This window comes from Phyllopteryx taeniolatus, chromosome 17 (genome assembly GCF_024500385.1).
Source record: "Phyllopteryx taeniolatus isolate TA_2022b chromosome 17, UOR_Ptae_1.2, whole genome shotgun sequence".
In the NCBI taxonomy this organism is placed as follows: Eukaryota; Metazoa; Chordata; class Actinopteri; order Syngnathiformes; family Syngnathidae; genus Phyllopteryx; species Phyllopteryx taeniolatus.
The window spans coordinates 6,912,128-7,488,843 of NC_084518.1; the positions used below are offsets into that span (position 1 = coordinate 6,912,128).

General features: G+C 43.2%; 4 protein-coding genes and 2 long non-coding RNA genes across 19 annotated transcripts; 3 read left to right on the top strand and 3 right to left on the bottom strand.

The window, feature by feature from the left end:
* Positions 1 to 5,127: 5,127 nt before the first annotated feature.
* On the bottom strand, positions 5,128 to 66,197 carry robo4 (roundabout, axon guidance receptor, homolog 4 (Drosophila)). Of its 6 annotated transcripts, none has more exons than XM_061752214.1 (20): positions 65,835 to 66,194; positions 48,528 to 48,854; positions 39,929 to 40,086; positions 30,660 to 30,780; positions 30,392 to 30,530; positions 26,855 to 26,982; positions 24,414 to 24,526; positions 24,099 to 24,330; positions 23,887 to 24,008; positions 22,600 to 22,771; positions 22,277 to 22,474; positions 22,130 to 22,172; positions 21,937 to 22,049; positions 19,391 to 19,711; positions 18,954 to 19,058; positions 18,715 to 18,844; positions 15,130 to 15,363; positions 14,637 to 14,974; positions 6,223 to 6,417; positions 5,874 to 6,009 (listed from the first exon to the last, which is right to left on the bottom strand). In XM_061752214.1, exons 1-19 carry the CDS (start codon positions 66,028 to 66,030, stop codon positions 6,236 to 6,238), a joined length of 3,372 nt encoding a protein of 1,123 aa, XP_061608198.1. In that variant the 5' UTR covers positions 66,031 to 66,194; the 3' UTR covers positions 5,874 to 6,009; positions 6,223 to 6,235. The 6 variants fall into 6 exon arrangements, with proteins under 6 accessions (XP_061608201.1, XP_061608198.1, XP_061608197.1 ...); XM_061752213.1 differs by having other exon boundaries at positions 23,887 to 24,011; XM_061752215.1 differs by having other exon boundaries at positions 14,637 to 14,971; positions 23,887 to 24,011; positions 65,835 to 66,192.
* A 22,319-nt stretch (positions 66,198 to 88,516) lies between these two features.
* tmem218 (transmembrane protein 218) lies at positions 88,517 to 109,083 on the bottom strand. 2 transcript variants are annotated; one of them, XM_061752373.1, is made up of 4 exons: positions 108,654 to 109,083; positions 107,394 to 107,496; positions 91,302 to 91,377; positions 88,517 to 89,238 (listed from the first exon to the last, which is right to left on the bottom strand). In XM_061752373.1, the coding sequence occupies exons 1-4, from the start codon at positions 108,761 to 108,763 to the stop codon at positions 89,123 to 89,125; spliced, it is 405 nt and encodes a 134-aa protein (XP_061608357.1). In that variant the 5' UTR covers positions 108,764 to 109,083; the 3' UTR covers positions 88,517 to 89,122. The 2 variants fall into 2 exon arrangements, with proteins under 2 accessions (XP_061608357.1, XP_061608358.1); XM_061752374.1 differs by lacking the exon at positions 91,302 to 91,377.
* Positions 109,084 to 110,219: 1,136 nt separating this feature from the next.
* On the top strand, positions 110,220 to 327,100 carry pknox2 (pbx/knotted 1 homeobox 2). 4 transcript variants are annotated; one of them, XM_061751966.1, is made up of 13 exons: positions 110,264 to 110,287; positions 156,663 to 156,758; positions 185,639 to 185,717; positions 264,247 to 264,353; positions 266,965 to 267,101; positions 310,671 to 310,842; positions 316,643 to 316,828; positions 316,958 to 317,096; positions 318,845 to 318,942; positions 320,546 to 320,665; positions 320,777 to 320,853; positions 321,123 to 321,301; positions 323,933 to 327,100. In XM_061751966.1, exons 4-13 carry the CDS (start codon positions 264,267 to 264,269, stop codon positions 324,214 to 324,216), a joined length of 1,479 nt encoding a protein of 492 aa, XP_061607950.1. In that variant the 5' UTR covers positions 110,264 to 110,287; positions 156,663 to 156,758; positions 185,639 to 185,717; positions 264,247 to 264,266; the 3' UTR covers positions 324,217 to 327,100. The 4 variants fall into 4 exon arrangements, with proteins under 4 accessions (XP_061607949.1, XP_061607951.1, XP_061607952.1 ...); XM_061751965.1 differs by lacking the exon at positions 156,663 to 156,758 and having other exon boundaries at positions 110,220 to 110,287; XM_061751967.1 differs by lacking the exon at positions 156,663 to 156,758 and having other exon boundaries at positions 110,220 to 110,287; positions 264,289 to 264,353.
* Positions 327,101 to 327,751: 651 nt separating this feature from the next.
* Positions 327,752 to 353,257, top strand: panx3 (pannexin 3). 5 transcript variants are annotated; one of them, XM_061751971.1, is made up of 6 exons: positions 333,180 to 333,290; positions 333,488 to 333,680; positions 350,433 to 350,575; positions 350,823 to 351,037; positions 351,710 to 352,461; positions 352,762 to 353,257. In XM_061751971.1, exons 2-6 carry the CDS (start codon positions 333,497 to 333,499, stop codon positions 352,818 to 352,820), a joined length of 1,353 nt encoding a protein of 450 aa, XP_061607955.1. In that variant the 5' UTR covers positions 333,180 to 333,290; positions 333,488 to 333,496; the 3' UTR covers positions 352,821 to 353,257. The 5 variants fall into 5 exon arrangements, with proteins under 5 accessions (XP_061607954.1, XP_061607955.1, XP_061607953.1 ...); XM_061751970.1 differs by lacking the exon at positions 333,180 to 333,290 and adding an exon at positions 327,752 to 328,059 and having other exon boundaries at positions 351,710 to 353,257; XM_061751969.1 differs by having other exon boundaries at positions 351,710 to 353,257.
* Positions 353,258 to 368,112: 14,855 nt separating this feature from the next.
* Positions 368,113 to 371,383, top strand: LOC133467180 (uncharacterized). Its single transcript, XR_009785161.1, has 3 exons — positions 368,113 to 369,145; positions 369,261 to 369,405; positions 369,527 to 371,383. It is a non-coding gene; the product is annotated as an uncharacterized LOC133467180 (long non-coding RNA).
* A 61,481-nt stretch (positions 371,384 to 432,864) lies between these two features.
* LOC133467752 (uncharacterized) lies at positions 432,865 to 433,906 on the bottom strand. Its single transcript, XR_009785310.1, has 3 exons — positions 433,576 to 433,906; positions 433,202 to 433,256; positions 432,865 to 433,118 (listed from the first exon to the last, which is right to left on the bottom strand). It is a non-coding gene; the product is annotated as an uncharacterized LOC133467752 (long non-coding RNA).
* Positions 433,907 to 576,716: the final 142,810 nt, after the last annotated feature.

The following is a 576,716-nucleotide window of genomic DNA, read 5'->3' on the forward strand; positions in this document are numbered from 1 at the left end:
GAAAAAGTAACTTTGTTACTTTACTGATTACTTAAGTTTAAAAGTAACTTTTGTTTGTTTGTTTACTAGCCTTGTTCAGCTGTGCCATGCAGAATGGTGGAGGTGTATGCCTTTTGTGCTGGAACAGTTTTGCTGTTCAACGGGGGAGTTTGAAATACTTCTTCAGCTTTTTTAAAAAAAAAAAAAACAATATTCTGATGTTTATTGAAAATGCAGCTGGACAGAAAAGGGTTTTAAGGGACCGATAGAGGGACAGAACGGTCAAGGGGAATAGGCGTGCGAACCACAGCAGAACAATAGTGAAACTGTCTAGATATTTGACCACAAGTAACATTACAAAAGTAAAATCGTGTTCTTATTTGGGGACACCCTGTGAGGACATGCAACAACTAACAAATAGAACAAGAGGGCAGAAAAGGGCAGGGCAGGACGTGGGAAATGAGCAAGGCACTGCTACTGATGAGTGGTGCGGTGGGATGCTTTTATAGTGTCAACACCTCTAAGAATCGGTGAGTTGATATGTTAATATAACCTGTGTTATTATTAGTGGTCCCAGCAAAAGTAATTAAAGCCTAGCGTTTCTATGGAACTTATTAGTGATTGAACATGCATGTTAGTCATGTGGTGTACGGAGTTCCTGAGTCGTAGATAAGCTCACAACGGGGCGCCAAGACAGGGGGACGCCGCCCACTCCCCAGGACCCAGGGCGGTCACCCGGCCCAACCGAAGCGCCCCGACCGTATCCCAAAGGGAGGTGCAAGGGTACCTAAAATTCTAAAAGGCTCTAAATTGCCCATAGGCATGACTGTCAGTGCGAATGGTTGTTTGCTTCTATGTGCCCTGTGATTGGCTGGCAACCAGTTCAGGGTGTACCCCGCCTCCTGCCCGATGACAGCTGGGATAGGCTCCAGCACGCCCGCGACCCTAGTGAGGAGAAGCGGCTCAGAAAATGGATGGATGGATAAACTTTCACATGCCTTAATATAACTTCAAGATACACACTTAACTGGTGACCAGTCTAGGGTGTACCCCGCCTCTCGCCCAGAGTCAGCTGGAATAGCAAAGCAAAGCAAATTTATTCATATAGCGCATTTCATACACAAGGTAACTGAATGTGCTGTACATGATTAAAAGCATTTAAAAACAAAGAAAAAAATACAAGTAGAATTGAAACAGCGTACAGTGCAAGAAATATCATTTAAAAGTGGAAATGCTCTAAAAAGCATGAGAAAAAAGAAGAGTTTTTATCCTGGACTTAAAAACGTTCACACTTGGAGCTGATGTCACTCCTGTTGGCAACTTATTCCATTTGTGTGCAGCATAACAGCTAAATGCTGCTTCATCATGTTTGCTTTGGACTCTGTGCTCTACTCTTTGACCCGTGTTTTTGTCGATCACTGAGCCCTACTGGGTTTATATCCCGTTAGCATTTCTTTCATGTATTCAGGACCTAAACCATTTAGTGATTTATAGACCAGAAGCAGAACTTTAAAATCTATTCTAAAGCTGACTGGAAGCCAGTGGAAAGACTTTAGAATTGGAGTAATATGCTCTGATGTCTTTGTTCTGGTCAGTCAGAAGAGGCTCCAGCACGCCCTCGACCCTAGTGAAGATAAGTGATACGGAAAATGGATCAAGAGTTGAATGAATTAACCTTGCGGTTTCAACCCTGCGACAGTCTACTTTCTCTCAGAAGTGGACTGGTTTTGTTGTAACAGAGAGCTTACTTAAATAATTATTTTAAATCTGAAGCATTGACGTCCATGTAGGCCTATTTTTGGTAGGCTTCTATTTTGAAGGTGGCTTTCGCCGCTCGTTGGCAGCTTACTACCGTAATGCCTAGTATGAACAAAATTAGGGGAGGCTGGCTTGACTTTTTCTTTTCGAGTGGAGGCTGACTTGACCGCAGTCAGATCACACCCAGACGCTCACGCAGACTCGCCGACATTACGCCCAGGGTCCGAAATTAACACTCGACAGGCACCAAATGCGACAAAATTATTTCTTTAGTGAGTACGTCTCAGAGCGCTACTACTCTCTAGCTTCTTTAGTTTTCAGTACAAATGCTTTAAAAACTGGCTATTTTAAAAAGTTTAAAAACAGCATTTAAAAAAATCATAATAATAATCAAGATCGGATGATATGAAAAAATTAATCTTTTTTTTCTTTTTTTTTGCCAGATCACCCAGCCCTTACAACAAATACCTTAAAGAGGTTTAACAGTACAAGCTAAACCCATTCAGAAAATCTCATAATACAACAATCCGCACAGAAGTTTTACTAAGCGTAAGCCATACTCTTTAAAACCAAATTAAATGAAACATCGACAGTCTGATGTTTCAACCTCCAAGCTGCTTGAAAGTCCTTTAAAAGTGTTCAATGATGAAAAATTAAACAGAAGCACATGTGACAGGGGGTGTGATCCTACAGATCCTGTTAATGCTGTGACACGAGGACTGTGGCCAGACTTTATGGATGTTTAAAAAACGATTTATTTTTACTATTGCTGTTGTTTAATGTTGCTGTGACTTCTCTCATTTTAAATCCAACAAAACATTGTATTATAGAAGTATTGTATGGGTAAAATTAGGGCTGCACACATATACACATATTGCACATGCCATTATCGCAATGACATTTATTTAATATATAACCCTTGGTAAAATGATTTAATATTTTGGCCAGTAAAAAATATGCTTGGCCGGTGGATTTTTTTTATCTTGGCCGGTGAGTCAAAGAGTTAATTTCGGCCCCACACACCACCCCACCAGGCCATACCCGTTAAAGGTGCCATATTTTACCAAACCAACTTTTTCTAGTATTTGGGATGTAAGATTGGCTCTATGGTGCCTCAGTAAATGTGAAATATAAATTAAAATTGTGCACGCATTCTGAGTTCCAAACGTTATTCTGCATTCAAATTTCTCGAGCTTCTCTACGTAACAAGCGAAAATCTCTGCCTAGCTCCCCGCTCCCGAGCCTGCGCTGTCAACATAACAAATACGTGCTCTCACGGGTGGGTCTTCCACACGAAGACTGCAAATCAGAGGAAAGTGGGCATTCTTAGCCAAATATGGAGAAAGCAGATACAAAACTGCGTCAAACAGAAGTAGCTGTCAGAGGGGCTTTTTTGGACACTCGTATGACAAAACCAACGTGGTTTTTTAAATGAAATTGACCCTTTTATACGCAGTCCATGTTAGAGAGTATCTCTGTGGAGGTCAAAATAGCCAAAATATGGGACCTTAAACTAATTCACTGCTGTGGAAGTTTAGATTCATCTATTGGAATTCAACTGTTTACTGCCACCGACACATATATTCATCAAGAATGTTTTTCAGCTGTTAAGTGTGGAAGAGTGTCTCGCCCAACTTGTCTGCGCAATTCAAGCTTTACATAACTGTAATGATGAACAGGTGCCAGTAGATGCCAGTGTTGTATCGCTTTGGATTTGAGATCAGCACAGCTTTTAAATTGGTGATAAAGATTAGGGGGTAAATCTCAGCTCGTCGCATCGATTATGAAGAAGATAAATGCCAACACAGATATCGAACATGTTTTGGCACCTCGCATTCCAAAAAAGTATGTATATGTATGGTATAAAGAGAATATGTGTCATGGTAGGTAGTAGAAAGTGTGTGTCGCAACCGTGTGAAAAGATGACGCAGTTCATGAGGTGGATGAGGAACGCCTTGTAAAAAAGCCAATGACGTTCAACTCGAGTCATCGGTGAGACAGCATCTCTCACAGCATATTTCCCACTTGTAGGTCTGTAAATAAGTTCTTTTGCTATCAAATACCGTTTCTGAGTCTTGCTTTTGTTGTGTTATAGTTTGAGATGTCATAAAAGCAAAAAATAAAAATAAAAAATTGCATTAAAGTCATTGTTCCGATTGATGTTTCTTTTCACTGTTTTCTCTGCTTTTTGGTCAGACTCAGAAATGTGTGTTTTTGGTGAGACCAACCCATGTTCTACTCTTGATAACTAAGCGAGAAGCAAACTTTTTTTTATGTAGTTAAAGAAGAGTCTACTCTTTCTTTTGGTAATCTCTGTTCTTATATAGTCAGGGAACAATATTGTGTGGGTCTTAAAGATCAATTAAAATGCTCCCAAAAAAATATGGCAATATTGGGTACTCTGCTTTAAAAACTGTTGGCAGTGAATGAGCTAAAGGCACATATGTAGCTATTTTTTGTTGGTATACATTTACAATGTGTTTACAAGGGTTATTTTAACAAGTATACATATTTTTAAAGTGTATGGCAGGGCTAAAACTATATAAAATGATTTATAGTCTCTATAGCGCAGATTTTGCAGCAATAGCTGGTGGGTCTAGAACGAATGCCCTGTGATGAACACTATCAATAGCTGATGATCGATACTGCATTTTGATTGATAATAATGTGCAATATTTCTATATCGCAATATCAATATTTTGTCCCAGCCCTACTACTATGTGTAGCTGTGGTTTACTTGTAGGAAAATGCTTGTGCTAACATTCTCCTTCCCACAATTGAGCAGTTCGTCATCATGAGGTTGTGAGGAACTCTTACAGTAAATCACAATTACTGGGTTTCACGCAACTGCAAAGCACAGCGTGTTTTCCCCTGTAATCTGTCTTGTATCTGGGTCACATGGGTCAAATGGGACTGGGGCCGTTGAGTAAAGAGGGGCTTTACTGTCTGCTCCATTTATAAGCTGCGTCGTAGATACCAGTCAGGATCCACCTTTTATGTGTGGGGTATTTCAAAACTAGCGTTGTCCTTGACAGTGATTCTTCAGCGGTCTCATTGGGTAGGCAATTAAGAGACAAGTTGAAGCAATGAAATCAGGAAATATATATATATATATATATATATTCATTTCAGAAGTCACAAAGATCAGTCTTAACAACAATTTGCATTGTGCTACATCTTCAATTAATGTGTGTGAGAATATGTGTGTGTGCTTGTGTGTATGAGACAAAAGGGATTATCCTTCATCTGTCTCCTTCACTTAAGGCCATATGTTTCTACTCGAAGCCTCCAGCTCCACTGCGCCGCACACGCTGAGTGACAGCTCACGTGTTATTATCATGTAAACACACACATTGGGACACGCATGCACGGCAATCACATCACAGCTACTGTATTTACAGTATTTGAAATTTTATTTTGGCGCTCAGTTACAGCACATTCTCAGATGTTAAATCTTTACAAAAGTAAATGGCAAATTAAGATTTTGTTTCACACAAGTACAAAATAAATCTGTTAAATTCAAAGGAAATGTCTGGGAAAAAAATCTATTCTATCTATTTTCAAGCATGTATGAGCTTAGATTAGTTACATTTAATGCAAATATATTGATACATATTTTTTTCAACACTACAGTTATAGTTTGCAAAAAGGCATGTTTTATATATTTATATATAAAAAGTATAAAGTTAAAAACAAAAAGAAATTGCTCTTTGATGTATGTTTACACTTTTTTAAATAAGCACTTGTAGATTTACAGTGATGCCATAAGAAGTGATAGGATAGTTGGGAGTGATGACACTTCTAAGTGCCCGTGACAGACAGGAGGCCTACAAAAAAGCAAAAAAAAAAACATTTTCAATTTGGGGCATTGATTTGGAGGGGCCCAAAGTCAGATTTTTTTATTCATGTGGCCCAAATCCCTGGCGGCAGCCCTTCATATTGATACGGATTTACAAAAAAATCTGGATGTGTGCCAATAAAAAAAATAAGGAGGCAACAGACTACTTGATGGGCTGTCAGCTCTTATAAAATCCTGCAACAAACTTGAAATAAAATCAACATACATCTGCTGTGAGAAAAACTCAGTCTGTATTTCTTGTGCTTAATGACTCTCTATCTTTTTTCAAAATACACCAAGTAAGAACATCCCAAGGGAGGTTTCTCATTATCATCCTCTCTAATGAGTGAAAGTTACACAAGGAGAAATTACATATTGCAAAGGAAGTCATTTGCAGGATGTCACATACAGTTGTTGGACCTCCGGAAGGTGATCTGAGGAAAGAATTACAAAAATCAGATCAAACAGACATCCAGAAGTAAACACTGCATGTTCAAAATATAAAAAAGTTTGTAGTCACACAATGAGCCTGGATATTTACAGTACATATTCTTGGAAACCCTAAAATATTTAAGGCTTTGAATGTTCCAGGGCTCAGAAGACAAAATTGTGTCTATACACTTTGATGCCCCTTAGTTCTGACAAACCTGAGGGAATTCCTTAAGTGTTGAAGGGTTTTGCATTTCTGCCAGGATAGTATGCTCTGTACTGAGCCTCCATCTCCTCCATCCAGCTCATGCTCCAGTCCCACGCAGGAACAGGGTCCATCTCGATGAGTGTGTTGCCCTCGGCACAAAATGATGGGTACAGGGCGCTTAGGGGGGAGGCTGGTGGAGAGAAGTCTAAATGCAGAAGGAGAGTACAATATGTTGATGTGCATTTACAGTAGTTGTGAGAGTAAGGGATTACATACAGTACAGAACACTACACACACGGGTGCACAAGACAATTTTGATCTGGTTCTCAAAGCAGCACCAGAGGATGTTGCTTGGTGCTGTTTTGTTTTTTTTTCTTCCTGAGCCACCGACCTCACTGGATGAACTTAAAGGCTTACAGATGAGCTGATTTGGCATAGTCTTCTACGGCAACGGTCCCCAATATTTGTTGTGCCACAGACCGGTTTAACGTAAAGAAATCAGGGCTGGGTGATATGGGGAAAAAAATCAGATCGCAATAGGTTTTTTCCATATAATTCAATTTTGATATGCATCACAATATATCTTAAATCCTCCCTGTTACTTTTAAAGGAGATTTGAATGTATCAGAAGGTTTTTTATTTAAATATTCATTTTCTGTCTAAAGTTCAACATGACATGAAACATGATAGAACTGTGTCAGATGAATAAAACGTACACAGTATTTGAAATTCAAATCCTGGCAAAAGCTTTCATGTTCTCCAATTCCGATTTATGCCCAGGGAGTTGTAACAAGGGTCCATCACTTTGATGGATGTGATTGTTTGAGCACTTAGATCTCTTATTTTCGTCTATGCTTACTAGTGAGCATGTCTTTTAAGAGATAATAAGATGCTGCATTTGTGATACAGTATCTTTGTGTCTCCCATGTTTTCATCTTGCGCTGGAGAAAACGGACTCTATAGTCTCTTGTTGCTTCTGGACGGGCGTTGTCTTCGGGGAGGGGGTGTTAGCGACAGGTCTGTGATTGTAAATTCTTGCATTGGGCATCCTATAGCGCAGGGGTCGGGAACCTTTGAAACCCGTGCCACAGGTGGAACTCCATAGCAAAGAAACACTGGGAAGCGTGGGTGTTAAGCTGCCGCCGATTTTCCCATTCATTGTGTAATGAGGAATGCTTAAGAACCTGGGGGGATGCGTGCATGTGGTGAGGGCGCGGCACCATGTCCCGCGCTGCGTAGTGAGTGCAGGGCGGCTGACAAGACGTGAACGTATGTCCGATTCGGCGTCGCGGTGACCTGAGAAAGCACCTTGGCATAGGGGCTGGCGGAGTGATTCCTGAGTGATATTTTGGCAGACTTTTGCTGTACCTGTACAGAATTTCTAGGGGAAGCCGAGGCATAGAGGGGGTCCGGTTTGGTGGCCTCAGTATTGCATCTTTGCTTTTTGCAGATGATGTGGTTCCCTTGGCTTCATCAAGCCGTGATCTCCAACTCTCACTGGAGCAGTTCGAAGCCGACTGTGAAGCGGCTGCGATGAGAATCAGCACTTCCAAATCTGAGACCATGGTCCTCAATCGGAAAGAGGTGGAGTGCCATCTCCAGGTTTGGGATTAGATCCTGCCCCAAGTGGAGGAGTTCAAGTATCTTGGAGTGTTGTTCACGAGTGAGGGAAGAATGGAACGGGAGATCGACAGGTGGATCGGCGCAGCGTCTGCAGTGATGCGGACTTTGTATCAGTCCGTTGTGATGAAGAAGGAGCTAAGCCGAAAGGCGAAGCAAGCTGTGAGTCGTGAAGTGGCCAAAATGAGTTTCCTCCGCAGGGTGTCCAGGCTCTCCCTTAGCGATAGGGTGAGAAGCTCAGTCATCCGGAAGGGGCTTTAGGCTTCTTTATACTCACGCTGATGGCGACCGTGCTGACGTCACTGCGGCTGTTTGCCTTTATACTCGAGCGCAACCCAAGCGCACTGTTTTGAAAATGTACTGCAGTTCACCTCCAAGTCGGGGGTGTTGCTATGGCTGGTATTGGCTAGGACACCACAGGGTGGAGTTTCCTCTATATTTTTTGGGGCCATTTCCGGTAGCCGTTTTCCCTTTCCTTTCCGTAACCGTGGAACAGTGTCAAGAGTTCAAAAGTAACTAAGATTGAAAAAAGTAATTTTTAGTTACTTTCAGCAGCTGTCAAGTGGCAGGAATATCACTTATCCACAGTACAAAAAAAGCCTTAGGTTAACCGTGCCCATTATTTGGTAATGTATGCCACACAAGTTAAAGCATGATGTCATCAACATGAATCAATAACTTAAATATTAGTGTAGTTAAAGCCACATTGAATCAGCAACTGAGTGCAGACTTGACATGCCAACACAATACAGTAAGTTCCTAAACGTAAAAACAAGAACACCATTCTCAGTACACTGCCGATAGTGGTCTATGAAAGCAACGTAGTGTGTGTGCGTGCGTGCCTTTGTGCGTGCGTGTACGTAAACGTGAAAGTGAGTGACACGCACACACACATACACGTTGAAAGCGAGAAAACTTTTTTTCTTACTACGTGACGTCAGCCGTGCAGTGTGTTCAACCAGCTCACAAACGAAGTTGAGAGTTCTCACTTATCATTGTAAATATTATTCAAGCTAAGTATTGGAAGTCCTTCAGTGAGTCAGTCCTTAACCTCCAGGACCGATTGATGAACACGCACTCGGTATGAATAATGAACCCACAATGCATTGCGTGTTTATCACGCCTGTTAAACTGTATTCTTAATGTGTATATAAAAAAGTAACAACAATCAAATACACTTTTTACTAGGGAAAATAACAAAAATAGTGTGGCGACAGTGAAATCGTGCATTTCTTTGCACTTACTGCACCATCACTGTGCAAGTGTGCATTGTGTAATAATAAACACTTCCCAATTGCTTTCTTCCATTTGTAGAAAAGTAGAGTGGTCTCATTAAAATGCTGCCACACAGCTGACTGCTCTTTGCTTGAATCCATCCATCCATCCATCCATTATCTGAGCCGCTTCTCCTCACTAGGGTCGCGGGCATGCTGGAGCCTATCCCAGCTGTCATCGGGCAGGAGGCGGGGTACACCCTGAACTGGTTGCCAGCCAATCGCAGGGCACATAGAAACAAACAACCATTCGCACTCACAGTCATGCCTACGGGCAATTTAGAGTCTCCAATTCATGCATGTTTTTGGGATGTGGGAGGAAACCGGAGTGCCCGGAGAAAACCCACGCAGGCACGGGGAGAACATGCAAACTCCACACAGGCGGGGACGGGGATTGAACCCCGCACCTCAGAACTGTGAGGCTGACGCTCTAACAAGTCGGCCACCGTGCCACCCTTTGCTTGAATCACTAACTATAAATTAGTATTTAGTGAGAGACATTGATGATGCAAAAGTAACTACAGATGGTTTAAAGAAGTAACTGTAGTCTGACTACTTTGCTGGGGATAGTAACACGTCACTTCACTTGTTACTCAGAATGGCAGTTTTGGAGTAACACGGTGAATACTTTTTGTTATGAGTAGTTGAAAAAAATGCCGGCACGGTGACCGACTGGTTAGAGCGTCTGCCTCACTGTTCTGAGGGCCGGGGTTTAATCCCTGGCCCCCGCCAGTGTGGAGTTTGCATGTTCTCCCCGTGCCTGCGCGGGTTTTATCCGGGAACTCTGGTATCCTCCCACATCCCAAAAACATGCATGGTAGGTTCATTGACACTCTAAATTGCCCGTCGGTGAGAATGTGAGTGCGAATGGTTGTTTGTTTGTATGTGTCCTGCGATTGGCTGCCAACCAGTTCAGGGTGTACCCCGCCTCCTGCCCGATGATAGCTGGGATAGGCTCCAGCACTCCCGAGACCCTTGTGAGGATAAGCGGCTCAGAAAATGGATGGATGGATTGATAGTTGAAAAAAACATTTTACTATTACTTCCATATCTGTTGTGACTAAGCAAGACTGTATAACTTATGACTTGACTCAACTTGCTTGAAATTGACTTCTTGGTTTGTATACACACCCTCACATGCTGAACAAAAGCACTAACCTGCGATGACGACCACAACATTAATAATAGGAAAGCTGAATCTGCCAATATGCCTGTTTAGAAGCGTGATTAGATTTGGGGTTATTTCTAAAATGAGGACCCCATCTAGTGGATGCATGCAAAAGTACTTATCGGACAAAACATTAGGAACACTTGTACGACTTTATTTCCATACGTTTTTAACAACGTGGAGTTTGCATGCTCTCTCTGATTCGCACATTCCACCAACAGGCACGTTAACTGACGACTCTAAATTGCTTGTTTGCAAATTGCATTTATCCAAATATGAGTGTGAATAGTTTTTTTGTTCATATGTGCCCTGCAATTGACTGGTAGCCATTCCAGGGTGCATTCTGCTTCTTGCTTAAAGTCAGCTAAAATAGGCTCCAACTGAGACAAACTTTGTTTGTCGTACCACATTACTTTTTTTCTTGAGGTGAACGAAAGGGGGTGCTGCTCATTTGCATAAGCAAACAATTAAGGAACTACGTCTTTGAGAGCGGATGCCATAACTGTCAGAAATAGTACGGTTGGAAACAGGGGCGGGGAAACTCTCGAACGGGCAGTCCATTTCTGGCCCAGCGTTTTTATTTCTTCTTTTTTTTACTTTTTTCTAAAAAATAAATACATTATTGTATAATTGCTATTACACACATCCATCTTCAATGCAGCCCTATGGGGGGCACAAGTCAGTGCAAACTGTAGGCCGGTCCCAAGCCCGGATAAATGCAGAGGGTTGCGTCAGGAAGGGCATCCGGCTTAAAACCTTGCCAAACAAATATGAGCGTTCATCCAAAGAATTCCATACCGGATCGGTCGTGGCCCGGGTTAACAACGTCCGCCACCGGCGCCGTCAACCTGCAGGGCGCTGTTGGAAATTCAGCTACTGTGGGTCGAAGTCGAAGTCAAAGAAGAAGAAGAAGAAGAGGTGGAAAGCGGGTTCTTCGGCAGAAAGAGAAGAGGAAAACACAGAGCCTAGAACTGAATGTGGGGACTTTGAATGTTGGTACTATGACAGGAAAATCTCGGGAGTTGGTTGACATGATGATTAGGAGAAAGGTTGATATATTGTGTGTCCAGGAGACCAGGTGGAAAGGCACTAAGGCTAGAAGTTTAGGGGCAGGGTTTAAATTATTTTACCATGGTGTAGATGGGAAGAGAAATGGAGTCGGGGTTATTTTAAAAGAAGAGTTGGCTAAGAATGTCTTGGAGGTGAAAAGAGTATCAGATCGAGTGATGAGGCTGAAATTTGAAATTGAGGGTGTTATGTGTAATGTGATTAGTGGCTATGCCCCACAGGTAGGATGTGACCTAGAGGTGAAAGAGAAATTCTGGAAGGAGCTAGATGATGTAGTTCTGAGCATCCCAGACAGAGAGAGAGTCGTAATTGGTGCAGATTGTAATGGACATGTTGGTGAAGGTAATAAGGGTGATGAAGAAGTGATGGGTAAGTACGGTATCCAGGAAAGGAACTTGGAGGGACAGATGGTGGTAGACTTTGCAACAAGGATGCAAATGGCTGTAGTGAACACTTTTTTCCAGAAGAGGCACGAACATAGGGTGACCTACAAGAGCGGAGGTAGAAGCACACAGGTGGATTACATCTTGTGCAGACGATGTAATCTGAAGGAGGTTACCAACTGTAAGGTAGTGGTAGGGGAGAGTGTGGCTAGACAGCATAGGATGGTGGTTTGTAAGATGACTCTGGTGGTGGGGAGGAAAATTAGGAAGACAAAGGCAGAGAAGAGAACCATGTGGTGGAAGCTGAGACAGGACGAGTGTTGTGCAGCTTTTCGGGAAGAGGTGAGACAGGCTCTCGGTGGACGGGAAGAGCTTCCAGAAGACTGGACCACTGCAGCCAAGGTGATCAGAGAAGCAGGCAGGAGAGTACTAGGTGTATCTTCTGGCAGGAAAGGAGAGAAGGAGACTTGGTGGTGGAACCTCACAGTACAGGAAATCATACAAGGAAAACGGTTAGCTAAGAAGAAGTGGGACACTGAGATGACCGAGGAGAGGCGAAAGGAATACATTGAGATGCGACACAGGGCAAAGGTAGAGGTGGCAAAGGCAAAACAAGAGGCATATGATGACATGTATGGCAGGTTGGACACTAAAGAAGGAGAAAAGGATCTATACAGGCTGGCCAGACAGAGGGATAGAGATGGGAAGGATGTGCAGCAGGTTAGGGTGATTAAGGATAGAGATGGAAATATGTTGACTGGTGCCAGCAGTGTGCTAGGTAGATGGAAAGAATACTTCGAGGAGTTGATGAATGAGGAAAATGATAGAGAAGGGAGAGTAGAAGAGGCAAGTGTGGTGGACCAGGAAGTGGCAATGATTAGTAAGGGGGAAGTTAGAAAGGCATTAAAGAGAATGAAAAATGGAAAGGCAGTTGGTCCTGATGACATACCTGTGGAGGTATGGAAGCATCTAGGAGAGGTGGCTGTGGAGTTTTTGACCAGCTTGTTCAATAGAATTCTAGTGCGTGAGAAGATGCCTGAGGAATGGAGGAAAAGTGTACTGGTGCCCATTTTTAAGAACAAAGGTGATGTGCAGAGCTGTGGCAACTATAGAGGAATAAAGTTGATGAGCCACACAATGAAGTTATGGGAAAGAGTAGTGGAGGCTAGACTCAGGACAGAAGTGAGTATTTGCGAGCAACAGTATGGTTTCATGCCTAGAAAGAGTACCACAGATGCATTATTTGCCTTGAGGATGTTGATGGAAAAGTACAGAGAAGGTCAGAAGGAGCTACATTGTGTCTTTGTAGATCTAGAGAAAGCCTATGACAGAGTACCCAGAGAGGAACTGTGGTACTGCATGCGGAAGTCTGGAGTGGCAGAGAAGTATGTTAGAATAATACAGGACATGTACGAGGGCAGCAGAACAGCGGTGAGGTGTGCTGTCGGTGTGACAGAAGAATTTAAGGTGGACGTGGGACTGCATCAGGGATCAGCCCTGAGCCCCTTCCTTTTTGCAGTGGTGATGGATAGGCTGACAGATGAGGTTAGACTGGAATCCCCGTGGACCATGATGTTTGCAGATGACATTGTGATCTGCAGTGAAAGCAGGGAGCAGCTGGAGGAACAGTTAGAAAGATGGAGGCATGCACTGGAAAGAAGAGGAATGAAGATTAGCCGAAGTAAAACAGAATATATGTGCATGAATGAGAGGGGTGGTGGGGGAAGAATGAGGCTACAGGGAGAAGAGATGGCAAGGGTAGAGGACTTTAAATACTTGGGGTCAACCTTCCAGAGCAATGGTGAGTGTGGTCAGGAAGTGAAGAAACGGGTCCAAGCAGGTTGGAACGGGTGGAGGAAGGTGTCAGGTGTGTTATGTGACAGAAGAGTCTCTGCTAGGATGAAGGGCAAAGTTTATAAAACAGTGGTGAGGCCAGCCATGATGTACGGATTAGAGACAGTGGCACTGAAGAGACAACAGGAAGCAGAGCTGGAGGTGGCGGAAATGAAGATGTTGAGGTTCGCTCTCGGAGTGACCAGGTTGGATAAAATTAGAAATGAGCTCATCAGAGGGACAGCCAAGGTTCGATGTTTTGGAGACAAAGTTAGAGAGAGCAGACTTCAATGGTTTGGACACGTCCAGAGGAGAGAGAGTGAGTATATTGGTAGAAGGATGATGAGGATGGAGCTGCCAGGCAAGAGAGCTAGAGGAAGACCAAAGAGAAGGTTGATGGATGTCGTGAGGGAAGACATGATGGCAGTTGGTGTTCGAGAGGAGGATGCAGGAGATAGGATCTCATGGAAAAGGATGACGCGCTGTGGCGACCCCTAACGGGACAAGCCGAAAGGAAAAGAAGACACACATCCATCTTCAAAAGAAAATACAAAATTACAGACGACAAGACGTCTACAAGACTGATGATGATTGTTGATATGTGCTCTGCGATTGGGTGGCGACCATTTCTGGGTGTACCCTGCCTCTCGCCCAAAGTTAGTTGTGATAGGCTCCAGCACGCCCGCGACCCTAGTGAGCGAGGATAAGCCGTATGGAAAATGGATGGATGGATTTCTAATAGTAATATTAATTTGACACAAGATGGCATCTTGGAAATGTAAACAATTGTTGTCTGCCTCCAGCCAGTAGGGGCTGAGGAGTGATGACGTGGTGGTATTCAAGTGTAGTCCCAATTCCTTAGGGGTATTACCTTACATTTTCAGCTTGGTCCTCCAAACAGAGGGCTCAGGAGAAGGGTTAAGACAAAGGGGAAAGGCAAAGGAGTAGAATTCGGATTGGCCCTAGTAGGGGTGCCCCCCGCCCCATTAGTCTGTTTTATTGAGGTTCCGCTGTATAGATAATGCCGTTTTGTTTTGCAAAAACAACATAAATTCAAGAAGACACCTCGTCTGCTTACCTGACAAAGAAGCTCCAGAAACAGACTCTGCGGTCAGAAAGTGGGCAAAGTTGCTGCTGGCATTAGTGTAGCAGCTGTCTACTGAGCTGATGAGGCTTGTACGGGCACTTGCAAAGTGTTCATCTGTGATTGAGCTCCAAGTGTTCCACAGGGAACTGTCCCACTCACTGTAACAGGAGGAAGGTGAACTCTGAAGCCGAGAATGGTGCATTTCAATAGGTAGGGCCTCAGAGGAAGTGTCAGGGGCCATCTCAGCAGATGGGATGTGCTCACTGTTATAACCCATGCTGGTGGTAAGAGGGTGGAGGCAAGACGAATGTTGCTCAGGAAGGGCCCTGCTGAGAGAGAATGACGTCTTGGTCAGCTAATGACATTGTTTTATTTCAAATAAAAGTCTATACTGTGGGTCAGCCATATTGACCAAACATTGGGGAGGGGGGGGGGGGGGGGGGGGGGGGGGAATCATTTTTTAATTATTGTATGAACAGTATACCTGGATTTTCTAATTTTGGAGTTTAGTTCCAAATACCGAGAGGCTTCTTTTGCAGTCAGTGTGTCATCCTGTTCTTCATCCAGAGATCTGCTGGACAATACAGTAGATAGGGGGCTGGAGGAGGGGTAGTTAGTGTTGTTGTTGCTGGACCCTGGCTGTAGATTGTCGTCTGAGGTATCACACACTGACTGGAGAGAGCCCAGATCCATTGTTAGCTTTGTGGAGCGACTGGATCTAAGAAGATTGCAAAACAAGGTACCCTTTTTCATAGTGCTTGACAGACAGAGGCCAAACATTACTGTGTGTTCCTCTTTATCCTCTAATTAGCTACTCAGAATAATAAATCAATGTTCTCAGTGTTTGTACAAAGGTTTTGCAATTTAGAGGCAGTAGGCACCAGTAAATGTGTATATAAAAAAGTTAGAAAACAAAGACGAAACCGAAGTTATGCCAGATTCATGTAGAGTTCGTGCGAATACTTGTGTACCTGTGGAAACACCTTTACTCGCAGAGAATAACCTCCATTAGCTTTTGTGGCATTCACCAACAATGTTTTCCATCCATTTTCTAATATGTCAGCGGCACGGTGGGCGACTGGTTAGAGCGTCAGCCTCACAGTTCTGAGGACCCGGGTTCAATCCCCGGCCCTGCCTGTGTGGAGTTTGCATGTTCTCCCCGTGTCTGCGTGGGTTTTCTCTGGGCACTCCGGTTTCCTCCCACATCCCAAAAACATGCATAAATTGGAGACTCTAAATTGCCCGTAGGTGTGAATGTGAGTGCGAATGGTTGTTTGTTTGTATGTGACCTGCGATTGGCTGGCAACCAGTTCAGGGTGTACCCCGCCTCCTGCCCGATGACAGCTGGGATAGGCTCCAGCACGCCCGCGACCCTAGTGAGGAGAAGCGGCTCAGAAAATGGATGGATGGATGGTCTGAAAACTTGCATTGAGTTACTGCAAGTAATGTATCTTTTTTTCATCATGTATGCCAGTGTATACGTATAGCCACAGGCAGAACAGTTAAATGCTATCATTCTAAATGGCAGGAGGTACCATTAACCCAGGGTTCACCAGCCTTTTTGAAACTGAGACATTCAGTACAGGGACTGATTATTGCAGTTTGATATATACTTGTGAAAAAACAAATTTGCTCAAATTATTTTGGGGAAAATCATTTTGAATAGAGAAGGAAGCTAACCAAAGACTAATTTGCTGATAACTCGTCATACGTCATGGACCTGGTACATGTTGTCCAAACTGTGTCAACTTCTTAGTCCTCATCTTAGCACATCTAAAGAGATTGGAAATGTACTATATCGCTGATTATAACTGATTAGGATAATTCCGAAAAAAAAAACTAATGAAAATAAACAAAAGTCGGTCTACTGTTCTTTCCGTTTCCAACCTAACTTATCCTCCCGATCTCAACCTCCAACAAGGCGAACAAACAAACACCAATCACATGATAGAAAACTATCCATCCATCCATCCATCCATCCATTTTCTTCCACTTATCCGAGGTTGGGTCACGGGGGCAGTAGATTTAGCACGGAAGCCCAGACTTCCTCTCCCCAGCCACTTCCTCTAGCTCTTCCGAGGGGATCCCGAGGCATTTCCAGGCCAGCCGAGAGACGTAGTCTCTCCAGCCTGTCCTGGGTTGTCCCTGGGGTCTCCTCCCGGAGGGAAGTGGTCACCAGGGAGGCATCCAGGAGGTATCCTAATCAAATGCCTGAGCCACCTCATCTGGCACCTCTCAATGTGGAGGAGCAGCGGCTCTACTCTGAGCCCCTCCCGGATGACCGAGCTTATCACCCTATCACTAAGGGTTAGCCCGGACACCCTGCGAAGGAAACTCATTTTGGCCGCTTGCATCCGGGATATTGTTCATAGGTGAGGGTAGGAACGTAGATCGACCGGTAAATTGAGAGCTTTGGCTTTCGGCTTAGCTCCTTCTTCACCACAACGGACCGATACAAAGTCTGCATCACTGCAGGCGCTGCACCGATCCGCCTGTTGTTCTCCCGTTCCATTCTTCCCTCACTTGCGAACAAGACCTCAAGATACTTGAACTCCTCCACTTGGGGAAGGATCACATCCCCAACCTGGAGAGGGCACGCCACCCTTTTCCGACAGAGGTTCCCAGCAGACCCTCACAATACGTTTGGGCCTGCCAGGTCGGACCTACATCATCCCCCACCATCAGAGCCTGCTCACCACCAGGTGGTGATTAGTTGACAACGTCTGCACTGGACACTGGAGCACCACAGCCAGAGCCAGTGACCGGAAAGGAGCCACTGCTGCAAGTGGACGTCAGCCACAACAGATGAACTGATTTCTCATTAGTGCAAATACAGCAAGGCATCATGCGCTGCAAGGGGGTGGGTTAGATCACGTTATCGTAATCTCTCAGACGTGCGCAGCCGGTGTATTTAACAAAAATGGCTGTCTACGCAGGTGGCATAAACACAGCCGATTTTATTCGCTGCCAATCAAAGCGACTGATTTCATTCATTCCCTTTAAGTGGGACGTAATGGAGACATGCATGGGGAGAGCGATCTACGCGTGACTGGAGCATTGTCACTAGGCCGGTGTGGCAAAAGACAACGTGAACAAATGTCTGCTAAATTGGCAAACACGTAGCGAGCCTTCCGCTGGCAGGAATATGCGCACCATTTGCGTTCCGGCGCATGTTGCACAGTCTACGAATATAGAGCCCTTTGTCTCCACAATTAAGTACATAGCTCTCAGTCTCTGCTCATGTTTTCAGCAATTACCATCAACCATGTATAATTTACCGACATGGTGGACGACGGTTCGATTATCCTTCCTGTGTGGAGTATGGATGTTCTCTTGGTGCCTGCGTGGGTTTTCTCCGGGTACTCCAGTTTCCTCCCACATTCCAAAATCATTGGATGGTCGGTTAATTGTAGACTCTAAATTGTCCAAAGGTATGAATGGGAATGATTGTTTTTCTATGTGCCCTGCGATTGGCTGGCGACCAGTTCAGGGTGTACCCCGCTCACGCCTAAAGTCAGCTGGGATAGGCTCCAACACCCCGCACACATGAAGCAGTGTAGAACATGGATGGGTGAATCATGTATTTAGAAACGAATCTAGTAATTCAGGCGGCACGGTGGACAACTGGTTAGAGCGTCTGCCTCACTGTTCTGAGGACCCGGGTTCAATCCCTGGCCTTACCTGTGTGGAGTTTGCATGTTCTCCCCGTGCCTGCGTGGGTTTTCTCCGGGCACTCCGGTTTCCTCCCGCATGCAAACATGCATGGTAGGTTAATTGAAGACTCTAAATTGCCCGTAGGCTTGAACGTGAGTACGAATGGTTGTTTGTTTATATGTGCCCTGCGATTGGCTGGCAACCAGTTCAGGGTGTACCCCGCCTCCTGCGCAAAGATAGCTGGGATAGGCTCCAGCACTCCTGCGACCCTTGTGAGGATAAGCGGCTCAGAAAATGGATGGATGGATGGATCTAGGAATTCACTTACAGGGACTTAAGTGTCAGTCACGACTAATTTAAAAAATGTTAAATTGAATTCCCTATCATTCTGATATGAACTGTGTGTATATCTTACCCTTCGTCTGAGGTCACACTGTGCGAGTCTGTAGCTTCCTCCAAGTTAAACAGCGGTGGCAGCACATCTATTAGCTGTAGTGATGCAGAATTATGCAGCAGCCGAGGACAGTCAGCAAATTGATTATATTCTGTATGTCCACAGTGCAGAGACAAGAAAAGTTGAAATAGCAGCTTCAATTTCAGAAGACAATTATAATTGGAGGTTTGAGTGATAAGTGACTGAATTTTGAACTATACCAAGCTGACTTGATGGGATGTGACTGAATCTCTGTTTGGTGAAATGAGACGGAGCAGCCTGGTTCCTTATTTGTACTATGGGCACACTGTTCACTGCATGCACCTCTGCAGGTAAAAAACAAACAAACAAAAAACTCGCATTTTTTTTGTTGACTTACACAGATATTTTTTAATAAATCTATAAGTTTTGGGTCAACTTCTATCACTTTAGACTGAAGGCTTTTTATCTGATAATGTGAGATATTCTCTACCAACCACATACTGTATTTAATGACTCATGCAAAAATATTCATATGATTTTAATTAAACACTTTAGAAACTGTTGTTTTGAAAGTAGTCATTCAAAGTAGCATTCACAAACATTCAACAAAAATGAATAATGAATATTGTATAAACAAAGTAGTAATACTATAATAAACTGATTCATCACTACTCACCTTGTTTGATGTGGCTCTTCTCCCAGGACTCCCTCAAAACACCCATTTTAGGCTGAGGCCGTATGGACTGTTTCCATGGTAACATCTCACTACTAGTGAGGGGTGAGGTCTTAGGCTGAGGGAATATCTGAATGGTCTCAAATCCTTGCTGTTGTGGCAGACCATGAGGCATTTTGGGGTAACGCCTGGGACTCTTGAAGGTCTTGAGCCCATTTCCCATGAGGTCAACATAAAAAGTGCCGTAGACGGCACAGCTGTCAGTCACAATGGGAACAGCTGAGTCCTCGCAGCTTGGGTCCTTCTTGGTTGGTACTTGAAAGTCTGATGAAACATGGATTCAGATATAATGAAAGTGTTAGGCAATTCACTGCCAAAGGTAGCAGAAGTGAAATAGTCCACATCAAATGACAACAAAGGGAAAAGAGCACTGAATCATGATGAAAAATTTGAAGATCATAAAGTTTATGGCAGATTTAAAGACCCTGTACCAGAGATTTGTTTCTAAATACATTATATATGTTTGAAGATGCGGCATGGTGGTCGACCGGTTAGCACATCCGCTTCACACTTCTGAGGTCCCGGGATCAAATCTGACTTTCCTGTGTGGAGTTTGCATGTTGTCCCTGTGGAATTTGCATGTTCTCCTTGTGCTTGTGTGGGTTTACACCAGTTTCCTCCCACATTCCCAAAACATGCATGAAAGGTTAACTGAAGACTCTAAATTGTCCATAGGTGTGAATGTGAGTGCAAATTGTTGTTTGTTTATACAGTATGTGGCCTGCGATTGGCTGGCGACCAGTTCAGGATGTACCCCGCTCACGCCTAAAGTCAGCTGGGATAGGCTCCAATACCCCGCACACATGAAGGACGCTAAGCAGTGTAGAACATGGATGGGTGAATCATGTATTTAGAAACAAATCTAGTAATTCAGGCGGCACGGTGAGTTTTTGCTCTTTATGAATCATTGATTAAGACAACAGTGAAATCTGAGCATTTCCTGATCAGCTATCTGTGGATTACGGGACATTGAATCACATTTGAAACTGAATCATTTTCATTGGAATTTTTTTAAATTGAATGATGGTAGTATGTTATTGTACAGTATTTAGTCATGTATTTATTTATTTATTTATTTATTTGACAGGGACAATGCAGTCAGACATAATTACAACCTTGCAGCAGATGAGATGCATATAGAGTTTACAGCTAGTGGTAATTCTCAACTCCAGTCCCTGGTTAGGATAATAACATCCAATTCAATAATTCATTAAATCAAGTCAATTTGTATAGCACTTTTCATACATAAAAAAACACAACCCAAAGTCGTGAACAGAGATAAAAAGAGACAAACTCGCAAGAGGCATTAATCCAATATTGCATTATTCTGATATGTGAAAACTCACACTCACTCTCCCTCCCACACAATATACACACTATTATAGTTATGTTACTAAAATTTTAAAACCAACTGTATATCAAAATAGACAATTGCATAGAGGATAGAAACACGAATAAAATGATACCTAGATTGTAAGAATCTGATAAGGATTAAGGATTTTATGTCGCAAATTTACGCAAAAATTTACTCCAAAAATCAATGTAAATCAATGGAAAATCTGGGACAGAAACCTTGATTCTTTGGTAGAAAAATGCTTGGATGTTTCTTATTAGTTGAGATGAAAATGTGATGTTTGAACAGGCCGTTTTCAGATTTTTCAATGATGGCGTTCACTCGAGCCATCTCCTTTTGTGGGCCAAACCGAGAGCAAGCGCATCATCAGAATTACCGTAATTTCTCATGTATAATGCGCATCCCACACCCCCAAAAAAAAATTGTCAAAAGTCAATAGTGCACATTATCATAGATATAGGGGCAAATGAAAAGAAAAAAAAACTTTCACATTTTATAAATATATGCCGCCATCTAGTGGTTATGAAAAAGGTGTAGCCTTCCCTTTCATTCCTATATGACAGGGGTACGTATGACTGCATATATGTACAGTTGTGCTCATAAGTTTACATACCCTGGCAGAATTTGTGAAATATAGTTTTTCTTTAAATATGACTGGTGACTGAACAACAACCATCATTAATTTCTTTATGGTTATGTTTTGTTTAATGATAATGCTTTTCTGAAACGCTTGACTGTTTAATTTGAATCCCATTAAAATAAAATTGAATGTGTATCGTCTGGTCCTTCATGTTTTCTTTAAAGAATTGTACCCATCTTACAAATTCTGCCTGGGTAATCAAACATATCAGCACAACTGTGTGTTTTCCAATTTACTAAATAAAAGTAGGGCTATGAATTTCAAAATAAGAGCAAGTGAATTAAAAAAAAGGATTAAGTGTTCAAACCAAGTGCTTAACTTCAGAATCATTGTTTTTAAAAAAAAAACTAACAAAATACAGATAATACTTCATGTTTTGATCGTATGGGTAGAAGCAAAATCATGCATTGTAAAAATACATTATAAATAGGTAGAAGGGTTTTTATTTGTTTAAAAGAATAATATTGAAGGACTTTGTATGTAGTCAGTACTCACTTGAGTTCCTCATCCCTGAAGGTTTGTGACCTTGAACCCACAAGTCTTGGTAATGTTTGTTAAAAGCAGGTCTGCAACTCCCAGAGACCCACGGAGAGTCTGGAGCTGTCATCCTGACGAGAAGGAATCACAAGTTTCAAGTTTCAAGCATTTCAGCATCCAGAAATATGACTCACACCTCACTGCTTCTTACCTGTGGTTAATGAAGATATCTTCACTGGCTCGTCTACGCAAACCTATGGAGAAAAATGACAACAATACAAAAAATGAGCCTCTTTGTCTAATTGGCGACATTTTAAGTTTTTAAGTCGTTAGTTTGAATTGTTTGTCAATTCCACACCTTTAGCCCCATCACGTCCTGGTATGAGGTGACCTATTTTGCTGTGACGTCTTAAGAGGCAGACAGCTGCAACCATCAAAATGCACCACATGAGGGCACCAATACTGCCAATCAATACGGGGTCCTGGAGCAACGTAAGCAAAGTAGACTGCTCCGGTCTATGTCTTTCGGACTCAGAAGTAAATCTTATCTGTGGGTCTTTGAAACAAAAAAAATGTATGACCTCACAAATAAAGTCTATGTTCCATGTGACAGTGAGACAGAATCGATTACAAACAGTGTTTGCATTGTCCTGAACATTGTTCAAATGTCCTTTAGCTTACTTATGACAAATCCATGAGGGTCACTTGGAACCCCTACTCCAGCACCGTTCACTGCTGCCAGGGTAATCCAGTAGCGTTTCCCTGGTTGAAGGGCAAAGATATCAAGCCAGTGCTGCTTGCTATCAACAGTCCAGTTTTGGTACTGCTGCTCATATGACTCCACACACCAAACCTGATTGAAGAGACAATTGCATTAGGTATGGGAAAGAGCATCATCTGGACCAGTCCACGTAAATCCAAACTTTGAATTATACTTATCAGTATCTGCCCACCCTACACTGTGTCTCCTTTCCCACTCTTGGAACTAAAAACTAATGAAACTTTAACTTTTTGTTAAACATAATGTTAAAGCAAAGTGGTGTGTGGAAAGTTGTGCTTGGATAGCACTGGCTCTCTCAGCAAAGCTGACTCTTTCTGTGCAGATGCATTAATGTATTGATTCTCCAAGTGTGGTCCTGGTACCCTGGTGTCCTCTCTCTTTTGGTATGTGGAATAATAACTCATTAAATGTTTGAAATAATTTGACAGTGGCTTAACTGTTTTTAAAAATGTTTTTTAAATCCAATACATTTGTTAAATACAGTTCAGCTGTATTTAACTTTTAAGTATGATACTTTAGCATTTAATGTTTTACACCTGTTTGTTTTCAAACATTTATTTAGGTATCATTTTTATTTGACTGTTATGTGCAATATATTTTAATTGAATCATTATCCAAGTACAGTTTTTATTTCCCTCTATTTTAGCATCATGTTAAACCAACTTTTTTTTTGTGGTACTTATTGTAAAATGCTTGAGCAATGCTACAGTAATGTATTGCACATTGGCCATGTCAAATTTGCAAAAGAAAAAAAAGAAAAAGTATTACCATTTCGACACTTGTAGACTTGACAATGTAACACAGTGTGCACTTGGAATAAATGGTAAACTGAACTAAACACAAAACAAGCTAAACAAAAACATACAGGCATTTACTGTTCTTGGCCAGATGCCGAACTTTCGCTGAAACAGAACTAAGTCTGGTTAGCTGAAACAGAACTAAGTCTGGGAATAGCATCCATTAAACAATATGAACTGTATTCTGGGAAACAATTGTGGTCTACTTTATATGTACTGAAGTGATCCCTGAGTTTGCGCTGCTCAAAAGTGAAACAATGATGAAATGGTTCTGATGACTCATCACATTTACTTCTACACTTTGCCATCTAATTAAGAAATTCTCTGAAGGTGGTACAAATGAAGTATGGATAAGAAGAGAATAGATCAAAGCAATGAATTGAGCATTACCTGGTAACCTTGTATGATACCATTGTGAGTTTCAGATGGAGGAGGCTCCCAGTTGAGGTGGATGGAGTTATTGTGATCATGGTTAACTGTTATGGACACAGCCAGTGGGGCAGCACTGGGTACTGCTTTAAAAAAAGTTATTCATTAGTAACCATTGAATTGAATTCTAAATGATGAAAATACAACCATATAATGACCAAAATGTTCCTCACCTGTCTCTGGGACTCTGAGGAGCCGTGTGTTACTCTCCCGGCCATACAAACTGCTGCCGTAGGGACGAACCTTAAATTCATACTTGTAGCCTCTCTTTAATGGACCAACCTGTGTCTGAAAGCTTGGCACTGTCACCTTTTTTGCGGCCCAGTCTGAGCTGGCAGGTAACAGGGAACGATAAAGAACCTCAAAGCCATCGAGGTAATGAGGTTGAATGGGTAAGGACTGGAGCTGAAAACACACCACTAAGTCAAAACACCTGACAAAGCAACATATTCTCTACATTGCTGGGAATTAGCATTTACATACTGTACCTTCCACTGTACTTCAGATATGTTGGATCCTGGGGCCATGATCGTGACATTTTCTAGAGCCAGTCGCAGGGCTGACAGTTCTATGTGGAGATCTTTCTGTTTAGTGCTGGATGCTACAGGAAATATAAACAACTTACTGCATTGTCAAATTTAAAATGTACAATACAGTGGTGCCTTGAGATACGAGTGACCCGACTTTAAAAGTTTTTCAAGATACGAAACGTCGTTCAGCCAATTATTTTGATGTGCGAGCAAATATTTAAGACACACCCTCTAAAACCGCATTTGCTGTTCGGATTGACAGTTACAAATTACTTAAGAATCAGAATCGAATTATTACTATTCCGAAATAATAATAATTGAAGTCTTCCAAGTATTTGGCCCACGACTCCCGAGTTGTCAGCAGCGCACCGTCCCCACTATACACAGTGCTAAAGTGCACTGACACACTTTAACCTGATGCACTTTTAATATTTTCAGTGCTCATGCGCACCACTTATGTGCATCCCTGGTTTTAAGTCCAGAGTAATATTGTTATTTAGTAGTAGCAATTAAGTTCTCATTGCAAAAATTCAACTTGCCTCGTCTTGCTTTGGAAAAGTCTTTCTTTATAGTTTAAAATGGCTTAGTTCATGGTGTCAAACTCAAGGCCCGGGGGCCAGATGCGGCCCGCCACATCATTTTATGTGGCCTGCGAAAGCAAATCATGCTCGTCAACTTCTGTGATTTTTGCTCAAATCTGTACCCAAATTCCAAATTGTCATAATAATAAACAATAATGTTTAGATATTGCATTTTTCTGTTATCAAACCCTTCTTCTACAGTAACTAAAACAATACTTGAACAAACTATTATCCTTGTCTTCTGATTTCAAAACTAGTTATCCCTCAATTTTTTGTGTAATGGTAATATGTTTTAGTGATGATTAAACATTTATATGGTTTGTCTGTTCTAACGGCCCTCTGAGGGAAATCATAACTACAATGCGGCTCGAGACAAAAAAAGTTTGACACCCCTGGCTTGGTTTAACCAGGATGTCTCACCGGGTTGTGTGCCTGCCGGTCCTGTAAATCCTCATTGCCTTGGACCAGCTCCTTCCTTTCTAGCTAACCAGCTTGCCACCGAGCCATGAGCTAGCCACGGCAACCTAGGCGGCTGTGTTGGATAAACTCCCATTTTTCTACCGCGGTCGCTGAGCACCTCAGCAATGTCTCCTTTTTGGCTTTGGTTGTGATGCAGCCATGGATATCCATGCTTCTCCTTGGAGCTAAGCTAATAGACCCCCTCTTCTTCAGTGATTTCATTTTTTATTTTTGTTTAAACAAACTTTATGTGGCGGTCTCCGTGGAGCTACAATGCATACAAGTGCAAAAATTATGCAATGTCGAAATAGCATCAACCATAAACAATGGCTGAAAATCATAACATTTATTTTTTAAGTAAATGTGTTGTGGCAGCATTGCAGCTCTTGTCAGAATAAAGTAAGTGGTATGTTAATCCTTGATTTGCCTTGATTCGAATCTGAAAAATCTGATTTGATCACCACAGATTTGTGCATAGCCTTAGTTTCTACGCCAGTCTGTGGAAATATGTATCTTTATGTGAAACTGGTCTGTGGTGCAAAAAATGTTGGGGACTGTTGATCTAGGCTACACATGATAATTTTTGCTAAAATGATTATGTTGGAGTTGAGAAACTTGAAACCAAATTTCATGCGGCACACTCAAATGGCCAAGTATTTAAAACCAAATTAGTTACATATTTATTTGAGTTCCAAACGTTTTTCTGCCGGGAGGCCTGAAATCAGGTCATTTGACTATCTTGAGCTGATCTCTCACTAGCGAAGATGCCGCCTTCCATTTCCGCTCCCGAGCCAGCACCGTCAACATAAAAAACACGTGTGCTCTCACAAGTGGGCCTTCTACACGGAGGCAACCAATCAAAGGAAAGGGGGCAGTCTTAATTAAATATGGACAAAGTGGATACAAAACTAGGTCAAACAGAAGTCGCTGTCAGATGGACCTTTTCTGGACACTCGTATGACAAAACCAAGGTGTTTCTTGAAATGTAATTGACACTTTTAGACCAACTTAGAGAGTCACTCTACGGAGGTCTCAAAAGACGAAATATGGGACCTTTAACAGCTTACCATGAAGATAGGATTGGAAAATATTGGTATTTAGGCATTCTGGACCAACAAATTGGATGAGAGCTCAGTGGAGGAAATCATACAGTTCTATACAAAAGTAATCCTGTACTCAGTTTGGAGTTTTTTTTATCTTTAAAAGTGGTTATTTCAACTCATCGAAATTTCTATATAGGTTTACCCAGAAAAGGTAAATTTCAACCTCCTAATTACAATAAAACAATGCAGAAATAAGAATAAATGTTTTGCTAAATGAAGAGAAGAAAAAAAAAAAATCATATTGTCGTAACTTTACCTTCAACGAGTAGCTGTGCAGTGGCAGTGACCATACCAACATCATTGACTGCAGTGCAGGTGTACTGGCCAGCATCTTGGGCTGTTACATAATGGATCTGGAGCGTCTGATCTGGGTTCATCAGATATCTGTACACAAATTTTACTTTTACTTCTCTGTTTTATTGATGAATTCTTATACTGTACATGTGAACTAAAATTTAAGTGTACACATTTACAGTACAGATAATTTATTCAAGGGTAAATAACAAAACAGTTACAGTTCATTATTCTTCAGTTAAAATGAAAGTCTGAATAGAATTTATGAAAATTAATAAATGAATCCTTATTTCCATCACATAATTTATAAAGTATAGTAAACACTCATTTATCACGGGGGGCTTGTCCCAGAAATCCCCTGTAATAAATGAAATCTGCACAATAATGACCAATTATTACCTGAATACATTTCTAAGTTTCAAAATGCTATATGAAATTCAATGCGAATATGTGATACTTTAGAGCGGTGCAGGTAATTTATTTGTCCACTTGAGATCACCATCCACACACTCTACACAAGCTATTAAAGGCACGTGTTCTGCTTGGGTGATGAGAACAACAGCCCATGCAGACATGGTGTGACTGGGAACAGGCGATTTCCTGCCTTAATCATTGGCACCGTTCCTCACACTGATGGTCTTGGCAATGTAGTCAGCGAATAGTATAACATGAACCCAGAATTCATTGGAGTGATGTTTTTAACTACAGTACTGTTTTGGAAAATCAAACTAAACTTTGCTCTTCACTTGCATTTGTTCCTGTCGCTATTGTTATGAGTGTGCATTAGCTATTCGACAGACTAAGGTTGGTATATGAATATAAGAAAAGGTTATGCAAAAAGGCCACAAAATAGCAAAGCAAAACACCCGCAGAGCTAGGATGAGACGTCATGTATGATGGTTGAACTGGTTGCCAGCCAATCGCAGGGCACCTAAAAACAAACAACCATCCGCACTCACATTCACACCTAGGGGCAATTTAGAGACTTCAATTTACCTACCATGCATGTTTTAGGGATGTGGGAGGAAACCGGAGTGCCCGGAGAAAACCCACGCACGCGCGGGGAAAACATGCAAACTCCACACTAGCGGGGCCGGGGATTGAACCCCGGTCCTCAGAACTGTGAGGCAGATGCTCTAACCAGTCGGTCACCGTGCCGCTCACCAATAACCTGTACAAATAAACAAAAAATTCCATCTTTTGGAGAGAGGAAGTAAAAATATATAAGTGAGAGAACATGGTTGCACCAGTGTGCACACTTTTCTTTTACAGTAACTGGGATGTGGCTGTGTTCAATCAGAATCAGAATCAGAATCAACCACACAATTTAAAAATTTAGTAGACACCAGACACCTGTGTAGCAGATACGCCTTATGGAACATGTTATCAACGGGAACCACTAAGAGTTGATAACCCTGCATTCCTGCCCTCTGACCTTCAACGACCCGGTCTGTTTCCACAAGATACAGGAAATCTGGTTCATGTCACCCGGACCATAAACTAATGAACACTCCTCCTCCAGCCATTTTTAACGGTTTCTCCAACAAAGACCTTTTTCTTTGGACTGATCTAATGACCAAGAATTTGGGAAACCCTCTTTTCAAAGGAACTCAAATGGAGTGCAATAAACCATTTTTATTGTCCCATTCTACGCTCTGGGATCATTGGTGGAACATGGGCGACATCCACTGGTGTTTAAGAGTTACTGCAAGCTGGGGACTATTGCCCACAGTTTCCACCGAATTTAAATGTCTTAAAAAATTTACGTACTTTGCACGAATGCTCCCAGTGTATATCACAAGACCAAAGTCATGAATGACTGGTTTCCCACAGGTCTGCTGCAAAATCTGTTTATTACCTGAATAAATTGAATGTGTTTACCTAAGACATAATGGACTTTAAGTGTTATTAGCCACCAAATAAGGTTGAAACACTCATTGCATAGATTAAACATGATGTGTGTGACAATGCAAAAGGTGGGAATTAATTTCTTATTCCACTGGTTTTAAACCACAAATAATTCTAGGGTGAAATTCAATACTAGAGGTGTGGTCTCTCTTTCCCGCTCTTGCCTTTGAGGGCAACCCCTTTTTCCTTGGTACTAAAGACTAAAGCCTTTTGTTCTCTCGCTCTTGTTCTCCTGCTCCGCCGAAGACGCTGGCTCCCAGCCAGTAAGCCCCACCTCTCACCACGAGGTGGGGAAGGCGCACCGAAACGGGCTAGGCCTGGCCGAACCTTTCTTGCAATTCTGACCACCGCTGACCGTAGAAACATTCTGCCAAATCCCCAACCACACTTTTGTGTGAGGGTGGGTCACCACCAAGAGGAACCAGGCAGGATGAACTTGCATACGTAAGTTTTCCCTGCGCACGCGGGGAACAATGGCACCCGGGCGCTCGGCCACTCTCCCTTGTTTTCCCTTTTTTTCCCCTCTTTTTTTCTTTAAACCAACCTGTTGAAGTCCTCGTCTGAGCATCGGAGGGATTGACCCGCCTGCCTAAATTTTGTTCTACGCAACGTGAGTACAACTGGCTGATTACCAAGTACAAATTGGTGCATAACTGGGTTTATACGAACGGTCACAGAAATTCCCAGCTCTAAGCATTGCTCACTGCACATCCTCATTCCACCCTTACGTCACAAATTCAGCCTTCTTTACGAATGTTTATTTGTATAATTTTTATAGTAAAGCCTTGCTTACCCTGTGGTTCCCCTGTAGATTTAATTACATTTTCTATAAAATTCCACTTCCTGTTTCATCCTTCGTGTGTTTGAGTGAAATTAGTAAAACCGCTGTAATTGAGAACTATTTATTTTCATCCAGGTAGCAGCCTTCTAGATAACAGGGCTTGATCAAGGTTTTTCGTCGCTTTTCCTAAGATTTACGAATATAAAAAAAGACGTGGTGTCCTATACGAGAGAAAGATAGTTTGATTGTAACTGTCGACGTACATCAAATTACACCGGATGTAAACGCAGGCGTTTACTTTCCGACGTATTCCTTTTCCAAATTAATTATGCTTTTATCCAAAAAACGATATACGCTACACCTGTCACCACCTCTAGTTAACCCCATACAAATTTCAGATGTTCTCGTAGCCTGTTCTTTTCATTTATTTTCTTGCTTTCTAGCAGTGTTTCTAGTAGTGAATATTGGCCAAAAATTTCAACCTTGGTTTCATTGGAACATCACACATTTTACCACATGTTTGGGGGATTTTGTTATTGTCCAATGAAACCAAGGTTGAACTATCACTTTCCCGGTATTTCCTAGAACTGGCATTTCAATTTAGAGGCTGCAATGTAATTAAAAATTAAAACAAAGTATAAAAAAAAGATTGATCACTACTTTTATCCCCTGAGTTGATCAAGAACATTTTAGTGAAGTGCCCATTCCTACTCTTTAAGTGCTTTCCAATTCTAGTGTTTTAGAGCTTGTGGTTTTGGTTTGAATAAAACAAGCACTATATTGTACTGTGCAATTTGACTTCCAGAATACCTGCCATTGGGCAGTGGCCCCTGCTCTCTGCTCCAGACCACCGCGGGTGGAGGGTCACCTTTTGCCTGACAGTTGAACTGGGCAGACTCCCCCAGTCTCACTGAGACATTTTCTGGCTTCAGCACTAATACCGGTTTTGCTACAGTAAAAGAGAGGAAATATGTTCTCAACATGGAATTACACTTACATTGTATTTAGAATGATGGTATCGCATTCAAATTTTTCTCGAGTTAAATGATCATTTGTTGCTATGATAATGTTGTCTAACCGAGCACAGTAAGTCGAGCTGCCCTGCTCTCTCGGACCCCCATAGTGTTGCTGGCCACACACACATAGGCACCAGAGTGGTTCTTCTCTGCAGGAGCGATGATAAGCTTTCCATTCAGTTCCTGTATAGCACACACAAAAACATACCCACACACCAACATTTCAGTGGATTAAGAAATCACACAAAAGTTGGATCATTTAACAAATGCACAAAATATAATATCCAATTATCAGTGTAGCTTGTATCACTATTTCTGTCTTTTTTGACAATACAGGAATCTAAATTACTGTATACCTGAGGATTAAAGCATGGATGTCCATAAAAGAATACTACAGTGAGAAAGTTAAATTCTTATTACACAATAATTCTTCTAAACTGTATTAAGCATAGTTTTATCATACAAACTACTTGAAACAAAAGCATTGACAAAATGTTTTACTCAACGACCAAAGACCAAAGACCATAACATACATGTACATACATGTGCATACACTGTATAACATTTACAAATATTCAAAAAGGGGCAGAGAGACGCACTGGTCCTGGCACATCTTTTGCTGCTGCTAAGTACCTCTCTGTCATCTAATTGTGTGGCTATTTAGTTATGGTTTAATTCAATATTTGTATATTTTAGAATGTTGAAGACAACCAGGTATGGTTTTGTGGCAGCAAAGACTGGTCTTCTGTTGGGGCTTTTGTCGTTGCACACTCTTGTAAATGCATTTACTTCTGATGTCTTCGGTGTATGGAGCAAGAGATAAATAATGATATAACTAGATTGGATATGAAAATTTTTTTGTGTAATTTCTGTGGCAAAGTATATGTACAAATTCTAATTGATTTGATAATGTGGCACCGACAATATTTCCATTCTGTCTGTTAAAAGGAACAAATACAGTTTTCATTTTTTATTTATTTATAATGCACCCATTCTTGTTAAGTTACAGTTCTCCTGTCTGCTGTTCACTTTTTCTTTTTTTTGTCTCCAACGTCACCTTTGGAAGTGCTGGTGGCAGGAGCTTCCATGCAGCAACTGTAGGCAAATTGTTGCCAGCTGGCATTTGAACTCAAGTTTCAACAGAAAGAAGGTGACTAATCATTGCAGGATTGCTTGTTTTCTTGATTTCTTGCCAGTGTACTTTCGTTCTGTCTGGTAAATCAAGAGCATCGCCTTTCGGCTTAGCTCCTTCTTTACCACAACGGACCGATACAAAGTCCGCATCACTGCAGACGCTGCACCGATCCGCCTGTCGATCTCCCGTTCCATTCTTCCCTCACTCATGAACAAGACCCCAAGATACTTGAACTCCTCCACGTGGGGTAGGATCTCATCCCCGATGCAGAAAGGGCACGGCACCCTTTTCCAACTGAGGACCATGGTCTCAGATTTGGAGGTGCTGATTCTCATCCCAGCTGCTTCACACTTGGCTGCGAACCGCTCCAGTGAGAATTGGAGATCACGGCTTGATGAAGCGAACAGAACCACATCATCTGCAACAAGCAGAGATGCAATTATGAGGCCACCAAACCGGACCCCCTCTACGCCTCGGCTGCGCCTTGAAATTCTGTCCATAAAAGTTATGAAGAGAATCGGTGACAAAGGGCAGCCTTGGCGGAGTCCAACCCTCACCGGAGACGAGTCCGACTTACTGCCGGCAATGTGGACCAAGCTCTGACACCGGTCGTACAAGGCCCGAACAGCCCGTATCAGGGGGTTCGGTACCCCTTACTCCCGAAGCACCCCCCACAGGACTCCCCGAGGGACACGGTCGAATGCCTTCTCCAAGTCCAGAAAACACATGTAGACTGGCTGTGCGAACTCCCATGCACCCTCGAGAACACTGCCGAGGGTGTAGAGCTGGTCCACTGTTCCACGGCTAGGATGAAAACCACACTGCTCCTCCTGAATCTGCGATTCGACTTCGCGATGGACCCTCCTCTCCAGCACCCCTGAATAGACCTTATGAGGGAGGCTGAGGAGTGTGATCCCCCTGTAATTGGAACACACCCTCCGGTCCCCCTTCTTAAAAAGGGGGACCACCACCCCAGTCTGCAAATCCAGAGGCACTGTCCCCGTGTCAACCAGGACAGCCCCACAACATCCAGAGCCTTAAGGAACTGCGGGCGAATCTCATCCACCCTCCGGGCCTTGCCACCGAGGAGCTTTTTAACCACCTCGGTGACCTCAACCCCAGAGATAGGAGAGCCCACCTTAGAGAACCCAGACTCTGCTTCCTCAGGGGAAGGCGTGTCGGTGGAGTTGAGGAGGTCTTTGAAGTATTCTCCCCATCGACTCACAACGTCCCGAGTCGAGGTCAGCAGCGCCCCATCTCCACTATACTTTCCCCTCCTGAGACGCCGGATGGTGGACCAGAGTTTCCTCGAAGCCGTCCGGAAGTCTTTTTCCATGGCTTCACCGAACTCCTCCCATGCCCGAGTTTTTGCCTCAGCGACCACCACAGCTGCATTCCGCTTGGCCAACCGGTACCCATCAGCTGCCTCAGGAATACTACAGGCCAAAAAGGCCCGATAGTACTCCTTCTTCAACTTGAAGGCATCCCTCACCGTTGGTGTCCACCAACGGGTTCGGGGATTTCCGCCACGACAGGCACCGACTACCTTACGGCTCCGGTCGGCCGCGTCGGCAAAAGAGGCGCGGAACACGGTCCACTCGGACTCAGTGTCCCCTGCCTCCCCCGAGATATGGGTGAAGTTCTGCCGGAGGTGGGAGTTGAAACTCCGTCTGACACGGGATTCTGCCAGACGTTCCCAGCAGACCCTCACAATACGTTTGGGTCTGCCAGGTTGGACCGGCATCTTCCCCCACCATCGGAGCCAATTCACTACCAGGTGGTGATGAGTTGACAGCTCCGCCCCTCTTTTCACCAGAGTGTCCAAGAAATGCGGCCGCAAGTCCGATGACACGACCACAAAGTCGATCATTGAACTGCGACCTAGGGTGTCCTGGTGCCAAGTGCACGTGTGGACACCCTTATGCTTGAACATCGTGTTCGTTATGGACAATCCATGATGATCGGGGAAGGGCGTTTCTCCCAATCACGCCCTACCAGGTCATTGCCCACGTGAGCATTGAAGTCCCCCAGCAGAATGACGGAGTCCCCAGCGGGAGCGCTCTCCAGCACCCCTTCCAAAAGAGTGAGTACGCTGAACTGCTGTTTGGTGCATAGGCACAAACAACAGTCAGGACCTGTCCCCCCACCCGAAGGCGGAGTACACTAGGTCCTCAGAACTGTGAGGCTGACGCTCTAACCAGTCGGCTACCGTGCCGCTGAATGAATCCCATGCGAAATGCAATAAAAACACAGTAAAAATACAAAATAAGAATGAAAAACAATAAAATAAACTGAGATTAAAAACTACATAAAATGAAGCCCGTAGGCATGACTGTGAGTGCGAATGGTTGTTTGTTTCTATGTGCCCTGCGATTGGCTGGCAACCAGTTCAGGGTGTACCCCGCCTCCTGCCCGATGACAGCTGGGATAGGCTCCAGCACGCCCGCGACCCTAGTGAGGAGAAGCGGCTCAGAAAATGGATGGATGGATGGATGGATTTGGTCACATTCCATCACATTTACATTACACATTACATTACATTACATTTCTGTATGACATTCTTTCCCAGGCAAACAAGAATCAAGTTTCAAGGTTCACCCTTTTAATAAAAGGTGGTCAGCTTTTCAGAAAGTTTTCCATTTGCCAACTCTCAATATTTCAATATCCAGCATACAAATACTTTCTTTAACTACTGTGGTGTTACAGTACAGTTAATGTGGAGACGTACACATAAATTTCCGGGTTCCCCCTAAACCATTCAAATAATGTACATTAGAAAGTAAACATATTATTCAGTTTTAAGACAATACTATATTTATAATGTATCTGTGGATAAAAAAGAGAAGCCTGTGGTCAAAATGTACACGGGCGCTATACAGTGGGTATGGAATGTTTTCATCCATCCATCCATCCATCCATCCATCCATCCATTTTCTTTACCGCTTATCCCCACTAGGGTCGCAGGCTGCTGGAGCCTATCTCAGCTATCTTCAGGCAGGAGGCAGGGTACACCCTGAACCGGTCGCCAGCCAATCGCAGGGCACAAAGAAACAAACAATTATTTACACTCACATTCACACCTACGGGCAATTTAGGGTCTTCAATTAACCTACCATGCATGTTTTTGGGATGTGGGAGGAAACCGGAGTGCCAGGCACGGGGAGAACATGCAAACTCCACACAGGCGGGGCCGGGATTTGAACCCCAGTCCCCAGAACTGTGAGGCCGGTGGAAAGTTTTCAGCCTGCCTTAAACATTTCACTCTTTGTTATATTGCAGCCATTTGTTAAAATCATTTAAGTTATTTTTTTTCCTCAGTACACACAGCACCCCATATTGACAGAGAAAAAACATAATTGTTGAAATTTTTGCTGATTTATTAAAAAAGAAAAATTGAAATATCACACAGCCATAAGTATTCAGACCCTTTGCTGTGACACTCATATATTTAACTCGGGTGCTGTCCATTTCTTCTGATCATTCTTAAAATGGTTCTACATCTTCATTGGAGTCCAGCTGTGTTTGATTATACTGAATGGACTTGATTAGGAAAGCCACACCCCTGTCTATATAAGACCTTACAGCTCACAGTGCATGTTAGAGCAAATGAGAATCATGAGGTCAAAGGAACTGCCTGAAGAGCTCCAAGACAGAATTGTGGCAAGGCACAGCTCTGGCCAAGGTTACAAAAAACTTTCTGCTGCACTTAAGGTTCCTAAGAGCCCAGTGGCCCCCATTATCCTGAAATGGAAGACGTTTGGGACAATCAGAACCCTTCCTAGAGCTGGCCGTCCAGCCAAACTGAGCAATTGGGGGAGAAGAGCCTTGGTGAGCGAGGTAAAGAAGAACCCAAAGATCAGTGTGGTTGAGCTCCAGAGATGGGAGAAAGTTATAGAAAGTCAACCATCACTGCAGCCCTCCACCAGTCGGGGCTTTATGGCATAGTGGCCCGACGGAAGCCTCTCCTCAGTGCAAGACACATGAAAGCCCGCATGGAGTTTCCTAAAAAAAGGACTCCAAGATGGTGAGAAATAAGATTCTCTGGTCTGATGAGACCAAGATAGAAATGTTTGGCCTTAATTCTAAGTGGCATGTGTGGACAAAACCAGGCACTGCTCATCACCTGTCCAATACAGTCCCAACAATGAAGCATGGTGGTGGCAGCATCATGCTGCGGGGGTGTTTTTCAGCTGCAGGGACAGGGAGACTGGTTGCAATCGAAGAAAAGATGAATGCGGCCAAGTACAGGGATATCCTGGACGAAAACCTTTTCCAGAGTGCTCCGAACCTCAGACTGGGCCGAAGGTTCACCTTCAAAAAAGACAATGACCCTAAGCACACAGCTAAAACACCGAAGGAGTGGCTTCAGAACAACTCTGTGACTGTTTTGAATGGCCCAGCCAGAGCCCTGACTTAAACCCAATTGACCATCTCTGGAAAGACCTGAAAATGGCTGCCCACCAACATTCACCATCCAACCTGACAGAACTGGAGAGGATCTGCAAGGAGGAATGGCAGATGATCACCAAATTCAGGTGTGGAAAACGTCATTCCCAAAAAGAATCATGGCTGTATTAGCTCCAAAGGGTGCTTCTACTAAATACTGAGCAAAGGGTCTGAGGGTCTGAATACTTATGGCTATGTGATATTTCAGTTTTTCTTTTTTAATAAATCTGCAAACATTTCAACAATTGTGTTTTTTTTCTGTCAAAATGGGGTGCTGTGTGTACATTAATGAGGAAAAAATGAACTTAAATTATTTTAGCAAATGGCTGCAATATAGTTGTGACTGAAGCCAACCCTTACTACATTTTTTTCTACTAAGTATAACTTTCAATAAAACAATACGATATGCTCGATTAAATTTCTCACAGAGCACCATCCAATTTTAATAAAAACTGGGAAAACCTTAGCGGCACGGTGGCCGACTGGTTAGAGCGTCAGCCTCACAGTTCTGAGGTGTGGGGTTCAATCCCCGTCCCTGCCTGTGTGGAGTTTGCATGTTCTCCCCGTGCCTGCGTGGGTTTTCTCCGGGCACTCCGGTTTCCTCCCACATCCCAAAAACATGCATTAATTGGAGACTCTAAATTGCCCGTAGGCATGACTGTGAGTGCGAATGGTTGTTTGTTTCTATGTGCCCTGCGATTGGCTGGCAACCAGTTCAGGGTGTGCCCCGCCTCCTGCCCGATGACAGCTGGGATAGGGTCCAGCACGCCCGCGACCCTAGTGAGGAGAAGCGGCTCAGAAAATGGATGGATGGATGGATGGGAAAACCTTTCGTAGCTACTTCTCAGCTCCTCACACACTTTGTGAAGTAATATTAAATTATTTTAGCAAATGGCTGCAATATAAAAAATAAAGTAAAAAATTTAAGAAGAAGAAGAATCATCATTTATTGTCATGAACATGCATGCATGCACACAAAATTTGTTCTTTGCATTTGTGAACACATACACATGTTAGTGGTACACACTGGAGCAGGGGACAGCTGAAGCGCCCGGGAACATTTCGGGGTATCAGTGTCTTGCTCAAGGACACCACAGCCGTGAGTCCGGGGGATGTTGCCGGATGGTGCAGTCGGGGTCTTGAATCTAAGTCCCCCACCACTGTACGTATGTACGTTTGTGCCTCTCATCGGCTGTTCAAATAAGCGAGTAGCTTTTAAAATACTGTATTGCTTCCACGTCCCGATTTTGTACCAACCCGCTTCTTCCAACTATGAATCTATCTCTAAAATATTTTTTTAACAAAAAAAAAAAAGTTGAAAGGGTTGTGACTGAAGCCAACCCTTACTACATTTTTTTCTACTAAGTATAACTTTCAATAAAACAATACGATATGCTAGATTAAATTTCTCACAGAGCACCATCCAATTTTAATAAAAACTGGGAAAACCTTTCGTAGCTACTTCTCTGCTCCTCACACACTTTGTGAAGTAATATCAGCGCGGAAACAAGCTGATTTAGACGAAGGGGAAGGACATGCCAGTTAGCCAGGTTATCTCCCTCGGTAACAAGTCTATCATATTTATTTGACCAATTGTGGACACGCTAACTCTCGTAAGGTGGTTGCAAATGTTAATTTCAAGACAGTACTATATTAATATAATAACCAGGGATACACAATAAGTATCAGAACGATAAGTAGACCCAATATTGGATAAAATTACGTCACACTGAGGGGTCCGATACAAAAAAAATACTGGACTAATAACAAGAGTCGTATTATTTAGCGGCGCACTAGTCGTCACTCGCCAGCAGCCACTAGCCATGCAGCTGCTGTTGCATTGGAGCCTAACAGTCATGGATATTATGAATTATGAATTAAATTATCTTATGATTGCCAGCACTTGCTGAAATGATGACCATCCAGTAAATTGGAGTTCGTAACTACGACGCTGGCGGCAAGACGCAGTGGCCTACACCTTAGCACCTCAAGCAGACAGAGGAGCAAGAGGGGCGGTTTGGCCGTATGCGGAAGCAATGTTGTCGCGAGGGGCTAATAGCTAAGGTAACAACAGCTAAACCCTGAAAACACTACTCAACCTATCTTCCTTTCCAACGTTTGCTCGCTGGACAATAAATTACTGTAGATAATCTATAAATGGAATTAACATCAAATCACACAACGGCCCTGCTTCGCGCTGGTCCGGTCCCAGCGTGAGTTTGCGCCCACTAATGACTCGCGTCACAACACTGGCTTCAGTCAGCACCAACATTCCCTAATCTTCGCTCAGCCACAAATTTACATTTCTTTAAATAAACAACATGAATGATCATCCGTTCTGATGTTGTTTAAAAATAATAAACATGAATATTTTTACCTGTGTATTATTTGAATATGTTAGTATTGATTGTAGGTACATGTCTTGTCATATACATGTCATTGCATATCTCAATGTCATTGTACCGTAATTTCTCATGTGTAATGCACAATTCTTTCACCCAAAAAATCAAAAGTCAATCGTGCGCATAAGAAAATAGCAAAAGTTAGACAATTCTTTCACAATGAAATTAGATATATTACTCGATATATATTTTTAAAAAGACACAATTAGCCTGAACATTATGTGACCTGATAATTTTGCGTTCCGTTAAGGTTTATACTAAAGACACATTTGTTCTGTCCTTAATAATGTGTTTAATATCAAGCCTGTGGGCACCCTAGTGTTTAGTTTTGACAATGTGGCTTTATGGAGATAAATTTCCCCTCCCACATGGACATTGTCATGTGAGCTGTCTTGCAAAAAAGTAGTAAAAACTAGACATGACATGTTTTTGGACGCCATTCTCAATCCTTCTGCATGGTGTAGTATGTGCTTCCATGTCCTGCTCGTACTATGTGTTCAATGTGTTGCATTTCCCCCCTCCATCCATCCATTTTCTGAGCCGCTTCTCCTCACTAGGGTCGCGGGCGTGCTGGAGCCTATCCCAGCTGTCATCGGGCAGGAGGCGGGGTACACCCTGAACTGGTTGCCAGCCAATCGCAGGGCACATACAAACAAACAACCATTCGCACGCACAGTCACACCTACGGGCAATTAAGAGTCTCCAATTAATGCATGTTTTTGGGATGTGGGAGGAAACCGGAGTGCCCGGAGAAAACCCACGCAGGCACGGGGAGAACATGCAAACTCCACACAGGCGGGGCCGGGGATTGAACCCTGCTCCTCAGAACTGTGAGGCTGACGCTCTAACCAGTCGGCCACCGTGCCGCCACATTTCCCCCTGTACTGCATAAATTTAAATGAAAACACATCGTATGCTTTGGAATATAGCGGGGACTAAGAACAGATGTGTTCCAATTGCAAATCTGTGAGTAGCCAGGGGTGCAAAGTCTGAACTGGAATGGAAATAAGTGACACTTTATATTTGTGTTTATTTTCGGTTTGTGAATCAGCGAGCTCCTTTTTGGTTGACAGACTGTGCCGAAATGATCCAGACCTCTACCAAAATGTAACAGGTTCCTGCTTGGAGTGTAGAAATAATTATTTTGCCTAATTATCTTTATTGTATCAGTCCTATTTCCTCTTTTAACATGTCAAAATCAAATGACAGCTGTGAAAAAAAAAGAATAATGGTGGTGTCAGATTTTTGGACATTACTGAACGACACAATGTACTGGAGTAAGACTGATCTCTTGAGTAACCAACATATAAAAATTGGATATGACGCTAAGAGGAGGCAAATATCTTACAGTGTAGTGGAAGTCAGTGTAGTTGATTGGCAGGCCATCTTTTCTCCACATAATGTTAGGTTCTGGGTATCCCAATGGGGGGGCACAGTTTAAAACAGCTACCTCCCCCTCTGCCACCTCGACGTCACTGGGCTCCACAGTGAACGCCTCCTGCAATGCTGCAAAATACAGAAAAAGGCTGAGAGTTCATAAAAAAATAGGACTTATGGAACATCAAAGAAAGGCAAAAACTAAATGTAATACATTGTAACGTGCAGATTATATTTACAGGCATTAGGTTTCTCCAAAACCTGTATGTACCTTTCAACATTAATGGTGCCTTCACAGATGTGTAAGTTACTCATGCCATTGGCACTAACACAGCCCCATACCATCACAGAAGCTGGCTTTTGAACTTTGCGTCCATAACAGTCTGGGTGGTTCTTTTCCTCTGGCCCGGAGGACACGACGTCCACAATTTCCAAAAACAATTTGAAATGTGGACTCGTCGAACCACAGAACACTTTTCCACTTTGGAAATTAAAAAAATATTATTTTCTCTGACTCGTGGATTAAAGGTGAAATAAGCAGTTAGGGGAGGCAGCCTTTTTGCTGGAGGATGCATTTGAGATTAGCCTTTGAAGTTGGTAATAGTGAAACAGACAATGATTTTAGTCAATTATTTTCCAGAATGAGTGTACTTAAAGAGGAGGAAGCTATTCATGTGGCACAGCTTGAAGCAGGCATCAGGTGGAGATGGGCCTGGCTCAAGTTGGAGGCCAAAACTAAAAAGCAAAGAAATTAGCCAAATTCAATTTTAAATCTTAAATTTGTACATAAACGTGTACTTGAGCGGTGTAAATAAATGTTTCTAAAATGTGGTGGACGAATGGTTAGAGTGTCTGCCTCACAGTTCTGAGGACCGGGGTTCAATCCCCGGCCCCGCCTGTGTGGAGTTTGCATTTTCTCCATGTGCCTGCATGGGTTTTCTCCGGGCACTCCAGTTTCCTACCACATCCCAAAAACATGCGCGGTAGGTTAATTGAAGACTCTAAATTGCCCGTAGGTGTGAATGTGAGTGTGAATGGTTGTTTGTTTGTATGTGCCCTGTGATTGGCTGGCAACCAGTTCAGGGTGTACCCCGCCTCATGCCCGATGACAGCTGGGATAGGCTCCAGCACTCCCGCGACCCTTGTGAGGATAAGCGGCTCGGAAAATGGATGGGTATACTCTTCAGAGTCTTCCAGATTGCTTAATTGATGTTAAAATAAAAACAATCTCTACGGGGGCCCAGGGGATCCCCCCAGAACCCCGTGCAATATTTTTTTTGTCACCTTTTTCATGCCTTTGGTGTTTACATGTCTGGGTTTACTTCAGTGCTAAAATAAATGTATCATAATTATTATGAAATAGCTACATCATGCTGCCAAATTGTAAAAAGAAATGGACTGACTTTTATAATTTACATAGTCACTCCCACCACACTTCAGTTGAATAGCCAGGTTCACGACCCTTGTCCTGAAGCTTCTTCTCCTGTCCTTGTCTTGTCCTAGCTTGTCGTGTCCTTCCCTCACAGGGTGTAGCACTACTGCCCCAAACAACACTCACATCTAATGTTTCATTGTTCTAGATATGTAATTATTTACTTTTCTCATCTTGTTTACAATTAGTGCTTTGTTTTTTGTCTTCGTCTCTCACTCCCCATGAGAAACTTTGTTCTGTTCGACTCTGATTCTCAATAAATATCAATTATAGTACTAAGAAACCACAGCGGCATCTTAAAAACTCCCCTGTGACACAGTAAAACTGTTCAGCATGAATGGTATACAGATCCTCCATTCCGCTTGACCTAACAGCCAAACATTACATTAATGAGGGGAAAAAAATAACTTATATGATTTTAGCAAATGGCTGTAACATAACAAAGAGTGAAAAATTTAAGGGGGTCTGAATACTTTCCGTACCCACTGTATATAGCCATATATATAAAACAGTACAACTCCTCACAACACTATTTGTTTGCTGTATTTATCTATTCATCATTAAGATTAGTATCATTATCATGATTATATTTTGTTTTCTATATGTAGACGACTAGAGCATCTTCAATACAAGTCCGGTAAATTTAATGTGTTATGTATTACAGATACTTTGCCACAGGTGACTCCTTCAGATCCATTCCAAACAGTTTCAGTGTTGTGGTCTCCATCATACCCAAGATTGCTCCTGATGTGGCAACAGCGATTTAGGACTGCCTCATGGATGACTTCATGGCTGTGCCATCAGAAGAGTGGAGGTCCATTGCAGAGAGGTTTGAGGAGAGGTGGATTTTCCTCTCAGCTGTGGTTCAGGTTCCCAGTTCTTTAATTACAAGGGAACATACTCATTGGTTCTCTTAGTAGTTGTGGATGCTGAGAAATGTTTCAGAGTGGTAGATGTTGGGAGCTATAGAAGACCCAGTGATGGTGGTATTCGAGCCAACTCAGCATTGATCAAGCGATGCGCTGTGGCACCTTCCAGCTGCCTGCTGACCTGCCACTACCTCGAGCTGACCAACGAGGACCCCAGCTGTACGTCTTCGTGGCAGATGAGGTCTTTCAACTCCAGACGGGATGATGTCATTCCCAGGACAAAACCGACCATCACGCAGCGACCACAACAGGGCACAGAAGGTGGGCCCGTCCAAGGCAGAAGGCCCTGACACCCTACCATAAGCCCCAAGTCAGCCGGGGGCCCACACAGCCCGAGAGAGCGAGAGGGGCTCCATTTTCCATGAATTTACAAACGATCGTGTCGACCATTGGCACGGACACGTCAGTGGGTCCGCCATATTGAATGTGTCTGTTCTGCCTGTAAACATCTAGCTGTTCAGCCGCCTCAGTCAGAACGGCGCTATGAATAACCGAATGGCACACTTCAACAACGCTCTGAGTTTCTGAACGTTTCAGAGTGTAGTGAGCGCACTTCTAGTGAATTTCCGAACGTACCGTGAGTAATCGTCACTAATATCAGTATGGAGCAGTACAGGAGATTCGTCCCGCTCCATAAAGGCAACTGTGTGTGTTTGGAATAAGGTGCTTTGGAAAAACAAAACAACAACGGGCCAGCGGGGTGTTTAGCGTGACAATAACCCTCTAGCCGGTCAAGTGTGTAGCGATAGCAACAACAACAAAAAACACCAGCATGCAACGTTTATGAGAATGAATCAACAAGGTCTTTATATTCATGATGAAGATCACCAATCACATCCCACTCTTATTTTAGTGATAGTTGTGTGTCAACTTCATGATGAGACAAAGAAAAAGTGAACAATGCTAAGTTGGGCAATGTCTGAAAGTCACATTGCTGCAAACGATGCTTCACTTTGTTGTAGAGGAATTGTTCAAAATCTTGGACAATTATTGTTATCATCACACATAATGCTGCAAACATGCTTGCTTCTGCACAGCTGGTGAATGTATTTTGTCCCACACTGTTTTGACTTCAAAGTCCAACTCACAGCTAAAACGTAAAAGCACTTGTACGATGAACGGAATATTATTATATTGATGACGTCTGCATGGCATATTTTCAATGTCAGATACATTTGGGCTTGTTCTCATGTATTTTTTTCCTGATACATGGTATATCGAGATTATTTTTTTCCTTCTGTGATTACATTTTGTTTTCTTGTTATACAAGGATCCATCAAGCTCACCTTTGAAAAAAGTGTTAGTTGAGACCACCGCCTCCCGCTGTTTCAACAATTGTAACCGGAGAGTCTCTCTGACCGCTCAGCAGTGTGCATTAATATCGATTTGTCCTACATGTGAACTGACATGTCCAAGTAGTCTTGCTACACTCTTGTCCTGTCTCTCATTAAAAAAGTTTTTCAAACTAAACCCTTTCACCATTGGATTGAGATATAAAGAATACATTTGTTTAACTATGCAAACAAATAACCCTTTGCTCTAAAATACATGCTTATGATGAGTACAAAAAAATGGGGGGGTGGAATAATCAGATAATTTTTCAAACATTTTTCTTTAAAATTTCATCAAATTATTTAATATTCCAAACAGAAGCCTTTAAAATAATCACTGAAAAAAAGGGAGAAAGGATTGTGTGTTGGAGTCCTTTCTATTCTAAATTAATCTTTATTGAGTCGGAAAAAAAAAAAGAAAAAAAGGAAAATGTCACCAAAGCTGCTTCTGACATTCTGTTTCGAGATGACGATTTGTCAGAAGACGGAGTTCAGGGCATGGACAACAGCAATTTTTTAAATAAAAAAAACATACCAATGTTTGCTGTGGTTTAATGTTTTATAATAACAAGCCAGCAAACTCAGTAACTGACCAGACATATTTTTTAAATAGATGTTTGTCCTTTAATTACTTGATCTTTACCTCAACTCGTGGCTTTGTCACTTTGCGCTATTTGAATAACTGTTGTTGATCAATATGACCACACTACTTACTTCTTTGTCTCCATTGTTTTCTCAGATCCACTGCAGAGCTGGAATTGTTACCATATATCTCACAAATTCAGTGTACCATGGTGAGCAAAAGGTACAGTACAACCCATGCTCCTTCTGCAACTGTCAATTTCTCTCTATTCTTGTCCCTTACGAATAAATCAATAAAATTAAAATGAAATTACAGGTTGTCTGTCACCAGGGGCCTGCCGCAGATTACAGCAGCAAAGGCCTGTTGATCTACTCAGGAGTTGCAAACTCAACTCAGCAGAGGATGAAAAGAGTTTTACTTCAATCTTATGGTTGACTCAAAAAATAAAAAATAAATATTTATCATGTATTTACAAACATCCATGCTTCATGACATTACTGAGTAAATACATTTTTTTTAAATTTCTCAATAACGTAACGTATAATTGTAGTAATTTTGATTTCTTGTACGTTTGTCAAAATCTGTAAAAAAAATAAATAAAAAGTAGTATTTATCTAAATGTAAGATTCTTTCTGAAGAACACTGCCCGATCAAGATTAGAGTGACACGAGCAAATGCTGGAATAGCGGACAAACCTCACAGACTGACGTAATTGAACCATGTGTATATCTTGTAAATAAAATGTGTTTTAATACTTTTATGAGTTTTATATTTATTCTTTTAAATCTACAATCCATGAACAAGCATTATATAGGGCACTGATGTTTGTGAACTGGAAAGAGATATGAAACGTAACACTGTGATTTCTGTGTGGCAATTGTGAAGAAGGAACCATTAATTTTCAGTTCTTTATTTATAACAGTTGAACAATTTCAAAATGGTAGAGGTAAATGTGCAGGCAGTCCTGGAAGTAAATTTAAAAAATAAGGTGCAAATGGATCTCCAAATCTTTATAAAGTAATATGACATGCACACTTCTACTGGAGCAATGCTTTGAAAATATGAAATGTGCTTCTCTGGGTCATAAAGTTCATCAGCTGTCGGGATGTCATTCCACGTTCGTCTGGCTCGGCGTAAAACTCCCTTGTCCAAGATGGTGTCCATGAGGTTTGTCATGTGTCTGCAGTTATGGCAGACACCGCTCCGTTGATCAGTGGCTGAAGAGTCAGAGGAGCTTCCCCAGCTGTCTCATGGCGAACGTCAAAACATGGGACTGGGGTCATTTCACACAAATTTCTTTATCATAATATGTGATTACTCTACACTCAGCCTGTCTGCGCATTATGGTGATTAGATTTTGTGTTTTTGAAATTCGCTTCCCATTTTTACAAATATTGAATCTACTCTGGGCGGCACGGTGGCCGACTGGTTAGAGCGTCAGCCTCACAGTTCTGAGGACCCGGGTTTAATCCCCGGCCCCGCCTGTGTGGAGTTTGCATGTTCTCCCCGTGCCTGCGTGGGTTTTCTCCGGGCACTCCGGTTTCCTCCCACATCCAAAAAACATGCATTAATTGGAGACTCTAAATTGCCCGTAGGCATGACTGTGAGTGCGAATGGTTGTTTGTTCCTATGTGCCCTGCGATTGGCTGGCAACCAGTTCAGGGTGTACCCCGCCTCCTGCCCGATGACAGCTGGGATAGGCTCCAGCACGCCCGCGACCCTAGTGAGGAGAAGCGGCTCAGAAAATGGATGGATGGATGGATGAATCTACTCTTTCTAATGTACACAGATAAAAGCCATTTAAACAATTATTTTTAAAAATCCTTCATACCCATCTCAACAAAATTAATGAATATGATATGATATGAATTAGCTTTCACCTGTGATTTACAGTTTCTAAAAATATGTTTGTGTGTAAATGCATGAGTATTAATCATGTGACTATTATACAGTACATAGCGTACTTCCCAGAGATGTACTCGGCCAAGGGTTGTAGTTGGCCTGGGTCACCAATAGCCGTGCTCTGTCCCTTGGGAACTCTGAAAAACAAAGAATATAAATTCACAAGGTATTGCCTCTGTACTACAATGTGGAGTATTGTTATTTCTAGCCTTTATCAAAGCTACTTGTTGCTGAATGTGGCTAATAATTAACAAAATATAACATTCATGCTAAGAACTTTCTAACTATAATGGCACGAGATACAGTAGTTTGCCACTTATATGCAATATGACATCTGTTTATTTTTACTTACCAGTGAACTAGACGTGATGAAAATGGCAAAGTTGCTTCTACAAGATGACCACGGTAAAGCCAGCTGGTAACTTGCGCGTAGATTCGGCCAGAGGGGAGGGGGGTGGTTGGTTAGCGAAATGAGGCTACATTCAAATCTTGCTCGCAGTTTCAACACTACACACTGGACCTTTCATTGAAAAAAATCGATCGAAAAAAAAGGTAATGTAACAACATTTAGGAAAACAGGACATGGGCTGGTGGGTCCTATTGCTGCAAAAGTGGAGGCTATTTTGGATTATCACATAGCCGATCAAGAAAATCTTTGCACAAGTTTCTTGGGATGTGCAGGTATAAAAGTGGTTTCTGTCATAATTTCCACAATGTGGTGTCTCCACTCACAAGTCACTGGAGTTCAAGTTTTGTGTGCTCGTCAGATTGTTGGGCTGCTTTTGAAGCCACAAAATTGATACTCTCGCTGCACCCTTATGTGACCCTTTAAATTAAAAGTGGATGCAAGTACATCTGGCGCAGGGGTCACCAATCTTTTTTAAACAGGGAGCTATGTCTTGGATTGTGATTAATACGAAGTGGTACCAGTTTGATACAGGCTTCTGAAATAATTTCCTCAAGTTACCTTTAATTAAATGTTATCATTAATGAGCCTAAAACTTGGTGCCTAAAACCAAGCCCAGTAAAACCTGGCTCCAGTCAAATCCATCAACAATGACAATCCTTTCAGAGAAATAAACATCTCCCTGAGCAGGCTTAAATTAAATGTGAAGTGATCCTTAACAGGACCTTTCCTTCAAGGTACATATATAAGAGTAAAAGAAAAGTCCACAAACACCCTGCTCTGCAAGCTTAGTTAGTTAGTTAGTGCTTTCAATGTCATGAGGCACATTAGGCCGCAATTGCGGTTTCAGTAATCTGTAGTTTTTTTTATGGGAGCAGGTGATTGGCCCACTGCCCAACCCCAGCACTGGTATTCCTAAGCGGTCTCCCATCCAAGTACTAACCAGGACCGACCCTGTTTAGCTTCCGAGATCAGACGAGAGCGGGAAGCATGTGGGGATCGGGTCGGCCTCTGCAAGCTTGCTGGCCCGAAATTTAGCGCATCCACCAGCATCGGCCGTGGTAGACTCTTCAGCAGAATATTATGCCCCTTTTAGGTCTAGGTCATCCCAAACACCACATGGACATCCAGTTCGACACAACCATGAGAATCATAACCAGGACAATTCTCTCAACCCACTCCTTTGGATCCTCGTCTTATCGATTTGCTCCTCCACACATCCGGTGAACAGGATCTACCCAAAAGATGCTCCAAGATATTGAAGCTTCCACCATATACTACTCCATTACGATATTCTCAACCCAGCCATTACTTGACTCCCATCTATTTCGAAGCCCATGCTTGGCCAGCATTCAAGGATGGGGCAGTAGCCCAAGCCCACTGTGCGCTTGTGCAGAGGAGCAGACAACGGAACACATCATTGAGGCATGACCTTTCCAAAGACTGAGAGGAGGATTAGCCACCCTCCATTCAGCAGACCAGGAGGTAACAGCTTGGCTTAAGGACTTCACATTCACTAAAACAAAAAAAATATAATATATGATATTCATCTAGGGTGGCATGGTGAACGTTCTGAGGACCTGGGTTCAAATCTGCTCTCCCCTGTGTGGAGTTTGCATGTTCTCCCCGTGCCCCGTTTTCTCTCGGTATTCCAGTTTCCTCCCGCAAACCAAAAACATGCATGGTAGGTTAATTGAAGACTCCAAATTGTCCATACGTGTGAATGTGAGTGCGAATTGTTGTTTGTCTATACTGTACGTGTCCTGCGATTGGCTGGGGACCAGTTCAGGGTGTACCCCGCCTCTCGCCCGAAGTCAGCTGAGATAGTTACCAGCACACCCGCGACCCTGGTGACGATAAGCTGTTCAGAAAATGGATGGATGGATAATAATAGGTAGCAGTTGTTTGTATGAATAGCAGATTTTTTAAAGTTTTAAAGGCAATTTCAACTGATCAATTATTCAGTAGAACTCAGTTAATGTCTTACCTGCAATGTGCAAGGATGCATTATGGCTGATGGCTGTTCCTGCACTGTTCCTGGCCACGCATGTGTAGATACCTTCATGCGACTGGCCACGTCCACTCCCACTCACACTCAGGAAGAAGAGCCTATCATCTGACAAAACCATGGGCTGCAGTTGGCCATTTCCCTTTGTAACCTCCAGCGGCTGGCCGTTGTGCAGCCACTCAATGGTAGGCTTTGGGTTGCCATCCCCCCGACAGGAGAATGTGGCAGGTTTACCCAATTTCACCACCACATCAGAGGGTTGGTGTACAATGCGGGGTGGCACATCTCTAGCACAAACTCTGGCACCTGTAAAAACATTTCAAATTGTTTTTGAGGAAGTACGAAAATGTCTGTCCTTTGTTAACAATATATTTATTATTATGTCCTTTGTCAATTGTTGAGAACATATGGAGCCAAAACACTGCCATTAAATTTTGGCATTGAAAATAATGTGGGCATGTATTGAGACCAAACAAAAAGTATTACTAATGAAACACAGTTCCATTGAAAAATAAGGTACAGTATAGTCACAAGCCACCGGGCAGAGCAAAATTACATACATGCAGCGAAGTCTCTCCGTAACCTCCACTAACAACCCAGGCTAACCTTAGCTCCTCTCCAACATACAATCTTACAACAGTCAAGATGTACCAATTCAACATAACTCCAGACAATTACTACTTTCCCATAATCCAGGTCTTTGGTGAATTTTAGGACCACAAAAAACACACACATACTGGAGGTGAGTTCTGCAGCGAATAGCTTCCAGAGGTTCCACAGGGGGGAAAAATGTGAATATGTGAATTTGTGAGTAGCGAACCGCGAATAAGCAGGGGTTCGCTGTATTTGCACTGTAATTAATACTGTACATTTGCACTACAGAGTGAAGGGTCTAATGCATGCACTGTACGTTTTTAGTTATTTTAGTCTTTTTTTTAAATGTTTTTAAGATGTATTTTGCTTTTCTGTACTTTGTTTTTAAATGTCTTTTGCTCTTTCTTTAATGCTTTACTTTGTGTATGAAGTCCATCCATTTATCCATTTTCCTCCGCTTATCCGAGGTCAGGTCGCAGGGGCTGCACCCTCAGCAGGGAAGCCCAGACTTCCCTCTCCCCAGCCACTTCCTCCAGCTCTTCCGAGGGGATCCCGAGGGGTACACAGGCCAGCCGAGAGACATAGTCTCTCCAGCGTGTCCTGGGACGTGCCCGGAACACCTCACCAGGGAGGCGTCCAGGAGGAATCCTAATCAGAGGCCCGAGCCTGACTCATCTGACTCCTGTCAATGCGGAGGAGCAACGGGTCTACTCTGAGCTCCTCCCGGATGACCAAGCTTCTCACCCTATCTCTAAGGGAGAGCCCGGACACCCTGCGGAGGAAACTGATTTCGGCCGCTTGTATCCGGAATTTTGTTCTTTCGGTCACGACCCACAGCTTGTGACCATAGGTGAGGGTAGGAACATAGATCAACCGGTAAATTGAGAGATTGGCCTTTTGGCTTAGCTCCTTCTTCACCACAATGGACCGATACAAAGTCCTGTAGACACTAGACTGATCAGCCAGTCTATCTCCCATTCCATTCTTCCCTCACTCGTGAACAAGACCCCAAGATATCTAAACTCCTCCACTTGGGGAAGGATCTCATCCCCGACCCGGAGAGGGCACTCCACCCTTTTACGACTGAGGACCAGGGTCTCAGATTTGGAGGTGCTAATTCTCATCCCACCCACTTCAAACTCTGCTGCGAACCGCTCCAGTGAGAGTTGGAGATCACGGCTAGATGAAGCCAACAGAACCACATCATCTGCAAAAAGCAGAGATGCAATACTGAGGTCACCAAACCGGACCCCTTCTACGCCTCGGCTGCGCCTAGAAATTCTGTCCATAAAAGTTATGAACAGAATCGGTGACAAAGGGCAGCCTTGGCGGAGTCCAACCCTTACTGGAAACGAGTCCGACTTACTGCCGGCAATGCAGAACAAACTCTGACACTGGTCGTACAGGGACCGAACAGCCCGTATCAGGGGGATCGGCACCCCATACTCCCGAAGCACCCCCCACAGGACACGGTCGAACGCCTTCTCCAAGTCCACAAAACACATGTAGACTGGTTCGGCGAACTCCCATGCACCCTCGAGGACCCTGCCGAGGGTGTAGAGCCGGTCCACTGTTCCACGTCCAGGACGAAAACCACACTGCTCCTCCTGAATCTGAGATTCGACTTCCCGACAGACACTCCTCCCCAGCACATGTACATTGAGGAACATTGTCCTTAAACTGTTCGACTATTTTCTCGCGCACTTGTTCACTAAGAGGTGAACCTCGTCCCATCTTTTCTTGTGAATGACTGAGCAATTCAGGCACGCTCCTTTTATACCCAATCATGGCACCCACCGATTCCCAATTAGCCTGTTCACCTGTGGGATGTTCAAAACAGGTGTTTGATGAGCATTCCTCAACTTTCTCAGTCTTTTTTGCCACCTGTCCCAGCTTTTTTGGAACGTGTTGCAGCCATAAAATTCTAAGTTAATGATTATTTCCTAAAAACAATCAAGTTTATCAGTGTGAACATTATATATCTTGTCTTTGTAGTGTATTCAATTCAATATAGGTTGAACATGATTTGCAAATCATTGTATTCTGTTTTTATTGATGTTTAACACAGCGTCCCAACTTCATTGGAATTGGGGTTATATAAACACACACACACATGTACACGCGGCACGGTGGCCGACTTGTTAGAGCGTCAGCCTCACAGTTCTGAGGACCCGGGTTCAATCCCCAGCCCCGCCTGTGTGGAGTTTGCATGTTCTCCCTGTGCCTGTGTGGGTTTTCTCCGGGCACTCCGGTTTCCTCCCACATCCCAAAAACATGCATGAATTGGAGACTCTAAATTGCCCGTAGGCATGACTGTGAGTGCGAATGGCTGGCAACCAGTTCAGGGTGTACCCTGCCTCCTGCCCGATGACGGCTGGGATAGGCTCCAGCACGCCCGCGACCCTAGTGAGGAGAAGCGGCTCAGAAAATGGATGGATGGATGGACACATGTACACACTTTTTTTTTTTTTTTTTTTTTACATTTGGTGCAGTCCGCATTTGCATTGTATTTTTTGCAAGCAAACTATAATTTGTAAACAAAGCCACACGTGTGTTGATCGTTGCTCCCACTGGACAGAAATGACGAGGGCAGGACAAAGTACCGACCCGGAAATGTATGTTGCATTTCTGTTGTGCAAATTTGCAGTCTTATTCAATTTGGAGGGTCAAGAGTGTATTATGAGGTCCTATACAAGGGTAGGAACCTTCTATAAGGAACTGTGTAGCAGGGTTTGGGGGACCAATAATCAAGGATGGAGTACCGTAAAATGCATCGTCTGTCGTTTCTCTGTTAAACTCCGACTGTAATGACATGTCCGATTTATATGATCGCTTTCAATTTAAGTAACATAATAAGATTTAAGTAACATAATAAGATAAAACATTGAAAATAAAATAAAATAATATAACTAAACAAAATAACAAATAAAAGCGAGAGTGTGTGTATTTTAAAGGAGTCTCACTGACTTTATTTGAACATACCCCGCTGGTTACATTTTCCTCACAAGCTTTGCTTTTTCATCTACAGGCAGATTACACAATACATTAATACATACATTGATTAAAGTTAAATATTGATGTAAAACACAATATTTGATGCTGTATATACTACTGATCGCGAGGGGTGGCATGGCATGTAACGGGAGCCAGCTCGGCTGCATGGTTGTAAGAAATTTCACTCTCTAATCCTTAAAAGAGAATGCTGGCCACGGTGTTAGCGGCCCAGGGCTTTTACCTCAATGGTCACTGCGCTCCACATCCATTATATTACAGTGTATCATGGGATCGAGCCACGGTGTGGTCGACGTCTTAGAAATGTCACTGTAATTATGTAACCCAGAAAACAACGCATAGGCAAAACCAGACAGGTTACGCTCGCTTAAAACCCGGAAATGTATTTTTAGCATGAATGAAAGCTTGTGCGCATTTAGATTGGCTGGAAGCTGCAGACTGATCGGCCATTCATGAAAATAGTTGCCAAACCACACACACTGCACGACAGCTCATGGATATGGCCGTGTCGCTTGTGGTGCAGCAGCCTTTTTCTTTTTTATATACTTATTTGCTATGGATGAGTGTTTACAATACTGTGTAGATTTAAATATTTAATTTAATTTGGTGCTAAAGACGTATTAATACATTTTCACAAATCCATCTTTGTGCCAAAGACGTATTATTACGTTTTCTGTGTTTTGTTTTGTTTTTTAATTGGAATAGAGAGTTTGGCGCAGCTCCACAATATGAATCAAAGGCTTAGAAAGGATATTAGTCTGTCAAAATCGACAGTAGATGGCAGCAGTGGCTTTGACAAGGGTTTTGTCAGCACGATCAGAGGAAGGTTGAGAGAGAGGTGCGGTGATCGACAAGTTAGAGCGAAAATACATGGATAAATAGAGACAGCTTAATCTAAAACAGAGTGTTGCTAATGCCAAAAAGGATGACAATGTCATCCTTTTCCCCGAAAAAGAAAGGGATACCGCTACGACAACCAACAGCGTGTAACGCTGGTTGTGTCGATCATTCGAAGACCCGAATGAGATCGCAACCATATCACGGTCCACTTCCCCAGAAACGTGGCCTGGCAACAGACATTTGGACCCTGAAGCACCCCCCACAGGACTCCCCGAGGGACACGGTCGAACGCCTTCTCCAATTCCACAAAACAGACGTAGACTGATTGGGCGAACTCCCATACACCCTCGAGGACCCTGCCAAGGGTGTAGAACCGGTCCACTGTTCCACGGCCAGAACGAAGACCACACTGCTCTTCCTGAATCTGAGATTCGACTTCCCGACAGACCCTCCTCTCCAGCACCTCTGAATGGACCGTACCAGGGAGGCTGAGGAGTGTGATCCCCCTGTAGTTGGAACACACCCTCCGATCCCCCTTTTTAAAAAGGGGGACCACCACCCCAGTCTGCCAATCCAGAGGCACTGTCCCCGATGTCCACGCGATATTGCAGAGGCGTGTCAACCAGGATCCCAGACTCTGCTTCCTCATGGGAAGGCGTGTCGGTGGAATTGAGGAAGTTTTCGATGTATTCTTCCCACCGACTTACAACGTCCCAAGTCGAGGTCAGAAGTGCCCCATCTCGGTTCGGACATCGTTCTCCATGGTCTCACCGAAATCCTCCCACGTCCGTGTTTGTGCCTCAGCAACTACCAAAGCTGCATTCCACTTGGCCAGCCGGTACCAATCAGCTGCATCAGGAGTCCCACAGGCCAAAAAGGCCTGATAGGACTCCTTCAGCTTGACGGCATCCCTCACCGCTGATGGCCACCAATGGGTTTGGGGATTGCCGCCATGACAGGCAACGACTACCTTACGGCCACAGCTCCGGTCGGCCGCTTCAGCAATGGAGGCACGGAACATGGTCCATTCGGACTCAATGTCCCCCGCCTCCCCCTTAAGATGTGGGTGAAGTTCTGCCGGAGGTGGGAGTTGAAACTCCTCCTCACAGGGGATTGTGCCAGATGTTCCCAGCAGACCCTCACAATACGTATTGGCCTGCCAGGTCAGACTGGCATCTTCCCCCACCATCGGAGCCAACTCACCACCAGGTGGTGATAAGTTGACAGCTCTGCCCCTCTCTTCACCGGCGTGTCCAAGTCCAATGACATGACCACAAAGTCAATCATCGAACTACGACCTAAGGTGTCCTGATGCCAAGTGCATGTGTGGACACCCTTATGCTTGAACATGGTGTTCATTATGGACAATCCGTGGTGAGCACAGAAGTCGCAGAACAGAACAGCACTCAGGTTCTGATTGGGGGGCCCGTTCCTCCCAATCACGCCCCTCCAGGTCTCACTGTCATTGCCCACGTGAGCATTGAAGTCCCCCAGCAGAACAGTGGAGTTCCCAGCGGGAGCGCTCTCCAGCACCGCCGCCGAGGACTCCAAAAAGGGTGGGTACTCTGAACTGCTGTTTGGTGCATAGGCACAAACAAGTCAGGACCCGTCTCCCCACCTGAAGCCGGAGGGAGGCTCCCCTCTACTAGAGCGCCTCCAATTACCGGAGACAAATTCCTTGTGTGTTTTTTGGACATACTTGGCAAATAAAGATGATTCTGATTCTGATTGATGTCGGTTTTTGATGCAGTGCCGCCTGAGGGATCGAAGGTCACGGGCATTCAATGTTGGTTTTCGGCCTCGCGGCTATAGTGCATTGATTTCTCAAGATTCTCTGAACCTTTTGATGATATTATGAACCGTCAATGTTGAAATCCCTAAATTCCTTGCAATTGTACGTTGAGGAACATTGTCCTTAAACTGTTCGACTATTTTCTCACGTACTTGTTCACAAAGAGGTGAACCTCGCCCCATCTTTGCTTGCGAATTACTGAGCAATTCAGGGAAGCTCCTTTTATACCCAATTATGGCACCCACCTGTTCCCAATTAGCCTGTTCACCTGTGGGATGTTACAAACAAGTGTTTGATGAGCATTCCTCAACTTTCTCAGTCTTTTTTGCCACCTGTCCCAGCTTTTTTGGAACGTGTTGCAGCCATAAAATTCTAAGTTAATGATTATTTCCAAAAACAATCAAGGTTATCAGTGTGAACATTAAATATCTTGTGTCATGGTCTGTGTTTTGGTTTGGGTTGTGTTTAGTTTTGTTCCATGTTTTCCTGTGTTCCATGTTTGTCGTGTGCTCATTAGGTTGTTGTGTCCACCTGTTCTCGTCTACTTTGTGCCGACCAATCAGCTCTCTCCAGCCACTCGTGTCTTGTCCAGGTGTTCTTCGTTGTCTCGTCAATTTGTATTTAGTTCCCTGGTTTCTTTCAGTTCTTGTCGGTTCATTGTCGTTGTCACATGTCTTTGCCATGTCATAGTCGCCAGTTGTCTTTATCATTGTGGTATGTCATTGTCAGGTGTCATTTTCCCTTTCTATTCCACGTCTTACTCACAGGTCATAGTTTGTTTCCAGTTTTAGATATTCGAGTGTTTCTTTGTTACTTTGATTTGATTGGTATCTGTTGTGGGAATTTGTTCAGTTTTCCCTTTTTGAAGATTAAATATTATTATTTTGAGACTCCCGCACTCCTGCCTTTCCTCCCTGCTTCCCTGCAATTGGGTCCACCATGTTCTTGACTTGCGTTACTCGCCTTCGCCCTAACCACGTACGTGACATCTTGTCTTTGTAGTGTATTCAATTAAAGATAGGTTGAACATGATTTGCAAATCATTGTATTCTGTTTTTATTTATGTTGAACACGTCTCAACTTCATTGGAATTGGGGTTGTATAGACATACACCTGCGATTGGCTGGCAACCAGTTCAGGGTGTACCCTACCTCCTGCCCGATGACAGCTGGGATAGGCTCCAGCACGCCGGCGACCCTAGTGAGGAGAAGCGGCTCAGAAAATGGATGGATGGATAGCCATACACACACACACTTTTTTTTTTTTTTTTACATTTGGTGCAGTCCGCATTTGCATTGTATTTTTTGCAAGCGAACTATCATTTGTAAACAAAGCCACACGTGTGTTGATCGTTGCTCCCACTGGACAGAAATGACGAGGGCAGGACAAAGTACTGACCCGGAAATGTGTGTTGCATTTCTGTTGTGCAAATTTGCGGTCTTATTCAATTTGGAGCGTCAAGAGTTTATTATGAGGTCCTACAAGGGTCGGAACCTTCTATAAGGAACTGTGTAGCAGGGTTTGGGGGACCAATAATCAAGGATGGAGTACCTTAAAATGCACTGTCTGTCGTTTCTGTGTTAAAAGAAACTTCGACTGTAATAACATGTCCGATTTATATGATCGCTTTCAATTTAAGTAACATAATAAGATAAAACATTGAAAATAAAATAAAATAATATAACTAAACAAAATAACAAATAAAAGCGAGAGTGTGTGTATTTTAAAGGAGTCTCGCTGACTTTATTTGAACATACCCATCTGGTTACATTTTCGTCACAATCTTCACTTTTTCATCCACAGGCAGATTACACAATACATTATGATTAAAGTTAAGTATTGATGTAAAACACAATATTTGATGCTGTATATACTACTGATCGCGAGGGGTGGCATGGCATGTAACGGGAGCCAGCTCGGCTGCATGGTTGTAAGAAATTTCACTCTCTAATCCTTAAAAGAGAATGCTGGCCACGGTGTTAGCGGCCCAGGGCTTTTACCTCAATGGTCACTGCGCTCCACATCCATTATATTACAGTGTAGCATGGGATCGAGCCCCGGTGCGGTCGACGTCTTAGAAATGTCACTGTAATTATGTAACCCAGAAAACAACGCGTAGGCAAAACCAGACGGGTTACGCTCGCTTAAAACCCGGAAATGTATTTTTAGCATGAGTGGGATATGGCTGTGTCGCTCGGTGTGCAGCAGCCTTTTTTTTGTTTTTACTTATTTGCCATGCATGACTGTTTAGAATAGTGTGTAGATTTAAATATTTCAATAATTTGGTGCCAAAGACGTATTAATACATTTTCACAAATCCATCTTTGTGCCAAAGACGTATTAATACGTTTTCTGTGTTTTGTTTTGTTTTTTAATTGGAATAGAGAGTTTGGCGCAGCTCCATAATATGTATCAAAGGCTTGGAAAGGATATTAGTCTGACAAAATCGACAGTAGATGGCAGCAGTGGCTTTGACCAGAGCTTTGTCAGCACGATCAGAGGATGGTTGAGAGAGAGGTGCGGTGATCGACAAGTTAGAGTGAAAATACATGGATAAATAGAGACATCTTAATCTAAAACAGAGTTTTGCTAATGCCAAAAAGGATGACAATGTCATCCTTTTCCCCAAAAAAGAAAGGGATAACGCTACGACAACCAACGGCATGTAACGCTGGTCGCGTCGATCGTTCGAAGACCCATGTGAGATTGCAACCATATCACGGTCCACTTCCCCAGAAAAATGGACTGCCAACAGACATTTGGACTCGGATTACAATGAGCCTGCTCCGGATGAATCCTTATTTGGGAGCAGCAGCGCGTCCTCCCCTGAGCCATCAGAAAGTCACGGAAGAAGTAAGAACTTGCTAACTTCAAAGCTAACGTCCATAGCCTGAACGATTACTCCCTTTTACCATTTTTATCATGCAACATTCATGAAAAAGCACAACAGTTTGTCCTATGATACTACATGTTTACAAATCATGCATCCTGGAGAAAAAGAGTGGATCATCGATAGCTAGATGAATTGAATAGATTTTTTTTTAGTTTTAGTTTTAGTTTTATTTATAGACAGCAGTGGACAAAAATATAATTTTCAGACAATGTGATGTGTGTAATGTAGATTTTTTTTTTAGCCTTTCCTCATCATCGCACTGTAGCAACAACGTACGTATGTTGTGGTAATTGTACATATTTCTTTTAATTGCAGTTGGTGCAACCAGCAGCATACGCACCCCAACACCTGTAGTAAAGTATTTTTCTCCACTTCACACTGCAGCTATAATATCCATCCATCCATTTTCCGTACCGCTTTATCCTCACCAGGGTCGTAGGCGTGCTGGAGCCTATCCCAGCCATCTCCAGGCGAGAGGCAGGTTACACCCTGAAATGGTCGGCAGCCAATCGCAGGGCACATATAAACAAGCAACCATTCGCGCACACATTCACACCTTAGGGGAATTTAGAGTCTTCAATCAACCTACCATGCATGTTTTTGGGATGTGGGAGGAAACTGGAGTGCCCGGAGAAAACCCACGCAGGCACAGGGAGAACATGCAAACTCCACACAGGGGGGGGCCGGGATTTGAACCCCGGTCCTCAGAACTGTGAGGTAGATGTGCTAACCAGTCGGTCACTGTGCCGCCGCAGCAATAATATGTTTCATTTGCGTGCACACACACAGCTGTAGATATTTCAAAGTTCATGCATCATCAATTTGAAAATGCATGTGTTATACTTCAAAATAAACTGCACACACCCACACATGCGGGCGCACACACACACACACACACACACACACACACACACACACACACGCATACACGCACACACACACACACACAGCCGTAAATATTCCAAAGTTCATGCATCATCAATTTGAAAATGCATGTGTATACTTGTAAATAAACTGTTATTTTGCAATCAGGCGGCACGGTGGCCGACTGGTTAGAGCGTCAGCCTCACAGTTCTGAGGACCCGGGTTCAATCCCCGGCCCCGCCTGTGTGGAGTTTGCATGTTCTCCCCGTGTCTGCGTGGGTTTTCTCCGGGCACTCCGGTTTCCTCCCACATCCCAAAAACATGCATTAATTGGAGACTCTAAATTGCCCGTAGGCATGAATGTGAGTGCGAATGGTTGTTTGTTTCTATGTGCCCTGCGATTGGCTGGCAACCAGTTCAGAGTGTACCCCGCCTCCTGCCCGATGACAGCTGGGATAGGCTCCAGCACGCCCGCGACCCTAATGAGGAGAAGCGGCTCAGAAAATGGATGGATGGATGCTATATAGTAGGAAAGCATTGTTTAGATAGTTGAGCTATCATAAAAGCAAAAAAAATAGCATCAAAATAAAAGTTATGCTTGAAATGCATTGTTTCACAAAAAGCTCTTTTTCTCTGTTTTTTTCTTTTCTTTTTGGAAACAGGTATTTTCAAGAAACTTACCCATATTTAACTGCTTTTTACTAAAGAAGGGTAAAAGGTAGAAATGTACAGTACTTTTTTCCTAATGAAAGAAGAGGGTTAACTCTTTCTTTTGGTAGGTTCGATGTTTCTATAGCTTTTCTCTAGGCCTTCAAAAAATGAGTAAAAATTTACAAAAATGGCTGGCACCCGGCTTTCCCAATTTCTGAAAAACGGCTGTCATTAAATAAGTAAACTAACATATGAGAGGGCAGCAATAGACAGCGGCAAACGGCAACTTTCAACCGTCTTCAATCCCAGAATGCATTGTGCTCGCAAAAACATGGCGGCCACCGTGTATCAAATTAAGCTGTAGACGAAAATGTTTTTTTATAACTTAAAAGAATAATTTTTAAATATGTAACACTGAATTTCAAAAGTAGAGGTCAGTGGTATTTAGACACATTTGTCATTATAGTCGGGGTTTCCTTTAAGCCTCTAGTTAATATAACAGGCAGCATCACTAACATCACAAAGAGCAGCTCATTCAACGCAAGTTTCGTGACTTTCTATAACTCATTCTGGAACGGCGTCTGCAAGTGTGTGCCGCAGACCGAAGGAGCACATATCGCTCTGAACCACAACGTGCAAGGATAGCGTTGCTAAGCAGAGAATGGCAGATCAGGAATGACGTACAACATGAACTATCGTTATAAGCTATGGGATACTGACTTGTTGAGTCGGATCAAGACAAGTTCGTATTCACACTACAAACGAACTACACCGAGTCCGTTTGGAAGTAGACCGAGACCACCTAAAATATTAGGTTTGGAGCAGTTGTTTGGTGTGCAACAGAATTCGGTTGTGTGTTTTCACACCTGCACTAAAGGTATGGAGCAAGGGGGAAACAAACTCTGGTTAAAGCGAACCAAATGTGCCAGGTGTCAATACACCAGAGAGGAATCGTGATGGAGACGTAAATGATTCTCATTAGATTTATAAAGATGAATAAAAATGTATTAGTCAAATATTGTTGGCAGGAAAACAAGTGGAGCTTTGAAGTGCAATGCCAGGTGGGACAGCAAATACAAGGAGCCAAGACAATGCTTGAGTAAGTGATTAAAAGTCAGCGAGCAAGTTATGTGAACCAAAACTAAAATATTTTGAGAACACAGCAAACTCAATGGCATGATGTGTTTCCAGCAGGAGAAGCAGGAGGAACAGCAACCTGAAACTTGCCAGCCAGCAAACCACCAAGCAGGTTATATCAAACCTTCCACAGAACTCTGAGGGTGAAGTAAAGCACATGCCCAATCGTAACTTCCTCGCTAATCATTACGAATGTATGTTTTCAGTAAAGTTGAGAAAATGTTCCTTCTTGTCACTACCACAGTGTTCCTACATTATCTACTACTACTACAATCAATTAATCCCTGCCAATAGTGAGAAGGATCCAGGAATAAAAAAATTAAAATAAGCCGCATCACATTTGGCTGATGGTGTAAGAAGTTCAGTGTTGATACTGTTCCAATATATGCACTGAATCTCACCTTCACCCGTAAACATATTTTAGTTGGGAAAGCTCATGTGATACGACATCGCATTTTTGATAGGTCATCACATCTGCGAGATTGCGATGCCTTTTACCTGCAATTCAAATTTCGAATCAAAGCTAGTTTCCGAAGGTCAGCCACTCATGAAAACTAGTTGCAGAACGACGCACACTGCTCAGTGGCGTTAGGTCATGTGACTTGGTGTGCGGCATGCCGAAAGTTAGTCATGGGAGATATTTACAGGAATGACTTTGTGGACCTCACGCCCTATGATGCAAATCTCTTCGAACCAAAGCCAAATGAGAGCTTTAGTCATTATTTCTGGGTTCATTGAACAGTTACAGTATTATAACACCCGCAGCAAACAAGTTTCTGTCCTGCTACAAAAACTATAAAAAATTTCCAGGGTGTAGAACATGAATGCCATTGTTTGAACTTCCTCCAGAGTTGGATGACCACATTCAAGGAAACAGAGAGACTGATCAGCTTCCTGATAGGAGAGGAAGCTCAAGGCACTCAGGAACAACAAAAGAACCAGGGAACTCCCGCATCAAAAGCATACTCACAATGAAAGAAAGTACAAACTTGAGGTGTATATTTACTACGGACTTTGTTGAGCCTTTTGCAAACTTCACATTGACAAAAAAGTTATTACTACACAACCAACTAAAGGGCTGCTCTCCTTCAGTGGGTCCATCATTCATGAGAAACGGAAATCCCTCAAACAGCAGACAATACCCTACTTAACCACATTGTTACATTAGTTCCACCTAGAAAGTTAAAAATACTTCATCAGCGTGTCATTATACATATATATTATTCAAAACACCTAAGAAAATTCCTAAAATTTCTGTTGAGAAGATTTTAGCCATTTTAACTTAAGGGTGGACTTCCAAATTCCCCAGGTCCAGTCAATCTCCACCCAGTGTACATACACACAAACACATGCACACTGATGAAACATTGTCAGTTATGACATTGTTCAGTCAATTTAAAACACATTTCATGAAAGGTAAATATTGGTTGTTAGCGTGAACATACTGTTCATATGTTAAGTCCCCATATTAAAAGGTCCTTAGGCTTTAACCCCATGAATACAAGTGTTGCAAAAAATATATTGTACAGGTATATACAGTACATACAAAGTAAGTAACTTACCTGGCAAAAGAAGTGCAATTATCACATTGAGCAGACAGAAATCACCTCTGAACATTACTGCGGTCAGGTCAAGTCAAACGAGTCTCCACAAAGATTGTCAAAATTACACTCTGCATTATGGAAACACACCTCCAATGTGCTGTGAGGGCCAATTTCAAAATAAAAGCCCCCAAAAATGAATAAAACCCCTGACTCAAATGAAGTTGGGACTTTGTGTATAATATGTAAATAAGAACAGACATTGATTTGCAAACCCTTTTCAAACTATATTAAGATAGATATTTAAGTTTAAAACTGATAAACTATTGTTTTTATTTTATTTTTCAAATATTCACTCATTTTGAACTTGATGCCCTGCAACATGTTCAAAAAAGCTGGGACAGGTGCAAGTACTGTATACCACTGTTTTCCATCACCAAACTCCACACAGGCGGGGCCGGGGATTGAACCTGGGTCCTCAGAACTGTGAGGCTGACGCTCTAACCAATCGTCCACCGTGGAGCTTGTTGAAGCTTTGTAGGTGGAATTCTTTCCCGATCTTGCTTGATGTACAAATTTTGCTCAACACTGTGGTCTCCGCTGTCGTATTTTGTGCTTCATACTGCACCACACATTTTCAATAGGAGACAGGTCTGGCCTGCTAGACTTACGCAGCCTGTCAACGTTGTTGACAATGACAGCGTCCTTATGCGCCCCCTGCCACCGGTGTTTTAGGTAGCAAAGCTGGTCAACGTAAAGCAAAGACGAGCTTGACACGCTGCTTATTTTTACCCTCAATAATAATGGCAAAACGAACAGGCAGTGACATATCCTCAAACCAAAGTACAAAAGAAAGACTGTTCTTTTAAGATGGAATGGCTGTCGGAGTATGTGCAAATACAACCCCAATTCCAATGAAGTTGGAACGTTGTGTTAAACATAAATAAAAACAGAATACAATGATTTGCAAATCATGTTCAACCTACATTTAATGGAATACACCACTCAGACAAGATATTTAATGTTCAAACTGATAAACTTTATAGTTTTTAGCAAATATTTTATGGCTGCAACACGTTCCATAAAAGCTGGGACAGGGTCATGTTTACCAAAGTGTTACATCACCTTTTCTTTTAACAACAATCAATAAACATTTGGGAACTGAGGACACTAATTGGTGAAGCTTTGTCGGTGGAATTATTTCCCTTTCTTACTTGATATACAGCTTCAGCTGTTCAACAGTCCGGGGTCTCCGTTGTCGTATTTTACGCTTCATAATGCGCCACACATTTTCAATGCGGCGGCACGGTAGCCGACTGGTTAGAGCGTCAGCCTCACAGTTCTGAGGACCGGGGTTCAATCCCCGGCGCCGCCCGTGTGGAGTTTGCATGTTCTCCCCGTGCCTGCGTGGGTTTTCTCCGGCCACTTCGGTTTCCTCCCACATCCCAAAAACATGCATTAATTGGAGACTCTAAATTGCCAGTAGGTATGAATGTGAGTGCGAATGGTTGTTTGTTTGTATGTGCCCTGCGATTGGCTGGCAACCAGTTCAGGGTGTGCCCCGCCTCCTGCCCGATGATAGCTGGGATAGGCTCCAGCACGCCCGCGACCATAGTGAGGAGAAGCGACTCAGATAATGGATGGATGGATGGATTTTCAATGTGAGACAGGTATGGACTGAAGGCAGGCCAGTCTACTCTTTTACTATGAGGCCACACAGTTGTAACACGTGCAGAATGTGGCTTGGCATTGTCTTGTTGAAATAAACAGGGATGTCACTGAAAAAGATGTTGCTTGGATGGCAGCATATGTTTCTCCAAAACCTGTATGTATCGTTCAGCATTAATGGTGCCTTCACGCAAGTTACCCAGGCTCATTTCATCACAGATGCTGTCTTTGGAACTTTGCGCTAATAGCAATCCATCCATGCTGGAGCCTATCCCAGCTATCTTTGGACGAGAGGCGGGGTACACCCTGAACTGGTCGCCAACCAATCGCAGGGCACATACTGTATAAACAAACAACCATTCACACTCACATTCATACCTACGGACAATTTAGAATCTTCAACTAACATGCATGTTTTGGGGATGTGGCAGGAAACTGTGGTAAACAGAAAAAAACCACACAGGCACGGGGAGAACATTCAAACTCCACACAGGCGAGGCCGGATTTGAACCGGGGTCCTCAGAACTGTGAGGCAGATGTGCTAACCAGTCGTCCACCGTGCCACCCACAGTAGAAGTAATAAAACCCACAGTAGAAGTAATAAAAAAGTAAATGAAATTGGCTAGCAACAAGGTTGTACCGCGCCTCCTGCCCGCAGTTAGCTGGGATAGACTCCAGCACGCCCGCGACCCGAGTGAGGATAAGTGGCAGAAGATGGCTGGCTGGCTAGTTCCCATTTGTGAGGGAGTGGACAGTACCTCCATTGCAAATTAACTTTGTTTCACAGAAAATAATGATAATCCAGAAATAGGTGTACTACCAGAAGCTCATTCTAAAGGTAGTTATAAAGAAACAGTTGTTTCGTGAACTGTTTCTTGTGAGCCCCAAAAAGACCTTGGAGCAAGTGATTGATGTTTACATTGAGCCAACAACTTGGGCTTGATCAGCCAGCCATCTTTCAGACTGCAACCGAAGGTTTGGAGAGGATGAAGGATGAGACCTTCATTCTCTCCAAACCTTTTGTTGCAACTCAATTACAATCCATGGGACTAAGGCAGGTCTCAAGGAAGGAACCTCACTCACTCACTCAGATTAAAGGTCAGAATAAGCATAAGAATGGGGATGGGGATGGAGAAGCAAAAGAGCAAATTCGTCAGCCCCAGTAAGGGATGTGATAAAGAGACTTTAGAGTGAGATGTTAGTAACTACTCTGAAGTGCATTTTAAAAACAAAGCAAGAGCACACAGAGAAATTAGTCCATTCCCAGTGCTATGCAAAAGTCTTAGGTCACCACTAGTTTTGTTTTTCACAATAGTCAACATGACTTGTCAAACATTAACTAATGGGACACTGAAGGTTTACAAAAATGAATGTAGAACCAATGTCCACAAAACTTTGTAGAGGAATAGTGCATTCAGAAAGAACCAATTACATCTGAACAACCAATTATATATCAAGTTAGTTCACTTTGGTGATGATCTGGATGAGGGTGAATTCTTTTTTTTCTTTTTGTTTTCCATGTGAGTCAGTAGGGTACCAATAGAAATGTCCAAACCCCAGAATCATATTAATACTGTTCTTATCTGTTCTTCATCATCGATTCACCAGGAAGTAGCCTGCTAACTAATAAACCAATGGACCAACAAACTCAAATAAAAAGCTCTTTGAATTATTTTCACTTGTATTAATAGTTCAGACTTTGTGAAGGACTTTGCTCTACTTAGTGAGTGGCCTTCTACATAGTTATATTTGATTTTTATGGCATTGCTAAAACAACAAATCCAATGGTGGCCTATGACTTTTGCACAGTATTGCTTATAAAGCTACTGAAATCTGACAGTTTCACATCAGTTTTCCTGAATTATACATTGAAATCCATAATTTAATGTTCATGTTCTCATTCTAATTTATTTCAAATATGAAAATAAATCTGCGATTGGCTGGCAACCAGTTCAGGGTGTAGCCCGCCTCTCACCCGAAGATAGCAGGGATAGGCTCCAGCACGCCCGCGACCCTCGTGAGGATAAAGCAGTATGGAAAATGGATGGATATGAAAATAAATGTTCATATTTGCAATTCACATTACAATGAACCCTGTTTTCTGCCATTAAATGAAAAACAATTAGCTTAGTCAACTAATCTTTAGGAGTTGCTCCAAATCCTCTCAAATTCTGTGAGAGTCCTATAAACAATGAAGGAACCTGTTTATTGCTTTATTATTCGATTTCTGACTGACTATAACAACGGCCTATAACAACGGCATCAGCAAAATGTGAAGATTTTTAAGAGCTCACCTTTTCTGTGGTGTGGTCTGCTCCTGAGAGGTGTGTGCTTGTGTCCAAGAGGATTGCGAAAATGCACCTTTACTCGAGTCTTTGACTTCTTAACCTCCAGTTCTGTTGGACAGAGATCTTGGCATTTGCACCGCTGAGTGAACTCAGCCCAGGAGTACAGCCATGACGCATAGAGTAGCCATGCACTGACCTTCATGGTGAGTCCAAAAGTCCTGCCTTCACTTCCTGGGTGCAAGTCCCAAAATCTGGATTGGTTCTACTATGACACCCATGCAGAGTGAATTACAAACACTATAATATTCCAACCCACATACGTTTAACATGATAATCCCAAAACATGTACGTGAAACCTTTATCCCGCCCTCTTTAATTTAGCTTCTCTTTGGTCCCATTCATCCTCCTCATTGGGTCCTTTTTCCTAGGGAGATGGAAAAGAGGAGGGATAAGAAATATTCCCCCCCACCCTACAACCCCCCCCCGACCACCAACCTACAGACACACACACAAAACCCAAGACTTCAACCTCATGCTGAGCAAATGCAGAGGAAAAGGGGACTGTCTTGTCACACATATCTGCCATTCAATCTGCATGGGATAAATCTGAGGCTGGGGGAGGAGGAGTGAAACTCGGTTAAAAAAGAGGGGTAAGACAGAGACGATTGTATTTCATTGAAAAAACATTTTCTAATGGATCAAATAGGTCTGTGTTAACTCATCATAATACCCAGTACATGCTACAAATATTTTAAACATCCTTGATTCTTACACAGAATGATACAAATTATGTTTTGTCTTTTGTCAGACAAGTACTACAGTATATGGAGGAAAACAGCTTTCACCACAATATTTTTACATAGCAATTATAACACCCGGCACAGTGGTCGACTGATTAGCATGTCTGCTTCACAGTTCTGAAGACCGGGTTTCAAATTCCGGCCCCGCCTGTGTGCAGTCTGCATGTTCTCCCTGTGACTGAGTGGGTTTTCTCCGCATACTCCGGTTTCCTCCCACATCCGACAGAAGATGAATGAATAATAAAACCCATCCCACACAAGAAGCCGACCTCCAACCAGTCAACTTGCCAAGCTAATTTGTAGCTGCCAGTCCACACAGTATGACACTTGTACAGTATGTTAGAGACAAACAAAAGTGACTAATTCAACCATATAAGAATGGTGGGGTTTAATTTCGAACACCTTTGGCTCATTTGCTTGGGGTCCATGAGGGTACAAAGATTATACTGTATGTATGCCAGCTCTTGGCTTAATTTTCTTTAAAAAAAAAAAAAAAGAAAGAAGCAAATGGCAGTTATGAAAAGGGTACGGGTGATTCAGGGCTTCCACAATTTTAAATTGTTGATCGGATCAATTATTTTTTATTTTTCAGACATCCAGCCAACAATTGATGATAATTTATCATCCATCCATTTTTTGTACCACGTATCCTCACTAGGGTCACGGGCGTGCTGGAGCCTATCCCAGCTATCTTCGGGCGAAAGGCAGGGTACAGCCTGAACTGGTCGCCTGCCAATTGCAGGGCACATTTAAACAAACACCCAATTGCACTCACATTCACACCTACGGGCAATTTAGAGTCTACAATCAACCTACCATGCATGTTTTTGGGTGTGGAAGGAAACCGGAGTACCCGGAGAAAACCCACGCAGGCATGGGGAGAACTAGCAAACTCCAGTCTGGTGTGACTAATTCCTTCTTGGGGGATGTGCATCAGACGTAATGGATAATTGCTGTAGTGCATATTACTGTAGGTCTTTGTCATGTTTAAAACTTATTGAACATACTAGATAATTTTTTAGATAATGAGAGACAACATCACCTCCTTCAGCTATCACCTTATCGTGGTGGAGGGGTTTGTGTGTCCCAATGATCCTAGGAGCTAAGTTGGCTGGGGCTTTATGCCCCTGGCAGGGTCACCCATGGCAAACAGGTCCTAGGTGAGGGACCAGACAAAGCACAGCTCCAAAAACCCCTATGATGACAAACAATTTAGGAAAATGTTTTCCCTTGCCCGGACGCGGGTCACCGGGGCCGCCCTCTGGAGGCAGGCCTGGAGGTGGGGCTCGAAGGCGAGCACCTGGTGGCCGGGCCTGCACCCATGAGGGCCGGCAGGGCACAGCCCGAAAGGGTAACATGGGTCCCTCTTCCCATGGGATCACCACCTGTGGGAGGGACCATAGGGGTCGGGTGCAGTGTATATATCTGTATTCTGCGCAGGGACATATGGTGCTTTTCCTAACAGTGGCGATAAGTGGCTTTGTATGCTTGGTTAAAACATAAGCAACAACAACAGCATTTTAGCGAAGTTGAAGTGGCCAAATTGCACGGCAAGCGGAAAAAGAGTTCCGTGACGTCAAACATTATGCTACCACGGCGGACTTGTGGTTGAGTAGCACGATGGACTCTTATAATGCATTCACAAGTCTCACAATTCATCAATGATGAGTGGAAGTTGTGTAGCAAATACCTGCAAAAATCATATTCCCCTGATGACCACACTGGTGAATTAATTGCCCAGGGACTAAAGGCAGCACTCGAGCCATGGGAAGAGTAATATACATAACCAAGGATAACTGTACCAATGTTGTGAAGGCAGTGAGATTAAATGAATGGTAAAACTTCAGTTATTTGGTCACAGGCTTCAACTTGCCATCGGTAAGTTTTTTCCTTTTTTTAGGGTAACATCACCACCAAACACATTTTTGTGTACAGCTTGATACAGTGAACACTGGTAAAGGTATGTTTAGCTGCATCTGGGTTGCAAAATTACTATGGTGAGCAATATTACACTGTAGATGTGATAATGTAAGCCAGCATAGTATTAGCTGAAAATAGCAAATCAATTAATTTCATGGCATTAATATTGTATAAATACTTTCTGGCATTATGGATGTGATTGTGCGGATATTGTTTTGTTTGGTATTTGATTATGTTGGTATTGAGGCCCATGGAGCAAAAGATTTTCAATGTTTCCATTCATACACTATGCAGACACCGTGATATTGACTAATCAGAGCCAAGCTGTTTTTCCATATATAATTGGGGAAGTTAAGCCATCCAATCAGAGCAAAGCTCATTTAATATGTTGCATGATAATGAAAAATCTGACAGTCTCAAGTGCCGGGCGGAAAAGACCAACGAAAATAGCTTGAATAAGAACATTCTGGGCATTTCCAACAAAAATGATCATCCAAACCTGATAAAAGGACATTGAAGATTAAATAATAAAAAACTGATGGAAGGGGACGTTTAAGGGGACGTTTAAACTTTATAGTGCACGCTCATGTTTCACACGCTTTGGAAGTTAACTAGAAAGGTTTTCTGTACACTGTATAAAAGGATTTCTAAGAAAGTAAAAAAATATATTCATGAAAAATTATTCTAATCAGCCTAAAAAGAAAAATAATATTGATATTCTAATTTTGCATTAGAAAATTGATCTTAAATTAAAGAAAAACATCAACCTTTTTCTGAATAACAAATTATAGATCATTTTTAGAAATAATTGCTAGTAACAAGGGCGGCACGGTGGCCGACTGGTTAGAGCGTCAGCCTCACAGTTCTGAGGTGCGTGGTTCAATCCCCGTCCCCGCCTGTGTGGAGTTTGCATGTTCTCCCCGTGCCTGCGTGGGTTTTCTCCGGGCACTCCGGTTTCCTCCCACATCCCAAAAACATGCATTAATTGGAGACTCTAAATTGCCCATAGGCATGACTGTGAGTGCGAATGGTTGTTTGTTTCTATGTGCCCTGCGATTGGCTGGCAACCAGTTCAGGGTGTACCCCGCCTCCTGCCCGATGACAGCTGGGATAGGCTCCAGCATGGCCGCGACCCTAGTGAGGAGAAGCGGCTCAGATAATGGATGGATGGATGGATGCTAGTAACAAGTAACAATCATGGCTTTCACAAGGGTTTGCATAAAATCCAGAACAGAAGAACAAGACTTTCCACCCCCCCCTCAATTTAAGAAATTAGGGAATTACACCATTAAATTTGAATTCAGCTTTCTTTCTTTTTTTTTGCACCACACAACTAAATGTGAATGGCTCTGTTGAATCAGAACTACATGATTTACAAATACATACCATGAAACTACAGTTTAACCTATTTCGGAAAAAGGTTGTGGTACACGATGTCATTTTCAACTTGTTCTTCTGGATGAATGTTTTTGCTTTTAGCAGGCATGTGCAGATAGGTACTCAAACCCAAAAAGGGCACCCATCAACACATTTAATCATAATACAATTAGGAATAAATAAAACTGCAGTGTATGTATTATATAATTATTTCTGTTAACACAATCAACACCGTCAGTAATACAACTATGAACAAAGGAGGTGAAGGGAAGCTACAGTAAATATAAAAAGTGTACACATCCCTGTAGAAATAGCAGGTCTGTGTAATGTACAAAAATAAAAGATAAATCACTTTAAAACTTTTATTTTCCACTATTAGTTGCCCAAGCGTGTACCTGTTCCTGTAACTTAACTGAAAAAAAACCACAATACTTTCAGAGAGGGCAAGTAAAAAAATAAAAAATAAAAAATGGGCATGTGCACTGGTTGCACAAGTGCACATGCCCTCTTTTAAATTGGGATGTGGCTGTGTTCGGAATTAAGCAATTACATTGAAATTCATGTTAAACTGCAGTCACCACACAATTGCCACTATTTAAAGTGCCTCTGATTAACACCAAATTGTCGATGTTCTTGAAAGCATTTCCTGACATTTTTTTGTGTGTTACAACACAAGCCATGGTCCACAGAGATCTTTCGCAGCATCACAAGGGTCTTATCGTTCAAAGATATTAGTCAGAAGAGGCGAATCCCCCCAAAAAATAACAAATAAAAAAAATAAAATAAAAATGTATCAGTCATATCGAAACACTGGTGGAATTAATGACACAAAGGGTACATTTTATTATTTTGAAATATTGATGAATGAAGAAAAAATGGGCAGATTTTTCATCTAGGGCAAAAGGGCAGGTGCTTGAGCACTTCTTGGGTCTCTGTGTGCACAAACCTGTTTTTGGCATTACAGGCTCCTGGATTATATTTGGACACATCAAATAGAAGCTTTTTGAAGCTGAGACCTACTTCTTGGGTACTGATTAATGCGAAAGGCTACCAGTTGGATACACACTTCTGCAATAACAGATTTGCTCAAATTATCTTTAATAATATTATTATATGTTATTATTAATAATCAATGATACTCATTTACATGAAGACACTGATCATGTTAATGATGTCTCACAATAATTAGAACACAATCAATATAGAACACTTTATTTCTATAAATCACTATCAGTCACTCGCCTGCTTTCACTTCCGGGTTAGTTCGATTTACATTTTAAGGGTACAATCAAACTATCTTTGTCTCGTAAAGGGCACCACGTCTCTTTTTGATAGGTGTAAAATTTAGGAAAAGTGACAAAAAAAAAACGCTTATCAGTCTCATAATCTGAAGGTTGCTACATTTATGAAATACGAGTCCTCGATTACAGAGGTTTCTTGATGTAACTCAAAACACAGACAAAACACAACAAGGAGTGGAATTTTATATAATATTTAATTAAATCTACGAGGGATCTATAGGGATACACACAGTGAGGTCTAAGTGAAAAAAAGAAAACACTACTAATAAGTAGGCTTTACACGATCAGGATTTTTGGGGCCGATCACCGATCAGCGAGTTTAAAAAACGATAACCGATCACCGATCCGATCACAAGATGGAGAAATGTGTCTATTTAAATGACTTGTTCATTAACTGTATATACTTGGGTACTTAATTGCTCAAAAAATTATATTTACAATCAATAATGTATCTTTGGTCATCTATTTTTGCCAGTGCGGCATAGTGACAGACAAATGAATGGTCTTTTATTAGATGGCAGGAAGTACATACAGTAATTAATGTATCCACTTTTTGTGACGTTTTTGTTTGGTGGTGTATCGTGAGATTTTTCTAATATGTACTTTAAAGCATAGTGAAGTTACCATTAAATGAGCGAGCACATAAAGTTAATGCAAAAGTTCACCTTACCGTTAAGCCTTTACGTAATTAAAAAACTTTTTGTTTTTAGTGTGATTATTTTATCTGTGCGTAAGAATGTTTCAAGGGCCCTGATAGAAGTCTATACCGCTTGTTTTAAGTATTATGTTTGAATAAACTGTCTTATTCGAAACTGATTTTGCAAACTTTTTTAAGGTTTAGATTTTTTAAGATTTAAGGTTGAATTACTTGGAACCAGCTCAAAGGGGAAACTAAAAGTTTTGTTTCAAAAAATACAGTATGTACCAATGTAAGAGTTTTTCTTACTAATTAAAATTCACAAGTAAGATTTAAATTTTAAAAAATAAGTAAAAACTTTAACAATGAAAATACACCCATCCATCCATCCATTTTCTGTACCACTTCACATCAGTACCACATCACTAGAGTCGCGGGCGTGCTGGAGCATATCCCAGCTATCTTCGGGCGAGAGGTGGGGTACACCCTGAACTAGTCGCCAGCCAATAGCAGGGCACATATTCACACCTACGGGCAATTTAGAGTCTTCACCACGCGTGTTTTTGGGATGTGGGAGGAAACCGGGGTACCCAGAGAAAACCCAAGCAGGCACAGGGAGTACATGCAAACTCCACACATGCGGGACCGGGATTTGAACCCCTCCTCAGAACTGTGAGGCAGATTTGCTAACCAGTCAGGCTTCGTGCCGCACTAAAATACACAACTTATTTTAATCAAACATTTCAAATGTATTGTAATAAGCAAACTAAATTCATTATTGAGATGTAAATTCTTAAATTAGGTCAAATTTATTAATCACGAAACCACACCACGTATTCTGAGCAAACATTTCTTACAATTCTTGCTTGTAAAAAGCGAATTTTTCTAATTTTAAGGCTTGTTTCTGTCTTCAAGGCGCTAGATTTGTAAGCTCGTTTAAAGAATTGTAGCCAAGCAAATTTTGCTTATCCCATTGGCATATTTTGTTTGCTCAGCATAAGAAACTTTTACAAAATTTGAGGAAATTTTGCTAATTTCAACAAAATACAAGAAATTATTATACAATTTACACGGATAATTAAACTAAAAGCTAGAAAGAATGGCCTTCCTTGGTTAAACACATTTATTCTGAAACTGATGAAAGAACGCGATCATTCCTTGAAGTTGTCGGTCAAATCAGGATACAATAGACACCACTTTATTTCACTGAGAAATAGGGTAGTGAAAGAAATAAGAAAATCTAAAGCTGACTTTTTCATTACTGCTTTGAATAGTGTGAAGGGAAATTCAAAAATAACCTGGAATTATATTAAAAAACTATTAGGTGATACACAAAATAACAAAACAAAACTAATGCAAATTAAATTAAATGGAAACATCCAGACGGAACCTCAAGTGATGGCTGATGCTTTTAACAACTACTTCATTGAATCTGTGTCAGAAATCTCTTCTACGTTTGCAGTAAAACAAAGGAAGGAATACCCTGCATTGTCTGCAACGCAGTTCTTTACTATTACAAATATTACTGAGACCAAAGTTATCGATTTAATTCATTCACTCAAACCATCTAAGGCAAAGGATGTTTTTGGAATGGACACGAACATGCTCAAAGATCTAGGTTCAACTCTTGCTACTCCTATTGCCTCAATCATTAATCTTTCAATTTCATCTGGTCACTTTCCAAAGGCCTGGAAATCTGCTATTGTTACCCCTGTCTTTAAATCCGGTGACTCAACTTCTCTGAATAACTACCGACCTATAAGCATTCTTCCGGCCATTTCCAAAGTTGCAGAAAAATGGGTGTCAGAGCAGATTGTCCATTATTTAAACAGCAGCTCCCCCTCTCTCCATGCCATGCAGTTTGGTTTCAGATCCAAGCATTCCACTGAAATGGCTACATGCCTCTTCATTGAGAAAATAAATTCTTCTCTCGACAAGGGTGGAGTTGTAGGGGCGGTGTTGGACCTCAGGAAAGCTTTCGATACAGTAAATCACTCTGTTCTTCTTACCAAGCTCTCAAAATTTACCTTCTCTCGGAAAGCTGTGAGCTGGATTGAATCATATCTGCATGACCGAACACAATATGTATCAGTTAACAACTGCAGATCAGAGTCTCTTAAGCTAACCTCTGGAGTCCCTCAGGGATCAATATTAGGCCCCTTTTTATTTAGTCTTTATATCAACGATTTGCCCACTGTTTGTTCTGAAGCAGAGTGCATAATGTATGCAGACGACAAAGTTTTCTTTGTTCATGGTCGCTCCAAAGATACTGTTGCTGCTAAACTCACTAATACAATGTCCTGTGTCACAACTTGGTTGCAGGAGTGCTGTCTACAGCTAAACGTTTCTAAAACTGTAGGCATGTATTTCACTAAAACAAATAGAGTATCACCTGACCCCGACATACTTGTTAATGGAGAAAACAATGCAAATTGTCAGCCAATACAAATATCTTGGGTTAATAATAGATTCACAGCTTTCCTTTAAAGCCTATATTGACAAATTGTGTAAAAATATCAAATTAAACCTCGCAAATTTTCGTGCAATTCGAAATGAAATGTCAACTGAAGCCGCAAAAATGTACTTACATTCAATGATTCTTAGTCACTTTCACTATTGCATAACCAGTTGGTCCCAGGCTGGTCAGAATGCAAAAAAACCATTGGAGGTTTTGTACAAACAAGTAATTAAAGTGATGGATAAAAAACCAAGGCACTATCATCACTGTGCAATTTTTAAAAAATACAGTCTTTTAAACTGGGACAGTCTTCACATATTTGCAGATTTAAATTTGATTTATAAAGTACTGCATGATTTGGCTACAGCTCCTCTGGCCGAGTTCATCAGCCAAAGAAACAGCTCTGAGCGTGTCACTCGAGGCTCTGTCAGAGGTGACTGTCTCATTCCTCTGCGCAGGAGCACTTTCAGTAAGTCAGCCAGGTCAGTGAGGAGCGCTGGTGAGTGGAACTCAGTACCTGAGGAGGTTAAACTGCTTACAACATACAAGGCCTTCACAAAAAAACTGAAAATGTGGCTAGTTAACACCTATAGCTGCCAACATTAAAAGACAAGTATGTTATGATGTTTTTTTTTTTTGTTATGATCAAATGATTTGTGGTTTTATTCTCTCTTTATAGTATAGTAAGTCTTTGATTATGTATCCTGTATTATATTGTCTTGTAGATGTATTTTACTGCTTTTTTCCATCATGGCCAGGGGACTACAGATGAAAACTAGCCTTCTGGCTAATTCTGGCTTTTTTAACCATGTGTATTTCATGTGTTTTATGAAATTGCATTGTCCCCTTTCAAATAAACTGATTAAAAAAATAAAAAATAAAATTTCTAGACAGGCATTTTTTGCTGTGTATTTTTTCTGTAACTGCAGTTTTCCAGCATAAATCTTTTTGAAATAACATTCTAGACTAAGTTGTGTTTAAAGTTAAGAAAAAAACTTTAAACCTGCTAGTATGCTTATTCTATTGGCGCTTTTCGATTACAAGTTTCAGAGAGGCATGGCTCTGCCCTAGCCTCACTTGGCGTGGCCTGGCCTCCTTCGCTTTTCCATTACAAAAGGAACCTGTCATGAACGGAACAGAGGACAGGACCCACAATGCACGACTCCAATACAAATGGTACACAGGCAGGCAATCTGAAAAGGCAACAGTATCCAAAAAATGTGAGGAAAAGAGGTAAGGTCAGTAATCAGAACAGAGTCTAGTCTTACTATGAGTCGGTGACGTGGAAACAAGGAATGCTGGAACGTGACAACAAGGTACAACGAACTGGCGACCAGAAAGAATGAGGTAGGAGGTTAAATGCATGGGGTAATTACGGTAAACGAGGCACAGGTGGGGAAGATGCTCTCAGGAGCAGGTGTGTACGAGACAGGGGGAAGACAATAACCCTAACACACATCCAGGACAGTAACCCCCCCCCACACACACACCCTCCCCTTAACGGCTGGCCCCAGACGGCCCCAGAGCCCCAGGATGCGCAACGTGAAAGTCCCGAATGAGGGAGTTATCCACAATAAACCCAGACAGCACCCATGAACGTTCCTCAGGCCCGTAGCCCTCTCAGTCCACCAGATATTGAAACCCCCTCCCCCTCCGACGAGACGAAAACAGCCGCCTCACCGTGAAGACAGGGCCCCCATCCATGAAACGGGTGGGAGGAGGGGGCCTGGAAGGCGGGACCAGAGGGGACTCTCGGGTGGGCTTGAGCAGGCTGACGTAAAATGCAGGGTGGACACGCATCGACCTTGGGAGCCTAAGCTTCATGGTGACAGGGTTGATGACCTTTGTGATGGGGAAGGGCCCAACGAACCTGGGAGCGAGCTTCCTGGACTCCACCCGGAGTGGAATGTGCTTGGTGGAAGCCAAACTCGCTGACCCACTTTGTAGTTCGGGGCCGGTGTCCTCCTACGGTCAGCTCCGGATCGGCCTTGGCGTGGCAGCATCTGGCGGGTTCGCTCCCAGGTCCTCCTGAAGCGTCTCACCAAGGTCAATGCAGCTGGAACTGTGGATTCTGGGGCTATGGCAGGAAACAGAGATGGTTGGTAATCCCGTCACAAAGTCTACGGAGAAGTCTGACCAAGGACGTTGTGGTATTGGCAGGGGTCGCAACTTCCCAGAAGGACGTTGATGAGAGGGCTTGTTAGCAGTGCATACCTGGCAAGCATTGACGTAATTGATAACATCCCTCCTAACATTAGGCCACCAAAAGCGCTGTTCGACCACAGATTGCGTTTTGGCAATGCCTGGGTGACATAGTCCGGTTAGTGTGAGCCCAGTGGACGACTCTTCCCCTTAAGGTCGGAACCACATAAAGCCTGTTTTCAGGGCAATCTTCAGGGCTAAGAGTGTTATTCGGAGCCTGTTTTACCACAGTTTTAACGTCCCAAACAAAAGCAGAAATAAAACATGACTTGGGCAAAATAGCTTTAGGGTCGGACAAATAATTCTCTTCGCAGAAAATACGTGACAAAGCATCCGGCTTACCATTTTCAGAACCAGGTCGGTAGGATAACATGAAATTAAATCTTGTGAAGAACAGAGCCCATCTAGCCTGCCTCGCATTTAATCATTTAGCAGACTTAAGATATTCAAGGTTCTTGTGATCTGTCCATACTAAAAACGGTGTCTGTGCCCCCTCTAGCCAGTGCCTCCACTCCACCAAAGCCACCTTGACCACCAGCAGTTCACGGTCACCTATGTCATAATTTCTCTCTGGTGGAATCAGATTTTTAGAGAGATAAGCATAAGGATGTAACTTACCATCCTTGAGACATTTTTGGGAGAGCACTGCTCCTATTCCGGCATCAGACGCATCGTCTACCACAAACTGCTGTTTGGGATGTGGCAAAGTGAGGATGGGAGCGGAGGTAAATTTTAGTTTGTGTAAAGCTGACTGACAAACCGGGTTCCACACAAAGGGTCTGTGTGGCGAGGTAAGATCAAGCAAAGACGAGGCTATCGAACTGAAATTTCTAATGAATTTTCTGGAGAAACTTGCGAACCCTAAGAACCTTTGTACATCCTTGGGACGTGGGAGTGGGCCAATTAATCACGGCATCGACTTTGCAAGGGTCCATTTTGACTTCATCTTGAGCCAGCACAAAACCCAGAAAAGAAACGGACGCCTTGTGGAACTCACATTTCTCAGCCTTGACAAAAAGTTCATTTTGCAGTAACCGCTGCAACACAGAGCGGACATGAATAATGTGAGTCTCCTCATCCGGGCAGAATATCAAAATATCGTCCAAATAGACAAAAACATACACATTCAACATGTCACTCAAGACATCATTGACAAGGTTTTGGAAAACAGCTGCAGCGTTAGTGAGTCCAAAAGGCATTACCAAATACTCATAATGTCCCGTTGGTGTGTTGAATGCTGTTTTCCATTCATCCCCCTCCCTCATCCTGACGAGATGATACGCATTTCTTAAGTCCAGTTTGGTGTAATCCTTGGCTCCCTCCAGGAACTCAAAGGCGGTGGAGATGAGAGGAAGAGGGTACGTGTTTTTCACAGTTATCTCGTTGAGATCCCGGTAATCGATACAGGGTCGCAGGGTCTTGTCCTTTTTGTCCACAAAGAAAAATCCTGCTCCCGCAGGGGATGAAGATGGGCGAATGGTCCCGGCTGCCAGTAATTCTTCCACATACTCCTTCATAGCCTTGTGTTCCGGCCCTGAAAGAGAGAACAACCTCACCCCATGGAGGTGTGGTTCCAGGCAGCAAGTCAACTGCACAGTCATAAGATCTGTGCGGTGGAAGGGATTTGGCTCTGGACTTGGAAAAAACATCTTTAATGTCATGGTAACAGGTGGGCACTTGATATAAGTCATGATCCCCAGATGGGGTCTTTGGAATTTCATTAGAAACATATCCCTGAACATTACATGGAGGCTTGAAACAGTTCTGGGCGCAATTGCTTTCCCATGACATAGCATGCCCAGAGGACCAGTCAATATGGGGGTTATGTCATTTCAACCAAAATAAGGTCATAATTCATAGCGTCAAAAACATGAAAACTAATGCGTTTTGAGTGAGAATCAGGAAATGTCAATGTGAGTGTTTGGGTGCGGTGAGTGATCTTGCCCATAAAACTGCCGTCTGCAGCATAGGTGTTGCGGTGGCGTTATACTTGAAAGGTTCTAAGGTGCATAGGTCTAACGAGGAAGGAGTTGAGTAAATTTGCGTCAGAACCAGAGTCAATCAATACAGATGTTTAACTCTCTTGATCTGGAGAGCATAGTATCACTTTAGGAAGAACCCGGGTAGGGTCTTCCTTAATGAAATTTAGACTCACTGCTCTCGTCCCCGTGTTACCGGCACCGGCAACCTTGACCTGACAGTTGCTCATGGAATGACCCAACTGACCACAGTAGAAGCACCGCCCTTCCCTCAGCCAGCGTTGACGTTCCTCAGGGGAGAGACAGAACCTTCCCAGTTGCATGGGTTCATCCGTGGTGACGCCAGCCAATGGATTGAGACCGGCAACACGGGATCTGCCTTGGTTTGGCTGGTCACCGAGGCTCGTCCTCCAGGTGCGCGGTGCATCCCTCCTCCGATCTCCATCCAGCTCGTGATCCAAAAGCCTTTTGTCGATCTTTATACCGAGAGCGATGAGAGTGTCGGCAGGTCTAGTGGGACCAAACGATCCTTGATGGCGGGCAATAGTCCTTGAAGAAAATGCATTAAGTAGTGCCCTGTTGTTCCACTGACTCTCAGCTGCTTCAATGCGAAACTCAATCGTGCAATCTGACACATTGCGCTTGCCTTGTTGTAAGGTGACAAGGGAGCGAGCTGCGATCACGATCTGGTGTGGAATACTGAAAAACCTGCTCCATAGTCTTTACAAAACAAGCCCAAGAATGACACGCGGTGGAATTGCGGCTCCATTCAGCAGTAGCCCACGCCTCCGCACAACCAGTCAGGTGGGAAATGACAAAAGCGATCTTTGCCCGCTTGGTGGGGAAGGCAGCTACCTGCAGCTCAAAGTGGAGTTCGCACTGAGTGATGAACGGCTTAATATTCCCAGACTCTCCAGAGAACCTCTCCGGTCGAGAAAGCTGTGGGCAGACAGCAGCGGATGTGGCAGGTGGTGGCATGGTGACTGCTTCACATGGAAACGATGGTACAGTGGCGGCATCGGATGCTGTGCCAGCTGGTTTCTTCTTCTGAACCATATTCATTAGAACTGTGAGGCCACCTGTCTCACCATAGTGTCCTGATGCTCTGACAGTCCCTTTAGATGAAGGTGGAGGGCAGCAAGCTGCTCATCCTGCTTCGATATGCGTTGACCCTGCTCTTGAAGGGCTTTGCGCACCGGGTCTGAGTCTGCTGGGTCCATGTTATGGCCAGTTCGTTCTGTCATGAACGGAACAGAGGACAGGACCTAAAATGCATGACTCCAATACAAATGAACAGTTTCAAAAAAGAGAGGTTTAATAAACGAGCAGAGGTCGGTACACAGGCAGGCATTCCGAAAAGGCAACAGTATTCAAAAAACGTGAGGCAAAGAGGCAAGGTCAATAATCAGAACAGGGTCTAGTCTTACTTTGAGTCGGTGACGTGGAAACAAGGAATGCTGGAACGTGACAACAAGGTACAACGAAATGGCGACCAGAAAGAATGAGACAGGAGGTTAAATGCATGGGGTAATTACGGTAAACGAGGCACAGGTGGGGAAGATGCTCTCAGGAGCAGGTGTGTACGAGACAGGGGGAAGACAACAACCCTAACACACACCCATGACAGAAACAATCAGAAGTGGGAGTGATTGGGGCGGGATCAAGAACAAGGTTGACGTGCTCGTTTCTCATTGCGCCTTCCATTTCTTGCGTTATTTCATCTTCTGCCAATGGACAAAAATGCATGCACTTCCTCAGTCTACCATGTAACAAAAGCTGCTTTAAGCCTGCAGCACGCTGTGCGACGTGGTCGAACCTGACTGGACTGGTCCATCGCATAGAGTTGCCGATACACACCCACACACTGAGCGATTGCACAAGTGGCCATCCTTAAGAGCGGGCCTCTATCGACATTTGATGATGTGTATTCAGTATATTGTACTTTATCACATTTCTTCAATCATAACAAGATAGATTAATAGTTAAGGAAGAAGCAGGTTGCTAAAGAGAGGGTATTGACGAGAATAAAAGTGAGTGTGGATATTTGAAAGGAGGCTCGCTGGCTCCACACATTTGACCGTACCCAGCATGTACTTACATTTGCGTACATTCTGGTCACAAGCTTCAGTTTTTCATCCACAGGCACATTATACATTATGAATATAGTTAAATATTGATGTAAAACACAATATTAGATGCTTTATATACTATTTATAAGGCTTGAGGTGGCGCGGCGTGGCTTGGTCAAACTGGAAATATGTTTTTCCCGCAACGGAAAGCTTATCTGCGTTTTGATTGGCTGTATGCTGCGACGTTAAGACAGCAATTTTTCCTTAGTGTGAAAGTAAACAATGGCATTTTATGTTCTTTGTTGTCGAGGTTGTTGTTTTATTATTATTCTATTTATTTCTTTTTATTCTCACACATTTTAGATCGGTTTGCATGGTGATAAGACACATGCATGCTGTGGAGATCAGCCTTTAGACACCATGACTGTGAAAGTGACAAGTCACCACAGTTAAAGAAAGGCTTACATCAGCAAATCAGATGACAGTGACGCACGGCCCTGCATTTTAGAAGCAGGTGGAAGGAGATTTTGAGGAATGTTGCCATTGTCAGCACCCAGCTTTGAAAAAGTGTAATGAAAAAGTGACCACACAGGGCGGCAACAGGCTATTTAGGGGTAGTACTGGTACAATGGAAAAGGGGCATATTTGCATGTGGTACCCATTCAGAAAGTTATATTGAACTCTACACACTAAAGCACATACTGTACAGTACAGTATGTACATACGTACATGCATACATACATACGCATGCATGCACACACACACACACACACACACACACACACACACACGTACATACTGTACATACAGTTTAGGCCATTTCGCCAAGCCCCAAAATTAAGTAAATGGTCTGATTCCATTTATTACCATTATTTCAATATGATTATGATTGATTATGATTCAGGTTGATGGATAAAAGTTTACACATTTACATTAAAATTCAGGACAAGTGAATTGGACGGATTATTAATTTGCATTTTTAATCCCCAATGTTCACATCCTTTTATTCTGGTTATGAAAATTTAACATAGTCTCACATGTTGATGTTTTGGTGGGCTTCAGAGGATTTTCAGATTTCAAATCTGGACCTGGCTCTCTTTCGGTTGAGGGAATGGGAAAAAACAGTTTTCCCAAATCCAAGATGAACATAAATGTCTTGATTTGCTTAAAGCACAAACACAATTTGTCTGCTTTCATGGAGGACTAAGGAAATCTAAGTATTCACATTTCAAAGGCTGATTTTGACTTTCTAAAATTGTATTTGAAAAATGGTTCAAAACCTTTCATTTCCTTTCCATTTTCTGTCCAATAAGCTTGCTGGCAAGAATTCAGTTTGACTTCAGTGTTACCATAGAACATTTAATTATGTGGCTACTTATGCTTCAGTGTTTAATTGTTACTTAATTGTTTACTTTTACTTTGTTAGTTTTTTGGCCACTATGGAGAGGAACAGCTGAACGCGAGAGGATTATGATTAGCTCATAAAAGCCTTTATAAAATGATGGCTTCACCCTTGCATATGCCATGACAGCATCTCCCTTTGCTTTTTTTTGTGTTAACAATAATTTCTATTGTAAGTACAAGACGGTAACAGAACAAGACCAACTCCATAGTTGATAATTAGATTAGACAAAGATTTTGCAAAACAGAATGCAATTTCTGTTCTTTTTTAATCATTATAGCCACTGGCTTTCCCTAAACTTTTGACAGTGTTTGATAATTTCATCAACACTGTTAAAATGAAACACAACCCCACTGGTAGGGAATTCTTCATCTGCCATGTTCAAGCAGCAGAGCAACCTAACTACTAATCTGGTCATTCAACTACTCCGTAGGAGAACATTGGGGTTACTCCTTGGAGAAAGAAATAAAAAGCCTAAGGCAATAACTCAAGGACTAAGAGAGAGAGAGAGAGAGGGGGGGGGGGGGGGGGGGGGACCAACCAAACAAACAACAACAAAAAACAATAGAGAACAGAATGCACCAAAAAACAGTATCTTCTTGTCATGGCTTTTAACTTGGTGGAAATGCCCAAATGGTAAACTTTGGTGTCACTGGGTTTGCCAAATAGCCTATAGGTCCTAAGCAATTTAACATTTGTATATCATAATTGTTAATTTTACCCCACAGAGCACATACAAAGTTGTATTTACCACACTTTCAGAGAGACTGGTAAACATTGCCATCTGGGTGATTTAACATGAATTGAGAATCATTCTTCTGGGATAAATACACCAACTTTGGTGTCCCCAAACCATTAATGATTTTTTTGTGGTGTGAGACCTGGGTGGGGAGATGGTGGCATACATATCACAATCTGAGGGGAAAATGGCAGAGAATGAGAACAGCAAGCTAGACGTTCTGCTTGAGTGCATCTCAATGCAGAATCTACTGGAGAAGAGTGCACCACATCCCCTTTGCAGTTTCCAAACTTCACACTCCATGCTTTCGCTCACACCTCTTTACCCTTGCATTGCTGTCTCTTTCTCTAGTCTTCCCGCCCCCGTCTCTTTATATGCCCAGCTGGCTGCACCACACAAAGACTTTGTTCCCTGTTTTCAAATGATCCCTCAAACCCCCACTTGCTTTGTTCTGCTCATTTTCCCACTCCCCAGACAAGAGTTTAGCCACAAAAATTAAAATGAGGAACGCAAAGAGGAAAAATGGTGGTAGGGGGGCGGATGGCAGAGATTACAGAGGTGAGTTAGTGTGAGGAATGTGGATGAGAACAAAAATGTCCGCCAAGGAAAACTTTTGGGTATTGTAAACCATGCCTTTATGTATAAATATTTTATTGATTTACAATCCTGAAATTCAAATGTGACCTTGAATGGGTCATTTATTTAGCAAACTATACTATCTTATGAATTGTAGGACAATATTCCAAGCTGAATACTTGAATACTATTTTTTAGCACAAATACAGTCCGAGTATACTGTAGATGGTTTCTCAGTACCTCTTTCTGCAAGGGATAAGATAATGTTCTCTTGTAATCTTGCGGTCAATTTAAATTAAAAGTCTAGACAGGTCAAAAAGATTTAGACCCCCCCCCCCATCTCTAATGCCCCAATTTCCCAGCTTGTGTGAAATGTTGGATCTGGATTGTTGTGCAGCGAAAGAAACGCAGTGTATAGATGTGGACCGGACCTAATAGGATTGGTGTTGATTCATTAGATTTTCTTTTATTATCCTGGTTGGAATTCCACTCCACATCTCGTCAGGCTTCACACTTTTAAAAACAGCAGGAGGAAGAGGGCAAGTGTTAACTGAACTTCAAGACTGCGAAAACTCTTGATTGGAAGCATCCGCTCATTCATACACACTGATCAAAACTGACAACACAAATTATATGAGTCATGAGTTCAGCAAAAATGATTGTGTATCCACTGGTTCTGAGAAAAATGACAAATCGGCGCACTGGTTAAGCAGCATCTTGTCTTCTAACCGCAACTGAGAGTGGAGTTGCACTTTCATTATACTGGTCACGGCACACTTTATGTTTCAGACTGGCATTGTTTTTGAACAAAGTGTCGTGTTTTGTTCGCCACGCCGTTTCCTAAAAAAAAAATGAGTCGGGCTCATCAGGATTTGTCATACACACGTTTATAGTCCTCTTTGCCATTGTTAATTGTTTACGAGTTATGCGAAACCTTCAAGAAACCCGCAAGACCCTACTCTTTTCACAAATTAGCCAATCGCAGCTGTCATTCGCTGGCTCACCCTCACACACACATTGGCCCACCTTATTCTTCTCCGGTGTTTGTCTACTTTCTTTTTCTTTTGGAGTTAATGTGGTTGATACACCAGTTTATTTGTGCATTATCGCCAACAACTGACTGAAGTACACTACATGTTTTTCAGCAACAAAAAAGATGTAATATTACTTTTTTTTTTTAAATCTGCAAATTTACTTGCACATGCATGAATAGATGAACAATTTACTCGCACTGCCAAATATTTTAGGGGCAAAATGTGACCATTTAGGCTCAGTCTGGGGCCCTGTAGAAGCATATGTATAGATCAATGCCCTATATTCTCAAGAGCTGTTCATAGAATAGACAACAAATTTGGCTAAGTGTCATTGTGCTTTGCTAATCCTGGTGTCCCACATTAAAAATAATGTAGAAAATATGCAAATAAAACACTACTTTTGCCATGATGATATAGTTAAGAGGTTAGAGTAAGGGCACATTATTTTCAGTTTCATTGAGAAAATCAATAACATTCTATTCATTAGGGAAATGATGACGAGACGCCTATATAATAATAATAATAATCCATCCGTTTTCCACACCCCCTATCCTCACCAGGGTTCCGGACGTGCTGGAGCCTATCCCAGCTGACTCTGGGCGAGAGGCAGGGTACAGCCTTAACTGGTCGCCAGCCCATTGAAGGGCACATAAACAACACTTCAGAATCAGAATCATCTTTTTTTGCCAACTATTGTCAAAAATACACAAGGAATTGGTCTCCGGTAGATGGAGCTCCTCTAGTAAAAACAAAACGACTTTTGAGACATAAAAACACACTATGGAGAGTCACTGAGGAATGAAAGGTTACCGATAATGTGGTTATGCTGACACTATAACAGTTGTGCAAACGATGCAGTCCTCTAGCAAGTTAGAGCAGTTTGAAATGGTTAATAGAGCAATAATTTGGTACAGTAAAAAAATGTGTAAATGGTGCATTCGTCAAGAAATTTAAGAAGATTACGGTAACTAGTAGTGTAATAATCTGGAACAGTGACTATTGTGCAAATGGTGCAGAGTTCTCAAGCACATGAGTGGTCAGTATTAGTCAACAACAGATATGCAAATAGTGCAGTGACGAGACCACTACAGTGAGTGCACGAATAATGTAGAAGTGTCCCGACAGAGATGTGATAAAAATCTCAAGACAAAATTAGCAGCACGTTACAATAGAATTGTAAGTTAACTGTTTAGGAAGTTAATGGCAAGAGGGAAGAAGCTATTGGAATGTCTGCTGGTTTTAGTTTGCATTAATCGATAGCGCCTACCTGAGGGAAGGAGCTGAAAGAGGTGGTGCCCAGGATGTGGAGGGTCCAAGAGGTTTTTGCGTGCTCATCTTAGTTCTTTCAGCATGCAATATCTCAAGGGTTGGTGGGGGGTACCAACAAATTTTTCAGAAGTTGTAATTGTCCGTTGCAGCCGGAGTTTGTCCTTTTTTGTGGCAGCACCAAACCCGACTGTGATGGATGAAGACAGGACTGATTCGATGCCTCAACAGCTCCTGTGGCAGGCCGTGGTTCTTCAGAAGCCGCAAGAAGTACATCTTCTGCTGGGCCTTTTTTTAGGATTGAGTTGATGTTGGTCTCCCACTTCAGGTCCTGAGAGATTGTAATTCCGAGGAACTTGAAGGTCTCAACGTTGACACAGGCAGTTGGACAGCGTGAGCCATTATCCACAAATGGCCGAAAACATAGAACAGTGGTGAACCTTCCCAGGAGTGGCCGGCCAAACAAAATTACCCCAAGAGCGCAGCAATGAATCATCCAAAAGGTCACAAAAGACCACATAACAACATCCAAAGAACTGCAGACCTCACTTAAGGACAGTGGTCATGACTCCACCATAAGAAAGAGACTGGGAAAAAATGGCCTGCATAGCAGAGTTCCAAGACAACAACCACTGCTGAGCAAAAAGAACATTAAGGCTAATCTCAATTTTCCCAGAAGACATCGTAATGACTTTTGGGTAAATACTCTGTGGTCTGAGGAGACAAAAGTTTAACTTTTTGGTCAGTGTGTGTGTCTCATTACATCTGGTGTAAAAGTAACACCGCATTTCAGAAAAAGAACATCATAGCAATAGTAAAATATGCTTGTGGTAGTGGGGTTTCTGGTTTTGTTGCTTCAGGACCTGGAGGACTTGCTGTGATAAATGGAACCTTGAATTCTGCTGTCTACCAAAAAATCCTGAAGGAGCATGTCCGGCCATCTGTTAGTGACCTCAAGCTAGCGAGCAATGAACAAACGAACTTGGGTTCTGCAGGAGGACAATGATCGAAAACACACCAGCAAGTCCACCACTGAACGGCGGAAGAAAAACAAAAGGAAGACTTTTGAGTGGGCTTGACCTGAATGCTATTGACATGCTGGGGCATGACCTTAAAAGGTGGTTCATCCCCCTTCAGTGTGGCTGAATTACAACAATTCTGCAAAGATGAGTGGGCCAAAATTCCTCCACAGCACTGTAAGAGACTCATTGCAAGTTATCACAAAGGTTGATTGCAGTTGTTGCTGCTAAGGGTGGCACAACCAGTTAATCGGATAAAGGGGAAATAACATTTTCACACAGTGCCATGTAGGTTTGGATTTTTTGTTCTCCCTTAATAATAAAAACCTTCATTTAAAAACTGCATTTTGTGTTTATTTGTGTTGTCTTTGACTAACACTTAAATTAGTTTGATGATGGGAAACATTTTAGTGTAACAAACAAAAAAATAAGAACTCAGGAAGTAGTCAAACACTTTTTCACACTAGTGTATGTGGCTGCGATTTCAGCCCGACATGCTGGGGTAGACAATGACACAGTGGGGAGCCACGGCCTGGTGTCGTCTTTTCTCAAGGGGGCTCGCCGAGGACTCCGCGAGACCTGGCATGGGACCTGCCTTTGGTGCTGGAAAGGTTGTGCCAGCCTCGTAGGTGTGCCCCTGGCAGGTGTGGAGCTGCAGTGGGTGTCTTGCAAGGGTGCGTTCCTGCTCGCCATTGCCTCGGCGAAATGTGTCAGTGAATTGCAAGCGTTGTTGGTCAGCTTTACGTGCCAGAGGTGGCACCCAGATGGTGACGGTGTCACTCTATGGCCGAACCTCGTGTTTGTTCCAAAGGTGTTGTCAGGTTCACATTTTAATCAGCCTACACGGCTTGCATAATGTGCCCCCATTTGGATTGGGCAGGGACAAGCCAAAGCTCTTGTGTCCTATGAGACCTCTGAGATGTTAAATTGACGCTACAGCGGACCTTTGAACCACTGCGAAGCATTTTGTGACTGTTTTGATATGCATACTCGAAATTAGCATGCGTGAAGGGAATATTCAGTGCTTTAATGACTGCCTTCTAAATTTTTACACACGAAAACGAAGAATACAAAGAAAAAAAGCACAGTAACAATTGTTTAACATCTGTGCTTTATCTGGGACCAGGCGTCTTGACTGCCTGATTTTCATCATTAAATTACAGTAAATTTGATTTAACTTTACTTTTGAGAGTTATTTATTGCCTTGAAACGCAGCTCAGGGGCGCAGATACCGTTTGTGTGCCTCATCACTCTTCACATCTCATATCAACATCTCTGAATGTGTGTGTTCTGCTTCTTTGTGAGTTGTTCAACAAACACAATATGCAAAGTGTACAGTATATTGAATTTTCATCTTAGGAACATCGTGGGAAGCATGTATGCCTCACAGGTGGAAGATCTGGGTTTGAATCTCCTTATTTAATGACAGCTCCATATGGAGTTTGCATGTTCTTTGTGCTCGCTTGGATTTTCTCCAGGTACTCCAGCTTCCTCCCACATCCTATCAACATTCTGAGGTTTACTGACAACTCAAAATTCCCAACAGGTGACAATGAGTGAAAGTTTTTTTGTCCATTTGTGCTGCGATTGACTTACAACCAGTCTTGTACTCTGCCTCTTGCCTGAAGTCAGTTGGGTTAGGCTCTTCTTAACAGTGACCCAAATGAGAAGTGGTATAGAAAATGGATGGATGCATGGGTTCATAATTGGAATTTATATATCTTAAAAAAATAAATAAATCAGTAACCACTTTGGGTATTTTTTTTTAAAGCGTATCAACATATTTAGCCTGTGTAAACTTGAACATGTACTCACTTGAGTGCCACATTCATACAAGGTTCCTTATGCTGTTAGGTTTTAACAAGACAACAAGGTGTGAGTAATTGTGTGGTTTTAGCAAGACAACAAAGTGTGAGTAATTGTGTAATTCTTTATCATTGTTGAAATTGAAGTAAAAGAAAATAAAAAAAGATAAATACAGCTTAGTCAAAGAATCACCAGTACCATCGCATTAAAAACAAATAAAACAAATAAACAAATAACAAGCATTGGAGGTTAAAAATGATAAGAAAACATACAAGAAAACATTTCAAGCAAACAAAACATTTCAAAAGGAAGACAGTGTCTGAATGCACCTTCACCTATTGTGAGTAATGCTGTAGATGCATCCAATAGGAACCTACTGAAATTATACCAAATAAAACACAAACACTTCTGGATTCCTAACTTGTGCCTGTTATAAACAAATTGATTCATCTATTGTACCATCCCATCCCATCTAATAAAAATTGTTAACTTTTGAGAAAAAAACACCCCAAAAACACTACTTAGTTATGTAACTCATACCTGCTATAGATAAACAAAAAGAAGTTGGCCATGGGAAAGTTTCTCCTGTTATTTTGGTTCCACAGTCTGTAACAAAGATGAAGTGGGCCTCTTGCCGGCTTCTCTTCTTTTAGGTTGTTGACATCAGCAATGTGATCCGGTGCCAACTCTTCTAGCGTGTTCTCAAAGCTTTAGCATAGACAGGCTCCAAGAAATGAAAGGGGAGCAGCATGAACAAGGCGCAGAGAAAGATCACACTCATTAAAGCCAGCAACACATAGCGAGCGATGAACAAAGTGTCCACTATCTGTGGAGGGAAAAGATGATAGAATTTACTTGGTGTTGTGAATTCTAAAGAGTTTTGAACTATAATGTATGTAGATGAGAGATAAGTCAACTACATAATAAAAATTAAAAGAGTACTTCTAATTTCAGAATTTGTTATTTTAAGCCGCTAGATGTCAGGAGAGAGCTTGCACTAAACAGAAGCAGAAGCATCATGGCAAGATGATGGCAATTTGAATTTCACAAAAAGAATGTGAGTGTGAATGGTTGTTTGTTTGTATGTGCCATGCAATTGGCTGGCAACCAGTTCAGGGTGTACCCCGCCTCCCACCCGATGATATCTGGGATAGGCTCCAGCACGCCCGCGACCCTAGTGAGGAGAAGCGGCTCAGAAAATGGATGGATGGAAAATGTAAATTTCACAAAAACAAAGTGCTAGTATGCAAAGAAACAGTCGTTTAAAACTCTGTTAGTAGCAATAATTGTCAAACTGTGAAATACCTGATTGGGATTCATTTCTGTTTAAAATATCATCTAAAGTGTAAAATGTAAAAAAAAAAAAAAAAAAAAAAAAAAAAATTTGGCTCATAGTATTGATTATAAAACAATTCTTAAGAAGTAGACAATTAAGCTTGTACTGACTGCATCATTAACTTTGGTCTGACTTTAGGTACACCTGCACAGATTAAGCGGTTTCCTTTTATGTTGTGATCAAACTACTGGCATATATGTGCTTATATATGTATGTGTGTATTTGTGTGTGCTGTAATTTTATATATCCTGAGCGGAATCCTCAAATCTCCCAAACCATTACTTTTCAGGAAACACCCCCCAAAAACTACATGTTCCTTGAGCCATTATCATTGTGTCATCAAAGAGAGCAAGCCATTTTCAACACTTTAGATTGGTCAGTAATTTGTAAAAATAACAGACCCGAGTGGGGACTGCCCAATAGTATATCCATCCATCCATCCATTTTCTTTACCGCTAATCTTCACGAGGGTCGCGGTCTGCTGGAGCCTATCCCAGCCATCTTCGGGCGGGAGGCAGGGTACACCCTGAACGGGTCGCCAGCCAATCGCAGGGCACACAGAAACAAACAACCATTCGCACTCACAATCATACCTACGGGCAATTTAGAGTCTTCAATCAACCTACCACGCTTGTATTTGGGATGTGGGAGGAAACAGGAGTGCCCGGAGAAAACCCACCCAGGCATGGGTAGAACATGTACAAGACAAGATATTTAATGTTCTAACTGATAAACATTGTTTTTAGCAAATAATCATTAACTTTTAAATTAATAAATAAATAAACTTAATTTTATGGCTGCAAAACGTTCTAAAAAAGATGGGACACGGTCCACTGTACCACTGTGTTACTCACATTTTCTTTTAATAACATTCAATAAACGTTTGGCAACTGAGGACACTAGTTGTTGAAGCTTTGTTGGTGGAGTTCTTTCCCATTCTTGCTTGATGTACAGCGTCAGCTGTTCAACAGTCCAGGGTCTCCGTTGTCGTATTTTACCCTTCATAATGCGCCACAGATTTTCAATGGGAGACAGGTCCTGACTCCAGGCAGGCCAGTCCAGTACCCGCACTCTTTTACTACGAAGCCACGCTGTTGTAGCACGTGCAGAATGTGGTTTGGCATTGTCTTGCTGAAATAAGCACGGGTGTCCATGAAAAAGATGTTGCTTGGATGGCAGCATATGTTTCTCCAAAACCTGTATGTACCTTTCAGCATTAATGGTGCCTTCACAGATGTGTAAGTTACCCATGCCATTGGCACTAACACAGCCCCACACCATCACAGATTCTGGCTTTTAAACTTTGCGTTCATAACAGTCCGGATGGTTCTTTTCCTCTTTGGCCAGGAGGACACGACGTCCACAATTTCCCAAAACAATTTGAAATGTGGACTCGTCAGACCACAGAACACTTTTTATCAGTCCATCTTAGATGAGCTCGGGCCCAGAGAAGCCGGTGGCGTTTCTGTGTGTTGTTGATAAATGGCTTTTGCTTTGCATATTAGATTTTCAAGTTGCACTTACAGATGTAGCACCGAACTGTATTTACTGACCTTGGTTTTCTGGTGTTCCTGAGCCCATGTGGTGAAATCCTTTACCCATTGATGTCGGTTTTTGATGCAGTGCCACCTGAGGGATCGAAGGTCACGGCATTCAATGTTGGTTTTCGGCCTTGCCGCTTACATGCAGTGATTTCTCCAGATTCTCTGAACCTTTTGATGATAATATGGACCGTAGATGATGAAATCCCTAAATTCCTTGCAATTGTACGTTGAGGAACATTGTCCTTAAACTGTTCGACTATTTTCTCACGCACTTGTTCACAAAGAGGCGAACCTCGCCCCATCTTTGCTTGTGAATGACTGAGTAATTCAGGGAAGCTCCTTTTATACCCAATCATGGGACCCACCTGTTCCCAATTAGCCTGTTCACCTGGGGGATGTTCCAAACAGGTGTTTGATGAGCATTCCTCAACTTTCTCAGTCTTTTTTGCCACCTGTCCCAGCTTTTTGGGAACATGTTGCAGCCATAAAATTCTAAGTTAATGATTATTAGCTAAAAACAATAAAGTTTATCAGTTTGAACATTAAATATATTGTCTTTGTAGTGTACTCAATTAAATATAGGTTAAACATAATTTGCAAATCATCGTATTCTGTTTTTATTTGTTTAACAACGTCCCAACCTCATTGGAATTGGGGTTATACAACCCTTGAATGTTCAAATACGTCACAGACTTAGTTTCTTTGTTTTTGTTCACAAATATCGCTTGCCGAAAGCTAACACGCGATAAATAAAAAACATGCGATAAATAAAAAACTCCATCCATCCATCCATCACTTTTTCTGAGCCACTTATCCTCACAAGGGTCGCAGGAGTGCTGGAGCCTATCCCAGCTATCTTCGGGCAGAAGGCAGGGTACACCTTGAACCCAGCCAATCGCAGGGCACACATAAACAAACAACCATTCGCGCACACATTCACACCCACGGGCAATTTAGAGTCATCAATTAACCTACCATGCATGTTTTTGGGATATGGGAGGAAACCGGAGTGCCCGGAGAAAATCCACGCAGGCACAGGGAGAACATGCAACATCCACACAGGCAGGGCCGGGACTTGAACCCCCGTCCTCAGAACTGTGTGGCAGACGCTCTAACCAGTTGTGCACCGTGCCGCCAGCAGCAAACTCACGGCACTTATATCTCTCAAAATAATGAATATTGGTACACATACAAACAGGCAATATAACAATATTCTCTGGCATATATTCTTTAAACGCTGATAAACGAGTTATAACAACAATATTCAATCCTAACTTCTACTTTCTTAGTTATTAACTATCTCATTGCGTGCCCCATACTGCCCCTCAGAGGTCAAGACATGCAGAGCAGTTACATTATGTACCACATCCATCCATCCATCCATTTTCTGTACCGCTTTATCCTTACAAGGGCCGCGGTCGTGCTGGAGCCTATCCCAGCTATCTTTTGGCGAGAGGCGGGGTACACCCTCAACCGGTCGCTAGCCAATCCATTGATTAATAATGGCTAAGTTTTTCTCATACCTACTGTTATTGATTATTGTTCTCTAAGTAATATAACTTGATCAAGCCCTTTTTCTAACATTCCATAAGACAAAATATGTAAATATGTATGCATGTATGATTATTGGTGAAATTGGATCAGAACAAAATCGGTATCGACCAAAATTCAAGAGTGCAATATATCAGATGGGAAGTGAAGATCGGGATCCCTATATAAAAGTGGGTTCCCGAGACAGCAAGAATAATTTTTTTCTCCCCAGACGGCAAGAATAATTTTCCAAAGCAAGTCATTTTTAAGGGACATTGGCATTTTATACCGGCAGCCTTCGGGAACACTCTATAACAATCGGCGCATATCCAGAAGTGGGTCTTCTTCGGTTTTGTGAGATCATGTGTAACTACGTGAATTTTAAGATCGGTGGTGGAACAGAACCTTTATGTGTGTGGTGTTCTGTGTTGAGAGCACACCACACACAATACGACCAAAACTGTTAAATGCCTGATTATTTTTATCTTTATGTGTGGGGTCTCTGTCACAGATTAAAAAAAATCTTTTAACATTTGGAAAATCCTTGTGTGTTTACCAGGCCTTAGTTAGACCAATCTGCCGACTTTCCAGCTAGCCTGCTGGCTACTTAACCTGCTGGCTGATATTGTCATCTTTCACACTGTGTTGGATAAACGTTCTCCCATTCAATCTGCTACGGTCGTCCAGCTCCTTTTCGGCTTCTGCTGTGGCGCTTCCATGTTAGCCGTACAGTCCATCAGAACTTGGCTAATGCAAGCCTCCTTAATTAGAGAGCTATTTTTTATTTTTCCGAACAAACTTTATGCGGAGCTCGGTGGAGCTACAATGCGTAGATGTGCAGAAACAATGTGCAGTAAGTTAAAATGGCTTCTGCCGTAAACAAAGGCAAAATGTAAAATAGTTTTTATTTTTTTTAAGTAAATGTGGCTGGCAGCATTACAGCTCTTGTCAGTTTGTGATTTATTATTTATTATTTGATTTGTTGTGATTCAAATCCAAAATTATGGATGGCAGCTGCACAGCGAGCGACTGGTTAGAGCGTCTGCCTCACAGTTCTGAGGACTGGGGTTCAATCCCCGGCCCCGCCTGTGTGGAGTTTGCATGTTCTCCCCGTGCTTTTGTGGGTTTTCTCCGGGCACTCCGGTTTCCTCCCACATCTAAAAAAAAAAACATGCGTGGTAGGTTAATTGACAAATCTACATTGCCCGTAGGTGTGAATGTGAGTGCGAATGGTTGTTTGTTTCTATGTGTCCTGCGATTGGCTGGCGACCAGTTCAGTGTGTACCTTTCCTCCTGCCCGATGATAGCTGGGATAGGCTCCAGCACGCCCGCGACCCTAGTGAGGAGAAGCGGCTCCGAAAATGGATGGATGGATGGATATCTATGACAAAGCAAACGTTGTTGGATCACGTCTAATTGTTACATTAAATAAACAATACATTACAAGTGTTGCCTTAGTTGGAGAGGTCAGGAGTTTATTAAACAGTCCTGAATAGATGTAATCAGCATGACTTTGGGAGCTCACTTTTCTATTTCTATGATGATTGAATCATAAACATTCAAACTGAAAGTATATCCATAAGCCATGAATGCGGGGAGCCCTACAGTTGACTTGAGATCATTTTCAGGTTACCGGTAGGTGCTGGAATGAGAGAATGTGCGAGTGTGCGTGTATAAATAAAGCAGGAATAGATGTATGCAGGCTCTTATGGATGCATTTAACACTTCTCACTTTTTAATTCAGCAAGACCCAGCAAGCAGGCAGCCAAAGTGTGGGCCATGTCTTATGAATATGCTGTTAAGCACACGTGGGTGTGGTGGACAGGCAGCAAGGCGGGTGGAAGTAGGGGGAAGTTGGTCTGGTAAACCACCCCTGCTAACCGCTACTCCTGTTTCCTTCCATGTCCCAAAAACATGCATGCTAAGTTGATTGAAGACTCTAAATTGCCCGTAAGTGTGAATGTGAGTGTGACTGGTCGTTTGTTGAAATGTACCCTGTGATTGGCTGGCGACCAGTTCAGGGTGTACCCCGCCTCTCGCCCGAAGATAGCTGGGATAGGATCCGGCACGCCCGCCACCCTCGTGAGGATAAGCGGTACAGAAAATGGATGGATGGATAGATAACAGAAAACTGGGATTAAAAAAAAAGAAGTTGCCCAAAAATGATTTAATTAAGCAACTGTAAGTCGGGCTACGGAAAAAAGAAGAAGAAACAATCGGCAAAGTCGGCCACACAAATTGCTCGACGCAAACATTTCTTCCTCAAGGCAATAACAAATATTAATAAAAGCATATTTGCACCGCCCAGAATCATCTGGCAACTGTCCATGTTTACCACACGGACATTTGTTGCAGACGGATGCACTGTTGGGCCTGTGAAAAACATTGCCAAAAACGACAGAGGAGCATCTCTAAGTGATTTTTAAGACACTATTCGATGTGTAATGTACATATAACAGTGATGAGTGAGCTGAATGGTAGTTAGTGTTTTTTTGTTTTTGTTTTTACCTAAAATGTAATCGCTAGCACGCTAATGTTAATCACAAATTCTAACTGTTTAGCAACAGCTGACTTTATTGTCTCAAATTCTGTAAAGAGTTTATACTATCCATTCAGTACCAACCAGTGTTACTTTACTGATTACTTGATCTTAAAAGTAACTTAGTTACTTTACTGTTTACTTGATTTCAAAAGTAACTAAGTTAGAGAAAGGTAACTTTTTAGTTACTTTCAGCAGCTGAAAGTGGCAGGAATATCACTTATCCACAGTACAAAAAAAAGCATAAGCTTAACTGTACCCATTACGTGGTAATGTACACCACACAATTTACATCAACATGAAGCAATAACTTCATTAGTCGAGTTGAAGCCACATTAAATCAGCAACTGAGTGCAGACTTGATGTGACAACATACTACAGGAAGTACCTTAATGTGAACAAGCACACCATTCTCAGTACATCTATCAGTTAAGACTCTTAACTGATAGATGGATGCTGATTGTGGTCCATGAAGGTATGTGTGTGTGTGTGTGTGCATAAACGTGAAAGTGAGTGGGGGTTTGATATTTGTGGCATACAAACACACACACACACACACACACCATTGCTCCCACCATCGTAATTTTGATGCAAAGAGCGAGAAAAGGTGACAAGATTAGGCAACTGTTTAACTAGCAAAGCTATGGGTGATTGACAGGGTGGAGAAACACTTACTTATGTGACGTCAGCAGTGCAGCGCGTCAAACCAGCTCACAGTCCTAACTACAAAGAAGTTGAAAGCGTTCACTTTTCATTGTGAATATTATTTAAAATAAGTATTGTATGTCCTTCAGTGAGATAGTCCTTAACCTCCATGACCTATTTATGACTGCGCACTTCGGTATGACTCAAAATACACTTTTTACAAAGGAAAATAAAAAAATAGTGTGGCGATAGTGAAATTGTACATTTCTTTGCACTTTTATGGTACTGCAACGTCACTGTGCATTGGAGAATCAACAATCACCTCCCAATCCCTTTCTTGCTCTTATTTAGAAATCAGCAGTCTGTGTGTACGGTTAAATGCTGTTGAATAGCTGGACTGCTCGTTTTCGAGTCACTGGCCACACATTAGTACTTGCTGAGAAACATTGATGACTCAAAAGTAACTATTGGTGGTTAGAAAAAGTAACTTTAGTCTGATTACTCTACTGGGTAAAGTAATGCGTTACCTTGCTCGTTATTCAAAATGGTGGAATTTTGGCGTAACGCTTTACCGGCATCACTGGTACCAACATATACTGTTTAATGACAGAAGTCCAGCCCTCATAAATGAGAATAAAATGCATGTTAGTAGTTAGCGAAGGGGTGGCAATTACGAGTACTCAACAAAATATCTATAGGATAATCAATTCTAAAAAGATTTGATAGTGACAGCACAAATTTCAAGGCTATTTCAGTGACATATGGTATGGCATCCCAATTAGCATTCATCATAATTTTAATAATATGAATTATTATTAATTACTGAATGAATGAATTATTCATTCATTCATCTTCCGTTCCGCTTGTCCTCACTAGGTCGTGGGTGTGCTGGACCCTATCCCAGCCATCTTCGGGCGTGAATGAATTATTATTAATAATTATTATTAATTCAATCTATAACAGCTGTGATGACTTCATAATGGATTTTTAGCATTATGTGTTATTATTTTAAAAGATACACAGTGTAAGCTTTTCAAAACACAGTCATCGATCAATGGGTTGATTTTAGCAGGAAGACCTTTTGCAGAGTCCAGGATGTGCTGCCCCTCTCTTGCTTGTGTGCTATCAGGGTTTACACAAAGGCTACCTACCAAATGTAAGAATGCCAGGACGAGGCTCTATTTGGTGGCAGCTTGCTTGGCAGATCTGGCTGGCTTACTGGCACGACCCAGAGGCTACATGGGGGAGTGTTTGTTCTGTGTTGCTGTTGGACTAAGATAAAGCGTAGCAGGCCTCTGTGGCAAGCTTGTATGCAGAATACATTCATGCAAATGTGTAAATATAAAGGCAAATACCTTTTCAAGGCAGTATGCTTAATGGCTTCTTTTAGAGCTGACATTAAGTTTTGGGAGAGCTTTTGTATCTATCCATTATTTAAATACTCCATACTGTGCCTCTCATCTCTCTGTGTGAATGTGTAAGTGTAAATAGTCGTCTGGATCAATATGTCAGGTGATCACTCTAGGCTTTATTATGATGCTTCTCCTACAAAGGAAAAAAAAACTTCTGAAAAGTTTCTAAAATAATCTCATGTACAAAATAATGCACTTGCCAATCACTAAATGGGAAGAACACCTTTCTATGTCTGCTGACCGTAATTACTAGATGCTGATATGTAAAAATAGGTTTAGGATGACAAAAAACACAAATTTACAGCTTATACAATATTGAAAGAGCTCTGTAGAACACACTTTACTCAACACACTACGCAGAAAATGGGCCTCTCTTCGTCAAACATACAGTATGCACACAATGCACTAAAAATACCATAGACTTCTATTTTCATGCAATATGGGAATGCACAGCAACGCAATGCTTTTGGACTCTGATTAGGCAGAAACTCTCGTATATTTTGAATTGCAGAATTGCACTTTCCCCAAGATTGTGCATAATCAACCTCCCAAATAAATATTCACAATCAATACTCATTGCGTTAGCTTTCGCTAAGAAAAATATTTTTCTAAACTTGGCATTTTTTTTCTAAACTGGAAAAATTAACTATCAATATTAATCACTGGTTAAATCTCATCATAGAATATATTGCATTAGAAAAAAAATATCTGCAGAACATAAAAAACAACTACATAATTATACAGATAGCTTCAACAAGCTGAACTTAGATCTTTGATTTCTCTGCCTGAGTAGAATGCCATCTGACAATAAAAATATTATATTGTAAATGTACAACCCTAATTCCAATGAAGTTGGGCCGTTGTGTTAAACATAAATAAAAACAGAATACAATGATTTGCAAATCATGTTTAACTTATAATTAATTGAATACACAACAAAGACAAGCTATTTAATGTTCAAACTGATAAACTTTATTGTTTTTAGCAAATAATCATTAACTTAGAATTTTATGGCTGCAACATGTTCCAAAAAAGCTTGGACAGGTGGCAAAAAACACTGAGTAAGTTGAGGGATGCTCATCAAACACCTGTTTGGAACATCCCACAGGTGAACAGGCTAATTGGGAACAGGTGGGTGCCATGATTGGATATAAAAGGAGCTTCCCTGAATTGCTCAGTCATTCACAAGCAAAGATGGGGCGAGGTTCACCTCTTTGTGAACAAGTGCATGAGAAAATATTCAAACAGTTTAGGGACAATGTTCCTCAATGTACAATTGCAAGGAATTTAGGGATTTCATCATCCACGATCCATAATCTCATCAAAAGGTTCAGATAATCTGGAGAAATCACTGCATGTAAGCGGCAAGGCCGAAAACCAACATTGAATGCCCGTGACCTTCAATCCTTCAGGGGGCACTGCATCAAAAACCGACATCAATGTGTAAAGGATATCACCACATGGGCTCAGGAACACTTCAAAAAACAACGTCAGTAAATACAGTTGGGCACTACATCCGTAAGTGCAACTTAAAATTCTACTATGCAAAGCAAAAGCCATTGTTAAATATATTTTAGAAGTTATCATTTATTTGCTTAGCTTGCATTAGTATTATGGACGATTTTAGATGTCTCGCCTTCAAAAAGATGACTCAGCATCATCCGATGGAAGGGCGCCTGGACCAAGGACGTGATCGGATGTGGTCGGGGACGTGACAGGTGTTGGTCCAATGTTTTGTGTTGTGTCTTATTGTTTAGAACATTATGTCTGGGAAAAACCCTCCTATTTTCAAATAAATGCAGGAGCGACGGGAGAGATTGGTTAGAGCGTGTTGAGAGACTGTGATCTGAACAATCTCCCATACGCCCTCCTCATGAGAAAAAGAAACCAGTGTCTTCATTCCTTTTGTGTCTATTTTTTATAATGTTGGGTAAGATAAATCCAACATTAAATTGGTCCTTCGAGCCGGATGTCAACACACCCGAGGATTCCAGTTGTGGAGCCGACTTCCAGTTAAGAGACCGTGGCCACGGCAAGTAAGACCCTTTACGGGACTGGTCTTCGTTCTCCTCAACTGGGATCTGAAGGTTGACGACAATCCATAGGATTGAAGACGACTGGTGAGTTAAATTTTAAATTTTTTTTTAGGAAAAAGGACGGCGGAGTCCACAAATTCCGCGAGGACGGCAGAGTCCTGTACGTACTTAAATTCCGTGTTTAATAAACCCTGTGAATACTAGTTAATGGCGGGTGAAATAAAGAAACTAGGAAAGTTTCGTGCCGTCGTAGTTAAATTCCGTATAGGACGGCGGAGTCCTCTAATGAGCTGTTGACAGACGTAGTTAAATTCCGTATAGGACGGCGGAGTCCTCTGACGAGCCAGTGTGAATGAAAACTGTTTGAATGAGAGTGTAAATGGGAAACCACTAGGTTTTTCATTCCATACCAAAACAGTGGGAAAGTAAACGGTGGACTTTTGTGGATGCAAAGGCAAGAATTCTCCACTCGAAAGAGTTGAAGTGAGAATTACCACAGAAAGTAAATTTGAATCACCGTCCTACTGAAAAGAAACAGTGTTCTAGACTACCCTAGGTAGTATTACACTGAACCAAATTCTTTCAAATGGGGAAAGGAAGTAGTAAAATAAAAAACAGGAATACACTGCAGTGTAAAGGTTGGCGGTTCATTAAATTAAATTTAAAAGAAAAAAAAAAAACAGGATCCTGATAAAATTTAATATTTAGAGACAGGGATAACCGAACACGGCTTTAATGGTTGGTTAAATACACAAAAAAATAGCCGCGTTGCAGGAATCAAATTATATAAAAAATAAAAGACAAACCACCGTTAAACGTGGGAAAGGCCCTATTGTCTGCAGCCTTGCAGCTTATCACAAAAATAGAAGATAAAAAAAAGAATGTGATGAGCTGCAGTAATACAGAGAGCAGCATGCGTACCAAACCCACGCACATTGTTAAATTCATTAAGACCAGACGCTACTGTGTTTACAGTAGTGGACATAAGTAATGCATTCTTTTCAGTACCAATAGAAAATAACAGTCAATTTTGGTTTGCATTCACATTTGAGAAAAAAAAATATATATATACATTTACTAGATTACCGCAAGGTTACTGTGAAAGTCCAACTAATTATTCACAAGTTATGACAACACGCATGTCTTCTGGCATCTACAGATGGAGAGACATGCAAGGATTCATTGGCCTTGCTGCATCATCTAACAGAAGAGGGACATAAAGTTAACAAAAAGAAATTGCAATGATGTAAAAGGCAAGTCAAATATCTAGGAGGAAGGACTATATTAGAAGACAGGAAATCTATAGTCTTAAAAAATCTTAAACCACAGATGAAGAAACATATAATAATCATTTTTAGGTCTGACAAATTATTGTAGAGCATGGATTCCAAACTATGCAGAAATTGTTGCACCATTGTCAAAATTAATGTATGAAGACAACCTTAAAATGACATCATCTGTTTAATGGAGTACAGAGGCAGAAACGGCCTTCTGTGACATTAAACAACATTTGATGTCCAGTGCTGCGCTAGGCCTTCCAAATTTAATGATAAAACATTCATTCAAATGGTAGATTGTAAAAGCTATTGCATGACCTCCGTACTTACACAACAATACGGTGATAAGCTAAGACCAATAGCTTATTTTTCAACTAAATTGGACAACGTAACCTGTGCATTACCACATTGTGTCAGAGCAGTTGTGGCAGCCTTGACGGCAGTAGAGAGCAGTTCACCCTTAAGGTCCCACATACAGTGTCTGCTCTCCTATTGAAAACCAATATGGCGTTTTTATCACCTGCAAGACATTTATCTTGCATTGCCATCTTGCTGTCACAACCACATTTGACTGTTGAGCGATGCACAACCTTAAATCCAGCCACACTAATACCCTTACTTGATGAAGGCACGCAGCATGATTGACAGGAATTGGCTGAACAAGCTGCTGAATTAGTAGCATTAACCGAGGCATGCAAACTAATGATAAAAAAAAAAAAAAAAAAAACTATTCAAATGGGCTGCTATATTGAGCCATGCTGTGTCACATGTCTCAACCGGAGGGATGGTGGCACAGATAGATTGACACTTTACAGCCCTAAAAAATAGCAGAAAGAAACACGTAGGTTCATCTAACACACTGTAAAAGAGTCATTTCAGCTGAGTACTCAAATTGGGAAGGTGAGCAAAAGTCTGATAACGAAGCGGGAGCAGATGTGTAGATTCTGAAAACGCTTGCTGGTCAGTGAAGAAAAAAGACACCAACCCTTTTAGTGAGAACTCAGCAGAAAGGCGACCGTGGAACAGTGTCTGCTAGAACAAATTGACCTAGATGACCAGATGATACGTTTAATTATGCTGCAAAATCGATCATGAAGGCGGCGGCGTAGATGGTATGTAGAACCAAGGGGCACGCTGAGTACATTATCACACCGCAGTGGCAGCTTTAAAAACTCCACTGTGGCACCATAAAACTGTTCCGGCATAAAAGGGATACAGATCCTCCTTCCTGCTTGACCTAACAGCCGAACAGGACAAAATAAAATAAATAAATAAAGAAAAACCTGGAAGGGCGTGATTGGGAGGAACGGCCCCCCCGATCAGAACCCGAGCGGTGTTGTTATTGGACTTCTGTGCTCGTCACGGATTGTCCATAACGAACACCATGTTCAAGCATAAGGGTGTCCACACGTGCACTTGGCACCACCAGCACACCCTAGGTCGCAGTTCGATGATCGACTTTGTGGTTGTGTCATCGGACTTATGGCCGCATGTCTTGGACACTTGGGTGAAGAGAGGGGCGGAGCTGTCAACTGATCACCACCTGGTGGTGAGTTGGCTCCGATGGTGGGGGAAGATGCCGGTCTGACGTGGCAGGCCCAAACGTATTGTGAGGGTCTGCTGGGAACGTCTGGCAGAATCCCTTGTCAGAAGGAGTTTCAACACCCACCTCCGACAGAACTGTGCTCATGTTCCGGCGGAGGCGGGGGACATCGAGTCAGAGTGGACCATGTTCCGCGCCTCCATCGCTGAGGCGGCTGACCGGAGCTGTGGCCGTAAGGTGGTCGGTGCCTGTCGTGGCGGCAATCCCCGAACCCGTTGGTGGACACCAACGGTGAGGGATGCCGTCAAGCTGAAGAAGCAGTCCTATCGGACCTTTTTGGCCTGTGGGACTCCTGAGGGAGCTGATGGGTACCGGCTGGCCAAGCGGAATGCAGCTCTGGTGGAAGCAAAAACTCGGGTATGGGAGGAGTTCGGTGAGGCCATGGAGAAAGACTTCCGGACGGCTTTGAGGAAAATCTGGTCCACCATCCGGCGTCTCAGGAGAGGAAAGCAGTGCACCACCAACACTGTGTATAGTGGGGATGGGGCGCTGCTGACCTCGACTCGGGACGTTGTGAGTCGGTGGGGAGAATACTTCGAAGACCTCCTCAATTCCACCGACACGCCTTCCCATGAGGAAGCAGAGTGTGGGTTCTCTGAGGCGGGCTCTCCTATCTCTGGGTTTGAGGTCACCGAGGTAGTTAAAAAGCTCCTCGGTGGCAGAGCGAGGAGCTTTTCCTTCAATGTCATAATTCGCCGATCCGATCAATGGCGTCATTGGTCGGCTCCGCAAAAGACATTTGCTCCGCGTCGCCATGGTGTACAGTATATTTGAATTCAAAGTTTATTTTTAGTCTTCTCGCGTGTCTTTTGACGTAGTACTGCAAATATCTGACCACCAATAAAGTTATTTTAAAAAAAAACATGGTGGTGTGGGACAGACAACACGTCTGAGACAGACAACGTAATGCGTGGATCAGAGTACAAGACACATTTTGTCTTTCAAGATTGCACTATGTCAGGGTACTGCAATAAAATCTGGTACCACCACAAAATCTGATACCACCACATCCCGTCTTTTACGATCACTGGGCTTTATCTTGTGAATTTATAAACGAGACTGGATACACACGTTACTATGGCGAGGACATCGCAATGAGTGTATTATTATGTAACAAAATTGGGAAAAATGTGTGCTGGTGGTCACCGGTGCTCAGGAGATTACGTTCATTTCAGGCTTGCTTGATATATGTTCACGTACTTTTAATAGAATACCACTCGCAAGCAGGCAACAAAATGTTATATACCATAGCAAACCAGTGCTAGCACTAACGGTTGTGCATAAATATCCCAGCGTGATGTCGAATCATGCTCTAAAGTTTTGGTGTGTGTGAAGTAATTTAATTACAATAAAGTAATTCAACTACAGTATGTTAGCTCCCATTATTTCCGTCATTTAATGTTGGTTTGACCTGACTCATTAGAATACATGACCTGACTAGAGCAATGATTTCCAGCCTTTATGGAGCGAAGGCACATATTTTACCATTGGAAAATCTCTCGGCACACCAACAAACAAAAATTTCACAAAAAGTAGATACACAGTAATTACTGTATGTACTTCCTGCCATGTAATAGAAGAGCATTTACTTGTTCAGTCTGCCACAATGCCTCACTGGCATAAATAAAGGAACAAAGATACATTATTTCTTGGAAATGAATAATTTTTTGAGCAGTTGAGTAAAATTTGATAATTTTACACACCACCCCTGAAGATTGCTCATGTCAGATTAATGTGCCACGGCACACTGGTTGGGAATCACTAGACTAGAGAATGAATACTTTAAGATACCCAGTACAGTACACAAGTATATACAGTAAATTAACAAGTGCTTTAAATTGACACATTGCTCCATCTTGTGATCGGTTATCATTTTTTTAAACTCGCTGATCGGTGATCGGCCCCAAAAATCCTGATCATGTAAAGGCTACTAAACAAACACTTCTTTTACATTGTTATTGTTCTGAACACTAAATCTAGCAAGTACTACCGTAGTTTCTTGTGTATAATTCGCACCCATGTATGATACGCACCCCCTAAATTGACCTCAAAATTCTGGAAAACCCTTCTACTTATGTAAAATGCATTTTTACAATGCATGATTTTGCTTCTACCCATATGATCAAAAGATGAAGTATTATCTGTATTTTGTTAGTTTTTTCAAAGAATGATTCTGAATTTAAGCACCTTATTTGAACACACAACACTTTATTTTTTATTTACATGCTCTTATTTTGAAATTCACAGCTCTACTTTTATTTCGTAAATGAGAAAACACACACTTGTGCTCATATGTTTGATTACCCAGGCAGGATTTGTAAGATGTGCACAATTCTTTTAAGAAAACCTGAAGGACCAGGAAACACATTTAATTTTATTATAATGGTATTCAAATTAAACGGACAAGCATTTCAGAAAAGCATTATCATTAAACAAAACATAACCATAAAGAAATTAATGACGGTTGTTGTTCAGTCATCAGTCGTATTAAAAAAACAAAAACAAAACAATATTTCACAAATTCTCCCTGGGTATGTAAACTTATGAGTACAATTGTACATATATGCAGTCATATGTACCCCTGTCATATTGGAATGAAAGTGTAGTCTACACCTTTTTTATAACCTCTAGGTGGCATACTAGAATGAAAGTGTACAGCTTTTTCATAACCTTTAGATGGCGGCATACATTGATAAAATGTGAAAGTATTTTTCATTTTCTCCTATACCTTTGTATAATGCGCACTATTGCCTTTTGACAATTTGTTGGGGTTAAAAAATGCGCATTATACACGAGAAATTATGGTAAATGTGTGTCACTGTTTTGCACAATTTAAGATGCACTGTTATGTTACTGGACGTATGTAAATTGTTTGTTGTTAAATGCAATATGGGCTTCTGTTGTATTGTACTTTTCTACCTTTTAGGTAATCAAAGCTCTTTTACACAATTACCTCATTTACCCAGTCACAAGTAGGGCCTCTTTGGGAAGTCAAATCTCCTAACCTCTCTGCCACCTTTCCTTGACCTTTGTTGGAATACGTCATAGGGTCAAGGAGATATGAAAAGGTGTTTCCTTTCGAAAATAGGAAACGGCAGCACTGTTTCAAATGAATTTGTCTCTACTTTTCCTAACTGATATCATCATGTGATGGTGAGTATTGCGGACTTTACCTACAAAATATTTACTTGATAATAAAATGACAGACATATCTTTAAAAATAATTCATAGAGTCTACCCATGTTTCATGTTTGTACAACGATTAAAAAAATATAAAGGAGCTCAAACAATATATTAGGACCATGAGAGACGGCGAAAGCCATTAAAACCGTTGCTTTAGGTCCTCTTTAGAAGGCATTTTTGTAATACAATAATCTGTTATTTTGTCACTGAATCACCCATTGGCGATTGCATTTGTGTGTTCTGTGTTTTCTGAATAAATACTAATGAAAAAAAAGTATCTAACTTGCTTTTTCTATCCTTTATTGCTCTCACTTGAAGTTTTATCCCTTGCATGTTTCTGTATTTAATATTGATAATATTTCGTATTTTTAATATTTTGTGTTTACAGCTGTTTTTTGTATCTAGGCCTGTCACGATAATTTTTTAAGACGATATCTTTTCCCAAAAACTATCACGATAAACAATAATTTGTTGTTTTTTAATGCCTCTGAAATCATCATCAATCAAAATAAGGCCTGCCCTTATTATTTATATTTTGCTTTTGAATCAAAATTGTTGTGATTACTATTGTTGCTATTTTTCTAATTTTCTTTCTTGTCTCTCTATTAAATTGTTTTTCTTTCCTCTGTGATATGGATTCCCCTGGGTCTAAAATAAAGGGCTGCAAGACTAGCCTGGTTTACATGGAGCCTTCTAATCTGATTATAATCGGTTTAAAAGCCCAAACCGAATCAAAATGCTCCATATAAACACCTTAATCGGAATAATCAGGCCGAACCCGAATGGAATTTCATTCGGTTTCACAGGGGTGGAACATTCCTTTTGCCAAACTGATCAGAAGTAAATTTTCGCCATGTAACCCATCATTCGGAATACAGCCGGGAAAAGCTCTGTCTGCGCATGTTTCTTCTCTACGTAAATACGCGGTGACGTCATTGTTTACGCAAGGCGTAAACATGGCGGCTCCTGACGAAGCTCGTATGCAACTGCGATTTTATTTTTAACTACTTGTAAGTTGTTTTTAATCAAACTTTTTTTTTAAATAAACATTTAAAAAATCCCTACTGAGCTGATTAGATGGAGCTCCATCTTGATACAGGATGTCACGTTCACGACTAAGTGCGCATGTCACACGGCTGTTCTGATTAAATGTCGTGCACATGTATACAGCCGTTCGTAATAGACCACGTCACATGTAAACAGTTAACCAGAGATCTTCAATCGGAATGACAAAAAAAGTCTTCATGTAAATCCGGCTACTGTGTGGTTGGTCCGCTGAAGACAAGCCCTTCAGCTGTCAATCAAATATATGTTGACGTTCGTTGTAGTCAACTACTGGCTGAATAATGTGTGGGTCTGAGATCATGCTTAATAAACAGTTCCCGTGTTTCTGTTAATTGGGGACTAACACACAACAACTCGGAGAGGTGGTGATGTTTTAAATGACATTGCCACAGTGGAGAGAGCTGTTTAGCTCCTTAGTTGGGGGGCTAGAGAGCACAACAAACAGTTAACTTTCCCTGAAGTGTCACTGTTATGTGACTCTACGGGCTACACATGGAGCAAGGCTGTGGAGTATTGGACTAAGCCAACACCGGCAAGTGTGTACCGGTGCGCTCGCGTTCCATGAGCCCACTAGCGGCTAATGACACAGCCGTCCAACTCTGTCGGCTCACTGTGTGATCCGCACGCCGGCTCACCACAACAATGACAATTGATTGAGACCTGAAAAACTATCGTCTCCATTTTATTTATCGAACGATAAATCGATATAGTAATTATCATGACAGGCCTATTTGTATGGATAGTAATGTTTAACATTTGCTGTGCACAATAAATGTGATTTAGACGGAATGTGTAAATGGAAGAGCTTCACCTCTATCTCTTTGAAAGCAGATGGGGTTGTGGTGCTTTGAGGGAAAAACACCAGTGCCAGGGTAATGGTAAGAGCCAAGAGGAAAACCGGGACAACTCCTAGCCTGGAAAAATCACACACAAATTTCATACAAGAAGACAACAAATTAAAATAAAATAAAATAATAAAATAAAAAAGTAATGTGAATTTGCATATGACCAGGGTGATTATCACAGGATATTTATATCCAACTCATTTGCAATACTGTTTTTTTAAACCATGAAAATAGCAAACTTTACATTTACGTCCTTAATCCTACTTTCATAGTGGCCTAAGGAAAAACTACATTACACTTATTATTACATACTGCAAATATATGTCACAAACGGTTTCTCTTCTAACAGTAAAACTAATGTAATGTATGCTTTATACAGTATTTTTATAAACTTCCCTTCAAGTAGCTTCTTTGCCTTGAACATTGTTTAGCAGTGATTCCAGGGGATGTTTTACTGTATAGCTCATTAATAAATCAGGCATGGTTTACCTAGTAAAATCTAACTTAAGCAGGGCTAGTCTTATAACTAAAATTTTTGATGGCAAACGATGTGTATGTTTGATGGCAGAATTATGATTTATCAATTAAGGTTATTGAATCGTTGATGGATGGATTAAATTAAAGCCAAAAGGCTTCCCCATCAGAAGAGACTACAATAAAAGGTTTTACACACGTCAATCGTATCCTTGTTAGTGTGGACTTTTAGTTAAATGAAGACTGGGCTTGTATGTAGTATGTCAACAGTTTTTATTCTATGTCCTCCTTGAATGGTCAAAGTCATTTTAGAAAATGCAATAAAGTAAAAGGGCACAGTTCAAGATGTTCAGTGATTGACACAAAGTTGTTTTATACGCAATACAATAAATTAACTGTGAATTCGCTAGTATTACTTTAAATGTTTTTTTCCCCTGATTCTTTAGCCAGAATCCCTCCCCCTTGTATTCGGGTTGGTGTGCGCAGTGTGTTGATGCAGCTCTCACATCAGTGATCCAGTCGCTCTTTGCAGCGTCAACCCAAGCATGAGAGCCGCTATTAAAATAGCAGCAATTAACAATACGCCTTGACCAACCCATTGCATTTTTTGTTCAATTCGAAGACTGCTTATCCAACGAACTAGCACACTCACACTTTTATCTCAACTTTATAACGTTAGGATGAGCAAGTTTATAAATACGGAACTATTGTGGTTGGTGTGATGATTGTGACGTCTTGGTTATATTACTCACTTTGATGATCCAGATGCTCTCAGAAGCATCATCCAGAGCACAAACGTCACAATCCAAACAGCAGTGATGACGAAAACGCCTGTGCCGACTCCCAGCACTGTAGTAGCCATTTTAAGGTGGTTTATTAGTCAAATCCGTCTTGAATATGAGGTTTTGCGGCGCTATTTAGCTTTAGCCTTCCATTGCTGTGTGGGTCAACTACGTTAGCTGTACCAGCTAACCTTTCCGTACAAGCTGGCGGCTGCACAGTAGCGTTACGAAGATATCCAATGTGCTGTTTTGACCTCGCCAAAGTGCCCTTGTCATGTCCATTCGTCTAGGAATTAAGTCTAAACGAAAATACATTACTGTATAGCTCAATTTTTTATTATAAATTATTTTCGTTTTAACTCCATCCAAAGCGCCCAGCCGCTAGTAACAGCAAACTCAAAGCTGATTGGATAACTGAAATCTTGACTAGCCAATCGAATGAGTGGTTACTCAAACAGTTGGTTCCTCGTGGGAAAGTATAAAAGATAAAAGTTATGAAATTAATGACATATTCTGCGTTTTGGGCAGGGCTGTTGTTCATATTCAGTAAAGAAGAGGTTATGTTTTTTTTTCATTTTGTTAGTCCAGTGGGTATTGTCTTGTATTCTAGCATCCTAAACGCCTGTAAACCACACAACCGAGCTATGTGTACCAAATGTAAAGAATAAAATCGGCAACAAATTGACTTGGAATGAGAACACAAAGACATCACTGCAAACAATTAAGAATGTTCTAAGTTTGTTGAAGTGACAAATCCAACTATGTTCCAAGTATAGTAAATACTGTATTCAAGTAAGACACATAGTAGTAGTTTTAGATAGCCGACAGGGGGCGGGCCTGATCCACCTTGAAATTGTGGTTCAGGGAAGCTTCCCAAGTTTACTTTTAAATTCATTTGAATAATTGTATAAGTGCAACTCGTTTTTATTTTAGTTTTTTTTTTAAAGTGTAGGGAGGGGTGCATTTTGTTGTTTAGATCCTCTTCTTCTTACTCAACACTGTCAGACTCAGCATGAACTTTGATTTGTAATAAGATGATGCGTGTTTTATTCATACAACACCCGTCGAGAATTACATGACAAGCTGCACTTGACTGGGAAGTTACAAGTTGTATTTTTATTTATTTATTTTGTTTTTGTCACAAGTGCTGTGGGTGGCTTTGTTGTGGCAACTACTAAGTTTGAGTACAGTGCACTGGGGGGGGGGGGGGGGGGGGGGTACGTAACTTTTGGTTTCACCTGATTCAAATGTGGTAAGCTGACGTAATTTTCTCCTCCTCGAAAATAAATAATAGAATAATATAAATTAATTTTACACAGTTTAATCATGTGCAACCGATTTATATGTTCGAATGAAGTACATTCAAAGAACGTTTATCATATATATAATATAAAATGGATGGATGGATGGATATATACGCCCAACGCGTAAATTCGTTTTTTCCGACGGACACGTGAATGCATCAGCGGCACTTTGAGAAAATGGGGGAGCGGAGACAGAGCATGTGGTGGGAGGGGCTTGTCATATGTGACGTCACTTGCTGTGTGGAGGAGTATAGGCTGTGCTGTCAAGCCAGTGTCAGTCTGATGAAGATTGGCATGCAGGTAAGCTGTCATTCATTTTCAATGTCAGTGCTCGTGAGCAGGGCTTTACATTTGAGCAGCCCTTTCCCCCCCTTCTTTACAAAAGGCAGGACATTGTTCATGGAGTCAGACAGGCAGCCAGGCCAGAGTGAGAGAGAGAGGGAGTGAGCGAGGGAGGAAAAGAGGGAGGGGGAAGTAGAGGAGGGGAGAAAAAAAGAGGGAAAGGAGGGAACACGTATTCATGTGCAGTGGGAGCAGTGTTTTTTTTTTTTTTTTTTTTGTCTCGTCTTGGTTGGGATAAAATGTGTTGGCCATTTCGCTGGCGGTTTATTTCGTCGGGCTTTATTTTCGACGCTTTTTGGTTGTTCGGACAAAATAACGCTGATTAGATCGGTTAGAGCGATACATTGGTCCTCGGATCTGGTTTGTTTTTAATGCATTTTGACGCGAAACAACTAAACAGTACAAGAACAGATCGTAAGCGAGCAGTTGCGGTGTATTTGAACCTTTTGTTTTGTAATTATATTTTTTATAATTCAGTTTTCAAATGAAACTCTGAAGTAATGTTGCAGTAATTCCACGGACGCTTTTGTTCCTGAAAAACTTGCGGTAGCTGATATGAAAAAAATAAACCTGGACAGTAGACATGGCTAACATTACTCAACTCAGATTTTAGGGAATACTATACTGTAGTTGTAGTGTCACATTTTAAACATTTTTTACCCAACAAATAAATGTCTACACTGAAAACTAGAGAAATAACAATATATATATAATTCTTGGCTATTACTTAACTGTTGTACCTTTGGAAATTTGTGCCAGGTAAATGCCTTTTGTTTCCTATTTGTAATAGTGGAACATAGTGTTAATTGTAATATATATTGGTGAATGTTTACATTCACAACTGCCAGACTAAAAGAAACTCCCAAGAAAATTGACCTTTTTTTTTGGAACGCTTACCACTTTATATTCCTGAAGATGGATTTTATTTCACCATGCTCAGGCTCCTCAACATTACTATCTCATCAGCAATGTTTGACTGACATGAAATGAAAAAGCCTAAGCCTGGTAGACTACTTTCAAGACATGAACACTCGATGATTATCGTGAATGCTCTTGTAAGTGAATGTTTACAAGTCCGAGATTGACTGTTACCTCCTCGTCTTTTGAACTAAAACCTGGTTGAATCATTGTTTTTCTGTATACTTATGAGTTTTTAAGCATGCCCATCCATATTACATTATGTTACATTATGCTCTAATGGATGACTAGCACTGTCACCACCATAAGACAGCCATAAACACATCACAAAAAAAAAAGAAGTTAACTGAAAGGGAATTAGAAAATGTAGGTCTTAAATGTACACATATACTGTAACTTACTGTGATATTTTTGTTGTTGCCATTATTCAGTGGTAGAATGGGCAATGTGCAATACAACAATGGCTCTCCACAGCAAATACTTGAATCACAGCCCTTTTCTACAATAGCGTCATTAAATATGCCCTAGCCATTTATAGACTAATCATGTGCTTCCCTGAGAAATCACAATAGCGATTTAGACCACTTAAACTCCTACAGTCAGATAAATCTGACATGTGCAGGATTCTGAGGATTAAGTAATACTGTTGCTGTCATCCTTTTCCTACTACCTTTTTAACAACTGAAATTATTGGTTTACTTTTGTAATTGTGCAGATTCAGCTTAGAAGCAAGTCTGATAGTGTACTACATCCAGTCATAGAAACACACGTGTTGAAAAGAATCACCACCAGTCACCCATGGTGATGATTGTTCTAAGTGTCATCAGTTAGGGGACAATCCCAAATGAATATATTTCTCAATCCTTCTGAGATTGTATTTGATTATTTGTGTCATTGGGCATGCAGCCCACAAGTATTCTGTCACTATTTACATATTTATGTGCATACTATTATAAAATGAGGAGCAATACTTTGTATTCCTGCAGCTTTTTTGGGAGCAGGGGAAAATTGATAATAATGTGTTTTGGTCACACAAACTAGAGGTGAACATAACACACAGTATGTTCCAAAGCAAACATGTTGTTTGTATTTTAAAATTAAAAAAATGACTGAAAAACAAACACCAAGAACCAATAACATTTAAAAAAGAAAAACAAACAATTTTGCTAACGTATCAAATTTGTCATGTTTGAGTACAGTAATACATCAGGTTTTCTTTATTAGCAGTCAGATTGTGTGTGATGTGAGTTTCCTCTCCGTAAATCCGAATAGAAAAAAGAATGTTTAGAATTATTCATAAGCTTTTCATCTGCTCGGTATCCTCGGCAGAGTGCGCCGAGTCTTCTTCCAGGCCCGTGAGCGATGTGATGGGTTCAGTTCTATTATATTCAATAGTGCAGCAAACCAAGTCAGTTGTGTGGTGTTGCTTTGCATGTTTTTGGTCCTATCAGGGTCCTCTCAGTTCATGCCCCCTAAGCCTGCCTGATCCCGATTGCTCTCAAGAAGAAACAGAGGCCTGTTTTTTTACTGTCAGAGGGCTCAGCTTCAGGACAGACTGCACGTTTACCAATGCTCATTCCACAGCAAGTGTTGCATTGGCATGATACATGGCAAGCCACCAGGGAGCAAGGTCGGCGAGAGATTGGTTGGCTTAATTTATGCTCGTGGCGGGTCAACAAACAAATTAATGATCTGCCATATACTGCGAGCATATCATGGTGTCAGAAAATACAATAAATTATGTTTTGTATGTTAAGTCACTTTCGTGTCACTCCCCTCCAAAAGAATTGAAACACTGAGGCCAATTTCTGAGTTTTTGTTGTAAATTAAAAGCATTTGCATAAAAAAATAAAAAAGTTGAATATCTAGAAATATTTTGTAATAAAAGCTGAAATGTTGGTCACTTGTGTCATATTTATCTTTTGATACCAAACCCAAATGTTTTAGTCTACAGCAAATAAAGTAATTGGTCTCACTGCCCAATACCTTTGAAGAGGAGTGTAAATGAAGTAGTTCTTTTTTCTTTCTTTCTTTCTAATTGCTTATTCAAAATGTCAAATAACAATAACAAATAACAATTTATACATCTGGAAAACCTGCCTGATTGCTTCAGCCATGTACAATCAATTGGTCTTGGTCTCAAACAAACCTATGGAAATGCTCTTACCTATACAAGTTATGTTAGGTGTCCTTGAATGGGGTCTATAAAAGTGAAAACATCAGCATGGAACAAGTCATTTAAAGGTTTTAGACAATGATTTCAGCAACAGCAGGAGTCATTCCACAATCTAAGACAGTCAAAAGCGTTGCATGGAATGCAATAGAATAGTAATCCAATAATTGTTTTTGTAAACACACACACGCACACAGACAGCATAGCTGAAAATGTGCGCAATATATGTCCTCGGCATCCAGCGTGTTGGAATAACCTCTTTTGATGTCATTATTTTTGCAGTAAAAACAGTTAAAAGTTATTTCTAGACATCAGTAGTTATTATTCAAGGATCAAGCACAGAATCAAATTAGCAACAACTAATTATATATTCTGCATTTAAAGCTGCTGAACCTCATTGTGCCTATAGTTCCTATCTCTATTGGAATGTAGATAATCATAATAAAGGAGTACTTCACACTGAGAAATATGACGCTTGGCAGTAAATCCTTAATACGTTATATTTGGGAATCCAGTAACAACCGAAATGGGTGATTTTCAAAATATCGGATTTCAATTCAACAGCAGATCATCCCTTAGAAAATCTTGGCAAGCAAAGCCTTGCGCTGCATTAGTGCGCCCCTCTGATATTAATGAATATATATTAAAGATGAAATGTTTTGAAAACTTAATAGCAACCTTTCCACATTAGAAATAGGAAACAACAACAAATTAATTTTCATGCAAGCCATACCCCACAAATGAAGAAGAAGAAGAATCACCTTTTATTGTCATGAACATGCATGCACACAAAATTTGTTCTCTGCATTTTACCCATCACTGTGAACATATACACATGTTAGTGGAACACACTGGAGCAGGGGGCAGCTGAAGCGCCCGGGGAGCATTTCGGGGTATCAGTGTCTTGCTCGAGGACACCACAGCCGTGAGTCCGGGGGATGTGGGCGGATGGTCCAGTCGGGGTCTTGAACCTAGGTCGCCACAGTGGCAGGCGATGATCTTAACCATGATCATGACCAAAATGTAGGCACTTTAACACAAGTAGTCTTTTTTTTTTTTTTTGGTAAGAATCACTTGAAATGAATAAAGCAGCATAAATTAAAACCACATGGAACAAAACTGCTATTTGTTTATAACTTGAATAACAATGCCACTTTACAAGCATGACTCAAACACACTGTACTCATTCAATTGGTGAAAAGAAGTGCAAAGTTAATGGTCTAATGTATTTAAATTAGCAAAATGACGAGATGATGAGTCTGGTTGGAATGGCCACTTCAACCTCAGTACAACGCACCAAGAATTTAGAAAACCGGATGATGGTTCTGGAGAAATCATTTTTTGGGGAATGTTTTTGTGTGATATCGCCAATTGAAAATCTGGTAAAAAAATAAAATAAAAATTAGAGTAAAACAATATAACTTGACAACTTCTCAACATACAGGTATTTCCTTGACCCTTTGATTTCGTTTGCTACTCGGAGAACCCATTCTCCTATTAGCTGAAACGTTTTAGTTGAAAATATCCACCAATATGCTTGGACGGGCTGAAATTCGGAGGGGTTCTCCAAGCTGATGCTTCCAAATTACCGTGACACTTGAAACGGCATTACTTGCAATAAAAACTCAACTTAAATTGCACAAATGGAACAGTGAGAAGAGTAGTGTGGGCAGTAGAATAGGTCATGTACTTTACTTTCGTGTTGTAACACTAAAGACCAGCCTTGGTCTCGAGACCACATTTTGAAGTTCTTGGTCTTGTCTCTGACTCGACTCCCAAAAGTCTTGGTCCTATCGCGAACTAGCCGGACTTGGGATACTCCATCAAAACCGGTCAAGACCAGCACTGATCAGCATTTTTTCCAACTTCATTAATGTGTTAATAAGTAGCACTGGTAAAACAACAAAAACCTTCAATTCAGGTGTTACTCACACCCACCACCCCTGTAATAACTGCAACCTTCCTCAACCACAAATACTTCATATGTAAAACAACATGAAAAAGAAAACACTCTGGGGTGTGCAAATTCTGCGGTCTTTAACTCACTGAAACGGCACGGGCAACAAACTTTAGCTGGCAAAAGAAAACAAACACAGGTAAGCTAACGTTAACTATTAGTAACACCAGCGAATATAATTTTGTATTTTTGGGATAAATATTTCTGGAAAGATGTTTTAATTCCACCTTAAATTGGCATTATTATGAGACCCCACCATGCACAGTTAAGTCACAAAATGCTGAAGTTTCTTATGTTTCTTAAATACAACAAAGCTCTTTATATCTTGATTTTTAAATACATGCAAATAAATTGTTTTTTTTAAACAAGAATTTATTTGAAAAAGATTCTGATTTGACATGTTTGCATGTTGTGCTTTGAAAGAGATGCAGAACCGTGTTTTTGGCTGCCAAATGTATTTAAAAGAAAATTAAAGAGAATGTTCTTTAACTGTTCAAACTTGTCATGGTTTTTAAAACAGATTTTTATGGTCTTGGTGTTGTCACAGTCTCGCCCTGTCTCGCTCGGTCTTGGACTCGTCTCGGTCCTCGGTCTTGGTCTTGACTCCAAAAAGTCTTAGTCTTGTCTCGGTTGGTCTTAGTGAGTTCTGTTCTTGGACAAGTCTTGGTCTCGGATTGTGTGGTCTTGAGCTCAACACTAAGTTTAGTCATCAAATATTTTTGTGAATGAATTTCTTACTGAGGATTTTAAAGGTTAGAGATTTTAGATTTCTATAAATTAAAAAAAAACATTTTTTTTTTTTTTAATTCCACAAAGATCTGGCACAGTACAATTACAGTAGTTAGTCACAAAAATAACTTTTAACCATGGTGGGCACATGTCAATAACACCTTGCTTCACTTTGTTAGCTGCCTGTGCTATTGCTAATGTTGTTGCGCTATTGCGCACATGTTGCATCATAAAATAAGAAAGCAGAGGCAGCTAAGCTACAGAGCGGTTTAGACAACTACTACTCTCGGAGAGGCTATATGGTATTAACATTTTCTTCAAGGTTTATTGTTACACAGCAAGCCCGTTTAATCCCTAACAGACAAACAAGAAATTTATTAGATCACCAGACATTTAAAAGGAGAAGAGACCATCCTGCATCAGGAAGTGCTTTAATGTGGACTCTTTCAATTTCAGTGACCTCTCGCCATTTTACCATTTTGAAAAGTAATGGTGAAATTCAAACTGATGTCACCCTTTTCGATCCAAATTTGAACCAGCTCACTAGGCTTCTCTGAGAAGTCAGAAATTCATTTAAGTATAACATTCAAACTAAAACCATTTTGTAATGACCATGAATGTGTACAAGTACAATGAAAATTATAATTTGATATGTTATGCATGCAGCCCTATGGGGGGCACAAGCCAGTGCAAACTGTAGGCCGGTCCCAAGCCCGGATAAATGCAGAGGGTTGCGTCAGGAAGGGCATCTGGCTTAAAACTTTGCCAAACAAATATGAGCGTTCATCTAAAGAATTCCATACCGGATCGGTCGTGGCCCGGGTTAACAACGTTCGCCTCCGGCACCGTTAACCTGCAGGACGGCGGTGGAAATTAAGCTACAGTGGGTCGAAGACAAAGGAGAGGTGTGAAGCGGGTTCTTTGGCAGAAAGGGAAGAGGAAAGCACAGAGCCTAGAATTGAATGTGTGGACTTTGAAAGGACTATGACAGGAAAATCTCTGGAGTTGGTTGACATGATGATTAGGAGAAAGGTTGATATATTGTGTGTGCAGGAGACCCGGTGGAAAGGTAGAAAGGCTAGAAGTTTAGGGGCAGGGTTTAAATTATTTTAGCATGGTGTAGACGGGAAGAGAAATTGAGTAGGGGTTATTTTAAAGGAAGAGTTAGCTAAGAATGTCTTGGAAGTGAAAAGAGTATCAGATCGAGTGATGAGGCTGAAGCTTGAAATTGAGGGTGTTATGTATAATGTGATTAGCGGCTATGCCCAACAGGTAGGATGTGAGGTGTAAGAGAAATTCTGGAAGGAGCTAGACGAAGTAGTTCTGAGTCGTGATTGGTGCAGATTGTCATGGACATCTTGGTGAAGGAAACAGGGGTGATGAAGAAGTGATGGAAGTACGGCATACAGGAAAGGAACTTGGAGGGACAGATGGTGGTAGACTTTGCAAAAAGGATGGAAATGGCGGTAGTGAACACTTTTTTTCCAGAAGAGACAGGAAGATAGGATGACCTACAAGAGCGGAGCTATAAGCATGCAGGTGGATTACATCTTGTGCAGACGATGTAATCTGACGGAGGTTACCGACTGTGAGGTAGTGGTAGGGGAGAGTGTGGCTAGCCAGCATAGGATGGTGGTGTGTAAGATGACTCTGGTGGTGGGGAGGAAGATTAAGAAGACAAAGGCAGAGCAGAGAACCATGTGGAAGCTGAGAAAGGAAGAGTGCTGTACGGCTTTTCGGGAAGAGGTGAGACAGGCTCTTGGTAGACAGGAGGAGCTTCCAGAAGACTGGATCACTACAGCCAAATTGATAAGAGAAACAGATAGCAGAGTACTTGGTGTATCTTCTGGCAGGAAAGGAGAGAAGGAGACTTGGTTGTGGAACCTCAAAGTACAGGAAATCATACAAGGAAAGAGGTTAGCTAAGAAGACATGAGACACTGAGAGGACCAAGGAGAGGAGAAAGGAATACATTAAGATGCGACATAAGGCAAAGGTAGAGGTGACAAAGGCCAAAAAAGAGGCATATGATGACATGTATGCCAGGTAGGACACAAAAGAAGGAGAAAAAGATCTATAAAGATTGGCCAGTCAGAGGGATAGAGATGGGAAGGATGTGCAACAGGTTAGGGTGATTAAGGATAGAGATGGGAATGTGTTGACTGGTGCCAGTAGTGTGCTAGATAGATGGAAAGAATACTTTGAGGAGTTGATGAATGAGGAAAATGAGAGAGAAGGAAGAGTAGAAGAGGCAAGTGTGGTGGACCAGAAAGTGGCAATGATTAGGATGGGGAAGTTAAAAAGGCATGAAAGATGAGGAAAAATGGAAAGGCAGTTGGTCCTGATGACATTCCTGTGGAGGTATGGAAGCATCTAGGAGAGGTGGGTGTGGAGTTTCTGACCAGCTTGTTCAACATAATTCTAGTGGGTGAGAAGATACTTGAGAAATGGAGGAAAAGTGTGCTGGTGCCCATTTTTAAGAACAAGGGTGATGTATAGAGGAATAAAGTTGATGAGCCACACAATAATGTTATGGGAAAGAGTAGTGGAGGCAAGACTCAGGACAGATGTGAGTATTTGCGAGCAACAGTATAGTTTCATGCCTCGAAAGAGTACCACAGATGCATTATTTGCCTTGAGGATGTTGAAGGAAAAGTACAGAGAAGGTCAGAAGGAGCTACATTGTGTCTTTGTGGATCTAGAAAAAGCATATGACAGAGTACCCAGAGAGGAACTGTGGTACGGCATGCGGAAGTCTGGAGTGGCAGAGAAGTATGTTGAAATAATACAGGAAATGGACAAGGCAGCAGAACAGTGGTGAGCTGTGCTTTAGGTGTGACAGACGAATTTAAGGTAACGGTGGAACTGCATCAGGGATCAGCCCTGAGCCCCTTCCTGTTTGCAGTGGTGATAGATAGGCTGACAGATGAGGTTAGACTGGAATCCCTGTGATTAAAAAAAACTCCAATTGAGCAGCAAAAGGAACTCAGATGTCCACAGAAACATGGAGGATAATGCCCCAAAACACAACCAACACAGGACTTAAACCCTACAGAACATTTATTTTACCAGCTAAAGAGTAGACTGAAGGGTGTAGTCCCTTCCAATAACAAAAACGGAAATAGGCAGCGGTGAAAGCATTGAAAAGTGTCACAAAAGTAGAATGCATGATTGATAATGTCAGAGAGCGACATGGGCTTAATGCAGTAGTTAGAAGCATATGATTTCCAGTGGAATATGAAGTCCTATTCACTCTAATTCGCAATTACTATTTTAAGTCTCGTGACATACTTTGCTCATTTAAAATGTTTGTTCAATCACAAATATGTCGAATCTTTTAAGTTGTGCATCAGATGAAGATGTAAATTCCTGGTGATAAAAGCTGAACTGTTGCTCTCGACTCCATCTCTTGATCCATCCATCCATCCATTTTCTACCGCTTATCCTGGTCGGGTCGCGGGGACAGTAGCTTTAGCAGGGACGCCCAGACTTCCCTCTCCCCAGCCACTTCATCCAGCTCTTCCGGGGGGATCCCGAGGCGTTCCCAGGCCAGCCGAAGGACGTAGTCTCTCCAGCGTATCCTGTGTCGTCCATGGTGTCTCCTCCTGGTGGGACGTGCCTCACCAGGTCAAGCGTCCGTGAGGCATCCGAATCAGATGCCCCAGCCACCACATCTGGGTCCTCTCAATGCGGAGGAGCAGTGGCTATACTCTGAGATCCTCCCGGATGACCGAGCTTCTCACCCTATTTCTAAGGGAGAGCCCGGTCACCCTGCGGAGGAAACCCATTTCAGCCGCTTGTGTCTGGGATCTTGTTCTTTCGGTCACGACCCACAGCTCATGACCATAGGTGAGGGTAGGAACGAAGATCGACCGGTAAATTGAGAGCTTCGCCTTTCGGCGACAACACAACGGACCAATACAAAGTCCGCATCACTGCAGACGCTGCACCGATCCGCCTATCGATCTCCCGTTCCATTCTTCCCTCACTCTTGAACAAGACCCCAAGATACTTGAACTCCTCCACTTGGGGCAGGATCTCATCCCCGACCTGGAGAGGGCATGCCACCCTTTTCCGACTGAGGACCATGGTCTCAGATTTGGAGGTGCTGATTCTCATCCCAGCCGCTTCACACTCGGCTGTGAACTGCTCCAGTGAGAGTTGGAGCTCACGGCTTGATGAATCCAACAGAACCACATCATCAGCAAAAAGCAGAGATGCAATACTGAGGCCACCAAACCGGACCCCCTCTACGCCTCGGCTGCTCCTAGAAATTCTGGCAATAAAACTTATGAACAGAATCGGCGACAAAGGGCAGCCTTGGCGGAGTCCAACCCTCACCGGGAACGAGTCCTACTTACTGCCGGATATGCGGACCAAACTCTGACTCCGGTCGTACAGGGACCGAACAGCCTGTATCAGGGGGTTCGGTACCCCATACTCCCGAAGCACCCTCCAAAAGGACTCCCCGAGGGACACGGTCGAACGCCTTCTCCAAGTCCACAAAACACATGTAGACTGGTTGGGCGAACTCCCATGCACCCTCGAGGACCCTGCCGAGGGTGTAGAGCTGGTCCACTGTTCCACGGCCAGTACGAAAACCACACTGCTCCTCCTGAATCTGAGATTCGACTTTCCGACGGACCCTCCTCTCCAGCACCCCTGAATATACCTTAGCAGGGAGGCTGAGCAGTGTGATCCCCCTGTAGTTGGAACACACCCTCTGGTCCCCCTTCTTAAAAAGGGGAACCACCACCCTAGTCTGCCAATCCAGAGGCACTGTCCCCGATGTCCACGCGATGTTGCAGAGGCGTGTCAACCAGGACAGCCCCACAACATCCAGATCCTTTAGGAACTCCGGGCGAATCTCATCCACCCCCGGGGCCCTGCCACCGAGGAGCTTTTTAACTACCTCGGTGACCTCAAACCCAGAGATAGGAGAGCCCGCCTCAGAGAACCCACACTCTGCTTCCTCATGGAAAGGCATGTCGGTGGAATTGAGGAGGTCTTCGAAGTATTCTCCCCACCGACTCATAACGTCCCGAGTTGAGGTCAGCAGCGCCCCATCCCCACTATACACAGTGTTGGTGGTGCACTGCTTTCGTCTCCTGAGAAGTCAGATGGTGGACCAGAATTTCCTCGAAGCCGTCCGGAAGTCTTTCTCCTTGGCCTCACCGAACTCCTCCCATACCCGAGTTTTTGCTTCAGTGACCACCAGAGCTGCATTCCGCTTGGCCAGCCGGTACCCATCAGCTGCCTCAGGAGTCCCACAGGCCAAAAAGGACCGATAAGACTCCTTCTTCAGCTTGACGGCATCCCTCACCGTTGGTGTCCACCAACGGGTTCGGGGATTGCCGCCACGACAGGCACCAACCACCTTACGGCCACAGCTCCGGTGGGCCGCCTCAGCAATGGAGGCGTGGAACATGGTCCACTCGGACTCGATGTCCCCCGCCTACCCCGGAACATGAGCAAAGTTCTTTCGGAGGTGGGAGTTGAAACTCCTTCTGACAAGGGGATTCTGCCAGACGTTCCCAGCAGACCCTCACAATACGTTTGGGCCTGCCACGTCGGACCGGCATCTTCCCCCACCATCGGAGCCAACTCACCACCAGGTGGTGATCAGTTGACAGCTCCGCCCCTCTCTTCACCCGAGTGTCCAAGACATGCGGCCGTAAGTCCGATGACACGACCACAAAGTCGATCATCGAACTGCGACCTAGGGTGTCCTGGTGCCAAGTGCACGTGTGGACACCCTTATGCTTGAACATGGTGTTCGTTATAGACAATCCATGACGAGCACAGAAGTCCAATAACAGAACACCGCTCGGGTTCTGATCGGGGGGCCCGTTCCTCCCAATCACGCCCTTCCAGGTCTCACTGTCGTTGCCCACGTGAGCATTGAAGTCCCCCAACAGAACAATGGAGTCCCCAGCGGGAGTGCTCTCCAGCACCCCCTCCAAGGACTTCAAAAAGGGTGGGTACTCTGAACTGCTGTTTGGTGCAAAGGCACAAACAACAGTCAGGACCCGTCCCCCCACCCGAAGGCGGAGGGATGCTACCCTCGTCCACCGGGGTGAACCCCAACGTACAGGCGCCGAGCCGGGGGGCAATAAGTATACCCACACCTGCTCGGCGCCTCTCACCGTGGGGAACTCCAGAGTGGAAGAGAGTCCAACCCCTCTCGAGAGGAGTGGTACCAGAGCCCAAGCTGTGTGTGGAGGCGAGTCTGACTATATCTAGTCGGAACTTCTCGACCTCACACACCAGCTCGGGCTCCTTTCCTGCCAGAGAGGTGACATTCCACGTCCTTGAAGCCGGGGATCGGATCGCCAAGGTCCCCGCCTTCGGCCACCGCCCAGCTCACACTGCACCCGACCCCCATGGCCCCTCCCACAGGTGGTGAGCCCATGGGAAGGGGGACCCACGTTACCCTTTCGGGCTGTACCATGGGTGCAGGCCCGGCCACCAGGCGCTCGCCTTCGACCCCCACCACCAGACCTGGCTCCAGTGGGGGGCCCCGGTGACCCGCGTCCGGGCAAGGGAAAACGAAGTCCATTGTTTGTCGTCATCATTAGGGGTCTTTGAGCCATGCTTTGTCTGGTCGCTCACCTAGGACCAGTTTGTCATGGGTGACCCTGCCAGGGGCATAAAGCCCCAGACAACTTAGTTCCTAGGATCACTGGGACGCACAAACCCCTCCACAACGACAAGGTGACGGCTCATCTCTTGATGTTAAACCCAAATGTTTTTAGTCCACAGCAAAAATATGGAATTGGCCTCACTGTTCCAATACTTTCGTTTGGAATTGTATGCGCGTATCGACTATGTGTTCATAGGTTATTCAATATAACTATTTTTCCATTAGCTCTTCTTACTAAATCCAAATAAAAATGTGTGCAACTGAATTTCTTTGTTCCCTTTGCATTGTAATTTTTCTCATACTTAAACATCAGTTTTTGACTACTGCAGGCAGTGTTATCCGTTTCTGACTGCTGCAGCACTGTTTCCAGCAGGGTCTCTATTGTTCCGCCGCTGTTACTTTTATTGCAAAGTTAACACAGTCAACAGAAGTTTTAACTAATTAAATGAATGTGTTTTTATAAGCACTTAACTATGTTGTTGTTTTGTCTCCTGGGGACATCAGCAACCGCTGTGTAGTTATTTGTAGATGAGTTGCAGCATGAAAGAAGGTAACTGCTCTGAGCACGTACGTGGTCATAGGGGGAAAACATGCTATTGTTATGAAGAAATGGTGATAGTGGTAGATTGCTTTTTGGAAAAACAAACAAAAAAAACGTTTAAATTAGGTTTACGTCATTTTGACAAAAAAATGCAGTATTAAAGTTGTCACTAAGGGTATGCTTATTTTAATATTTCCCAAATATTCCCTCACACTATTATTAAAACTACACAGAACCAGATTAGACACAAATAGTTTAGGAGATGGTTGCACGGTGGGCGACTGGTTGGCAGGTCTGCCTCACAGTTCTGAGGACCCGTATTCAAATCCGGCCTCGCCTGTGGAGTTTGCATGTTCTCCCCGTGCCTGCGTGGGTTTTCTCCAGGTGCTCTGGTTTCCTCCCACATCCCCAAAACATGCATGGTAGGTTAATTGAAGACTCTAAATTGCCCATAGGTGTGAATGTGTGTGCGAATGGTTGTTTGTTTATATCTGCACTGGCGACCAGTTTAGGGTGTTCCCCGCCTCTTGCCCGGAGATAGCTGGGATAGGCTCCAGCGCGCCCACGACCCTAGTGAGGATAAGCGGTACGGAAGATGAATGAATGAATGAATGACAAATTAATGTGGTACAAACACAAGGGCACCTCTGGAGTAGCCACTTCGAATTTGTTTTGTCCACAAAGGGACTCTAACTGTGACCCTCCAGTTCCAAATCTTATGGAGCTGCTAGCACCCATGTTGCTTTATTTTCCTTAATTAACTGTAATTTAGCGGCATGAATTGGAGACTCTAAATTGCCCGTAGGCATGACTGTGAGTGCGAATGGTTGTTTGTTCCTATGTGCCCTGCGATTGGCTGGCAACCAGTTCAGGGTGTACCCCGCCTCCTGCCCGATGACAGCTGGGATAGGCTCCAGCACGCCCGCGACCCTAGTGAGGAGAAGCGGCTCAGAAAATGGATGGATGTTACTCCCAGTTCCTTTGTTGTAATTGTATGGTGTTGTACCCAACCGTACACAGCACAATATACTGCCATGTTGGCGAGGCCTACATTCCCATTCGTAACTTGCTAATTTCTCATCTGATTTTCATGAGGTTTACAATTTTGTCAATGCCAAAGCATGTGCTATCAATACATAACAAAAATATTTTGACCTGTGAAATGTTACTCCCGGCGGCACGGTGGTCGACTGGTTAGAGCGTCAGCCTCACAGTTCTGAGGACCAGGGTTCGATCCCTGGCCCCGCCTGTGTGGAGTTTGCATGTTCTCCCCGTGCCTGCGTGGGTTTTCTCCGGTTTCCTCCCACATCCCCAAAACATGCATTAATTGGAGACTCTAAATTGCCCGTAGATGTGAATGTGAGTGTGAATGGTTGTTTGTTTGTATGTACCCTGCGATTGGCTGGCAACCAGTTCAGGGTGTACCCCGCCTCCTGCCCGATGATAGCTGGGATAGGCTCCAGCACGCCCGCGACCCTAGTGTGGAGAAGCGGCTCAGAAAATGGATGGATGTTACTCCCAGTTCCTTTGTTGTAATTGTATGGTGTTGTACCCAACCGTACACAGCACAATATACTGGCATCTTTGGTCTTTAAGTTTTCTGGCCATCCATACACGTGGAATGCGCTGATGACTTTTACCCTCCTAGCTTTGTCGCCAAAGGCACGGCGTTCAAAAGGGGTGTGTGGTATCTACCCATTCATATCTATTATTTTCTATTGTTACCTCACGCCACAATCACTGAGTCAGTGGCTTGGCTGAACTCTGTTTTACCACACACGTAAGGAGCGTAGATCGTGAGCATTGATAATAAAAAGATTTAACATTTACAAATCTCTGCCTCAACCGTTTCCAAGCAGATCGGGAGGGTGGTGGTAGTGGGGTGGACTGGTTTAATATTAAATGATCACTTACTGAATAACTTACAATACATTTAAATATATTGTGACCTCCAACTCTCATTGGAGCAGTTCGCAGCCGAGTGTGAAGCGGCTGGGATGAGAATCAGCACCTCCAAATCTGAGACCATGGTCCTCAGTCGGGAAAGGGTGGCATGCCATCTCCAGGTCGGGGATGAGATCCTGCCCCAAGTGGAGGAATTCAAGTATCTTGGGGTCTTGTTCACGAGTGAGGGAAGAATGGAACGGGAGATCGACAGGCGGATCGGTGCAGCGTCTGTAGTGATGCGGACTTTGTATCGGTCCGTTGTGGTAAAGAAAGAGCTAAGCCGAAAGGCGAAGCTCTCAATTTACCGGTCGATCTTCGTTCCTACCCTCACCTATGGTCATGAGCTGTGGGTCGTGACCGAAAGAACAAGATCCCGGATACAAGCGGCCGAAATGAGTTTCCTCCGCAGGGTGTCCGGGCTCTCCCTTAGAGATAGGGTGAGAAGCTCGGTCATCCGGGAGGATCTCAGAGTAGAGCCGCTACTCCTCCGCATTGAGAGGAGCCAGATGAGGTGGCTGGGGCATCTGATTCGGATGCCTCCCGGACGCCTCCCTGGTGAGGTGTTCCGGGCATGTCCCACCGGCAGGAGACCCCGGGGACGACCCAGGACGCGCTGGAGAGACTACATCCTTCGGCTGGCCTGGGAACGCCTCGGGATCCCCCCGGAAGAGCTGGATGAAGTGGCTGGGGAGAGGGTAGTCTGGGCGTCCCTGCTGAAGCTACTGCCCCCGCGACCCGACCCGGATAAGCGGTAGAGAATGGATGGATGGATGGACATTTAAATATTTCAATAAAAAATACAATCACTTAAATAAATGCCTACATACCGTAATTTCACGTGTATAATGTGTCCTGAAGTATAATGCACACCCCCAAAGTTGACCTAAAAAAAAAACTTCTACCTATGTAAAATGCGCACCATTGATTTGCTCAAAACATTATGAATGATCTGTATTTTTATTCTGGTAGGTTTGTACTTTTATTCTAGTATGTTTTTTCAAAGAATTGTCTGTATCGCAATCATTAATAATAATACCCGCTAATAATAATCTTTGTGCATGTGCTGATGAACCGGTAATATATATATATATATTTTTTTTTTTTCATCTGGTGTCGGGACAGGCCGCAGGGCACGCTTGATGTAAAAAAAGCGGCTGCGTAACTACCCCTTTTCGTCGACATTTTCTATCTTAGTTGAAGTTAAAACAAACTCACGGGTAGCCTTTTCTGCTGTTTAGTGCAGTAGCAACAAATATGCTACGCTAACAATCGTAACATGGCAAACTGCCGCGAGAAGGTCAGGAATCTCAGATTGGCGGCGCACATTACCGTAATACATATAAATGTGTAATATTAGACATTGCATATCATATTGGAATGTAATTGTACACCTTTTTCACCACCCTTAGGTACCTGTATACGACTATATGATTTTCTTTTTTTTTTTTTAAATGTATGCCTATATATAATGCGCTCTATTGACCGTTTGAAAATATTTTGGGAAAATTTTGCGCATTATTCATGAGAAATTACAGTACATACATTCAGTGGTGTGAAAAAGTGTTTGCACCCTTCCTGATTTCTTAATTTTTTTGCATGTTCGTCAAACTTAAATGTCTTCCATCATCACACAAATTTAAATATTAGTCAAAGACCACACAAGTAAACAGAAAATAATTTTTTTAAATGAAGGTCTTTATTATTAACGGAGAAAAAATATCAAAACCTATATGGCCCTGTGTGGAAAAAGTGAAAACCCTCCAATGTGGCTGAATTACAACGATTCTGCAAAGATGACTGGGCCAGATATCCTTCATAGCGCTGTAAGAGACTTATTGCAAGTTATCGCAAATGCTTGATTGCAGTTGTTGCTGCTACGGGTGGCCCAGCCAGTTATTAGGTTTAGGGGGCAATCACTTTTTCACACAGGGCCATGTAGGTTAGAATTTTTTCTCCTTTAATAATAAAAACCTTAATTTAATAACTGCATCTTGTGTTGTCTGTAATAATATTATACTAAACTACTAAACTGTAGAAAAATCAGAAATCAGAAAGGGGGCACACTGTACATGCACGGCGCAGAGGACAAGCGTATGTATGCCCTGCCACCGTAAGGTCGCCGGTTCGTATCCCCGCCCGAGCACGTCATCATTGTGTCTCTGGCAAGACACTTTGCCCATGAATGAATGTGGCTGAATGTCTGGTGGGAGCTGTGGGCAAAGAATGGTAGGCAGCTGTGGCTACACAAGTAGCTTACCACCACCAGGTGTGACTGAGGAGTGAGTGAATAAATACATTGTATCTTTGAGTGCCTAGAAAAGCGCTATGTAAGTGTAATGCCATCCATCCATTTTCTGAGCCGCTTCTCCTCACTAGGGTCGCGGGCGTGCTGGAGCCTATCCCAGCTATCATCGGGCAGGAGGCGGGGTACACCCTGAACTGGTTGCCAGCCAATCGCAGGGCACATACAAACAAACAACCATTCACACTCACAGTCACACCTACGGGCAATTTAGAGTCTCCAATTAATGCATGTTTTTGGGATGTGGGAGGAAACCGTAGTGCCCGGAGAAAAGCCACGCAGGCACGGGGAGAACATACAAACTCCACACAGGCGGGGCCGGGGATTGAACCTGGGTCCTCAGAACTGTGAGGCTGACGCTCTAACCAGTCGCCCACCGTGCCGCGTAAGTGTAATGCATTGTTATTATTATTATTATTACATACGGTACATACAAATGAATTCATATAAAATGTAAAATAAAACACAGGGCTCCACACTAATTTTATCATTGATAGCAATGGACCATGTATGAATGTAATTACATACTGTAGTTAGTATACTGTAAACATAAAGATTGACAGTGACTTGTTATATTTGCAAAATATATTACTGTGCATATGAAGTTTGTCTGCAACAAACAGTGGCTGACAAAAGAGGTAATTTATTTTATATTATTTTAAAAGACAATGGAAACGTTCATGTTCACTTAAAAGCAATGCATCACAAAAGGCATGCAATTGTTAACATGTAATCTATGTATTCTGTTTTTTTTTTTTTTTACTTTTTATAAATGCTGTATTTACAGCAGCATAACTTTAACTTAATATCAACATACATAGGCGTTTGGATTAAGAGAAAAAAAACAATGCGTGTGATTTGAATATAAAATGTTTATTTGTTAACAAATGCAGAACTTGATTTTTGGTAACAATGTAGTTGTTCTCAAAGCATGAATTACTGTACATACAATTACAACTAAATACTTTTGTTTGAACTTTTTCAAAATTATTTTAATGAAGAACTTAATTTGTGGGTTTACAGTATGAGTCCTGTGGCAGTATGAAGTGAAGCTGGACGCTGACACGGTCTTATATTAATTGTGGACATGAGCCGTAACAGTTGCATATATGTCCTTATTTGTTTCACAAAGATGATTTCCATAACTTTAAAACTGTATAATTGCGGACAAAGAAGTCAATGGAGTTAAGTTACGCGTGTGGGTGGGGGGACTCGCCGTGCTCAGCACTGCAGCTTTGGTTCGCTTCCGTAATAGACTTTTCGCGGTGTAACCTTCAACTCAGAATATCCTGACGACTGTACGTAGGCTTTTCCTAACATGGAATGGCATTTCCAAGCGAAAATACACACAAATATGAACGAAAACAGCACCGCGTGTTCTGTGATGAGACACCATTATGCCGGATGGAACAGCATCACTGGCGTGGGGAAGGATCTATAAAGTCTGAAATGTCGATATCTCTGATACCAGAAGATAGATTCTCAAAATTATGTCCTGATACTTTTGATACAGTACTTCAGTCATTTGAGCGACTGTATTTTCAGTATTGTATCAGAAAGGAAATCGTTTTTATGGATCATTAGCAGGCACACAAAAAGGGCACATCACAGCACAATTTCTGGGCAGCAAAAGCCAGAATCTATTTGGGGCGGCCAAAATTTAATTGTAGCGGCCCGCCACGAATAAATGTATACATGGGAAACCCTGGTAGTAATCGTAGTAATTGTAAATGGTAATTTAATGCATATTTCCTCTCACTTGTCATTTTTTTGTTGCATAGAAATCAGTTTAAATACCAAGAAAGAAAATACACAAATAATGGGGTCAATTTGTTACTTGACTTTATCAGCTCTCTGCTTTAGAGATGTCCATTCCAATAGACGCACAACACTTCAGATTTTAGTCACGGCTCATCGAAAGCACCTTTTCCACTGCACTGTGGTTACTTGCCTCATTACAGCTGTACTCACTATTAACATTTTTCCATTGTTAAAATGTTGGAGTCTAAGGACCATATTCTCCCATTCCCATTCTTTTTTTTTTTTTTTTTTTTTTTTTTTTTAATGCCCTGGCTTGCACAATGCAGCCCTATGGGGGGCACAAGCCAGTGCAAACTGTAGGCCGGTCCCAAGCCCGGATAAATGCAGAGGGTTGCGTCAGGAAGGGCATCCAGCTTAAAACTTTGCCAAACAAATATGAGCGTTCATCCAAAGAATTCCATACCGGATCGGTCGTGGCCTGGGTTAACAATGTCCGCCACCTGCGCCGTCAACCTGCAGGGCGCCGGTGGAAATTCAGCTACTGTGGGTCGAAGTCGAAGAAGAAGAAGAGGTTGAAAGCGGGTTATTTGGCAGAAAGAGAAGAGGAAAGCACAGAGCATAGAACTGAATGTGGGGACTTTGAATGTTGTGTCTGACAGGAAAATCTCTGGAGTTGGTTGACATGATGATTAGGAGAAAGGTTGATATATTGTGTGTCCAGGAGACCAGGTGGAAAGGCAGTAAGGCTAGAAGTTTAGGGGCAGGGTTTAAATTATTTTACCATGGTGTAGATGGGAAGAGAAATGGTAGTAGTTCTGAGCATCCCAGACAGAGAGAGTCATGATTGGCAAATGGCTGTAGTGAACACTTTTTTTCCAGAAGAGGCAGGAACAAAGGATGACCTACAAGAGCGGAGGTAGAAGCACGCAGGTGGATTAAATCTTGTGCAGATGATGTAATCTAAAGGAGGTTACCGATTGTAAGGTAGTGGGTGGTAGAGGAGAGTGTGGCTAGACAGCATAGGATGGTGGTGTGTAAGATGACTCTGGTGGTGGGGAGGAAGATTAGGAAGACAAAGGCAGAACAGAGAACCATGTGGTGGAAGCTGAGACAGGACAACTGTTGAGCAGCTTTTCGGGAAAAGTTGAGACAGGCTCTCGGTGGACAGGAGGTATCTTCCAGAAGACTGGACTACTGCAGCCAAGGTGAGTCAGAGAGGCAGACAGGAGAGTACTTGGTGTATCTTCTGGCAGGAAAGGAGAGAAGGAGACTTGGTGGTAGAAACTCATGGTACAGGAAATCATACAAGGAAAAAGGTTAGCTAAGAAGAAGTGGGACACTGAGAGGACCGAGGAGAGGCGAAAAGAATACATTGAGATGTGACATAGGGCAAAGGTAGAGGTGGCAAAGGCCAAACAAGAGGCATATGATGACATGTATGCCAGGTTGGACACTAAAGAAGGAGGAAATGATCTATACAGGTTGGCCAGACAGAGGGATAGAGATGGGAAGGATGTACAGCAGGTTAGGGTTATTAAGGATAGAGATGGAAATATGTTAACTGGTGCCAGTAGTGTGCTAGATAGATGGAAAGAATACTTCGAGGAGTTGATGAATGAGGAAAATGAGAGAGAAGGGAGAGTAGAAGAGGCAAGTGTGGTGGACCAGGAAGTGGCAATGATTAGTAAGGGGGAAGTTAGAAAGGCATTAAAGAGGATGAAAAATGGAAAGGCAGTTGGTGCTGATGACATTCCTGTGGAGGTATGGAAGCATCTAGGAGAGGTGGCTGTGGAGTTTTTGACCAGCTTGTTCAATAGAATTCTAGCGTGTGAGAAGATGCCTGAAGAATGGAGGAAAAGTGCGCTGGTGCCCATTTTTAAGACCAAGGGTGATGTGCAGAGCTGTGGGAACTATAGAGGAATAAAGTTGATGAGCCACACAACAAAGTTATGGGAAAGAGTAGTGGAGGCTAGACTCAGGACAGAAGTGAGTATTTGCGAGCAACAGTATGGTTTGATGCCTAGAAAGAGTACCACAGATGCATTATTTGCCTTAGGGTGGTGGGGGAAGAGTGAGGCTACAGGGAGAAGATATAGCAAGGGTGGAGGACTTTAAATACTTGGGGTCAACCGTCCAGAGCAATGGTAAGTGTGGTCAGGAAGTGAAAAACCGGGTCCAAGCAGGTTGGAACGGGTGGAGGAAGGTGTCAGATGTGTTATGTGATGGAAGAGTCTCTGCTAGGATGAAGGGCAAAGTTTATAAAACAGTGGTGAGGCCAGCCATGATGTACGGATTAGAGACAGTGGCACTGAAGAGACAACAGGAAACAGAGCTGGAGGTGGCGGAAATGTAGATGTTGAGGTTCGCCCTCGGAGTGACCAGGTTGGATAAAATTAGAAATGAGCTCATCAGAGGGACAGCCAAGGTTTGATGTTTTGGACACAAAGTTAGAGAGAGCAGACTTCGATGGTTTGGACACGTCCAGAGGAGAAATAGTGAGTATATTGGTAAAAGGATGATGAGGATGGAACTGCCAGGCAAGAGAGCTAAAGGAAGACCAAAGAGAAGGTTGATGGATGTCATGAGGGAAGACATGAAGGCAGTTGGTGTTCGAGAGGAGGTTGCAGGAGATAGGCTACATGGAAAAGGATGACGTGTTGTTGCGACCCCTCAAGGGACAAGCCAAAAGGAAAAGAAGGCGCCAAGGCGCGTTCTCCTGTCCATACATCTGACACACCTTTTGTGCGGAACCTGGGAATTTGTGCGCAACCACCAAAGAGGCGTGACTCACTGATGTCTGAGGCTGGCTATAAATCATGGAATATGTATAATTTTACTTAGACTTGTGAATGTCATTCAAGTCCATTTGAAAAATATAGTACACTATACATTTGAATATAGCTTACATAGCATACGTGTTGTTGCAAATAGGATGTGTGCTCCGCTCTGTATAACATACTACACTTTGAAGGAGAGCGTGTTTTTTTTATTGTGTATGAAATAAATACAATAAGAATAATTCAATCACAATTCTGTGCTTATGACTCAATGCATGTTTTGAGTTCCATTAATAAAAAAGGGGGTCTATAAATCAGCGGTGCCCAACCTTCATTGCGCCACAGACCGGGTGAGTCACTTAAACTACCGGTAACTCACCATTGCACCAATGCACTATTCTGATTACTGTAGTTGTCGTAATAGTGATGTGAGGCTTTGTAAAGCGCTTTGGGCACTGTGGTAGTGTAGATAAAGCACTATATAAGTGCAGTTCATTTACCTTGCACGTAAAAAAGTCAAGTCCAAGATGCAGCATCTTTGAAGTAGAAAAGTTCACTGGTGATTTAAAAAAAAAAAAAAAAAGTCAGCTGCGTTTAATATTTTTCGCCAGTTGATATGATGTAATATGTCTATGTTTGTCCATTGCAGTTAGTGGTAAGGACACATTACGGCCGTTGGCTTTTATCAGCCAGGTGTGTCCCGCATCGTCAGCCATTGCCGGGCCAGATGTTTCACCTACACGGAGTCCTGGACTTACTACACCCTTTAGAGTGCGGAAGAGGACAAATGCCTATGTCCGCGGGAGAATATATACTGTAATTTCTCGTGTATAATGCGCACCCATGTATAATGCGCACCCCCAAAGTTGACCTCAAAATTCTGGAAAAACCCTTCTACCTATGTATAATGCATTTTTTCAATGCAGGATTTTGCTTCTACCCATATGATCAAAACATGAAGTATTCTTTCAAAGAATTATTCTGAAGTTAAGCACTTTATTTGTATTATTAATATTTATTATTTACTTGCTCTTATTTTGAAATTTATAGCCCTACTTTTATTTATTAAATGAGAAAACACACACTTGTGCTCATATGTTTGATTACCCAGGGATAATTTTTAAGATGGATACAATTCTTGAAAGAAAACATGAAGGCGAAACACATTTAATTTTATTTTAATGGGATTAACATTAAACTGTCAAGCATTTCAGAAAAGAATTATCATTAAAAAAAAACAAAAAAAAGAAATTAATGATGGTTCTTGTTCAGTCATATTTAAAAAAAACAATATTTCACAAATTCTGCCAGGGTATGTAAACTTATAACCACAACTGTACATACAGTGTATGCAGTCATACTGTCATATTGGAATGAAAGTGTAGGCTACACCTTTTTTGTACCCTCTAGGTGGCGGCATATTTGAATGAAAGTGTACACCTTTCTCATACCCTCTAGGTGTCGGTGACATTGGAATGAAAGTGTACAGCTTTTTCATAACATCTAGATGGCGGCATACATTTATATAATGTGAAAGCTTTTTCATTTCCCCTTATACCTATGTATAATCCGCACCACTAACTTTTGAATTTTTTTTGGGGGGTGGGGTGGGGGATGCACATTATACACGAGAAATTACGGTAAAAAGAATCCTGATGAAATACGTTTGGTGCATTTTCATTTGTTTCTGAAGATATACAGGTTATGCAAAAGATGAAGCGGTGCCAATAATGGTGAGCACAACTGTAGCTTGTTAGTGTCTTCCTCCTACTTATGCACTTAAGGCTGTTTCAAACTAGTGACATCAGAGCAGTTTCACACAATGACTGAGGCTCCAAGTAGAATCAAGTACAGCTCTCGCTTAGTAAGTACAGAGGAAAACGTGCTATGGAAAATAGGCCGCAGCCACATAGAGCTGCATGACTTCACTAACCCTTCACTCCCCCTCCTATTCAGAGGGTGGCACTGTAAAAAAAAAAAAAAGTTATTCAGCAAATTAAAAAAATAAATAAATAATATTAGAAAATAATAGTAATAATAATATGAAAAATAGAAAAATAATTAAAATACTCTGTATGGTGCAGATTGTAATGGACATGTTGGTGAAGGTAATAAGGGTGATGAAGAAGTGATGGGTAAGTACGGTATCCAGGAAAGGAACTTGGAGGGACAGATGGTGGTAGACTTTGCAACAAGGATGCAAATGGCTGTAGTGAAGACTTTTTTCCAGAAGAGGCACGAACATAGGGTGACCTACAAGAGCGGAGGTAGAAGCACACAGGTGGATTACATCTTGTGCAGACGATGTAATCTGAAGGAGGTTACCAACTGTAAGGTAGTGGTAGGGGAGAGTGTGGCTAGACAGCATAGGATGGTGGTGTGTAAGATGACTCTGGTGGTAGGGAGGAACATTAGGAAGACAAAGGCAGAGAAGAGAACCATGTGGTGGAAGCTGAGACAGGACGAGTGTTGTGCAGCTTTTCGGGAAGAGGTGATACAGGCTCTCGGTGGACGGGAAGAGCTTCCAGAAGACTGGACCACTGCAGCCAAGGTGATCAGAGAAGCAGGCAGGAGAGTACTTGGTGTATCTTCTGGCAGGAAAGGAGAGAAGGAGACTTGGTGGTGGAACCTCACAGTACAGGAAATCATACAAGGAAAACGGTTAGCTAAGAAGAAGTGGGACACTGAGAGGACCGAGGAGAGGCGAAAGGAATACATTGAGATGCGACACAGGGCAAAGGTAGAGGTGGCAAAGGCAAAACAAGAGGCATATGATGACATGTATGGCAGGTTGGACACTAAAGAAGGAGAAAAGGATCTATACAGGCTGGCCAGACAGAGGGATAGAGATGGGAAGGATGTGCAGCAGGTTAGGGTGATTAAGGATAGAGATGGAAATATGTTGACTGGTGCCAGCAGTGTGCTAGGTAGATGGAAATAATACTTTGAGGAGTTGATGAATGAGGAAAATGATAGAGAAGGGAGAGTAGAAGAGGCAAGTGTGGTGGACCAGGAAGTGGCAATGATTAGTAAGGGGGAAGTTAGAAAGGCATTAAAGAGAATGAAAAATGGAAAGGCAGTTGGTCCTGATGACATTCCTGTGGAGGTATGGAAGCATCTAGGAGAGGTGGCTGTGGAGTTTTTGACCAGCTTGTTCAATAGAATTCTAGTGTGTGAGAAGATGCCTGAGGAATGGAGGAAAAGTGTACTGGTGCCCATTTTTAAGAACAAAGGTGATGTGCAGAGCTGTGGCAACTATAGAGGAATAAAGTTGATGAGCCACACAATGAAGTTATGGGAAAGAGTAGTGGAGGCTAGACTCAGGACAGAAGTGAGTATTTGCGAGCAACAGTATGGTTTCATGCCTAGAAAGAGTACCACAGATGCATTATTTGCCTTGAGGATGTTGATGGAAAAGTACAGAGAAGGTCAGAAGGAGCTACATTGTGTCTTTGTAGATCTAGAGAAAGCCTATGACAGAGTACCCAGAGAGGAACTGTGGTACTGCATGCGGAAGTCTGGAGTGGCAGAGAAGTATGTTAGAATAATACAGGACATGTACGAGGGCAGCAGAACAATACACTATATTTGACATCTACTGAAAATCCGAAACAAAAAAATACCCTGAATATTTCAGATGTATCTTTAGTACTTGAACGTGCCTCGGTAAATTGCTTGCTTTGTGTTATGGTCTGATGGTGAGAAGGACTCAGAGATGAATGGCAGATGATGGTACAGAATATAGGAGGTATTGCTGTGACTGGTGGGAACGCTTTCTAGTCAAGGATCTTATCTAGGTGCTGAGTTCAGTCAGGTAGCGAACATAATTTGAAGCAGATGTGTAGTGTATGAGGACAGGAGGCAGTCCGGGGACAAAAAGTGCAGACAGAGCAAGATAGGTATTAAGAATTCAAAATAGGAATATTCTCCATGCCTGAATGCATCAAACAATCAACATGCCCGGGTTAAAACAGGCAGCTACTAAGACAGGAAACAGCTAATCAGTTGACCAAGTTGCAGTTGCTGACTGACTCCCAACAAGCCTGTGTCAAACCTGCAATTACACACGTACACACACAGTGGGGTGGCGGAGCTAATGATGCAGAGACAGCAGACTGGACACTCAGAATGTATTCCAAATGATCAGAGGATGAGCATATAATGTTTTTGTAAATTTTCTTAAATAGTAAATACATTAAACTGAATAATTATTATTATTTTTTGTCACCAACAATTAAATTGGCATCTAGAATATTAGATTTATTTATATCTAGATTTTATTGAACAAAACAACCACAATGACAGCAGTATTTTTTTCTTTTTTTTAATAGTGTTCCAAATTAAGCATTTATTTTAAAGAATCTAATCTGTCATATTTTTTTGTATTACAGAGAGACCAATAATTTAAAAAAGCCATTTCGACCCAAAAAAATGCTTTACCGATCAATTTACATGTTCAACTTTCATACATTGAAGTTATTAGTCAATGTATAGGGTCTACCTCTTTCTGATTTGAGGTTGCAAGAATTGCCTTCCAAAATTATTCTTTGAAAGGTTGAGGCCAGGGGATGATGTTGGCCACACCATGAGTTTTCCTCACTTTATACCCATACCAGCTAAAGCTGGAACTGTATTTTGTTGCAGCATAGGATGCTACATTGTCGTGCAAGTGAATTATAAGTTAGAGGTTGCATGACTTGCGATTTTTTTAAATTGCCACTAATTTGATGAAAGTCAAGTTGATGACGACTCGTCGCTGATGATATTTTTCAGTACAAAAAAAAAAAAAAAAATTACAGGAGGAGGGATTCCTTTACTCCGATCCATTGTCACTAACAATGGACAGCTCAAACAACAAATTCATGCATTACATACACATTAAACACAAGAGCATGGACGTAGGCTGGGTAAAGCCCACTGTGGCGTGATAATTTCCAGCCAGAGAAAAATTGCTCTTGCTCAGTGTGCTGCTTGCTGGGACAGCCAGGTAATGTTTGCACCACTTGGCCAAACGGGGAAACCCTTGCTTTAGGCCCACCACAGCAGCATGTTCTGTATTGTGGAATTTTGAGGTGTTTGCAAATAATCACAGATCTCGTTATGTCTGGTGGAATAATTCCCGCTCTCCTTTCACTTAGTGCGAGTCGAAAAATTGTTAAAAATCTTTCTGAAGCCTGGCTTTTTTCCCACTCCATGGTTCTCCTTCACTTGTGGAAAGCTGTGCCTGAATGCACAGAGTGTAAATAGAAGAGTGTGTAAATTAGGCTTTACATGATAAGGATTTCTGGGGCCGATCACATTTCACCGATCAGCGAGTTGAAAAAAACGATAACCGATCACCGATCCGATCACAAGATGGAGGAATGTGTTTATTTAAATGACCTGTTCGTTTACTGTATACACGTGTACTTAATTGCTCCAAAAATTATATTCACAATAAATAATGTATCTTTGGTCATCTATTTATGCCAGTGAGGCATAGTGAAAGACAGAACAAATGAATGGTCTTCTATTAGATGGCAGGAAGTACATACAGTAATTAATGTATCCACTTTTTGTGACATTTTTGTTTGTTGGTGTTCCGTGAGATTTTTCAATTGTAAAATATGTTCCTTGGCTCCATAAAGGTTGGAAATCACTGCTCCAGTCAGATCGTGTATTCTAATCAGGTCAAACCAACATTACATGACGGAAATAATGGGTGCTAACGTACTGTAATTAAATTACTTTATTTTAATTAAATTACTTCACCCACAGACAGAACGGCGGCATGTTTACGTCCAACTGTTCGTGGTACCACTAGCTTGCTAGGCTACATAACGTTTTTGTTGCCTGCTTGCGAGCCGCATCGTATTCAAAGTACGGGAACATACCTCAAGCAAGCCTTAAACGAACGTCCTCTCCTGTCCTGAGCACCGGTGACCACCAGCACACGTTTTCCCCCATTTTGTCCTTATAATACAAAGTCGGTGCGCTCCATTCTTGTTGTCGTCGCCACGGTAACGAGTGTATCCGGTTGACTAGATAGAGCCCAATGATCGTAAACGGGATGCGGTGGTATCGAATTACAAGATTTTATTGCAGTAGTATGACATAGTGCAATCGTGAAAGAGCAAATTTGTCTTGGAGTCTGATCCGGACATTACGTGTTGTCTGTCTCAGAAGTGTTGTCTGTTCCACACCGCCGACGTGTTTATTGGCCATCAGATATTTCCAATACAACATCAACAGACGTGCGACAAGGCTAAAAATAATCTAGCTTTTGGATTCAAATATACTGTACACGATGGCGATGCGGAGTAAATGTCTTTTGCGGAGTCGATCAATGACGTCATTGATCGGATCGCTGAATTATGACATTAAAGCTGATCATCATAAAATGCTAAATATCGGCCGATACCGATCAGCCCGATAAAGCGGTGTAAAGTCTAATTACAGTCTCGTCTAGTTTAAATCAATTACGGTGAGAGACTCATTTCACTGAGCCCCCACATCTGTTGCTGTAAACTGCTGTTTCCTCCTCAAGCAATGCAAAACGTAAATAGCAACTACTCCACGTCAAACTCTAAACATCATTGTGGAGTAGCAAAGTTGACAAGTGAACTAGTCTATACAACCCTGAGTGGAAGGCGTGGTTTTCGTTTTCATACCACAATTTTTCACAGGTCATTTTGACTCCTCCAGGCACCCTAAAAGGGCCTGCCATCTCATCCCCATTATTCCAGTCCAAAACATCACTCTGCCACCTCCTTGCTGATGTCACAGCCTTGTTCGGTGGCCATTCACCAAACAAACAGAGCTCCATCCATCTGGACCATCCGAAATAGTCTTGCATGCATTTCTGAGCCACTGTAAATGTTTTTCCTTGTTAGCATTGCTTCAGGGTGGCTGAAATATAGATTTATGCATACCTGCAAGCCTTTGGAGGATCCTGCATTAAGAGGGCTTTGGAACTCCAGAAACACCAGCAGCTTCAAATACATGATTGTGGCTCACCCATAGCTTTTTAACAGCTGCTCTCTTAATACGGTGCCTTGGCCTGACAGAAATGTTCCTTAGTGTACGCCTTTGTAGTTGTTTTCACTCACATATTACAAACATACAAATTATTTAACTCTGATAATCTTGCTGAAATTATTTTTTACACATGAAGTAATCAAGTGTGCGCTTACCTTTTTTATGTGGGTTTATGTATTTGTAGTGTGCATGTATTCTGTTCACCAGCAATGAGGGATGTCGTCAAGTTGAAGAACTAGTCCTACCTGGCTTTTTTGGCCTGTGGGACTCTGGAGGCAGCTGATGGGTACTGGCTAGCCAAGCGGAATGCAGCATTGCTGGTCGCTGAGGCAAAAACCCAGGCATGGGAGGAGTTCGTGAGGCCATGGATAATGATTTCCAGACGGCTTTGAAGAAATTCTAGTCCACAATCTGGCGTATCAGGAGGGGGAGCAGTGAACCATCAACACTGTGTATAGCCCTGCTGACCTCGACTTGTACATCATAAATAGGTGGGGACAATACTTTGAAGACCTCCTCAATTCCACCGACAAGCCTTCCCATGAGGAAGCAAAGTCTGGGGTTTCTTAGGTAGGTTCTTCTATCTCTGGGGTTGAGGTCACCAAGGTGGTTAAAAACCTCCTTGGTGGCAGGGCCCCGAGGGTCGATGAGATCCGGCTAAGAGGCCCCAGACTCTGCTTCCTCGTGGAAAGCCCTGTCAGTGAAATTGAGGAGGTCTTCAAACTATTCTCCCCACCTATTCATGAGGTCCCGAGTCGAGGTCAGCAGTGGTCCTAATGGCTATGGATGTTGTGGAGCTGCCCTGGCTTTAACGCCTCTGCAACATTGTGTGGACATTGAGGACAGTGCTTCTGGATTGGCAGAATAAGGGGGACCGGAGCGTGTGTTCCAACTATAGGGGGGGGGTCACACTCCTCAGTCTCCCTGCTGAGGTCTATTCAGGGGTTCTGGAGAGGAGGCTCCATTGTTAAGTCGAATCTCAGATTCAGCAGGAGCAGTGTGGTTTTCGTCCTGGCCGTGGAATACCGAACCAGCTCTACACCATCAGCAAGGTCTTGAGGGCGCATGGAGTTCGCCCAACCAGTCTACATGCGCTTTGTGCACTTGGAGAAGGTGTTCGACCTTGTCCCTTTGGGAGTCTTGTGGGGGATGCTGTCGTGGGTGTGCCGGCAGTACGAGGTACTGGACCCACTAATATGGGCTGTTCGGTCCCTGTACAACCGGGTCAGTTTGGTCCACATTGCCGGCAATAAGTTAGATTTGTTTCCAATTTTTAGGTGTAGCCAAAGCGTTAAGGGGTCCTGTATGGTGACCTCAGTATTACGTTTCTGCTTTGATGATGATAATTTGCAGATGGGACATTGTGTGATGGTATGTTGACTTCATCAAGCCGCGATCTTCCACTCTCAATGGAGCAGTTCTCAGCCGAATGTGAAGCGGTTGTAATGACATTCTCCAAATTTGAGACTGTGGTATGCAGTCCGAAAAGGGTGGCGTGCCTTCTCGAGGGATGAGGTTCTGCCTCAAGTGAAGGAATTCAGGTATATTGGGGTCTTGTTCATGAGTGAGGGAGAAATGGAGCGACAGGTGGATCGGCGTGGCGTCTGTAGTCACATGGACTTGGACTATTGGTCTGTCGTGGTGAAGAAGGAGCTGTGCCGAAAGACAAAGCTCTTGATTTACCTACCGGTCGATGTACTTTACTTCCCCCACCGATGAGCAATGGGTCGTGACTCCTCCACCGGTGGAGGCCCAGGTGAAAACCCAGGACATGCTAGAGAGACGATGTCTCCTGGTTTGCCTGGCTTCAGGCTCCCACCAGAAGAACTGGACAAAATGGGTGGAGAGAGGGAAGTCTCTCTTGTGTTCCGTGAGCCTTAGACCAAAGACAATAATGTTTTTTTAATTAAATTAAATTAAATTGAAATATCCAGTGTGCAGTGTTGGGCAGTCGCGACGTTACAGAATCAGAATCCTCTTTATTGCCAAGGATGTCAAAAACACACAAGGAATTTTTCTCCGGTAGTGGGAGCCACTCTAGTATGACAATAGACAGCCATTTTGACATAAAACATAAAAACACACTACGGAGAGTCACTTAGCCTCTAGCAGTTTAATGGCAAGAGGGAAGAAGCTGTTGGAATGTCTGCTGGTTATAATTTTCATTGTTCGATAGCGACTACCTGAGAGAAGTAGCTGGAAAAGGTGGTGACCAAGATGTGGAGTGTCCAAGAGGATTTTGCATGCTTTTGTCTTAGTTCCGGCAGCATGCAAGTCCAGTAGGGGGGTACTGACGATTTTTCCATCAGTCCTAATTGTCTGTTGCAGTCGGAGTTTGTCCTTTTTTGTGTCAGCACCAAACCGGACTTTGATGGATGAACACAGGACTGATTCGGTGACTGCTGTGTAGAACTTCCTCAACAGCTCCTGTGGCAGGCCGTGCTTCCTCAGAAGCCTCAGGAAGTAAATCCTCTGCTGGGCCTTTTTGACGATGGAGTTGATGTTGTTCTCCCACTTCAGGTCCTGAGAGACTGTTATTCCCAGGAACTTGAAGGTCTCAACGGTTGACACGGGCAGTTGGACAGCCTGAGGGGCAGCTGTGGTGAAGGATGTTTCCTGAAGTCCACGATCATCTCTACAGTCTTGAGCGTGTTGAACTCCAGGTTATGTCGGCCGCACCAAAGCTCCAGCCGCTGCACTTCCTGTCGATACGCAGACTCGTCCCCGTCTTTGATGAGGCCAATGACTGTAGTGTTGTCTGCAAACTTCAGGGGTTTGACAGCCGGGTGTGTTGAGGTGCAGTCCGTGTAGAGAGAAGATCAGCAAAGAAAGGACACATCCTTGGGGCGCCTTGTTGGTGCGTGTGGATGAGGTGGTGTCTCCCAGCTTCACCTGCTGTGTCCTGCCCGTCAGGAAGCTGTATATCCATTGGCAGAAGGCAGGCGAGATGCTGAGCTGGAGAAGCTTGGAGGAGAGGATGAGGATGATGGTGTTGAATGCAGAGCTGAGGTCCACAAACAGGATCCTCACGTTGGTCCCTGCGCCGTTGAGGTGTTCTCGGATGAAGTGCAGGGTTTCATCGTTAAATTTATGTCATCTTTAGTCATGTCTTTACTGCTGCTCTTGGTGACAATCAGGCACCCTTACTCAGAATAGTAAATGTCATGTAGCATATTAATACCACTTAAAGCCAGTCATGTGAATATCAGTTGATCCGTGCGATGCGTACGCCCTGTAAAATGGGCAATGACATCATCAATTCAAATTGAATTGATAAGGGAATCACTAGAAAATTCAACTCACGATTCCAAGGTATCGCTAACTTTGGAACCGGTTCCAACTGATTCTCGGTTCTCGATACCCATCCCTAATTGTAGTTTAAGAATAGCTCAGATAAAATATTTTGTTAATATAGTCCGCTGTAGCTACAAGGAAAGCAAAGTTATCAATGTCCTTTCGCCATCGTTCGTATCATACTGTGTTGTGCGTTTTTGTTTGCATATTAAGGACAAAAGCCCTATTTTTGTTTTAATTCCTCATTAACAAAAGACCATTAAAGCATCAAATTTTTCCTCATGTTTTTGAGATTGTTGGGTGAAAGCTGCAGCTGGCTACTAGTGTGGACTGAATGTGTGGCAACCTCCATCCATCCATCCATTTTCTGAGCCGCTTCTCCTCACTAGGGTCGCGGGCGTGCTGGAGCCTATCCCAGCTGTCATCGGGCAGGAGGCGGGGTACACCCTGAACTGGTTGCCAGCCAATCGCAGGGCACATAGAAACAAACAACCATTCGCACTCACAGTCATGCCTACGGGCAATTTAGAGTCTCTAATTAATGCATGTTTTTGGGATGTGGGAGGAAACCGGAGTCCCCGGGAAAACCCACGCAGGCACAGGGAGAACATGCAAACTCCACACAGGCGGGGCCGGGGATTGAACCCGGGTCCTCAGAAATGTGAGGCTGACGCTCTAACCAATCGCCCACCATGCCGTGTGGCAACCTATGGGAAATAAAATGGAGTGAAAATGTGTAGAAAATGAACTTTCCCAACACTGATGTTATTTACATATAGGGTCCTTATGTTTGACATACTGTGTGACACATGACCAGTATACTACCATTTGATCTGTAAGTGGCTACGTTTTGAGTCATGTAGGTGAAAAACATGGCAAATGTGGTCAGAGAGGAATAATGGGTAAAATGGGTTATGTACCCAAACAGAAAAAGGCTTTGGGGGATACTCGAGTACTAAAACACTCGATAGCTGCAGTCCTACATTCAATTTCCCTGTTTTATTCTCGTATTTGTGTTGTTTCATAAAACCCTTGCCTTTACCTGTGAAAATTAACCTTCAAAAAACATTGCTGCTCAATATTACAAAGTTGTGCCTCAAATGAAAAAAATCATGAGCAAAATTGCTCCTCAAAGAAAAAAAAATATTTTGAGCCTTGTAACTAGGTGAAGAAACGAGTCCAAGCAGGTTGGCATGGATGGAGTAAAGTGTCAGGTGTGTTGTGACAGAAGGGTCTCTGCTTGGCTGAAGGGCAAAGTTTATGACAGTGGTGAGGTCAGCCATGATGTACGGATTTGAGACAGTGCCACTGAAGAGTCAACAGGAAGCGCAGCTGGATGTGGCGGAAATTAAGATGTTTAGGTTATCTCTAGAAGTGACCAAGTTGGATAGGATTAGAAATGAGCTTATCAGAGGGACAGCAAAGGTTGGATGTTTTGGAGACAAAGTTAGAGAGAGCAGATGGTGAATATATTGGTAGAAGGAGGATGAGGATGGAGCTGCCAGGCAAGAGAGCTAGAGGAAGACCTAAGAGAAGGTTGATCGATGTAGTGAGGTGGGTGGAGAGGGCCGGGCCCACTCTTCCTCAGTGTGCCGACTAAGCAACTCTGTACACCAGTTGACTAACATGCATGCGGTGTTCATTCACTAATAAGTTCGATAGACACGCTATAGGCTTTAATTGCTTGTGCTGGGACCACTAATAACTGCCTTGCCCATTTCCCACATCCTGTCCTGTCCTTCCCTTTCCTGTCCTCTCTCATCTTGTTCTCTTGGTTAGTTATTGCATGTCCTCACCAGGTTGCATCAGAATAATTACATTTTTTTTTAAAATAAGATGGAGTATTTCAAACACCCCAGTTGCATAGCAAAAACTGTTCTAGCAAAAAAGGCTTACAGATCCACCATTCTGCAAGGCCATGCCAACTAAACAAAAAAAAAATGGCGTGAGGTAACACATAACAATTAGTTTTAGAGAGGAGGATGCAGAAGATAGTCTTGCATGGAAAAACATGACGTGCTGTGGCGACCACTAATGGGACAAGCCGAAAGGCAAAGAGGAAGATATGCGTTGCTTTTTATTTTGAAGTGCATGTGTGTGGATGGTACAAACATTTTGCTATCGTGGCTGGAGGGATCACTTTCATTTCTTGCATGGTGGAGAGAAGAGGACCAGGGGGATTTAGCCTGATAATATGCATATCAATGGTTTCAATGTACGTATTGTCTGTATTGTAATTCAGCATTGTATCAATAAATGTCACTTTCTTTTTTTTTTTGTCCTGTACGACTGTTAGGTCAAGCAGAATGGAAAATCTGTATCCCTTTTGTGCCGGAACAGTTTTACTGTTTCACAATGGAGTTTTTAAGCTTCCGCTATGGTTTCTTAGTATTATAATTGAGGTTTATTGAGAATCAGACTTGATCACTCGAACAGAACAAAGTTTCACGAAAGGAGAGAGAAACAAAGACAAAAGACAAAGCACTAATTGTAAACAGGATGAGAGAAGTAAATCATTACATTATCTACAACAATGAAACATTAAATATGAGTGTTGCATGGGGCTGTTGTGCTACCACTGTAAGGGAAGGACAGGACAATATAGAACAGGACAAGGACAGGAGAAGAAACATGCAGGACAAGGGTCGTGAACCCGGCTGTACAACTGAAGTGCGGTGGTATTAATTATGTAAATTAAAGCGATTTCCATTTTCATGAGTTACTTGTCGCAGTAAGTGCGTGACCACACACCCAGTGAAAGAGTCCTAAGGGTGTGTGCCTGTGGATACATGCAAGTAAATTGACACCGTTTTACATGCACAAAGACTGACAGAAGTGTCCTGTAATTGCTGTGGCCGCACCGCGGAGGCTGAGGACCCCACCCAATCAATCGAGGGGCGGGATCAGGCCCATGGGTCCACCCAAGAGCAGGCCGGTGGACGGGATACCGATTATATGTCACGTTCAATAATATTTTACTTACCATCTATATATCCATCTAACCATCCATCCCAAGATTTGGAAGTCCTGACTAGGAACGACCAATATTAGCTAGCCATTGATGCTCAAAATATCAGCACACTTTGAAATGAAGAAAAAATGACATACTTTAGCACAGTGATTCCCAACCAGTGTGCCGTGGCACATTAGTGTGCCGTGAGAGCTCTTCTGGTGTGCTGCGGGAAATTATCAAATTTCACTTAATTGGTCAGAATAGTATTTATTTACAAAAAATAATGTCTCTTTGTTCACCTATCTACCCGTTTAATATTTTATTTCCTGGCAGCACAGATCTGAGGACCCGGGTTCAAATCTGGCCTCGCCTTTGTGGAGTTTGCATGTTCTCCCCGTGCTGGCGTGGGTTTTCTCAAGGTACTCCGGTTTCCTCCCACATCCCAAAAACATGCATGGTAGATTAATTGAAGACTAAATTGCCCGCAGGTGTTAATGTAAGTGTGAATGGTTGTTTGTTTATATTTGCCGTTTGATTGGCTGGCGACCTGTTCAGGGTTTACCCTGCCTCCTGCACGCAGTTAGCTGGGAAAGGCTCCAGCATACCTGCGACCCGCGTGAGGATAAGCGGTGTAGAAAATGGATGGATGGATGGATGGATTTGATTTCCTAATTATGACAACATATTAACAAGTAACAGCTTATTTAAACAGTACAATTTAATGCGTTATATAAATACATTGGCGGCACGGTGGACGACTGGTTAGAGCGTCAGCCTCACAGTTCTGAGGACCCGGGTTCAGTCCCCGGCCCCGCCTGTGTGGAGTTTGCATGTTCTCGCCGTGCCTGCGTGGGTTTTCTCCGGGCACTCCGGTTTCCTCCCACATCCCAAAAACATGCATTAATTGGAGACTCTAAATTGCCCGGAGGTGTGAATGTGAGTACGGATGGTTGTTTGTTTGTATGTGCCCTGCGATTGGCTGGCAACCAGTTCAGGGTGTACCCCGCCTCCTGCCCGATGACAGCTGGGATAGGCTCCAGCACGCCCGTGACCCTAGTGAGGAGAAGCGGTTCAGAAAATGGATGGATGGATATAAATACATTAAATTGCCTCCTACCCAAAGATAGCAAGGATAGGCTCCAGCACGCTCGCGACCCTAATGAAGATAAGCGGTACAGAAAATGGATGGATGGATGGATGATATAAAATACATTTGAGGTTAGCATATTGGCATGGCCCTCGACAACTGTTGCAGCTTCTCATATGGCTCCACTGAAAAATTAACCCCTGGGTTGAAGGCTATATGGAAGACTCACACATGCACATGCACAATTAATTACCCAAATTTTGTCAGTGGCATTCTGCGCATTTGGGCGCAACATTAATGCTAACTGCAGTAGCTTGCCCTACATCTGTGGAAAGGTTGCAAAAAAAAAAAAAAAAACAAGTGAGAGCACAATCATCTTTTTTTTTTTTTCCATGATACTTTTAGCCAAAAAGAAAAATCTGCTTTAATACAAAAGATTATACTGATAGTGGGTAGTTATGAGCTAACGTTTTGGCCAAATAGCTAACAGGTGAAATATCTTAACACTTACTTAGGGTAACAATAGCATGACAAAACATTAGGAATCAGCAGCATTTTGTTAATAGCACTTGAATGAAAGTGCTTCTAGTCTGTGAACCATAGATATGAAGACAAGATATGCTAGCGCGCTGGAGCAGCCCGGCTAACCGACGTACTGTACCTACATAGCAGCCATGTTGGAGGACGTTGACGTTCCCATCAAAGGCAATGCATGGACATTGAAATTGAGTCATAACTTGCTTATTTCTTAACCGATTTTTAGGAAGTTTACTTTTTTATTATTATTAATACATACAATTCGAAGAAAAAAATATTTTTACATGTGAAAGTTTATGCTCAATAGGGGTGTGTCGTATCTACCTACTGTGGTGTGAACAGTCAAAAGTATTTATTTATTTTTTTTTAATCCAAGTCCATTTTTAGCCATTTTATTTGTTTCGGTGAGCGCATATATCATAAGTTCACCAAAATTTGGGCATGTTTTGCTTTAAACTTTCTAATTTCTGACCGCAACTTCTAGTTTCCTCTGCAGCCCGTTACAATCATCCATTACAATCTGCACCAATCGCAACTCTCTCGCTCTCTCTCTCTTCGTCTAGCTCCTTCCAGAATTTCTCTTTCACCTCTCGCTCACATCCTACCTGTCGGGCATAGCCGATAATCACATTATACAACCCCAATTCCATTGAAGTTGGGACGTTGTGTTAAACATAAAAAATAACAGAATACAATGATTTGCAAATCATGTTCGACCTATATTTAATTGAATACACTACAAAGACAAGATATGTAATGTTCAAACTGATAAACTTTATTGTTTTTAGCAAAGAATCACTAACTTAGAATTTTATGGCTGCAACACGTTCCAAAAAAGCTTTTCTTTTTCTTTTCACAACATTCAATAAACTTTTTGGAACTGAGGACACTAATTGTTGAAGCTTTGTAGGTGGAATTCTTTCCCATTCTTGCTTGATGTACAGCTTCAGCTGTTCAACAGTACGGGGTCTCCAAAACCTGTATATACCTTTCAGCATTAATGGTGCCTTCACAGATGTGTAAGTTACCCATGCCATTGGCACTAACACAGCCCCATACCATCACAGATGCTGGCTTTTGAACTTTGCATCCATAACAGTCCGGATGGTTCTTTTCTTCTTTGGCCCGGATAACACGACATCCAAAATTTCCAAAAACAATTTGACATGTGGACTCGTCGGACCACAGAACACTTTTCCACTTTTCAGCAGTCCATCTAAGATGAGCTCGGGCCCAGAGAAGCCGGTGGCGTTTCTGGGTGTTGTTGATAAATGGCTTTTGCTTTGCATAGTCGAGTTTCAAGTTGCACTTACGGATGTAGCGCCGAACTTTATTTACTGACATTGGTTTTCTGAAGTGTTCCTGAGCCCATGTGGTGATATCCTTTACACATTGATGTCGGTTTTTGATGCAGTATTGCCTGAGGGATCGAAGGTCACGGGCATTCAATGTTGGTTTTCGGCCTTGCTGCTTACATGCAGTGATTTCTCCAGATTCTCTGAACCTTTCGATGATATTATGGACCGTAGATGATGAAATCCCTAAATACCTTGCAATTGTACGTTGAGGAACATTGTCCTTAAACTGTTCGACTATTTTCTCACGCACTTGTTCACAAAGAGGTGAACCTCGCCCCATCTTTGCTTGTGAATGACTGAGCAATTCAGGGAAGCTCCTTTTATACCCAATCATGACATCCACCTGTTCCCAATTAGCCTGTTCACCTGTGGGATGTTCCAAACAGGTGTTTGATGAGCATTCCTGTACTTTCTCAATCTTTTTTTCCACCGGTTTTGGAAAATGTTGCAGCCAAAAAAAATGCCAAGTTAATGATTATTTGCTAAAAACAACTGTTTATCATTTTGAACATTAAATATCTTGTCTTTGTAGTGTATTCAATTAAATATAGGATGAACATGATTTGCAAATCATTGTATTCTGTTTTTATTTATGTTTAACACAACGTCCCAACTTCATTGGAATTGGGGTTGTACATAACACCATCAATTTCAAGTTTCAGCCTCATCAGTCGATCTGATACCCTTTTCACCTCCAATTCATTCTTAGCTTACTCTTCTTTTCAAATAACCCCTACTCCATTTCTCTTCCCATCTACACCATGGTAGAAGCCTTACTGCCTTTCCACCTGGTCTCCTGGAGACACAATATATCAACCTTTCTCCTAATCATCATGTCAATCAACTCCTGAGATTTTCCTGTCATAGTCCCACATTCAAAATCCCCACACTCAATTCTTGGCTCTGTGCTTTCCTCTTCTCTTTCTGCCTAAGAACCTTCGTCTTTGACCTACAGTAGCTGAATTTCCACCGGCGCCCTGCAGGTTAACGGTGCTGGGGGCGGACGTTATTACCCCGGGCCATGACCGATCCGGTATGGAATTCTTTTGACTAACGCTCATATTTGTTTGGCAAAGTTTTAAGCCGGATGCCCTTCCTGACGCAACCCTCTGCATTTATTTGGGCTTGGAACCGGCCTACAGTTTGCACTGGCTTGCGCCCCACCGTAGGGCTCCATTCAACATTATTATCCATCCATTTTCTGATCCGCTTCTCCTCACAAGGGTCGCGGGAGTGCTGGAGCCTGTCCCAGCTGTCATCGGGCAGGAGGTGGGGTACACCTTGAACTGGTTTCCAGCCAATCGTAACATTATTATTAATAATAATAATTTTATTGATATAGCACCTTCAAAAACATGTACACAAAGTGCTTTGAGAGACAGCATAGAACACAGTACCCCTCAAACATCATTATCGTATATCATATCAAACACAAAAAAATATTTATTTTTTTTAAAAGTGAAACCCCAGGCAATGCAAGAACCCAACCTGCCCAACTGAGACCAAGAAGGTTGATGTAGGATGCTCAAAATTTATGGTTTGGTGCTGCTGTCGTGACGTAGGATGTCTTCGTTGCCATTATTTTGTGCTTTCCAGTCAATTTAGACATGTGCATGTTGCTAAAAGAATCTAGTTTTTATGCCGATTACTTCACTGACTTTGCTTCTATAGCTTCTGACAACATATTTCTGTTATTCATAAAAAATAAATTGCTATCATTTGTCATTTTTACATACAACATAAGCTTTTGCTATTTTCAGGAGGGAACATCTCCATGGAATTCATAACATACATTTAGAAGACTTTAATTATCATAAACTAATAAACATTTGAACTAAAGAGCAGAGAAATGGCGGTTAAGCACCCACGCATACCTCCCACTCACTGTGTAACTTCATCAAAGTTCATCTCCAAAGGGTGATGACAGCTCTGTGCTAAAATGAGGTATAAACAGCTGCCAAGGCAGCACATGGGTAAATACAGCAGCTAGTAGGTGGAACAATGTCATGTGTGCAATGTGACAAGAACATGAACTTCCACTCCCATAAACCGCTTCAACTCTGGTGAAGGTATCAATACTTCTGTGGGAAGCATGTACCCGTCTCCCCCTACACTACTATGGTGTTAGTGTGGTGCAAATGGAAGTCGGAAATCTGATAGTGTTGGCTGCCATTTGGATTGTTTATGTAGCTTTAAAGGGAAATATTTAGCAGGGAGAGGGTCAAGCCATGGCCGAAGGTAAATCAATGCTCAAGTGATCCATGCTGACACTTCAACATCACATTTTCTCTTTAGCCATCCATCCATCCATTTTCCGGATCGTTTATCCTCACTAAGGTAGTGGGCGTGCTGGAGCCTATCCCAGCTATCTTCGGCCGAGAGGCGGGGTACACCCTGAACTGGTGGCCCGCCAATCGCAGGGCACATATAAACAAACAGCCATTCGCACTCACATACACACCTACGGACAATTTAGAGTCTTCGATCAACCTGCCATGCATGTTTTTGGGATGTGGGAGGAAACTGGAGTGCCCGGAGACAACCCATGGAGGCACGGGGAGAACATGCAAACTCCACACAGGCGGGGCCGGGATTTGCACCCCAGTCCTCAGAACTGTGAGGCAGATGTGCTAAAGCAGTCGCCCACTGTGCCGCTTTTTCTGTTTAAGTGATTTAATTTGAGGTTAATTTTAAATTTGAGATTAGAAGAAAATGAAAGTTGAAAGACCACATGGACTTACATTTTCACATACAGTATTTCTGTAATTATGATTTAATACATAGGAATCTCGTTTGATGTGCGTCCCGTGTCTGAGACGCACAAAAATGAGCAGGCACACATAAAACATGATCAATCTGCGGCCACAGACGCACAGCATTGCTTAACTATGTATGTGTATATTGCTGTAGTGCTTCAGAGAATCATTCTCGACTGAAAGTACGAGTCCTGTCTTGGTGATAGCCAGTAGCCAATCAGATTTAGAGTAGGGCAGGTTATCGTTCCATAAATACAACTATATCTGGACCAGATAAATTGTCATTCTAACACCCGGCACATGCCTCACAAAAGCCGCGAGCTGGCGGAACAGATGTTGGCTCTGTAGAGTCACAAAAGTGGGGCACTTTAGGCAAAATTAACTATTACGTTCGCTAGCCCGTGAGATAACTAGCTAGCGAGCTAACGAGCTCAACAATTCACTCTGGCTCGCTCGATCGTGGCAACATAGTTTAAAACAAAGGGCACTAACTGGCGGACCGCCGTCCGCGTCCGGACCCAGAAGCAGTCCCATACGGACACACACCATAGCCAAAAAAGAGAGGTTATGATTCAAGACATACGGGGCGCTTCCATTTTAAGCGGCACAACATATTGCAGGCTTTACGGTAGTGATGAATCATACTGACCAATCACATGTGAGTTCAGCCACCCTTCAGCCAGTCAAATGTGCATCTTGGGCGGTGGGTGGTAATCACTGACTGCGCACAGCCCACACGGAGACGAGGAGAAACGTAGCAGGGGAGAGAGAAAGAGACTGCGTGGAAGTTGAGTTAAAGATGGAGAAAGATCCGAAAATGACAAAGCAAGAAAACATTTGGAACGGCTTAAAATGGAACGGCCAGAGTCATTTGTTTGCATTTGTCAGTGGGAAGTTCCCACTGTGAGCACTTGTTAAAAGTGCATATGTAAAACGTCATTATGTCATGAACGGAACAGAGGATAGGACGCAAAAATGCACGACTCCAAAACAAAGGGACAGTTTCCAAAAAGAGAGGTTTAATAGACGGGCATAGGTCGGTACACAGGCAGGCAATCCAAGAAAGGCAACAGTATCCAAAAACATGAGGCAAAGAGGCAAGGTCGTTAATCGGAACAGGGTCAAATCTTACTGTGAGTCTGTGACGTGGAAACAAGGAATGCTGGAACGCGACGACAAGGTACAACGAACTGGCAACGAGAGGGAATGAGACACGAGGTTAAATACAATAGGTAATTAGGGTGAACGAGGCACAGGTGGTGAAGATGCTCACAGGAGCAGGTGTGTGTCAAACAGGGGGAAGACAAAACCCAGAACACACACACATGACACATTATGAAACAAAAAGGTTTCGAACAAATAACCTCTAAAACGGTTTAGTTATTAGATTTGTTAAATTTAAATATGTACTGTTTGAGACTTCACTGTTGTGTCAAGATGCCAAATACAAAAGGGGAAATTCTAACTTTTTTTTATTTTTCTGAAGTTAAGCACTTTATTTGAACACAATTAACTTTCTCTTTATTTACTTGCTTTTTTGTGAAATGCAGCCCTACTTTTATGTAGTAAATGAGAGAACATTACTCAGTTGTGCTCATATTTCATTACCAGGGCAGAATTTGTAAAATTTGTAAGATTCGTGAAAGTTTTGGGGAAAATATATCATTCAAAAAAATATGCTATTGTGGCAGGTCAAAACACGTACAGTATATTGAGAGAGAGCAAGCGCAATGGATAACACAAAAATATTGTACAAACAGTGTAAAAAATAGAGTAACAACTGCAATAAAAATCTGCAATACAGCGGCATCACAAATCAAGAACCGTGATAGAGCGGAGGATTACTGTGTCTGATTCCGTGATGATAAGTTGCAGGTACTCTTTGTTCCAGGGCTAGGACTCTAGGACTCACATAGTCTCAAGTGTAAAATGATCTATGAATACTTCATTCAGTTATTCTATGCGTAGTTCCTTAGCAGCTCTGTATTTGGCACCTCTCAACTCACAGAAAGAAGAATCTAATGATTTATAATCTATAGTGGGGAAATTTAAAATAAGTACTGTTGTATGTTAAACATGAACAGACATGGATTTAAGAATTCACTTTATTAGCAATTTGTCCGGGCAGCAGATTGGTCAAGATACTTACATGCCTACCTCACAGTTTTTAGGTTCAGCCTTCAAATTTCAACTCCAAACTTGTTTTGTGGATTTTGCATGGTCGCCCCGTGCTTGCGATGGGTTTTCTCCAGGAACTCTGACTTCCTCCTACATTTCAAAAACATGTGTTAGGTTAATTGAAGACTCTTAATCCGATCGGTGTGAATGCTTGTTTGCCTCTATGTGCTCTGTGACCAGTCCAGGTTGTATCCTGCTTCTTGGCTAAAATTAGCTGGGATGGCGCCCAGCTCATTCGTGACCCATATGATGATAATGGATGGATAATGGTTGAATTAATAGAAGTTTTTCCTTTGCAGAGTTCTGTGTACGTTTAGTGGTGTTGTGTTTTTTGGGGCTGGGACTTTAATGCTTTATTTTCCACTAATAACAGAAAAAAATAACACTTAATTGCACTTCTTTTCTTCACTCATCGCTGAACCTTTCTCATTGCCCTCATTCAGAGCACACAAAAAACATGCTCTCCTCCAAAGTGAGTTGGAGCAGTGGGCACGTCAGCATTGTGCACGTCTCAATGGCGATGACACATCCGCTACCAAAGTGAATTTCAAATTTAAAGTGTTGTGGATTTCGATGGCATCCAGACGTCTCATAAAAATTCCATTCTCCGCGATTTATAGCCAGCCACAGACCTCAATGAGTCACGCCTCATACGGAGTTGTGCATACATGAGCTGCTTATGCACGGTGGGTGGGCCAGAAGTCATTACGGGAGAATCCGCGTACCCAGAAAGTTTGCAAGCCAGTCACATTAAAATAAGACTACACAAATGGGGGAATATAGCCCTGTGTGAATTAAGTTTGTTTGAAGCCCGATTCGGAGTTGGACAATTTAGAGTTCTCTGTTATGATTCGGGGCTCATTTCAAGTCTGGTTGGGCGTAGAACAATTTAAAGTTTTCAATTTTGATTCGAGGCTGATTTCAAGTCCGGTTGCGCATAGTTAAATGTGCAGCATACAAGGGAATCAGAGGAACTATTGGCAGCTCCTGACTGGTCGTGTGATCGGCTGAATTTCAAAACAACAATGGCAGAACACAGGGCTGGTGGGTGTGTTTTTTTTTTTGTAAGAGAAGCACAATTTTTATCATTTCAAGTTGGCCAACTCATCTTTCAATTGAGGCTGATTTTAAGTCTGGTTGGGCATCATTTTCTCTGCAGTGTCCGGGGTGATACATGGAATGATTGGCAGCTCTTGGCTGTAAGTACAACCGTGGTATTAATTTCTCGCATGTCAGAAGGGTGGTTTTCCCGACAGTGATCTCCTACAATGGAAGCAGTGTTATGACTAGATTTTCCAATCTCTGACTCGATTTACCCTCATTCATAAAGTAGCTGACTCATGTTATTAATAAGGAATTGTGTGTTTATATGCATGTGACCAGGGTCTGAAATACTCAACATTTTTTGTATAGCAATTACTGCTACAAAATTATTTTGTATAGCAATTGCTGAGATTTGTGTAGCTATTTTTCAACATGCTGTTATAGGCAGTAATTTGAACAAAAGTTCTACATCACTGTTTAGTTTTATGTTTTTCTACCCTAAATTTACTGTATATATAGAGGCTTTTAATGGGCTAAACCGAGGCTCAAATTAAGCGGTCTCACATCGCATTTAACACCTCGAAAAACACATTTAAAACCAAAATTGCAAATCACAGTTTTACCGCGGAGACAGTCATGGTGACGGACGCACGCATGGGCGTATGTGACACAACGCGCTGACGCCACCGATGCGTGAGAAGTAGGATGCAGAAGTGAAGGTTTTCGGTTGAAGGACGCTAAATCGAGAAGAAGAAAAAAAGACAAAACGGCAAAAGTTTCATAGTTTCATAGTGAAATGCAAGGCGAGCACCTGTTCATTGTGAGATGGACCTTTCTCTCCGCCAAAGACGCCGCATTGTGGGACCCGAGCGATGAAGGTAATATTGACATTGCGCAAATCAGTGAGATTGAGGTTAGTCTACCTTACTAACATAACGTTAGTGCTGCGGAACATCTCTGTTCATTACGTATACCGTTGAAAGTAGGGCTTGTTCATTACGAAGGAGACAAGTAGTCAGTAGTGGTAAGACGTATTCTCCAAAGCAAGTCGTTTTTTGAGGACATCGGCATTTTACAAGGCGCAAACTCCATAACTCCCTGACTCTGGTAACCTTAGCGAATGTTCGGGAATCATCGGCGCGACGCCAGAAGTGTTTCTTCGGTTTTGTGTGATCACGTGTGATCATGCGAGATTTCGAGATTGGCGCTGGAAAATAATCTTTATGTGTGTGGTGTTCTGTATCAGTATTATCGGAGCACAGCACACACAATACAGCCAAAACTGTTAACTGCCAGATTTTGTTTATCTTCAAGATTAAAAAAAAACTTTTAAGATTTCAGAAGTCCTTATGTGTGTACCAGGCCTACGATACAGCTGCTGAAATAAGCATTTAACACATCACCATTTTTCTCATTAAATATATTTCCAAAGATTGTATTGACCTGATAATTTCACCAGATGTTGGGAACAACCCAAGTAATCCATACATCCAAAGAAAGTAGAACAAATAAATTTTGAAATTATGTTGTGTGTAATAATGATAAATGACATGACACATGGAAAAAGTATTGAACACGTCAACTGGTATTTATTTAATACTTTGTACAAAAGCCTTTGTTTGCAATCACAGCTTCAAGAAGCCTCCTGTATGGAGGAACTAGTCACATGGATTGTTGTGGTTTGATTTTGGCCCATTCGTCCAGACGAGCAGTCTTCAAATCTTAAAGGTTTCGTGGGCTTCTTTTATGGCCCTGGAGTTTCTCTTCTTTCCATAGATTTTGGATTGGATTCAAGTCAGGTGATTGGCTGGGCCATTCTAGCAGTTTTATTTTTATTTTTTATTTTTTTAAACCCATTGAGAGTTTCCTTGGCAGTATGCTTTGGATCATTATCCTGATGAAATGTCTACCTTCGTTTCATTTTCATCATCCTCGTCGATGGCATCAGATTTTTGTCATGAATGTCTCGGTACATTTGCCCATTCATCCTTCCTTCAATAATGTGAAGTTTACCAGTACCATTTTCTGAAAAGCAACCCCACACCATCATGTTCCCACCTCCGAACCTGACTGTTGGTATGGTGTTTTTAGGGTAATGTGCAGTGCCATTTCTCCTCCAAACGTGGAGTGGATTATGGCATCCGAACAGTTAAATTTTGTTCTCATCCGACCAGCCTATATTCTCCCAGTATTTAACTGGCTTGTCCAAATTTTGTTCAGCGAAATTTAAATGAGCTTTTACATGTTTTTTTTTTTCCAGCAATGGGATCTTGCGTGGTGAGCGTGCATACAGGCCACGGGGGTGGTTTTCCTTGTGACAACAGTACCTGCTAATTCCAGGTCTTTTTGATGCTCTCCACAGGTAGTCCTTGGCTCTTGGACAACTCTTCTGATCATACTTTGCACTCCTCTGTCAGAAATCTTGCAAGGAGCACCTGATCGAGGCAGATTTATGGTGGTATGATTGGCCTTCCACTTATTTTGGTCCCAATCGTGCACACTGGAACGTTCAGAAGATTAGATATGCGCCTGTAACCAATGCCATTGTTATGTTTTGCAACAATTAGTTTGCGATGATCTTGAGACAGCTCTCTGGTGTTACCCATCATGAGATGTGTCCTGACTCACACCTTTGCAATGAGACCTTTTTGTAGGCCATCAATTAGGACTGAACCAGCTGATATTCATTTGCACTGACAAGGGGCTGGATTGCTGTTTGATTATTGATAGATTTTAGGTGTTGTCTTAGCTTTCCATGCCTTTTTGCACCTCCCTTTTTTCATGTGTCCAATACTTTTTTTACACACAACTTAATTTCTGAGCTGATTTTCTCTACTTTCTTTGTATGTATGGATTACCTGGGTTGTTCCCAACATCAGGTGAAATTTTTCGGGTTAAATAGCAGGTTTGGAAGTATATTTTGTGAGAAAAATTGTGAGGTGTTAAATACTTATTTCAACCACTGTAAGAACATCGATTTGTTTTTAGTCGGAAACAGTTTGAAAATGCGCTAACGACACCTACAGCACTTGTGGAACAGTAATGACTAACTTGTGAGCAGTGTGAGCAGTGGGTCCGTATCATGTGAGCACTTCACTTGTTGGCTTTTGTTTTTTTGTCACAGGTGAATTACTTGAACAGTGCAAGTTGGAATTTAAAACTAATACTTGAGTGCTATTCCAAAACGCTATGAATCCATTTAGATTATTCTAAAGAAAAAAACATTTATTTCTCCAGACATGCACATTTTACAGCCATAAATTTGACCTTGGTAAAATAATTTATTGCCTTAGGTTTCGCAGTTTATTTTTTTCCCTTCTGGGATTAGCTTTTTTCTTCTTAAAGGTCCCATATTTGGGCTATTTAGACCTACATAGAGTGACTCTCTAACATGGACTTAGTATAAAAGTCCATGTCCAGAAAAGGCCCCTCTGACAGCTACTTCTGTTTGACCCAGTTTTGTATCCACTTATATATATATACACAGTATATATTCAGGGCCCACAATTTAAACAATTTCAAGTATTGTTTTTTTTACATAATTTGGTCTTCCAGCTCATAAAACCCACAAAATTAGTAATTCTAAAAAAAATAGTATGCTGTGAAGAAATCACCATTTAATTCTCAGTTTACGTAGAAAAAAAGAAAGAAATTAGGCTCACATTAAATCAATCAAAATATGGTACTTTCAAAACGATATGTTAATCTTAAATACTTAGTTGGGAATCCCTTTGCTTGAATCACCATCTCGATACGCCGGGGCATTGAGGCAATCAGCCTGTGGGATTGCCTGGGAGTTATGGATGCCCAGATTTCCTTGATGCTTGCTGTCAGTTCTTCTTTGTTTGTGGGTCTGGTGCCCCTCATTTTCCTCTTGATAATACCCCATAGATTCTCAATGGGGTTTAGAGGCGGAGAGTTGGCTGGCCAGTCAAGCACTGTGATGCATCAAACCAGGTTTTTTGGTGCTTCTGGCGGTATGGGCCAGGTCCTGCTGGAAGATGAAATCTCCATCTCCATACAGACCCTCAGCAGAAGGAATCATGAAGTCCTCTAAAACATTCTGGTAGACTGTTGCGGTGACCTTAGATTAAGGAAAGCAGAGTTTACCAACACCTGCACTGGACATTGCACCCCAAATGATGACTGACTGTGGATATTTCACACTGGAGCTCAAGCAGCTTGGGTTCTGTTCTTCTCTCGTCTTCCTCCAAACCCTTGGACCTTGATTCCCGAATGAAAGGCACACTTTACTTTCATTGGAAAAGAGGACCTTGAACCACTGGCCAACAGTCCAGTCCTTCTTCTCCTTGACCCAGTTGAGACTCTTCCTACGTTGGCTCAAGCTAAGAAGTGGCTTGATCCAATAAACGCGACAGTTGTAGCCCATCTCCTGGATGCATCTGAATGATGTGGTTTTTGAAGCTGTGACTGCCGCCTCATTCCACTCTTTCTGGATCTGTGTTAGATTCTTCAATCTTCTGTTTGATAATCTCGTGAAGCCCAGGGTCATTTCTTTTGCTGGTGCATCTTCTCCTGCCACATTTTGTCCTTCCACTAGACTTTCCATTTATATGCTTGGACACAGCACTCTGTGAACAGCCAGCCTCCTTAGCTATGCTTAACTTTTGTGGCTTACCCATCCTATGGAGGGTGGTCTTCTGGCCAGTTGTCAAGTCTGCAGTCTTCCCCATATAGAACCCAACTGAGACAACTGAACCAAACTGAAGAAATTTAATGACACCTGGGTACACCTGTGCAGTTGCTTTGAGTTTAATTGATGATTAGTGTGTGACACTCAATTTAAAACATTTATGGGCTGCAGAATTTGGGCTGATTTCTTCACAGTATTCTAATTTTATGAATTCCTGATTAAGTGGGGTTTATGAGCTGGAAACTCAAATTATGTAAAAATAAACAAATTGTTTTTGTTTTTAACAAGTTGTTTAAATTGTGGGCCCTGAATCTATAATGTATAAAAGTTTAACTTTTTGAATGCAATTATAGAAATAAATAAACTTTTCCATGATCTTCAAATTTTTTGGAAAGGGTCTGTATATACAAACATATATATCATATAATGTAAAATTAAGTAGAGTGATGCCTTGAAATACGAGGTTACTGCTTAATGCTTAATGCTTTTATCTAAAAAAACATCGCAAAACATATTTCCCATTAAAATGAATGGAAAAGACACCACACTTTTTGAAACATTTTTAAACAGACAACTGACAGTATATTGTAAAATATAGTCATAAAAAACATAGTAAAAAAGAATGTAACGAGATTAACTGGTTTTAATCTAATCAAGCCAAATGTCTCACACATGCAAACACAAACTGGTTTCATTTGCGTGCCTGTACCTTTAAATGTCCCATCTCTCTCTCTCTCTCTCTCTCTCTCTCTCTCTCTCTCTCTCTCTCTCTCTCTCTCTCTCTCGCTCTCTCTCTCTCCCTGTTTCCCTCCCTCCCCACACTCTCTCGACCCCCGCCATATTTGGTTCTATTGTGCAGAAAGGCTGTGGGTCTTGTCAGTGGTCCAAAAACGTTTGTTTTACGCATTTTAACACCAAAAAAAACATTCACCCAACAGCACGGCATTGTGTACAAACACACAGTAACAACGTTTGCACCCCACAAGACATTAATTTCTTCTGTAATTACGTTTTGCATGCTGATCGATCTGCTCCGAATGATTGCTCCACATCAAATGCTCAGGTCTTCTCTGTGACTTGTCCGGCCATCTCTTTTTCACAGCTTTAAATTGTTTTAAAGACCCAGTTGGTGTTATGGTATTTTATTTTTGTATTATGTTAATTGTTAGCCCATGTGGCTGTGGTGTTTTCCATCGTATGCTTGAAGGAGACTGTGGTTGTTTCAAATACACGTGTGATTCTCTCTTTTTTATACGTAGTTAGTTTTCAAGTAAGCTCCAACTGGTAGTGGCAATGTCCAGCTTGAGGCTTCTTTTTTGAGGAACATTTCCAAATTATATCAGCCAAAGTGCTGCTTGTTGTCAAGTGAGTGGAGCCCCTTACCACCATACAGCACTTGTTTCTAAAGTTTGGGCTTCCAAGTCAAAGCAAAAACTCGGCCAATCAACAGCTCGTATCTTGAAAAACTTGTAATTCGGGCCATTCGTATCTCAAGGCACCAATGTATTTCCTCTTGGTAAAAAATGTCCCTTTTCTCAAAAGGTATGTAAAAAAGATCCCTAATGAATGAACATTTTCATTGTTCAACAATTTTACAAATGGAACCAAGCTGGATGGCTCAGCAGTTCAGAGTACCCACCCTTTTTGGAGTCTTTGGAGGGGGTGCTGGAAAGCGCTTCCGCTGGGAACTCCATCGTTCTGCTGGTGGACTTCAATGCTCATGTGGGAAATGACAGTGAGACCTGGAAGGGCGTGATTGGGAGAACGGCCCCCCCGATCAGAACCCGAGTGGTGTTCTGTTATTGGACTTCTGTGCTCATCACGGATTGTCCATAACGAACACCACGTTCAAGCATAAGGGTGTCCATACATGCACTTGGCACCAGGAGACCCGAGGTCGCAGTTGGATGATTGACTTTGTGGTTGTGTCATCGGACTTACAGCTGCAAGTCTTAGACACTCGGGTGAAGAGAGGGGCGGAGCTGTGAACTGATCACCACCTGGTGGTGAGTTGGCGCTGATGGTGGTGGAAGATGCCGGTCCGACCTGGCAGGCCCAAACGTATTGTGACGGTCTGCTGGGAACGTCTGGCAGAATCCCCTGTCAGAAGGAGTTTCAACTCCCAACTCCGGCAGAACTTCACCCACGTCTCGGGGAAGGCGAGGGACATTGGGTCCGAGTGGACCATGTTCCGCGCCTCCATTGCCGAGGTAGCCAACCGGAGCTGTGGCCGCACCGAGCCTGTCACGGCAGCAACCACCGAACCCGTGGGTGGACACCAGCGGTGAGAAATGCCGTCAAGCTGAAGAAGGAGTTCTATCGGGCCTTTTTGGCCTGTGGGACTCCTGAGGCAGCTGATGGGTACCGGCTGGCCAAGCGGAATGCAACTTTGGTGGTTGCTGAGGCAAAAACTCGGACATGGGAGGAGTTCAGTAAGGCCATGGAGAATGACCTCCGGACGGCCTCGAGGAAATTCGGGTCCACCATCCGTCATCTAAGGAAGGGGAAGCAGTGCACCATCAACACTATATAGTGAGGATGGGGCACTGCTGACCTCGACTTGGGATGTTGTGAGTCGGTGACCTCCTCAATTCCACTGACACGCCTTCCCATGAAAAAGCAGAGTCTGGGGTCTCTTAGGCGGGCTCTCCTATCTCTGGGGTTGAGGTCAACAACGTGGTTAAAAAGCTCCTCTGTGGCAAGGCCTCGGGGGTAGATGAGATTTGCCCGGAGTTGCTAAAGGCTCTGGATGTTCTGGGGCTGTCCTGGTTGACACGCCTTTGCAACATCACGTGGACATCGGGGACAGTGCCTCTGGATTGGCAGACTGGGGTGGTGGTCCAAGGGTGACCGGAGGTTTTGTTCCTACTACAGGGGGATCATCCTCCTCAGCCTCCCTGGTAAGGTCTATTCAGGGGTGCTGGAGAGGAGGGTCCGTCGGGTAGTCAAATTTTAGTTTCAGGAGGAGCAGTGCGGTTTTCGTCCTGGCCGTGGAACAGTGGACCAGCTTTACATCCTTGGCAGGGTCCTCGAGGGTGCGTGGGAGTTCGCCCAACCAGTGTTTTGTGGACTTGGAGAAGGCATTCGACCGTGTCCCTCACGGAGTCCTGTGGGGGGTGCTTCTGGAGTATGGGGTACCGAATCCCCTGATACGGGCTGTTCGGTCCCTGTACGACCAGTGACCAGTTTGGTCCGCATTGCTGGCAGTAAGTCAGACTCCTTTCCGGTGCGGGCTGGACTCTGCCAAGGCTGCCCTTTGTTACCGATTCTGGTCATAACTTTTATGGACAGAATTTCTAGGCGCAGTAGAGGGGGTCCGGTTTGGTGGCCTCAGTATTGCATCTTTGCTTTTTGCAGATGATGTGGTTTTGTTGGTTTCATCAAGCCGTGATCTCCAACTCTCACTGGAGCGTTTCACAGCAGAGTGTGAAGCGGCTGTGATGAGAATCAGCACCTCCAAATCTGAGACCATGGTCCTTTGTCGGACAAGGGTGGAGTGCCCTCTCCGGGTCGGGGATGAGATCCTGCCCCAAGCGGAGGAGTTCAAGTGTATTGGGGTCTTGTTCACAAGTGAGGAAAGAATGGAGTGTCTGCAGTGTCAGCGCTTGCGGTGATGCTGACTTTGTATCGGTCCGTTGTGGTGAAGAAGGAGCTAAGCCGAAAGGCAAAGTTCTCAATTTACCTGTCGATCTATGTTCCTACCCTCACCTATGGGCACGAGCTGTGGGTCGTGACCGAAAGAACAAGATCCTGGATACAAGCGGCCGAATTGAGGTTCTTCTGCAGGGTGTACGGGCTCTCCCTTAGAGATAGGGTGAGAAGCTCAGTCATTCGGGAGGGTTTCAGAGTAGAGCCGCTGGTCCTCCACATTGAGAGGAGCCAGATGAGGTGGCTCGGTCATCTGATCGGGATGCCTCCTGGACGCCTCCCTGGTGAGGTGTTCTGGGCACGTCCCACTGGGAGGCGACCCCGGGGAAGACTCAGGACACGCTGGAGAGACTAAGTCTCTCGGCTGGCCTGGGAACGCCTCGGGATCCCCTTGGAAGAGCTAGAGGAAGTGGCTGGGGAGAGGGAAGTCTGGGCTACTGCCCCCGCAACCCGACCTCAGATAAGTGGAAGAAATGGATGGCTGGATGTACTGTGTGGATTACTGTATTATTTCACATTTCATGTAGTCACTCCTATTATGCTCCATTGTTTTTATATTGTTTTGTGTGTATGATATCATTTTGTATGTGTATTAAAGGAAATGTCAGGACTTGTTGTCAATGCCTTCTTTTCGGTGTAGACATTAGTTATTACAAATTAGTGTGGTGTTAATGTCTGGAGCAAGAAACAGTTTCTACTCAGACATCTATCCTGACTGCTATGTTTTTCCACACATCACAAGACAGCCTCAGCAGGATGCCTTCTGTTAAGTTCGTCTTTGCAGCAAGAAGCTGAATTCCTTCTCTTTTTCCTTTCCCTTGTTTCCCATTTGGCTTCTTTCACATTCTACATTCTACTTTCAGTGAGATTCTTTTGCTGTTGTAGTTAAGTGAGTTGCAGCACAGCAGCATACAGTAATGAGGATATATTGGTTGTGATTTAGAGTAATCTCAAAGACAACAACAATAGAATTGGACAAAAGAACAGTATTATCAATACCACCATTGTGCTTTTTTGCTAAGAGGCAGGGTACACCTTGGACAGATCACCAGTCAATCACAATGTTGACATTATTTTTAAAATTAAAAACCCTACTTGCATTCAAACCTATATGTAGTTCTAAAAAAAATTAACAGTCAAGCTTCCTCAGACTCACACTGCAAAAAAAAGCCTGTCTAGAAATAAGCAAAACTTCCCCAAATGTGGGCAAATTTTCTTATTTTGAGCAAATAAAATCTGCCAATGGTGTAAGCAAAATTTGTTTGGCTCGACTTCTTAAAATTAGCTTATACATCTTGCGCCTTGAAGACAGTAAGCAGTCTTAAAATTAGAAAACAAAATGCTAATTACAAGGAAGAATTTTAAATGCTTGTTTCAAGTAAGTGGTATAGTTTCATGATTCGAGTATGTTTTACTTAATTTTAGAATTTTTATCTTACTTATGAATTTAGTTTGCTTATTAAAAGCAAGAAATGTTTATGATGCATATTTTCAGAATTAAAGAATTGTTTTAAATTAATTTAACAATTTAATTTGTAAAAAATGCTTACGGTAGGACATTTTCTTGAAAACAAAACATGAGACAGTTATTCAAAATCTTTACTCAAAACAAGCAATTTAGACTTCAATCAGGGCCCTTGAAGTGTTCTTAGACACACAAAATAATCATGCCAAAAATGTCAACTTTGAGATTTTTAATTACATAAAGTTTTATGTAATGTGATTCGGTAAGTACAAAGCACAATTGTCAATGTGTTTTAAAGTGTCGAATCAATGTGAATAAATTCAGTAAAAGTAATGCAATCGTATGCATAAACTGTAAAGCATTTTTATTTATTTTTTTAAACTTAACGAAAAGGTGAACTTTTGCCTTAACTTTATGCGCTCACTCACTTAAAGGTAACTTGACTACACTTTAAAGTACATATTAGTGATGCATTTAAAATATGTGATATATAATATATATATATATATATATATATATATATATATATATATATATTTCAGACAATAATAAAATAAAGCAATACACATAATATTTCTGACAACTTTATTGGCAGTACTTCTCTTATTGAACATACACAGTGTACCATATTTTCATGACCATAGGGCGCACGGTATTAAAAGGCACAGTCTCAGTTACGGGCCCTATTTCTGTGTTTAACACATACATAAGGCGCACCGCATTATTGGGCGCAGGCATGGTAAAACATACGCTAGCTTAAAACATACGTCAGCATGCATGCACACTAAAACAATGTTTTTAAAAAGGCAGCGGGAGCAAAACTGAGTTCGATTGTACTTTATTGAAGTATTTAACAATGTACTCACGTTATTTTTTGATCAATCCTCATCCAGAAATCCTTCAAAGTCCTCAACTTCTGTATCCGAAATGAACAGCTGTCAGTCAGTCTCGTTGCCGTGAGGCTCCTCAGAAATGATGCCGGCTTTTACGAAAGCTCGAACAACACTGTAAGCAGACACGTTAGTCCAAGCATCCACAATCCGTTCACATATGGTGGTGTAACTCGCCCGGCGTTGTCTCCCAGTCTTAGTAAAGCTGTGTTCGCCATCTGTCATCCATCGTTCCCATGCCAGCTTTTCCTTGTAATCCGCCGGAAATTGCTGCGCCGCGGTAGTCCTTGCCTGGATGGATAAATGGCGCCGTTTCATAAAACGAAAGCACCAAGACGGACCTCCTTGAAAATGTTCGATTTTCATTTCTTCTGCAAGCGTTATTGCCCTCAGTCGAATGGTGACTGTAGAGACGCTTCTCCCGGCTGTTCTTTGCTCATTAATCCATTCCTCGAGTTGGTCTTCCAACTCGGGCCACCTCGCCTTGTTTCCGCTGAAACTCAGCTTCGTTTCTTGAGTTGGCGAAGCTCGTTTTCCTACTTCCTCCACTTGCGATCCATGGATTCGTTGATCTCGAATTCTCTCGCGGCTGCCCGATTCCCATGTTCCTCCGCGTAACAGACAGTTTGCAGTTTAAACTGTGCTTCGTACGCGTGTCTCTTCGTAGGTGCCATTTTCGGTGGGTTCCTTAGCCAAACCGATGTTGTTTTGCACAATGCACACCCCGGCGTTTTATACCTACTGGGGGTGTGGCTTTAGCGTCCTCCTTCACGCACCCTTCCCCCTTTACATCTGCATGCTGTCCTCAGCCACGTCCGCTTTTCCTCTGTATAAGCAGCGTGTCGGCAGGAAATGCTCCCTGTCAGTCAAGCGGTCAAAAGAAAGTCCCCCCAAAAAAAAAAAAGTCAAGCGGAGCCTCATCACACAACAACATTTATAGATGTTGGAACTCGGTGCACACATCGGTCGCGCCGCATTATAAGGCGCCCCGTCCATTTTGGAGAAAATTTAAGACTTTTAAGTGCGCCTTATGGTCGTGAAAATACGGTAGTTGTGTTTGACCTCCTAATGGAATGGAATAGAGTATTTAAGATGAATGTGACCTAAGATACCTAGTTAGAAAAAATATTCCACACTCATTTAACTAAGCTTGTTGACTCTGGGCGAGAGGCGGGGTACACCCTCAACTGGTCGCCAGCCAATTGCAGGGCACAGATAAACAAACAACCATTCACACTCACATTCACACCTACGGACTATTTCGAGTTTTCAATTACCCTTTGCCTTTTAACCTATTAACCTTAACTAAAAATAATTAAGCTTAACCAGTCCAAAGAGTATATTCATCGTCCGCTGTGCATTAAAAAGTCTCTCTTAAGTTTTGAATCAGATTTAAACCGCTGTACTTTGCATACAAGAGGCAAAAGAAAAAAAAAAACCACTAGCATTAACGTTAGCATGCTACGTTGCTAATCCCGATTAGTATTTTTATTTACTACACAAAACATTCTTCTGAGCACATAAAATAAAAACAGAAGTACTCACTTTCAATCAGGTAACAAATAGTCCAAAACGAACCAGTAGACTGCATCCATTTGTTATATTTTTACGAGAATTGCTTCTTCAGCGTTAGCTTGCTTCCCTGCTTTGAGCAACTGTGCAAAATAGACAATCATTGGACTGGTCTTTCGAGAACGTTCCAGGTTAAATTACGCTCATCACGACCTAAGTGGACATTAATGGTGCGTCGTCTAATGAAATTGAAGACACCAAAATATTGACATACAAGTTAGGTGAGGAGAAACGAAAAATAAATTGCACCCTCATTGTACATTTTACAAACTTGCATTTATCATAAAACAACAAAACAAAGTGGTTGAAATCCTTGACATTAAAAAGTTCAGCTTTATCAAAATTAACAAGTAATGTCAATACATTAGACATACAATTTATTATTTTGAAATAAACTTAGTTTTATCGTTTGCAGTTACAATTTACTCAAAAATAATGCTTTGTGTTTATTTGGGCCAAGAATGTTGTAGAAATGATAATATGAAAATGTAAACATGGCAGAGATTTATAGAAATAAAGTGTTGCATATTGATTTTTATCTGTCTTCTAATTATTGTGAGACGTCATTAACATGATCAGTGTCTTGATATAAATCCAGCCATCCATTTTCTGAACCATTTATCCTCACTAGGGTCACGGGTGTGCTGGCGCCAATCCCATCTTATTTTGGGCGGGAGGCGGGGTACACCCTGAACTGGACGTCAGGTAATCATACATGTTTTTGGAGGAATGTGGGAGGAAACCGGAGTCCCCGGAGAAAACCCACGCAGGCATGGGGAGAACATGCTAACGCCACACAGGCGAGGTTAGATTTGAACCTGGGTCCTCAGAACTGTGAGGCAGATGTGCTAAGCAGTAGACCACCGTTCCACCCTTCATATAAATGAATATAATTCATTATTAATAATAAAATATGTACCCCCCCCTCCCGCCCGAAGATAGCTGGGATAGGCTACAGCACGTCCGCGACCCTAGTGAGGATAAGCGGTAATGAAAATGGATGGATGGAAATATGATATGATATTATTAAAGGTAATTTGAGCAGATTTATTTCACAAGTGTGTATCAAACTGGTAGCCCTTCGCATTAATCAGTACCCAGGAAAGTAGCTCTCAGCTTCAAAAAAGTTGGGCACCCCTGCTCTTTAACATTAAATTGACAGCAACATAACATTTCCACTGTCAAACAGCAATAGCATAATCTATTTTGTGCCCAAAAAAAAAAAAAAAAAAAAAAAACAATCCAGGCGCGCATGTAATGCCTAAAAAAACCAAGTGGTGCTCAAGCACCCTGGATGAAATAAAGTGCCCTTTTGACTTGTTGTTTTATGCAACCCATTTTGTCTTCATTCATCAATATTACACAAATAAATAAAATACCCTGTGTCATTAATGCAACATGTGTTTTGACATGACAATTGATACAATTGGGGTTTTTACTTTTGACTAATACCTTTGAACAATAAGACCCTTGTGATGCTGCGAAAGATCTTTGCAGACCATGTCTTATGTTGTAAGACACAAAAAAATGTCAGGAAAAGCTTTGTAGAAGATCTGAAATTTATCAGGGGTTAATCAGAGGCACTTTAAATTGTGGCAGTTGTGTGGCTACTTCAGTTTAACATGAATTGAATGAAATTTCTTAATTCTGAGCCACATCCCCATTTATAAGAGTGCATGTGAACTTTTGCAGCCACGTTATCGCAGTTGTTTATTTTTTACTTGAAATATTGTTTCTTTTTTTTTTCTATTGAGTAACAAGAACAGGTACACACTGGGTTTAATAATAGTGGAAAAACAGTTTTAAAGTGATTTATCTTTAATTTTTGTACATCACATAAACCTGCCATTTGAACAGGGATGTGTAGACTTTTTATATTCACTGTAGCTTCCCTTCACCTCCTTTGTCAATAGTTTTATTACCGACTGTGTTGATTGTGTTAAATAAATAATTATATAATAATTGCACTACTCCCCTCCTCCCCCAATTGTATGAATAATTTTGTCGATGGGTGCCTTTGGGCTTGCGCACCTGCCCCAGAAAATGTCTGTGCACATGCCTGCTAAAAATAACATTCATCCAGAACAGTTTGAAAATTACAGTTTGAAAATTACATTTCTTTCTACCCATGGAAAATACTGTCTTTGACAACCTTTTTCTGTTATGTGGTTCTCATTCAACAAAGACATTCACATTTAGTTAGTCTTGCACTTCTGTTCTGGATTTGATGCTAATTAGCCGGAGTGCAACCCATTATTCTTTCTTGTTACTAGCAATTATATCTTAAAATTAGCTATAATTTCCTATTAAGAAAAAGTTTGATATTTTTTCCTTAATTTTAGATACAGTTTCTAATGCAAAGTTTGCTGATTAAGATAATTTTTTTAGGCTTAAAATAAGAATAATATTAAGAATAAAGTATAGTATTTTCTTACTTTCTTAGAAATCCTTTTTTGTAGTGCACCTCAAAATTAATTCAGTATTAGTAGTTCCTTTTTACTAATCTCATTTATAATGCATTTGCAAAGTTAGGCTGAAACAAATCCATTACTATTCATGGGGTAAAGAAACAATATACAGCCGTTGGTCCCACTGGGAAACATACGTTAGGAGGGGGTAATATCAAGTTTTTGAATTCATGGAAACCAAGATTATTAATGAGATATACTGTATATTATAAATATGGACAGCTGAGTGCAGTTGATTACATAACCTGTTTATGTATGTTTTATGCCATTTTGGTTTATTTTTAAAAGTTTGGGCTTAGCCAGAGTTGTGAATGTGTTTCCCATCAAACACACATTTTCTTTAAATCCTGGCAATCCATGTGATTGTGAACTCTAGCTGCACGTGGCGATTTTTAGCAGTGAATTGTTGTTTGGCTATTCCTCCATTGTTCATTAGGGAATCATTATTTGAGACAGTTGAATTATTGTTAAATCAGGAAATAGTTCATTAATTCCATTATATTATAGAGACCTCAAGCTGAAGCTGAAGATTTACACGAGAACTATGTGAGTTTGTGGCATGTTTTGTCTGGTACAGCTGTCCTTATCAGTTGCAGGCTCGTTAAATGTTGGACTTATCCCCATGATGATGCTGCACCAGCTCTGGTTACCCCTGTGGGACTACCCGCTAAAGCCATTGTTTTGAGTCACGATAATTCCCTGGACTTCGCCTTAACTGGTTGATGCATGGCAGACAGCATTAAAGATACACAAGCTGTAATTTCAAGTAATAAATGCATACTATGTTTTAGCCACTGTAGCGTTTTCCTCCTTAACATCCATGTGGTGCTAATTATCAATGTGTGCGTACAATACTTCTCATACCAAATATCCTGTTTGTTACAAGAACAGAAACATATGATTGTTGCACATCCTGCTGATCAGAGTTCTGTGGGACATGCAGCTGCAAGGCATGCCATCTATTGTATGAGCCTCTTTAGAAAGACAATCTTAAATTCCAGTAAAGATTCTGAGGTGTGAGGTCGTTCAGTTAGTTGTCAATGCGCGTGGGTTATTCCTGTGAATTTTTGAGCATGATTTATAATAAATAATTAACGATTTGCCTCCCTCTGAATCTCAAAGCAGTACAAAACCTGAGGTTTTATTGAGGTGGAATTTTGGCATAATGTCACTTTCACTATTAGCACTGAGCCTGTGCATGCCAATTGATCCTGCTGTTGTCATAGCAACATGAACCACTAAACCTCTGTGCAGCTGTTGTTATGGAAGTCCTTGAACAGCTGGGGGCTATATAGCTGTAGAGACATTGTGGGAAAACTGTCTTTTGGGCCACTTTTTCCACCTTGACCCCAAAACTTCTACTTTGGAAGATTTTGGAATCTTAAAGAAATCCATCTGGAGGTTGCCTTTCTCTTGGAGAGCCTTCCAATGAGAACATAGTACTTGTAAGCTAAGGAAGAAGAACGTTGTGAATGTCTCTTTGTGTCACAATGAAGTCAAGTATGTATATTGAACTACTCACGTGAAGGGATGGAATGCACTATGTATACAGAAAACTGTGAAAAAATAATTTTCAAACATGTCAGTATCCGGTTAATTAAAATTGATAAATCACATACAACTTAAGAACAATGTCATATGGGTCATTTTCATATCATTTGATCAATAATGGTAAAGACACTCGTAAGAAAAAAAATTCTGATTTAGCAATTTTGTAATGCCGCCTTGGTTTTATATGGGTAAATGTCTCCCATGCTGAAACAGCCATGCTTAAAGTCCTATTTACAAAAATTATAAATTGATGATTTATAATTTAGGCATTCATACTGTAATCGGGAGCGCGGGCGTGCTGCAGCCCATCCCAGCTATCTTCGGGCGAGAGGCGGGGTACACCCTGAACTGGTCGCCAGCCAATCGCAGAGCACATAACACCCATTCATACTCACATTCACACCTACGGGCAATTTAGAGTCTTCAATTAGCAATTGTTTTTGGGGTGTGTGAGGAAACCGGAAGTACCTGGAGAAAACCCACGCAGGCACGGGGAGAACATCCAGACTCCACACAGGAGAGGCCAGATTTGAACTCAGGTCCTCAGAACTGTGAGACAGATGTGCTAACCAGTCGGCGAAAGATAAGTAGTACGGAAAATGAATGAATGAATAAATAGTGTACCGTAATTTCTCGTGTATAATGCGCACCCATGTACAATACACACCCCCAAAGTTGACCTCAAAATTCTGGAAAACCCTTCTATCTATGTATAATGCATTTTTACAATGCATGATTTTGCATCTACCCATATGATTAAAACATGAAGTATGATCTGTATTTTGTTAGGTTTTTTTCAAAGAATTATTCCGTAGTTAAGCACTTTATTTGAACACGTAATCCTTTTTTTAATTTACTTGCGCTTATTTTGAAAATTCGCAGCCCTACTTTTATTTATCCATCCATCCATCCATTTTCTGAGCCGCTTCTCCTCACTAGGGTCGCGGGCGTGCTGGAGCCTATCCCAGCTGTCATCGGGCAGGAGGCGGGGTACACCCTGAACTGGTTGCCAGCCAATCGAAGGGCACATAGAAACAAACAACCATTCGCACTCACAGTCATGCCTACGGGCAATTTAGAGTCTCCAATTAATGCATGTTTTTGGGATGTGGGAGGAAACCGGAGTGCCCGGAGAAAACCCACCGTTTTCATGGGGAGAACATGCAAACTCCACACAGGCGGGTCCTCAGAAATGTGAGGCTGACGCTCTAACCAGTCGGCCACCGTGCCGCCTACTTTTATTTAGTAAATTAGAAAACACACAGTTGCGCTCATATGTTTGATTACCCCGGCAGAATTTGTAAGATGGGTACAATTCTTGAAAGAAAACATAAAGGACCAAGCGAAACACATTTAATTTTATTTTAATGGGATTAAAATTAAACGATCAAGCATTTCAGAAAAGCATTATCATTCAACAAAACATAACCATAAATAAATTAATGATGGTTGTTGTTCAGTCAACAGTCATATTTAAAAAAAAAATAAAAGAAAAACATCAACAATATTTCTGAAATTCTGCCAGGGTATATAGATTTATGAGCACAACTGTACATATATGCAGCCATACATAACCCTGTCATATTGGAATGAAAGTGTAGGCTACACCTTTTCTTATAACCATGAGGTGGCGGTGGCATTTTGGAATGAAAGTGTACAGCTTTTTCATAACCACTAGATGGAGGCATACATTTATAAAATGTGAACGTTTTTTTCCATTTGCCTCTATATCTATGTATAATGCACACTATTGACTTTTGACAATTTTTGGGGGGGGAAATGCGCATTATACACGAGTAATTACGGTAATCATTTCTTCTTGACAGAGTAAATGGTTGTGACCCATTGAGATACACTTCTTTGATAACGGTAAAGACAAAAGTGCATCACGGTCAAGACATAAACAGCCCACCAACGTGCAATCACTGACTTGAGTTAATGTGGTGACACAAGTGTGCACTCCCTCTTATAACTCGGGATGTGGCTGTTTTCAGAATTAGTCATATTCAAACATGTTAAATGGAAGTCAGCACATAATTGTCACCACTTAAAATGCCTCTGATTGATCCCAAATAAATGTCAGCTGTTATAACAGGCTTTTCCTGACACTTTGTTTTTTGCTTTCTAACGGATTTAAATTTTTTATTTATTTTTTGCTAACACTGACTGGTATTTGGAACAGTTCAAAATTTCCCCCAGCTTTATTGAGGCCCCACTTGCTGCCCCAAAGTGCAGCCCCAAAGTGCGATGCTGCCACAACCATGCTTCACTCTAGGGATGATGTTCTTTTGGTGATGAGCAGTATTGTGTTTGCATTAAACATCCATCCATCCATTTTCTGTACCGCTTATCCTCACTCGGGTCGCGGGCATGTTGGAGCCTATCCCAGCTATATTCGAGCGAGAGGCAGGGTACACCCTGAAATGGTCGCCAGCCCATCGCAGGACACATAGAAACAAACAATCATTCACACTCACATTCAAACCTATGGGCAATTTAGAGTCTTCAATCAACATAGCACGCATGTTTTTGGGATGTGGGAGGAAACCTGAGCACCCGGAGAAAACCAACGTAGGCACAGAGAGAACATGCAAACTCCACACAGGAGGGGCTGGGATTTGAACCCCGGTCCTCAGAACTGTGAGGCAGATGTTCTAACCACCTGTGAGGCAGATGTTCTAACCGTACCGCCTGCATAAAACATACCTTGCGGAATTGGAAATAGTATATAAATGTTTATGTTAGATTTCAAGTGTGTTTATGTGAAATTTAGCCTGGCTTGGATGTTTTTAGTTGCAAGATTACGCTACTATCTTGACATTCTACACCATAGCCCAGCCATATGAAGATACGGTATTTGACAGAAATTCCTCCAGCTCCTTGAATGTTGCCATCGCCCTCTTTGTAGCCTCCCTGACCAGTTTTGGAGGGATGTTCAGTTCTTCGTAATGTCCCTGTTGTGCCATATGTTTTTCACGTTCCATGGTATATTTAATGCCATAGAAATTATTTTGTACCCTTCACCTGCCATTTCAAAATTGAGATCCCTCTGATGATTACTTCAAACTTCACAGAAAACAAGAATAATAATAATGAATCACGGACATGTACTGTACAGGATGTTTCTGCCGTGGCCGAACACGATGAACGTATAATTTTCGACTCCGAACTCGAGGAAAATTTTCATCTTTGTCAGAACCACAGAAAATCTCAACCAGATTGAAAAAAATCTGAAAAGAACAAGTATATATACCTTGTGCTAAACAATGATGAGAAAACGTGATTTTGGTGGAACCATGCTAAATTCATGTGCCCAATTACACCACAGCAAAATGGAAAGACAATGGTATTTCTGGATTTAGTTACATACCTAAACCATGGGCCAACGTTTTCATTTGCTTATGGTATATCTGTCAACTTTTAGCAAATGTAAATCACTGCTTGACAAATCTCATTTTGCTGGGGCTACATCCTTTCTTGGGATAAAATAAGTTTTATAAACTACACAATTAAGTTACTCTCCATTATTGAATTTAGAATGGACTTCTGCACATACATTACGTGGAGGCAGTTTCAGGAATGTTTCCTCTGTGGCTTCTGTAACGGACATGGTGATTAGACCTCCAGCCCCCTGAGTGGAGCCCCTAGCTGCAGCCACTCTTGCTCTGATTTACTTTGACGTCAACAGGAAGGTCAGCCGGGTCCCAAAGGTGTCATACAGAGGAGATGAATGGTGTGTGGCAGCCTTGGTATAGAGACATTCTTCTGGAATCCCAGACAGGACCAGAGTGATATCTGAAGGAGGACGGGCCCTTTGAGCTTAAAGGGGCTTGTGGAGGAATTATGAGGAGGCTAAATTTTTTTCCTTGTTGCTGAAAGAAACCCAAGAAGCATTCTTTTCAAAAGCTCCCAAGCACCGACAGAGCATTTTGGCTGTGAAACTCAAGCTACTTATTTTTTTGTTTTTGTTTTATGGGTCTTGATATTGACTTTACTGAATTAATATGCCCTATTTTATTTTAGGTTTAATCTTTTTATGTCCATGAAAGAACCTAATACAAGTTCAGGACCCATGTCTTTTCAAGTATCCATGAGTTTGCTTTCTTATTATTAGGACTGGAGTGATTCATGAAAGGATGGACTATATATTTCACAAAGCAGAAGCTGTTGCTGTCATAAAATTGTATGTGTGTGTGGTTGTGTGTGTATATATATCCATTCTCTACACCACTTATCCTCACTAGGGTCGTGTGTTGGAGCCTATCCCAGCTATCTTCGGGTGAGAGGCGGGGTACACCCTGAACTGGTTGCCAGCCAATCGCAGCGCACATATAAACAAACAACCATTCTCACTCATATTCACACCTATGGGCAATTGAACATGGTCCTCAGAACTGTGAGGCGGATGTGCTAACAAGTTGTGCACCGTGTGTGTGTGTGTGTGTGTGTGTATATATATATATATATATATATATATATATATATGTGGCTTCACTGTAGGTAAAACTACGGGACAAAGTCTGGGCAATCTGCCAACACGCATTGGGCCAGCGTGGCAGATTAGGGCCTATTTCTTCTTCATGGCAGTACAACAATAAACACGGCCCTCATTCCCCGGAGGTCAAAGAGCCTCTGCTTACGGCAGCGGGCAGACAAGCTTGGCGGCAGAGGGTGCTAAGAATCACCGGGTTAATTATGGCTGCTTATGGACAACGGACTTGGCTATGCTAGACCAGAATATGGTTACTCAGACAAACATTTTAAGTCAAACCAAAGGACAATCTTTCCAAGTAGCAAGAAAGAAGCAAAAAAGACATAACGCATGAAATCTTATTTTTGGGACGCTCAATGTGCGAACGCTAAAGGACGATTCTTGATTAGAAGAGCTACAACATGAGCTAGAAGCCATCAAATGGGATATAATTGGACTTGGTGAAATACGTCGGAAAGATGAAGCTATGTTGACTCTCGATAATGGCCATCTATTTTATTACAGAGGATCAGAAAGCGGACTTAATGGTGGAGTTGGTTTCATTATTAATAAAAGTATTGCCAATTACATTACCAGCGTCAAAAGTGTTTCCGATACAATCGCCAAATGTACCATCTCTATTAGAAAGCGTTACTTGCTTCAATTTATACAAATATATGCGCCGACCATCAGCCACACCGACGATGAGGTGGAAACATTGTACGAGGATTTATCCCGTCTTTATAGTCATCCATCCATCCATTTTCTGAGTCGCTTCTCCTCACTAGGGGCGCGGGCGTGCTGGAGCCTATCCCAGCTATCATCGGGCAAGAGGCGGGGTACACCCTGAACTGGTTGTCAGCCAATCGCAGGGCACATACAAACAAACAACCATTCGCACTCACAGTCACACCTACGGGCAATTTAGAGTCTCCAATTAATGCATGTTTTGGGGATGTGGGAGGAAACCGGAGTGCCCGGAGAAAACCCACGCAGGCACGGGGAGAACATGCAAACTCCACACAGGCAGGGCCGGGGATTGAACCCCGGTCCTCAGAACTGTGAGGCTGACGCTCTAACCAGTCGCCCACCGTGCCGCCTCTTCATAGTCAATTGAAGCACAAATATGGAATAGTCATGGGTGACTTTAACGCCAGGATTGGCCTTAACTCTGGCGAGAAATCAATTGGATCCTACGGAATGGGATCAAGAGACAAAAGTGGATAACGCTTAATAGAATTTGCTGAACAAGAAGGCTTATACTTTATCAATTCGTTCTTTAACAAGAAATGGAACAGAAAGTGGACATGGATAAGCCCTAAAGGTAACACTAGCATCATAGACTACTTCCTGTCCAACGATTTACGGATTGCACCACCCTAAACAAATTTGACATTGGAAGTGACCACAGATTGGTTCGGGTCAAAGTGCAAATCAACTGCCAACATGAAAGAAACAAACTTCTAAAGAGAAATCTTACCAAATTAAACTTAATTCAAGAAAGAAGCGACGAGTTTCAAATACGTTTGGCTAATCACTTTAAAGCTCTAACGCTGAAAGACACAGATCTGTCAACACACAACGACGAAATTGTAAACGGGATTGTTCAAACTGCACACAAAGTATCGCCATCAACGAGAAAGATGACAACATCCAGAATATCAAAAGCTACTCTCGAGTTAATGAAAAAGCGACGAGAAATGAAGAAAAGGGGCAGTATTATCAACAAAATCTAATATGTTGAATTGTGCAAGACGATTCGGAAAAAGATACGAGTAGAAATGAGACCTTACAACGTTCGGCTTGTTCAGAAAACGCTTGAAGCGGGACATGGAACAAAGAACGTAAAACGTGCATTAATACGCCACAAGAAAATAATTTTGGGTTTGTAAATGGAAGATGGAACGATATGTCACAGCAGCCAAGAAATCGTACAAGTAAAATAATTATGTACAAACCTATACAGTGAAGCACCTGGATTTGGGGATCCTCTGGCATTCCTCCTTGCGGATCCTCTCCAGTTTTGTCAGGTTGGACAGCTGGACTCCAATGAAGGTGTAGAACCATCTCAAGGATGATCAGAAGAAATGGACAGCACCCGAGTTAAATATTTGAGTGTCACAGCAAAGGGTCTGAATACTTTTGGCTGTGTGATATTTCAGTTTTTCTTGAATAAATCTGTAAACATTTCAAAAATTCTGTTTTTTTTTCTGTCAATATGGGATGCTGTGTTTACATTAATCCGGAAAAAAATTAACGTAAATGATTTTAGCAAATGGCGGCAATATAACAAAGAGTGAAAATTTTAAGAGGGTCTGAATAGTTTCCATACCCACTGGGCCTCAAGTAGTACCTACTTACCTACCACACACAGTGGTCCCCACTGAGCAGTGTTAAAGTGAATAAACACCAACCCATCAGAGGCTGTGTGTTAGCGGATTGCTGGAGGTAGGACGCCTATTATGAGACCTGACCGTACTCCCACTTCTGGGGGAGCTTTAAGCAAAAGATCAGGTGTCCAGCCCTGAATGTTTGATTGAACTTAAATCTTTTACATGTGCGCCATACCTCCACTTTTGTGCTGTGTGGCTTCATGAGGATCTGTCAGTCAGTTCCTCAAGGGCATTTGAACAGATTTCATTTATCCATAGATACATATAATTAGATGTAAAGAATTTTGTTTGTAAATACATAGTATGATATGGAAATAAAGTAATGTAATTAGTTCATTTTAGTATTTGGCGTTACCAGTCAGTAGAAAATTATTCGATATTTTGAATGTCAATAATTTTGTTCCAGGTTTAAAATAATTGGGACCATTCTTACTACAAACTCCATTCCAATGAAGTTGGGACGTTCTGTAAAACATAATTACCGTAATTTCTCGTGTATAATGGCCATTTTTCTCCCCCAAAATATTGTCATAAGTCAATAGTGTTCATTACACATAGGTATAGGGGCAAATGGAAAAAACTTGCACATTTTATAAATGGGCGGCACGGTGACCGACTGGTTAGAGCGTCAGGCTCACAGTTCTGAGGACCGGGGTTCAAATCCTGGCCCGGCCTGTGTGGAGTTTGCATGTTCTCCCCGTGCCTGCATGGGTTTTCTCCGGGCACTCCGGTTTCCTCCCACATCCCAAAAACATGCATGAATTGGAGACTAAATTGTCCGTAGGTGTGAATGTGAGTGCGAATGGTTGTTTGTTTGTATGTGCCCTGCGATTGGCTGGCAACCAGTTCAGGGTGTACCCCGCCTCGTGCCCGAAGATAGGTGGGATAGGCTCCAGCACGCCCGCGAGCGACCCTAGTGAGGAGAAGCGGCACAGAAAATGGATGGATGGATGGATTGTATAAATGCTGCCGCCATCTAGTGATTATGAAAAAGCTGTACAGTTTCATTCCAAAATGCTACCGCCACCTAGAGTTTATGAGAAAGGTGTACACTTTCATTGTACAACCCCAATTCCAATGAAGTTGGGACGTTGTGTTAAACATAAATAAAAACAGAATATAATGATTTGCAAATCATGTTCAACCTATATTTAATTGAATACACTACAAAGACAAGATATTTAATGTTCAAACTGATAAACTTTTTTGTTTTTAGCAAATAATCATTAACTTAGAATTTTATGGCTGCAACACGTTACAAAAAAGCTGGGACAGGGTCATGTTTACCACTGTGTTACATCACCTTTTCTTTTAACAACATTCAATAAACGTTTGGGACCTAAGACACTAATTCTTGAAGCTTTGTAGGTGGAATTCTTTCCCATTCTTGCTTCAGCTGTTCAACAGTCCTGGGTCTCCGTTGTCGTATTTTACATTTCATAATGCGCCACACATTTTCAATGAGAGACAGGTCTGGACTGCAGGCAGGCCAGTCTAGTACCTGCATTCTTTTACTACGAAGCCACGCTGTTGTAACACGTGCAGAATGTGGTTTGGCATTGTCTTGCTGAAATAAGCAGGGGCGTTCATGAAAAAGACGTTGCTTGTATGGCAGCATATGTTTCTCCAAAACCTGTATGTACCTTTCAGCATTAATGGTGCCTTCGCAGATATGTAAGTTACCCATGCCATTAACACTAACACAGCCCCATATCATCACAGATGCTGGCTTTTTAACTTTGCGTCCATAACAGTCAGGATCGTTCTTTTCCTCTTTGGCCCGGAGGACACAACGTCCACAATTTCCAAAAACAATTTGAAATGTGGACTCGTCGGACCACAGAACACTTTTCCACTTTGCATCAGTCCATCTTAGATGAGTTTGGGCCCAGAGAAGCCGGCGGCGTTTCTGGGTGTTGTTGATGAATGGCTTTCGCTTTGCATAGTGGAGTTTCAAGTTGCACTTACGGATGTAGCACCGAACTGTATTTACTGACATTGGTTTTCTGAAGTGTTCCTGAGCCCATGTGGTGATATCCTTGTAGCGTTTATGGGGGAGATCACAAATTGCGCTTAATTTAGAAGGAAACGATGAGTTGGAATCGGCGCCTGCGTCACTTCCGGGCTATCGTCATTTTAAATTACAGCGTTATAAATCAAGATATTTGATAGATATGAGGGGCACCACGTCATATTTTTACAAGTATAACTATATAAAAAGGGAGGAGAAGCAGGAGGCCAACGAGTTCTCAGGCAGGACGTTTGGAGCGGGCGCATTGCGTCCGACTCCTTTCCCTCAGACTGAATTCGGGCCCCTAAGCAGGGTGGCTCGGAGCGCTTGCAGGAAGCGCTGCAGCCGGGGATCGTCCGATGTGTCCTTGCCACCTCGGGTGAGGTGGGCGTCCTGCCTGCCCCGGTCATCGTCGAGTTGGTCGGGGGTGACCAAAGGAAGACTTCTCCACCAAGACTTCTCAACTCTTCAACTTCTCAGTTCCGGCCCCTTTTATGGCCGGAGCGGGTCAAAAAGGTGGGTTTTACCTTCGCGAACACAGAGGGGCTTGACTGCCTTTTGGCGTTCTTTTTCCATTCTAGGATTATTTTGTGGTTTAAAACCAGTGGAATAAAAATAGTAATTATTGGATTTAAGATAATGAGACCATTTCCTCACCCTGCATTGGTCCACGCTCATCCTCTTTCATACCTGTAATGAATGTTTCATATGTTGTGTGGTGTGGAGAACATTACTATTTTCATGTGACATTTGTGGTGTGGGGTGAAACATTTCATCTGGTTCAGTTAACATCAGATTTGACGTGAGACATTCAAGTTTGCAGCAATGCAATCACTAGTGGCGTTCATGTAATATTAACTCCCAGTCGAGTCACAGACTGTCTTATGAACCCATGTCAGTAGTGTCGTTCCATCGCCCGTGGGTGTCGCTGTTGCCTGTTCAAACTCCCAAGTAGCAGCACTCAGCAGGGTGGAGGCCTCTTTGTGGGTGCAATCCTTCGACTGGCGGGGACTTAATTAACTTATCGTCCGGGGGCGAACTCGGCATCCTTGGGTCTCCGCTTTGAAGTACCAGGCAGACGTGATTCTCTTAGCGTCGGCATGGCAAAGCAAATGTCTGTGTCTTGTTGAAGATAGTTTATTGTGTTAATCCGTTTAGAGTATGCGTGTGACTCTGGAGTTAACTTCTACCTCGACGGGGAGCGGCGGTAGTGCGAGGCTGGGGTGCCGGGTGGCATCTTTTGCGTGCCATTTCCGCTACATCCTTTACACATTGATGTCGGTTTTTGATGCAGTACTGCCTGAGGGATCGAAGGTCACGGGCATTCAATGTTGGTTTCCGGCCTTGCCGCTTACATGCAGTGATTTCTCCAGATTCTCTGAACCTTTTGATGATATTATGGACTGTAGATGATGAAATCCCTAAATTCCTTGCAATTGTACGTTGAGGAACATTGTCCTTAAACTCTTCGACTATTTTCTCACGCACTTGTTCACAAAGAGGAGAACCTCCCCCCATTTTTGCTTGTGAATGACTGAGCAATTCACGGAAGCTCCTTTTATACCCAATCATGACATCTACCTGTTCCCAATTAGCCTGTTCACCTGTGGGATGTTGTTCCAAACAGGTGAGCATTCATCAACCTTCTCAGTCTTTTTTGCCACCTGTGCTTTTTTGGAATGTGTTGCAGCCATAAAATTCTATGTTAATGATTATTTGCTAAAAACAATAAAGTTTATCAGTTTGAACATTAAATATCTTGTCTCTGTAGTGTATTCAATTAAATATAGGTTGAACATGATTTGCAAATCATTGTATTCTGTTTTTATGTTTTATGTTTAACAAAAAAAAAAAATAATGCACCGGCATTACCAGATAACTAGCAATCCTTTACTGCTCAGTTGTCAATGTCTTTATGTCTCCAAAGTGTTCTCTGTCAATTGACTGTCTGTTGTCGTACTAGAGCGGCTCCAACCACCGGAGACAAATTCCTTGTGTGTTTTTGGACATAGTTGGAAAATAAAGATGATTCTGATTCTGATCCCAACTTCATTGGAATTGGGGGTAATATGCCACTGCCACCTAGTGGTTATAAAAAAGGTGTAGCCTACACTTTCATTCCAATATAACAAGGTTAGGTATGACTGCATATCAGAATCAGAATCATCTTTATTGATGGTTGCCGAGTACAACTCTCCCTTTTATACTAATTACAGGCAGTGGTTTGAATCCCAAAGTTTTGGTTGGACCTTTAGACACATTTGCAGTTTTTATCGCTAAAAAATGCTTCCCAGCGCCTGCTGTCCACTTTTTTTTTAATTTCAGAATCATAATCATCTTTATTTGCCAAGTATGAGACGGATGGCTGATGGAGATACAGTGAGTACGGAAAGTATTCAGACCCTCTTAAATTTTTCACTCTTTGTTATATTGCAGCCATCTGCTAAAATCCTCCATCTATCCATTTTCTGTACTGCTTTATCCTCACAAGGGTTGCGGGGTTGCTGGAGCCTATCCCAGCTGACTCCGGGTGAGAGGTCGGATACACCCTGAACTGGTCGGCAGCCAATCGCAGGGCACATATAAACAAACAACCATTTGTGCACACATTCACACCTAAGTGCAACTTAGAGTCTTCAATCAACCTACCATGCATGTTTTTGCAAATGGCTGAAATATAACAAAGAGTGAAATATTTAAGGGGGTCTGAATAGTTTCAGTACCCACTGTATGTACAGTTGTGCTCATAAGTTTACATACCCTGGCAGAATTTGTGAAATAGTGTTTTTTTTTTTTTTAATGTGACTGACCGTTTAATTTGAGTCCCATTAAAATAAAATTAAATGTGTTTCTCCTTGTCCTTTTTGTTTTCTTTAAATAATTGTACCCATCTTACAAATTCTGTCTGGGTAATCAAATATATGAGCACAACTCTGTGTTTTCTCATTTACTAAATAAAAGTAGGGCTGTGAGTTTCACAATAAGAGCAAGTAAATAAAAACAGTATTATATGTTCAAATAAATTGCTTAACATCAGAATAATTCTTTGTCAAAATACAAAATACAGATAATTCATGTTTTAATCATATGGGTAGAAGCAAAATCATGCATTGTAAAAATGCATGATACTTAGATAGAAGGGTTTTCCAGAATTTTGAGGTCAACTTTGGGGGTGCATATTAGACATGGGTGCGCATTATACACGAGAAGTTACAGTAAAAACAGAATGCAATGATTTGCAAATCCTTTTCAAACTATATTCAGTTGAATACACTATGAAGACAAGATCTTTGATCAACTTTATTGTTTTTAGCAAATAATCATTAACTTAGAATTTTATGGCTGCAACACATTCCAAAAAAGCTGGGACAGGTGGCAAAAAAGACTGGGAAAGTTGAGGAATGTTCAAAAGCCACCTTTTTGGAATATTCCACAGGTGAGTAGGTTCAATGGAAACAGGTGAGTGTCATGATTGGGTATAAAAGGAGGATCCCTGAAAGGGTCAGCTGTTCACAAGCAAGGATGGGTCAAAGTTCACCACTTTGTGAACAACTGCGTGAGCAAATAGTCCAACAGTTATGTCAACATTTCTTTCTGTACAATTGCAAGTAATTTATGGATTTCATCATCTGTGGTCCATAATATCATCAGAAGATTCAGAGACCCTTGAGAAATATCCACACGTAAGCAGCAAGGCAGAAAACCAACACTGAATGCCCGTGAGGTGACCTTTGATCTCTTCACTGTATCATTGTGTAAGTCATATTGCCACGTGGGCTGAGGAAGACTTCAGAAAACCATGGGCAGTTTACACAGTTGATTGCTAGAGCTACAAATGAAAGTTAAAACTCTACCAAGCAAAGTGAAAGCCATATATCATATAACACCCAGAAACGGCGCCGGCTTCTCTGGGCTCAAGCTCATCTGAAAATGGAATGACGCAAAGTGAAAAACTGTGCTGTGGTCTGACGTAGTCCATATTGCTTCTGGAAGTCATGGACGTCCTCGTAGTGTCCTCTGGACACGAGGACCATCCAGATTGTTATCAGGGCAAAGTTCAAAAGCCAGCATCTGTGATCTTATTGGGGTGTAATAGTGCGCATGGCATGGGTAACTTGCACATCTGTTAAGGCACCATTAATGCTGAAAGGTACAGTACATACAGATTTTGGAGCAACATATGCTGCCATCCAAGCAACATCTTTTTGAGGGATATCCCTGCTTATTTTAGCAAGACAATGCCAAGCCACAGTCTGCACGTGTTACAACAGTGTGGCTTCGTAGTAAAAGAGTGTGAGTACTAGACTGGCCTGCTAATAGTCCAGACCTGTCTCCCATTAAAAATGTATAGTGCATTATGAACCGCAAAATACAAGAACCAAGATCCCAAATTGTTAAGCAACTAAAGTTGTACATCAAGAAAGAATTCCACCTACAAAGATTCAGCAATTAGTGTTCTCAGTTCCGAAACGCTTCTTGAGTGTTGTTAAAAGTAAAGGTGATGTAACACAGTGGTAAACATGCCCCTGTCCCAGCTTTTTTAGAATGCATTTGGAAAGCATCAAATTCAAAATTAGTGAATTTTTGCCCCCCCCGCGAATAAAAAAAATTATATTATTATTATTAATATCGGCGGCACGGTGGCCGACTGGTTAGAGCGTCAGCCTCACAGTTCTGAGGTGCGGGGTTCAATCCCCGTCCCCGCCTGTGTGGAGTTTCAGAAAGGAAATTGGTGGTATGGATCAATGCCAGACACACAAAAGCACCACATCGCGGCACAATTTCCACACAGCAAAAGCCAAAATCTCTTTGCGGTGGCAAAAGTTTAATTGTGGTGGCCGCCACAAATAAATGTACTGTATATGTGGGAAACCCTACCACTGGTGATTTGTAAGATATATTAAAATTTTAGTTGGACTGCTATGTCTTTTTATGTCATTGGCAAATGCACTTACCTCTGACACTTTCAAGTCCAAAAATGCACTGCAAGAGCTGCTGCAATGTCACATCCTGTTGCTGTCCCACTCCTCTGTTGGCAGTACAGTCAATCATTAGCGCCCATGTAGCTCATTTGAGGCGGCACGGTGGGCGAATGGTTAGAGCGTCAGCCTCACAGTTCTGAGGACCCGGGTTCAATCCCCGGCCCCGCCTGTGTGGAGTTTGCATGTTCTCCCCGTGCCTGCGTGGGTTTTCTACGAGCACTCCGGTTTCCTCCCACATCCCAAAAACATGCATTAATTGGTCACTCTAAATTGCCCATAGGTGTGAATGTGAGTGCGGATGGTTGTTTGTTTCTATGTGCCCTGCGATTGGCTGGCAACCAGTTCAGGGTGTACCCCGCCTCCTGCCCGATGACAGCTGGGATAGGCTCCAGCACGCCCGCGACCCTAGTGAGGAGAAGCGGCTCAGAAAATGGATGGATGGATGGATAGCTCATTTGAATCAGGATTTGGTGTTTTTGTCTTTGTTGTTGTTTTTAAACCTGTCATTTTCTGTTGCTTGGTAATACAGAATGGAGGATCTGTATACCTTTTTATGCTGGAACCGTTTTTCTGTGCAACAGGAGTCCCATATAATCCTTCTGTCGTCATTAATATTGCGACAGGTATTTATTGGAAATCCAAGTTGGACAGAATGACGTTTGAAAGGGGGGGGAGACAGAGAGAAAATAGAGAATAGAGTAAAAAGTATAAAATAGTATGTGACTACTACAATGTTACATGGGAGTCAGATTCTATTTGGGACTAAATTGTGCCGCTATTCCGCTAAAGATAAGATTGCCAGATCCTGAAATCCATATATGCTTGAGTATGGTAGCCTTTGATATAAGCACTCCATTAAATAAACCTTGTCATGAGATCAGTTATTAATTAACTGTTGCATTAACATAGCTAGCATCCTCAGTCGTGAGTAACAATTTACCTCCGTTTAAGTAACATTTAATTAGCATATTTTATAGGTTTGAATAACTAAATAACATGATAATAAAGTCTGTTATTATGCATTCTGATTTCTACCCACAAGAATAGACCAACCTAATCATTTAGTTGATTTCAAAAGTAATACTGTAATGTCGTTCTAACTAAATAAATGAAACTTTAATAGTTTCATCTTGCTGTTCATTAGAATAGAAGAAACAAGATACATAATTATACATGATAATTGTATACAATCCTTATTTTATTTATCTGTTTTACACTGTAATCTGTTGACAGGCTCTTTTTGAAGAGTTGGACCCTGGGCCACAGTGCAAACACAAGTGAAAGCTGCTGTGCGGCTGAGGGCCAGCTAACTGTAAGTAAATATATTCACTACTATAATGTCCTCCACAATACCCCTACAATTTTGTAATTTTTTTCCCCCTGCTTCTTTTGTTGATAAGATCATGGAAGGAGTCAGTGATCAGACCAAACAAATAAGTAAAATTTTGTATTACGCGAATAAAAAAATAAATCATACACCAGAGATTTACAGTGCACTGGAGCGGGCCGCGTGGCTCAGGTGGTAGGGTGGTCTTCTCCCAACCGGAAGGTTGCGAATTTGACCCTCAGCCCTTGTGACCATGTCGAAGTGTCCTTGAGCAAGATACTGAACCACTAGTTGCTCCTGATGCTGTGTCATCAGTAGATGAATGAGAAGACGGTGTTAAAGCGCTTTGAGTAGAAAAGCGTTGTGCAAGTGATTTACCACAATTTACCACGTACCATTCAACCAGAATCTCACCAGAATGATCTTCCCTCTTCCTTTTTCCATCTGCAATTTCCATCTGTTAATCTAGGGAACATAACTTCTTGTCATGAGGTGCATGGGTACTTTGCTCCACACATTTGCAACCTTTGATAGTCACTCAAGTGTGTAAAATACTGCTCAAGTGGTGTTTAAAGCAGTAGTAAAAATATCATTTCTGAGACCCAACGAACATGATCATTTAAAAAGCACAGAGATTAAAAAAAAACATAAATAAAAGGACATTGTAGTGATTTGAAGTGAACCCAAACATACTACAAACATTGATTTGCTATGACAACATTTTCTCAGTGGAGGTCAAACCTGCCAACATCTATTATTCAACCCTGACATCACCTGGTTTATGCTGATTATTGAGATTTAATTTGTTGAATGCTGGAAATTCCCTTGAGTTATTTTAATACAATTAAATTCATAAAATACACCTGTATAATATGAAGGAAAAGGAAACTGCATACACAATAAAAAATAGCTTATGAGGCAGCTGCACACATGGCAATGTTTAGCTAAAGGCTCGAGGAGGTCTGGTTACACGTTGCTGTTTCTGTGTTCCTCCATAAAGGACAGACTAATCACACAAGTCCGCGGACCCTCAGCTTTTAAGTGCTTCCCATACTCAACCTTCCTCTAAACATACCACCATCCTAAGATTCTCCGTTAAGGATGGATTTACACTTAATTGTATTTGCCTAAATTAGGTTTACGTTATTCATCATGTAATCGAGATCACCCGCCACCCTTAAAAACTCAACACTTAACCATATTATGTATTATTCAGTGCTTGTTACATTGTGTTTTGTACAAATTGATGTCTTCATGAACAAGAACATGAGGGTTGCACAAATACCAGCCTATCAGTCTGTGGATTTTAAATTTTGCACAGATATGCTGTTGTATTTATGGTCCTTGGATAGATTTCAAATATAATTTCTTGAGTAAGACCACGTAGTAGCTCCAAAGCAGGGGGTTTGGGGTTAAATGCTAGAGGGGATTTGAAAAATGTAGAATCTCTTATGTGAGTTTGGTAATATTTCTATTTTAACTTTGATCTTGGTAAATGTTTTGTTGAGATCATTGTTTAAACTTAATATATTGGAAATCCCAGACTGGATTTTTTTTCTTCTGAATAATCATCCGCTATATATGATGTACTGCTGTATCTTAACCCTAAATGCACTAACTCAATGTACAGATAACCCCTCACCTAAAAAAAAATCTCAACTTGACTAAAACATTTTTGCTGAAGTGTGACCGCACTGTGGCTCACTGGCCAAAACTATAGGTGAAATATCAGTGATGGGAGTTCACAGACAAAATACATAACCTGTTGCAGATACAGTACTTACAGGATAGTTCATGCAGTAATCCTTGCATCAGATGTACAGCAGTGCATAAAAAAAAAAACTAAATCTGAAGGGTGGGACCATCTTAGCTTGAGGAATGAGACCTTGGCTGCTGTTGACAGCAGCCACTTGATGTTCTATTGTGGACAACCCACTTGGGACTCCCTCATAGACTATTGTGGGAGCTAACCTCCCATTTCCAGTTTGAGCCCTGAATTCTCAGTTCTTGCCTGGGCGCTCGATTTGTCAGCCAAAAACTCCATTATACCCTTTGTAGTCTAGCTCCCCCATCTTCGGCTCATCATTGTATTCAGCTGCAGAGGCCACTGTGCTGTTTTCCATTGGTTGGTGAGTGGGCAGCATGCCCATTTAAGCGGGGGACCTTCTTTGATGGAAGGCCTTTACAGATCATGTTTCTGCCACCTGTCAGTCAGCTTATGAAGTAGGGAAAGGGGGCCAAGCTTGGTTGACAGAGCTGGGGTTGAAGAGGTGGGGTGAACATGAGGGATGTCCTTGGAATCTGGTAGCAAGCCTGCATTAGACTCCCAGACTTTTTTCATCACCATTTTTAGCTTTTGACTTTTTTTTTCTTTTTCTGTCATTCTCTTAAGATACTAAAGGCATGTTTAAACTAGAATGACTTAGTGACACAGATATTTGTTGTTTTTTCTTTTAATTTTTAAAAAGGTTTGGGTACACATGACATTGATGTCAAAACACTCACACGGAAATGTAGAACCAATTGAAAAACATGAACATAGATGCAGTATACACAGCTTAAATTTGCTGTCACTATGATGGACTCCAATCAATTAGGAAAATGAGGGAAATGATGAACAACACTTGACATGATTGTTCCTGTTCTACTAGGTAGCTTTAAATTCATACATTTCTTCATAATCACACTGTTACAAAAACAGTGTCTAGATGGAAATTGTTTTAACATTGCCTTCATTCTACAAACAAAGCTGTATAAAAATCAAAACATACTAAAATAGGTGGGCCCAGAGTAATTACAATGGCACTGCTCTTATTCAGTAAAGCTAGGCAGAGCCATGGTATTAGTCGATCAAGTGTGTGTGTGTGTGTGTGTGTGTCTGACTAGGGTATGATGTGCGGTATTTACTAATTTACTTGAAGTCGGGTATTCAAATCCAGATTGCTGACTTTTCTTCTAATTTTAATCATGCTCTCATTGCTTATTTATAGAATGAAAACAATGTCAGCATCAACGCTGTACAGACATACAGTAGCTTTTGCAACAGTGATATTATGAGCTAATGCATTCCATTTAGGTTACCCTGATAGAATAACAACCGTCAAGTATAACTCTCCAACTCCTTTCACTTATTTTACCAATTGACAAAAATCTGCCATGGTGGCTGAGAACCTTAAGCGCTCTGGCAGTGGCATAGTAACCTCTTGAGTGCTCATGAGAAGGATTGACTTGTAGTAGTTAAGGAAATTAAAAGATCAAAAGGGGCCTGAGCCCTTTTAAAAAAATAAATAAAACTCAATATTTGATCTATGAAATCAAAAGTATTATAAATGATGCAATCTTTGTTTTATGGTTTAAAATTCATAAACAAAAAATAAAATTGCAAAGCATGTTTTAATTTTTTTTTCTCAATTGAGTATGAAATAATTTAAGTACACATAGCTTTATAGGTCAGCATATTGCTGGAAAATGCCCAACATACAGGCATAGCTTGTCTTAACAAATAGAATTATATCTAAAAATACAACCCCACATAAATAAAAACAGAATACAATGATTTGCAAATCGTGGTCAACCTATATTTAATTGAATACACTACAAAGACAAGATATTTAATGTTCAAACTGACAAAGTTTATTGTTTTTAGCAAATAATCATTAACTTAGAATTTTATGGTTGCAACACATTCCAAAAAAGCTGGGAAAGGTGGCAAAATTGACTGAGAAACTTGAGGAATGCTCATCAAACACCTGTTTGGAACATCCCACAGGTGAAGAGGCAAATTGGGAACAGGTAGGTGCCATGATTGGGTATAAAAGTAGCTTCCCTGAATTCCTCAGTCATTCACAAGCAAAGATGGGGCGAGGTTCACCTCTTTCTGAACAAGTGCGTGAGAAAATAGTCGAACAGTTTAAGGACAATGTTCCTCAACGTACAATTGCAAGGAATTTAGGGATTTCATCATCTACAGTCCATAATATCATCAAAAGGTTCAGAAAATCTGGAGAAATCACTGCATGTAAGCGGCAAGGCCGAAAACCAACATTGAATGCCCGTGACCTTCGATCCCTCAGGCGGCACTGCATCAAAAACCGACATCAATGTGTAAAGGACATCACCACATGGGCTCAGGAACATTTCAGAAAATCAATGTCAGTAAATTCAGTTTGGCGCTACATCCGTAAGTGCAACTTGAAACTCTACTATGCAAAGCAAAAGCCATTTATCAACAACACCCAGAAACGCCGCGGGTTTCTCTGGGTCCGAGGTCATCCAAGATGGAGTGATGCAAAGTGGAAAAGTGTTCTGTTGTCAGACGAGTCCACATTTCAAATTGTTTTTGGAAATTGTGGACGTCGTGTCCTCCGGGCCAAAGAGGAAAAGAACCATCTGCACTGTTATGGACAAAAAGGTCAAAAGCCAGCATCTGTGATGGTATGGTGCTGTGTTAGTGCCAATGGCATGGGTAACTTACACGTCTGTGAAGGCACCATTAATGCTGAAAGGTACATACAGGTTTTGGAGAAACATATGTTGCCATCCAAGGAACGTCTTTTTCATGGACGCCCCGGCTTATTTCAGCAAGACAATGCCAAACCACATTCTGCATGTTACAACAGCGTGGCTTCGTAGTAAAAGAGTGCGGGTACTAGACTGGCCTGCCTTCAGTCCAGTCTTGTCTCCCATTGAAAATGTGTGGTGCATTATGAAGCGTAAAATATGACAACGGAGACCCCGGACTGTTGAACAGCTGAAGCTGTACATCAAGCAAGAATGGGAAAGAATTCCACCTACAAAGCTTCAATAATTAGTGTCCTCAGTTCCCAAACGTTTATTGAATGTTTTTAAAAGAAAAGGTGATGTAACACAGTGGTAAACAATAAAGTAAAAGTAAAAACAATAAAGTTCATCAGTTTGAACATTAAATATCTTGTCTTTGTAGTGTCAATTAAATATAGGTTGAAAATGATTTACAAATCATTGTATTCTGTTTTTATTTATATTTAACACAACGTCCCAACTTCATTGGAATTGGGGTAGGAGTAGTTAACCTGCAATTCAAAACTCATGCTAATTTTTATCCTCTTTTGCCTCACTAAATATCACACAATGTTAGCAAAGAATGAGTTGAGATTGCAAAAACTCTGAACATGAATTGCAAGAATTCTCCATTGCTGTTCAATGCTATGTAAAATAGGCAATATTCTGTTGATCACAAACACATCCTCTCCGACCTCGCAAAAGTTTAGGGTTATGGTTATGCTCTTTATTATTATGTTCACAGTGTGATCCCACATTTTCCTCCATCACATTTACTACCTCTATGCAAAAATCCATCCATATCAATTTTACCCTCACCCGCACTCTTTACCCCTACCAACCCTAATTGTAATTATGTTGATTTAACTTAGACACATGCGGCTCCCTCCTTGCCATTTGAATGGAAGCTTATTAGTCTGAATATCTTTTTATATTTATTTTTTCCCCATTTCTCAGCGTTCCTGACGCCATTTCCAATTACTCTTGTCGTACGGCTGTAATTGCCTCGATGCTAATGGCCACAAGACAATCGTGCTAAATGAGGTGAGGCCAAGAGGCTAGGAGCCCGACTTCATTAGGAGCTAATGGGATTTTATATGGGGGACTGAAGACACAGCTCATCAAAAACAGAGAGATGGAAGGAAAACAAAACAGATGGAGGGGGAGAGCTAAATCACAAATAGTCTCACTTAGCTCAGCAAAGAAAAAGCACAGGTTACTCGTCCCCTTCCTCTATTTTTAGAGAAATATATTTCTACAGAGAAATTTTTTTTTTCATGCTCTTAGAATCTGCCACACAATTTTTTCACACTTCTTTGGAATAGATAGAAACTGTGATGGTACAAAAATTGGATGGATGAATGCGAAGGCCTGTGCCCACAATGATGCTTGTTTTGTCAACCAATGCACACTGCCAAAAGCATGACAAAACCCATACTGAATTCATTTTTGACTGAGCAATAAATTGCCTATATGAATCTTTTCTTTTGAATAATCTGGTTTTGACCAAATGTGACAAATGTAGAGTGAAAAAAGTGTGCTGAAGACAAACTGGGAGACAAGGTCTTTGGGTAGAACTGGAACTATACAGTACATATAATTGGGTTCAATATGCACAAGAAAAACAGATTCACCCATTCATCCATTTTCTGAGCCGCTTCTCCTCACTAGGGTCGCGGGCCTGCTGGAGCCTATCCCAGCTATCATCAGGCAGGAGGCGGGGTAAACCCTGAACTGGTTGCCAGCCAATCGCAGGGCACACACAAACAAACAACCATTCGCACTCACATTCACACCTACGGGCAATTTAGAGTCTCCAATTAATGCATGTTTTTGGGATGTGAGAAGAAATTGGAGTGCCCGGCGAAAACCCACGCAGGCACGGGGAGAACATGCAAACTCCACACAGGGGGGGCTGGAGATTGAACCCCGGTGCTCAGAACTGTGAGGCTGACGCTCTAACCAGTCGCCCACCGTGCCCAGATCAGAATCAGAATCAGAATCATCTTTATTTGCCAAGTATGTCCCAAAAACAAGGAATTTGTCTCCGGTAGTTGGAGCCGCTCTAGTATGACAACAGACAGTCAATTGACAGAGAACACTTTTGAGACATAAAGACATTGACAAAAAACAGTCACTAAGCAATAAAGGGTTGCTAGTTATCTGGTAATGCCGGTACATTTTTTTTTTTTTTTTTTTGACAATTGTGCAAAAGATGCAGAGTCCTCTAGCACTTACAGCAGTTCGAATGACTAATATTGCAATAGTCTGGTGCAATGACCATTGTGCAAAGGGCGCCAAGACTTCAAGGAGTGTATGCAGTTTAAAGTGACGAGTAGCGCGATAATCTGGGACAATGTTGGTTGTGCAAATGTTGCAGATACTCCTCAATCAGTGTGCAAATGGAGCAGATGCTACTCTGGCATGAGTGGCCAGTATTGGTCAACAACAGATATGCAAATAGTGCAGCGTGGCGAGACTACTACAGTGAGTGCACGAGTAATATATTTGGCCCCACAGAAATGTGACGAACTCAAGTCAAAAAATTGCCATCATGTTGTAATGGAAATGTAGGTTAGGTGTATGTGACGGGAACGCCAATCTGTATCCTCTCTTGCGGAGTTTCACCTGGATGCCGGCTCGCTTCCCTCTGTGGTGTCGCCTCCACCTCCATGCGCCGAAAACCGCGGATTCACCCACAATCTTACAAAATAAAACAACATTGGAATAATTTATACTTTTTTTATTTTTTTTTACTTTTGCATTATTCCAAAATGTTCAAGCCAAAATTCCCCATTCAGGCCACTAATAAACTATTCACTGTAGTAATGATTCTCCACTGATTAATCTGTCCTTGAAATCTACTGAGCAATTCATTTTGGTGAAATCATTATGTTCCCGTTGGATTATCATGTCATTGTGCTGTTTCAAGATCAGTTATCCTTTACTTTAATTTCTGCACTATATCCATGCTGACATGGGCAGTCTCCAGTTGGTATCAGCTCAAAGCTCTCCTGGGCTCTTGCAGATGAGAAGTGTGCCAAATTCAAACTCATGCGAATATATGCTAGAGTCAGAACGGAATGGATACTTTTTGGCAGAGTTGGGAATAAGTCACATATGTGCAAGTCACAAGCAACAAGTCATAACCTTCAAGTTTCAAGCAAGTCCCAAGTCACTGCGGGAAAAGACATCAAGCAAGTCGAGTCAAGTCATTACTTGATTTAAGCAAGACGTAAGTGAAGTCATACAATCTTGCTCCAGTCGCAACATATATTGGAGTGGTAATAATTTTGTTTTTCACAAATGATAACACTAAAAAACTATTCACACCTTATAAAAGTTAAATGACCAACAATTGAGGTTATGATTGATTTTATTGCACTGAATTGTTTTAAAGTGGTATTTCAAACTCAATTTAGCTCAACTTTATTTCTGAACAAACTATGCTCCATACTTTGTGGTGACAGCCTTGCAACTCGTATGGTTCTGAAGAGAACACCATTAAACAAAAGCCATATTTAATTAAGTATTTTTACATTTTTCACCTTTAATGTGACACATAACCTGTATAACTCATTTGAACAAAATGGAAATCTTTTTGAGAGAAGTAAAAATAAACAACGGAGATAATGTGGTTGCTTACGTGTATACGCACATGCGCATAACTAGGGATGTGTCTGTGTTCAGAATTAATCTCATTTAGAAGCACTGACTCTGGACAATTGACAGTTGTCATTAGATTAAAGGTTATGTTTCATATGCTGTGTTCTCAATTTTAAAAACATAGTGCAGGCAGCTGGATCATAGACCTGCTACAACAGATGACATTTTAATGGTGACACTGCAATAAATCTTCCCATGGGCTCACCACCTGTGGGAGGGGCCATAGGGGTCGGGTGCAGTGCGAGCTGGGCGGTGGCCGAAGGCGGGGACCTTGGTGATCCAATCCCCGGCTACAGAAGCTGGCTCTAGGGACGTGGAATGTCACCTCTCTGGCAGGGAAGGAGCCCGAGCTGATGTGTGAGGTCGAGAAGTTCCGACTAGATATAGTCTGACTCGCCTCCATGCACAGCTTGGGCTCTGGTACCAGTCCTGTCGAGAGGGGTTGGACTCTCTTCCACTCCGGAGTTGCCCACGGTGAGAGGCGCCGAGCAGGTGTGGGCATTCTTATTGCTCCCCGGCTTGGCGTCTGTACGTTGGGGTTCACCCCGCTGGACGAGAGGGTAGCCTCCCTCCGCCTTCGGGTGGGGGGACGGGTCTGTGCACATTCTCTCATCCACTGAAATATGTCATTTATACACACTGAAAAGGCAGATATGCACTCTGGGTGGAGCAAACCTAAAATGTGGGCATTCAAATTTCACCCCACACTCTTGCTGTGTGCATTCTCCCATGGATAACAGAGGCTGTAGTAAGTCCATTGCCCTGTGAAGGTGAAACATCATATTGCATGTTTTCATTTGGTTAACGGCCCGGCAACGACTGACTCGTGCTGACGGTGCGGGACACACCTGGCCCATAACGTTCACCTCCGCTCACTGCCTGGTAAACAGCCATATGTCCGGACCACATTACGCTAACGTCGACATGTTATATCATATAAATTGGTGTAAAATATTGACGACAGCAGAATATTTTCACCTTTGGAAGGAAGTATTCCACTTCAAACATGATGCTGATGGCTTGGAGTTTTTTTTAAATGCAGGGCTTCCACTATTAAAACAACAACAATCATCGTAATGGCGCAATTGTGTCTTAGGTATTGAAACATTTGTTTTCAATTTGCTACTATTTCGGTCATCAAATGACTTACCCTGTACCCTTGGCACAAGGAAGGTTGGGCCCGCTGATCCATAGAACGGCATGCACACCCCCTTTATTTATTGATGGAACTCCAAACATGCGTTCATCTTAAGTACAGTATTCTGATTAAATTACTTTTACTGGTTAGAGCGTCAGCCTCACAGTTCTGAGATGCGGGGTTCAATCCCCGTCCCCGCCTGTGTGGAGTTTGCATGTTCTCCCCGTGCCTGCGTGGGTTTTCTCCGGGCACTCCGGTTTCCTCCCACATCCCAAAAACATGCATTAATTGGAGACTCTAAATTGCCCGTAGGCATGACTGTGAGTGCGAATGGTTGTTTGTTTCGATGTGCCCTGCGATTGGCTGGCAACCAGTTCAGGGTGTACCCCGCCTCCTGCCCGATGACAGCTGGGATAGGCTCCAGCACGCCCGCGACCCTAGTGAGGAGAAGCGGCTCAGAAAATGGATGGATGGATTGGATTTATTTTATACAGAAGAGAACGCACCTGCTCTTCTTAAAACTGTATTGTGTTAGACGGAGTGGTGCGCATGCCAGCGGCATGCATGTTCCACTGGCGATGACACATCTGCTATTTTCATATTTATAGTGTGCTAGATTTTCAAATTGATTCACAAGTATCAGGAAAACTCCATGCTCCATGATTTACTGCCAGTGAGTCACGCCTGTTTAGTAGTTGCACACCAAATTCCCAGTTTATGTATGGCGGGTGTCAGAAGTCTGTGATGGGAGAATGCGCTGAGATGAAAGGTGCGCAAATCTCGCTCGAAAAAAAAAAATGTCCCCATGCCCACAGGACGGCATTTTGAAAAATGCTGCATGAAATCGTTTTCTATTGGCATCATGGTCTGTGTTGTTTGGAGCCATTTGTTTCCCCTTCTGATGGAGGAAAACAAAAAACAGGAACAGACCATATTTTCGTTTTTTTGTTTTGACTTGAACCAAAAAAAAAGTTTTTTGTGTTTTGATGTATGTAAACAAAAAGGGGAAACGAGTTGTCTCCCATTTCTTGTTTGAAAATGTTAAATTGAAAAACGGAAAACGAGCCTTTATCTGATGTTCTAGTATATTTATTTTGGTTGTTTTTTTTTAAACACGAGTCGGAAAATAAAATCCAACCATAATTCTTTTTCTCAAGCTTCGAAGATTTCTCTCTGAAAGCCTGTAGCGATATCAGCAAAAGTTATGGCGTTGTTTTTTTATCTCCACTATCAAGTTGGCAATGCCGTCTAAAGCCATGTTTTGAAGTCCCGGAGAATGGAAGTTTCGAAATAGGCACATGGAATGCGCTGATGACCTCCCAAGCTTAGCATCACTGTTGGCATGGAGCTCACGTCTTCCGGGTCAAGGAAAAGCCGCGTAAAGCAGGTTTGATGAAATGAATTATGGCTGTATTTTACAACCCCAATCCCAATGAAGTTGGGACATTGTGTTAAACATAAATACAAACAGAATACAATGATTTGCAAGTCATGTTCAACTTATATTTAATTGAATACACTAAAAAGACAGGATATTTCATGTTCAAACTGATAAACTGGCAGGGCCGGGATTTGAACCCCGGTTCTCAGAACTATGAGGCAGATGTGCTAACCAGTCGTCCATCGTGCCACCTACAGAAGAGATGAAAGTTTAATTAAGTAAAAAACAATCTTGCGGCTCGGACGACTGGTGAGAGCGTCTGCCTCACAGTTCTGAGGATCCCGTCCCCGCCTGTGTGGAGTTTGCATGTTATCCCCATGCCTGCGTGGGTTTTCTCCGGGCACTCCGGTTTCCTCCCACATCCCAAAAACATGCATGGTAGGTTAATTGAAGACTGTAAATTGCCCTTAGGTGTGAATGTGAGTGCGAATGGTTGTTTATGTGTGCCCTGCGATTGGTTGGCAACCAGTTCAGGGTGTACCCCGCCTCCTGCCCAAAGATAGCTGGGATAGGCTCCAGCACGCCCGCGACCCTTGTGAGGATAAGCGGCACAGAAAATGGATGGATGGATGGAAAACAATCTTTGAATTTTCACATTTTCAAAGACCACATAGAAGAACAAAGGGAGCTGAACCAGACTTAAGGAATTAAGTTAAATTAACAATGTTGGTTTCAAGACATAAAGCACGAGTTATCAACTCTTGGTGGTGACCAGGTGGACCAACAAAAGATCTGACAAAGACTTGACCAACCCAATGACATAAATACACTCCCAACTAATGAAGTCGCGGTTAGAGAATCCTGGCAGGCAGGAAAGTAAAAATAATAACGTAAAGTAAGCTTGTAAAATGAAGATGTTCTTGGGGATGCGATCAAAAATGTGGTTGTGTACAGTATGTTACTGCAGGGCTGTTATCCAAATGAACAATTTGATTATTGCAAATCACCTGCTCAATGAAATAATTATAATGACAAATGTTATTCACGTTAGTTCGTATATACTGTAAAAGACCTTTACTTTCAGTTATTGTATTTTAATTGCGGTAGTTCCAATAATAAGAATAGCCCCCATTAAAGGCCAGATCCCTGCCAAAGTTCAACTATAAAAAAAGTAATGGAGCGTAAGGACAATGGAGTGTTTGTTAGTGGCTGTTCATCTCTTTGTTAGTTTGCAGATGCTTCCTAGTTTATAAAGAATTATGTTATTAATGAATGCAATATTGAAATTGGTATGGACAAAAACATCCATGCTGCAGTGACTCAAGCTGTGAAAAGTCAGGGATTGAATGGGGTCTAACCTTGACGAAAGTTCTTTCGTAACTGGCGCTTAAAACTAAACTAAATAACTTCGCCTCACACAACTTAATAAATGATATTACTACCGGTATATTAACTATTTTTTAATTGTCAAAAGCAGAAATAATTAGAACATGTTATTGAAAATGAAAAATCAGCACAATTTAGTCACTTTTTTTAGGATGTTGCAAGTGTGTCTAATAATTTAGGCCCTCTAAATTATTTTCAGCATACATCTTCGAAGGATTGGACCTGGAAGAAACTGTCCTACAGCTGACATTTCTCTCGTATTTGGCGGTGGCATTGTGTGGAGGCACTGTGATTGTGCGTGCGTTCATGCATGCATTTGAACAAGCATGTGCCTATTTGTGTGTGTGTGTGTGTGCGTGCGCTTGTGTGTTGTAGGGGGAGGCAACACAAAACCTCCTGGGTTAGAGCGCTTGTATGGAAGTCTCCCTGGCAATTGGAGCTGAGCCTGTCATTGAATTTTTCAGTTTGAGTGTGAATGGGGTGAAACAGCCTAGTCTGTCAGAAGCAGAAATGGAGTGCCGGGGGTTAAGAATAGGCTATTATGCGATGAAAGCCGAGTCAAAGTCAATTAATCGATGACATCAGTGATATTTTTTTTAGTACAGTACAGCAATCACCTTTTGCAAGGCTGAATGTTCCACATGTTCGGAAGTGGGTGGGAGGATGGGTAGTGAGTGCTGCTTACAGGGTTAAAAGATCCTGTTTTTAGGATCGAAGCAATGGAATTTTTTTTGTAAAAAAGCAGTAGTTCTAAGACACCTTGCTATTACTATGGGAAGTCAAAACTAAAAAAATATTGATTTGATTTTACAAGTTAGATTTCACTCTTCTGAAAATACATTCTATACCATTTTAAAACTGTTTTTGGGATTTTATTCAGTTAATCTAGAATCTGATTTTTATAGCCAGACCTTGATGTTGGATGAGGGGATTCTTTTGGGGCCACTCAAGATCTTTCACACCAACAATTCATCCTTGATTTGTGCCTAGGGCACAGTCATTAGTGAACCAAAAATGGCACTCCTAAACCTTTCCCACAAAGTTGGAAGCACAGAATGAGGAATGCTGATGAATTAAATGTGACACTGTATTATGGAAAAAGTGTCATGAGCTGTGCCCTGCAGTTCCGTTGTTAGAGCTAGGGTTGCGCTTTGCGCCCCTCTCGTCCTGTCTCCCTCCCTCTCTCTCTCGCTTCCCAGTAATCAGCACCAACTCGCCCACGCACCTGTTGTCAATCAGCCTTCATCATCGCCTGCATTTAAACCTGCCAGATCTAGGACTCCACTGCCAGAGTATTAAGGTTCACCCGTGGTACACCGGCTCACTATACTCGCACGTAAGCTACGCCTTTTCTCGCAATTGTTCTGACTTCCATGTTCTTCCTCGTCCTCAGTGCTCCTTCCCTGCTCCCCGCCTCGCTGATCTCTCCAACCATTCCGTCAAGCCCTTCCACCTCCTTACGCCACCGCCTTACACGTTCCCTGTCTCGACGGCCCGCCATTATACCCCAGAGGTCCACTCTGAATAAAATCTCAACAAACCATTCCCCACAAACTTCTTCAGCCTCCGCCTACTTCTGGGTCCAGTCTGAATTGATACAATTGTATCGTAACAGAATACTCTGGCCATTATGGACCCAGCAACCCCAGAGGTGCTCAAAGAAGCACTCAACCTCCAAGGGAAGACAGGACAAAATTGAGATCGTGGACTCATTAAACACTGTCACTCAACAAGTATCCCTCCTTTCTTCCCAAATGCAGCCCGACCACCCCCCCCCCCCCCCGTGAGTACTCCTTCCGAGCCCGCAGCCACCTCCCGTACAAAGACCCTCATGTTCCTCCACCTGAGCCCTACTCCGGGGACTTAGGTTCATGCAGCCAATTCCTCTTAAATTGCTCTCTTGTTTTCAATCTGCAACCGTTAAACTACCCCTCTGAACAATCCAAGGTAGCATATGTCACTAACCTCCTATGCGGAAAAGCTGCTAAATGGGCAACCCTGTTATGGCACAATTCCTCCCCGGTACTCGTGTCATTTAACTCCTTTTCGCCAAAATTAAAAAAGTCTTTGACCACCCCGTTCAGGGCAGGCAAGCCAGTCGACGCCTCCTTACGCTCACTCAGGGCTCTAGTTCCATGGCATCATATTCGGTGGAATTTAGTATTCTTGCAGGTGAATGCGGATGGGATGATGCCACGCTAAGGGGTATTTTTTTTAAGTCGGCTTTTGGAGCAGCTCAAGGACGAGCTCGCAGCCCGGGACGAGCCCTCCTAACTCGAAGATCTAATTTCATTATCCATCCCCCTAGACAACCATTTGAGGGAAAGAGCACGAGAGATGGGGGTAAGAGCACGTAGAATTGTATCCACCATGGTCAATGCGCCGTTAGCACCTCCACCGAATTCTGAACCCCCGACGGCTTCCTCATTACCCTCCACTGCACCAGATGAGCCCATGCAACTCGGCGGCAACACAAAATTAGACCCCCAAGAACGTCAGCGCCGTTTTTACCAGCGATTGTGTATTTACTGTGGAAAATCAGGCCACTTCATTTCCACATGCCACTTGAGACCAAAAGACCGGGCTCACCACGACCCGAGAGCGCCGTGGTGAGCCAAATCAACACCTCCCTCCCGTATGACCGTTCCCGCGTGTATTATTGGTCCCGTTCACAACACACCTGTAATTCCCCTTATTGACTCTGGTGCAGATGATAGTTTAATTCATAAGGATTTGGCACTTCAGGTCCAACTCCCTCTCAAACCCCTCCAGTCGCCGAAAAAAGTCACAGCCCTGGATGGGTGACTCATCTCCCCTGTCACCCACCAAACAGTTCCATTTACTTTACTTAGGAAATCACCGTGAGGACAACCAACTTTTTGTTATTCCTTCCCCTGAGACGCCGTTAGTCCTCAGAATTCCCTGGCTCATGAAGCACAGCCCATAGACTGGACCCACCAATCGATCTCCGGGTGGAGTCTTCACTGCCATTCGCATTGCCTACTTTCTGCCATGCCGCCCTCCAGCAAACCTCAGCCAGCCACCACATCGGTCGACCTCTCCCGGGTGCCGGAAGAAAATCATGATCATAATCCCTCCCTGTTTTCAGTAAGGACCTTGCCATTTCACTACCCCCCACCGCCCTTATGACTGCACGCTTGATCTTCTGCCGGGAGCCCCTCTCCACTCCAGGTGTCTCTTCAACCTTTCCCGCCCTGAGAAAAAGGCTACGGAGGACTATATACGTGACTCCCTGGCTTCTGGACTCATTCAGCCTTCTTCGTCTCCCGTGGGGGCCGGCTTCTTCTTCGTTGAGAAGAAAGATACCACTCTCCGCCCCTGCATCGATTACCGTGGACTCAACGACATCACCGTTAAAAACAAATCTCCACTACCCTATATTGACCCGTTAATTGAACCCTTCTGTGACGCCGAGATATTCACCAAGTTGGACATACGCAATGCATACCATCTCATCCGCATCAGAGAGGGGCATGAATGGAAAACTGCTTTCAATACCCCCCTCAGACACTTCGAGTACCTGGTCATGCTGTTTGGATTAACCAACGCCCCCGCCGTTTTCCAAACCTTCATTAATGACGTCCTCCATGATATTTTGAACCGGTTTGTTTTCATCTATTTAGATGACATTCTAATTTTCTCCCGCTCTCCCTAAGAACACCGGCATCATGTCCGCAAAGTCCTCCAGCATCTCCTTGAGAACTGCCTCTATGTCAAACCTGAAAAATGTGAATTCCACCTCTCCTCCGTACACTACCTGGGCTATATCATTGCCAAAGGACAATTACAACCAGACCCAGCAAAGATCCAAGCAGTCGTCAACTGGCCCACTCCCTCCACCCACAAAGAACTACGTTTCCTGCGATTCACCAATTTCTACCACCGGTTAATCCTCAATTACAGTCAAGTAGCTATTCCACTCACTAGCCTTACTTCCACCAGCTCTCCATTACAGGGGACCCCGGCTGAATCCCAAGCCTTCGACCAACTAAATGACTTATTCACCAGTGCCCCCATACTGAGGCACCCCGACCCCTCCCTCCAGTTCATTGTGGAGGTCGACGCCTCGGACTCTGGGGCGGGGGCCGTTCTCTCGCAGTTCCCACTATCCCACTTCCCAGAAACTACAACACTGTGCGTTTTTTTCCCCCGTCGTTTGTTCACTGCCGAACGAATTATGACGTTGGTAACCGTGAGCTGCTGGCTATCATCTGGGCATTGGAGGAGTGGAGGCATTGCCTGGAGGGGACTGATTCTCCCTTTATCATTTGGACCGATCACAAAATCCTTTACTACCTCCATTCCGCTAAACGTCTTAACCCCGAAAAGCTCGCTGGGCCTTCTTCCTGAGCCGATTTAACTTCAGCCTTTCATTCCGCCCTGGTTCCCGCTACAGCAAGCCTGCTGCCCTTTCTTCAGCCCTGCAGAACATGAAGCCATCCTCCCTTCCTCCCTCTTCGTTGTGGCAGCCACATGGGAGATCGAACAGAAAGTTAAAGATGCTCAAGAGATCCAACCAGATCCCAAGACTGGACCTCCCGACTCGAGATGTTCTGATGTTCTTCAGTGGGGCCGCAATTAAAAAACTCATCTGTCATCTAATTCGTACAATAACACTTCTGGTGGCCCAGCCTGGACACCTGGGAGTTCGTCCAAGCCTGTTCCGTCTGTGCCCGAGGGAAGACTTCACATCTGCCCCCAGCTGGACTGCTGTGCCCTTTACCTATCCCGAGCCGCCCTTGGTCCCACATCGCCTTGGAGTTCATTACTGGCCTACCTACTTCTGAAGGTAACTCTATCATTCTTACTATTATGGATTGGTTCTGTGTAATGTGTCCATTACATACCCCTCCCCAAGCTACCCTCTGCCTTTGAAACTGCTAACCTCGTTGTCAATCACCTCTTCAAACTCCACGGAATCCCCATTGACATCGTCTCGGACCGAGGTCCTCAGTTCTCCTCCCAAATATGGAAGGACCTCTGTAAAGCGGTGGGCGCAGAAGCCAGCCTGTCTTCCGGTTACCATCCACAGTCCAACGGCCAGACGGAGCCGGCAAATCAGACTCTGGAATTGGCTCTTCGCTGCGTTGCCGCACGCAATCCCACCTCCTGGAGCGCATTCCTCCCATGGATTGAATATGCCTACAACTCTCTTACCAGCTCCGCCACAGGAATCTCTCCTTTTATGGTCTGTGTCAGTTGGTTTGGCTTTCCTCCCGTGACCTCCCGCTCCAGACTGAATCCCGTAAACTCACTCCGCGCTTTATTGGTCCCTTTCCGATCACTAAAATCATCAATCCCACGTCATTTTCAACAAAAACTTCCACAATCTCTCAAGATCCATCCGACGTTCCATGTGTCACTGCTCAAGCCTGTGTCCACTTGCGCTCTGTTGTCAATCAGCCTTCATCATCACCTGCATTTAAAGCTGCCAGATGCAGGACTCCACTGCCAGAGTATTAAGGTTTACCCGTGGTACACCGGCTCTATACTCGCACGTAAGCTACGCCTTTTCTCGCAATTGTTGTGACCTCCATTTTCTTCCTCGTCCTCAGTGCTCATTCCGTGCTCCGCACCTCGCTGATCTCTCCAACCACGGCGTCATGCCCTTCCACCCGCTCACGCCACCGCCTCCCGCACGTTCCCTGTCTCGACAGCCCGCCATTACACCCCAGAGGTCCCCTCCTAATACAATCTCAATCAAACATTCTCCACAAACTTCTTCAGCCTCCGCCTTCTTCTGGGTCCAGTCCAAACTGATCCAATTATATAGTTTTTTTTAAATAGTTCGTATATAAAGTCTTCTTTTTAAGAACCGGACCGGAGGGTGTGTTCCAACTACAGGGGGATCACACTCCTCAGCCTCCCTGGTAAGGTCTATTCAGGGGTGCTGGAGAGGAGGGTCCGTTGGGAAGTCGAATCTCAGATTCAGGAGGAGCAGTGTGGTTTTCGTGGACCAGCTCTACACCCTCGGCAGTGTCCTCGAGGGTGCATGGGAGTTCGCCCAACCAGTCTACATGTGTTTTGTGGACTTGGAGAAGGCGTTCGACCGTGTCCCTCGGGGAGTCCTGTGGAGGGTGCTTCGGGAGTATGGGGTACCGAACCCCCTGATACGGGCTGTTCGGTCCCTGTACGACCGGAGTCAGAGTTTGGTCCGCATATCCGCCAGTAAGTCGGACTCGTTCCCGGTGAGGGTTGGACTCCGCCAAGGCTGCCCTTTGTCGCCGATTCTGTTCATAACTTTTATGGACAGAATTTCTAGGCGCAGCCGAGGCGTAGAGGGGGTCCGGTTTGGTGGCCTCAGTATTGCATCTCTGCTTTTTGCTGATGATGTGGTTCTGTTGGCTTCATCAAGCCGTGACCTCCAACTCTCAATGGAGCAGTTCGCAGCCGAGTGTGAAGCGGCTGGGATGAGAATCAGCACCTCCAAATCTGAGACCATGGTCCTCAGTCGGAAAAGGGTGGCATGCCCTCTCCAGGTCGGGGATGAGATCCTGCCCCAAGTGGAGGAGTTCAAGTATCTTGGGGTCTTGTTCACGAGTGAGGGAAGAATGGAACGGGAGATCGACAGGCGGATCGGTGCAGCGTCTGCAGTGATGCAGACTTTGTATCGGTCCGTTGTGGTAAAGAAGGAGCTAAGCTCTCAATTTACCGGTCGATCTTCGTTCCTACCCTCACCTATGGTCATGAGCTGTGGGTCGTGACCGAAAGAGCAAGTTCCCGGATACAAGCGGCCGAAATGAGTTTCCTCCGCAGGGTGTCTGGGCTCTCCCTTAGAGATAGGGTGAGAAGCTCGGTCATCCGGGAGTAGAGCCGCTGCTCCTCCACATCGAGAGGAGCCAGATGAGGCGGCTGGGGCATCTGATTCGGATGCCTCCCGGACGCCTCCCTGGTGAGGTGTTCCGGGGACGACCCAGGACACGCTGGAGAGACTACGTCCTTCGGCTGGCCTGGGAACGCCTCGGGATCCCCCCGGAAGAGCTGGATGAAGTGGCTGGGGAAAGGGACGTCTGGGCATCCCTGCTAAAGCTATTGCCCCCGTGACCCGACCAGGATAAGCGGTAGAAAATGGATGGATGTATGGATGGTCTATAAATAGTTAAGTCTCCTAAGTGCCCATCAAGGGTGAAATTACTTAACAAATACAGTAAATCATTTTGAGCTGCCTATTTCCAAAAATGCGTCAGTGAGCCGTTCACATATTTGCAGTATAGTAAAATCACAATTTGGCAAATTTACAAACTACTACCCTCATGCTGTAAAGAGGAAGCGAGAGTGGCTCAATTGTATAAGCGCCAAATTTCAGCGAGGCAAAAATAGGGAATGTAAATTGTGTTGTAGTTCTTTTGATAAAGAAATACCTACTGTTGTAGGTATTTTGATAAAAGCATGTCCTACAAATGTCATTAATACACCATGGAGCTGGTTTAGATATTGGAAAAAAGAAATATTTCTCTTTTAAGGCTGGATATACACCACAGGCCGAAGTGCCCAATTCAGATTTTTTATATAAGTAGTTGCTGGGCGGATCGAGGCGACGTCTCGTTGAAAGATGGGACAAGTTGGCAGGAAAACAGACAACAATGCAGTTATCAAAGTACAACCTTTGTGCATATCACCCCCCTTATGACTATAACAGTTGTTCATGGCAACTTCTTACTTAAGGTCAGCCTATATGTGTATATATGTGTCGGGGTCAGGATTGACGTGTGGATGGATGTGTGTAGTTGTGTCTATTGGGATGGCAGTGAGACCAGTCATTCAGGCCAGTTTCAGAGTTTTCAGTAAAAGTCACAAAAAATAAATAAATAAAAAAACAAGAGGAGAAACTCAACACGGCTCTAGAGGAGAAAGAAAGACAAAAAAAGGTAGCTAGCTTCAACTTGGTACATAGGGGGCACAGCGGTCAGGTGTAGAACCCGACACATCAATCAAGGAAAGGGAAGGTGTCAAGTCGAGGTTCTAATCTTGGGGAGAGCTTAATCCTAGTCTCGATTCAAAAGGGGGTAGAGAGGTCCGGGGGGCAATTTAGGTCAAGGAGGACCTCCTCCCCTGTCTGTATGGGGTTAGGTCCGGATTCAGTCATTCTTTTCCTACGGAAAATTTTGGGTCGCGCATTTGAACACATACCAGACAGTGGAACCCCTGAGGGAGAAAGCCAAGTGGGCTTGAACAGGGCTAATGGGGCTTTCTAGAGCTTTAGAAAGGATGCTTTCGACTAAGCTCAGGGGTACCACGTATGGAGGAATTCTACCCATTGCTAAATTGTCTATGGATGAAGAAAGTTCACGTAGCATGTCATTCATCAATGTAGTAACAATCTGTGTGTGAGCATAATCCGTTAGGAGCGGCGACAACAGAGAGGTTATGATCCCCCTATTTCGGTTAAGGGTTGCACTACAAGCGTCGAGAACTAAAATGGATACTCTTAGCATGTTGCTTAGCGACCAGGAATTGGTGACTTCATTAGCCATATGTTGTCGTGTGCTGGGGATTTCGGATTCGAAGCTCCGAGGTTGTGTCTCGACGGTACAAAGGCTACACGCGGCACCGGTGGGGGCGCTGCGGGTACCTGTTATTTCGGTCATTATGTTTTTGGTTGGCGGCACAGTGGACGACTGGTTATAGCGTCTGCCTCACAGTTCTGAGGACCGGGGTTCAATCCCCGGCCCCGCCTGTGTGGAGTTTGGATGTTTTCCCGTGCCTGCGTGGGTTTTCTCCGGGCACTCCGTTTTCATCCCAAAAACATGCGTGGTAGGTTAATTGACAACTCTAAATTGTCCGTAGGTGTGAATGTGAGTGCGAATGGTTGATTGTTTGTATGTGCCCTGCGATTGGCTGGCAACCAGTTCAGGGTGTACTCCGCCTCCTGCCCGATGATAGCTGGGATAGGCTCCAGCATGCCTGCGACCCTAGTGAGGAGAAGTGGCTCAGAAAATGGATGGATGTTTTTGGTTTGCGGTGGAGCAGTGCGTTCGGTTTCACCGGTGTCTCGGTCGGGCATCTGCGTTGGCTGACTTGGTTTAGTCCTTGGCGTGGCAAGGATGCTGTCACGGAGGTTGGACCTGCTTGACCGGTCCGGTCTCAGTGTGTTGACCATCCTCCGTTTTGTGCATGGTGCATTATGGGCGGAGTCTTGTGTGACCCCCCTTTTGCACAATGAGGCCACGAATGGCTGTGAAGTGCACTTCACGGAGGTGCAATAACATAATAATAAATAATAATTCCACGATAATGCAAATGAGCAGGTGCAAATTTAAGGAGAAACCGAAGTCAAGCTTGCGCAGCGCGCAGGAAAGAATAAGAGAAGGAGCGCCGGTCACGACTTGCCACAGGAAGATAAAATGAAAAGCAGGCAACTTTTCCATCACGAACAATGTGGAAAAGAAGAGGAAGGCTGGGAACCAGCACAGAAGGAGGCTTTCATCACCAGTGGTTGCTGCAAGTGAAACAGAAGGGCCGGGTGCCAGGCGTAGCCTGAGGGAGAAGGGGGTGGGTAGGGTGGGTAAAATGGCATAGAGGTGCACTTTGCAAGTTCCAGAGAAGAAGTGCATGGGAAGTCCGAGGTCTCTAAGGAGAGACAAAACCCACATGTCCTGTGGCGTTGAAGCCATGCGTGTGTGAAAGTCACGAAAGAAGCCAGATGACTTTGCAGCCATCGCCGCAGCGGGCCAGCTATCTAGAGAAGTCACTACGAAGCTCAGCGTGGCGCAACTTTACTATTTATTAGGGGGTCGGGTGGGCTCAGAAGGCTGAGAGCAAGTCCCGTGTCATAAGAGCGACCCCTGGTGGACCTGTTTGGTATCGCAGGTGCAGGTCCCCCATTTTGTAAGATCGTCAGCCGGTTGCGATTGTATTGGATGGGTCAGAGCGCGGCCCAGGTGCAAGTCTGTTAGGCTGCAGTCTAGTGAGTCTTTAGCGAATGAAGCGGCGTGTTTGATTAGCACTTCCCTCGAACGCTGTTGTTCATCATCGGAACTCATGTCAGCATCCGTTAGGACCTGCTGCATGCGGGTTTCAAAGTCGGGATAAGGGAGTTGGCGACTATCACACGGTGTTACCGGTGCAGGCGAGTTGGTTCGCGATAAGTTTGAGGGAGGGGGTGAGGTCGCGGGAGACACTCTTTCGGGTGCAGCTGGGTTTGTACTGAGCGTATGGATCACCAGGTGTTGCTCTGTAGCCAGGTCCACTCTGATGATGTCGTCACCCTCAGTTAATCCCACTGGAACGAGAGCAATGTGTCGCGAAGGAACAGTGCGTTGTACTCCACCAGAGCTAGGCAATGGGAAGAGGTCTAGTGCAAGGTGACTAATCACGGGGACTGTGAGAGTGAAGTCGTGTAGTAGATCTGGGGATGTGAATGTTGTTCCGTGTGTGGTTGTGAATCAGCAGCACGGTTGTTCAGGAAGCATCTAGGAGGGGTGTGGCGTGGAGTGATAAACCCAGGTCGTTAAACTCCGGCGAAGGCTGAAAGAACGCATGTGGACCAGTTACTGCTTGGTTAGCGCGCGCAACCAGTCGAATAGGGATGTTAACAGTTGACGCTTTTACTATAACTTCGTCTTCGCTCAAAACTTTGCATGCGTCGTGGGTGGTTTGCCCGCTTGCTAGCGGCTTGAGCAGCGGCTAGTCAGCGACAGCTTCCAGTCACACAGCCGGAAGTTGCGTATTGGAATGAACGTCCACGAGGGGGCACTCGAGGACAACCCAGAGCTTATGCTACGGTTCACGCCACGAAGGAGGAAACCAAGATGGCAACGTCACGATGACGTCACGTCTCCCCAAAAGAAGACGAATTGCGAAGCCTTAAGTCTATAAATGACCAAATGGCGTTCACTCAGAGGCTTGTGGTTTTAACACAAAGCGAAAATGGCGCCCGTCATGGGTGCCACATGTTTTTTTGTTTTTTTTCAAACACGGAGAGCTAAACTTTTAGCTCGGAGCTTACTTGCCCTACAACAGGGATTCTCGGTATAACGACGCCTCCTAGTGGCGGACAGTGACTTCCCAAATCGACTATTGACACAGCAAAGCTCAAAATGAAATTTTTTTAAATAAAAATTTCATTAATTTAGGAGAAAGGAATGAGCTGGAAGCAACGCCTGCGTCACTTCTGGTTTATCGTAATTTTAAATTACAGCGTTATAACTCAAGCTATTTTATATATAAGAGGGGCACCACGTCACTTTTTATGTCGATCCAATTTAGGAAAAACGACGAGAAACCTTTTTATCAGTCTCGTAATCTGAAGGGTGCTACACTTTAGGAAACTTTAGGTTCTTCTCCTCGAACCCAAACACACACAACAATGCAGGTAGTGAATTTTATGGAAAATTTAATGATCTAACATGGGGAATCTACAGGGACAGAACACAGAAAAACACAAAACAAACAAAGTACGGACGAACATTGGCAAAGGAAACTGACTTGTGATGTTAGATTGATAGAGTGAGCGTGTAGTGAATGCATATAGCTGGGGATTCCTGTTCTCGTTAATTTAAACCCAACTATGCACTAATCTGTACTTTTAGTAGACCGCATTGTTGGACTTACATGTCTTGAACACGTTTGAGGCAGGCGGGTCAAGCTTCCGAGTGTTCGGACGGCCCGGTCCGCACCGGGCACAGGTGGATTTGGCAGAAAGGAAGAAGAAAAAGGAAAAAAGGAGCCAAGGAGTTCCCAGGCAGGACGGCAGGAGCCCGGGTGTCTCGGCTCGCCAGACGTTCGCAGCGGGCGCGTTGTGTCCGCTTCCATTTCCTCGGGGTGAGCTCAGGCCCCCAAACAGCGCTTGCAGGATGCTCTACAGCCAGGGACGGTCCAATGTGTCCTCGTCATCTCGTGGTGAGGTGGGCGTCCTGCCTGGTCCAGTTGTCGACAAGTTGGTCGGGTGAGACAAAAGCTGCTCAGAGAGCATAGCTCCGACCTTTTTATGGACGAAGCGAGCCAGAAGGGGGTGGTTTACACCCTCCCGCCTTCCTTTACCACCTGTGGGACCAAAAGGGGAGCTGGACCGCCTGTGAGTGTTAATTTAACATTTTGGTATTATTTTGTGGTTTAAAACCAGTGGAATAAAATATTAATGATTGAATTTAAGGTAACGAGACCATTTTCCCGCCTTGCATTGTCCCACGCTCATCCTCTTTAATGCATGTAACGAATGTTTCAAATGTTATGTGATTGTTGAGGAACACTACTATTTTCAACGTGGCATTTTTGTGGTGTGGAGTGATACATTTCATCTGGTTCAGTTTACAACAGATTTGACATCAGACATTCAAGTTTGCAGCAATACAGTCACTAGTGCCGTTCATGTAAAGTTCTTAAAATATTAACGCCCCTGTACGTCCGGTACAGACTGTGTTTCATGAGCCCGTGTCTGTAGTGGCGTCCCGTCGCCTGTGGATGTTGCTTTTGCTCTGTCTAAACTCCCAACTTGACCGGCCAAGTGGCGCGGTACCCCGCAGGGTGGAGACGCCTTAGTTGGTGAAATACTCCAGGCTGGCTGGCGGTGGCAGGTAATTAATTTAGCGTCCTTGCAAACTTGGTATCTTTGGTCTCTGCTTTCAAGCTCCGGGTGGTGGTAATTCACTGAGTGTCGGCATGCCAAAGCAAATGTCTGTGTGTTTCTTCTGTTGATTATGATTGTTGATTCATTTAGTATCTGTATGTGAAGTTACATCTTGCCACTCCGTCTATCTCGGTGGGAAGAGCGAGTCTTGCCGGCGACAGGGGTGCTGGGTGTCATCTTTTCATGGCGTGTCCGCTAGACCATCCATCCATTTTCTGCACCGCTTATCCGCACAAAGGTCGCAGGCGTGCTGGAGCCTATCCCAGCTATCTTCAGGCAGGAGGCGGGTACACCCTGAACTGGTCGCCAGCCAATTGGTAGGTTAATTAAGACTGTAAATTGCCCGTAGATGTGAATGTGAGTGCGAATGGTTGTCTGTTTCTTTGTGCCCTACGATTGTCTGGCGACCAGTTCAGGATGTACCCCGCCTCTCGCCCGAAGATAGCTGGGATAGGCTGCAGCACGCCCGCAACCCCAGTGAGGATAAGCAGTACAGACGATGGATGGAAGGAAAAGTAGTAGTAGAAACAATGCATTCTCACTGTTAAACTTTAGAGTTTAGCACCCATCAACCTTTTGTCCAATCCCATTTGATTAAACAGTCTGAGTTTGTGTTCAGTTAGAAATACAGTATAGTATACTCCCTCACAGTAAGCTTGCAAGACAAAAGCACAGCTGTGTTACATGAGCTGCTACTGTGTGTTGGCTGAGGAGGTGAGAGGAATGTGTGTCAGTGTAAATGTGTGTGTGTGTGTGAGTGAGAGACTGTGTGTAGAGGTCTTTAAAGCTGGCCCATACTTTGGCGCATATGAAAGTTAAGTCCATTTTCATTGTTTAAAAATGATATTTGGAAATTACAAAACCTTATGATGATGAAAAATGAGAAACCCATTTTAAACACTCACTAACACAACCAGGAAGGCTATATTCATTAAATCACATTGTGTACAATGTAATAGAACAATTATAACACTATTCACAATAATACATCAGTTATGTTCAGGTTTTTATTTAACCTAATACAACAATTAAGTGAAATTCAAAGTAATTCACAAGAATGCATGTTATGCAATTTTTGTCTCGTTAAGTTTTTCGAGGTGTGGGAGGCACGACAAAAAGTAGAGTACCCAAGTGCAGGGAAGCAGGGAGGCAAGGCAGGAGTACAGGAATCTCAAAAAATGATTAATTTACTAAAACAAAAACAGGCAACCCAGGATCATAGAGGCAAAAAGCTAAATTAACAAAGTCCAAAATCGAAATAAAAAGTAACAAACAAACACCAGTGAACAAAGAACTAACCGCTACAAAAACATGACGGGACTAAGAAGACATGACGTGACGAAAGATGACGATACGACAATGCACCAACAAGGAAGGAAAGTATTCAGTGAACTAAATACAAACAGACACGACAACGAGGAACACCTGGACAAGACACGATTGGCTGGACGGAGCTGATAGGTTGACACAAGGTCGAGGGCTGACGAGAACAGGTGGAGGCAATAACCAAACAAGCACGCAAGACATGAACAAGACCATGACAATTTGTTTTTGAAATTAAAATAGTTTCCAGGTGTCAGAATAACATGTCTGTGGTATGCCATCCATCCATCCATTTTCTTCCGCTAATCCGAGGTCGGGTCGCAGGGGCAGTAGCTTTGGCAGGGAAGCCCAGACTTCCCTCTCCCCAGCCACTTCATCCATCTCTTCCGGGGGGATCATGAGGCGTTCCCAGACCAGCCAGCTCTCTAGCATCTTCAGGGTTGTCCCTGGGGTCTCCTCCCGGTGGGATATGCCCGGAACACCGCACCAGGGAGGTGTCCAGGAGGCATCCTAACCAGATGCCCCAGCCACCTCATCTGGCTCCTCTCAATGCGAAGGAGCAGCGGTTCGACTCTGAGCCCCTCCCGGATGATGAGCTTCTCACCCTATCTCTAACGAAGAGCCCGGACACCCTGCGGAGGAAACTCATTTTGGTCGCTTGTATCCGAGATTGATCCACAGCTCGTGACCATAGGTGAGGGTAAGAACGTAGATAGACCAGTAAATTGAGAGCTTCGCCTTTCACCTTAGGTCCTTCTTCACCACAACGGACCGATACAAAGTCCGCATCACTACAGGCGCTGCACCGATCCGACTTACTGCCGGCAATGCAGACCAAACTCTGACACTGGTCATACAGAGACCGAAGAGCCCGTATTAGGGGGTTCAATACTCCATACTCCCGAAGTACCCCCCACAGGACTCCCCGAGGGACACGATCGAACGCCTTCTCCAAGTCCACGAAACACATGTAGACTGGTTGGGTGAACTCCCATTCACCCTCGGGACCCTGCCGAGGGTGTAGAGCTGGTCCACTGTTCCACGGCCAGGACAAAAACCACACTGCTCCTCCTGAATCTGAGATTCGACTTCCCGGCGAACCCACCTCTCCAGGACCCCTGAATAGACCTTACCAGGGAGGTTGTGGAGCGTGATCCCCTGTAGTTGGAACACACCCTCCGGTCCCACTTCTTAAAAAGGGGTGCCCCAGTCTGCCAATCCAAAGGCACTGTCCCCCATGTCCACGCAATGTTGCAGAGGTGTGTCAACCAGGACAGCCCAACATAATGAGCCTTTGGGAACTCCACGTGAATCTCATCCACCCCCGGGGCCTTGCCAACAAGGAACTGGAGATAGGAGAGCCCATGACGTCGTTGTTGAATGCCAGTCAGAAGCATAAAACTCTGATTGAATTTGTTGCTTTGGAAGGCGACCACCACTAAACATTTTCAAAAGGTTGCACAATATGCATGGGGAAGCTGCAATTGGCTACAGTCAAAAAGTGGATGCCCAGGATCAAAGGCAAAGAACGAGAGCCTGCTTTGAGTGACCTCTGTGACAAGAACGGCAGACCATCTTCAGCAGTTAATCCTGGGAATCGTGCTTGGGTCGAGGCACTGATCTGAGAAGACCATAAAGTAACCATTTTTGACATCACCATCATGTGTCATCATTGATAACATAACCATAACCCCGTGCAAATTTTGTCAACCTTTTGAAAATGTTTAGTTATGGTTCCCCTTTCAAAGCAAGAAATACAATCACAGCACTCTGCTTCTGATGGCGTTCAACAATGATGTCATTTCCAAAATGTCTGACAGGAAGAGAACAGTATTATTTTTTTTAAACCTTCAAACAAGTATAAACTATAAACCATGAAAAACTCTGAAAAAATGCAATTTTAGTAGGTTAAATTAAATTGGGTTCATTAATTTTCGACTGCCGCTCATATTATCCTCTTTAAGATTCACACACTTGTGTGGAGTTTGCATGTTCTCCTCATGCTTCCATGTTTTATTCCCTGTACTCTTACTCTAAACTGCCCAAAGTGTGAACGTAAGTGTCCAAGGTGTATCCCACCCCTTGCCAAGTCAGACTGTGTAGGTGGCTTCATTTCACCCGTGACCCTAATATGGACAAGCGGGAGAGAAAATGGATGGATGGATGGATGAACAACCCACAAAATGATTTGTAAAAAATCGTTTATTGAATGGTTGTTTGTCAAGTCAAGTTTATTTGTATTTGTATGCCGTCTCTAAGGGCTTTACAGGCCCACAGTTGGCAATGATTGATGGCATCCCTTAATCTAAACCCCCCAATTGGGCAAGGAAAAACTCAAAACGCCATTTGGGGAAAAAATAAATATTGAGAAGGGACAGCAGATTGGGGGTTCCCCCTCCAGGATGACCAGGCTGCAATGGATGTCAAGTGGGCAACATTTATCACATAGTCTAGTGCTGTACAATGTTCATTACAATGGCAAGATGCTGTACAATGTTCATTAAGATGGCATACAAGTCCATTTAAAGAGAAAAGGCATCTCAGGGTAGACTCCTTCGGTGGCTCTGCCTCAGGACCTGGCCCGGTCTGTCGGAGCAGAATCCTCCATGGCAACAACTCCGGGGAAAGTGGTCCACCTCAGTTCTTGTTCCAGTTTGTCGGCACAGAAGCCAAACAGCAATAGCCTCAGATTTGATCAGCGTCACCTAGCCCTCTCTCTGAGCAGGAGAAGAGGGGGAAGGAGATAGGACAAGCGACTGTGAAACAGGTCTACATGTACTTTACCTAAATGCCAAAGAGTAGTTTTAAGTCTGGGTTTAAATATTTCTACTGAGGTAGCAGCTCTAATATCTGCAGGTAGGGCATTCCAGAATACTGGAGCCTGAATTGAAAATGCTCAAGAGACTGTGGACTTCTTTCTTGCTCTTGGAGTCACCAAAAGGCCAGCGTTTTGCAAGCCTACGTATCAATATTTTATGAGTCAGTAACAGGACCTTAAAATCACATCTCAAGTAGCATCCCAATGCGAGTTGGTCAGAATGGGGCAATATGAATTAACCTTCTCGTTCTCATCGAACATCTTGCTGCAGTGTTTTGTACTAACTGCAGGCTTTTTAATATTACACACAGGAAGACCAGAAAGCAGGAGGTTACAATTGTCGAGGCAAGACGTAACAAATGCGTAGAACATGATCTCTGGTCACTAGCGGATAGGATGGGCCGTATTTTAGCAATTGTGCGAAGAAGGGGAAAAAAATGCAGTTTTGGTAATATTCTTAATGTGCTTTTGAAAGGATAGAGTTGAGTCAAATATAACGCCGATATTTTTTACTGACTCACTTTGGGTAATGGTGCTTTTGACAAAACTAGTAAACAAGTGGCTATGTTTAGCACGGCCAATAATCAACAGCTCAGTTTTCTCAGGGTTCAGGAGCAAAACTTTACAGGACAACCACTGTTTAATCTCAACGAGACATAATTTCAGATTAGAGCGTGGGCGAGATAGTTTTAATGGCATGTATAGCCGAGTATCGTCAGCATAACAGTGGAAGCTAATCTTGTATTTGCGTATATCGCCAAGTGGCAGCATATAAATACTGAACAAAAGATGGCCGTGTACCGATCCCTGCGGCACTCCACAAGTGACATTATAATCATCAGAGGTCACATTACCATGAATTACACGGTGCGTCCTATCTGAGAGATAAGGTCAAAACCAAGAAAGTACTAGGCGTGTAATACCGATACGCGTTTCGAGGCGATCTAGTAGTATAGTTTTCTGTTTTGAATACTGTGGGGAGTGAAGTAGGCTGTGTGACATGGGCGTAATGGCAACACATTGAACACTCTTAATGTCCTAACAGGAAATTACATGTTCAGGCCTTTTGGTGCGGTTGAAATAAAATACAGGGAATCAATTCTAAATGTGATCTATACTTTAAGACACAAAGTAGGACAATTTTGGGTTCACGGTGCCAAGTAAGCACAAGACATAAGCAGCTGGGTTTTGTTTCCATAGAAACTCCTGTGAAAAGGTCAATGTCAAAGGTTTTCTCAGAGAAAGGCAGAGGAATTGTGAAAGAGCTGGGAGTCAGACAGGACAAAAACAAATGCAGTTTGATTATTCCTTTGTATTATCCATGCCCCCTTAAATCCCCAACAGGTAGTCCAGAAATGATAAAAATGAAGAATTTAAATGGCACAATTACAGTACACCTCTGAGACGAGAGCCCCACTCTGTTTTTTATTTATTTTTTATTTATTAAAAAAAAAAAAACTCTCTTTTGAAGTCAGCAATTGAAAAAGGAGAGTGGTTGGCAGCCAGTGCAATGTATAAGGTTTGTGTTTCAGTGCAGATACGTCAACTGCTTGCCCCCTCAATCACTGGCAGCTCTTTCCTCCGCTTCCTCTCAAGTCATTTTAATTAAGTCAGCCTCTGTGGCATGGTAGGCAAAGATAATTGGAGAGGGTTTTTGGATGCCATTTACTCAAAATGACACCTATTTCTATTTTCTCACTTTCTCCACTCCCTGGCAAGGAGTAATAGATCTCCCCCTCTGTCTTGTGCTTATGTCCTATATTCAAACACAAAATATGCATTTGTGTCTGAAGGGATGGTTCCATAAATTTCAGATTTTAGCTGTCATTACAATTTATTTGAAAAAGCAAATCAGATAATGTAAGCAGTATATGAGTGTTTTTCTTTGATTTGGTAGTGGTAATGTTACAATGATTGGGACTTTGTTTAATGAGGGTTACTGTTGTAATGTTACAACACATGTTGAGGTGTGTGAGTGTGTAAGGAGGGAGGGTGGGGGACTCCCTCCCTCTATCAATCAGGTAGGACTGGCCCTTGCTTAAAAGGGGCTACAGTGGGCCACCCATCCAGTCAGCCGCTCAGGGGAGATCCAATGTCCTTTCCTGCTGAAATGAACTCCAGATGTCCTGCCATCTGAAAGGGGAAGGCGGGGTTGTGGTTTGACTGAACTAGGCATTTACGTCTTTTCATACAAGGAAGCAAACCTAATAATGACGCTCAAATTTTCTGTGTTTTGGCAGATGAGTAAAGTTATACTCCCACTTAAAATGACATATATCTACAGAATTCTATATCCATCTACAGTATCAGTCCGTCCATCTGTGTGTGTGTGTGTGTGTGTGTGAGCATGTTTGTTTGTATACAGTATATCTTTTGTACAAAACCGAAACACTTTTTGAACAAACAGCAGTCACATAATATGCGGAATGTTGTGTTCATTTGTGGCACAAATCATTTGCCTTGTTCTGTTAATGCAAATGATATCTGTTTTACGAGCAATAACATTTTTAGAGTTACATTTTAGTATTCATAAACATTTATTAAACTCTACAATAGTGAACTTTTTAGTGAGATGCTTGGCAATGCATGTTGCTCACAAGTGCACTGTAAGCGGGAGTAACACTAATGGAGATTTAACCAACCTTTTACACAGGGCTTCTTTTAAATAAAAACAGATCTGTAGTTGAATCTTCATCAAACACAGGTATTGCCGTTAATTGCATTGCATTGCATTTCTCAAATGGAGGATGTCCAGAAGTAGAAGTGTACATTTACTGTGACCAGAGGTGGGTAGTGTCGCCAAAAATTGCACTCAAGTACCGAACGTGTACTGTTACTTTTAAAAAACTTTGTATGACTAAAGTAAAAGTAAAAAGTAGCCTTCCAAAGAATTACTTGAGTAAGAGTGAAAAACTACTTAGTAAAAAAAAATACTCAAGTACTGAGTAACTGGTGAGTGACCTCTGAGTAACTTCTGATCAGCACATGAAATAGAAAAACAATCTAAAATGGGAATTTAGGCCAGTCCCAAGCCCGGATAAATGCAGAGGGTTGCGTCAGGAAGGGCATCCGGCTTAAAACCTTGCCAAACAAATATGAGCGTTCATCCAAAGAATTCCATACCGGATCGGTCGTGGCCCGGGTTAACAACGTCCGCCACCGGCGCCGTCAACCTGCAGGGCGCTGTTGGAAATTCAGCTACTGTGGGTCGAAGTCAAAGAAGAAGAAGAAGAGGTGGAAAGCGGGTTCTTCGGCAGAAAGATAAGAGGAAAACACAGAGCCTAGAACTGAATGTGGGGACTTTGAATGTTGGGACTATGACAGGAAAATCTCGGGAGTTGGTTGACATGATGATTAGGAGAAAGGTTGATATATTGTGTGTCCAGGAGACCAGGTGGAAAGGCAGTAAGGCTAGAAGTTTAGGGGCAGGGTTTAAATTATTTTACCATGGTGTAGATGGGAAGAGAAATGGAGTCGGGGTTATTTTAAAAGAAGAGTTGGCTAAGAATGTCTTGGAGGTGAAAAGAGTATCAGATCGAGTGATGAAATTTGAAATTGAGGGTGTTATGTGTAATGTGATTAGTGGCTATGCCCCACAGGTAGGATGTGACCTAGAGGTGAAAGAGAAATTCTGGAAGGAGCTAGATGATGTAGTTCTGAGCATCCCAGACAGAGAGAGAGTCGTAATTGGTGCAGATTGTAATGGACATGTTGGTGAAGGTAATAGGGGTGATGAAGAAGTGATGGGTAAGTACGGCATCCAGGAAAGGAACTTGGAGGGACAGATGGTGGTAGACTTTGCAACAAGGATGCAAATGGCTGTAGTGAAGACTTTTTTCCAGAAGAGGCACGAACATAGGGTGACCTACAAGAGTGGAGGTAGAAGCACACAGGTGGATTACATCTTGTGCAGACGATGTAATCTGAAGGAGGTTACCAACTGTAAGGTAGTGGTAGGGGAGAGTGTGGCTAGACAGCATAGGATGGTGGTGTGTAAGATGACTCTGGTGGTGGGGAGGAAAATTAGGAAGACAAAGGCAGAGAAGAGAACCATGTGGTGGAAGCTGAGACAGGACGAGTGTTGTGCAGCTTTTCGGGAAGAGGTGATACAGGCTCTCGGTGGACGGGAAGAGCTTCCAGAAGACTGGACCACTGCAGCCAAGGTGATCAGAGAAGCAGGCAGGAGAGTACTTGGTGTATCTTCTGGCAGGAAAGGAGAGAAGGAGACTTGGTGGTGGAACCTCACAGTACAGGAAATCATACAAGGAAAACGGTTAGCTAAGAAGAAGTGGGACACTGAGAGGACCGAGGAGAGGCGAAAGGAATACATTGAGATGCGACACAGGGCAAAGGTAGAGGTGGCAAAGGCAAAACAAGAGGCATATGATGACATGTATGGCAGGTTGGACACTAAAGAAGGAGAAAAGGATCTATACAGGCTGGCCAGACAGAGGGATAGAGATGGGAAGGATGTGCAGCAGGTTAGGGTGATTAAGGATAGAGATGGAAATATGTTGACTGGTGCCAGCAGTGTGCTAGGTAGATGGAAAGAATACTTCGAGGAGTTGATGAATGAGGAAAATGATAGAGAAGGGAGAGTAGAAGAGGCAAGTGTGGTGGACCAGGAAGTGGCAATGATTAGTAAGGGGGAAGTTAGAAAGGCAATAAAGAGAATGAAAAATGGAAAGGCAGTTGGTCCTGATGACATTCCTGTGGAGGTATGGAAGCATCTAGGAGAGGTGGCTGTGGAGTTTTTGACCAGCTTGTTCAATAGAATTCTAGTGCGTGAGAAGATGCCTGAGGAATGGAGGAAAAGTGTACTGGTGCCCATTTTTAAGAACAAAGGTGATGTGCAGAGCTGTGGCAACTATAGAGGAATAAAGTTGATGAGCCACACAATGAAGTTATGGGAAAGAGCAGTGGAGGCTAGACTCAGGACAGAAGTGAGTATTTGCGAGCAACAGTATGGTTTCATGCCTAGAAAGAGTACCACAGATGCATTATTTGCCTTGAGGATGTTGATGGAAAAGTACAGAGAAGGTCAGAAGGAGCTACATTGTGTCTTTGTAGATCTAGAGAAAGCCTATGACAGAGTACCCAGAGAGGAACTGTGGTACTGCATGCGGAAGTCTGGAGTGGCAGAGAAGTATGTTAGAATAATACAGGACATGTACGAGGGCAGCAGAACAGCGGTGAGGTGTGCTGTCGGTGTGACAGAAGAATTTAAGGTGGACGTGGGACTGCATCAGGGATCAGCCCTGAGCCCCTTCCTTTTTGCAGTGGTGATGGATATGCTGACAGATGAGGTTAGACTGGAATCCCCGTGGACCATGATGTTTGCAGATGACATTGTGATCTGCAGTGAAAGCAGGGAGCAGCTGGAGGAACAGTTAGAAAGATGGAGGCATGCACTGGAAAGAAGAGGAATGAAGATTAGCCGAAGTAAAACAGAATATATGTGCATGAATGAGAGGGGTGGTGGGGGAAGAATGAGGCTACAGGGAGAAGAGATGGCAAGGGTGGAGGACTTCAAATACTTGGGGTCAACCGTCCAGAGCAATGGTGAGTGTGGTCAGGAAGTGAAGAAACGGGTCCAAGCAGGTTGGAACGGGTGGAGGAAGGTGTCAGGTGTGTTATGTGACAGAAGAGTCTCTGCTAGGATGAAGGGCAAAGTTTATAAAACAGTGGTGAGGCCAGCCATGATGTATGGATTAGAGACAGTGGCACTGAAGTGAAAACAGGAAGCAGAGCTGGAGGTGGCGGAAATGAAGATGTTGAGGTTCGCTCTCGGAGTGACCAGGTTGGATAAAATTAGAAATGAGCTCATCAGAGAGCAGACTTCAATGGTTTGGACACGTCCAGAGGAGAGAGAGTGAGTATATTGGTAGAAGTATGATGAGGATGGAGCTGCCAGGCAAGAGAGCTAGAGGAAGACCAAAGAGAAGGTTGATGGATGTCGTGAGGGAAGACATGATGGCAATTGGTGTTCGAGAGGAGGATGCAGGAGATAGGCTCTCATGGAAAAGGATGACGCGCTGTGGCGACCCCTAACGGGACAAGCCGAAAGGAAAAGAAGAAGAAGAAGCTATTCCTCAACAATATCACCTGAAAGGGGAACTTAAAAACCCTAGATATAAAAATTTCCTGTTATATTTTAAATGCATATATTCTTTATCCGATGCTGTTTACGTAAATAGACTTAAGTATTCTAAAAAGTGATGTTTAAAACACCGCCTCTACTTACCTAAGGTGGTCACCATTTTTACTTAATTACCTGTGCAAAGTCGCGAAAATGTGATGTGTATCCGTCGTTCTTTCTGTTCCGTCTTATTTACTGACAAAACCAGACAGAGTTGGTAACTATTCAGCAACACCCACAACGATTGTTCAGACAATGCATTACAGTAACACTCCGGCAAAGCCCTGCGAGGGTCAAGTTCAAAATAAAAACCTCAAATACATTGCACATAAGTGCCTTGTTAGGCTTTTATTTTGAAGTTGTTCATGTACATGCCTCAAGAGAAATGCTGCAAACGTGCAAATACTGAGAACTATTCTGTACCGGTTTTCTCCGGGCACTCCGGTTTCCTCCCACATCCCAAAAACATGCATTAATTGGAGACTCTAAATTGCCCGTAGGTGTGACTGTGAGTGCGAATAGTTGTTTGTTTGTATGTGCCCTGCGATTGGCTGGCAACCAGTTCAGGGTGTACCCTGCCTCCTGCCCGATGATAGCTGGGATAGGCTCCAGCACGCCCGCGGCCCTAGTGAGGAGAAGCGGCTCAGAAAATGGATGGATGGATGGATATTCTGTACCGGTACTCAATTGTGAAGATATATCATTAAACTGTTTTTCACCATTTAAATTTTCCTGATTTTTTTAAGGGGGGCGTGGCTAAAAGCGCATCCAGAAATGCACTTGGGCGTCCGGCATGAGTCGCCCCTCCCCCTCTATATAAGAATGTGTGCACAATTGTAATTGTGAAGTCAGCTAGCTATCTAGCTAGCTATGCCTACACCCTGAAAATGTATCTTCCTAGCGAAATCTGCTGGCGTGGCCGCTTTACAGTAGAGCGCCTGATTGCCATCTTTGAGTAAGTGCCATGAAGAGAAGGGCAGAAGCGGGGAAGAAAGGAGAAAAAAACTAACCTGACTTGACATCCAGCATGTGGACCAGGGTTTTGCGCTGGTGTGGACGCGTTAGAGTGCCTTGTTATCAGCCTTGAGCATGCAAAAAGGTGGACAGAATTTTAAAACAGCTGAACTTGATAGCCAGCGTGTGCATCTGGGCCTCGGGCAGAGTGGCTGCTTAAGAGTTCCTTTTTGTTGCGACGTGGAAATGCCCCACAACGACTCAGTGAGATAGTATATTCCAGCCACCGGAGGCTTTAAGCAAATGTATTCATGGCTCAAACATGTAGTTACTGTATGTCTATGCATAAGAAAGATGGGAGCTGAAATAACATACATTTTTCCACGTTGTAGTAGAGATTTTTGATTAACAGTTGACAGTTGAGCAGGGCGTGTTTTCAGCACATTCAGCAGACACGCCCACAGAGTTCTAGTGAATGGTTTCATTTTTCATGATTTTGAAGCCTCATTTTATGCACTTACCGATTCTTTTAATGATTCAAATTTAGCATGGTTGTTAACAGCTCTTCTCTGTCGTGTGTCAAATGTAGAAAATATTTATTTTCACTTTACAGAGACTTTAACAGTGTAACATTGAAGGAATTTGCCTCTTTAAAACTAATGGCTCACGTTTTTCATTCTGTTATTCACTCTTTTATGCTAACATGACTTCAATGAAAACCGTTGTTAAAACCACAAAGCTAATGGTGACCTAAGACTTTTGGATAATTCTGTAATAATATTAATAATAATTACTAATAACAATACATAAATTAAATGCCCTTTTCTCATTAAAATATAGTGGTGACTTGAGATAGGAGATACATTTGTTCCTTTGACCACGCTCATAACTCAAAATAATCTCGTCTCAAATCATCTTTCCCCATTGAAATGAATGGAAATACCATTAATCCATTCCACTCTCCACAAAAAAAAATGTTTAATAATGCCGGCACGGTGGACGACTGGTTAGCACATCTGCCTCACAGTTCTAGGGACCGGGCTTCAAGTTTTTTTATTCGGGGTATTTGTCAAGTGTGAGGTTAGAAAAGATCACAATAAGTATCGTGTAATAAAAACTCAACCAAAAATACCATTAAAAAAAAAATGTATTAACTTATGAGCAGATGATCAATCATCCACAAATGAAATAACAGGTACTGTATACCAGTCCACAGAATTTGAAGTGGAATAAGTGCATTGCATATTACTGCTTCTAAGGTTAGATTAGATGCATCACAACGTAAACCATTCATGAGACACAATGCTGTGTATGGCCTTTTAAAAAATGTGTGTTTATATGTTTAAGTTACAAAAATAATCATGTTCCTATTCCTTCGCTTATTGCGAAATTGCAAACTTCTCAAGTGGACTTTGCGATTTGTGACTGTTAGATAGAAAGGAAGATTGCGTTTACCTCTTGTATCTCCAGTGTAAGTGCATCCAGTCTGTTTTTTTTGTTGAGTCCATGATTATTGTGACAAAGCCTTTCAAGTTTTCGTGCATTTGCTGAAGTAGTGCTATGAAAATGTCCTGTTGTAGTAGTTCAATCACCTGTTGTGTCAGCGAGACAAACTCCTTGTCTGCTTTCCCATCTGCCTTTTTTGGCGGTAAACAGCGGCATTATGAAACAAATGTTTCTGTTTCTCTGAGTTTTACCCAAAAGACGAATAAATGACGTGCCGGTTCCGTGAAGGCACTAGACTGTCAGTAGCCGTCTTAGCCATTTCTGAAACACGTAGCAACAAAAACAGCTTGAACGTAAAAGTTAGCTTCGCAGCAAAACTTCCACTTGGTCTGGCAAGCCGTCAATACGACGGCGCTACCCGATGACGTTACTTATTGGCGACACACAGTAAGTGAACTACAATTCCCAAAGGACTGTTCGACCTTCCTTCCGTATCTGTTTTGTATCTATGTATTTATCCGAAATAAATACATTTAAAATCAACCCCGGAAGCTCATGTATGAAATTAATTCAGAAAGACGAAAGGAAGGACATTTTTGACATAAGTACAGTTAGTTAGTTTTAGTTAGTTTTGCAAACGTAAATGTCGTTTTAGTTAGTTTACGCTTTTTTTTTAAACATTCTCGTTTTTATTTTATTTCGTTTACGAAAATGTTTTTTCAATTTTCGTTTGTTATTTTTTTCATTTTCGTTTAATATAATAACCTCAGGTCACACTTTATGTCGCTGGTTTTAAATGACAAAGCTCTACCTGTCACAGTAACCTCAGCCTGAGTTTGCAAATGAGAAACTGTGGCAGTGTTCTTAAATGCATGTCACTGTTGCAATTCACACAGTGAAAATGGGGAAGGATGAACAGTTTGACAAAAATATGCAATTTGTCATTGAAGTATTACAGCCATTTTAGCGTATCTGTCCCAAGCGCAATAAAAGTTCTTAACATTTGAAATGAGTTTTAAACAGTTACAACTGTCTGTGTATCGACCACATTTGCACAGGTTCCAAAAGAAACATGCATCTGTTGGTCTTTGAAGGGTCATTAGGTAATCTTAAAACAGTGAAAGAATAAAAGAGCATAAGAATGATCGTACATACTAAACATAAGGACCCGAGGTCAGAATGCCTTGACACAATGCGAGATCTGCACACACACACGCACCTGCAATGTAAATAAAAATGCACTTTCCTTTTTCTCTGAAACATTAATTAAGGATTAATCAATTTGAAACGATCTGTTGTTCAATTATATTGAGGATATTCTTGGCCTGTGTCAAAATTGATCCACATCATGCACTATATTGCCGAAAGTATTTGCTCACCTGCCTTGACTCAGATATGAATTTATGTGACATCCCATTCTTAATCCATAGGGTTTAATATGACAATGTCAACCCTCTGAAATTATAACGTCTTAAACTCTTCTGGCAAGGCTTTCCACAAGGTTTAGGAGTGTGTTTATTGGAATTTATGAACACTTTTCCAGAAGCGCATTTGTGAGGTTACACACTGATATTGGACGTGAAGGTCTAACTCTCAGGCTCCGCGCGAATTCATCCAAAAGTCTTCTATAGGGTTGAGGTCAGGATTGTGCAGGCCAGTCAAGTTCATCTACATCAAACTCACTCATATGTGTCTTTATGAACATTAAGTAGTGCACGGATGCAGAGCCATATTGGAGCAGGAAGGGGCCACCTCCAAACTGTTCCCAAAAAGTTGGATATGTCCAAAATATTAGCCCCTGATCTCCAGGAACATTAAAAACATTAAAAAGATGGCGCCTACCAGTGTGGTCGCCTTGGTAACGCGCTCTCTAGTATTGTCTTTGTTTTTGTGTTTTTCGACCGTCTTTGGAGACCTTACACGACTCACTTACACAAGGGGAGACCTGCTAACCATCAAGGAGTCTACTCCGGACTTTCTGTCACCAACTTTCGAATATCCGCTCAGTTTTTTCCCCGAGTTACTCACCGGAGCGGCGTCCGCGGTTTTCGGCGCATGGAGACGGAAGCGGTGCCACAGAGGGAAGCGAGCCGGCATTCAGGTGAAACTCCGCAAGAGAGGACACAGATTGGCGTTCCCGTCGATCCACCTCGCGAATGTACGCTCCCTACCCAACAAAATGGACGAGCTTCATCTTCTGTTAAAGACCAGGAAAGACTTCGGACGTTCCGCGGCCATGTGCTTCACGGAGACCTGGCTTTGCGACGCTGTACCCGATGGCGGCGTCATGGCGGCTTCAACATTCATCGAGCGGACCGCGACATGGAATCATCGGGGAAAACAAAGAGCGGCGGGATATGCCTCTATATCAACGAAAAATGGTGTACGGACGTCACGGTGCTCAGCACACACTGCAGCCCGCATTTGGAGTCGCTATTCTTAAACTGTAAACCATTCTACTCGCCACGTGAGTTCGCATCATTCATACTGGCTGGAGTCGATATAACGCCTCAAGCTAACACGAACGCCGCATTGCTAACGCTCGCCGATCAAGTCAACGAAATTGAAAAAAAACACCCGGACTCACCCCTCATTATTCTTGGGGACTTTAACAAAGCTAAACTCAACCACGAACTCCCTAAATACAAGCAGCACATCGACTGTCCTACCAGGGAAAGTAATACTTTAGACCAGTGCTACACTACGGTAAAAAACGCATACCGTGCTATACCTCGTGCAGCCCTGGGCTCGTCTGATCACTGCTTAATTCACTTAATACCGACGTACAGGCAAGAACTTAAATGTGCGAAGGCTACAGTGAAAACTGTCAAAAAGTGAACCAATGAAGCCAAGATGGAACTTCAAAGCTGTTTAGACTGCACAGACTGGAGTGTCTTTGAAAATTCAGCTGGCAGCCTGGATGAATATACGGACACTGTCACATCCTATATCAGTTTCTGTGAAGAGGTCTGTGTACCAACAAAATCATTTCGCACATTCAACAACAATAAGCCGTGGTTCACTGCTAAACTTAAGCAGCTTCGCCAAGCTAAGGAGGACGCATATCAGAGCGGGGACAGGGCCCTGTATAATCGAGCTAGAAACCAGCTGACTAAAGAAATTAACATTGCAAAGAGGATCTATACAGCAAAGTTGGAAAATAAGTTTAGCGCAAACGACTCTAAATCAGTGTGGCATGCATTCCAATCGCTGACTAATTACAAGCGACGATCCCCCCAAGCTGAGAACAATAGCACACTAGCCAACGAGTTGAATACCTTCTACTGCAGATTTGAAAAGGACAGTTTCACACCACACACCCACTCGGCCGCACCCGCGACCACAATCACACCTCTGACCTCTGCGTTAACCATCCATGAACAGGATGTGAGACGCATCTTCAAACAACAAAAGATTAACAAAGCGGCAAGCCCGGACCACATGTCCCCATCCTGCCTCAAAGTCTGCGCGGACCAGCTCGCTCCAGTCTTCACTCAGATCTTCAACAGATCTCTGGAAATGTGCGAAGTTCCATCCTGTTTCAAACGCTCCACCATCATTCCAGTCCCCAAGAAACCTGCAATCTCGGGTCTGAATGACTACAGGCCTGTCGCTTTGACATCTGTGGTCATGAAGTCCTTTGAACGTCTCGTGCTGGACCACCTCAAGAGTGTTACAGGTCCCCTGCTGGACCCCCTGCAGTTTGCCTACCAAGCGAACAGATCTGCGGATGATGCAGTCAACATGGGACTGCACTTCATCCTAGAACACCTCGACAGTGCAGGGACCTACGCGAGGATCCTGTTCGTGGACTTCAGCTCAGCGTTCAACACCATCATCCCTGAACTCCTTTCATCCAAGCTTCTCCAGCTCAGCGTCTCACCTGCCATCTGCCAGTGGATTTACAGCTTTCTGACGGGCAGGACACAGCAGGTCAGGCTGGGGGAGGCCACCTCATCCACACGCAGCATCAGCACTGGGGCGCCCCAAGGTTGTGTCCTCTCTCCGCTGCTCTTCTCTCTCTACACGAACGACTGCACCTCAGCGAACCCGACTGTCAAACTCCTGAAGTTTGCAGATGACACCACTGTCATCGGCCTCATCAAGGACAGTGACGAGTCTGCATATCGACAGGAAGCGGAGCGGCTGGAGCTGTGGTGCGGCCGACACAACCTGGAGCTGAACACGCTCAAGACTGTAGAGATGATCGTGGACTTCAGGAGGCATCCTTCGCCACAGCTGCCCCTCACGTTGTCCAGCTGCCTTGTGTCAACCGTCGAGACCTTCAAGTTCCTGGGAATTATAATCTCCCAGGACCTGAAGTGGGCGACCAACATCAACTCCATCCTCAAAAAGGCCCAGCAGAGGATGTACTTCCTGCAGCTTCTGAGAAAGCACGGCCTGCCACCGGAGCTGCTGAGACAGTTCTACACAGCGGTCATCGAATCAGTCCTGTGTTCTTCCATCACAGTCTGGTTTGGTGCTGCTACAAAAAAGGACAAACTCCAACTGCAACGGACAATCAAAACTGCTGAAAGGATTGTCGGTACCCCCCTACCAACCCTTGAGGACTTACACGCTGCCAGAACTAAGACAAGGGCGTGCAAAATCCTCTCGGACCCTCCCCACCCCGGTCACCAGCTCTTCCAGCTCCTTCCCTCAGGTAGGCGCTACCGATCAATGCAAACTAGAACTAGTAGACATTCCAACAGCTTCTTCCCTCTTGCAATCAACTTCTTAAACAGCTAACCTATAATTCCATTACAACAAGCTGGCAATTTTTTGACTTGAGTTCGTTGTCACATTTCTGTGGGGCCAATTATATATTACTCGTGCACTCTCTGTAGTTGTCTCGCCATGCTGCACTATTTGCATATACTGGCCACTCATGCCAGAGTAGCATCTGCTCCATTTGCACACTGATTGAGGAGTATCCGTAACATTTGCACAACCATTGTCCCAGATTATCGCACTACTCGTCACTTTAAACCGCATACACTCCTTGAAGTCTCAGCGCCCTTTGCACAATGGTCATTGCACCGGACTATTGCGATATTAGTCATTCGAACTGCTCTAAGTGCTAGAGGACTCTGCATCTTTTTGCACAATTGTTTTTTTGTCAATGTCTTTATGTCTCCAAAGTGTTCTGTAAATTGACTGTCTGTTGTACTAGAGCGGCTCCAACTACCGGAGACAAATTCCTTGTGTGTTTTGGACATACTTGGCTACCGATCAATGCAAACTAGAACTAGTAGACATTCCAACAGCTTCTTCCCTCTTGCAATCAACTTCTTAAACAGCTAACCTATAATTCCATTACAACAAGCTGGCAATTTTTTGACTTGAGTTCGTTGTCACATTTCTGTGGGGCCAATTATATATTACTCGTGCACTCGCTGTAGTTGTCTCGCCATGCTGCACTATTTGCATATACTGGCCACTCATGCCAGAGTAGCATCTGCTCCATTTGCACACTGATTGAGGAGTATCCGTAACATTTGCACAACCATTGTCCCAGATTATCGCACTACTCGTCACTTTAAACCGCATACACTCCTTGAAGTCTCAGCGCCCTTTGCACAATGGTCATTGCACCGGACTATTGCGATATTAGTCATTCGAACTGCTCTAAGTGCTAGAGGACTCTGCATCTTTTTGCACAATTGTTTTTTTGTCAATGTCTTTATGTCTCCAAAGTGTTCTGTAAATTGACTGTCTGTTGTACTAGAGCGGCTCCAACTACCGGAGACAAATTCCTTGTGTGTTTTGGACATACTTGGCAAATAAAGATGATTCTGATTCTGATTCTGATTTGAATGGTTCAGCATACCAAAAGATTTTGGACAGTCAAACAGGTTAGTCTTATTTAATTAGCATACCATAGCTTCGTAGGTAATAAAGTTTGACAGTGACTCATCAGCAAAATATTTTACTGCGAATATGAAGTTTGTCTGCAACAAGCAGTGGCTGGCTTAAAGGCATGCAAATATTTCGACTGTATGTATTCTGTTTTTTTACTTTTCATAAATGCTGTACTTAAATTAACGTAACAGAAGCATAAGTCTAACTTAATAGCACACATGGGGGGTTTGGATTAAGGGGAAAAATGTGATTTGAATATAAAAAAAAAATTGTTAGCAAACAAGCCGAACTACACTTTTGTATCAATGTAGTTGTTTTAAAAACATGCAGTAGTGTACATAAAATTACAAGTAAATACTTTTGTTGGAACCTTTTCAAAATTATTTGAATGAAGAACCTAACTTGTGGGTTTACAATAAGATTCCCATGGCAGTATGAAGTGGGACACTGAGAGTCTTATATTAATAGTGGACATGAGCCTTAACAGTTGCTCTGTCACGATTTGTAATCGTAGAGGTATTGGACTGGACCCAAAAGCAGACATAGGCGGAGGATGTAGTTGAGTGGTTCATTTGGGGATAGCTCTGGGTCTGTATTTCCAAGCCGTGATGGTGGTCCATAGGAGCAAGGAGTGTGCAGGAAGCGCGAGCGTGAACAGGTGGAAGAGCTTGACGGCGTGGTTGGAGCGGGCAGCGGAGCGGGAGACACGGGATGACACTGGAGGCAGAGGGAGAGCACAGGAGGATAAGTACATACGCGGATCACAAAGTATTTTTTTTCAAACACAATAGTAGGACTTCGAGAGTCGGTCTGTGTACCATGGATGAGTGTGAATACTCTGGCGCTGGATCCCAGGATCTGGCAGGCTTATATGCAGGCTGTGATGAGTGCTGATTGAAATCATGTGCCGGGCGAGGAGGAGATAATTGCTGGGGAGAGAGGGAAAAGTGAGGCACAAAGCGCCACCCGTGCTCCAAAGAGGACTGCAGGGCACAGATCATGACATGCATATCCTTACTTATGTCACAAATATCAATTACACAAGTTTAAAACTGTGCAATTGTGGACAAAGGAGTCAACTGAGATAGGTTACTTTGGTTTATCTCCATAATAGTCTTTTTGCGGTGTAATCTTAAACTCAGACTATCCTGACAACTGTACATAAGCTTTTACCAACATGGAGGGCTGTTTCCAAGCAAAAATGAACACAAATACAAACAAAAACAGCAGAGAGTGTGCTGTGAGGAGACATCATTATACGCTGGGTGGGGAATGATTTGTGTGGGGAAAGATCGATTCTGTCTTGAATGTCGATGGCTCTGATACCAGTATATCCATCCATTTTCTGTACCGCTTATCCTCACTAGGGTCGTGGGTATGCTGGAGCTTATCCCAGCTTTCTTCGGGTGAGAGGTGTACACCCTGAACTGGTCGCCAGCCAATCGCAGGGCACATATAAACATGCGACCATTCGCACTCACATTCACACCTATGGGCAATTTAGAGTATTCAGTCAACCGACCACGCAAGTTTTTGGGATGTGGGAGGAAACCGGAGTGCCCGGAGAAAACCCACGCAGGCACGGGGAGAACATGCAAACTCCACACAGGTGGGCCGGGATTTGAACCCCGGTCCTCAGAGGCAGATGCGCCAACCAGTAGTGCCGCCATACCAGAATATCCATCCATCCATTTTCTACCGCATATCCGAGGTCGGGTCACAGGGGGAGTAGCTTTAGCAGGGACGCCCAGACTTCCCTCTCCCCAACCACTTCATCCAGCTCTTCCGGGGGGATCCCGAGGCGTTCCCAGGCCAGCCGAAAGCCGTAGTCTCTCCAGCGTGTCCTGGGTCGTCCCAGGGTCTCCTCCCGTTGGGACGTGCCCGGAACACCTCACCGGGGAGGCATTCGGGAAGCATCCGAATCAGATGCCCCAGCCACCTCATCTGGCTCCTCTCGATGTGGAGGAGCAGCGGCTCTACTCTGAGATCCTCCCGGATGACCGAGCTTCTTCTCTAAGGGAGGGCCCGGACACCCTGCGGAGGAAAACTCATGTCGGCCACTTGTATCCGGGATCTTGTTCTTTCGGTCACGAATCACAGCTCGTGACCATAGGTGAGGGTAGGAACGTAGATTGACCTGTAAATCGAGAGCTTCGCCTTTCGGCTTAGCTCCTTCTTTACCACAACGGATCGATACAAAGTCTGCATCAATGCAGACGCTGCACCGATCTGCCTGTCAATCTCCCGTTCAATTCTTCCCTCACTCGTGAACAAGACCCCAAGATACTTGAACTCCTCCACTTGGGGCAGGATCTCATCCCCGACCTGGAGAGGGCACGCCACCCTTTTCTGACTGAGGACCATGGTGTCAGATTTGGAGGTGCTAATTCTCATCCCAGCCGCTTCACACTCAAAAAGCTTCACAAAAAGTAGAGGTGCAATACTGAGGCCACCAAACCGGACCCCCTCTATGCCTCGGCTGCACCTTGAAATTCTGTCCAGAATCGGTGACAAAGGGCAGCCTTGGCTGAGTCCAACCCTCACCGGGAACGAGTCCGATTTACTGTCGGATATGCGGACCAAACTCTGACTCCGGTCGTACAGGGACCGAACAGCCCGTATCAGGCGGTTCGGTACTCCATACTCCCGAAGCACCCCCCCACAGGACTCCCCGAGGGACACGGTCGAACACCTTCTCCAAGTCCACAAAACACATGTAGACTGGTTGGGCGAACTCCCATGCACCCTCGAGGACCCTGCCGAGGGTGTACAGCTGGTCCACTGTTCCACAGCCAGGACGAAAACCACAGTGCTCCTCCTGGATCTGAGATTCGACTTCCCGACGGACCCTCCTATCCAGCACCCCTGAATAGACCTTACCAGGGAGGCTGAGGAGTGTGATCCTCTGGAGTTGTAACACACCCTCTGGTCCCCTTTCTTAAAAAGGGGGACCACCACCCCAGTCTGCCAATGCAGAGGCACTGTCCCCGATGTCCACGCGATGTTGCAGAGGCGTGTCAACCAGGACAGCCCCACAACATCCAGAGCCTTTAGGAACTCCGGGCGAATCTCATCCACCCCCGGGGCCTTGCCACCGAGGAGCTTTTTAACCACCTCGGTGACCTCAACCCCAGAGATAGGAGAACCCGCCTCAGAGAACCCAGACTCTGTTTCCTCATGGGAAGGCGTGTCGGTGGAATTGAGGAGGTCTTCGAAGTATTCTCCCCACCGACTCACAACGTCCCGAGTCGAGGTCAGCATCCCCACTATACACAGTGTTGGTGGTGCACTGCGTCCCCCAGAATGAACCAGAATTTCCTCGAAACCGTACAGAAGTCTTTCTCCATGGCCTCACCGAACTCCTCCCAAACCCGGGTTTTTGCTTCAACGACCACCAAAGCTGCATTCCGCTTGGCCAGCCGGTACCCATCAGCTGCCTCAGGAGTCCCACAGGCCAAAAAGGCAAAAAATAGGCCTCCTTCTTCAACTTCATCACCTCACCGTTGGTGTCCACCAACTGGTTCGGGGATTTCCGCCACGACAGGCACCAACCACCTCACGGCCAAAGCTCCGGTCAGCCGCCTCAGCAATGGAGGCGCGGAACATGGTCCACTCGGACTCGATGTCCCCTGCCTCCCCCGGAACGGAGCAAAGCCTCACAGTTCTGAGGACCTGGGTTCAATCCCCGGTCCCGCCTGTGTGGAGTTTACATGTTCTCCCCGTGCCTGCGTGGGTTTTCTCCGGGCACTCCGGTTTCCTCCCACATCCCAAAAACATGCATTAATTGGACACTCTAAAATTGCCCATAGGTGTGACTGTGAGTGCGACTGGTTGTTTGTTTGTATGTGCCCTGCGATTGGCTGGCAACCAGTTGAGGGTGTACCCCGCCTCCTGCCCGATGACAGCTGGGATAGGCTCCAGCACGCCCGCGACCGTAGTGAGGAGAAGCGGCTCAGAAAATGGATGGATGGATGGTTTTACACTGAACAAAAATATAAACTTTAGTTTTTGCTCCCATTTTTCGTGAGCTGGACTCCAAGACCTAAAACGTTTTCTCCATACACAAAAGGCTATTTAACTCAAATATTGTTCACAAATCTGTCTAAATCTGTGTTAGTGAGCATTTCTCCTTTGTCGAGATAATCCATCCCACTTCACAGGTGTGGCATATCAAGATTTTGATTCGACGGCATGATTATTGCATTGTGAGGGTCTGGGGGGTCAGAAAACCAGTCGGTGTGACCACCATTTGCCTCACACAGTGCAACACATCTCCTTCGCATAGAGTTGATCAGGTTGTTGATTGTGGCCAGTGGAATGTTGGTCCACTCCTCTTCAATGGTTGTGCGAAGTTGCTGGATATTGGCAGGAACTGGAACAGGCTGTCGTATACGCCGATCCAGAGCATCCCAAACATGCTCAATGGGTGACATGTCCGGGGAGTAGGCTGGCCATGCAAGAACTGGGATATTTTCAGCTTCTAGGAATTGTGTACAGATCCTTGAAACATGGGCCCGTGCATTATCATGCTGCAACCTGCGGTGATGGTCGTGGATGAATGGCACAACAATGGGCCTATCTCTGTGCATTCAAAATGCAGTCAATAAAATCCACCTGTGTTCGTTGCCCATAACATATGCCTGCCCATACCATAACCCCACGGCCACCGTGGGCCACACACGCTGTCTGCCATCTGCCCTGAACAGTGAAAACCCGGATTCATCCGTGAAGAGAACACCTCTCCAACGTGCCAGACGCCATTGAATGTGAGCATTCGCCCACTCAAGTCGGTCGAGAACCCGATGAGGATGACGAGCATGAGCTTCCATGAGACACTTTCTGACAGTTTGTGCAGAAATTCTTTGGTTATGCAAACCGATTGTTGCAGCAGCTGTCCGGGTGGGTGGTCTCGAACGATCTTGGAGCTGAACATGCAGGATGTGGAGGTCCTGGGCTGGTGTGTTTACACGTGGTCTGCGGTTGTGAGGCCGGTTGGATGTACTGCCAAATTGACTGAAACGCCTTTGGAGACGGCTTATGGTAGAGAAATTAACATTCAATTCGTGGGCAACAGCTCTGGTGGACATTCCTGCAGTCAGCATGCCAATCGCACGCTCCCTCAGAACTTGGGACATCTGTGGCATCGTGCTGTGTGATAAAACTGCACATTTCAGGGTGGCCTTTTATTGTGGCCAGCCTATGGCACACCTGTGCTATAATCATGCTGTCTAATCAGCATCTTCATATGTCACACCTGTGAGGTGGGATGGATTATCTCGACAAAGGAGAAATACTCATTAACACAGATTTAGACATATTTGTTCACAATATTTGAGCGAAATGGTCTTTTGTGTATGGAGAAAAAGTTTTTGATCTTGGAGTCCAGCTAACGAAAAATGGGAGCAAAATCAAAAGTGTTGCATTTATATTTTTGTTCAGTATATATGGGTAAATGTCTCCCATGGTGAAACAGCCACGCTAAGTCCTATTTTCTAAAAGTTATTGACGGGATAAAATTTTGGGCATTCATAGTAAAGGCATTCCTTATTGAGAGAGCAAATGGTGGTGGCTCACTGAAAACACTTCTTACATAATGGTAAAGACATAATAGGCTTCATAAAAATCGCGTCAGTTGCACAATTTACGTGTTGCTCGTCAAACTGCGGACATAAGAGCATAAGTGATCCTAACAACTCATTAAACCAATTACACTTTATACACTCGTAATAACGGTAAAGACATGCAATAGTTCTGATACTTCACAAATTAAAATTTTTTTCACAACTTCAAATATTCATACATATTCATTCAAATCTCAGAAATAACCCCATTTATTTTGCTGTGTGCTCTTGTGTGAATACAAAATGACTGCATCATGCTGGCACTTCAGCGCAGAGATCCCTCTGGTGTATTGCAACTACATAATAAGGTTTTCTCCAGTGACATTAAGGGTAAAAACAGCCTGAATTTCCCAGATCGTGCCGGACATATTTTGTTGGGAATGACAAAAAATCTGCTAATGTGACATAATCCATGACCAACGATTAGTCCCTACTATAGCCCTTCAACACCAAAATGAAAGGTTTAGGTTTGATTTTTTGGGTTATCTTGGGAGTGTGACACCGACAGCGCACCTTGACGTCGACCAACAGGATTGCGTATTGTGATGGGCGCATCGCCTCCCGTGCTTGCCGTTGCCAACATACTTGCGCGCTGTTGTCAAAATGTATTCACACGCACAAACCAATGTTGACCGAATTCATTGATTCAACGGAACGCCGACACGTTTACATACGTTTACATGCTAGCACTAGCTTGCTAGGCTACATAACGTTTTATTGCCTGCTTGCGAGCCGTATCCTATTAAAAGTATGTGAACCTACCTCAACCAATCCTTGAATTAACGTTCTCTTCCGAGCACCAGTGACGAACACCACACGTTTTCCTCATTTTGTCCCTCCACACTCACTCACACGCACGCACACACACAGAAACAATACATTGGGGCGGCGCATTGTTGTTGTCGTCGCCTTGGTAATGAGTGTAGACACGTTTTCTGCTTCCACCTCTCCGACAGTGTTTGATTTGACAAGATAAAGCCCAGTGACCGTAAAAGACGAGATACGGTGCTATGGGAATAAATGTGTCGTGTTGCCACTGTCTGCCTGAGAAACGGCAAGATTTGATGACAGTCGTCTGACATGGTCCAATCGGGAAAGACCAAATTTGTCTTGCTGTCTGATCCAGGCATAACACACCCCAATACTATCAAAGATGCTGGCTAGTGAACGTTGCTCTAGTACGACAACAGACAGTCAATTGACAGAGAACACTTTTGAGACATAAAGACATTGGCAAAAAACAGTCACTGAGCAATAAAGGGTTGCTAGTTATCTGGTAATGCCGGTAAAAAAAATATGTTTTGACAATTGTGCAAAAAGATGCAAAGTCCTCTAGCACTTAGAGCAGTTCGAAAGACTAATATTGCAATAGTCCGGTGCAATGACCATTGTGCAAGGGCCGCCGAGACTTCAAGCGAGTAGTGCGATAATCTGGGACAATGTTGATTGTGCAAATGTTGCAGATAGTCCTCAATCAGTGTGAAAATGGAGCAGATGCTACTCTGGCATGAGTGGCCAGTATTGGTCCAAAACAGATATGCAAATAGTGCAGCGTGGCGACACTACTACAGTGAGTGCACGAGTAATATATAATTGGCCCCGCAGAAATGTGACAACAAACTCAAGTCAAAAAATTGCCAGCATGTTGTAATGGAATTGTAGGTTAGGTGTTTAAGAAGTTGATTGCAAGAGGGAAGAAGCTGTTGGAATGTCTGCTAGTTCTAGTTTGCATTCATCGGTAGCGCTTACCTGAGGGATGTTCACCAGCTGGAAGAGCTGGTGAACGGGATGTGGAGGGTCCGAGAGGATTTTGCACGCTCTTGTCTTAGTTCTGGCAGCGTGCAAGTCCTCAAGGGTGAGTAGGGGGGGACCGACAATCCTTTCAGCAGTTTTGATTGTCCGTTGCAGTCGGAGTTTGTCCTTTTTTGTAGCAGCATCAAGCCAGACTGTGATGGAAGAACACAGGACTGATTCGATGACCGCTGTGTAGAACTGCCTCAGCAGCTCATGTAGCAGGCCGTGCTTTCTCAGAAACCGCAGGAAGTACATCCTCTGCTGGGCCTTTTTGAGGACGGAGTTGATGTTGGTCGCCCACTTCAGGTCCTGAGAGACTGTAATTCCCAAGACCTTGAAGGTCTCGACGGTTGACACAAGGCAGCTGGACAGTGTGAGGGGCAGCTGTGGCGAAGGATGCCTCCTGAAGTCCACGATCATCTCTACAGTCTTGAGCTTGTTCAGCTCCAGGTTGTGTCGGCCGCACCACAGCTCCAGCCGCTCCACTTCCTGTCGATATGCAGACTCGTCACCGTCCTTGATGAGGCCGATGACAGTGGTGTCATCTGCAAACTTCAGGAGTTTGACAGCCGGGTGCGCTGAGGTGCAGTCGTTCGTGTAGAGAGAGAAGAGCAGCGGAGAGAGGACACAACCTTGGGACGCCCCAGTGCTGATGCTGCGTGTGGATGAGGTGGCCTCCCCCAGCCTCACCTGCTGTGTCCTGCCCGTCAGGAAGCTGTAAATCCACTGGCAGATGGCAGGTAAGACGCTGAGCTGGAGAAGCTTGGATGAAAGGAGTTCAGGGATGATGGTGTTGAACGCTGAGCTGAAGTCCACGAACAGGATCCTCGCGTAGGTCCCTGCACTGTAGAGGTGTTCTAGGATATAGTGCAGTCCCATGTTGACTGCATCATCCGCAGATCTGATTGCTCGGTAGGCAAACTGCAGGGGGTCCAGCAGGGGACCTGTGACGCTCTTGAGGTGGTCCAGCACGAAACGTTCAAAGGACTTCATGACCACAGATGTCAAGGTGACAGGCCTGTAGTCATTTAGACCCGAGATTGTAGGTTTCTTGGGGACTGGAATGATGGTGGAGCGTTTGAAACAGGATGGTACTTCGCACAGTTCCAGAGATCTATTGAAGATCTGAGTGAAGACTGGAGCGAGCTGGTCCGTGCAGATTTTGAGGCAGGATGGGGACACATGGTCTCGGCCTCGCGCTTTGTTAATCTTTTGTTGTTTGAAGATGCATCTCACATCCTGTTCGTGGATGGTTAACGCAGAAGTCGGTGGAGTAATTGTGGTCGGTGGTGCAGCTGGGTGGGTGTGGGGTGTGAAAGTGTCCTTTTCAAATCTGCAGTAGAAGGTGTTCAAGTCGTTGCCTAGTGTGCTATGATATTCTATTCTCAAGTGTTCCTTAGCCCATGTGGCAATATGCTTTACACAATGATGCCAATTTTTAATGCAGTGCCGCCTGAGGGATCGAATGTCACGGGCATTCAGTGTTGTTTTTCTGCCTTCCTACTTACAGTACGTGGAAAGATTTCTCCAGATTCTCCGAATCTTTTGATGTTATTATGGACCATAGATTATGAAATCCCAAAATTCCTTGCAATTGTACATTGAGAAACATTCTTAAACACGTTGGACTATTTGCTCACAGTTGTTCACAAAGTGATGAACCTTGTACCTTCTTTGCTTGTGAACACCTGAGCCTTTGAGGGATGCTTCTTTTATACCCACTCGTGACACTCACCTGTTTCCAATTAACCTGTTCACCTGTAAATCTGTTGTTTTGTTGTTTTCCCTGACCTAACTTTTTTGGAACGTTTTGCAGACACCAAATTGAAAATTTGAGAATATTTGCCAAAAAAATAATGATGTCAATCAATTTGAACATTAAATATCATTGTTGTGTGTTCAGTTGAATAAAGGCAAGGCACATTTATTGATACAACACATTTCATACACAATGTGATTTACATGATTAAAAGCATTTTAAAACAAAGAGCACAGACATTTAAGAAAAACAAACTACAAAAAAGCAAATGACAGCTTAAAAGCATTTTAAAACAGACTATAATTACTAAAGAAAGAAAGAAGCCCTACTGAGTTTATATTCAATTAGCATTTCTTTCAAGTATTCAGGACCTAAACCATTTAGTGATTCATAGACAAGTGGCAGAACTTTGAAATTAAAAATTTATATAATTAAGTAAAAGAAGAGGAGCAAGGTGAACTATGTACTGATTGTACTTTGAAATCAGCTCACATCGAAGCACTCACTCTTTCTCTCCCGTTTTTCCTACAATGTCCAGAGCGATGCATTCAAACCCCCTCGTAATTAAGTTCAACAGAACATTTTTTGCTCTCACAACCCCGCAGCAACACAGAACCCCGCAGCAACACAGAACAATACACACACATAGTTGCAGAGAAGGCCACAAAGTCCTTTATCCGTTAAGAAAAGGTGCTAATTTACATTCCTTAAACCTCTGCAAATTGTGTATATATTTTAACATTGTTTTTTAAAAAGTTTAGTTCGTGTGATTTCCGCATGTGCAGTCGCACGTGTGGCTCAACAAGGCAGAGTCTGTGACACAGTAAGTAGAAAGTCAGAGGATAGCGTGTGCATGGTGCTGTGAGTTCATTCAGCAGTGTGTGTCATTGATACCTAAGTAATCCATCCATTTTCTGAGCCGCTTCTCCTCACTAGGGTCGCGGGCGTGCTGGAGCCTATCCCAGCTATCATCGGGCAGGAGGCGGGGTACAACCTGAACTGGTTGCCAGCCAATCGCAGGGCACATACAAACAAACAACCATTCACACTCACATTCACACCTACAGGCAATTTAGTCTCCAATTAATGCATGTTTTTGGGATGTGGGAGGAAACCGGAGTGCCCAGAGAAAACCCACGCAGGCACAGGGAGAACTTGCAAACTCCACACAGGCGGGGCCAGGGATTGAACCCCGGTCCTCAGAACTGTGAAGCTGACACTCTAACCAGTCGGCCACCGTGCCGTCTACCTAAGTAATGTTAATAAAATTCAAGCACATAAAAACCCTTTTTTTAATTTGCCGTAGTCTGTTTTGTCACTGCCGTTGTTTTATGTGACTTTCTGTCGTGAAACTGCCGATTGAACTCTGTTTAGCTAATGTCAGTCCGCGCAATATTGCACTGAATGTGCAAACCCGAGTGCCAAAATAAGGGCGTCAACTGGAAGTGCCGTCCGTTTTGGATGAGTAAATGTCGCTGGCTTAAAAACGTTTGATAGGGTTGTATTATAAAGTATGTTTTTTTTTGTTCTATTTTGTGTTCACTTGCTTATTAGTCAATTTTGTGTCTTTCCTTTGTAGGATACCACGCAGTATATCATAACTTACACACCCACAGACCCAAAACTGTACATAATATAGAGATGAAGTGGAAGTCTTTGTCTTCAAAGGAAAACCGAAGTAAAGGAGAAAATCTAAACTTTATTGTGGTCCCATCTCTGAGTTGGCCTCAAGTGGTATTTGGCCAACATTCACAGACGTGAAGACAGACCACTAACCCTGAACCAGTGACAAAGCCAATTATCTTCATGAAATAACATTTTGTCACAATATTAAAGAGATATAAGTACATGTAAATACATTAATTATTTAATGGTAAACTAAAAAGTTAAAACAAAAAGTGGAGAAAACTGAAAAAAATGAATTCATCTAAGGCTGGAGCTTGATGTTATAAAAAATACAAATTTGTTTATTATGTTTCTCTCTGACTACTTACACTTATTCACAATAACATCTTATTTTTGTCGATATTTCTCAAAAGCCAAAGTATAATTAAAATGCATGTGCCAATGCACTAAAAGAACCTCATTGCTAGAGACAAATGTAAGGAATGAAACTTCTTGATGAACTGTTAAACTACTGGATGCTAAAATAAAATGAGACAAAAGGTAAATGTTGCTTGGTTATTGTGTTAAATCCCGATTAAATATTCCGTCGATGAACCAATCTCTTTCTACTGGTCGGGGCGCTTCGGTTGGCTTGGGACCTCCCTGGGTCCTGGTAGGGTCGGTGGCGTTCCCCTGGTTGGGTCCCCTGCCGGACGGGCTCGCTGGCTTGGCCCCCACTTATGGGCGGAGGGGGCCGGGCCCACCCTTCCTCAATGTGCTGGCTCAGCAGCTGTGGACACCAGTTGACTAACATGCATGTGATATGGTGTTCATTCACTAATAAATTCCATACACACGCTATAGGCTTTAATTGCTTGTGCTGGGACTACGAGAAACAACAAGGTTATACTAACATATCAACTCACAGGTTCTTAATGGTGTTTAGACACTAAAAAAGAATCCCACCGCACCCCTCATCAGTAGCATTGCCTTGCTCATTTCCCACATCCTGTCCTGTCCTGCCCTTTCCTGTCGTCTCGCATCTTGTTCTCTTGGTTAGTTATTGCATATCCTCACCGGGTGTCCCTGCCCCCATCCACAAATAAGAACATTTGGTGAGAAGAACTGTAGTCATCTGGAGACACTGCTAGATAAAACTGTGTGTCATCTGCATAGCTATGATAGTCAACATTAAGGTTCTGAAGAATTTATCCCAAAGATAGCATATACAGGTTAAACAGAAGGGGTCCAAGAGCTAACTGACCCTTCGAGGACCCCATATGTCAGGGTATTCATCCAAAATTCTAAAAGGTCCATATTGAGAAAATGTATTGAAGCAAAAGTCCGGAAGATCATCTAGTGTCTATTTATTGTGATACATATTTAAGGAGCCTGCCTAGTTGTAATCTGCTTGTAATCCAAAAACCTTCTGACGTTTATTATCAAGTATCACAGTACCAAGTAACACAGAACTAAACACATATGTATGACTGTTGATATGCCCAGTTGTGCTCACAAGTTTACATACATGGCAGAATGTGTGACATACATCCATATATATATATATATATATATATATATATATATATATATATATATATATATACATACATACATTTTCTGAGCCGCTTATCCTCACTACGGTCGCGGGAGTGCTGAAGCCTATCCCAGCTATCATTGGGCAGGAGGCGGGGTACACCCTGAACTGGTTGCCAGCCAATCGCAGGACACACATAAACAAACAACCATTCACACTGACATCCTCTCCTATGGGCAATTTAGAGTCTTCAATCAACGTACCACGCATGTTTCTTGGGATGTGGGAGGAAACCGGACTGTGCGGAGAAAACCCACGCAGGCACGGGGAGAACATGCAAACTCCACACAGGCGGGACCGTCCACAGTGCCGCCACACACACATACATATACATATATATATATATGAATGTATATATATATATATATATCATCATCAGCCAATTTCTATCCTCTGCAGGATGAAAGCCTCTTTTTTACATTTCCAACTACTTGCAATTTGTTGCCAGTGTATTTCGGTGTGTTTAATAATTTCATCTCTCCATCTACTTTTAGGTCTTCGCCGTGGCCGCTTTGTGTCCAGTGGTATCCAATTGATAGTTTCTGTGGTCCACCTTTTGTCAGCTCTTCGGGCAACGTGGCCAACCCATTTCCATTTAAGGCTTTTTATTTTTTTTGAATGACGTCGGTAACTCGTGTGTGCTGTCTTATCCAACTGCATCTCTTCGTGTCGCGAATGCTTATTTCCAACATTTGCCGTTCCATGTTCCTTTGGGTTACACGGAGCCTTTGTATACAGTAACTGGCATTCGTAGTCCAAGTTTCACTACTGTAAGTGAGTACTGGTACAATACATTGATCAAAAACTTTTCAAGCAAATGGGAAGATTGTTCTTGAATATAACACTAAGCCTTCCATAAACCTGCCAGGCAAGCTTTATGCGACGTTTAACTTCAGTGTTTGTATTTCCATCCAAGTTGGCCAAAATTAATGTAGTTGTTGACGGCGTCTAGGACATTGTCATCCATTTTGACATCTTTTTGTGGACAGTAACGATTGAACATGACCTTCATTTTGTTTTTGTTCATTTTGAGACCTGCGCGACGGTTTTCTAAGTCTAATTCCTGAATACAATGCATCGTAGGAGAATAAAATGATGTCGTCTGCAAAATGAAGATGGCTCAACTAAGCAACATTAATTTTTAGTCCTTCTTTTTCCCCAATTGAGCTTTTTAAATACTTCTTCAAGGCAAGCTGTAAATAGCTTTGGAGACAGTGTGTCGCCTTGCCTGACGTCAATATCGGGATATAGAATTTTGTACATCGCACAGCCCTATACTGAAATATTTTTTGTATTACGTTTGTACAATTTCAACAAACGTACATATAAATTGGACATCCCACAAAAAGAGAAACAACACACCCAATATATTTTCAATTCAGGACACATTCCCCTAAATATTGGGAGGAGTGGAAGGAGGTATGCATGTTCTTGACTTTCTTCTTCGGGATATAAAAATACCAATATAAAATTTTGTACATATCGGACAGGACTATATTTTTCGTATTACGTTTGTACAATTTCTACAAACTAAGAATGACTAGCTGAACGTAACCTAGCTACAAGCACACACTAGGGTTTGAACAACCTTGAATTTTTTTGTAGTTGGCGCAAATATGGTTAGCACATCTGCCTCACAGTTCTGGGGATTGGGGTTCAAATCCCGGCCCGGCCTGTGTGGAGTTTGCATGTTCTCCCCGTGCCTGCGTGGGTTTTCTCCGCACAGTCCGGTTTCCTCCCACATCCCAAGAAACATGCGTGGTACGTTGATTGAAGAATCTAAATTGGCCATAGGTGTGAATGTGAGTGCGAGTGGTTGTTTCTTTCTATGTGCCCTGCGATTGGCTGGCGACCGGTTCTGGGTGTACCCCGCCTCCCGCTCGAAGATAGCTGGGATAGGCTCCAGCAGCCCGCGACACTAGTGAGGATAAGCAGTAATGTAAATGGATGGATGCATGGGTGTTACACTTGTCAATCTACTGGTCACAGCTTCATTGTTGCGCACAGTCTGCCTTACTCCTTCCACTCCACACAGGCACACACAAGCTCGGTGACTCTTTCCACTTGCTCCGGCCCAACCCAAGAAATGCTCATCCAATCTAATTTAGGCTGCATTCAGGGGCTTAGAGGAGTCAAGACTTTGTAAACTCTTACCCTAATGCACATAACACAACTTCAGACAGTTGCTGCAGTACTATGCTTTAAAAAATATCTTATATCACAGTAGAGGGGAATGCTTTGCATTGCAATAATGTATAGCTCATACACAGAATTTATGCAGAATAGCAAGCACATCAACATTACAACAAGCAGCAAATCATCTGCCCCATTTTACCTAACATACACTTACTGACGTGAAGATTCCACCTCTCCAAGATTTAGCACATTCATCAGCCAGCATTAGCGGGTGCCTCATCGGATGGAAAGAGCAGCAAAGAGCTTGTGCTATTGTAATACAACCCCAATTCCAATGAAGTTGGTACCTTGTGTTAAACATAAATTAAAAACTAGAATTAAAAAAAATAAATAAAAATTTTAATTTTATGGCTGCAACACCTTACAAAAAAGCTGGTTTACCAGTTTGTTACATCACCTTTTCTTTTAACAACATTCAATAAATGTTTGGGAACTGAGGACCCTAATTGTTGAAGCTTTGTAGGTGGAATTCTTTCCCATTCTTGCTTGATGTACAGCTTCAGCAGCAGTTCAACAGTTCGGGGTCTCCGTTGTCGTATTTTACGCTTTATAATGCGCCACACATTTTCAATGGGAGACAGGTCTGGACTTCAGGCAGGCCAGTCTAGTACACACACTCTTTTACTACGAAGCCACGCTGTTGTAACACGTGGAGAATGTGGTTTGTCATTGTCTTGGTGAAATAAGCAGGGGCGTCCATGAAAAAGACGTTGCTTGCATGGCACCATATGTTTCTCCAAAACCTGTATGTACCTTTCAGCATTAATGGTGCCTTCACAGATCAGAATCAGAATCAGAATCAGAATCATCTTTATTTGCCAAGTATGTCCAAAACACACAAGTAATTTGTCTCCGGTAGTTGGAGCCGCTCTAGTACAACAGACAGTCAATTTACAGAACACTTTGGAGACATAAAGACATTGACAAAAAACAACAACAAACAACAATTGTGCAAAAAGATGCAGAGTCCTCAGTTCGAATGGCTAATATCGCAATAGTCCGGTGCAATGACCATTGTGCAAAGGGCACTGAGACTTCAAGGAGTGTATGCGGTTTAAAGTGACGAGTACTGCGATAATCTGGGACAATGGTTGTGCAAATGTTACAGATACTCCTCAATCAGTGTGCAAATGGAGCAGATGCTACTCTGGCATGAGTGGCCACTATATGCAAATAGTGCAGCACGGCGAGACAACTACAGTGAGTGCACGAGTAATACATAATACAGAAATGTGACAACGAACTCAAGTCAAAAAATTGCCAGCTTGTTGTAATGGAATTGTAAGTTAGCTGTTCAAGAAGTTGATTGCAAGAGGGAAGAAGCTGTTGGAATGTCTACTAGTTCTAGTTTGCATTGATCGGTAGCGCCTACCTGAGGGAAGGAGCTGGAAGAGCTGGTGACCAGGGTGGGGAGGGTCCGAGAGGATTTTGCACGCCCTTGTCCTACTTCTGGCAGCGTGCAAGTCCTCAAGGGTGGGTAGGGGGGGTACCGACAATCCTTTCAGCAGTTTTGATTGTCCGTTGCAGTCGGAGTTTGTCCTTTTTTGTAGCAGCACCAAACCAGACTGTGATGGAAGAACACAGGACTGATTCGATGACCGCTGTGTCGAACTGTCTCAGCAGCTCCGGTGGCAGGCCGTGCTTTCTCAGAAGCCGCAGGAAGTACATCCTCTGCTGGGCCTTTTTGAGGACGGAGTTGATGTTGGTCGCCCACTTCAGGTCCTGGGAGATTGTAATTCTTGAAGGTCTCGACGGTTGACACAAGGCAGCTGGACAGCGTGAGGGGCAGCTGTGGCGAAGGATGCCTCCTGAAGTCCACGATCATCTCTACAGTCTTGAGCGTGTTCAGCTCCAGGTTGTGTCGGCCGCACCACAGCTCCAGCCGCTCCGCTTCCTGTCGATAGGCAGACTCGTCACCGTCCTTGATGAGGCCGATGACAGTGGTGTCATCTGCAAACTTCAGGAGTTTGACAGTCGGGTTCGCTGAGGTGCAGTCGTTCGTGTAGAGAGAGAAGAGCAGCGGAGAGAGGACACAACCTTGGGGCGCCCCAGTGCTGATGCTGCGTGTGGATGAGGTGGCCTCCCCCAGCCTGACCTGCTGTGTCCTGCCCGTCAGAAAGCTGTAAATCCACTGGCAGATGGCAGGTGAGACGCTGAGCTGGAGAAGCTTGGATGAAAGGAGTTCAGGGATGATGGTGTTGAACGCTGAGCTGAAGTCCACGAACAGGATCCTCGCGTAGGTCCCTGCACTGTCGAGGTGTTTTAGGATAAAGTGCAGTCCCATGTTGACTGCATCATCCGCAGATCTGTTCGCTCGGTAGGCAAACTGCAGGGGGTCCAGCAGGGGACCTGTGACACTCTTGAGGTGGTCCAGCACGAGACGTTCAAAGGACTTCATGACCACAGATGTCAAAGCGACAGGCCTGTAGTCATTCAGACCCGAGATTGCAGGTTTCTTGGGGACTGGGATGATGGTGGAGCGTTTGAAGCAGGATGGAACTTCGCACATTTCCAGTGATCTGTTGAAGATCTGAGTGAAGACTGGCGCGAGCTGGTCCGCGCAGACTTTGAGGCAGGATTGAGACACGTGGTCCGGGCCTGCCGCTTTGTTAATCTTTTGTTGTTTGAAGATGCGTCTCACATCCTGTTCATGGATGGTTAACGCAGAGGTCAGAGGTGTGATTGTGGTCGCGGGTGCGGCCGGGTTGGTGTGTGGTGTGAGATGTGTAAGTTACCGATGCCATTGGCACGAACACAGCCCCATACCATCACAGATGCTGGCTTTTGAACTTTGCGTCCATAACAGTCCGGATGGTTCTTTTCCTCTTTGGCCCGGAGGACACGACGTCCATAATTTCCAAAAACAATTTGAAATGTGGACTCGTCTGACCACAGAACACTTTTCCACTTTGCATCTGTCCATCTTAGATAAGCTCGGGCCCAGAGAAGCCAGCAGCTTTTCTAGGTGTTGTTGATAAATGGCTTTTGCTTTGCATAGTAGTTTTAAGTTGCACTTACGGATGTAGCGGCAAACTGTCTTTATTGACGTTGGTTTTCTGAAGTGTGCCCGAGCCCATGTGGTGATATCCTTTACACATTGATGTCGGTTTTTGATGCAGTGCCGCCTGAGGGATCGAAGGTCACCGGCATTCAATGTTCGTTTTCGGCCTTGGTGCTTACATGCAGTGCTTTCTCCAGATTCTCTGAACCTTTTGATGATATTATGGACCGTAGATGATGAAATCCCAAAATTTCTTGCAATTGTACGTTGAGGAACATTGTCCTTAAACTGTTCGACTATTTTCTGACGCATTTGTTCACAAAGAGGAGAACCTCACCCCATCTTTCCTTGTGAATGACCGAGCAATTCAGGGAAGCTCCTTTTATACCCAATCATGGCACTCACCTGTTCCCAATTAGTCTGTTCACCTGTGGGGTGTTCCAAACAGGTGTTTGATGAGCATTCCTCAGCTTTCTCAGTCTTTTTGCCACCTGTCCCAGCTTTTTTGGAATGTGTTGCAGCCATAAAATTCAAATTTAATGATTATTTGCTCAAAACAAAGTTTATCAGTTTGAACATTAAATATCTTGTCTTTGTAGTGTATTCAATTAAATATAGGTCGAACATGATTTGCAAATCATTGTATTCTGTTTTTATTTATGTTTAACACAACGTCCCAACTTCATTGGAATTTGGGTTGTGTTTGATTGTGACTGTGTCCACCAGTCTCATTAAATAAAAAAATATTACCGCAAAGTTGAGGCACTGCTGCTCATTTGCTGAGAGGAGCCTTCCTCCTCCTCACCGGCTGCCTTCCAATCGTCCATGTTGTTAATGCAAATTGTAGAACCACGTGATTGGAGATTAATCGACGTCACCCACTAACCGTCGATGCAGGATAGTAACACGTCAAACAATCGACCAATTGGATCAACCCCTTGCGCACACTGCAGTCAAGTGTGACGGCATCCCTTTAGGATACACAATTAATTAAGGTGAAAAGCGAAGTATAATCCAGATGCTTGCATTTTTGTATTGGAGTGTTCATAGTATATTTATGTAGCACATTTGCAGAAAATGTATTAGCTATGTTACCATATTGTTAAGCTACCATGCAAGCTGCCAATTAAAGCTTGATGAGCTGCATTTAGACTCCTTCTGAGAAACAAGGAAAAAAGGTATCTTGCAACTACATTTGTTTTATGATTTCCTGCCTCCTTGGAGCTAAAATAACAACTTACAATTTAGAATGTAATAAAAATATTGTTAATTTAGATTTTACGGGACGTCCACAGTAGTGGACAACAGAATGATTTTACCATAACAACGAAATTACAATAAGCTGTTATGAAAACAAGAATGCCAATCCATTTCGTAAATGAAACTGAACATTTGGCCTGTGTTGTTTGTGTTTTTTGTTTTTGTTTTTTTTGTCGTCTTTCATGACTCTCATTACTGTAGTGGGAAAAGTACTACATTTGACTTGAGCTTTAACATGTGTTTGGGTCCTCTTAACAGTCAGGAGGCCAAGATAGTGCAGGTTTGAATGTGTTAGCTCCTCCTCCTCTTGACTGTTCCATGGGGCTGGCCCCATATTTTCTTAACGATCTTTTAAGCCTGTCGGGTAGGCTTCCTGTAAAAGGGATCATTTGCTCATCGATGCAGACTTTTCCTTGTTTCAGGAGGTTAAGGCAGCCTTGCCTTACTCTGTCCAGAAAAGGCCTGACTCTCCAAAGAATACATTTCTTTTTTGTTTCTTCTGTTACATCCAGGTCCTTGACAATTTTCAGTGAGTTTCTCAACTTGAAGAACCTGTTTCTTATCATTTTCCAGCTTGTTATTGGCACTTTGATTTCGCTGGCCCAAAACCATTTGATAAAAAAAACTAAAGCTAAAGCAGGCCATGTGGATTGACATGTCACAGAACATCCTCATTTCTTCCCCTGATCTGTAGGCATCTCTGATTTGTGAATGATGCTAAATCTTCAAAGACATTCTTGTCCATGTACTGTGAAAAGTACTGAATAGGACTCCTGTTTTTACGAATGGTTGGTTACTCTTGACAGTCAGGAGGCTTGACGAGCACAAGTTGGAATCTATGATGCAAAACAACTCCACAAATTATCAATGAGTGAACACAATATCTTACCTATCTTTAATAGCTATTGAACTATCATACGTGCTGGTGTTGGCCAACAAAGGACCACGGTTTTCCTGTTCATGAGTGTCTGTCAACTCATCTGACGAGCCTCCAGCCTCCTCTTCTTCTTTCTTCCCCAACAGTAGAAAGCTCATTGTTAGCATTTTCCACATCTGACAATTTCAGATCTGAATCTCATTCAACTATTCTGTGCAAAATTCTCACAGCTCAGTTCTGCCTTCAACAATAGTGTCAAAATTAAAGAGCTTAACACTATTTATGTATTACAATAGTTACATAATGCATAAAACATTATTATTATTATAACCCAACAAAGACACGTGTTTTCCCACATCCCAAAAATATGCTAGGTAGGTTAATTAAACACTCGAAATTGGCCATAGGTGTGAATGTGAGTGTGAATGGTTGTATGTTTCTATGTGCCCTGCGATTGACTGGCGACCAGTTCAAGGTGTACCCAGCCTCTCGCTAAAAGATAGCTGGGATAGGCTCCAGCACGCCCGCGACCCTCGTGAGGATAAAATGAATGAATTAATGAAATTTAAATAAAACATCACAACATCCATCCATCCATCCATCCATTCTCTTCCGCTTATCTGAGGTTGGGTCGCGGGAGCAGTAAGCCCAGACTTCCCTCTCCCCAGCCACTTCAACCAGCTCTTCCGGGGGGATGCCAAGCGTTCCCAGGCCAGCCGGGAGACATAGTCTCTCCAGCGTGTCCTGGAGCGTCCCCGGGGTCTCCTCCCAGTGGGACGTGCCCGGAACACCAGGGAGGAGACCAGGGAGGCATCCTAATCAGATGCCTGAGCCACCTCATCTGACTCCTCTCAATGTGGAGGAGTAGCTGCTCTATTCTGAGCCCCTCCTGGATGACCAAGCTTCTCACCCTATCTCTCAGGGAGAGCCGGGACATCCTGCGAAGGAAACTCATTTCGGCTGCTTGTATCCGGGATCTTGTTCTTTCGGTCACGACCCACAGTGCGTGGCCATAGGTGAGGATAGGAACGTAGATCGACCGGTAAATTGAGAGCTTCGTCTTTCAGCTTAGCTCCTTCTTCACCACAACGGACCGATACAAAGTCCGCATCACTGCAGACGCTGCACCGATCTGCCTGTCGATCTCCCGTTCCATTCTTCCCTCACTCGTGAACTTCTCCACTTGGGGCAGGAGCTGAGGACCGCGGTCTCAGATTTGGAGGTGCTGATTTTCATCCCAACCGCTTCACACTCAGCTGCGAACTCCAATGCACCCTCGAGGACCACCGTTCCATGGCTAGGACGAAAACCACACTGCTCCTCCTGAATCCGAGATTCAACTTCCCGATGGACCCTCCACTCCAGCACCCCTGAATAGACCTTGCCAGGGAGGCTGAGGAGTGTGATCCCCCTGTAGTTGGAACACACCCTCCGGTCCCCCTTCTTAAAAAGGGGGAACCACCACCCCAGTCTGCAAATCCAGAGGCACTGTCCCCGATGTCCACGCGATGTTGCAGAGCCGTGTCAACCAGTACAGCCCCACAACATCCAGAGCCTTTAGGAACTCCGGGCGGATCTCAACCGAGGAGCTTTTTAACCACTTCGGTGACCTCAGCCCCAGAAATAGGTGACCCTGCCTCAGAGATCCCAGAGTCTGCTTCCTCATGGGAAGGCGTGTCAGTGGAATTGAGGAGGTCTTCGTAGTATACTCCGCACCGACTCACAACGTCCCGAGTCGAGGTCAGCACCGCCCCATCCCCACTATACACAGTGTTGATGGTGCACTGCTTCCCCCTCCTGAGACGCCAAATGGTAGACCTGAATTTCCTACAAGCCGTCAGGAAGTCTTTCACCATGGCCTAACCGAACTCCTCCCACGCTTGAGTTTTTGCCTCAGCGACCACCAAAGCTGCATTCCGCTTGGCCAGCCGATACCCATCAGTTGCATCAGGAGTCCCGCAGGCCAAAGAGGCCCGATAGCATCCCTCACCGTTGGTGTCCACCAACGGGTTCGTGGGTTGCCGCCACGACAGACCAGAATACTTTGAGAGGTTTCCAGCTAAGTCTGTTGTCCAATATTACACACATGTAATTGTTTTATAATGCTTTTTGAGCAACATCACATTTTTTTTCTAGGAACGTATCTGTTCGAAGGTTTGTAATTGGAAGCCATCTATATTTGGTCGCCGTTTCCCCCTCTATATTGCGCCATCCAAAGCCTACCAGGTATTGTTTTTATTGAATTTTATGCAATACAGTAGGGAAATGCTGTCTGTTCAACATTACGAGCAGTACATCAATGCACATACTACCCCATGTTTCGGGACTGGGGAGGGGGACATCTGATATTTCAGTTGTTGTTCAGTAAATCATTCCAGTTTGAAAAACCAACATTGATTTCTCAGTTTTGACTCTTGTAAATTTTACTCCAGTGTTTTTTGTTTTTGTAATAGCTTGTGTAGCTAAGTATGTAACCACTTAGTCACGATCTTGCTGTGTGATGTTATTCTGCTGGGTTTTGTAATTATTGAAAAAACAAAACAAAAAAAAGCTCATATACAGTCTCAATTGATTCGTCTGTTATTTTGGGGGGGATTGTTGATTCAACCAATTTATATCAAAACCAGCGATAAAGGCTACTTTTTGTTTTGTTGAACAACACTTACCGAGTTTGCTTTCATGGGCAAAACAATAAAAAAAAGTGCAAAACAGGTTAACACCACGCAAGACGAACACTCGATGCTAAAAAAGGATGAAAAAGTACAGCCCCTCCCTGAGCAATCACCATATTGGGGTGGAGGGGTTTGTGTGTCCAGATGATCCTAGGCGCTAAATTGTCTGGAGCTTTCCGCCCCTGGTAGGGTCACCCATGGCAAACAGGTCCTAGGTGAGGCACCAGACAAAGTACAGCTCATACACCCTTTATGATGATAAATATAAATGAACCTAGGTTTCCCTGGCCTGGAGGGGGGTCACCGGGGCACCCCTTTGGAGCCAGGGCTGGAGTTGGGGCTCAAAGGCGAGCGCCTGGTGGCCGGGCCTGCACCCAATGGGCCCTGTCGGGTACAGCTCGAAGAGGTAACGTGGGTCCCCATTCCCATATGGACTCACCACCTGTGGGAGGGGCCAAAGGGGTCGGGTGCATAGTGAGCTGCGTGGCGGCCGAATGTGGGGACCTTGGCGGTCCAATCCCCAACTACAGAAACTGGCTCCAGGGATGTGGAATGTCACCTCTCTGGCAGGGAAAGAGCCCGAGCTGGTGTGCGAGGTTGAGAAGTTCCGACTAGATATAGTCGGGCTCACCTCCACACACAGCTACCAGTCCTCTTGAAAGGGGTTGGACTCCTTTCCACTCTGGAGTTGCACAAGTTGAGAGGCGCTGAGCAGGTGTGGGCATACTTATGGCCCCCCCAACTCGATGCCTTCACGTTGGGGTTTACCCCGGTGGACAAGAGGGTAGCCTCCCTTCACCTTCGGGTGGGGAGAAGGGTCCTGACTGTTTTTTGTGCCTATGCACCAGACAGCAGTTCTGACTACTTACCCTTTTTGGAGTCCTTGGTGGGGATGCTGGAGAGCGCTCCTGGTGGGGACTACTTCATTCTGCCGGAGGACTTCAACACTCACGTGGACACTGACAGTGAGACCTGGAGGGGTGTGTATAAGAACCCCCCCCCGACCAGAACCTGAGTAGTAACGGTGTCCACATGTGCAATTTGCACCAGGACCCCCTAGGCTCCAGTCCGATGAACGACTTTGTGGTCGGGTCATCTGACTTGCAGGCGCATGACTCGGACACTCAGGTGAAGAGAGGGGTGGAGCTGTCAACCAAACACCACCTGGTGGTGAGTTGGCTCCGTTGGTGAGGGAAGATGCCGGTCGAACCTGGCAGACCCAAACATATTGTGAGGAAATGTTGGGAACGTCTGTCAGAGTCCCCTGTCAGAAGGACCTTCACCTCCCACTTCTGACAGAACTTCGCCCATGTCCCGGGGCAGGCGGGGGACATTGAGTCCGAGTGGACCATATTCCGTGCCTCCATTGTTGAGGCGGCCAACCGGACCTGTGGCCGTAAGATTTTCCATGCCTGTCGTGGCGGCAATTCTCAAACCCGTTGGTGGACACCAGCGGTCAGTGATGCCGTCAAGCTGAAGGAGTCCCGCTGGACCTTTGTGGCCTGTGGGACTTTGGAGGCAGCTGATGGGTACCAGCTGGCCAAGCGGAATACAGTTTTGGTGGTCGCTGAGGCAAAAACTTGGCCGTGGAAGGAGTTTGGTGAGACTATGGAAAACAACTTTGTGACGGCTTCGAGGACATTTTGGTCCACCATCCGGCGTCTCAGGAGGGGGAAGCAGTGCACCATCAACACTGTGTATAGTGAGGACGGTGCGCTGCTGACCTCAACTCGGGACGTTGCATGTCGGTGGGCCGAATACTTTGACGACCTCCTCAATTCCACCGACACTCCTTCCCATGGTGAAGCAGAGTCTGGGACTCTGAGGTGGGTTCTTCTAGCTTTGGGGTCACCAAGGTGGTTAAAAAGCTCCTCGGTGGAAGGGCCCCAGTAGTGGATGAGATCCTGCCTGAGTTCCTAAAGTCTCTGTATGTTGTGGGACTGTCCTGATAGACATGCCTGTGCAACATCACGTGGACATCGGGGACAGTGCCTCGAGATTGGCAAACTAGGGTGGAAGCGCGGGTTCACTATACTTTGTGTTTACTGTTGATTAGCACAGTGCTCACAGAATGCTGAATAGATAAATTAATCGTATCATATGTATTGTCATGCTTTCTGTGAGATAAAACTACTTCAAAACTCTGTGTACTTATTGTAGTGCAATATTTGCTTATGTGAGTCGAACTCCTCAGTGTCTTGCTGTGAAGTGATCCAGTCAAAGCATCCGTCTCCATATCTATTTTTCCACTGCCTACATTCTGAGAGGTCAGTAAACAAATGAATCATCTTTTCAGTGGGAATGAGTCAGTTTTGAGTCAGATAGCATTATAAATATGGATCTAAAATCTAAAATAGCTTGTTAAAAGTTGATGAGGGAAGAAAAATGAAAATCAACTAGTTAGAGTAATGGGCTCAAAATAAATAAATAAATAATATTTTAAAAATCCATGTTTTGAATGAGAAATATTCAACTTCAGTACAAGTAATTGGTGCTTTGTTGCCAGTGTTGGGAAGTTTACTTAGGAAATGTAGTTGCAAGTATCCCTGTTGAAAATGTTATTGTTGTGTAACTATTTCAAGTAGTTTCTCAAATTGTACATTTGATTACATTTTCATTGCTTTTCTTAATTTTGAATGAATGAAATTATGTGGCCTGCTGTGTACACTTAATATTTCTTGCTAAAATCTGTTCTAAAACTAGAAATTATCTTCACTTTTAATAATGCTGAGATTGCAAGCATTTTTTTTCTATAACACTACTTTTTAAAATAAATTCAACAATAGTTCAACAAATTGTTTTCCTTGGCTTCATATTTCAAAACTAGTTATCCATCATTTTTTTTGTGTATACTCAATGTAATTTTACCTTAACTATATATGGTTTCACAGTCATAACGGCCCTCTAAGGGAAAACCATAAGTACTGTATAGCCCATAACAAAAATGTGTTTGACATCCCTGATCTTCTGCATTTGGTTTTGCTTGTTCACCTGCTACTCATTAGTTAGCAGGCTTCTTTGCACGTTCCACAGTTTAGTTGCTTTTTATGGTGAGTGGACTGTTCAGATTGGCAGTGAACATGAGTTCTTATGTCTGCACCTTTATCCAGATCCTCACCAAAATTGAATAGCGTATTGGCCCACATGCTAACCCTGTACAAAGTTTTATAGAAATATGTTTTGCGTTGTCCCACTAACTATTTGTTAAACCTTGTCAAATTTAATGGGCATCCAATGCTGGTTTGCTTATTTTCGATCCCTCTCCATTTACTAAATCACTCACGGATGCTATGGCTTGATAACTAGATGGTGACTTACCTAAATTTCGTTGACGAATCACTCCCTTCTTCCAGGTTTTTCATATACTCTCATCCAGACAGGGAGTAGCCACCACCTCCTTCCCAGGTCTGCATGGATACATGGGGCTGGCTAAATCACTTGTCTTCAGTCAGTTATCTTAAAGAAATGATGCAGTGCCAGTTCATGTCCATTTATACAACAGATTGTGAACCACAATAAATTAACTGATACAGATTTGACAACTTTTTCTTCACCTCATGCTTGTTTGTAGCAGAGAATGTACTTTTTGAGTGGGGAACCATATGCCAAACAGAAGCTTTTTTCACTTTGATAATCATCAGCTGACTGGCTGTTGGAGTTACGTTTTGGCATAAGATAACGGTGACACAACTTGCAGATATTGGTTCAAACATTTTGATTGTATTATCTGAAAATACATTCCTGCTGGACTGTTACACCTTAATTTCACCACTTGGCGGTTAGCGTTGAGCGATGACAAAAATATTTTTGTTCCTGGTATACGATATATATATTTTATATTAAACTTGTATTAATTCAGGGATGTTTTAAAAACAGAATAGAAAATTCTGTTTTACTTGATTAGTCTTCTACTATCTGAATATTCTTTTCATCTTTGTTCCTTTTAGAAGGCTCCTCAAGAAGGAAAAAATACCTCATTATAAGGGCTTTTAGCTATGTTAATGAATTTATTTGCATGTATCCTTTCTGTCATTTGGGAATTACAAGAATTTTGCACTGTATTGTAGTTTCACCCATTTTACTTGAGACTTTAATTGACTTTTTCAAAGGCAAAATCCCACTATAACTGGAATCTGTAATATCCACATTTGCATAAAAGACAACAATAATCACCATGTGATTGGACCACTGATGCCATTGTCAGTAGTTAGAAAGAAAGCTATGAATCTTGCAAACTGTCATACCCGAGGGAAATCCTGATGTCTTCATTACTGCTGTAGGGCATATTTAAATATATCAAGGACATTCATTATGAAGTTCGTCCTGAAGAAATAAAGTGGAAAAGGTTATAGATTTGGAATTTAAGTATGAAATGTCATTGGAAATTGAAAAGGACAAGACTGATAAATACTTTAAGTTAGACCATCAAAATAAATAAATAACACCAAAACTGAAACTCATGGAATTGAACTGATATTTTGGTTGACTGATGATGCTTTCTCATTATAAATCACCTTTTACACATTCTCCAATTTTATATATGGATCAATTATGGTAAAGACATGGCCCAATAAATTTGCTTTTGAAAAATCTATTAATTTTACTGATGATTTTTTTGAATTATTGGTAGCGGTAGTTGTTATCCATCTAAAGGTCATAATTCTTTGTAAGAAAACAAAAATGTAAAGTATAATTTCTAAAACTTCTAATTGCATTATTGATCAAATGATATGAAAATGACCCATGTTTTAAGCATTTGCATGAGACTAGTATGCATGTCGATGTATCCACATTACAAGTAACACTATGATCTTTTGCGAGTTTGTGAGTTCTCGTTCTGTCTGTGACTTGCATCATATCTAAAGCTGCACGTGTTGCTCCGTAGTCACGACAAAAAAAAAAATATTTGTTTTTCATTGGTTTGGTATTCATGTATCCGTTAATGCTCTTAAATGACAACCAAGTCTCTCTCCGTTTCGGATTAGCAATGTATGACACAATCCTTACTGGAACTACTTGGTGTTCAAAGAGTGGTCTGGTCAACATGGGCAGATGAATAAATTATTCCAGCACAAATTTTAAGCGTGGATCATTGAGGAGCAAATTGTTGTACGGCTGGGCCGGGGGGGGGGAAAGCTGCTAGAACAGGTTAATGTGGTGGTCTGGGAGTGTCAAAAGCATTCTAACTGTGGTGTGTGTCGAGCTTGGTTAACCACGGAAAGGGGGATTTTGGAGGCCAAAATTCTCAAGTGAGACTATTTGCCTCTGGCTGTGTATGTACTTGAAAGTGTGCATGTACTGTAAATCTTTGCAATATTTGGTTTGGAATTTTTGGATTAGCATACATGCCTGTGTTTACATGTGTGCCTATTCCCGAGAGTATATGTAAGTGTTTGTGCTCTGATCTGTTTTTTTTTTTTATATATAAGCACGCTCACCCTGTCAAACCCGATTCTAATTGCCATTCTGCCATTCCTTCCGCTGTTTTACTCAATGCTATCAAGGCCTCGCCTCCTGATGTTTGCATTGTAAATTAGGCATGTGAGGTTTCGATTCAATTCTCATTAAAAAAACACAAGATATATTTTTTCATTTTCATGTCTTGCTGCAGATCAAGATGCATAGTGTGTGGCATACGCACTTCTAAATCTAACTAATCACATTTGCAGGTCATCAAACTGAGTTCAAAATAGGCCAAATTGAATAAAATGATGGGAGGAGGCAAACAAAAAATGCATCTTCCTTCTATTTCCACTACATGTCATGTTACATCGGGGTGGGAGTTGAATTTCCCCTTGAGGGTCATGAAAAATATCAAAAATATCTGTCCATGATGGTTATCTTATCGTATTTATGTAGTTATTCATGTACTATTATTATTATCATTTTTTTAAAACTATGTTTAAAGTTGCAGTAACTAGGCCCAAAAATGTCATGTAAATTCGACACACCACAGACAAGAGTAATGTTAACAAGCCTGCCAAATTTGAATGAATAAAAAAAAAAAAAATCGCTAACTACCATAATTTCTCCTGTATAATGCGCATTTTTTACCCCCTAAAATGGTCAAAAGTCAATAGTGTGCATTATACATAGATATAGGAGAAAATTAAAAAGACTTACACATTTTATAAATGTATGCCGCCATCTAGAGGTTATGAAAAAGCTGTACACTTTGATTCCACTATTCCACCGCCCCCTCGAGGTTATGAAAAAGCTGTACACTTTCATTCCACTATTCCACCGCCCCCTCGAGGTTATGAAAAAGCTGTACACTTTCATTCCACTATTCCACCGCCCCCTCAAGGTTATGAAAAAGTTGTACAGTTTCATTCTAGCATGCCACCTAGAGGTTATAAAAAAGGTATAGACTACACTTTCCTTCCAATATGACAGGGGTACATATGACTGCATATATGTACAATTGTGCTCATAAGTTTACATACCCAGGCAGAATTTGTGAAATATTTTTTTGTTTTTGTTTTTTTAAATACGACTGATGACTGATCAACAACCATCCTTAATTTCTTTATGGTTATGTTTTGTTTAGTGATAATGGTTTTCTGAAATGGGTGACAGTTTAATTTGAATCCCATTAAAATAAAATTAAATGTCTTTCGCCTGGTCCTTCATGTTTTCTTAAAAGAATTATACACATATTACAAATTCTGCCTGGGTAATCAAACATATGAGCACAACTGTGTGTTTTCTCATTTACTAAATAAAAGTAGGGCTGTGAATAATAATAAGCACACAAGTCAATTTACCCTCGTTGGTCAGAATCAGAGTCAGAATCATCTTTGTTTGATATGTCAAAAACATTTAATTCGTCTCCGGTCGTTGGAGCCACTCTTGTACAACAACAGACAGCCATTTTGACAAAAAAATACTCAACCCCAACCCCGTGATGTGTCGGGGCTGTGTGCCCCGCCCACAAAATCAGAATCAGAATCAGAATCATCTTTATTTGGCAAGTATGTCCAAAAACACACAAGGAATTTGTCTCCGGTAGTTGGAGCCGCTCTAGTACGACAACAGAAACACTTTGGAGACAGAACACTTTGGAGACAGAAAGACATTGACAAAAAAAAAAAAAAAAAAAAACAGTCAGGAAATCAGGAAAATTCAAACGGTGAAAAAGATGCTTAAGTTATAGCTCAACAATTCAGCACTATATTGTTATAAGTATTTGCATATGTGTTTAAAAACAACAAAAATTTCTGCTTCATGCCCCTTTCAAATGTCGCAATGTGTCACTCATTTGACATTTAATGAGTTGTTTTTTGTCTGGACTGAAGAATGTCCATGAATTTGATATCGATAAAATTCGTATAATCATATCCCTGTGATCTCTTAGTCTTTGCACTATTTTAGAGTTGGATATTTTAAACAAACAAACAAAAAACAAACAAACAAAGACGAGTTCAAATAAGTAGGGGTTTAACAATTTTGTATCGGAACTGAAAATCGCGGTTTTCAAATAAACAGTCCTGTGTTGTCTTTGAAATGGCAGTTGTGTGCCTCCACTCCACATACAGCCATATGCGCTTAAATCCATCCATCCATCCATCCATTTTCTGAGCCGCTTCTCCTCACTAGGGTCGCTGGCGTGCTGGAGCCTATCCCAGCTATCATCGGGCAGGAGGCGGGGTACACCCTGAACTGGTTGCCAGCCAATCACAGGGCACACATAAACAAACAACCATTCACACTCCCATCCACTCCTACAGGCAATTTTGAGTCTTCAATCAACCTACCACGCATGTTTCTTGGGATGTGGGAGGAAACCGGAGTGCCCGGAGAAAACCCACGCAGGCACGGGGCGAACATGCAAATTCCACACAGGCGGGGCCGGGGATTGAACCCCGGTCCTCAGAACTGTGAGGCTGACGCTCTAACCAGTCGTTCACCGTGCCGCTATGCGCTTACAGTGCCACCAAATTTAATATATATATATATGATTATTCATGTAATAAAAACAGAAGCCTAGATTTAAGATTTCTCCATCAGGCCTCCTCCAACTGTGTGTCATCATTGTCATGGGACTACTTTTTCCGGTGAGCCCAGTGACCAAGCCTATATGTGGCTCCATGGCTAGGCTAATACTGCTAGTTCAACAGACTATGTGAGGAGAGCAGACTAGAAATACATATAACTAAAATAGAATTAGATGCTTCTCAATTCATCACAATCAATAGATGGGCGTCCCGTGCCACACAAAGCTACATGACCCTAATCGCACACTATATCACAGAGAATTGGCGAATAGTGAATCCTGTCTTCCAAACGGTGTGTACGCGAGCCGAAAAACTGGAAGACACCCTCATTCCTCATTCGTTCGTCACCACGGACAATGCTAAAAAACACACTGTGAATGCTATGGAAGTGGCTTAATTTTAACCGCATTTGAGATGCTTCACGCATACTGTTAACATGGCTGCGCAGAGAGCGCTGGGCGTGTAGCAGGTGTTGCACTTCTTGGGCAGACAGTGAGACAGTCAGAGAAAATTTACGTATTTTTTAAATTTTAAGTTCCCCTATTTTGGCTATTTAGACCTGCATAGAGTGACTCTCTAACATGGACTTAATGTAAAAGTGTCCATTTCATTACAAATAACACCTTGGTTTTGCTGTACGAGTATTCAGAAAAAGCCCCTCTCACAGCTACTTCTACTTCGAGTTTTGTATCCTCTTTGTCCATCTTTGCTACGTCCGCCCCCTTTCCTGCCTCAGTGTTAGAAGACCCACTTGTGAGAGCACACATTTGTTATGTTGACAGCGCTGGCTCAGATCGGAGAGGTAGGTTGAGATTTTTGCTAGTGACATAGATAAGCTTGAGAAATTTCAATTACCTGATTTCAGGCCTCTCAGCAAAAAAACGTCTGGAACTCAGGAATGCGTGGACAATTTTAATTCATACTGCACATGTTTACTGAGGCACCATAGACAATATTACACCCCAAATACTAGAAAAAGCCTTGTATTGTTGGCCCACTAATCGGGAAGACTTTATAGACTATGAGATACAGAGCAGAAAAATGGCAGAGAGGAAGACAAGTGCCATGTGGCTATATTTTCAAGCCGAAAATGACAAAACGGCAAGCTGTAAAATTTGTAAAAAGGCTGTGGTTGTGGTAGCACCACAAATTTTATAAGCACATGAAAAACGAGCAAAGGATAACACCTACAGAAGAAACCACCAAAAGAAAACACATCTACAGAAAAATATTTTTTATGATGAAGTATTTTAGGCGGCACGGTGGGCGACTGGTTGGAGCGTCAGCCTCACAGTTCTGAGGACCCGGGTTCAATCCCCGGCCCCGCCTGTGTGGAGTTTGCATGTTCTCCCCGTGCCTGCGTGGGTTTTCTCCGGGCACTCCGGTTTCCTCCCACATCCCAAGAAACATGCGTGGTAGGTTGATTGAAGACTCTAAATTGCCTGTAGGCATGACTGTGAGTGCAAATGGTTGTTTGTTTCTATGTGCCCTGCGATTGGCTGGCAACCAGTTCAGGGTTGTACCCCGCCTCCTGCCCGATGACAGCTGGGATAGGCTCCAGCATGCCCGCGACCCTAGTGAGGAGAAGCGGCTCAGAAAATGGATGGATGAAGTATTTTATATTTACCAATAAACAGTCCTAATTCTGTACTGGGTTTTCACTATTTAATAATAAAAAAAGAAAACATTACAAAAACATTGAAAGGTCATGACAATTATTTGGGATTTAGTAATTCGATGATGCATCTACCTTAATTATTGAAAAATATCTGCAATATAGCCCTGTATTTACATGGTATCGGATCGATACCAAAATATGCGGTATTGTACACCACTAATGACAGTTTCGTCCATTTATTGAGGGAAAGCTTTGACAACATTGGCCCTGTTGTTTGTTGTTACGGAAGACCTGTTTTTGCTCCTGTAGATTCCATGAGTCAAAAAAGTTTTTTTATTAAGCGTTTAGAGCCCTCATTTTCTACAGTATGAATTGGCATCATCGTGGCCAAACAATACGCCCATATATATATATTTTTTTTTTTCCCTTTTACAGCGTTGACTTTGTTATCGTTCACTAGTCATGACCGTCTCGGGATTTGTAGAGTCAGTACAGTATAGAAGTATAGTATAAATGTCTGATATATAGCATACAGTAATGTGTAGACAATTCAATTTGACAGAAAATATTGTATGTGGCACTTAATAAATTGGGCAGGCACAGTCTGGATTGCAGCAAATGCTCCTCATGTGACTGCTTTCTGATTTGCATGAGGCATTTTAATTAAGCATTGAGAAGAATGAAGCTCTGTATATAATACTCATCTTGTCTGATATGTAACAGTTGTTTGAAGTACACGCCAGAGGCTATCATGTGTAACCAAATATTCTGGTAGAAGCCACGGCAGTGACTAATTTTGCATTTGTTAGGCAGAGCCTCAGTCTAAACCTTGGAATTGTCTGAAAGTTGAATATTGAACAGAGGATTTCCCCACTGCACAAAACCATAAAGGACTGTTTGCATGTGTGTGCATGTTTGCCTCCAATCCAAATTCACAGACCTCTTTGATGTTACTTAGAATAATTTTATGCCTACTTCTCATTTTTTATTTCATGCTTGCTAGATCATTTTTATTGCTGCTACAGGCATTTTTCAAATGATATGCAATATATAATATGAATTCTGTAATAATTTATTAAGTCATTTCACTACTTAAATGGAAAGTTACATTTGTGAAGTATTTTTACAGTGCTGTTTTATATGTGCATTCAGAATACTCTTGAAATGAGTATGTGTTTGTGTGTGTATTTTTATGGACTGACTTTGTTCCATGCTCCAAATTGCTATTTAGTGATTTTGTTCCTTCGAGGGATGGTGAAACTTGAGAGCCCCTCTAAAATACTATGCCCTAATTGGAATTGCTTTATCTTTAGTCTCATCAATTAATGCACAATTTTCCATTTAATCACCAACACGCTGACTGTATTTTGCAATTAAAATGAGGACAGATAACAGAGAAGATGCCTTTCAGCTGATAACAGTTGGAATGAGAGCAAAAACCAGGAGACACAATCAGTACACAAAATTAGTCGCACAGAGATGCACGCCACTAAACAAAAGTAAAAAAAAAAATACATAAAAAACATAACAAAGTACACATAATGCCACAGAAAGAAAGTACTTATTATTATAGAATGGTCTTTTTTGTTTTGTTATTTTTGGGGTGTGGAAACAACTGATGCAACAATCAATTCCTGATTCTGCTGGGAGGGTCTTAAATGTTTTCCTTTTTATTGAAGGAGTGAATAAGTTACTGCATGGGCACTATAGCAGAGGCAGAAAGGGAATCGTGTACATGCAATAAAGCTCAAAGGTTTTCACACCTTGATCAAATTTTGACTGGAAGTGAGTTTTTTAACATTAGTATTGTGCATGTCTCTATTTCTGAGAAAGGATAATACCTTTGGATTTGGAATGTTTTGTAAAAATGTAAACATAATTACAATACTATTTTTTTTAAATTAATAACCCTTTACACAACATCTTTTAGATTTAATGTTTTTAATTTCTTCAGGTATTACACCTGTTAAAGACCTTTATTTAAATTTAATTGATACATCTATTTTTAGGTAGATGTTTATTTGGCAACTTAAATCCATGTCATATATATGTATATATATATATAGATGAAGCCTTATCAAGGCCTGCAGTCACATATTGTTAAGCGTCCATGGGTGCCTTGTAAGCCACTATAAAAAACATTATTATCATTATTATTATTATTATATCAAAACACCTTCCCCCTCAGGCTCAAATAGACTATTTACTGGATATTTTCATGCAGCATAAGCGCATAGGTTATGCATAGCTTCGGGTTGGTTCACCTGCTGTGCTTGTCTTTAGTAAGTTGGGGTGATTGCAGGGGGCCTATTTGTGTTCATAGTGAGTGCAATGTACCCCTGAACCAATTAGCTCCTACAGTGTGGGTGAATGAGACAGTGGCATTCCACTGGGTAAACCAGTTAGCGGTGTGGGGTCCTAGCCGACAGCAATTAGCCCACTGACAACAGCCCTAATTAGCCTCTTTGATTGGCTTGATAATGGTTCAACAATGACCCAGCTTCCCTCAGATGGAGACAACCAAAGTTGCCACACTTTGACACATTGCCTTCAAATATTTGAGGCCATATATAATTACAAGTTACTGTAATCCCTCTCTATACCACAGTGCACTCATTGAAGATTCACTCAGTGGCGGTTTCTGATATGGGCGATATGGGCACTTGCACAGGGTGGCATTCTGGGGAGAGCGGCACTCAAAACACCCGCCCACCCCACCACCCGACGATTATCCAGAGGTGCGCAATTGACGGTTGTCACACATGGCACATACACTTCAAACAGCTGTTTTGAAAATAAACCAATAGCAAAATCTCAGCCAGTAACCCCCAACCCCCCATTAGCCTTCCCACGCCCCCAGTTGACAATTGCACCTGGGGGTGCAATTAAAGGCTGTTGCACAGGACCCCCCGGATAAACAAGGGTTTACTCTATACGTGTGTTTAGGACATGTAGGACAGGTTTGTTTCTAATATAATTATGAACCTGCTTGTATGTACAATATATTTATGTAAATAACATTGCGTTTGTGTTTGCACTATTTCATTAGTGCTTTAAACCCTGATCGTGTTGCACTGAGTGTCTGACAACTCTGTGTAGTGCTTACAGATGGGAACTGACAGGCGCCTGGGTAAATTTTCAAAAAATGTGTGCGTGTGATGCTTGAACGATACCATACTATTATTATTATACTATACATAGTAGCACCTGGTGGCTGCTGTTGTAATACAATTTTCAATCACTTGATTCCGCGCTTCGATGTTCCATCTTTCTCAGTCTCAATGTGACGCTATCCCATGATGCAACATGTGTCCCCAGCACCTGCAGTGATAATGATGGCCACCCAGCGTGTTCCTCCACCATCGTACCAGGAGAGCCAACAGGTTAGTCAGAATTGACAAAACTTAAAACATTTGTTAACTAACCAACACTAAAAAGTCACACGGTCACACAAATATGTGATCACATATGGTGGCTGCCGAATATTCCTAATAATCTCACCCCTACTGGCTCTAACTCTGTACACAACATTGAACAAATCTAGCAACCATTCTTATACGAAACCCTTTTCTTCTTATCATTCTCAGTATGACTTGCATCATTAATATCTTTAAACATGCATTCTACAGAAAAGGAAATGTATTGTAGCTAAGAAAATATTGCATCTGACCGTATGTGTAATATAATGTAATGTTTTTACTCTATTAAATAATTTCTACACCGCATGTACAGTTATTAGGCAAGTTGTTTTTGACGATTCATTTTAGTTTTTAACAGCTAGAGTGCTCTTGCTCAATCCGAAATGTTAATTAAGATCAGCCAGAATATTTCAGAACATAAGTAAAGTTTGTCGTTCGTAATTATCTCAGTATGCACAATTATTGCAAAACTTGATGAAAGATGAACCACTGCTTGAAGAAAGTGTCCTCTAAAAACTGACAGTAGTTGTGGAAGTTGGTTTTAAGTCCTCATTCAGCACATACCAGAACCCCACTTTCATTTTGTTGGTGTCTGAATGGAAGTGGTGCTTTGTGCCCATTACTGGTCCAGGGACAGAGTCATTCTCATTTCATCAATCCATAAAACCTTTGAAAAATCAATCTTCACGTATTTCTTGGCACAGTCTTGATGTTTTAATGTACAGTCTTGTTCAATGGTGGTCAGATTTGAGCCTTACCTTGGCCGTGTCTCTGAACACTGAACATCTTGTTCCTTTGGGTATTCCAGGTAGGTTACAGTTGTGGAATATGCTAGCAATAAAGGGAGGTTCCTAGAAGCTCCACGTGTGATTCTTAGTAAATTTTGGCAGTAAATTTTCATCTTTTTTTCTGCAACACTCAAGCGCTCAAGTTTGTACAGCTTTGAGTTGAGAAATACGCATATAAATAATGATATGGTCAAAATAGTCACTTCCCTACTAATTGTGCACAGTGTGTATCTCTATTTACTATTAGTTAAGGCTTGAAATAATAGTTGTTCTGTGCAGTGTGCTGTCTGCTGCAGCAAGTGACTGTGATTTTGATAGTGTTTGGGTTCAACTTCCACTAAATTACAAGTCTACGTTACGTACATATGTATGTCCATCCCCTCTGTTGTTGTTGCTTGTTAAAGAGTCATTCTCCGAGTGATCCTTTTAATGTGGATTAAAAACAGTGATGTCAGACCAGATGTCTTCGGTGCATGCAGGTTACATTGGGGCCACAGTACATTCACACGGGACTCCGATCGCGGTCGCATTTGAACAAAAAAGAAAACACAAATGCATATGAAGATAACATTTTAAAAAAAGCATATAATAGTATAGCAAGGACCTGGCTCTCTTTAACATGAATTGAATTTCACTTTTATTATATAGCTTTTCAAAATGTCAAAAAGAAAAAATGAGACAGCAGAACTAGTCGGTGACTGTATTGTAAATACTGTACATACTGTATACTAATCAGTAGGATAAATTGAAATTGCAATAACAAATATGTTTTATATATAAATAATAATAAATACAGTATAGCACACAGGGTGTCCCAAAAATACATCCAAAATAGATATACTAAAGCAAAATGAGGGTGTGTGACAAAAAAACTAATTGATCTTACTAAAATGTAATAATTAAAATATGTGTATGCCCGTAAATACAAAATTAGATAATCTGATGAAGTCAAATTCTCCATAAAGGATCGACCATCATGCCCCAGTGTGTGATGTTGTGTGCGACCAACAGGTCACTGTTAATTAATAAACTTTGACTGTATCTGGATCTACCCATTGTCCCACGTAGCAGAGAATCCCACAGAGAGGAAGTAAAGCAGGTTCATCCTCACCCTCCTCCTCATCATCATCCACCACCTCTGTCTGCTTTCACCCAGAGGATTAATGCAAGAGGAGAGAAGCAGTATGCATGCTCGGAAAATGCAAATGAGAGCTAGTTAAGTGTGAAGAAGCTAATTTATTTCCCATTTGGTGCTGGGATTAAGACTTGAAGCTTTCACCCACCCCAACCTGTCATGAAAATGGAGGATGGGGGTGGTGTGCTGGTTGGTGCGATTCATAAAGACAATGAAACGTTGAGAGGGAAGCTTTTTTTTTTCCTGATCTCAATCCAAATTTGCACCTACAAATTCCGTTTAAATGACCAGCGAAGTGCTTCAGTTACTGAATACCAATTGACAATTGTTTAACAGGAATCTTTATATACTGTATTGTTTGATAAATTGAGTCTCTTGTTTCATTTTATTTAACAACCTGATTACAAAGGAGCTGCCCTGTCTAGCAAAGTAATTCCGTCAATTCTCATTTGTAGTCTGTCAGTATGACATCCATGTCACACCTGATTGCATTTCGGAAGTGATTATTAAAAGACCTTACTCAAAGGTGCATGATGATTAGAATTATACCAGTTGACATTGTTTATAATCACCAAAGCCTGTTCGCTATGTACCAGTCTTTGAGCACTGTTAGGTTTTCATCATCATTTTGTCCTCATGTTTTGGTTCACAGATGACGGGCACAACGCAGCAGAACAACAAGACCCCACAAGTCCATATTCCAGCAGCCTCTGCAGGAAGAAATAACTCTGTCAGTGTGACCCTTGATCCACAGACCCAACTTGAGTCTGACAAAAGGGCTGTTTACAGGTTGGTACAACTCATCGAGTGTATACTGTAGTTTGCTATCTGTCCAAACCTCTCCCGAAGATTACACTGGGGAACAATTTTGAAAAATTTTTTCAGTTGAGTTATATTTTTATGCTGATTAAAACTAAAATTGCCATGCTGATTCCAAAATTGGAGTCAGTTTTTTTTCTAGTATGTCAAGTTTTTTCTCCACAGCTGACCCTCCATATAAGCAAAATTCCACTGATTAGCTGTAGTAAGACTTGTCAGCTGATTACGATTGGACTCATCTACAGCTACGTGGCAACTTGTTTGTGCAGTCACAATTGAGACAGTGCGGTGAGAGGTGTGTGCAGCTCCCAATAGGTCAGTACTATCAATATCTGCAAACAGAAAGCAAGCATAGTAGGAATTAAGAGGATTTGTGCCATATTCTTTGTAAAACATAATAGTGTTAAATAAACATTGCAGTCATGCCTGTTTCTTTCATATTTCATTTTATGTCAATATTTCAAAAGTTTTACAAAGCAAGCACATATCTCTTAAGTACAGTATTTTTCATATTTTTTTAAGAAAACGGGGATCAATAATTCAAAAACTTGGCGTGATAGAGAAAAACTGAGATCGGTTTTGAATTACGCACCCAAACATTTTTTTAAATCAGCTGTCAGACCTAACTCAACAAAAATTGTGTTCCCCAGTGTTATTCGAAATCTGTTTTAATAACTGTACAGCACTAGATTACAACTTTAATATACAGAGACAGTTGTTCCGAATATAATAATAAGGCATCGTAGTATAGTAGTATAGTATAGTAAACAAAAACTAGATTAGAAAAGTAATCATAGCAAAACATGAATGCATTTGGCCCCCATTTCAGTCACAGACCACAAACATTACTTGTACTAAGAAAATCTTTTTAGGATGTGTTTTTATGAAGGGTTACTAGGGGCCACAGTGGAAAAAAAGTTGTAAAGTTATGACAAGTTGTCATATTACAAGAACAAAGTTGTAATGTTAAAATCTTTAAGGTGAAATACGCATTTTCTTTGTCGCTGACATTATTTGTTCAAAATACAAAAAGGATAAAGAATTATAGCACAAGGGGGGGCGGGCGGGTGGTGAGGGTGACGCCATTGAAACTCATGAATGAGACAAAGCAATACAATGAACAAACAAATAAAAGGAAACCCAGCAATGGCGTCTGGCCATCACATCATCACAAATGAAAAACATTAATTAATAAAATACAAAATTTCAAAATATATGTATATGTTTTTTTTTTTGAGCAGGAGAAATATATATAGACCCTTTCCAAAAAATTACAATATCATGGAAAAGTTAATTTATTTCCATAATTTTATTAAAAAGTGAAACTTTTATAGATTATAAATTCAGGGCCCACAATTTCAAGTATTTATTTGTTTATTTTTACGTAATTTGGGAATAAGGCTCATAAAATCTATGAGATCAGAAATTCAAAAAATTTAAATACTGTGAAGAAATCACCATTTACTTCTCAGTTTTTGTCGAAAAAAAGAAATCAATTAGGGTCACATTAAATCAATCTAAATATGGTACTTTCAAAACGATATGTTAATCTTCAATACTTGGTTGGGAATCCCTTTGCTTTAATCAGTGCCTCGATGCGCCGTGGCATTGAGGCAATCAGCCAGTGGCATTGCATGGGAGTTATGGAAGCCCAGATTTCCTGCTTGCTGTCAGTTCTCCTTTGTTTTTGAGTCGGGTGCCCCTCAATTTCCTCTTGATAATACCTCATAAATTCTCAATGGGGTTTAGGTCCGGCAATTCAAAACCCAATTTTGGTGCTTCAGGCGGTATGGGCAGGGGCCAGGTCCTGCTGGAAGATGAAATCTGCATCTACAGATCCTCAGTAGAAGGAATCATGAAGTCCTCAAAAACATTATTGTAGACTGTTGCGGTAACCTTGGATTTAAGAAAGCAGAGTTCACCAACACCTACACTGGACACTGCGCAGCAAATCATGACTGACTGTGGATATTTCACACTGGACCTCAAGTAGCTTGCGTTCTGTTCTTCACCCGTGCTCCAAACCCTTGGACCTTGATTCCCGAATGAAGGCACACTTTACTTTCATCGGAAAAGAGGACCTCCGACCACTGGCCAACAGTCCAGTCCGTCTTCTCCTTGGCCCAGTTGAGACGCTTCCTACGTTGGCTCAGGCTCAGAAGTGGCTTGCCCCAAGGAACCCGACAGCACATCTCCCGGATGCGTCTGAATGTGGTGGTTTTTGAAGCTGTGACTCCCGCCTCATTCCACTTTTTCTGGATCTCTGCTATATTCTTGAATCTTCTCTGTTTGATAATCCGGTGAAGCCCACGGTCATCTCTTTTGCTGGTGATTCTTCTCCTGCCACATTTTGTCCTTCCAATAGACTTTCCATTGATATGCTTGGACACAGCATTCTGAATAGCCAGCCTCCTTAGCTATTAACCTTTATGGCTTACTCATCCTATGGAGGGTACCAATGATGGTCTTCTGGCCAGTTGTCAAGTCTGCAGTCTTCCCCATATTGAACCCAACTGAAACAATTGAACCAAACTGAAGCAATGAAGCAATAATGACACCTGGGTAAACCTGTGCAAGTGCTTTGAGTTTAGTATTTGATTAGTGTCTAACACTCAGGTTAAAACATTTATGGCCTACAAAATTTGGGCTGATTTCTTTACAGTATTCTATTTTTTTAAATTCTTGATTTTGTGTATTTTATGAGCTGGAAGCCCAAATTATGTAAAAATAAACAAATCCATCCATTTTCTGTACAGCTTATCCTCACTAGGGTTGCGGGCGGGTTGGAGCCTATAATTACTTGAAATTGTTTAAATTTTGAGCCCTGTATCTATGATCTATGAAAGTTTAACTTTTTGAATGGAATTATGGAAATAAATAAACTAGTCCATGATATGAATTTTTTTTGGAAAGGGTCTGTTGTTAATGATGAGAAAAGTCTTCATTAATTTGTGTTGTCTTATTTCGTGACGTATTTCCGGTTTGTGGTGCAAAAATCTTTATCCAAAGACTCTTGGTTAAACATTGTACATGCTCAGAAGAAGAGGAAGAATCACCTTTTATTGTCAAGAACATGGGTGCATGCAGGCACACGAAATTCATTCTCTGCATTTTACCCATCACAGTGAACACATACACATGTTAGTAGAACACACTGGAGCAGGGGGCAGCTGAAGCGCCCAGGGAGCATTTCGGGGTATCAGTGTCTTGCTCAAGGACACCACAGCCATGAGTCCGGGGGATGTTGGCGGATGGTCCAGTCGGGGTCTTGAACCTAGGTCCCCCTCGGGGGCAGGCAATGATCTTAACCATTGGGCCACGGCTGCCAGTAGCTCCCCTTCAGCACAAGAGATAGAAGCATTTGGGATGCAGGATTCCTGTGCACAGTTGAACAGGCTCTATGCATGCGACACTTCCGCGTTCAATGTTTAGTTGTATGAGCACTTCCAATCGGTGCTGTCTGCTGGAATTACCGTAAGTGATGTTGTCCAGCACAGCAGCACAACTCCCCAGAGTAAGCTTAAAAATGGATTTACGTCTTATTGTATCGCTGCAATTTAATCAAAGTTTGTTAACATTGGTTGCTAGGTTAGTCTAATACTGGTAGGCTAACTTACTGTGGTTTAATGTCTGTAAAGCCATATAGAGATATACAGCTACCTATGGTTTTGTGGTTTATTATTGTCTGCAGAGCAATATCGAGACATGCATACAGCTGCCAAAGGCATAGTGTGGTTTACTGTCTGTAGGTTGATGCGTAGAACATATTTCTATAATAATAATAATATACTGCTTATCCTGATTTGGGTTAGGGGTTTGCTGGAGCCCATCTCAGCTGACTTCCCAACTGGCTTCGGGTGAGCGGGGTTACACTCACGCAGGGCACGTTTAGACAAACATAGACAACCATACACAGAAACATTCTCACTCAAGGACAATTTAGCCTTCATTTATCCTAACATAGATGTTTTGTGAAATGTGGGAAGAAACTGGAAAACCCAGTGAAATCCCAGGCAAACATGCAAACTCCATATATATATATATATATATATATATATATATATATATATATATATATATATATATATATATATATATATATATATATATATATATATATATATATATATATATATATATATATATATATATAATGCGGCACGGTGGACGACTGGTTAGAGCGTCAACCCGGGCCCCGCCTGTGTGGAGTTTGCATGTTCTCCCCGTCCCTGCGTGGGTTTTCTCCGGGCACTCCGGTTTCCTCCCACATCCCAAAAACATGCATTATTTGGAGACTCTAAATTGCCCGTAGGTATGAATGTGAGTGCGGATGGTTGTTTGTATATATGTGCCCTGCGATTGGCTGGCAACCAGTTCAGGGTGTACCCCGCCTCCTGCTCGATGACAGCTGGGATAGGCTCCAGCACGCCCGCGACCCTAGTGAGGAGAAGCGGCTCAGAAAATGGATGGATGGATATATATATTGTACTGTATTTCCTTTCCACTGTACTGTATTTCTCAGCATCACAAGGATATTTCAGTTTAGGTAAGGACAATAGCAATTCTTCTACATCTGCAACCTGAGAAATAAAAGACCGTCTTTTTTAATAGGCTGCACAGGCTCCAAAAGGATCTTTATAGTAAATGCCACAACTCATTAGGCTAATTCCCCTGTTACACATTTACTCCGCATCAAACAAAGGAAGAAGAGATGCAAAGAGGAATCCACGTTCCCTCATAAAAAAATTGAATTGTAGTAATTAGTGAAAAGAAACATTAAATCCCACGGGAATTTGTGGGTAAAAGAGAAATGGTGGAGATGTTGATTTTTGACCTTTTTCACTTTTCAAAATCTTTTCAAATGCCTCAATATGAGCATTAGGGAGCACTGTGTGTGTGTGTGTGAGGGGGGGGGGGGGGGGGGGGGGGGGGTTGCGGAAAGCCTGTGTAAAGTCAAATTGCTTTCATAATAAAGTAACAAGGTGATCTTATTATTAGATTTTTTCACATCTAATAATTTAAGGCAATTGAAGAGAATTACAGATTAATTGTTGGTGATTATATTAATATGTATTAGGATTATGCATAAAGCATTTGTTGGTTAGACTATCGACTGTGCAGTGAGAGGTCTCAATGCTAACCAATCTGACATTAACATTAAAATAATGTTGTTGCTTTTATATATATATATATATATATATATATTTTTTTTTTTTTTGTTTTGTTTTTTTTTGTTTACCAGTACATATCATTGATCCCGATTCCCTCAGTTCACCATGATCTTGAAAGAATAATTAGAAATGTAGAAAATGTTAGCATGTTAGCCCTTTTTTCAAGAAAAGGGCTACAAGTATTCATGTGTACTTGCATGGATTATGATGAAAATATCTAAAAGGTACATTTCATCTGTCAACGAACAGTCTGTTGTAAGTCAGCAGTCCACAATGGACTGGTTGCATGTGAAAAAATATTTTGACAGACTGGCATGGATACGACAGAAATCTATCTACTTGGTACTTCTGGCAGCCCTGAGTGTGTAGTATTGAGTTAAAATAAGCCAACAATCAACACCGAAAACATCAATGCATCTCTTTAATGTACTTTTAGCCATTTTTCAAAAAAAGTTGAATTTAAGATAGAAGACTTGGTCAACAGTCACTATTTTTCAGATCCTCTTGACTGGACAATACCAAAAAGTTCGACCTTGGTTTCATCGGACCGTAACACATTTTCCCTTATGTGTTCAGTAGATTTATACTGTGTTTTTAAAAATTTTTGCAACCGAAGTTAAACATTTTGGCCATAATTCCAAAAGGTATGGTTAGCGCAAATATAACACCGCCCATCACCAAAAAGAGCACCATACCTACAGTGAGGCATAGTTTTGGCCAGTGCTGGGAAAGTTCATTTTCTACGCAAACTACTTAAAATTTCAGTTCACCGTTCCAAAAATGAACTAGTTCAGTTCATAGTTCAGAATTCAAAATTTGGAACTAAGTTCACTGTTCCAAACATGAACTGCCGTAATTTCTTGTGTATAATGCATTTTTCCCCCGAAAAAATCTTCAAAAGTTTCAAAAGTCAAAGTGTGCATTATACCTACAGTAGGTAAAAGTGAGAAAATTCCTTCTCGCTGAAATGTAGTATATGAGTAGGTATGTGTTTTAGGAAAGCCATCAATTTTAAATCTTAGTTAACAGTTAACATCATATTTAGGTTCACATTTCAAGTGTTATACAGTAAATGATCTACTCCTTTATTGTAAGTATTGAGGCTATGATGCACCCTAGTGTATAGTTTTCACACACCTGCCGCCATGCTTTTACGATGACGTCATTGTTGATAGCTATCGTGCGTGGTAGCTTGCTGTCAGAGGATTTCCCAGCATGCCTAGCGCCGTTGTATAGTTGTTAAAATGCTGTTTTAAGTCCCCTAATACCATACATAGTTTGTTAGATAGTAATAATATCAATGTACATATAATACAGCTTATGCGTATTTTGCAGCTTTGGTTGTGTCTTAACTATTTTTTATTATCTTGCACCAGGAGTGAACGTGTTATCAGAGCACATGACCTCTCTAGCTTTCAGTATGTTGTGCAAGCTGGCTGACCACCAATGGTCACGTGGGAAGTGGAAAAATACCTCCATAAAGCTGCAGTGTTAACTTGGACACTAGGGTGAGCCACAGTAATACATACACTACTAAAGAACTTGTCACGATTTATAAGCTTATGGTATTGGACTGGACCCAAAAGCAGATGGAGACGGAGGAAGTAGTGCAGAATGATTTATTTGTGGTAGCTCAGGGTTTATATATCCAACGCATGATGGTGATCCGTAGGAACAAGGAATTTACAGAAAGCGGGAGGCAGGTGGAAGAGCTTGATGGCGTGGATGGAGCAGGCAGCGAAGCGGCAGACACGGGAGGGATACTGGAGGTGGAGGCTGGGCCACCAGAAGTGTTGTTGGATAAATTGGATGGTACAGGTGATTCCGGGAGTTATGGGGCCACTGAAGTACTTCAAAGGGTGCAGAATTGGAAAAAAAAGCCGGTCTGGAGGTCCGGTCTTGGGACCCGGTTGGGTTATCTGATCCTTTTTGACCACTTGTTCTATGTCCCACGTAGCAGTCCCAACAAAGCAGGAGGAGGGAAGGATGGGGTCCGGTTCCACCGGGATGGAGGGGGGTGAACAAAGGCGAGAGAGGGCGTCAGGCTTGCTGTTTCAGGAACCAGGGCGGAAGGAGAGGCTGAAATTGAATCGACTGAGGACTAAACCCCAACAAGCTTGCCGGGGGTTCAAACGCTTCGCGGAACGGAGCTCGGCAAGATTTTTATGGTCCGTCCAGATGATAAACGGAGATATGATATGGTCCCTTCCAGCCATTGCCTCCATTCCTCCAAAGCCCAGAAGATGGCCACCAGCTCACGATTTCCGATGTCATAATTTTGTTCAGATGAAGAAAGGCGACGGGAAAAGAAGGCACAGGGATGTAATTTTTGGGATTCAGGGTCCCGCTGGGAGAGGACGGCCCAGCTCCAGTGTCAGAGGCATCAACCTCCGCAACGAACTCGAGGTGGGGGGGGGGGGGTCGGGGTGTCTCAGAATGGGGGCACTGTTGAATAGCTCCTTTGGGCGTTCGAATGCTCGGGATGCAGTAGGGGTCCACTAAAATGGAGAGCTGGTGGAGGTGAGACTGGTGAGAGGAACGGCCTCTTACTTTACTGATTACTGCTGTAATCACGGATGAATCTATAGTAGAAGTTTGAAAAGCCCAGGAAACATTGTAGTTCTTTGCGGGTGGCGGGAATGGGCCAGTTGACGACTGCTTGGATTTAAGCTTGCTTGGTCCAGTTGTAATTGTCCTTTGGCAAGGATGTATCCCAGGAGGAGGAGATTCACATTTTTCAGGTTTCACAAAGAGGCGGTTCTCTAGTAGGCGCTGAAGGACATAGCGGACATGTTGGCCATGTTCTTCGGGAGAGCAGGAGAAGTTGAGGATATTGTCTAGATAGACAAAGACGAACCGGTTAAGCATATCACGGAGGACATCGTTGATGAAGGTTTGAAATACTGCGGAGGCGTTGGTTTTCCCAAAGGGCATGACAAGATATTCAAAGTGTCCTGGGGTATTGAAGGCAGTTTTCTATTCGTCCCCCTCTTTAATGCAGATGAGATGGTATGCGTTGCGCAGGTCCAACTTGGTGTATATCTGGGTGTCGCAGATGGGTTCGAATGAAGGGTCAATGAGGGGCAGCAGGGCTTTGTTCTTAACTGTAATATTGTTGAGACCATGGAAGTCAATGCAGGGGCGGCGTGTGGTATCTTTCTTTTCAATGAAAAATAACCCGGCCACCAGGGGGGAGAAGAGGGCCGGAGATGAGTCCGGAGGCAAGGGACTCCATCCATCCATCCATTTTCTACCGCTTATCCGAGTCGGGTCGCGGGGGCAGTAGCTTTAGCAGGGACACCCAGACTTCCCTCTCCCCAGCCACTTCATCCAGCTCTTCCGGGGGGATCCCGAGGCGTTCCCAGGCCAGCCGAAGGACGTAGTCAGTCCAGCGTGTCCTGGGTCGTCCCCAGGGTCTCCTGATGGAGACGACCCGGAACACCATGGTGGGACGTGCCCGGAACACCTCACCAGGGAGGCGTCCGGGAGGCATCCGAATCAGATGCCCCAGCCACCTCATCTGGCTCCTCTCGATGTGGAGGAGCAGCGGCTCTACTCTGAGATCCTCCCGGATGACCGAGCTTCTCACTCTATCTCTAAGGGAGAGCCCAGACACCCTGCAGAGGAAACTCATTTCGGCCGCTTGTGTCCGGGATCTTGTTCTTTCGGTCACGACCCACAGCTCGTGACCATAGGTGAGGGTAGGAACGTAGATCGACCGGTAAATTGAGAGCTTTGCCTTTCGACTTAGCTCCTTCTATACCACAACGGACCGACACAAAGTCCGCATCACTGCAGACGCTGCACCGATCCGCCTGTCGATCTCCCGTTCCATTCTTCCCTCACTCGTGAACAAGACCCCAAGATACTTGAACTCCTCCACTTGGGGCAGTATCTCATCCCCGGCAAGGGAGTCGTTGATATAATTTTCCATAGCTTACTTTTCTAGACGGGAAAGGTTAAAGAGGCAGCTGGAGGGGAGAGGGGCTCCAGGCAGGAGGTCAATGGCGCAGTCATAGGGGCGGTGGGGGGAAGAGAGATGGCAAGATCCTTACTGAACACCGAGGAGAGGTCGTGATATTCTTCTGGGACCCGGGAGAGATCGATTGGAGTTACTAGTGGCTGAGGTTTTCCTGGAAATTGGGACGACCGAGAGAAGACAGTGGGAGTGGCAGAAGTGACTCCAACCAGTGATAGATAGGTGGGTCCAATCGATGGCCGGGTTGTGTTACTTGAGCCAGGGGATACCAAGGACTAATGGACTCTCCGGGGACGGAATGACAAACAGCTGGAGGGTTTCACAGTGATTTCCTGAGATGAGCAGGGTGGACGGTGCCGTTTGGTGGATAACAGGGGAGATGAGTCGCCCGTCCAGGGCCGTAACATTTTTAGGGAACGGGAGGGGTTTGAGGGAAAGCTGTAGCTGACACACCAAGCCCTCATGGATAAAATTGTTGTCCGCTCCAGAGTCGATGAGGGCGGTGACCGGGGTATAGCAGTCGGGACCAACGATACACGAGGATACGGTCATATGGGAGGTAGAGCTGGGAGAGGTATTGGTTTGGCTCACCACAGCGCTCACGGTTCATGGGGAGCCCTATCTTTTGGTTTTATTGAGCAGGTGGCAATGAAGTGGCCTGGCTGTCCACAATAAATACATAATCATTGACTGACGCGGCACTGACGTTCCAGAAGGTCTAATCGAGTCTTGGGAAGATGCATGGACTCCTCTGGTCCAGTGGGGGGTCATAAGGAGGCGGCAGGATGTGCAGTGTGCGGCGGGGTGACTGGAGGTGCTGTGCCCGCGGAAGGTTCTATACTGCGTGTTCTAACCCCTTTGTCTTTTACGCAAACCATTGTCCAATTTTATCGCTAAAGAGTTTAATTCCTCCAGTGAGGTGGGCTCGTCCCTAGCTGCGAGCTTCTCTTTGAGCTGCTCAAACAATCATTTAAAGAAAATACCCTGTAACGCGGCTTTGTCCCACCCACACTCACCCGCTAGAATCCTAAAATCTATGGAGTAGGAAGCCACAGAGCTAGAGCCCTGAGTGAGGGCTAGAAGGCGGCGAGTGGCTTCCCTCCCCTTAACGGGGTGATCGAATGATGCCAACATCGGTGAAGAATTATGTCACAGCGCGGTAGCCCACTTAGCTCTTCCGCACAGGAGGTTGATTATGAAAGCTATTTTGGATTTGTCAGTGGGATAACTCAGCGGATGCAGATTGAATAATAGTGAACAGTTCAATAGGAATTGACCACAGGAGCCTAGGTCCCCAGAATAAGGTTCGGGAGGAGAAATGTGAGGTCCTTTGTACGGGAGGAGGGGTTGATCGGAAGCTGTGGGCTCGGGAGCAATACTCACGAGGGTGTTAAGGAGGTGGGGTTGCCGGAGTGCATCTGGGATGATAGGAGGGATACTTGCTGTGTGAGGGTGCTTAATGAGTTCATGATTTCGTGGAGAGCTTTCTCCTGTTTGCCTATGTGGGCGCCCTGGTCGGCGTGCGCTTCCCTCAATCCTTCCATGTTTGCCAGAGTATTCTGTCATTAATTGTAATCGTATGGTATTGAACTGGACCGAAAAGCATACGGAGATGGAGGAAGTTGTAGAGAATGGTTTATCTGGGGTAGCTCAGGGTTTGTATATCCAAGGCGTGATGGTGGTCCGTAGGCACAAAATAACCTGCAGGAAGCGGCAGCGAGAGCAGGTGGAAGAGCTTGACAGCGTGGTTGGAGCGCGCAGCAAAGCGGGAGACACGGGGGGGGACACCGGAGAGGGAGGAGAACACAAGAGGGTCAGTACAAATGCGTGAAACCAAGTAATCAAATCAAGCACTTAGAGAAGGGATCTTGAGATTTGGCCTGTGTACCACGGACCAGTGTGAATACTCTATCTATCAGTGATGAGTGCTGATTAAGAATAGATTAAGAATAGGTTGTGATGATTGCTGGAGAGAGAGGGAAAAGCGAGGCACAAAGCGTCGCCCAAGCTCCAAAAAGTAACTGCAAGGCACAGATCATGACAGAATTAGTAAACCTTACTATTAATAATAATAATACTGATCAGATTTAATAAGAAAAACAAATTAGTAGGGGATCACCACTAACATTAAATGCATATAAATATATCAATGGATAGTAAGTCATGGGTGCGCATTATACATAGGAGGAAGGGTTTTCCTGATTTTGTTTTTTGGACAATTTTGGGGGTGTACACTTTATACTTGAGAGTGTATTATGCATTTACAGTAGTTCATAGTACTTTTTTTTTTTTTTCAATATGTCGCTGACGGGCTATGACCCTCAAAATACTAGCATTTGATTTCCTTGTTGTGGCCACCGTTCAGTCCGCACTAGTAGCCAGCTGCTGCTTTCACCATACAATCTCAAAAACATGAAGAAAAAAACTTGCTTGAATGATCTCTTTTAAAATGAGAAATTAAAACAAAAACCGTACTTTTGTCCTTAATGTGCAAACAAAAACTAGCAACACAGTATAGCAGGAATGATGATGAAAGGACATTGATAACTTTGCATTCCTAGCAGCTCTGGCTGACTATCTTAACAAAATATTTTATCTTATCTTGTCTTATATTACAAAAAAAAATAAATTCAATGTTATGACAGTGTGACCGTACAGTGTTTTAACTAAAGCATTCTCATACAAATAAGAATTCTTCTAACAAAGAACACATTTTCACCCATTTATGGAGTGTCCCTGAACGCAACTCACGGATGAAACATGAATGGCGGCCACAATGAATCGGTTGCCAAATACGGTGATTATACGGGGAGTGCTGAAGCCTATTCCAGGTAACTTCGGGCGAAGGCGGACTCCACCCTGAACTAGTTGCCAGTCAGGGCACATATAGACACGGACAACCATTCGCACTCAGATTCACACCTTCACTGAGTGGGAACTGAACCCACGCTGTTCGCACAAAAGTCAAGATCTCTGGAACTGTGTGAAGTACCATCCTGTTTAAAATGCTCCACCATCATCCCATACCCCAAGAAACCTGCAATCTCGGGTCTGAATGACTAGAGGCCTGTCACCTTGACATCTGTGGTCATGAAGTCCTTTGAACGCCTGGTGCTGGACCATCTCAAGCGCGTCACAGGTCCCCTGGTGGACCCCCTGCAGTTTGCCTACCGAGCAAACAGGTCTGTGGATGACGCAGTCAACACGGGACTGCACTTCATCCAAGAACACCTCGACGGCGCGGGGACCTACGCGAGGACACTGTTCGTGGACTTCAGCACTATCATCCCTGAACTACTCTCCTCCAAACTTCTCCAGCTCAGCGCCTCGCCTGCTATCTGCCAATGGATTTACAGCTTCCTGATGGGCAGGACACAGCAGGCGACTGAAGTTTGCAGACGACACCACAGTCATCGGCCTCATCAAAGACATTGACGAGACTGCATAGCGAGAGGAATTGGAGTGGCTGGAACTGTGGTGAAGCCAACACAACCTGGAGCTGAACACCCTCAAGAGTGTAGAGATGATCGTGGACTTCAGGAAGCATCCGTCGCCACAGTTGCCCTCAACACTGTCCAACTACCCTGTGTCAACCGTCGTGTTCCTGGTAATTACAGTCTCTCAGGACCTGAAGTGGAAGACCAACATCAACAACATCCTCAAAAAGGCCCAGCAGAGGATGTACTTCCTGCAGCTTCTGAGGAAGCGCGCCCAGCCACAGGAGCTTTTGAGGCAGTTCTACACAGCGGTCATTGAATCAGTCCTGTGTTCATCCATCACAGTCTGGTTTGGTGCTGCCACAAAAAGGACAAACACTGACTGCAACGGACAATCAGGACTGCTGAAAACATTGTCGGAATGCCCCTACCTACCCTTGAGGACTTACACACTGCCAGAATTAAGACAATAGCATGCAAAATCCTCCTGGACCCCCCACATCCCGGTCACCACCTCATCCAGCTCCTTCCGTCAAGTAGGCGCTATCGAACAATGCAAACTAAAACTAGCAGAAATTCCAACAGCTTCTTCCCTCTTGCCATTAACTTCTTAAACAGTTAACTTACAATTCCATTGTAACATGCTGCCAAATTTGACACGAGATTGTTGTCACATCTCTGTCGGGCATATTATACATTATTTGTGCACTCACTGTAGTAGTCTCACCACTCTGCACTATTTGCATATTTGTTCTTGACCAATACTGGCCACTCTTGTGCTTGAGAAGTATCTGCACCATTTGCACAATTGACATTGTTCCAGATTGTCGCACTGCTTGTCACTTTAAACTGCTTGAATTTCTTGAAGTTTCTGCACCATTTGCGCAATGGTTACTATACCAAACTAATGGTCCATTAGTCATTTCAAACTGCTCTAAATTGCTAGAAGACAATTGTGCATCATTTGCACAATTGTCAAAAAAAAAAAAATAATAATAATAATGTATCAGCATTACCACAATACTGGTAACCTTTTATTGCTCAGTGACTCTCCGTACTGTGTTTTTATGTCTCAAAAGTATCTTCTGTCAAATGGTCTGTTGACGTACGAGAGCAGCTCTCACTCTCGGAGACAAATTCCTTGTGTGTTTTTGACATACTTGGCAAATAAAGATGATTCAGAATTTTTTTTTTAAACCTGTCCTGTTCAGCTGTATGGCCTTGCGGAATGGTGGCTCTATATGCCTTTGTGCTGGAAAGGTTTTGCTGTGCAACATGGGAGTTTGAAATACTCCCTCTGCTTATTTTTACATGCTTTAAATTATTCTGATGTTTATTGAAAATGCAGCCAGACAGAAAAGGGTTTTTGGAGACAGACAGAGGGACAGAGTCTGAGACAGTCTAGATATTTGACCACAAGTAATGTTACAACAGTCAAATCGGGTTCTTATTTGTGGATGGGGGTGGGAGACACACCCGGTGAGGACAAGCAATAACTAACCAAGAGAATTGGGGATTCTTTTTTTAGTGTCTCAACACCTGTAAGAACCTGTTTGTTGATATGTTAGTCTAACCTGTGTTGTTATAAGCTATTCCAGCACAAATAATTAAAGTCTATAGTGTTTCTATCGAACCTATTAGTGAATGAACACCATATCACATGCATGTTAGTCAACTGATGTACGGAGTGGCTGAGCCAGTACATTGAGGGAGGGTTGGGGGGGCGAGTCAGCGAGCCCGTCCAGCAGGGACTTTGAAAACTTGCATAACATTTAGGCATCTTAAATGTGTCACTTAAAACATGAACTGTACAGTTAATACAGTTTCAACCAGCAGTCGAATTGCTTTTACATATTTTGGTGGTCCAGTCCACCGTAGTTCATACAACATGCATTTTACAAGTGTAGCACCTGGAAACACTACAGTATACGTCTCAATCTTCTTCCACTTTGCATGTGAAAAGCCATTTTAAATTAACCAATGTACAAATGCACTAAAGGCTGGATAAACAGATCGCAGCTGTTGCAGACACTCCAATCAAGCTGCTAATGAAAAACATCAGGGCTTTTAACATTAATGTATTCTCTATACTGATGGCAGAGAGAGAGAGAGGGAGAGAGAGAGAAATAAACTACAAGGTATCCCATACATGATAAATTTTTCTTTAATCTGAATGTGCTTGAGTAAGGTAGTGAGACAATTGAAAAACAAAAAGCGGAAAACACAAGAACGCTGAGAAGGCAATGATTAGACCAGAGTCTCCAACCAAGAAAAAGTGCTCCAAAGATGGCTGCTCACATCAAAGCAAGCCTTGTATCTCAGAGGAGTTGCTAAGGATTTTACAGTAGTTTGCCTCAGGCCTGAGTGCAGGGGCTCGCACCTACTTAGACTGTGCCAGCGAATACCCCCCTGGTGGGACCTAGGGAGAAGAACCAACAGAGGACCCAATACAGTCTGCAATGTCATCATTACAGAAACAAGAAAAATACAGCAACAAACACAAAGCAGCTCACTTCCCCTTTGGCAAAATAAATAAATAAATAAATCACTGCATTGATTATAGTAGCAGATTACCCAGTTTGATTAAAAATGTCTGAATTTTGAAAAATTTCTTTCATAAATGTATAATAGAGGCTGATTATGGTGGTGCGTCAGTATTCTGGTGAAAAGTAAGTTCTTTTTTCCTTTTTTATGTGTTTTAGGTTTTACGAAGTCGTCAAATCCTGATCTACCTGATATTCTAAAATTCTGAAGTCTGAAAACATTAACTGCCTTGAAACAAAATTATTGACATCCAGTGTTTAAACAAGGTACAGTCTAAACAACTTTTTGAGGGTGTTGGGGAGGGACATTTTTAGCATATATTTTTATTCCCCCCAAAAAACTCAAGCGGTGAGTTTGTTGGAAATGGTATTCTGATAATCATGGAGGGCCTAATAAAATGAGATTAAGATTAGAACGAAAATAACTTTTGAAACTACAGTTGCCAAAAGTATTGACTGTGTTGCATAATTTGGTGATGTGTTTTTGGCATGATCTAAAAATATTGAGTATATTCATTACTGTCATTAAATTGTGTTTTAAGATACTACATCCCAAGAAAGACACAAACTGAACTAATCGAACATTGAAATTAGTCCTTTGGATGACTGTATACTCCGTTCTGGAAGAGTGATGCCAATTTTTGAAAACGACTGTGGTCCTGTAGGAGAAACACAATACATTTACAGTACATTGACAAATAGTAAGACTGTTTTCACACACAACAAACTTAAGATAAATATCTCCACTGTACTTGGTATAATTTCATTGTTATAGTTGGTAATTTGTGCCCTCTGGTTGACAGGCAACCACTCCAAGGTATAGTCTGCCTGCCCAAAGTCACCTGTCGTAACCAACAGCCCTGACAAGGATAAAGCGGTTTAGAAAATGGATGCATTGAATTTGTAATTCATGGGGGCTCTGAATAATTGAACAATACTATAGTGTGTGTATGTATGTGTGTGTGTTTTTAGGTGTGTGTGGGCGTGTGTTTGTGTGTGTATGTGGGTATGTGTATATATACATATATATACTGTATATATATATATATGTATATGTGTATATATATATACACTCCAGCTGCTCGCAACCCTAGTGAGGATAAGCAGAAAAGAAGATGGATTATATATACAACCCGAATTCCAATGAAGTTGGACGTTTAATTGAATACACTACAGAGACAAGATATTTAATGTTCAAACTGATAAACGTTATTGTTTTTAGCAAATAATCATGAACTTAGAATTTTATGGCTGCAACACGTTCCAAAAAAGCTGGGACAGGTGGCAAAAAAAGACTGAGAAAGTTGAGGAATGCTCATCAACCACCTGTTTGGAACATCCCACAGGTGAACAGGCTAATTGGGAACAGGTGGGTGGCGTGATTAGGAATATAAGGAGCTTCCCAGAATTGCTCAGTCATTCACAAGCAAAGGTGGGGCGAGGTTCGCCTCTTTGTGAACAAGTGCGTGAGAAAATAGTCAAACAGTTTAAGGACAATGTTCCTCAACGTACAATTGCAAGGAATTTAGGGATTTCATCATCTATGGTCCATAATATCATCAAAAGGTTCAGAGAATATGGAGAAATCACTGCATGTAAGTGCATGGGCTCAGGAGCACTTCAGAAAACCCATCCATCCATCCATTTACTTTAACGCTTATCCTCACTAGGGTTGCAGGCTGCTGGAGCCTATCCCATCTATCATCGGGCAGGAGGCGGGGTACACCCTGAACTGGTTGCCAGCCAATCGCAGGGCACATAGAAACAAACAACCATTTGCACTCACATTCACACTTACGGGCAATTTAGAGTCTTCAATCAACCTACCACGCATGTTTTTGGGATGTGGGAGGCACGGTGGATGACAGGTTAGAGCGTCATCAGCCTCACAGTTCTGAGGACCGGGGTTCAATCCCCGGTCCCGCCTGTGTGGAGTTTGCATGTTCTCCCCGTGCCTGCGTGGGTTTTCTCCGGGCACTCCGGTTTCCTCCCACATCCCAAAAACATGCATTAATTGGAGAATCTAAATTGCCCGTAGGTGTGAATGTGAGTGCGAATGGTTGTTTGTTTGTATGTGCCCTGCGATTGGCTGGGAACCAGTTCAGGGTGTACCCCGCTTCCTGCCCAATGATAGCGGGGATAGGCTCCAGCACGCCCGCGACCCTAGTGAGGAGAAGCGGCTCAGAAAATGGATGGATGGATATATATACATACACACACATATACATATATATACAGTATATATACCTACGGGTAATTTAGAGTTGTCAATCAACCTACCACGCATGTTATTGGGATTTGGGAGGAAACTGGAGAGCCCGGAGAAAACCCACCCAGGCACGGGGAGAACATGCAAATTCCACACAGGCAGGGCCGGGCTTTGAACAGTCCTCAGAACTGTGAGGCAGATGTGCTTACCAGTCGTCCGCCGTGCCGACTTTACAAAACCAATGTCAGTAAATACACATTGAAACTCTACTATGCAAAGCAAAAGCCATTTCTCAACAACACCCAGAGACGCCGACAGCTTCTCTGGACCCGAGCTCATCTAAGATGGACTGATGCAAAGTGGAAAAGTGTTCTGTGGTCCGACGAGTCCACATTTCAAATTGTTTTTGGAAATTCTGGACGTCGTGTCCTGCGGGCCAAAGAGGAAAAGAACCATCCGGACTGTTATGGACGCAAAGTTCAAAAGCCAGCATCTGTGATGGTATAGGGCTGTGTTAGTGCCAATGGCATGAGTAACTTACACATCTGTGAAGGCACCATGAATGCTGAAAGGTACATACAGGTTTTGGAGAAACATATGCTGCCATCCAAGCAACGTCTCTATCATGGATGTCCCTGGTTATTTCAGCAAGACAATGCCAAACCACATTCTGCACGTGTTACAAGAGGGTGACTTCGTAGTAAAAGAGTGCAGGTACTCGACTGGCCTGCCAGCAGTCCAGACCTGTCTCCCATTGAAAATGTGTGGCACATTATAAAGTGTAAAATACGACAACGGAGACCCCAGACTGTTGAACAGCTGAAACTGTACATCAAGCAAAAATGGGAAAGAATTCCACCTACAAAGCTTCGACAATTGGTGTCCTCAGTTCCCAAACGTTTATTGAATGTTGTTAAAAGAAAAGGTGATATAACACAGTGGTAAACATGACCCTGCCATGCTTTTTTGGAACGTGTTGCAGCCATAAAATTTGAAGTTAATGATTATTAAAACAATGAAGTTTATCAGTTTGAACATAAAATATCTTGTCTTTGACTATAGTGTATTCAATTAAATATAGGTTGAAAATGATTTGCAAATCTTTGTATTCTGTTTTTATTTATGTTTAACACAACGTCCCAACTTCATTGGAATTGGGGTTGTATATGAAATATACACACCGTACATACTGTTTTATAGCCACACTGATGAGCATGCTTGATCATGACCTTAGCACTGGGAACTTTGGAAATGAGTAATTCACAGTGTGCCAATAATTTTCCAGACATCTTCATGCACATTATTAGCCCACTACATGTGCTGTATCAATCAGAGACATTTGCCATGTTTGACATGATTAGAGAAGCCAGGAGTTGACCGCCAGTGGCCACATGGATGACTGTGTAGTGTTGGATTTGTTAAATAATATTTAGTGCTTTTACTGTACTTATTTTGGAAACTTTACTATATTATATATTCGATTCCTCTGAGAGGTCTATGAGGGACTCTTTCTTTAAATTGGATAGTATGCGACTGGTATCCCATCCATTTCAGCTGTTTGGCGAGAGGAAAGAGTGAGGGAAGCTGTAACTGCTACATTAGCTGCTCAGGTGAGTTTGCCAACTGGGTTGTCAGGACCTGTTATTGTTTTAACGTTTTACATTACATTAGTGGTTGTTTCATAAATTTTGTGCGAGTTAACGATTAAACAATTGCTAAGTTAGGTGCATCTGCGACACAGCTTTTGTTACTCCCTAATTAATGTTGGATAGAAAGTGTTTCGTGAGTGTCTCCCCCCCCCCAAACATATTAATGCTTAGTGTAAACTGTATTTTCCTCATATGACAGTCAATAATTTCAAAATGTCACTTAGAATATGGTTAATATAGTTTCTGTGTTTTGTAGAATACTTTTCAAATAAATGTGAGCGTGTGGTGTATATTATTGTTCACTTCCTTGTGTCACCTCACTCATGCTGGTCATCCTTTTAATTTTGCACTGAGCCATAATTTAAGGGTTTTATCATCCTTACGTTCGTTCCTGGTTGTCTGCAGGATTTGTATCAATGGCATACACGTAATCTTTTCAAATGTCACTTGTGCAGTCAGATGGTGTACATGTTTCTTGTTTTTGTCTGCATCTGAGCTGCACCACAGTCATTTTATCTATATGTGTTGATGTATGGCATACCACAGGCTACGCCTCTTCTTTTCAGCAGGTCAGCGTGTGCTGATGTCCAGCTGCTGTTGTTTTTTCAGATACACATTCTTATTCATTTCCTCCCTCTTTGGCTTCTCGCAAGCAAAAAGTCGACAGGTCTTTTTTTTTTTTTTTGTTAAACTTGCACAATTTAGCAATCTGTGTCTTTTTTCCTGGCACAAGACTTTCCTCCAGCGAAAATAAAAGAGAAGATTGTTTTGCAATTCACAGCTGCCATGTAATGCCCTCTGAAAGGGTTGTGATTGTATGCCTATATCTTTGTTATTTTTAATATGTACACAAAGACGACATGTTGGGCTCTATTTATAATGTATCGTCATCATTTGTGGACTGGATGATTTAATACCGGTCCAATTGTCTACACGCTAAAACTATCATTTATACTGTTCGTTGGTGTCCGACTGATATGGATTTTCCAATACTGATGCCGATTCCGATATTTGGCAGAAAAAAAATCAGATAAGCGATTAATCAGTCGATTAATTAAAAATATATATACAATGAGTACAACCTCAATTCCAATGAAGTTGGGACGTTGTGTTAAACATAAATACAAACAGAATACAATGATTTGCAAATCATGTTCAACCTATATTTAATTGAATACACTACAAAGACAAGATATTTAATGTTCAAACTGATAAACTTGATTGTTTTTAGTAAATAATCATTAACTTAGAATTTTATGACTGCAACACGTTCCAAAAAAGCTGGCACAGGTAGCAAAAAGGTCAACTGAGAAAGTTGAGGAATGCTCATCAAACACCTTTTTGGAACATCCCACAAGTGAACAGGCTAATTGGGAACAGGTGGGCGCCGTGATTGGGTATAAAAGGTGCTTCCCTGAATTGCTCAGTCATTCACAAGCAAAGATGGGGCGAGGTTCACCTCTTTGTGAACAAGTGCGTGAGAAAATAGTCGAACAGTTTCAGGACAATGTTCCTCAACATACAATTGCAAGGAATTAGGGATTTCATCATCTATGGTCCATAATATCATCAAAAGGTTAAGAGAATCTGAAGAAATCACCGCATGTAAGCGGCAAGGCCGAAAACCAACATTGAATGCCGTGACCTTCGATCCCTCAGGTGGCACTGCATCAAAAACCGACATCAATGTGTAAAGGATATCACCACATGGGCTCAGGAACACTTCAGAAAACCCATCCATACATCCATTTTCTGAGCCGCTTCTCCTACCTAGGGTCGCGGGCGTGCTGGAGCGCCAAACTGTATTTACTGACATTGGTTTTCTGAAGTGCGGCACGGTGGCCGACTGGTTAGAGCGTCAGCCTCACAGTTCTGAGGACCCGGGTTAAGTCCCCGGCCCCGCCTGTGTGGAGTTTGCATGTTCTCCCCGTGCCTCCGTGGGTTTTCTCCGGGCACTCCGGTTTCCTCCCACATTCCAAAAACATGCATGAATTGGAGACTCTAAATTGCCCGTAGGTATGAATGTGAGTGCGGATAGTTGTTTGTATGTATGTGCCCTGCGATTGGCTGGCAACCAGTTCAGGGTGTACCCCCCCCCCCCACCCCCCCCCTCCTTCCCGATGATAGCTGGGATATCTACTTCCTGCCATCGAATAGAAGATAATTTATTTGTTCTGTCTGTCACTATGCCTCACTGGCATAAATAGATGAACAGATACGTAAATAAATAATTTTTTGAGCAATGACGTAAAATTTTATTATTTCCGACGTGAGCACTCTTCAGGTGTGCCCACGTCGCACTAATGTGCCCTGGCACACAGGTTGGGAATCACTGGTGTAAACAGTGCAGCTTCTGGAACTTGTCCAGGCCATGTTCAAGTCCATCTCAGTAAACTTCAAACTGATAATATGGACTGATATCAGTTTGGGCAAGAAATGCAAACTTTTTGTGCATGAAAGCAGTGTGTGTACAGCTATCGAGGGACCGAATGTCCATGGCCTCCCACAGATAACCTTACAGAAACATATAATGTTAGAATTGAGTCGGAAGGATTTAAGGGAGCTGGTGGCAGCGTGATTGAGCCACAATACAGTACATAAAGATTTATGGCACCTTCTTCAAGCTTACCCTCACCGTAGGTATACAATATGCTGCTTGAGCTGCCACATTTACTTGCTTTCATGTTTAAGTTATCATATACCCCACTGACCTCTGATTCTCTGTTTTGGACTTTTTCTTGGTGACCCAGCACAGTGCACTGCCACAGTGTGGGAGATCATGCTGACTCCACTCGCAGGCTGTCCTGTAAATCGTTGTTTTATGGCCCTTGTAATGATCCCCTAGCCAGCAATCGCCACTCTGTCGCACTGCAGATAGAACCTGCTGCTTCTAGCTGCCGACATGATGGGGGTTGAAAGGCTCAGGATGGTTGGAAAAGGTATTGTCGGAGACTGGCAAACACACATTGCATGATGATGGCCAGACAATGATGGGCACAGTGCAGTTCTATTCTTGTTAATAAAATTGCATGCTTTTTCATACCCCTTCTAAATTAATTCTGACTTCCTGTGTAAAGGTCATTGAAATTGTTGAGGTTTTGTTTTTGACACTCTCCAAGGTGGTGAGGTTATATAAAGTTATACTGTTTAGTTGTCTGCTCATGCACACACAGACTCAGGTGCAGGGCTAGAATGTGGTGACTTGGGCTCAACCCATTGATGTTTTTTGAAAAATCCTGAAATCTGAATTTTAATTTTGAAGGGGAAAAACATATTTTTGTGAGTATGTGCAGTATGAGAGTCCAACAGAGTAGCAGCAGCTTGGTAATGTAGCCTTCCTGTGCCTGCCCTAATGAAGAAGCCTTTCCTTGTTCCACAGCAGTCAGAATTATCAGCTGACAAAAACATTACCAGCTGTGAATCTCATTTGACAAGTGATTGACGTGAGATTTTCCATGTTTTAGGTATTAGCCAGGTCGGCAAATGAGCACCTGTTCTCAATTGCCTTACCCGGACAGATAAATAAATAAATGGATAAATATATGAGATAAATGCATACAAAAGATTAACAGTGATCAATATACTGAAATGAAGGATAGCAAGGAAAAGGGTGTTCCCCAGTGCCTTTCCTCTGCTTTAAGGTTTTGATAATTTGAGGTGTCGTAGCATTTAAGACTCTGTTTACACCACTGTATGTTCCCACTGGCCATACCAGCCCCATTTCAGGCCACAGTGGACAAAACGAGATGTTCATGTGACAACACAGAGGGATGGGATGGGCAAACGTGGCAGTTCGTGATTGCTGAGGATGCCCTGTGAGATTTCTAAAGTAGCAAAGTATTTGCCATGGCAATCACGGTGCAATCACTAGTTAGCTATAGTAAAACGGGGTCCATGGAACTACCATAAACCTGATAGTAGGTAATAGGTATATCAAAACTTGGAGGTTTCCTGGAATCTCACACTTGCAGCCTACAACTCTTTAAAGGACCTGTGTGTTCTTCATGGTCTATATGTTACCAACGTTCTATAGTTCTATATAATGTGTTTTTTGTTCAAGAAAATGGAACCGGCAGTCCTTTCCAATGATATCATTTTTGGAGCAATTGTTAAATAACGAATTGCATTTGGAGCACCCCTTTTTTTATTTCCAAAATTGACACGACCCACCCCCATGTCTTGGTGTGGCGCAGAGGCCAGAAACGGAGACCAAATTCACTGCATAGCCGGTGTGGAAGAAGGAATGTACTATACAATAAAATGGCAGTAATTAGTCATATTTTATCTTACAATACATTGCCGCTGTCGGCTGGAATACCCCCACCTTGAAAATGACAATTTTTTGGGAAAAAACAAACAAACAAAAAAACGACTCGAGACACTGCATAGCTAATGTGGAAAAATGAATGTATTATACTATAACGTGGCAGTATTTACTCATATATTATATATCGTAAATGTCCAGTGGTATCCGCTCACCTCCAAACTGACAACATTTCAGGAAATAAAACAAGAGGCCAGCTTGCTTGAGTTTCCAAACACCGGCTTTGTTCAAGTTGGTATACCTTATATTGATGTATATTCATATGAACAACAGCTAGCGTGCCAAAATTATGTTCAATCGACAATCGCTAATTTAATACGCTGAAAAATCGCTAATTTATTAGGGTATCATTATTAAAATTATATAAACACGGCAGGCAAGAGCCATATCCTTGCAAGCCTCATCCAAATGATCATCTACGGAGAGGAAAACGTTTTGGTCCATAAAATCTTAAATAATGGGCTGATTGTGGTTCTATTTTCAAAGGTGTACGTGGGCCTAAATAGGAATTTACTTTACTACATTTACTACACGGCACGGTGGCTGACTGGTTAGAGCGTCAACCTCACAGTTCTGAGAAGCGGGGTTCAATCCCCGGTCCCGCCTGTGTGGAGTTTGCATGTTCTCCCCGTGCCTGCATGGGTTTTCTGCGGGCACTCCGGTTTCCTCCCACATCCCAAAAACATGCATTAATTGGAGACTCTAAATTGCCCGTAGGCATGACTGTGAGTGCGAATGGTTGTTTGTTTCTATGTGCCCTGCGATTGGCTGGCAACCAGTTCAGGGTGTACCCCGCCTCCTGCCCGATGACAGCTGGGATAGGCTCCAGCACGCCCGCGACCCTACTGAGGAGAAGCGGCTCAGAAAATGGATGGATGGATGGACATTTACTACATTTTTTAGTGAAGATCGGCTGGCGTTTTTGGACATAAAGTGACGTAACGCTTTTGGCCGGGAGAACGATGCCTTCATCATACAGCCATCCAAAAGTTCACATCTGTCATACATTGACACCTACAGAAACACTTTGTGATCTGTAGCAACTCTATTGGGACTTCTTGGAGGCATTTGTAGTGTAATGAATACAAAATTGAGCAGACAAAAGCCATGTCAATGCGGAAATTAATCTGCAAAGCACTTCCTCATATGGGATGCTTGACTTGTGTGTGTGTACGTGGGCATACATGCAGTAGTTATGTACTCGTAAGTGAAGATTGGGTGCAGTTTTGTGACATAAAGTGACGTAATCCATGTCATATGTGGCATGATGTGGCTAATGTACTGTGCCAATGATCTCACCATTAACTTGGTCCTTTAAAGCCAAGCCATGTATTTAATTTCCCTACAATGTGTGCCTTGGCATAACTGTTCATAGTTGAATCTGTGTGTGTGTGTGTGTGCGCGCGTGCGTGCATGCGTGTGTGTGTGTGTGTGTGAGAGAGAGAGAGAGAGAGAGAGAGAGTGTGCGTGAGTGAGAGACAGAGACACAGAGAAAGAGAAAGAGAGAATTTTCTTTCAATGCGAGCGCGCTCTGCAGTCCGTACGTGAAGAGATGGGTTAGTGAATTAGTTGACAGAAAACTAATTTTATCAAACATTTGCAGTATGTACCACCCAGTGCTGATGCTGAGTCTGGAGCCAGGCCTGGCATGGTAGCTTTATTCGACTCTACCTGGGCCACAAATGTGCTGCAAAGGGACACCATCAGAACGTGGCGTGCTGAGAGGGAAAATACTGGCATCCGTGGTAGACCGCGGGCTGAACTGTAGTGCTCATTTGAGCCTCAAGGTCTCAGCAGCTCCATCCACCCACGGCCATCACGGATACCATGATGGACTTTAAGAAAACTTAGCAAGATTTGAATATGACAAAAAAAAAGAAAAGAAAAGGCAAAATCCCATGCCGCACCGCGTTTCCGGCAAACAGGTGTGTGGTCGCCAGGAACATACAGGAGTGTAACCGTACCCTAAAATAGCACAATTTTTTTATAGCGCACTCACCATAAAGAAAAAAGAGATTCCCTATTGGTCTAAACCCCATATCACCTATAATATGAAAACTGTCCTTGCCCAGACTTCTTTATAGTTATAGCCTATATCAGTCTTTCAACACCTAGCTAACTCAGGGAATTAACATAGATTAACATAGATATTACAAATCCCAACACCAAAGGCACACAACATTCCTTCCATGGTTAAATATTTTCAATTCTGGAGATCACATCAAAATTACTTTTTAACAATTCTTCCTACATTTCAAACACATTCATATTAGGTTAATTGAATTGTGATTGAAGGTCAGCCTTTTCTGTACAGTATGTGTGAATGTGAGTGTAAATAGTTTGTTTTTATGCACCCTGTGATTGCCAGTGCAGAGTGTACTTGGTTGGATAGGCTCGAGCTCATAAGTGAAGCTAAATAGGAGGAACAAGAAAATGTATGAACTGTTCTTCATAGATGGATTTTCAATTCAAACCTTGTGTGTCTAACTGCTATCAGCGTATATGTATGTTATGAATGTGAGGGGTCCAGATTAACCATCCATATGTTCAAGATCAATTAACTTGTAGAAGCCCTTCTACAACCCCAATTTCAATGAAGTTGGGACGTTGTATTAAACATAAATAAAAACAGAATACAATGATTTGCAAATCATGTTCAACCTATATTTAATTGAATACACTACAAAGACAAGATATTTAATGTTTAAACTGATGAACTTGATTGTTTTTAGTAAATAATCATTAACTTAGAACTGCAACACGTTCCAAAAAAGCTGGGACAGGTGGCAAAAAAGACTGAAAAAGTTGAGGAATGCTCATCAAACACCTGTTTGGAAAATCCCACAGGTGAAGAGGCTAATTGGGAACAGGTGGGTGCCGTGATTGGGTATAAAAGGCGCTTCCCTGAATTGCTCGGTCATTCACAAGGAAAGATGGGGTGAGGTTCTCCTCTTTGTGAACAAATGCGTCAGAAAATAGTCGAACAGTTTAAGGACAATGTTCCTCAACGTACAATTGCAAGGAATTTAGGGATTTCATCATCTACGGTCCATAATATCATCAAAAGGTTCAGAGAATCTGGAGAAATCACTGCATGTAAGCGGCAAGGCCCAAAACCAACATTGAATGCCGTGACCTTCGATCCCTCAGGTGGCACTGCATCAAAAACCGACATCAATGGGTAAAGGATTTCACCACATGGGCTCAGGAACACTTCAGAAAACCAATGTCAGTAAATACAGTTCGGCGCTACATCCGTAAGTGCAACTTGAAACTCTACTAAAAGCCATTTATCAACAACACCCAGAAACGCGGCCGGCTTCTCTGAGCCCGAGCTCATCTAAGATGGACTGATGCAAAGTAGAAAAGTGATCTGTGGTCCGACGAGTCCACATTTCAAATTGTTTTTGGAAATTGTGGACGTCGTGTCCTCCGAGCCAAAGAGGAAAAGAACCATCCGTACTGTTAAGGACGCAAAGTTCAAAAGCCAGCATCTGTGCTGGTATGGGGCTGTGTTAGTGCCAATGGCATGGGTAACTTACACATCAGGCACCATTAATGCTGAAAGGTACATACAGGTTTTGGAGAAACATATGCTGCCATCCAAGCAATGTCTTTTTCATGGACGCCCCTGCTTATTTCAGCAAGACAATGCCAAACCACATTCTGTACGTGTTACAACAGCGTGGCTTCGTAGTAAAAGAGTGTGGGTACGAGACTGGCCTGCCTGCAGTCCAGACCTATCTCCCATTGAAAATGTGTGGGGCATTATGAAGCGTAAAATACGACAACGGAGACCCCGTACTGTTGAACAACTGAAGCTGTACATCAAGCAAGAATGGGAAAGAATTCCAAATACAAAGCTTCAACAATTAGTATCCTCAGTTCCCTACTATTTATTGAATGTTGTTAAAAGAAAAGGTGATGTAACACAGTGGTAAACATGACCCTGTCCCAGCTTTTTGGGAATGTGTTGCAGCCATAAAATTCTAAGTTAATGATTATTTGCTAAAAACAAAAAAGTTTATCAGTTTGAACATTAAATATCTTGTCTTTGTCGTGTATTCAATTAAATATAGGTTGAACATCATTTGCAAATCATTGTATTCTGTTTTTATTTATGTTTAACACAACGTCCCAACTTCATTGGAATTGGGGTTATATGTTACTTTTTCTGCAATTGAATAAGATCAGACTGACTTCCATTATTGGCCATCCTACTGTACCTGTCACCGGCCATTTGTATCTCAAATTATCCATTGCTGAGTAGCATGTATCCACAAACGTAGCACATCAATTTCCTACACCTAGACCAATGATACAGTGGTGCTCATTAAGTCATAGCCTGGCAGAATTTGTAACATTCTTTAAAGAAAACATGATTGATCGAGCAAGACAAATGTATTGTACTTTAATGGGCTTCAAATTAAACTCTATGGCATTTCAGAATAAAACAAGCAATAAACAAAAGATTGCAATAAAGAAATTAATGAGATGGTTGCCCTTTAGTCATCAGTCACATTTTCCAAATAATTACAAAAATTTAGCAAATTCTGCAAGAATATGTAATTAGCACAACTGTATACAGTGGAACCTCTGTAATTACAAACTTAATTCATGTGACTCCGTTTGTAATCCGAATCATTCTTAAACCGAGGCAGTGTTTCCAATTGACTTGAATTGAAATGCAGTTAATCCGTTCCACCCCCAAAAATAGAGGTAATTTTTCAAAGAACATTTGGACGTAACCCAAATTGTTCGTAAAGCGGATTGTTCATAACCCGAGGTTCCACTGTACTGCTGTATGATGTTTATATTTTCCAGAAGCTTTATTGTCCATTCTGAAGAAGCTAGTCATGTAGGACCGGCGGGAGCCCTGTGATCCACACATGGGTGTACTGATGTATATACCCCAACCTGTTTCCTCCAGTAGCTTGATGCACTGTAAGTGATTGAATGAATGCATGGGTTTTCATGTATTACATGTAGCAATAAATTAATGGTTTTTAATCAAACCCTTAAACTAATTACAGTATCGTCAAAGTATCCAAGTGATTAAAATTATAATGTTCAGCCTTAGGGCTCATGAACTTGCTATAACACACCTGCCACAAAAAGGTCTAGATTTGGTTGATATGTTAAACAGTGTGTATATTGATTAATGAATTACAATTATTAAATCGAAAAGGCAAACGCTGTTTGCTTGAACCAAAAATAGGACATTGGTAGTTCAACAACAAAGCAATTTGTTACAGACGCAGTTACGTTTGTAACATGACCATTTGGTGAACTTGTGTTGCGGTATTATTTGCTCTGTTTTTCCCTGCAAAATCCTCAAAAGTGAACAGAATTTGTTGTGTTGAGTTTGTCCTTAGTTTCCGTTTCTTGAGTTAGTCCTTAGTTTCTGTGGAATACCAAGCTCATTTCTATCAACCCCTCCACAAGAAAACATTAAACAGACAAGGCAGAGGATCTTTGCTCTGCATGTAACCGTCCTGCTTACTATGCTGGCCACGTCTGGCTAAAGGAGTGACATTAAATTGGGATCAGGCAGATTCGAGTATAATTTAGAGGACTATTAGAGGATGCAAATGAGAGTCACAGGTTAGTCTGAGCAGGGGCCTAGCCATGCAAGTGGGGCCCTCTGCAAGACACCACTGTGTTCTAAATTAATATGCATATATGGTTTCAGTCAGATAAACATTGAATTTTTTGTGTCTGGGGACATTTTTACATATGTTGTTTCTCCTGTCTGATTTGAGCACTGATATCAATCTCAGAATGGTTTGATAATTAGTTTACCAGGTGAGCCGAATTCAAGTGAAATTATTTGAAGAAGTTCGACATTGTTAAGCAAGTCAACGTCCATCCATCCATCCATTTTCCAAGCCGCTTATCCTCACAAGGGTCGCCGGCGTGCTGGAGCCTATCCCAGCTATCTTCGGGCAGGAGGTGGGGTACACCCTGACCTGGTTGCCACCCAATCGCAGGGCACACAGAAACAACCAACCATTCGCACTCACATTCACACCTACGGGCAATTTAGAGTCTTCAATTAACCTACCAAGCATGTTTTTGGGATGTGGGAGGAAACCGGAGTGCCCGGAGAAAACCCACCCAGGCACGGGGAGAACATGCAAACTCCACACAGGCGGGGCCGGGGATTGAACCCCGCACCCCAGAACTGTGAGGCAGACGCTCTAACCAGTCGGTCACCGTGCGCAAGTCAACGTTTTTATGCATAATGATGAAAAAATTAGGACTTCTCTGCTGATGAAAGCATGGGATATACCAGTGCCTCGAAAAGAATGAAAACACTTTCAAGAAAATCATCCAACTGTTAATAAATGTGTGTGATTCAGAAAGCAAACTGATTTGCAGGCAAGTGCATCATATTAAGGGAGCAGCTCTTACAAAGGCACTGATGGCCAGCAATCAGGAATTTTAAGTTCCTGGTCTTTCTATACTCCCAAAAACATCTCAATGCAGGATCTGCCACAGGCACGGTGCTAAAAAAAATAATAGTTCCATGACTTCAGTTACTTTATAAGGTTTTCTTTTCTTTTCCAATAAAGGTGGCTGTTATACACAGCACTAGCATGTTCCATATAAAAGTAGTTTTAACTGAATTTGACTAAAGAATATTCAACTACCATTTACAATTAAAGTAGCAATAAGCAAAAACAGTGTTCAATAAACATCAGGTGTCGGTGTGACGTTTTAATCGGTGATACCAGTTTATATAGTGTGTCTGATGGCCAATGGGAAGAAGCTGTTCATGCGGCGGGAGGTTCCGGTCCGGATGGACCGTAGCCTCCTGCCTGTGGGGAGAGGGTTGAACAGGCTGTGTCCAGGGTGTGTAGAGTCTGCTGTAATCCAACCCCTGGTTTCTGGAGACGTACAAATCCTGGATGGATGGGAGCCTCCAGCCTTCTCAGCAGCACACACAGTACGCTGTAGTCTATGCCTGTTCCTAGTACTGGCACTACCGTACCACACGGGGATGGAGGATAAACTCGATGATGGCTGTGTAAAACTGCACCAACATCTTGGTTGGAAGCTTGAGTTTCCTCAGCTGCCTGAGGAAGAGCATCCTCTGCTGGACTTTTTTGATGATGGAGCCGATGGTCGGCCGAAATTTGGGAGCTGAGTGGGGGTTCAGCCTTCTGAACATTTCATGCACATTCTGGTCATGGATTGACAGAGTGGGTGGAGCGGAGGGTGTGTGTGTGTTGCAATTGGAGACCTTAAAGGTCAGAGGACAACGATGTTAAATTTTTTCTTGATAACTCTAGAATTATAACCCACCTCTGCCATTTCGAAGTGATTATATAGCAGCTATACAGCAGTGAAATCGATAAGTAGGAATCAGAATGTGCCTTCTGGTTTTTTGCATCCAGCGCCTACCAGTCTTCGGCTCTATCCAGCTCTGTGACGTAACACGAGCCAAACAGCCTCTTCATTTGGTGTTGTGTGTTATTGTTCCATGCTGTTGTTCCCGTCCTTGTATATTTTATTGTGTGGCATTTGGTTGTACAAATGGTTCAGGCAGTGGCAAGAGTTTTTTGGCTTTCCAACTGAAAAGGGAATACGTGAGCAGTGGATAGGGAAAGTCAATCGACAGGGGAAGAAGCGTGGTCGGCTCTGGGTGCCAAGCAAGCATTCCAAACTGTGCTGATCAGTTTGAACTGGCGTCTTTTGAGAAAGACTTAGCAAAACGCATGTCACTGACACATTTATGAATGTAGTGTAGAATACGTATAGTCGTGCTAAAAATATTGCCACCCCTGGGTTGCCAATATTTCTAGCCATGACTGTATAAAAAGACATGCTTTTGACATACCGTCACATCAACCCTTTGGCCACTCTCTTTTTCTGTTGTACAGCTGCTACTTGGCACTCGTTGTCGTCAGTGTCAGGTTCCGACCTGATCGGCTCAAACGTACGGTTTGACAACGGCAAGTTCAGTTGGGTGCTCCTGTATGTCGAAATACTCCTTCTCCTCCTCCTCATATTCCAACATGTTGCTCACCATTGCGTATAGAGTGTAGCGCGCTGTGTTTGTCAATTGCAACGTCACTTCTGGTAGTCCTTGCGGTGGATAGAGTAACCACATACCGGTGTCTTGAGCTTCGAGTATGTTCGCGGAGTGATCAATACGTGTAATTAAAAACCTAATTTTTAGCTAAACTATTGTTGACAACTTGCTGGAAGTGACGTTCATGTATTACATCACATATAAACAATGCAAGTATGAATTTTAACTGATCCCATAACATCTTTATCCTCTGACCTTTAAGATAATGTCAGGGGGTCGCTGGGGTGTTTGGAGAGGTGTCAAGGGCTAATGAGCGATTGAACCGAGAGTAGTGATTGATAAGGCTCTGGGCCTCCTTTTAGCTGCTCCTATCTTCACTTCTGAACGCTACCTCAGTTTCTTGACAAATCTGTCTGAGCTTAGCTGTGAACCAGGGCTTGTTGTATCACACCCTGGTGCAGGTTGGTGCAATGCTCTCCTCACAAAAGTTAATATACGAGGTGTCCGTGTACTCATCCAGATTGTCTGTCACAGCACTGAACACCACCCAGTCTGACGCGTGAAGCTAATCCATGGCCTCGCTGGGCCATCTCTTTGAATTTTTTACTGCAGGTTTGCACAGCTTCAGCTGGTGGACCATCACGTGATCTGAAAGTCTGGTGCTGGAGCGATAGGCTCCATTAAATGTAGTGGAGCAGTGATTCAGCATGTTTGCCTTTTTTTTATTTTTTTGCTACCACTGGTTTTATTATTTTAAGAAAATTCAAATGTGAAATAAGATTTTGTACAATGGTTACATAGTATACAGCAGGGATGCTCACACTTTTTCAGCATACGAGCTACTTATAAAATGACCAAGTTAGCATGATCAACCTATTATAAAAATGCAAAACATATATTTATTTAGAAATAAATATGTACAATATATGTTGGTGTTCCTTGCATAACTGAACCAACCCATGTTGCACAATATAACTCTGTTCAGTTTTGTCATTACCTTACTCTGATGACTTGCACTGAATGGAATAGTCCGGACAGTAGCTGCTGATAGACAGCCTCAAGCACACTTTCAAATGATCATCAGTCATGGTGGAACGGTATTTGGACTTAATAATGGGAAAAGGCTGACTCACATAAATAAGTTGAGCCGAATAATGCAGTCAAGAAGGCAGCTCATTTCCTCATGTTGGGGTACTTTTCCTCTGTGATTAAGTTCTAGAACTGCCCACGTGCCCTGGACTTAAGTTCAATGTCAGCTTGTAGTGTCAAAAGCTCATCCTCCACTCCAGAAGACTTCAAGTGAAACAATGTTGCAATTTTAGATTCGAGTGAATCAACCTCAGCATCTTCCCGGAAAGGGTAACACATGAATCTAGCGACTGGCTCCAATAAAACGAAGTCTTGAAAGCGTTTGTCAAACTCTGACAGACAGTTCTCAATCTGGTCTGTGGAGCGTGCACTGTCAAGTTGCAGACACACCTTCCCTTGCATCTCCAGCTTTGACGCCAGGTTCTGGAAGCTTGCCAAATCATGGCGCTGCAGCTTTGAGAGGAGATGTTGCATTTTTCGTTTGAAAGCATTAACTGAGCTGATCATATTAATCATATTAATGTCTTTTCCTTGCAGCTCTACATTAAGGTCATTCAACATGTTGTCAGATCGGCTAAAAATGCCAAGTCCAGCAGCCATTTTGTCATTTAGTTGGTTGTATTCTGCATGTTTAGCTTCATGGAAAAACTCAATTTTCGGACAGAGCTCTCGAAATCTTTGTCGGAATTTCCCTCGGCTAAGTTGTGTAGCAACAACTCAGAGTGGTCGCAGTCAACATTCTCCAGATGTGCACGGAATAGCCATCTTTGCAGAGATCTGGCTCGAATAGAACAGGCGATCTTTGTTGCCACATCCATTATCTCTTTCATGTTTAGCGCATTTTTGCGCGTAACGCTTGTTGGTGTATTATGCAGTGGTAATTGAGGAATTCCGGGAAAGCATCGTCTTCCCTGCATTTTGCAATGAATCCATTTGAGCGGCCAAGCATCGTGGGTGCTCCGTCTGTGGTGATGGACACCAATTTGCACACTGGGAGGTGGGTTTTCTCGATAAAGTTTTTAAAAGACTGAAATATGTCCTGTCCTCGCGTGTGTTCTTTCATCGGCAGAAGTGTTAACAGTTCCTCTTTTGCAGTCATATTTGTAAACACCGTCCGAATAAAAATGCGCAACTGGGCTGTGTCACTTGCATCTGTAGACTCGTCCAACTGCAGTGAGAAACACTCGCAGTCCGCAATATTCTTCCAAAGTTGCTGTGTCGGCTATGGCTTCACTGCGCCACGCAACTGTACTTCTTGATAGCTGGAGAGCTTTGATTGAAGATGGTATTTCTGGTGGCGGCACGGTGGACGACTGTTTAGAGCATCTGTTCTGAGGACCAGGGTTCAATCCCCGGCCCCGCCTGTGTGGAGTTTGCATGTTTTCCCCGTGCCTGCGTGGCTTTTCTCCGGGCACTCCAGTTTCCTCCCACATCCCAAAAACATGAATGCTAGGTTAATTGACGACTCTAAATTGCCTGTAGGTGTGAATGTGAGTGTGAATGGTTGTTTGTTTGTATGTGCCCTGCGATTGGCTGGCAACCAGTTCAGGGTGTACCCCGCCTCCTGCCCGATGATAGTTGGGATAGGCTCCAGCACGCCCGCGACCCTAGTGAAGATAAGCGGCTCAGAAAATGGATGGATGGGGGGTATTTCTGGTTTGTTTTTAAAGTCTCAGAATAACAAATAAGCTGCTTCAAGGAATGCCACTTTTACCATCTCTCCGTCTTGAAAGGACTTTTTGTTCTTAACGATGGAGTGACTCACCCGGAACGATGCTTCGGTGGCTGCCTTCGCTTTTGAAGTTATCTTTGAGAAAAATGACTGCTGTCCGGACAGCTGGGATTTTAATCCGTTCACCTTTCTCTTTCTCAGCTCATTTTGTGGAGGGAAGTCAGTGTTATAGTTTTTATGCACAGTTCTAAAATGCCGCTCCTCATTTCCCTTTTTCGGAACAGCAATCATAGACTGGCAGATGAGGCAAACGCACTTCGAATATGACATTGCGAAAAAAATTTCCTTCTCCCATTCCATATGGAAATGGTAGGTGTTTGGCTTCTTACTTGGTCCAGCGCTCATAATTATAACCGTTCTTTGCTTGAGAAAAAATAAATTGGTAATCTAGGTAAATCGGTAGCTTGCTATAGTTTTGTAGCACTTTGCGACAGTTGTACGCGCATGCGCGGTGACCCATATGTCAGAAAAGGTGAGATCTCAGACTGGCTTTCCTGTATGTCAATCAAGTGACAAATTTCGTAGAGAGGATGAATGATAAGATGACGTTCTGTTTTTTTCTAATGTCATGCGAGCTACCAACACTTCCTTCGCGATCGACCGGTAGATCGCGATCGACGTATTGGGGACCCATGATATACAGTAAACCAACAAATAAACTACTCGCATTAAGCAAAGCAAAGCTAATTTATTTATATAGCGCATTTCATACACAAGGTAACTCAATGTGCTTTACATGATGAAAACCATTTAAAAACCCAGAGAAAAAAAACAGCTTATAAACATTTAAAACATCCATCCATCACACTTCAGAAAACCCATCCATCCATCCATTTTCTGAACCGCTTCTCCTCACTAGTGTCGCGGGCTGCTAGAGCCTATCCAAGCAATCTTTGGGCGGGAGGCGGGGTACACCCTGAACTGGTCGCCAGCCAATAGTAGGGCACACATAAACAAACAACCATTCGCACACATTCACACCTACGGGCAATTTAGAGTCTTCAATCAACCTACCATCCATGTGTTTGGGATGTGGGAGGAAACCGGAGTGCCCGGAGAAAACCCACCCAGGCACGGGGAGAACATGCAAACTCCACACAGGCAGTGGTGGGATTTGAACCCCGGTCCCCAGAACTGTGAGGCAGATGGGCTAACCAGTCGTCTACTGTGCTGGTTAGCCAAAAAATAAGAGTACAATTAAAACAGTGTACAGTGCAAGAAATATTTACAAGTGGAAATGCTCTTAAAAGCATGAGAAAAAGGAAGAGTTTTTAACCTGGACTTAAAAACATTCAGACTTGGGGTTGAGGTCAGTTCTGTTGGCAACTTATTCCATTTGTGTGCAGCATAATAGCTAAATGGTGCTTCATCATATTTGCTTTGGACTCTGTGCTCCACTATTTGACCTGAGTCTGTTGATCACAGAGCCGTACTAGGTTTATATTCCATTTGCATTTCTTTCATGTATTCAGGACCTCAACCAGTTAGTGATTTATAGACCAGTAGCAGAACTTTAAAATCTATTCTAAAGCTGACTGGGAGCCAGTGAAAAGACTTTAGAATTCGACTATTATGCTCTGACTTCTTTGTTCTGGTCAGAACCTGAGCTGCAGCATTCTGAATGAGCTGCAGCTGTTAAAAATGCTCTTTTGGTGGAGTCCAGTCAGAAGACCATTACAATAGTAATGGTAAAAAAAGTAAAAAAAAAGTTAAATAAAAATCTACTTGAGATAAAAGCATGGATGAGCTTCTCCTGGTCTGCTTGGCACATGCAAGCCTTCACTCTGGATATGTTCTTCAAAGGGTAGAAGGCAGTTTTAGTAATTTATTTGATATGACTGTTGAAAGTCAGGTCGGAATCTATCAGTACACCAAGGTTTCGGACTTTGTCTTTGGTTTTTAAAGAGAGTGACTCCAAGTATTTACTAACAGTAATCCTCTTTCCTTTATTGCCAAAAACAATTATCTCAGTTTTGTTTTGGTTTAATTGAAGAAAATGTTGGCTCATCCAGTTATTTACTCTATCTGTTTTAGACAGTGATACAACACCCCAATTGGACTAGACACTGCTAGATATAACTGTGTGTCATCTGCATAGCTATGATAGTCATAATTAAAGTTCTGAAGAATTTGACCCAAGGGTAGCATATACAGGCTGAACAGGAGGGGTCCAAGAACTGACCCTTGAGGGACCCCATAGGTCATTGCCATTTGATGATATTGAACACTTCCAATCGTTATAAAATAACTCATTTCCTCCAGGTAGGACCAGAACCATTTAAGGACTGTTCCATTTAGTCCTACCCACGTTTCCAACCTGTTCAGCAGTATATTATGATCTACCGTATCAAAAGCTGCACTGAGATCTAACAAGACCAGAATTGACACCTTTGCCGAGTCAGTATTCAACCTTATATCATTTATCACTTTGATAAGAGCAGATTCTGTACTGTGATGAGTTCAGAAACCTGATTGAAATTTGTCAAAAAGTCCATTTAAGTTCAAGAAATTGCTGAGTTCATTAAAACAACTTTCTAAACAATCTTGGCTATGAAAGCAAGATTTGAGATGAGTCTATAGCTTGCTAACGTGGAAACGTCCAGCGTTCTATTTTGTAGAAGAGGCTTAATGGCAGCTATTTTAAGAGCTTTAGGAAACTCGCCTGACTGAAATGAGCAATTGATTATTTTCTCCAAATCGGCGAGCACAGACTTCGCAATAGCTTTGAAAATGTCTGATGGTATTGAGTCAAGACAGCTCGTTGATGATTTCAGCTGCTGAACTGTTTTCTATACAGTACTCTCATTTATGTACCTTTTCTTAATAAACATAGAGGTTGGCTGTAATTAAAAAATACACAAAAATGGTCAGAAATAGCCAAATCCTTTAAGTCAACTAATAGAATTTCAACATCCTTAGAGATGACCAGGTCTAAGATGTGACGTTGAGTGTGGGTTGGACTCTTAATATGTTGAGAAACGTCAAATGTGTCCAGTATAGATTCTTTAGATTTTTTTCCCCATGTTATTGTCAACATGAATGTTAAAGTCTCCCGTTATGACAAAATACAAATAACTGACAGCAGTTCTGAAAATTAATTTACTATTGTATCTTGCAGGTCTATAAATTATTAAAACAATAACCTTTAACAAAAAAACTGAGATATTCAAAAGAGCCCCCTCCTTGAGCCGTCAGCTTATCGTGGTGGAGGGGTTTGTGTATCCCAATGATCCTAGGCGCTAAGTTGTCTGGGGCCCCTGGCAGGGTCACCCGTAACAAACAGGTCCTAGGTGAGGGACCAGACAAAGCACGGCTCCAAAGACCCCTATGACGACAAAAATTGTTGGATTGCGTTTTCCCTTGCCCGGATGCGGGTCACTGGGGCACCCCTCTGGAGCCAGGCCTGGAGGTGGGGCTCGAAGGCGTGCGTCTGGTGGCCAGGCCCGCACCCATGGGGCCCGGCCGGGCACAGCCCGAAAGGGTAACGTGGGTTCCCCTTCCCATGGGCCCACCACCTGTGGGAGGGGGCTATAGGGGTCAGGTGCTTTGTGAGCTGAGCGGTGACCGAAGGCAGTGACCTTGGCGATCCGATCCCCGGCTACAGAAGATGGCTCTAGGGACGTGGACCGTCACCTTTCTGGGAGGGAAGGAGCCCGAGCTGGTGTGCACACACAACTTGGGCTCTGGTACCAGTCCACAAGAGTGGTTGGACTCTCTTCCACTCTGGAGTTGCCCACAGTGAGAGGCGCTGAGCAGGTGTGGGTATACTTATTGCCCCGTACATTGAGGTTCACCCCGGTGGACGAGAGGGTAGCCTCCCTCCGCCTTCGGGTGGAGCCCATCCTAGCTATCTTCGGGCGAGAGGCAGCCAATCACAGGGCACATATAAACAAACAATCATTTGCACTCACATTCACATGTACGACCAATTTAGAGTCTTCAATTAACCTACCATGCATGTTTTTGGGATGTGGGAGGAAACCGGAGTACCTGGAGAAAACGCACGCAGGCACGAATAGAACATGAAAACTCCACACAGGCGAGACCGGATTTGAACCTGGGTCCTCAGAACTGTGAGGCAGATGTGCTAACCAGTTGTCCACCGTGCCGCCTAGTATACAGTAAACCAACAAAAAAACTACTCACATTAACACAAGCATGAACGAGTACCCTACTAATTCCTTTAACGTCAAGAACCATAAATCTAGTCCATTTATACTATGTCCTAATTTTTTGTGTTTTTCTCTCTTGTGGGGCATTTCATAAACTGTTTGTAATTCGGTAGTCCATTGCTTAGATTCCATCCATCCATTTTCTGAGCCGCTTCTCCTCACTAGGGTCGCGGACGTGCTGGAGCCTATCCCAGCTGTCATCGGGCAGGAGGCGGGGTACACCCTGAACTGGTTGCCAGCCAATCGCAGGGCACATAGAAACAAACAACCATTCGCACTCACAGTCATGCCTACGGGCAATTTAGAGTCTCCAATTAATGCATGTTTTTGGGATGTGGGAGGAAACCGGAGTGCCCGGAGAAAACCCATGCAGGCACGGGGAGAACATGCAAACTCCACACAGGTGGGGACGGGGATTGAACCCCACACCTCAGAACCGTGAGGCTGACGCTCTAACCAGTCGGTCACCGTGCCGCCCTTGCTTAGATTCGCTCTGTTAAAGTTGTCGAGTACAATAAACAAAGGTTTGGGAAGGTCAAGTTCCACATTCAAAATATGCTCCGCTGGCGCGTGCTGAGCCTCATGCATGTCCACGTGATGTAAACACCGGCCACTAGTCGCTAGGGGAGTAGAGTAGCTTGCAGTTTATGAAAATATATTCCAGAGCAGGAGAGCGGTGTTGAGAAATCACAGTCACATCTGTGGACCAGTCGTTGTTGGTGTAAAAACAGAAAATGCCACCTTTGCTCTTGTTTAGTTGTTTAGTGTTACAATCCGCACGGAGCAGTTGGAATCCTGGGTCTGCTCACGAAGTCAAGTCTCCATGACGCACAAAAGACAAAAGGAGGAAAGGTCCTTGTTTCTCCTCATCAATCGTGTCAGCTCGTCCATCTTATTGCTAAGTGAGCATGTGTTGGAGAGAAAAATTCCAGGAAGGGGTGTTTGTGTACCACGTTTGCGAAGTTGTACGAGTATGCCATCTCGCTTTCTTCTTCTACCACTCTTCTGGACAAAAAATGCACCAGATCCAAAGCAGGTGCTAAGCAATTGGCAGTAGGTCCGTAGGAGCTGTATTCCTCGTTACGGAGGTCTTCTCGAGTTTAAGAGCATGCAGACACACGATTAAACAGGATGCACCATGGGACCAGGGCACTCGTATATGGCGCCATCTTGGATGTAATTATGTTCTTGGTGGCAATGGCAATCACATTTCAGGCCACAGTGGACAAAATGAACAATACAATGTACACAATATGGGGTGGTTGGATGGGCAAACTTGACAGGCTGTGATTGCAGGGGATGCCTGGCTAGATTTGTAAACTGTCAAAAAAAATTACCATGGCAGTTGGGCTGCAAATGAGATACTGAGTCAGCTATAGTTACAGTACATGGGGTGAACATAACAGACAACAATATGTAATAGGGAGTAACAAAACTTGGATGAGGAAGCATATGTGTGAAAGGTCTGAATACCTGTTGGCAATGGTATAAGTAATAGCTGATCACCTGGTGATGGCTAGCTGCTTAATGTAAGGTACAGTAACTGCCGAACAAAAGATAGTCGTTTGAAATGAATGTACATGTATTTTTAAAAAAATAGTATGCATCACTGAGTCACAAATGTTACAAAATGGCTAATAGGAAATTAGTCATTGGTATATTTACCTGCTGCTAAGCGGCAACACCAGCATACTCACTCTTGCGGTGCATTTTTTGAGTTTTCTAATCATTTAGAAGCATGATGTTGCCACCATCATCCCCGGACCTCAAACCTATTATGAACCGGTGCGGCATTGTTAAAAGGAAGATGAGGGTGGAAGGTTGTATATCCAAAATAGTCTGGTCAAAATAGCATCTGTTTTTCAAAATAAATTGTGAATTGCTAATCACATTAGCATAAAAGCAAAATATACTGAAATTGTTGCCAAAATTTTTAATTGTAGTAAATATTTAGAAAAATGAAAAAAAACCCCAGTATATATTTCCTAAGTTTGAACACAGTATGTAACGCATCTGCATCATTATTAATTGTGTTTCTTGTTCATGTAAGATAATTTAGGAAAGGAGAGTTAATTGAGGAGACTACTAATATGTTGCAAACACTGAAATCGGGTCAGCAAATAACAATCAAATGCACTGCTCTCATTTAAAATGAAAAGGTTACCAACTAGTCTTTTTTCTGCATGGTCATCAGTTACACTCTTTGTTTGTGAATGAAGACCATAAATATTCAAATACAATATGTATTTATATATAAAAGCCACACCTGATTTCTACTCTTAAACATATCTATATTTATTTCAATTTCTGATCCCATTGTGACAGTATCATCAGAATCAAAATCAGAATCAGAATCATCTTTATTTGCCAAGTATGTCCAAAAAACACACAAGGAATTTGTCTCCGGTAGTTGGAGCCGCTCTAGTACGACAACTGACAGTCAATTGACAGAGAACACTTTTGAGACAAAGACAGTGACAAAAAAAAACATTCACTGAGCAGTAAAGGGTTGCTAGTTATCTGGTAATCTGGTAATGCCGGTACATTTATTCATTTATTTTTTTATTTTTACAATTGTGCAAAAAGATGCAGAGTCCTCTAGCACTTAGAGCAGTGCTAATGTTGCAATAGTCCGGTGCAATGACCATTGTGCAAAGGGCGCCGAGACTTCAAGGAGTGTATGCGGTTTAAAGTGACGAGTAGTGCGATAATCTGGGACAATGTTGGTTGTGCAAATATTGCGGAAACTCCTCAATCACTGTGCAAATGGAGCAGATGCTACTCTGGCATGAGTGGCCAGTATTGGTCAACAACTGATATGCAAATAGTGCAGCGTGGCGAGACAACAACAGTGAGTGCACGAGTAATGTACAACGAACTCAAGTCAAAAAATTGCCAGCATGTTGTAATGGAATTGTATGTTAGGTGTTTAAGAAGTTGATTGCAAGAGGGAAGAAGCTGTTGGAACGTCTGCTAGTTCTAGTTTGCATTGATCGGTAGCGCCTACCTGAGGGAAGGAGCTGGAAGAGCTGGTGACCGGGATGCGGAGGGTCCGAGAGGATTTTGCACGCTCTTGTCTTAGTTCTGGCAGCGTGCAAGTCCTCAAGGGTGGGTAGGGGTGGTACCGACAATCCTTTCAGCAGTTTTGATTGTCCTTTGCAGTCGGAGTTTGTTCTTTTTTGTAGCAGCACCAAACCAGACTGTGATGGAAGAACACAGGACTGATTCGATGACCGCTGTGTAGAACTGCCTCAGCAGCTACTTTGGCAGGCCGTGCTTTCTCAGAAGCCGCAGGAAGTACATCCTCTGCTGGGCCTTTTTGAGGATGGAGTTGATGTTGGTCGCCCACTTCAGGTCCTGAGAGACTGTAATTCCCAGGAACTTGAAGGTCTCGACTGTTGACACAAGGCAGCTGGACAACGTGAGGGGCAGCTGTGGCGAAGAATGCCTCCTGAAGTCCACGATCATCTCTGCTGTCTTGAGAGTGTTCAGCTCCAGGTTGTGTCGGCCGCACCACAGCACCAGCCGCTCCACTTCCTGTCGATATGCAGACTCGTCACCGTCCTTGATGAGGCCAATGACAGTGGTGTCATCTGCAAATTTCAGGAGTTTGACAGTCGGGTGCGCTGAGGTGCAGTCATTCGTGTAGAGAGAGAAGAGCAGCGGAGAGAGGACACAACCTTGGGGCGCCCCATTGCTGATGCTGCGTGTGGATGAGGTGGCCTCCCCCTGCCTGACCTGCTGTGCCCTGCCCGTCAGAAAGCTGTAAATCCACTGGCAGATGGCAGGTGAGACGCTGAGCTGGAGAAGCTTGGATGAAAGGAGTTCAGGGATGATGTTGAACGCTGAGCTGAAGTCCACGAACAGGATCCTCCCGTAGGTCCCTGCACTGTCGAGGTGTTCTAGGATGAAGTGCAGTCCCATGTTGACTGCATCATCCGCAGACCTGTTCGCTCGGTAGGCAAACTGCAGTGGGTCCAGCAGGGGACCTGTGCCGCTTTGAGGTGGTCCAGCACGAGACGTTCAAAGGACTTCATGACCACAGATGTCAAGCCGACAGGCCTGTAGTCATTTAGACCAGAGATTGCAGGTTTCTTGGGGATTGGAATGATGGTGGAGCGTTTGAAACAGGATGGTACTTCGCACAGTTCCAGAGATCTATTGAAGATCTGAGTGAAGACTGGCGCGAGCTGGTCCTTGCAGACTTTGAGGCAGGATGGGGACACATGGTCCGGGCCTGCCGCTTTTTTAATCTTTTGTTATTTGAAGATGCGTCTCACATCCTGTTCATGGATGGTTAACGCAGAACTCAGAGGTGTGATTGTGGTCGGGGGTGTGGCCGGATGGGTGTGGGGTGTGAAAGTGTCCTTTTCAAATCTGCAGTAGAAGGTATACAAGTCGTTGGTGAGTCCGGGTGTTTTTTTTCAATGTCGTTGACTTGTTCGGGGAGCGTTAGCAGTGCGTCGTTCGTGTTAGCTTGAGGCGGGATGTACACGCCAGCCAGGATGAATGATGCAAACTCACGCGGCGAGTAGAATGGCTTACAGTTCAAAAACAGCGACTCCAAATGCGGGCTGCACTGTTTGTTGAGCTCCGTGACGTCCATACACCATTTTTCGTTGAAGCATATCGCGCCGCCCTTTGTTTTCCCCGATGATTCCATGTTGCGGTCTGCTCGATGAATATGGAAGCCAGGAAGCATGACGGCGCCATCGGTTACAGCGTCGCAAAGCCAAGTCTCTGTAAAGCACATGGCGGCGGAACATCCCAAGTCTTTCCTGGTCTTTAACAGAAGATGAAGCTCGTCCATTTTGGTGGGTAGGGAGCGTACATTCGCAAGGTGGATCGACAGGAACGCCAATCTGTGTCCTCTCTTGCGGAGTTTCACCTGGATGCTGGCTCGAATCCCTCTGTGGCGCCGCTTCCGCCTCCATTCGCCGAAAACTGCGGACGCCGCCCCGGTAAGTAAAAAACTGAGCGGATTTGCGAAAGTTGGTGATAGAAAGTCCGGAGTAGCCTCCTTGATGGTTAGCAAGTCTCCCCTTGTGTAAGTGATTCGTGTAATGTCTCCAAAGACGAATGAAAAACACAAAAACAATACTAGAGAGCGCGTTACCGAGGCGACCACACTGGTAGGCGCCATCTTGGTTGAGTTTAACTATTGGGTGTTGCCTCTCTCACTTTCTTTCTCCCCAGACATCCGTTGTTTCCCCTGCTGGCATTGTTGTTTGAGAAATGTGAGCAGGCTACACAGGGATCTGAGTGCATCACATCCGCCAGCTTTGATGTCGACATTGAAAACTTTGTTCACCAGCAGGAGCGGGATCATAAGCCTTTCTTCAGTGAAGATCCAGAGTTGGACAACTTGGTGAGTTAACTTGTGTCACAAATACAGTAAGTGATCACAATTAATAATAGAGCATTGACATTAGATTGTCTGGTTCATAAGAGTTGTGGTTCAGCTGGGCTGCACACAGTATGAGTATTAATATATGCAGATATATAGCTGGGATAGGCTTCAGCACTCCCGCGACCCTTGTGAGGATAAGCGGCTCGGTAAATGGGTGGATGGATGGATATTGTTTTTGCCTGAGAAGACCCCTGTTTAATATAGTGGCTAGGACCTTTGTGTGTGCAATTTGCATGTTCTCCTTTTGCTTGCATCCACCCACATTCACAACCTATGTAGTCAATCTATTTTTAGAATTGGAACTGTACAATACATGACGTCACCATATAACATGAGCCATCAGTGTCCCTCTGTAGTCCTGGCTTTTTAATTTTACAGTGATACCTGATTTCTATATATTCTAAAATATTTTGTTATATCTTTTCAAGGAACAGCACTGAAAAAAATGACACTTTACTACAATATTAGGTATTCGGTGTACAGCTTGATTATTGAAAATAAGAGCACCCTTAAGTGAAAATGTCCAAGTTGTGCCCAAATTGTCAGTATGTTGTAAGGCTGCACGATATTGGGGGGGAAATGACATTGCGATGAATATGCATTGGAAGAACAGTTAGAAAGGTGGAAGCATGCACTGGAAATGAGAGGAAGGAAGATTAGCCGAAGGCAGACAGAATATATGCGCATGAATGAGAGAGGTCGAGGGTGAAGAGTGAGGCTACAGGGAGAAGAGATAGCGAGGGCGGGGGACTTTAAATAGTTGGAGTCCACAGTCCAAAGCAATGGTGAGTGTGGTAAGGAAGTCAAGAAAAGGGTCCAAGCAGGTTGGAATGTATGGAGCAACATGTCAGGTGTGCTATGTGAGACAAGAGTCTCTGCTAGGATGAAGGGCAAAGTTTATAAAACGGTGATGAGGCCAGCCATGATGCACGGATTAGACAGTGACACTGAAGAGACAACAGGAAACAGAACTGGAGGTGGCGGAAATGAAGATGTTGAGGTTCTCTCTCGCAGTAACCAGGTTGGACAGGAATAGAAATGAGAAATTCAGAGGGACAGCGAAGGTTAGATGTTTTGGAAACAAAGTTAGAGAGAGCAGACTTTGATGGTTTGGACACGTCCAGAGGAGAGATAATGAGTATATCGGTAGATAGGCTTACATGGAAAATGATGACACGCTGTGGCAACCCTCTAACGAGAGAAACCGAAAGGAAAAAAAGACAAATTTATTTTTTGATATGAAAAAAATAAAGGAAAACACATTTCTATTTCCCTCTCTAATGTATTGTTTTGATAGTTTATAATAGCTTCAGTAGAAAAGAAAATATGCTCAGTTGAGCACATACTGTATGTATACTGAGGTCTACCTGTATTTAAATATATTGTAGTATTGAGCAGGTTAATAGACCTTTTGTTTTTCATCAATCTGTTATTTTACATATACAGTACATACATTTTAACATAATATGCATTTTCCCTTGGCCGGACGCGGGTCACCGGGACCCCCCTCTGGAACCAGGCCTGGAGGTGGGGCTCGAAGGCGGCCTGCACCCATGGGGCCCAGCCAGGCACAGCCTGAAAGGGTAACGTGGGTCCCCCTTCCTTTTTTTTGTTTTTGGATTTTTTTTCTTTTTTTTTGTCCTTTTCGGCTGTTAGGTCAAGCAGAATGGAAAATCTGTATCCTTTTTATGCCGGAACAGTTTTACTGTGTCACAGTGGAGTTTTTTTAGCTTCCCTCCCCTTCCCATGGGCCCACCACATTTGGGAGGGGCCATAGGGGTCGGGCCTGTCCGAACTCGTCCCACACAGAATTTTTGCCTCAGCAACCACCAAAGCTGCGCTCTGCTTTGCCTGCTGGTACCCGTCCACTGCCTCCAGACTCCCACAGGCCAAAAAGGCCTGATAGGACTTCTTCCGCTTGATCCCTCACTGTCGGTGTCCACCAACGGGTTCGGGGATTGCCTCAACAACAGGCACCGATCACCTTATGACCACACCTTTGGTCGGCCACCTCAACAATGGAGGCACGGAACATGGTCCACTCAGACTCATTGTCCCCCACATCCTCCAGGATGTGGTTGAACTTTTGCCATGTGTGCAAGTTGAAATTCCTGTTGACAGGGGGACTCTGCCACATGTTCCCAACAGACCCTCACAATACTTTTGTACTGACATCTTCCCCCACCATCGAAGCAACACACTACAAGGTGGTGATCAGTTGAAACCGCCACCCCTCTTCCCCCGAGTGCCCAAGACATGCAAGTCAGATGACATGACCACAAAGTCGATCATCCAACTGTGGCCTAGGGTCTCCTGGGGCCAAGGGAACATGTTGACACTCTTATGTCTGAACATGGTGTTCATTATGGACAATCCGTGATGAGCACAGCAATCCAATAGCAGAACACAACTTGGGTTCTGATTGGGGGGGCGTGGCCTGGCCACTGGGGTTGAACCCCAATGTACAGGCACCGAGCCGGGGAGCACTAAGAATGCCCTTACCTGCTTGGCACCTCTCACTGGGGGCGATTCCCAAGTGGAAGAGAATCCAACACCTCTCAGGAGGACTGGTTCTCGAGCCCAAGCGAGATCAAACTGTTTGTTTGTTTATTTGTTTGTTTCTTTGTCGAGGCGACTAGCTCTTTCTCCTTCCCAGCCAGAGAGGTAACATTCCATGAAACTTGAGCCATCTTCTGTGGCTGGGGATCAGATTGCCAAGGTCACGACCTTTGCACCTGACCCCCTTGGCCCCTCCCACAGTTGGTGAACCCCCGGGAAGGGGGACCCACGTTACCCTTTTGGGCTGTGCCCGGCCAGGTCCCATGTGTATAGGCCTAACCACCAGGCTCACCATCAAGCCCCACCTCTGGGCCTGTCTCCAGAGGAGGGCCCCGATGACCCCCATCCAGGCGAGGAAAAATGGCCATTAATTTTATTTGTCATGGGGGTCATTTGAGCCATTATTTGCCTCACTTGTTTGCCGTGGGTGACCCTGCCAGGGGCATAAATCCCCAGACATTTTAGCTCCTAGGATTATTGGGACACACAACTCCTCATCCTCTCTTCGTGATAACATCCATCTATCTATCCATCCATCCATTTTCTGTACCGCTTATCCTCACTAGGGTCGCGGGCGTGCTGGAGCCTATCCCATCTATCTTCGGGCGAGAGGCGGGGTACACCCGGAACTGGTAGCCAGCCAATCTCAGGGCATATAGAAACAAACAACCATTCGCACTCACATTCACACCACACACAATTTAGATGAATTAACCTGCCATGCATGTTTTTAGGATGTGAGAGGAACCCGGAGTATCCAGAGAAAACCCATGCAGGCACGGGGAGAACATGCAAACTCAGGTGGGGCTGGGATTTGAACCCCGGTCCACAGAACTGTGAGGCAGATGTGCTAACCAGTCGCCCACCGTGCCTTTGTGATAACAATACATATTTGCTGCCATGGAGGCAATGATTAGTGAGTTGCTGTGTTGACTCCAGACATGAAGCAAACATTCATCTTGGCGGCTCAGCATCATATTAGCATTAGCTGTAGCTCGTAAGTAGCTGGGGTGGCGCAAAATAACATGCAACAAGTATTCCCCTTAGTAGATGAACAGTGGTTGGGCGACTGAACGCTGGCTGCAGTTTTCACGTGCATCATAACAACATCTAGGGAGAAGTGACAGAAGTATTTCGGTCGGAAAACGATAATGCACTTTTGAACCATTTCGGCCGCAACATTTCAGTGGTCAAGATTTCAATGAATCACGAATTAAAACCTTTTCTTTCAGTTAATTATTTGGAATACTTCTCAGTCCATACTGAAGCCTACCGAGGATCGGGACACAGGCTATGCAGTGTAGAAAATGGATGGATTCACATTAAACATAGACCTAAACTGTATAATTACCGTGCTCAACATAAATGTATACATCCATCCATTTTCTGTACCACTTTATCCTCAAGGGTCGCAAGCGTGCTGGAGCCTATCCCAGCTATCTTCGGGCGAGAGGCGGGGTACACCCTGAACTGGACGCCAGCCAATCGCAGGGCATAAATGAGTACACCCCTATGAAAATTAAGCTTTTATCAATTTATCAGTGGACACAATTTTCAGAATTGGATGATGATTATACTTTTGTGGTTGAATTGATTTGAATTAGGTCTTTGAATTGGGTTTTTATCTTCCTTGAAACGAAGAAGGATATTTTGCCTTAATGATAGGACAGCAGGCCGATGAGGGCTGAACAGTCAATTAACCCTGCATCTGTGTGTTTTATGAGGCACAAGGCTGCAGTGATCCCTCCCAGGGGCCACTCATTTTTCCTCCCAGTGGTAATGTCATATCGGGCCTGACTGGTTGCAATGGAAGCAAAAGTTACTGGTCCCATTATTAAGCTCACTGCGTTTAATTAGCTGATTTTTCTCCCCCTTGGGCAAGCACTTTTCTGTCCATTAAGTTGACCTTAAGTTGCAATTTTGAAGGTGTTCATTGTAGTGTATGACAAAGTGAAGAATATTAATGTCATTGATGCTTCGACAACTGCTGATGAGAAGAAATGAAAAAAAATATTTGCTTGAGAACGGAAAATATGTTTGAAATAAAAAAGTGGTTAATGCGTCTGCATGCGACTCATCTTATATCCCCAAAAGATACTTCTTTGGTTTACGAAAAAATAAAAGAAGCTCATCGTTGTGAATGTGTGTGTGAATGTTTTATTGTTTTTGTCTATTTGTGCCCTGCGATTGACAGGGAACCCATTCAGGGACACGACTCTAATGAGGACAAGCGATTTAATAAATGGATTGATGGATGGCTCAGTCACTGATGGTGTAGTGGTGCATTCGCCTGACTTTGGTGCAGGCAGCGTGGGTTCAGTTCCTACTCAGTGACGGTGTGAATGTGAGTGCGAGTGGTTGTCTATGTCTATACTGTATGTACCCTGTGGCTGACTGGCGACCAGTTCACGGTGTAATTTGCCTTTCGCCCGAAATCAGATAGGATAGGTTTCCAGCACCCCGCGACCCTGAACAGGATAGTCAGTATTGAGAATGGATGGATAGATGGATGACTCAGTGCAATTTTTCAACATTTTGTTGTGAAAATATTTTAAACCTGAAATAGTTTGTATTACTTTCTTAGTGTTGATTGGACAAAGACACAATGACTAGTGAATGGACATTAACAATATACACAATATAATTTAGATACTTTTAGGTCCATTACCAAAATGACATGGTATTTTAAATAAACACTGGCTCTTGTCTTGCTTTATCGAAATTCCATTTCTATGTTGTGCTTTTTTGAATACTAAACAGATTACTACTACTGTTGATATTCATTTAAGTTATAATACTATTTTGTAGCCTGCTCTCATTGAGCTGCAAATTTTTTTTCTTGATTGTTGCCATAAAGATATAAAATTTTAACCCATAAAAACTAGCTATTTAAAACTAAAATTGATTATCATTCGTCAATGCTTCCCCTACATTTGTTAAGTGTTATGACTTCTCTGTGTTAAATAAATTGAAAGTAGTATCTTAATCTTCATATCTTGACAGGCTAAGATTGAAGACAAAAAATGTGAATGCTCAACAGTGACAAAAAGTCTCGGTAATATAATTCTGTGTTTTGAAATATTGATTGATAACATACACTAATATATAAAACCCCGAGGTATGCAATCCAGGAGTGTGACAAGTGGATGTTTACAAAAGTTGTAGTTTGATTGTGATCATTTGCCTTTGTTATCTTTAGATGGTTAAAGCTATTCAAGTGTTGCGGATCCACTTATTGGAGCTTGAGAAGGTCAATGAACTATGTAAGGATTTCTGCAACCGATACATCACCTGCCTCAAAACCAAAATGCACAGTGACAACCTTCTCCGTAACGACCTGGGGGGACCCTATTCTCCTACGCACACTAATCTCAGCATGCAGCAGGTCAGTTTTTAGAGTTTGCATATATTTTCCCCCTCGATTCACCATATCTCATATCACTATGATTATGACCACTGCTAGATTTTGTTATTTTTCTTTCCTCGTGGTGTTGTGTTTCTGTATGATCCGCAGGAATTAAATCAGACGTCCTCTTCTCCGTCCATGACCTCCGTGTCCAACCCCGTCAACCCGCCAGGGATCATGGCACCCAGTGGGGGTTTGCAACAGGGCAATGTTTCTCTCACGACCATAAACTCTCAAGTGGTATCGGGTAAGAATTTTCACATCCACAAATTAATTAGATTAGTGTTGCACGGCAGATAATATATACAATATATACGGTAATACTTCATCGTCAGTGAGATAAAACTTCCTAAGGGATTTTTTTTGCTGCCATATCACTATCATCATATTAAATTGGCTTTTGTCCATTTTAAGGCTTTATCATGTATGTATCTCATCCGGCTATAACTTCCCAATGTTACTTTTACACAGTATCATTACATTTGATCGTCCAAGTTTATTTTTCAGATTTTGGATGATAAACATAGATCAGCAAATGTTAATTTGATATGCATTGTAAATAAATACTAGTTGCAATACATAATTAGCTTATACTGTAGGTTCAACCACATGTTCACACATTGGTAGGTTTCTGTGCATGAGGCTTAGTAAGAGTGGTAATTATCCTTCACAGGGTTCATGGCTGAGAGACCCTTATAATGTCAAGCGTGTACAGTGAAATGTTAATCCTGCCCTCTGGAAATCTCTTTTAACCTCAAATAAATCAATGTGTCAGTTTTTGATCGCTAGACATTGAAGAGCTCAAAGAGACTCTGGTAAGTGTCTTGATCAAGGCTAATTAGTCCAGTGGCAAAAGCACTCTTTTTTTCACAACCTAAATTCAGGTTAAATTAAATAAAGCAGTTACCACTATTCCTCTTGGTTCTCATGCTTGTATTTACTTTTGTATGAGTAATTTTCATATAATTTGATCAATAACAGTAAAGACACTTGTTAAAAAACTATAATGGTATTTAACTTTTTTTCAGCCACCTTGGTTTCCCACGCTAAACAGCCACGCTTTAAGTCCTATTTTCAAAAGGTTGTTGATGATTCATAGTAAATGCAGTCCTTATTGAGAGAGCAAACGGTGGTAGCCTGTTGAAGTACACTTCTTTTTGTGATGGTAAATACAAAACTGCATAACGGTAAAGACATAAACAGCTTCATAAAAATTGTGTGTGGTGCACAATTACAACTTCAAACTCTATGGATACAAGTGCATAAATGATCCCAACTGCTCATTAAACCCATTACATGCTTGTCTTTATACAATCGTAATAACGGTAAAGCCATGGAATACTTGCGACACTTTCACAAATTCATACATATTTATATTTCAGAACTATCCATCCATCCATCCATTTTCTGATCCGCTTGTCCTCACTCGGGTCGCGGGGGTGCTGGAGCCTATCCCACTTATCATCGGGCAGGAGGCAGGGTACACCCTGAACTGGTTGCCAGCCAATCGCAGGGCACATACAAACAAACAACCATTCGCACTCACATTCACACTTACGGGCAATTTAGAGTCTCCAATTCATACATGTTTTTGGGATGTGGGAGGAAACCGGAGTGCCCGGAGAAAACCCACGCAGTCACGGGGAGAACATGCAAACTCCACACAGGCGGGGCCGGGGATTGAACCCCGGTCCTCAGAACTGTGAGGCTGATGCTCTAACCAGTCGGCTACCGTGCCGCCATATTTCTTTTTCATAGATACAATTCTGACTTTTTGGTGGATAAAAACTGCCAATAATTCAAATACTCCTATCAGTAAAAGTAATTGATTTTCCAAAGAAAATTCAGTGGGCCATGTCTTTACCGTTATTGAGCAAATGATATGAAAATGACCCATATACTGCTATGTGCTAAGACTCTACCAGCGGTGCGGGACACAGCTGTGTCAGTCTGCTGAAACTACTGGATTCTCATGACAGTAATTTATCATCTCAGGTGGGACCCTGTATCAGCCGGTTGCCATGGTGACATCGCAAGGACAAGTGTTAACGCAGGCACTGCCACCGGGAACCATTCAGATCCAGAACTCACAGGTAAAAGCAGCACAACTGTTGGTTCTTTGGTCAACACATTTATCCCCCGATACACACTTCCTCAATCCCCTGCTGACATACAAAAGAAAAATACAATTTTCATGAATGACTATGCAATGCTATGCTATGGTGATTAGCAGTAACATAACTATGGTGCAACTAATTGTAGTATTGCTACTACAAAAATGATTAAAAATAAATGTTAGTATTCTGCTATTAAAATAATTATAGCAGGTATATGTGTTGACTACACCTTTGGAACACCTTCTACAACGGAAAGAGAAATATGAAAGTAACAGGTTAGTAACATATGTATATCAAGAGAGATAATAGAATAGTGCACATAACGATAGCTATACAAATAGCAATTACTAAGATATTGTTACCAATTGAGGGATGCTATCAACAGCACTTTCTCTAACTATTTACTCCTACTACTAAAATAATTAATGTGGTATCAGTATTATCTGTGGCATTGGATGTGGCAGCACCTGAGAGAGAGAGAGAGAGATTGCTATGTACTATGGACACCTTATGAGAATGAACAGGTAGTTATTAAATAAATAAGAGAAAGAGTCTTTCTGTGTTTAATTTGCATGTACTCAGGTGTGAATATGAGTGTGTCTGTCGGCGATATACTGGAGACTGGTCCAGGGCGTACACCACCTTCTGTCCAAAACCAGCCAAGATAGGCTCCAACTCACCTATGACCCTGAATAGAATAGGTCGTAGAAAATGGATGGCTGGAATGAAATGATATCTTTGTTGGTTTTTTTTGTTAAGATGTTGACCCACAGAATCCACAACAAACCAGCATAACCCCACATGGATGCCCAATAGTTTTCTGTAAAGAAAAGATGCAAATTCACTGACATGTAAACAGTGGCATCCAAAGGTATCGAGATGCAAGTGGCTAACAACACTTTGGAAACCAGTCGTCGACGCTGACGGGGGGTGTTAGGTGTTAGGAGATTCTTCGCTCGTAAGTCATTCGTCGACTGGGTGGGTGTGGGGGGTGAGGGGGGTGTATAACTGATTCGGATGCCCGCCCCGTCGCTCCCTACCCCCCCCCCACGCACGCAACTTTGTGTACAAGCTAAGAAGACTTTAATACCCCTTGAGCAATCAACTTTCACACTGCCCATAAATCGGAATAAGTATTTCTCAATGAACACAGATATGGTATTAATACTTTTAAAAAAAATACCTAAGGAGAATATCCTTTAGTTGTAGTAGTCCTGCTTCTACATTGAACAATGGATCCTGAACCCCTTACCTTTTGAGCCTTATGAAAGCTCCTAAACGCCTACTGACAATTTCCTCACAGTGAAGGATGGTGATTTTTATATTTTAGTCATAATAATAAATGACACTTCTGTAGCGTTTTACAGGAGACCCTAAGACACTTTACAGGTTGAGGGAAGAAAGAAGCATCATTACTCAAATTCAGTTACCATGGTGACACTTGAAGAGCTGATTCTACCGTTGTCACAGAAGAAACGATAACTGCTTGTCTCCTTTTGTTTCCGTGGTAACATCAACTAAGCCCCAGCATCCACTCGCTTAATACCTTTTGTTAATTTTCCCTGCCTGTTCTCTACAGTTAAATGTTGATCTGTCAGCCCTATTGGACAGCGAAGACAAGAAGTCAAGGAATAAAAGGGGGGTCCTTCCCAAACAAGCCACCAACATCATGCGCTCATGGCTCTTTCAGCATCTCATGGTAAGGCAGAAACATCAGCTAAATTGCATATGCAGCATTGTGTTTGAGGGTGGCAAAACAAAGTGACATGCAGAGACTGATGCCAAACGCTGTGTTCTGTTCTACTGTTAGCACCCGTACCCAACAGAAGATGAGAAAAGGCAGATTGCGGCACAAACAAGCTTGACGCTTTTGCAAGTGAATAACTGGTAAGACTTTGTTATAGTCCAGTTCAGTTGTGGACACATGCCTTACCCTATGCTGCCACCCCCTGGTTATTTTAACTACTGCATACAGTGCACTAATAATATAATATATTTCAGACAACATTGGGCTAGTTGTTAGCGCATATGCCTTGGTCAAGTGTCCTCGCTATTTGTGCCCTCTGATTGCCAATTGACCAATCCAAGGGTAGAGTCTACCCCCAACAATTATGCATGTCCGCTGCATGAACTTAATTTCCTCGTCTGTCTTTCAGGTTCATTAATGCTCGCCGGCGTATCCTCCAGCCTATGTTGGATGCCAGTAACCCTGACCCAGCTCCTAAAGCAAAGAAGATGAAGTCCCAGCATCGTCCCACGCAGCGTTTCTGGCCCGACTCCATCGTGGCTGGTGTTTTGCAGACGCACAGATCTCAAATGGGAAACAATTCAGACGGTATTACCTAGTACAGTCTATCAAGTAAACATACAGTAACATACAGTTGAAACCAGATGTTTACATACATTATATAAAAAGTCACATACACTTTTTTCTCACTGTCTGCTATGAAATCAGATACATTTTCCCTGTTTTTGGTCAATTTGGTTAACCAAAATATTGTGTATTTGCTAAATGCCAGAATAATGAGAGGATTGTTTTTAGACAATTGTTCATGACTCAGAAGATTACATCCAGTTCATTAGTGTTTGCTACCGCTGCCTTTAAACTGTATGACTTGGGCCAATTGTTTTGGATATCCTTCCACAAGCTTCTCACAATAGTTGGCAGGAATTTTGACCCATTCATCCTGACAGAACAGGTGTAATTTAGCCAACTTTGGAGGCCACCTTGCTTTGCACATGCCTTTTCAGGTCTGCCCATAAATTTTTAATAGGATTCAGATCAGGGCTTTGTCATCCCTCCTCCAAAACATTGACTTTGTTATCCTTAAGCCACTTTGTTTGCCAGTTTGGCAGTTAAGCCAGTTTGGCAGTATGCTTCGGGTCATAGTCCATTTGGAAGACTCATTCGCGCTCAAGCTTTAACTTCCTTGCTGATTGCTTGACATTTTGTTTCAGTATTTCCACACAATGTTCTTTGCTCATGATGCCTTCAATTTTGTGAAGTTGGACCAGTTCCTCCTATAACCAAACAATCCCACTGCCACCCCAGTATATCGCTATTGGGATAGTGTTCTCAGGAGTGCAAGCTTCCCTCTTTTTCCTCCAAATGTAACGATGCCCATTATGGCCAAACACTTAAATTTTAGTCTTTTCCGACCACCGGACATGTCTAAAAAACTATGGATAATGACGCACTCTTACCAGCTTCAGCCAGAATCTTCACTACGTCTTTTGCTTTTGTTCTCGGGTTGATAGGCACATTTCAGACCAAAGCACATTCATCTCTGGGATACAGAATCCGTCTCCTTTCTGAGTGGTATGATGGCTGGACATTCCCATGGTGTTTATACTTGATTATTATTGATTGAACGGATGGATGTGGCACTTTCAGGTATCTGAAAATTGCACTCAAAGATGAACCAGACTTGTGCAAGTCCACAATTATTTTCCTTATATCTTGGCTGATTTCTTTTGACTTTCCTTTGATGTTACACAAAGAAGCAGTGTGTTTCCGTTGTACCTTAAAATACATCCACATGTGTGTCTCTAATTAACTCAAATGTTGTCAACAAACCAATCAGAAGCTTCCAAAGGCATGGCATCATCATCTGAGTTTTCCCAAATTGTTTAAAGACAATGTAAACATGTAAACTTTTGACTTTGAAGAAAGTCAATGAAAATTGTCTAAAAAAAAAATAATCCTCTCATTATTCTGGTAATTAGCAAATAGAAATAATTCTGGTAATCCTAATTGGCCTAAAACAGGAAATGTTAAATCTGATTTCAAGTCAGACAGTGAGAAAAAAAAGTGTATGTGTCTTATTTTATAGTGTATGTAAACATCTGGTTTCAACTGTACACACACTTCCTATTTTCCCATGCAAGTTATCTGTGATTAGAAGACATGCAGTTAAACCCCCAAATTAGTCGTACCTTTGCTAGATTTCAGTTAGGTAAAATTCATTTAATTTAGCAAGTAATTATTAATTTCTGAATCGCATGGCTGATAACTAAGAGATTTTTTTTAAATTATTATTTTACACTTTGAAAGACAGAGAATTCAAATTAATAATACATTTAGAAAATTGGATATACTTGCATTGAGAAAGAATAATTTTAGACATGGAACTTTTTGTCAAAATGGTAAAATAAAAATTAGGATTTGGCATAATTATCAATAATTTGTTCTGTTGGTTGAATGGAGTTCATTTTTAATTAATTGCAGCATTTGAGGCAAAATGGAAAGCTGTACCAGTCTGCAGACAGCAGAGGCTCAATCAATTTAAAATCAATTCAGTCTCAACTAGTTGGCAGTTCCGTGATCACAGCTGTTCCATTTGTTACATTATTGTTTTTTAAAACAATTGCCCTAGTGAGGATAAGCGGTATGAAAAATGAATGAATGAATGAAATCTATGTGTAAAACACTTTCTCCCGCCATGTAAAATAACAGGAAAAATATGATACTTCGAGAAAATAACAATGAAATGATTTATCATTCGATTTATTCCTTTACACTCCTCTAATAAAAATGGGCTTTAATTCAAAGTCTGGCCATGGTATGACTTTACTGTACTGCAGACAGAAAAATAAATTGAAATTTAACCCTGTATATTCCAATTTTAACCACTAGATGCCACTATTGACCGTAGGAACAAGAAGCTAATCGTCTTGGGGAAAGGATAAGATAACCTTTATTAGACCCACAATAGGGAAATTTGCAATTTACAGTGAAAATGTTATACCAAAGAGAGTCAGTTGAAAATATAATAATACATGTCGTGAATGTGAGTGTGTTTGTTTATATGTGACCTGCGACTGACTGGCAAACCAGTCCAGGGTGTCGTCTGCATTTCGCCCAAATTCAGCTGGGATAGGCTGCACCTCCCTGCGACCCTGAACAGGATACGTAATAAAGGCAATGGACGGATGGATGATAATTCTGCTTTTTGCTGACTCTCAGACCCGCTCAGCCTGGACAGCCTCCAGTCGCTGTCATCGGACTCTGCCACTCTGGCCATGCAGCAAGCCATGCTGGGAGCCGACGACTCCATGGATGGCACAGAGGAAGAGGATGAAGATGAGGAGGAGGAGGAGGAGGAAGAGGAGGAGGAGGAAGAGGAAGGAATGGAGGACGAGGAAGAGGAGGAGGATGGACAGAACGAAAACAATAGGGGGGGGGCGATGCCCAGCGGAGGAGCAGAAAGAAGAAATCTGAGCATGGAGCACAGAGAGGAACTGGAGTAGTCAAAGACGAGGGACATACTGAACAATACGTTGACCTCACTTGGCCCATTAACATGGCTAATTTCTGATTCCAACATACAGGATGGCATTGTTGCCATATTTAATATGCATTTGAGGGCATGAAAATCAATCAGGGCTCCTTCTATTGAGAACTACAGAATAAAAAATGACACAATCACCCTGATATGAGGGGTAGTCAAAAAGTAATGAGTCAATTTAATTTAACCTACTAATAATTGATATTCAACAGCATGGTGAACGACTGGTTAGCACGTCTGCCTCACAGTTCTGAGGACCGGGGTTCAAATCTCGGCCCCGCTTTTGTGGAGTTTGCATGTTCTCCCCGTGCCTGCGTGGGTTTTCTCCAGGTACTCCGGTTTCCTCCCACATCCCCAAAACATGCATGGTAGGTTGATTGAAGACTCTAAATTGCCCGTAGGTGTGAATGTGAGTGTGAATGGGTGTTTGTTTATATGTGCCCTGCGATTGGCTGGCGACCAGTTCAGGGTGTACCCCGCCTCGTGCCGAAGATAGGTGGGATAGGCTCCAGCACACCCGTGACCCTAGTGAGGATAAGTGGTGAAGAAAATGGATGGATGGATAATTGATATTTTTTCTGAAATTTGCAGTTTGTCATTTAAATACTTGTTTGAAATTTTATTCTTTTTTTTTTTAATTTTGTTTAAGCTTGTCCTCTTCCTGTGAGCTTTTTTAAAATGAGGTCATTGTTTGATGTCCGTCAGAAGCAGAGAGCTGTAATTGAATTCCTTGCTTTGGAAGCGGGCGGCACAGTGGCCGACTGGTTAGAGCGTCAGCCTCACAGTTCTGAGGACCCGGGTTCAATCCCCGGCCCTGCCTGTGTGGAGTTTGCATGTTCTCCCCGTGCCTGCGTGGGTTTTCTCCGGGCACTCCGGTTTCCTCCCACATCCCAAAAACATGCATGAATTGGAGAGTCTAAATTGCCCGTAGGTGTGAATATGTGTGCGAATGGTTGTTTGTTTGTTTGTATGTGCCCTGCAATTGGCTGGCAACCAGTTCAGGGTGTACCCCACCTCCTGCCCGATGATAGCTGGGATAGGCTCCAGCACGCCCGCGACCCTGGTGAGGAGAAGCGGCTCAGAAAGTGGATGGATGGATGCTTTGGAAGCGGAACCACCACTAAACGTTTTCAAAAGGTTGCAAAATGTGTATGGGAAAGCTTCATTAGGCTACAGCACAGTCAAAAAGTGGGTGTCCAGGATCAAAGACATAGAACAAGAGCCTTCGTTGAGTGACCTGCAAAGGAGCGGCAGACCATCTTCAGCAGTTGATCCTGGGAAGAGAGCTAGGGTCGAGGCAATGATTAGAGAAGATTGCAGAGTCACCATTGATGACATCACCATCTTGTGTCATCGTTGATGACAAAAGTCAAATACTGTACAGATTTTGCAACCTTTTGAACATGTTTAGTGGTGATTCCCCTTCCAAAGCAAGAAATTCATTAACAATTCCCTGGTTCAGACAGGTATCCAACAATGACTTCATTTCCAAAATGGCTGACAGAAAGAAAACAGACTTAAACAAAACATTTTTTTTTAAATAAACCTTCAAATAAGTATTTAAACTACAAACTGTGAAAACTTCATGAAAGAAAAAAATCATTAGTTGGTGAAATTAAATTGGGCTCAAACCGTTTTGACTGCCCCTCGTAATTATACAAAATGATATTAGGACAAAGATAAAAGTGTGTTTGGTTTTACTAAACTGCAGTGGGCTTTATAAAATACAGTTACTGAATAAAATGCTCAACATATTCAAATGTGAAAGAACTTTATGCTTCAGAAAGCCTGATATTTTAGACTATTTTAGATTTCCTCTGAGTTTAGAGAGCACAGAAACAAATACAGCCCCAAGTTTTCTCAATTAAGTAGTCCAACTATTTTGCTTGACAAAAACGGTATCAATAGTAATTACTAGACTTTTCAAGAGAAAGGGTGAGTAAAATGTGAGGGGATGTGGGAGGTGATGTCTAAATATGGGGACAATATTTGTTCATACCTGTTTTATAACTCATAGGTTCTCAGGTCGAAAAAACTGAGCATTTTTCTTCCACATAAGCACAATATTTGAGTTGCTGAAAGCCTTTTAAGCATGCTCTTTGAACTTGCTTTACTTTCTGTTCTTTATAAGCAAATCTAATGTAGTAGACAAGTGTCTTGATGGTTGAAGATTTGCATTATATATTTTTTTTGCTTTCGGTTGTTTTTTTTTTGGTTGGGCTCAGAGCGTAGCTCAAGCAACAACATGACAATGATGGCTGTCTGCACACTGCAGTAGGTCCATAAAGATCATCTTGGCTATTTTATGTGATAATGTATGATGCTGTTATGAAGGGGAGCATGGCAAATGTTGCCAACTCCCCACAAACCTTTCACACTCATCTCAACATAATTTGGAATAACACAAACAACAAGGAATTTGGCATATCTCACTGGCTAAGCCATCATCATTTACTGACTTTTTAAAGAAAGAAAACCATTCTGATGAAGATGAAGGACTGAGAAAGCTGTGGCAGAAAAGTCAGCCATGAAGTCAATTTTGTGTGAAGGATTTTGAAGAAACTGGGAAACAATTTTCATTCTGTTTTGTACTAAACCACAAATGTGATTCACTAATTTCTATTGTGAAGATGTCTAAAAAACAACCCATGTTATATTTAATGTTCTGAGTGGTGACTGTGAAGTATGTTGCTCATTCACATTATTTTCACTATTTCTCTTTTTTTTAACTCGATCTTCCAGCGCAAGTGATAGATAATGGGGAATATTTATATTTCATTTGTACACTTGTCATAATCTACTGTGTTTCGATAGACCAATTTTAATAATTAAAATCTGTAAAGGTACTGATGTGGAAGATGAATTTCAACATCTGCATGCAGTTTTAAAGACAGGCTTTTTCCTAAGTATGGAACTTTCATGACCCCTTCAGAACCTCAACATGCTTTGTCACATATCACCACATTATTGTCTGACAATTTAGATGTTGGTTTTCGTGTGGTCTCCAACCAATTGATTATTGCACAAACCTGGGATTTTATTTTCTAAGAAGACAACTACTGGAATCTGGTAAAGCATATGCAATTTCAAACTGATTGAATGTATTATTTTCCCATTATGAACATCAACATCTGCAGCAAAATAAGGTGAGGTAGCTGACGTCAAAAGTCTGCTGCATGGGGAATAAATTTCAACTCATGTCTCCAAACCTCGAGGAATTATTCCCCTATAAGAAATACTAATTTGGAATGGTAGCCATCACAAAATGACAAAACAGTACTTAATCATGCAAAAACAAATTAGGATTTTAAGACAACTTTACACACTGTGCATTGATCACCAGGATTACACATTGTTGTATGTGTCTGTCATGTGTCCCAGTCATGCCATGCCATTTCAAAGTGATTATATCGCAGATATACAGAAGTTAAATTGATAAATATGATTCAGAATGCGCCTTCTGCTTCAGTCTTCGGCTCTATCCGCCGCTGTGACCTCACTTGTTTTTTGGCTTTCCAAGTGAAAAAGGAATACGTGACCAGTGGATAGGGAAAGTCACTCGACAGGGGAAGAAGCGTGGTCGGCTATGGATGCCTAGCAAGCATTCCACACTGTGTTGATCACTTCGAACCGCCGTGTTTTGACAAAGACTTAGCAGAAAGCATAGGATACAGAGGCAGAGGCTGAAACCAGCTGCGGTGCCAACTATTTTTCCTACGGCCATCGGGACCTCAGCCTCCAGCAACAGAACTAAATCTCGCAGCCGCCACGGTCCACGGTCCCGCGGCGAAGTGGCGCAGACGAGGTGAGGATTTCCCTGTATATACCTACGATTCTATTATCGTTACTATGTACTGAGCAGTAGGGAAAAAAAGACCCACGCTGTAGTTTTCAGAACTGTCGTCTGTAATTTTGCCGTTATGACAAGCCAACAGACACAGCAAAGACTTTATTGCGGCGTGTTATAACACTACTCGAGCGAGAGGCACACAATATATAGGAATACTGCAAACTGTGTAAAAGCTCAACCAGTTCAGGGTGTACCCCGCCTCCTGCCCGATGACAGCTGGGATAGGCTCCAGCATGCCCGCGACCCTAGTGAGGAGAACCGGCTCAGAAAATGGATGGATGGATGGATGTGTAAAAGCTTGTGCCGTGTCACTGAAACATACAGTGGGTACGGAAAGTATTCAACCCCCTTAATTTTTTCACTTTTTGTTATATTGCAGCCATTTGATGAAATCATTTAAGTTCATTTCTTGGCATCACGGTGGCCGACTGAATAGAGCGTCAGCCTCACAGTTCTTAGGACCGGGGTTTGCATGTTCTCCCCGTGCCTGCGTGGGTTTTCTCCGGGCACTCCGGTTTCCTCCCACATCCCCAAAACATGCATGAATTGCAGCCTCTAAATTGCCCGTAGGTATCAATGTGAGTGCGAATGGTTGTTTGTTTGTATGTGCCCTGCGATTGGCTGGCAACCAGTTCAGGGTGTACCCTGCCTCCTGCCCGATGATAGCTGGGATAGGCTCCAGCACGCCCGCGACCCTTGTGAGGAGAAGCGGCTCAGAAAATGGATGGATGGAAGTAAATTGTTTTCCTCATTAATGTACACACAGCACGCCATATTCCATCCATCCACATTGACAGAAAAAAATTTTAATTGTTAAAATTTTTGCAGATTTATGAAAAAATAAAAACTGAAATATCACAAAGCCATAAGTATTCAGACCCTTTGCTGTGACACTCATATATTTAACTCTGTTGCTTTCCATTTATTCTGATCCTCCTTGAGATGGTTCTACACCTTCATTGGAGCCCAGCTGTGTTTGATTACCCTGATTGGACTTGATAAGGAAAGCCACACACCTGTCTATATATGACAATACAGCTCACAGTGCATGTCAGAGCAAATGAGAATAATGAGGTCAAATTAACTGCCTGAAGAGCTCATAGACAGAATTGTGGCAAGGCACAGATCTGGCCAAGGTTACAAAAAAAAAAGATTCTGCTGCACTTAAGGTTCCTAAGAGCACAGTGGCCTCCATAATCCTTAAATGGAAGACGTTTGGGACGATCAGAACCCTTCCTAGAGCTGGCCGTCCGGCCAAACTGAGTAATCAGATGAGAAGAGCCTTGGTGAGAGAGGTAAGGAAGAACCCAAAGATCACTGTGGCTGAGCTCCAGAGATGCAGACGGGAGTTGGGAGAAAGTTCTAGAAAGTCAACCATCACTGTAGTCCTCCACCAGTTGGGGCTTTATGGCAGAGTGGCCCGACGGAAGCCTCTCCTCAGTGCAAGACACATGAAAGCCTGCATGGAGTTCACTAAAAAAAAAACACCTGAAGGACTCCAAGATGGTGAGAAATAAGATTCTCTGGTCTGATGAGACCAAGATAGAACTTTTTGACTTTTTGTGTGAATAAAACCAGGCACTGCTCATCACCTGTCCAATACAGTCCCAACAGTGAAGCATGGTGGTGGCAGCATCATACTTTGGGGGTGTTTTTCAGCTGCAGGGACAGGACGACTGGTTGCAATAGAAGGAAAAATTAATGCGGCCAAGGATAGGGATATCCTGGATGAAAACTTTCTCCAGAGTGCGCAGGACCTCAGAATGGGCCGAAGATTCACTTTCCAACAAGACAATTACCCTAAGCACACAGCTAAAATAACAAAGGAGTGGCTTCAGAACAACTCCTTGACTGTTCTTGAATGGCCCAGCCGGAGCCCTGACTTAAACCCAATTGAGCATCTCTGGACCTAAAAATGGCTGTCCACCAACATTCACCATCCAGCCTGACAGAACTGCAGAGGATCTGCAAGGAGGAATGGCAGAGGATCCTCAAATTCAAGTGTGAAAAACTTAATTCCCAAAAAGACTCATGGCTGTATTAGCCAAAAGGGTGCTTCTACCAACTACTGAGCAAAGGGTCTGAATACCTATGGCTGTGTGATATTTCAGTTTTTTTCAGCAAAAATTTCAACAATTCTGTTTTTTCTGTCAATATGGGGTGCTGTGTGTACATTAATGAGGGGGGATTTTTTTTTTTAATGATTTTAGAAAATGGCTGCAATATAACAAAGAGTGAAAAATTTAAGGGGGTCTAAATACTTTCTGTACCCACTGTATATGAATATATAATACGTATAGTCATGCTAAAAAATACTGGCACTCCTGGGTTGCCATTATTTCTAGCCATGACTGTATAAAAAGACATGCTTTTGAAATACCGTCACATGGAGCCAGTGGCCACTCTCTTTTTCTCTTGTGCAGCTGCTACTTGGCTGCTCATTGTCGTCACTGTCAGGTTCAGACCTCCTGATCAGTTCAAACGAACAGTTTAATGATGCCAAGTTCAGTTGAACGTCGAAATCCCCCTCCTCCTCATATTCCAACATGTTGCTCGCCATTGCGTATAGTGTGTAGCGTGCTGTGTTTGGCAATTGCAACGTCACTTCCAGTAGCCCTTGTGGTGGATAGAGTAACCACACCTCGGTGTCTTGAGCATCGGGTATGTTCGGGGAGTGCTCCATACGTGTCGTAAAAAACTCATTTTTAGCTAAACTATAGTTGACAACTTGCTGGAATTTGCGTGCATGTATTACAAAACATATAAACAATGCAAATATTAATTTTAACTGACCCCATAACATTTTTGTGATCTGACCTTGAAGACTCTTCACCTTTTATCCAAAAAGGCTTCTTCAGTTCAATTTTTTTTTAGATGTGGAGTCTCCCTATTTATGTCTCGGTTGGTGTGTCCCCTGGGTGTGGTCAACAATAGTTTGTTTTTGTTGTTGCCCAGCGTGGTTAATGAAATGACCAGCCTGCATTTGAACATGTTTATTCAAAGAGCCCTTAATCACAAAATAATCTCAAAGGGCTTCACAAACCCACAGTTTGCAGTTTTCGACAAGATCCCCTGCTCTAAACTCTGCATCAGGGCAAGGAAAAACTCCCAGAAAACCTATTTGGGACCATGGAAGCTACCATGAGAAAGGACCACAGATGGAGGGAACCCCCTCCTAGAATGATCAGGGTGCCATGGATGCCGGGTGGGCAACATTAATCGCAGAAAATCGAATCAAACTTTATTTAGAAAGCACTTTCCATACAATGACATGCAACTCAAAGTGTTTCACATAGATAAAATCAATACCTTCCTGCCACTCATCAATACAGACACACATACACACACATGCACACACACACACACACACACACACAGAGGTAAAAATAATAATAATAATAATGTAATGACCTATGACTGGGCACAGAGAATTCAGGTGAGGGCCCAAGACAGACAGCACACTGCGGCCACAGTTCACCGACATGGAGCCCCAGTGCAGTGGCGTAAGAGAAGCCACATATTGGAACTGAGGACCCCATGAGACAGGACCTCCATCACAGCTCCCAGTGCAGAACGCTCCCTCTGAGGAAACATTGAAAGACAATAAAATAATCATAAACATATACTAAAACATATGTATGGATATAAAACCCAATGTTCAATAAAAACTAAAATGAACAGACTAAAACTGTAAAAATAGCATAAAGATAAAATAAAATAAATAATAATAAAACAATTAAATATTGTAAAAACAGTCAGAGGACAAATGAATGTGTACCCTTTGGAATTTCTTACATTTCTGCATAAATTCGTCATAAAATTTAGTCTGATCTTAATCTAAATCACAAGAATAAACAGAGTCTACTTAAACTAATACCACACAAACAAGTGTATGTTTTCCTACTTTTGTTGAAAATAACATACGATAAACAATCACAGGACAACCCTTGGATTTAATAACTGGTTGATCCTCAACTCTTTGGCAGCAATAACCTCAACCAAATGTTTCTTGTAGTTGTGGATCAGACATGCACAATGATCAGGATTAATTTTGGACCATTCCTCTATCCAAAACTGTTGCGGTTCAGCATGATTTCTGAGATGTCTGATGTGAATAGCTCTCTGGAGGTCATGGCACAGCATCTCAATCGGATTCAGGTCAGGACTTTGACTGGGCCACTCCAGAACGTGCATTTTATTCTTCTGAACCCATTCTGTTGTTAATTTGCTTCTGTTTTGGTTCATTGTCCTGCTCCAACACACATGCTCTTTTGAGCTTTAACTGTTGGACAGATGGCCTCGAGTTCTTCTGCTATCTTGATCAACCTGTGAATTCATGTTTCCATTGATGATAGCGAGCTGTCAAGGCCCCGAGGAAGCAAAGCATGCCCTTATGATGATGCTCCCTCCACCATGATTCACAGTTGGGATAAGGTTTTGATGTTGGTGTGCTGTGGCATTTTTCCTCCACACATGGCATTGTGTGTTCCTGTCGAACATTTCAGCTTTGGTTTCATCTGTCCACAGAATAATTTGCCAGTAGTAAGAGATACCATCTAAAACAGGAAATTGCTTAGCTTTGACCAGCAACTATAGCAGTTAATTTATGGCAATGTAAAGATTGTCAATAGGGTCACTTTCTTGTCAGGACAATTTTTGTTTCACTTGTCAGCTTTCAGAGCATACACCACTTTGTTCTTCTGTGTATATCATATCCATTCAATCAAATTGATATTTTGCACAGTGTTAGATTTTATATGAAATAGGCACTGTAAATGTCAGAAACAAGTTTTAGAAATAGATTTCAGCCTGCAAAATGTCAAAATAGTCTCACAAATGACAGAGCCTAAATAAACCACTGGCATTGACTCACTTGTTTGAAGTTAGACAGAGAGAGCCACCATGCTTCACAGTGTATGCAGGACAGAGAAGCGTGCACACTCACACACATATAATTGCATACACTCACTGGAGGACTGCTGGAGTCAGAGCCATCTGGGTGGCTGTATGCTCCCAGATGTTCTCTATAATTAAGCTTTGGACCTGGCAGATTCTGGTTCAGCCCAAATCCAACCTCTCATTTACTGTAACACGCCCCAATACATAACAAGCCAGGACTGTCCAAAGCTCTTGTTTTGCAACTACTTTTTGTATGAGCACGACTGGAGTAAGCTGGACGACATACGGTAGGTGGTTGTTTTGCCTAAAAGTGCCATGTGCTGTGCTGTATTTTTTTTTCTTAGATATGACTTGAACTGCATGAGTTTAATCCCAAATAAGATTTAGTAGATTTTGAGGAATGTATCTGGTTTGTTTCAAAAACTGATGAATGAACATAGACAGACAACACACTAATATACTACATGTTTTGTATCACATGAAGGTGTTCAAAATGTCCATTGCCAAGGAAGCGGCAAAGGCCATGCTATCTGATGCCCTGTTGCAGGACAGTTCTTCGTTAAACCGGATCAACCATCTGGAGTTGGAGCTTCCTTTGGACAGAGTCATCAAATACGTATCTGTTGGTCTCCCGCTGTTGCTGGTCTGCATGGCCTTTGCCCGTGAAGTGTCCCTCGGTAAGAAAGTCTCTATCTTTTTTCAGAACCTCGGAAGGACATTTTTTGTATTTCATTTGCTTATGTCCCTAATTATTTTCATTCCTGAGTGTTTAGTACACTGGGTTACAAAATAAAATAAAAAAGTGAGTTGTTTGATTTAGGACAATTTTGTATTGCTGAATCTGAAAATGCCATCCATTTCTCTTGTTCAAGTCAGGTTTCAATGCAAAATTGATAACAGTTTATTAAACAAATGTTACAAACTTTGCTCATTGTAAATTGAAAAGTAGTCATAATAGTTCAAAATTCAGGGAATGACCCTCGGTTTATTTGAACCTCTAAAGCATAGGCGTCAAACTCAAGGCCCGGGGGCCAGATGCGGCCTGCCACATCATTGTATGTGGCCCGCGAAAGCGAATCATGCTTGTCAACTTCCATGATTTTTGCTCAAATCTGTACCCAAATTCCAAATTGTCAAAATAATAAACAATAATGTTTAGATATTGCATTTTTCTGTTACCAAACCCTTCTTCTACAGTAACTTAAACAATACTTGAACAATCTATTATCCTTGTCTTCTGATTTCTAAACTAGTTATCCCTCAATTTGTTGTGTAATGGTAATAATATGATTTGGTGATTAAACATTTATATGGTTTTACTGTTCTAATGGCCCTCTGATTGAGCAAAACCAATCTGATATTTGGATTCAGCACATCTAACTTGTCCTAATTACGCTAAAGAAATCTCAGACAATACATTTGTTGTTGACCAGTGTTATTTATTTCATATTGTGTGTTTAAATATTTATCGTTGTGTCGTTGATGACTGTAGGATATTCAACATTAAACAAATTATTATATAAATGCAGCCCTATGGGGGGCACAAGCCAGTGCAAACTGTAGGCCGGTCCAAAGCCCGGATAAATGCAGAGGGTTGCGTCAGGAAGGGCGTTCGGCTTGAAACTTTGCCAAACAAATATGAGCGTTCATCCAAAGAATTCCATACCGGATCGGTCGTAGCCCGAGTTAACAATGTCCACCACCGGCGCCGTCAACCTGCAGGGCGCCGTTGGAAATTCAGCTACTGTGGGTCGAAGTTGAAGAAGAGGAGGAAAGCGGGTTCTTCGGCAGAAAGAGAAGAGGAAAGCACAGAGGCTAGAACTGAATGTGGGATCTTCGAATGTTGGGACTATGACAGGAAAATCTCGGTAGTTGGGTGACATGATGATTAGGAGAAAGGTTGATATATTGTGTGTCCAGGAGACCAGGTGGAAAGGCAGTAAGGCTAGAAGTTTAGGGGCAGGGTTTAAATTGTGCAGGAGGTTTGGGTTTTTAAGAATAGAGATGGAATTTTGTGGGCTGGTGCCAGCAGTGTGATAGCTAGATGCAAAGAATACTTCGAGGAGTTGATGAATGAGGAAAATGAGATTACCTGAAGTAAGACAGAATATATGTGCATGAATGAGAGCGGTAGTGGGGGAAGAGTGAGGCTACAGGGAGAAGGGATAGCAAGGGTGGAGGACTTTAAATACTTGGGGTCAACCGTCCAGAGCAATGGTGAGTGTGGTCAGGAAGTGAAGAAACAGGTCCAAGCAGGTTGGAACGGGTGGAGAAAGGTGTCAGGTATTTTATGGTTTTATGGAGGTTGCAGGAGATAGGCTTAAATGGAAAAGGATGACGCGCTGTGGCGACGCCTAAAGGGACAAGCCAAAGGAAAAGAATAAACAAATTATTATTTATCTATAATAATTATTTAGACTGGATGTAGTGGTAAATAGAAAAGTCACACATGCTAAATTATCCTATAAGGGACACTGGCCAAGTTAACATGTATGGCTTGATTTTCAGTACATTGTTCCCTCTCTCCATCGCCTATCACCTATTCAGTGCATTTCAGTCTTTTTTTCATATTCATATTGCTTATAATTCACCATATTGCGGGATTTTGAGTGTGTGCTGTATTTTTTTATTTTGTGTGTGTGGTAAAATAAACATGACCTAGCCTAAAACATTAAAGCTGTAAAAAAAAAAAAAATACATAAAAAAACTAAATCATTAAAACACCTATCACAAGGAAAGAAATTGTACATATTGTGCAGTACTGATGTGCATTACTATATGTTTAAGAGTTTCAAATATGTTTAAGAGTATAGAAGGGGCATGGTAGAGGTTAATAAGAGTCTGGGGAGGGTCATACAGCTTTAAAATATGTATAACTAATATATTTTTTTAAATGTGGTCGCTATTTCATGGATTTCACCAATTGTGGGGATGGTCCAGAAACTATAACCTGTGGTAAACAACATGTAATTAATTAGTTTAGCTCACCGAAAAGCTGAAAAATACACTTCTATATTGATGTATTTCACTTTTATGACAGAATCTTCCATGGAATGGGCGCGTGCATTGGCCGTTAATCACGGAAGTTATGTTGCAAGTGTGTCAACTTGCCAATTTGCTAATTGACAACACTCGTTGGAACAATGAAAAGGCTACTTTATTCCTGGTGATTACTGAGAATCGTGAATGCAAGTTCCAAGAGAAAAGAGACAAAAATGAAGACGAAGGTAGGCACAGGATGGTCACATTCACAATTACCCTGCACGGACAGTATTTATTTAATTTAGCAATTCTAGCTTCGAGTCGGAGTCAAGTTAGCCGCCGCAATTGTTCATACTTTGCATTACGGTAGCATGATGCCAATGCACAGCGATGGCCAACTTCAAAATAAAAGCCTAACAAAGCATTGCAGTCCATGTATTTGTCAAGCTTTTATTTTGAAGTTGGGTCTCACAGCGCATTGGAGGTGTGTTACCGTCATGCATAGTATGAACAATCGCTGTGGCGGCTGGCTTGACTTTTTTTATGCCGGAAAACACGACATGCGACACTGCATCTTCCTCATTCGGAGGAGAATCTCTCTCTATTGGCCTCTTTGGTCATGTTGGTTACTTATGAGGTGGCACAGTGACCGACTGGTTAGCGCATCCGCTTCACAGTTCAGAGATCATGGTTCGAATCTGTGCTCTGACCCTACTGTGTAGAATTTGCATGTTCTCCCTGTGCCTGTGTGGGTTTCTCTGCTTACTCTTGTTGCCTCCCACATTCCAGAAACATGCATGATAGGCAGTGTTGGGGAGTAGCTAATTACATGTAACGAGATTACATAATTTAGTTAGAACATTTATGCAATTGTAATCCTTTACATTACATGAAGAAAATGTGTAATTAAATTACAGTTAGTCATGGAAATGTTCATGTTGAAATTGTAATCATGGAAATTTCCTAAACTACATTTACATTACAAATATACTTGAAGAAAAGCCACAAAAGTGAGGATTTTTTTTTTCATATCACGTCCTCCTTTTTAAGATGACAGTTGTTATTGTCTCTCTCTGTTCATGTGCCATTCTCAAACATGACACATTTTTCCAAATATGACCTTGAAGCGGCACTTTGTGGTGAAATCGATGAATTTGTCTAAGATTTTGAAAAAGATAGCGTCCTAGTCATAACACATAAAAGAACATTGAATTTTGAACTGTTTCATCTTCATAATTTTGGTCTTTTTTACGGAACATTCAACTTATCTGTTTTTTTCTGGAAGCGATATTGTCTAAATTGTGCACATTCGTCATTAGGTCAACATGGTATGATGTTTTCCACATGCTATATATATACACACACACAAACACACATGCACATATAGAGCGGCTGAAATAAGTATTAAACACGCCACCATTTTTCTCACTAAATATACTTCCAAAGGTGCAATTTACCTGAAAATTTCCCTAGATGTTGGGAACCACTCAAGTAATCCGTACATACAAAGAAAGTAGAGCAAATAAGCTCAGAAATTGTGTGTAAAAATTTGAAATAACACAGGGAAAAAGTATTGAACACATGAAGAAAGGGGGGTGCAAAAAGGCATGGAAAGCCAAGGCAACACCTAAAATGTATCAATAATGAAACAGAAATCCACCCCCTTATCAGTGCAAATGAATATTATCGGGTTCAGTCCTAATTTATGGCCAACAAAAAGGTCTCATTGCCAAGGTGTGAGTCAAGACACATCTCATGATGGGTAAGAGCAGAGAGCTGTCTCAAGACCATTGCAAAGTAATTGTTGCAAAACATAACGGTGGCATTGGTTACAGGCACCTATCTAAGCTTCTGAATGTTCCAGTGAGCATGGTTGGGGCCATAATACTGTAGCAAATATGCCCATGGCATGGTTGTCAACGGCAAACCCCAACAACTGATACTTTCTGCATACTTCTCTTCTGACCCTTAACGAGCAAGTCTATTTGCCCAGGATACAGGAAACCTGGTTTTCTCATCAACTGGACCATGAACTAATTAACAGTCCTCCCACAGCTATTCTGAATGGTTTCTCCAACAAAGACCTTTTTCTGCAAACTGATTTAATGACCCAGAATTTGGGAAACCCTCTTTTCAAATGTCTTTCAGGTCACCCTGCCCAATCTTTTTATCAACCGAATAAGTTGATTGTGTTTGCTTCAAATAACATGGAAATGTTACAGAATGGACATTAAGTGTTCTTAGCCACCAAAAAAAGTTGAAACGCTCATTGCATAGATTAACCATGGTGTGTGTGACAATGCAATTCCTTGGTACAAAAGAGTGAAGCCTTTTGTTCTCTGCCGCTTGTTCTGCTCTGCTGAAGACATTGGCTCCCAGCCAGGAAGTCCCACCCGTCACCACGAGGCGTGGAAGACGCGCTGAAACGGGCTAGGCCCGGGCGAACCTTCCCTGCCGCGCCGACGATCACGGACGGCAGAGTTATTCTGCCAGCTCCCCAAAACTAAACTTGTGTGTGCGGGTGAGTCACCACTGACAGGAATCCTGGCAGGCTCAAGTTTTCTCTGAGCATGTGACGAACAACGTCACCCAAGCGCTTCGGCCACTGGCTCTTTTGCGTCACCTTTTTTCTTTTTCCTCCTTTTTCTTCAAATCAACCTGTCGGCGCCCTTACCCAGCCATCGGGAGGATCAACCCACCTACCTAAATCCTTTCCTGTGAAATGTGAGTACAACCTGCTGATTACCAAGTACAAATGGGTGCATAATTAGGTTTATACTAGTGATCACAGAAATTCCCAGCTCTCGCATCTCTCACCGCACATCCTCATGTCCCACCCTTATGTCCTGAGTTCAGCCTTCTGTACGAATGTTTACCCTTTGTAGTAAAATCCCTCTGCACGGTTTACCCTTTAGTTTTCCCTTGTAGATTTAATTACCGTATTTTCACGACCATAAAGTCCAAAATGGACGGGGCGCCTTATGTGTGCACCGAGTTCCAACATCTATAAATGTTGTTGTGTGATGAGCGCTCTGCTTGACTTTTTTTTCTTTCCATTTGCATTTCCGGGGTGTGCATTGTGTGGAAAACAACATCGGTTTGGCTAAGGACTCCCAAAAATGTCACCTACGAAGAGACACGCTTACGAAGCACAATTTAAACTGCAAGCTATCATTTACACGGAGGAACATGGGAATCGAGCAGCCGCGAAAGAATTCAAGATCATGGTTCGCAAGTGTAGGAAACAGGAAAACGAGCTTCACCAAGTAGAAGCTGAGTTTCCGCAGAAAAAAAAGAAAAACAAAACACGGAACCAAGCCGAGTTGGTCCCAGTTGGAAGACCAACTCGAGCGATGGATTAATGAGCAAAGAACAGCCAGGAGAAGCGTCTCTACAGTCACCATTCGACTGAGTGCAATAACCATCATAAACAAACTTTTCCATGATATTCTAATCATTTGGAAAGGGTCTGTATACAGTCGGTACGGAAAGTATTCAGAGCCCTTTAAATTTTTCACTCTTTGTTATATTGCAGCCATTTGTTAAAATCATTTAAATTCATTTTTTCCTCATTAATGTAGACACAGAACCCCATATTGACAAAAAAAAAAAACGGAATTGTTGAAATGTTTGCAAATTTATTAAAAAAGAAAAACTGAAATATCACACAACCATAAGTATTCAGACTGTTTGCTGTGACACTCATATTTAACTCGGGTGCTGTCCATTTCTTCTGATCATCCTTGAGATGGTTCTACACCTTCTTTGGAGTCCAGCTGTGTTTGATTATACTGATTGGACTTGATTAGCAAAGCCACAAATCTGTCTATATAAGACCTTACAGCTCACAGTGCATGTTAGAGCAAATGAGAATCATGAGGTCAAAGGAACTGCCTGAAGAGCTCAGAGACAGAATTGTGACAAGGCACAGATCTGGCCAAGGTTACAAAAACATTTCTGCTGCACTTAAGGTTCCTAAGAGCACAGTGGCCTCCATAATCCTGAAATGGAAGACGTTTGCGACGACCAGAAGAACCCTTCCTATTGCTGGCCGTCGGGCCAAACTGAGTAATCGGGGGAGAAGGGCCTTGGTGAGAGAGGTAAAGAAGAACCCAAAGATCACTGTGGCTGAGCTCCAGAGATGCAGTTGGGAGAAAGTTCTAGAAAGTCAACCATCACTGCAGCCCTCCACCAGTCGGGGCTTTCTGGCAGAGTGGCCTGACGGAAGCCTCTCCTCAGTGCAAGACACATGAAAGCCCGTATGGAGTTTCCATCCATCCATCCATCCATTTTCTGAGCCGCTTCTCCTCACTAGGGTCGCGGGCATGCTGGAGCCTATCCCAGCTGTCATCGGGCAGGAGGCGGGGTACACCCTGAACTGGTTGCCAGCCAATCGCAGGGCACATAGAAACTAACAACCATTCGCACTCACAGTCATGCCTACGGGCAATTTAGAGTCTCCAATTAATGCATGTTTTTGGGATGTGGGAGGAAACCGGAGTGCCCGGAGAAAACCCACGCAGGCACGGGGAGAACATGCAAACTCCACACAGGCGGGGACGGGGATTGAACCCCGCACCTCAGAACTGTGAGGCTGACGCTCTAACCAGTCGGCTACCGTGCCGCCCGTATGGAGTTTGCTAAAAAAAAAAAAAAAAAACCTGAAGGACTCCAAGATGGTGATAAATAACATTCTCTGGTCTGATGAGATCAAGATAGAAATTCCATCCATCCATCCATTTTCTGAGCCGCTTCTCCTCACTAGGGTCGCGGGCGTGCTGGAGCCTATCCCAGCTGTCATCGGGCAGGAGGCGGGGTACACCCTGAACTGGTTGCCAGCCAATCGCAGGGCACATAGGAACAAACAACCATTCGCACTCACAGTCATGCCTACGGGCAATTTAGAGTCTCCAATTCATGCATGTTTTTGGGATGTGGGAGGAAACCGGAGTACCCGGAGAAAACCCACGCAGGCACGGGGAGAACATGCAAACTCCACACAGGCGGGGCCGGGGATTGAACCCGGGTCCTCAGAACTGTGAGGCTGACGCTCTAACCAGTCGCCCACCGTGCCGCCCAAGATAGAAATTGTTGGCCTTAATTCTAAGTGGCATGTGTGGCAAAAACCAGGAACTGCTCATCACCTGTCCAATACAGTCCCAACAGTGAAGCATGGTGGTGGCAGCATTTTGCCGTGGTGGTGTTTTACAGTTGCAGGGACAGGGACACTGGTCGCAATCCAAGAAAAGATGAATGCGGCCAAGTACAGGGATATCTGGACGAAAACCTCCTCCAGAGTGCTTAGGACCTCAGACTGGGCCGAAGGTTCACCTTCCAACAAGACAATTACCCTAAGCACACAGCTAAAATAACAAAGGAGTGGCTTCAGAACAACTCTGTGACTGTTCTTGAATAGCCCAGCCAGAGCCCTGACATAAGCCCAATTGAGCAACTCTGGAGAGACCTGAAAATGGTTGTCCACCAACGTTCACCATCCAACCTGACAGAACTGGCGAGGATCTGCAAGGAGGAATGGCAGAGGATCCCCAAATCCAGGTGTGAAAAACTTGCATCATTCCCAAAAAGACTCATGGCTGTTTTAGCTAAAAAGGGTGCTTCTACTGAGCAAATGGTCTGAATACTTTTGGCTGTGTGATATTTCAGTTTTTCTTTTGTAATAAATCTGCAAACATTTCAACAATTCCGTTTTTTTCTATCAATATGGGGTGCTGTGAGTACATTAATGAAGGAAATAAATTAACTTAAAATGATTTTAGCAAATGGCTGCAATATAACAAAGAGTGAAAGATTTAAGGGGGTCTGACTACTTTCCGTACCCACTTACATATATATATATCCATTCATTCATTTTCTAAGCCGCTTCTCCTCACTAGGGTTGCGGGCGTGCTAGAACCTATCCTAGCTATCATCTGGGAGGAGACGGGGTACACCCTGAACTGGTTGCCAGCCAATCTCAGGGCACATACAAACAAACAACCATTCGCACTCACGGGCAATTTAGAGTCCCGAATTAATGCATGTTTTTGGGATGTGGGAGGAAACCGGAGTGCCCGGAGAAAACCCACACAGGCACGGGGAGAACATGCAAACTTCACACAGGCTGTGTGATGAAGAAGCCTAAGCTTGGCATCCAGGAAAGGAACCTGGAGGGACAGATGGTGGTAGATGGCTGTAGTGAACACTTTCTTTCAGAAGAGGCAAGAACATAGGGTGACCTACAAGAGCGGAGGTAGAAGCACGCAGGTGGATTACATCTTGTTATTAGACAATGTTATCTGAAGAAGGCTACTGACTGTAAGGTAATGGTAGGGGAGAGGGCGGCTAGACAGCATAGGATGATGGTGTGTAAAATGACTGGTGGTGGGGAGCAACATTGAGAAGACAAAGGCAGAGCAGAGAACCATGTGGTGGAAGCTGAGAGAGTAAGAGTGTTGTGTGGCTTTTCGGGAAGAGGTGAGACAGGCTCTCGGATGACAGGAGACTGGACCACTACAGCCAAGGTGATCAGAGAGACAGGCAGGAGAATACTTGGTGTATCTTTTGGTAGGAAATGGGAGAAGGAGACTTGGTGGTGGAACCTCAAAGTAAAGGAAATCATACAAGGAAAGAGATTAGCTAAGATGAAGTGGGACACTGAGAGGAATGAGGAAAGGAGGAAGGAATACATGGAGATGCAATATGGGTTTTGACCAGGTTGTTTAACAGAATTCTAGTGGATGAGAAGATACTGTAGAAATGGAGGAAAGTTGTGCCGGTGATCATTTTTAAGAACAAGGGTATACGTGCAGAGCTGTGGGATCTATAGAGGAATAAAGTTGATGAGCCACACAATGAAGTTATGGGAAAGAGTAGTGGAAGCTCGACTGAGGACAGACGTGAGTATTTGCGAGCAACAGTATGATTTAATTATTTCCAAAATAATGATCTGTGGTTTTAATAATTTGTTTTCAAACATCCGAGTGTCCTGTTGATGTATTCTTTCAAAATTAAGAAAAGTAATCAAAATGTAATCAAATGTAATTAGTTAAATTACTTTGAGAAAGTAATTAAAATAGTTACACTGCCATTACATTTTTAACAGGGTAAATTGTCATTGTAACCAACTACATTTACAAAGTAATCTCCCCAACACTGATGGAAGGTTGATTGAAAACTAAATTGTCCGACGGTGTGAATGTGAGTGTGAATATTTGTCTGTATGTGCCCTGCGATTGTCTGGCAACCAGTTAAGTTCCTCACCTCTAGCCCGAAGGCAGCTTGGATAGGCTGACGCCTAAAAAAAAAGTGGATACATTAATTACTGTATTTACTTCCTGCCATCTAATAGAAGACCATTCAGTTGTTCTGTCTGTCACTATGCCTCACTGTCATAGATGAACATACATTATTTATTGTAAATATAATTTTTTTGAGCAATTAAGTACACAAGAGGCAGCACGGTGGGCGACTGGGTAGAGCGTCTGCCTCACAGTTCTGGGGAGTTTGCATGTTCTCCCCGTGCCTGCGTGGGTTTTCTCCGGGCACTCCGGTTTCCTCCCACATCCCAAAAACATGCATGGTAGGTTAATTGAAGACTCTAAATTGCCCTTAGGTGTGAATGTGAGTGGGAATGGTAGTTTTTTTATGTGTGCCCTGCGATTGGTTGGCAACCAGTTCAGGGTGTACCCCGCCTCCTGCCCGAAGATAGCTGGGATAGGCTCCAGCACGCCCGTGACCCTTGTGAAGATAAGCGGCTCATAAAATGGAAGGATGGAACTTTATTGGCCGTCAAATATTTACAGTACTACTTCAAAAGACACACGACAAGGATAAAAATAAACTCGCTTTTGTATTCAAATATACTGTACACGATGGCGACGCGGAGTAAATGTCTTTTGCAGAGCCAATCAATGACGCCATTGATCGGATCGGCGAATTATGACATTAAAGCTGATCAGCATAAAATGCTAAATATCGGCCGATACCGATCAGGCTGATCAGATCGGTGTAAACTATAAAAAACTGTGCAGCCTACTGAATTTTACCAGACTGGCATACCTACCCTTGTTCATCGATGGACAGTCGGTGTTGAGAAAAAGGGAGATTGTATTGAAAAGTAGCAATAAAAAGGCCCCACGTTTTGGGTTTATTTCTATGCATATACTGTATTGCCTTTCCATTGCATTAAATAAAGCTAGAGGAAAACTGGGATCATTACATTTTGACTCCCCCTCATACAATAGGATGGGACTGACTTTCTGTACTGTGTTTGATTATTGTCTACTTCTGTATTGGATGTTTGAGCGTCACTTCACTGGAGGAATGATGTATGAGCCGGTCGCAAAGTGGAACGTTTCCTCCTAGTTAGCAGCCAGTTGTGCCAAAGTATCCAGTGCAAAAATGGATGATGCGAGAACTTGAGTTCTCAAGGACAAATACAAGTACATAATGAATTTCATTTCAAGAGGTTAATTGCCAATGGAAAATGTACATATATCCATGCATTCATCCATGCACTGCATATATTTGTATGTTTCACAGTTATCATGATTTTATCAAGCGCATGTTCAGGTATATTAGAAAATGTTGCTCAAATTACAAACATATTGCACACAGAATGTGGACCTTATGATTGCCTCTATTGAGCTCGACTAGCTGACGTCCTAAGATTTAATTAGAGAGTGTGTTCCTACTGAGCAGATATAGAGGCTGCATTTCAAAAATAGAAACCCTATGTTTCTGTTTGTGAGGCTCAGCCAGTGTAGGTGGGGAACAGCCTTGGTGCGTTCCCTCCCTAGTTTCTCTGTAAGGGTGGAGTAGACTTGGGAAATGAAAGATGTGTGTGTGTTGTTTAGATTATGTGGTTGTGTGAAAATCAAGTAAGTCCAAGGTGGAGAAGCGTTATTTTGGGAAGTAGTCACACACACGGTTTTTACAATAATGCACTGAATAAAGCATACAGTAAACAACATTTTAAAAAATTATTCCATGTTTACTTAACAAAAAATGTGTCATGCTTAAATAAAACACTAATTGTATTTTGGATATAATTTCATAATTAGTTTCATTGAATTATTAGAAAAATTGAGTGTCTGGTTCATAATTATATGTACACGGTATGTAATTAAAATATGAACATAATCTGTATTTAACCTAATATGACTGTGGAAAAAATACTAAGTGTGGGTTTGATGTGCTGAAAAGGATACAGTAAATATTAAGTCTACTTAGCTTTGTTGTAATGCCTGGTAATTGTGGTGCCAAAATAAATTACGGGTTTATGGCCCAAAAGTTCAACAGTTTCATTGGATCAGAAAACATTTTACCAACATGTATTTGAGAGATTTCAAGTGTGTTTTTGCACAATGTACTGTAGTTGGGCTTGGATGTTCTTCTTTGTCCAATAGCCTGGACATAAGAAGACAGGAGATTGTTGTCACATGTACGAAACAGCCTGTACTTGACAGAAATTCCTGCAGAAGAAGTGCTGCTGTTGGCCAACCTGACTTCTTCTTGTCTTTTCATCAATGTTGGGGGGATGTACAGTACGGTATTATTATTATTATTAGTATTGGTATGCCATATTTTCTCCACTTGAAGATGACAGTCTTCACTGTGTTCCATTCTATATTTAATGCATTGGAAATTATTTGTATCCTTATATATATATATATATATATATATATAATATTTACCACGCTGGTGTGCTTGTTGTTGTAGGGACTAGTGGCAAGTTGGGCGGGTCGCTTTCAAGAGCCATGAGAAATAAGTGTGATTTCTATTTCCACAAACGGGTAAGATGAGATGCCATAGGCATAGATGGTGAACGGCTTGACAAAAAACTGTTACTGTGGCAAAAATAGCATGTTCCAGACTGCAGTACGGCTCCAGAGCTATCGGTTTAAAATAAACAAACGCCGCCCATGAAATGCTGCTCTCTCTCTGTGTAGAACTCTGTTCGAGAGCAGAGAGAACTCCTGCCATCATTGCCATCACGTCAATTCAATGCCTGGAAACGTCGTCACATTCAACATGGCCACCATATGTCAATGCATTGCCTTTGATGGAATGTTGACACATTAAACATGACCACGACATACTGGAGGCACGGGCTACTCTGTTAGCTGGAGCTAAGTCATATTGTATATCTGTGACCCGGAAATTCATCTGTCCTATTCTCTGCCTTCATACATGGCGCCACAGCGCCAGTAAACAACAGTGGCCAATTCTGGAACGAACAGACTTTGGCAACAGCAGTTTATGTGAAAACATGGACACATTGTTCGGTCCTGACAGTCTATTTTATCCCATATCCGTTATAGCGGGGTCCGTTTTATCGATGTTCCACTGTACAGTGAATCAACTGCAATGTTAAGAAGTGACCAGCCGAGGGACCTGTTTGGACATGCTAATAAGATTAGCCCCAATGTTATGGTAAATGATAACGCTCGAAACAACACAAGAAGCAGCCCATAGTGTTGTATACTTATCTCATTGTATTATAAGTATGAAAGAGAAAACAGGAAACAATGTGCAACTGCTGCATTTCGTATTTCGCTCTTCAGAAAGAAACTAGGATGGCATGCCACAGCTGCGTGAGTGTGCAAGGTGGGTTCAAGGACACTGTGTAAATGGGACAGAATTGGTTCTTTTGTAATACAGTACATAATTGTAAAAATTTTTCCATCCATCCATTTTACGTGCCGCCTATCCTCACTAGGGTCGTGGGCGTGCTGGAGCCTATCCCAGACATTTGCACATACATTCATGCCGACAGGCAATTTAATGTCTTCAGTTAACCTACCATGGATGTTTTGGGGACGTGGGAGGAAACCGGAGTACCCAGAGGAAGCCCCCGCAGGCACAGGGAAAACATGCAAACTCTACACAGGCGAGGCCAGATTTGGGTCCTCAGAATTGTGAGTTAGATGTGTTAACCAGTCGGCCACCATGCCCCAAGTAAAAATTTAATACTTGGAAAGTTATTTTTGTTTTATATCAGAAGGCTTTAGTTAAAACACTACGATCCCATAACGATAATATGGAATTAATTTTGTTTTGTAATACAAGAGTAGATAAGATAAAATATTTTGTTAATATAGTGAGCCAGAGCTGCTAGGAATGCAAAATTATCAATGTACTTTCACCATTGTTGCTGTCATACTGTGTTGCGTGTTTTGCTTGCACATTAATGACAAAAGTCCTGTTTTTGTTATAATTCTTCATTAAAAAAAAATAAAAAATACCATTCAAGCAACACATTTCTCCTCATGTTTTTGAGATCGTAGGGTGAAGGTTGCAGCTGGCTACTTGGGTGGATGGAATGGGGGGCAACAATGGGAAAATGAAATGCCAGTATTTTGGGGGTAATAGCCCATCAGGAACATCCAGCCATCCATTTTCTGTACCACTTAGTCTCACTAGCGTCGTGGGCGTGCTGGAGCCTATCCCAGCTATCTTCGGGCGGGAGGTAGGGTACACCCTGAACTGGTCGCCAGCCAATTGCAGGGCACATATAAACAAACAACCATTCCCGTTCACATTCACACCTACAGGCAATTTAGAGTCTTCAATCAACCCACCACGCATGTTTTTGTTTGTGGGAGGAAACCGGAGTACCCGGCGAAAACCCATGCAGGCCCAGGGAGAACATGCAAACTCCACACAGGCGGGGCCGGGATTTGAACCCCGGTCCTCAGAGCGATGAGGCAGATATGCTAACCAGTCCCTCACCGTGCCGCCCATCAGCAACATGTTGAAAAAAATGAATTATGAACTTTGAACGGTGAACTGAATTTTGAACAAGTTTTCGTAGAAAACAAACTTTCCCAACACTGATCCTGTATTATTACACGTCACAATATATATCGCAGGTTTAAAAAAATCGCAATGTCATTTTTTTCCAATATCGTACAGCCCTAATTGTTATGTTGTGTTTTTTTTTTAAAATATTATTTGGCAACGTGATAGTGGTGTTTTAAGAGGTGTTAAGTCCTCACTGAAGGCTCAAGTCCGAAATGTACTGCCCACCACTGAATATACAGTGGGTACGGAAAGTATTACCGCCCTTAAATTTTTCACTTTTTGTTATATTGCAGCCTTTGCTAAAATCATTAAAGTTAAATTTGTCCTCATTAAATTTGACACAGCACCCCATATTGACAGAAAAAAAACAGAATTGTTGAAATTTCTGCAGATTTATCAAAAAACAAAAACTGAAATATCACATAGCCATCAGTATTCAGACCCTTTGCTGTGACATTCATATATTTCACTCGGGTGCTGTCCATTTCTTCTGATCATCCTTGAGATAGTTCTACACCTTCATTGGAGTCCAGCTGTGTTTGATTATACTGATTGGACTTGATTGGGAAAGCCACACACCTGTCTATATAAGACCTTACAGCTCATAGTGCATGTCAGAGCAAATGAGAATCATGAGGTCAAAGGAACTGCCTGAAGAGCTCAGAGACAGAATTGTGGCAAGGCACAGATCTGGCCAAGTTTACAAAAAAATTTCTGCTGCACTTAAGGTTCCTAAGAGCACAGTGGCCTCCATAATCCTTAAACGGAAGACTTTTGGGGCGACCAGAACCCTTTGGCCGTCCGGCCAAACTGAGCAATCGGGGTAGAAGAGCCTTGGTGAGAGAGGTAGAGAAGAACCAAAAGATCACTGTGGCTGAGCTCCAGAGATGCAGTCGGGAGATGGGAGAAAGTTCTAGAAAGTCAACCATTAATGCAGCCCTCCACCAGTTGGGGCTTTATGGCAGAGTGGCCCGACGGAATCCTCTCCTCAGTGCAAAACACATGAAAAGCATGGAGTTTGCTAAAAACAACCACCTGAAGGACTCCAAGATGGTGAGAAATAAGATTCTCTGGTCTGATTAGACCAAGATACAACTTTTTGGCTTTAATTCTAAGCGGTATGTGTGGAGAAAACCAGGCACTGCTCATCACCTTTATGAATATGGTGGTAGCAGCATCATGCTGTGGCGGTGTTTTTCAGCTGCAGGGACAGGACGACTGGTTGCAATCGAATGAATGATGAATGCGGCCAAGTACAGGGATATCCTGGACGAAAACCTTCTACAGAGTGCTCAGGACCTCAGACTGGGCTGAAGGTTCACCTTCCAACAAGACAATGACCCTAAGCACACAGCTGAAATAACAAAGGAGTGGCTTCAGAACAACTCCGTGACTGTTCTTGAATGGCCGAGCCAGAGCCCTGACTTAAACATCTGAGCATCTCTGGAGAGACCTGAAAATGGCTGTCCACCAATGTTCACCCCTCCACCTGACAGAAATGGAGAGGATCTGCAAAGAGGAATGGCAGAGGATCCCCAAATCCAGGTGTGAAAAACTTGTTGCATCATTCCCAAAAAGACTGGCTGTATTAGCTCAAAAGGGTGCTTCTACTAAATAGTGAATACTTATGGCTGTGTGATAGTTCAGTTTTTCTTTTTTTAATAAATCTGCAATAAATTCAACAATTCCGATTTTTCTGTCAATATGGGGTGCTTTGTGTACATTAATGAGGAAAAAAATGAACTTAAATGATTTTAGCAAATGGCTGCAATATATCAAATAGTGAAAAATTTAAGGGGTCTGAATACTTTCCGTACCCACTTATATATATATATATATATATATATATATATATATATATATGTACTGCCAGTATACTGGCTATATTGACAACCCCAAAGGAGGCTAACTTTTGAATTGTTGACAATGGCTCCCCATCGCTCAGATAATCCACTTCAAAATCCTCCTCCTGACCTACAAAGCCCTCCATGACCTGTCTACAATTTACCAAACTGAGCTCTTCCATTGGCACACCAACGAACCCTCCTCTCCGCTGATAGTAACCTGGTGCCCTCTCAAATCAGAACTCAGTCCCAAACACAGTCAGAGACTAATTGTTTTCATCTCATCTCATCATCCGTTCCCCTTATCCTCACAAGGGTCGCGGGTGTGCTGGAGCCTATCCTAGCTATCTATCCCTTGTTGGGATCCGGTGCAGTCGTTATGTTCTCGCCCAATCCCTACACCATTTCTTGCTAAGTACTTGTACTCTGGTCGGGTGCACATGTGAACCAAGAATAGTTTAAACTGCAACCTTTAGACTGGACAACAATGTTTTGCTGGTTGGTTCAAGTCATTAGAATTAATTAGACTCACCCAAATATTTACAATGAAATTATTATTTTACATCAAGGGTAATTTGCTGCTAAAATAGGACCCTGTGGTCGGTGAATGACAATATTACAAAGGATAACACATTACAGTTAATTTGTGGTTGTGCATGGGGTATGAGGGTTGTGTATAAAATACCTCAAGTTAAGGTTTGCTTGAAGGCATTTTATTGAAGTAAGGTTAAAATGTGTCTCAAATGGCTCATATTTTATTACCAGATCATGGTACTGATAATGTTGCTTTTTTCGCAGGCCCACAGATTAGCTGTTTTCCTCCCAGCAATTTCACAATGAAGCAGGCCAGCTATGTGGATACGTACTGCTGGGATTCCCTCATGCATCACGAGTTTGATAGCAATGGGAACTTTGAGGAGCGCTCCCTTTGGGTACACAAAGTGAGTGAAATTCATTTGATTTGAGCATGCCGTTTGTAGAGGGTTTTAGTTTGTAGACCAAAGTGAGTATTATACTTCACATGTCCCTTTAAATAGGAAGCTGATTGTTTTGTTGGTAGAACAACCGGTTCCTTTTTGTGACATTTATGGCACAATCAGAAATTAACCAAAAAGTACTGTGACACACTGTAAAGAGATTGGATTGTAAATTTTCTTCTTCCATGTTTTCTCTGTCACTCCTCTTTAGATGTTCCCATATTCTCTTCTGGCTATGGCAGTGTTAATGTATCTGCCGGCTCTCATCTGGCGCCAGCTTGTTGTGCCTTCGCTCGGCTCAGACCTGCTATTCATAATTGATGAACTAGACAAGTCGTATAACCGCTCAGTTCGATTGGCTCAGACCATCCTGGATTTGCGCCAAAATACCAAGAACCCATTAACATTTCAGGCAGAACTGCACAGGTAAGAAATTACTACCTGGGGCCTTTGTTAAATATGTTAACTTGCAAATACAGAGACAGAAAATAAGGACTTTGTCTTCTCGGAAGACCTTCTCTAAGATTATACAGTGTTTCTGTGGTATTTTTGTCCATTCATCCATATGAGACGGACACCCAATTGCTGCTTTAGTTCATTCTAAAGATTTCTGTTTTTATGTCCTATTGTCTTTTATACTTAACCAATTACACTGAATAAATACAATTCGGGGGGTGGGGGAGGGAGAGAGATAAGAGTTGGAGTTGATGTATTAGTTACTTGATTATGAGGTATGTCTGGTTTTGCACATTCAATTGATTTATGTTTATCCTTTTGGTAATTCATTTTGTAAGAACTGGGGGCAAAAGAAAATAAATACTGACTCAATGAAGTAACAAAATAGATACAAAGTAAATGGAAACATGGCAGAAGCAACAGTGCCATCTGTTCCTGCCAAATTAAATGCATCTGTGTAATGATAAGGTAAGATTCCAGAAAATATGGGGGAACGGTCTTGATGGAGGCCTACAGTGGCTAATGTGGTAAGCAGTGCCTATAAGTTAAATATAGAATGTGCTTGGTTCCCACTAGGAATTATCTGCAGCTGTATGAACATACAGATGGTGCTCATATTCTTCTCTTTTTGTTTATGTGCAGAGCCAAGAGGAAGCGATACTTTGAGTACCCCCTCCTGGAGAGATACATGCAGTGCAAGCAAAACTCCTATTTCCTCGTGAGCATGCTTTTCCTGCGGGGCTTCCTCCTGCTGACCTTCATGACGGCTGCCTGTCTTTATCTTGCCTACTTCCACCTGTCCGCCTTCCTGCAGGATGAATTCAGCTGTTTTGTGCGTAGCGGCATGCTACGCGATCAAAACTGGATTCCTGAGCTGGTTCAATGTAAAATGATAGGCCAGTTGGTCTTTCAGGTGATAAGTGTAGCCAATGGTGCCATCTATGTTCTGTTAGCACCAATTGTCCTCTTCAGTATCATTAGGCTCTTTGTTTGGGACACCACCTTCATCTCCGTATATGAGGTCCTTCCAGCCCTGGATCTTCTCAACCAACGCAGGCTAGGGTGTCCCCTGAATGATCTCAATGTGCTCTTGCTCTTCCTACGGGCCAATGTTGCACACCTAAAGTCATATGGGAAGGTTAGGGCTTTGTGCTCTCTGGCACCGCCGATGGTTGGTCAGACTACAGTAGGACAAGGACTGAATGCAATGCTGAGCCAAGAGGAGATTGAAGAAAGGGAGGAGGCCGCAATGGAGTTGGCAGAGGAGGTGCAGGAAGCCAAAGAGGAAGGGAAGTTCAACCTTGTGGATATCATGACTATTCTGGGAGCGGCGCAGGGACGAATTGTAAACTGCAACGAACAGAGGCCAATGGTGGAGGAGAATATGAGTTTTGGTACCGTAACACTGATCTACACACTCAAACGCATTCTACTAGTGGCTATTTTCACCTACATCATTTGGGATGTACAGAAAATCATTAAGTGAACTTTATAACCAATCAATGTTCTAAAAACATGTACATTATATACAAGTGAATTAATTGTTCTGCACAATTGTTAGTCTGTATTTTTCTGCTTTATTGTATTCCACAATTCCATACTGAATCACCTCTATTTGTCAAACCACTGGTGAATGTAGAAGAGATGGAATTGTAGTAATTCCTACTCCTAACTACCTTTCTGTCTCTTCGCAGAGCCAAACCACCAGGGGTACCATGAGTTGAAGGAGACTGCACCATTTAGTCATTACTAGGCCTCCTATGGACTGTATCAATGTGAAAACTTGTGAAGGAAGGTTTTGGACACTCTAAATTAGTACTATATCCACAAAGCGTGTGACACAAATTAAAGTTTTGTCTCAAGAGTCATGTGGTTTAAGTTATAATTACCAATAAATTAAGTTATAATTACCAATTACTAAGTTGTATTGAGAAAAATGACATTGTTTTTCTTTTATCCCTGTCTCTCAGCTACTCAAAACTACCACACAGAGAAAAACTCGGTCATATCTAATTGATTGTATTGTGCAGAAAAACAACTACGGGTGCAAGTTTAAGTCAAATAGAGGAACATAAACTTATTCAGAATTGTACTTGCTTTCACGCATTAACTTTTATGAAATATGTCCAATTATTATGTGAATTTAAACTGTGTATTTATATTATTCTAAATAAACACTATTTGAGTCCATACTGTCTTATTGTGTTTGAAGGGGTTCAACAGATAGCAAGACATATTCTACAATGTAAGCTTTTATTAACAGCTGAAGGCAACAACGACTCGGTGTGAAATCCTGGAGCTGGCCTTCAAAATAAAAGAATGCCACTATAATAACACGGTTGCACTACGACTCCCTTTGTTGTAAGAAGGAAAAAAAAATTAAAGTGGCACTGTAACAAGTCATTTCTTGTACTTGTTAAACTTGAAATTAACCAGTATGCATTTCCCCCAAAAATTTATTACAAAACTGGTGTGGTGACAGAACTGATGTCGGCGATTTCGGGCACTGGAATGTTGTTTCTCACCTTGGTCTCTTCCTTGAAGAGGAGCGACTGTGCATGTCAAATTTTAAATTAGAGTTAATGGGTGAAGATTTCTGTGTTCCAGACCAGAAATGCATAATCAAATAACAAGCCCCAATTTCAATTAAGTAGGGACGTTGTGTAAAACCTAAATAATAACAGAATACAATGATTTGAAAATCCTTTGCAAACTATATTCAATTGAATATAGACAAATGAGATGAATACAGACACCTGAGATGAACAAAACAACTTTCCTCATCTTTACCTATATACTATTTACCTTGATCATCGAGAAAGATATACATATATTTTGAATTTTTTTATTATAAATATTTGTATTTATTTTTTGTCTTCAAGGAAAGTAATGTGGTGGCCACCATCAGTGGAGGGTGTGGAGGCCCAAGCGCCCTCTATAGACCAGCCACCATGGCAATGAACAATAGCTTTAGATATTATTTTGTAATGAGTAACGAGGATGGCTAGGGGAAAATTACAGAAATTATTGAGGAAATGTAGTGGAGCAAAAGTGAAGGTTGCCAGGAATAGAATCGTATTGATATGTTAAAATTAAATATAACTACAGTAACAAAGTATTTGTACTGACTGATGATGCCCCGTGTAAGGTGGGGAAAGCAGAGGACTTTTTTTGCGCTTCTTTGTAAACATAAAAATAGACCCATCCTAAATTTTCATTGCATTGTACATTGATTTATACGACAGAAAGCAAACACAAGTGGACAGAAATGACAAAAATTCAACCCGCAGACCAGTTGATTGTCAAAACTGAATGCGCTTCGTGTCACAGAGCACACACTGGAGCGTGTGAGTATTGCTGTATTGACCATATTTGGCTCTACGGATGCATGTGAGCAGTCATTCTCAAATATGAAGAACATCAAGACCAACCTACGATAACGTTTAATGGATGGAAGCCTCAACGTCTGCATGAAACTTAACCTGATACGCCATGTATCAACCAGAGTACAAAGCCAACAGCAAAACCATGCAGCACCAGAAGTCGCATTAATGGTAAGAAATATTTTATTTATTCTTGGTTAGCTTCAGTATAACGTTATTAAAAACAATAAATTCATATTTATATTCTAAAATTGTTGGTATTGCTTAAGAATGCATGCTTTGTTTTATTCAGTGTTAAAATATTATATGGCTTTCAAAATAATGTTTGTATTTCACAATACATTTTGAAATATGTGGCTTTCATTGTTCTCTTAACCAGAAAAGTTTCCAAACCCCTGCTGTAAAGTGTCTTTGTGTTGTGTCTATATAAATGTAATTGATGATGATAATGGTGATTGTTATTATTTGAACTCTTTTGTTTCTTGTATTTTGTTGTGAGTAGTAGTAGTAGTAGCAGTAGAAGTAGTAGTAGTTTGAATTCTTTATGGATGTTTAACTTTAACCAAGCAGGAAAAAAAACAGATTTGATGTGTTGCTTTCTGGTTTTGAGTAAGTAATAAATATAGCACAATTATGTGACAGCAATATTGATATTTTTTTTTACAATTGGGCAAATGATGCAGAGTCCTCTAGCAATTTAGAGCAGTTTGAAATGACTAATAGAGTGATAATTTGGGACAGTCACCATTGTGCACATGGTGCAGATACATTAAGAAATTTAAGCAGTTTAAAGTGACTACTGCGATAATCTGGTGCAGTGTCAATTGTGCACATACTTCTTAAGCAAGAGTGGCCAGTATTGGTCAACAACAGATATGCAAATAGTGAAGAATGATGTGACTACTACAGTGAGTGCATGAATAATGTATAATTGGCCTGACAGAGATGTGACAACAATTTCAAGACAAGATTGGCAGCATGTTACAATGGAATTGTAAATTACTTGTTTAAGAAGTTAATGGCAAGATGGAATAAGCTGTTGGAAGGTCTGCTAGTTTTAGTTTGCATTGTTCGATGGTGCCTACCTGAGGGAAGGAGCTGGAAGTGATGGTGACCAGGATGTGGAGGGTTCAAGAATATTTTGCATGCTCTTGTCTTAGTTCTGGCAATGTGCAAGTCCTCAAGGGTGGGTAGGGAGGTACTGACAATTTTTTCAACAGTTTTGATTATCCGTTGCAGTCGGAGTTTCTCCTTTTTTGTGGCAGCACCAAACCAGACTGTGATAAAAGAACACATGACTGATTCGATGACTGCTGTGTAGAACTGCCTCAACAGCTCCTGTGGTAGGTTGTGCTTCCTCAGAAGTACATCCTCTGCTGGGCGTACTTTAGGATGGAGTTGATGTTGGTCTCTCACTTCAGGTCCTGAGAGACTGTAATTCCCAGGAACACGACGGTTGACACAGGGCAGTTGGACAGTGTTGAGGGCAACTGTGGCGAAGGATGCTTCCTGAAGTCCACGATCATCTCTACAATTTTGAGGGTGTTCAGCTCCAGGTTGTGTTGGCTGCACCACAGCTCCAGCCGCTCCACTTCCTGTCGCTATGCAGACTCATCACTGTCTTTGATGAGGCCGATGACTGTGGTGTCGTCTACAAACTTCAGGAGTTTGACAGCTGGGTGCGTTGAAGTGCAGCCGTTCGTACCTGAGTTTTTGCTTCAGCGACCACCAAAGCTGCATTCCGCTTGGCCAGCCGGAACCCATCAGCTGCCTCAGGAGTCCCACAGGCCAAAAAGGCCTGATAGGACCCCTTCTTCAGCTTGACGGCACCACTCACCGTTGGTGTCCACCAACGGGTTCGGGGATTGCCGCCATGACAGGCACTGACCACCATATGGCCACAGCTTCGGTCGGCTGCCTCAGCAATGGAGGCGCGGAACATGGTCCACTCGGACTCGATGTCCCCTGCCTCCCCCGGAACATGAGCAAAGTTCTGTCGGAGGTGGGAGTTGAAAATCCTTCTGACAGGGGATTCTGCAAGACGTTCCCAGCAGACCCTCACAATGCGTTTGGGCCTGCAGACTGGAATCTTCCTGCACCATCGGACCTAGCCCACCACCAGGTGGTGATCAGTTGACAGCTCCGCCCCTCTCTTCACCCATGTGTCCAAGACATGCGGCCACAAGTCTGATAACACGACCACAAAGTCGATCATCGAACTGCGACCTAGGGTGTCCTGGTGCCAAGTGCACGTGTGAACACCCTTCTGCTTGAAGATGGTGTTCGTTATGGACAATCCGTGATGAGCACAGAAGTACAATAACAGAAAACTGCTCGGGTTCTGATCGGGGGGGCCGTTCCTCCCAATCATGCCCTCCAGGTCTCACTGTCATTGCCCATGTGAGCATTGAAGTCCCCCAGCAGAACGATGGAGTCCCCAGTGGGAGCGCTTTCCAGCACCCCCTCCAAGGACACCAAAAAGGGTGGGTACTCTGAACTGCTGTTTTCTGCATAGGCACAAACAACAGTCAGGACCCGTCCCCCCACCCGAAGGTGAAGGGAGGCTACCCTCTCGTCCACCGGGGTGAACCCCAACGTACAGGCGCCGAGCCGGAGGGCAATAAGTATACACACACCTGCTCGGCGCCTCTCACCGTGGGCAACTCCAGAGTGGAAGAGAGTCCAACCCCTCTCGAGAGGACTGGTACCAGAGCCCAAGCTGTGCGTGGAGGCGAGTCCGACTATATCTAGTCGGAAATTCTTGACATCACACACCAGCTCGGGCTCCTTCCCTGCCAGAGAGGTGACATTCCACATCCCTAGAGCCAGTTTCTGTAGCCGGGGATCGGTTCGGTAAGGTCCCTGCCTTCGGCCACCGCCCAGCTCGCACTGCACCCGACCCCTATGGCCCTTCCCACTGGTGGTGAGCCCATGGGAAGGGAGACCCAGGTTACCCTTTCGGGCTGTGCCCGGCCTTAGAGACCCACCTCCAGGCCTGGTTCCGGGCAAGGGAAAACTGAGTCCATAGTTTGTCGTCATCATAAGGGGTCTTTGGGCTGTGCTTTGTCTGGTCCCTCACCTAGGACCTGTTTGTCATGGGTGACCCTGCCAGGGGCATAAAGTCCCAGACAACTTAGCTCCAAGGATCATTGGGACACACAAACCCCTCCACCACGATAAGGTGATGGCTTCCAGGAGGGGTCACTCAGTACTTCTTCTTCTTCTTCTTCTTTTCCTTTCGGCTTGTCCCGTTAGGGGTCGCCACAGCGCGTCATCCTTTTCCATAAGAGCCTATCTCCTGCATCCTCCTCTCGAACACCAACTGCCATCATGTCTTCCCTCACGATATCCATCAACCTTCTCTTTGGTCTTCCTCTAGCTCTCTTGCCTGGCAGCTCCATCCTCATCATCCTTCTACCAATATACTCAAGATTTCTCCTCTGGATATGTCCAAACCATTGAAGTCTGCTCTCTCTAACTTTGTCTCCAAAACATCGAACCTTGGCTGTCCCTCTGATGAGCTCATTTCTAATTTTATCCAACCTGGTCACTCCAAGAGCGAACCTCAACATCTTCATTTCCGCCACCTCCAGCTCTGCTTCCTGTTGTCTCTTCAGTGCCACTGTCTCTAATCCATACATCATGGCTGGCCTCACCACTGTTTTATAAACTTTGCCCTTCATCCTAGCAGAGACTCTGCTGTCACATAACACACCTGACACCTTCCTCCACTCGTTCCAACCTGCTTGGACCCGTTTCTTCACTTCCTGACCACACTCACCATTGCTCTGGACGGTTGACCCCAAGTATTTAAAGTCCTCTACCCTTGCTATCTCTTCTCCCTGTAGCCTCATTCTTCCCCCACCACCCCTCTCATTCATGCACATATATTGTGTTTTACTTCGGCTAATCTTCATTCCTCTTCTTTCCAGTGCATGCCTCCATCTTTCTAACTGTTCCTCCAGCTGCTCCCTGCTTTCACTGCAGATCACAATGTCATCTGCAAACATCATGGTCCACGGGGATTCCAGTCTAACCTCATCTGTCAGCATATCCATCACCACTGCAAAAAGGAAGGGGGCTCAGGGCTGATCCCTGATGCAGTCCCACGTCCACCTTAAATTCTTCTGTCACACCTACAGCACACCTCACCGCTGTTCTGCTGCCCTCGTACATGTCCTGTATTATTCTAACATACTTCTCTGCCACTCCAGACTTCCGCATGCAGTACCACAGTTCCTCTCTGGGTACTCTGTCATAGGCTTTCTCTAGATCTACAAAGACACAATGTAGCTCCTTCTGACCTTCTCTGTACTTTTCCATCAACATCCTCAAGGCAAATAATGCATCTGTGGTACTCTTTCTAGGCATGAAACCATACTGTTGCTCGCAAATACTCACTTCTGTCCTGAGTCTAGCCTCCACTACTCTTTCCCATAACTTCATTGTGTGGCTCATCAACTTTATTCCTCTATAGTTGCCACAGCTCTGCACATCATCTTTGTTCTTAAAAATGGGCACCAGTACACTTTTCCTCCATTCCTCAGGCATCTTCTCACGCACTAGAATTCTATTGAACAAGATGGTCAAAAACTCCACAGCCACCTCTCCTAGATGCTTCCATACCTCCACAGGAATGTCATCAGGACCAACTGCCTTTTCATTTTTCATTCTCTTTAATGCCTTTCTAACTTCCCCCTTACTAATCATTGCCACTTCCTGGTCAACCACACTTACCTCTTCTACTCTCCCTTCTCTCTCATTTTCCTCATTCATCAACTCCTCGAAGTATTCTTTCCATCTAGCTAGCACACTGCTGGCACCAGTCAACATATTTCCATCTCTATCCTTAATCACCCTAACCTGCTGCACATCCTTCCCATCTCTATCCCTCTGTCTGGCCAGCCTGTACAGATCCTTTTCTCCTTCTTTAGTGTCCAACCTGCCATACATGTCATCATATGCCTCTTGTTTAGACTTTGCCACCTCTACCTTTGCCCTGTGTCGCATCTCAATGTATTCCTTTCGCCTCTCCTCGGTCCTCTCAGTGTCCCACTTCTTCTTAGCTAACCTTTTTCCTTGTTTGATTTCCTGTAATGTGAGGTTCCACCACCAAGTCTCATTCTCTCCTTTCCTGCCAGAAGATACACCAAGTACTCTCCTGCCTGCTTCTCTGATCACCTTGGCTGCAGTGGTCCAGTCTTCTGGAAGCTCCTCCCGTCCACCAAGAGCCTGTATCACCTCTTCCCGAAAAGCTGCACAACACTCGTCCTGTCTCAGCTTCCACCACATGGTTCTCTTCTCTGCCTTTGTCTTCCTAATTTTCCTCCCCACCACCAGAGTCATCTTACACACCACCATCCTATGCTGTCTAGCCACACTCTCCCCTACCACTACCTTACAGTTGGTAACCTCCTTCAGATTACATCGTCTGCACAAGATGTAATCCACCTGTGTGCTTCTACCGCCGCTCTTGTAGGTCACCCTATGTTCGTGCCTCTTCTGGAAAAAACTGTTCACTACAGCCATTTGCATCCTTGTTGCAAAGTCTACCACCATCTGTCCCTCCAAGTTCCTTTCCGGGATGCCGTACTTACCCATCACTTCTTCATCACCCCTATTACCTTCACCAACATGTCCATTACAATCTGCACCAATTACGACTCTCTCTCTGTCTGGGATGCTCAGAACTACATCATCTAGCTCCTTCCAGAATTTCTCTTTCACCTCTAGGTCACATCCTACCTGTGGGGCATAGCCACTAATCACATTACACATAACACCCTCAATTTCAAATTTCAGCCTCATCACTCGATCTGATACTCTTTTCACCTCCAAGACATTCTTAGCCAACACTTCTTTTAAAATAACCCCGACTCCATTTCTCTTCCCATCTACACCATGGTAAAATAATTTAAACCCTGCCCCTAAACTTCTAGCCTTACTGCCTTTCCACCTGGTCTCCTGGACACACAATATATCAACCTTTCTCCTAATCATCATGTCAACCAACTCCCGAGATTTTCCTGTCATAGTCCCAACATTCAAAGTCCCCACATTCAGTTCTAGGCTCTGTGTTTTCCTCTTCTCTTTCTGCCGAAGAACCCACTTTCCACCTCTTCTTCTTTGACTTCGACCCACAGTAGCTGAATTTCCAACGGCGCCCTGCAGGTTGACGGCGCCGGTGGCGGACGTTGTTAACCCGGGCCACGACCGATCCGGTATGGAATTCTTTGGATGAACGCTCATATTTGTTTGGCAAGGTTTTAAGCCGGATGCCCTTCCTGACGCAACCCTCTGCATTTATCCGGGCTTGGGACCGGCCCACAGTTTGCACTGACTTGTGCCCCCCATAGGGCTGCATTAGGGGTCACTCAGTACTTGATTAGTGTTATCACTGAGTACTTACACTTACTCAAGTAATTCTTGGGAGGACTACTTTTTACTGTTATTCGAGTCATATTACTTTCAAGTAACAGTACTCTTACTTCAGTACAATATTTGGCTACTCTATCCACCTCTGCAAATAACCTATGTTATGATGCTTTATGATTGTAATATTGAAAAGCGACTAAACCAGAATTTTACTCACTATGGTATTGCACCATACTGTTGTAAATAAATGTTTCCCTCTTCATTCATGGCTTCTTTTTTATTTCTGAGAACAGTCTTGATTTAGCTCATTTATTATTTATGGTATAAAAAAAACTGTGACTAGCGGCACGGTGAAGACTGGTTAGCACTTCTGCCTCACAGTTCTGAGGACCGGGGTTCAAATCCCGCCTGTGTGGAGTTTGCATGTTCTCCCCGTGCCTGCGTGGGTTTTCTCCGGGCACTCCGGTTTCCTCCCACATCCCAAAAACATGCATGGTAGGTTGATTGAAGACTTTAAATTGTGTGAATGTGTGCGCGAATGGTTGTTTGTTTATATGTGCCCTGCGATTCGCTGGTGACCAGTTCAGGGTGTACCCCGCCTCTCGCCCGAAGATGGCTGGGATAGGCTCCAGCAGCCTGCGACCCTAGTGTGGATAAGCGGTAAAGAAAATGGATGGATGGAAAACTGTGAATAATCGTGCCAGGCTACTTTGCTGTCAGAGCAGTATTAAAGTAAAATAGTTGACACTTTCATTCTTTTTTCTTTTTTGCTTTTCAGAGCTTATTTCCTAATCAGTGAAAATCTCTATTCATGATGTAGCAAGTTAGTTGTGAAGTTATTTGACAAATTGTATTAGTTTGCCATGTGTCTGATTATTGTAACATCCATCAATTGACTCCCTGTTAGTTAACATCTCTGATGAAAGATTTGTATTCCCTAATCCCATCTATTATCTCCATCTGTTTCTCATTTTGAATACCCTGGCATGAAATGCAGCCATTGCTCAGACATTCTACACTTTCCTTCAACAGACTGAACAGTCAAATTGTTTTAGTACGATGATAAGATCAGTGAGATGTGTGATTATATGATAATAACGACTCATTTAATTGTCACAGAATTTAAATTAAAAGTACACTTTGGTTATACTTAATTGTGCATTATCTTTTTCCAGTAATACAAACCCCAACTCCAATGAAGTTGGGGCGTCGTGTAAAAGGTAAATAAAAATAATACAATGATTTGCAAATCCTTTTCAACCTATATTCATTTGGTTTCACTACAAAGACAAGATATATTTTTCTATTCAAACTGATGAACATTATTGTTTGTTTTTGATGTACAACTTAAGTTGCTCTGGTCTGTTGTTGTTATTTTACGCTTCATAATGTACCACACTTTTTAATTTACATTGTCTTTGTAGTGTATTCAATTGAATATATTTTGAAAAGAATTTATAAATCATTGTATTCTGTTTATTTATTTATTTATTTATTTATTTATTTTTACATTATACACAACATTCCAACTTCATTGGAATAGAGCTTTGTAAAAATAAAAAAAAGAAGAACATTAAGAATAGATGAGTCTTATCACCTTATTTTTATTCGTCATATAAAGATGTGCAAATGAATCATGCGAGTATCTGGAGCAACCCTTTATAGTAGGAGCCGAATGACACTTCATCATTATCATCACTTTCCATGATCCTTTTATTTTGAGACAAGATATACGACAATTTCTGGAATAAAATATGATGATCAGTAGTCTTCAGGGGACGGTCCGTGCAACCAAGGGTGTAGTTGGAGCAGAGACAGAGTTATACAATTGTTAAATACTGCAGCTAAAGTCTGGTTTAATGAAGGCAAGTTTATGCCAATTGAAAATATTAAGTGTGTTGTATGAAACCAAAGGTTACTTACTTGGAGAACTGGATGGTCAGTGCTGCTGTTGCTATTTTAAGACAATTATTTTTTGTTAGATTGTGAAAAACTGAATCTGAAGACTGGTTTAATGAAGGCATGTTTTTGCCAATTTCAAATATTATGTGTGTTGTATGGAGGTTTAGGGAGTAACAGAATAATGTACATGCAACGGGATTACGTAATCAAATTAACAAAAAAGGTAACTATTCAGTTACAGAAAAAAACATGTAATCAGACTGCAGTTTCATTTATTAATAATCGGAATTATTTAGCAGGATGAAAAATTTTTAAATGGGGAGAGGCCGGTTGTTGATTTTGAGCCCCAACCTTTTACAGAGTTAGCAGCGCATCATTAAATCATAAAGTGGGAGGTGTGTGTGTGTGTGTTTCCGAATACTTTTCAGTACTTCCATTAATTCTCATCCACAACACAGAAAACTTTCATCTACAAAGAGGTGCTGGGACCCAATCGTCAATTGGCCTCCTTGTTTCGCACTGATTGGTGAGTTGAGTAGGGGACCAAGGCTACCAATCAGGGAGAAGCACTGGAGCAGTTGGGTCGTCTCAGCAAGGAACCAGCGCACACAGATCCACACTTTGTGTATTATCGTCTTTCTACATTGTCCTCTTGAGCCCATCGATAAGACAAGATGGTTGTATTTGATCCAGCTGCTGGAAGCACTTTCTTCTTCTTTTCCTTTCGGCTTGTCCCGTTAGGGGTCGCCACAGCGCGTCATCCTTTTCCATGAGAGCCTATCTCCTGCATCCTCCTCTCGAACACCAACTGCCATCATGTCTTCCCTCACGACATCCATCAACCTTCTCTTTGGTCTTCCTCTAGCTCTCTTGCCTGGCAGCTCCATCCTCATCATCCTTCTACCAATATACTCACTCTCTCTCCTCTGGACGTGTCCAAACCATTGAAGTCTGCTCTCTCTAACTTTGTCTCCAAAACATCGAACCTTGGCTGTCCCTCTGATGAGCTCATTTCTAATTTTATCCAACCTGGTCACTCCGAGAGCGAACCTCAACATCTTCATTTCCGCCACCTCCAGCTCTGCTTCCTGTTGTCTCTTCAGTGCCACTGTCTCTAATCCGTACATCATGGCTGGCCTCACCACTGTTTTATAAACTTTGCCCTTCATCCTAGCAGAGACTCTTCTGTCACATAACACACCTGACACCTTCCTCCACCCGTTCCAACCTGCTTGGACCCGTTTCTTCACTTCCTGACCACACTCACCATTGCTCTGGACGGTTGACCCCAAGTATTTAAAGTCCTCTACCCTTGCCATCTCTTCTCCCTGTAGCCTCATTCTTCCCCCACCACCCCTCTCATTCATGCACATATATTCTGTTTTACTTCGGCTAATCTTCATTCCTCTTCTTTCCAGTGCATGCCTCCATCTTTCTAACTGTTCCTCCAGCTGCTCCCTGCTTTCACTGCAGATCACAATGTCATCTGCAAACATCATGGTCCACGGGGATTCCAGTCTAACCTCATCTGTCAGCCTATCCATCACCACTGCAAAAAGGAAGGGGCTCAGGGCTGATCCCTGATGCAGTCCCACGTCCACCTTAAATTCTTCTGTCACACCGACAGCACACCTCACCGCTGTTCTGCTGCCCTCGTACATGTCCTGTATTATTCTAACATACTTCTCTGCCACTCCAGACTTCCGCATGCAGTACCACAGTTCCTCTCTGGGTACTCTGTCATAGGCTTTCTCTAGATCTACAAAGACACAATGTAGCTCCTTCTGACCTTCTCTGTACTTTTCCATCAACATCCTCAAGGCAAATAATGCATCTGTGGTACTCTTTCTAGGCATGAAACCATACTGTTGCTCGCAAATACTCACTTCTGTCCTGAGTCTAGCCTCCACTACTCTTTCCCATAACTTCATTGTGTGGCTCATCAACTTTATTCCTCTATAGTTGCCACAGCTCTGCACATCACCTTTGTTCTTAAAAATGGGCACCAGTACACTTTTCCTCCATTCCTCAGGCATCTTCTCACGCACTAGAATTCTATTGAACAAGCTGGTCAAAAACTCCACAGCCACCTCTCCTAGATGCTTCCATACCTCCACAGGAATGTCCACAGGACCAACTGCCTTTCCATTTTTCATTCTCTTTAATGCCTTTCTAACTTCCCCCTTACTAATCATTGCCACTTCCTGGTCCACCACACTTGCCTCTTCTACTCTCCCTTCTCTATCATTTTCCTCATTCATCAACTCCTCGAAGTATTCTTTCCATCTACCTAGCACACTGCTGGCCCCAGTCAACATATTTCCATCTCTATCCTTAATCACCCTAACCTGCTGCACATCCTTCCCATCTCTATCCCTCTGTCTGGCCAGCCTGTATAGATCCTTTTCTCCTTCTTTAGTGTCCAACCTGCCATACATGTCATCATATGCCTCTTGTTTTGCCTTTGCCACCTCTACCTTTGCCCTGTGTCGCATCTCAATGTATTCCTTTCGCCTCTCCTCGGTCCTCTCAGTCTCCCACTTCTTCTTAGCTAACCGTTTTCCTTGTATGATTTCCTGTACTGTGAGGTTCCACCACCAAGTCTCCTTCTCTCCTTTCCTGCCAGAAGATACACCAAGTACTCTCCTGCCTGCTTCTCTGATCACCTTGGCTGCAGTGGTCCAGTCTTCTGGAAGCTCTTCCCGTCCACCGAGAGCCTGTATCACCTCTTCCCGAAAAGCTGCACAACACTCGTCCTGTCTCAGCTTCCACCACATGGTTCTCTTCTCTGCCTTTGTCTTCCTAATTTTCCTCCCCACCACCAGAGTCATCTTACACACCACCATCCTATGCTGTCTAGCCACACTCTCCCCTATCACTACCTTACAGTTGGTAACCTCCTTCAGATTACATCGTCTGCACAAGATGTAATCCACCTGTGTGCTTCTACCTCCGCTCTTGTAGGTCACCCTATGTTCGTGCCTCTTCTGGAAAAAAGTGTTCACTACAGCCATTTGCATCCTTGTTGCAAAGTCTACCACCATCTGTCCCTCCAAGTTCCTTTCCTGGATACCGTACTTACCCATCACTTCTTCATCACCCTTATTACCTTCACCAACATGTCCATTACAATCTGCACCAATTACGACACTCTCTCTGTCTGGGATGCTCAGAACTACATCATCTAGCTCCTTCCAGAATTTCTCTTTCACCTCTAGGTCACATCCTACCTGTGGGGCATAGCCACTAATCACATTACACATAACACCCTCAATTTCAAATTTCAGCCTCATCACTCGATCTGATACTCTTTTCACCTCCAAGACATTCTTAGCCAACTCTTCTTTTAAAATAACCCCGACTCCATTTCTCTTCCCATCTACACCATGGTAAAATAATTTAAACCCTGCCCCTAAACTTCTAGCCTTACTGCCTTTCCACCTGGTCTCCTGGACACACAATATATCAACCTTTCTCCTAATCATCATGTCAACCAACTCCCGAGATTTTCCTGTCATAGTCCCAACATTCAAAGTCCCCACATTCAGTTCTAGGCTCTGTGTTTTCCTCTTCTCTTTCTGCCGAAGAACCCGCTTTCCACCTCTTCTTCTTCTTCTTCTTTGACTTCGACTTCGACCCACAGTAGCTGAATTTCCAACAGCGCCCTGCAGGTTGACGGCGCCGGTGGCGGACGTTGTTAACCCGAGCCACGACCGATCCGGTATGGAATTCTTTGGATGAACGCTCATATTTGTTTGGCAAGGTTTTAAGCCGGATGCCCTTCCTGACGCAACCCTCTGCATTTATCCGGGCTTGGGACCGGCCTACAGTTTGCACTGACTTGTGCCCCCCATAGGGCTGCATTAGGGGTCACTTGCATTTGCTGGAAGCACTTTCGGTAAGTGAAATTCAGTGTGAAATTAATGATCATTGAATTTGATAAAAACGAGTACAATAAATGGATTCAGGTTTCCCTTTCCTGGACGCGGGTCACCGGGCCCCCCCTCTGAAGCCAGGCCTGGAGGTGGTGCTCGAAGGCGAGCGCCTGGTGGCCGGGCCTGCACCCAGGGGGCCCGGCCGGGCACAGCCCGAAAGGGTAAAGTGGGTCCCCCTTCACATGGGCTCACCACCTCTGGGAGGGGCCATAGGGTGCAGTGCGAGCTGGGCGGTGGCCGAAGGCGGGGACCTTGGCGAGCCGATCCCCGGCTACAGAAGCTAGCTCTAGGGACGTGGAATGTCACCTCTCTGGCAGGGAAGGAGCCCAAGCTGGTGTGTGAGGTCGAGAAGTTCCGACTAGATATAGTCGGACTCGCCTCCACGCACAGCTTGGGCTCTGGTACCAGTCCTCTCGAGAGGGGTTGGACTCTCTTCCACTCTGGAGTTGCCCACGGTGAGAGGCGCCGAGCAGGTGTGTGTATACTTATTGCCCTCCGGCTCGGCGCCTGTACGTTGGGGTTCACCCCGGTGGACGAGAGGGTAGCCTCCCTTCACCTTCGGGTGGGGGACGGGTCCTGACTGTTGTTTGTGCCTATGCGGCAAACAGCAGTTCAGAGTACACACCTGTCCTTGGAGGGGGTGCTGGAGAGCGCTCCCATTGGGGACTCCATCGTTCTGCTGGGGGACTTCAATGCTCATGTGGGCAATGACAGTGAGACCTGGAATGGCGTGATTGGGAGGAATGGCCCCCCCCCCCGATCAGAACCCGAGCGGTGTTCTGTTATTGGACTTCTGTGCTCATCACGGATTGTCCATAACGAACACCATGTTCAAGCATAAGGGTGTCCACACGTGCATTTGGCACCAGGACACCCTAGGTCACAGTTCGATGATCGACTTTGTGGTCGTGTCATCGGACTTGCATGTCTTGGACACTCGGGTAAAGAGAGGGGCGGAGCTGTCAACTGATCACCACCTGGTGGTGAGTTGGCTCCGATGGTGGGGGAAGATGCCGGTCCGACGTGGCAGGCCCAAACGTATTGTGAGGGTCTGCTGGGAACGTCTGGTGGAATCCCCTGTCAGAAGGAGTTTCAACTCCCACCTCCGACAGAACTTTGCTCATGTTCCGGGGGAGGCGGGGGACATCGAGTCCGAGTGGACCATGTTCCGCGCCTCCATTGCTGAGGCGGCCGACCGGAGAGTTTGGTCCGCATATCCGGCAGTAAGTCAGACTCGTTTCCGGTGAGGGTTGGACTCCACCAAGGCTGCCCTTTGTCACCGATTCTGTTCATAACTTTTATGGACAGAATTTCTAGGCGCAGCCGAGGCGTAGAGGGGGTCCGGTTTGGTGGCCTCAGTATTGCATCTCTGCTTTTTGCAGATGATGTGGTTCTGTTGGCTTCATCAAGCCGTGACCTCCAACTCTCACTGGAGCAGTTCGCAGCCGAGTGTGAAGCGGCTGGGATGAGAATCAGCCTCCAAATCTGAGACCATGGTCCTCAGTCGGAAAAGGGTGGCGTGCCCTCTCCAGGTCGGGGATGAGATCCTGCCCCAAGTGGAGGACTTCAAGTTTTTTGGGGTCTTGTTCACGAGTGAGGGAAGAATGGAACGGGAGATGGACAGGCGGATTGGTGCAGCATCTGCAGTGTTGTGGACTTTGTATCGATCAGTTGTGGTAAAGAAGGAGCTAAGCCGAAGCTACCAATGCTAATGATAGCCATGCCGCTACACAGTAAAGGCTAACACAAGTGGAGTTGAGGTATTGCAATCATACTTGTTTAAAACTTTGCCAAGTAATTCGGTACTGGAGATTATTTTATTACTTGTGTTTTTTGATAAACATTTTGCTAACAATTTGCTGTTTTACATACAAAATGACTAAAAGCTACTTACAGTATATGTCAAGAGTGGCGCGGTAATATTTATACAGTATATTCAGGCATATCATTCGCGTAATTGCATAACTGCTCAAGTCATTTTTAACTTACTGTCACAATATGTGCTTGATAAAATTATGTTTTTTTTCTCTTTGTCTGAGCTGGATGAAGTGGCTGGGGAGCGGGAAGTCTGGTCTTCCCTGCTAAAGCTACTGCCCCCACGACCCGACCTCGGATAAGCAGAAGAAAATAGAAGGCTGGATGAAACAAACAAGATTTACTTGGTTGTTTAATTTCACACAAAATTAGTGAGCAGGCATGACAGGCACCCAACTATTTGCATACAAGCCATGAAAAAGATAATTTTCCATATGCCCCCTTTAAAGTTTTGTCCTGTATGTACCTCATCTGTATGTCTTCATATCAGAACGTCTTGAAGCTGCTCGTGAACGCAGCAGTCGCGATGGACGCTGCAATTGTTTTCCATCGTGACATCAAAATGGAAAACGTCCTCATTGACACCAGCTCTGAGGTCCCTCGTGTCTGGATCATCGATCTTGGAAACGGATTGTTTGGGACCACTTTGGTGCAGAAGCATTTCTTTGGTAAAATGTTCACCTCCTGCTCTGCATTCACATCTGCTGTTGTGTTCTCAGGATAAGTCTCATCCTTTGTTTCTCTGTGTGTGTCTTGTGGGAACCATTGAATTTGCTTCACCAGAAGTTGCTGCATGTTGGGGAGTACGAGCCCTACCGCACTACTCTTTCGTAGCTCGGGAACCTGATCTTCGAAATTTTGCATTGTGCTCAATTTGAACTTTAGGAGTTCTTCCTAAAGAAGCAAATTGACTCAAGACTCTCTAATAGTAAGTTTAAGTATCCAGTCAGTACTCCCCATGATACTGGCAGCAGTGTTCTCCTCCATGTTGTAGTAAGTAGACCACTGAAGTTGCCAAGTTAATCTTTTCCTTCCATCTATCCTCGGAGCCTGCCAGGATCTCCTGAGAGCAAGCCTGACAAGAGACCCTGACGCCCGTACCACTCTCTCCCAGCTCCAACAACACCCTTGGTTCCACTGAGGTTGCACAGACCGTCCCCTGAAGACTACTGATCAGCATATTTTATTCCTGAAATTGTCGTATGAACTGCATATATTGCTGTACAAAGAGATCAAACAGTGACTAGATGCTTCAATTTAAATCACACTGTGTTTATACTGTATATTTCGTCACGTCTCTTTTTATATTTGTAAATTTTAGGAAAAGTGACAAAAAAACTCTATCAATCTTTGTACTCTAGAAGGCTTGCTATATGGATGAAATAATACTTCTCGATTACAGTGGTTTGCTGTTGTACTCAAACAAACAAAGTACATGACCGAAAGTGGAATTTTACAGAAAATGTTATTAAATCTACAGGGGAATCTTAGGAAACAATGCAGAGGGACTTTACTCCAAAAAGGTACAGATAAACATTTGTAAAGAAGCCTGAACTCGTGACGTAAGTGTGGGAGGAGTGGATGTGCAGTGAGTGATGCTAGAGCTGGGAATTAGGTGACCACTCGTTTAATCCCAATAATGCACCAATTTGTATTTGGTAATCATCAAGATGTACTCATGTTGTGCAGAACAAAAATAGGCATGCGTTTCAATCCTTCCGATGTCTGGGCAAGGATGTCGACAGGTTGCTTTGAAGAAAAAGGAGGAAAAAGAAAAGAAGAGTAGAATGGCTGAAGCGCCTGGGTGACGTTGTTCGTCACATGCTCAGAGAATTTGCGCACGCAAAAGTGTAGTTGGGGAATCGGCAGAATGTCTCTGCGCTCAGTAATTAGTGAAGTGGCAAGGAAGATTTGGCCGGGCCTAGCCCATTTTGCCCCCCCCCCCCTCCACACCCCCTGTGGTGAGGAGTGGGCTTTGGCTGGGAGCCAGCGTCTTCAGTGGAGCAGAAGAACAAGAGTCAGAGAACAAAAGGATTCGGTCTTTTGTACCAAGAAAAAGGGGAGTTGCCCCAAAAGACCAGAGCGGGAAGGAGAGACCACACCTCTGATATTGAATGTCACTCTAAAGTTATCTGGTCTATATTCCGTGGACCTAAAATAAGAAAATGAATTCCCAGCTTTTGCATTGTCTCACACATCATGCAATGAGTGTTTCAACCTTATTTGGTGGCTAAGAACACTTCATATCCATGATGTAACATTCTGTCTGAGGTAAAACACAATCGTCTTATTTGGTTGACAAACAGATTGGACAGCAGACCTGTGAAAAAACAGTCATTAGTTGCATTTGTATCATGATATACACTTGGAGCATCGTGCAGGGTTCGTAAAATATCAAAACAGATATTTAACCCGGTGAAACTGTGGATAGTAATTTAGACTCTGAAATGCCAGCGGGCGTTGCCCGTGCTCCACCGATGATCCCAGATGGTTCATTATACTTCATTTGAGTTCCTGCGAACGTCGATGATTAATAATTCCATTGTGGCCTGTCTAACTAATAACTCCGTTGTTGCCCTTGTCCCGAATTGTCACATTTGAAAAGAGGGTTTCCCAAATTCTTGGTCATTAGATCAGTCCACAGAAAAAGGTCTTTGTTGGTGAAGACAGTAAGAATTGTCAGGAGAGAGGACTGTTTATTAGTTTATGGCCCAGTTGATATAACCCAGGTTTCATGTCTTGTGAAACAGATCGTCTGGTTGAGGGTAATGAATCAGAATCAGAATCATCTTTATTTGCCAAGTATGTCCAAAAAAAAACACAAGGAATTTGTCTCCGGTAGTTGGAGCCGCTCTAGTACGACAACAGACAGTCAATTGACAGGCAGGAATGCAAAGGTCAGCAGCTCTTTGGGGGGGGGGGGGGGGGGGGGGGGGGCTTCCACAAATGTGCTTCATAGGGCGTATCCGCTACACAAACATGAATTAGAAGTATTTTCCCAGTAACAGTATTGTTATTTATTGTAAGTTAAAAATAGTATACTACAGGGGGAACAGTATAGCACATACTGGATAAAGTAACTTTATTTTTGGCATTTAGCTCATTCTTTGTTTCGTTTTGACTCCATTTTTAATCCCAAAATGAATGTTCAAATTGATCAGAATGATGAATAAAAATTTCCAGATGTAGCATGAACCCATAGAATTGTATTTGAGTCTTTCTTTACTAATTGGATAAAAAATACCAATATCCATTTTCTATACCGCCTGTGAGTTGTAGCCCATTCCAGCTGACTTTAGGCGAAAGGTAGACGAATGTGCACCTTGGACTGGTTTCTATTCATCCATCCATTTTCTGAGCCGGTTATCCTCACAAGGGTTGCGGGAGTGCTGGAGCCTATCCCAGCTATCATCGGGCAGGAGGCGGGGTACACCCTGAACTGGTTGCCAAGCTATCGCAGGGCACACATAAACAAACAACCATTCACACTCACATTCACACCTACAGGCAATTTAGAGTCTTCAATTAACCTACCATGCATGTTTTTGGGATGTGGGAGGAAATCGGAGAGTCAATTAAAAATATATTCAGATGAAAACGTAATAAAAAACTCTGTTTATCAAAATCTTATACAGTATTTGTGTCTTTTTTGGTGTTTCAAATTCGAAACCACCCATTTTCCGGAACACTTATCCACCCTAGGGTTGCTGGTATGATGAAACCTACCCCAGCTGAATGTGGATGAGAGGCAGGGTACACCCTGAACTTGTTGCCAGCCACTCGCAGGGCACAAACAACCATTCACACACACATTCACACTTACGGGCAATTGAGAGTCTTCAATTAACCTACCATACATGTTTTTGGGATGTGGGAGGAAACCGGAGTCCCTGGTGAAAACCCACGTAGGCAGGGGGATAACATGCAAACTCCACACAGGGGAGGCCGGATTTGAATCCAGGTCCTCAGAACTGTGAGGCAGATGTGTTAACGAGTGGGCCACTGTAGCGACAAATTAGAAACCATCCATCCATTTTCTAAATCTCTTATCCTCACCTCCTACCAATGCTAATGATAGCCCGGACGCTACACAGTAAAAGCTAAAACTTGCTCAGTTGAGGTATTGTAATTGTTCTTGTTTAAAACTTTGCCAAGTAATTCAGTACTGGGGATTATTTTATTAATTGTGTTTTCTGATAACCACCCCAATGTCTAACACCCCAATTCCAATGAAGTTGGGACGTTGTGTTAAACATAAATAAAAACAGAATACAATGATTTGCAAATCATGTTCAACCTATATTTAATTGAATACACTACAAAGACAAGATATTTTATGTTCAAACTGATAAACTTTATTGTTTTTAGCAAATAATCATTAACTTAGAATTTTATGGCTGCAACACATTCCCAAAAAGCTGGGACAGGTGGAAAAAAAGACTGAGAAAGTTGAGGAATGCTCATCAAACACCTTTTTGGAACATCCCACAGGTGAACAGCTGGGTGCCATGATTGGGTATAAAAGGAGCTTCCCTGAATTGCGCAGTCAAGTCCGAAAACCAACATTAAATCCCCGTGACCTTTGATCTCTCAGGCGGCACTGCATCAAAAACCGACATCAATGTGTAAAGGATATCACCGCCTGGGCTCAGGAACACTTCAGCAAACCAATGTCAGTAAATACAGTTCGGCGCTACATCCGTAAGTGCAACTTAGAACTCTACTATGCAAACCAAAAGCCATCTATCAACAACACCCAGAAATGCCGCTGGCTTCTCTGGGCCCAAGCTCATCTAAGATGGACTGATGCAAAGTGGAAAAGTGTTCTGTGGTCCAACGAGTCCACATTTCAAATTGTTTTGGGAAATTGTGGACGTTGTGTCCTCCGGGCCAAAGAGGAAAAGAACCATCCGAACTGTTATGGACGCAAAGTTCAAAAGCCAGCATCTGTGATGGTATGGGGCTGTGTTAGTGCCAATGGCATGTATAACTTACACATCTGTGAAGGTACCATTAATGCTGAAAGGTACATACAGGTTTTGGAGAAACATATGCTCTCATCCACGTCTTTTTCACGGACGACCATGCTTATTTGTGCAAGACAATGCCAAACCACATTCTGCATGTGTTACAACAGTGTGGCTTCGTAGTAAAAGAGTACAGGTACTAGACTGGCCTGCCTGCAGTCCAGACCTGTCTCCCATTGAAAATGTGTGGCGCATTTTGAAGCGTAAAATACGACAACGGAGACCCCGGACTCCTGAACAGCTGAAGCTGAACATCAAGCAAGAATGGGAAAGAATTCCACCTACAAAGCTTCAACAATTAGTGTCCTCAGTTACCAAACGTTTATTGAATGTTAAAAGAAAAGGTGATGTAACACAGTGGTAAACATGACCATGTCCCAGTGTTTTTGCAGCCATAAAATTCTAAGTTAATGATTATTTGCTAAAAGCAATAAAGTTTATCAGTTTGAAAATGAAATATCTTGTCTTTGTAGTGTATTCAATTAAATATAGGTTGAAAATGATTTGCAAATCGTTGTATTCTGTTTTTATTTGTTTAACACAACATCCCAACTTCATTGGGATTGGGGTTATACATACAAAATGACTCTGAAAGCAACTTATATGTCAAGTGTGGCAGGATAATATGTATACAGTATATTCAGGCATATCGTTAGCCTAATAGGATAACTGCTCAAGTCATTTTTAACTTAAAAAAAAGGAAACTTAAATTTACTTTTTTCTCTGTGTCTGTGTAGATAGTGTTTTGGCAAATCTTTTTTCTGGAAGAATAAGTAAGGAAGAAATCTTTTTGTGTTTTTATTACAAGAGAGAAAGAAATATTTGCAAAAAGAGGAAAACGCACAAATAGTCACGCAAAGCAAGCAAAGAATCACCTTTATTATACAGAAGTGAGAGAGAAGAAAAAAGAAGACATAATCCTCTCTCATTCCAACAACATTCTCGCACAATTAGCCTCATCCAGCTGCACTCAAACCTATCTTTATGGGAATGGGTGCATGCAGAGGATGAGAAAGGGAGAGAAAAACAGGGAGTAGTCAAAACAGTCCTGAGCACATTTGGAAGGACACACAGAAGTACTGTGCTAAGAGCTATCGAACAATAAAACACGCAAAGGATATATAAAACAGATATGTGTATTTGAAACATACATTTTCCAAATCAACTGACAGTCATCCAGGTCATATCGCAATCCACAAATGTTGACTCGAGGCAATGGAGTCTTGTTTGTTGAATTTTTGGTGCTTTCCACTTGTTTTTTGAACATTTTCGAAAATGACAGGCAATTATGCTTGTATGTATATAATACATGTGGTCATTTTGTAGTGTATTCGACTGCTTTCAAATATGATGAGAGGCTTTGCCTGATTATTAATAAGAAATTTTAGACTCATATCAATACCTTTTAATCATTTTTCACCAAATTAACTGCTATTTACCTCAACTTTCCGTGTGTATTAGTGCTTGTCATGCTCGCACACGAGGTGTTGAAACATGAAAACTGAAAAGTCACCATTTACAGAATTATAGGTACGGGTAATTTTTTAAAATATATTTATTTCCAGAGCATGCTACTGAAACAATGACCTCATGTTTATGAGGTGAGCAGAGGTAAAAGAAAGGCATGAAAGTTGTTATGTTGATAGTGTGTTATTCACTTTCATGGCAAAATATTTGGTTTTGTGTGAATGTTTGAAAGAGACATTGTACATTAACATTGTAAAGGTGCTTTGAGTATTTTGAAAATAGTGCTTCATCATAAGTGAAGCCCATTAGTGTGTAACAATGATTGTTCTTACAGTTTTTCTTAGTCGCTTTGGTACATTTCTCAACTCAGAATTGAAATTATCAAAACTACTTGTTCAATCTTCACATCATAGTGTCAATTTAACACATTAAAAAAGCAGTTTGTCATTTATTTGAACAAGTTGCAAATGCTTTGGCACATCCATGCAAATGATTATGTACAATTCTTTGCTGTTTCTGACAATGTCAGTCGCTTCTGTCATGTTGAACAGAATGCATTACAATGGAGCTCTATTGAATAGTCTCGCCCTTCACAAGATTTAGGCATTTGTTCTCTGCATAAGTCGTTACATTCAAAATGGTTGAACAAGTTGTCATAATATGTCAAGCATATTTCTAAACATTTCCAATTTGACTCTTCTTCCCCCCCAGGTGAATCTTGGCTTTCTCATACGAAATGAAACATGTAAAGCATTAGATCACCCAATGATCAACAATGCTTTTGTGAAATAGCTCATTACAAGAGAAGATATTATTTGTGATTTAAATGAGAATTTTTGGCCAAAAAGCCAGGAACATCAGGTGCAGGAAGACTGCACTGTAATTCCTACAAGACTCCGTGTAGAGTTTTCCCTCAGGAGACTGGACTATGATCACATTTCTACTTTTTCATTTTTACTTTTTACTTTCTTCAGTGACATGATCTGTCAGCAAATTACAGTCCAACTACAAACAGTAAAAGCGTGAATGTGAATCTTGTCCAGTCTCTTGCAATCATCTTCCACAGCCACTTAAGGTGTAACGTACAATTTTGAAAAATTGTCATCAAAACTTTAGCAGCAGTTTACATCAGAACATCCCTCCAGAGTACACTGTTATATTGACAACATGACTAAGCAATTTGACTGACAATGACACAAGGATTTGTGATTCTGACATTTACTTTTGAGATGAATTGAGGCTTCTGAGCAAGAAACTGGCTTTTGCAGGTAATCCATGGTGTTTTGCTAGTTGTACAAATATTTTGCAGAAAATAATGCTGTTTTGCAAATGTCGAGGAGGATTAGAGAAAACCTAACTTTCCTTTCTTTGGCAAAACACTTGTCACCATCATTCATCATTGTGTTGTGCTACACTGGTTGTGTTTTAACCTGATTGCTTGAGGCCCTGTCACAGTATTCTTCAGTACTCATCAACGTTATTAACTTTGCTTTCATGGCAAAACATGTCATTGTGAGAACTGCTGAATGAGAGATTGTACACTAACATTGTAAACGTGCTTTGGCTATGTTGAAGGTCATGGCCCTACATAAGTGAAGCCCACAAGTGTGTAGCAGAGAAGAAAAAACTCCTATAAGGGAAATTAAATGTGAAATGTTCATCTCAGCTAAAGTGGCTTTGTGTTTGTTTCCACAGAAGAGTTGGAGCAAAAGTATAAGATGTCACTGATCCAGAAAGGAGGCAATCTATTGTGGAATCTGAAAAACGGATAGATTGATGGTTAGTGTTTTCTGTCTATTCTCATTTTGTAAAGTAACATGACACATGCACGAGCCTACATGGGTCATTGTTCCAGTGCCACTAACCAAATTTTTATGATTTGTGTCATGCAGGTGGCGATCAAACACATCCCAATGACACACGTGCGAAAGTGTCAGTTCTTAAACAGGGAAGCATATCAGGTCCCAATCAAGATTGTGCTTATGCAACAAGTTGGAGGAAGATGCTGAATCATTTCTCTGCTAGACTGGTATAGTCTGGACCAAGAGATTCTACTGGTGATGGAGAGGCCAGCACCCTGCATGGACCTGTATGACTACATATATGAAAAGGGGCACATGGAGGAAGCAGAGGCAATGGTACTGATGGTTGGTGGAGCCGGATTGTGCACACATGGTGTTCACATGAGAGACATATTATGTACATTTTTTCACATTTTGTTTTCATGACATACTAGTCACATGCTTTTGACAAAATATTACAAGGATCAAGAAGTATATAACACTTTTCAAGATACGAGGGACAGTCAAAAATAAATGTAATTTAACCTACCAGTAATTGTCTTCAAATAAACATTTTCAAAAGGTTGCAAAATATGTATGACTTCCAGTAAATGGATCAGTGGTGTAATCGGGTGATAGCCCTGGTGAGTTGCTATCCCTCCACGGCTTGGGTTGAAATAAGTTAACTGGCTTCCGACGCACCTAGGCATGCCATACTCTGCCACAACTGGCTTCTGTCCCTGGTGCAGGCGCACGTCAAGCCGTCAAACTCCATCTCTGAGGTCCCATTGGGCATGTATTCTCAATTTTTGAAGAAAGTTGTCCTGGCAGTTGACACACACGTAGGCGCCCAGTACTTTCACCAGGTTCGGCCTTCTGTCTATTACTTGATTGAGCATGTCCGGTAGACACATGGGCTTCTTAAAACCCAGTCCCATCCATACAGTCTTCTCTGCCAAACAGACGACACATTGGGTATCGGCTGTTTGCCAGCAAACGCTCTGTTTGGGGATAGATATCCCCTCTTTCTGTTGTTCAACAGAACCAACACTCTTCCGGCCTTTATCCGAGTGATTGTTTTCTGGTGATAATTGCTCCTTTGATAATTGCCAATCTCACAAATCATGGTACAGTGCCTGCACCGTCTGCCATCTCTCCTCCATCCATCCATCCATTTTCTGAGCCGCTTCTCCTCACTAGGGTCGCGGGCGTGCTGGAGCCTATCCCAGCTGTCATCGGGCAGGAGGCGGGGTACACCCTGAACTGGTTGCCAGCCAATCGCAGGGCATATAGAAACAAACAACCATTCCCACTCACAGTCACACCTACGGGCAATTTTAGAGTCTCCAATTAATGCATGTTTTGGGGATGTGGGAGGAAACCGGAGTGCCCGGAGAAAACCCACGCAGGCACGGGGAGAACATGCAAACTCCACACAGGCGGGGCCAGGGATAGAACCCGGGTCCTCAGAACTGTGAGGCTGATGCTCTAACCAGTCGGCCACCGTGCCGCCTGCCATCTCTCCTTTTCTCTGGATATTTCTTGGCTTGAGTTGGAGCAATTGGAATTGGTTTCAACTGCTGTATCCCTTGGACTCCTCGCTTCTTCAGGCACACTGTATTAGAATCCAAAATCTCTGCCACTGTCGGAAAAAATTGTACTTTCACTGCTGATTTGTTGGGTTGATCTTGAGCCTTGATCCAGACCCGCTGTCCAACTCTGAATGGGTTTGCCGCTGGTGTGCTGTTGTGTCTTGCTTGGTTTCATCCCGCCTCCAGCGACACAGAATGGTGTTGATTCAGCTCCTCGGAAGAGGAGGGTCTCCCTGTCCTGCTTCTCCCATTCAAGTCAGCATCCATTTCAAGCGATTTTGTACTCTATTCTTTATCGTTAGCATTTTTAATTAAGCAATTTTTGATAAGACCAGTGGTTTTCTGGTTTGCTTGAGGGGTGTAAGCAAAGCAAAGCAAATTTATTTATATAGTACATTTCATACACAAGGTAACTCAATGTGCTTTACATGATTAAAAGCATTTAAAAACAAAGAAAAAAAACAGCTTAGAAACATTTAAAACAGAGAGAAATAAAAGTACAATTAAAACCATGTACAGTTCAAGAAATATCATTTAAAAGTGGAAATGCTCTAAAAAGCATGAGAAAAAAATAGATTTTAACCTGGACTTAAAAACATTCACACTTGGGGCTGACATCACTTCTGCTCCATGATTTGACCTGAGTCTGTAGATCTCAGAGCCCTACTGGGTTTATATCCCATTAGCATTCAGGACCTAAACCATTTAGTGATTTATGGACCAGTAGCAGAACTTTAAAATCTATCCTAAAGCTGACTGGGAGCCAGTGTAGAGACTTTAGAATTGGACTAATGTGCTCTGACCTCTTTGTTCTGGTGGAGAGAGTAACTCTAGATATTGACAAACAGCAATCCTTTTTTCTTTATTGCCAACAACAAATATCTCAGTTTTGCTGAGGTTTAATTGAAGAAAAATTTGTCTCATCCAGTTATTTATCTGTTTTAGACAGTGACACAGCCCCTCAATTGAACTGTAGTCATCTGGACACAATGCTAGATATAGCTTTGTGTCATCTGCATAGCTATGACAGTCAAAATTAAAGTTCTGAAGAATTTGACCCAAGGGTATCATATACAGGCTGAACAGGAGGGATCCAAGAACTGACCCTTGGAGGAACACCATAGGTCATTCCCATTCGATGAGACTGAACACTTCCAATGGTTACAAAATAACTCCTTCCGTCCAGGTTGGACCTGAACCATTTAAGGACTGTTCCATTTAGTCCTAACCACATTTCCGACATGTTAAGCAGTATATTATGATCTACCGTATCAAAAGCCGCACTGACATCCAACAAGACCAGAATTTACACCTTTCCCGAGTCAGTATTCAACCTTATATCATTTAGCACTTTGATAAGAGCAGATTCTGTACTGTTATGAGTTAGAAAACCTGATTGAAATTTGTCAACAACTCCATTTAAGTTCAAGAAATTGCTCAGTTGATTAAAAATAACTTTCTCAACAATCATGGCTATTAAAGGAAGATTTGAGATAGGTCTATAGCTTGCCAACATGGTAGCGTCCAGTGTTCTATTTTTTAGAAGAGGCTTAATGGCAGCTACTTTAAGAGCTTTAGGAAACTTGCCTGACTGAAGTGAGCAATTGATTATTTGCTGCAAATCAGCGAGCACAGATTTCGCAATAGCTTTTAAAAAGTCAGATGTTATTGAGTCAAGACAGCTCGTTGATGGTTTCAGCTGCTGAACCGTTTTCTCTACAGTTTTTTGGTCAACTGTATCAAATTCTGACATGGTAGCTTCAGGTGTAGATAATTTTATCATTTGGCTGATTAGTGCTGATATTTAACCTGATGGGTTGTATTTTTTTCACTCAAATAATAAGTAAATACATTGCATTTCTCTGCTGTTAGGAGTTCTGGAGGTATCTGATTCAGGGATGGGGGGAGCTTGTCAACAACAGCAAACAGACTGCGAGTATTGTTGAGATTCTTACTGATGATTTCAGAAAAGTGTTTCTGTTTAGCCCTGACTAATTCTTTGTTAAAATTACAGTCTGTAGATGTCATAGTAAATTTGGAGTTTTCTCCACTTGTTTTCTTTCTGCTCTCCTACACTTATAGAGGTCTTGACCATCATTGTGCTCCTCCACGGTGTTCTAGGTTGCCTAAAGATTGTCTTAGTTTTAATACGAGCGACAACATTCATGACATTTGAATTTCCAGGGGAAATTCAGTTCATCAACTGTCACAGTTTGTGGCACAGCTATGGTCTCCATAAATTCACAAAGAATTCGCAAAAATGGTCAGAAATAGCCATATCATTAATATCAATTGATACAGTTTCAACATCCTTAGACCAGGTTTAAGATGTGACATTGAGTGTGGGTTGGACTCTTAATATGTTGCGAGAGGTCAAATATATATATATAGCAGTATAGCAGAGAGTGCTTTAGACCCCCCCCTCACCATGTTATTGTCAACATGAATGTTAAAGTCTCCCTTTACGACAAAATAGTTGTAGTCAGTACAAATAATTGACAGCAGTTCTAAAAAAATCCTCCATAAAATTTCTTGGAGGTCTATAAATTATTAAAATAACTTTTAGGTCAACTTTAACTTAAAAACAGAGACATTCAAAAGTGCTGAAATCACCCAGTATAATTTCTTTACACTGAAATAATGAATTAAAAATAGTTGCAATACCACCACCTTTTTTTTCCTATTCGACAATTGTTCATCCATCCATCCATTTTCTGAGCCGCTTCTCCTCACTAGGGTCGCGGGCGTGCTGGAGCCTATCCCAGCTATCATCGGGCAGGAGGCAGAGTACACCCTGAACTGGTTGCCAGCCAATCACAGGGCAGACAATTGTTCATAAAATGTAAATTTACTGGTGTTGCCTCATTTACAATGGTAGTACAGTTACTTTCTGTTAACCATGTTTCATTTAGGCGCAAAAATCTAGATCATAGGTTGTAAAGATGTCATTAATCAACATTGATTTATTCCCCAGTGACTTGATATTGAAAAGAGCTAGTCTCGCGGAAATAACTGGAGACAATGGTTTGATAGATTCACATTTTATCCTCAGTAAGTTTGTAGATACAAATTTTTTGTGCCATATTTCTTTGACCAACTTTCTGTCCCTTGTAATTACAGGGATGAAAAATGCCTGTATAGGGTCTGACTTATTCTGGAAAAGACCCCGCACATATCAGTCATATTTGGAGATAAGATTCTTCATGGTTGGAGGCCCTTCGCATCTTAGTGGATGGTGGATTCAGGCGAGGGGGGATGGGAGGTGAATGAACTCTGCTTATTCCCCACTTTTGACACCACCACTTGTCTGTTTTTGAATTCTTTTGGTACTCAAAGCCACATACAGCCATCTTTTCGTGTGCGTATTACACTGTTACAGTTTTATTACAGCTTTGAGTCCAAAATGTCCTGACATAGAATCCACAAACACAATAAGATATTTCTCACCTTTTGTGCCGGTCACACCCATGGGTCCGGCTACGTCCATACAAACTGATTCCCACGGCACAGTGCTCTTGATTGTAAGTCCATCCATCTTGTGTCCATGACGTCCTCCATTGTATTTGTTGCAAAATTCATAGTCCCATAGAGTGGTACGAATAGCGCTCTCGGAAACCCAAACCTCCAATTTTTCCACCTCCCTCAGTGTAGGAAGTGGGCCAACATGGTCTAGCGCTTCATATACGGCCTGTACCACCTTCCCCATGTACTCATCTGGGATTGCCTTTCCATTTGGGGTCTTGTCCCATTTTTATGAACTTACAACTATAATTCTTCTCTGTTGGACATATTGGTCTACTTCATCATTCCCTTGCCAGTCGGCCTCCTCCTTGACGTAGGCCTTCTGGTGGATGACATCAATGTTCAAATTTAGCCTCAACTTGGCTATTTTTCTCTACAAATCACAGTGAGTGAGCCATTTCCTTTCCTTTTGCTCCCTCATAGTCATTTTTTCCCCAGAAAAATGAAGCCCCAGCGAGCAGGCTAGTTTCCACCCTTCATGGATCCATCAGTATAGAGAACCCATTCAAATGGTCGAGTCACAGCTCGCACTGGCTCCTCTCACTTCTTGGTCGTCGCTGGTCCAATTTCAAGATTGGGGTCTAGAAGGATATCCATCCATGTTGGTTGCTTTGGTGCTCTTTATGGTGTAACATGGTCTCGGACATAGTTACACAACCCCAGTATTCTTTGAAGGTCACGTTCAGAGGTGGAAGGCAGAATTTGTTACATTTCCTGTCTATATCTCTCTGACAATCCCAAATCTGATACCACCTGGAAGCCCAGGTAGTCTACTTGGAGTCTTGCCAGCTGATACTTCTTGAGGTTGAGCTTGAGCCTGGCGTCCGAGACCCTTCTGATCACGGCTTGTAGCTTGTTAAGATGTATCAGGTGCTCGGGTCAGAGGTGATGCACTTCAGCCATGCTTTTTTTTGCAGGTTCCTGACAGGGGTAGTAATTTATTAAAGATCACGTTTCCCGCAGATACAGTGGGTATGGAAAATATTCAGACCGCCTTAAAATTTTATCTCTTTGTTATATTGCAGCCATTTGCTAAAATCATTTAAGTTCATTGTTTTCCTCATTAATGTACACACAGCACCCCATATTGACAGAAAAAACGGAATTGTTGTAATATTTTCACATTTATTGAAAAAGAAAAACTGAAATATCACACTGATATAAGTATTCAGACCCTTGGCTGTGACACTCATATATTTAACTCGGGTGCTGTCCATTTCTTCTGATCATCCTTGAGATGATTCTACACCTTCATTGTCGTCCAGCTTTGTTTGATTGTACTGATTGGACTTGATTAGGAAAGCCACATACCTGTCTATGTAAGACCTTCCAGCTCACAGTGCATGTCAGAGCAAATGAGAATCATGTGATCAAAGGAACTGCCTGAAGAGCTCAGAGACAGAATTGTGGCAAGGTACAGATTGGTCCAAGGTTACAAAAATATTTCTGCTGCACTTAAGATTCCTAAGAGCACAGTGGCCTCCATAATACTTAAATGGAAGACGTTTGGGATGGCCAGAACCCTTCCTAGAGCTGGCCGTCTGGCCAAACTGAGCGATGGGGGAGAAGAGCCTTTGTGAGAGAGGTAAAGAAGAACCCAAAGATCACTGTGGCTGAGCTCCAGAGATGCAGTCGGGAGATGGGCAAAAGTTCTAGAAAATCAACCATCACTGCAGCCCTCCACCAGTCGGGTCTTTATGGCAGAGTGGCCAGACGGAAGCCTCTCCTCAGTGCAAGACACATGAAAGCCTGCATGGAGCTTGCTAAAAAACACCTGAAGGACTCCAAGATGGTGATAAATAATATTCTATGGTCTGATGAGACCAAGATAGAACTTTTTGGTCTAAATTCTAAGCGGTATGTGTGGAGAAAACCAGGCACTGCTTATCACCTGTCCAATGCAGTTAGGGTTAGGTCTGCTTTGGTCCAGTTTTAGACCGTTTGTTTTACTGTTCACAGCAAGGCATCGTAAATCACAGCAACGAATCCCTCTCAAAAATTATTAGTCATGTCAGTGTATTGATACCAGAGTATGATTAGAGGGGTTAGCCAGAAATTCGCCATGTCCCCGCATTTAATCTCCAATGGTATCACTGTCTTTTCTTCCAGCTTGTCATACCAGACTTCTGGTATGGTATGGTCCTTTTGACCGGCTTTGGGGATGTAGGTTCTCCTCCTGTCACGGGTCTCAATACATTCCAGTCGTAGATTTTTCGCAATCTTCTTGGAGGCTTGCAAGACCTTCACTCACACTGGTTTTTTAGCTCCTTTCCGCGTTGCTCCTCTTAACTCCTTTGGTTCTTGATCCAATGGACCTGTTGGAACGGCTACAGAATTCAAGCTGGCCACTTGGTCTTCAGCTTCATCATTGTCTGAATCTTGCTGTTCATCTTCGTCCTCAGTCAGAGTTTCCACGGCGTCGTCACTCCCCGGAACTGCCGCTGACGGCCCTGCTTCATTCTGTGGTCCACTCACTGGTGTCATGTGTATTAATGGTTGCTTCCCCATATCCTTCCCGTTTAGTGTAGATATAGCTGGGCTAAACACACTGGCTCCTAAGTTGCAGCTCTTTGAAAAGCTGTCTCCTCGTCCATCTATGTCGGCAAATGTCACTGTCAACGGAGCGTTAGTTTGTGTGGGGGTTGGCGGTGGTGCTGGAGTCTCCCTCTGCTTTTGCACAGCCGGTTTCCTTGGTCTTGGTTGGGGAGACGGTGGCCTTTCTAACTCATTGTTCATGCTATTCTTGTGATATTACTATCACTAGCGCCATGCCTGCTAAGGAATTACAAGGTGTAGCTACCTGTACTTTCATCACCCACACGGGTGCTCTGTCCACTTCTTCCCAGGACAGACTGTGTGAATGCAATCCTTTAACATCAACTATCACTCTCTGTGCTCCTTTTTTAAAGGCCATGTCCAATCCAACTCCAAGACTTCTTGCCTTCAAATTTCTATATTCGTGCTGGTGTTGTTGTTGTTTTTTTCAAATCTATCTCTCACTGGTTTTACCCATCTATTTGTACTCCCTGTCTAGAGTATAAGTTGAATGGGCAAGTGTGCCGTCCTTGGGCTCTGGGCGCAGACACCTCCATCGGGGTGTCGTCTGCCATTTTGCTCAAGTCGTCGTCGCTCTCAGCATGTCGCTTAGTTTTATGGTTGAGCTGTCGTCTTCCAAAATCTCCTGTAGCTCCTAGGGTAGGGATATACTGCAGCTCCTGGTTACTCGACGTCACCTCTTACGATGCCTCTGTTCTCTCAGGACGATCAATGTAGGATATCTTGGTGCTGTCCTCGGTCGATGTCCTCAACGGCTTTTGGTGTCATCAGCCTCTTGCGTAGGACGTTCTCAGCAAAGTGATCTTGACAAAATCGATGTCCTCAATTCTGTAAGATTACATGGAGGATGATTTTATACACAAGGAATAAAATGTTTGTAATTAAGATATTTGTAATCCACCTGGCAGCTGTCCTCAAAGAGTGGATGCTCTGTGGAATGATGGTCCTCAGTTCAGGTCGGAGTAGATGAAATTTCGTAGGGGTGGTAGTCGTTTGTCTGGATTCTGTCTTCTCCCATAATGCTGTTCCAAGACAATTGGGTCCTCCTTGCTACACACTGTATCTTAGCATTCTGAGCAATTGCCCAAAATAGAAAACAAATCTTATACTAAACCAGCAGAGCAGGTCACTGGTCAGTATGCACTTGTAACTGACCTACGATTATTTGGCGGTCTTTATGCGACAGTCAGGACCTGTTATCAATGTATGTTATCGCCGAAATAAGCTTTCAAGAATAGGACTAAAAAGTACTAAAACCATACGAAGTATGTATTTATAGGACTGCCGATGCCACGGGCATTACAGAGCCAGATGGGGCCTGTATTTGTCCTTATATGGTAAAGTTAGTGAAGGATGGAGACAAAGCTTGCACTTTTGCAAGCAAAGAGCAGAGGACTTTTTACCAGCTTCTTCGGGTGTCTATTATCAGCACACAGCAGACTTCCTGTGTTGTCATGAAGATGACTTACAGTTAAAATCACTGCTGCACACAAAAATCTTTTATCAAGAGAAAACAGCCACCATCATAACTGTCATATTAGCCCAACCCTTTCCTCGTCTCAACTCCGCAGGACAGCCAAAACCTGATCAACCGTCAAAACAATATGTCTGTGTAACATACTGTATACTCATCATATCATCAAACAACATTGAAAACACACAACATGAAACAATGTTTAATCAACATTTCATTGCAAAATCCCACTTGTACAATGAAAAGGTCCTATCACTTCATCATCTAACTCATTCATGGCAGTGTGGGTGACCAATGATAGTGGATATTCACTCTTAGTTATTGTAAATAAAATATATATGTAATTGCTGCCCAAAGCTGTTACCGGTTATACTGTATGTTTGCTAATATGCATTGTGCAAGCAAATGAGTACAAGACAGTATTGGCAGGTCTGTGCGGAAAACATGTCTGCATGACCTATTGACTACTCCTCTGGCTCGATCTGGTGGACATTTGTGGTACATCTGGCCAATCCTAATAATATATATATATTTTTTTACCTGTATCCGATTAACAATTTAGACATATAAAGTATTACACCATCAGTCAAATGCACCATCCATCATATGGTTTTACATGGTTGTGTAATTTCACACAAGATGCGTGAGGAGGCATGACAGACACCCAACTATTTGCATACAAGCCATGAACTAGATAATTTTCCATAATATGTCTCCTTTAAAGTTTTGTTCTTGACCTCATCTATTTGTCTTCATCTCAGAACATCTTGAAGCAGCTGCAGCAAGCAGTTACGATGAACGCTGCAAACACTTTCCATTGTGACATCAAAATGGAAAATGTCCTCCGTGACACCAGCTCTGAGGTCCTTCGTGTCTAGATCATCGATCTTGGAAACGGCCTCTTTTGGACCACTTTGGTGCACAAGAATTTCCTTGGTCCAGTGTTCAGTTCTTGCTCTTTATTCAAGTCTGCTATTGTTCTCTGGTTGAGTCTCATGATTTGTTTCTGTGTGTGTCTTGTCGGAACCATTGAATTCAGGAGTTTCTCCCAAAGAAGCAAATTGTCTCAAGGCTCTCTAATAGTAAGTTAAGGATCCAGTCAGTACTGGCCATGATACTGTCGGCAGTGTTTCCTTCTATGATGTAGTTAATAGACCACTGAAGTTGCCATCTTAAACTTAATAGATCTCCTGAGAGCATGCCTGACAAGAGACCCTGATGCCCGTACCACTTTGTCCCAGCTCCAACAACACCCTTGGTTCCACTGAGGTTGCTGGTCCCCTGAAGACTACTGATCAGCATATTTTATTCCTGAAATTGTTGTATCAACTGTATTCAATTTAAAGGACACTTTATACTGTATATTTCCGTCTTATTTTGTGCCTGTGTTACATTAAAGGTACAGGCAATATTAGTATAAAAAAATAAACACTTTTGGCAATATAGAAATTGTAAATTCAAATAAACAATAGCAACAACTGAGCACTATTAAATATAAATTGTAAATTATGTATGCTGCACATGGAAAAAGTATTTCCTGTAAATATAAACAGTATTGCACAAAGTTAAAATCATATACTACAGGGGGAAACAGTATAGCACGAATAAAACAACTTTATTTTTGTCATTTAGCTCATTCTTATCTACGTTTCGTTTGTATTCCATTTTTAATCCCTAAATGAATGTTAAAATTTAAATTGTGACATCAGAATGATGAATAAACAATTTCCCAATGTTGCATGAGCTCATAAGATTGTATTTGAGTCTTTTTTTCACTAATTGGATTAATATATAATATTCACTTTCTATACCGCCTGTGAGTTGTAGCCCATTCCAGCTGACGTTGGGCGAAAGGCGGACCACTACACACCCTGGACTGGTTGCCAGTCAATTATAAATATATTTATATGAAAACTAATAAAAACTGTGTTAACATCTTATGCAGTATTTGTGTCTTTATCGGTTTTTCAAATTAGAAACCATCCATTTTCCTTAACGCCAGTCCATCGCAGGGCCCGTGCCCTTTTCCGTAAAAGCAAACAACCTGTCACGGAGGGTAGTAGGATGTTAATTGGATTGGACCCAAGAGCAGACTGAGGCGGAGGGAGTAGTTATAGAATGGTTTATTGTAGGTTGGCTCAGGGTAATATCCAAGGTGAGGTGGAAGACCGTCGGGACGAGGAGCGAGCAGGAAGCGTGAACGTAAGCAAGTGGGGTAGCTTGGCGGTGTAGCTGGAGCGGTCAGCGAGATGGGGAAGGCACAGAAGGAACACTGGAGACGAGGAAGAACACAATCGGGTGAGTACAGATGCGGTTCGTAGGATAATACTATTGTATCACAAAACCTGGGAGTACGAGAGTCGGCCGGTGAGTCACAAACAAGCGTCAATACTCAGGCGAAGGCTGTAGAACTTGACAGACTTTAAATGCAGGCAGTAATCAGCGTTGCACAGGTGATGCTGATTGCTAGGGAGACAGAGGCGGAGAGGGAGAGACAAGGCACACGACGCCACCCAAACTCCAAAAGATGAACTGCAGGGCATGGATCATGACACAACTATTCGCACTCACATTTACACCTACAGGCAAATTAAGAGTCTTTAATAAGCGTACTATGCATATTTTTGGGATGTGGGAGCAAACCCGAGTACCCCGAGAAAACCCACGCAGACACGAGGAGAACATGCAAACTACACACAGGGGAGGCCGGATTTGAACCCAAGAACTCCTCAGAACTTTGAGGCACACATGCTAATTGGTCGGTCACCATGCCACCAAATTAGAAACTATTATATTTTATCCATCTTCACATCAGCAATCTGTACCATGTGCTCTCTCCAGACATTCCCTCCTACTTGTTCCAAATTAACCCTATTTATTTTAGATATCTGTGGATATTTGTGCCACTGCACGATATCTTCACCTCCTCTTTGATGTCGCTATCCAATCTTCTTCTTTTCCTTTCGGCTTGTCCCGTTAGGGGTCGCCACAGCGCGTCATCCTTTTCCATGAGAGCCTATCTCCTGCATCCTCCTCTCGAACACCAACTGCCATCATGTCTTCCCTCACGACATCCATCAAGCTTCTCTTTGGTCTTCCTCTAGCTCTCTTGCCTGGCAGCTCCATCCTCATCATCCTTCTACCAATATACTCACTCTCTCTCCTCTGGACGTGTCCAAACCATTGAAGTCTGCTCTCTCTAACTTTGTCTCCAAAACATCGAACCTTGGCTGTCCCTCTGATGAGCTCATTTCTAATTTTATCCAACCTGGTCACTCCGAGAGCGAACCTCAACATCTTCATTTCCGCCATCTCCAGCTCTGCTTCCTGTTCTCTCTTCAGTGCCACTGTCTCTAATCCATACATCATGGCTGGCCTCACCACTGTTTTATAAACTTTGCCCTTTATCCTAGCAGAGACTCTTCTGTCACATAACACACCTGACACCTTCCTCCACCCGTTCCAACCTGCTTGGACCCGTTTCTTCACTTCCTGACCACACTCACCATTGCTCTGGACGGTTGACCCCAAGTATTTAAAGTCCTCTACCCTTGCCATCTCTTCTCCCTGTAGCCTCATTCTTCCCCCACCACCCCTCTCATTCATGCACATATATTCTGTTTTACTTCGGCTAATCTTCATTCCTCTTCTTTCCAGTGCATGCCTCCATCTTTCTAACTGTTCCTCCAGCTGCTCCCTGCTTTCACTGCAGATCACAATGTCATCTGCAAACATCATGGTCCACGGGGATTCCAGTCTAACCTAATCTGTCAGCCTATCCATCACCACTGCAAAAAGGAAGGGGCTCAGGGCTGATCCCTGATGCAGTCCCACGTCCACCTTAAATTCTCTGCACCTCACCTCACCGCTGTTCTGCTGCCCTCGTACATGTCCTGTATTATTCTAACATACTTCTCTGCCACTCCAGACTTCCGCATGCAGTACCACAGTTCCTCTCTGGGTACTCTGTCATAGGCTTTCTCTAGATCTACAAAGACACAATGTAGCTCCTTCTGACCTTCTCTGTACTTTTCCATCAACATCCTCAAGGCAAATAATGCATCTGTGGTACTCTTTCTAGGCATGAAACCATACTGTTGCTCGCAAATACTCACTTCTGTCCTGAGTCTAGCCTCCACTACTCTTTCCCATAACTTCATTGTGTGGCTCATCAACTTTATTCCTCTATAGTTGCCACAGCTCTGCACATCACCTTTGTTCTTAAAAATGGGCACCAGTACACTTTTCCTCCATTCCTCAGGCATCTTCTCACGCACTAGAATTCTATTGAACAAGCTGGTCAAAAACTCCACAGCCACCTCTCCTAGATGCTTCCATACCTCCACAGGAATGTCATCAGGACCAACTGCCTTTCCATTTTTCATTCTCTTTAATGCCTTTCTAACTTCCCCCTTACTAATCATTGCCACTTCCTGGTCCACCACACTTGCCTCTTCTACTCTCCCTTCTCTATCATTTTCCTCATTCATCAACTCCTCGAAGTATTCTTTCCATCTACCTAGCACACTGCTGGCCCCAGTCAACATATTTCCATCTCTATCCTTAATCACCCTAACCTGCTGCACATCCTTCCCATCTCTATCCCTCTGTCTGGCCAGCCTGTATAGATCCTTTTCTCCTTCTTTAGTGTCCAACCTGGCATACATGTCATCATATGCCTCTTGTTTTGCCTTTGCCACCTCTACCTTTGCCCTGTGTCGCATCTCAATGTATTCCTTTCGCCTCTCCTCGGTCCTCTCAGTCTCCCACTTCTTCTTAGCTAACCGTTTTCCTTGTATGATTTCCTGTACTGTGAGGTTCCACCACCAAGTCTCCTTCTCTCCTTTCCTGCCAGAAGATACACCAAGTACTCTCCTGCCTGCTTCTCTGATCACCTTGGCTGCAGTGGTCCAGTCTTCTGGAAGCTCTTCCCGTCCACCGAGAGCCTGTATCACCTCTTCCCGAAAAGCTGCACAACACTCGTCCTGTCTCAGCTTCCACCACATGGTTCTCTTCTCTGCCTTTGTCTTCCTAATTTTCCTCCCCACCACCAGAGTCATCTTACACACCACCATCCTATGCTGTCTAGCCACACTCTCCCCTATCACTACCTTACAGTTGGTAACCTCCTTCAGATTACATCGTCTGCACAAGATGTAATCCACCTGTGTGCTTCTACCTCCGCTCTTGTAGGTCACCCTATGTTCGTGCCTCTTCTGGAAAAAAGTGTTCACTACAGCCATTTGCATCCTTGTTGCAAAGTCTACCACCATCTGTCCCTCCAAGTTCCTTTCCTGGATACCGTACTTACCCATCACTTCTTCATCACCCTTATTACCTTCACCAACATGTCCATTACAATCTGCACCAATTACGACACTCTCTCTGTCTGGGATGCTCAGAACTACATCATCTAGCTCCTTCCAGAATTTCTCTTTCACCTCTAGGTCACATCCTACCTGTGGGGCATAGCCACTAATCACATTACACATAACACCCTCAATTTCAAATTTCAGCCTCATCACTCGATCTGATACTCTTTTCACCTCCAAGACATTCTTAGCCAACTCTTCTTTTAAAATAACCCCGACTCCATTTCTCTTCCCATCTACACCATGGTAAAATAATTTAAACCCTGCCCCTAAACTTCTAGCCTTACTGCCTTTCCACCTGGTCTCCTGGACACACAATATATCAACCTTTCTCCTAATCATCATGTCAACCAACTCCCGAGATTTTCCTGTCATAGTCCCAACATTCAAAGTCCCCACATTCAGTTCTAGGCTCTGTGTTTTCCTCTTCTCTTTCTGCCGAAGAACCCGCTTTCCACCTCTTCTTCTTCTTCTTCTTTGACTTCGACTTCGACCCACAGTAGCTGAATTTCCAACAGCGCCCTGCAGGTTGACGGCGCCGGTGGCGGACGTTGTTAACCCGGGCCACGACCGATCCGGTATGGAATTCTTTGGATGAACGCTCATATTTGTTTGGCAAGGTTTTAAGCCGGATGCCCTTCCTGACGCAACCCTCTGCATTTGTCCGGGCTTGGGACCGGCCTACAGTTTGCACTGACTTGTGCCCCCCATAGGGCTGCATTGATGTCGCTATCCAATATTATGACTTAATCAATGGAGCATTTTCCTATTCTGTTTTGCAATGGACAAGCATTGTGGTGATCAAACTTCGACCAGAATATTTATTCACGGTGTTTGCCGAAACACGGGGGGTGGGGGGGTGCGGGGTGGTTGCAACCCCTGGCCATCCCCTGGCTCCGCCCCTGAATGATTGGTGTGGGGCAGCGAGTGACTTGTTCAGTGGTTTGGGGTTTTAAAGAGGACAATCAAAAGGTGCATGAAACGTACTGATTTTTCCTAAAATGTCTGTGATTACGTTCACTGCCATTGACAGCTACTGTACGTCAAGTGAATGAGTTAACTCACGGATGTGGTCATGGAGGAACAAGCAATTTGATTGGAGCTGGATCAGCGCTAGTCCCGCGCACTGAGTTGACGGGCGAGAATGACAAAATTATTTCATATTGCACATAGGTACAGGAGTGCCAAATTTAAATAAATATTGAAACAAATGAATAAATACCAAAAATAAATGTTTATGGCCCTTAGTATATTTTTTGGCAGGTCAAACTATATTACCATTGTGGTTGCACAGAACATACCACATTTGTGTTTTAGCAGGATTCAATTTGATTCTACACGTTTGACCAGTTTTCGATTTCAGTTACGTATTGGTGAAGCTTTTTGGCAGCTAATTTTGGGAATTTAGAGCTGGACCACAAACAGAGATCATCTGCAAATTGTGAAACTCTAGTTGTAGTAATTGCGGTCTAGTAGATGTCAGATGTGCATAGGAGAGAAAGGTATGGGCTCAAAACTTTACCCTGAGGAACTCCTGCTTATGGAGTAAAGGATGTTTAGATGGTAGAGGCAATTTTAGCTTTTATTTGGCGGTTATTGAGAAAACCTGAAATGATGGATTGGGTGGGTTTTGGGAATTTGAGATTGGAGTCGTGTCTAATTGAGTCCATTATGCCATACTTTGTCAAATGCTTTTTCAATGTCGAATATTGCCAGGGTTATTTCTTTTTTACTGAATTTTCTGTGAATGTCTTCTGATAATCTGAGGATTCTGTCTGTGGTGGCTTTTAACTTTCCTGCAACCAGCTTGGTATATCCCTAAGAGGCATGTTGCTTCTCTATGGTTGCTGAGGTTGCTATGGTTGCGGTGAGTATTATTTCAAAAAATTTTCCTATGTGGCTGAGAAGGCTTAACTAGGCGGTAATATGTGACACTGTATGGGTCTTTTCTTGGTTTATAGATCATTCTAACAATTGAGACCTTCCATTGTGAGGGGAAATGACCAGGGAGGCAGGTGTATAAGAGCGGTCCAAGGTGCTGGAGGTAAGCGAGGTGTCAACATTGTCTTCTCCTGGTGCTTTTGTCTTTCACTTTCTTCAGGTGCAGTTTCTTTCTTGCAGTTGTTTCTAGATGAAAAGAGAATGTGCTGAGAACTGGCAGGTGGTCACTGCAGCAATGGTTTGTGGAATAAAATTTGTGAAGTTTTGTAGCCAGAACAGTAGAGTATATGTCCTTTGCTGGCTGTTTGTGGAGATATAGGTGGGTTTGTTTGTATTGATGAATGACAGGTTTGTTTCATTTAGAATTTGCTTTAGTGCTTTACCACTTTTGTTTGTGTTTTTGGAGTGAAAGTCTGTTTTGCATTACGGTCCCCATTATGGAGGAATGCCTGGAATTGGAAGTAGCTTTGAGCAGGGCAGCTGAAGGTTTTATTCCAGGAGGACAGTGTAGTGTATTTTTAATAATCACCTGAAGAGAGACATTTTCACAGTATAGTACAAGTAGAATGCATGCAAAAGAGTGACTGCTTCAACTATTTTTCTTTCAACTATCTACTTAAAAAAGGATCAATTGCATTCCTGAGACCAAATGCCAATCCAAGAGATCTACCCTGCAGTTTACAGGGCAATACATCCTCTGGGTAATCTATGAGATGAGCCATAAACGGGGACTGCTTGTGTAACATCAAAGATTACAATCGCCATTTGGTGAGTCAAATCGAGACTCATTAATTCCTTTGGGGTTCAGTTGATTCAATGATAAGAGGGTCAACTGGTGGACAAAAAGTCACACCAAATATAAGTAAGAGGAAGTAGATGTACAATTCAAACCTTAGTGAACCAATCAGGCTTAGGGGCGGTACTTAGGAGTACACCCACGGATGCGAGACTTCATAAACTGATGACTGAGAGTTTCGGGGCTGGGCTCACAGCGAATCTGACCATGAAAACAGCTGTTAAGACACAAAGGCTTGTTCAATAAACCTGATTAAGACCAGCTGCCTGTGTCTCTGAGTATTCTTTGCTTCCACTCGATATGAACGCTTTCTCAGACCCGGAAATTCACCTGAACAGTAAATGCTGGTTACAGTGATGGGGTCATGTGATTGGATTTTCATTTTGATGGAAGCATATTCAGTCACGTTCAGTTTTTTTCTACTATTATTGCATGTACTTTTATGTTCATATTTAGTTCCTCTGGTGAGACCAACATCAATTTCACTGTGCTCAATGTTTTTTCCTTATCAGGATCGCTACTCCTCCTTCATGTTGTCTGCCATTTTTTGTTTATGATATTGTAGCCAAGGATCTGAATTTGTGATGTATTAGATAGCAGTGTTTCATTTATAGATGCCACGGAGATGTTCTTCACGTTGCGCAATTAAATTAGTTCTTCTTTGCTTCCCCGTATTTCTCTAATATTTATATGAAAAAGGTGGTGGTAATCTATGTAAAGATAGTTTTTTTTTTGTTCATGTTGAGAATGATGGTAGGTTTTATATATTGAGGAGTGTGTGCGTGCGTGCACATGTGCGTGTGTGTTCAGATTGTAAACAGGTGGCCCCTGCTGATTGGCTGGATTTACCTGACTGCCACCATGAGATTGGACAGAGGAAGGACAGGATGTTTTTTTGAACCGACAAGTGGTTGCAGCTCGTCTCTCTCCGATCTTCCCCTTCCCACTTGGCCAAGCATTGCTGTTGTACCTGTTAATACTGTAATACTGAGTAGACGTGAGAAACTATTTTGAACAAATGTATTGTACCAATCAGAAAGAGGACCAGTGTGAAAGGTACCTGCTTGCAGACTGGTAGGAGGGAGAAGTCATTTTTATTAACCCCTTTTTTTTCTCCTGTTTTTGGTTAAGAGCTTGTCTTTTGTTTACAAATTTGGTTCGTGGTCAGATAGGGTTGTTGTGGATTTGTTTTGTGTGTTGTGTTGGCATAATTCTCCCGTCGAAGCTAAATAAACATTGCAAAGTTTGTTTTTGTGGGACATTGGCCTTACTTGGGAGTGCGAAGACTGGGAGAATCGTATAAAGTTATGTTTTGGCGTTTTGCTGGACCTGGAACGTAACATCAACCCTTGGGTGAAGATAGAACACTATAGAAAGAAGAGACAAGGGAGAGAATGCTCTGAGCCTCGTTTGTGACTGCTCGTATTCTCCCCATCGCTGGCATTGCAATTGTTTTATCTACTTTATCTACATTCCACTTCCACTCGTACAGTGCGGACGCTTTTCTGCTCACTCTGCTAGCTTTGCCTCTGTTTACGTTTTTCTTGCTGATAAGCTTGTTTTTCTTCTTCCAAAGAAAGTAGAAGAAGCGACTCATGGATATTTTTAAACTTATGGGACTGTACTTTTTTTGTAGATAGTCAGTTGTTGCCATATTCCAATAGTTTTTGATACCCGCTTACGATTACGTGAGCGTGGCCTGCTAATTAGCACACACCTGCTATTCGCAACGAGACCAGCAACAAGATTCCTCCCTTTTCCACTGAAGACTATTAAAAACTCCTACAGAAGATGGCGGTCTTGGAAACGAGAATCCACCGTCTTGAAGTGTATGTGGATGGAAATGGACAGGTGGGGAATGAAACCACTCTACCGATGTCTCAAAATGGTGAGCAGAAGCGTGCGAACAGACAGCCACTTATCTCAAAAAAGAGGGCGGATGTGGACTGTGGAAAAAGTAATGGATCATCCAGCGGTTCTCCCTGAAATTTACTGGGAGCAAAGCCGAAAGATACGGGACAACATCTAAAAAGGGAGGAGACAACACCAGCAGATTACCGAGGAAACCGGTTGGCCTGCGTTGCGTGCTTCTTCAACCCCAAGAGAGCGGCCGTGGACATGGTGTCTAATATCTCTAAAAAATCCTGGAGATTACTAATGAGCACCCAACTGTGAAATCTGTCATTATACACATGGGGGCCCTGGATGGTGGATGGCCCAATCAGAGGTACTGAAGCGAGATTTCATTGATCTTGAGAATTGCAATGTTTGGATGTTGATGTTTTCATAAGTGGACCTCTCCCAATGGTACGATTTGGAGATGAACGTTTCAGTAGGTTCAGTCAATTAAATAAGTGGCTCAAAGGAGTGTGTACTGCACACTCTGCCACTCCAGACTTCCGCATGCAGTAACACAGTTCCTCTCTGGGTACTCTGTCATAGGCTTTCTCTAGATCTACAAAGACACAATGTAGCTTCTTCTGACCTTCTCTATACTTTTCCATCAACATCCTCAAGGCAAATAATGCATCTGTGGTACTCTTTCTAGGCATGAAACCATACTGTTGCTCGCAAATACTTACTTCTGTCCTGAGTCTAGCCTCCACTACTCTTTTCCCATAACTTCATTGTGTGGCTCATCAACTTTATTCCTCTACACACTGTATCTATCTAAATTTTTCATCCTTTTGAATGCCTTTCTAACTTCCCCCTTACTAATCATTGCCACTTCCTGGTCCACCACACTTGCCTCTTCTACTCTCCCTTCTCTCTCATTTTCCTCATTCATTGACTTCTCGAAGTATTCTTTCCAGCTATCTAGCACACTACTTGCACCAGTCAACATATTTCCATCTCTATCCTTAATCACCCTAACCTGCTGCACATCCTTCCCCTCTCTGTCACTCTGTCTGGCCAGCCTGTACAGATCCTTTTCTCCTTCTTTAGTGTCCAACCTGCCATACATGTCATCATATGACTCTTGTTTGGCCTTTGCCACCTCTACCTTTGCCCTGTGTCACATCTCAGTGTATTCCTTTCGCCTCTCCTCGGTCCTCTCAGTGTCCCACTTCTTCTTAGCTAACCTTTTTCTTTGTATGATTTCCTGTACTGTATGGTTCCACCACCAAGTTTCATTCTCTCCTTTCCTGCCAGAAGATACACCAAGTACTCTTTTGCCTGCCTCTCTGATCACCTTGGCTGCAGTGGTCGAGTCTTCTGGAAGCTCCTCCCGTCCACCAAGAGCCTGTCTCACCTCTTCCCGAAAAGCTGCACAACACTCGTCCTGTCTCAGCTTCCACCACATGGGTCTCTGCTCTTCCTTTGTCTTCCTAATCTTCCACCCACCACCAGAGTCATCTCACACAGCACCATCCTATGCTGTCTAGCCACACTCTCCCCTACCACTACCTTACAGTCAATAAGCTCTTGTAGGTCACCCTATGTTCCTGCCTCTTCTGGAAAAAAGTGTTCACTACAGCTATTTGCATTCTTTTTGCAAACTCTAACACCATCTGTCCCTCCAAGTTCCTTTCCTGGATGCCATACTTAACCATCACTTTTTCATCACCCCTATTTCCTTCACCAACATGTCCATTACAATCTGCACCAATCACGACTCTCTCTCTGTCTGAATTTCTCTTTCACCTCTAGGTCACATTCTACCTGTGGGGCATACCCACTAATCACATTACACATAACACCCTCAATTTCAAGTTTCAGCCTCATCACTCGATCTGATACTCTTTTCACCTCCAAGACATTTTGACCCAACTCTTCTTTTAAAATAACCCCAACTCCATTTCTCTTCCCATCTACACCATTGTAAAATAATTTAAACCCTGCCCCTAAACTTCTAGCCTTACTGCCTTTCCACCTGGTCTCCTGGACACACAATTTATCAACCTTTCTCCTAATCATCATGTCAACCAACTCCCGAGGTTTTCCTGTCATAGTCCCAACATTCAAAGTCCCCACATTCAGTTCTAGGCTGTGTGCTTTCCTATTCTCTTTCTGCCGAAGAACCCGCTTTCTACCTTCTTCTTCTTCGACTTCGACTCACAGTAGCTGAATTTCCAACGGCGCTCTGCAGGTTGATGGTGGCGGACGTTGTTAACCCGGGCCATGCCCGATCCGGTATGGAATTCTTTGGATGAACGCTCATATTTGTTTGGCAAAGTTTTAAGCCGGATGCCCTTCCTGATGCAACCCTCTGCATTTATCCGGGCTTGGGACCGGCCTACAGTTTGCACTGGCTTGGCATAGGGCTGCATTCTCTTCAGGCAGTCTTCAATCTCATTAAAACATTTTCACAAATATCAGACTACACTATTAACTGGACAAAATCAACATTACTCCCAATAACAGCAAACTCATGGACTCCTGCAGATCAAATCCCGGATTACCCTATTCCTATCGGAAACATTTGAGTATTTAGGTATCAATATTTCGTCAAAACTCACAGGGCTAACCAATCTAAATTACATACCACTTCTGGAAAAAATCTCAGCTGACTTAAGATGCTGGAATAACTTGCCTATATCATTACTGGGAAGAAAAACCTTACCTCAAATAAATTATTAATTTTCAATTATTCCATTTAAGACCAAATTTAAATGGTTTCAAACCTTAGATTCTGCTGTAATAAATTTTTATTAAAAAAAATGAGAAAAATAGAATCAGTCTATCCACTTCTCAGAAAAGTAAACAGGAGGGAGGCCTAAATGCTCCCAACTTTAAACACTATTATTTATCTAACCAATTACAATACCTCATCAAATGGTTGCACCACAGTGATGAGTGTGAATCTTGGCTAGAATTGGAACAAACAGACTGCAACAACATCAAACTACCAAAACACCCATTTATTTCTATAAGTCTTAAACGCCATAAATGTTTCAAGAATCCAATAATCGCATCCACCCTAACGGCTTGGTGGCAAAGTTTAGAATCGACAGGATCTCAATTAGCTCCCAGTATGCTCTCCCCAATCTGGCATAATTCAGATTTCGAAATTAATTAATATACCCCTTCATTTTAGTACATGGGAACAACATGGAATTAACCACCTACAACAACTATTTAACAATAATGTTTTTAGGACACGTGATGAACTGTTGCAAGAATTCCAAATAACAGCCGGAAACTTTCTTCAATACAATGAATTAAAAGCAGCAATAAAAAAAGAATACCAACATTCCAGAGCACCCTGGAACTGCCGGAGTTTGTCAAGCAAATAATGAAGCTTCTCCCGCAAAGTAAAAGAAATCTCTCAAAAGTTTATAAATTAATTTCATGTACTAAATCAATGTACTTACCAATCACCAAATGGGAAGAAGACCTCTCCATGTCTGCTGACCGTAGCTACTAGACACAGATTTGTAACAATATGTTTAGAATGACAAAAAACACAAATCTACAGCTTATACAATATAAAGTGCTCCATAGAACACACTTTACTCAGTACACTATGCATAAAATGGGCTTCTCTCCATCTAATATATGCGTGCAATGCCCCAAAAATTCCCCAGACACATTTTCATGCTATATGGGAATGTACACCAATTCAATGCTTTTGGTCTTCGGTTATACAAAAATTATCATATATTTTAAACTGCAGGATTCCACTTTCCCCAAGATTGGGCATACTTGGCGACTTAAGCATAATTAACCTCTCTAATAAATATTCACAATCATTACTTGCTACCGCTAAGAAAACAAATCTATTAAACTGGAAAAACAGACAAGCTATTAACATCAATCAGTGGCTAAATATCATGCAGCCCTATGGGGGGCACAAGTCAGTGCAAACTGTAGGCTGGTCCCAAGCCCGGATAAATACAGAGGGTTGCGTCAGGAAGGGCATCCGGTTTAAAACCTTGCCAAACAAATATGAGCGTTCATCCAAAGAATTCCATACCGGATCGGTCGTGGCCCGGGTTAACAACGTCCACCACCGGCGCCGTCAACCTGCAGGGTGCCGTTGGAAATTCAGCTACTGTGGGTCGAAGTCAAAGAAGAAGAAGAAGAGGTGGAAAGCGGGTTCTTCGGCAGAAAGAGAAGAGGAAAACACAGAGCCTAGAACTGAATGTGGGGACTTTGAATGTTGGGACTATGACAGGAAAATCTCGGGAGTTGGTTGATATAGGATTAGGAGAAAGGTTGATATATTGTGTGTCCAGGAGACCAGGTGGAAAGGCAGTAAGGCTAGAAGTTTAGGGGCAGGGTTTAAATTATTTGACCATGGTGTAGATGGGAAGAGAAATGGAGTCGGGGTTATTTTAAAAGAAGAGTTGGCTAAGAATGTCTTGGAGGTGAAAAGAGTATCAGATCGAGTGATGAGGCTGAAATTTGAAATTGAGGGTGTTATGTGTAATGTGATTAGTGGCTATGCCCCACAGGTAGGATGTGACCTAGATGTGAAAGAGAAATTCTGGAAGGAGCTAGATGATGTAGTTCTGAGCATCACAGACAGAGAGAGAGTCGTAATTGGTGCAGATTGTAATGGACATGTTGGTGAAGGTAATAGGGGTGATGAAGAAGTGATGGGTAAGTACGGCATCCAGGAAAGGAACTTGGAGGGACAGATGGTGGTAGACTTTGCAACAAGGATGCAAATGGCTGTAGTGAACACTTTTTTCCATAAGAGGCAGGAACATAGGGTGACCTACAAGAGCGGAGGTAGAAGTACGCAGCTGGATTACATCTTGTGCAGACGATGTAATCTGAAGCAGGTTACCAACTGTAAGGTTGTGGTAGGGGAGAGTGTGGCTCGACAGCACAGGATGGTGGTGTGTAAGATGACTCTGGTGGTGGGGAGGAAAATTAGGAAGACAAAGGCAGAGAAGAGAACCTTGTGGTGGAAGCTGAGACAGGACGAGTGTTGTGCAGCTTTTCGGGAAGAGGTGATACAGGCTCTCGGTGGACGGGAGGAGCTTCCAGAAGACTGGACCACTGCAGCCAGGGTGATCAGAGAAGCAGGCAGGAGAGTACTTGGTGTATCTTCTGGATGTCGTGAGGGAAGACATGATGGCAGTTGGTGTTCGAGAGGAGGATGCAGGAGATAGGCTCACATGGAAAAGGATGACGCGCTGTGGCGACCCCTAACGGGACAAGCCGAAAGGAAAAGAAGAAGAAGAAGTGGCTAAATATCATCATAGAATATATTGTGTTAGAAAAAATATCAGCAAAACGAAAAAATCAATGACACATATATATAGATAGCTGGTCACCTTTCCTCAACATGCTAAATCTAGACCCTTGATTCCTTTGCCTGAGTAGGGTGCCATTTGACAATAGCAAGACTATTTTTATAAGTGTGAAAGTAAACAATGGAATTCTATATTCTTTTTTGTTGAGGTTGTTGTTATTTTATTATTATTCTATTTATTTCTTTTTTCTTTTTCTTTTTCTTTTCACACATTTTAGATCGGTTTGCATGGTGAAAAGACACATGCATGCTGTGGGGATCTTCTTCTCTTGTCCCTGTGTTTGCTGTTCTGGAGTCTGTGGGGGCGGGACTTTTTTCACTCCTTCCTGATCTCGGGGGTGGGGGGAAACCACTGGGGCGACCTCCTGGGGAGTAATGGTGGTGTGATGATGACTCACCCATGTTCCGTAGGTGCTGGGGCGGTGCCGGCTGGCCCCCGCCTGGGTCCCCCGCTCTGGCTGCTGGTGGGTGTAGTGGGGCCACCCTGTCGCTCCTCGGGCTGCTTCCTCCTCTTCTCTCCATTCCTTGCATCCTCCTGCGGTTGCCTCTTCCTCTTCCTGTGGGGGAGCCGGGCGGTCCCCTGACGGCTGTGGGGCCTGCTGTGGGGTTCTTTTCCCTGTCTGGCTTGGGGGGGTCCACCTCCCACGCTCAGGGGCGGTTAGTGGGTTCTGGCGGGAATGTGTGGGGGGAGTCGGTGCTGCAAGTCTGGGTGGGGTTGCCCTCTTCGTCGGTGGTTGTCTGGCCTACTGGGCCCGACCTGCAGGAGCCATGCCTCTTAATCACTCACTTAGCACACACTCACACCATTCACTGTATATATTTTTCTCATTAATCACATTTGGGCGCATACACATATCAAAGGGTTCCTGGGGGACTGGTATGGGATCGGGAGGGTGTGGGTGTCGGATCGGGTTTCAGCACGTCTGTGCTTTTTCCCGGTCCGTGCGCCCTGCCCCTCCGCCCCTCCGCCCTGCCTGCTCCCCTGGATTTTAAATGCATCACACACACTCCTGTTGGCTGTTAGGTATTAGTGCCTGGTGTGGCATTGGGTCCCTGCAGCCCCCACTGGTTGGCCAGTTGTCGGGACGCCTCGGTGTGGCCAGCGAACCGCCGTGGATCCCTCGATGTGGGACGTGTCCCGTCCGCCGGACTGCTCTCGGGTGGACCCCTGGGCCTGATGCTGACCCTCGATTGATTCGGTGGGGTCCTCAGCCGCCGCGTTGCGGCCACAGCAATTACAGAACACTTCTGTCAGTCTTTGTGCATGTAAAAACGGTGTCAAATCACTTGCATGTATCCGCAAGCACACACCCCTAGGACTCTTTCACTGGGTGTGGGGTCACGGACTGACTGCGACAAAATAACTCATGAATATGCAAATCGCTTGTGTATCCCCTTCACGTATACTATCGTCCTGTAGACTTTTATAATTTACATAATTAATGCCACCACACATTGGGCAGCCGTGGCCCAATGGTTAAGATCATCGCCTGCCACCGTGGGGGACCTAGGTTCAAAACCCCGACTGGACCATCCACCAACATCCCCCGGACTCACGGCTGTGGTGTCCTTGAGCAAGACACTGATACCCCGAAATGCTCCCCGGGCGCTTCAGCTGCCCCCTGCTCCAGTGTGTTCCACTAACATGTGTATGTGTTCACTGTGATGGGTTAAATGCAGAGAACAAATTTCGTGTGCATGCATGCATGTTCATGACAATAAAAGATGATTCTTCTTCTTCTTCTTCTTCTTCTTCTTCAGTTGTACAGCCGGTTTCACGACCCTTGTCCTGCATGCTTCTTCTCCTATCCTTGTCCTGTGCTACCTTGTCGTGTCCTTCCCTCACAGGGTGTAGCACTACAGCCCCATGCAACACTCATATTTAATGTTTATTGTTGTAGATAATGTAATGATTTACTTCTCTCATCCTGTTTACAATTAGTGCTTTGTCTTTTGTCTTTGTTTTTCTCTCCCTTCTAGAAACTTTGTTCTGTTCCACTGATCAAGTCTGATTCTCAATAAACCTCAATTATAATACCACAGCGGAAGCTTAAAAACTCCACTGTGACACAGTAAAACTGTGCACTACAGCCCCATGCAACACTCATATTTAATGTTTCATTGTTATAGATAATGTCATGATTTACTTCTCTCATCCTGTTTACAATTAGTGCTTTGTCTTTTGTCTTTGTTTCTCTCTCCCTTCGAGAAACCTTGTTCTATTCGACTGATCAAGTCTGATTCTCAATTAACCTCAATTATAATATCGCAGCGGTAGCTTAAAAACTCCACTGTGACACAGTAAAACTGTTCCAGCATAAAAGGGATACAGATTTTCCATTCTGCTTGACCTAACAGCTGAACAGGACAAAAAAAATGTATTAATTAAAAAAAATTAATTTAAATTTATGGAGGATTTTTCAGAACTCCTGTCAGTTATTTGTGCTGACTAAAACTATTTTGTCATAACGGGAGACTTTTAACATTTATGTTGACAATAACATGGAAAAATAATCTAAAGAACTCTCTGCTATACTGGACACATTTGACCTCTCTCAACACACAGTATTAAGAGTCCAACCCACACTCAAGGTCACATCTTAGACCTTGTCATCTCTATGGATGTTGAAATTCTATCAGTTGGCATTAAGGATATGGCTATTCCTGACCATTTTTGTATATTATTTGAATTACAGATTCTCCCAAAAGTTCAGACAACCTCTGTCTATTAAGAACAGGTACATTAATGAGAGTACCGCCACTAAGTTTATGGAGACCATAATCATGTAACACATGACCCTGTCCCAGCTTTTTGGGAACGTGTTGCAGCCATAAAATTCTAAGTTAATGATTATTTGCTAAAAACAATAAATTTTATCAGTTTGAACATTAAATATCTTGTCTTCGTAGTGTATTAAATTAAATATAGGTCGAACATGATTTTGCAAATCATTGTATTCTGTTATTATGTTTAACACAACGTCCCAACTTCATTGGAATTGGGGTTGTACAATGCATCAGGTTAAATATCAGTACAAATCAGCAAAATGATAAAATGAAACTACATCTGAAGCCAATCGGGAAAAACTCTATTACCATGTAACATTTGATACAATTGACTAAAAAACTGTAGAGAAAACGGTTCAGCAGCTGAAACCATCAACGAGCTGTCTTGACTCAATACCATCTGACTTTTTCAAAGCTGATTTGCAGCAAATAACCAATTGCACATTTCAGTCAGGCGAGTTTAAAGTAGCTGTCATTATGCCTCTTCTAAAAAAATAGAATGCTGGACGTTTCCATGTTAGCAAGCTATAGACCTATCTCAAATTTCCCTTTCATAGCCAAGATTGTTGAGAAAGTTGTTTTTAATCAACTCAGCAATTTCTTGAACTTAAATTGACTTTTTGACAACTTTGAATGAGGTTTCCGAACTCATCACAGTACAGGATCTGGTCTTATCAAACTGCTAAATGATATAAGGTTGAATACTGTCTCGGGAAAGGTGTCAATTCTGGTCTTGTTGGATCTCAGTGCGGCTTTTGATACGGTAGATCATAATATACTGCTGAAGAGGTAGGAAACGTGGGTAGGACTAAATGGAACAGTCCTTAAATTGTTCAGGTCCTACCGGGAGGAAAGGAGTTATTTTGTAACGTTTGGAAGTGTTCAATCTCATCAAATGGCGATTACCTATGGGGTCTCTCAAGGGTCAGTTGGGTCAAAGGGTCTACCAAGGGTCTACCCTTGGGTCAAATTCTTCAGAACTTTAATTTTGACTATCATAGCTATGCAGATAACATGCAGTTATAACTACCAGTGTCTTCAGATGACTGCAGTTCAATTAAGGTGTTGTGTCACTGTCTAAAACAGATAAATAACTGGATGAGCCAAAATTTTCTTCAATTAAACCACCACAAAACTGAGATAATTGTTTTTGACAATAAAGAAAAAAGGATTGCTGTTAGTAAATACCTGGAGTCACTCGCTTTAAAAACCAAAGACCAAGTCCGAAATCTTGGTGCACTGTAAAATTCCGACCTGACTTTCAACAGTCTTATCAAATCAATTACTAAAACTACCTTCCACCATCTGAAGAACATATCCAGAGAGAAGGCTTGCATGTGCTAAGCAGACCAGGAGAAGCTCATCCATGCTTTTAACTCAAGTTGACTTGATTATTGTAATGGTCTTCTGCCTGGACTCCCCCAAAAGAGCATTAAACAGCTGCAGCTCATACAGAATGCTGCAGCTCGGGTTCTGACCAGAACAAAGAAGTCGGAGCATATTAGTCCAATTCTAAAGTCTTTACACTGGCTCCCAGTCAGCTTTAGAATTGATTTTAAAGTTCTGCTACTGGTCTATAAATCTGAATACATGAAAGAAATGCTAATGGGATATAAACCCAATAGGGCTCTGACATCGACAGACTCAGGTCAAATAGTGGAGCACAGAGTCCAAAGCATACATGGTGAAGCAGCATTTAGCTATTATGCTCCACACAAATGGAATAAGTTGCCAACAGAAGTGACGTCAGCCCCAAGTGTGAATGTTTTTAAGTCCAGGTTAAAAACCTTTTTTTTCACGCTTTTTTTTTTTAGAGCATTTCCACATTTAAATGATATTTATTGCACTGTACATTGTTTTAATTGTACTCTTATTTATTTCTCTTTGTTTTAAATGTTTATGAGCTCTTTTTTTCTTTGTTTTTAAATGATTTTAATCATGCAAAGCACATTGTGTATGAAATGCTTACTCCTGTTTGAATTAAATTCTAAACTGTCATTGAGACTCCTAGGCTCGTTTCACAGTTGTCAGAATGAAAGAGCCCAAGCACACTTTCGCCCTGTAAAAGAAATGGTCCGAACATTTGTTTTGTGCCATTTGTTATCCAGCAACTGTGCTTAACTTTCTCGATTTGCAGACAATTTGTCTAATCGTGGACTGATGAACTAATTTTTAAAGATACTTTTGTTAGCGTTTATAAATACCAGGTCTTCTGAGAGCTCTTTTGAGCAAGCCATGGTACACATCATGGAATGCTTCTTAACAGGTGACAATTCTAACCTGTTGTGTTTTTTGTAATGGTTAGAGCAGCTTTAAGCCACACCTCCAAACTTGACTCATATGTATTTAACTCCAGGTTTGCTCACATCTGACTCTAATTAGCTCTTGAAGAATCCGTAGCCTAGAGGTTCACGTCCTCCCTGTCCTGTGAATGTTTGTTATTTTCAATAAAATATATGAAAACATAATTGTTTCTGTGGTTGTAGTTTAAGTAGTAATAGTAGTTTTATCATTCTTGTGATTTAGATGACGATCAGACCCCATTTCATGACCAATTTATACAGAAATTTAAGGAATTCCAAAGGGTTCACATAGTTTTTCCTTCCACTATACCATTCAGCTTTAAATTCCAACACTAACTACCTCCTATTACATCATCAGGACAGCCCTGAGCCCTTAGCATCACTGTGAAATCTGCTAGTTTCACTCACAATAAAATCACCAAATGGCCTCACTCACTCAACATTGGATATATAAATTGTCCTTGTGATTTTAAAGAAATTAATTAAATTAGAAACTGAAGGGAATATAGAATACTTTATATTCTAATGTGTAATTCTAACTAGTTTGGAAGATAATGTGTATTGGAGTATAGAGGTATTTGGCCCCCATCGGGGGGTATTTGGAGACAGATCTCAAGGAAGAAAGGAACTGCGGAGAGCCACTATAAACATTGAATGCAGGAATGTGAGTCGACATCTGCAGGCGACACCTGGAGCAGAAGTCTGGAGCCAGATCAGATGGTCCGCAGAACAACGATGACGTCAGATTACGGACCAATCAGACGACAGCGATTCCATACTGGCCTGTTTGAAACATTGTATAAAGTCTGGGGTAGAGTCAGATAGTTTTGTTCGACTACTTTATCTGCTAAGGATAAGATAGGGTAGTTACGAACCCAGAGCATATATATCCATATATACTCCTCTGTCAGGAATAAATTGGTTGGTTTTGATACATTGTTGTGAACGAAGTTCTTTCACGAAAACGAACACGCTTGGAACCACGGGAGTTAGGAGATTTTAAAACACAGGTTCCTTCAAAACCCATAAAATTATTGAAATTATGATCATGATTAACGCATTGATTAATTTGAAGTAAATTGCTCAGTTTTCTTTATCTAGTATGTTTCAAGCCTTTCTGAATCCTCAGTGCAGATCCAATGAAAACAAGTATAAAAATACATTCTGTTCTCATTTAGGTCACATCAGCTGGACTCATTCTCTATTTGAGGTGTCACATTTAATTTACTGAGATATTGCCTTTGGAAATGCAGACACTGGCTGTGTTACTGCTTTTGGTACTGATCTGACTTTGAGCGGACAATGGTGAAGTCACATTTGTTAAAAAGGAACACCTTCTATGGGGCAAAGTCAATCAGGATGACCTAGTAGATTAGGATGCCATAAGGAAAAGTTGTGCACAGCTTTTTCAGGTTTGGAGTGTGGCTGGGTCATTCAAAAACGTACATTTTTGAGAGCCTTAGTTTTCTTCTCATTTTGTATTCAATTTTAGAGGGGTCTCCTGTTCTCAGTCATGTCAGTGGTGTGCTATATTTTCCCTTCTTGACAATAACTGTCTTGCATGTTGCATGGTATACCTCCTGTACCTTGGAAATTATTTTGTATTTTTTTTTTAAATTGTTTTCTGTTGTGTATCGTAATAAAGATGTCAATAAAATCCAACCAGAACAATTGAACCCAAATAGTTGTGGATATTTGGGTCATGACAGTGCATCTTTCTAGTCAGAAAAAAAGTTATGCAATAATTCACCCTCCGCCATTCTTTCTGCTCTCTCAGCTGAACAGAGCTTCAAACCACACTTTTCAGCTATCAATTGCTACTTCTGAATCGACTATCTGTCGCAGCACTTCAGAGCCATCTGTGCTGACAGACATAATTCATTTGATCTACGTATGTTTACAGGGAAGTTGAAGCTCTTCAATAGAGGGTGCTAGGGCTGCCCCCCACCATGCATGGTGGTCACCATATTATTTTCCTTAACAGATAAAGATATAGATAGTAAAATTGAAATAATTCAAAATACTTGTACAGTATATAGGGGCTTTCCCACCGCGATACATTGTTGTTGTCTTCGCCATGGTAACAAGTGTATCCGGTCGCGTTTGAGTTGACAAGATAAAGCCCAGTGATCGTAAAGGATGGGATGCGGTGGTATCGGTATACAAGATTCTATTGCAGTAGTCTGACAGTGCAATCGTGAAAGACCAAATTGGTCTTGTCGTCTGACCCAGGCATTACGTGTTCTGTCCCACACCACCGACATGTTTTTTAAAAAAAATTACTTTATTGGTTGTCAGATGCGGCACGGTGGACGACTGGTTAGAGCGTCAGCCTCACAGTTCTGATGACCCGGGTTCAATCCCCAGCCCCGCCTGTGTGGAGTTTGCATGTTGTCCCCGTGCCTGCATGGTTTTTCTCTGGGCACTACGGTTTCCTCCCACATCCCAAAAACATGCATTAATTGGAGACTCTAAAATTGCCCGTAGGTGTGACTGTGAGTGCGAATGGTTGTTTGTTTGTATGTGCCCTGCGATTGGCTGGCAGCCAGTTCAGGGTGTACCCCGCCTCCTGCCCGATGACAGCTGGGATAGGCTCCAGCACGCCCGCGACCCTAGTGAGGAGAAGCGGCTCAGAAAATGGATGGATGGATGGTTGTCAGATATTTACAGTACTACGTCAAAAGACACGCAACAAGGCTAAAAATAAACTAGCTTTTGGATTCAAATATACTGTACACGATTGTGGAGGCGATCAATGACATCATTGATTGGATCGGCCAATTATGACATCGAAGCCGATCAGCATAAGATGCCAATTATCGGTCGATACCGATCAAGCCGATCACATGCGTGTACTCTACACTTAACCAGATAAAGCTCGGTCTTAATGCCCGTCAAAAACATCAAGGTGAGTAATAGGCAGAGGTGGGAGTCAGTCACATTATGTGCAAGTCACAAGCAAGTCTTAAGCCATAACTTTCAAGTCTCAAGCAAGTCCCAAGTCACTGCAGGAAGAAAATCAAGCAACTCAAGTCGAGTTGCCACTAAATTTAAAGCAAGTCGAGTCATTACTTGGTTTAAGCAAGTTGCATGTCAAGTCATACAATCTTGCTCCAGTCGTGGATGTCATAATTCGCCGATCCAATCAATGACGTGATTGATCCCCTCCGCAATCGTGTACAGTATATTTGAATCCAAAAGCACGTTTATTTTTAGCCTTGTCGCGTGTCTTTTGACGTTGTACTGTGAATATCTGACCACCAATAAAGTTATTAAAAAAATAAATAAATATGTCGGCGGTGTGGGACAGACAACACGTCTGAGGCAGACAACACGTAACGCCTGCTTCAGACTACAAGACAGATTTGGTTTCACGATTGCACTATTGCCATAAAATCTTGTTCTGTATTCCGATACCACCACATCCCATCTTTTATGATCACTGGGCTTTATCTTGTCAACTCAAACGCGACTCTACAACATACACTCGTTACATTGGCGAAGACATTGTGCAAATTTTTTGTGCGGGGGGGGGGGGGGGGGGAATAATAAAATAAGGAAGTGGTGGTCATCACCGATCCTCGGGAGAGGATGTTCATTCAAGGACTGCTTGAAGTATGTTCACATACTTTTAAAGGTCAGAGGACAAAGATTGAAATTTTTTTCTTGATAACTCTACAACCCCTTTACAAACCACATCTGCCATTTCAAAGTGGTTATATAGCAGATATAAAGGAGTTAAATCGATAAATATGATGCAGAATGCTCTTTCTGCTTTTTGCATCCTGCGGGTTCCAGTCTTCGTCTCTTTCCGGCGCTGTGACGTCACACGAGCCAAACATCCTGTTCATTTGGCGTTGTGTGCTATTGGTCCAGGCTGTTGTTCCCGTCCTTGTATATTTGTCGTATGATTTAACGATCTCACGATGATTTATTGTGTGGCATTTGGTTGTACAAATGGTTCAGGCAGTGGCAAGAGGTTTTTTTTTGTTTTTGGGCTTTCTAAGTGAAGAAGGAATATGTGACCAGTGGATAGTGAAAGTCACTTGACAGGTGAAGAAACGTGGTCAACTATGGGTGCTTAGCAAGCATTCCAAACTCTGTGCCAATCACTTCAAACCGGCGTTTTCTGACAAAGCATTGGATACACAGGTGTAGTTCGGCAGAGGCTGAAACCAGCTGCGGTGCCAACTATTTTTCCTACGGCCATCGGGACCTCCACCGCCAGCAAGAGAACTAAATCTCGCAGCCGCCACGATGCACCAGCGAAGCGACGCAGACAAGAGGTGAGCATTTCCTTGTATATACCTACGACTCTATTATGGTTACTATGCACTGGGGAGTAGGAAAAGAAGACCCACACAGTACCTTTCAGTACTGTCGTCTGTACTTTTGCCTATATGACAAGCCAACAGAGACACGGCAAATACTTTGTGTGCTGCGTGTTATAATGCAACTCGAGCGAGGGATAGGATAATTGCATCAGATAGGAATACTGCATACTATGTAAAAGCTTGTGCCGTGTCACTGAAACATATATGAATATATAATACGTATAGTCGTGCTAAAAAATATTGGCAACCCTGGGGTGGAATTATTTCAAGCCATGAGTGTATAAAAAGACATGCATTTGACATACTGTCACATCGAGCCAGTGGCCACTATCTTTTTCTATTGTACAGCTGCTCGTCGTCGTCACTGTCAGGTTCCGACCCCCTGATCGGCTCAAACATGTACGTTTTGACAATGCCAAGTTCAGTTGGGTGCTCCTGTACGTCAAAATCCTCTTCCTCCATATATTCCAACACGTTGCTCGCCATTGCATATAGAGTGTAGCGCGCTGTGTTTGGCAATTGCAACGTCACTTCTGGTAGCCCTTGCGGTGGATAGAGTAACCACACCTCGGTGTCTTGTTCGGGGAGGACACAATATGCGTCATAAAATCCAAATTATTAGCTAAACTATGGTTGAAAACTTGCTGGATGTTACGTATTTTACGCATGTATTACATAACAAAAACAACAATGCATGTATTACATAACAAACAATCCATAACATCTTTGTCATCTGACCTTTAATACGATACGGCTCGCAAGCAGGCAACAAAACGTTCTGTAGCCTAGCAAGCTAGTGCTAGCACTAACGGTTGTAGTAAACATGCCGGCGTTCTGTTGAATCATGCTCTAAAGTTTCAGTATGTGTGAATTAATTTAATTACAATAAAGTAATTTAATTACACTAAGCTAGCAGCCATGATTTCTGTCATGTTGTTATGTTGGTTTGACCTGACTGAAAACTTAAACTTATGTCAGTGGCCAATCCTTGAAGGCCCCCTAGAGGTCATTAATGTTTTACTTTTTGTCTAAAATGCTAAAGAATACTTTTGATACTCAGTATACAGTCCACAAGTATATACAGTAAATGAACAAGTCATTTAAATAGACACATTGCTCCTTCTTGTGATCGGATCAGTGATCGGTTATCGGTTATCGTTTTTTTAAACTCGCTGATCGCCTAGTTAAGTGTCACTATTATTTGACACAGACATCCTGTGACATGGGGGTCTTGTCCAAAAGAATAGATCAGTCTTTGTGTTCAGGTGGAGGTCAGATATTCGTTACTGACGTGTTCTCATCAGTGGTGATGTACATTGGAAAGGTGAATCACGTGAATGCAATGAAACACGAAAAACATCAGGCTGATCACTACTCAAGTTGCGTGATCAAATGTAGTTTGTTGAGTGACCACTTCCAACAGCAAGCCAGCAATGGATACACACATAGCATTAGCATTAGCCATGTTGCAATGGCAAGTGAAATAGCTTCGCACAGCTTCTGTCTCAGCAGCTTGGTCTGAATGAATTTGACAGGAGCAGCTTAGTGGATCTGCGCTCCACAATGCAGTGTAATGGACAAGTCGAGCAAAGATCCTCATTGTCAGAAGACGATAAAGTAAATATAAAATTCCGTAATGTTCGATATAGTGCGTACCACTGTATCGGACAGTTCGATACAGATACAGTACGTAATAATTTGTGTTAATATAAGCTTTCTGCTGTAGGTCTTCTTATATTCTTGCAATGCTCAGAAACATTTGATGGTAAATACTTGTAATTCATTTTTTCTATTTTTGCTGCAATAAAACAATGGAAGTAAAATCTGTAGTTTATTCTAACATGGAATTATAGATAATTACAATTGCTATTTTTGAATTGGAGAAAACGTGAACATTAACCATGACAACTAGGAAACCTTCGACCACAACCAACCAGCTAGAGACAAAATGTTTGTTCTTCCTACTATTATTGACCTTACAGACACACCAGCTGTGTACAACCAATTTTGGAAAGGAAAACAACAAAAATGGAAACCTCTCAGACGTATTGATTGTTTTATCAATGACTGCAATCCCTCCTTCCGCCTGGGTGTGTTGGGGCTCATATTTCAACTTCCTGTTATTCCCTTTCACACAGAAGCTTTCCTCTAAACCATATTCAATAATTTATTTTGCGATTTCATTAGGGTGAAGTATACCATTATATCTTTTAACAACGGAGTGTTTTTTTTTATTTTTTACAATTTACACATGTAATATTGCTCACAGGGAGGCTTTTATTTTGCCGTTTGATATTGGACAGTTGTGGTTTCATAAGTGATGTGGGTAGTGGGACACTACACCTTTTGACATTTTTCTGCTCTCTCCACTTCTCCCGCTTGTGTCATCTTGCAGCTTTACATTGCTCATAAAATAACTTGTGTGCATAGTTGACATATTGAGTTTTGAGCAACTTTTAAGATTCAGATTCTGTCAGCAATTTACAAGTTATTTTCGCAATGCAAATAATTGTGATCACAGAAGAGGTTTTGTCTTGAGTTTAGCACAATGGTTGGCAAACTACAGCCCGTGAGCCACATCCGGCCGGTTGATCATTTCAATCCGGCCCGTCAAAGATTGGTACAGAACCGCCCAAATCATATCAAAATCATGACTACATTCATTTGACGATGTCCTGTAATGCCGAGTGGTTCCACCAGGTTGTGCTGTAATGCCCAGTCGTTCCATCAGGTTGTCCTGTCAAGCCCAGTGGTTCCACCAGGTAGCGCAGTAGGTACAGTGATACAGTGACTTGACTTTGGCTGTTCTGTTTTTACTCTGCTACTGCTCTGAACCATTCTTCAACCATGAGTGGGCAAAAGAAAAGAAAAGAAAAGATTGGACTACTAAATACTTTTTCACTAAAGTCAGGTCAAAGGTTGTATGTCTAATTTGTTAAGAAACCATTGTGGTTTTAGAGGAATATAACATCAGCTGTCACTTTTCCACCGAGCATGCTGATTATGCTAACACCCAATCAACGCAGGAACTGATGGCTACGGCTCAGCAGTTAAAATCAAGCTTGCAGGCTCAGCAAAACACCTTATCTGACAAACTGCCACCCAAAAATCCGGAAGATGGCACAGAGGATGCTGGTGGTGTTTGGCTCTACATTTGTGTGTGAAGAGACTTTTAGTGTGGTGAATACCAACAAAACATCGTACAGATCCCAGTTGAGTGATGAACACCTCAGATGTGTTCTGAGAATTGCCACAAAACTAACACCAGACTTTGATGCACTGGCAAAATAAAAGTTGATCAACAAAACAGCACTGTTCCCATGAAAAGGGAATCTAAGTATCAACACTACAATGCCTTTGTTTGTTTGTTTATTTTTTATATCTGGTTCTGGTTTGGGCGGCACGGTGGCCGACTGGTTAGAGCATCAGCCTCACAGTTCTGAGGACCCGGGTTCAATCCCCGGCCCCGCCTGTGTGGAGTTTGCATGTTCTCCCCGTTCCTGCGTGGGTTTTCTCCGGGCACTCCGGTTTCCTCCCACATCCCAAAAACATGCATTAATTGAAGACTCTAAATTGCCCGTAGGTGTGACTGTGAGTGCGAATGGTTGTTTGTTTGTTTGTGCCCTGCGATTGGCTGGCAACCAGTTCAGGGTGTACCCCGCCTCCTGCCCGATGGTAGCTGGGATAGGCTCCAGCACGCCCGCGACCCTAGTGAGGAGAAGCGGCTCAGAAAATGGATGAATGGATGGTTCTGGTTTGGTCCGCCTGTCAAATTTTAAAAGTCATTGTGGTTCCTGAGCCAAAACGTTTCCCCACCCATGAGCTAGCTGGTCAAACATGAAGTTCCATAGACTGGTTTGGGACGATTAAAAATAAAAATTATGTGATTGTGAGCATTTTAGTACCGCTAACATAACTAGGGGTGCTCAATTAGACAAACTTTAGTGATCATAGCTCACAATTAATTTCATCTGAGATATTCAGGCCAAAAAGTCAGCAACACACTGAATCATGCTGCCTCTCCTGTCAAGCTGGCAAAGACCATGTCACACAATCTATTTTTTTCATCTTTCTGGGCGCTGGGAGAGAACAGCAAATGACTCCCATGTACCTCACCTTGATATTATTTTTGAGTTCAGTCTCCCATTTCCAGTTTATCACAGTTTGATAAGGTCACCCCTCACCATCACCTTCAGTATCTAACTCCATTTATTCAAGCGCTTTCAAATGCTTCAATATTGCCCAGGTAGACTAAGGCTCTTTCAACAATGGAAAACGTCAATGTTTACTATGCGGAAATCAAGCTGCTCCCCCAGGTGCCAGCCATTATCTATATTCTCCAGGAACAAACTCCCAACAGGGATTACTAAACCCTTGTTTGTACTGCCGCTCAAGTAAGAAAAACAAGATTATCCCAGTTACTACTCACAATGTGAGCCACATGATGAAATGATAAATATTTACTATGTTGAATACACTCCGTAATCTATTCAAATGGGTTGTACTTGTTCTAGTAATTGCATTATTATGGAATTTCTCTATGAAAATGCGCTAGACAGTCAATATGTGGAAGGCAATGCAATTTGCCAACTGGGGGCTTTTATGATCAGGATGACCTAGATTTCTTCCTTCCTCTAATGAGGTACTCAGTCATACTGTGGCAGTATGTGTTCATTTACAATCACCAGCCATAACAATAGGTAGAGTAAAGTGTACACTTCCATAATCTAACAAGATAGAGTCCAAGATAATAATGCTCAGTTTTGATTTTGTGTATTTCCAAGAGGGGAATGTATACCTAAAAACAAAAATAAAAAAAAGTGTTATGTTTAATTTTTCTACATTGTAGATGAGATACTCCTGAAAACAAATAACCAGCTTTGTATAATATGCACGTGTATGAAAATTTATGGAAGATCTTAAATGTTTATTTTTTAATGTTTCTCTCCCATAGAGATTGTACATGAATAAATTACTGTTTACAAGCCTAGATTGTATGTCATTTATGCTCCTGTCAAAACATATGTATAAACTGTACATATATCCATCCATCCATTTTCTGAGCCGCTTCTCCTCACGCGGGTCGCGGGCGTGCTGGAGCCTATCCCAGCTGTCATCGGGCAGGAGGCGGGGTACACCCTGAACTGGTTGCCAGCCAATCGCAGGGCACATACAAACAAACAACATTCGCACTCACATTCACACCTACGGGCAATTTAGAGTCCCCAATTAATGCATGTTTTTGGGATGTGGGAGGAAACCGGAGTGCCCGGAGAAAACCCACGCAGGCACGGGGAGAACATGCAAACTCCACACAGGCGGGGCCGGGGATTGAACCCGGGTCCTCAGAACTGTGAGGCTGACGCTCTAACCAGTCATCCACCATGCCGCCCTGTACATATATATTTATTAATATTTTTATTCTATATTTAGATATAGTTGGAGCTGACTTGATATGGCAAATTTTGTTAGCATTATAGAACGGATTAAAATTTAGCTGATATGTGTGATCATGATTAGTCCACATAACTGCAATATTTTTGAAGGAGCCACAATGTTGACATCAAAGCAAATCTGTGACAAAGTCACCATGGGTACTGTATCACAGTACACAGGATATGAATTTATTCCCTTATATGAAAATATTCCAAACTTGGTGAAAATAAATCACATTTGCAATAGCTTCATTGTGTGGTAATGCATTCCATTATGGCTATCAAGTTTTATTTATCAATTCCTTCATTTATCCAGTTGATAGTAATCTGTCCAAGCAACTAATAGTTTAACCCCTGTTTCAGTGAGTGCGAATGGTTGTTTGATTATATGTGCCCTGCGATTGGCTGGCGACCAAGGATAGGCTCCAGCATGTCCGCAACCCTTGTGAGGATAATGGATGGATGGATAATTCTGTTGGACTGCAAAATACTAATTAGTAAATTCCATTAGCTAATGTTCAGTTTTTATTTGCATTCATTAGGGGTGTAGCGACTCATTTGAGCAACTATCTAGTCACAATTTATGGTTACCGATTTGTTTCAAGGACGATATTGGTTCTTTTAGAACAATACAATCCTCAACGATTCAGTCGCTGAAAATGGATTCAGTATCTTTTTAGCCAAAAATTCATCCGGTATGACTGTGAAATAAATACCTACATACTGGACAGTGCAAGTGAAATGTTATAGATTCTTGTTGATTCTTGTAACGGAATCGGGTCATTAACAGAGGTGGGTAGTAACGCGTTACCTTTACTCCGTTACGTTTACTCAAGCAGCATTTGGGATAAATTGTACTTGTGAGAGTAGTTTGAATGAACCATACTTTTTACTTGAGTATTTATGTGACGAAGTGTGACTTTTACCTTTGTGCGATCTATTTTTAGATTTCATCATCGACTTCTGCATAGGGCGCCGTTGCGGCCAATCCATCGTGATCACGAGTGTCATTTGACTCCAATTTACCAATCAGACAGCCCAAGGCAATCACATGACTGCACACAAACCCATTGTGGGCCAGTCAAAAGTGACTCATCTTGGGAAAAAAAAACAGCCATGTGAGTGTTTACTTTACAGATTCCGAAAAACAGCAACTTTGTCATGCAGCTCTTAAATTGGGAGTGCCCAAACTTGGATATTTCAGCCCACTTCTAACGTGACCAACCCAACATGACTGCACACAAACCCATTGTGGGCCAGTCAAAAGTGACTCATCTTAGGAAAAAAACAGCCAAGTGAGTGTTTACTTTACAGATTCCGAAAAACAACAGCTTTGTCATGCAGCTCTTAAATGGGGAGTGACCAAACTTGGATATTTCAGCCCACTTCTAACTTGACCAACCCAAGGCAGTCACATGACTGCACACAAACCCATTGTGAGCCAGTCAAAAGTGACTCAGTTTAGGAAAAAAACAGCCAAGTGAGTGTTTACTTTACAGATTCCGAAAAACAACAGCATTGTCATGCAGGTCTTAAATTGTAAGTGCCCAAACTTGGAAATTTCAGCCCACTCCTAACTTGACTAAACACCTTGCAGTTAGTTGCAGATCTCTCTCTCTCTCTCTCTCTCTCTCTCTCTCTTTCTCGCTCTCTCTCTGTGCGCGAGCACGCACACACACACACAAACACACAAACATTTTCAAGTCTGGTCAGCAAACAGCTTCTTCATGAAGTCCTTTAAAAAGCAACAAACACACATACTGTGGTATCTTGTCCTACCACTGGGTGCACTACAAAAAGAAGTGACTAGATGTGGGGCGAAGAAGAAAGTACCATTTGCAGTACTAACTGCCGTGTGCTAACTGAAAAATCAAGCGAAGTATAAGGAATTGCAAGCGCTTTTTTTGGAACTACAACACGTACACACCTCCACACAAAGCCTGCCATGGTTAAATCCAGTGTGTTATTTCCTAGTATCGATACAAGTGATTGATTACCTTTTAAAATGATTTTAAATCGTGATATTTACGGTTGAAAGGCTAACTTGCCAAGCACAAATCAATCCAGTTGGATCGTAGGAATATAAATCGATATATAATATAATATAATATAATATAATAAATTAATCATTACACCACTATTATTTATTTATTTTTTCTTCTGTTCATTTCAAGTCATTTCGGGGGGAAGTTCTTGGAGTTTCTTTCTTTAACAAAACTGTTACTACAATGTAGCCTTTATTAGTATATACTCTATATAAGTGAAACCTTGTGACTTTAACATTCATTCAACTCAACGGTTGAGAATCGTGAACAAAACAAGACAGCAATTTTGATTAAAATAAAAGCGAAAATGTAAAATATATTTGTTGTAATATGGCACAAAATTATTGCAGAATATGGCACGCATCACATTTGCATTTGTTTTTATGCATCCAGTCTATATCCCCCATTTCACTGTGGAAGAAAGTCAACAGCCTGGAGGAGATAGTGACATAGTCTGTGTCTGCACTGAGTGTGTATGCCACTGGGGGGCAAACTAGAACTATCAACATCTCTGCTGTGACCCATTTTCCAAACGCTGTGCTCATCTCATGCATTTGTTGTTTCCGCTTTGAAATGAAAATGTAGCATAAACATATAATGTATTGCAATGTCAATCATTGCTCCTGAATGCCATGTCACTGCCGCAAAGGCCAGACATATTAACAAGGCAAGACAGCGCTTCATTTTCCACCTCATCATTAGCACAGACACTGAGATGGACAGAGCTGGAGGAAAAAAGGAGATTGATGAGCTTTAAAAAGGCGTGCCTATCTCATTATTATCCTATGTTAACTGTCATGTTTTCACCGACACACAATGTAATTTATTCACCAGCCCTGCAACCTTTACAGAATGATTCTTGACGCACAATAAAGGATTCAATGCTAGAAATATATGGCCAGAATAATCCACTCTAAGGACACTAAAAATTTCATTGGGATATTGGCTGTAGATTATAATTTTTCTTTCCCTGTAGGGAGAAGTATAAAACTGCTGAAAATAGCAATTTCCTAGGAGGTCGCATTAATTTGTTTAAGGATCGGGCGGGTGTTACGAAGAACAACAATGGGATGGTTAAATATCATCGACCAACTGGTTGGTGATTTCCTGGACGTTTTGTTACATTTTGTGTGCCATGGTTAAGTGTTGGTATACGGTGACTACTACATGGGTGGTGTTGAATTGGTGAAAGGGTAGTGTAAGCATTAAATGAAATTGCTTCCAGTGCTCCAATTTTTTTTGCCAGTCGTAATTTATGTGTCATTGAGCACCATCCAATAAATTGGTGGTGAGAGTATGTTAAATGTTAAGATGCAAAGTGCACTAAAAGGGTTGCATTCATGGCTGTGTTTAAAATATTTGGAGACATTTATTATTATTTTTTTTATGTTTTATATTGCTTTAGTAGAGACATTTTGAAGCCCTTTGGTGTGGGCCAGTAGATTCTTTGTGCATATTTAAGTCCACTAGGGGAAAACCTTTTATCAAATGCCTTTTTGTATCGCCATGTTTTTATTGATAGTTGCAAACACACACACACGTTACAACACATTACCATCCATCCATCCATTTTCTGAGCCGCTTTTCCTCACCAGGGTCGCGGGCGTGCTGGAGCCTATCCCAGTTATCATCGGGCAGGAGGCGGGGTACACCCTGAACTGGTTGCCAGCCAATCGCAGGGCACATACAAACAAACAACCATTCACACTCACATTCACACCTACGGGCAATTTAGAGTTGTCAATTAACCTACCATGCATGTTTTTGGGATGTGGGAGGAAACCGGAGTGCCTGGAGAAACCCCACGCAGGCACGAGGAGAACATGCAAACTCCACACAGGTGGGGCCGGGGATTGAACCCCGGTCCTCAGAACTGTGAGACAGACGCTCTAACCAATCATTCACCGTGCCGCCACAACACGTTACATCAAATTAAAATATTAAAGCCAGTCGAGCGTAATGAAACTTCAAACTGGCCGCAAGTTACAAATTAGATAGGTTTGGTTTACTATTTGAAACTCGGTTTGAGAAAACTACAATTAAATACGGTATATTGCAGCATCAGAGGAAGTTGACGCTGGAAACCCAAGTATGCTGAGACGCATTGTGTAAATAGTTGCTCAGAATGACTTATTTATTGTTGATGTTAGATGTTAAAGGTCCTGTATTTTGGCTATTTAGACATCCATTGAGTGACTCTCTAACATGGACTTAGTATAAAAGTGTCAATTTCATTTAAAACAGCACCTGGGTTTTGTCATACGAGTTTCCAGAAAAGGCCTACTTCTGTTCGATCCAATTTTGTATCCGCTTTGGCTAAGACTGTCCCCTTTCCTCTGATTGGTTGCCTCCGTGTAGAAGACTCACTTGTGAGAGCACACGTGTTTGTTATTTTGACAGCGCTGGCTCGGGAGCGGAAAGTGATGTAGATAAGCTTCAGAAATTTGAATGACCTGATTTCAGGCCTCTCTGCAGAAAAACATCTGGAACTCAGGAATCTGTGGACAATTTTAATTCATATTACATGTTTACTGAGGCACCATAGAGACAATATTAGATCCCAAATAGTAGAAAAAGTTGGTTTGGCAAAATATGTCCCCTTTAGGTACTTTCTAGTTGTCGTGGTAGACATTGTGTTCACCCTCCCCGCTTGTTTTTTTATTGTTAACTACCTGTTGATTTATTTATTCAAGCACCTGTGGTGGATTTCTGGGTGTCCGTGTTGCCTCATTCTTTCGGATGAACGGCGCTTCCGATGAGCAGGAATAAATAAATAACTTTGAGACACTGCCTTTGGGCTAGTTAAGATTTATTAAGATGCCTATGTGTCAGTTGCAGCTGCTTACAAATTCAGATTACAAAAATCCTGTCAGATATTCTTGGTCAAGGTCTGGCTATCAGGGTAAGGAGTTAAATCTCACCCCTGGGCTTAGCCAGAACTATGGACGCTCCCCCTATCCATATTTGTTGTTTTTGTCCATGAATCTACTGTACACTTCCTGACGCCAAAAAGTCTGCATTGCCCACCAGATGGTACTCGTTATCTCTTGTGATGCAGAACAGACTTCTTTTAAGTCTCAACGCCATGTTGTAAAACAAGGACGTTATCATCTAAAGAGCAAGGTATAAACCTAATAAACAAACAAATGACCAAAGTAAGGCCTCTGGTGTAGCAATACAAGGGAAAGATGGTTGGGTTCACTACTAAGTAACACACACTACACCATACAAAGAAAATGGAATAAATCAGATACTATTTAAAATATACAACACACCATAACTGAGTTTAACTTTGTGGTTAATGAGATACCTAGTTGTCACTCAGTTATGCCATCCAGTGGCGAGTGTCTGCCATTACTTCTAGAAGTACATCCTATCTCTATTAAAGCCAGTCTGCGTTTGCCTGGTCTGATCCATATGCTATGTCTCAAAAACGCTCATACAACTCAACTCCCAAAGTGGGTAGTTGTAGAGGAAATGTTAGCTGCCACTGCTGAAATCTACCCTGGCGTCCTACCCGGTGTCCCAGGGTGAGCCGCGTAAAAGTCCCTAATCAGGGAGTCATCTAGAACAAGCTTGCGGGAGATCCAGGAGCGTTCCTCCGGACCATACCTCTACCAGTCCACTAGGAAATGGAAACCCCTGCTCCTGGGCTTCACATCGAGGATGCGCGAAACTGTGAAGGCCGGATGGTTGTCGATAACCCGGGGGGGGGGGGGGGGGGGGGGGGGTGGAGGGCGCACAGCCGGAGTGCTAAGAGCACAGGTGGAGACAGGCTTGAGCAGCGACACATGGAACGTCGGATGGATCTCGAGAGATTACAGGAGTTTTAATTGAACTGACGTGGGATTGTTGATTTTAGTGATCGGGAAGAGACCAATAAAGCGCAAAGTGAGTTTACGGGATTCAGTCTGGAGCGGGAGGTCATGGGAGAAGAGCCAAACCATCTGACCCACCTTGTACTCCGTGAGACCTTTATTCTTCTCAGCAGACCGAGTTATAGCCGCCCTGACGTCCTTCCAAATAGACTGGACTCTTCACAGGTGATCCCTCACCGCGGGAACCGCCACCACATGCTCCCAATCCCTAAGCAATCGCGGTTGCAAACCATAACAGGCCATGAAAGGAGACATACCAGTGGCGAAACCGGTGAGGGAGTTGTGGGCATACTCAATACATGGGAGGAAGGCGCTCCAGAAATTGGGATTGCGTGCGGCAACGCAGCAAAGAGCCGATTCCAGAGTCTGATCTGCCCGCTCCGTCTTGCCATTGGATTGTACGGAAGACAGACTGGCTGCTGCGCCCACCCCCTTACAGAACCTGGGTGGAGAACTGAGGACCTCGGTCCAAGACGCTGTTAATGGGTATTCCGTGGAGTTTAAAGATGTGACTGAAGGGGGTTAGCAGTTTCAAGGGCAGATGGTAATTTAGGAAGGGGTAAGTTATGGACACACTTGGAGAATTGATCTATAATGCTAAGAATGATAGTATTACCTTCAGAGGGAGGTAGGCCGGTCACGAAGTCCAAGGCGATGTGGGACCCGTGGCGGCTCGGGATAGGTAAGGGGCGCAGCAGACCAGCTGGGGGCAGATGTGAAGTTATTCCTCGGGCACAGACGGAGCAGACTCGGACAAACTCCCGGGTGTCTTTCACCAGGGTAGGCCACCAGAAATGCTGTTGTATGAATTGAATGGTGCCAGGGGTTCCGGGATGACAGGTGAGTTTTGAATTGTGTGCCAACTGGAGAACGCCAGAACGTGCCAACCAGAGTACAAACAGCCGGTCGGGATCCGGTTGGGTTTCTTGAGCATTTTTAATGACCTCTTCGATCTCCCAGGTGGCTGCCCCAATGAAGCAGGAGGAAGGGAGGATGGGTTCAGGTTCTGCGGGGCTGGAAGGGGGTGAGTAGATGTGAGAGAGGGCGTCAGGGTTTCTGTTTCGGGAACCAGGGAGAGGATGAAGTTAAATCGGCTCAGGAAGAGGACCCACTGAGCTTGTCGGGGGTTAAGACGTTTGGCGGAACGTAGGTGCAAGGTTTTTATGACCGGTCCATATGATAAACAGAGAATCAGTCCCCTCCAGCCAATGCCTCCACTCCTCCAATGCCCAGACAATGGCCAGCAGCTCACGGTTATCGACGTCATAATTTCATTCGGCGGGGGACAGACGACGGCAAAAAAAAAAGCACAGGGATGTAGTTTCTGGGAAGTGGGGTCCCGCTGACAGAGAATGGCCGGTGTCCGAGGCATCGACCTCCACAACGAACTGGAGGGAGGGGTCGGGGTGCCTTAGCATGGGTGCACTGGTGAATAAGTCTTGAAGACGCTCGAAGGCTTGGGATGCAGTCGGGGTCCACTGGAATGGTGAGCTGGTGGAGGTAAAGCTAATGAGAGGAATAGCCACTTTACTGTAATTGCGGATGAAGCGGCCGTAGAAATTGACGAATCCCAGGAAACATTGTACTTCCATTGGAGGGAATGGGCAAGTTGACGACTGCTTGGATCTAGGTCTGGTTGTAATTGTCCTTTGCCGATAATATAGCCCAGGAAGTGTATGGAGGAGAGGTTGAATTCACATTTCGCAGGTTTGACATAGAGGCGGTTCTCAAGGAGACACTGGAGGACTTGGCGGACATGTTGGCGATGTTCTTCGGGAGAGTGGGTGAAAATGAGAATGTCGTCTTAATAGACGAAAACAAACCGGTTCAACATATCACGTAGGACGTCATTAATGAAGTTTTGGAAAACGGCGGGGGCTTTGGTTAATCCAATCAGCATGACCAGGTATTTGAAGTGTCTAAAGGGAGTATTGAAAGCAGTTTTTGATTCATCCCCCTCTCTGATGCGGATGAGATGGTATGCATTGCATAGATCCAGTTTGGTGAAAATGTGGGTGTCACAGAGGGGTTCAAATGAGGGCTCAATGAGGGGCAGTGAAGATTTGTTTTTTACGGTGATAACATTGAGTCCACGGTAATCGATGCAAGGGCAGAGAGTGGTATCTTTCTTCTCGACGAAGAAGAAGCCGGCCCCCACGGGGGAAGAAGAGGATGGCTTCTAGATGTGTCCAGAATCCAGGGAGTCACGGATATAGTCCTCCATGGCCTTTTTCTCAGGGTGGGAAAGGTTTGACGAGATGGTTGGAGGGGAAAGGGGCTCCCAGCAGGAGATCGATCACGCAGTCATACGGGCGGTGAGGGCGCAGAGAAATGGCAAGATCCTTACTGAAAACAGGGGAGAGATCATGATATTCTTCCGGCACCCGGGACAGGTTGACCAGTGTGGCAGGTGGTTGAGGTTTGCTGGAGGCCGGCAGGGCAGAAAGCAGACAGTTTGAATGGCAGTGAGGACTCCAGCCAGTGATTGATAGGTGGGTCCAGTCTATGGCAGGGTTGTGCTTCATGAGCCAGGAAATTCTCAGGGGAGGGAATAACATAAAGCTGAATGTCTTCACGGTGATCGCCTGAGATAAGTAAACGGTACTGTTTGGTGGGTGATAGGGGAGTTGAGTCGCCCATCCAGGGCTGAGACTTTTTTCGGCGACTGGAGGGGTTAGAGAGGAAGTTGGAGCTGACGTGCTAAATCTTCATGAATAAAACTGTCATCTGTGCCGGAGTCAATGAGGGCATTTACAGGTGTGTTGCAAACAGGGCCAAAAATACACACGGGAACGGTCATACGGGAGGGAGAATTTGGGGAGGTGTCATGGTTGTGTGTTCCGGTTTTTGTCTTCCCCCTGTTTCACACACACCTGCTCCTGAGAGCATCTTCACCACCTGTGCCTCGTTCACCCTAATCACCCCTTTCATTTAACCTCGTGTCTCATTCTTTCTCGCCGCCAGTTCGTTGTACCTTGTCGTCGCGTTCCAGCATTCCTTGTTTCCACGTCAAAGACTCACATTAAGACTCGACCCTGTTCCGATTATCGCCCTCGCCTTTTTGACTCATGTTTTTTGGATTGCCTGCCTGTGTACCTACCTCTGCCCGTATATTAAACCTCTCTTTTTTGAAACTGTCCATTTGTTTTGGAGTCGTGCATTTTTGGGTCCTATCCTCTGTTCCGTTCATGACAGAACAAACTGGCCATAACATGGACCCAACAGACTGAGACCCGGTGCGCAAAGCCCTTCAAGCGCAGGGTCAATGCCCTCCACCTTCATCTACAGGGACTATCAGAGCTTCAGGACAATATGATGAGACAGGTGGCTTCGCAGTTTGAAGTTCTTATGAAAATGATTCTAAAGAAGGAACCAGTTGACACAACACCCGATACCGCCACGGTACCAACATTTCCATGTGAAGCAGTCACCATGCAGCCATCTGCCACCTCCACTGCTGTCTGCCCACAGCTCTCTCGACTGGAGAGGTTCTCTGGAGATTCTGGGAACTTTAAACCGTTCATCACTCAGTGCGAACTCCACTTTGAGCTGCAGGCACCTGCCTTCCCCACCGAGCGGGCAAAGATCACTTTCGTTATTTCCCACCTGAGTGGTCGTGCGGAGGGGTGGACTACTGCTGAATGGAGCCGCAATTCCGCCGCGTGTCATTCATGGGCTTTTTTCGTAAAGACTATGGAGCAAATTTTTCAGTTTTCCACACCAGCTCATGAGGCAGCTCGCTCCCTTGTCACCTTACAACAAGGCAAGCGCAGGGTGTCAGATTACACGATTGAGTTTCGCATTCTAGCAGCTGAGAGTCAGTGGCACTGCTTGATGCCTTTTTTCAAGGACTATCCCCCGCCGTCAAGGATCATTTAGTCCTGCTAGACCTGCCGACCGACTTGGACACTCTCATCGCTCTCGCCCTCAAGATAGACAAAAGGCTTTTGGATCGCGAGCTGGATGGCGATCGACGGAGGGGATGCATCACCGCGCACTTGGAGGACAAGCCTCGGTAACCAGCCAAACCAAGGCAGATCCCCTTCTGCCAGTCTCAATCCACTGGCTATCGTCACCACGGATGAACCCATGCAACTGGGGAGGTTCCGTCTCTCCCCTGAGGAACGTCTGGCTGAGGGAAGGGCAGTACTTCTACTGCGGGCAGTTGGATCATTCCATGAGCAACAGTCACGTCAAAGTTGCCAGTGCCAGTAACAAGGGTACAGGAGCGGTGAGTCGCAATTTAATGAAGGAAGACCCGACCTGGGTTCTTCCTAAAGTGACACTATGCTCTCCAGATCAAGAGATTCATACATCTTTATTTATTTACTCTGATCTTGACTTGTCTCAAGTGCCTACCTGTTACCATGACATTGAAGAAGTTTTTTTCCAAATCCAAAGCTAACTCCCTTCCACCTCACAGACCTTATGACTGTGCAGTTGACTTGCTGCCTGGAACCACACTTCCACGGGAGAAGTTGTTCTCGCTTTCAGGGCCAGAACACAAGGCCATGAAGGAGTATGTGGAAGAATCATTGGCAGCCGGGATCATTTGCCCATCTTCATCCCCTGCGGGAGCAGGATTTTTCTTTGTGGACAAAAAGGACAAGACCCTGCGACCCTGTATCGATTACCGGGGTCTCAACGAGATAACTGTAAAAAACACGTACCCTCTTCCTCTCATCTCCACAGTCTTTTAGTTCCTGGAGGTAGACAAGATTTTCACCAAACTAGACTTAAGAAATGCGTATCATCTAGTCAGGATAAGGGAGGGGGATGAATTGAAAACAGCATTCAACACACCAACGGGACGTTATGAGAATTTGGTAAAGCCTTTTGGACTCACTAACGCTCCAGCTGTTTTCCAAAACCTTGTCAATGATGACATGAGACATGTTGAATGTGTATGTTTTTGTCTATTTGGACGACATTTTGATATTCTCCCCGGATGAGGAGACTCACATTATTCATGTCTGCTCTGTATTGCAGCGGTTACTGCAGAATCAACTATATGTCAAGGCTGAGAAATGTGAGATCCACAAGGCGTCCATTTCTTTTCTGGGTTTCGTGCTGGCTCAAGGATAAGTCAAAATGGACCCTTGCAAAGTTGATGCCGTGATTAATTGGCCTACTCCCACGTCACGCAAAGCTGTACAAAGGTTCTTAGGGTTCGCAAACTTCTACAGAAAATTAATCAGAAATTTCAGATCTATAGCCGCGCCTTTGCATGATCTTACCTCACCACACAGACCCTTTGTGTGGAACCCAGTTTGTCAATCAGCTTTACAGAAATTAAAATCGAGCTTTACCTCCGCTCCCATCCTCACTTTGCCAGATTTCAAACAGCAGTTTGTGGTAGAAGTTGATGCGTCTGATGCCGGTATAGGAGCAGTGCTCTCCCAGAAATGTCTCAAGGATGGTAAGTTACATGCTTGTGCTTATTTCTCTAAAAAACTGACTCCAGCCGAGAGAAATTATGACATAGGTGACCGTGAACTACTGGCGGTTAAGGTGGCTTTGGTGGAGTGGAGGCACTGGCTAGAGGGGGCACAGACTCTGTTTTTAGTATGGACAGCTCACAGGAACCTTGAGTATATTAAATCTGCTAAAAGATTAAATGCGAGGCAGGCTAGATGGGCTCTGTTCTTCACTAGATTTAATTTCATGTTATCCTACCGACCTGGTTTTAAAAATGGTAAGCCAGATGCTTTATCATGTATTTTCTGCGAAGAGAATTCTTTGTCCGACCCCAAGACCATTTTGCCCAAGTCCTGTTTCATTTCTGCTTTTGTTTGGGACGTTGAAACTGCTGTTAAAGAGGGTCTGAAGAACATTTTTAGCCCTGAAGATTGCCCTGAAAACAGGCTTTCTGTGGTTCCGACCTTAAGGGGAAGAGTCATCCACTGGGCTCACACTAACCGTACCGTATGTCACCCAGGCATTGCCAAAACACAATCTGTGGTCGAACAGCGCTTTTGGTGGCCTAATGTTAGGAGGGATGTTATCGATTACGTCAATGCTTGCCAGGTATGTGCTGCAAACAAGCCCTCTCGTCAGGACGTTGACGACCCCTGGCAATACCACAACGTCCTTGGTCAGACATTTCCGTAGACTTTGTGACAGGCTTACCTGCCTCTAAAGGTAATACCACCATTCTCACAGTTCTCTAAGATGGCACACTTCATTGCACTTCAGAAACTCCCCTCAGCTAAAGACACTGCCGAGTTGATGATTAACCTGGTATTCAAGTTTCATGGTTTTCCCAAGAATGTGGTATCGGATAGGGGCCCCCAATTCATTTCATGATTTTGGAAGGAGTTTTGCAGTCTAATAGGTGCTACCGTCAGTCTGTCATCTGGGTTTCATCCTGAAACCAACGGACAAACCGAGAGGCTGAACCAGGACCTGGAGACTGGGCTCCGATGTCTCGCTTCACAGGAGCCACAATCCTGGTCTCAGAAGCTGGTTTGGGTCGAGTTTTCGCACAATTCCCTCCCCTCTGCATCTACTGGTCTATCGCCTTTTCACGTTGTGCATGGTTACCAACCATCTTTATTTCTTGCCATAGCCCCATAGTCCACAGTTCCAGCGGCATTGACATTGGTGAGATGCTGCAGGAGAACCTGGGAGCGAGCCCGCCTGATGTTGCTGCACCAGGGACGATCCTACAAGACCGCAGCTGACCGTAGTAGGACACAAAGTGGGTGAGCGAGTTTGGCTCTCCACCAAGCATATTCCACTCCGGGTGGAGTGGAATATGTTAGAATAATAATAATAGAATAATAGCATGTTAGAATAATACAGTACATGTACGAGGGGCAGCAGACCAGTGGTGAGGTGTGCTGTCGGTGTGACAGACGAATTTAAGGTGTAGGTGGGACTGCATCAGGGATCAGCCCTGAGCCCCTTCCTGTTTGCAGTGGTGATGGATAGGCTGACAGATGAGGTTAGACTGGAATCCCCGTGGATGATATTGTTTGCAGACGACATTGTGATCTGCAGTGAAAGCAGGGAGCAGGTGGAGGAACAGTTAGAAAGATGGAGGCATGCACTGGAAAGCAGAGGAATGAAGATTAGCCGAAGTAATACAGAATATATGTGCATGAATGAGAGGGGTGGTGGGGGAAGAGTGAAGCTACAGGGAGAAGCGATAGCAAGGGTGGAGGACTTTAAATACTTGGTGTCAACCGTCCAGAGCAATGGTGAGTGTGGTCAGGAATTGAAGAAACGGGTCCAAGCAGGTTGGAACCGGTGGAGGAAGGTGTCAGGTGTTTTATGTGACAGAAGAGTTTCTGCTAGGATGAAGGGCAAAGTTTATAAAACAGTGGTGAGGTCAGCCTGGATGTACGGATTAGAGACAGTGGCACTGAAGAGACAACAGGAAGCAGAGCTGGAGGTGGTGGAAATGAAGATGTTGAGGTTCGCTCTCGGAGTGACCAGGTTGGATAAAATTAGAAATGAGCTCATAAGAGGGACAGCAGAGGTTCGATGTTTTGGAGACAAAGTTATAGAGAGCAGACTTCGATGGTTTGGACATGTCTAGAGGAGAAATAGTGAGTATATTGGTAGAAGGATGATGAGGATGGAGCTGCCAGGCAAGAGAGCTAGAGGAAGACCAAAGAGAAGGTTGATGGATATCGTTAGGGAAGACATGAGGGTAGTTGGCGTTTGAGAGGAGGATGCAGGAGATAGGCTTACATGGAAAAGGATGACGCTCTGTGGCGACCCCTAAAGGTACAAGCCGAAAGGAAAATAATATTTCCTCCTCCTCCTTAAAATGAGCAACGCCAGGGCTTTCTTTGGCAAAGAAGACAGATACATTTTGCCGAAGTTGCAGTCTACTTCTCCAGCGGGAAACCTTTCCTTTTACTTCCTGGTAGGTGTCTATGTCAGCATTTCCAAATTTGGGCACACTGAACTCGGGCGCTGTGGTTGTTGTTGCTGTGACACACAGTCCTTTCACATTGAGCAAGTGTGGTGTGAAAAGGCCTTAAGGCACAGAACCCCGGAACTGCTTAGGAGTGTGACATTACTGGACAGCTTCCTCACTGTGACATATCTCCTTTTGCTTACATGCTTTTGGAATCTAACGTGGATATGTGTGTGCAATGTGTGTAGCAAAAATGTGTAATATACAGTAAATATAATGTAATATATTTTACCATCTCATGATGAACAACAACAGAACATATTCCAAGATAGCACTGCAATAATCATATTTAGTATTTCATTATAGAAAGTGAATCAAGTAAAAAAAGAAAATATATTAGTTTCAGTGCAGATATGAGCAAAGAGCAAGCACTTTTTGATTAAGCACAACAAGCACATTCATTGGACAAGCACATTCATATTCTTAAACGCTACACTGGATATTAATCTAAATGCTGGAAGTGTAAACAGAGATCTGCATTGTATTGCTTTAGCATATCAGCAACTCAATACCGGCCTACACATACACTTCTATCTGATATTGATTGTCCATTCTTGCATTTCAAAATTTATTAAAATTATGGCCATTGTTCAAATATCACTGACTGTCTTTTGTTTTATTTGAGGTTTTTTGAGAAATTCACTTTAAAAACGCTGTGTGACTTCGTTTGTGTGTAGATGGTAAATATTAATTATATCTTGCTCTTAGTACGATTTAAGGATTATAAATATAGAGAACAATGACTGGAGAAAAGAGACAGGAAATTAAATGTCCTGTGGACACAGTTTCTGTAAATCTGTCATCTTGTGGCTATAATTTCACACAGTTGTACACATTTTCAAGTTGACATTGGGACTGTAATTGGACATGTCTAGTAGCTAGCTGCCTTACGGCAAAAAAAAAAAAGTTGTCTCCAACACATGCTGATTATGGCTTAACATAAATCTATTGAAGTAAGCAGAGGTCAAAATAGCAACGTATTTCGCCCTTAAAACTATTGAATTTAAAGATGATGTCACATGTTGCTTATGTCATAAATATTATAACGGATCCCTTTTCAAGTAGTTTTTAATGCTTGAAAAGTATGTTCAATCACTACTGTTACTGTTTTAGATGGCACACAAATTGGATTACAAACACAATGTACAGTGTTTATACAATGTTGGATAAGGATGGCTTTGAAAATCATTATTCGGCATCATCAAATCGTGAACTCAAAATTAACTCAAACAGTTTTTTGAAGATGAACACAAAAATTTGTATTAGAAGAATTACCATTTAATTAACACCAGTTTGGAACAGAAATAATAGTTTTACATAAAAGCCTAAAACTACAGTTCTTCAGGGATTGAGTATGGTACAGATGCAACCTTACTTAATTAATCCCTAAAACCTCCAGTATTTTGATAGAGTGCGTTATCTTAATCCAGATCCACCAGAATAAAGAGGTGTTATTTTTTACAAAGAGAAGACTGTTGTTTAGCTTTCTGTCTTAATTTCCTCACTTCAGAGCATCTATGAAGTGATCATGTTCCTAGAGTGTAGCATCGCTACGTTCGGGGATTAATTATACGGTAACTTGTTTTGTTTTTTTGACATGTTTTCCAATTGTTTGACATGATAACACTTCTCTAGTGCCAACCGGGTGTTTTGGTGTCAACAATACTAGAGGGACTGTATTAAATAAAGGTAAGAGTTGTGGTAGGTCTATATATGAGGAACAAGCAAACAAGCCATCCTCGATCAATTTCTCCACGAAAACCAGTGTCCAAACATATTTCGTGTTTCTTTGCCTGCTGTGAGGTCGTAAATTATTTTGTTTTTGCACCAATGTCTGTTCTATTTCATAGTCGGTCAACACACCACCATATAGGTCACTCAGGGTGAGCTGGTTCACAAACAATTAGCAAATGAACACCTCCACCCAATGTGTTCAACCAGAGCCTATAAATACAGCTGTGCGATCACTTGCAGTATCTCTTTGTCCTCCTGGAATGCATGAGTATTGAGTTCAGACTGAGACATATACGAAATCGTATTGTTGATATATGTAGCTTCTTCTGATGAAAGGAATTTCAACTTTAGTCACAGAGTAAGGAAGAGTGCAATCATTTTGGATTGTGGTGGATTAAGGTGGCTCTCCAAGGAGGTGCTTTCACAGCAAAATGTTTTGTACACGGGGGGGAGTGTCAATTTTGAGGGGGCCACAGGGGCGTCCAAGCACAGTGCACAGTACATGGTCCACTCTGACTCGATGGCCCCCACGCCCCCTAAATTTCCTAACTTTCACTTTGATGTTATTTTTTTTTGCTTTTATGAGAGCTCCAATAGTTATACAATGCTTTTCTACTATATAATAACAAACACAAAAAAGCTTATTTTGATTTGAGAATGACACATGCATTTTCAAATTGATGATGGATGAACTTTGAATATATATTTCCTGTGGCTTCTGAGGAAACACGGCATGCCACAGGAGCTGTTGAGGCAGTTCTACACAGCAGTCTGGTTTGGTGCTGGGACAATCTCCGATTGCAACAGACAATCAAAACTGCTGAATGAATTGTTGGTACACCCCTACCCACCCTTCAGGACTTGCATGCTGCCAGAACTAACCCTCCGTCGCATCCTGGTCAGCACCTCTTCCAGCTCCTTCCCTCAGGTAGGTGCTATTGAACAATGCTAACTAAAACTAGTCACTTTAAACTGCTTAAATTTCTTGAAGTCTCTGCACCATTTGCACAATGGTCACTGTACCAGACAATTGCTCTATTAGTCATTTCAAACTGCTCTAAATTGCCAGAGGACTCTTCATCATTTGCACAATTGTCCAAAAAATAAAAAATAACTATCGTCATTACCACATTACTGATAAGCTTTTATTGCTCAGTGACTCTCTGTACTCTTTATGACACCAAAATATTTTCTGTTAAATGGCCGTCTGTTGTCATACGAGAAGCGGAGACAAATTCCTTGTGTTTTTTACATACTTGGCAAATAAAGATGATTCTGATTCTGAAATATGTAAAGCTGTGTATGTATGTGTGTGTGTGTGTGTGTGTGTGTGTGTGTGTGTGTGTGTGCGCGTGCGCATGTGTGTGTGCTTATGTGGGTGTGTGCATGCGGGACTTTTGTGGGTTCCCAGTCAGCAGACGACCAGCCATGAACAGGCCCACCATTGCTTGATGCACCTCCTGTAAATGATCAAAAAATAAACAATTAGCAATAATATTATATTATTGCTTCAGCGTCAAGTGGAGAAAAATACTTTTTTCACCTCTTGCTAACGAGTGTGGGTCTGCATCTGCTGCTGGTTGCGCCAACTGCAGTTTCTAGAAATATGTAAAATTACCACAAAATATTAATGTTGTTGCTACAGTGCGATGAGGAAAGGTAAAAAAAAATTACACACATCACAGTCTGAAAATTAGTTTTTGTGCACTACTGTCTAGAAATAAAGGAACAACATTAAGAAAATATATGTTATATATAAATATCCATGTTTTTGTCTACAGGATGCATGATTAGTAAACGTGAAGTATCTCAGGACAAACTGTTGTGCTTTTTTTGTGCACCTTACATGATAAAACTGGTAAAAGGGAATAATCACTTGGGCTATGGACGTTAGCTTTTAAGTTAGCAAGTTCTTACCTCTTCCGTGACTTTCTGGGGGCTCAGGGGAGGACGCGCTGCTGCTCCCAGATAAGGATGAATCAGGATCAGGCTCATTGTAATCCGATTCCGAATGTCCGTTGGCAGTCCATGTTTCAGGGGAAGTGGACCGTGATATGGTTGCGATCTCACACGCTCGACGCGACCAGCACTACATGCCGTTCATTGTCGTAGCGTCATCCCTTTCTTTTTGGTGGTAGCAAAACTCTGTGTTAGAGTAAGCTGTCTGTGTTTATCCATGTTCTTTTCGCTCTAACTTGTCGATCACCATTTCTCGCTCTCAACCAAGCTCCTAGAACTGCCCACCACGCCCAGATGGGCCCTCAACGGATGTTGTCTTTCTATGATCATGCTGACTAAGCTCTGATCAAAGCCACTACTGCCATCTACTGTTGATTTATCATCCTAAAATCCTTTCCAAGCTTCTGATACATATTGTTGAGCTGCGCCTAACTCACTTTTACGATTAAAAAAGATAATAAATCAAATAAAATAAAAAACACAGAAAACGTATTAATACGACTTTGGCACTAAACTGACAGATTTGTGAGAATGTATTAATACGTCTTTGGCACTAAATAAGTTAAATTTGAGTTCATAGTGAGATTAAAACTGCATACGTATGTGCTGTGATTTAATTGATCTCTGAATATTGATCTCCCTGACCTTTTCGGCAATCTTTGAGAGATGTGCTTAATAGCAATAACCCCTCCTTCTTGCTTATTCTTTTCAAATTTTTCTCTTAATAGTTACAAGGATATTTACTTAATCCACTAATAGTTATTCAGCATCCATTCTGATATACAGTAGCTACCTGATGTAGACTTTTATCTAACAACTTGCAGAAAAAAACTTTTTTTTTCTCTTTATCTAGCTTTGAACAACTTAGGTCCCTTGAAAGGCCCTATACATTCATTCATTCATTCATCTTCCATTTGTCATGAACGGAACAAAGGACAGGACCCAAAATGCACAAGATGAGAGGAAGAGGGTACCTGTTTTTCACAGTTATTTCATTCAGACCCCGGTAATCAATACAGGGTTGTCCACAAAGAAAAATCCTGCTCCTGCAGGGGATGAAGATGGGCGAATGATCCCTGCTGCAAGTGATTCTTCCACATACTCCTTCATGGCCTTGTGGTGAGCTAGAGAGCGAAAGAGATAACAACCTCCCCCGTGGAGGTGTGGTTCCAGGCAGCAAGTCAACTGCACAGTCATAAGGTCTGTGGGGTGGAAGGGATTTTGCTTGGGACTTGGAAAAAACGTATTTAACGTCATGGTAACAGGTGGGCCCTTGCGACAAGTCAGGATCCCCAGATGGGGTCTGTGGAATATCATTTGAAACATAACCCTGAACATTACATGGAGGCTTGAAACAGTTCTGGGCGCAGTTGCTGCCCCATTACATAACCAGAGGACCAGTCAATGTGGGGGTTATGTAATTTCAACCAAGGGTTCCCTAAAATAAGGTCATAATTTATAGCGTCAAAAACATGAAAACTAATGCGTTCCGAGTGAGAATCAGGAAATGTTAATGTGAGTGTTTGGGTACGGTGAGTGATCTTGCCCATAAAACTGCCGTCTGCAGCATAAGCGTTGCGGTGTCATCTGACTTGAAAGGTTCTCAGGTGCATACGTCTAATGAGGAGGGAGTTGAGTAAATTTACGTCAGAACCAGAGTCAATAAATACAGATGTATGAATTTCTTGATCTGGAGAGCATAGTGTTACTTTAGGAAGAACCTGGGTAATGTCTTCCTTAATGATATTTAGACTCACCGCTCCCGTGCCCTTGTTACCGGTACCGGCAACTCTGACGTGACAGTTGCTCATGGAATGACCAAACTGCCCGTAGTAGAAGCACCGCCCTTCCCTCAGCCGGGATTGACATTCCTCAGGGGAGAGACGGAACCTGCCCGGTTGCATGGGTTCTTCCGTGGTGACGCTAGCCAGTGGATTGAGTCTGGGAACAGGGGATCTGCCTTGGCTTAGCTGGTCACCGAGGCTCGTCCTCCAAATGCGCGGTGACGCATCCTTCCGCCGATCTCCGTCCAGCTTGCGATCCAAAAGCCTTTTGTTGATCTTTATGGCAAGGGCGATGAGAGTGTCCAAGTCGATCGGCACGTCTAGTGGGACCAAATGATCCTTGACGGTGGGGGATAGTCCTTGAGAAAATGCATCGAGTAGTGCTGGATTCCAAGAATCTCCAGAGAACCTCTCCGGTCGAAAGAGCTGTGGGCAGACAGCAGTGGATGTGGCAGGTGGCGGCATGGTGACTGCTTCACATGGAAACGATGGTACAGTAGCGGCATCAGGTGCTGTGCCAGCTGGTTCCTTCTTCTGAACCATATTTATTAGAACTTCAAACTGTGAGGCCACCCAAGGACACCCAAGGCCACCCAAGGACAGGACCCAAAATGCACGACTCCAATTCAAATGGACAGTTTCAAAAAGAGATCTTTAATAAACTGGCAGAGGTCGGTACACAGGCAGGCAATCCGCAAAGGCAACAGTATCCAAAAAACGTGAGGCAAAAAGGCAAGGTCAATTATCAGAACAGGGTCTCGGCTTACTATGAGTCAGTGACGTGGACACAAGGAATGCTGGAACATGACAACAAGGTCCAATAAACTGGCAACCAGAAAGAATGAGACACGAGGTTAAATGCATGGGGTAATTAGGGTAAACAAGGCACAGGTGGGAAAGATGCTCTCAGGAACAGGGGGAAGACAAGAACCATAACACACACCCATGACACCATTCTGCTTATCCTCACTAGGGTTGCGGGCGTACTAGAGTCTATCCCAGTAATCTTCGGGTGAGAGGCGGGGTATACCCTGAACTCGTCGCCAGCCAATCGCAGGGCACATATAAACAAACAACCATTCGGGCACACATTCACACCTAAGGGCAATTTAGCGTTTTCAATCAACCTACCATGCATGTTTTTGGATATGCGGGAGGAAACCGGAGTGCCCGGAGAAAACCCGCGCAGGCACGGGGAGAACATGTAAACTCCACACAGGCGGGGCCGGAATTTGAACCCCAGTCCTCAGAACTGTGAGGCAGATGTGCTAACCAGTCGTCCACCGTGCCGCCAGGCTCTATACAGTATAAAGCAATCAGTGTGTTCCATGTATTCCCTTCACTTTCACTGCCAGAACACACATTCAATCAATCATCAATAAATTATAAATGAAAGACACCAAAAGGATATTTTTCCTCAGGGTTGAACATTGTTTCTGCATATTATAGGTCGTACCAATAATTCACACAATGCGCTCAAATGAAAAAGGCAGAGTACCATTGTACTTCAGAATGACAATGATCATTAAACAGAAAGAAAAGTACAGGTACACACCCATACCGTCTCACAATTAATATTTAGTCTTCACCGATTTTACCACAATTCACAAGGCAATCGACCAGGACCCAGGAGAGAAAGACACTAAGAAAAGAACCAAAGATAAATATGGATTGATAAAGACAGGGAGTGCAAACAAGTGAGGGAGGAAGGCTGGAAGCACTCTACATATAGAATAGATTCAGTAGAGGGAGAGAGAAAGAGATGGGTAGCTAGCAGGATAGAAGTCATCAAACATAATTAGATTTGAACAACCTGGAGAGTGAACTGGGACAATACTGTATATGTCTTATGTCAAAGATAGGCTAAAAACAATGGAACTAATGAGTGTTGTCATGTTCGGGGGATCAAACATGAATATGTCTCTGCTGTGCTCTTATCTTCACTTTGAATATGCTGTTCTACTATTGCTTCTCATTCCCACAACAGGCATCTGGTAGCAGTTGTGGTTTTCATTATTAATATTATGTAAAAATAAGGTAATTTTTTATTTATTTATTTGTATTCTTTTTTTTTTATTATTGAAAATGAAATATACAGGATCGACAGTAAAACTAAATGAAATATACAGGATCGACAGTAAAACTAAATGTACTGCTGCAGCTATTTGCCATAATTACACAGTATTGTAAAAATATGGGCGGCAGAGTGGGCGACTGGTTAGAGCGTCTGCCTTACAGTTCTGAGGGCCGGGGTTCAATCCCCGCCTGTGTGGGGTTTGCATGTTCTCCCTATGTCTGCGTGGGTTTTCTCCGGGTGCTCCGGTTTCCTCCCACATCCCAAAAACATGCATGGTAGGTTAATTGACAACTCTAAATTACCCATAGGTGTGAATGTGGGTGCGAATGGTTGTTTGTTTGTATGTGCCCTGTAATTGGCTGGCAACCAGTTCAGGGTGTACCCTGCCTCCTGCCCGATGATAGCTGGGATAGGCTCCAGCACGCCCGTGATCCTAGTGAGGAGAAGCGGCTCAGAAAATGGATGGATGGATAGATGTAAAAATATGGTATTTTGCACTCGCTATAATTAAGTTCTATCCTGTTAATGAAATATACAGCATATATTGATTTTTTAAAAATCAATTTCACAATATCAACCAGTGAAATGATTTAGTTTGAAAACACACTGTCAGGCAACAAACTGCAACAAAATATGCTTTCGGAATCAAGTATGATGCTCAGGCAGATTTTTCAGCATTAAGTGACAACTTGTGGAGGAGGGGGACACATCTTCTTGAGCAATTTTAGTTTTAGTATGATGCTCAGGCAGATTTTTCAGCATTAAGTGACAACTTGTGGGGGAGGGGGACACATCTTCTTGAGCAATTTTAGTTTTTATTTTAGAGCCTTTCCTCAAAAATTCTTGGCTTTTTGCTGGAAACAGTGCAATAGAAGAACATGATAACTTAAAATAACATATTGCAGTCAAAACATTGTTGACCATAACACAACAACAGATGAAGTGCGAACATGTCACGTTTCGATTGGAACTTGCTACTATGTGGACTTTTCCACCACCCAGCCCAGGAACTTTGAGTTCCTGGTAGCAGGAGTTCCTGGTAGCAAACAGGAAGTGGCCCATGTGGTTTGTGTTTCTATCGCACTTATTAGTTCAGGGGAGCTTAAGCAAATGGGGCTGATGTTGCTCAATACTGACACCGACTTCATCTAAAATACAGGAAGTCCTCGAGTTACGACGTACTCGACCTACGACGTTTCGACTTTACGACCCGTGCCTTGTCTTCCATTTTGTCCCAGCACCATAGTGTTTCTGCTTAGCTAGTGCATAGTGCTTGTCTGTGTTTGTGCGCCGGGAGTATCTTTGCCTTTTTTGCCCTCCTTTTTTCACACTCTCAGAATTAATGGTAAGTACAGCATCTTATTTTTTATTTTAATGTATTTTAGTTTCTTTATACGAAGTGTTAACCTTTCCTGCTGTGGTCACCTGACCGTGGTCGGGAGAAGCAGGGGTTAACTCCCTTCTCTCGTTGCACAGCTGAGCTGGGTGGCGACAACAATAAAGGATTTGCTGCTTTAATGGCTTTATTAGCTCCTCTGCACACTCAACGTCAACGGGTCCTCCGCTAATCGCTACTCTTCCCCGATCGCTGTCACTACACTTGCTACTGTACACACTCGCACTCCTTTCTCCTTCACAGTCCTGTCTCACTCACACATCGACGCACACTCCCACACACACTGAGCTTGCTGTCACAATCACGTGGGACAATATCCGTAACAGAAGTATTTCGCCGTAAATACACCGGTCGTCCACCGTGCCGCCCATTTCAATAAATTAGAATTTTAAAAAAAATTCCTATTCCCTGCAGCCTTACACAGTTCCACTACAAATTTTAGAACAATAAATCACATCTATACTCATCTGCAGGCTTCTACATTTATTATATATTTATTTATTCAAAAAGCCAAGTTTTTCTCATGTCTTTGTATTCATGCAAGTTTTCGGCTTTAGAGTACATCCGCTCACATGCGTTTCATGGACCTTTTATTCACCATGTGATGTGCTGTAATATTTAACTTGTTACTACTGAATAACACATTGTACAGTTTGTATATAATTTTGTTTAGTTTGTACATGTGTTTGCGTCTATTTTCCTTTGTTTTACTCTGCTGTCTGCAGCCAGGTTGGAATTGCAAATACCTAACCTGGATTAGATTCAATTAATAAATAAAAAAAATACGACTTCATGGACAACTCTTAGACAGTTTTTAAATACAGCAGTATGAAGTATTTGGCATCTGTAAATGTGTTTGGATAAAAAAAAAAAATAATAAAAAAAACATGAACAAAAAAACTAAAATATAACAATCCTCAGCCTTCCTGGTAAGGTCTGTTCAGGGGTGCTGGAGAGGAGGGTCCGTCGGGAAGTCGAATCTCATTGAGAGGAACCAGATGAGGTGACTCGGGCATCTGGTGAGGTGTTCTGGGCACGTCCCACCGGGAGGAGACCCCGGGGACGACCCAGGACACGCTGGAGAGACTATGTCTCTCGGCTGGCCTGGGAACACCCCGGGATTCCCTCAGAGGAGCTGGAGGAAGTGGCTGGGGAGAGGGAAGTCTGGACTTCCCTGCTGAGGCTGCCTCTGACCCGACCTCGGATAAGCAGAGGGAAATGGATGGATGGATGGATGGATGGATGGATGGATGGAAGGATGGAAATTAATTTCTAAACTTTTGAGAGATTTTTTTTCCTTTCCGGATGACGCTTCAGTATTTGATTAGATTATATTATAAACTTTTCCACCAAGCCGTTAAGGTGGATGCAATTATTGGGTTCTATATTAATGTAGCAGTGTCTCCAGATGACTGCAGTTCAACTGCGGTGTTGCGTCACTGTCTAAAACAGATAAATAACTGGAGGAGCAATCATTTTCTTCAACTCAACCACAACAAAACTTAAATAGTTGTTTTTGGCAATAAAAAAAAAAGAGGTTAGTAAATACCTGGAGTAAATACCTGGAGTCAATCTCTTTAAAAATCAAAGACCAAGTCCTGGGTGTTCTGATAGATTCCGATAGATAGATTCTGCTTTTCAACAGTCATATCAAATCAATTACTAAAACTGCCTTCTACCATCTGAAGAACATATCCAGAGTGAAGGCTTGCATGTCCCAAGCAGACCAGGAGAAGCTCATCCATTCTTTTATCTCAAGTAGACTTGACTATTGCAATGGTCTTCTGACTGGCTTCCCCAAAAAGAGCATTAAATAGCTGTAGCTCATTCAGAATGCTGCAGGTCAGGTTCTGACCAGAACAAAGAGGTCAGAGCATATTACTCCAATACTAGTCTCTACACTGGCCATCAGTCAGCTTTAGAATAGATTTTAAAGTTCTGTTACTGGTCTATAAATCACCAAATGGTTTAGGTCCTGAATACATGAAAGAAATGCTAATGGAATATAAACCCAGTTGGGCTCTGAGATCGAAAGACTCAGGTCAAATAGTGGAGCACAGAGTCCAAAGCAAACATGGTGAAGCAGCATTTAGCTATTATGCTGCACACAAATGGAATAAGTTGCCAAGAGAAGTGACATCAGCCCCAAGTGTGAATGTTTTTAAGTCCAGGTTAAAAACTCTTCTTTTTTCCTCATGCTTTTTATAGCAATCCCAGTTTTAAATGATATTTCTTGCACTGTACGCTGTTTTAACTGTACTTTTATTTTTTTTCTCGTTTTAAATGTCTATAAGCTGTTTATTTTCTTTTTTTTTAAATGCTTTTAATCATGAAACGCACATTCAGTTACCTTCTGTATAAATAAATTTGCTTTGCTTTGCTTACATAAACAACCTTATGTGCCATACCTTATGTCATGATGTCACGTCGTCAGGTTTAGTTCAGTATTTTACTGCTGTGTACAAACTGTTTTGTTTGGTTACCTGCTAAATGCAGTTCCTACATTTTACAGTGTAGCTATTTCAAAAGTGATGTTTTATTGCCTCACAATATAATACAATCAATTAAATACATCATGGATAAAATACTGTAAATAAGCAGAAAATATTTATTATGATATGATATGCAAATGAATTGTTGATGTGTATACAAACAGGTGCCATAATTCTGGTGCTGATAAATTAATATTGCAGGAATTTTGAAGTATGTGTGGGTGGCTCTTAAGTTGTAGAACTGGGATCCGGAGTTGGCTGGGGCTTGGCGGACCCATCCAGTGCTCCACAGCAGAAAGAAAAATCCCACCGCTCCTCAAACCTCTCAGCAATTTTCTTCCACTCCTCTGTGGTCGGCACAGTCATAAAGTCATCCACGAGGCAGTCCCAAATCGTTGTTTCCACAGGGAGTATTGTGGAGCCCCCAACACGGAAAATGTTTGCCATGGTCCTGATTGAGTATCTGCAGCACATAAAAGCTTTAAATTGAACACAGTTGAATTAAAGATACTGTAGTAGTCTAGATACATAAACATAAAGATGATTATCACATACCGTCATGAAAACATTGGCACCTCACGCGACCACAACTGTATTGTCTATTTTATATATTTATCTAAAGAAAATAACGTCATATCCTCATTATTCCAGTATTTAGCAAATAGAAATAGTTTTTTAAATCTCAATCGACCTAAAACAGGAACAGGTGAATCTTTTCATGTCAGACAGTCAGGATTCAGGGGGAAAAGATATAAAGTGTACTGTCTTGTTATGTAGTAAAAATAATGTAAATAACTAAATCATGACCGTACAGCATAGCATTTAATATAGTCCATCACACAGATACATAAAACGTGTTGCTAGTGGTTGTACTACCTTATTGATAGGGATACAGAGCGGCAGAAGTATTTAACACGTCAACATTTTTCTCACTAAATGTATTTCCAAAGGTGCTATGGACATGAAATTTTCACCAGATGTTGGGAACAACCCAAGTAATCTACACATACAAATAAAGTAGAACAAAGATCAGAAATTAAGTTGTGTGTAATAATGTGAAATGACATGACACAGGGAAAAGGTATTGAACACATGAAGAAAGGGAGGTGCAAAAAGGCACGGAAAGCCAAGACAACACGTAAAATCTATCAATAATCAAACAGCAATCCAGCCCCTTGTCAGTGCAAATGAATATCAGCTGGTTTAGTCCTAATTGATGGCCTACAAAAAGGTCTCATTGCCAAGGTGTGAGTCAAGACACATCTCATGATGGGTAAGAGCAGAGAGCTGTCTCAAGACCATCACAAACTAATTGTTGCAAAACATAACGATGGCATTGGTCACAGGCGCAAGCTTCTGAATGTTCCAGTGAGCATGGTTGGGGCCATAATACGTAAGTGGAAAGCCAATCATACCACCATAGATTCGCCTTGATCAGGTGCTCCTCGCAAGATTTGTGACAGAGGAGTGAAAAGAATAATCAGAAGACTTGACAAGACAAGAACCAAGGACCACCTGTGGAGACTTTCAAAAAGACCTGGAATTAGCTGGTACTGTTGTCACAAGGAAAACAGTGTGTCATGCACTCTGTCGCCATGGCCTGGATGCACACGTACCATGGAAGACCGCATTGCTGAAAAAAATGCATGTCAAAACGCATTTAAAGTTTGCTGAACAACATGTGGACAAGCCAGTTAAATACTGGGACAATATAGTCTGGTCTGATGAGAGCAAAATTGAACTCTTTTGATGCCATAATGTACACCACGTTTGGAGGAGAAATGGCACTGCACATCACCCTAAAAACACCACACCAACAGTGACGTTTGAAGGTGGGAATATGATGGTGTTGGGCTGATTTTCAGTAGATGGTACTGGTAAACTTTATTGAAGGACGGATGATGGGGCAAATCTACCGAGACATTCTTGACAAAAATCTGCTGCCATAATTGAGGATGATGAAAATGAAATGAGGGTGGACATTTCAGTAGGAGAATGATCCAAAACATGCTGCCAAGTAAACACTCATTTGGTTTCAAAGAAAACAAAATAAAGCTGCTAGAATGGCCCAGCCAATCACCTGACTTAAATCCAATCGAAAATCTAAGGAAAGAACTGAAACTGTCATGTGTGTGTGTTCCGGGTTTTGTCTTCCCCCGTTTCACACACACCTGCTCCTGTGAGCATCTTCACCACCTGTGCCTCGTTCACCCTAATTACCTATTGTATTTAACCTCGTGTCTCATTCCCTCTCGTTGCCAGTTCGTTGTACCTTGTCGTCGCGTTCCAGCATTCCTTGTTTCCACGTCACAGACTCACAGTAAGACTTGACCCTGTTCCGATTAGCGACCTTGCCTCTTTGCCTCATGTTTTTGGATACTTTTGCCTTTCTTGGATTGTCTGCCTGTGTACTGACCCCCCGTCTATGAAACCTCTCTTTTTGGAAACTGTCCATTTGTTTTGGAGTCGTGCATTTTTGGGTCCTATCCTCTGTTCCGTTCATGACAGAACGAACTGGCCATAACATGGACCCAGCAGACTCAGACCCGGTGCGCAAAGCCCTTCAAGCGCAGGGTCAATGCCTCTCGAAGCAGGATGAGCAGATTGCTGCCCTCCACCTTCATCTAGAGGGACTGTCAAGGCATCAGGACAATATGATGAGACAGGTGGCCTCGCAGTTTGAACTTCTTATGAAAATTTTTCAAGAGAAGGAACCAGTTGGCACCACACCCAATACCGCCACGGTATTTCCATGTGAAGTAGTCACCATGCAGCCACCTGCCACCTCCGCTGCTGTCTGCCCACAGCTCTCTCGACCGGAGAGGTTCTCTGGAAATTCTGGGAACATTAAGCCGTTCATCACGCAGTGCGAACTCCACTTTGAGCTGCAGGCAGCTGCCTTCCCACCGCGGCATAATCGCTTTCGTCATTTCCCACCTGACTGGTCGTGCGGAGGCGTGGGCTACTGCTGAATGGAGCAGCAATTCCGCCGCGTGTCATTCATGGGGTTTTTTCGTAAAGACTATGGAGCAAATTTTTCAATTTTCCACTCCAGATCGTGAGACAGCTCGCTCCCTTGTCACCTTACAACAAGGCAAGCGCAGGGTGTCAGATTACGCGATTGAGTTTCGCATTCTAGCAGCTGAGAGTCATTGGAATAATCAGGCGCTACTCGATGCCTTTTTTCAAGGACTATCCCCCGCCGTCAAGGATCATTTAGTCCCGCTAGACCTGCCGACCGACTTGGACACTCTCATCGCTCTCGCCGTAAAAATTGACAAGAGGCTTTTGGATCGCGAGCTGGATGGAGATCGGCGGAGGGCTGTAGTCAGAAAAATGGTGACGTGTTAAATACTTATTTCAGCCGCTGTATATTACTTCTTTCCAAAATTAAAAAAAAATCATAAATTACGGTAACCTTGTAGAATGATGAAGTTGTACACATTTTATAGATGTGTACGACTGTTGATCAGATAATGTGATCGATACGACCTCATTCATGCCATTCCTTTCATCAATACATTGCTTTTTACAATTTTGGCAGCATAATTTTTGATACATTAGCATTGTAGTAAACCTGCAGTGTGTGAGTCAGTAGATATGGTGAATCTTAATTTATTGTGACACAGCAATTAATAACAACATGAAACTGACACTCAGCAGAGACAAATGGACAGGTGCTCCGCAGCTGAGATGGAACGCCTGTAGTTTAGTAGTTTGTAGGGAAATCCTTGGACCGATCCGAGCCAACAGGTCATCAAACTGGGCACAGGTTAGCCTCATGTAGCACTGGAAGCTGAAGTCATCCAGAAGCAGCTTCTGAAACTATGCAGCAAAGTTGGAAAAACAGTTTAGCGCAAACGACTCTAAATCAGTCTGGCATGCATTCCAATCGCTGACTAATTACAAGTGACGATCCCCCCAAGCTGAGAACAATAGCACACTAGCCAACGACTTGAATACCTTCTACTGCAGATTTGAAAAGGACACTTTCACACCACACACCCACCTGGCCGCACTCGCGGCCACAATCACACCGCTGACTTCTGCGTTAACCATTCATGAACAGGATGTGAGACGCATCTTCAAACAACAAAAGATTAACAAAGCGGCAGGCCCGGACCATGTGTCCCCATCTTGCCTCAAAGTCTGCGTGGACCAGCTCGCTCCAATCTTCACTCAGATCTTCAATAAATCTCTGGAACTGTGCGAAGTTCCATCCTGTTTCAAACGCTCCACCATCATTCCAGTCCCCAAGAAACCTGCAATCTCGGGTCTGAATGACTACAGGCCTGTCGCTTTGACATCTGTGGTCATGAAGTCCTTTGAATGTCTCGTGCTGGACCACCTCAAGAGTGTCACAGGTCCCCTGCTGGACACCCTGCAGTTTGCCTACCAAGCTTAAACAGGTCTGCGGATGATGCAGTCAACATGGGACTGCACTTCATCCTAGAACACCTCGACAGTGCAGGGACCTACGCGAGGATCCTGTTCGTGGACTTCAGCTCAGCGTTCAACACCATCATCCCTGAACTCCTTTCATCCAAGCTTCTCCAGCTCAGCGTCTCACCTGCCATCTGCCAGTGGATTTACAGCTTTCTGACGGGCAGGACACAGCAGGTCAGGCTGGGGGAGGCCACCTCATCCACACGCAACATCAGCACTGGGGCGCCCCAAGGTTGTGTCCTCTCTCCGCTGCTCTTCTTTCTCTACACGAACGACTGCACCTCAGCGAACCCGACTGTCAAACTCCTGAAGTTTGCAGATGACACCACAGTCATCGGCCTCATCAAGGACGGTGACGAGTCTGCATATCAGCAGGAAGTGGAGCGGCTGGAGCTGTGGTGCGGCCGACACAACCTGGCGCTGAACACGCTCAAGACTGTAGAGATGATCGTGGACTTCAGGAGGCATCCTTCGCCACAGCTGCCCCTCACGTTGTCCAGCCGCCTTGTGTAAACCATCGAGACCTTCAAGTTCCTGGGAATTACAATCTCTCAGGACCTGAAGTGGGCGACTAACATCAACTCCGTCCTCAAAAAGGCCCAGCAGAGGATCTACTTCCTGCGGCTTCTGAGAAAGCACGGCCTGCCACCGGAGCTGCTGAGACAGTTCTACACAGCGGTAGTCGAATCAGTCCTGTGTTCTTCCATCACAGTCTGGTTTGGTGCTGCTACAAAAAAGGACAAACTCGGACTGCAACGGACAATCAAAACTGCTGAAAGGATTGTCGGTACCCCCCTACCCACCATTGAGGACTTGCGCGCTGCCAGAACTAAGACAAGGGCGTGCAAAATCCTCCCGGACCCTCCGCACCCCGGTCACCAGCTCTTCCAGCTCCTTCCCTCAGGTAGGCGCTACCGATCAATGCAAACTAGAACTAGTAGACATTCCAACAGCTTCTTCCCTCTTGCGATCAACTTCTTAAACACCATCCATTTTCTGAGCCGCTTCTCCTCACGCGGGTCGCGGGCGCGCTGGAGCCAATCCCAGCTGTCATCGGGCAGGAGGCGGGGTACACCCTGAACTGGTTGCCAGCCAATCGCAGGGCACATTGAAACAAACAACCATTCGCACTCGCAGTCATGCCTACGGGCAATTTAGAGTCTCCAATTAATGCATGTTTTTGGGATGTGGGAGGAAACCGGAGTGCCCGGAGAAAACCCACGCAGGCACGGGGAGAACATGCAAACTCCACACAGGCGGGGACGGGGATTGAACCCCGCACCTCAGAACTGTGAGGCTGACGCTCTAACCAGTCGGCCACCGTGCCGCCCTTCTTAAACACCTAACCTACAATTCCATTACAACATGCTGGCAATTTTTTGACTTGAGTTCGTTGTCACATTTCTGTGGGGCCAATTATGTATTACTCGTGCACTCACTGTAGTTGTCTCGCCATGCTGCACTATTTGCATATACTGGCCACTCATGCCAGAGTAGCATCTGCTCCATTTGCACACTGATTGAGGAGTATCCGTAACATTTGAAGAAGAAGAAGAAGAAGAAGAAGAAGAAGAAGAATCATCTTTTATTGTCATGAACATGCATGCATGCACACGAAATTTGTTCTCTGCATTTAACCCATCACAGTGAACACATACACATGTTAGTGGAACACACTGGAGCAGGGGGCAGCTGAAGCGCCCGGGGAGCATTTCGGGGTATCAGTGTCTTGCTCAAGGACACCACAGCCGTGAGTCCGGGGGATGTTGGCGGATGGTCCAGTCGGGGTTTTGAACCTAGGTCCCCCACGGTGGCAGGCGATGATCTTAACCATTGGGCCACGGCTGCCCATTTGCACAACCATTGTCCCAGATTATCGCACTACTCGTCACTTTAAACCGCATACACTCCTTGAAGTCTCAGCACCCCTTGCACAATGGTCATTGCACCGGTCTATTGCAATATTAGTCATTCGAACTGCTCTAAGTGCTAGAGGACTCTGCATCTTTTTGCACAATTGTTTTTTGTCAATGTCTCTGTCTCCAAAGTGTTCTGTAAATTGACTGTCTGTTGTACTAGAACGGCTCCAACTACCGGAGACAAATTCCTTGTGTGTTTTGGACATACTTGGCAAATAAAGATGATTCTGATTCTGATTCTGGAGAAGGCGGTGAAATTCACCAAGCTGCGTTCACCTCTGTATAGTGTTGTGGACCCAAGCACGACGCCGTTCGGCTTTCCGAAGACATTTGGACTTCCACAACGAGTACAGAGCCACAATACAGGTCAAATTATCGTTTATTGCTGATCGTGTATCAGGGGGAAATGCTGTCTTCGCCTCCCGGAGGAGAAGCCCCTCCTCTTGCGCGTTTACAGCGCTAATGAAGCAAATGTGCATTCAATGTGTATTTTTTTACTCCCACGATCAAACTCAAGCGATGGACGCGAACGTAGAATTATATTTTATATTTATATTTATATTTAACATTTTCTTTTTTCAATCATCTCCTGATGCTGAGACGGTATGACACATTATGTTATGACTGATTCCGATTCATATCTGTTTTTTTTTTTAGACTTGATCTAAGTGCATTTTAGTAGACTATGGTCATTTGATTGCTTGTAGAGGATGAAGTTTTAAAATATAATGATCATCTATTTAATATGCAGTAGTATTATCAAATTACATTTCATGTACTGTATGAACACTTAGGTACAAGTTACACTCATGGATTAACAGCTAATAAATAAATACCGTAATGTCAAGAGAAACTGTTATTTTTTTATACAGCCTATACACATGCCCTAGATTTAAAAATGTCTCTCTGTATTGTCACAAGAAATGTATAATTTGGAGGTGTCAGTGTTCAGTGGCAGTGATCATTATACATACATTTTTGACTTTTAAATTATAAGAGAGACAGCATACAAATACTGTTCAATTTAATAAACAAATTATTCAATGGTGGGACCCTCTTCTCCCACTTGGTTACTATTATAAGTGACACAAGTTTACCACACATACTGCACAAGCATAACCTCAGCTACAACAAACGTAATCAAAAGATTCTACTGCATTCAAACATTCTTTCAAAATGACTATAGAGGGAGAGGTAGTAATTAAAGATGCCCTTGCTCCAAATCAATGGTACAGTGCAACTGCTCTGTGGTAATTTGTACTGTATCTCATTGATTATCTTACCTGATTGTGCAATTACTGAGTTGTGAGCAAGTGGCACTTTTTTCTTTGACTTTATTTTACTCATTGTACAAATAGGAATGCTAATTGCCTTCATGCTCACCCCTTTGTTGAAAACATTGACACAAATATAAATATAATAATAATAATAATGTATTACAAATATAGCCCTTTCAAGGCACTCAAGGACACTTTAGAATTGCACATATTATTCATTCACTCCACAGTCACACCCTACCCAAACATCCAACCACAGTCATTCATATAACACTGTTATGGGCGCCCGATCCCACAGGGGTCCTGAGATGCCATGGTAGGCGGCCCTTATGTTCATTTCTGAAAGGTGGTGTAACGAATATCACCGACTCCAAAAAGACAGAAATTAAAACCAAAGACCAAACGACTGTCCAAACCAGCTGTTAGTAATACCGTCATGCCTCATCCTTCGTTCTAAAGACATTGAGAGGTAACTCAAAGACCGCCACTGGGTACAACAACCAAAAGACAGAAGATCTGGACTAACTTATGCATTGATCAGACTACAGGATTTTAGACTCGATATAGGCCCGATTATATATCGTAGCCGATTTCCTAGATCGACAAAACCTCTTGCAGTGTGACATAATCCACGACCAACGATTTGGACCTACGATAGCCCTATGACGCCAAAATGAAAAGTGTAACATGTTTGATTGTCGTTGACATATCAACGACAACTCTCCGACAGCGCACCTTGACCTCGACCGATAGGATTGTGTATCGTGACCGATGCATCGCTTCCCGTGCTTGCTGTTGTCAACATTTATTCACACGCAAGAACCAATGTTTACCGAAGCTTTAGAGCATGAGTCGACGGAACGGCGGCACGTTTACGTACAACTGTTAGTGCTATCACTAGCTTGCTAGGCTACATAACGTTTTGTTGCCTGCTTGCAAGCCATATCGCATTAAAATTACGTGAACATACCTCAAGCAACCCTTGAATAAACGTCTTCTCCCGAGCACCGGTGACGATCACCACACGTTTTCCCTCATTTGTTCCCCCCACCACACACACACACACAATACATTGGCGTGGAACGTTGTTGTCGTCGCAATGGTAATGAGTTCATCCGGTCGTGTTGAGTGGTGACAAGTTTTCTGTTTCCACCTCTCCGACTTTGTTTGATTTGACAAGATAAAGCCCAGTTATTGTAAAAGCTGGGATACGGTGGTATCGGGATACATGTCATGTAGTGTTGCCACTATCTGCCCGAGATAAGGCAAGATCAGTAGTCTGACATAGTGCAATCGGGAAAGACCAAATTTGTCTTTTCGTCTGATCCAGGCATGAATTAGCAATAGCTTGATAAGTCTGATCTGCAACGCCACAAACTGGTGGATCAAAGAGAATTAGTCCCTTTTGAAGATTCCCTTATCAACAACAGGAGGACCCCTGTGGTGACAAAATGTTGCTGAACAGTGAAGCAACAGCACCCCCAAGAGGGGAATCTTGGGACTGACAAACATTTGATACAGAGCTTAAAGGTCAGAGGACAAAGATGTTAAAAATTGTCATAACTCTAGAACCCCTTTACAAACCACGTCTGCCATTTCGAAGTGATTATATAGCAGATATACAGCAGCTAAATCGATAAATAGGATTCAGAATGCGCTTTCTGCTTTTTGCATCGAGCCCCTTCCGGTCTTCGGCTCGATCCGGCGCTGTGACATAACACTAGCCAAACATTCTGTTCATTCAGCGTTGTGTGCTATTGTTCCATGCTGTTGTTCACGTCCTTGTATATTTGTTGTCGTATGATTGAGTGTTTTCACAATGGTTTATTGTGTGGCATTTGGTTGTATGAATGGTTCAGGCAGTAGCAAGAGTTTATTTGGCTTTCCAAGTGAAAAAGGAATGTGTGACCAGTGGATAGGGAAAGTCAATCGAAAGGGGAAGAAACGTGGTCAGCTATGAGTGCCTCGCAAGCATTCCAAACTCTGTGCTAATCACTTTTGAACTTCCGTACTTCTTCTTCTTTTACTTTCGGGTTGTCCCGTTAGGGGTCGCCACAGCGAGTCATCCTTTTCCATGTAAGCCTATCTCCTGCATCCTCCTCTCGAACACCAACTTCCCTCATCAGAATCAGAATCATAATCATAATTAGAATAATCTTTCTTTTGCCAAGTATGTAAAAAACACACAAGGAATATGTCTCCGGTATTTGGAGCCGGTCCAGTACGACAACAAACAGTCAATTGACACAAAATACTTTTGAGACATAAAGACATTGAGAAAAACATTCACTGAGCAATAAAAGGTTGCTAGTAATCTGGTAATGCCGTTACAATTTTTATTTTTATTTTTTTTGACAATTGTACAAAAGATGCAGAGTTCTCAAGCAATGAGAACAGTTTGAATGACTAATAGCGCAATAGTCCAGTGCAATGACCATTGTGCAAAGGGCACTGAGACTTCAAGAAATGTATGCAGTTTAAAGTGACTAGTAGTGCGATAATCTGGGACAATGTCGTTTGTGCAAATGTTGCAGATACTACTCAGTCGATTGTGCAAATGGTGCCGATGCTACTCAGGCACATGAATGGCCAGTATTGGTCAACAACAGATATGCAAATAGAGTAGCGTGGCAAGACTACTACAGTGAGTGCACGAGTAATGTATAAATGTTCAGACAAAAATGTGACAATGTTGCAATGGTAAGTTAACTGTTTAAGAGGTTAATGGCAAGAGGGAAGAAGCTGTTGGAATCTTCTACTTTTAGTTTGCATTGTTCGATAGCGCCTACCTGAGGGAAGGAGCAGGAAGAGCTGGTGACCAGGATGTGGAGGGTCCAAGAGGATTTTAAATGCTCTTGTCTTAGTTCTGGGAGCATGCAAGTCCTCAAGGGTGACCGACAATCTTTTCAGCAGTTTTGATTGTCCGTTGCAGTCGGAGTTTGTCCTATTTTGTAGCAGCACCAAACCGGACTGTGATGGAAGAATACAGGACTGATTCGATGACAGCTGTGTAGAACTGCCTCAACAGCTCCTGTGGCAGGCCGTGCTTCGTCAGAAGCCGCAGGAAGTACATCCTCTGCTGGGCCTTTTTGAGGATGGAGTTGATGTTGAACTCTCACTTCAGGTCCTGAGAGACTGTAATTCCCAGGAACTTGAAGGTCTCGACGGTTGACACAAGGCAGTTGGACACCGTGCGGGGCAGCTGTGGCGAAGGATGCCTCCTGAAGTCCACAATCATCTCTACAGTCTTGAGCGTGTTCAGCTCCAGGTTGTGTTGGCCGCACCACTGCTCCAGCCGCTCCACTTCCTGTCGATACGTAGACTCTGCACGTGTCATCTGCAAACTTCAGGAGTTTGACAGCCAGGTGCATTGAGGTGCGGTCGTTTGTGTACAGAGAGAAGAGCAGCGGAGAGAGGACACAACCTTGGGGTGCCCCGGTGCTAGTGGTGCATGTAGAGGAGGTGGTGTCCCCCAGCCTCAACTGCTGTGTCCTGCCCATCAGGAAGATGTAAATCCACTGGCAGATGGTAGGCGAGACGCTGTGCTGGAGAAGCTTGGAGGAAAGGAGTTCGGGGATGATGGTGTTGAACACAGAGCTGAAGACCACGAACAGAATCCTCGCGTATGTTCCCGCGCCGTCAAGGTGTTCTAGGATGAAGTGCAGTCCCATGTTGACTGCATCATCCAATGATTTGTTTGCCCGGTATGCAAACTGCAGGGGGTCCAGCAGGGAACCTGTGACACTCTTGAGGTGGTCCAGCACGAGGCGTTCAAAGGACTTCATGACCACAGATGTCAAGATGTGAAAATGTCCTTTTCAAATCTGCAGAAGAAGGTGTTCAAGTCGTCAGCTCGTCAACTATCATTCTCAGCTTGGGGGGGATCGTCGCTTGTAATTGGTTAGCGATTGTATTGCATCCCAGACTGATTTAGAGTCGTTAGCGCTTAACTGTTTTTCTAACTTTACTGCATAGTTTCTCTTTGCAATGTTAATTTCTTTAGTCAGCTGGGTTCTAGTGCGATTATACAGGGTCATGTCCCCACTTCGATATACATTCTCTTTAGCATGGCGAAGTTGCTTAAGTTTGGCAGTGAACCACGGTTTGTTGTTATTGAATGTGCAAAATGACTTTGTTGGTACACATAACTCTTCACAGAAACTGATATAGGATATGACAGTGTCCCTATAATCATCCAGGCTGCCAGCTGAATTTTCAAAGACACTCCAGTCTGTGCAGTCTAAACAGCTTTGAAGTTCTATCTTTGCTTCATTGGACCACTTTTTCACAGTTTTCACTGGAGGCTTCGGTAATTTAAGTTCTTGCCTGAATGTTGGTGTTAAGTGACTTAAGCAGTGATCAGATGAGCCCAGGGCTGCACGAGGTATGGCACGGTATGCGTTGTTTAGCATAGTATAGCAGTGGTCTAAAATGTTATTTTCCCTGGTAGGACAGTCGATGTGCTGGTTGTATTTAGGAAGTTCGTGGTTGAGTTTAGCTTTGTTAAAATCCCCAAGAATAATGAGGGGTGAGTCTGGGTGTTTTTTTCCAATTTCGTTTACTTGTTCAGCGAGCGTTAGCAGTTTGGCGTTTGTGTTAGCTTGAAGCGGAATGTAAATACTGGTGTGAATGAAAGATGCAAATTCACGCGGCGAGTAGAATGGCTTACAGTTCAAAAACAGCGACTCTAAATGCGGACTCTGTTACGTCCGTAGACCATTTTTTGTTGATTTAGAAGCATATACCGCTGCCTTTTGTTTTCCTCGATAACTCCATGACGCGGCCTGCCCGGTAAAGATGGAAGCCGGCAAGCATTACAGCGCTGATGGGGGCAGCCTCACAAAGCCAAGTCTCCGTAAAGCACAGGGCGGCGGAACGTCCAAAGTCTTTACTGTTCTTTATCAGAAGATGAAGTTCGTCCATTTTGTTGGGTAGGTAGCGTAGATTCGCGAGGTTGATTGACGGGAACACCAATCTGTATCCTCTCTTATGGAGCCTAACTTGGATGCCGGCTCGTTTCCCTCTGTGGCGTCGCCTTCGCCTCCATGCGCCATAAATCTACGAATCTACACTCCCTACCCAACAAAATGGACGAGCTTCATCTTCTGATAAAGACCAGTAATGCTTCCGGGCTTCCATCTTCAGCGGGCAGACCGCAACATGGAATCATCGGGGAAAACAAAAGGTGGCGGGATATGCTTCTATATCAACGAAAATAGTGTACGGACGTCACGGAGCTCGGCACACACTGCAACCCGCATTTGGAGTCGCTGTTTTTGAACTGTAAGCCATTCTACTATTGTGCGTGAATTCGCATCATTCATACTGGCTGGCGTGTACATTCCGCCTCAAGCTAACACGAACGCCGCACTGCTAATGCTCGCCGAACAAGTCAACGGAATTGAAAAAAAACACCCGGACTCACCCCTCATTATTCTCGGGGACTTTAACAAAGCTAAACTCAACCACAAACTCACTAAATACAAGCAGCACATCGACTGTCCTACCAGGGAAAATAACATTTTGGACCACTGCTATACTACGCTAAAAACGCATACCGTGCCATACCTCGTGCAGCACTGGGCTCATCTGATCACTGCTTAATTCACTTAATACCGACATACAGGCAAGAACTTAAATGCGCGAAGACTACAGTGAAAACAGTGAAAAAGAGGACCAATGAAGCAAAGATGGAACTTCAAAGCTGTTTAGACTGCACAGACTGGAGTGTCTTTGAAAATTCAGCTGGCAGCCTGGATGATTATAGGGACACTGTCACATGCTATATCAGTTTCTGTGAAGAGGTGTGTGTACCAACAAAGTCATTTCACACTTTCAACAACAACAAGCCGTGGTTCACTGCCAAACTTAAGCAGCTTCGCCAAGCTAAGGAGGATGCATATCAAAGTGGGGACAGGGTCCTGTATAATCAAACTAGAAACCAGCTGACTAAAGAAATTAACATTGCAAAGAGGAACTATGCAGCAAAGTTGGAAAAACAGTTTAGCGCTAACGACTCTGAATCAGTCTGGCATGCATTCCAATCGCTGACAAATTACAAGCAACGATCCCCCCCAAGCTGAGAACAATAGCACACTAGCCAACGACTTGAATACCTTCCACTGCAGATTTATATTATATATTACTCGTGCACTCACTGTAGTAGTCTCGCCACGCTACACTATTTGCATAACTGTTGTTGACCAATAATGGCCACTCATGCCAGAGTAGCATCTGCTCCATTTGCACACTGATTGAGGAGTATCTGCAACATTTGTACAATCTACATTGTCCCAGATTATCGCAATAGTCGTCACTTTAAACTGCATACACTCCTTGAAGTCTCGGCGCCCTTTGCACAATGGTCATTGCACCAGACTATTGCAATATTAGTCATTCGAACTGCTCTAAGCGCTAGAGGACTCTGCATCTTTTGCACAATTGTCAAAAAAACAAACAAAACATTTACCGGCATTACCAGACAACTAGCAACCCTTTATTGCTCAGTGACGTTTTTTTTTTTTTTTTTTTTTTTTTTTTTTTTTTTTTTTTTTTTTTTTTTTTTTTGTCAATGTCTTTATGTCTCAAAAGTGTTCTCTGTCAATTGACTGTCTGTTGTCGTACTAGAGCGGCTCCAACTACCGGAGACAAATTCCTTGTGTGTTTTTTGGGATATACTTGGCAAATAAAGATGATTTTGATTCCGAGTCTGATTTTGATTATACAGTATGCATACCGTATATTGTGTGCTACAACAATACTATATTCATAATGTGGATAATAAAGCAAAGCTTGTGGCCAAAATGTATGCGGGTGGTATGTATGTACCTCACTGGCTGTTCATATAAGCGAGCCTCTTAAAATACTGTATCACACTGTATCAAACTCCCACGTCCTGTTTCTGTAGCAACCCGCTTCTTCCAACTATTTATGTATCTTTTTATGGTTTAATAAATGTGATAAAGTACAATATACAGTAATGTGCAGCATCAAAACGCCTATACAAGCTCGCCATTCACAGAGTCCATATATCCAATTGCTCAATGTGCAGTCTGTGATCGTGAGGTCTGTCATTTGACACTTGATCGCAGAGTAGTGTGGTTGACGAGATTTGCGATGGTTGTCCAGCCTCACTCAGGGCCTCAGTCCCGTTGTTGTTATTGGAGATGCAAGGGATTTAAACAACCACAAGCAGTATGGCAATAAATTCCCTCGGTAAATAAAACGGGCAGCAGTTCAGAACCATAAACTGCAGTAGTGCTTAGCAGTGTTGACTGACCAAGCCAACATCCCGGCACCAGGCAACATTGATGTAAACACAGAGCCTGCCGCCGCAGGTCTTACCTCCCTCGACGAGAGCTCTGTCCGCTCGGTAGCATGCCAGCCGGTCGAGCTGAATGGCGCTGTCTGGAACGCTACTGTTAAGCCATGTTTCCACAAACACAAAAACATGCTTGCCCTGCTTCTGCTTCCTCCTTCACCTTTCGTGGCGCCTCCACTCTGGGCGCAATGCAGGAGTGGGAGTTAGAGTTGTTGTAGGCACCCGGAGCAGACCGCTGTTCCGTAGCTCCTCAGTGAGAGTAAACGTTAACTCTGTAAAAGTAGTTCTGCCTGTGTCGAGCAGAAACCTAAGACTGTATATGCGCCTTGGGACATGTAGGCTTGACGAAGACAGGCTAAAACACTCTGACATATGAGACGAAAGACACGAAAACACCATTCGGTCGGGATAGCGAGAAGCCTCTGCGTGTGCACGTGCCGCCATTATGATTACTACAGGTAACGAGATAATTGCTGACTGCAGAGTTATTGTTTTGGTCTTTCCTATTGCTATGTAGTCTTTGTTTTCAAACGGACATGGTTACCTACCAACTTGTGGATATATTGAGGAATTTAGGGGCTAAGCAAATTAAGCAAGTTATTTCCCATAGGAGTTTAACAGCAGCAGAGTTAAAGGGTAGCAAATATTGGACTTTTCAGGTGGACAAAAAAATTATATGTCCTGGATATGGATCATATGTTTCCAGTAGATTTCCAGTAGATGTACCCTAAATGGGAGGCTCTAAAATGATGCCCACTCTAAAATCTCTCTCTTAGTGCTTCTCAAATGGATATTGTTAGCGCATGTGGATCATTTCTGGGTTTCCCAATGTGCATTTTTATGTTAAATAACAGAGTTGAGTAATTTCTGGTATCTTTGGAGTGAAAGGCAGGGTCCATGCCAGACAGATTGCCAGTTATGTGCAGCACTGACACAAGTACTTTATACTCTTCAATTAACCTAAATCTGCCATCCAAAATGTCTCAGTCATATTCATGAAGCCCCACCTTAGTGTCAGCGATTTTCATAACAGCTGAAACACACACATGGATGCCAAAGACTTCCATCACCTTGCTGTATAAATTACCTGCCACCTGCCAATGATGAAAGAAGCATGCTGTTGTTCTTTTAACACAATTATTTTGTGTGCAACTGATCCGTGCCTTATTTTGTGCATGACCTGGATGACTGAGAATCTACACAGACAATAAAATATATGCCTGTTTTGAATTTGAAATAAACCATATATTATTGTTCAAATTAGGAAGGGTTTCGTGAACCACAGATGAAATTTTCAGGGTTCTGTACCGCCAACAAGATTAAGAACCACTGCTTTAAAATGATACCGCCATATGATACCAATCATTCCAGGAAACCAACAAAATACAGTTTGTCTGTACTAATCAAGCCTTTCACCATAGAAGAGATTAGAAAACAACCAGGACCCAGTATGGGAGTAACCTTAGTCCATGCTCTAAATTACAGAGAACAAATTAGGAAGACAAGAGCCACTGACTCCACGAGAAACAACCTACTTCTAGTGTTGCAGTACTGATACTAGTACCGTACCAAGGTATTTTGACATAAAAAAAGGACGGTACCAGTTTTTTTATTTTTATTTTTTTTTTTTTTAGTACCGGTAGTTTAAAAAAAAAAAAAAAAAAACAGGCGACAGCGCTCAATTCATATGGTGTCTTAAACGTCAGTTCCCAAAAAGCCGACAGTCAGCCAATGACTGCCTGTCTTCCGACAGGTTATGTGTGCGCGACTGTGTGGGGGCCAGGAGAATGAAATGGCTTCAAATTGCCGACTAGCTCCTGCAGACAGGTTAGCACGTGTTAGTGTTAGCTTACAAGGCTATGTGAGCAAAGTCAGTGTTATATGCAGTGGATTCTCCTGTGCTGTTCGGGAAACTCTGCATTCGATGCTCGAGAGAATCTGTGTTACCAGCAGGCGCTCGATACCATCAATAGCATGAGACGACTTAGCACGGGTGCTCGCTGCACGGAAGCTCAGGTTGGAGCGCTCCACAGGCTACACTAGTCGTTGGAGACTACTCCGGAAATCTGAGTTGTAGTCATTGTATTGTTTACAATGGAAGAAATCAAATCCAGTCACATACAAGAATACTGCACACTAAAAGCTTGAATAAAAAGCTTGAAAGCTTGAAATACACTGTATTAAGTATGAGTAAAGTACATATAAATACAGAAATAGTAATACTGGATTAGGTGGGAAAAAACTTTAGACCCCTTGTTTCTTCAGTTTCTTGTTCACTTTTATGCCAGGTGCAACTAAATGTACCTTATATTGTATAATACAATTAAGCTTTTGTATTCTTCAGGTAAAATGCCTTTAGTGGTTCCAGGTATTATAATGAACAAGAAATTTAAGAAAAAAGGGTGGACTAATATTTTACCACCATGGCCACCGTGTAGGGCAGTGTGTGGGGTGGGAGGTGTTGGTTGGCTGGGGGGGTGGCATTGGGTCCCTTGGGCCCCCCCTGGGTGGCCAGTTGTCGGTGCGCCTTGGTGGGGCCAGCGGACCGCCCTGGGTCCCTTGGTGTGGGACGTGTCCCGTCCGCTGGGCTGCTCTCGGGTGGACCCCTGGGCCCGATCCCGCCTCTCGATTGATTGGGTGGGGTCCTCAGCAATTACAGGACAGTAATTTGTGCATGTAAAATGGTGTCAATTCATTTGCATGTATCCGCAGGCACACACCCCTAGGACTCTTTCACTGGGTGTGGAGTCACGCACTTACTGCGACAACTAACTCATGAATTTGCAAATCGCTTGTGTATCCCCCTCACTTATACTCTCATCCTGTAGACTTTTATAATTTACATAATTAATCCCACCACACTTCAGTTGTACAGCCGGGTTCACGACCCTTGTCCTGCATGCTTCTTCTCCTGTCCTTGTTCTGTTCTATCTTGTCCTGTCCTTCCCTCACAGGGTGTAGCACTACAGCCCCATGCAACACTCATATTTAATGTTTCATTGTTGTAGATAATGTAATGATTTACTTCTCTCGTCCTGTTTACAATTAGTGCTTTATCTTTTGTCTTTGTTTATCTCTCCCTTCTAGAAGATTTGTTCTGTTCAACTGATCAAGTCTAATTCTCAATATACCACAATTATGATACTAAGAAACCACAGCGGGAGCTTTAAAACTCCGCTGTGACACAGTAAAACTGTTCCGGCATAAAAGGGATACAGATTTTCCATTTTTCTTGACCTAAAAGCCAAACAGGACAAAATAAAATAAAATAAATAAGCTTACTGTATCCCAATCACTTATTTTGGTGTTTGGTGCTTCAAGTCACAATAGCTTAGCAAGTCGCATGGTGTTCCCGTCTTTCTACTATTAATTAATCCTCATCCTCCCTTCGTGATAACGATACTCGTCAGAAGTGCAACTTTTTCCTCTGCGGCATGGCATCGTATTTAGCTGCATTAGCTGTCGCTCGTAGATAGATGGAGTCGTGCATAATTGCGTGCAACAAGCAAATCCCTTAGTACCTAAACAACGGAAAGCAGCGTGTACACCCTGAACTAGTTTTTGGGATGTGGGAGGAAACCGGAATACCTGGAGAAAACCCACGCAGGCACGGGGAGAACATGCAAAGTCCACACAGGCGAGCTGGGATTTGAACCTGGGTCCTCAGAACAGTGAGGCAGATGTGAGGCTAACCAGTCGTTCACCCTGTCGCCTACTTATTTATTTATACATATAATATAGTGTACATGACAGCACGCTGACCACAGATTTCGGTGCATCACTACTTAAGACATATAGCAAGACATGGTGAGAAGGATCACCCCAAATAAATGCCTTTCAACTAGCCAAGCCCAACCCTGAACTGTCTGTGAGTCGGTGAAGGATGCTGCATGGAATCTCTGAACAGATGAGACAAGATGACATCTGACTCATGTGTGCCTTGGAGCCAAAACCTAATCTAACCATAAACCAACACTCATGCTTATGGATATTATGTAAACTCCACACAGAAAGGCAAGAATGCAGAATTTCATGATGTGAAACAACAGTGCTAACTGGCTAAGCTGTATTTCAGTCATCTTATTTCTTCCACTAATAGTAAAGTAAAGTAATTGCACCACAAATATACCTGTTTTCAGCATTTCATGTATTTGTGTAAGACATTTTTAAATGGCCCAGGGAAAAGAAAAATATACAGACTTGCCTCAACATCACTTTTAGAGAAACAAATTAAAAAAGCAATATCTTCGCACTCTACTTGCTGAATCCTTCATGGTGACAAATAGATGTGGTGTGTGAGCATGATTTATTGGGTAACAAACTGCGCTATTTCCAGTGGTAGACAACTGCCCACAGGATATATAGTTTTACTGTCCACTAATTCCTCACGGCGAACGGCGTAGAAAAATGACCATGGAAGCTGTGCAGAGTGCCTAATCGATACCATATTATGTCTTGTGTGGCGACAGCGAAGCTCACTTGCAAGCACAACAAGGCTTCCATCAACACTCCCCAGCGGTTTTCTGTACAAGGAAAAAAAGCATTACTTTATTTAGGGCACCCTAAACAGATCAGTCAAGAGTATTTGTGGAAAATTGCCTTAAAACACTTTTCAAAAACTATTACACTTCACAAATGCTGTGGAGTCCAGTTCCAATTACTTTGAAGTGCCTTGGTACTAGGGCTGCACGATATTGGAAAAAAATTACATTGCATTATGAATTGTGATGTGAAACACATGTTAAAGGTAAAGAAGGAGCTGAGCCGAAAGGCGAAGCTCTCAATTTACCGGTCGATCTTTGCTCCTACCCTCACCTATGGTCATGAGCTGTGGGTCGTGACCGAAAGAACAAGATCCCGGATACAAGCGGCCGAAATGAGTTTCCTCCGCAGGGTGTCCGGGCTCTCCCTTAGATATAAGGTGAGAAGCCCGGTCATCCGGGAGGATCTCAGAGTAGAGCCGGTGCTCCTCCGCATTGAGAGGAGCCAGATGAGGTGCCTGATTCGGATGCCTCCCGGACGCCTCCCTGGTGAGGTGTTCCGTGCACGTCCCACCGGGAGGAGACCCCGGGGACGACCCAGGACACGCTGGAGAGACTACGTCCTTCGGCTGGCCTGGGAACGCCTCGGGATCCCCCCGGAAGAGCTGGATGAAGTGGCTGGGGAGAGGGAAGTCTGGGCGTCCCTGCTAAAGCTACTGCCCCCGCGACCCGACCCGGATAAGCGGTAGAAAATGGATGGATGGATGTTGCTGACAGGCTATTACCCTCAAAATACTGGCATTTCATTTCACTATTGTTGCCACCCATTCAGTCCACACTCGTAGCCAGCTCCAGATTTCACCCAACAATCTCAAAAACATGAGGAAAAACTTTGCTTGAATGGAGTTTTTTTTAAATGAGGAATTGAAACAAAAAACAGGACTTTTGTCCTTAATGTGCAAACAAAAACACGCAACACAGTATGACAGGAACGATGGTGAAAGGACATTGATAACTTTGCACTCCTTGCAGCTCTTAACAAAATATTTATCTATTCCTGTATTACAAAACAAAATAAATTCCATATTATCACAGTGTGATTGTAGAGTCTTTAAAGCAGTCTGATACAAATAATAATTTTCCTAGTAATCCAGTTATTGGATTTACAGTATGTATTACAAAAGTACACATTTACTCCCATTTACCTATTGTCCCTGAACACACATCGCACAATCATGCAGCTGCAGCGTGTCTGCCTAGTTTCATTCTGAAGAGCGAAATAAGAAATGCCGCAGGTGTACAATCTTTTAATCTTTTGAGCATGTCCCAACAGGTCCCTCTTCTGGTCACTTTCAATAGTACATTTGATTCACTGTATATTACAGTACACTAACATCGCAGAAGATGTGACGATTGCGCATATGTACATCGTAATGATGATGCTCATACAAAATATCATGCACCCCTACTTGGTACCATGCCAACATGATAAACCTTGTTTGTCATAGAAGTGATGCCGGTAACGTGTTACAAAGTAACAAAGTAACGCGTAACTCCAAAATTCTGCCATTTTGAGTAACGAGCAAAGGAATACGTTACTTTCCCTGGGAGAGTAATCAGACTACAGTTACTTTTTCAAACCGAAAATAGTTACTTTTGAGTCAACAATCTCTCTCACTAAGTACTGATATATGGCTGCTGGTGACTCGAAAAAGTCGCAGTCCAGCCATTCAAAAGCATTTAACGGTTCACACAGACCGCTGAGCACGGTGGACGACTGATTAGAGCGTCAGCCTCACAGTTCTGAGGACCGGGGTTCAATACCCGGCCCCGCCTGTGTGGAGTTTGCATGTTCTCCCCGTGCCTGCGTGGGTTTTCTCCAGGCACTCCGGTTTCCTCCCACATCCCAAAAACATGCATGAATTGGAGACTCTAAATTGCCCGTAGGTGTGAATGTGAGTGCGAATGGTTGTTTGTTTATATGTGCCCTGCAATTGGCTGACAACCAGTTCAGGGTGTACCCCACCTCCTGCCCAATGGTAGCTTGGATAGGCTCCAGCATGCCCGCGACCCTAGTGAGCAGAAGCGGCTCAGAAAATGGATGGATGGATGGATGGACAGACCGCTGATTCCTCAATAAGCAGCAGAAAGTGATTGGGAGGTGATTGTTGATTCTACAATGCACAGTACCATAAAAGTGCAAAGAAATGCACGATTTGACTATCGCCACACTATTTTTATTTTCCTTTGTAAAAAGTGTATTTTATTGTTGTTCCTTTTTTTTTATTTCATACATGCAGATCAGTCGCCTTTTGGTGAAATTTGTCGTTTTGAACTTAAAATAGGCCATTTACGTGAATCGTATAGATCCGCTGAGTTTTTCCTTGGGGGGGGGTCGCCGTCGTCATAGGCTGTTTCATACTCCTTGAACACTGGCAGCTAGCGGTAACGGTACTTTTACTCTGTTACAATGATCTAAATGTCGCTCGCTGCTTTTATTGATCCTGGCTCAAGTTGGAGGCCAAAACAAAAAAGCAAAGAAATGAGGCAAATTTAATTTTAATCCTAAATTTGTACATCAAAGTGGAAATAAATATTTTTCTGCATGAAGAAAATGTGTTGATTTTGTGATATGTACTCTTCAGAGTCTTCCAGATTTGTTAATTTACGTTTAGATAAAACAAATTATCTGCGGGGCCCAGGGGATCCCCCCCAGATCCCTCTACAATTTTTTTTTAGTCACCTTTTTCATGCCCTTGGTCTTTGCATGTCTGTTATTTACACATTAAGAATACAGTTTTACTGTCGCGTTAAGCGCGCAATGCATTGTGGGTTAATTACATATACCGAAATGTGCGATCATAAATCGTCATACAATAAGGACTGACTCATGAAAGGATTTACAATACTTATTTTAAATAATATTGACAATGAAAAGTCAGAAGTTTCAAATTCAGTGTAATCCGGACTGTGAACTGGTTTGACGCGCTTCACGGCTGACGTCACGTAAGTAAGTGCTTCTACCCCTGTCAATCACCCACAGCTTTGTTAGTTAAACAGTTGCGTAATCTTTTCACCTTCTCTTGCTCTTCGCATCAAAATTACGATGGTGGGAGCAATGGTGTGTGTGTGTGTGTTTGTGTGTGTGTTTTTATGCCCCCAATATCAAACCGCCACTCACTATCACGTTTACGTACACGCACGCACAAACGCATGCACACATACATACAGTTGCCTTAATGGACCACAACCGACATCCATCTATCTATCAGTTCAGATTAGAGAAGTTTACTGAGAATGGTGTGCTTGTTTACGTTTAGGTACTAACTGTCCTGTGTTGTCATGTCAAGTCGGCACTCAGTTGCTGATTTATTCGTGTAGTTGGCTTCAACTACACTAATATTTAAGTTATTGGTTCATATTGATGACATAATTCTGAAACTTGTGTGCCGTACATTACCAAGTAATGGCTACAGTTAAGCTAATGCTTTTTTTTGTCCTATGGATAAGTGATTGGGGTGAGTGGGATTCCTGCTGCTGAAAGTAACTAAAAAGTTACGTTTTCTAACTTAGTTACTTTTGAAATCAAGTAATCAGTAAATGCTTCCCGGCTTTAATCTTCACCGGGCAGACTGCGTCATGGAATTATCGTGGAAAACAAAAGGCGGCGGTTTATGCTTCTAAATCAACGAAAAATGGTGTACGGACGTCACGGAGCTCAGCACACACTGCAGCCCGGATTTAGAGTCGGTGTTTTTGAACTGTAAGCCATTCTACTTGCCTCGTGAGTTCGCATCTTTCATTCTCTCCAGTGTTTATATTCCGCCCCAAGCTAACACTAGCTTCTCCAGCTCAACGTCTCGCCTGCCATCTCCCAGTGGATTTACAGCTTCCTGATGGAAACATGCTCAAGACTGTAGAGATGATCATGGACTTCAGGAGGCATCCTTCGCCAACAGCTACCCCTCACGTTGTCCAACTGCCCTGCGTCAACCTTCGAGACCTTCAAGTTCTTGGGAATTGCAGTCTCCCAGGACCTGAAGTGGGAGATCAACATCAACTCCATCCTCAAAAAAGCCCAGCAGAGGATGTACTTCCTGCGGCTTCTGAGGAAGCATGGCCTGCCACAGGAGCTGTTGAGGCAGTTCTACACAGCAGTCATCGAATCAGTCCTGTGTTATCCATCACAGTCTGGTTTGGTGCTGCTACAAAAAAGGACAAACTCCGACTGCAACGGACAATCAAAACTGCTGAAAAGAGTGTCGGTACCCCACCTACCCTCCCTTGGGGACTTGCACGATGCCAGAACTAAGACAAGAGCATGCAAAGTCCTCTTGAACCCTCCACATCCTGGTCACCACCTCTTCCAGCTCCTTCCCTCAGGTCGGCGCTACCGAACAATGCAAACTAAAACAAGCTTCTTCCCTCTTGCCATTAACTTTTTAAAGAGTTAACTTACCATTCCATTCCAACATAATGCCAATTTTTTGTCTTGAGTTTGTTGTCAGATTTCTGTTGGGCCAGTTATACATTATTCGTGCACTCACTGTCGCAGTCTCGCCACGCTCCACTATTTGCATATCTGTTGTTGACCAATACTGGCCACTCATGTGCCTGAGTAGCATCTGCAACATTTGCACAATCGACTGAGTAGCATCTGCAACATTTGCACAATCGACATTGTCCCAGATTATCACACTACTAGTCACTTTAAACTGCATATATTTCTTAAAGTCTCCGCGCCCTTTGCACAATGGTCATTGCACTGGAGTATTGTTCTATTTCTCAATTCAAACTGCTTTAATTTCTAGAGGACTCTGCATCAAACAAAAAAAACATTGTTCCAGCATTATCAGATTACTGGCAACCTTTTATTGCTCAGTGACAGTTTTTTCAATGTCTTTGTGTCTCAAAAGTGTTCTCTGTCAATTGACTATCTATTGTCGTACTCGAGCGGCTCCAACTATCCACCAATCCATCCATTTTCTGAGCCGCTTCTCCTCACAAGGGTCGCGGGCGTGCTGGAGCCTATACCAGCCATCATCAGGCAGGAGGCGGGGTACACCCTGTACAAACAAACAACCATTCGCACTCACAGCTACCGGAGACAAATTCCTTGTGTGTTTTTGACATACTTACATAAAGATGATTCTGATTCTGATTCTGATACGGTTACCAGAAACGTAATCCAATTCAATTGCATTTGGATTACTTCAATGGTAAATATGCTATTAACTGTCTGTTGTACAAGAGCGGCTCCAACTACTGGAGACAAATTCCTTGTGTGTTTTGGACATTCTTGGCAAATAAAGATGATTCTGATTCTGATTCTGAAAAACAAAATAAACTAAACATAAAACAAATATATGTATATATTTTTTATTTTTTGTCTGGTCTTTTCTGTCTTATTATTGTTGAAAATTATGTATTTACGTGGAATAAACCCCTTGAGATGCAACATCTCGTTTGCAAGGGGGTCCCACACAAAATATACAACAAATAGGGCAATCTAAAATAGCACACTAAACAAAAAATAAAATAAATAACAAAACTAAATAACACCTAACATTTATTTAATTAAAACAAGTTGGTCATGTAATGCAAGCATTTTTGTACCACGGAGAAACAAATAAAAATGGATTATTAAAAATACAACCCTCCATTGTGCTGGATGTACAACATAGTTGTGTTAATTCGTGGGATCCTCTCAAAGAGCTGGTCTCGAATTGTGTTACTTATTTCCATTTTAGTTTGTAATTTTCTTTTGGTTGCAGTCATTGCAGAAAATCCGACTTCACAAAGCTAGAATGTTGGAAATGGAAACAAGGTATTCATTCAGTTTTAGGCAGTTTTGAAGGCTTAATTGCCTCATTTGCGAGCCTTTGCCACATATTAAGGCAGATTGCTTGAGAATCACTCGTGGCAATAAACCTGAATTTTAAGCAGCACTGCTGATAGTGTCTCTTAATTGCACGTTTTTATTTCTTGGAAGTTGTAGGGTTTTCCCATCTCATCATTTGGCCTATTACCCTTTCCGATTACCCCTTTGGCTCTCCAAAGATGTTTGTTTTCTTCTCATTTTTGCTGACTTGTGATCTTACTTTTTTTCTGGACTTCATATCACATGACCAAGACAAGCAGTGTGTACAGACGCTCAAGCGGACGCACCTGATTTAGAGAATAAAACATCTTTCCGACTGCTGAAGAAATTTTTTTTTTTGTCAGCTCAGTACCAAATGCCCACAGACAGGTACAAGTCTGCGGCTAGTTTTGAATCACGTGATTGTTATTTCATTGCCCACCATGTTGGAGGTGGACATCTGGAGGAAAGGCTTGAATAGAAAGACTAGTAGACCGAATCGTATTTATTCTAAAGAAATAGGTTTAAAACATCCCATGTACTCACTCATGGAGGCCTTCGGTCTTTTCACTCATGAAAATGCGAAATCGTGAGAATGTGATTCCGCAACTGTAATTTCAATGTTTTTATATTATTAAGTAAACAGTGACACTCATATAAAGAACCTGATGTAGAACAAGACCAACTCTGTATATGTTGTTAAGTCCTCATGTTTGAATATGTTCCACGCAGTGTGTTCAAAGCAGTCTTGTAATTGAGAGAGTGCCTGCTGGGGCTAGGTTGTAATAGTCTTATGCCGCTTTTCCATTGCAAGTTCCAGAACAGCGTGGCCCCGCTCTGCCCCGGCCTCACTTGGTCAGGCCTGGCCTCCGTTGCTTTTCCATTACAACAGGCACCAATCAAAAGTGGGAGGGATTAGAGTAGGATAAAGACGAAGGTGACGTGCTTGTTTCTTGTCGCGCTTTCCATCTTGCTGTGTTTCATCTTCTGTCACACAACTGTTCCGATTAAATGTCATGCACATCATGTATACACCTTTTTTTCTGTCCTGTTCAGCTGCATGGGATGCAGAATGGTGAATCTGTATGCCTTTGTGCTGGAACAGTTTTGCTGTGCAAGAGGGGAGTTTGAAATACTCTGCTTATTTTAAAATGTTTTATTTATTCTGATATTGATTGAAAATGCAACGGGACAGAAAAGATTTTAGGGGACAGATGGAGGAACAGAGCGGAGAAGAGGAATAGGGGTGAGATATCAAGGATATCACCACATGGGCTTAGGAACATTTCAGAAAACTAATTTGAGTAAATACAGTTCGGCGCTACATCCGTAAGTGCAACTTGAAACTCTACTATGCAAACCAAAAGCCATTTATCAACAACACCCAGAAACGCTTCTCTGCGCCCGAGCTCATCAAAGATGGACTGATGCAAAGTTGAAAAGTGTTCTGTGGTCCAACGAGTCCACATTTAAAATTGTTTTTGGAAATTGTGGACGTCGTGTCCTCCGGGCCAAAGAGGAAAAGAACCATCCGGACTGTTATGGACGCAAAGTTCAAAAGCCAGCATCTGTGATGGTATGGGGCTGTGTTAGTGCCAATGGCATGGGTAACTTACTCATCTGTGAAGGCACCATTAATGCTGAAAGGTACATACAGGTATTGGAGAAACATATATTGTCGTATTTTACGCTTCATAATACGCCACACATTTTTAATGGGAGACAGGCAGGCCAGTCTAGTACCCGCACTCTTTTACTACAAAGCCATGCTGTTGTAACATGTGTAGAATGTGGTTAGGCATCGTCTTGCTGAAATAAGCAGGGGACGTTGAAAAAGATGTTGCTTGAAAGGCAGCATATGTTTCTCCAAAACCTGTATGTACCTTTCAGCATTAATGGTGCCTTCACAGATGTGTAAGTTACCCATGTCGTAGCTGTCGTGGTGGCAATCCCCGAACCCGTTGGTGGACACCAACGGTGAGGGATGCCGTCAAGCTGAAGAAGGAGTCCTATCAGGCCTTTTTTGGCCTGTGGGACTCCTGAGGCAAATGCAGCCCTGTGGGGGGCACAAGTCAGTGCAAACTGTAGGCCGGTCCCAAGCCCGGATAAATACAGAGGGTTGCGTCAGGAAGGGCATCCGGCTTAAAACCTTGCCAAACAAATATGAGCGTTCATCCAAAGAATTCCATACCGGATCGGTCCTGGCCCGGGTTAACAACGTCCGCCACTGGCGCCGTCAACCTGCGGGGCGCCGTTGGAAATTCAGCTACTGTGGGTCGAACTCAAAGAAGAAGAAGAGGTGGAAAGCGGGTTCTTCGGCAGAAAGAGAAGAGGAAAACACAGAGCCTAGAACTGAATGTGGGGACTTTGAATGTTGGGACTATGACAGGAAAATCTCGGGAGTTGGTTGACATGATGATTAGGAGAAAGGTTGATATATTGTGTGTCCAGGAGACCAGGTGGAATGCCAGTAAGGCTAGAAGTTTAGGGGCAGGGTTTAAATTATTTTACCATGGTGTAGATGGGAAGAGAAATGGAGTCGGGGTTATTTTAAAAGAAGAGTTGGCTAAGAATGTCTTGGAGGTGAAAAGAGTATCAGATCGAGTGATGAGGCTGAAATTTGAAATTGAGGGTGTTATGTATAATGTGATTAGTGGCTATGCCCCACAGGTAGGATGTGACCTAGAGGTGAAAGAGAAATTCTGGAAGGAGCTAGATGATGTAGTTCTGAGCATCCCAGACAGAGAGAGAGTCGTAATTGGTGCAGATTGTAATGGACATGTTGGTGAAGGTAATAGGGGTGATGAAGAAGTGATGGGTAAGTACGGCATCCCGGAAAGGAACTTGGAGGGACAGATGGTGGTAGACTTTACAACAAGGATGCAAATGGCTGTAGTGAACACTTTTTTCCAGAAGAGGCACGAACATAGGGTGACCTACAAGAGCGGCGGTAGAAGCACACAGGTTGATTACATCTTGTGCAGACGATGTAATCTGAAGGAGGTTACCAACTGTAAGGTAGTTGTAGGGGAGAGTGTGGCTAGACAGCATAGGATGGTGGTGTGTAAGATAACTCTGGTGGTGGGGAGGAAAATTAGGAAGACAAAGGCAGAGAAGAGAACCATGTGGTGGAAGCTGAGACAGGACGAGAAGCAGGCAGGAGAGTACTTGGTGTATCTTCTGGCAGGAAAGGAGAGAAGGAGACTTGGTGGTGGAACCTCACAGTACAGGAAATCATACAAGGAAAAAGGTTAGCTAAGAAGAAGTGGGACACTGAGAGGACCGAGGAGAGGCGAAAGGAATACATTGAGATGCGACACAGGGCAAAGGTAGAGGTGGCAAAGGCAAAACAAGAGGCATATGATGACATGTATGGCAGGTTGGACACTAAAGAAGGAGAAAATGATCTATACAGGCTGGCCAGACAGAGGGATTGAGATGGGAAGGATGTGCAGCAGGTTAGGGTGATTAAGGATAGAGATGGAAATATGTTGACTGGTGCCAGCAGTGTGCTAGCTAGATGGAAAGAATACTTCGAGGAGTTGATGAATGAGGAAAATGATAGAGAAGGGAGAGTAGAAGAGGCAAGTGTGGTGGACCAGGAAGTGGCAATGATTAGTAAGGGGGAAGTTAGAAAGGCATTAAAGAGAATGAAAAATGGAAAGGCAGTTGGTCCTGATGACATTCCTGTGGAGGTATGGAAGCATCTAGGAGAGGTGGCTGTGGAGTTTTTGACCAGCTTGTTCGATAGAATTCTAGTGCGTGAGAAGATGCCTGAGGAATGGAGGAAAAGTGTACTGGTGCCCATTTTTTAAGAACAAAGGTGATGTGCAGAGCTGTGGCAACTATAGAGGAATAAAGTTGATAAGCCACACAATGAAGTTATGGGAAAGAGTAGTGGAGGCTTGACTCAGGACTCAGGATCATCAGACCATGATGTTTGCAGATGACATTGTGATCTGCAGTGAAAGCAGGGAGCAGGTGGAGGAACAGTTAGAAAGATGGAGGCATGCACTGGAAAGAAGAGGAATGAAGATTAGCCGAAGTAAAACAGAATATATGTGCATGAACGAGAGGGGAGGTGGGGGAAGAGTGAGGCTACAGGGAGAAGAGATAGCAAGGGTGGATGACTTTAAATACTTGGGGTCAACCATCCAGAACAATGGTGAGTGTGGTCAGGAAGTGAAGAAACGGGTCCAAGCAGTTTGGAACGGGTGGAGGAAGGTGTCAGGTGTGTTATGTGACAGAAGAGTCTCTGCTAGGATGAAGGGCAAAGTTTATAAAACAGTGGTGAGGCCAGCCATGATGTATGGATTAGAGACAGTGGCACTGAAGAGACAACAGTAAGCAGAGCTGGAGGTGGCGGAAATGAAGATGTTGAGGTTCGCTCTTGGAGTGACCAAGTTGGATAAAATTAGAAATGAGCTCATCAGAGGGACAGCCAAGGTTCGATCTTTTGGAGACAAAGTTAGAGAGAGCAGACTTCAATTGTTTGGACACGTTCAGAGGAGAAATAGTGAGTATATTGGTAGAAGGATGATGACGATGGAGCTGCCAGGCAAGAGAGCTAGAGGAAGGCCAAAGAGAGGGTTGATGGATGTCGTGAGGGAAGACATGATGGCAGTTGGTGTTCGAGAGGAGGATGCAGGAGATAGGCTTACATGGAAAAGGATGACGCGCTGTGGCGACCCCTAACGGGACAAGCCGAAAGGAAAAGAAGAAGGACTCCTGAGGCAGCTGATGGGTACCGGCTGGCTAAGCGGAATGCAGCTTTGGTGGTCGCTGAAGTAAAAACTCGGGCATGGGAGAAGTTCGATGAGGCCATGGAGAAAGACCTCCGGACGGCTTCGAGGAAATTCTGGTCCACCATCCGGCGTCTCAGGAGGGGGAAGCAGTGCACCATCAACACTGTGTATAGTGGGGATGGGACGCTGCTGACTTCGACTCGGGATGTTGTGAGCCGGTGGGGAGAATACTTCGAAGACCTCCTCAATTCCACCGACACACCTTCCCATGAGGGAGCAGATTCTGGGTTCTCTGAGGCGGGTTCTCCAATCTCTGGGGTTGAGGTCGCCGAGGTGGTTAAAAAGCTCCTCGGTGGCAAGGCCCTGGGGATGGATGAGATTTGCCCGGAGTTCCTCAAGGCTCTGGATGTTGTAGGGCTGTCCTGGTTGATACGCCTCTGCAACTTCGTGTGGACATCGGGGACAGTGCCTCTGGATTGGCAGACTGGGGTGGTGGTCCCCCTTTTTAAGAAAGGGGACCGGAGGGTGTGTTCCAACTACAGGGGGATCACACTCCTCAGCCTCCCTGGTAAGGTATTTTCCGGGGTGCTGGAGAGGAGGATCCATTCGGAAGTTGAATCACATTTTCAGGAGGAGCAGTGTGGTTTTCGTCCTGGCCGTGGAACAGTGGACCAGCTCCACACCCTTGGCAGGGTCCTCGAGAGTTCATGGGAGTTCGCCCAACCAGTCTACATGTGTTTTGTGGACTTGGAGAAGGCGTTCGACCATGTCCCTCGGGGGGTGGGGGGGTCCTGTGGGGGGGTGCTTCGGGAGTATGGGGTACCAAACCCCCTGATACGGGCTGTTCGGTCCCTGTACGACCAGAGTCAGAGTTTGGTCCGCATATCCGGCAGTAAGTCGGACTCGATTCCGGTGAGGGTTGGACTCCGCCAAGGAATTTCTAGGTGCAGCCGAGGTATAGAGGGGGTCCAGTTTGGTGGCCTCAGTATTGCATCTCTGCTTTTTGCAGATGATGTGGTTCTGTTGGCTTCATCAAGACGTGACCTCTAACTCTCACTGGAGCAGTTCGCAGCTGAGTGTGAAGCGGCTGGGATTAGAATCAGCACCTCCAAATATGAGACCATGGTCCTCAGTCGGAAAAGGGTGGCATACCCTCTCCAGGTTGAGGATGAGTGGAGGAGTTCAAGTATCTTGGGGTCTTGTTCACGAGTGAGGGAAGAATGGAACGGGAGATCAACAGGTGGATCGGTGCAGCATCTGCAGTGATGCGGAGTTTGTATCGCTCCGTTGTGGTAAAGAAGGAGCTAAGCCAAAAGGCAAAGCTCTCGATTTACCGGCCGATCTACATTCCTACCCTCACCTATGGTCACGAGCTGTGTGTCGTGACCGAAAGAACAAGATCCCGGATACAAATGAGTTTCCTCCGCAGGGTGTCCGGGCTCTCCCTTAGAGAAGCTCGGTCATCTGGGAGGATCTCAGAGTAGAGCCGCTGCTCCTCCACATCGAGAGGAGCCAGATGAAGTGGCTGGGACATCTGATTCGGATGCCTCCCGGACACCTCCCTGGCGACCCAGGACACGCTGGAGAGACTACATCCTTCGGCTGGCCTGGGAACGCCTTGGGATCCCCCCAGGAAGAGATGGATGAAGTGGCTGGGGAGAGGGAAGTCTGGGCGTCCCTGCTAAAGCTACTGCCCCTGTGACCCGACCTCGGATAAGCGGTAGAAAATGGATGGATGGATGGGTTTTGGAGTGGCCTCGTCAAAGTCCACACTTAAATCTGATTGAAATGCAGTGGCGTGACCTTAAAAAGGCTCTTCATGCTCGAAAACCCTTTATTTTTGTTTAGCTCAAACAATTCTGCAAGAGTGAAATGTGATTCAATGTCCAAGGGCATCATGCTTAATGTTTTGCCAGTAACTTCACTCACTATGTTGCTTATATACTGCATTCATGTATGGCCTATATGTAAAGATATATTAATCAGTTATGCTTTTTTGCATGTTTTTGTACTTCTGTACTGTTGTAAAATTAAACAAATACTAAAGGATAACGTATTGTAAAACAGTCAAATGTTCTGCCTGTAATTGATATCTTTGTTGTTCTAAGCATTCAGGGACCAAAAAAATAATTAAAAAATTCCATTAGATATTTTTTAAATTGGTTCTCGAAGATTTTTGATGCCAAATATAAGAATCGGCATCGGCCTCATTAAAATCCATATTGGTCATGCCCTACTTTGGCACCAGAGCTGTCTGCTGACATCGGTTAGACCACATACTTATTTGATGCAAACATCTGACATCCGTTCATTGCATTTTGCTAACTGCAACGCTTATCAAATCCCAATGTTCTGAAAATTGAGCTTTGGCCTGGTACACAAATAAATATTTTTCCACTCTTAAAAGATTTTTGATCTGCTAAACCCCACACATAAAGATAAAAAATCTGGCATTCAACACTTTTGGTTGTCGTGTCTGGTGTGCTCTGAAAAACTCAACACAGCAGACCACACACATAAACATTCTATTGCACTGCCGATCTCGAAGTCTTGCATGATCACGCGGAATCGCACAAAACCAAAGAAGAAGAAACATTTCTGGCTTTGCGCCGATGTTTCCCAAACATTCCCCAAAGTTGCTGGAGCCGAGAGCCTTGAAAAATGGTGATGTTCTCAAAATACAACTTGCTTTGGAAAATACTTCTTGCTGCCTGAGGAACCCACTTTCATTCATAGAACAACATCGGGTGGGACATTTTGATTTTCATTTACGGTCGCTTCCGTATTCGTTAATCTTGGGGGCCTGTTTAATTGGCTCCATTCGGTTCCACGTCACAATTCTCAGCATCATGACTTGGGAGAAGTCGGAGGTCCCCACACACGAAGAGTTTTGTACGTAAATACTGAACACGTTCATTATTTAAGATTGTCGGCCCGACCTGTTTCAGACCCTAAAATCGGGACGAGACCCACTATTAAAACACATCAGACCTAATATACTCTGTCATGTATTTAAGGGGTGCTGGTAGCTAGTACCATACATTACGCACAACTCATTGTGGTTTTACACAAGTAGCACTACTGTGATATTGCTGCCCATGAGGTGCTACAGTACAATTTCCGCAATCATATGTGGAGTAAAACAAGAAGTGTTCTTCTGGCAGTAACAGATTTTCTGTGTTTTCTGCTCCAGTGCCATGCCATCCCTGATGCCTCAGGTGTACAGTTACACACTTGCAACTTGGGAAAGTTATTCAATCTTTCAAGACCTGCTTCCATTGTCTCACTCAGTTGACAAGCCCTTATTTTGGCCTGTACGTCAGCTTGAAAGGGATGGCTGTTTTGGTTCAACCAACACATATACAACCTTGGCACTGATTGCCTTGATTGACTGAACTGGGGTCCACAATACACAAATAATTTTTGTATTGGAAAAGCTTCAACAGCTTTTGGCAAACTGAGCACTTGTGCCTGGAACAACAAGTACCTCTTGTTAGGCATAAAAGCAGTGTTTCCATCTTAAGCACACTCATTTTGATCAACTATTGCAATGAGGACGCACCATAAAGTAATCAGTTATATGTGCATAAGTTTCAAGGGAAGGATTATTACAATTTGAATACGCTCACAACACCTGTGATTTATGTTCTGGGGCTACTTTGCTGCAGCCTGCACAGGGTGTCTTGAATCTATGAAGGCATTCTAGAGCAAATTCTTTTTAGCATCAGAAAGCTTCATGTTACCCGCAGTTCATGGATCATCTAACATGATCAGGTCCCGAAAGATACCACTAAAAACACCCAAGAAAGGTGAGGAACATTGGAATACTCTGAAGTGGCCTTTGATATGAATTCTAAGGAACATCTGTAGAAGGAGATGAAACATGCAGTCTCCAGAACCCTTCAAACCTGATACAGCTGGTGCTGTTTGCTCACAAGAAGTGGACCAAAATACCTTTTGACAGGTGCAGAAGTCTCATTGAGGTAGTTAAGGATACTGTCATTTTTGTCCAGGACACATTCATTAGTTTGGTTTTAAAAATATTATTGTCAAGGCCAATTTCATTAGGTTTTTTTAAAATTATTATTGTGTTGGACCACAAAAAACAATGCCTGATTATAATTTGTTACGTTTTTTTGTAAGTTATTTCAGTGGCGTCACGGTGGGCGACTTGTTAGCACATTTGCCTCACAGTTCCTCACAGTTAAAATCCGGCTTCGCCTCTCTGGAGTTTGCATGTTCTACCCCTGCCTGCGTGGGTTTTCTCCGGGTACTGCGGTTTCCTCCCACATTCCAAAAACATGAATGGTAGGTAAATTGGAGACCCAAAATTGTCCATAGGTGTGGATGTGAGTAAGAGTGGTTGTTTGTCAATACTGTATGTGCCATGCGATTGACTGGGTTCAGGGTGTACCCCGCCTCTCACCCGAAGTCAGCTGAGATAGGTACCAGCACACCCGCGACCCTAGTGAGGATAACCAGTTCAGAAAATGGATGGATGGATGGACGTTTTTTTCAGTGACCATTGTGTTTTTTTCCCCCTTTTCCCCCACATGGCAGGATTCAGCCTTAGAGAGTTATTTAATTAATAGTTACCAAACTTCTTCTCTCTTTAAAATATTTGTTGTTTTGATTGACAATGTCAGAGAGGACTCAATTGTGTCGTCATCTCAAACACTTTTGGGTTGTAGGTTGGACGTCTGTTCCATTTTTGTTTAAGTGTCCTTTTTAAGACACCTGATGCTTTGTCGTCAGTGTATGAATGAGCCATACACATTTGCATCAATACACAAGTAATGATTTTGTGAATGGATTAAGCACTTTCAGTATTTGGGAGGTAAAACAAAATGTGCGGTATAGTGTACAGTCAAGGTGGAGGAAAACTAACTAAACCATGGAGGAGTCTTAGTTTCTCAGCGAATTGGAAGAGGATTTTGAGATGAGGGATTGTTGCAGCCATGACAGACTTGGGCTTCAAAGGAGGGCTTGTTGAACAGATGACTGCCTTTTGTGCAAAAGCCAAATTTCCTGGTTTCTTCCTTCACCCCAGAGTCACGCAGTCAATCACTCAGCAGAGCCGATAACAGTGGAACATGAGGCAACTTGTCTATGAGATAAAAAGTGTGGTCAGAATCATGGACTATTGGTTCAAAGAAAGAACATTCTCTTAGACTGACAGATTAAGGGGTCAGTCTTTTTGTACATCTCTGCTCACCGTGTCACTGTCGTCTTAAAAAAAAAAAAAAATCACACACAAACACACGCACACAAAACTAATTCGTGGAGCTTTGGTCCCATTTGAAACCGGGTTAAACCAGTTCCCAGGTGTCTTAATAACATATGTGACATGATTTCAACAAAATACGTGAAGGATCCAGAATTAAGCACATTCTGAATCTGGTTGAAAATTGCCATTTTTGAGTGGGCAGGCCTGTCTCATGCAAAAGAGCCACCAGGCCAATGCTTATTAAGGCTTCATTACCATAACGACTAGGGGTGGAGCTAAAGGGTGGGTAGTTCCAATTGTGACGTGCACGCAATGCTCCACTAAAGCAACATCTGTCTAGTATTTTCATTAGTGGAGTTAGCACTTCATCACTAAGCCGCCTCAGTACACTTGTCAATTAGTGTACAGATCTGTGTGTGTGGCACATTAAGGGGACACATCACCAAACACAAACACAAACACACTTCGACACCTCACCCCGTCGCAGATCATTAGCGTATGTGGCACTTATCAGAAGCTAATGCTGTTTGTTCATGTTAATCTGTGCGTCCAATATAACACAATGCAGTTCTGCTTACCTTTTGGCTTTGGCATAGTGTTCAACATAGTCCAGCTGTCGCATGAAAGTTGCTGGGTCTTGGCCAGGTCTTGGTTGGTGAAACTTGGTGTTGGGGTGGTGTTATGTAAAGTAGCTCTACTGTTATCTCACAGCGGGGCAACATTTAGAATGGCTTGGTCGCAGACACATTTTAAGAAATATGTAACTTAAAAAAGATTTACTTGGTTGCTAAATTTGAAAGTATATTTCCAACTTTAACAGTGACCCAATAATTTGTACGCAAGCAATTAAAAGAAAAATCCCATTATTTAATTTATGAGTGAGCATTAAACAGAGAAAATATTTTGCCAATTCTAACCTGCATTTAAATTATTTATTTTAAAATGTAAGTATGCGAGTTGTTGCAGTAAAGTTTCGTTTTGGAGAGGTTACTCACAAATATGTTGGTGGAAAAACATAGTTAAGTCATACAACTGGACAGTGGAAATGCAAAGAAGAAATCCCTGTTGAGTCTCACTAAGCTCTTGCCGCTCCCTTTTGGGCATGGCTTAGCACAAGCATGGAAGCTTTAAGACACTGCAGTAGTACACCTGGATAGGTGAAGTTTAAGATGAAGTTTTACTTGAGTTGACAACAGAATGCTCTTGAAGTTGCACCACAATGCTGTCCATGATGTTAGTGAAACTTTGATTTAGAAAGAAAAAAAACAATCTCATTGAATCAGTTATATTTGGAATAATTTATGTAATTCATTCCAGCGTGTTGACCACAATAGTTAGGGACATTTGCCAAGGGGATGTGCCTTGAATGGGAGCATGACTGAGAGCAGTGAATTCTGCTTCCGGGTTGTGAGGAATTATTTTGGTTGATGCTGGTTTACGTACCAAAAACATATCCACGGATCAAGCCATTATCAACTATTGTTATTTTTGTAAAGTCCAAAGTAAACTATTGACGCAACTCTGATTCCACTCGTCTCATAAACTACAACATATCCACATTGGTGACCCTGACATGAGTATTATGTCGAATGACAACAGTAACAACAACCAGCAGTGCCCGTGCCGTTTAACGCTAATGAAGCGGAAAATGTTGGTGTGATCTACGAGGCGAGGGTCAAGTTTCCCGACTTTTGGCAGCACAACCCAGTCCAGTTCCAACTGAGAGGAATTACAAAAATATTTCCACATAGTGGCCATGATGGAGGCCTCAACAATGGCCAGCACTAAGGTGCTGTTGGAGGCCACTCAGATCAAAAACTTTGACTCCTGTTTGATTACTCGATTTATTATTTTAATACACAGGAGAGGACACACAGTCACAGCCACACAATACACTGAAAAAAAGAGTCATTTGACTTTACTTGATTTGAACATGTACATTGGTTGCACATGTTTAAAATGTGTTAAAATGATGTAATTTACCCCTCTTTTAACACATTTTAATCATGTGCAACCGATGTAAGGACCCTTTTTTTTTTTTTTTCTCAGTGCATGTGCTGGAGTCATAAGAAGAATGTGAGGGCAATAGGCAGCATGAAGGATCGCCTTGATCAATTAATAGGTGTCCTCACAAATATCAGACATTCATTAAAGCCAGTGGTTAACAAATTAATTATGAGTCCTCTTTTACATTGTTGAAATCAAATGTTGCCGGGCATTAATTGTTCATCAGTGCTAATTGTTCATGTGTCTCTGATGTGCAAATTTAATATAACAGTTTCCCAGCATCACCTCTAAGTGTCGCCAAAGCACCAACAGCTGTAGAAACGTGCGCACACCATGAGGCACCGCACATTTCCATGGTCATTTCACTCTTGATACACTTTGCAGAGAAAAATAACGTACACCACGTTTTTGTGCGTACGCACCTTTTGTACATGAGTCCCCAGGTGTTTACTAACAGCAAAAGTAGTTTCTTTATTGCCAAAAACAATTATATCAGTTCTGTTGTGATTCAATGGAAGAATATTTTGGCTCATCCAGTTATGTATCTGTTTTAGACAGTGACACAACACCTCAATTGAACTGTAGTCATCTTGAGATACTGCTACATATAACTGTGTCATCTGCAAAGCTATGATAGTCAAAATTAAAGTAAAATTTGACCCAAGGGTAATATATACAGGCTGAACAGGAGGGGTCCAAGAACTGACCCTTGAGGGACACCATAGATCATTTCCATTCGATGAGATTAATTACAAAATAACTCCTTTCCTCCAGGTAGGACATGAACCTTTTAAGGACTGTTCCATTTAGTCCTACCCACCGACTGGTTTGAGCGACAGCCTAACAGTTCTGAGGACTGGGGTTCAATCCCCGGCCCCGCCTGTGTGGAGTTTGCATGTTCTCCCCGTGCCTGCGTGGGTTTTCTCCGGGCACTCCGGTTTCCTCCCACATCCCTAAAAACATGCATTAATTGGAGACTCTAAATTGCCCGTAGGTGTGAATGTGAGTGCGAATGGTTGTTTGTTTGTATGTGCCCTGCCTCTTGATAGCTGGGATAGGCTCCAGCACGCCCGCGACCCTAGTGAGGGGAAGCGGCTCAGAAAATGGATGGATGAATGGATGTATCAAAAGCCACACTGAGGTCCAACAAGACAGGAATTGACACCTTTCCCGAGTCAATATTCAACCTTAAATCATTTAGCACTTTGACAAGAGCAGATTCTGTACTGTGATGAGTCCGGAAACCTAAAGTCTATTTCAGTTCAAGAAATTGCTGCGTTGATGAAAAATAACTTTCTCAACAATCTTGGCTATGAAAGGGAGATTTGAGATGGGTCTATAGCTTGCTAACATGGAAGCGTTCAGCGTTCTTTTTTTTTTTAGAAGAGACTTAATGGCAGCGACTTTAAGAGCTTGAGGAAACTTGCCTGACTGAAGTGAGCAATTGATTATTTGCTGCAAATCAGCTAGCATAGATTTCGCAATAGCTTTGAAAAGGTCAGATGGTAAATTCTGTTTGTTTTTCCTGGGTGGTTTCAGATGTAGTATCATTTTATCATTTTGTGATGATGTAGTATCATTTTATCATTTTGCTAATATTTAACCTGATGGATTGTATTTTTTGACTAAAATAATAAGCACATTCATTGTATTTGTCAGCTGTTAGGAGTTCTGGAGCTATCTGATTCGGGGGGATGGGCGTGGGAGTATGTGAGCTTGTCAACCACAGAAAACAGAGTGCGAGTATTGTTGAAGTTGTTACTGATGATTTCAGAAAAGTGTTGCTGTCTAGCCCCGACTAACTCTTGGTTAAAATTACAAAGACTTTGTCTGTAGAGTTTAGTTTTTCTCCACTTACGTTCTGATTTCCTACACTTTGATTTAGAGGTCTTTACCATCATGTTGCAGATACTCTTCAGTGTGCAAATGGAGCAGATGTTACTCTGGCCACTATTGGTCTACAAGAGATATGCAAATAGATATGCAAATAGTGCAGCGTGGCGAGACTACTATAGTGAGTGCACGAGTAATGTATAACTAGCCCCACAGAAATGTGACAACTAACTCAAGACAAAAAAAATAAAGAATTGCCAGCTTGTTGCAATGGAATTGTAGGTTAGGTGTTTAAGAAGTTGATTGCAAGAGTGAAGAAGCTGTTGGAATGTCTGCTAGTTCTAGTTTGCATTGATCGGTAGCGCCTACCTGAGGGAAGGAGCTGGAAGAGCTAGTGACCGGGATGTGGAGGGTCCACACTCTTGTCTTAGTTCTGGCAGCGTGCAAGTCCTCAAGGGTGGGTAGGGGGGTACCGACAATTTCAGCGGTTTTGATTGTCCGTTGCAGTCGGAGTTTGTCCTTTTTTGTAGCAGCACCAAACCAGACTTCTGATGGAAGAACACAGGACTGATTCGATGACCGCTGTGTGGAACTGCCTCAGCAGCTCCCGTGGCAGGCCATGCTTTCTCAGAAGCCGCAGGAAGTACATCTTCTGGTGGGCTTTTTTGAGCACGGAGTTGATGTTGATTGCCCTCTTCAGGTCCTGAGAGACTGTAATTCCCGGGAACTTGAAGGTCTCGACAGTTGACACAAGTTAGCTGGACAGCATGAGGGGCACCTGTGGCGAATGATGCCTCCTGAAGTCCACAATCATCTCTACAGTCTTGAGCATGTTCAGCTCCAGGTTGTGTCGGCCGCACCACAGATCCAGTCGCTCCACTTCCTGTCGATATGCAGTCTCATCACCGTCCCTGGTGAGGCCGATTACAGTGGTGTCATCTGCGAACTTCAGGTGTTTGACAGCCTGGTGCATTGAGGTGCAGTCGTTCATGTAGAGAGAGAAGAGCAGTGGAGAGAAGACACAACCTTGGGGCGCCCCAGTGCTAATGCTGCATGTGGATGAGGTGGTCTCTCCCAACCTCACCTGCTATGTCCTGTGTGTCAGGAAGCTGTAAATCCACTGGCAGATGGCAGGTGAGACGCTGAGCTGGAGAAGCTTGGAGGAAAGGAGTTCAGGGATGATGGTGTTGAACGCTCCACGAATAGAATCCTCGCGTAGGTCCCTGCACTGTCGAAGTGTTCTAGGATGAAGTGCAGTCCCATGTTGACTGCATCATCTGCAGACCTGCTCGCTCGGTAGGCTAACTGCAGGGGGTTCAGCAGGGGACCTGTGACGCTCTTGAGGTGGTCCAGCACGAGACGTTCAAAGGACTTCATGACCACAAATGTCAAGGCAAGAGGCCTGTAGTCATTTTGTGTCCTTTTCAAATCTGCAGTAGAAGTTGTTCAAGTCGTTGGCTAGTGTGCTATTGTTCTCAGCTTGGGGGGATCGTCACTTGTAATTAGTCAGCGATTTGAATGCATGCCAGACTGATTCAGAGTCATTAGTGCTAAACTGTTTTCCAACTTTGCTGCATAGTTCCTCTTTGCAATGTTAATTTCTTTAGTCACCTGCTTTCTAGCTCCCTTATACAGGGCCCTGTCCCCGCTCTGATAGGTGTCCTCCTTAGCTTGCCGAAGCTGCTTAAGTTTGGTAGTGAACCACGACTTGTTGTTGTTGAATGTGCGAAATGACTTTGTTGGTACACACACTTCTTCACAGAAACTGATATAGGATGTGACAGTGTCCGTATATTCATCCAGGCTGACAGCTGAATTTTCAAAGACACTCCAGTTTGTGCAGTCTAAACAGCTTTGAAGTTCCATCTGTGCTTCATTGGTCCACTTTTTCACTGTTTTCACTGTAGGCTTTGTGCATTTAAGTTCTTGCCTGTATGTCAGTACAAAAACAATGCTAGAGAGCGCGTAACCGAGGCAACCACACTGGTCGGCGCCATCTTGTCGCAATAAGTGAGTAAGAACATGAGAACGTAACTCACGAGGGCTACTGCTTTGTCACTGCCAAAGTGTATACTATCAATACACAACATTAAATACAACATTTACCAGTTTGGAATGACATATTACAGATGTATGTCAGTAAGGCAATGCATGGGAACGTAACTTGCTCACTTCTCAACTAAATGCATGGAAACGTAACTTGCTCATTTCGCAACTAACTTCCTCATTTCTCAACCGATGTTCATGAGGGTTACTGTTTTGTCAAAACCAAAGTGTATGCTATCACTTCACAACAGTACAACGTTTACCTGTTTGGAATGACAGATTACAGATGTACAGTATGTCAGAAGCTGATAGCTGCTTCAATAACCTTTTTAATTGGTGTCATGGTCACCACAGTTGACATCATGATTTCTCTTATAAATATTTCATGAATTCAAAATACTATAATTACATGGGCGGCACGGTGATGACTGGTGAGCACACCTGCCTCACAGTTCTGAGGACCTGGGTTCAAATCCGGCCTTGCCTGTGTGGTGTTTGCGTGTTCTCCCCTGTGTGGGTTTTCTAGAGGTACTCCGATTTCCTCAAACATCACAAAAACATGCATGATTGCAGGTTAATTCTTCTTTTCATTTCGGCTTGTCCCTTTAGGGGTCGCCACAGCGCGTCATCCTTTTCCATGTAAGCCTATCTCCTGCATCCTCCTCTCAAACACCAACTACCCTCATGTCTTCCCTCACGACATCCATCAACCTTCTCTTTGGTCTTCATCTAGCTCTCTTGCCTGGTAGCTCCATCCTCATCATCCTTCTACCAATATACTCACTATTTCTCCTCTGGATGTCTCCAAACCATCGAAGTCTGCTCTCTCTAACTTTGTCTCCAAAACATCGAACCCTGGCTGTCCCTCTGATGAGCTCATTTCTAATTTTATCCAACCTGGTCACTCCGAGAACGAACCTCAACATCTTCATTTCCGCCACCTCCAGCTCTGTTTCCTGTTGTCTCTTCAGTGCCACTGTCTCTAATCCATACATCAAGGCTGGCCTCACCACTGTTTTATAAACTTTCCCCTTCATCCTAGCAGAGACTCTTCTGTCACATAACATACCTGCCACCTTCCTCCACCGTTCCAACCTGCTTGGACCCATTTCTTCACTTCCAGACCACACACAGCAGTGCTCTGGACGGTTGACCCCAAGTATTTGAAGTCCTCCACCCTTGCTATCTCTTCTCCCTGTAGCCTCACTCTTCCCCCACCACCCCTCTCATTCATGCACGTATATTCTGTCTTACTTTGGCTAATCTTCATTCCTCTGCTTTCCAGTGCATGCCTCCATCTTTGTAACTGTTCCTCCACCTGCGCCCTGCTTTCACTGCAGATCACAATGTCATCTGCAAACATCATGGTCCACGGGGATTCCAGTCTAACCTCATCTGTCAGCCTATCCATCACCACTGCAAAAAGGAAGTGGCTGAGGGCTGATCCCTGATGCAGTCCCACCTCCACCTTAAATTTGTCTGTCACACCTACAGCACACCTCACCGCTGTTCTGTTGCCCTCGTACATGTCCTGTATTATTCTAACATACTTCTCTGCCACTCCAGACTTCTACATGCAGTACCACAGTTCCTCTCTGGGTACTCTGTCATAGGCTTTCTCTAGATCTACAAAGACACAATGTAGCTCCTTCTGACCTTCTCTGTACTTTTCCATCAACATCCTCAAGGCAAATAATGCATCTGTGGTACTCTTTCTAGGCATGAAACCATACTGTTGCTCGCAAATACTCACTTCTGTCCTGAGTCTAGCCTCCACTACTCTTTCCCATAACTTCATTGTGTGGCTCATCAACTTTATTCCTCTATAGTTGCCACAGCTCTGCACATCACCTTTGTTCTTAAAAATGGGCACCAGTACACTTTTCCTCCATTCATCAGGCATCTTCTCACGCGCTAGAATTCTATTGAACAAGCTGGTCAAAAACTCCACAGCCACCTCTCCTAGATGCTTCCATACCTCCACAGGAATGTCATCAGGACCAACTGCCTTTCCATTTTTCATCCTCTTTAATGCCTTTCTAACTTCCCCCTTACTAATCATTGCCACTTCCTGGTACACCACACCACCTCTTCTACTCTCCATTCTCTCTCATTTTCCTCATTCATCAACTCCATGAATTATTCTTTCCATCTATCTAGCACACTACTGGCACCAGTCAACATATTTCTCTCTATCCTTAATCACCCTAACCTGCTGCACATCCTTCCAATCTCTATCCCTCTGTCTGGCCAACCTCTATATATCCTTTTCTCCTTCTTTTGTGTCCAACCTGGCATACATGTCATCATATGCCTCTTGTTTGGCCTTTGCCACCTCTACCTTTGCCCTGTGTCGCATCTCAATGTATTCCATTTGTCCCACTTCTTCTTAGCTAACCTTTTTCCTTGTATGATTTCCTGTACTGTGAGATTCCACCACCAAGTCTCCTTTTCTCCTTTCCTGCCAGAAGATACACCAAGTACTCTCTTGCCTGCCTCTCTGATCACCTTGGCTGCAGTGGTCCAGTCTTCTGGAAGCTCCTCTTTTCCACCGAGAAAAGTCTCACCTCTTCCCGAAAAGCTGCACAACACTCGTCCTGTTTCAGCTTCCACCACATGGTTCTCTGCTCTGCCTTTGTCTTCCTAATCTTCCTCCCCACCACCAGAGTCATCTTACAGACCACCATCCTGTGCTGTCGAGCCACACTCTCCCCTACCACAACCTTACAGTTGGTAACCTGCTTCAGATTACATCGTCTGCACAAGATGTAATCCAGCTGCGTGCTTCTACCTCCGCTCTTGTAGGTCACCCTATGTTCCTGCCTCTTATGGAAAAAAGTGTTCACTACAGCCATTTGCATCCTTTTTGCAAAGTCTACCACCTTCTGTCCCTCCAAGTTGCTTTCCTGGATGCCGTACTTATCCATCACCCCTGTTTCCTTCACCAACATGTCCATTACAATTTGCACCAATCACTACTCTCTCTCTGTCTGGGATGCTCAGAACTACTTCATCTCGCTCCTTTCAGAATTTCTCTTTCACCTCTAGGTCACATCCTACTTGTGGGGCATAGCCACTAATCACATTATACATAACACCCTCAATTTCAAGTTTCAGCCTCATCACTCGATCTGATACTCTTTTCACCTCCAAGACATTCTTAGCCAACTCTTCTTTTAAAATAACCCCAACTCCATTTCTCTTCCCATCTACACCATTCATTCATTAATTTTCTGAGCCGCTTCTCCTCACTAGGGTCGCGGGCGTGCTGGAGCCTATCCCAGCCATCATCGGGCAGGAGGCAGGGTACACCCTGAACTGGTTGCCAGCCAATCGCAGGGCACATACAAACTAACAACCATTTACACTCACAGTCACACCTACGGGCAATTTAGAGTCTCCAATTAATGCATGTTTTTGGGATGTGGGAGGAAACCGGAGTGCCTGGAGAAAACCCACGCAGGCACGGGGGAGAACATGCAAACTCCACACAGGTGGGGCCGGGGATTGAACCCCGGTCCTCAGAACTGTGAGGCTGATGCTCTAACCAGTTGCCCACCGTGCCGCCGAATTATTTGGATGAACGCTCATATTTGTTTGGCAAAGTTTTAAGCCGGATGTCCTTCCTGACGCAATCCTCTGCATTTATCCGAGCTTGGGACCGGCCTACAGTTTGCACTGGCTTGTGCCCCCCATAGGGCTGCATTAACACGCATGATAGGTTAATTGAAGACTCTAAATTCCCCGTAGGTGCGAATGGTTGTTTGTTAATGTGTGCTCTGCGGTTGCCTGGCGACCAGTTCGGGGAGTAGCCCGCCTCTTGCCCTATCACTCACTCACTCACTCACTCACTCACTCACTCACTCACTCACTGACTGACTGACTGACTGGCTGGCTGGCTGGCTGACTGGCTGACTGGCTGACTGGCTGACTGGCTGACTGGCTGACTGGCTGGCTGGCTGGCTGGCTGACTGGCTGGCTGACTGGCTGGCTGGCTGGCTGACTGGCTGACTGGCCAGTGAAGGTGTGCTTCATTGCGGAATGAATCTTGTCTGATTATAACCCAAAGACCGGGTGCAGATCAGAGACAGGGCATGGATCATATTGTCACCATCCTTAATAACAGCATGAATGAAGATCGTCCTCAAAATGTAATAATCCGTCAACGGTGAACATACAGCGTAAATGATAAATTAGCTGATCTCCAATATTATCCTCTTTGAACAAGGATGGTATCATAGAACAGTTACTTATCAGCATGTTTGGTAGCTTTCAGATTTATTTTTGTTGATTTCAGATTGTACAGATGTTATTATAGCCACATGATTCTCAGATAAAGAAGTGTCAAGTAGATTTGTCTGATGACTAACCAGTGAGTGTGTGTCATCAGCTCATAAATGTGCTTCACTTCCAAAATTCTAATACAATGTAATATTGAGGCGGCACAGTAGGCGACTGGTTAGCACATTCACACGTATGGGCAATTTAGAGTCTTCAATTAACCTACCGTGCATGTTTGTGGGATGTGGGAGGAAACCGTAGTACCCGGAGAAAACCCATGCAGGCACGGGGAGAACATGCAAACTCCACACAGGCGAGGCCGGATTTGAACCAGGGTCCTCAGAACTGTGAGGTGGATGTGCTAAACAGTCGTACACCATGCCGCCACAAAAACATCTCAATAAATTAAAATATGTTAGAAAATTCCATGTATTTCAGTACTCATTCATTACATCGATTCATTCATTTTCAGAGGGCAAGGAAGAAACTGGAGTGCCCGGAGAAAACCCACCCAGTCACGGGGAGAACATGCAAACTCCACACAGGCGGAATGAATGATTTGAACCCCGGTCCCCAGAACTGTGAAGCAGATGTGCTAACCAGTCGTCCACCATGCCAGCCAATTCTCACATTCATTAGATGAAATAAATTGCCACTTACAGTCTGATCCCCCATGTTTTCTCTTGTCTCTTCTACAATACTATTGGCCACTACACGACGGTTACATGACGCCTACATCATTTTACGAAGTTACGCCCTTTCTCTCGGGTACGCCTCTTTTGTATGTTACTTCTCCATTCTTAAACGTCGCAAACAGACCCCTGTCGGGCAACGAGAAATAGTAAAAAAAAATAAAGGGTTGTAGGGGGAGAAGAAAGAAAAGAAGCAAAGTGAGTGTGTTTTTCATAAACGGTTTGTTGTTTTTTTTATGTCTTAACACTAATGGCATGACAGTGTTGTTTTGTGATTTCATCTTATTGCTGTAACTGTCAGGTGTGGGGAGTAGCTGGACCCAAGAGCAGGCAGAGGCAGATGCAAAATGATGAACAGTTTATTGAGGAAAAATTATGGAGGTGGTCCTGGATGTGTTGGCAGGCGGTGGCGTGGACAGGTGGCAGGCAGTGGACAGAACAGGTGGCTGGCTTGGTGGCAGGAATGACATGGGTCAGGGACACAGGGGAGCACTGGGAATGAGGAGACACAAGAGTTAACAAGGGAACGAGGAGCTAAGTGGCTTACTTGAGTAAGGTGGGCCGTGGTATCACTAGGAGAGGCTACAATAATTTGTCGAGGATTTCCTGCAACAGACAGGCTTAAATACCAGTGGTGATGAGGCTGATTGGAGACAAGTGCTGAAAACAGAGAGGGAAGGGGGGGTGGGGGGGAGAAAGAGGACCCAAAGCGCCCTCCAGGGTACTATAATGGAACTGCAGGGCAGTGTATGACATTAACTTAAATTTCAAAGTGCACTCAGACCTTTTGACTTGTTTCCCCTGGATGTGTAGATGGTAGTATTTACTCTGTTCCTTTTGACCTTGTTTTTATTTTTTCAGGTTACTGATTACGCCATTATTTATGTTTCAAAACAACGTCAAATACAGTTTATTTTTTCCATCGGGTTACATGAAGCTTGTGTTGCCAGCATGTGGCTCCCCATTACGCGCATAAAGTGGGCCGGTCTGTCAATGACTCCCAGGTCACTTTTCCTCCTAGTCCGCCCCTGACTCCCACCCGCCCACAGTCTCCAAGCTCTGGGACACCCAACACCACTGTGTAAAAGTAGTTACAGTTTAAAAAGATAATTAAATGCATAACCTGGCTGCTGAGACATGGTTCAGAACTGAGTGCAGTGGAGAAGCACCTTCATGGAGGGCCGTCAGAAACAGGAGCTGTGAGCAGAACAAAGCCACAGTGACACACGACGACTGCCCTAGTCCAGGCTGACGGAGGAGTTAGGACCACAGGCATGAGACTGAGGCCAAGCCCCCCCAACCCCCCAGAGTCCGGAGCTACCTATAAGGCTGCACCCTCTGCAGCCAGAGCCTATCAAGACTCCTTAAAACCAACAGATTCCTCAGTGAGGAAACACTAGAACATAAAAACCAATAAAAAATAAAATTAAAAAAATAAATTAAATTAAAGCAAAAAAGGCGGCACGGTGGCCGACTGGTTAGAGCGTCAGCCTCACAGTTCTGAGGACCTGGGTTCAATCCCCGGCCCCGCCTGTGTGGAGTTTGCATGTTCTCCTCGTGCCTGTGTGGGTTTTCTCCGGGCACTCCGGTTTCCTCCCACATCCCAAAAACATGCATGAATTGGAGACTCTAAATTGCCCGTAGGCATGACTGTGAGTGCGAATGGTTGTTTGTTCCTATGTGCCCTGCGATTGGCTGGCAACCAGTTCAGGGTGTACCCCGCCTCCTGCCCGATGACAGCTGGGATAGGCTCCAGCACGCCCGCGACCCTAGTGAGGAGAAGCGGCTCAGAAAATGGATGGATGGATGGATAAAGCAAAAAAAAAAGACTATTTCATAAGATATATGAGCGCTAAAATAAATAAATAACATACTATAAGAATAATAGCAAAATAAATAGTGTATAATAAATCATTGAATACACTACAAAGACAAGATATTTAATATTCAAACTGATAAACTTTATTGTTTTTAACAAATAATCATTAACTTAGAATTTTATGGCTGCAGCACGTTCCAAAAAAGCTGGGCAAGGTGGCAAAAAAGACTGAGAAAGTCAGTCAAACACCTGTTTGGAACGTCCCACAGGTGAACAGGCTAATTGGGAACAGGTGATTGGGTATAAAAGGAACTTCCTTGAATGGCTCAGTCATTCACAAGCAAAGATGCAGCGAGGTTCACCTCTTTGTGAACAAGTGTGTGAGAAAATAGTCAGTTTAAGGACAATATTCCTCAACGTACAATTGCAAGGAATTAAGGAATTTCATCATCTACGGTCCATAATATAATCAAAAGGATCAGAGAATCTGGAGAAATCACTGCATGTAAGCGGCAAGGCTGAAAACCAATATTGAATGCCTGTGACCTTCGATCCCTCAGGTGGCACTGCATCAAAAACTGACATCAATGTGTAAAGGATATCACCACTTGGGCTCGGGAACACTTCAGAAAACCAATGTCAGTAAATACAGTTCGCCGCTACATCTGTAAGTGCAACTTGAAACTCAACTATGCAAAGCAAAAGCCATTTATCAACAACACCCAGAAACGCCACCGGCTTCTCTGGGGCCGAGCTCATCTAAGATGGAATGATGAAAAGTGGAAAAGTGTTCTGTGGTCCGACGAGTCCACATTTCAAATAGTTTTTGGATATAGTGGACGTCGTGTCCTCCCTCCGGGCCAAAGAGGAAAAGAACCATTCGGACTGTTATGGATGCAAAGTTCAAAAGCCTGCATCTGTGATGGAATGAGGCTGTGTTATTGCCAATGGCATGGGTAACTTACACATCTGTGAAGGCACCATTAATGCTGAAAGGTACATACAGGTTTTGGAGAAACATATGCTGCCATCCCAGCAATGTCTTTTTCATGGACGCCCCTGCTTATTTCAGCAAAACAATGCCAACCCACATTGTGCATGTGTTACAATTGTCTGGCTTCGTAGTAAAAGAGTGAGGGTACAAGAGTGGCTTGCCTGCAGTCCAGACGTGTTTCCCATTGAAAATGTGTGGCGCATTATGAAGCGTAAAATACGACAACGGAGCCCCGGACTGTTGAACAGCTGAAGTTGTACATCAAGCAAGAAAGGGAAAGAATTCCACCAACAAAGCTTCAACAATTAATGTCCTGAGTTCCCAAACGTTTAGTGAATGTTGGTAAAAGAAAAGGTGATGTAACACAGTGGTAAACATGACCCTGTCCCAGCATTTTTGCAACGTGCTGCAGCCATAAAATTCTAAGTTAATGATTATTTGCTAAAAACAATGAAGTTTATCAGTTTGAACATTGAATATCTTGTCTTTGTAGAAGAAGAAGAATCACCTTTTATTGTCATGAACATGCATGCATGCACACGAAATTTGTTCTCTGCATTTTACCCATCACAGTGAACACATACACATACACATGTTAGTGGAACACACTGGAGCAGGTGGCAGCTGAAGCGTAGACTTGGAACGACACCTTGGTGTGGGTCTTATTAAATGCTTTCAAAATGTTCCTCGCTAACTGACAGCAGTTTGTCCATGCACACAAGGGCACCTGGACCCTAACCCCAGAGGACGCTAATGTCATTGTAGCTGCAGTGGTCACCCAAGGCCAATGTGGTAATGGATTAGGCTACTACCAGGCCAGGTATGGAGACAAGGCCAAGCAATGTCGCAAGCAATGCAGTTTTGCATTCCAGGGAAACACCAGTGCTGTTGCTCATTAGCAGGTATGAGCGAATACAAGCTGTTGTTACAGAGATCTTGTCTGGCTGACAGCTATTGGTTCATTCGGGTGCACAGTGCAGCATTCTGCCATCACAGACTGTGGATACCATGGCTGATGCATATGGACATCTGATGGACTCCACTAAGTGCACAGAAATGGAGGTGGAGGTGTTCACTACCCTGGAAATGCAATTCGCACCAGGTGCCAGTCAGATGTGTCCAAAATAACTGTCATGATACCGTTTTGCCTTTTCAAATTCATCTGCATGCTATTCGGCCTCAAAGGTGCAGCGTAGAGATGTCAGAACCTCATGCAAACTGTGTTACATGACCTGCTTTTCATGTTTATTTATTTGAATGACATTCTCATGGCCTATGTATCCTAGGACCACCCAGCACACCACTGGCAACTGTTCAAGAGGCTCAGCGTCAATTGTCAATCTGGCTAAGTGTGAGTTCAGTCGATCGTCCCCTCACTTTCCTCATCCACCACATCACTGCACATGGGGCTATATGTACCTTTCCCATCCAAGGTGAAGGCCATCACCGGATTCTGACGCCCACACACTGTGAAGTCCCTGCAGGATTTCTTGGGCATTGTGAAGTTCTAGAACAAATTCCTGCCCAGTGCAGTCCACCTCGTGAACACCTTATAACTACGACATCCAACTTGTGCCTGGCAAGGACAACTTTATTGCTGCGTGTCTCTCCTGAGCGGTGCCTAGATCCATTTACTTGGGCCTGGACTGTGCAGCTATGGCAGTGGGCCAAGCTGTGGACTCTACGATGCAGACACTTCGAACAGCCCCCACTGCAGTTCAACTGGAAGACACAATGTATGACACTGCCAATGCTAGATTATTGTGGGACGTCTCCATGCCTCAACCACGTCCCAAGGTGCCTGTGGGTTGGAGCGGCCAGGTTTTTTACATCGTCCATGCTCTCTCACACCCAGATGTTAAAGCCTCAAGAAAGCTGGTGGGGGCCAAATGTGTCTGGTCTGGCCTACGAAGGGATCTCAGGGCCTGAGCAGGCTCCTACGTGCAATGCCAAGCAAGATCTGCTGGGCCTCATCCATTCCTCCTGTGGTTTCACCTACCTCCTCACAATGGTGGCCAGGACAGCCAGTGAGCCAGCAGCTATTCTCGTCTTCTACTATGTCAGCAGGTGTGGCACAGGCATTCATTATGTCCCAAACAATCCAGGGGCCACGATCCTGCAGTTTCAGACCATAAGGTTGTGTCAATGAAGTTATCTTTTGCCTCAAGCGGCAACTCAAGGACTCTCTGTTCACGAACAGGCATACAGAGAACACAGAAAGGCGTATGCAGAACCTCTGAGGGATGCACGGTCCAGGTTCTATTCCACCATAATCAACAACAGCCCCAGTAACTCCACACAAACTTTCTTAAAAATATACCAGCTTCTAAAACTCTCTTCACTTACCTCTGAGGACACCGAGGAGAGGCGGAATATGAACATTACTTTTTCTAAACAAAAAGTTGACATCTGCTCTCACTTCCCCACCACTGCTATTCTGTCCCGCTGACCCCAACTGCCGACCCACCATCTGAGATTGTCCAGCCTATTTCCTCCTTCTCAGATGTTACATAAAAAGAGGTGGAGGACATCATTCGAAAAATTAGGTCGTCACCTGTCTGCTAGACCCATTCCCTACTGCCTTTCTGAAGGCCAACATTTCTGCCATTTTTCCACTCATCACCAAGATCATAAACCACACCCTTCTGGCTGGCCGTATCCCAGCTACATGAAAAACTGCTGTCATCAGATCACGATTGAAAAACCCCACCGTGGATCCAGAAGTCTTCTTTAACCACAAGCCCAACTCTAATATTCAATTTCTGGGAAGGTTCGGGAAAAATCAGTTGCAGCACAACTTACGGCTCATCTCAAAGAAATTAATATTTTTGATACATTTTAGTGTGGTTTCTGCCCTCACCATAGTGTCAAAACAGCCTTGGTCAGTGGTGAACAACAACCTACTGATGGCAGCACTGGCTGACCAGGTAAAAAAACACCCAGATTCACCCCTCATTATTTTGGGGGACTTTAACAAAGCAAAATTCAACCACAAATATAAGCAGCACATTGTTCCACAACATTCTAGACCACTGCTATACCACGCTGGATGACTCGTACCGTGCTATTCCCCGTGCAACTTTGGACTCGTCTGATCACTGTTTACAGTAATTCACTTACGACCAGCATACAGGCATGAACTTAGATGTGCAAAGCCTGTGGTGAAAACAGTGAAGTGGACTAATTAAGCTTAGATGGAACTTCAAGACTGTTTAGACTGCACAGATTGGAGTCCTTTGTAACTTCAATTGGCAGCTTGGATGAATATACAGACACTATTACATCATGCAACAGCGTCTGTGAAGGCGTGTGTGTACCAACGAAGACATTTTGCACATTCAATAACAATAAGCGGTGGTTCAATGCCAAACTTCGCCAAATCCACCAGACTAAAGGGGACACCAGAGTGGGGACAGAGCCTGGTACAATCAGCCCACAAACAAGTTGACAAAAGAAATTATGCATAAACGCTGGGAAACCAGTTCGCTGCTAATGACTGTACGTCAGTTTGGCGAGGATTACAATCACTGACCAACTACAAGCGATCACCCCCCTGAGTGGAGAACAATAAAGGACTGACTGACAACTTGAATACCTTCTACTCCAGATTTGAAAAGGACACTTTTACACCCCACATCCGACCAGCCGCACCACCGACGACCACCATCACACCTCTGACCTGCTCCCCCTGCATTGACCATTCACGAACAGGACATAAAACATGTCTTTAAACAATCAAAGATCAACAAAGCAACATTCCCAGACAGTGTATCCCCCTCCTGCTTGAAAGTCTGAGTGGGCCAGCATACCGCAGTTTTCACACAAACTTAAATAGATCTTTGGAACAGGATCTCATCCTGCCTCAAACGTTCCACAATCATCCCAGTCCTGAAGAAACCTTCAATTTCAGGACTGAATGACTACAGACCCGTCGCCCTGACATCCGTGGTCATGAAATCCTTTGAACACTTCATGCTGGACCACCTCAAGAGCATCACGGGTTCCCTTCTGGACCCCCTGCAGTTTGCCTAGCAAGCAAACAGGTTTGTAGAGGATGCAGTCAACATGGGACTGCTCTTCATCCTAGAACACCTCGATGGCATAGGGACCTATGCGAGGTTCCTGTTTGTGGACTTCAGCTCTGCGTTTAATACCATCATCCCCGAACTCCTCTCCTCCAATTTTCTCCAGCTCAACGTCTCGCCTACCATCTACCAGTGGATTTATAGCTTCCTGACGTGCAAGCCACAGCAGGTGGTACTAGGGGACACCACCTCATCCACACACATCATCAGCACCGGGCCGACCTAAGGATTTGTCCTCTCGCTGCTGCTCTTCTCTCTCTACACGAACTATTGCACCTCAACGCACCCGGCTGTCACACCGGCAGTTTGCAGATGACACCACATTCATCTGCCTTATCAAAGACGGTGACGAGTCTGCATATTGACAGAAGTGGAGCGGTTGGAGCTTTGGTGTGGCCAAAACAACCTGGAGCTGAACACGCTCAAAACGGTAGAGATGATCATGGACTTCAGGAACCAGTGTCTGGAGCGGTGTCTGACGTCACTTCCTCAAAGTACGTGTGCCTCAAAATATGTGTGAGATGATCGTGGACTTCAGGACACATCCTTTGCCACAGTTTCCCCCACGGTGTCCAACTGCCCTGTGTCAACAGTCACGACCTTCTAGTTCCTGGGAATTACAGTCTCTCAGGACCTGAAGTGGGAGGCTAACATCAACTCCATCCTCAAAAAGGCCCAGCAGAAGATGTACCTCCTGCGGCTTCTGAGGATGCACGGCCTCCCACACTGTTGATGGAGTTGTCACACACATTGAATCGTTTCTGGTGGTGCTGCCACAAAGAAGGACAAAATCAGACGGACAGTAAAGGCTGCTGGAAAAATTATCAGTACCCCTCTACCCATTCTTGAGGACTTGTACGCTTGCACGCTCACCCTCCACATCCTGGTCACAACCTATCCCAGCTCTTTCCCTCAGGTTGGCGCTATCGAACAATGCAAAATAAAAGAAACAGACCTACCAAGAGCTTCTTCCCTCTTGCCATTAACTTCAAAACAGTTAACTTACAATTTTATTGTGACATGCTGCCAATTTTGCACATCTCTCTTGGGACACTTCTATTTTATTTGCACACTTACTGTTTCATCACGCTGCACTATTTGCATACTGTTGTTGATTACTACTAGCCACTTGTGTGTTCAAGAACTCTCTGCACCATTTGCACAATTGTCACTATACCAGGCCATTGCACTATTAGTTACTTTAAACTACTCTAAATCGCTTGAGGACCGCATCATTTGCACAATTGCCATTGTATTAGTATCACCACACTAGTGGTACACTTTCATTGCGCAATGACTGAACACGTTTTTTTATTCCCAAAATGTATATTTTGTCATAGTGGCTGTTTGTTGTTATACTAGAGTGGCTCCAACTACCGGAGACAAATTCCTTGTGTGTGTTGTAACATGCTTGGCCAATAAAGCTGATTTTAATTCTGAAAAGCGATCATCACATACACCCTAGCCACCTGGTGGAAAAGTTTGGAGGCCACAGAATCTCAGTTCGCACCCTGTATATTCCACCCAATACAAAATAATTTTGACTTCAAGATTAATACATTTCAGCACATTGAAACAAAGTTTAAGTGATTACCTACATCACTTACTACAAATAATGCACTTATAACATGAAAATGTGTTCGAAGAATTTCAAATAAGAGGCGAAAACACAACACAACATCTGTATACGTACTCTAACTGCAACAATACATTCTGTTTGACAAAAAATACTCATTTGCAACTAATCTAAAAAAATACTCAATACAACACGTTATGCAATATAGTATGCACAGTCAGAGGTGGGTAGTAACGTGCTACATTTACTAAAGTAACATTTACGATAAACTGTACTTTAAATGCATCGTACTTTTTACTATTACTGTTAGTATTTATGTGAAGAAGGATCGATACTTTTACTCCGTTACAATGATCAGAATCAGAATCAGAATCATCTTTATTTATCGACATGCCATTCGCTACTTTTATCTATTCATTCTTGCGTGTGCGCGTCTATTTTTAGACTCCATCTTCAACTTCCGCATAGAGCGCCCGTTGTGCCAATCTAACATGATCATTGTCATTTGACTCCAATTCACCAATCATCCGCGCGACTGTGTTTACTTTACAGACTCCAAAAAAAAAAAAAAAAAAGCTTTGTCCTGCAGCTCTTAAATTGCGACTGCCCAAACTTGGATATTTCAGCCCACTTCTAACATTTAAAAATTGAAATGGTGGCAGGTGTGTGTCGACTCCCATATATTGTATTATTATTTCTTTTATTTGATGTTCATGCTCTGATTTAAAAAAATAAATAAATCAGAAGTTACAAGTAACTCTTTACTTGAGTAGTTTTTTCATTGAATACTTTTTTACTCTTACTCAAGTAAATATTTGGATGAGTACTTTTTACTTTTAGTTGAGTCATATTATTTTAAAGTAACAGTACTTTTACTGGAGTACAATATTTGGCTACTCTACCCACCTCTGTGCACAGTCCCCCCACCGCGAGTCACTGATGGTGTGGTGGTGCATTCGCCTGACTTCGATGCAGGCAGCATGGATTCAGTGGATGGATGGATGATTTCCCCCCCCCCCTTAATTGGACACTTAATTTCATGCCCTCTGGAGAGGGTCCTTCTGTCGCTCCTTGGGTCTGCCTCCTCCTCTTCACCTCCTCCCTGTGCACCCTGCTGTAGTCGCCGGATGGGTGAGCCTGGCAGGAAGGAATCAAGCCTACGACATCACACACACAGCAGATATCCTAGTGGTGTGAAGTGAGGGCCTTCAGAACCTTCTATGCTGGACGAAACACTATCAAAACCATTGACCTACATTTACAACTTCATTACATTATTATCCATCCATCCATTTTCTGAGCCGCTTCTCCTCACTAGGGTCGCGGGCGTGCTGGAGCCTATCCCAGCTGTCATCGGGCAGGAGGCGGGGTACACCCTGAACTGGTTGCCAGCCAATCGCAGGGCACATAGAAACAAACAACCATTCGCACTCACAGTCATGCCTACGGGCAATTTAGAGTCTCCAATTAATGCATGTTTTTGGGATGTGGGAGGAAACCGGAGTGCCCGGAGAAAACCCACGCAGGCAAGGGGAGAACATGCAAACTCCACACAGGCGGGGACGGGGATTGAACCCCGCACCTCAGAACTGTGAGGCTGACGGTCTAACCAGTCGCCCACCGTGCCGCCATTACATTATTAATTATTGTTAATATTTATTGAAGTCACTGATGGTGTAGTGGTACACTCGCCTGACTTTGGTGCAGGCAGCGTGGGTTCAGTTCCCACTCAGTGACGGTGTGAATGTGAGTGCGAATGTTTGTCCGTGTCTATATGTGCCCTGCGACTGACTGGCGACCAGTTCAGGGTGTAGTCCGCCTTTCGCCCGAAGTCAGCTGGGATAGGCTCCAGCGTCCCGCGACCCTAACCAGGATAAGCGGTGTTGAAAATGGATGGATAATATTTATTATAATATATAATATAATGCCGGCACGGTGCACGACTGGCTAGCACATCTGCCTCACAGTTCTGGGGACCGGGGTTCAAATCCCGGCCCCGCCTGCGTGGAGTTTGCATGTTCCCCCCGTGCCTCGGTGGGTTTTCTCCGGGCACTCCGGTTTCCTCCCACATCCCAAAAACATGCGTGGAAGGTTGATTGAAGACTCTAAATTGTCTGTCGGTGTGAATGTGAGTGCGAATGGTTGTTTGTTTCTATGTGCCCTGCAATTGGCTGGCGACCGGTTCAGGGTGTACCCCGCCTCCCACCTGAAGATAGCTGGGATAGGCTCCAGCAGCCCGCGACCCTAGTGAGGTAAAGCGGTAAAGCAAATGGATGGATGGATATAATATAATAAAATATATTAATATTATATATAATAATATGTATTATAATAATATAGAACAAGAGGAAAAATAGACTGAGTGATCTACATAATATATATTTTTAAAAAAACATTTTTCAGCTGGATTTTTCAAGAAAAAATGGACAATGTGAGGATAGGTCGACCAACACCGTTGCTGGTTGTCTTGTTTTGACCCAGTAAAGGATTTATTTGGCACTTTCAGACCACTACACAATGAACTCCACAGCTAGTTTACAGGCATAAGAGGAAGAAAAAAGGGGTGGATTTTATCTGTTGATCAGCATCTCTGTGAGTATGGTATATTTTATTTAAAGTTTTTACGTTTTTGTCATGTTATTGGACAAATATTGATTGTGAGCTGCTCGGTCCGGCTATATGCTGGGGCAAGTTAAATTCGTCACTTCCTCAACTGTCTCCTCTGCAACCGCTTCGTTGCCGGTGGCAGTCTGATCTCCTATCTGCAATGTGACTGTACATGGACACAAAGTCATTTATGTTAATCTTGATCATTTAAATGCATACAAATTTAAAGATTTGTATGCATGTACTGTTTGTAATGTTGTTTGAGGAATCCAATTTACGTGATTTGCACTGATTTGCACTGTATGTGACATTCAAAGTGAAACTTCTGCCAGGCAATCGTTAAGTTCCACTACTGACCAGAAGCGCTGCAATTTTCAGTTTGAAAAAAAGATCGTTAACTGGAAGTGGTGCGTTTGCTTCTTAAATGACATCGTTTTGAGACAATAGAATAGAATACCTTTTATTGAGGTATATGAGGTATTTAGGTATTGATATTTCGTCAAAACTCACAGAGCTAACCAACCTAAATTAAACACCACTTCTGGAAAAAATCTCAGTTGACCTAATACGCTGGAATAACATTCGTATATCGTTATTGGGAAGAATAGCACCAAACAAAATGAAAACCTTACCTCAAATAAATTATTTATTCTTAATGATTTCATTTAAACCCACATGTAATTGTACATACTTAAGCATAATCAACCTCCCAAATACCCTTCCCATGGGCTCACCAGCTGTGGTAGGGGCCATCGGGGTCGGGTGCAATGTGACCTGGGCGGTGGCCGAAGGCAGGGACATTGGCGTTCCGATCCCTGGCAATAGAAGCTGGCTCTAGGGACGTGGAATGTCACCTCTCTGGTGGGGAAGGAGGCCGAGCTGGTGTGCGAGGTCGAGAAGTTCGGACCAGATATAGTCGGGCTTGCCTCCACACACGGCTTGGGCTCGATACCAGTCCTCTTGAGAGGACTCTCTTCCACTCTGGAGTTGCTCACGGTGAGAGGCGTCGAGCAGCTGTGGGTATACTTATTGTCCCCCGGCTCAGCGCCTGTACATTGGGGTTCACCCCGGTGGACGAGAAGGTAGCCTCCCCCAGCCTTCAGGTGGGGGGACGGGTCCTGACTGTTGTTTGGGCATGTGCACCAAACACCAGTTCAGAGTATCCACCCTTTTTGGAGTCCTTGGAGGGGGTGCTGGAGAGCGCTCCCACTGGGGACTCCATCGTTCTGCTGGGGGACTTCAATGCTCACATGGGCAATGACAGTGAGACCTGGAAGGGCATGATAGGGAGGAACGGCCCCGTCCAAACAGAACCCGAGTGGTATTCTGTTATTGGACTTCTGTGCTCATCACGGATTGTCCATAAAGAACACCATGTTCAAGCATAAAGGTGTCCATATGTGCACTTGGCACCAGGACACCCAAGGCTGCAGTTCGATGACCGACTTTGTGGTCATGTCATCAGACTTGCGGCCGCAAGTCTTGGACACTCGAGGGGCGGAGCTGTCAACTGATCACCACCTGGTGGTGTGCTGGCTCCTATTGTGGCGGTATATGGGGGAAGACGAAGTGGCAGACCCAAACGTATTGTGAGGTTCTGCTGTGAACTTCTGGTAGAATCCCCCGTCAGAAGGAGTTTCAACTCCCACCTCCGGCAGACCTTCACCCACGTTCCAGGGGAGGCGGGGGACATTGAGTCTGAGCGGACCATGTTCTGCACCTCCATTGCCGAGGCGGCCCACCGGAGCTGTGGCCGTAAGATGGTCGGTTCCTGTCGTAACGGCAACCGCCGTACCTGTTGGTGGACACCAGCGGTTAGGGATTCTGTCAAGCTGAAGAAAGAGTCGTAACGGGCCTTTTTGGCCGGTGGGACTCCAGAGGAAGCTGACGGGTACCGGCTGTCCAAGCAGAATGCAGCTTTGGTGGTCGCTGAGGCAAAAACTTGAGCGTGGGAGGAGTTCGGTGAGGCCATGGAGAAAGACTTCCTGACAGCTTCGAGGAAATTCTGGTCTACCATCCGGCGTCTCAGGAGGGGGAAGCAGTGCACTATCAACACTGTGTATAGTGGCAATGGGGCGCTGCTGACCTCGACTCGAGACGTTGTGAGTAGGTGGGGAGAATACGTCGAAGACCTCCTTAATTCCACCGACACGCCTTCCCATGAGGAAGCAGAGTCTGGGGTGTCTGAGGCAGGCTCTCCTATCTCTGGGGTTGAGGCCATCAAGGTGGTTTAAAAGCTCCTCGGTGGAAAGGCCTCCGGATGTGGATGACATAGGTTGATATATATTGTGTGTCCAGGAGACCAGGTGAAAGGCAGTAAGGATAGAAGTTTAGGGGCAGGGTTTACATTATTTTACCATGGTGTAGATGGGAAGAGAAATGGAGTCGGGGTTATTTTAAAAGAAGAGTTGGCTAAGAATTTCTTGGAGGTGAAAAGAGTATCAGATCGAGTGATGAGGCTGAAACTTGAAATTGAGGGTGTTATGTATAATGTGATTAGTGGCTCTGCCCCACAAGTAGGATGTTACCTAGAGGTGAAAGAGAAATTCTGGAAGGAGCTAGATGAAGTAGTTCTGAGCATCCCAGACAGCGAGAGAGTCGCGATTGGTCCAAATTGTAATGGACATGTTGGTGAAGGAAATAGGGGTGATGAAGAAGTGATGGTTAAGTACGGCATCCAGGAAAGGAACTTGGAGGGACAGATGGTGTTAGAGTTTGCAAAAAGGATGCAAATGGCTGCAGAGAACACTTTTTTCCAGAAGAGGCAGAAACATAGGGTGACCTTCAAGAGCGGAGGTAGAAGCACGCAGGTGGATTACATTTTGTGGAGACGATGTAATCTGAAGGAGGTTACCGACTGTAAGGTAGTGGTAGGGGAGAGTGTGGCTAGACAGCATAGGATGGTGCTGTGTAAGATGACTCTGGTGGTGGGAGGAAGATTAGGAAGACAAAGGCAGAGCAGAGAACCATGTGGTGGAAGCTGAGACAGGACGAGTGTTGTGCAGCTTCTCGGGAAGAGGTGAGAGGCTCTCGGTGGACAGGAGGAGCTTCCAGAAGACTGGACCACTGCAGCCAAGGTGATCAGAGAGGCAGGCAGGAGAGTACTTGGTGTATCTTCTGGCAGGAAAGGAGAAAAGGAGACTTGGTGGTGGAACCTCACAGTACAGGAAATCATACAAGGAAAAAGTTTAGCTAAGAAGAAGTGGGACACTGAGGAGAGGCGAAAGGAATACATTGAGATGTGACATAGGGCAAAGGTAAAGGTGGCAAAGGCCAAACAAGAGGCATATGATGACATGTATGCCAGGTTGGACACTAAAGAAGGAGAACATGATCTATACAGGTTGGCCAGACAGAGGGATAGAAATGGATAGGATGTGCAGCAGGAAATATTGACTGGTGCCAGTAGAGTGCTAATAGATGGAAAGAATACTTTGAGGAGTTGATGAATGAGAGAAATGAGAGAGAAGGGAGAGTAGAAGAGGCAAGTCTGGTGGACCAGGAAGTGGCAATGATTAGTAAGGGGGAAGTTAGAAAGATATTAGAGGATTAAAAAATGGAAAGGCAGTTGGTCCTGATGACATTCCTGTGGAGGTATGGAAGCATCTAGGAGAGGTGACTGTGGAATTTTTGACCAGCTTGTTCAATAGAATTCTATCACATGAGAAGATGCCTGAGGAATGGAGGAAAAGTGTGCTGGTGCCCATTTTTAAGAACAAGGGTGATGTGCAGAGCTATGGGAACTATAGAGGAATAAAGTTGATGAGCCACACAATGAAGTTATGGGAAAGAGTAGTGGAGGCTAGACTCAGGACAGAAGTGAGTATTTGCAAGCAACAGTATGGTTTCATGCCTAGAAAGAGTACCACAGATGCATTATTTGCCTTGAGGATGTTGATGGAAAAGTACAGAGAAGGTCAGAAGGAGCTCCATTGTGTCTTTGTAGATCTAAAGAAAGCCTATGACAGAGTACCCAGAGAGGAACTGTGGTACTGCATGCGGAAATCTGGAGTGGCAGAGAAGTATGTTAGATTATTGGTTGTATCGGCCGCACCACAGCGCCAGCCGCTCCGCTTCTTGTCGATATGCAGACTCGTCACCGTCCTTGATGAGGCCGATGACAGTGGTGTCATCTGCAAACTTCAGGAGTTTGACAGTCGGGTTCGCTGAGGTGCAGTCGTTCGTGTAGAGAGAGAAGAGCAGCGGAGAGAGGACACAACCTTGGGGCGCCCCAGTGCTGATGCTGCGTGTGGATGAGGTGGCCTCCCCCAGCCTGACCTGCTGTGTCCTGCCCGTCAGAAAGCTGTAAATCCACTGGCAGATGGCAGGTGAGACGCTGAGCTGGAGAAGCTTGGATGAAAGGAGTTCAGGGATGATGGTGTTGAACGCTGAGCTGAAGTCGACGAACAGGATCCTCGCGTAGGTCCCTGCACTGTTGAGGTGTTCTAGGATGAAGTGCAGTCCCATGTTGACTGCATCATCCGCAGATCTGTTCGCTTGGTAGGCAAACTGCAGGGGGTCCAGCAGGGGACCTGTGACACTCTTGAGGTGGTCCAGCACAAGACGTTCAATGGACTTCATGACCACAGATGTCAAAGCGACAGGCCTGTAGTCATTCAGACCCGAGATTCCAGGTTTCTTGGGGACTGGGATGATGGTGGAGCGTTTGAAACAGGATGGAATTTCGCACAGTTCCAGAGATCTGTTGAAGATCTGAGTGAAGACTGGAGCGAGCTGGTCCGCGCAGACTTTGAGGCAGGATGGGGACACGTGGTCCGGGCCTGCCGCTTTGTTAATCTTTTGTTGTTTGAAGATGCGTCTCACATCCTGTTCATGGATGGTTAACGCAGAGGTCAGAGGTGTGATTGTGGTCGCGGGTGCGGCCGGGTTGGTGTGTGGTGTGAAACTGTCCTTTTCAAATCTGCAGTAGAAAGTATTAAAGTCGTTGGCTAGTGTGCTATTGTTCTCAGCTTGGGGGGATCGTCGCTTGTAATTAGTCAGCGATTGGAATGCATGCCAGACTGATTTAGAGTCGTTTGCGCTAAACTGTTTTTCCAACTTTGCTGTATAGATCCTCTTTGCAATGTTAATTTCTTTGGTCAGCTGGTTTCTAGCTCGATTATACAGGGCCCTGTCCCCGCTCTGATATGCATCCTCCTTAGCTTGGCGAAGCTGCTTAAGTTTAGCAGTGAACCACGGCTTATTGTTGTTGAATGTGTGAAATGATTTTGTTGGTACACAGACCTCTTCACAGAAACTGACATAGGATGTGACAGTGTCCGTATATTCATCCAGGCTGCCAGCTGAATTTTCAAAGACACTCCAGTCTGTGCAGTCTAAACAGCTTTGAAGTTCCATCTTGGCTTCATTTGTCCACTTTTTGACTGTTTTCACTGTAGGCTTCGCGCATTTAAGTTCTTGCCTGTACGTCGGTATTAAGTGAATTAAGCAGTGATCAGACGAGCCCAAGGCTGCACGAGGTATACCGTAGTGTAGCAGTGGTCTAAAGTATTATTTTCCCTGGTAGGACAGTCGATGTGCTGCTTGTATTTAGGGAGTTCGTGGTTGAGTTTAGCTTTGTTAAAGTCCCCGAGAATAATGAGGGGTTAGTCGGGGTGTTTTTTTTCAATTTCGTTGACTTGATCGGCGAGCGTTAGCAATGCGGCGTTCGTGTTAGCTTGAGGCGGGATGTAGGCTGCAGTCAGGATGAATGATGCGAACTCACGTGGCGAGTAGAATGGTTTACAGTTTAAGAATAGCGACTCCAAATGCGGGCTGCAGTGTGTGCTGAGCACCGTGACGTCCGTACACCATTTTTCGTTGATATAGAGGCATATCCCGCCGCCCTTTGTTTTCCCCGATGATTCCATGTCGCGGTCCGCTCGATGAATGTGGAAACCGGGAAGCATAACGGCGTCATCAGGTACAGCGTCGCAGAGCCAGGTCTCCGTGAAGCACATGGCCGCGGAACGTCCGAAGTCTTTACTGGTCTTTAACAGAAGATAAAGCTCGTCCATTTTGTTGTGTAGGGAGCGTACATTCGCGAGGTGGATCGACGGGAACGCCAATCTGTGTCCTCTCTTGCGGAGTTTCACCTGAATGCCGGCTCGCTTCCCTCTGTGGCGCCGCTTCCGTCTCCATGCGCCGAAAACCGCGGACGCCGCTCCGGTGAGTAACTCGGGGAAAAAACTGAGCGGATATTCGAAAGTTGGTGACAGAAAGTCCGGAGTAGACTCCTTGATGGTTAGCAGGTCTCCCCTTGTGTAAGTGAGTCGTGTAAGGTCTCCAAAGACGGACAAAAAACACAAAAACAAAGACAATACTAGAGAGCGCGTTACCGAGGCGACCACACTGGTAGGCGCCATCTTGGTATAATTGGGGCCAATTATGTATTACTCGTGCACTCACTGTAGTTGTCTCGCCGTGCTGCACTATTTGCATATACTGGCCACTCATGCCAGAGTAGCATCTGCTCCATTTGCACACTGATTGAGGAGTATCTGTAACATTTGCACAACCATTGTCCCAGATTATCGCACTACTCGTCACTTTAAACCGCATACACTCCTTGAAGTCTCAGTGCCCTTTGCTCAATGGTCATTGCACCGGACTATTGCGATATTAGCCATTCGAACTGCTCTAAGTGCTAGAGGACTCTGCATCTTTTTGCACAATTGTTTATTGTCAATGTCTTTATGTCTCCAAAGTGTTCTGTAAATTGACTGTCTGTTGTACTAGAGCGGCTCCAACTACCGGAGACAAATTCCTTGTGTGTTTTGGACATACTTGGCAAATAAAGATGATTCTGATTCTGATTCTGAATAATACAGGACATGTACGAGGGCAGCAGAACAGTGGTGAGGTGTGCTGTAGGTGTGACAGACGAATTTAAGGTGGAGGTGGGACTGCATCAGGGATCAGCCCTCAGCCCCTTCCTGTTTATAGTGGTGATGGATAGGTTGACAGATGAGGTTAGACTGGAAACCCCGTGGACGATGATGTTTGCAGATGACATTGTGATCTGCAGTGAAAGCAGGGAGCAGGTGGAGGAACAGTTAGAAAGATGGAGGCATGCATTGGAAAGCAGAGGAATGAAGATTAGCCGAAGTAAGACATAATATACGTGCATGAATGAGAGGGGTGGTGGAGGAAGAGTGAGGCTACATGGAGAAGAGATAGTAAGGGTGGAGGACTTCAAATACTTGGGTCAACCGTCCAGAGCAATGGTGAGTGTGGTCAGGAAGTGAAGAAACGGGTCCAAGCAGGTTGAAACGGTGGAGGAAGGTTCAGGTGTGTTATGTGACAGAAGAGTCTCTGCTCAGATGAAGGGCAAAGTTTATCAAACAGTGGTGAGGCCAGCCATGATGTATGGATGAGAGACAGTGGCACTGAAGGGACAACAGAAAGTAGAGCTGGAGGTGGCGGAAATGAAGATGTTGAGGTTCTCTCTCGGAGTGACCAGGTTGGATAAAATTAGAAATGAGCTCATCAGAGGGACATCCAAGGTTCGATGTTTTGGAGACAGTTAGCGAGAGCAGACTTTGATGGTTTGGACACGTCCAGAGGAGAGAGAGTCAGTATATGGGTAGAAGGATGATGAAGATGGACCTGCCAGGCAAGAGAGCTAGTGGAAGACCAAGAGAAGGTTGATGGATGTTGTGAGGGAAGATGTGAGGGCAGTTGGTGTTCGAGAGGAGGATGCAAGAGATAGGCTTACATGGAAAAGGATGATGAGCTGTGGCGACCCTTAAAGGGACAAGCCGAAAGGAAAAGAAGAAGAAGAGACCGGAGGGTATATTCCAACTACAGGGGCATCACACTCCTCAGCCTCCCTGTAAAGTCTATTCAGGGGTGCTGGAGAGGAGGGTACCTCGGGAAGCCAAATCTCTGATTCAGGAGGGGCAGTGTGGTTTTCTTCCTGGCCGTGGAACAGTGGACCAGCTCTACATCCTCAGTGAGGTCTTCCAGGGTGCATGGGAGTTCACCCAATCAGTCTACAAATGTTTAGTGGACTTGGAGAAAGCGTTTGACCGTGTCCCTCGTGGAGTCCTGTGAAGGGTGCTTCGGGAGTATGGGGTACCAAGTCGGACTTGTTTCCAGTGAGCGTTGGTCTCCGCCAAGGCTGCCCTTTGTCACCGATTCTGTTCAGAACTTTTATGGACAGAATTTCTAGGCGGAGCAACTCAGGACACGCTGGAGAGACTATGCCTCTCGGCTGACCTTGGAACGCCTTGGGATCCCCCCGGAAGAGCTGGATAAAGTGGCTGGGGAGAGGGAAGTCTGGGCATCCTTGCTAAAGCTACTGCCCCCGTGACCCGACCTCGGATAAGCGTTAGAAAATGATGGATGGATTGATGAACTCTTCAATACCAACACACTGTTATCATTACCAGTCCTAATTTTTCCTGCATTTAATCAAGTCACTCTTTATGTTGTTAGATAGGAGTTAGCCTGCCTTATTTTCTAGCTCGGAAACTGTTCAGGTAGTCAGACAGTACCAATGTTCTCTGTTTGAAATGGAATGAGAAAAATTAGTTATTTTGTCCAATATTAAAGCCACGGTGCTACTGAATAGCTTACTGACTGGAATAATGAATGTTATTACTTCTTTTAGGACAGAGGGAGAGGAGAAAAGAGAGGACGGTGCTACTGAATAGCTTACTGACTGGAATAATGAATGTTATTACTTCTTTTAGGACAGAGGGAGAGGAGAAAAGAGAGGAGTTCACATTTTTGTAGACAGGGTATTCACAAAACTCAATTTCTCTTCATGTGTTTTACATGATGGTCATTGCATTTCAAATAAAAGTCAAAAAAAGAAAAAAAGGGTCCACGGTCAGAACAGTGAAATTTATCTTGCCTGCCCAGGAGCTCAGCACCCCTAAACCTCTGATCCTACCCCTGATCCCAACAACAAACTCCAAGTTTTCCCCTTCAACGTAATCTCCCTGGAGTCTTACTCACTTTCCCAGTCTTCTCTGCCATGCCTTCATGAGCTCTTGGAAGGATTCTTCCTGGATCCTCCATAGCTCTGTTGTCACAGCCTTCTTGATGTTGTTCATGTCTTCAAAACATGCTCCCTTGATGACCCCTTTGAACTTGGGAAAGAGATAAAGAATTAAAAAAAACACACACACAAGGTCAGCCAAGGTCGTGTTGGTAGGGAGGTTGCTCCATCACAGCAATGTTCTTTTTAGCCATGAACTGTCAGGAAATGAACGCTCAGACCATTTTAAGTGTTGTCATGGTGAAGCAGCTACTAGTTGTCCTGCCACAATTCTCGCCTCTTCTGGTGCACTAAATGAAACAAATGCCACAGAATCTCTTTGTAGACATGCTGGTTGATCGTCTGGGCCATACTCAAGGGGAAAACTCGTTGTTTGCAGTTTGGGTTAGTAATGCGCACGGCAGTTCTTTTGAGTGTACTGAATCATTCAAATTACTTCATTAAAAATATTGGTTCAAAATATTTGTTCACCGAATCGTTTAGTTCTTTCTCACAAAATCATTCAAAAACCATTTAAGTGCTTCCTCATTCAGTTAATGATCCATTCCTGAGGTTCACGTTCACTCAACACGTTCACCGAAAGACTATGGGTTGTTGTTGTCATGTATTGTAAACAAGGAAAGGTGGGGAACTAAATTATCACCTACTCTATCTCTCTCTCAGCAAGCTCTCGAACACCCGGCTTCGGTTGTGAGTCGTGAACATGCGTGCAGCGAGCTCAGCTACGGACCATCCTTCCATGTCAACCTGACGTCCAGCTACGCTCTTGCCAGCCGGTGTGACTTTTCTGCATTCCACCGCGGTGGACAGCGTCGCTGACACCAGCCCCCGCCAGCCGGGCTTTCTGCTCACTCACCTTACCGTTATTGTCATTTGATTAGTGGAAAGCGTCTTTGAGTGTCTTGAGAAGCGCTATATAAGTTTATTGTATTATTATTATTATGAAATAAAAAGCTTGAATGATCGCATTAGAGACACAGAGGGAACGATATGTATGTGTACGTATATACATTTATGATTAATTTACATTTATTTTAAATATGTGTGCTTGTTTCCATGTGCTTGACTGACTAAAAAATTTGCCGTGAGCTTGAAGCTGCTAGTGAAAGCTATCCCCGCGAAGAAATCAGGACTTGCGGTTAAAATCACTCATTAGTCCGTTCTCTGCGTAGTACGTGGTTCCTTGCACAAATGAATCACTTGTACTAGTACATTGCTCCTTTGCGGGCCACAAACGAAAAAAAAAGTTCAACGAACAAATCACTCGTGTCTAACGGATCGCGAACGATAAGTTCAACGAACGTATCTATCTTCAGTTCTTCAGTTCCTCAGTACACCAGTTCACTGAACGAATCACTCTTCAGTTCTTCAATACACCAGTTCACTGAACGAATCACTCAGTTCACTTAAGTCCCTCCCCTGAACAAATCACTCTTCAATTCTTCAATTTCTCAGTCCACCAGCACACCAGTTCACCGAACGAATCACTCAGTTCACGTAAGTCCCTCCTCCGACACTGGCTGCTCATTGGTCATTCGCAGTTCCGTTTTCGCTTCCAGCCGACTTGCTCGACTCACGGCGGCGGGCGGCGGCCAAGCTAAAATTATTTCATCAACTGATTCGGTTCAGTTCGTTCACTAAAAAGATCCGTTCTTCTGAACGAAACGTTCGTGAACGTAACAACACTAGTTTGGGTTTGAAATACTGTATACCTTTTGTGATTGCTGTGTGAAACACCTCATATGTGATATTCTGTATTATGAGAGAAATGTGTATAGTTGTAATACATTGTTTGAGCTATTTTGTGTTTTGTATGCTATGTGCAAAAATACTACTGTATTGTGGATGTTTTTTCATCCATCCATCCATCCATCCATCCATTTTCTACCGCTTATCCGAGGTCGGGTCGCGGGGTAGTAGCTTTAGCAGGAACACCCAGACTTCCCTCTCCACAGCCACTTCATCCAGCTCTTCCGGGGAATCCCGATGCGTTCCCAGTCCAGCCGAAGGATGTAGTCTTTCCAGCATGTCCTGGGTCGTCTCCGGGGTCTCCTCCCGGTGGGACATGCCCAGAACACCTCACCAGGGAGGCGTCCAGGAGGCATCCGAATCAGATGCCCCAGCCACCTCATCTGGCTCCTCTCGATGTGGAGGAGCAGCAAATCTACTCTGAGATCCTCCTGGATGACCGAGCTTCTGACCCTATGTCTAAGGGAGAGCCCGGAAACCCTAGAGGAAACTCATTTCAGCCGCTTGTATCCGGGATCTTGTTCTTTCGGTCGATCTACGTTCCTACCCTCACAAAACACATGTAGACTGGTTGGGCGAATTCCCATGCACCCTCGAGGACCCTGCCGAGGGTGTAGAGCTGGTCCACTGTTCCACGGCCAGGACGAAAACCACACTGCTCCTCCTGAATCTGAGATTCGACTTCCCGACGGACCCTCCTCTCCAGCACCCCTGAATAGACCTTACCAGGAAGGCTGAGCAGTGTGATCCTCCTGTAGTTGGAACACACCCTCCGGTCCCCATTCTTAAAAAGGGGGACCACCACCCCAGTCTGCCAATCCAGAGCCACTGTCCCCGATGTCCACGCGATGTTGCAGAGGCGTGTCAACCAGGACAGCCCCACAACATCCAGAGCCTTTAGGAACTCCGGGCGAATCTTATCCACCCCCGGGGCCCTGCCACCGAGGAGCTTTTTAACTACCTCGGTGACCTCAAACCCAGAGATAGGAGAGCCCGCCTCAGAGAACCCACACTCTGCTTCCTCATGGGAAGGCGTGTCGGTGGAATTGAGGAGGTCTTCGAAGTATTCTCCCCACCGACTCACAACGTCCCGAGTCGAGGTCAGCAGCGCCCCATCCCCACTATACACAGTGTTGGTGGTGCACTGCTTTCCTCTCCTGACATGTCGGATGGTGGACCAGAATTTCCTCGAAGCCGACCGGAAGTCTTTCTCCATGGCCTCACCGAACTCCTCCCATGCCTGGGTTTTTGCTTCAGCGACCTCCAGAGCGGCATTCCGCTTAGCCAGCCGGTACCCATCAGCTGCCTCAGGAGTCCCACAGGCCAAAAAGGCCCGATAGGACTCCTTCTTCAGCTTGACGGCATCCCTCACCGTTGGTGTCCACCAATGGGTTCGGGGATTGGCGCCACGACAGGCACCGACCACCTTACGGCCACAGCTCCGGTCGGCCGCCTCAGCAATGGAGGCGCGGAACATGGTCCACTCGGACTCGATGTCCCCCGCCTCCCCCGGAACATGAGCAAAGTTCTGTCGGAGGTGGGAGTTGAAACTCCTTCTGACAGGGGATTCTGCCAGACGTTCCCAGCTGACCCTCACAATACGTTTGGGCCTGCCACGTCGGACCGGCATCTTCCCCCACCATTGGAGCCAACTCACCACCAGGTGGTGATCAGTTGACAGCTCCGCCCCTCTCTTCACCCGAGTGTCCAAGACATGCGGCCGCAAGTCCGATGACACGACCACAAAGTCGATCATCGAACTGCGACCTAGGGTGTCCCACGTTACCCTTTCGGGCTGTGCCCGGCCGGGCCCCATGGGTGCAGGCCCGGCCACCAGGCGCTCGCCTTCGAGCCCCACCACCAGGCCTGGCTCCAGTGGGGGGCCCCGGTGACCCGCGTCCGGGCAAGGGAAAACGAAGTCCATTGTTTGTCGTCATCATTAGGGGTCTTTGAGCCGTGCTTTGTCTGGTCCCTCACCTCGGACCTGTTTGTCATGGGTGACCCTGCCAGGGGCATAAAGCCCCAGACAACTTAGCTCCTAGGATCACTGGGACACACAAACCCCTCCACCACGACAAGGTGACGGCTCAAGGAGGGGTTTTTCTTTTTCATCCTGTTGTAAATTGCAATCCAAGCAAGGTTAGCAGTAATGATAAGGCAGCAGTTTCAGTCCTTAAATAAAAAGGAAGAAATTAATCAGCATGCATTCAATTAGCCCATTTTAGATCAGGTTCTCAGTCAGCAAAATCCCCAAATTAGTTATATGACCTTATCAATTATTTTTTTTCACCACACATTAACCACTTTTTATTGCACAAATAAGTCCCTGGGCTATTACAGAAAAAATGTAGTATTGATGGGCAGTATGTGGGCTGAAAGTGAAAATGGCTGAGATAGACTGATAATGAAAGCATTGTTCCCAAGGATAGATTGATTCAATGACTGCAAGCAGAAATAACATTGCCAGATGTGATACGGAGAATGTTGAATGAAAAAAGTTTGAATTGAAAGGTAGAATTGATCAAATAGATGGAAGTAAGATTAGGACATCTGATGATCAGAACCACTAAACAACATCACTTTCCTTGAACAGTCTTAAAGTTTCTCTAAAACGTGTGAAATCATCTGCCATTGCAATCATTTTGCACGCCACTGATGCAATTATGATGGAACCTCCGAAGTACTGAAGTTGTAGTACTGAAATGCCTCTGAAATAATACAATTTTGCTTTTGACAATATTTTGGTGGAAAAAAAGTTATCCCACAGGTTACACAAAATTTCAGCTCAAACTGGCATCATACAACATGTAAAAGAAGACAAACGTCAACAAGGGTATTAAAACAGACCAGCATCTGTATCAGTACTGACACTGCTCAGATCCACCTTTCTTTCTTTTCTTCCGCTCAATTATTCCCTCATTAGTGAACAAGACTTCAATAGACTTAAACTTCTCCATTTATGAGTGATTCTCATTACAGCCACTTCATAGTCGGACAGAACCAGTGAACAAAAAAAAAAAATCCCTCAAAACAAAAAAAACAACAAAAAAGAAACCACAAAAAATTTAACAGCACAGAATGAGGTTAGATCAAAGCAGGGAGCCTAATGTTGTTGCCGGGTCAGAAACGCTCAGGCTCAAAAGTTTTTTGGGGGTTTGTTTTGTTTTTTGCTAATGCTCAAAGTACCCTGTGCTATAACAGGCTCAACTTGTCTGAAAGGCACTTTAAGACATTTTGCTCACAGTGACAACTTCCATCCATCCATCCATTTTCTGAGCCGCTTCTCCTCACTAGGGTCGCGGGCGTGCTGGAGCCTATCCCAGCTGTCATCGGGCAGGAGGCGGGGTACACCCTGAACTGGTTGCCAGCCAATCGCAGGGCACATAGAAACTAACAACCATTCGCACTCACAGTCACACCTACGGGCAATTTAGAGTCTCCAATTAATGCATGTTTTTGGGATGTGGGAGGAAACCGGAGTGCCCGGAGAAAACCCACGCAGGCACGGGGAGAACATGCAAACTCCACACAGGCGGGGACGAGGATTGAACCCCGCACCTCAGAACTGTGAGGCTGACGCTCTAACCAGTCGGCCACCGTGCCGCCCCAGTGACAACTTAAAAAAGGTAATTTTGTAAGAGACAAATGGCAAATCTGTCACTGTCAACCACAGATAATCCTTCCAGCATTGCATGTTGCATGTTTTGTCAATGCTTGCCTGGGAGAGCTGCTCAGTGTGTGAGTGAGTGTCAGAACTTCTGCAAAGCTCTTTATTTATTTATTTAATTGATTTTTTACTCCAGTTTTACCTTATTCACTTGTTTTGATGAGCACATGTATCATGAGCTCGCCAAACCTTGAGGATATCTAGGCATTTGGCAAACTTTCTCTTTTCAGACCATTTCCAGTTTGCTCTGCAAAACCTCCTCTGGGAAAAAAATACTACTACTCAGCTTCTACATCATCCGTCCTTGTATAAGGTAGGTTTATTTCTCTGAATCCACCTTCTTGTAGTTCGATGCAAAACTGTCTAATACTAACAGTAGTGAGTCCGCCAACCGCTCTAGACTTTTCAAATGTGACAGTTGAAATAAAATGCAGTGATCAGTCGTCATCTATCCATCCATCCATCCATTTTCTGAGCCGCTTCTCCTCACTCGGGTCGCGGGCGTGCTGGAGCCTATCCCAGCTGTCATCGGGCAGGAGGCGGGGTACACCCTGAACTGGTTGCCAGTCAATCGCAGGGCACATACATACAAACAACCATCCGCACTCACATTCACACCTACGGGCAATTTAGAGTCTCCAATTCATGCATGTTTTTGGGATGTGGGAGGAAACCGGAGTGCCCGGAGAAAACCCACGTAGGCACGGGGAGAACATGCAAACTCCACACAGGCGGGGCCGGGGATTGAATCCCGGTCCGCAGAACTGTGAGGCAGACGCTCTAACCAGTCGCCCATTGTGCCGCCGCAGTCGTCATCTAATCAGAATTATTGTTCAGTGTTGCAGATCCCTGTCCTAAAGAAAATATTCCTTGTCCTATCAAAAGTGCTGCAAACATTCTTCCAGCCTTAAAAAAATACTTGGAACTTTTGGAAGAGTTCCCGTGATGCAAACTTGTAAAAGTTCCTAATTCTGGAGTAAAAGCCCTGTGGTGCAAAAGGCCTATAGCTGAGATCATTCTATAAAACAAGGCCAAATGACAGATCCAGCACAAGATGTGACAATTATTTGTTAAATTCCAATCCAATTATATTTATAGAGCCCATTTAAAAATAACAGGGTTGACCACAGTGCTGTACAATTAATTTAAAACACACAACTATAAAAGAGAGCGGCACGGTGGCCGACTGGTTAGAGCGTCAGCCTCACAGTTCTGAGGTGCGGGGTTCAATCCCCGTCCCCGCCTGTGTGGAGTTTGCATGTTCTCCCCGTGCCTGCGTGGGTTTTCTCCGGGCACTCCGGTTTCCTCCCACATCCCAAAAACATGCATTAATTGGAGACTCTAAATTGCCCGTAGGCATGACTGTGAGTGCGAATGGTTGTTTGTTTCGATGTGCCCTGCGATTGGCTGGCAACCAGTTCAGGGTGTACCCCGCCTCCTGCCCGATGACAGCTGGGATAGGCTCCAGCACGCCCGCGACCCTAGTGAGGAGAAGCGGCTCAGAAAATGGATGGATGGATTGCTGAATTTCATTGCTAACAACTGAATTTCCTCTCAAGAGATCAATAAAGGATATACTATCTTTGATCACCAAGATTTACCCAGTTTTATATGTGATATATGCAGTTCACGCAAACAGATCTAATTTACGCAAATTGATGAATTGATTCTATGGCCAATAAGGCAAGAAAGTGAATACAATGTCTCCAAAAGAATAGTCCCAATTTCGACATTTTGGTCAGCAGTGGAATTTGATTTAGCAACTTAAACCTATAATCAGAAACAGAATCATCTTTATTTTGCCAAGTATGTCAAAAACATACAAGGAATTTGTCTCCGGTAGTTTGAGCCGCTCTAGTACAACAGCAAACAGTCAATTGACAGAGAATACTTTTGAGACATAAAGACATTGAGAAAAACAGTCACCGAGCAATAATAGTTTGCTAGTAATCTGGTAATGCCGGTACAATTATTTATTTATTTTTTGACAATTGTGCAAAAAGATGCAGGGTTCTCTAGCAATGAGAGCAGTTTGAATGACTAATAGAGCAATAGTCCGGTGCAATGACCATTGTGCAAAGGGCCCCAAGACTTCAAGAAATGTATGCAGTTTAAAGTGACTAGTAGTGCGATAATCTGGGAGAATGTCGATAGTGCAAATGCTGCAGATACTACTCAGTCGATTTTGCAAATGGTGCAGATGCCACTCAGGCACATGAGTGGCCAGTATTGGTGAACAACAGATATGCAAATAGTGCCGCGTGGCGAGACTACTACAGTGAGTGGACGAGTAATGTATAATTGGCCTGACAGAAATGTGACAACAAACTCAAGACAAAAAAAATGGCAGCATGTTGCAATGGAATTGTAATTTAACTGTTTAAGAGGTTAATGGCAAGAGGAAAGAAACTGTTGGAATGTCTGCTAGTTTTAGTTTGCATTGTTCGGTAGCGCCTACCTGAGGGAAGGAGCTGGAAGAGCTGGTGACCAGGATGTGGAGGGTCCAAGAGGATTTTGCATGCTCTTGTCTTCGTTCTGGCTGCGTGCAAGTCCTCAAGGGTGGGTAGGGGGTGTACCAACAAGCTTTTCAGCAGTTTTGTTTGTCCATTGCAGTCGGAGTTTGTCATTTTTTGTAGCAGTACCAAACCAGACTATGATGGAAGAACACAGGACTGATTCAATGACCGCTGTGTAGAACTGCCTCAACAGCTCCTGTGGCAGCCCGTGCTTACTCAGAAGCCGCAGGAAGTACATCCTCTGCTGGGCTTTTTTGAGGATGGAGTTGATGTTGATCTCCCCCTTCAGGTCCAGAGAGACTGTAATTCTCAGGAACTTGAAGGTCTCAACGGTTGACACAGGGCTGTTGGACAGCGTGAGGGGCAGCTGTGGCGAAGGATGCCTACTGAAGTCATCTCTCCAGTCTTGTTCAGTCTCCAGGTTGTGTAGGCCTCAACACAGCTCCATCCACTCCACTTCCTGTTGATGCGCCGACTCTTCACCATCTTTGATGAGGCCGATGACTTAGGTGTCATCTGTAAACTTCAGGAGTTTGACAGCTGGGTGCGTTGAGGTGCAGTCATTCGTGTAGAGAGCTAAGAGCAGCAGAGAGAGGACACAACCTTGGGGCGCCATGGTGCTGGTGGTGCGTGTAGATGAGGTGGTGTCCCCCAGCCTCACCTGCTGTGTCCTGCCGAACAGGAAGCTGTTAATCCACTGGCAGATGGCAGGCGGGATGCTGAGCTGGAGAAGCTTGGAGGAGAGGACTTCGGGGATGATGGTGTTGAACGCAGAGCTGAAGTCCACGAACAGGATCCTCGTGTAAATGGGGGGATCGTCACTTGTAATTGGTTAGCGATTGTAATGCATGCCAGACTGATTTAGAGTTGCCACGGTCTCTTAACTGGAAGTCGGCTCCACAACTGGAATCCTCGGGTGTGTTGACATCCGGCTCGAAGGACCAATTTAATGTTGGATTTATCTTACCCAAGATTATAAAAAATAGACACAAAAGGAATGAAGACGCTGGTTTCTTTTTCTCATGAGGAGGGCGTATGGGAGATTGTTCAGATCACAGCCTCTCAACACGCTCTAAACAATCCCCCCCCTCGCTCCTGCATTTATTTGAAATAGGAGGGATTTACAAATCATAATGTTCTAAGCAATAAGACACAACACAAAATATTTGATAAAAAGAGGGTTTTTCCCAGACATAGTCTTCTTCTTCTTCTTTTCATTTCGGCTTGTCCCGTTAGGGGTTGCCACAGCGCGTCATCCTTTTCCATGAGAGCCTATCTCCTGCATCCTCCTCTCGAACACCAACTGCCATCATGTCTTCCCTCACGACATCCATCAACCTTCTCTTTGGTCTTCCTCTAGCTCTCTTGCCTGGCAGCTCCATCCTCATCATCCTTCTACCAATATACTCACTCTCTCTCCTCTGGACGTGTCCAAACCATTGAAGTCTGCTCTCTCTAACTTTGTCTCCAAAACATCGAACCTTGGCTGTCCCTCTGATGAGCTCATTTCTAATTTTATCCAACCTGGTCACTCCGAGAGCGAACCTCAACATCTTCATTTCCGCCACCTCCAGCTCTGCTTCCTGTTTTCTCTTCAGTGCCACTGTCTCTAATCCATACATCATGGCTGGCCTCACCACTGTTTTATAAACTTTGCCCTTCATCCTAGCAGAGACTCTTCTGTCACATAACACACCTGACACCTTCCTCCACCCGTTCCAACCTGCTTGGACCCGTTTCTTCACTTCCTGACCACACTCACCATTGCTCTGGACGGTTGACCCCAAGTATTTAAAGTCCTCTACCCTTGCCATCTCTTCTCCCTGTAGCCTCATTCTTCCCCCACCACCCCTCTCATTCATGCACATATATTCTGTTTTACTTCGGCTAATCTTCATTCCTCTTCTTTCCAGTGCATGCCTCCATCTTTCTAACTGTTCCTCCAGCTGCTCCCTGCTTTCACTGCAGATCACAATGTCATGTGCAAACATCATGGTCCACGGGGATTCCAGTCTAACCTCATCTGTCAGCCTATCCATCACCACTGCAAAAAGGAAGGGGGTCAGGGCTGATCCCTGATGCAGTCCCACGTCCACCTTAAATTCTTCTGTCACACCGACAGCACACCTCACCGCTGTTCTGCTGCCCTCGTACATGTCCTGTATTATTCTAACATACTTCTCTGCCACTCCAGACTTCCGCATGCAGTACCACAGTTCCTCTCTGGGTACTCTGTCATAGGCTTTCTCTAGATCTACAAAGAGACAATGTAGCTCCTTCTGACCTTCTCTGTACTTTTCCATCAACATCCTCAAGGCAAATAATGCATCTGTGGTACTCTTTCTAGGCATGAAACCATACTGTTGCTCGCAAATACTCACTTCTGTCCTGAGTCTAGCCTCCACTACTCTTTCCCATAACTTCATTGTGTGGCTCATCAACTTTATTCCTCTATAGTTGCCACAGCTCTGCACATCACCTTTGTTCTTAAAAATGGGCACCAGTACACTTTTCCTCCATTCCTCAGGCATCTTCTCACGCACTAGAATTCTATTGAACAAGCTGGTCAAAAACTCCACAGCCACCTCTCCTAGATGCTTCCATACCTCCACAGGAATGTCATCAGGACCAACTGCCTTTCCATTTTTCATTCTCTTTAATGCCTTTCTAACTTCCCCCTTACTAATCATTGCCACTTCCTGGTCCACCACACTTGCCTCTTCTACTCTCCCTTCTCTATCATTTTCCTCATTCATCAACTCCTCAAAGTATTCTTTCCATCTACCTAACACACTGCTGGTACCAGTCAACATATTTCCATCTCTATCCTTAATCACCCTAACCTGCTGCACATCCTTCCCATCTCTATCCCTCTGTCTGGCCAGCCTGTATAGATCATTTTCTCCTTCTTTAGTGTCCAACCTGCCATACATGTCATCATATGCCTCTTGTTTTGCCTTTGCCACCTCTACCTTTGCCCTGTGTCGCATCTCAATGTATTCCTTTCGCCTCTCCTCGGTCCTCTCAGTGTCCCACTTCTTCTTAGCTAACCGTTTTCCTTGTACGATTTCCTGTACTGTGAGGTTCCACCACCAAGTCTCCTTCTCTCCTTTCCTGCCAGAAGATACACCAAGTACTCTCCTGCCTGCTTCTCTGATCACCTTGGCTGCAGTGGTCCAGTCTTCTGGAAGCTCTTCCCGTCCACCGAGAGCCTGTATCACCTCTTCCCGAAAAGCTGCACAACACTCGTCCTGCCTCAGCTTCCACCACATGGTTCTCTTCTCTGCCTTTGTCTTCCTAATTTTCCTCCCCACCACCAGAGTCATCTTACACACCACCATCCTATGCTGTCTAGCCACACTCTCCCCTACCACTACCTTACAGTTGGTAACCTCCTTCAGATTACATCATCTGCACAAGATGTAATCCACCTGTGTGCTTCTACCTCCGCTCTTGTAGGTCACCCTATGTTCGTGCCTCTTCTGGAAAAAAGTGTTCACTACAGCCATTTGCATCCTTGTTGCAAAGTCTACCACCATCTGTCCCTCCAAGTTCCTTTCCTGGATGCCGTACTTACCCATCACTTCTTCATCACCCCTATTACCTTCACCAACATGTCCATTACAATCTGCACCAATTACGACTCTCTCTCTGTCTGGGATGCTCAGAACTACATCATCTAGCTCCTTCCAGAATTTCTCTTTCACCTCTAGGTCACATCCTACCTGTGGGGCATAGCCACTAATCACATTACACATAACACCCTCAATTTCAAATTTCAGCCTCATCACTCGATCTGATACTCTTTTCACCTCCAAGACATTCTTAGCCAACTCTTCTTTTAAAATAACCCCGACTCCATTTCTCTTCCCATCTACACCATGGTAAAATAATTTAAACCCTGCCCCTAAACTTCTAGCCTTACTGCCTTTCCACCTGGTCTCCTGGACACACAATATATCAACCTTTCTCCTAATCATCATGTCAACCAACTCCCGAGATTTTCCTGTCATAGTCCCAACATTCAAAGTCCCCACATTCAGTTCTAGGCTCTGTGTTTTCCTCTTCTCTTTCTGCCGAAGAACCCGCTTTCCACCTCTTCTTCTTCTTCTTTGACTTCGACCCACAGTAGCTGAATTTCCAACAGCGCCCTGCAGGTTGACGGCGCCGGTGGCGGACGTTGTTAACCCGGGCCACGACCGATCCGGTATGGAATTCTTTGGATGAACGCTCATATTTGTTTGGCAAGGTTTTAAGCCGGATGCCCTTCCTGACGCAACCCTCTGCATTTATCCGGGCTTGGGACCCAGACATAGTATTCTAAGCAACACAACACAAAATATTGGACCAACACTTGTCCCGACCCGACCACATCCGATCACGTCCTTGGTCCAGGCGCCCTTCCATCGGATGATGCTGAGTCATCTTTTCGAAGGCGAGACATCTAAAATCGTCCATAATACTAATGCAAGCTAAGCAAATAAATGATAACTTCTAGAATATATTTAACATTCGCGCTAAACTGTTTTTCTAACTTTGCTGCATAGTTTCTCTTTGCAATGTTAATTTATTTTGTCAGCTGGTATCCAGTGCGATTATACAGGGCCCTGTCCCCACTTCGATATGCATCCTCTTTAGCCAGCCGAAGTTGCTTAAGTTTGGCAGTGAAACACGGTTTGTTGTTATTGAATGTGCGAAATGACTTTGTTGGTACACACACCTCTTCACAGAAACTGATAGAGGATGTCACAGTGCCCGTATATTCATCCAGGCTGCCAGCTGAATTTTCAAAGACACTCCAGTCTGTGCAGTCTAAACAGCTTTGAAGTTCCATCTTTGCTTCATTGGTCCACTTTTTCACTGTTTTCACTGTAGGCTTCGCGCATTTAAGTTCTTGCCTGTACGTCGGTATTAAGTGAATTAAGCAGTGATCAGACGAGCCCAGGGCTGCACGAGGTATAGCACGGTATGCGTTTTTTAGCGTAGTATAGCAGTGGTCTAAAATGTTAGTTTCCCTGGTAGGACCGTCGATGTGATGCTTGTATTTAGGGAGTTTGTGGTTGAGTTTAGCTTTGTTAAAGTCCCCGAGAATAATGAGGAGTGTTTTTTTCAAATTTCGTTTATTTGTTCAGCAAGCATTAGCAATGCGGCGTTCTTGTTAGCTTGAAGTGGAATGTAAATACCGGCGAGAATGAAATATGCAAATTTACGAGGCGAGTAGAATAGCTTACAGTTAGAAAACAGCGACTCTAAATACAGGCTACTCTGGTGAAGATGGAAGCCGGGAAGCATTACGGTGCCGTCGGGGACAGCCTTACAAAGCCAAGTCTCCGTAAAGCACAGGAGGGCGGAACGTCCGAAGTCTTTACTGGTCTTTATCAGAAGATGAAGATCGTCCATTTTGTTAGGTTGGGAGCATAGATTCGCGAGCTGGATCGACGGGAATGCCAATCTGTATCCTCTTACAGCTTCACTTGGATGCCGGCTCGCTTCCCTCTGTCGCCTCCACGCGCCATAGACCGCACTCGCTGCCCCGGTGAGTAACTCGGGGAAAAAACTGAGCGGATTTTGAAAGTTGGTAAAAGAAAGTCCGGGGTAGACTCCCTGAAGTATAGCAAGTCTTCCCTTGTGTAAGTGAGTTGCGTAATGTCTCCAAAAACGAACCAAAAACATAGACAATACTAGAAAGCACGTAACCGAGGCGTCCACACGGGTAGGTGCAATCTTAATAGATTAAGTTCTGTTGACCCCTACGCAGGAATTTAGAATGAAAACAACAGACTCAGCGCTTCGGTATGACGTAGGCGGACCCTTGTATGTGATGATTTTACAACATCCTACAACATTGTTATTCTGTTTTAAAGGACAGCCAGTGGGGGAAAAAGATGGCTTCTTCAGAAGAGGCAATTGTTGAAAATTCACTATTATTGGTGCATTTTGTGCTTCCATTGCTCGGACGGTATAAACTTTGCTTATTCAAAGTCAGGCACCTTGTTGGGCAGCTAAGAGTTCCTCGGGAAGATGTATGGATTTCGTTCACGGAAGCTGTTATTGTTTCCTTTTATCATCAAAGCCTGTCTCTGTTTGTGAAGAAGATGACAGAAATATCCCAGACAGTACAATGCAGACAGAGTGAAACATTCCCTATTATTGATGCATTTTGTGGGTGCATTGTTTAGTGCGTGTATAGTGGTCCTCGCAAAGCCTTTTTTTTTTTTTATCTTTATTGAACATATTCAATATCCAAAAAACACAAACACAGACAATCAGATAACTTGAGATTGTTCTCGGCAACTATTTTTTTCCCGTTTACACAGTAATCGTTGTATGATTATTTTCTTCTACAAAAATGCAAAATAATATGCTTTCAATGGAAAGCATGGCTGTGCTCCACTGACTTCTCAGTAAAATGCATCATTTCCACTACGTCGATTTCGGTGCGCCATCAAGTGAGCCAATGTGGGAATGACGACGGTTGTCACTAAATATTAAAAATCAAATAATGAAAAATACAGCAAGATGTAAGAGGAGCTGATGGGCTTAATCAGCATTGTGTCATTTCCTCGAGTTCGTGGCTTGGGTGAGAATGACTTTTTTTTTTTTCTAAACAAAAAATGTTACATATACTAGGTTTAAGTGCCCCAAAGCCCAATTGTTATGGCCCGGTTGTTTGTTCATTAACTTTGCCAAATTACCAATATTGCCATCACCGTTATGTAACATCCATCCAGCCATCCATTTTCTGAGCCGCTTCTCCTCACTAGGGTCGCGGGCGTGCTGGAGCCTATCCCAGCTATCATCGGGCAGGAGGCGGGGTACACCCTGAACTGGTCACCAGCCAATCGCAGGGCACATACAAAATAACAACCATTCACAGTCACATTCACACCTATGGGCAATTTATAGTGTTCAATTAACGTGCATGTTTTTGGGATGTGGGAGGAAACCGGAGTGCCCGGAGAAAACCCACGCAGGCACGGGGAGAACATGCAAACTCCACACAGGTGGGGCTGGGGATTGAACCCCACTCCTCAGAACTGTGAGGCTGATGCTCTAACCAGTCAACCACCGTGCCGCCGTTATGTAACATTGAAAGTGAAATATATGCTGAAAACCTCCATATAAATCTAATCTTATATTCAGTAGTCGGTCAATTGGTGCTCAGCCAATTACTTTCTGATAGTCATTGATGTTGACCTACAAGGGCTGCACCAAAGGTCAATGATCCCTTCTAGCGAGGTCAAAAGTATATACTGTACTCGCTGCTCCTGCTTACTCAACTCTGTGGCAACTGGCAGTCAAATTCCAACTTTTCATTCCATCTTCTACAGCTTGCATTGTACTGAAGTATTGTACTTGGAATGTGATTTCTCTTATTTTACCTTCCACAAGGAATTTGGGGTCCTGTGGAAAAAAACAAAAACACGACGTCAAAGCTGCCATTTGAAAATACTATTTTCTAGGGCCCCACAGTGTCAGCCCTTTGAATCGTCATCACTATTCTCACCATTACGGAGCTTCTGACTTCCATTGTATAATGTATTTGTTTCATCGTCTCATAAAACCCCTTATTAAGGATGATCATTCTTTCGGAATAAGTATTAGTTAAAAAAAAAAAGTAAAAACTAAATGGAAGAAAAATGAGTTTATTCTTTGATGCTTGCTGAACTGAACTCCCTTGAAATACATTGATATCCTGCATGACATGATGGTGGTTCAACCTCCGAGTTTTAATGAATAATTTTCCTGAAAATATGGGTCAAATTCCAAATTTCACAACCTCTGAGGTGTTCAGATTTGGATAAGCCATTGTATTATATATGTATTATGTACAGTACATAATGTATTATGTACTATTCATAATACATAATACAGTGGAACGTTGATTGCATTAATGCACCAATTTATGGGTTTTTCAAGCTATGAGCCTTCATCGATTTTTGTCTTTTTTCTTTTTTTTTCTTTATTAACATGCTGGTGGCACGGTGGAAGACTGCTTAGCACATTTGCCTCACAGTTCTGAGGACCTGGGTTCAAATCCATCCACGCTGTGTGGAGTTTACATGTTCTCTCTGTGCCTGTGTGGGTTTTCTCCGGGTTACTCCGGTTTCCGCCTACATCCCAAAAACATGTCTGGTAGGTTGATTGAAGACTCTAAATTGCCCGTAGGTGTGAATGTGAGTGAAAATGATTGTTTGTTTATATGTACCCTGCGATTGGCTGGCGACCAGTTCAGGATGTACACGGCCTCTCACCCAGTCAGCTGGGATAGGCTCCAGCACACCTGCAACCCTCATGAGGACAAGCGGTACGGAAAATGGCTGGGGTGGGTGTTAACATGCTGTATCAGTTTACCAAAATAATTTTCAGACATTTTTTTTTCTTGGGTTCACAAACTATGCTTCTGTTTGGGAACTGTCTTAGCTTCCATGTCGAACATTCCAGTGTCCTGTCTCTCACATAGTGTACAGTAAATGGCATTCGCACCTCACGTCACATATTTCAAACACTATATACATTAACCAAGAGTTTATAGCTTTCATGCAAAATGATCCATACTTCAAAATGATGTGATATCATTTACTTCCATGGCATTTGCAAATCAAAATGTTAATCCATCCATCCATTTCCTGTACTGCTTATCCTCACAAGGGTCCCAGCCGTGCTGGATCCTATCCCAGCTATCTTCAGGAACAGAATCAAAATGTCATATATTTTTTATTTGTAAAAAAAAGTTGAATTAAATATGTGTCACTACATAAGTATTAAAAACAGCTAAAGAGCAAATACACTATCTAATAAGATAATAAGAACTACGATTAATTCTAACCTATTATAAAGCCATCAAGTCATTTATAAGTCCATTTAAATATTCCACATTGCTTGATTTTTATCTCCCCCATTTGGATTTTTCTGCAGTATTAGTAAAAGACAAAAGACAATTGAAACAATATCTATCAGTAGTTTCCTAACATTGCATTATACCAAGTATTACCCAATGACTGCAATGCATGCCTGTCTAATATGAGCACATTATCCATTTACATTTTGCTTCCCACAAGGTCACAAATGATCACACTTTGTCGACATAACAGGATAATCCTTTACACAGTCTTCAGCGCACTTATGAATTCAGTACAAATGTAGTTTAAATGGCAAGAAGCCTCCCTGTGTTTTTAAGCCATTACTAATACAGCACCAAAGCCTGCCAACACTCAGAAATAATCTTGCTACATCCCTATGCAGTCTTGGCCCTTTGATGAAAGTCAGGAGAGATCAAGGGGATCTGTCAAGCGCTTTCCAGTCCTGCCATTTAAGTTAGGTTGGGGGTTGGGGACAGGGAACCCCAACCCCTAAATCTATCAGAGAACCATCTTTCAAAGGACCTCTTTTTGATACTACATTCTAATTTTTTTTCCAGTACAATTGTAGTACAATTGTAGTTGACAGTAGAAACCATACCCACAGTACACGCTTCTTAAAAGGCACCATAAATGTAATGACAATAAAGTGCCAATTAAGCGTTCATTAAAAACAAAATTAGTGTCATGAGAGTTTATGGCTGCCAACATTGTGTGAGACAGATGAGCTGACTCTTGGGAGTTGCGGGTTAATAATAACTCAATGCAATTGAACTTCAATGCCAGAGCATTAATAGGAACAACTTTATTTTCTATGCTCATCCTGTAGTGTAGGAAGGCTAAAGCCTGACCCATCTGACTGGGGCTAAAGGTGTACCCTGGCTGATCACCATGCCAATCAAAGGAGTATAACTAAAAATTGTCCTCACATTAAAACCTATGGGCAATTTAAAGTATTCAATTAACCTGTCATAGGTTGGTTGCCAATTGTTATTTGGACATGTGAATAATGAAGCAGTGTAATTAATTCAACAAATTTTTACTCACTATATCGTGGTGATTGTACTAGTATCAGAACAGCACGGGGTACCTATGTACAGATATTTTTCTTACTTTGATTTATAGCATCTGAATGGATATTTTATTTACCTAATGTCTTCTCGTATTTAACAAGGTCACATACTGTAAATGCCAGAAGACAAGATCTCCTTTTTCTGTAAGAGATTACAGTTTTACACAAATTGTGGGAAGTAAAAAGCAGGTCGAAAAATGTAAAGTTAATCTACTGTGAGTCTGTAAATTTAGCAATGGCATTTAAAAACAACAATTAATTTTCTTACTGTAACCCTGTGACAAATTGAGGGTTAAAAAATGGAAAAAGTATAAAAATAAATAATCATATTTCTTTCTCTCTTTCAAACACATTTCTTATTACATATTTTCAGTTTATCATTTTTGTTCACAGTTTATTATTTGTGTAAAGAGCACGTGATTCATTTCAAAATAATTATCTATGCATTGGTTTTAATCCACTTTTCTTTTGAGGAAATATTCAAGGGTCCTGTTGATGCATTTGTTCAAAATTAAGACCAGTAATGAAAATGTAATTATTACTTTGAGAAAGTATTTGAAATAGTTACATTACTATAACATTTTCAACTTGTAATTGTTACCAACTAAATTTCCAAAGTAATCTTCCCAACACTGCATATACTACTTGCAGGATCAATGTTCTCATGGTTCGAAAGTCTCTCTATCCCGTGACAGGAGCTTCGTGATGGGAGCAGCTCGCTTAGCCCGGAACCAAGGAATGCTGAGTGGAGAGGGAGACGGAGACGGAGCTTCGCCCACCGCCAACTCTTGTTGTTCCGATGGTGAAATTGTCTCAGTGAAAGTTAACTGGGGTCTCAAAACTCAAATTGCTAGTGGGCCCAAATAGAAAATTAGGATAAAGTCGTGGGCCAAACTCAGTATTTGTTAAAGGTTTACTGTGATTGTGTATGTTTTCCCTTCTCTCCAGATATGTAATGTTGAACCTTATCAAATAAAATCAATCTAAATTTTATCTGGAATAAGCAAAATTTAATATAATAAACACATGAAATCAAATTTGCAATAAAATACATTAGTTGCATTTGTTTCCTTTCTCAATACCGTAATTTCTCGTGTATAATGCGCACCCATGTATAATACGCACCCCCAAAGTTGACCTCAAAATTCTGGAAAACCATTTAACCTATGTATAATAAATTTTTACAATGCATGATTTTGCTTCTACCCATAGGATAAAAACATGTATATGTATTTTGTTAGTTTTTAGTCACAGACGATATTCTGCAAGGCTTCTGACTTAAAGTGGCACTAAGCAGGCCCAAAAAATGGCATGTAAATTCGACACACCACAGAGAAGAGTAATGTTAGCAAGCCAACAAAATTTGAATGAATAATTTTTTTTAAATCGGTCAGTATATAAAATCTGGAAAAAACACTCTCAGCAATGATTCCTGCACTGTACAAGCAGCCCAACCCACCAGGAATTCTCCCAGTGCTGCTGATTAGCAACTCCAGGCCTGCAGCTAGGGCTGCAACTAACGATTATTCTAACGATTATTTTCATGATCGATTAATGTGTCAATTATTTTTTGATTCATTGATGAATAAGCATTTTTTTATAAACATGAGCTTTAGATATAAACTGTCTAATTGTGTGTGCAGTTCTCATCATGCTGCTCTTTGTGCTAAAGTAGAAACAAACAGATACAAACAGGCAGGCTTGAAAAGTTGACCCAGAATAGTACTTGTAGATGAAAATGCTACATATTTGCATACAGATGATAATGAAATGAATGGTAAATTGGATTCCACTTGTGTAGCACCTTTCTACCTTCATAGTACCCAAAACCATTGAGCAATGTCTTCTCATTCACCCACTGATCAGTAGACATCATCAAGGAGCAACTGGGGGTTGAGAATCTTGCTCATATACTGAAACATGGTCACTGGTAGCTGAGGCACCAAACCTGCAACGTTCGGGTTTGGAGACGACCACTCTCCAAGCCATGCCGTGATTTGATTTGACATCAGGCCTCCACCATTGCCAGCTGGGCCTCCACCTCTGCTAGCTGGGCCTCCACCACTGCTAGCTGGGCCTCCACCACTGCTAGCTGGGCCTCCACCATTGCCAGCTGGGCCTCCACCACTGCTAGGTGGGCCTCCACCTCTGCTAGCTGGGCCTCCACCACTGCTAGCTGGGCTTCCGCCTCTGCTGGTTGGGCCTCTGCCTCTGCTGGCTGGGCCGCCACCTCTGCTAGCTGGGCTTCTACCTCTGCTAGCTTTACCTCCACCACTGCCGCCTGGGCCTCCACCTCTGCCAGCTGGGCCTCCACCTCTGCCGGCTGGGCCTCCAACTCTGCCGGCTGGGCCTCCACCTCTGCCGGCTGGGCCTCCACCTCTGCCGGCTGGGCTTCCACCTCTACCGGCTGGGCTTCCACCTCTGCTAGCTGGGCCTCCTCCACTGCTGGCTGATGCAGAAGCTGGCAGCGTAAAGTTATATGCAAACATTGCCAATAAAAGAAACAGGGGGCTGCCAAACCCCGCAATACTAAAGCACCGGAAATGCAGGGTGTTCCAAACCGTTAATAACTCTAAATTAATATGGGACTCAACACGTAAACCAAAAGGCATTGTTTGTGCACACTTAAATATACGAAGCATTTTAACGAAAAGTGATCAGGTCAATCACCTTCTCACTTACTCAAATATAGACTTCCTCTGCCTATCTGACACATGGCTCCATGAATCTTCGCCCTCAGCAATACTATCTGTACCTGGTTATAAAATGTTTAGAAACGACAGACAGGGTTCTAAGGGAGGAGGTGTTATGATTTATGCCAAGGACACTTTTAATTGTAATGAAATACATGTTACAGATGAGAATGGATTAGAATTTCTTGGACTAACTGTTTCTTTGTCACAGCAAATGTCTTTTATTCTTGTAGTTATTAATAGGCCTCCCTCACCAAATGCAGCTTTTTATGAAAAGCTGGAAATTTTACTGAAACAACTCAATCTTGCAAAAGAGGTGATAATAATGGGTGACCTAAATGTTAATTGGGAAGTTAACAAAATTAGGGAAAAATTGAAAAGGGTAATGGATGATATGGATATGACTCAGGTAATTAATGGCCCTACGAGAATTACAAACTCCACCCAAACTCAGATTGATCTAGCTTTTACTAATAGGCCAGAAATTATCTTGAAGCCATACAATATGCTCACAGGATTGTCTGATCACAATCTTATAATGGTCACAAGAAAATTCAATAAAAAGCGCTTCAAACCCTTGGCCACCACTGAATCCATTAGGATACCAAAACATAAACAACAAAATTTCCAAGATTCTATCCAAGAAGTAAACTGGGATGTATTACTCGCTGGTAAAAATTTAGATGAGGATTGTTCTAAATTTGCCAACAAAATACAAGAAATTATTATACAATTTACACGGATAATTAAACTAAAAGCTCGAAAGAATGGCCTTCCTTGGTAAAACACATTTATTCTGAAAATGATGAAAGAACGCGTTCATTCCTTGAAGTCAAATCAGGATACAATAGACACCACTTTATTTCACTGAGAAATAGGGTAGTGAAAGAAATAAGAAAATCTAAAGCTGACTTTTTCATTACTGCTTTGAATAGTGCGAAGGGAAATTAAAAAATAACCTGGAATTATATTAAAAAACTATTGGGTGATACACAAAATAACAAAACAAAACTAATGCAAATTAAATTAAATGGAAACATCCTGACAGAACCTCAAGTGATGGCCGATGCTTTTAACAACTACTTCATTGAATCTGTGTCAGAAATCTCTTCTAAGTTTGCAGTAAAACAAAGGAAGGAATACCCTGCATTGTCTGCAACGCAGTTCTTTACTATTACAAATATTACTGAGACTAAAGTTATCGATTTAATTCATTCACTCAAACCATCTAAGGCAAAGGATGTTTTTGGAATGGACACGAACATGCTCAAAGATCTAGGTTCAACTCTTGCGACTCCTATTGCCTCAATCATTAATCTTTCAATTTCATCTGGTCACTTTCCAAAGGCCTGTCTTTAAATCCGGTGACTCAACTTCTCTGAATAACTACCGACCTATAAGCATTCTTCCGGCCATTTCCAAAGTTGCAGAAAAATGGGTGTCAGAGCAGATTGTCCATTATTTAAACAGCAGCTCCCCCTCTCTCCACGTCATGCAGTTTGGTTTCAGATCCAAGCATTCCACTGAAATGGCTACATGCCTCTTCATTGAGAAAATAAAATCTTCCCTCGACAAGGGTGGAGTTGTAGGGGCGGTGTTCTTGGACCTCAGGAAAGCTTTCGATACAGTAAATCACTCTGTTCTTCTTACCAAGCTCTGAAAATTTAACTTCTCTCGCAAAGCTGTGAGCTGGATAGAATCATATCTGCATGACCGAACACAATCTGTATCAGTTAACAACTGCAGATCAGAGTCTCTTGGGCTAACCTCTGGAGTCCCTCAGGGATCAATATTAGGCCCCCTTTTATTTAGTCTTTATATCAACGATTTGCCCACTGTTTGTTCTGAAGCAGAGTGCGTAATGTATGCAGACGACACGGTTTTCTTTGTTCATGGTCGCTCCAAAGATACTGTTGCTGCTAAACTCACTAATACAATGTCCTGTGTCACAACTTGGTTGCAGGAGTGCTGTCTACAGCTAAACGTTTCTAAAACTGTAGGCATGTATTTCACTAAAACAAATAGAGTATCACCTGACCCCGACATACTTGTTAATGGAGAAAAAATACAAATTGTCAGCCAATACAAATATCTTGGGTTAATAATAGATTCACAGCTTTCCTTTAAAGCCCATATTGACAAATTGTGTAAAAATATCAAATTAAACCTCGCAAATTTTTGTGCAATTCGAAATGAAATGTCAACTGAAGCCGCAAAAATTTTATTACATTCAATGATTCTTAGTCACTTTAACTATTGCATAACCAGTTGGTCCCAGGCTGGTCAGAATGCAAAAAAACCATTGGAAGTTTTGTACAAACAAGTAATTAAAGTGATGGATAAAAAAACAAGGCACTATCATCACTGTGCAATTTAAAAAAAATACAGTCTTTTAAACTGGGACAGTCTTCACATATTTGCAGATTTAAATTTGATTTATAAAGTACTGCATGGCCGCACGGTGGCCGACTGGTTAGAGCGTCAGCCTCACAGTTCTGAGGTGCGGGGTTCAATCCCCGTCCCCGCCTGTGTGGAGTTTGCATGTTCTCCCCGTGCCTGCGTGGGTTTTCTCCGGGCACTCCGGTTTTCCTCCCACATCCCAAAAACATGCATTAATTGGAGACTCTAAATTGCCCGTAGGTGTGAATGTGAGTGCGGATGGTTGTTTGTATGTATGTGCCCTGCGATTGACTGGCAACCAGTTCAGGGTGTACCCCGCCTCCTGCCCGATGACAGCTGGGATAGGCTCCAGCACGCCCGCGACCCGAGTGAGGAGAAGCGGCTCAGAAAATGGATGCATGGATGGAAGTACTGCATTATTTGGCTCCAGCTCCTCTGGCTGAGTTCATCAGCCAAAGAAACAGCTCTGAGCGTGTCACTCGAGGCTCTGTCAGAGGTGACTGTCTCATTCCTCTGTGCAGGAGCACTTTCAGTAAGTCAGCCTGGTCAGTGAGGAGCGCTGGTGAGTGGAACTCAGTACCTGAGGAGGTTAAACTGCTTACAACATACAAGGCCTTCACAAAAAAACTGAAAATGTGGCTAGTTAACACCTATAGCTGCCAACACTAAAAGACAAGTATGTTATGATGTTTTTTTTTTTTGTTATGATCAAATGATTCGTGGTTTTATTCTCTCTTAATAGTATAGTAAGTCTTTGATTATGTATCCTGTATTATATTGTCTTGTAGATGTATTTTACTGCTTTTTTACATCATGGCCAGGGGACTACAGATGAAAACTAGCCTTCTGGCTAATTCTGGCTTTTTTAACCATGTGTATTTCATTTGTTTTATGAAATTGCATTCTCCCCTTTCAAATAAACAGATTAATAATGATTAATAATAGAACAGTAATAGGAATGAGTTTCTGTAGATCTGTGGATTGAAACATTTTCTGAGTTAAAGTCGCACTAGGCAGGCCCAAAAAAATGGCATGTAATTTCGACACACCACAGAGAAGAGTAATGTTAACAAGCCTGCCAAATTTGAATGAATAAAAATGATCGCTAAGTATTTAAAATCAGGTTTCAAAACTTGAATAAGGGCCACCTCTCAGCTCTCAGATGTTGTAGGTGTGTCGAATGGATGCGCCAAAAGAAATCAAACATACTAAGGGAGTGATAGCTTCTCTTCTTTTCCTTTCGGCTTGTCCCGTTAGGGGTCGCCACAGCGCGTCATTCTTTTCCATGAGAGCCTATCTCCTGCATCCTCCTCTCGAACACCAACTGCCATCATGTCTTCCCTCACGACATCCATCAACCATCTCTTTGGTCTTCCTCTAGCTCTCTTGCCTGGCAGCTCCATCCTCATCATCCTTCTACCAATATACTCACTCTCTCTCCTCTGGACGTGTCCAAACCATTGAAGTCTGCTCTCTCTAACTTTGTCTCCAAAACATCGAACCTTGGCTGTCCCTCTGATGAGCTCATTTCTAATTTTATCCAACCTGGTCACTCCGAGAGCGAACCTCAACATCTTCATTTCCGCCACCTCCAGCTCTGCTTCCTGTTTTCTCTTCAGTGCCACTGTCTCTAATCCATACATCATGGCTGGCCTCACCACTGTTTTATAAACTTTGCCCTTCATCCTGTGACTCTTCTGTCACATAACACACCTGACACCTTCCTCCACCCGTTCCAACCTGCTTGGACCCGTTTCTTCACTTCCTGACCACACTCACCATTGCTCTGGACGGTTGACCCCAAGTATTTAAAGTCCTCTACCCTTGCCATCTCTTCTCCCTGTAGCCTCATTCTTCCCCCACCACCCCTCTCATTCATGCACATATATTCTGTTTTACTTCGGCTAATCTTCATTCCTCTTCTTTCCAGTGCATGCCTCCATCTTTCTAACTGTTCCTCCAGCTGCTCCCTGCTTTCACTGCAGATCACAATGTCATCTGCAAACATCATGGTCCACGGGGATTCCAGTCTAACCTCATCTGTCAGCCTATCCATCACCACTGCAAAAAGGAAGGGGCTCAGGGCTGATCCCTGATGCAGTCCCACGTCCACCTTAAATTCTTCTGTCACACCGACAGCACACCTCACCGCTGTTCTGCTGCCCTCGTACATGTCCTGTATTATTCTAACATACTTCTCTGCCACTCCAGACCTCCGCATGCAGTACCACAGTTCCTCTCTGGGTACTCTGTCATAGGCTTTCTCTAGATCTACAAAGACACAATGTAGCTCCTTCTGACCTTCTCTGTACTTTTCCATCAACATCCTCAAGGCAAATAATGCATCTGTGGTACTCTTTCTAGGCATGAAACCATACTGTTGCTCGCAAATACTCACTTCTGTCCTGAGTCTAGCCTCCACTGCTCTTTCCCATAACTTCATTGTGTGGCTCATCAACTTTATTCCTCTATAGTTGCCACAGCTCTGCACATCACCTTTGTTCTTAAAAATGGGCACCAGTACACTTTTCCTCCATTCCTCAGGCATCTTCTCACTCACTAGAATTCTATTGAACAAGCTGGTCAAAAACTCCACAGCCACCTCTCCTAGATGCTTCCATACCTCCACAGGAATGTCATCAGGACCAACTGCCTTTCCATTTTTCATTCTCTTTATTGCCTTTCTAACTTCCCCCTTACTAATCATTGCCACTTCCTGGTCCACCACACTTGCCTCTTCTACTCTCCCTTCTCTATCATTTTCCTCATTCATCAACTCCTCGAAGTATTCTTTGCATCTACCTAGCACACTGCTGGCACCAGTCAACATATTTCCAGCTCTATCCTTAATCACCCTAACCTGCTGCACATCCTTCCCATCTCTATCCCTCTGTCTGGCCAGCCTGTATAGATCCTTTTCTCCTTCTTTAGTGTGCAACCTGCCATACATGTCATCATATGCCTCTTGTTTTGCCTTTGCCACCTCTACCTTTGCCCTGTGTCGCATCTCAATGTATTCCTTTCGCCTCTCCTCGGTCCTCTCAGTGTCCCAGTTCTTCTTAGCTAACCGTTTTCCTTGTATGATTTCCTGTACTGTGAGGTTCCACCACCAAGTCTCCTTCTCTCCTTTCCTGCCAGAAGATACACCAAGTACTCTCCTGCCTGCTTCTCTGATCACCTTGGCTCTTGTAGGTCACCCTATGTTCGTGCCTCTTCTGGAAAAAAGTGTTCACTACAGTCATTTGCATCCTTGTTGCAAAGTCTACCACCATCTGTCCCTCCAAGTTCCTTTCCTGGATACCGTACTTACCCATCACTTCTTCATCACCCTTATTACCTTCACCAACATGTCCATTACAATCTGCACCAATTACGACTCTCTCTCTGTCTGGGATGCTCAGAACTACATCATCTAGCTCCTTCCAGAATTTCTCTTTCACTTCTAGGTCACATCCTACCTGTGGGGCATAGCCACTAATCACATTACACATAACACCCTCAATTTCAAATTTCAGCCTCATCACTCGATCTGATACTCTTTTCACCTCCAAGACATTCTTAGCCAACTCTTCTTTTAAAATAACACCGACTCCATTTCTCTTCCCATCTACACCATGGTAAAATAATTTAAACCCTCCCCCTAAACTTCTAGCCTTACTGCCTTTCCACCTGGTCTCCTGGACACACAATATATCAACCTTTCTCCTAATCATCATGTCAACCAACTCCCAAGATTTTCCTGTCATAGTCCCAACATTCAAAGTCCCCACATTCAGTTCTAGGCTCTGTGTTTTCCTCTTCTCTTTCTGCCGAAGAACCCGCTTTCCACCTCTTCTTCTTCTTCTTCTTTGACTTCGACTTCGACCCACAGTAGCTGAATTTCCAACAGCGCCCTGCAGGTTGACGGCGCCGGTGGTGGACGTTGTTAACCCGGGCCACGACCGATCCGGTATGGAATTCTTTGGATGAACGCTCATATTTGTTTGGCAAGGTTATAAGCCGGAGGCCCTTCCTGACGCAACCCTCTGCATTTATCCGGGCTTGGGACCGGCCTACAGTTTGCACTGACTTGTGCCCCCCATAGGGCTGCATTAAGGGAGTGATAGCTTATACGATGTTAAATCACATTAGCAGGCTCAGCTTCAAAATTGAATAGTTATTATAGATAATAAAAATCATTGAAATAAGCACACAAGTCAACTTACCCTCGTTGTTGGTGACATAATGTCACAGTCAAACACAGCACCTGACGACAGCGGGATGGTAGGATGAAGCCCAGGTAGTTAGTTAGACAGTTGGCACTGCCACATTTTCGGGTGTAGCCATCGTTGATCGCAATGATGTCCTGGTCCAGTTGCTTTATTGGCTTGTCCAAAACCTGAGGGAAACTGAGCAATATGAGAGGCATTCGAAGTCTTTGCATTACTTAGTAAGAAAGAGTTTGGGCCTCTTCTCTTTTGCAGGACTTTTGAATCTCGTGAACTTTTGGAACAGAATGGGGTTTTCTGACTTTTTTAACTTCCTCTCCTGGTTGGAAAGAGGGTGTGTGGGAACCGCATTTAGCATCTGAGTATCGCCATATGCATGTGTCGTGGCACTGTACACCTGCAGCCAATTCATTACTGTCTCCTACCATGGCAGTGACTATTGAATGGTAAATGGAATGCAACTTTCGAGGCCACAATGGGATCTATCAATAGCTCAATTAAAAGTAGGGTACTAAACAAAGGTACTGTGAGAGTTCACGCAGAAATGCTGTGACGATGTGGACCATTATCAGTGACAATGTTTTCTGGGTTATTATGACCACGAAAGATGAAGGTCATGAACTAAAGTTTGCATTATGATGTTCTTAGTAGTGGCAGAGTGTGAAAAGACAAGCTCAGGTCACTTGGAATAATAGGTATTCAATGTGATGGCATAAGTGCAGGCAGGAACAGCAAAGCAAAGCAAATTTATTTATGTTGCGCATTTCATACACCCGTTAACTCAATGTGCTTTACATGTTTAAAAGCATTTAAAAACAAAGAAGAAAACAGTTTATAAACATTTAAAACAAAGAGAAAAATAAAAGTACAATTAAAACAGCGTACAGTGCAAGAAGGATAATTTAAAAGTGTTAATGCTCTAAAAAGGATTCGAAAAATGCCTGTGAGCGGACACCTATGAGAGTGGGCACAGAGCCCTGTACAATAAGGCCAGAAACCAGCAGACAAAGGAAATTAACATCAAGAGAAATTATGCAGAAAAGATGGAAAACCAGTTTGCTGCTAACGAGTCTGCGTCACTCTGCCATGGATTACAATCAACTGCAAGTGACCATCCCCCCAAGTAGAGAACAATAAAGGACTGGCTGACAACTTGAACACCTTTCACTGCAGATTTGAAAAGGACACTTTCACACCTCACACTCAACTCGCTGCACCACCAGCAACCACCATCCCACCTCTGACTCCCCTTCTGCATCTACAAACAGGATGTGACACGTATCTTCAAACAACAAAAGATCAACAAAGGAGCAGCACAGACCTTGTGTCCCCATCCTGCCTCAAAGTCTGCGCAGACCAGCTCACTTCTGTCTTTACTAGAGCTCTGGTACTGTGTGAAGTACCATCCTGTTTCAAACGCTCCACCGTCATCCCAGTCCCCAAGAAGCCTGCAAACCCGGGTCTGATTGACTATAGGCCTGTCACCCTGACATCTGTGGTCATCAAGTCCTTTGAACGTCTCATGATGGACCATCTCAAGAGTGTCACAGGAACCCTACTGGACCCCCTGCAATTGGTCTAACGGGCAAACAGGTCTGTGGATTATGCAGTCAACATGGGGCTGCACTTCATCCTAGAACACCTCGACGGCTGAGGGACACACGCAAGGATCCTCTTCATGGACTTCAGCACTGCATTCAACACCATCATTCCCGAACTACTCTCCTCCAAGCTTTTCCAACTCAGCGTCTCGCCTCCCATCTGCCATTGAATTTACAGCTTCCTGAAAGAAAGGGCACAGGATGAGTCCTCTCTTTGCTACGTTTTTCTCTCTGAAAAAACGGCTGCACCTCAACGCACCGAGCTGAACAGGCTCAAGACTGGTGAGATGATCGTGAATTTCAGGAAGCATCCTTCGCCACAGCTGCCCCTCATGCTGTCAAACTACCCTGTGTCAATCGTCGAGACCTTCAAGTTCCAGGGAAGTACTGCCTCTAAGGACCTGAAGTGGGAGACCAACATCAACTCCATCCTCAAAAATGCCTCGCAGAGGTTGTACTTCCTGCGGCTTCTGAGGACAAACTCTGACAGCAACGGACAGTCAGGGCTGCCGAAAAATATCGGCGGTACCGCCCTACCCACTCTTGAGGACTTGCACACTGCCAGAGCTAAGACAAGACCTTGCCATTAACTTCTTAAACAGTTTATTTACAATCCCATTGTAACATGCTGCCAATTTTGCACATCTCTGTTGAGACACGACTACATTATTCGAGCAATCACTGTAGTAGTCTCGTCACTCTGCACTATTTGCATATCTGTTGTTGACCAATACTGACCACTCATGTGCTTGAGGACTCTCTGCACTGGTTGCACAATTGTCACTGTTCCAGACTTTTATTTTATTTTTTGTCATGTTCGGCTGTTAGGTCAAGCAGAATGGAAAATCTGTATCCATTTGATGCCGGAACAGTTTTATTGTGTCACAGTGGAGTTTTTAAGCTTCCACTGTGGTTTCTTAGTATTATAATTGAGGTTTATTGAGAATTAAACTTCAGTCGAACAGAACAAATTTTCTTGAAGGGACAGAGAAACAAAGACAAAAGACAAAGCACTAATTGTCAACAGGATGGGAGGAGTAAATCATTACATTATCTACAACAATGAAACATTAAATATGAGTGTTGCATGGGGCTGTAGTGCTACACCCTGTGAGGGAAGGACAGGACAAGGACAGGAGAAGAAGCATGCAGGACAAGGGTTGTGAACCCGGTTGTACAACAGAAGTGTGGTGGGATTAATTATGTAAATTCTAAAAGTCTACAGGACGAGAGTATAAGTGGGGGGGATACACAAACGATTTGCATATTCATGAGTTATTTGTTGCAGTAAGTGAATGACCCCACAACCAGTGAAAGAGTCCTTGCGGATAAATGCAAGTGAATTGACACCGTTTTACATGCACAAATTACTGTCCTGTAATTGCTGTGACCGGACCGCGGCGGCTGAGGACCCTACCCAATCAATCGAGGGGCGGGATCAGGCCCTTGGGTCCACCCGAGAGCAACCCAGCGGACGGGAGACGTCCCACACCGAGGGAGCCAGGGCGGGCCACCGGCTCCACCAAGGCGCCCCGACAAATGGCCTCCCAGTGGGGCCGCAAGGACCCAATGCCACCACCCCAACCAATCCCCCCACCACACCCACTGCCCCACATGCCCCGCCACACCGCCCCCCACCCCCCTCCATCCCCAGCCAGACCCCGAGATGGGTGTACGTGGTGCATTAAAACATGGGGAGTGTGTGTGATGCATTTAAAATCCAGGGGGGCAAGCAGGGTGGAGATTTACAAATTCCTTGTGTTTTTTTTGTTTTGTTTGTTTTTTGACATACTTGGCAAATAAAGATGAATCTGATTCTGATTCAAATTAATTGGTTTTGTGAAGGGTCACAGATAATTTTGTCTGTTTTGTCATAAACTCCACATCTTGAAGCTAAATCACACAGCGTGGCCACATGCAGTACTATGCAACAGTCTTTTGAGTTGCTCATTTTCACATTCTGAAAGTATGCCTTCTATTAGTATTTCTCCAAAGCAATAACAGCAGATGGAAAGGTGGCATCTGTGTCTGGTGAAGAGTAGAAACGCTGTTTGTCCCTGGGCTCCACGGCAATGGAGTAAAGCAGCTCTCTTACGAGCGTCAGGCCAGGTATTTTCAGATGCATTAACGACCAACAAGTAGTTGTTGAAAATCCGCATCTATGCACTGACTAGCACCTATGGGTTTCCCTGGGACGGCAAAAGGATATGAGACAGGCACAGTGTCAGCCATTTTGAGTATGTAAAAAGCAATAACTTCAGGTTTATCACCAATAATGATATGATGTACTCATAAATAACGAAGTACTGTCATAATTTCAGTAAATCTTGACTGACTGAATTGCAGTGATTGTATCAAACAAAGTAGCATGAGCATCTATTTTCTGAAAATCACTTTTCTTACTGTTTCGAGTTGTAGCAGCTCAACAGCTATTCATTGTATTTGATTATTGACCTCAGCACAACAGTGACAACAGGGACAACGGTCCCCAGAGAAAACCAAACAGGAAGCGCAAGAGTATTAAACTTAATTGTGTTTACTTATAAAGATGGGTTTATTGTCTGAAAGCAACAATTTGAATATTTAATTTGGAGTGCAAGTGGGTTTTTTTTGTTACATCTTTTTGTTTTCAAATCAGAGTGCATCTATTTATAAGGTTTCATCCACAATATTTCATTTTGCAGAATCATAGCAGGGAAACAAAATGAAAAGGGTGAGTTTCTTTTCTGTACCCCACAAGGGTGCATGTAAATACTGTATGTGGACAAAAATGTTGCTTTTCTTGAGTGAATTGTTCAAGGTTTATATTTCCACAAAGGCTACACCCACTTTAATGTACCTTTCAAAGGCCACACAATGAATAAAGAGACACGAGAAAAGCAAAGCCAAGATTTTGAATAAGATGCTGATTGAAACGGATGGAATCGTTGGCAACCTGTTCAGCCTTGACTGTATTGACAAGGTCATTCCACCAGAGATATCCCATACCCATACACTAATACTCTATCTAATCCAAGTCTGCTTTTGGATTTGCTTTTTACAAATACTGCATTACCCTCCAAGGTTTCCATCTACTGTTACAGTCTTGGACTTCATTGAAAATAGAACATTTTATCTCTTGCAACAGTATTGATTGATTCACAGTGGCTAAATCTCCGTGTGGAATTCACTTCCCAATAAATGGAGCAATGACAGAGGTTACAACTTTAATTTACCTTTGCACAACAGCAATTGGAGTGTATTTTGTGTGATCACTGTGATAATATTTGTCTTCTTATCTTAAATCAGATGTTGCTTTTGCATTGATTTAACTTATGCAAAGTATTTAAAATCCTAAACCTATTATTCTAATTGGCAATAAGAGGAACTCTGCTGTGTGAGTGCATGCTTATTTTCCTTACATAACACTTGTTAACAAGTACAGTGGTACTTCAAAGTATTACCACAAAGTGAATATATTGTTTTCGAGCCCAATTTGTCACTATCATAAAACCTTTATTAACTGTACAGGCAATGTTTAAAGTAACATCCATCCATCCATTTTCAACACCGCTTATCCTGGTTAGGGTCGCAGGGCGCTGGGCCCTATCCCAGCTGACTTTGGGCGAAAGGCGGACTACACCCTGAACTGGTCACCAGTTAGTCGCAGGGAACATATAGACACGGACAACCATTCGTACCCACATTCACACCGTCACTGAGTGGGAACTGAACCCATGCTGCCCGCACCAAAGTTAGGCGAGTATACCACTACACCGTCAGTGAGTTTTAAGTAACAATTTAACATTATTAATTGTCTCTTGAATGACAATTAAGAAACGTTAACCAGTCTAACATAATTACATTAAAAGCAATTAACCACGCTAATGATGAATAAGGTCAAGTCAAGTACATTTTATTTACTGTATCTAAAAAAAAACTCAGTACAATCCTCACATTTAAAAAAAAGTATTTTATTATATATTTTAAACTAGGCAGTGTACAGCTCATATAATGAAGTCCAAATTTACTGTAACCCCAAAAGAATTCAACACACAGCCATTAATGTCTAACAGGTGGTAACAAAAGTAAATAAATCCTTAAGTGAAAATGAAAAAAAAAAAAAAAAGAAAAGATTGCCAATACCCTGAAAGTGAGCTGCAGCATACAGGAGTTTAACAGGACAGGTTCCACTCAGAAGAGGCCACACAACGGTCGAGCAAAGTAGGAGGGCACATGCTCAGGGTAAAATCAAGAGGTTATCTTTGGAAAATACTTTATACGTACGAATGCTGCCATCGTTACTGCAGAGCTTGTAGGGGTTGGCCATCAGCCTGCCAGTGCTCAAACCACACTCTGCATAGTGCATCATATTGGCCTGCATGGCTGTCATCCCTGAAGGAAGCCTCTTCTAAAGTTTGCAGATGAGCAGACTAAGGACATGTATTACTGGAACCATGCCCTGTGGTCTGATTAGACCAAGGTAAACGTATGTGGTGTCAACCAGGAGAGGAGTAAAAACAGAAGTGTGTCTTGCATACAGTCAAGCATGGGGGTGGGATTGTCATAGTATGGGGCCTCATTAGTGCTGCCGGCATTGGGGAGCTACAGTTCACTAATGGCAGCAAAGGCAAATGTGGATTCAAGGATTATGTTGTCGACAAAGTCTGCAAAAATGCCTCCATGGACTGTGACATACTGAAGCAGAGCATGGTCCTCTCTCTTTTAAATCTGGGCGAAAACATGCTAACAACTCTAAATGCACCTTCAAGTTTAAAAAAAAAACTGAACGTTATGGTAGTAGACTGGATGTCATCTGTCACCAGAGATGGGGGGGACTCAAGGCAAATGATTTAACTCGAGTCGACCAGTTTTATGACTTGCCAAATACTTAAGAAAGACTTGACTTTAGTCTAGGTAGCTAAGAGACTTCACTTGACTTGGACTTGAACTACATGACTCGACAAGAAATCTCCATTTTAATTTAGACAGTTTGCCTTTTGTTTATTTAAAAAAGAACCGTTTTTTGGGGGGTGCACAGTCTGCATTGTTGCCCACCTGAAATGTGAAGTAGCTACCTGCATGAACAGCGATGGAAGGAGCTCCAGAGACAATACAATTTTGATTCAAGGATTATGTTGTCGATAAAGTCTGCAAAAAGAGGATGGCAACCTGCATGGTTTGCAACTTGCGCATTAAAGAGACAACAACAACGTCAAACTTCCTCTGTCACTGCAAAACTCAGAAAGATCGAATCAAATGATCTTTATTTGCCAAGTATGTCAAAAACAAACAAGGAATTTGTCTCCGGTAGTTGGAGCCGCTCTAGAATGGCAATCGACAGTCAATGGACAGATAATACTTTTGTGACATAAAAACATAAAAAACACAGTCACTGAACAATAAAAGGTCACCAGTAATGTCGTAATGCCGGTACAATTTTTATTTTTATTTTTTTGACAATTGTGCAAAAAGATGCACAGTCTTCTAGCAATTAGAGCAGTTTGAAATGGCTAATAGAGCAATAGTCCGGTGCAATGACCATTGTGCAAAGGGCGCAGAGACTTCAAGAAATTGCAGTTTAAAGTGACTAGTAGTGCCATAATCTGGGACAATGTCGATTGTGCAAATGTTGAAGATGCTACTCAGGCACATGAGCGGCCAGTATTGGTCAACAACAGATATGCAAATAGTGCAGAGTGGCGAGACTACTACAGTGAGTACACGATTAATGTATAATTGGCCCGATAGAGATGTGACAGCAAACTCAAGACATAATTGGCAGCATGTTGCAATGGAATTGTAAGTTAACTGTTTAAGAAGTTAATGGCAAGAGGGAAGAAGCTGTTGGAATGTCTGCTTGTTTTAGTTTGCATTGTTTGGTCGCGCCTACCGAAGGGAAGGAGCTGGAAGAGGTGGTGACCAGGATCTGGATGGTCCAAGAGGATTTTTCATGCTCTTGTCTTAGTTCTGGCCGCGTGAAAGTCCTCAACGCTCTTGAATGGGGTGAGGCCCTCTTCGCCGGTTCTTCCGACTTTTTTTGGCCACGCTTTGGCGGTGGGCAGCTGTCCTCCGCTTCACATCCACCTTAATGTCTGACCACTTCTTTTTTAGTTCAGCGTGTGCGCGCTATTCTGTCTCCACAGCATTGACAGCCGCACACGCGCTGTCCCATTCGCTCCTCTTTCGTGTGTTGTTAACGCCTGAGGACAGCGTGCCAAAGAGGATTTTCTTGCGTGCCTCCACTTCATTGAGCAACTTCACATTCAGAAAAATTATTTTTCTTCATTAGCTTGCTCATTTTCCTTTTTTTCTGATCATGCAGCGATCGGCATCTCAGGTGCAGGTTTCATTTAAATGTGATTTGCATATTCAAATGTAGGCGCGGAAAGGGAGGAGTCGGCTACTCCAACATGTGCGCTCATTTCCACGTTGATTGGAATGTAAAAAGGAAAAGTGCTTGGATTCATGAGTACGCAGAGTTTCAGACATCTGGATATTTTTGTGGGTACGCTGTTTTCTGGATTTGAGGGTACGCCATGTTTTAGTAGGAAATCCACGCAAGTCTTTGTACATGAGGGCCCAGGTCTTTGCACTGGCTTCCTGTCGCTCAGAGAATAGACTTTAAAACAGCTCTGCTTATGTCTTCATGGTCTAGCACCAAAGTACATCTCTGACATGTTAGAGCCATACAACTTTTCTCAGCCTTTGAGAACTTCCTGTTGGTGCCCAGAGTCAGGACTAAAACAGTTTTATGCAGCTAAAATCTGCAACAGTCTTCCAGAAGATGTGAAACAGGCGTCAACTCTGACAATGTTTAAATCCAGCCTGAATAAAGCTGTTAAGATGAGCTGTGCATATGACAACTGAAAGTACTTTATTCTGTACTACTTGCTTGCATCTTATGGTATTATTTATTTCTGCTTTTCTGTAATTTTATGCAGCTTTAAAGCACTTTGAATTGCCTTGTGTACGAATTGTGCACTACAAATAAACTTGCCTTGCCTTACTTGAACAGTGATGGAGACTTTCTGCTGAGAATGTGATTATGCTTACGTCATGGTAAAATGACATTTTACTTCAATTTTTCCTTACTAGTGATTGGCACGGCAGTTCTTTTGAGCATACTGACTCACTAGAATCAGTTCATTCAAAATATTTGTGCAAAAGATTCGTTCACCCAATCGTTCAGTTCTTTTCACACTTTTCATTCAAGTCCTTCCTCATTCAGTTCCTGATTCAGCCCTGAGGTTCACGTTCACTCAACACATTCACGGAAGGACTATGCGTTGTTGTTGTTATATATAGTAAACGAGGAAACGCAGAGAGATTTAAAACAAAAACAAAAAACAAACTTACATTTTCACCTACCTATCTCTCTCAGCAAGCTCTCGAACACCCGGCTTCGGTCGTGACTCGTGAACATCCGTCCAGCGAGCTGAGCTAGCACACATATCCTTCTGCGTCCTCTCTATATATCCACACAGGCTCCCGCCAGCCGGCAAGACTTGTATATTATTATTGTGAAATGAAAAGCTATGCGGCACGGTGGCCGACTGGTTAGAGCGTCAGCCTCACAGTTCTGAGGACCCGGGTTCAATCCCCGGCCCCGCCTGTGTGGAGTTTGCATGTTCTCCCCGTGCCTGCGTGGGTTTTCTCCGGGTACTCCGGTTTCCTCCCACATCCCAAAAACATGTATGAATTGGAGACTCTAAATTGCCCGTAGGCATGACTGTGAGTGCGATTGGTTGTTTGTTCCTATGTGCCCTGCGATTGGCTGGCAACCAGTTCAGGGTGTACCTGCCCGATGACAGCTGGGATAGGCTCCAGCACGCCCGCGACCCTAGTGAGGAGAAGCGGCTCAGAAAATGGATGGATGGATGAAAAGCTATAATAATCACATTAGAGACACAGAGGGGATGATATGTATTTATACATATATACATCCATCCATTTTCTGTACCGCATATCCTCACTAGGGTCACGGGCGTGCTGGAGCCTATCCCAGCTATCTGCGGGCGAGAGGCGGGTTACACCCTGAACTGGTCGCCAGCCAGTCACGGGGCACACATAAACAAACAACCATTCAAGGAAACCAGAGTACCCGGAGAAAACCCACGCAGGCACAGGGAGAACAGGCAAACTCCACACAGGCAACCACAGTCCTCAGAAACAGTGAGGCAGATGTGCTAACCAGTCGTCCACCGTGCCGCCACAAAAAAAAAAAGGGGGGGGGGGGGGGGGAAAAGGGGGGGGTGGGAAAACGGGGGGGGGGGGGGGGGGGGGGGGGGGGGGTGGAAAAAAAAAAAAAGGGAAGGGGATGGGTTTAAAAATTATTAAATAAATATTATAGGTTTTTTTTTTTTTTGGGGTGGTGGGGGGGGGGGGGGGGTTGGGGGGTTGGGTTTTTTGTTTTTTTTTGGTTTTGGTGTGTTTGGGGGGGGGGGGGGGGTTTGTTGTGGGGGGGGGGGGGGGGGGGGGGGTGGGGGTGTTTGTGTTTGGGGGGGGGGGGGGGGGGGGGGTGTTGGGGGGGGGGGGGGGGTGTGTGTGGTGGTTTTTTTGGTTGGGGGGGGGGGGGTTTTGTTTTTTGTATGTTGTTTTGGGATGTGTGGGGTTTAGTTGGGTTGGGTTGTATGTATTTTTTTTGTGGTTTGATTTAGTGTTTAGGGTGGGGGGGTATTTGTTGATGGTGAGGTTGGGGTGAGATTATAGGAATTGTTTTGACATGGTAGCTAGATGAGTGTTGGGATGTATCAACACTGTTTCCACAGGTGAAAGATGCTATATTGGGATATGTGGTTGCATGATTGGTGATTAAAATGTGAGTTCTGAATTATGCTCAGTAATTCACAAGCAAAATGATGGGGCGAGGTATCATCTATGTGTATAGTGAGTGTGTAATATGATCAGTTTTTGACATGCCTCAACGTACAATTGCAAGGAAATTAGGTATTTCATCATCTGCAGTCCATAAAATCATCAAAAGGTTCAGAGAATCTGGAGAAATCACTGCATGTAAGCGGCCAGTCCGAAAACCAACATTGAATGCCCGTGACTTTCGATCCCTCAGGCGGCACTGCATCAAAAACCGACCTCAATGTTAAAAGGATATCACGACATGGGCTCAGGAAAACTTCAGAAAACCAATGTCAATAAGTACAGTTCGGAGCTACATCCATAAGTGCAACTTGAAACTCTACTATGCAAAGCAAAAGCAATTTATCAACAACACCCAGAAACACCGCCAGCTTCTCTGGGCCCGAGCTCATCGAAGATGGACTGATGCAAAGTGGAAAAGTGTTCTGTGGTCCGACGAGTCCACATTTCAAATTGTTTTGGGAAATTGTGGACGTCGTGTCCTCTGGGCCAAAGGGGAAAAGAACCATCTGGACTGTTATGGACGCAAAGTTCAAAAGCCAGCATCTGTGATGGTATGGGGCTGTGTTAGTGCCAATGGCATGGGTAACTTACACATCTGTGAAGGCACCATTAATGCTGAACGGTACATACATGTTTTGGAGAAACATGCTGCCATCTGAGGAACGTCTTTTTCATGGACACCCCTGCTTATATCAGCAAGACAATGCCAAACTACATTCTGCACATGTTACAATAGCGTGGCTTCGTAGTAAAAGAGTGCGGGTACTAGACTGGCCTGCCTGCAGTCCAGACCTGTCTCCCATTGAAAATGTGTGCCGCATTATGAAGCGTAAAATACGACAACGGATACCCCGGACTGTTGAACAGCTGAAGCTGTACATCAAGCAAGAATGGGATAGAATTCCACCTACAAAGCTTCAACAATTAGTGCCCTCAGTTCCCAAACGTTTATTGAATGTTGTTAAAAGAAAAGGTGATGTAACACAGTGTTAAACATGATCCTCTCCCAGCTATTTTGGAATGTGTTGTAGCCATACAATTCTAAATTAATGATTATTTGCTAAAAACAATAAAGTTCATCAGTTTGAACATTAAATATCTTGTCTTTGTAGTGCATTCAATTAAATATAGGTCCAACATGATTTGCAAATCATTGTATTCTGTTTTTATTTATGTTTAACACAACATCCCAACTTCATTGGAATTGGGGTTGTAGTACGATGAGTGATTCGTTTGCGCAATGAACGACGTACTATGCAGTGAACATACTTATGAGTGAAACTTTGTTCTCTTCGACTGATCCAGTCTGATTCTCAATAAACCTCAATTATAAAAGAACCCCAATTCCACTGATAAAGAAGATCTAAGACTATGTACACAAAAGGCTTCTTTCTCTCAAATATTGTTCACGATGTATGTCAAAATCTGTTTAATGAGAAAACCCAATCACTATTCAGGTGTGGCATATCAAGATGCTGATTACACACTATGGTTATTGCACAGGTGTGCCTTCGGCTGCACAAAATAAAATGCTACTGTATCTAATCTTGTATTTTTTCCTGTTATGGGGGATCCTGGGAGTCAGTTGCTGGTGTGATTATCATTTACCTCCTCCAGTGCAACACATCTCCTTACCATAGAGTCGTTCAGGTTGTTGATTGTGGCCTGTGAAATGTTGGTCCATTCCTCTCTAATGCTTGGGCAAAGTTGCTGGATATTGGCAAGAACTGCGAAGCAATGTTTTATATGCTAATCCAGAGTATCCCAAACATGCTCAATAGGTGACATGTCTGGTGAGTATTCTGGGCATGCAAGAATTGGGACGTTTTCAGCTTCCAATAATTGTGTGCAGTCCCTTGCAACATGGAACGTGCAACAACATGAGGTGAGATGATGATTGTGGATGTATGGCACAACAATGGGCCTCAAGTTCTCACAGGGGTATCGCTGTGCATTTAAAATGGCATCAATAAAATCAACTTGTGTTCATTGTCCATAACATACGCCTGCCCATACCATAACCCCACGATGCACCACTCACAAACCGCTCACCCACACTATACCATATAAGTTAGTTGACATCTCCCCTGTACAGTGACAACCGGGATTCATCTATGAAGAGAACCTCTCTCCAAAGTGCCAGATGCCATCGTATGTAAGCATTTGCCCACTCAAGTCGGTTACGGGGATGAACTACACTCAGATCAATACCCTAACAATGAAAATGAGCATGCAAATGACCTTCCCTGAGATGGTTTCTGACAGTTTCTGCAGTAATTCTTTGGTTATGCAAACTGATTGTGGCAGCAGATGTACGTGTGGCTGGTCTCAGATGATCATGGAGGTGCAGATGCTGGATGTGGAAGTCCTGGGTCTGGTTACACGTCATCTGCTGTTGTAAGGGCAGTTGGCTGTACTGCCAGGTTTTCTGAAATGCCTTTGGAGACAGCTTGTGGTCGAGAATGAACATCCAATTCACGAGCAAAAGCTCGCTCAAAACAATATCTGATATTTTACAGTAGCCTAAATTTATGAGCTATAACCTGGTGTCAGAAACAACTACGTAATTTTACTCAATTCACCCAAAAAAAAGTCTGCTTTTGCATTACAACTCTTGAAATACTTTTGATGTTTTAAAGATGAGAAAATAAAAGTGCTTCCTCTTGAAAATGTGACGTGAAAAATGGACTCTTGTCATGCATTTGATGACTTTAGACTCCACTTGACAAAATGTCACAAGACTTGCAACTCGATTTGGACAGCAATGACTCGTGACTTCACTTGGACTCAAGCTCATTGACTGGAAAAGGCTTGCCCATTGATTCGAAAAGCCATTTTTACAGAACTATTGAGATATGAATGATCTGCAGCTCTCTCTCAATAGCTCAACATGCCAAATATTATTTTATTGTAGACATTTCATCAGAATGTAATCATAATTTTAATGTTCTCAACATATAACAGGTAGAATGTCCCACCATATTAAAGCTTGATTACAGTTTACTTCTTCTAACAGTTAACACCCTGTTGGGCATGTTCATGTAGAGGAATTGACCAGGAGCTCACTCTTTCAGACACTGCCTACAGTAATAGTTTCATTTAAAAAAAAAAAAACACTGCAACATAAACCAGCAATAAATGTGGCAGTTTCATAAGGTATTCCACGAAGTACTGGTAACAGATACAGAAACAACAATTAATGTAACAAATAAGGACAAGAAAAAGCAGTTTCCTGCTAAATGCACAATGTGAATTTAAGAAAAATGCTGTTGATTGTCTAAAAGGGGAAACCAATCGGCCATTCATTATTAAGTAAAACGTTTCATTTTCTCTTGTGTACACCTGATTACTAATTTCAGCACTACTGGATGTAGCTTCTCATTTGTGACAGGTCTGTTTCATGTCACTCCAGAAATAAAGTGAGAAAAAGTAAGTCATAGCACGTTGTACAATTTTTGATAGCATAACTGAAAATGTACTATCGATCAGTTTTGAAGAAAAAAAATAATGGTTTTGGAATGTGGGAAGAAAATGGACAAAGTATATAATATAGTAATTAAATATAGAAACAAAGGCATTTGTACAAAGTATTAAATAAATACTAGTTGGCGTGTTCAATACATTTTCCCTGTGTCATTTCACATTATTACACACAACTTAATTTCTCATCGTATTTGTTCTACTTTCTTTGTATGTATGGATCACTTGGGTTGTTCTCAACATTTGGTGAAATTTTCATGTCTATAGCACCTTTGGAAATATATTTTGAGAAAATTCTTATTTCAGCCGCTGTACTTGTACTGACTTGCAAAGCAATTATTTGATCCCACCACTGGTAAATACCATACCCCTTTGCCCATGATCTTTTCTCATATGGAGTTGTACAGGTGAGGCAAGGTAACCTGCAAAATATTTGTGGCTTGGAAGCACTTATAGTAGTTCAGGTCCGAAAGTTTTAACATTTTGATAAATCTCTGCTTTTCAACCGTATAAATGGGCACCATGTATTTGGTAATGTGATTGCCTTCCGCCGGGCTCTTGTTGTAGGGTACAAAATGTGAAAACTGTTCCACTTATTTCTATGTGGAAATTTTCAGGCTCTTGGGTTTTCTTTGTCAGGTAGAGAACAATATTTGTCCCAATGTACTTTTTTGCTTCTCTGCTAGGTCTGTTTCAAATGTTGAAATACCTGTAAGTTAGTCGTGCTATGATATAGTCGGCAGCCTTTAAACATACTTTGCAGTGAACGTTTATTTGCTCATTGACTGACATTGCCGAAGTGTGCCTCTTTTGTAAATTAATTATTATTTGTCTAAGGCAATGTTGTTAATGGATGCACGTCAGTGGTGATGTGCAACTAAAAAATAAATAAATAAATAAAAAATGTATTGAAAAACAGAAGACATTTTAAAATATGAATGGTTAATCCAGAAACCTCCATCCAATAATGGCATAGGCTCACAGTACACTCAATTTATATTCAAAATTGGTCCTTTATGCACAGTCCAGATCCATTTCATCATAGAAATGGTCATAAACTAGTACCCTCTTCAATATTTCTTTACAATAACAGATTACAATTATTTTTGAAATAATAATTCCAAGAATGCTCAAGAATTAAAAAAAATAGTTTTTTTGGCTTCGCCAATACCCACAGAGTGTCATGGTTTGCGATCTTGGTTTTAAAATGTTGCAGAAAGAAGAATGTGACCAATTTAGGAGGAGCAGAACAATACCTTGAGAATCAGAACTACACCAGATACTGGAAAGACCAGGGGCCTCATGTACAAAAACGTGCGTGGATTTCCTACTAAAACATGGCGTACGCTCAAATCCAGAAAATGTCGTACGCACAAAAATATCCAGATGTACGTGTACGCATGAATCCAAGCACATTTCCTTCGTACATTACAATCAACATGGAAATGAGCGGCGGCACGGTGGACGACTGGTTAGAGGGTCTACCTCACAGTTCTGAGGTAGACCCTGAGGTAGGGGGTTCAATCCCTGGCCCCACCTGTGTGGAGTTTGCATGTTCTCCCATTTCTCCAACTACCAGAAACAAATTCCTTGTATATTTTTCAGAATCAGAATCAGAATCAGAATCAGAATCAGAATCATCTTTATTTGCCAAGTATGTCCAAAACACACAAGGAATTTGTCTCCGGTAGTTGGAGCCGCTCTAGTACAACAGACAGTCAATTTACAGAACACTTTGGAGACATAAAGACATTGACAAAAAACAACAACAAACAACAATTGTGCAAAAAGATGCAGAGTCCTCAGTTCGAATGGCTAATATCGCAATAGTCCGGTGCAATGACCATTGTGCAAAGGGCACTGAGACTTCAAGGAGTGTATGCGGTTTAAAGTGACGAGTACTGCGATAATCTGGGACAATGGTTGTGCAAATGTTACAGATACTCCTCAATCAGTGTGCAAATGGAGCAGATGCTACTCTGGCATGAGTGGCCACTATATGCAAATAGTGCAGCACGGCGAGACAACTACAGTGAGTGCACGAGTAATACATAATACAGAAATGTGACAACGAACTCAAGTCAAAAAATTGCCAGCTTGTTGTAATGGAATTGTAAGTTAGCTGTTCAAGAAGTTGATTGCAAGAGGGAAGACGCTGTTGGAATGTCTACTAGTTCTAGTTTGCATTGATCGGTAGCGCCTACCTGAGGGAAGGAGCTGGAAGAGCTGGTGACCAGGGTGGGGAGGGTCCGAGAGGATTTTGCACGCCCTTGTCTTAGTTCTGGCAGCGTGCAAGTCCTCAAGGGTGGGTAGGGGGGTACCGACAATCCTTTCAGCAGTTTTGATTGTCCGTTGCAGTCGGAGTTTGTCCTTTTTTGTAGCAGCACCAAACCAGACTGTGATGGAAGAACACAGGACTGATTCGATGACCGCTGTGTAGAACTGTCTCAGCAGCTCCGGTGGCAGGCCATGCTTTCTCAGAAGCCGCAGGAAGTACATCCTCTGCTGGGCCTTTTTGAGGACGGAGTTGATGTTGGTCGCCCACTTCAGGTCCTGGGAGATTGTAATTCCCAGGAACTTGAAGTTTCTCAACGGTTGACACAAGGCAGCTGGACAGCGTGAGGGGCAGCTGTGGCGAAGGATGCCTCCTGAAGTCAACGATCATCTCTACAGTCTTGAGCGTGTTCAGCTCCAGGTTGTGTCGGCCGCACCACAGCTCCAGCCGCTCCGCTTCCGCTTTTTGGACATACTTGGCAAATAAAGATGATTCTGATTCTGATTCTGATTCTCCCCATGAAAATCTTCTTTGACACGCTGTCCTCCGGCGTTAACAACACGCGAAAGAGGAGCGAATGGTACAGCACGTGTGCGGCTGTCAATGCTGTGGGGTCGGAACAGCGCACACACGCTGAACTAAAAAAGAAGTGGTCAGACATTAAGGTGGATGTGAAGCGGAGGACAACTGCCCACCGCCAAAGTGTGCCCAAAACAGGTGGAAGAACCAGCGCGCAGTGCCTCACCCCGTTCGAGGAGAGAATCGTTGCGATTGTTGGTGACACTCCTCTTTTGGGTGGTGGGAGCACATGTGGCTAACTATGATCACCCCACAAGGTTATTACCATGTATTTTTATAACTCATAACAAATGTGTTCATACTGTAACTGTTGGATTTATCTTACCCAACATTATAAAAAATAGACACAAAAGGAATGAAGACACTGGTTTCTTTTTCTCATGAGGAGGGCGTATGGGAGATTGTTCAGATCACAGTCTCTCAACACGCTCTAACCAATCTCTCCCGTCGCTCCTGCATTTATTTGAAAATAGGAGGGTTTTTCCCAGACATAATGTTCTAAACAATAAGACACAACACAAAACATTGGACCAACACCGGTCACGTCCCCGACCACATCCGATCACGTCCTTGGTCCAGGCGCCCTTCCATCGGATGATGCTGAGTCATCTTTTTGAAGGCGAGACATCTAAAATTGTCCATAATACTAATGCAAGCTAAGCAAATAAATGATAACTTCTAAAATATATTTAACATTTCCCTCCTGTTTATCATGTATTTGCACAAATTCTCATATCATCTTACAGTCACTTCATTTTGATTTTTAACTGTAGAATCATTTTTATGAAACAAATACATTTACACTCAGAGTAAACTTGTCATACATGAATGTTGTAGTTTAAACATCGTAATCATCTGCATCAGGAAACAAATCAGTTAAAGCAAAATCATCATTACCATCATTATCATCATACAGTAATGGATACATCAGCTCCATACGGTTCTTCATGGGGGTTATGGCTGTGGTGATTAATTTACTGATTAATGCCCAAATGCATGGGATACAACAACATCCACACAATGTCAGAATGGCTGCAAAAACAGCAATTGATATCAATATTGGTGAAATTAGGGTTTTATATTTACCAAAAACGTCCATTCAGCTGTCCCACAAGGAGTGTTGATTGAGGGTCAATTTACAGAACACTTTGGAGACATAAAGACATTGACAAAAAACAATAGTGCAAAAAGATGCAGAGTCCTCTAGCACTTAGAGCAGTTCGAATGACTAATATTGCAATAGTCCGGTGCAATGACCGTTGTGCAAAGGGCGCTGAGACTTCAAGGAGTGTATGCGGTTTAAAGTGACGAGTAGTGCGATAATCTGGGACAATGGTTGTGCAAATGTTGCAGATGCTCCTCAATCAGTGTGCAAATGGGGCAGATGCTAATCTGGCATGAGTGGCCAGTATATGCAAATAGTGCAGCATGGCGGGACAACTACAGCGAGTGCTCGAGTAATACATAATTGGCCCCACAGAAATGTGACAACGAACTCAAGTCAAAAAATTGCCAGCTTGTTGTAATGGAATAATACAATCTTGTGATAATTGTGCCGGAACTATGCGCAACAAAGGCCTGGGACCCATGCAAACAACACAATCTGCTTGTTCCATCAATAGTAACCAATTGTTATTTTGTCCTGAAACTCCTGTGACAATAAGGAACCAATCATCAGTAGTTATGTTGTTAACCATTAAAATTTGTCCACCTTTTTTGAATTTTTCAATGGCATTTTTGGTTTAACATGGTTCCTATAACACAATACTACTTGGAAGTGGGGATCTTTTCCACCAGAATAGGCCCACAAGCTCACTATCAAACACATTGGGTGACTTGATTTGTATTTCAATATTAAACTATGGGCCGTTTTGCTTAGGTTAAACTTCTTTCTATTTTCTTTTGCTGTTCTTTTTGACCAACTGGACCAATCATAACCTGTTTCACCAATGAGGTGTTCCCATCCAAAGCCTATAATTGCATACCAGTCATATCCAAATCCCTAATTCTGCCCATTCTTTTGAGGATCATTGGTGAGAGCCGCATATGGAATTATGATTAAAGCAGCTTGATTTTGGGGGGCACAAAATATTAAACCGTTTTGCCGCATTTGGAGGCCATGCCCACAATTTTGATCATCAGCTGTACTCCTTTTGATACGAGTTAATGATTCAAAAAATTTTTATTATTGGGTTCGTCATATTGGTCCAGTTGGTAGGTGATTTTCTATCTAAAAAATGGGTTTTATCATTGAGGGTGGGGCGTCCCATGTACCACAAAAACAAAACCAACACCGTAGTAGCCAAAGTTGCTACGTAACAACTTATCGAATCTTATAACCAACGTGGGTGTGCCTTTCTGCTGAGTTCTCACTAAAAGGGTTGGTGTCTTTTATCTTCACTGACCAGCAAGCGTTTTCAGAATCTACACATCTGCTCCCGCTCCGTTATCAGACTTTTGCTCACCTTCCCAATTTGAGTACCCAGCTGAAATGACTCTTTTACAGTGTGTTAAATGAACCCACGTGTTTCTTTCTGCTATTATTTTTTTTTTTAGGGCTGTAAAGTGTCCATCTATCTGTGCCACCATCCCTCCGGTTGAGACATGTGACACAGCATGGCTCAATATAGCAGCCCATTTGAATAGGTTTTTTTTTTTTTTTTTATCATTAGTTTGCATGCCTCGGTTAATGCTACTAATTCAGCAGCTTGTTCAGCCAATTCCTGTCAATCATGCTGCGTGCCTTCATCAAGTAAGGGTATTAGTGTGGCTGGATTTAAGGTTGTGCATCGCTCAACAGTCAAATGTGGTTGTGACAGCAAGATGGCAATGCAAGATAAATGTCTTGCAGGTGATAAAAACGCCATATTGGTTTGCAATAGGAGAGCAGACACTGTATGTGGGACCTTAAGGGTGAACTGCTCTCTACTGCCGTCAAGGCTGCCACAACTGCTCTGACACAATGTGGTAATGCACACGTTACGTTGTCCAATTTAGTTGAAAAATAAGCTATTGGTCTTAGCTTATCACCGTATTGTTGTGTAAGTATGGAGGTCATCCAATAGCTTCTACAATCTACCATTTGAATGAATGTTTTATCATTAAATTTGGAAGGCCTAGCGCAGTAGTCGACACCAAATGTTGTTTAATGTCACAGAAGGCCTTTTCTGCCTCTGTACTCCATTAAACAGGTGATGTCATTTTAAGGTTGTCTTCATACATTAATTTTGACAATGGTGCAACAATTTCTGCATAGTTTGGAATCCATGCTCTACAATAATTTGTCAGACCTAAAAATGATTATTATATGTTTCTTCGTCTCTGGTTTAAGATTTTTTAAGACTATAGCTTTCTTTTCTTCTAATATAGTCCTTCCTCCTACACTGAAATTATGGCCTAGATATTTGACTTGCCTTTTACATCATTGCAATTTATTTTTGTTAACTTTATGTCCCTCTTCTGTTAGATGATGCAGCAAGGCCAATGAATCCTTGCATGTCTCTCCATCTGTAGATGCCAGAAGACATGCGTGTTGTCATAACTTGTGAATAATTAGTTGGACTTTCACAGTAACCTTGCGGTAATCTAGTAAATGTATATATATATATTTTTTTTTTTCTCAAATGTGAATGCAAACAGGCGGCACGGTGGCCGACTGGTTAGAGCGTCAGCCTCACAGTTCTGAGGTGCGGGATTCAATCCCCGTCCCCGCCTGTGTGGAGTTTGCATGTTCTCCCCGTGCCTGCGTGGGTTTTCTCCGGGCACTCCGGTTTCCTCCCACATCCCAAAAACATGCATTAATTGGAGTCTCTAAATTGCCCGTAGGCATGACTGTGAGTGCGAATGGTTGTTAGTTTCTATGTGCCCTGCAATTGGCTGGCAACCAGTTCAGGGTGTACCCTGCCTCCTGCCCGATGACAGCTGGGATAGGCTCCAGCACGCCCGCGACCCTAGTGAGGAGAAGTGGCTCAGAAAATGGATGGATGGATGGATGGTGAATGCAAACAAAAATTGACTGTTATTTTCTATTGGTACTGATAAGAATGCATTACTTATGTCCACTACTGTAAACACAGTAGCGTCTGGTCTTAATGAATTTAACAATGTGCGTGGGTTTGGTACGCATCCTGCTCTCTGTATTACTGCAGCTCTTCACATTCTTTTTTTTTTTTTTTTTTTTTTTTTTTTTTCCTTTTAAATTTAATTTAATGAACCTCCAACCTTTACACTGCAGTGTATTCCTGTTTTTTATTTTACTACTTCCTTTCCCCATTTGAAAGAATTTGGTTCAGTGTAATACTACCTAGGGTAGTCTAGAACACTGTTTCTTTTCAGTAGGACGGTGATTCAAATTTACTTTCTTTGGTAATTCTCACTTCAACTCTTTCGAGTGGAGAATTCTTGCCTTTGCATCCACAAAAGTCCACCGTTTACTTTCCCACTGTTTTGGTATGGACTCCGCCGTCCTATACGGAATTTAACTACGACGCCACGAAACTTTCCTAGTTTCTTTATTTCACCCGCCATTAACTAGTATTCACAGGGTTTATTAAACACGGAATTTAAGTACGTACAGGACTCCGCCGTCCTCGCGGAATTTGTGGACTCCGCCGTCCTTTTTCCTAAAAATTTTTTTTTAAATTTAACTCACCAGTCGTCTTCAATCCTGTGGATTGTCGTCAACCTTCAGATCCCAGTTGAGGAGAACGAAGACCAGTCCCGTAAAGGGTCTTACTTGCCGTGGCCACGGTCTCTTAACTGGAAGTCGGCTCCACAACTGGAATCCTCGGGTGTGTTGACATCCGGCTCGAAGGACCAATTTAATGTTGGATTTATCTTACCCAACAGTAATCCTACACTCAGCCCTGTGAGATAAAGGTTCATGCGTAACTGTTGTATGTATGGTATTTGTAATAAATCTTTTGAATTCAAATAGTAGCACATCAGCATATCAAAGAGGATATCAAAAACTTTGAGTCCTTTTTGATGACTCAATTTTTATACACAGGAGAAGACACGCACACTGAAATTTTTTTATTATTTTTTTTAGGAGAAGAGGGGTAAATTATTTTTACATTTTAATCATGTGCAACCGATGTAAGGACCCTTTTGTTTTTGTTTTTTTCAGTGCATGTGCTGGAGTCACGAAGCGATTGTGAGGGCAATAGGCAGCACAAATGATCGCCTTGATCAATTAATAGGTGTTCTCACAAATGTCAGTGGTTCATTAAATACACTGGTTAACAAATGAATTCTGAGTTGTTGCCTCAATTACATTGTTGAAATCAAATGTTGCCGGGTGCTCACTGTTCATGTGTCTCTGATGTGCAGATTTATGATAACAGTTTCCCAGCATCAACAAAGCACCAAAAGCTGTAGAAACGTGTAAACGCAAACCATGCAGTTGGCGTGTGGCACCGCACATTCCCACGGTAACTCTTGATACATCTGACCTTTGCCGTGAAAAAGAACGTACGCCACATTTTTGTGCGTACGCATCTTTTGTACATGAGGCCCCAGGAAACTGGAGAATTTCTCCGAACTGACTTTAGTAAGCATCATTACCTGCTTGCAAAACTAGAGTTAAATAATTTACCTTTCAATGACAGTACCTGTTGGACTGTTGTTCTGATTAGTCAGAAATAGATAATGTATGACAGACGAAGCGGTTGAACCACATTGCATGTTTTTTTGTTTTGTTTTTTAATTAATTTCCGGTGAAAGTACCTGTTATTTACTACAACCCCAATTCCAATGAAGTTGGGATGTTGATAAAAACAGAATACAATGATTTGCAAATAATGTTCAACCTATATTTAATTTAATACACTACAAAAACAAGATATTTAATGTTCAAACTGATAAACTTAAACTGGAGAAATCACTACATGTAAGCGGCAAGGCCGAAAACCAACATTGAATCGCCGTGACCTTCGATCGCTCTGCATCAAAAACCGACATCAATGTGTAAAGGATTTTACCCGATGGGCTCAGGAACACTTCAGAAAACCAATGTCAGTAAATACAGTTGGGCGCTAAATCCGTAAGTGCAAATTAAAACTCTACTAGGCAAAGAAAAATCCATTTATCAACAACACCCAGAAACGCCACTGGCTTCTCTGGGCCCGAGCTCATCTAAGATTGACTGATGCAAAGTGGAAAAGTGTTCTGTGGTCCGACGAGTCCACATTTAAAATTGTTTTTGGAAATTATGGACGTCGTGTCCTCCGGGCCAAAGAGGAAAATAACCATCTGGACTGTTATGGACGCAAAGTTAAAAAGCCAGCATCTGTAATGGTATGGGGCTGTGTTAGTGCCAATGGCATGGGTAACTTACTCATCTGTGAAGGCACCATTAATGCTGAAAGGTACATACAGGTTTTGGAGAAACATCTTTTTCATGGATGGCCCTGCTTATTTCAGCAAGACAATGCCAAACCACATTCTGCATGTGTTACAACAGCGTGGCTTCGTAGTAAAAGAGTGCGGGTACTAGACTGGCCTGCCTGCAGTCCAGACCTGTCTCCCATTGAAAATGTGTGCCGCATTATGGTGCGTAAAATACGACAACGGAGACCCCGGACTGTTGAACAGCTGAATCTGTACATCAAGCAAGAATGGGAAAGAATTCCACCTACAAAGCTTCAACAATTAGTGTCCTCAGTTCCCAAACGTTAATTGGATGTTGTTAAAAGAAAAGGTGATGTAACACAGTGGTAAACATGACCGTGTCCCAGCTTTTTTGTTGCAGCCATAAAATTCGAAGTTAATAAATATTTGCTAAAAACAATAAAGTTTATCAGTTTGAACATTAAATATCTTGTCTTTGTAGTGTATTCAATTAAATATAGGTTGAACATGATTTGCAAATCATTGTATTCTGTTTTTATTTATGTTTAACACAGTGCCCCAACTTCATTGGAATTGGGGTTGTATATATGGCGGCACGGTGGACGACTGGTTAGCACATCGGCCTCACAGATCTGAGAACTGGGTTCAAATTGCGGCCTTGCCTGTGTGGAGTTTGCCTGTTCTCCCTGTGCCTGCGTGGGTTTTCTCCGGGTACTCTGGTTTCCTCGAATGGTTGTTTGTTTATGTGTGCCCCGCGATTGGCTGGCGACGAGTTCAGGGTGTAACCCGCCTCTCGCCCATAGATAGCTGGGATAGGCTCCAGCACGCCCGTGACTCTAGTGAGGATATGAGGTACAGAAAATGGATGGATGTATATATGTATACATACATATCATCTCCTCTGTGTCTCTAATGTGATTATTATAGCTTTTTATTTCACAATAATAACAATATACAAGTCTTGCCGGCTGGCGGGAGCCTGTGTGGATATGTAGAGAGGACGCGGAAGGATATGTGCGCTAGCTCAGCTCGCTGGACGGATGTTCACCAGTCACGACCGAAGCCGGGTGTTCAAGAGCTTGCTGAAAGAGATAGGTAGGTGAAAACGTAAGTTTTTTGTTTTTTTTAAATCTCTCTGCGTCCCCTCCTTGAGCCGTCACCTTGTCGTGGTGGAGGGGTTTGTGTGTCCCAGTGATCCTAGGAGCTAAGTTGTCTGGGGCTTTATGCCCCTGGCAGGGTCACCCATGACAAACAGGTCCTAGGTGAGGGACCAGACAAAGCACGGCTCAAAGACCCCTAATGATGACGACAAACAATGGACTTCGTTTTCCCTTGCCCGGACGCGGGCCACCGGGGCCCCCCACTGGAGCCAGGCCTGGTGGTGGGGCTCGAAGGCGAGCGCCTGGTGGCCGGGCCTGCACCCATGGGGCCCGGCCGGGCACAGCCCGAAAGGGTAACGTGGGTCCCCCTTCCCATGGGCTCACCACCTGTGGGAGGGGCCATAGGGGTCGGTTGCAGTGTGAGCTGGGCGGTGGCCGAAGGCGGGGACCTTGGCGATCCGATCCCCGGCTACAGAAGCTGGCTCTTGGGACGTGGAATGTCACCTCTCTGGCAGGGAAGGAGCCCGAGCTGGTGTGTGAGGTCGAGAAGTTCCGACTCGATATAGTCGGACTCGCCTCCACACACACCTGGGGCTCTGGTACCAGTCCTCTCGAGAGGGGTTGGACTCTCTTCCACTCTGGAGTTGCCCATGGTGAGAGGCGCCGAGCAGGTGTGGGTATACTTATTGCCCCCCGGCTCGGCGCCTGTACGTTGGGGTTCACCCCGGTGGACGAGAGGGTAGCCTCCCTCCGCCTTCGGGTGGGGGGACGGGTCCTGACTGTTGTTTGTGCCTATGCACCAAACAGCAGTTCAGAGTACCCACCCTTTTTGGAGTCCTTGGAGGGGGTGCTGGAGAGCGCTCCCGCTGGGGACTCCATTGTTCTGTTGGGGGACTTCAATGCTCACGTGGGCAATGACAGTGAGACCTGGAAGGGCGTGATTGGGAGGAACGGCCCCCCCCGATCAGAACCCAAGCGGTGTTCTGTTATTGGACTTCTGTGCTCGTCACGGATTGTCCATAACGAACACCATGTTCAAGCATAAGGGTGTCCACACGTGCACTTGGCACCAGGACACCCTAGGTCGCAGTTCGATGATCGACTTTGTGGTCGTGTCATCGGACTTGCGGCCGCATGTCTTGGACACTCGGGTGAAGAGAGGGGCGGAGCTGTCAACTGATCACCACCTGGTGGTGAGTTGGCTCCGATGGTGGGGGAAGATGCCGGTCCGACGTGGCAGGCCCAAACGTATTGTGAGGGTCTGCTGGGAACGTCTGGCAGAATCCCCTGTAAGAAGGAGTTTCAACTCCCACCTCCGACAGAACTTTGCTCATGTTCCGGGGGAGGCGGGGGACATCGAGTCCGAGTGGACCATGTTCCGCGCCTCCATTGCTGAGGCGGCCGACCGGAGCTGTGGCCGTAAGGTGGTCGGTGCCTGTCGTGGCGGCAATCCCCGAACCCGTTGGTGGACACCAACGGTGAGGGATGCCGTCAAGCTGAAGAAGGAGTCCTATCGGGCCTTTTTGGCCTGTGGGACTCCTGAGGCAGCTGATGGGTACCGGCTGGCCAAGCGGAATGCAGCTCTGGTGGTCGCTGAAGCAAAAACCCGGGCATGGGAGGAGTTCGGTGAGGCCATGGAGAAAGACTTCCGGACGGCTTCGAGGAAATTCTGGTCCACCATCCGACGTCTCAGGAGAGGAAAGCAGTGCACCACCAACACTGTGTATAGTGGGGATGGGGCGCTGCTGACCTCGACTCGGGACGTTGTGAGTCGGTGGGGAGAATACTTCGAAGACCTCCTCAATTCCACCGACACGCCTTCCCATGGGGAAGCAGAGTGTGGGTTCTCTGAGGCGGGCTCTCCTATCTCTGGGTTTGAGGTCACCGAGGTCGTTAAAAAGCTCCTCGGTGGCAGGGCCCCGGGGGTGGATGAGATTCGCCCGGAGTTCCTAAAGGCTCTGGATGTTGTGGGGCTGTCCTGGTTGACACGCCTCTGCAACATCGCGTGGACATCGGGGACAGTGCCTCTGGATTGGCAGACTGGGGTGGTGGTCCCCCTTTTTAAGAAGGGGGACCGGAGGGTGTGTTCCAACTACAGGGGGATCACACTGCTCAGCCTCCCTGGTAAGGTCTATTCAGGGGTGCTGGAGAGGAGGGTCCGTCGGGAAGTCGAATCTCAGATTCAGGAGGAGCAGTGTGGTTTTCGTCCTGGCCGTGGAACAGTGGACCAGCTCTACACCCTCGGCAGGGTCCTCGAGGGTGCATGGGAGTTCGCCCAACCAGTCTACATGTGTTTTGTGGACTTGGAGAAGGCGTTCGACCGTGTCCCTCGGGGAGTCCTGTGGAGAGTGCTTCGGGAGTATGGGGTACCGAACCCCCTGATACGGGCTGTTCGGTCCCTGTACGACCGGAGTCAGAGTTTGGTCCGCATATCCGGCAGTAAGTCGGACTCGTTCCCGGTGAGGGTTGGACTCCGCCAAGGCTGCCCTTTGTCGCCGATTCTGTTCATAACCTTTATGGACAGAATTTCTAGGCGCAGCCGAGGGGTAGGGGGGGTCCGGTTTGGTGGCCTCAGTATTGCATCTCTGCTTTTTGCAGATGATCTGGTTCTGTTGGCTTCATCAAGCCGTGACCTCCAACTCTCATTGGAGCAGTTCGCAGCCGACTGTGAAGCGGCTGGGATGAGAATCAGCACCTCCAAATCTGAGACCATGGTCCTCAGTCGGGAAAGGGTGGCATGCCATCTCCAGGTCGGGGATGAGATCCTGCCCCAAGTGGAGGAATTCAAGTATCTTGGGGTCTTGTTCACGAGTGAGGGAAGAATGGAACGGGAGATCGACAGGCGGATCGGTGCAGCGTCTGCAGTGATGCGGACTTTGTATCGGTCCGTTGTGGTGAAGAAAGAGCTAAGCCGAAAGGCGAAGCTCTCAATTTACCGGTCGATCTTCGTTCCTACCCTCACCTATGGTCATGAGCTGTGGGTCGTGACCGAAAGAACAAGATCCCGGATACAAGCGGCCGAAATGAGTTTCCTCCGCAGGGTGTCCGGGCTCTCCCTTAGAGATAGGGTGAGAAGCTCGGTCATCCGGGAGGATCTCAGAGTAGAGCCGCTACTCCTCCGCATTGAGAGGAGCCAGATGAGGTGGCTGGGGCATCTGATTCGGATGCCTCCCGGACGCCTCCCTGGTGAGGTGTTCCGGGCATGTCCCACCAGGAGGAGACCCCGGGGACGACCCAGGACGCGCTGGAGAGACTACATCCTTCGGCTGGCCTGGGAACGCCTCGGGATCCCCCCGGAAGAGCTGGATGAAGTGGCTGGGGAGAGGGTAGTCTGGGCGTCCCTGCTGAAGCTACTGCCCCCGCGACCCGACGCGGATAAGCGGTAGAGAATGGATGGATGGATGGATGGATGGATGGATGGATCTCTGCGTTTCCTAGTTTACTATATATAACAACAACAACGCATAGTCCTTCTGTGAATGTGTTGAGTGAACGTGAACCTCAGGGCTGAATCAGGAACTGAATGAGCAAGGACTTGAATGATCCTGTGAAAAGAACTGAACGATTGGGTGAACAAATCTTTTGTACAAATCTTTTGAATGAACTGATTCTAGTGAGTCAGTATGCTCAAAAGAACTGCCGTGCCCATCACTAGTAAGGAAAAATAGAAGTAAAATGTAATAGAAGAACGTCCCAACTTCATTGGAATTGGGGTTGTAGTTTTAACTGGTTATTTCTATGAATTGTGAAACAATCGACAGTATTTGGTGTGTCAACCTATGTTTACCCTACGTCTGATTAATATAGAAATAAATGTAATTTCTTCATTGAAGTCCTTGAATTTATCCAAATGTACACAAAAGTAAAAGTTAAACAAGATGATTATGTTTTCAATTTCACTGAATAATAAAAAATCAGTGTGTAAACTACTATGTTAGCTATCTTGAGGTTTAATCTCATATGTAGGAGGCTGGAACCATTCCGCATTGCAAAACATAGTGTCACAGAGTAAATGATCAGATCTCAAGTGATTCAGACAGGTTTCATTGTTATGTATAACTTGACTGTCAGGGAACCTTCATGAGCCACGTGGCCTCTGGTGTCCCCTAAGACATAGGTGTAATATGTCACCTGGCAGAGAATTGCAGTCCCATTCCATCTGTGCAACCATTATTTATGCAGCACATGTTAACAAATCGGCGGCACGGTGGCCGACTGGTTAGAGCGTCAGCCTCACAGTTCTGAGGACCCGGGTTCAATCCCCGGCCCCGCCTGTGTGGAGTTTGCATGTTCTCCCCGTGCCTGCGTGGGTTTTCTCCTAGCACTCCGGTTTCCACCCACATCCCAAAAACACATGCATGAGTTGGAGACTCTAAATTGCCCGTAGGCATGACTGTGAGTGTGAATGGTGGTTTGTTCCTATGTGCCCTGCGATTGGCTGGCAACCAGTTCAGGGTGTACCCCGCCTCCTGCCACATGACAGCTGGGATAGGCTCCAGCACGCCCGCGACCCTAGTGAGGAGAAGTGGCTCAGAAAATGGATGGATGGATGGATGTTAACAAATCCTATATAATCATTTTTTTTTCTTCTCTTCTAGAGAAGATTTACAGTTCAATGAGGGGTATTGAAACAGGCAATTCAACAAACAAGGTTTTTTGTACATATTCAATATTTAAAAGTTGTAGGCAAGAACCAAATATATATAATCGTAATTTCTCGTGTATAGCCAGTCAATCAATCAATCACAATCAATTTTGACTCACCGGCCAAGTTGGCCGGTAGATGGAAAAAATCCACCTGCCAAGCATATTTTTTACCGGTTTTATTATGAAATCATTTTACATATATTATTCCATTACATTACATTACATTACATATATATTATCATTAATACGATCCATCCATCCATTTTCTGAGCCGCTTCTCCTCACTAGGGTCGCGGGCATGCTGGAGCCTACCCCAGCTATCTTTGGGCAAGAGGCGGCATACACCCTGAACTGGCCAGGCAATCGCAGGGCACATATAAACAAACAAAAATTTTCACTCACAATCACACACCTACTGGCAATTTAGAGTCTTCAATTAACCTACCATGCATGTATTTGGGATGTAGGAGGAAACTGGAGGACTTAGCCTGTCTGACACGTGGGCATCTGTTTACGTTATGCATGTATTTTTGTGTATGTGGGCATCGTTCATGTACGTGCAGACAGCAGAGGAACATAAAGGAGAAATCAACCAAAATGAAGACTAGAAAACATAATATGGTACAAACATTTATTCGCCATGTGCCCTCTGAGATGTAAACGCCAAAAGAAAATTTTTATCGCATTTGGTGCCTGGCAAGCGTGAATTCGGACCCTGTGTATAACGCATTCCCCCCCGATTTTGTAAAAATTATAAATAGGTATAGGGAAAATGAAAGAGTTATTTCAACATTGTATAAACGTATACGTATATATAGGGGTTGTGAAAAAAGTGTGCTTTCATTCCAATATACAGTATGTAATTTCTAATGTTACAAATTTATGTATAATACGCTAAATTTTCACTGCTCACCTGAGAATCATGATGTCCTCGTGGGTGCCGCCATATTGTATCATATATCTGTTGCTCCCACATGTGTTTGATTAACGTCTTAGTTTACGAGATGGCAGATTTATATCTTGTACTCTTGTACCGGTACTTCACAGAGCACATCTCCAAAGTTAAAAAAATAGAGTAAAACAACATGAAACGGAAGTCCAGCACACCAAAAGCTAGGATGTGGAACATATTAATCGGCCGTGAGGTCCATAGGGGAATTACGTCAACCCACCACCATAGTACTTTCATTACAATATGATATGTAATGTCTAATGTTACAAATGTATACATAATACGGTAAATATTCGCTGCTCACCTGAGAATCATGACGTTCTCTTAAGCGCCGCCATATTATATCATATCTTTTCGGGTGGACTTTCGGATCATGGAGGGACGCGTTACGTCAGTGCAACGCCACTCGCTATGTACTTTTTTTCTATATCCATCCATCCATCCATCCATTTTCATACTGCTTTTCCTCACTAGCCTATCCCAGGTATCTTTGGACCCTGAACTGGTCGCCAGCCAATCACAGGGCACATACAAACAAACTATCCACACACACATTCACACCTACAGGCAATTTAGAGTCTTCAATTAACCTACCACGCATGTTTTTGGAATGTGGGAGGAGGCAGGCACGGGGAGAACATGCAAACTCCACACATGCGGGGCCGGGATTTGAACCCCGGTCCACAGAACTGTTCGGCAGATGAGCTAACCAATCGTCCACCGTGCCAGCATATATATGTATGATGTCAAAATTGGTTGTGGCTCCGAGTGCTTTCTTTTCATTGGGAGGCGTTGCCAAATGGCTCTTTGAGTAGAAAAGGTTGCCGACCCCTGGTCTTAGGTGACTCCATCACTCATAACATCAAGCTTAAAACCCCAGCCACAGTGATGTGTATTCCTGGGGCCAGAGCATGCAACATTGAAGCTAGCCTTAGAGAGTTGACCTGCCTTAGACCTAAACACCAGTATGGGGATAACAGCACTAGCTACTCACATATAGCTACTCACATGTCAGCTGCAATGATACAAGGATGAGGCAAATCAGAGATTACAAAGAAGAACGTCAGCATCGAGTAATTTTCTCGGCCCCCTGCCCGTAATAGGCAGCGATGAGAGGTTAAGCATATTATTCTCACTTAACTGGTGGCTGGTGAACCTCTGTAGCGAAAAGGGACTGCAATTTGTAGATAATTGGCCTTCGTTCTGGAGGACTCTCGGCTTATGATGATGAAAAGCCTTCCCAGCCCACTTGAATGAAAATCGGTCTTGTAAATATTACATCACTTTTCCTCAAAGCTTTACTAGTCTAGTCTGAGACTGCATCTGAGTCATCCAGGGCCTCATTCCCTTGGCTTAAGGCCGCTGGGTCCTTCCGGTTGTAAACTCTGCGGTCCCCCTCTTTATTGTAACCGGTCCATGCCTTGAACAGGGCCTTATTGCTAGCACCGGGCTAGCAAAGGCTAAACTCGCACAGTGCTTCCCAACTAGTGTGCCTTGGCACATTCGTGTGCTGTGAGAAATTATCAAATTTCACTCAATTGGTCAGAATATTATTTATTTACAACAAATAGTGTATCTTTGTTCCTCTATCTATGCCAGCAGCATATAGAGACAAAACAAATACATTATCTATTATTAGACTGCAGAAAGTGCATAATCAACTTGTGTATCCACCTTTTGTGACGTTTTTCTTTGGTGGTATGCCGTGAGATTTTTTCCAATGTAAAATATGTGCCTTGGCTTAATAAAGGTTAGGAATTACTGGGCTAGTGGGCCTCAGCAAGACTAGCCACCGTCACGCTCCCCCAGGTGCTTGCGACCCAGACAAATGAAGCAGGAAGAGTCATGGTTGTCAGAGGAGGTCATGGGTGAGGTATTGTCCCCTCCAAAAGTATTGGAATGGCAAGGTCAATTCCTTTGATTTTGTTGTATACTGAAGACATTTGAGTTTCAGATCAAAAGATTAATATGTGACAAAAGTTCAGAATTCCAGATTTTATTTCATATTATTTACATTTAGATGTGTTAAACAACTCAGGACAGAGCATGTTTTGTTTGAAGCCCCCTACTTTTTAAGTGAGCAAAAGTATTGGAACAGACATTATTAAATTAACTTAAAGTGAGTAACATTTAATATTTGGCGGCACAACCCTCACTTGCAATAACAAGCCTGCGACCCATTGACTTCCCCAGACTGTTGCATTCTTCATTTAAAATACTTTTCCAGGCCTTTACTACAGCCTCTTTCAGTTCTTGTTTGTTTTCTGGGATTTCTCCCTTCAGTCTGCTCTTCAGGAGGTAAAATGCATGCTCTTTTGGGTTAAGGTCTGGTGATTGACTTGGCCAGTCTAAGACCTTCCACTTTTTCCCCATGATGAAGTCCTTTGTTGTGGTGTCCTTTGTTGTGTTTTGGGTCATTGTCTTGTTGCATGATGAAGCTTCTCCCAATTAGTGTGGATGCATTTTTCTGTAAATTGCCAGATAAAATGGTTTTGCAGACTTCAGAATTCATTCTGCTGCTACCATCATGAGTGACATCACCAATAAAGGCTAGTGAGTCCGTTCCAGAAGCAGCCATGCAAGCCCAACCCATGACATCACCTCCACCATACTTCACAGATGAGCCTGTGTGTTTTGGATTATAAGCAGATCCTTTCTTTCTCCATACAAAGGCCTTTCCATCACTTTGGTAGGTAACTCATGTATCGTCCATTGTCCCAGCCCAGATGTCCAGGGGTCACGGCGCACAGCAGGAAGGAGAACTCTTTGTTTTTGAGGCTCCCCAGGCTGGCTGGTGGTGGAAGTTAATTAATTTAGTGTTCTGGTGCGAAACCAGTTGTCTTTGCCTCAGCTTTGATGCTTCGTGGGCTTGTAATTCACTTAGCGTCTGCATTGTAAACCAATGTCTGTGTTTCTGCTTTGATGCTTAGGCTTGTAATTCACTTAGCATCTGTGTGCGAAGTTGAATCTCCCGTGCTCCGTGGTTGTCCACCTCAGCGGGAAGGTGGTGGGGGGTTTTTTTTTTTTGGGGGGGGGTGGGGGGGGGGGGGCGATGATAGTGCTGCCGCTTGGTCTGGAGTTTTTTGGGGTCACAGTGCCATCGGGCGAGAGCGTGTCCGTTACACTGTTGTCTTTGGCTGTTTCTTCACAGCTCTCACAATGTTTCTGTCATCAACTGTTGTTGATACCCTTGGGCGACCTGTTCAATGTCTGTTGCTCAGTACACCAATAGTTTGTTTATTTTTCAGGACATTCCAAATTGTTGTATATGCTATGCCCAATATTTGTGCAATAGCGTTGATCGAGTTTCCCTCTTCTCTCAGCTTCAAAATGTTTTGCTTTTCTCACATGGCTCTCTGGTCTTCATGTTTGCTTAACAGCAAATGAGGTTTTCACAGGTGAAACCCAAAGCCAAATACAAGCACTAACCTAATATTTAAGCAATCAATCTAAAAGGCAACACCTGAGCAACGAGAAACACCCATCAGTCATATGTTCCAATACTTTTGCTCACTTGAAAAGCTTCAAACAAAATGTGCTCTGTCCTGAGTTGTTTAACACATCTAAATGTAAATACCATGAAATAAAAGCTGTAATTCTTAATTTTTGTCTCATATTTATCTTTTGATCTGAAACCCAAATATCTTCAGTATACAACAAAAACAAAGGAATTGACCTTGTCGTTCCAATACTTCACCTCCTTGATCTGTCACCTTATCGTGGTGGAGGGGTTTGTGTGTCCCAATGATCCTAGGAGCTAAGTTGTCTGTGGCTTGATGCCCCTGGCAGGGTCACCCATGGCAAACCGGTCCTAGGTGAGGGGCCAGATAAACCACAGCTCCAAAAAAACCCTATTATGACAAACAATTCAAGATGAATTTTTCCCTTGCCCGGACGCGGGTCACCGGGGCCCCCCTCTGGAGCCAGGCCTGGTGGTGGGGCTCGAAGGCGAGCACCTGGTGCTGATGGGTACCGGCTGGCCAAGCGGAATGCAGCTTTGGTGGTCGCTGAAGCAAAAACTCAGGCATGGGAGGAGTTCGAAGAGGCCATGGAGAAAGACTTCTGGACGGCTTCGAGGAAATTCTGGTCCACCATCCGGCGTCTCAGGACCATCAACACTGTGTATAGTGGGGATGGGGCGTTACTGACCTCGACTCGACGTTGTGAATCAGCACCTCCAAATCTGAGACCATGGTCCTCTGTCGGAAAAGGGTGGTGTGCCCTCGGGGATGAGATCCTGTCCCAAATGGAGGACTTCAAGTATCTTGGGGTCTTATTCACGAGTCAGGGAAGAATGGAACGAGAGATCGACAGGTGGATCGGTGCAGCGTCTGCAGTGATGCGGACTTTGTATCAATCCATTGTGGTATAGAAGCAGCTAAGCCGAAAAGCGAAGCTCTCAATTTACCGGTAGATCTACGTTCCTACCCTCACCTATGGTCACGAGCTGTGGGTCTTGACCAAAAGGACGAGATCCCGGATACAAGCCGCCAAAATGAGTTTCCTCCGCAGGGTATCCGGGCTCTCCCTTAGAGATACGGTGAGAGGCTCTGTCATCCGGGAGGGGCTCAGAGTAGAGCCGCTGCTCCTCCACATTGAGAGGAGCCAGATGAGGTGCCTCCAGGACGCCTCTCTGGTGAGGTGTTCCGGGCACGTCCCACCGGAAGGAGACCCCGGGGACGACCCAGGACACGCTGGAGAAACTACGTCTCTCAGCTGGCCTGGGAACGCCTCGGGATCCCACCGGAAGAGATGGATGAAGTGGCTGGGGAGAGGGAAGTCTGGGCCTCCCTGCTAAAGCTAATGCCCCTGCGACCCGACCTCGGATAGGCGGTAGAAAATGGATGGATGGATGGATGGATGGATGAATGGATGGATGGATGGGTTCCAATACTTTTGGAGGGGACTGTACATGTGTTGCAGGGCTTGTTGGACATGCTGATGAAAAAATGTTACTGAAAAATTTTTGCTACTAGCTAGTATTGCGACACCAGATCGTGACCTGCTGGCTATAACAAAGGCTTATATTTGTTACGTTAACTGCCATAATAACAACACGCTAAACCTTATTCATAGAGTATAGGTTTATAGATAGGCCAAAGATTATTTTAAGGGTTAGAAAACCATAAAAAAGTGCATTTTGCATAATATGAGACTTTTAACAGCACCGCAACCCTCATTAAATCTCAGTGCTAAATCCTAATGTAGATAAACATCAAATCAAAAGGCATTGGAGAAAGGGGACATTTAAGAGGCTAACAAGTGGAACACAGTGGCAGGCAAACAGACACGCCCCATCATAATAATCGAAACACACAAAAACCAAAAAACAGAAAATGATAGGCCAAAATGGAAGAAAGGTTCCTAACTCAAATCAAACTCATGTCTAGCACAAGATAAATCCAGAGGCGTACTTATTTAATATATTTTCCCAAGATACTGTGTATGTGTGTGGCATTTCAATTCATATTCTCATTCTCGAGTATTTTTATCACATAAAAGTATTTTAAACCTACCAGTGGGGTCATAGGTAATGACATGCCAAGCGGAATGCAACTTTGGTGGTCGCTTAGGCAAAAACTCAGGCATGGGAAGAGTTCGGTGAGGCCATGGAGAACGACTTCCAGATGGCTTTGAGGAAATTCTGGTCAACCATCCAGCGTCTCAGGAGGGGGCATCAGCGCACCATCAACACTGTGTATAGTGGGGATGGGGCACTGCTGACCTAGACTCGGGATGTTGTGAGTCGGTGGGGAGAATACTTCAAAGCCCTCCTCAGTTACACTGACACGCCTTCCCATGAGGAAGCAGAGTCTGGGGTCTCTGAGGCGGCCTCTCCTATCTCTGGGGTTGAGGTCACCGAGGTGGTTAAAAAGCTCCTCGGTGGCAAGGCCCTGGGGGTGGATGAGATTTGCCCAGAGTTCCTAAAGGTTCTGGATGTTGTTGGGCTGTCCTGGTTGACACGCCTCTGCAATATCGCGTGGACATTGGGGACAGTGCCTCTGGATTGGCAGACTGAGGTGGTGGTCGCCCTTTTTAAGAAGGGGGACTGGAGGGTATGTTCCAACTAAAGGGGGATCACACTCCTCAGCCTCCCTGTTAAGGTCTTTTCAGGGGTGCTGGAGAGGAGGGTCCATCGGGAAGTCGAATCTCAGTTTCAGGAGGAGCAGTGTGGTTTTCATCCTGGCCGTGGAACAGTGGACCAGCTCTACACCCACAGCAAGGTCCTTAAGAGTGCATGGGAGTTCGCCCAACCAGTCAACATGTGTTTTGTGGACTTGGAGACGCCGTTCGACCGTGTCCCTCGGGAAGTCCCTGTGGGGTGTGCTTCGGGAGTATGGGGTACCGAAGCCCCTGATACGGGCTGTTCGGTCCCTGTACGACCAGTGTCGGTATTAAGCCGGACTCGTTTCCGGTGAGGGTCGGAAGGCTGCCCTTTGTCACCGATTATGTTCATAACTTTTATGGACAATCTCGAGGCACAACCGAGGCATAGAGGGGGTGCGGATTGGTGACCTCAGTATCGCATCTCTGCTTTTTGCAGATGATGTGGTACTGTTGGCTTCATCAAGCCGTGATCTCCAACTCTCAGTGGAGCAGTTCGCAGCCGAGTATGAAGCGGCTGGGATGAAAATCAGCACCTCCAAATCTGAGATCATTGTCCTCAGTCGGAAAAGTGCGCTCTCTAGGTCAGGGATGAGATCCTACCCTAAGTGGAGGAGTTGAAGTATCTTGAGGTCTTGTTCATGAGTGAGGGAAGAATGGAACGGGAGATCGACAGGCGGATCGGTGCAGCGTCTGCAGTGATACGGACTTTGTATCGGTCCGTTGTAGTGAAGAAGTAGCTAAGCCGAAAGGCAAAGCTCTCAATTTACCGGTTGATCTACGTTCCTACCCTCACCTGTGGTCACAAGCTGTGGGTCGTGACCGAAAGAACAAGATCCCGGATACAAGCGGCCAAAATGATTTTCCTCCGCAGGGTGTCCGGGGATCTCCCTTTGAGATAGAGTGGGAAGCTCGGTCATGCGCGGGGGGCTCAGAGTAGAGCCGCTGCTCCTCCACATTGTGAGGAGCCAGATGAGGTGGCTCGGGCATCTGATTAGGATGCCTCCTAGATGCCTCCCTGTTGAGATGTTCCGGGCATGTCTCATCGGGAAGAGGGCACCGGGACGACCCAGGACACGCTGGAGAGACTATGTCTCCTGGCTGGCCCGGGAACGCTTCGGATCCTCCCGTAAGAGCTGGATGAAGTGGCTGGGGATAGGGAAGTCTGGGCTTCCCTGCTAAAGCTACTGCACCCACGACCCGACCTCGGATAAGTGGAAGAAAATGGATGGATGGATGAAAATACTTCTAAAGGTGCTATTGACCAGAAAGTTTGGGAACACCACAATTAATCCATACATACAAAGAAAGTTGAACAAATACGATCAGAACCTGAGTTGTTTTGGGACATAAAGTTGTTGATTAAGCACCAGCTTATCTACCTCCGTCCTGTACGCTGTCTCATCCCCGTCATGGATGAGTCCAACCACAGTGGTATTGTCTGCCTATTTTATAAAGTGGTTAATGTGGTTAGTCGAGTGGGTTGAATGTTTCTTTTTTTGGGGAGGGGGGCTGCAATATGATTGGCTGCTTACAAACATGAGACTGTCATGCGTTAAACAATCACCCTCTTTGATCAAATGAGGAGAGCTGAGCTTCCTTTTTTTCTCCTTCACAGCTGAGCTGAGGGGGAGGGGCAGCTTTGCGGAAACACACACGGGGAGGCAGAGAGGGTTACGTGAGACGAACACGATGATCAGGAAACAAGTGACACCAGAAAAAAAGGAGGTAATTCAATTTTATTGACAGTACATCCATCCATCCATTCTCAATACTCCTTATCCCGTTCAGGGTTGCAGGGCACTGGAGCCTATCCCAGCTGACTCCGGGCAAAAGGCAAACTACACCCTGAACTGCTCGGCAGTCAGTCGCAGGGCACCAGTAATGCCGTCATTTTGAGTAACGAGCAAAGTAATGTTTTACTCAAACAAAATGTTGTAAAGTTATTCAATAGCATTTAACTGTGGACACTGAACACTCATTTCTCACCTCACAGAAGAAAGTGATTGGGAGGTGATTGTTTATTCTACAATGCACAGTGATGGTACAGTACCATAGAAATGCTAAGAAATACACTTTCACTATCCCCACACTATTTTTATTTTCCTGAGTAAAAAGTATATTTGATTGTTACTTTTTTTATTTACATATTAAGAATACAGTTTTACTGGCGTGTTAAGCGTGCAATGCATTCTGGGTTAATTATTCATACCAAAGTGCGGTAATCGGTCATGGAGGGTAAGGACTGACTCACTGAAGGACTTACAATACTTATCTTAAATATTTACAATGACAAGTGAGAACTTTTAACTTCGTCTGTTGTCCGGACTGTGAGCTGGTTTAACGCGCTGCTTGGCTGACGTTATGTACATGCATAAAGGTAGGTGCGGGTATACTTTTTGTATTGTATATTTGTAATTTTTTTGTCGGTTTTAATTTCTGTAAAGCACTTTGTGTTGGATTTTAGTGTATGAAAAGTGTTATGTAAATACATTTGATTTGAAATCAATTTAGCTTTGCTTAAGATTGATACAACCCATTCAAAATGCTTCCATTATTCTTTTTATACTCACATTTATATCGCAATATATACCATTACAGTGAAGGGATTCAATTTACACCATGGTATGGATTTAAGGTCACATCGCCCAGCCCTATCTGGGTCTGACAGTAACGGTGGCCCGGGGTCACTACGGTGCTGTTTCGGGCCACCACCTATGTATAGACACTAGTCTGCTTTGGGCCAGTACAAATTTCTAAGTCACAGAAATGCACCACTTTCTTTGTCTGTGCATGTGCATAGACAAAGAAAGGGGTGAATATACAGTGATTTAAAATTATTTAAAAAGTAATTGCTAATCATTTCAAAAAGGTAAATTCTTAGAAACCAGAACTGATTCAAGTATTCTGGTCTCAAAGTATTTTAAGCTAAATCTTAATGTACTCAATAATATTTGGTTTAACAATACTCAATACTTGGGGCACCCGTGGCCCAATGGTTAAGCCTGCCACCGTGGGGGACCTAGGTTCAAGACCCCGACTGGACCATCGCCAACATCCCCTGGACTCACGACTGTGGTGTCCTTGAGCAAGACACTGATACCCCGAAATGCTCCCCGGGCGCTTCAGCTGCCCCCTACTCCAGTGTGTTCCACTAACGTGTATGTGTTCACTGTGATGGGTTAAATGCAGAGAACAAATTTTGTGTACATGCATGCATGTCCATGAAAATAAAAAATTCTTCTTCTTCTTCTTCTTCTCAAATGCAGTGACAGAAAAGAGAACGTGTCTTACTTTTTCGAGAATGACTGACTCTCACCCCCTAGTTTTTTATACGTAGCTATAAAACGTATGTTTGCCTACTCATTGGTAAGAGATTTTGTTCACGCTGAGAATTGCAGTGTCACTTTCTATTTTCGCTGAGCCCTACAAACCATAGCAGATAGCAGCATTCCAAATGACAGTTTCTTATCTGACAAAGCTCTAGTGCATTCACTAAGGGTGGAACTGGAGATATGCCAAACACAGTGTAAAACATTTTGGCACGTTTTTATGAGGGGCCGTTGGGGACATTATTCAGGATTAGCTCTCACACATACTATTAAAAGGCTTTCACACACACAAACTACTGAAAGGCTCTCATAGGAACAACTCAAACACCCTCATACGCACAAGTCTTGCTCTCATTAGGACTACTCAAACACTCTCCTACACACAAGTCTTGCTCTCTTAAGGACTACTCAAACACTCTCATTAACACTACTAAAACACTCATTAACACTACTAAAACACTCTCATTAACTCTACTCAAACACTCATTAACACTACTCAAACACTCTCATTAACACTACTCAAACACTCTCATACACATGAGTCTTGCTCTCATAAAGACTACTCAAACACTCTCATTAACACTACTCAAACACTCTCATACACACGAGTCTTGCTCTCATAAGGACTACTCAAACACTATCATTAACACTTCTCAAACACTCTCATTAACACTACTCAAACTCTCTCATTAACACAACTCAAACACTCTCATACACATGAGTCTTGCTCTCATTAACACTACTCAAACACTCTAATTAACACAACTCCAAAACTCTCATACACACGAGTCTTGCTCTCATTAGCACTCCTCAAACACTCTCATACGCATGAGTCTTTCTCTCATTAACACTACTCAAATGCGTTCACGCGAGCACATCAATCACATTCTCGCACACATCACTGGCATTCACGAGTTCATGTCAATCATACTCACGCATACATCGATTATGCTCACACGTTAATAGTATTAATCTTTTATTAAGTAGTTCAATTCAAAAAGTGAAATTATATAGATTAACAGCACACTGCACACATTCAAAGTGAAGTATTTCATATTTAAAATACGTATTATTTTGATGATTATAGCACATAGCAAATAAAAAAAAAATCCCCATATTGAGAAACTAAAATATAACGTCATACGAAATAGTGAATTAATTCAAGAAATAAAGGGATTTTTAACATAGAAATTAGGCTGGAATTTGCCCCGTGAAAAGTACTTAAGTGTTTAATCATTCTCAGTGTACTGAAGAAAAACTTTTCAACTATATTCTAATTTATTGAGATGTACCTATATTTAAAAAAGTCATGAAATATTTGACTCTGAGTGTGTGTAGTCTGGAGTTACACGACAATTCAATTCCTTCATTCCCTTTGGCCACCTCATTAGGTACACCAGTGCAGGGGAGCTTAAACGCGACTATGCGGCCATCCTGCCTGCAACGAACCGTATACGTTTCAGATTGTAACGCAGCGGTGTTGAAACTCACGCTTTAGCCCGAAAGGCACATTTATTCGGCAGCATCCGCCTCCGATTAATGGCGTCTCGCTCTTGATAGCCGAGCCAGCCTAGCCCTACGTGATACACGACACGGCTTCTGATTCACCGACCATTAGGTGATATCCTACACCACTTACACATTAAAAGCAGCAATTTTAAATCAATAAGAAAAAGCGTTATTGTAACACAATAATCAACAAGTATACGACATATCCATCCATCCATTTTCTGCACCGCTTATCCTCACTAGGGTCACGGGCGTGCTGGAGCCTATTCCAGCTGTCTTCGGGCGAGAGGCGGGGTACACCCTGAACTAGTCGCCAGCCATTCGCAGGGCACACAAAGACAAACAACCATTCACACTCACATTCACACCTATGGGCAATTTAGAGTACTCAATCAACCTCCCACGCATGTTTTTGGGATGATTTTAGTTCCTCAATATGGGGATTTTTTTTTTATTTGATATTTGCTATAATCATCAAAATAATACATATTTTAAATATGAAATACTTCACTCTTCAGTGTGTGCACTGTGCAGTGGATCTCTATAATTTCACTTTTTGAATTGAACTAACTACCTAATAAAAGATTTACACTATTCACGTGTGAGGATAATCGACGTGTGAGCATGATTGACATGAACTCGTGAATGCCAGTGACTTGTGCAAGAATGTGATTCACGTGCTCGTGTGAATGCATTTGAGTAGTGTTAATGAGAGCGTTTGAGTAGTCCTAATGGGAACAAGACTCATGTGTATGAGAGTGTTTGAGTAGTGTTAATGAGAGTGTTTGAGTAGTACTTAAGAGAGCAAGACGCGTGCGTATGAGTGTTTGAGTAGTGTTAATGAGAGTGTTTGCTTAGTCCTTATGAGACCAAGACTCGTGTGTATGAGAGTGTTTGAGTTGTGTTAATGAGAGAGTTTGAGTAGTGTTAATGAGAGTGTTTGAGTAGTGTTAATGAGAGTGTTTGAGTAGTCCTTATGAGAGCAAGACTCATGTGTATGAGAGTGTTTCAGTAGTGTTAATGAGAGTGTTTGCGTAGTGTTAATGAGAGCAAGACTCGTACGTATGGGAGTGTTTGAATAGTGTTAATGAGAGTGTTTGAGCAGTGGTAATGAGAGCAACACTCGTGTGTATGAGAGTGTTTGAGTAGTGTTAATAAGAGCAAGACTCGT

Coding starts and splice junctions, on each gene's coding strand:
- robo4 (XM_061752213.1), bottom strand. CDS start 66,030: ATGAAGGTCAGTGCATGGCTACTCTATGCGTCATGGCTGTACTCCTGG. Junction 24,527..26,854: donor TGCACAGCTACTCGTTGAAG/GTAAAGTTACGA, acceptor TATTTCCTGTAG/CATCCAGCACTAAACAGAAA. Junction 19,712..21,936: donor TTCAGGGATGAGGAACTCAA/GTGAGTACTGAC, acceptor ATGTTTCATCAG/ACTTTCAAGTACCAACCAAG.
- pknox2 (XM_061751965.1), top strand. CDS start 264,267: ATGATGCAACATGTGTCCCCAGCACCTGCAGTGATAATGATGGCCACC. Junction 320,854..321,122: donor CTTTTGCAAGTGAATAACTG/GTAAGACTTTGT, acceptor TCTGTCTTTCAG/GTTCATTAATGCTCGCCGGC. Junction 321,302..323,932: donor AATGGGAAACAATTCAGACG/GTATTACCTAGT, acceptor GCTGACTCTCAG/ACCCGCTCAGCCTGGACAGC.
- tmem218 (XM_061752373.1), bottom strand. CDS start 108,763: ATGGCTACTACAGTGCTGGGAGTCGGCACAGGCGTTTTCGTCATCACT. Junction 107,497..108,653: donor AGAGCATCTGGATCATCAAA/GTGAGTAATATA, acceptor TGATTTTTCCAG/GCTAGGAGTTGTCCCGGTTT. Junction 89,239..91,301: donor AGGAACACCAGAAAACCAAG/GTCAGTAAATAC, acceptor TTCCCTCCACAG/ATAGTGGACACTTTGTTCAT.
- panx3 (XM_061751970.1), top strand. CDS start 333,497: ATGTCCATTGCCAAGGAAGCGGCAAAGGCCATGCTATCTGATGCCCTG. Junction 350,576..350,822: donor GCTCCCTTTGGGTACACAAA/GTGAGTGAAATT, acceptor ACTCCTCTTTAG/ATGTTCCCATATTCTCTTCT. Junction 351,038..351,709: donor TTTCAGGCAGAACTGCACAG/GTAAGAAATTAC, acceptor GTTTATGTGCAG/AGCCAAGAGGAAGCGATACT.